The following is a 554362-nucleotide window of genomic DNA, read 5'->3' as shown; positions in this document are numbered from 1 at the left end:
ATATATAAGTTTCATAAATTGAAAATAGTGACTGGCCAGTCAAGTAAACACATAGTGAATGATATATAAATTAGTTTAATCTACTCTAGTCACTTGCTGGAAATGAAACCGCATGTATGGGCCTGTGTTGAGCCATTGACCCGGCGGGGAAAAATATCTTTACAACAACAAAAAAAAAAAAACTTCCTTCTGTAATCTACCCATCTGAATGAAAGACTGCGGGATTCCAGAGCGATGGAGGAAGAACTTTTCTTTTCCACCCTCTGCTTCTGAAAATACTGTTTGTGTGTCAGATTGCAAGATACTCTTTTTACGTTTCTGGATGTAAAGTAGTGGATGCTAACAGCTTTGTACCTATTCTGAAATCATTCGTGGTTTGATGTTGAGTGATATTTTCTATTTTCAGTCTGTAATGTATTAGATCTTGTTTGTAGTAAAGGCATGTGCTATGCTCCCGGTTAACCAGTAGGGGGAAGTCTTGCTTTTATATTTCAGTCTTTTTTTTTTCTTTTTTTCTCATTCAGTCACGTTTGACAAGACAGCAACCAGTCACTGCTGGTCACCATTCATGAAGAGCTTTTCTCTTTGTGAATGGCAGTGTGAAATGAATTGAATCTAAAACAGTCGATGCTTTTCTTTTCTTCTATTCTCTTTACAGTTTCTCTTTCTCTCAGCCTCCCTACATGACATGAAATTAAAGTTACTGTTTTTAAGTTGTCACTTTTGATGTGGTTTAGACTTGTTTTATTGGCTGTGTAGTTGTTTGAAATGGCTTATTAAGACCAAAGTTAAGATCCAGAAGGCATATGAATAGCATCTTGCATCAGCAAATGCAAATAGTTTTTTCACTGAACATTTGGCGTCCACAAAGGGGCTCTTAGAGCACCATGGTTGACTACTTGCAACTTTGCAAAGAAAAAGAAAACAAAAAAAACTGATATTATCTGCGTTGCAATTCAAGCAGTCAAACCTTTTTCCTTTTATACTATGGCATCGCAGATTTTTCCTTTGAATATACATTTAGCCGGATGCCTCTCCCCCTTGTGCAGTGGCCGTGATAGGGGCCGTTTGATCTCTCTCTGTCTAATCATGCATGATTCTGCTTTGGCTTGTCTGCTCTTGTCACCTTGGGTCTCGTCCATGACACAGGAAGTTACTCTTTTGTGCTCTGTTTTCCATACAGCTTTGCGGTCACCCTTCAAATTCCAGTGGATGTGCACATGTATTTGCTTGTAAATAAGATACTGCTATTAAATGTGTCTTGTGGTAATGTTTTTGGTGCGTCTTTGTCATAGGGTTGATGTATATCCAAATATGAGATAACATTTACAGTCAGCTTTTATGCAATTAAATGCATAACTATTAACTTTTACCATATGTATATACATATGCACACACGCACACACACACAAAGGTTGAATTTAATAAACTTTAAAAACTCAGCATTTGTGAATCAGTAATTATAATTAAATAAAAATGTCTACACACAATACTTAAAGTAAACTTAATGACTTTTTTTGCTAGACTGTTTCAAACTATTGTTAAAAGTAGTATAAAAGATATTCAAAACCATATGAAACAAACAAAAAAAGTCTAAACATCTGGCACCTGCATTTTAAACTAGATTTTTCATTTAGTTTTTCTTTGCACAATCTTATTTGTCATTGACCATTTTCTAACAGCCTTTGCAAACTTTGGAAAGAATTATCTGTTACCAAAGGTTTGTTTTCAGCTGTTAGCCTGAGTTGCTGAACCTATAAAACTAGTCTGACTTGATTTCCTTGGTCGGATGTAGAGGAAAAGTATTCATGTCAACAAGGGCAAATTTCTGTTGTGGTTGCAGCTGGAGACTATTGACAGGCAATATATCATGTCAGCGAAATGAAAGTAATGAATCATGTGGAATGTAGAACATAAACAGCTGGTTTTGAATACAATGATATTTTTTGTGGCTTGCGCATCGGTGATATTTGCCGATGCTCGTCTAATAGCTCATGAATGCAGTATAGTTGAGTATGCGAGTGTGGGTTTGAGGAGCAGGCACAGGCTGTCTCCTGTTATTGCCTGTTTGTGCCGTCCATTTGAGGTGTGAAGCCAACAGCTCTCATTCCTCCTTCTGGTGTGACTTCCTGGGGGAAGCGCACAGCATTTAATAACCTAACACTCTCCTACCACTGACAATCATCTCCGCAAACACAAACACGCTCATGCTCTGGGGTCCTAAATATATCCCAGGATAGCTTTCCAAGAAGGTGACCAAAGTCCCATTTGAATTTGGAGGGAGGTGTTTGCAGGGACTAACAGATGACTGTGTTTGCACAAATTTAAGTTGTCATAGCAATAATTTATTATTATTATTATTTTGGCCTGATCATGCACTAAAAGGGGTGTTTCGCAGTGATGCCATATAAGAACAATTTTGGGTTCCCCAAAAGAACCTTTCGGTGAACCCTTAAAGGCAGGGTAGGTGATTTGCTCCAGAAACATTTTTGTTATGCTGGTTGAAAGTCTGTTCACATCCTGATAGCAATCACGAAGTGAAGTGGTCTAAATGTATTTATGTGTACATATCTTGTCTATGGAAGGTGTAGGGCCATAAAATGTTTGTCCAGTCATTGCATTAGTTCCGAATGCAACGATATGATGTCCTACCTGCCTGTCAATGTACAGTTGTAATCGAAATTATGCAACCCACATTGCATCAGGTTTATTGGCAAAATCTACAGACTTTCAGCTGTTTGCAATGAATAAATCAAACTAAAGTAATTGAAATAGCTCAACACAACAAATGTTTTTATGTGGTTTCCCCAAATTCAACTGAAAATGCAACTTTTAATGACTTCTGCAGTCTCAAAATTACTCAACCCCTTCATGGCAAGCATCTTTAGTACTTAGTAGAACACTGTTTTGCTGTTATGACCTGCTGAAAACAAGATGTATAACCAGACACCAGCTTCTGGCAGCATTTCTGAGGAATCTTCCCATTCCGTATGAGCAATAGGAACTGGGCCTCCAGTTCAGTAATATTCTTGGGTTTGCGTGCTGTAACCGCACCAGAGATTTTCTATTCAAGTCAGGTGACTGCGAGGCCACCGTAGAATCTTCCAGGACATTTTAGGTATGCTTGGTATCATTTTCCTGTTGGAAGGTCCAATGACACCCAAGCTTCAGCTTCCTCACTTTGGATTTCCCTGATACTTCAATGAATCCATCTCTCCTTCCACACACTGCAGGTTTCCAGTGTCAGAGGATGCAAAGCAGCCGCAGAGCATCACCGAGCCTCACCATGCTGAACTGTAGGCAGAGTGTTCTTTTCAGCTTATGCTTCATTCTTCTTCCTCCAGACATACCGCTGATCCATAGGGCCGATAAGTTCCAGTTTTGTTTTATCGCTCCACAGAAAAGAATCCCAAAACTTCTGTGGCTTATTTATGATTTTGAGCAAATCATTTTTCTTATGCTTTTGGGTCAGTAGTGGTGTACGTCTTGGAGTTCTGGTACGCGCTTAGCACGTGCCTTACTGTGCAAGCTGAAACCTCAGTGCCTGTTGCCACCAAGTCTTGCTGCAGTTCTCTTTGCAGTCACTTGAGGGTTTTTCTGAACCTGCCTTCTCAGAAATCTGGTTGCAGCCGTTGATAGTTTCCTTTTTCTGCCCCATCCAGGTAGTGTAACCACTGTTCCTTTAACTTTGAACTTGCAAACTATGCTTCCAAAGGTGTCTCTAGGAACATTTAGTGCCTTCGCTATCTTTTTGTATCCTGTACCTTGTTTGTGAAGGGCGATGGTATCTTCTCTTAACCTTTTGGACCATTCCTTTGACTTAGCCATGTTTCTAGCATGCAGTCAAACGTGAACACTCAACAAACCTAGCCAATTCAGATATTTCATGTGTTCTAGCTCAAGCACACCTGGTGCTACTAATGAAGCCCTTGATTAGTTGCATCAGGTGTGCTTGAGACAACACCTTTTTTGCAGATTTGCGCTGTTGTGAAGGATTCAATTCAAGGGGTTGAATAATTTTGAGACTGCAGAAGTCATTATAAGTTGCATTTTCAGTTGAATTTGGGAAAACCACTTGAAACATTTGTTGTGTTGAGCTAATTCAATTACTTTTGTTTGATTTGGTTATTGCAAACAGCTGAAAGTCTGTAAATTTTGCCAATTAACCTGATTTTCTAATGGGGGTTGGATAATTTTGATTACAACTGTATGTATTTTCATATTTTCAGGTGGTACAGGTCAGTGCTCTTTAAGTTGTTTATGTTCTTTATTATTGTAATATTATGTGCTTTGAGACATGAGGTTCTTTAACGCCGTCTCTTGTGATGCTTTTGTTTGCTCCCTGCTGTGTGCGTTCATGTGTTTTGGAGGAGGCGTGGCTTTGGAGATGCTCTGAAGGGAGGGTGAGATCTAAGGCTTTCAAACCTAGCTCGCTATTTTTAGCATCTACGAAAATCACTGTACGTACTAACCATTAAAACCGTCTAACACTTGATGGCTGCTCTGTCAAGTCTTCGTCCTCGGTTAGGAACCTGGGTGTGCTCTTTGATAACAATCTTTCATTTGAATTCAATGTTTCTAGCATCTGTAAAACCGCATTCTTCCATATTAAAAATATATCTAAATTAAGACATATGTTCTCAATGACGAATGCGGAACAGTTAGTTCATGCGTTCATGACCTCAAGGCTAGATTATTGTAATGCTATTATGGGTGGTTTCCCTGCACGCATAATAAACAAACTACAACTGGTCCAAAATGCAGCAGCTCGAGTTTTTACTAGAACCAGAAAGTATGACCGTATTAGCCCAGTTCTGTCACTGTTCATTCGTTGGCCAGAGGAGAACTGGCCCCCCGACTGATCCTGGTTTCCAAGGTTTTTATTTTTTTCTCCATTCTGTCACCTGATGGAGTTTTGGTTCTTTGCCACTGTTGCCTTTGGCTTTTGGCTTGCTTAGTTGGAGACACTTAATATTCAACAATATTATTGATCTGCCTGCATTGACACAATTATATGAGAACTGAACGATGACATCACTGTTTTCTCCTAAGCGGCTGTATAGATAAATGAACTGAATTAATAACTTTTTTACAACAGAAATAAACCTTACTTAAGCTAGAATATGACACTATTTTCTTGTAGATCTGCTGTACAGCAGAAACAAACTCTCTTGGATTATTTTCCTGTTATCACTATAAAGCTGCTTTGATACAATCTAAAAAGCGCTATATAAATAAAGCTGACTTGATTTGACTACCATGGTACCGCCTCAGCACTTAGAAAAAGTGGGGGCGGGGGATTTAGTCACTTATGACTCATACAGCCCCCCATCCTCACTCCCCCCCCCCCCCCCCCCCCCCCCATAAACACACATTTGACATAGATGTTTTGTTGGTGTGTGTGTGTCTCTGTCTCTGCCTCTGTGCTGATAAAGTCAATCGAACGGCGCAAGGACTCTGACTGGTTACCGTGGCGAGGGCGGACCAGTTACCAGGAGTGACGGCCAAGAGATTGGTGACTCATCGGCGGCTGCTGCTGCTGGCGGTGATGAGTCCAATGTATTCTGCTCACACTTGCTTTCTGCACCTCTCTCTATCATCCCTTTGTTTGTGAATGGCGTTCATTCACAATCTCTGTATTTTTGCAAATCCTATATCACCTGATTTTCCCCCCCAGCAATCAATAACCGTCATATAAACTGCTGCCATGACTCTACAGATCAGTGTTTCCTTACCTTTTTGTTTTTTATGAGTCCCCACAGCCACATAAATGAAGCTCAATAACCACTTCATAGCATCAACATTTCTATTATTAAAATGACAATAGTTGTGTCCCAAATACACTATGTACTCTACTGTCTAGTGCAGGGGTTTTCAGACCTGTCCTGGAGTACTCCTTTATCGCCCCCTATTCCCTCATTCACTATTCCCTACATTGGTCCACTAATATAGTTAACTTGAGGGAGTGAACTCGGACACTGTGGACCCTGTTTACAACCCTAACCCTGGTTTTAAGATGCGTTTTAGTCAAATCGGATCACAAGTAGACGAGGCAGTCTCTTTTTTTCCACTTTCAACCATTACGTCCTGATTTCTTTGAGGTGAGGGTCTATGGGCGGGTAAATGTATGGGCTTTTTCAGATATTTCGTTCTAATAGATTAAATAAGCTCACGCAATTTACATTTAAACGCGCCCAGAGAAGATGGAAAAACATACGGAGAGCATCCGCTTTTGTTTAAGACCACGCCGAACACTGTGATTTGTGTGTCAGAAATCAAGAATGGTGAGAGAACATTGTGCTTGGTACATTTTTCATCTTCTAACCAAACTTTGGTCTCCAGGCAACAAAGTTTAAATCCCATCTGGCTAGCGCAGTTCACATAATGTTTGGGCATTAGGACAGTAGGAGAGTAGGCGTCATTTGTGACTGTTCGAAGCCACAAATGCATTATGGGTATTCTCTAGCCATTGAGTATACATGGGTTGTACAGTCGTTGTTGCGGTGCATTGTGGGGGTTGAATTAGTTCACTCGATAACATCCACTATGGTTTCAAACACCACTACAAATGGCTGTCCCTTCAAATAGCGCCCGATTTAAGAGTATAGGGGGCCATTTTGGACACAGCCCAAGTCTTGCAATCTCAACTAATGAGCTGATGAGTTGAATCAGGTGTGTTAGATGAGGGAGACATATTAATGCTGCATTCACACCAAGTCGTAATTACCGTAAATAAAGCTCTGTATGCTTTCGAATCACTCTCGCGGTTCTTTGATGTCATATACCGTTTGGTCTGCACAGCGCCGCTTCAAGTCGAACACATCTTAAATCTGCAGTGGTCAGGTGGTACAGCGGCCACATGATACAAGTCAGAAAATTATGAGTTTACATGTTGTAATTACAACTTCGATAAGCATGTGAAGGCTTTTTGTAAGTTCAGAACTGTGACGGCAATCACGACATGGCGTGAACGCACCTAAAATGTGCAGTGCTGGGGGTGCTCCAGGACAGGTTAGAAAGCCCCTGGTCTAGTGCATACTTTTTATAAGGTTATTTCATTCAGTGTCTGAGTATGATTGCCCTTCCCCCTCCAATACGTAATTAAAACGGCGAGAGATGAGTGCATGAAGTTTTTGGTTAAATAACTGCATCATTTATTTAAAAACATGTTGTAATTTACTCACCCTAATGTTGTTCCAAACGTCTTTTTTTTTCCCCGGTTGAACATGAGAAGATAGTTTGAAGAATGTCTCAACCGTTTTGTCCAAACAATGAAAGTCAGTGGGGTCCAAAACAAAATTGGATCCCACTGATTTTAATTGTATTGACATTTTTAAAAATATTTTATTTTGTGTTCCACAGAAGAATGCATTTAAGTCTATACAGGCTTGCAATCGACATGAGGGTGAGTAAAGGATTACGACATTCTAATATTTTGGTGAGCTATCCCATTAACAAACATTATATATATATATATATAAAAAAAGTATACCCCTTGTTGGGAATCACTTCTATGAGGCATAGAATCATGCAGTGATGCAAGCGTCCTACAGAGTCTTTGAGATGCTGGAATGCAGGCCAGCCTTATTATCCAGCTTTCTACATCCACATTTCATATTTTTATGAATGAGGAGAGATACTGAATGCTGGGATGCTGCGATTGGCTGCAGAGGACTCATTCAATCACACCCCCCCCCCCCCCCCCCTCCCAAACACACACACACACACACACACACACACACAGAAAGAGCGAGGAGACGTCATGCTACGCTTCCGCAGTGCATCAAGGGAATCAGACTGCCTCTGACTCATGCTGGAGACATTGAGAGAAAGAGCGAGTGGGGAGGGCTCGCTCTTCATTCTGATTTTCTCGCTCACTGCTCCTGGAGCCCAGTGATGTAATACAGGTGACCTATTCGTCACAGACCACCCCCGCTTCCTCCTGGCAGCCGATTGGCTGAGTGCTCGTATGAATGAGCCGCTCTGTTCCCTGTGGGGAGGGGGTTTGGGTGGAGTGAGGCAGAAGCACGTCACTTGTTCATTGAGGGAGAAAAAAAAGGAAGTGGAGAAAAAACTGCTGGCTTCCTTGGCAGCAGCTCTGAATAGAGCTTAAATGAGTTTGCATGCTGATCTCACTCTTTGTCACACATGTAGGCAGAATGCATGAAGGTGACAGTGAGTGTTCGCTTTACGTGTGTACTGGTGGATATACATTATTAACTACTGCATGATCGTTCATTACAGACAATGAGAATGTAATAGCTATTGTTTCAGAATCATTGTATTATAATTACAGACACCAGCATTAACACAAATATTAAGTGGACTGCACATGGAAGCGTAACTGAACCGTGTCTCCAGCGTAATGAGGAACAAACCTTGTAAATTTGTGATGTCAGATGCAATTTAAAAAGCTTTCTACCTCAGTTTGCTGCTGAAGTCCTATATTCTGCTTTTACTCTATTCAGTTCGGTTCCTACTGTACTTTCTGCTCAGTTCTATTCTGATTGGCTCCTACTCTGTTCTAATCGGCTCTATTCTGTACTGTTTTCATTCCATTGTACTCTGTTCCTATCTATTTCTATTCTGTTCTATTCTTCTGTTCTATTTCTATTGTATGCAGTCCTGCTCCTGTTGTATTCGATTTTTATTCTACTCTGCTCATACATGTTCTGTTACACTCCTATCTTATTCTGCTTCTATTCTATTCTATTCTATTCTACTCAGCTTTATTATGTACTGCATTGATTAAATTCTACTGTTTCTATTCAATTATATTATTTTTGCTGTTCTATTCTTCTTGTATTCTACTTCTGTTGAATTCTGTTTATATTCTAATCTGCTCATACTGCTCTACTTTTATACTCCTATTCTGTTATGTTCTACACAGATTGATTCTATTCCATTCAAACTATTTTGCTCTGCTCCCATGCTATTCTGATTCAATTCTATTCAGCTACTGTTTTGTTATATTAGTAATCTGTTCTATTTTATTCATTTTCTCTATTATGTTCAACTCAGATTTATTATACTCTGCTCCTATTCTTTTCTGCTCCTACTCTATTCTTTGCTATTCTTATTAAATTCTACTGCTTCTGTTCAATTCTATTCTTTTTATATTCTATTCTTGTATTCTACTGTTGTATTCTGTTTATATTCTAATCTGTTCGGTTCTGCTCATACTCCTCTGCTCTTATGCTCCTATTCTATCAGGTTCTACACAGATTGATTCTATTCCATTCAAACTCTATTTTGCTCTGCTCCCATGCTATTCTGATTCAATTCTATTCTGCTACTGGTCTGTTACATTTTTGTTAATTTTCTCTATTATGTTCAACTGAGATTTATTATATTCTGCTCGTATTCTTTTCTGCTCCTTGTTTCTATTCTGCTGTATTCTGTTTGGCTTGTTTCTATTCTATTCTGATCTGTTCTGTTTTACTCTTCTCTTCTCTTCTCTACTGTGTTCTGTTTCTATTTTATTCTGTTCTGTTCTATTCTGTTCCATTCCATTCTATTCTATTCTATTCTATTCTATTCTATTCTATTCTATTCCATTCTATTTTCAGTCTTTATATCTTATATTACTTGCCTAGAATGATCTAGTTACACAGTTTTGCTAACATAAGGATATGTATCGTCCTTTATGTCAGTATTTTTGTGAATGATTTCACACTGTGTGTATTTGAGTACATACTGGGGAGCTGAAGCTGTGTGTGTGAGTGTGTTGTGTGTGTTGTGTGTGTGCTGGGCTGGAGAAATGCGTTTGCGTGTTCAGACCCTGTCCGTCTCTGCTTGATCCTGAATGAGTCACTGCTGCAGTGCTCTGTGGGAGGAGCTAAGGTTGGATCCCCTGCTGCAAACCCAGTTCAACATACTCGCATGCATGATTTCTCTCTTTCTCTCTCTCTCTCGTTCGCACACAGACACTGCATGCTGTCACATCCGGCCCTCAGGTCTACAGTGTGGCCTATAATTAGCCGCCTGCACAACTTATGGCCTAGAATGATCCAACCAAATGCTTCAGAATACCATTCCACTGAGATGAAGAAATCGAGAGGTGGTTGAAAGAAAAAGAAGAAAGAATAGATGCTGAGCTGGAATCTGTGTGTGTAAAACTAGAATGTCACTGCTGCCTCTCGTGCAGTCCAGAAACACTCTGGTGTGTGTGTGTGTTCTGACTGTCCTCCCAAAGCACTCCCAAACAGAATGTGTTTTTGTCATTAGGGTGAGTTCATGGTGGGAGAGGAGGCCTCTTTCTGCTTAGCTATTAGATCTTCAAAAACAGCAGAGCCCAGCAAACACAGCTCTTGCAAGGAACCTCTGGCGACTACAAATATAGTTATGTGTCACAATTTATTTTCATAATTATTAGTGGAGTATGACATCCTACAACTTGTTTGTTACAATTTAAAAAGCTTGTTTAGCATCTGTTTTTTAGGAAGCAGTTGTGTTTAGTACAGTTTTGGTGCGCAGCAATGGTGTCCTGCTATTGAGTGGGCTTTTAAAGCCACACTTATATCCCTCAACTCATCGTGTCCGCATCACTGTTTGCTGTTGTGTGGAATCTTCCCGGGATGGACAGTGAGTCATACACTCCCCCGCTGCTGTTCCTCTCTGCCAGGAGTGGGATCTCCATGGAATCACTTATTCTTGCCTGACTAACCCATCTCTAGTCGGGTCTTCCTGCCTCCACACTGGCCAGGCAGGAGTCTTCAATGCATCATCCAGAAGATATCACACAGAGAATAAAATTCAGTCCACTTCCTTATAAGACAGGATGCAATATAAATATATATGTACATACATACTACCAGTCAAAAAATTTGGATCAGTAAGATTTTTAATGTTTTTAAAAGAAGTATATCTTCTGCTCACCAAGGCTGCATTTATTTGATTAAAAATACAACAACAAAAAAACAGTAATATTGTTAAATATTATGACAATTTAAAATGACTGTTTTCTATTTTAATATATTTTAAAATGTAATTCATTCCTGTGATCGAAAGTTGGATTTTCTATTTCAAATAAATTTTGAATTCTTTTTAACTTTCTATTCATCAAATAATCCTGAAAACTGTTTTCAACATTGATAATAATAATTTTTGAGCATCAAATCCGCATAGAATGATTTCTGAATAATCATGTGACACTGAAGACTGGAGTAACGATGCTGAAAATTCAGCTTTGATCACAGGAATAAATTACATTTTACTATATATTCACATAGAAAAACTGGTTTAAATTGTAATAATATTTAAGAACTTTTTTTTTTTTTTTTTTTTTTTTTTTTATCAAATAAATGCAGCCTTGGTGAGCAGAAGAGACTTCTTTTAAAAACATAAAAAATCTTACCGATCCAAAACTTTGGACTCGTAGTATGTATGGATGGATGGATGGATGGATGGATGGATGGATGGATGGATGGATGGATGGATGGATGGATGGATGGATGGATGGATGGATGGATGGATGGATGGATGGATGGATGGATGGATGGATGGATGGATGGATGGATGGATGGATGGATGGATGGATGGATGGATGGATGGATGGATGGATGGATGGATGGATGGATGGATGGATAGATAGATAGATAGATAGATAGATAGATAGATAGATAGATAGATAGATAGATAGATAGATAGATAGATATCAAATAAATAGCAGTCCAATATATATTGGACTGCTTGGGTAAACATAGCAATGTTTTTGAAGCATCACAGTCTTATTAGATTCTTATGCAGATAAAACTTGGACAAATATCAGCATAAAAAAATGACATGCATTCTAGATATAGTAATCAAGGCTTGTGTTCATAGCAAATTAATTAATAATAAGTAAGTTTTACTTGAATTGACGGTAATGATGACGTCTGTTTGCACAAAATTAAAATGATTGCTCTGCCCTCAACTTGATCCGTAAACATGTAAGATGCATTGAGCAACTTTATATCAGAACACATCTAAATATCAGTATATCAATTCCAGCACAGGAATTGCTAAACAGCAAGCGGGGAAAACAGAGGGCTGTTTACTTAGCATTAGCATTCTCTCTCTTCTGCGGCAAACTGGCCGCCAGCTGCAATCGCATATGGAACCTATAGATCTTGTTTTTGGTCTTGCAGAATGCATTCCATTGTAATGACATCCTGGCCAGAGACGGTATCATCCTCTCAGCGGCCAAAGGGACCGACCCTGGGAATCTTTTGGGTTTTTGCATTCCACTTTAACAGTGGCAAAGTTTGTAAGACTTTTATAAAAGAGTTGTAGATGGGATTTGGTAGTTAACTTAATCTGGCGGGACAGCTCAAGGCAAAGGGCACAGTATTCTCAGTAGGGGACATAACCCTGTTATATGAACCATTACACAAGGATCCTGAAAACTGCCTAATGGGTTAAGTCTGTAAATGGATGTGGTAACTCTGTTAGGTTAAACTGTCAAAATGCATTGTAGGAAGTAGTCATTCATGCTTGTTATTATGACAGCAGCACATTTAACTAAGGTGATAGCGGAGTGTGCCGCCTCAGTGAAAAAGCTATTACAGTCTGACCTTATAGTCATGTAATCTTATATTCGTAACTTTAATCTGACAAAAAATCACAAAATCACACACAAAAAAAATTTATTATTATATAAAAACACATGGAATCAAAATTTTACTGCATATCTACAGAGAAAGGACTTTGATATCTATCAGTTATGAGGTCATATATGCTGGTGTACTCTTTAACTGCTGACAAAATAAACATTTTAAATAAACTTAATCTAACTACTATGGTATGCATTATGCATTTTTTTCAAATATGTTTTTATTACATGAACTAGCTTCAATCATACAAATCAACAGATTTTTGAGAAAAAGAAAGGGGGTACTTAGGGAAACAGTTTTTCTGTAAAATTATGATTTTATTTGTCATTTAAATGCACATTTCTTTTAGAAATTGACAGATTTATATACTTGGAACTCATGCAAACCAAAAATAAGTAGATACCTATCATTTAACCTTCAAAATGGTTCTTAAAAGTATTATAATATTGCTTACAAACAGACGAAAAATAGGCACTTTTGTACCATATATGCATCATTTGGATTCAAATTCATCCGTTTTTTATTGTTTGGCATCCAGAAACTTTCCAAAAAAAAACAAAAAAAAAACATGTATTTTTAAAAAGTATTTAAAAAAGGTAAGTAAATATATGGTAGCTTGGAACATGCACGAATACCATGTCGAACATGAAAACATACAAACTTTGAATGAACCCTCATTCAACTCCATCTCATCGTCACAGTCACGGAAGGCTAACTCTGCACTCTTCCTATTGCCCTCTCCGTAAAATATTGCTGTATTTATTTTCTGAAAAGAAGAAAGTTAAGTAAGTTATTTACACATAAATACAACTATACTACAATAAACACTTCATATAAATAACTGCAATCATATTACTGATGCTACTATCTATAAAAAAAATACCAATGGGGAAATACATTTCTGTAATTCCACTGTGGTAAAGTGTGGTGGTATGATGTGGTACACTGTGAAACATTGATATTTTCTCAATTTACAGTAAAACTATGCTAGACAAAGTTGATTTGTGAATAAAAACATCTAATTAGCTTTCCAAAGACGCTGCAAAAAAAAAAAAAAAATCCCTATTGAGAAGAGATGTTTAGAAATGAGGTTAATAGAGCAATTTCTGGAGCACTTCAACAGGGTTCTTCTGTGTGAGGGTGACAGTGGGAAAGAGAGTTTTGGAGGATCATTCAAATGTCATTTGACTTGAAAAAACAGCACATCATTGGCTACCTTAAGGCCTGACCTTTTAATTCCAATAGTGCAATATATATATATATTTTTTTCTTCTCTTCTGAATAACAAGGAAATGAGTAGAAATTAATTCTTGCCATATGGCAACTCCGTTCCATAAAGGGTTAACACATGGAAGAAACTGCTTCGCTGCCTATTGACTCCATAGGAAGTTACTTTCTTTGGCGGCATCTTAATTGAAATGGAATTGAATTCTCCACGAAGGATACCTGTGATGCTGCTTTAGAATTCAACCAATAGGGCAGCATCATTATTGTACTGCAATGGTACTGTAAATAAGATTTCCTCAGCTTTAGAGGTACATTCATAATGACAAAAGTGATTGAAATGCGTTACTAATACTCAACACTTGACCTGGTGGCCCAAACACATTCCCTTCTTTGCGAGAAGGGTAAATTGCTGGGCAGACATGGCTCTTTTCCTCACTGTGAGGTGTGGCGGCTGTGGGGGGGGTTCTGAGAAACGGAAGGGGGCGGAGAGAGCAGAGAAGATGGGGTTAGGAGGTGTGGGGGGGTAATGAAGGTGTAATTTGGGAACCATCTGTAAGACGCCTGCAGGGCTTCCTCTCTTAACCTCCCCCTCTGGAGGGACGCAGGTGCTAGAGGCGGAGTAGGAGAACAGGGGAGTGGAGGAGGAGAGGAAGGGGGATGCAAGGAAAAAGAAGTAGTGGTAATTGTAGTTAGCCAGTTTGCTAAAATATCATCAGCTCTGGAAGTCTGCATTTTGGGATAGGGAGTCTATGTGACGTGGATGTCCTTTGTTCCTTTGACTAACTTAAAGGTCTTAAAGTCGAGCGGTCTACCCTTAAGGCTTATGGATGCACCAAATTCAAAGTGACCTCGGCATAAATGAAGGATGATTACACCGTTCACACCCGCAGGCCTTTCTTCTTATGCTTAATTTGGGAAGAGGGTTTGTGAATAGGAGAGGGAATGCTCTTAAGCTTTTAAGCTCAAGTTAAAATGGGCTGTAATGATTGTAAATAAAGGCCAGTGACAAGGTAACGTCCAGAAAACATGAAAGAGGGTGGAGGACTTTGTGTTAGCTATGTGTTGTCCTATTTTTAGCTGGCACGGCTAGTGGGCTCCTGATATTGTAGCATGTAGATTGGCGTGTTTGACACTTTGGAGTGCGTGGGCAACAGTCAGATGCACACTGCTCGTAGTTGCCATTGTAACATCATACTGAGCCTCATTATTCATGGAATTGTTCTGACGCTATGATTTTTAGTAGGGATATACGACAAGAACTATTACTCCAGCGAGTTGGATGTACACGTTGACTCCTGAACTTGACAGTGTTAACAGGGTGTAACAGCTGTAGTAATAGACTGAAAAATGCATGAGTTGGACTCCTTCCAATTCCATTTACAGTTGCAGTGCTCATTCTAGCATTCTCCCTGTGTTTTTTTCTCCTTCCATCTTAGCCACTTGTCTCTCTATTTCCTTTTCTTTCTCCCTTCCACCTTCTCATGGAATGACTCCTATTCTATTAAGACAAGTGCAAGACTCAATGTTTGTAACATCCCAGAAAAGACACCTTTGTTGGGGTGTGAGCATTGGGGGTTCACTGATTGAATTCCCTGATTCCCTATCATTGCAGACGCACTAGCAGGATTCCCAATCCTAGCAGTTGGTGATCTGCCGAGAGATGACCATCACCTAATTTGAGTGGGTTTGGCAAAAAGACTGAGATAACACACAGTAGGCAATCTTGTTTATCATTCGAAGGGAACCACGCTATTAATTTGTAGTTATTTAAAAATACTTTAAACCCAAGATTAAAATTTAAATTACTTTTATTATTTTGAAAAAAGTTGCTGGCCATCACCGGCCTTTTAAAAAAATCATTTTCACAAAAGTTTCATGGCTCCCAGAGTATTTTTTTTGTATGAATATCTTAACGTGCAATATGTCAAGCATGTGCAATTTTAAACAACATAAACAAAAACATTTTATTCTACATTCATGCATTCCTTTTTTTATCAACACTTGAATGTGGGTAAGTTTCATAAAAAAGCAAAAAGCTGAGAAAATCATGTTTTTTGGTCAAAGACTACATCTGGATCGGATTCAGAGCGATGATCAAAACATAGATGGAGTAGATCGAGTCCATCAACACCCTCAAAGCTTGCACAGTCCCGTCGCTCGTCCTGGGTCGACATTTTATTTAGTAACATTAGGCAATTTTGATTTATATGCTGTTTAATATTGATGATCTTGTTATTTTACATATGCATCTGCTTACATATGCTATCGCATCTTTCTGCTTCTTTTTCGCTTGTGTTTTGATCAGGAGATTCACTACTCTTTCAGAAGATGCGTGATAGCGCCCCCTACCGTATAACAGTGAAAACACGGAAAGACGGATATATGGCCATTACCATAGAAGATTGGCTGACATGTTTGGTGGAACTTAGTCTTGGTAGAGTCAGGTGTAAGGAAGTCTGCTGCTGGTGGTTATACTCGTTCTTTAATCAGTTCAGCCCTCTCTAAGAGTCTCTCTCTCTCTCTCTCTCTCTCTTTGGAGTGAGTGGGCATGGCTGAGGCTCCTTCCTGCTTTGAAATCCTCTAGTCAAGCGTGCTGGCTCTCGCCACCGTAATGGGTTTAAGAGGCTCTCCTGAGCCGCCGTGGCTTCCTGCAGAAATGGCTCCTTCCGCTGGCTTGATTCTTGTCGGGGAATGTGGCAGGTGGCTGGGCTGTGCCTGCTTCTTTGTCTTTTCTTTTTTTTTTATCCCCTCCACCCCTCCTTTTCTTCTCTCTCTCTCTTTCCCTTGAGCAAGAATGAATGAGGCATTTAACCCCTTCAGCCTCATCTGTGTTGTTGGCAGTTCCTGTTGACTTTGTGTTGTTTGTGTGGAGTGGCCTTACATGTGCACTGTGCCATGAGTCTGTAAACAGCATGAAGACAGAATAGTGATGATTAACTTTCTGAGGTGGATTTTAACAGCAATACTATACATAAAAGAAGGGCTTTTGAAGAAGTTTGTTGAGTACTAAAGACAACAGGCCATTCAAACAACACAAAGAGTGGTAATCATACTATGGATGGTGGTAACCTGCACACCAGGTTAAGTAGGGCATTTTTGTGTGTTACCCACTTCAAAATACATTTTCAAGCATTTTGAAAGTTGCTCATGCAGTGTTCCTTGTTTCTCTCCAAGCAGAGAGCTAACAGTGCTCATCAGAACGACCAGCAGATTTCCTCTAATCTGGCATACCGCACATTCCCAATTTCCCACACTGATCCGCCACCCTTCCATTCGACTCAGCTGTGCTTCCAGCAGGACCTCAAGGCTCTATCGCGAACACACTGCTGAAGTACAGAAGCACACAAGAAAAGAAAAAAGTCTTTACATATGGCCATACAATAAAAATGCTCAGTAAATATGTTACCAGAGAAAGTTTTTTTTTTTTTTTTTTACAATTAAACACTACAGACGGCTCAATTTTGTGCTACTGGCATTCTTATTTTTTAATGCAAATTTACTTCACATTATCCTCAAAGACATCCAAAATCTTTAAAATCTCCTTTCCAAAGGTAAACAAGTCTTTGAGAACTCCCAGGGGCAGCTCAGGGCTGTGGGACACAAAGGCGTCCTCTCTTGTTTCTTGACTCTTGTTGTTTTGAACTCCATCTTCACGCCTTGACTGTCACACTCCGCTGAGGCTGGATAGGATGAAGAGAAGTGGAGAACCTTGGTGATGGAGGTGCTGGTGGCTCTAAGGGCCAAACTAAACCCTAGCCCCCCTTTACCTGAAAGCAATGCTATTTAAAAGTAACTTGCTAAAAATTACCAAAAAACATATTCGTGCACATTTATTAATCTCTGATGATACTATACAATAATGCATATGATTTCAAACATATATGAGTATTTATGTACTGCCATGCGAACTGCAGTAGATTTGCTTGTTTTGTTAGAATAGAATACTGACCATACCATTGAATGTGATTTCACTAAGTAATATATTTTCTAGGTCAACATCTTTATTGATCCTGGAACAACATTCAAATCAACCAATCAGATTTAAGGGATAGATTTACAGGTCATGTCAAGTTTAGGCTTCAGGTGCTTTTACATCAGTGTTATTCACCTATCATTTCCCTCTGATTTTAGGATAAGTTATGGGTACGGTTTGGTTTAGGGGTATATGGACAGGGTTAGGACTAAATTTTCAGACAGGAATGTTGTTCCAGGATCAACAAAATATGTTGATCCAGGAACATGTCTTGCTTGACCCTAGCCTACCGCCTACTGATCACTGCATGTTGTGTAGTTTATACAGTACAGTGCCTACTATTGTTTGAAAATGCAATGTGTGTACACATTATAAACGTTTTAAATAGTAGTAAACTACATTGATGTCACATTATATGACCTAATTGCATTGTACGTTTTATTTAGCAGTTATCATCCCCAAAATAAATAATGTTATTTTGTATTTTAAATAAAAGCATCTTTACTTTGGGCAGTTTGATTATGTAATAAGTCGATAAAGTAAATAAAAAATGTCACAATTGGAACAGATTGTCAGATTGAGTGCATTACAGTGTGATATACAGTATTCCAGTGCACATTTTGGCATGGTCTTCTGGGTATTGCATGCATACAGAAAATATACTTACTGTCATACTGAAGAAGTTGTATTAGGCCCTGTCCCAACTGGAACCCTGAATCCTTACAATCTTCCTCCGAGTCCACACTTTCGTGACAATGCTGCTTTGACTGTCGGGTAAAAGTCTGCTGCGGGCTCGGCAAAAGAGCACATAGCACCCTTCTAAAACCTAAAATGACAAATAGGACACCCTGCATTATTGTTACGCAAATGCACATTAAGTGTGTCATTTGGGATAGGGCCTTTGTTGCACGCTAAAATGCTGTTCCCAACATTGTTTGCAGTTATCTTCTTCTTTGTCCTGCTTAAGGTTTAAGGAAATGTACTGAACTCAGATTTGAGAGTATGGTCACTCCTCGTCCCTTTGCTACAATAATCTGGCTTTTGAATTTGAATGTGGCCACTATTTGCGGTCATCCCCCTTCCTTGTTCTTTCTCACCATCGTTGTATCTTTCCCCTCATCCATGCCCCAGAGGCCCACATCCGGTTGCTGTCATGTTTATGGCTGCTTATTCAGGTGGAGTGTCAGGATCGTAATCCATAGTTTAACCTGAGGCACATAATTACAGCTTTGATGGTGAAATAGCAGATCTGAGATCAGTTCACACTGTTGCTCTCAGTGTGATTGATGACCCAGCTGGATGTGGAAACGTTACTGTCCAGAACACGCGTTAAGGTGTAGAGGGAAGGGAATGTCCCAGTTTGACTTTTGTTGGTGTGCATCTGACAGGGTTGAGCAAAATTCAGGATTTAGAATTTGTCACTAAATCATATCATCAAATCAGAAGTAGCAATATAATTTGAATTGGCCACATGCCTCAAGATTTTGAATTGGAATTTAAATTGGAATGACAGAAAGAGGAATTTTCTGAATTCATGAACTGGATTGGTATTTTCTCAGTTCGGTTCTCTGTGGCTCATAGCATGAATCTGAAAGTGTTTGTGCTGTGCCTTATCAGGTGAGTAGCCTTGCACAGATGGAAACAAGTCTGCTAGTCTTCTTTCCCCACACTCCCACACACTCACACAACTCATTGCCCACTTGATCAGATGGCAAATATGCAGCACCGGAAGTACAGGAACACTCTATCAGCATGTTATCTTAGCTTCTGTTTACCCTGCCTGCCCTTATCTGTCACATGAGGGCCGTTGGGTTCATGCTCCTGGAGCAGTGTATCCTGGGCTAGATGAGAGCATCACGTGAAACTGCTGTTCCACTTTTGAGAAAGAGCTTGCATCATACAAATGAGCTTCACACGTGCAACTTAGGTTGCTTAAAATGCATAAAAAACAATTCCACAATAATTAGTAATGGTGGCTGTCACAAGAGCTTGTTTTGTGAAAATATCCTCTAAAATGTCCTCTTCGAGTGGAGGTCAAAAATGACAGATTTGTTTTATTAATTCAATGAAAGGAATGTACTATATTTTAGTTTGATAATGTTTTTAATTTAATATTTTGTATTTTTAGGGAATTTAATGGTACTAAATTATATTTACGCAGTAGTTATAATCCATTTATTCACGTTTTGAGCATAGACTTGAAAATAAAATGTCCAACTTAAATTGTCATAAATCTTGAATGCTTTAAAGCACAGACTTTAGTTCAATATACTTAAGTTCAATTATCACTTATCAAATTATTGCTGAAGTGAAAAAAGTTTAAAAAAGAGAACTTAAAAAAGTTACAGAATTTAACGTTTATTGTTATGAAAATGTATTTTATTCAATTTTTATATGAAATCTTCAGAAATGTTCAAAAACACACGTTTTACTCTAAAACTGCAAGAAAATCAAAGCCATAAATCTAAACAGGCTGTGTTCCAAATTTGAGATTGATATCTAAAAAAAAATTGCTTTCAGTAAGATTTTGTTTGGCCGCAGTACCAAAAGATTTCACTAGATGAAATTCGTCTCCCATTCATTTCCAATGCGGTCATTTTTGACCGCGAGGAGCATAAGTGTGACTTTTTTTTTTTAGGACCATAAAACCTTTTCGAATCATGTCCATGATTTTTTTGTGTGTTCACATAGCCAGTGCCAAAGTTGTATACCATTCCGATAAGTAAAAAAAAAAAAAGAGCACCAGAGGGTTAAGTGAAAAATATAAAGAGCTGAGGATTGATGAGTGAGCTGTACGAGCATTTGGAATGACCCAAGAATTTGACCGATGGGGTGAAAAGTAAGTTTGTTCAAAAGAAGTGATTCAAGGAAAAAGGCTGGACGTTAAACACTTGGTATTTTGTAGCCAATTTTTAATTTGATCAATTTCAAATGTTGCCATTAGACCAATTATCTAAATCATTACTCAGCTTCCGGATCCTTCATTAAAAACGTTGGACGTGAAACATCTGGAGTATAGTCTTCATTGTGTCTGTCAGCGGCAGTTAATAAGGACACTTCTCAGACTCTGTTCAGTCGCTTCCTCTGTTCAACGATGGGTTGTGGTTAGCTGATCTCCAGTGAACCTCCAATGAAAAACAGACCTGTTGGCAAATCAAAACATCCTCCTCAGATTTAAACATATTACGACAGGAATAAACAATCTGCTCCGATGACCAGGGATAACTGTCTGGGCTCGGCACGCTGATTGAAAGCAACGATATCGCTGCATTGGCATCGTGAACCCCTCTTTTTTTTTTTTTCAGCGGAAGAGGATTCGAAGGAGTACAGGAAGGACAGTGGGAACGGAGTGGTTGTGGGTGTCAGTTTTAAGCTCGAACTCTGCATGTTTCCTTATGAATGACAAGGGCCCAAGTGTAACTATCAGTAAATAAAAAGTGGCTGTAAAATGAACTACGAGACAGGTCCAACAGGAATCCCTGGCGGCACTTCCTGCCTCTCAGAGGCCATAAACAAGCCTTATACAAGCCAAGCTGGCTCCAGCTCATATCCCGCGGCAACAGGCTGGGGTCACGGTGGCCCCTGTTGCCTGCCTTCTCTGTTGGGGGCCAGGACACTGGGACAACATGGAAGAGACCACCGGAACCAAAGGAAGCTGTTTATGCCCTAATGTTAATGTTGACATTTTAGTGAATAACACAGTGGTGGCTGGCATGGAAGTTAAGGTTACTTTGACTTTTTTAAGTAAGAACTCTGTGCACATGAATATGCATTCAATGGTATAGTAGTTACCAAAACATCCTTTGATATTCATCTATATTTGGCGCCCGATCATCTCAGAAGCTGGGAATCTCATCATGTTAAGTGCTGAGTGTTTTGTTAGTGGTTATTGTAAAACAATTTCTGTTAAGTCATAAAAGCCATTTTGTGTGTCCTAAACCTCGGTGGAGTTTTATGGCATTGGCGTCAGTAGAAAATGGCACTTGACAGAGCAGTAGGGGGGAGTGTTGATTGGGGCTTGACCCCAAGTTTCTCCCACCTATCCAACACTAACTACCCTGTCTGCTGCCTCTACATAATTGACTGGAGTGCCCCAGCAATGTTCGCTTGAGTTATGGTCAACTGACAAGACTGTAGACTGAGCTACATCAAATAACAAACAAACCCGCCGAAAAAAAGAGCTCCTTTCAACAGCCACTCCTGCACTCCTGCTGTCAGAACAAAGCAGGCTGACATTGCATGGCCTCTCAGACAAAGCTGGCCAAAGCCTCCCAAAACATTTAGTTTTTTTTAAACATTTGGTCAGTTGCTTGGTTTAGTCTCACTCATTTTTAAGTTTTATGCACTGAATAAAAAGAGAAAAAGATGTCTCTGCTTTCTAATGACATAATTATTATGTTTTATCATTTTAACTGTTCCCATATGTTCTGTGTATACAATATATACTACGTAAATGGTGGCTTAACTCCAAGAAAATAAACTTACCTCCAAAACTACCTGAAAAACTTTGTGCAAGTTTAAACGCAAATGGGGGTCACACCAAATATTGATTTGATTTTGTGAATAGAAGTGAATTGATAAATCAAATCTATTTATGACATTATTTTTGAAAGCATTCTCACATTACAGCATTTTTACACAAGTGCCTAAATCTCAATGGATTATTACAATTAACGGCAAAAGGAATGTTTGGAAATGTAAACTAATATTTCTTACTGACACACTAGCAAAATATATAAATAACTGGGTTAAAACCATTTGTGTGTGTCTAAAAAATGCTGGGTTGTTTCAACCCAATGTTGGGTCAAATATGGACTAACCCAACGTTGGGTTAAATAATGCAGGACAAATTGCATTTTGGACAAAATCAAAAATGCAATTAAAAAATGGACAAATTGCATTGGTTACATTAAAAATGTAACCCAACGGCTGGGTTTGTCCATTTTTAAATTGCATTTTTAACCCAACGTTGGGTTAGTCCATATTTGACCCAACATTGGGTTAAAACAACCCAGCATTTTTTAGAGTGGTGTACTGTACTGTACATGCATAATATATGCATTTATTAACAAATAATTTCCTTAAAGGGCACCTATTATGCAAAATTCACTTTTACATGGTGTTTGAACATGTGTGCTGGCAGTGTGTGTACATAACCACCCTATAATGGTCACAATCCACCCAGTGCCCTTTTTAAATCCCCATAAATCATAAGCAGTGTCTCAGAACAACCCGTTCTCAGATGAACACTCAACACAACGGGAGCAATGTGATGTACCTTTGCACAAGCCCCGCCCACGACTGTTGACTGACACTGCTGTATTTGCATAGACCCGCCCTGAGGGAACTGTACACAGTCCAAAATTGATTCGACGCTGGAACAGCTGTAGACAAGAATGTTTTCTAAAGCGATTGAGGTGTTTTGTTATAAGATGTAAGAATGAACACAGCAGTCGTCATTTACTGTACCAACTGTTCATGCTCCAGCTTACAGACTCCGGACTGATTGGCCTAACGTTACTGATCACGGCAGTAATGGAAGAGAGAGCGTGCACTTTATTACAGTTCATCTGAGTCGTTTTACGGATATAAAGTTTAACAGTTTATTAAGCACCCCCTGAAAAGCTATATTTGTTTACTGTTAGTTGTAACAAGTGTTTCTGTTTAATTCGCTGCGTATGTTGATGATAATGAAAGGGAGAGAGAGAGTTTATGGATAAGACTTTAATGCACACTTCTTATACTGTGTTTATTCAGCTCTTACCGTGATTTTACCTTATATTCTCTGGCTCTGTGGGCATTATTGTCCAACTCTGGGTCGAAATGAACACCACTACTGAGAGTTTCTGTTTTGATATTATCAATTTATCATTCCGCGAGATGAGATTGTCCTGACACTAAGTGCTAGCTCATGAGGCTCCGCCCTCTGTGCCGGCAGTTGCAGCTCATTTGCATTTAAAGGGATACACACTAAAATGGAGCATTTTTTCTCAGCCCCAAAAAGTGATCTGTTGGGTATTTTGAGCTAAAACTTCACATACACACTCTGGGGACATCAGAGACTTATTTTACATCTTGTGAAAAGGGGCATAATAGGTGCCCTTTAAATTCCTGTGATTGAAACTGAAATTTTTTGTGCTATAACTAGTAGTAATGAGGAGGAGATTATCACTTCACTCTGTGACTTTTATCAATTTGAGTTCAAAATGTTTGGTTACTCTTCATTTTAACGTGTCCTTGTTACAGTGTACAATTACGTAGTGAGTAATATTAATTAACAACATGTACTTTTATAGGACCAGGATGAGGGGTTGGTTTAGGGTAAGTTGCTTGTAAGTATGCATAATGTAATGTTATTATGATGTAACGTGTAATAAGGACACTAAATTAAAGTGTTACTAAAAGTTTATTGTATTTCATGAGAGAATGGCATAATGTGAAAGCTAAGACTGTTTTATCAAAAATAGCATAACATATTACAGTCAAAATTCAAGCATTTCACATACATTAGAACTCTTTGAGCGCCACTTGTCGAAACAGATTAGAAGACCAGAAGTATGTATAATAAACATGAAAAATAGTCTAATTTGATGGAATTTTGTGACATTCTGTAGCAGTTTCATGTTCACTGTGAGCTGACCTATTTCCTGTTGCTGCTTTGGATACTGTGTTCTTGTATGTTGGAAACTATTCCACTGACAGTATTTACATTGTGACCATTTTGGTTTTCCAAAATTGCCTTTTCAATCAGCTGTGACAATGACTACGGGGTTGTGGACGCTCTGTAAGCTGTGCTCAGACACAAGAGTCTTCCTTTAAATCTCCTGCTTCAAAATGTTCCACCTCCATCTTTTTTTCCTTTTTTCCCCCTGCAGTTGTTTTCCTAAACACCGGATTTTCATTTGGAGTTTGGGAGGGAGCGGTGCTGACAGTATTTATAGCCTGGTGTTCTAACCAAAATTATCAGTGTACCACAAAATAACTTCCTCAGTCCTGGCCACAAAATAACAGGATGCCTTCAATTGTGCGTATTTATTAATTTTAGCAAAGCAATGCTAGTTTTATAAATAGATACGCTCCTGCGGCCCTCTGAAGTCGGCTGTATAAACTTCCTCTCGTCCTCCTCCTCTTCATTGGGCCTCTTCAGTGGGTGCTTGAAATCGAAAGACACTCGTCCTTCCCATGGGCCACAACCGTCGCCCTGCGCTGGCGTCTGGCCTCCATTAAGACTCCATTTTATCAGGTCAGAGGTGGGAGGTCAGAGGTCACAGTATGTTAATAGCTTAACTGGGGGGTCCTTTCTGCCTGAATGGACACCACACCACCTTGTACAGAGAACCCCAGTAACATAAACCTCAGCTTCCTCCAAATGAGTTAAGGGGTGTTCACACTGGAAGCGATTTGCCACGACAAAGAGAACAGAAGTCTTTCTGTATTTAATGAATCAGCTAGATTTACCACTTGCAGTCGAGGGAGGAGTTTATGGAAGTCGGACATTTTCTGCTTCTCAGGCGGTGTTCACGTACTGTATATGAGATGAAGTGGATGAGGTGCAATGATTGTCAAATACACAGACATTTCTATGTAAAAACAGAAACACTTAATTTAATACTTCATGCACTGTTAAATACAGCTTCTGTGTGTACAAGAATAAAGTTCAACAATAGCCTATACTAATTAAATACCAAAGTTGGGTCTATATCAGTTTTATTTTGATAAACACGACACAATATAATAAAACTGAAAACTGTTATTACTGTTCTAAAAACAGAGAGTTTTGAGCCTTTGTCTTCAGTGAATCCGGCCAATCGTGAAACAGCCGCTCTGGAGAAACTGCACACAATGAGCTAAGTCGGACAAATTTTCTAACCGGCATGCACTGCTTCAAATCAGATGCTAACCCAGACAGCAACAGAGTGTCAGCCCAGATCCAGCCCACATCTGGTACGCGTTGAATTCACATGTACCAGATGCGGCCCGGATCTGGGCCGACACTATGTTGCTGTCTGGGAATCAGTCTGTGCTGCACAGCATGAAGTCGAACACCTATTTTCATTCAGAGTTGCTCATTTCTGTTAACACGAGCAACGATATAGGCGTGTCCATCAACAGGTGCAAAAAATTATTTCTTGGTAAAAGAAAATAGCATCTTTTTTTATTGGCAACACATTTAATTTGTCAAAATATACCACTTACAAGACTCACTGTTAAACCTGAAGCATCGTGCTGAAATCCCTGCTTATTGGCTTTTGTGAACAGTAAAGCCCGTCTTTTATTTGATTGGCATTTTGATTAAAAATGTTTAAAAAAAATGTGTCATCCTTTTTTTTTTTCTATATAGAACAAAACACAGTTAGATGATACCGTCAATACAAAATACATAAAACAGAAAGTAGGATGTACGAGTAATTATGTGAAGACATTTTTTTGTCATCCTAACAGCACACAGATCAGTCCTTAATGGAGAGCAACAGAGCAGAAGCCAAAATATCATATATAATCTAGCTGAAGGAACACCTGCTATGATAAAATCGCCATTACTGTAAACAAGGCATTCCACCTATACAAGAGTGCCTAAACCGGCCATTTTTGTTGACTTTTTTAAAAAATGTGTCAGTGATTCATTGGATATTGTCCAGATGTTTCCAGGCAGATCTGTGCTTTGTTTACAACTGAACAGTGGCAGATACTTAGCTACTCACTAACATGTATCTTTAACCTTCTAGCTGTGCCTCTCCATTATGAGCTGTTAGTTACCCATACTTTCAGCGTGAAGTGGTGCATGGTAATATTTCATCCTAATGGATGAGCCTGCTTGATAAAAATGAGACATATTAGGAAATTCTTTGCTCATGAGCAGAACCAGCTGTGTTCCTCGTGCTCCTCATCGCACCGTAAGTGTCCACCTCCTCCTTTGGCTTGCCTACCGGGTTTCTCTAGTGCCGAACAGGGCCTCTGGGTCAATAAATCTCTGGGAGGACATTTCAGCACAAGGCTGAGTGTGTCTGCTCAGTGCAAATAATATAGCAGAACTTCCACCTGGTGAAGATGTTAGCATGTGTGCTGCAGGCTATAAGCGATTGCAACATTTGATCAGATGTTCAAGTGCTATCGGATACAAATGCATTCATCTTATTTTACTTGGCAAATGATTTACTGTGGCAAAATAAGCAGCGTGTGTAAATCAGTATCCTCCAATAAATGCTTATTTTTAAAAGAATCAAGTTTTCTTTTTTAAAGAAAAAAAATATTGTTTGTCATTTTAAGAGTGCTGAAAGTTGCTTTAGTGTGTTCTCTCATCTTTTCAGACCTTTTAACTTCCCTGTATAATACATCTATAAGAAAGGGTTAAGATTTAAAAAAATTAAAATTAGCGCTTTCATAAATATTGCACTTTTAAAACTTCTACTCTCAATACATTTAGAATGTATATAAACCATTTATTGTTTTATATTATTTCATTTCACCAAAAATATATATATATTTGGTTATAAATGATATGTGGTTGTAAATGAGAAGTGACAGGCAATCATATCTTCCCTGCATGACAGTGAGAAATAGTTTTTACATTTTATCTTATATTACGTATTAATTTCTTTTCTTTTTTTGTCTGAATTTAGCTTACATTAAATGCATACATTTTAGCATATTGTTACAGCTGGTGTGGTTAGCAGTACGCACTAACAGGAAAATACTAGAATAAGTCTTTCATTTAGATTGCTGGAGATTCAAATCTAGGAACGCAAGAGAATATGCATATAACATCAACATAAATGCAACCAACACCGAACAAAGAACTGTGAGAACTCAAGGCTTAGATACACAAGGGAGGCTAACAGAACAGGGAACAGTTGCATGCAGAGAAAAGCACCACAGTGGAGAACAGAGCGAGGAGCCATATGGTGGAGCTTTCACAGAGCAGCCGAGTGAAACCTGACAACCGTCCGACAGAGGCGGAGACGGGAAAGGTGGAGACCCAGGTGGAGACGATGAGATCGGACGACACCGGAGGTCCTTGAGGCCAAGGCGGAGCCGTGGTAAACAAGGGCCAAGGTGGAGCCAGGGTGCCAGAGGACTGAGGCGCAACCGATGGAGTGAAGGGCTCGAGGTGGAGACAGGGGTTCTACTTGACAAGGCCGTGCTGGTGACCAGACCTGAGGCGGATCCGCACAGCAGAGTGGAGTAAACAGAGGAGATGCAGAGGAACTGAAGGGAGCTAGCGGAGGTAGGGCCAAATAACTGGCTGTCTTGGGTAGAGGAGGCTGGGGAGGGAGGCTGGGTGAAACCATCAGAGATGCTGGAGACTTGAAGCTACTCCACTAAAATACCATCCTCGCAGGACATTGTTGCCGGTTAACCCACCTGGTCTGACTTTCTATGGGGCTCGGGCTTCGGGATGAAGAGGGCCTCAGTTTTCAGCTCCGGAGCTGTCTTCATGGCAGGCTCGGTCTCCCAGTCTGCAGTGGGCTCAGGCTTTTGGTCCATATAGGACAAGGCTGAAGTCTGGCAGCACTCTGGGTCAGGAGTGGGGCTGGTGATGCCCTCTTCAGCTGAGAGACGACACCAGAGGTCCTGGAGGCCAAGGCGAAGCCGCAGTGACGAGCGGCCAAGGTGGAGCCAGGATTCCAGAGGACTGAGGTGCAACCGGTGGAGTGAACGGCTTAGAGTTAGAGACGTGGGATCTACTTGCCTAGGCCATGCTGGTGACCAGACCTGAAGCGGATCCACACAGCAGAGTGGAGTAAATAGAGGAGAAGCAGAGGAACTAAAGGGAGCCAGCGGAGGTAGGGCCAAAGAACTGGCTTTCTTGGGTAGAGGAGGCTGGAGAGGGAGGCTGGGAGGGAATACTAGAATAAGTCTTTAATAAAGATCGCTTGAGACACAAATTCAGGAACACAAGAGAATACACATACAACATAAATGACAACAACTTCGAACAAAGAACTGTGAGAACTCAAGGCTTAATTACACAAGGGAGTCTAATTAACAGAACAGGGAACAGGTGCGTGCTAAATTAATAACAGCGGAGACTAACTAGGAACACAGACGGCAGGCAGACGGGAAAAACAAAAACACAAATTAACTGAAAGCACAAGCACACCTGACAGTACATTTGTATAAGTTCAAAGTTAATTGACTACTAGTTAACTAGTTGTGTTAGTACGTCCAAGACTTATTCAAAATTCATATTATTACTCATGTCATTACCGTCACACGTCATCACCATCCATCACACAACATACCAAAAATCCACATAGAAGTTGAGAAGTCCAGCTTTATTCCAGGACTTGATAAATCTTTTGACGTAGATGAAACAGTTTGAAGAATCACCTGTATATATAATGATTTGAAGCCAAATCTCTCATACACATTTAAGAATCCTATTTTGAACTCAATTTTCTTAAATCCTTCCTTAAATTCTTAAAATAAGTACCACATTTTCGACTCAAAGGTTTTAAGGTAAAACTTAGGGGGGAAATAAAATAACATGATCAGGATGTACAAGCCACATCCCTAGACCCTGCATACTTTGTCCCAAGAAGGAGAGTCCCAAGAGAAACCACAAAAATTAGCAATCATATTGCTGTCATTTATTGAACTCATTAGCTCCTTCAGAGTAAAGGTGCACCAGCCAACCACATCAATAGTACTACATAATAATGACTTTTATGGGTGGCACAATAGAACGGAATAACTGTAATATTGACCCAGTTGCGATGTAGGAATATATTTTGTGTTTAAATGGGACCAAGATAGAAATTTGAATAAAAATCTAAATTGAATGTTATACAAAATCTAACAATGTTCACTCCTCAATGAACAGCATATAGTTACACATCATGCCGAAGGGCTGCATTTTATCGGCAAAGAGGCGGTTCTTCATCATCATTCATCACTGTGTTAAAACTGAAGGAAGAATGGAACTGCTGCATGTTTGGAATAAGGTTTATCTTTTAGCAAAACAACTAGAGTGGCTCAAGAACAAGAAGTTGAGTGTCCTACACTGGTCCAGTCAAAGCTCAGATCTTGATCCAATTGAGAATCTGCAAAACTATTTGAAAACTGTGGTACTCACGCATCATCAAACAACCTAAACAACTGGAGCACATCTGTCGGGAGGAATGTGCCAAAATCACACCTGAGCAGTGTGCAAAATTGGTACAAGCTTACTCCAAAGACTGTTGATTCTGCCCAAAATCTGGTGATTTATGCAAATATCAGATTTGATCTTATCATTGAAAAAAAATACTTCAGAATTAACTATTAATATTTTCTAACTATATATATGTATACATACATACTGAAATAATTTGTAATTCAGCAAAATGACACAATGCTTTTGAAAGCCAATGTGTATTAAGTCCTGTAAAAAGACACACATGCTCACGGTTTGAAATTCCAAACATGTTGTACTTTGTCAGCGAAAATATTCAGGTCATGCAATTGGGCTACAGCTAAATTGGCTATTACACAAACTCTTGTCCATACATCTACAACAGTGTGTTCACATTTCAGGGAGTGTGATGTGTGTGTGTGTGTGTGTGTCGTAGCAGTTGCCTGGTTGTACAACCAAGCCATGCACTTGTTAATCCTAACTCTTTCCTGCTGTCATGTTAACAAAAACATATAGATAATTTATCTATGTGGTTGAGCACACAGAACCAAGCTCTGGGGGATTTGTGCACGTCACGGTGACCTCATCTTTGACGAGAAGCATTCGTTTGTCTCATCAGCTAACGCTTTATTTATTCTCCAGGAAGAATGTTACTCTCCAGGCCTGGCACAGCACATCAGTGAGGAATTCTGTCTACCGGGCGAAGCCAGTGCCTGACGTCATTCTATGTCATGTTCATTCGAGATTCACCACAGTGGAATAAACCAGCAGGTACTCAAGCTGAATCCAGTGGTATTTCAGGAAATATTTCGATTTTACCCTTTACTTAATATGTGTTTTTTTTTTTTAAAAATTTAACACCTCCAGAGGTAGTCAAAAACACATTCAACAGGATTGTAGTTTAGATGCTCATGTGGTCATATGCATTCGAAAAGCCATAAAAGACTGCCTACTACGTGAGCAATATGGGACATATTTTGAGAAAACACACTAAAACAATTGATTAAAGCTTGTGCCTAAACAATTGAAATCGCATTTTCATTCATATATTTTCCATTCACTTCCTTTCCCGTTCACATGTAAGCAGCGTAATGGCTTCATTTATTCAATCGTATTGTGAAAGCGATGTAGAGTGTGACAAGATGAGGGTCTAGACCAGGGGTGTCCAAACTTGGTCCTGAACCAGAACCAGAACCAGCAAGCCAAGTTCTTGCTAGGCATTAGTGATGGCTAACGATTCGTTCATTTTGAACGAATCTTTAATATGACTCTGGACTACCGAGTTGTCTCAGAGAGTGATTCGTTCATTTTGTGTTGACCGCGCATGCGCAACATCCTATGGGTTCTGTACTGGAAACAGAAATGATTAGTTCATCTCTCGAGTCTTCGGGTTCGGGTCTGAGTCTTTCGTTCTTCCCGTCAGTCACATAGAGGCTATGCTGTCAGTACCGGAAAGAGAAATGATTAGTTCATCTCTCGAGTCTTCGAGTTTGGGTCCGAGTCTTTCGTTTTTCCCGTCAATCCCATAGAGACTATGCTGTCTATATTGGAAAGAGCAATTATTAGTTCATCTCTCGAGTCTTTCGTTCTTTTGTCATGTGATGAACGAATGACTCGAACTCGAAGACTCAAAAGATGAACTAATCAATTCTGTATCTGGTACCGACTGCATAGCTCAGCCTATATGGGGCTGTCACGTGATGAATGAATTGCTCGAACCCGAAGTTGTCGAAACGTGAACTAATCAATTCTGTATCCGGTACTACAGACTGCAAAGCTCAGTTTATGAGGATGTCACGGGATGAACGAACCAAACGGCTTAGATCGGGAGGTGAGGTAAACAACTGCAAAGCTCAGTTTATGAGGATGTCACGGGATGAACGAACGGCTTCGGGAGGTAAACTAACAGACTGCAAGACCCAGATAAATTAATTAATCGTTTCTGTTTCTCATAATTTGGCCTTTTCCTTGCATTGCAATTTTTTTCTTATTGTAAATGCGATCAACATTTGATGTGTTTGGGGAATTTGGCTAACATGTAGCATTTGAAATACATTCTGCTGAAATGAACGAAATGACTCGAAAAAAGATTCGTTCATTTTGATGAACGAGATTCAAAAATGATCCGAACTTCCCACTACTTCTAGGCATACTAGAAACTTCCAGGCAGGTGTGTTGGGGCAAGTTGGAGCTAAACTATGCAGGACAGTGGCCCTCAAGGACAGAGTTTGGACACCCTTGGTATAGATAAAATCCGAGCACAAGTGGTCACAAGAGCCATTATAAAACGCGTTAAGACCAGGTGTAAACGGTAATGTATCTCGACTGACTACTTGTGATCAGATCACTGAAAATGCATCTTAATATATATATATATATATATATATATATATATATATACTTGTAACCAATGTTAAAAAGCATTATAATATTTGCAGATTCCTTGATACATCTGAAATCGGCTGTTTGTCATGTGTTTTTAATCTAAAGGTAACACACCTTTAGAAAGTATCAATGAATAGATAAGTATTAAAATGTATTATATCTGTGGTTACAATTATTCATTAGACCATACAATGCATTATAAGGTGCATTACAAGGCATAATTAATGCATTAAAATGATTTTATAATACAAAAGACTTTGAGTAAAGTGTTGCCTCATTCAAACATTGCTGAACTAAATAATTGCACAATGAGGCATTAGGTTTCTTTCTTTAAAAAAGAACAGAATACTTAACAGTGAATTGGTTGAGAGCCCTATTGATATCATGATTTGTTCTAGTGATGATCCTGATTAATTGCTTTTTTTTTTAAGCTTTCTGTGACTTTCTGTGTATAACCCAACTTTGCAATGAATAAAAAAAAAACATGAAAAAACAGATAAGCACAATATCACTCTTTAGAACCAGACATCCCGCTGTCTTTACTGGGTGACCATAAACTAGCCTGCCTGGACCTGGATTAGGTTAATTATTTCCCTGTGTTAATTTTACGTCCTCTTTCCTTGTAGCAGGGGTCACCCATGTCTTTTTTATAATACCTCCTTGTGCTGGAGTCTGATAAAGAGACAGCGAGTCGCAGAGGCCAGACTGGCGCTCACTGGATTCATGCGCTGCTCAGCCGGGGCCAATAAATCTGAGCGTTAGTGTGGAAGTATGATCCATAAAGTGCTAAGTGAAGCTGTCTGCTCCTCCTCCGTCGCCCATGGCCCAGTGTGGAGGCATTATTGGGACTCTGTGAGTGTGAGCTGTCCCGCTGTCTGCTAAATGAGCTCCTTCCAGCCCCGGTAGTGAGGCGGCAGGGAAGGGCAGAGGTGTTTGGGCTGGGATGAAAATAGATGCTTTAAAAGGCAGTAAACTGTGTGACCTAAAGCAGAATTGTGAATGTTTGGGGCTTCTTTTGTGGTACCATTAAATCGCTCCAGACTGTGAGATGAATGCTGCCATCACCATTTAATGATATTAGTGCAGCAAAGTCTTGGCACAATCTTCATTACCATAATTACTAAATAACCAGAAATTGTCTTTAAATATCCTTAAAGGGACTCAAGAATGAACCCTCATGTTTTTCAAAATGCAACAAGTTTTTGTATGTTCAGATATTGCACGTCAACATGCTAGGTTTTGACATCCGTGTGTCTCTTAATCAATCGTGACACAACAAGTGTGGAAGTGTTTATTCGATTCAAAAGCAGAATGGAAGATTTAAGTGATTTTTCAACTTTTTTCAACAAAATGTCGGTCACACAAAGCTATCATATGGTTTTAGAAAACATATAATATACAGTAGTGTGGATTTCTTTTACTGTGCTTTTTTAAAGTTTGACAGCTTTTGTTGTATGGATAAGAGCAGCATGAACATTCTACTAAACATCTTTTGTGTGCCATGGTTTTGAAATGGCATCTGGGTTAGTAAATATTAGTTATTGAAACTTTTGAAGAACTATGCAAAGTACATACCTGCAAACTAGTTGCTTTTCGACGGAATTCATTCAATTAATTTTTTTATTTACCGTCATTTATGTGAATCGTGTAGATCCAAAGAGTTATTTTTTTAACTACGGAAAGATGTCAATAAAACGGAGTGTAAACAATGTCACATTTTCCTCAGAAAAGCCATTCAATGTCCAAAAACTCATTAGTGAGCTAGATTTTGATAAATTCATGCACTTACTGTATATTGCATATTCATTGTATTTTTACTTAACTTGTTCTTCAATAGTTAATGTATGTTTGAATAAATTTGTTATATATGACATCCACAATTTAAATGTTTATGTCAAAATGTATCATTATAACATTATTATAAAAACGTCCTTATGTGTAATTTAAATGTAAGTAGCCTACAAATCAGTTAATTTTAACCTTAAATATTTGAATGATGTACCAACTGGGATTTCTGTATCTTTGTTTACAGCATTTTCAAATGATTCCAAATGTAATTTAATCGAAATCGAATCAAATTGGATTTCTGAAATTTGTTTCAATGGCCAGCCCTAGTGTCAATAGATGTGTTTGTTTGTTTGTTTGTTTTTTACTTGAAGCAAATGTTGTCTTTTTCCTTCTTGTCAGGGTGCACCAGAATGCTTTGTTTACATGTTAAAATCACAAAAAATCCCCCCTTCAGGGATTTGAATCGTAAAACTTCTGCAGGTCTGAAAGTAGTTGTAGAGTAAAACTACTGTAAAGGTTACTCAAACAGCACTGACATTTTTTTACACAAGTAACTGTTTATCTATTGGCTTCTCACATTGCATGCCCCTATAAACATGCAAACATCTTTTCTGAAGGAAGCCTAGGTTTTGCGTAGGTTTCTGTCCAATATTCTTTCAACCAAAAATAGAGCAAATTTTAGCTCATATGCAATATATAGTCTGAGCTAAATCATGCTTTACACCCTTATCTATTTCTGAATCCCAGAGCTGCATTCCACTTCAGGTTTTTTTTTTTTTTTTTTTTTTTTTTGACTGGATCACGATCCCAACCCCGGATCTGCGGACAGCATTTTGCGGCATGAAAAGTAAAACAATCTACAGGGACAGCATTTGACTGCGGAAATTATTCATTAACAAACTTGGGTTTTACGGTCATATTTTTCTCATGTTGGCTCTGAAAGCATAACGATTGCCAGAAGAAAAGTTCTTGGCCTGTGCTTGACTCGCAGTGGAAGGATAGAGTGTCGAGAAGGACGGACGACCTGTTTGGCAAGGTTTCTATCCAGTTTTTTTATCCTTTCCCTCCATTCCACAATCAGAGATCCTGGAAAAGATTTGAAAATAGAGCAAATTGCTCAATGAAAAAGTTCCTCGGGCTCGTGTTTGCTGTTGATGTCCTTGCGAGAGAGGCCTTAGCTGGCCTGACCATGTTTGCCCCGATCCACAAGCTGTTCCATCCCCCTCTGGGACGCAAGCCATGTGCTTTGGAGGAAAACCACACAAGAGAGACCTAGCAGGGGGTAGAAAGTTCCAGAAAAAGCCGTGGCCGCTCTGAGCCAAGACACCAGCGAGAAACCCAAGTGGATGTGGTGAAAATGTCAAATTACCAAAAAGGAAATGGAGGGGAAACCTCAAGGCGAATGAGAGCAGCTATAGGCACATTTGTATTTTGCAACACTGTGAGCTGCATCTAAGAACGGAGGCCTGAGATGATCTGATTCAATAGCTTTGGTTGGTAACACTTTAGAATACTGTTCCATCATTAAAGAATAACTATACATGAACAAGCGAGTAAAGCACTATTAACACTCTAGTAACAACTATTAACTAACAAGAAACTCTGATTAACAAATTAGTAGTTAATAGTGCTTAGTTGAATGTGGTAGTTCACTATTAGCTCATCAATAACTAATATTTTTCATACCTCCCAGAGGACTATAACAACTATCTCATCACCTTCCTAAAATAATTGCCTAAGTCATTTTTTTTGCATAAGTCATCTCCTCATGATGCCTCCATACAATGCCTCCAAATAATGGCCTATGTCAAGAATGTTATTTTGCCTAAGTCAAAAGACAATGAGACTTAGGCAATTTTACAAGCTTTTCAAGATGGCAGCTGCATCAAGAAGAACGAAAATCTACTCGGCCTCTGAAGTTAGGTTCAGTTTTTTGTGTTTTCTGAGAAGCCTGAAAAAATGACTTGGCAAATTATTTAATAATAAAATGGCAATTATTTTAGGAAGGTGAAGATGTAGAGGTTCATAATTCGTGAGCTTAGAATTATAAGGTTCTATCTCCGTTTAGGGTAGTTCTGAGATATTGAGCATCAAAGTTTTTACATCCCAGCTGGCAAAACTGTTATGTAGTATAATCTACTATTATAGCTCAACAAGACCGTCACCCTACAGGTACTTTTGGGCGCCATCGCCGGCTTCAAATGTCCAGGCTAATGTCCAACCCTTAGCTCAGTGTCCAGGCTACAGAGCTAAGAGGTGGGTTTTGATTGGTCCGTCCGTGTTCATTCAGGGTTTTGATTGGATATTGAATCTACTGGACATAGAACCTTATAATCCCAACTCGGTTTATGTTTTGTGAGATGGAACCTTTTTATTTTATTAATAACTACTAACAAATATATTTTTTTCAAATGGATCAGATTATGTCAAAAACTCAATGTCGACCAAAAGTGGAGATAGAACCTTATAATTCTAAGCTCACGAATTATCTTGAATAATGCATAATATATAATTCATTCTAAAGTGAAGGTACTGGTAACCAACTAGTAATGACTCAAGTATTGCCAAATCCTTCAGAAGGAATTACTAATAATTTGGATCAGTATTCTAAAGTGAAAAACATGATAAATCCCTAATATTAACTGAAGTCATTGTAAGCTTTTGAGGTTTTTGTAAGGTTTTGGATAGTAATTGCTTCCAATGGATTTGGTAACACTAGAGCCAATGAGTTACCATTATCTTCACTTTAGAATACTGATCCAAATAATTAGTATTTCCTTTAGAAAGATGTAGTAACACATGAGTAAGTACTAAATGGGTTACTAAGATTTTCACTTTAGAACTAATTATACATTATGCATTATTCAAGTTAATAATGAACCTGTATGTAGTAGTCCTCTGGGAGGTATGAAAAAAATAGTAGTTATTGATTAGCTAATAGTGAACTACCTCATTCTACTGAGCGCTATTATTTACTAATTCGTTAATCAGAGTTTCTTGATAGTTAATAGTAGTTACTAGAGTGTTAATAGTGCTTTACTCATTTGTTCCTGTGTAGTTACCACTTTGGTTTGCTTAAATTGTTGGAAGTATATTGTATATGATTAAAGACCCAAGACTTAAAGGTGAAGTGTCTGAATTTTTCAATGTAAAGAAATGTTATACAAACCCAGATTAATATGCCGTTTTAAGAAATATATTTCAAAGTTTATTCCCCTGAAAATGTGTACCGAACTGAAACTGAAAATAGTCATTATTTTTGCAATTTCATTTGTTGCCAGTCAAGAGCGATTGCAGAAGCACTTCTAACACATGGCAAGTTGTTTGTGTGTTTGGAGAGTTATGAAAGACAGCTCGAATCTTTCCTTGAAAAAAACGGAAAAAAAAAACTAACATGCCACAGAACGGCTCCATCCCAGTTTTAGAGGACAGAGACCGCCAACAGTTTCCTCTTCACTCTATAACAAACAGAGAGAGGCCGGGCCCCCGGGGCTTCCTGCATCCCACACACAGCCCGCAAATAAACACAATCACATTCTTTAAACCTTCAACTACTTCCCCTCCACATTTCTTCCCTCTCTTTCTTAGAAACACAGCTCGTCCAGCTACGTAACGTTTTCTCCGAACTGGAATGCTACATGCCTTTATCCAGCATCGAGATGACAAAAACATGGAGTGGAACATTTTAAGCTGTCCTGTAAATACATCTCATATTCGGCTCATATTCCCCGGCTGTACGGTCAGATGTTGAGAAACAGATCTGACTGTACCGTTGTTACAATGTTTACTGTTATGGTGACACTTTACAATAAGGTTCATTAGTTAGCATTAATTAACTACCTTAGTTAACATGAACAAAGAATGAACAATACTTCTTCAGCATTTATTAATCTTAGATAATATTAATTTCAACATTTACTAATACGTTATTAAAATCAAAGGTTGTATTTGTTAACATTAGTTAATGCACTGTGAACTAACATGAACAAATAATGAACAGCTGTATTTTTATTAACTGACATTAACAAAGATGAATAAATACTGTAACAAATGTATTGCTCATTGTTAGTTCATGTTAGTTAATACATTAACTAATGTTAACTAATGAACCTTATTGTAAAGTGTTACCACTGCTATCGTTATACATATTCTCCCATGCATTCATACATTTTACTCGAAAAGCTTGATGTTTATGGATGGATGGATGGATGGATGGATGGATGGATGGATGGATGGATGGATGGATGGATGGATGGATGGATGGATGGATGGATGGATGGATGGATGGATGGATGGATGGATGGATGGATGGATGGATGGATGGATGGATGGATGGATGGATAGATAGATAGATAGATAGATAGATAGATAGATAGATATTTGCTAATAAAGAAACCAATGTTACATTTCTCTTTAAATATGGTTTACAGGCCATTTGACTTCATTTAAAAGTCAAGGCTTTAAAGTTCAACACAATTTAAACACAAATCCAAACACAAACATGTTATTTTGCAATAAAACGTTATTTTATAAATGACCGTTCATTGGCCTAATTCCTGAATCATTGGCCAGCAGAAAGTAATATAACCTATAAATGTCCTGATCTGGCTTCAGCAACAGCTACACTTCAGCCAAATAATTATCGTCTATCTTCGTACTCCACCGCAAACTGCTTTGTTGAGTTATGACCCTGTTCTCCAGTTGAAAGCGCAATCTTACTCCTCTGTGTAAAACAAAACCATGAAAGACCTCATTCACAGCAATAAATGAAACAACTGGAAGGTAAGGAATTTTGTTTACTTGTGGCAATAAAGAGAAAAAAACAAGAGCATGCAAATAAATCCTTAAGAAATATCATGGAATTTGAATGATTTTAATGTTAACTGTCCCTGTTTTGTGTTGAGGGAGAGAAGAGTGTTTAGCAGTTTGGTGCTGCATTTACACTCTTATTTATTTGTTATAAAGTTTTCAAAAGTAATGAGTCTGGGGTTTAAGAAAGAAGTTTGTTTCCCTGCAGACATGTTGAATTCAAGAAAGCACTTTTAGGACATTTTAAAGATAATTAGGGTATGAACAGATTCAGTAATAATATGATGACCATGTTTTTTTGTTGTTTTTTTGCCTGACACCAAAAAAGAATAAACACTAGTAACACATTCTTGTCCCTGTTACACATCTTACATGTAACAGTAAATTATGTATAATTACAAGCAACCAAACCCTAACCCTAATTATGTGGTAAATGTTGTTTATTAATATTACTCAGTATTTATAATTACAATTTAACACATTAAAATGAAGTGTAACCGAAACAAATTCCCTTGTTACAGTGTAATTATACATTTAAGTACTGAATAATATTAATAAACTGCATGTACAAGATATTGTACATCATTTACGCGTTACCCACGAGGGAAATGGATTAATAATCATACTAAATTATGTTTTTTGAAAATGTAAAAATGCAGAAAGTTTTGTGTGATGGGTAGATTTAGGGGTAGTGTTAGTGTAAGGGGATAGCATATACAGTTTATACAGTATAAAAACCATTACGCCTATGGAGAGTCCCCACAAAGATAGCGAAACCGAGTTTGTGTGTGTGTGTGTGAGTAATCCATGTTTCTTTTTTGAAACACAACATTAATCTGAAGTTGAACCTGCCTCCTGATAGGTTTAATTTAACCCTCCGTTTAGTCCTGGATTAGCTCTAGAGTCTCCAGGAAAACAGTTTATTAAACTATGGACTAGACTTAGTGTAGGACAATTTAAAATCATGACAGAGAAAGCAGATTTCTGTTAGTCTGGTTTAAAAGGCCATTTTAGTCCAGGACTAGTCATAATCCCTGTTCCACATGTGGAATTTTGTAATATGACAAGGTTTTACAGTGAGTCTGTAACTATGAACTTAGGTCAAAATATTAAATAAAACATAAATAAAAATGTTGTTTGATACAACATACTTATTGTGTTCATGTTGTATTGCAACACACTTGAGTAATGTTAGGACAGGTTTAGTGGTATGGTTAGGTTTAAGGGTGGGTTAAGATGTAAGGGAAGGGTCGCCAGAATACTTATAGATGTAATTACAGAAATTGATCACAGATGGAATTATATCCCAGTATTTTTAAAATCCAAGTACAATGTAACATGCACACAATAAGAGCACTGCGTCAAATGATTCATTTAAATGCTATTACATATAGTTAAAGATTTAATGTAAAGTGGGTCCAAATACTCCACTGGTGTCACATATTAAGAGATATTAAAAATGTCATAAAGTCAGCAATATATATACAATATATATACAAAATATATACTTATAGTTGTGGTATTTTGACTTAGTTGTGCTAGTCACATTCATTTTAGCTCTAAAATCTAGTCTATGTCAACAATTGTCCCAGTTGTGTATGATTTACTCTACGAGGAAATTTAGGAGAAACAGATGAGACAAAGTTAATGATTGCATAAAACATAAATAAAAACCCAATCAGAAAAGAAACCTCTGGGAGCGGCAAAGATGGAAATGATTCAATTTGTTTTCAGGAGAACTCTCTGCAACAGCCAAAGTGACAAATGCAAACCTCGCAGGTGCATATTATCTGCAAGCTTTGTCATGTCAAACTTTATTTAAAGAGGTCCTATCATGCTTTTTCACTTTTTCAACTTTATTTAGTCTGTAATGTAAAAAAGATCTACAAAGCTCAAAGTCCACTCCAAAGGGAAATATTAATAACAGAATCCACTTTCCAAGAACTACAATGAACGGCTCTAGTAGACTACAACACATTTTTTTCTGGGATTTATGAAGTCATAATGTTACTCATTTAAATAATCCCGCCCATGGAATACGCAGAAAAGTGGACAAGGCCTGGTTGAGCTGCTGCTATGTCAAAGAGATGCTGTTTTTCCAACAACTCATTTGTTTGACCTTCCTACGGCTGACAAACTTAGAGTGGGTAAAATTTATTTCAAACACTGTTCCTGAACATTTATCCTGTGAAATCCGTGCTTGCAAAGTCCGTGCATGAAATCTGTTCTGGACGATCCTCTTGTTTGTTAACATTGTCAGGGTCTGAATCGATCTCAGATTGGTTTGAAACTGCCGCCATCCTTAAAGGGATACTTCACCTCTGGGAAGATGAATGTGTATTTAAAATAGGTCATTTAAGTAGAAGAAATGTGAAGAAATTTTTGAATTTGGAGCTTTCTAGACTGAGAAAAGCCAGAAAATGTATTTTTGGCTTATGTGGATGAAAGACAACAACTCCCAGAATGCACTTGCTTCGCTGTCTTAGGAGGCCACGCCTACCGGTAAGAGTGCGCAGTTTAAAACAACCACAAAGCTAGCCTACGTGATGAGTTTGCGAGGGATTTAGAGATAGCCCAAAATGTCCGGGATTCGGCTTTTGCGTTCTACAGTCGCCATTCATTCATTATGTTTACTGTGGCGAGCAGGACGAGGCTGACGGCCGCGGGAGAACGGCGCGAGGCCGGTGGCGTGATTACTGAGACGCGCCGGATCTCCCATCTCTCACGGAGGAGCGGGAATTTTTCTTAGCAATGGTAAAACGCACATCAACCGATCACTTGTTTAGCGTTCATGTAAACACTACATTAAAATTCACCAATCGGAATGAATTCAGTTAGATTGAAACAAAAGGTGTGCATGTAAACAAGGAATAGCGACCGCAGAAAGCAAAAGCTGAATCCCGTACATTTTGAACGATCTCGCCCGCCGGACAAGTCCGGGAAAAGGAGGATGGTTACTTACTCAGCTTTCTCCTACTATTCAGCTTTCTCCACAGAACAAGAGCCTGCTAGCTTAGCTTCCAAAGAAAGACGGCTGACACTGTGTAACGTACATTCTGTGAGTGAGATCCCACCCTGTATGGGCGGGCTGAAAACATGCGGAACAACGCCATCTACTGGCTGTAGTCTTTAGCCTCTGGCCAGAAAATCCTCCGATGACGCAAAATGACGATTTTTGCGTCATCGGAGGATTTTTTCCAGACAAAAAATACATAAATCTCTTGTCTCAGGGGGATATGAGGGTGGAAAGCACGGTAATTTGAAAATACTACAGGTTTTCTACTAATACAAAGCTTAATGCTAAATCCTGAAGTAACCCTTTAATATTTACACTAAAGCAAAACTCGCAATTATGGAGGGGCGGGACATTTCCCGAACACACTGGGCCAGCTAACCAATCACAGCACATTTCGTATTTAGGAGGAGGAGGCTTCATTGAAACCGGAACTAAACAACGTGTTCGGGACAGACTGGGAAGTGAGGAGCTGTAATGTAAAATATTTGAAAAATAATGTGAACAATCAAGCATGAAAGCATATTCTAGTACACCCCAAAAACAAAATCAGGACAAAAGAGCATAATAGGCCCAAATGACTGGCATTGAGATCACTCTGTTTTTATACAGCAATGTGCTCAAATGAGCTTCTCAGAATCTGTAAATATTTATTTAACACAAAGGCTTCCTTTGTTTTACTGCTTCTGTCATCTTAATATTTTGACATATTATGTGTGCATGTTTTGTGTCTTCACATGCTGACATTTCTAGTCACATTTCCAGACATTTTTGTAGTATTTTGTACTTAGGCACTGGCAGGGAAAGCCCACCAGGCATGCAGTCGGCCACTGGGATCAAACAGTTCCAACAATCACTGCACAATTAGCAATCACGCTTAATGCACTCCCACTAATTTGGGCCAATCATCTGGTATTTCCACTTGATGCCCACATCCTTGTGCTTTCATCCACCCTTGGTGCATTTAGTCAGGTGAATGATTACAGTGCTTAACACCGCTCTCCTGGAAACAGCTATTTTCGGAAGCACTTCATCTGGCATGTGCTGACAGATGCCGTCACATTTTAATTCAGGTGTATAACACAAAAACAATGCAATGCACAGGATTTGGCGTGGGCGAGAAGAAAATAATATGAATATTGTAATTTAGGGCACTGAATTTGCAGTCCGGGTTTACGCACCTGTCCACATCTGCACTAAGATGAGCGCTCTTCCCAGCGTGTCCCGTGAGCCTCTGCATCCCACTGAATGACTTTTTTCATCTTGATCTAGTTAACCTGCGACATGCCTCTTTTTTCCCTGGTGAAAAAAAACATCCTGGATAAATATTTGAGCAGGCGGTGTGAGCGCTCAGTCCCGGCTCTCTCAGAGGCCCTTCCTGGCCCGTGTCAGCCAAGATTAATGTAGATTCACTAATGCACTGGGGTAGGAGGCTCACAAACACACACACCACACACACACACACACACACACGCTTTTTACCAGATCTCCTGTGCATAAAGTTTGTGGAAGGACTATGCACATGACTTAGGAAAATTAAAGATGGCCGTGGAGAAATCAATTCACCTGATGTTTTGATATGTTAGGAAAGCAGAACGTGTTTCCAGTAAAAGAACCAAATGATAAATTAATGGACAGGAGAGAAAAGGGTGAAAGCGAGTTATTAGGAATGGATGCTCCTAAAATGGCTTCGCTAAGACACTTTAGCCTTCATGGCCTTCAAGAACTGTGAATTCCAACATAATGCCTGAAATATAGGCATTTTTTTAAAACGTTTTTATATATATATAAAAGAAATAATGCAAAAACTTTTCCAGATAAAGTAGTGTTTTCATACAGTTGGTTCAAAAGAACAAAATAGTTTCTTCTAGAGAAATTGTCACAGATTATCAATGAAAATGGAAGTTGTATCCACATGAGAAGCTACTGTGGCTCCTTTTTTCAAGTAATTTGGTGCATATAAAATGTTCTCACGAACCTTGTGTTTGCAAGCAATCAGCAGCATTTTTTTTTTACTTTTGGGAATGCATGTCAGACTAATTATTTTGATGACAATCTTTGTCTGCGAAGATATTGGTCAGCTGATATTTTCTTCACTGAGAGATTTATTCAGTCACATTTAGGCAGTCAACATTTGTTACGTTTTGTTACAGATTATTCTTTTTTTTCATACTTAATAAGTGAGCTTTTTATGGAGTCAATGTTATAGATCTTATTGTGAGGAATTTATCCGTGCATATATTCACTTTTTTAAGAAGTTATGACCTCGTAATTTTTCATAAAAAATGCATAACTAGACCTTCATGTGAAAACTTCTCTCTGGCCATGCAAGCTTGTGTTCATCTGCCTCCATTTTTTGAGTGCAACACCCACATCTGAAAATCCAATCAACAGCTGATGCATAGAATCATGCTTAGGGTATGAATACACGACAACGATGTACTAAAAATGGAAATGTTTTTCCTTAGCATTTTTTGATGACAACATTGTCAAAATTATCCAGGCCAGTAGCTGGCGATGTCACTTTGTAAAGAAACACTATGCGCCTATAGACTGAACACGTAAAACGTCACCATTTTTACAAATTCGTGTGTTTGTAGATTAAATGGAGATTAAACTTACACTTTGAAACTCGTTTTTAAAAGTTTTCGTGTTTCCAGGCCCACAAAACGGCGTATGCCAAAACGCATACAAAGTTTTCCGTTTTTATTTGAAAATGGTGTCATGTAAACTGCCCCTTAGTCCGCACCCTACAGTTTTTCTTTTTCGATAATTCGTTACACTCGGAAATATACGTCACCATACGGAAAAATCTATTGCTAATTCTGTTTCATCACAACTTTACGTTTTTTTTGTTGTTGTTTTTTTGTGACGGCGCAGCTGAAGGAGAGGCAGAAAGGAAAGGAGTGAGATGAATTGGATCAGGAAAGGACCACAAGCAAGGACTCACCCAAAGCAAGCACTGCCAAGAAGGCTATGGCTCTGAACCAGCACTTTTCATGCAATATCTAAAAAGCACATAAATATATGGTAATCACAACCTGGCTACAGTGTTGGTGATGAAGCCAGTTTGTGGCGGTAAGTAACTTGCACTGATAGCTCTCAAAAATATGTATTACATATTTGTAACAAAGTTAAAGGCTTAGGGAAGAAGGAGGCGGGAACCGGCAAACGATCAACGTAAAGTTTAATCACAAAATAAACAACAAAACGAAAGTAAAGCGGCAGTCCCTCAATGAAAACTCCATCCAGCCATCTTCCTAGCGTTATTCCCGCTCATTTTCAGGCTCCGCTTCACACACACATTTGATTTGGCACAGGTTTTACGCTGTTGTCACTCCTCCGTTTATCCTTCCGGAGCTCCTCCGTGGGACTCGAGACCGGTGTGGCACACAGGTGATGCGCATTAACACTCGCGCCACCGGCTTTGCTCCGTTCTCAACGCCCTGCTCGACAGAATAATATCCATCCATCCATTCTCCAAACCTCTTTATCCTCCGCAGGGTCGCAGGGAAGCTGGAGCCTATCCCAGCATTTCAGGGCACAGGAGGGGGACACCCTGAAGAAATGGCCAGTCCAAAATATTTTTTATTTACTAGTTTTCAATTTTATCATGCATTCTTATGGCATCATACCCCTGACTTTCAGCGACTCTAGCACCATGCACTTCTTTTTGAGCTACAATAAAGGTAGGTGGAAGAGTTAAACAAAGGAATAAAGGTAAGACTTTTCTTTTTGTGTGCAGATTATGTAGCAACAAGTCATGTCATTGTTTAGCTGTCAAGTCAATGGAAAAGAGGGACAACTCTGAGAGAGATCTGAAGCCAAGCACCCACAATACTGTAGTAAAATGATTACAGTTAGACATTATATGGCTGGGCAAAGTCTCCTCTGAGAGGGCAAACCGTGGGGCTGGACGAGCTGGAGGAAAGTGCATGGCCACTGTTGTGAGGCTGGACAGAGGTGCCTTTGTCTGGAAGCATCCGTTGCTTAGCAGGTGCTTTCAGCTGCCCCGGGGGGCTCCTGCGTTCAGCCCTTCTGCTGGAGGGACGCAAGTGGGTTAATGCACGTCTCTTTCAGCTTCCAGACAGAGCGAGAAAAGGAGAGAAAGTAAACAGCTCTCTGATAACACCATGAAAATTGTTCGAAATAGTGGTGTCTTTTTTGAAGAACGCTAAAGTACCTGCAAATACTGTACCATACAACCTGACAGGTAATCATTCAGTAATTTGATGTTACCATCTGATCCCACAGTCAGAATGACTGGACAGAACTGTCAACCCATTCTGTTTTGCACAAAAAAAGGTAATCACCTTCTCTCTTAAAAAAGCTTGTGACTTCAACATTAAGAAATTTAGAAAGCAAGAGATGTGCATTTTTACCTGTTGTGATGTTTACTAGATGCAAGACTGTTTTCTAGGAATGGATCTCAAAAGCAAGAGTACCAGAACAAAAAGCCAACACTTCACACACACCTGGCTGATCTGCATTCTTGGGTTACAGACCTCACAGTGTTCCCTGTGATGCATTTTTACGGTTTTCAACAGACTCTTGTGGTGCTTGGGTTGTGTGAGTGTGTGTAGGGTGCAATTTAAACACGACTCTTTTGTTTTACACTTTATAATCGCTACTCCTTTGAGATCTGCCCCAACATTTCTTGGTGTAATGTGTATATAGGCATCAGTTTGACATAAAACAATCTCATTAGCTTCGGGACTCTTGAATCAAACGAACTTCAGTTGAGTAATTGTTACACAAGCATATTCCATACCACAATGACATGCAGTGGAGATATATTTCAAGCTGTGGTCACCACTTAAATTTGGTTCCTGTTGCGGCATTCCTTTGAACGTCACTGTGGAAAAAGCTTACTCCATCATTACGGCTCAGAGCACAGAGGAATTCTCAACATTCAAAGCCGAGTTTAAATGAGAATGTGTAAGTGTTGTGTGACATTGCAAAAAACTGTAATTCCTGGATGTTAAAAACCTCATCTATATCCTATGTTTTCCCACAGCTGTTCCGAAAGCCTTGGAAGAGTCTTCAAGGGGTCATAACATGAGAAATCATATTTTCCTGAATCGACTGAAAGGAACGATTACATATACTATGAAAACGCTGTACATTTCAGAACTTCCTCCTCCGTCCAAAATGAGCATTTATGGAAACTAAGCTGCACAAATCTCATTACAAGCGTCAACAACTTACATATAAGAACATATCAACAAATGATTGTCTGCATTTATAAACTAATAACAACAACTGGGCGATTAGAAACCCATCCTGTCACAAAAGAGTACGATTATAATGAAACAGAGGAAAAAGTACCACTTCAAGAGCAAAATGCTGTTCCACTGGTCAAATGACATATAAGACTGTCCAAGATAATGAAAAGGAAAACTTTTAAAAAAACGTATTAATGTTGTTTTTGTATTAATGCTTCAAAAACCCTTTTCAACTAAAGTTCACATACATCATGACTTATTCATGCATGTACCATATGAATTTTTTTAATATGACCTAACCTTTCCATGGTATAAAAAGGTCAAATATGATATTTTAAGAGACTAACGGATCTTGACAAACAGTCATAAGGGTCTTCAGGGGTCCTCTCTATGACATCAGTTCCTGTTTAAGTTTTTTTTTCCCTGCATGTTTCTGATGTGGTCGTATCACTCAAGAAGTGTATTCATTTCATGTATGAATTGCTTTTTAATGTATTTATGAATAAATAAGTCGATCAGCATATTTGCATATCATTCTGAAGGATTCCAACATTGAAAACGCGCATCTGAAGTTTACAAATATGCTGATGCCTGTTTTTAACAGTTTGTGTGGAGTATTTTAGCGTTAATCGTTTTGTACGTCACAATGTGATCTTTGCGAAGAGAGAATCACGACAACAAACACAATTTCCGATTTAAGCTGTTTCTTATTTTACATGTGAAGAGGGTGTTTAAATTAAAGCCTTAAAGAATAAAAAAAGAATAAAAGAGAAAAAGCAGAATAAAAAAGCTTCTTTTTTTTTTAACCTCATTTTACAAGGTATAATGATTCTAAATGGCTTGGAGGGAAAAATAATGAATGTTCAAACTTGGCAGCTTGTGTATTTTTAGCCTGTCATATATCATGACATTTGTTGTATCATGCATCAGGAAGCCAATGTGTGACTTAAAGGATGTTTGTAAAAGTAAGACCGATCGCACCCGGTGTTTGCTCAAGTGTGGTAATCCATAGCTCAGTTTGCTGAAAGTCAAAGTTCGTCCTTCTTATCATTGCCAGGACTTCAGCTCCTTTAGCACATGAGAGACAGGCATGAAACAGGCCACCAAAACACCCCCCCCCCCCCATTCCCGGGTCTGGGTTCGAGGAGCTTTTTACTTTTAATCAGATTGGCCTAATGCCTACAGGTCGCCCACGCAGCTTGAGCAGAGGAGACAATTGATACATATGCTTGTCCCTTTCCCCCTCCTCCTCTCCGGAGTGTGACAACAAAGCGTCTTTGTAACCTCAAGGAAGGGACACAGTGGACCTTTATCTGTATGTCTAGTGCATCCAAAAAAAGAAAAACCCGCAAAACCTTTGTTCAGTTGCCTTCCTGTGAGGTCATACATATTACATAAGGGCTTGCTTCCTGTTGCACTGACCTGGTGATTTTAGGCCAGACGTTGGATGGTGTTTCTCGGCAGTGGCCCATGTCTGACAACCTTTTGTTGTGACGTCCTGTGGCAACATCCGGTAAAGAGCACATTCAGTCACATCTTTTTCCCTAGAGACAAAAAGAGTTCAAGGACTAGTTCACTCGCAAATGAAAATTCACTCTTATGGGTTGTAAACCTGTGACGTTCTTCTGTTGAACACAAAAGCAGACATTTTCACAGTGCAACTCTTTCAGTGCAATTACAATGAAAGTTGAAAAAGATACAAAGGCAATTCAATGAAATCAAAGCAAGGTGTGTGCCTTTTAAACTGTTGCAAATTAGAGGTCATTGAATTCAGAATGAATGAGAAGGTAAATGCAACAAGTAGCTGATTTGGTACACAAGAGCGTACCATGTGTCCCACTCCCACAAAGTAAATTAACAAGAGAAAGACAGAATGAATACAACAACAATTTGAATACAGTAATTAAAATATGGTTAGAATCATCTAACATATTATCTAGGAGCATAAATGAGGAAAACATCCAAGCCTCACTTGAAGGAAAAACACATGCAACATACTGACCATTTCATATCAAGACAGCCAGTACATTTTACAACATCTTGCACCTAAAACAATTTTCCAGGCAGGCTTGCGGTCACATCCTCCGCATTGCCCTGTTGCCTCATAAGTGTGGCAAGCTAACCAATTACATTAGCTTACATACAAAAGCCCCAACCTTCAAATCTCTGTTCTATAGAGTGCCCAACTCAATTGTCTTTGGTCAGCCAATGTTAGATTGTTAGAATGTTAGTCTTTCACATTGCCTCTTGAATAATCCTTTAATTGAAGAAGACTAGGAAACTGGTCTTTTGCATTAGCTTTAGAGCTCGCTTCTTACTACAAAGTCTCTTGCATCACATTTTCCTAAATGGCAAAATTACTATCGCACTTCCTTGAATACTTTACAAATGGGGTTATGTTGCTCACTTTCATTTTGAATGACACTTTGTACGGCTGTCTCTTTCCACAGTGTCCTTCAAGGCCACAAAAATGCCCTGAATGTGCAATGCTGTGGGTCCCCAGGACCAGGATTGAAAACCACTGTGTTACCACATTCTACAGCAGGGTTTCTTAACTCTGGCCCTTGATGTCCACTGTCCTGCAGAGTTTGAAATAAAAAATACAACTGCGTTAAAACTTCTTTGTCAAAGATAACACAATAAAGTTGCATTCATTTTTGCTCTCTCTCTCTCTCTTCTAGCAATTGAAATCTCTTCTTGAGATTTGACTACAGAATGACTACCTTAATGGCCAGCATAAACTTAATTCATGAACTCAATGTCTCTTGCAACCTAAAATTGCCAGGTGAAGCTCCGTCTCACAAAATCATGCTCTGCTGCATACTGCGTTATAAGTACTGCATACTGCCGTGTAACACCAGTCCACAATTGTACAAAATGACTGGACATGTGACTTAGCGAGAGCAGATGCCAGATAGAGCTGCTAGGAGAAAGTTCAGGTCTTTGATGCATGCATTGTGTTGGTTTAAAAAGGTTACTTAGTGATGTTTGTAGATGTAGTGGGTAACTCTTTATTTCGATAGTCCACTTTAGACACTTATAAGTTCCTTCCACAAACTGATTGTGCCACTCAAGCAGCAATCATAAATCTTTATTACAAAACACTATAGGGAAAAGCCAACTTAAAATGGTAGATTTTAGAATGAGGCTTCTTACACCCAAAGTCTTGCTCGATGTAAGATTAGTACATGCTACAGAGTGCACACCTGTTTTTTTGTTTTTGTTTTGCATAAGCTGTTGAGCTCTCCTAACCACATTGTATCTTACATCCTATAACCATTCTCCAGGTGGGGCTCCTACTCTGCTTTGCATGACTGATTACACTACTGGAGACGCCTTTATTTAAACTAACCAAAACCAGAAATCATTCACAACTCCCAACCTCATAGAAAGAACAACACACAGGCTATATAAGTCTGCACTTTGATTAAAAAATGGCCAGCCAATGTTAGACCTTTTTTTTTGCATCAGCTCTTGAACTCTCTTCTAATTTAAGATTGAACTTCACAAAAAGTATTTTTGTACTACAATGTCTCTTGCATCCTAAGATCATCCACCACTTGCGGAGTAACAACTCACAACCTCAGCATTGCCCTGCTGCTTAGCATCTTTCAAGCATTGCGCACTGACAGTTTGCGTCACCAGAGCTGCTATCGACACCACAGGATAAAGGTGAGGCTTAGGCGAGTCTCAAACTCAAAACCACAATATAGCATCCATATTATTTTATGTGAATGTTTTAAATCTTTATCATAAAATATATGTAACAGATTCAAGCTAGTAAGAGATGTGTGACTCCCCTGGCCTCAAGATGCATGCTAGCGACTTATGTTAGCGGCTGCGGTATTTGGCATCCTTGTTAGCGCGCCCACCTCCAATGCCAGAGACGCCGCTTTGAATCCCGCTCAGAGAAGGTTGAGTAGGACCAGTTATATGTGGTGCCGTGACCCGCATGGGAGTGGGGTTTAGGGGATTGAGCATAACGGAAGCCAGCTAGTAAGAGCTGTGCGGGTAAACCTCACTCCCCTGGCCTCAAGAGGCACGCCAGAGACAGCAGTCTTTGTTAGCGTGCGCGCCTCGCATGCAGGAGATGATGGTTCGAATCCCATTGGAGCGAATCGACTATGACCATCTTCTTAATTTCTGCTAACTCTTTATTGTGATGGTCCCCCAACAGACATTCTACTGACTGTAAGCAACTTTGCAAGTACCTCAACATACTCTAACCCTAAACCTACCAGTCTACCAATACTCGACTAACACTCTAATGAGAGTTAATAGACATGTAGGTGCAACATTACTTACTGTATAGTCAACAGAATGTGTTAAGGGACCATCAAAATAAAGTGAAATTCAAGTTCATCCCATTAATAGTCCCCTTTTTACTTTTTGTGTATGTGTTTTGGCTTTACCTCTACTGTGTTGCAATACAGTGGCCCCAAAAAGTATTTTTACACTTAGATAAAAGCCACATTTAGATGACAAAAGATAGCAAAATATCAGACCTTTCTGAAAGAAAGATAGCACAAAAAGACTTTTAATTGAAGCTTGTTAGGTTTAAATTTTAGTAGTAGAAAACCAGATTTACTACTCAAAAAGAAGATTTGGACACTTTCAGGTAATGAAATGTTAGCATGCCGTATGAACTCTGACTCAGAAAAGTAAAATGATAAAGTTATCTGGTAGAAATGTCTAGCAGCAATTGTTTGCAGATGCCAATATTTTTTGAAAGCACTGTATATTATTGTATCTAACATTATTAACAGTTGTGATAGTCTTATCATCCCTATTGTGACGTATATATCCGAGTGAAATGGCTTCTCAAGCAAGGAAAAAAACTGCAGCCCTCGCACAATTAAGCATGTCATTGGAGAAAAGCTGTTGCTGCAAGAGGGAGGGGAAGTTATTTGATTAAATCATTTATAATAAACATCGCAATATCCATTTTGATTTCATGGTGACTTTAACACTTTTTCCTATCCTTAAAACTCACTTTCTTTATAACTATAATGAAGTAAAAAAAAGCAAGGGTCGAGGACTTGTTGAGCGGGGTGCAGCTGTCTTCGGTCTGAGCGCCATGCATGTATGAAATGTCTCTGCGGTCGTGTCGGTCTGTACACTAGAGGAAGTGTTTGGCTTTTGACAATGAGCTCCCAAGGAATGCACCACTGCCGAGGCCAAGTGGGCGTGTTGTACTTCTGATAGCGAAAGCCAAGTTTGGTTGGCTCTGTCCCCTCCGGCGCCTGTGGGGGGGCTGCTGCGCTCAGTGGAGGGGCTGTTTTTCACACAGCTCGCAGATAAGCAAGCCCTGTGTGTGTGTGTGTGTGTGTGCACGTGTGTATGCTTGCAACAGTACTTGAAGCATGAAAATATGCAAACTGTAAAACAAAGACAGATTACAGATAATGTTAACACATAATACAATGTTTCTAAATACATGCATTCTTATTTTTCTTGTTGCTTCCTGTTCTTGTTGTCCAGCGACAAAAGACAAGGCTTTAGGAGAAAAGATATTTCATAAAGCAAATTTATGGGGGAAATGTAAATGAGTATTTGTAAGACAACCCTGCTATGCATTTTACAACTCTGCATTTGGAGCACTGAAAATCCATTGGGGTTGGGTGTTAGCACAGACCAGGCCACTGATACAGACCGGCAATAAATGGTGATAAGAAGTGCTTTCCGGAGCAGCAGTAGAGAGGGGAAATGATGCAAGACAGTAGCCCTTTGTTTTTAAAAGTTGCTCGCTTGGGTCTGTGCCATGGAGTTTGCAAAATTAGTGTTGCGAGCCGATTGGAGCTGAAAGATTGGGCCAATTCTCAGGGCCATCTCTGTGTCTGGCTTTCCTTATTTCTCACTTTTCCTCACCTCAGATGTTTTTTTTTGTTTCCTACATCACATTTACATTTATGCCTTTCGCAGATGCAAGGAGTATGATCCATGGTAACTGATGTTTGATTTTTTTTGCCAAAAATGTCATTGGTATTACAGTAAAATTCTGGTTGATATTAGGCACCACTGACATTAAAACAAGTAAAAAAAACAGACTAAGATTTAATTTATTTGTTATATATTTATTCCATTTACATTTCTTGGCAAAAAAAAAACAAAAACAAAAATCTATAAGATGTATTTTATTAAACCAATAAAATATGCTTGAGATCCAGCATGATGATTTAATTGTCAATTGTTTTAACCTTTTAAAAACAGCAAATGCTGCTCTTTATCTGTGAGTATAAGAGAAGATATTTGTAATTGATTAATAAATAATGAATACATTTTATAATTTTTAATTTGTTTATTCTAGTTTATTTTATAGGCTATTTCAATAATGTTATAAATAGTTCACTATTTAATAACACCATTTTGTAACAAGACTAGCCTTTAGAGGAGATTTTCGGGATTTTTTCTTATACAACTGAGACTATGAGGCTACTTGTTGACTGAACACATCAGACTGGTCTATTTAGCTGTAGTTGTAGGCTATCTAGTAGAGACTTTCTGACTAAACCTAAACTAAGAAGCTTAAACCACTACTTAAGCATTCAAGTATTTAAATTCCACACTGAGTATTTCTTGTTGGTTATAATAGCCTTAAAGAGCATTTAATCATGATGACATTTTATTTAACATTTCTTATTATAGAAAGTTATTAGTAACTATATAATAGTAACTATATAATGAAATCAAATACATTTTTAGCGGATTTTAAGCATAATGCGTAGGAATGGCTAAAACCACTCAGAAATCCTTAGCAATAGCCCTGTCTAGAATGACTCTAGACTCTTTTTAGGAATTCTTTGCTGTGCATTAATCAGATTGTTTCTATCTGTGCCAGGTAACATAGAAATATCCTGCCCTTGATGTTCCCATCAATCCCCAGCTTCAATTCCAGCAGATTTGCACACACACGTGAACCAGAGGAAGTTCCATGAACAGTCTTACCTCCCAGTTCCCCCCTGCCTTGCAAATCACTGAGCTTCACTCTTGTTTGCCTCTCTGGTGCATTGCATTCATATCCGAGCATGGTGAGGGAGGGGTGTGTGTGTGTGTGTGTGTGGGGTGGGGGGGGGGGGGGGGGGTTGTGGGGGGGGGGGTAATAACTAGGAGGAAGGGGATGAAAATAAGAATGAAAATGAGAGGGGAGGGCATGAGTACAGCACCAGATGTGCTCAGGAGTTTTGCAATATGTCATTCGCAAGAGGACGTTTTCTTGAACCAAGACACCGTGGATGAGTTCACTTCGGAAATGCACATGCAAACCAGGCTCTCAACGCAGACTGAATTGTACAAAATGACTGGACATGTGACTTAGCGAGAGCAGATGCCAGATAGAGCTGCTAGGAGAAAGTTCAGGTCTTTGATGCATGCATTGATTTGGTTTAAAAAGGTTACTTAGTGATGTTTGTAGATGTAGTGGGTAACTCTTTATTTCGATAGTCCACTTTAGACATTCTACTAACTATAAGTAACTTTGCAGCTACATGTCAACTAATGGTCATTAGAGTATTAGTAGATTGTCTGCTTAATATCTGCTAACACTTTATTTTGTTGGTCCTCCAACAGACATTCTACTGACTATTAGTAACTTGGCAACTAAAAGTCAACTAATTCTCCTAATCCGAACCCTAACACCTAACCATAACCTAACAGTCTACTGAAAGTCTACAACAGTCTACTAATACTCTAATGAGAGTTAGTTGACATGTAGTTAAAAAGTTACAGTTAGTGGAATGTCTAAAGTGGACTATTGAAATAAAGTGTAACCCAAATGGGTACAAAAATGGTGTTTCTTTTGCTCTTACTCCTACTACCTACTAACCCTAAGTATTAAACGTTTTGTAACCCACCCTTCACAAATGACATGAATGACACATTAAATGATGTGAGTTGTTGAGGAGTGGTGTACTATTAATCTTCTGAACAGTGAACGGATTTACAAATGGTGGGCAATTAAATGATGTTTAATTAATAAAGTTCGGGTGGAGCACGTTTAGAGAATCTACCCAGTCGGGGGTAAGGAGGCCTATATATAAATGGCCGACTCACCCCTGTCCCATGACAGTGTTCCAGCATCTCTCCTCCACCCAAACTCCTCACTCTCAACTGTTCCTATCCCAGCCAGGGATGTGGGGAGTACTCTGGGCTTGCAGCCCTCGCCCCAGACAGCAGGCCAAATACGCATACTCTTTACTCTATTCGATTATATGTAAGTGTAAACTAGTGAAATGGGATGATTAAAAATCCTGTAGACCCACAATGAATGAGGGACCCAAGCCATATCTAGGCATCAGAATGTCATAAGCTACATTTATGCCATTAAGTAATCCATTAGTAATCAGATTGATGGCTCAATTGGACTGATAAGGCTTCATGTAAACACCTCAATCGATCATATTAAGCTCAGTCTGAATTCAATTTTGATCGGATTGGAAAGGGTTGTGTAGACCTGAAATAATCCGGTCAATAGGGGAAAAAATAAGCATGTAAACGCTTGAATACAACTAGTTTCAGATTAAAAAATACCTTGTGCACATGCAGTGATTTTTACGCCTCACAAACATCCATGTTTATTTACGTCTTATGAACTGGTCAGTGAAGGAGACTAAATTTATTTACTAAATATTTGCTTAAAAGGCTCTTCTGTCACATGTGTCAGCTTTCTTTTTAGATTTCATTGAGACAAAAACAACAATAGTGCTGCAGTGAAGACATATTTTGTGGGCAAACCCAGAAGTTGGCATCCCCCAATTGGATTTTTTCATTGGCTTTTAGATTATTGCAGAAAATAAGCTCTGTGACCAACAAAAATGTTCGATTCTTGCACGTTTTGTTCATCGTGATAATCTTCACAAATTCAATTTGAATTCTAAATACCATAACCAGAAGTACAAATCTAAACTTAGGCTGTAAATTGCATGACTTCAACATCACCACCATTAAGCAGCTCTTTCAATCTTTAATTAAAAACCTTTTTCCCTGAATGTTTGAGTTAGAATAGTTTGCGAGAGCACGACTATAAACACAACGAGTAGGTGAGTTTACCTGTTCGGCGTGATGACGTTTTATGTTGCCGACAACCTCTGTAGTCCCATTTAGCCACATGCTAGAAACCACCTTTTACAAGACAAAGCTTAAAAAAATCACCAGGGGTGTTACTGATGTTGTAGAATGAAACTATTTTGAGCTTGTGTTCACCACAAATCTTATTTCAGGCCATTCAGGACTAAGGAACTTTGTAAGTTTTGGCTTACAAAATGACGTCATCCCTGCAGCACTCTATTTTACTCACGGTAGCTGCGGTGACAGTGCACATATGCTGAAGTTTCATGTGTAATGCAAATGTAAACGAATATGTGAATTGAAGCTCCGGGTTCATTTAAACAGGACTTTCATAGTGCATGTAAACACACCTATAGAGACATGGAGGTGATCTCTGTTGGCCTGGGCCAATATGATGAAACTACCCAAAATAACCTAGAACACCCTAGTTATTACCCAGAAACCTTAGCAACTGTATAGCAACCCATAAACCTAGAGAATGTGATTCCATTATGTTTTAACTCAGAATAACATATCTGCCCTTTAGCATCCCATATTCATGACATTTTCCGTTATGGAAAACTATTCAGCTGCATATTTTTGTGCAAAAAATACTAAACACTGTACAATTATCTGCAGTCCCAGGAAAATGATTTCATACATAGCTGAACCACTCTCATGTCTTCATCGTGTAATAAAATGATTTCCACTCACTATTTCATGTCCATTTATTTGGAAAGCAGCCAGCTGATCACTGGATTTATATTGCAATAATAACGTTTTAATTGTACTTTATTTCGTTAACTAAAAAGTAGTTTTTTATCATTTGAATTTGACCCACTTGACAAATGAAAGTCAAGATTACAACTTGTAAAATAACATTGTTTTAAATGATCATGTTTTCCAACAGCATGTTCTGTATGAATGCAGGGACACTGAAGACACGACACAAAGAGTTTTATATTTAACAATATATATTTTCCGATTTCAATGTACATTCCGTTTTGACATAAGCTTTTATTCACAAACAAAAGTAGGCATCTAAATAAATACTATATAAAATAGAACTTCAAAATAAATATATCTATAAAGGGACATTTTCATATGTGTGAGAGATTTTTTTTCTTTTTGCTTTTTTAAACAAAAAAGCACATTGCTCTTTTCTTTAATCCTCAACATTAACAATGAAGCCAAAAAAAAAATGCAGAGAAGTACAAGCACAGTTTGGAAGGCAGCTTAAAGTGGGTTAAAAAGAATAGGTTTCTAGTGGCCAAGAAACTGTACCACAAAAAGACATAGCGTACTGATGGAAATATCTCAGCAATGGGTTGATAGAAGGAAGATCGTTCAATTGCGCTTAGGCCAGATTATTATGTGAACAACCATAAAGTTTCTCTGTAGTCAAGAGAAATGTGAAAGATGAGTTGGGGCAAAAACCGAATAGGATGGAATGTAATGTTACTTGAGAGTGATCCCCGTTCCTCCCAGTTCATGCACAGCAGCTGTATATGTCAATCAAGCACTGAAGATGTTGCACCATTTTAGGAGGAAGGAGGAAAAACAAAATGCTTGGCCACATTCGGGTAAAAAAAAAAAAAAAACTTACTTTGAGCGTTATGAAATGCCGTTCCTTCGGTGAATACAATTAAATCTACAGTTTCAGGGGCACTGAGGAACCGGGAATTAGCCTTGCCTCTCTCGTGCTAATGAGGCATGGCTAGCATTAACAGAGGTATTTTTATTGCCTGGCACACTTTTCTAAATCAAGTGCTTGTAATTGAAATACCTAAAACACCCTACCTTCTACGCCACAGCCACATAATCTTAACCCCCACCCGCCCCCAGCCCTCCCAAAAATATAATAATTCATTTATATACTTTTGTACTGAATTGTAATTAAATTGTACCATGCAATTTCTCAGGACATTTGAAACATATTTTAAGATAGCTAGTTTCTTGAGACTATTTACAAGAACGTGTAACCTGCATAGGTCAAAATCTAAGATATCTATGGTACATTTGCAACTCTTCTCTATGCAAGCTTCTCCATTCAGAACTACTCTGGCACTTATCCACGGCTTAGATTGCAAACTTAAACTTAAACACTAGCCTTATACATTCAAGACTAAGAACAGTAGTGTATTTCTGCCTTTCTGATTTGTGCAACAAGTACAAACGTTGGAGTATGTGGGACTAAATGAGCGAGGTCTCAGTTCGGTATAAATGCGTGAACCGTGGGTTTGTGTTGAGCAGGCAGAAAACATTCCCTCGTGCTCCAAGACTCTAGGAATCCTGGGAAGTGGAGCATCGTACCTTTAAGAGCTTACTGTCGCACTAATTGGCTAGAGTACAACAATGCATGCTCACTTGAAAACAAACAATTAGAATTATAAAATGGTCAACGCAAACTCCATGGTGCACTCCTTTGGCAAAATCTCTATACTCTACATATAACAAAAATATATGCCGAGAAAGCAGTTCGATACTAGGGCACATTGATAGAGCGTTGTGTTTGGTGGTGGTATGGTGCGTAGTAAACTAGAGGAACTTTTCCAACAACAGTGAAACACTTTGTACATGCTACTGTACATAATACTGTGCTTTTGCCTTATTATAATGGTGATACAATTGGCATGTTTAGTTTATTAGCGGCAGAGCAGTATAAGCTAACTTTATAGCTTCTCCTTTTCCCGTAACTACTGGCCCTATATTTCCCATAGCTTATGAACGCTTGGTGTCTGAATTGCTGTTTTTTTTTTACTTTTTTCCCCCAAACAATTCCACTGCCCGTTTCCTTAACTCTAGTCACCAAACTAGTTCCAAGCTGAATTCACACGCTGTACGTAATTCAGATGAACTGATGATCCCTGAGGTCATTGTCTACAACAAATTGAACCGCTTACATTTGGAAGAATCATTATGGAAGTTCATGTATGCTATGGCATGTCATCAAAGGGACTACTTATGAAAGCTATTTCACCTATTTGCCGTCAAAAACAAACAATATGTCCCCACAGAAGATAGAAACATCCTGCCACGTGGTTATGGGTGGTCACCAATGTCTTTCGCAATAGTACACATTGCATTTAGGGACATCAAGGGAACTTAGAATCCTTCAATGAAACGAAATTACCTCCTATGTTTGCATTTCAAACAACAGAAGAAATAAAGCTCTATAACAAGCTTGTAAATGCACTGTGCACAGAGATGAAGTCTGGTTATTTTGATTGTGACATGTTATCAGCTTGGAATTCGCTGCAACCTTTCCACAGTGCCAGATCCGGAGAGGGATTGCCAAAGTATAGAGTGTTCTTGAATGGGTGATATTTACTTTGACTTTTCAAAGCCACCCAAAGAGAAAATAAACATCAGAGAAGAGATCGGAATCTTTCAAAAAAAGACGTTTTGCTAAAATGCAGCATTCTGTGTTAGCAAGTTCTTTTACTAGGGGCTGAAATGGCAAATACTTTGATCCCGCAGCCATTGTGAGAACCCCAGGAAAAGAAAATGCAGGCCTCCCCTCTGTAGTACTGTATAAACAAGTAAAAGAATGGTTTGTGCCCGTTGGTCAGTCAAACACTGCTACTGATTTACGCCAGAATACCTTGAGCGTGAGGATAATGCGTGAACCTTAAGTACCATGATTTTGGGAAGTACACCACTACTGGAGAAGGTCCTGCAAACTTTGCTCACGAGTCTTTTTGTACTCTCCATTTCCGGCACACCATCACGAGGCCTGTTTTTCCAGCTGACAGGCCTTGACCTCCGCCACCTTGCAGGACTGGTTGCTTTTGCAGCGGCAGCCTGGGCGGCTGATGCCATCGTAGCACTTCTGCGAAAGCTTGGCGCAACCAGTGGCGGGCAAATAACACATCAGGCAGGGCAGCACCAGTGAAACGGCTGCCATGAAGGACCATCGTGCGCAACAGTTCGAGTGCGAGCAGGAGCATGGCTTGTCTGCACAGGAGCCTTCCTCGTCCTCATCAGTGCAGTGGTAGAAGACGCCCTTGACTAGACACATGCAAGTGACAGAGTCCACTAGGTTCTGCGCTGAACACAAGCAGTCTTGGTTGCAAACCCAACAAGATGGCAAGGCCCGAGGCAATGTGCACTCTGTACATCGGCATTTGCCACACTTCTCACACAATAGCACATGCTTCTTCTCTACTGGCAAGGCCGTCACTGCCTTCAGGTTCTGAGTCTTGGAGCTCATCACCTTGGGTTGCTCTGCACCTAGAGTCCTGCCATGGCCATTGCCAGTAGTGTATGGATCCACAACAGGGGGGGGAGCCGCATGGTCCAGCAGCCGTTGGTCGGAGGAGGTGCTGCTGGAGCTGCTGATGGAGCTGGGCCGACCGCTGAATGAAATCCACGGATGTGTGGTGGCATCTGGGACCTCGCAGCGGGACAGATGAGGATGGTGTGGGGCTCCCAGCAGGACTTCCTGCCCCCTCGTGCTTGCCTTGTGGCTTGGTGGCTGTTGTGAGATCACAGCAGGGGTGTCAATGTAGTCATTCTCCAAATGTAAAGATTTCATTTGGTCAATGGGGTAGATAGTTAATGGGTGCTGGAGCCGTCCGTAGGGAACTCGGCTGTCCAGCAAAGGCTGCACCATGATGGAGGAGGAGACTCCAGGAATGTGGTGAGGAACCCTTGACTCCATCTGTAGGTTATGTTCCTCATATACCAGAGATCAGGTCAGCATTTAGCACTCCTGCAAAGATAACAGCACAGCTTAGTACTGAAAAGCACCCTCATAGAATTCTATTCTATTCACACTTTTTCTTTTTTTTTCTTGCCAATAACAAAGATTGGTTTGTGTGTTGGAAACACCCACATCTAAAATAAAGTTGGCATTTGCATAACATTTCAAATTGGAGCTTGAAAATGGCATGTGTAAAACAATTAGGGTTAACTGTAACTCGTAATTATAAGTAAAAAAAAATAAAAAAGAGAGAGTGTATAAACCTTCACATCAACAATCAGATTTATTTGTATCAGTTTAGAGTACAAGCCCGCACTAGTATTATGAAGGGAGGGGTTATTCAGAATAAACCAAAAACAAGTTAAGAAAACCACACAAAGGCTAAATTAGGATTTACAGCTTTTTCTAAAACGATTAAGTTACAAATCACTACAAGTTGATGAAGTCAACCCGGGATTCATTATGATTAATTTGACGTTATTACTCAAGAGTGTAAGGGTTAATATCCTCTCTTCAACGCAGCTGCACGGTTGAAACAGTTAATCCAGGGAAATATTTTCGTTGGACGGTCCTGTAAAATGTTACACAGCCTAGCTGTCTCTATATGTTTGCCACAGCGCTGAAGATAACTGTGTATGATTTGAAAAAAAAAAAATCAACCTGTTGCAGGATTTTTTGCGTGAGCTATCTAATACTGAAGTGACACAGACTGGATACGTTGCGAATTAAGGGCTTCTGTGCTTCTTTTAAGCAAGCTTGTACCCTACTGTCGTGTCGTCTTTTAAAACGACAGTTTACTACATGCTGGCGTGCCTCAATTACAGTTTCAAACAAAGTCTACATTCAAACGGCGTTTTTAATACAGACTTTTACATATTAACTAGAATATAAAAACGTCTGTCTCTGACTAATCTCCATTAAATCTTTTACTCATTAAAACAGTAATATCGAATGCGCGAGCTGCAGTGAAGCGTCACGCGATGATATTCGACAGAACGCGAACGAACGAGCTGCTCGCGCGAGCAAATGGCACAGAATCGTGATACGCAACACGAAATCCTGTTGTTTCTCCGATCAAATGAAACGACGTATAGCCTATACGGTTAACCTCGAATCCTCACATGTTTTACGCGTCCATTTCATTCTTAAATCGCATACGATCCTGTCGTGGTTAGTGTCCGTAGTTAAATATTTACACAAGGCACATATACCTACAATGCGTTGCTAAAGAACGGCTGTATCGGCGCTTTGTGATAAACCAGCAAAATTAGTCGATTCGAAACAAGAATATGAAACTCCGTGTTTTAGCGTTGTCTTTGACATTTGTATTATAGTATTACAAAAATATAAAGTACATGGCATTCATGTGTGTGTGTGTGTGTACACACACACACACACACACACACATATATATATATATATATATATATATATATATATATATATATATATATATATATATTAAACTAAACTAAACGAAAAACTCACTTGTTTTAGGAAACAGATCATTTCTTCTCAGATGAACAGATTATTGCGATATATTCCAACAATAGATAGATCCAAACGAAGCCACGAAGGAAAAAAATCCGGACGACTATCCGTGCGATGTGCACTGCAGTAGGCTAAGGACACAGTCTTCTTCTCCATACGATGTTGCAACTACATGAGGGAAATGGCTTTTTATGAATGGGAGGGTAAGAAATGTACTGCGCAGATGCTTTGACAGATTTTTTTGTGAATGGGAGGGCATTACGACTCGGGGGTTACACTTTTATGAATGGGAGAGCTCCGGATTTTACAGCGCATGCGCCATTTCAAGATTTCATGAATGGAAGAATGGGGGCTTTTCGTCACAAGGGCAATGCCAAAGCGGATTACATGAAGAAGGCGGCCACAACTGCTTTAATTCATGTTTTCTATACATTGCCTTATGTGTGTCTTCTTAAGGTCCTGACCTGCTATGGTATGGAAGTTATTATTCTCTTTCATTGAAATTTAAGGCAACATACTGGACAATTTGAACTGCGGTGTTCATCTGTTATTGTTTGATATGACGCACTGGGAATGTAAAATGTTGGATAGTTAGATAACGTTTTAGTCCAAAACACTTCGAGTTTCGTCACCACGGGTTAATTTGTAAGCCTCGAATGCACTTTATCCCCTTTTTTTTTTTTTTTTTTTTTTTTTTTTTGGTAATCAGAAAACAGGGCAGGAACAATCGGTATTGCTCAAAATGAAGCAGAAAAAAATTGAGAGAGAGCGAGTTTAATCAGTCCCATTTTGATTTCCTATTGGATTGAGCTCGCGCACTGGAGTAGCAAAAACACGTTTATGACGCAGCAGCATGAGGTCATGCAGGATCAACAAAAGAACAGGATGTTGTCGATTTGTAACGATCCCACAAGCAGGAAATGTGTGTGGATTTCCTTTTTAACACCCCCCTGTCTACCCTTCCCCCCACGGATAATTCCCAGCTTGTGGCTTGACTAATGCTGTCAAATGTTAATGGGCAGCCTCCACATTAGCACACATTTCCATGACAACATCTGCTTTCATATTAAAAATACAATCAGATTTTTTGATGTGCTAAATTTAGGAGAGAAAGGTTTTCATTATTATTATTATAGCTTTGTTAGGTAAAAAAAAAAAAAAAAAAAAAACGGCTAAAATGGTATATTCCTCTTAGAAAATAGAAAAAAGAAAGCACTTTCAATATTGATTAGATGGAACCTGAGGGAGAGAGACAGAGCTAAATATAGTGCATACACTCTCTTTGAACACAGTGTTTTCCATTTGGTGCAAACGACCACAAACTGAGAACAGGATTATCAAATGGGGCAATTTAACATCTCCAATACACAATGGGTTACATAGCATAGCATAGCATACCATACCATACCATACCATACCATACCACCATGGAAAATCCTTCTTCCAAATGTCATTTAAATCTAATGACACATCATGATTATTATTATTTTTTATTATTAATGTTCTGCCAAATGTCATAAAAATCTAATGATGAGTCATTGGTTATTTATATAATTATTTAGGTTCTGCCAAATGTCATATTTCTAATGATGAATAATTTATTATTTATTTACGTTCTGCCAATAGTAATATAAATCTAACGATGAATCATTGATTATTTATTTATTTACTTTCTGCTAAATGTTACATAAATGTAATGATGAATCATTGATTATTTATTTATTTACGTTTTGCCATGTCATATAAATCGAATTATACATTTTTGATCATTTATTCCTTTATCTTCTGCCAAATGTCATATAAATCTAATGATTTTTTTTTATTTACTCATTTATTATTATTATTATTTTTATTTATGTTCTGCCAAATGTCATATAAATCTAATGATTAATATTGATTATTTATTTATTTATTTATTTATTTACATTCTGCCAAATATCATGTACATCTAATGATGAATCATTGATTATTTATTTACTTTCTGCCTAATTTCATATAGGCTACATCTAATGATGACTCACTAATGAATGGTTAATTCATTCATTCATTCATTCATTCATTCATTCATTCATTCATTCATTCAAGCACCAGTCTATTTTTATAATCCAGTCTATTTTGCTTTTCTGACTTTAAAGGGTTAGTTCACCCAAAAATGAAAATTCTGTCAGTAATTACCCACCCTCATGTTGTTCCAACCCCGTAAGACTTTCGTTCATCTTTGGAACACAAATTAAGATATTTTTGATGAAATCTGAGCGCTGTCTCACTCCTTCATAGGCTGTTAGGTAGGCTAATTGATATCTGCCATCCCAGAAACGTTAGTAAAGACATCGTTAAAATAGTCCAAGTGACTACAGTGTCTCAACCTTAAGTTTGTGATTAGTTTGTAAGTTTGCAACCTTAAGCGACGAGAATACTTTTTGTGCGCAAAACCCCCCCAAAAATAACGACTTTATTCAACTATTAATTTTCTTCTGTGTGGGCCTCTGAGTGAGTTCACGAGAGCGCCACAACGCATGACCGAGAACTGAGAAGATGACGCAGATGGGTCTCGATGTAGTGTTTAAAATGGTTCTAAAGTGTGCATTTCCTGGATGTCCGAATCGTGAGAAACCTTGCCTTACCAATGCTGCAAAATGAATGGCTTACCTTTCACACTTTCCCATCAAATGATCGTGAGTGTCATCTTCTCAGTTCTCGGTCATGCGTCGTGGCGCTCTCGTGAACTCACTCAGAGGCCCACACAGAAGAAAATGAATAGTTGAATAAAGTCGTTATTTTTGTTTGTTTTTGCGCACAAAAAGTATTCTCGTCACTTGATAAACTTAAGGTTGAGCCACTGTAGTCACTTGGATTATTTTAACGATGTCTTTACTAACTTTTCTGGGCTGGCAGATGCAATTACCTAGCAGCCTATGAAGGAGTGAGACAGCTCTCCGATTTCATCAAAAATATCTTAATTTGTGTTCCGAAGATGAACGAAAGTCTTACGGGGTTGGAACGACATGAGGGTGAGTAATTACTGACAGAATTTTCATTTTTGAGTGAACTAACCCTTTAACCTTGTTTTAGTGTTTAACGTTAGATAGTCAGAGATTTATTTTTGTGCAACCATTTAACATTCATAAATAAAAGATTGTAAATATAATTAGATTGGTATTAACAACCACACTGTATTGCAGTGATTATCTGCTTAAAGTTGTATCACTTAGAGCCTTTCTTTGTAAATAAAAGCAGCACATATTTCGAGTATAATTTTTTATATAAATTATATGAAGTGTTTAATCCCTAACTTAAATCTGTGCTGTTGCTTTTAGGCTAGACTTGAGTAGTGACCTGATTTAAAAACCAGCAGCCTGTGTCCAATTGGGGGGTCCCTCAGCTTCAAGCCAAGCCCACAGGAAGGAGCTTGTGAGAGGGATATATGCAGAGAATGCCGCCTTTGGAGATCTGGGCCTGTGTGGGAAGAAGGGGAAGGCCCCTTCTGGTCCCCTGCTGATAGAGAAGGGAAAGCCGAGCTCTTGGTGAGATGGTGACCTTCGACCCTTCTTCAGAGAACTGACAGGAGCGGCCCTGAACTCTCACCCACGGGACAGACTAGCGATGAAGCGTGACCTGTTGCTGGGGGCGTGGACCTGCCATTCTGACCGCAAGCATTCTGGGCATTCCACGCGTCATTCCCCTTGCATAGCAGACTCCCCCCTCCCATGAGAACCCACTCCAGTATCCCACTATCCCCATCACAACGTTCCCATTCCACACCATCAATGCTAGACACCATTACCTGCATTTCCACACAAGCCTTTTATAGGAAAAAGCCAGAAAAGAGGAATAAATGTGTCAAAACAGAAACCAGACAGGACACTCAAATCCAAAAGTTTGCCAAAGACTTGAAATTTGAGAAAAATAGTGTGTTTTTCAGCCTCTTTATGTGTATGTTTGCATAGATGAAAATCCCCACTTCCTGTGACAGCAGCTGGTTTTCGGCTTGCAGAACTGGATAAAATCAAAAGAAATGTGTGAAGCCTGTAATGACATGCCAGCTGCTCTTTTTGTTAAAAGATCAGGTTATCTTGTCTTTATCAAATGTATAGCAACATATGGAGTTGTTGCTCACAATGCTCACGTTATAGTTTTATTTGCCCATTTCAGTTATATGTTGATTTGTACTCTGTCAGGCTTGACTCAGCAGTTATAGATATATGACCCATAATGCAAGTCAGTGTAGTTGGGTGGCAAAGTAGGAGGTCAAACTTCATGCTGTCCTCAGCGCTCCTTGCTGACATGAGAATGCCTGACCTTCATTAGTAGTGCATCATGGAGTCACTAACAGCGGGGAGCTATATTTGAGACCTGAATCAGCAATGCTGGCCCAAGCAAAGCACAGTGGATCAGCATTATCCATCCCAAGGAGGCCTTTGTTGACAAGCTATCAGCTAAAATAAGCTCCAGCCGGGAGGAGGCACACATTTCCATCAGCAGCCCACTTCCTGTGAGACAGCATTTTTCTGAATGATGAAGGAGAAGCATCCACACATCCACCGGACATTACTCTAGTTATTTATTTGTTTTGTGAATAAAACTAATTCATTATTAATGAGCAGGAGGGCTTTGAGTGTCAGGCCTTGTCCACACGGACCATTCGTTTGAAAACGCATCTTTTTCTCTCCATTTGACCTTCCATCCAGCACTGAGACGGCAATTTTATTAATGAAAACGAAGCTTTTTGAAGATGCTCTCCAAAGTGGATACATTTGAAAACGCCGTTTTCGAGTTGTGGTGACGACTGTCAAAGCGGTGGTATTTAAAAACGATGACATAAGTTTGGTCATGTGATGTACCAATAGATATTCCTGTTTATACATATTGTGCCTGTTATGTGCTATTCACTTTCCCACTGTTGCTAAAATATGTTACTTTGCACACTCTTCATATCACAGTCCTGCAAAGATGACAGAAAATTCACTCACATTTGCTGTCCTGTGGCAAAACAAGAGCAGTTGCATTTTAGGCCAAACATGGTGACTGAGTGCGACCTGGACGCATCAGTGAGTGGTGAGATATGTTGCTAAATAAAATTATCCTGTCAGAAGAACTGCGCGATAACTTTATTAATTCATCATCTCATTGAGCTTTTGTGAGGTTTTACGCATGCGCAGTAAGGTGAATTTAGCGTTTTCAGGCGGTGTCCCATCCACACTGAAACGTCGGAAAAAGCCTGAAAATGCTAGTGTGGACGGAGAGCGTTTTTAAATGAAAACGCCGTTTTCAAATGTGTCCGGATTAATGTAGACGTAGCCTCAGTCAGTGAAACAAGATTAAAGTGCTAACATCCAGTAATATCGACATAATTTGCATCCTTAGGTATTTTGCTTAGCAATCTGACCCGAAATCCCTGATATATTCAGAGTTTTTGCTGCTTTACTGCAGTTTCCATTTTGTTAATTAGCCCTATTGTCTGCTTATCAATCAGATTAGCGCTGGGGGATCTGGGTGGAGGGTGCTGAGTAGAGCAAGTTTACCCAGGAGGAAGTGCAGGGCTTTGATCTCTGCTAATGAGCTGCCAATACTGCCCTCAAGGGCTACTTCCTGGGGCCAGCTGGAAGCCTGCAAGTTAGGCCACCTGAAACAACACGTACTCTTTCCCTTTCCAAGTGCCCTCACCCCACCTGCCCTTCCCCCAGTTTTCTTCAATAGTAACCCTTCCCCCAAATTGAACTCTGTGATAATTGGAGATAGAGGTGGGCTACAGTCACCCAAGGTTCTATTGTCCCTAGTGTATTTATACACTCCTTAGCCAGACTAGTGGCCTGATGTTCTTGGTGACACTTAGCTTTTTTATTTAGATCAACTTTTCCCTTTTGGGAAGCGATTGGAAAATGATGGATGCAACATTGTTCTGTCACACTCCTTGAAGCTTGAAGTGGTCATAATCAGTACTTTGAAATAGGGTTAATTGAACATTTTAAATAGATTACGATTAATTAAGGATTTTTTTTGTTGTTGCATAAAAATCTATGCCATAACTGTTGAGTTTCTAAGCTACTTCAGTGATAAATCACTGGACAGCGTTGGTAATGAGTTTCTGCGCTCCTGAATGTTTCTCTGTGCGTGCAATCTTCATGTGATGTGCGAGCTACTGTCGTATGAGTGTTCCTGTGCCACAATGTATCACCGGATTAGTTCAATATGATGATACACACCCGATAGCCTAAACCAGGGGTGCCCAATCCTGCTCCTGCCGATCGACTGTCCTACACAGTTCATCTCCAACCCTAATCAAACACACCTGCCTTTAATTTTCAAGTGACCCTAAAGACATTAATTGCTTGCTTCAGGTGTGTTTGATTAGGGTTGGAGATGAACTGTGCAGGACAGTCGATCGGCAGGAGCAGGATTGGGCACCCCTGGTCTAAACTCACTTGAATGTTCAAACTGGCAAGCCTTTAAACATATACAATTGACAAAACTTTCGTGAGGACGCAAGCTTTAGTGCTCTTGCTTCGGGGCTTGTGCGCTGTCCGCGTGTGTGTGTTCTTTACTGAAGACAAAATGTGTCCAAACGACTGCGTTTTTCTTTGGTACAAGCTGCTCCTGTCGCTCAGTTGACTTGGCGTTTTAGTTCTTCTCCATGTTGCTTCCATGCCGCTGACTGGACGGGGCGGAATCACGTGACTACACACGCGGTAATATGTTTTTAAGGGGAAAGTATTAACAGGATTAAAAAACTAAATAACTGACATGGGAAACCTGCGTAGTTTAGAAGTTCTAAATTTCGGTTTCGATCACTTTTCGATTAATCGTCCGGCCCTACTTTGAATTGTGAGACCTCAGACAGATTACTTCTCAGTTTCAAAACCAGACATCTCCGTGAATGTCCGAACAGGAGTGCGTGATTCTCTCCAGAACGCCCCTTAATCCTCACTGCTTCCAGTAAACCTCTCACTGTTGGGTATCCTCTCACTCCTTTGTGACCGTGGGAGAGGGTTGAAACAGAAAGCTCAGCCAATCCTCAGAAGCTCTGTTTCACATCCATTCTCTTCCTTGATCCAGCTCAGGTACCTGCAGTCCTGGGAAAGAAGCGACTGGCCATGTCTTTCCCCACTGGACATTGAGCCATGCTGAGGTTGATGGCGAGCACACAGCAGCCCCTTTCATGGGCGTGGGGACAGGGCAACACGGGACACTTCCTGGGCTGAATGGCGCCCCGACACTCGACACCTGGGACAGCGGCGCTTCGACGCTGGCCCGATGCCAACCTCAACGAGGCACCTTTGTGCTCCTGGTCTCAGTAACCTATCCGGAAAGATCTCTCAGTGCTGGTTCCCATGCATCACTCCACTCTACTTCACACTGCCTTTGTGCCCAGCTGGCTCGGGACTCTCCTCACTTCCTTTCGCCTCAATCCAGGCTATAATTGCATGGTCCCAGTGAAAAGCAAGTATGAACTTGAAAGGAGGGGTCTAACTCTTGCTTTGCAGTAGCCTTTGGGCTCGGGCCTCTGAATACAGTTTCTTGTACATGTAAAACCATTCTCCAGGATTAATTTGAAGGCATTGTTCAAACATGGCCTATCTGGTGTCCCACTGTCTTCATTGCTGCTCTTTAAATCTTCCTCACAATAAGGTACAAAGTGCTTCAGAATCACAATAAGCACAAGAATCTCTTGTTGTGACAATCCACTACTGCGGTTGAAGCAGGACATCAAACATAAATAGAAAATATACTAATTTTGCCAGAAATTTGAACCGCTGTGATCCAGGCACATAAAAACGGGGGTGTTGAGCCTGTTGAGATGTGAAATGGCTAACCGCAAAAAGCCATATGATGGCAACATGTGCACAGGAGACTAGGTTTGCTTGTTTTTAGGTGTTGCCTCCAAGCTCTGTGCGGCTCGGTCCAAACCCACCAACCCGTCTAGCTTGTCAGACGCACAAGGCTGTCTCCCCAGGATGGTTTAGTACATTGTACAAAGTGACAAACCCATCAAAGCAGCCGGGCCCAAATAAAAGGTCTTTTTATGACTTTCCTTCAAAGAGCGGCTAGGAGTTCAAAGCACACACAGTGAGAGCGAGTCGATGGAAAGTTCAGAATCATACGGAGAGGCAAAGAGATGTGGGGGTAGGGGGTGGTGAGGGCCTCAAAGGGGATTCAATATTGCTCATGAAAGGCCTCCCCCAACCTGCCATACTCTGTGTTCTCCTAGGCAGTAAATCTTCGACATTAGGTTATCATTCTCCTGTACACGCCACCTTGCCGCTGCACTAAATATATTTCAATTTCATAAACATATGACGTATTCACGGTATCTTCTGCAGCATATGGCCTGTCTTTTGAAGACGAAGCAGTCAGTGGCTGTACAGTTTAGCCTGCACGGCACAGATAAGAATGCAGCTCAGAGTTGGGAAAAATGATTTTGCTTCCTGCCCTCAATTTGTGCCTCCCTTTTCAGAAACAGAGAGAGCTCTTTAATTAAAAATGGATGTCACTTGTGGTAAAAATCCTTATTTATGTGCATACAGTTGTATGCCTAACATCAAATGCATCTTTGATGTGAAGGCATGTTAAGCCCCAATTCGGTCTCAATTTACAGCGTAATGTGAGCTTTCAATAAATGCTCAGCTTTGATGACTTGATGGCTGCACTGCATCTTCTATTGCATTCTGAATGCAGTTTCTGAGTAAACCTTGCCATAGTTTCATTGGAATGAAGTGAATCAGGCCAAATTTTTTTGCTATCATGCAGTGGTGAGGAATGATGTATCATCAAGAGAACCATGTGTCCAGTTTGTCAACGTCCCTTCTACAGTCACTGGATTTATTTTTGATGAGTCATGTTGAATCAATGCAGAGCACATGTTAACGTAACTTGTGCGCAGACAACAATTACATTATATGGACAACTTTACAAGCGGAAACCCTAGAACTAGGGCAAACTTACGATGACCCAAATCTGCGTATATCTGACGCTCAGGGGTGAATCCATTGTTCTGCTATAGTGGAACATGTTAGCATGCTGATGGGACAATAATTGTGACTGAAAAAGCCACCTTGGAAATCTTTTTAATTTGTTGAATAACACAAATAAGAGTTTTGAACAATCTCCCTCAACCAAGTCTGGGTGACTCTACAAACATTAACAGTGAAGCAAAGAATCAACTCCAATCAAATGCAAACTATGAGCATGTGTGTGCGGCCTCACTAATTACAAAGCAGCCTGAGTTTACGTTGGCTGAGCGACAGCGAGCACTGCGGGCTGATCCACTAACCAGCTGACAGATTGGCCATCCTAAAGTTTGGCTTTAGCAAGTGTCATTCCATTCACTCTGTGCCGATACCATATCAAGTCACCCATGCCATTGTATAAATAAAGGTATGATTTCCGCTCGTAGATATATAATGCAGGTATCTCCTTACCAAGCCCTCCCTTCACACTGGCTTTGTGCCTCCGCAGTGCTCCTGAAATCCCCCAGCCCTTTTAATCCCCACAGCAACAAGGGTCTGTTTCTCTGCTTTATACTGAAGTAGGCCTCTGAGGCCTGCTGTATGCCTGTTGGCTAGAAGCCTCCTGTTTACAATTTCCCTATTCCTGTTTTTAATGTTGCTCTGAGAGCAGCCACAAAGGGCCAGTTTTGTCCAGCATGAACAAGGGAGCCATTAGAACAGAGATGGAGGAAGGAAGGAAAGGAGATTTGGGAGGGTTGGGTTTGGGGGGGGAATCAGGTGCCCCAGGGGGGATTAGTTATCCCAGCTGCTCCCTTTGGGGTAAGACATGGAAGGCATTTTTATTTCAGAAGGAATCAAGAGTTAGGGAGAGCTATGGATGCACTGAGGAAATTGAGGAATGATATGTCCTGATGACATGACAACATTATGATGGTTCCTTGCCACTGTCGCCTTTGGCTTGCTTAGTTGGGGACGCTTAATATTCAGCAATATTATTGCATCTGACTGCATTGACACCATTATATTGAGAACTGAACTGAGCTGGACGATGACATCACTGTTTTCTCCAGAGCTTTTTTACAACAAAAATGAACCATCACTGAACTTACTTAAGATGGACTATGACGCTATTTTTTTCTAGATCTGATGTGCAGCAGAAACAAACTTTGTTGCATTATTTTCCTGTAATCACTGTCAAGCTGCTGTGAAACAATCTGAATTGTAAAAAGCGCTATATAAATAAAGGTGACTTGACATGACATGACATGAATAAGAAGCTTATTCACATAAATGTGAGAAGAAAAAATCTAGAGAAGATCTAGAGAAGTACATGTGTTCTCAGAGGTGTCCTAAAGACATGGGATGATAACGCTTGATTTTTTAAAACACTTTGCTCATTAGACGCCAAACTGAGATTTAATTTAATTGCAGCGCTAGTTAAAAAAAAATCTATCTATCTATCTATCTATCTATCTATCTATCTATCTATCTATCTATCTATCTATCTATCTATCTATCTATCTATCTATCTATCTATCTATCTATCTATCTATCTATCTATCTACCTACCTACCTACCTACCTACCTACCTACCTACCCATTCATCCATCCATGTGAGCTGATTAGGGGAAAATATGCAGCCAACAAGTGAGTTTACTTTAACATTTGGCAGTTTCCCAAAGCATTAGCTCTGACTATGGAAATACAGACCCATGGCTTTTCTCTGGTCCTATCTATGGAAGAATTCTCCAGGGTAATCCTTGACTGGCCAGCCCTCATAGTGGAAAAGCAGCATGAGTTTTTCTTTTCTCCATATGGCAGCCATTTGTCTCAAAGAGCTCTGTCAAACATAAATAATATGTTATGAAAAAGGGGCAGAAAGCATTACTTCCTCTGGGATAGGATCTCTGGAGGTCTGGTGTCCTTCACATCCTTGTCCTTCACAGAGACAGAGAGCAAGAAAAGAGAGAAAGAAAGACTAGTACAGACTGGCTGCAAGTGCGTGCACACATACAAGTCTGGAGAACGCATGTAACCCTTAATCAAAACAGGCCCTGAAAACTCAGCCCATCTGTTTGTTTGCAGTGCATACTGGACTCGAGCTATCAGGAAATGACAGCAATGGAAGAAAAATCTGCAGAAATATCACACAACTCAATCATCTACAAGACACCAGATATCTGTAGATTTGACTATTTGACCATTTAAAATGGAACTCTAAAATGAACGTTACAGTATTTGGTCAATTGCTGCTGTTTTCAACAATAATAAATATAGCTCAATGCAATTTGGTATATATTTTTTTTTAAGTTTTGAAAGTGTCATCTCAGCACTGATACAGGTGATTTTCATTTATTTTTTTGGAAAAATACCCTGACAAAATTAATCTTTTAACTCTATATCAATTTCTCCTTTTCCTTCTGTTTCTTCACCAGCCCAGGCTCAAGCTTTCCGTGAGTGCCGAAGGGATCATGATTAACATTCGTTCAATTCGCTGAGGGACACGCATTCTAAGCCCTTCCTTCCTGCTGCAAGTGGAATTCTCATTAAGTCATAACTACTTTTCAAGAGCAGCATTCCTGCTTAGGAGTCCCTCCAAGATTCCAGCACAATGATTTTCTTAGCTGCAAATTAATTGCTGAAGAAGACAAAGAAAGGAGGTCATTTTTCTTAGATCTGACACAAGGTAATTTATTAAAAGAAAGAGCAAGTATAACGGTCATGCATTATTGAATGAGGTCTTGTCAGGAAGTAAAATCTTTTCACATTCAGACATGCACAGTGTTTAAACTTCTGATATGTGATATCCATCATTTCATTTGTTAAAGTTGACATGAAGTCCAAATAGACCTTATTTGCCTTCTTAATGCACGTTCCTATTCTTATTGTGTATGATGTACAGTGTATTTTATTCAAGTTTGTCTTCATAATTTGTCATAAAATATAATTACTTTTTTTCCACCTCTGAAATGACTTTCCCTCTCAGCTGATGTCACAAATCACGCTGAATTGTCAACCCTCTGGCTCCAGTTTCCACTTTTCATGAACCAACCAATTCCCAATGAATAAAATCAAGCCCCGGCCTAAATTTTGTTTCTGTGATTATATGGTTTCTCTTGGTAATACATCAGATTACCAAGTAAAATTGGTTGCAAAGAGGCTGCATTTCATGTTGACTAGAAATTCTAATTCTAACCAGGGACAAGATCAAGTCAAGTCACCTTTATTTATATAGCGCTCTTTACAATACAGATTGTTTCAAAGCAGCTTTACAGTGATTACAGGAAAATAGTACAGCAGAGTTTGTTTCGGCTGTACATCAGATCTAGATGAAAATAGCGTCATAGTCCAGTTTAAGTAAGTTCTGTGATGGTTAATTTTTGTTGTAAAAAAGTTATTAATATAGTTCATATCTATAGCTGCTCTGGAGAAAACAGTGATGTCATCGTCCAGCTCAGTTCAGTTCTCATATAATAGTGTCAATGCAGGCAAATCAATCGCTCTGGCCAGCGAACGAATGATTACCTGCATTAAGTAGTTTGGCCATTGAAAACAGAGAAAATAACTGATGGAGCCGCCTGTCCCTAGATTTCCTTTCTTCGGCACTGCAGGGCTGGGCACAGGCCTTCTCACTCTTACCTGGGCTGAATGGCTTTGACTGGGGTAACTGAAATTGGGTGCCCCCCTACTTGATTCATTTAGTAATTTGTCTGGCTCTTTTCCTTCTTCCCTACAGCTTGTAAAATGATCCAGCAACTTAATTTCCCCCTTCCCAAAAAAGATGGATGCTAATCCTGTAGGAGAATGAGAGGAAAGGGCTGTAGGCACTTAAAATCAACCCTTAAAACCTAAAGACTGAAGGCAACCTCTTCATGTAAGAGGGCCTCTCACAAACACACATGCATGTGAAATCTCATGGCACATATAAAAGATCCCTGTGTTTTTACAGTTTACACAACATTTTCCTTACAAAAAATTACTGTGGCGGTACTATATGGTGTCAAATTATGGTACCATAATATGGAATGCTTATCATTTTTATCTACCATGGCATTTGGTATACTCCAAAATGCTTTAATGTTTTAATGCTTAAAAATTATGTCATTAAAAATATCTTCACACAGGAAAGTTCACCCAAAAATAAAAATCCCGTCATCGTTTACTCACCCTCAAGTTGTTCCAAACCTGTATGATTTTTCTTCTTCTGTTGAACACAAAGAAGATTTTTTTGAAGAATGTTGGTAATCAAACAACCATTTACTTCCATATAGTCAATGGCGATCGTCAACAGTTTGATTACCAACATTCTTCAAAATATCTTCTTTTGTGTTTTACAGAAGATAAAAACTCACACGGGTTTGGAGCAATGTGAGTAATACTAAATATACTTACAATACTAAACCCATCATATTTCCATGAAACCATATCCATAGTAATTATTTCGGTTTTTTATCACCATCATGCAATATGTACAATGTTAAAATGCAAAATGAAATGCAAAGAAATTGTCAACAAAGGAAAAATACCGTTTTAACACTGACCTTTTACAAAAAAAAGTCAGAGTTGGTCTTGGAGACAAATTTCACAGAAACAATGTGATAGTGATAGATGCATTGTCACTGTCATCTTTTTTTGCCTGAAATGTTTGCTGTCAGCAGATCGAGTAGCAGTTTTATTCCGCTCACAGCCATGGTGCATCCATGCTGGCCGCCGCTTTGCTGATGTGAAGTGGTGCCGGGAACCAGAGGCACACTTCTAGACTTGTGGATGAGGCAGAAAATGCATTATGGTCTGTTATGGTTGGCTGATCGCTCCCATTCAAACAGTGAGCTGCTCACAAAAGGGCCAGGGCCGAGTTCAAATAATGGGTCGACTCCCACCCCCCTCTCCACCCTGGCCGCCCCATTTAGATGATCATGAGGCACTTTTGGTGGCAGGGCAGAATCTGTGCCCCGTATCCTGGTCTTGTTGTTGCATACTGGTCATGAACAGCAGGCCTATTGGTTGGACTTCCTGTGTTTCAAAGAGGGTGTTGCTGACCATCAGGAAGGGAAGCCTGAAAGGCGGAACATGGATGCAGGGTTGCTCATTCAGATGGAGAGGAGCCCTTGGGGAGGGGAAGTTGGGGATTTACTTCAAAGCATCCACAGACAACTTTTCAGAGGGTTTAGAAGCAATGGCATGTACCAGTCAAGCAGTTCTCATTAAGTGTGTCCCTTGCAGCCAAAACTAGCCGACAGGACTTGTTCTCTTCTCTAAGTTCATGCTAATGTGACTACAGACACTTGACTTTTTGTGAAAATTATACCAAAGTCCTTTGGGTTGGGGGGTGGGGTGACACAACAAAAGCACAACAAAGTGGTAGTTCTGCCACAGCAAAGAAATAAGTGAAAAAGATTTTGGTCTAAAACTACAGATTTAATTCTGGAAACAAAGAATATACACGTGTTCTGTTGAGTTGCCTTAAAAGCCAAAGCTCAACAAAATTCTTGAATATATTTCAGGTGTGAACATTAAATAACTCTAGTGAAATTCCAATTCCTCTTTTATTTGTTGCTTGTCTTAAGGTGTCTCTTATGCCCTCAAGCCATGTTCTTAAATGTCTTTGACTTTAAGCAGAACATTTATGAGACAGCTTCCAAGGCTTAACTTTAATTTCCACCCACTGGTTTGCTTAAAAGTAATCTTTTGCTTTCCAAATGTAGATGTTTGCTGAGTTGTTCTCCTATGTAATAATGATATGATAATCTTCTTAGTGAGAAAATCATTCATTTGTGCCACCAGTGATTTTCACCTGCTGGTTTTCTACCCTAAAATAAGCTACATCTTGTCTGAAACATACAGGATCCCTAATTAAAAAAAAAATATATATATTTGTTCAATATATTTCAGTTCTTTTGCATTCACTTGTGAAACTTTTGCTCTCCCCTGAGAAACTATGGATTCGCCCGCAAAAGTTATACTACACTGCTCATTTGGCACGTCCTGATTTTGCTAGTTAGATGCGGTCCTTGTTCAACATTTTGTTGATCCTGGAACAACATTCCTGTCTTAAAATGTCCCTACCCCTAAACCTAACTCTACCCATAACTTATCCCTAAAATCAGAGGGAAATGTCAGGTGAATAACACTGATGTAGAAGCACCTAACCCTGGCTGCAAGCCTAAACTTGACATAAATTGTACACTTGTCTCTCAAATCTGATTGGTTGATTGGAATGTTGTTCCAGGATTAACAAAGATGTTGATTCAGGAACATATTGAAGTTGGTGAAATCAGGTTCTGCCATCTTGATATATGACTATAATAACATTCCTCTCCCTCATTTAATGAATTGCTCCTGCCTTGATAAAAAACCTTCATTTCCACTTTATGACTACTTTCAGTGGGTGGTAATAGCACAACGTTAAACGCAGCAGGTAAAAAGCACTGACTTTTGTGAATAAGCTCTAGTATAGCACTGTGCTTCTCTTTTCCTTTCAAGGCAAGGCAATTGACAAGGTAGCCATCTTGCTATCCTCCAGTTAGTGTGGTTCAGTTGAATAAGTGTGAACGCTGCCTAAACCCTGGAGCGCACCAAAAAAACAAACAAACTGGTGCAGTTTGACTGAAATATGAACGCAACACGGACCAAAGACCAAAAACAAGATGAGACCCTAATACGGACAGAATGCTCAAGCATACGTTTTCATACGCTACACTGCCCAGTAAGTTCGGAACAGGTGTCGGAAATGGCTTCTGCTTGCAGTAGATCTTCATTTGTGTGCAACACAGGAATTCCGGACACTGTTTTGACTCCTTCACACATTTCATTAGCTCTTCATGAGTTCTCAGCTGGTAAAACTATCATCACATGCATGCACATTTAGCCAGCGCACAGCATTGTTTTGGATGTCCAGTAAGTTCCGTCCAAGTGAACCAAACTACAAGTGTTAATATATACATATATTTCTTTTTTACTGTGTCACCACTTGATGTACTATATAAAAATCCATATAGCAAAACAAATTGAGAAACACTGAATGTTAGTTTGCTCATAAGTGTTCTTAACTCAGCCCAAACGTCTACATCTCCTGTCTTCTTCTCCCCTTCTCTGATTACAGGGCACAGGCAATGAATGAAGTTGATGTTATCTGGTTTTCCTGCTCTCTCGTCCGTTCTCCTTCTGTTCTTTCCTCTCATTTACTGTACAGCAACAGTGGTGTCTTTCAGCTCTCGGAGGGTGAATGAAGTTGTAGCCCTCTCTGGCCGTGTGTTGTGGGTCCAGCCTGGAGACAGGACTCACGGCCCACCTCAAGCTCTCAATCAGAAAACAGATAATACAGAGCTTCTGCTGGACACACTGTAATAAAGCACACATGTGCGAACCAGATCCTCGTCCTGTCTTTCGCAACTTCCATATTTTCCCCACAGACTTTTCAGGAGGATATCTGGTCAGTTGTTACATACGCTGTCAGATATGCTGACATGAAGGCATCAAGCCAATTTTGTAATGGCGCAATGCTGGATTCCAGTATTGTGTAATAAGCCTGTTTAGGTCATGCTTAGGTGAACTATGCAATAGAGCTGGTTGTTTTCGAAAAACACATATTTTTTAATGATTACTCATAGCTGTACAGGGGGAAGTTGTTATTGCAGCGATGCTATTATCCAAATCTGGTGGTACTTATGGCGTGGTGGTTTGCTTTTATTATGTAATGAGTACATCTGAGTTCAAGTTCAATGATTTAAACTAACAGGTCAACATACAGTAGAGCTGTTTTATCAATGTTCTGTATCATAGCATTGACTTATATACTGATCTACACTTTTAGGGTCAGTCTCATGAAAACATGCAGGTCAAATTTAGAAAAAGAAAATATATATTTCTGCAAAATATCTAGAAAATGAAGTTTCTCCTATTTCTGGACCATAAATATTATGTAAACTACATGCCAAATTGTGGATTAAATCACTTATTTTTTTTATTTTTATTTTTTTATCAATGCTGCATTTATTTGACGAAAAAACACAATTGTTTTCTATTTGAATATATTTTTTCATGTGATGGCAAAGCAGCCACTACTCAAGTCTTCAGTGTCTTGCGATCCTTCAGAAATCTTCAGAAAATGTTCTGCTCAAGAAACATTTTTTATTATTATCAATGTTGATAACAGTTCTGCTGCTTCATATTTTTGTGAAAACTGAGATACCGCACAATTCAAATGTTTAGTAATATTTAAAAAGAAATACAAAAAAATGAAAGAAAGAAAAAATAAATTAATACTTTTATTTAGCAACTACACAATACATTAATCAAGTGACAGTGAAGACATTTAAAATGTTATTGAAAAATATTTATTTGAAAAAAAATTATCGATGTTTCCATAAAAAATGTATGCAGAAATTATTTTCAACATTGATCATAATAATAAAAAACATTATTAATAATTGAGCACAAATAATAAGTAAGCTCCAGCATCTTAGAATGATTTCTAGTGATTATATGAAACAGTATCATTAAATCATAAATTATTGAAAACTGAAATATGTGTGTGTGTGTATATATATATTTTTTTCTTTTCTTTTTTTTTTTTACACATTATAGTTATGAGAATTGGGGGAGAAATTGTCATAGATTTTTTATATATATATATATATATATATATATATATATATATATATATTTGTAAAAAAAACAACAACAACAAAAAAACTATCTTTATGTAAAATATCCACAGGTGCCTTTATCAAAAGAATCTTAAAGTGCATTAAATCTGTACACTTTATCAGAGCATATGTGGCCCAAACAAGTTCTTGACAGATTTCACTCTTCAATATGATTGAACAAATTTCAGCCGTTTGACTGATTGCATTTCTCGTGCTCCGCTCTGTGTCTTCACTAATGTAAAACACCTTTGTAATGTAAAAAATGTAAAACAGTCTCAAGCCTTCCTCTTCCTCCCCTTGTAATCCATCTCACAGCCTCTCCTGTCTTCCTGCGCTCCCCTCCTCCTCTCGGAGAGGCCGAGAGTTAGTGGCTGATAAGGGTGATGTCATACCTCCGCTTCCTGGGGATGTGAGTAACTGTATATGCTGTGCTGAGGGGCACGGTGGGGAAACCTCACACACACACACACACACAACCCCATGAATGCCGTGTCCACCTCCATTTCAAAGCTTTGCAGAACATCTCATGCTCAAACATCCTGTTTGTCTCAAGATGCAAACACAAATGCAGATGCACAGATTATGGGTTTGGTGAAAATCTCTCTCTCTCTCTCTCTCTGTGTCTCTCTCTCTCCCTCTCGTCTTTCATGCCATACAAACTTATGATATCACAACATGATCTCATTATTTTTTGCAGGTTTTTATATACTGTCCATATGTTTATATCGTGCAAATCATCACGATACATCAGATATCAGATAGAGAGATGACTGACAAGACGATGTCAGAGGATTTGGTGCGCAACAGACCCTGAGTGTCATTGACAATATCTTATCTTGTAAAATGTCTTATCTTGTAATTGTGAGAGAAAGCAAAAGCATTGAAATATATTTTTTCATCCCACCTTATATTTTTTCCATCACCATGTCCTTTTAGGGGACTAAATTATAAAAATTTTTTAGCTTATTAGCTTTCAGCTTTTTCAGCTTTTATATTTTATTTATATCTTTAATATATATATATGTATATATATATATATATATATATGTGTGTGTGTGTGTGTGTGTGTTTATATATATTTTTCCAGTTATCTTGTACACATTCCTCTCATTCAACTTACACAATTCTCTGGTTAATGTCCTAAAAGGAGACATCAAATAGAAAACAATTCCTTTTGTCACTGTCAAATGAAAACCTAGGCCCTTTTAAGAGTGTAAACTGATATTTCCCCATTTATGGTACGGAAACGTGAGTCTACATGTGTCTGTCAGCAAGCTGTCCTGTGCCAAGTATCTCTTTCCTGTAAGAGATTACGGTCTTGGAGGTTTGCTATGTAGGTTTAAAAAGATCAGGATGTGGTCCATCTTGTAATTTACACCATGAAGAAGAAGAAGAAGAAAGAAAAAAAACCCAAGGTACGAGCAAAGTTGCTCGCAATGGGAAACCATCAGAGTGCAAGTGGTTTAAAACTCAGTGTTTCTCTCTTGAGAATATCTCGAGTCAATCATGTGTGATTTAAAGAGTGAACGGACAGAAATTCTGCTTCTGCTCCTCACAAACTTTCACCCACATCCTTTTAATTCCACATGCATACAAAGACGCAGGCGAGCAGTGATGTGTGAGCTGGCCTCCGCTGGCGGGGCCCCAAAGGCTCCTGTTCTTCTCTAGTCTACCGTGGAACTGCTCCTTTCACCGGCTCCAAAGGGACCTCTGATTAGAAATCCTTCTCCGCTGCCGAATCTCCTGTCCTCCTTTTGCTGTAGAGTCTGACAGAAAGAAAGAACTTAACAGAAGCTAACACAAGGACAAAGCAAACATTACGTTTCGTGAGCCGTGTCTTCACTGGCCTGGTGTTATTGGGTTCTTTGGGAAGATTCTGACATTATCAGAATATAGGTTACTGCAATGTATATAAAGAGACAGAATACAAAATAACCTATATTAATACTTAAAAATGTAAACTGGCTTGAGAATAGTGTTTTAGGCAAGCTTGGGTTTTATTTGGTTCTGCTTTGCTGTTGTCTTGACACTCAATGAGTCACTTGTTTTCCGTCAGCTGTGCTTAAGGATCAACACCGCCATGGACGCAAGAAAGAAAAGACCAATCACAATTCAGTATGCCAATAAATAGTGATAGAAGCTTTGAATCATTTGCGAATCATTTCGAATTGGCGATTCGAAGCAAACAAAGTCATGTGATTTCAGTAAACGAGGCTTTGTTACATGTCATAGCTGTTTCTGAATGATTTGAAATTTCAATAATCACCACTAGGGGCGATCTCATGAACTAGTGTCTATATATGATTTTTTTTGTAGCCCTAAAAAAAAAAAACAAGCCTACAATTTAATAAAATATCACATGGTATAAAGACACTTCATATTTAATGGTATTAGATGAATTATTAATTGCATTTAATTGATTACACCTTCAACAAAACATTTGCAATTTTACAATAAAAACGTTGCCACTTTGAAAAAGGTGTTTTTATACATGTTTGGACCAGCTGAAACATGTTTCGAAACTGAATCATTTGGCGAAGCAATTACTTCAGCTGATTCGAAGTTTCAATATGTTTTTTTTCCACTGCTAATAAATACAAGAGAGAAGACCAAATGCAATTAAGTATACAAATCTTACAACAAAAACATCATTGACATTAGATTTTAGAGATAGAGACAGAGATAAAAGAGCTGGATCTATTTGCAGTTTTCTTTAAACAAAATAAACTCAAAATTACCCTTCTTCAGGCTATCTGGAAAAAGAACAACACCTGCTGTGAGAAAAGATCTGACAAAGTACAACTGAAACTGAGGGCTATATCTATAAACTCAAGGAAACACTCGGGACTAAACGAGATATTAACAAGACACAGGTGAGACACATGAATGCAAATCAAAAACCATGGCAACAGATGAGTATGAACAAAGAAAACTGAACGAATAACCTTTCCGTTTTAAGTACATCGTTGTCATGTGAACGTACCCTAAATGTCGCAACTGAAGCAAAACACAAACACAGACCAGATGTGACAGCAGAACTCTGAAATGAAAAGCCAACATTTAGTGCACTGAAAATGATCTGACAATCTCTAAAATAGTCAAGCTGTATTAACAGATTCAAGCTGAATACAGAAAATTATGAGAGTAAAAATAAAAATAAATAGATTTGGAAAAGTGCTTAAATATATAGTTTATTGTTATATATTTAATTTATAATTCATTTATTTATGTATATGTGCAATGTATAGTAATAATATAGATGTTAGAAAGAAATGACTAATCCCAATTCAGAATACCAATAAAAACAAAAAACTAAAATCAATTTAGCACATGTTACATTGATGCCAACACTGATGGTTAGATATCTGAAGTATAATGTTACATTTATTTGTCAAAAATTGCACACACATCTATGAAATGCACCTTATATGAAATGATCTACAAACAAAATTTGTATGGAGTTTAAGCTGAATTAACCGCAGTGAATTGTAGCGAAGGAGAATAAAAAGATCTGCCTTCCAAGCACTGTAAAAACAAACAGTCACAGAGGAGTAAAAAGAAAAGGATTGCTGAAAGGAAGAGTATGGCACACAGTTAGACAAATAGGGAGAAAGAGATCTCTCAGGAACCAGGGACAGCTCATCTCTCACACAGATCTGTGTCCGGAGCTCTCACACACTTCCAGACAGGAAGCGACACGTCTCCCCTGACGGCTCCTTAAAGGGCCCTGCCAGAATACGACCAGTAAGCCTGAAAATCCCCTCCAACCACCTCTCACCACACCCACCTTTATTACACCCCTCGCAGCCTGTCCTACCAGAAACTAACTCTCAATGCAATGCCAACAACACCTGCGGGTTTCCTGACCAACCCATTCCTGTCAATACACAGATGTGTGATCCATTTACACACACAGGCTAAGCATTTTCTATGCAGCTTCTACTGTATTCTTAAGCTGGAAATTCTGTACTAGAGTAGGATACAAGTGGAAAATAGTGTGCAAGCACCAGGGGCATTTCTAGCCTTTCACTGATAAGACTTTTGCCAGTTTTGTTTGCTAAAATGGATTATAGGTAAATGTCCACCTCATCCAGCCCTTTTTTTGTTCTCTGTTATATTTTGTTACAGTGTTTGGAATGAGAAATCACTGCAAACAGAATGAATCACCTTCAGACTTTTTCGCGAACCTGTTTGTCAGATTAGATCAAAAGAGCGATTTATTGTCAAATCTGGCACCATTAGTTCTGATACTAAATACTAGATACTAACATGATTGATAGAATATTATCAGCAAATAGCCATGCTTTTTATAGCCTTTTTTTCCCCTATCACATATTTAAGTAGTCATTATAAATGAGTTATCTTTCGAAAGCATAAACGCCAAACTCATCCTTTGAAATCGTTTTGGAATTGGTCATTGCAAATGTAGCCTACTTTAAATTCTTGTGTCGGGCTCCTCCCCCTAGTGGGCATGTTTCAAATTTTTACAAAATTTACTGCACTATTTTATAATCAAATTTTTTTTTTCTAAACTTGACAAAACATGTTGTTGGAAATATCTGAGATTCCAGGATTCAAATTAGTCCATTGTTCTGTTAAAAAGTGATATTGTTTCAGAAATGCTATGTAATGTGTCTCACGGTGGCTAATTTTATTATAGCGCCTGAACAAATTCTCATAGGAACCACAATTTTTGTGATATCAATTTCAAATTTGGAACAAACCTTGGTTAGACATGGATTTGATTTTTATAACAATGTTAAAGTCCAAATTATTTTCTAAAATATATATTTTTCTATAAATTAGGCCTTTTTAAAGTTTAGTACAGTACATTTGCTTTACAGTAACCTTTTTACACTTTAATACTTTTTTAAATGTTTTCACGTCAGTACTTCACTTAATCTGCAGGATGTCTTCTTTAAAAAGTGACCACCCTTAGGTCTGTATTCATGAATTACAACCATTTAAGTTCAGATAGTTCACTTTTAATTCTATGCTAAAAAAGGGGGGTAACAGTAAACAGGTCAACTGAAAAGTTCATTGAAAGTCATGCCATACTTACAATATAAAAGACACAATACATAGTTTACAAAATATCTTTAGTCCATAGTGTGAATGCCAAGACAACAGTGGCAAGGAAGGAAAAACTCCATTTAATGTTGGATAAACCTTCATTGGGTGAAACCAGGCTAAACCAGGTGACCATTTCTCCTGGCTGTGTAATTTTAGTATAGTATAGTGTGTTCATATATTATGTTGTGTTGTGCCTGTCCTGCTTTTAGGATTCCGTGGAAGGATGTTACTCTTTTGTGCAATGTCACTCTAATCTACTTTTATGAGAACTACATGCAGGAAGCATCCGATTATCTGTCCTAAAATTAGGACTTTGGTCAACATGGACGTTCAGGGTCGGGGGAGTTCTTGCGTGGCTTCACTCGAGACATTCTGTCCTCAGGAAGCTACTCCGTTCCTCCTGCGCCAGACCTGATCCACTCCCACATCGAGACAATGGCCCGCTTCAAAAAGGCCTATTTGTTTGGACATTCCTGTGAATAAGGGAATAATTACAGCAGGTCTCCTGCTCTTTCACAAGAGAGGATACAGCTCAAAAAGAGGCAATGAATGAAGGACAAAGAATGGGTGTGTGTATACATGCATAAGTGTGTGTGTATCCTGCAGCATTGACATCGTAAAGGGAAGGAGATGCCTGGGTTATTCTTGGTATGTGAGGCATTCACCATAAATAGGGCCACGACTCAGTGGTTTTTGTTTGTTGTTAGGTTAGACAGTGACTATTTTAATTCCAATGGGATTCTATCTAGAGAATGGCTGGAAAAGGAAAAAGGAAGTGATGATGGATGTTAAACATCCAGATTTTTTATAGCTAACTGTTTTTTTTTTTCCATGAGGACATTACAGTTATAGTTGACACAGGTATGAAAATTCAATCATCGTTGACACGTGCTGTTCCAAATTGAAATCTTCTATGATTTCAAAAATGACAGAAAAACACCATAAAATGTTCATAAAAGGTGTCCTTACTCATGCTCTGTAATTCTTTTCATAATCATACAATAGTTTTGTGTGAGAAACTAAAAGATACTAAAAAGACAGACATCTAGGTGTCAAACCTGGTGTACCAATATACATGAGAGAAGCTGAGGACAAGGTAAATAGAGACAATTCACCCAAAAATAAAACTTCTGTCAACCTCACGTTAACCTGAATGACTTTTTGGTTTCTTCTATGGAGAATGTCTTAGTAGGTTGGTTTTTGTTTCATACTATGAAAGACAATAAGGTCTGATGCTGTTTTGGTTCTTCAAAATAAAGAGTTTTGAGTTGACTTTCTGTTTAAATTTCCTCACACAAAGCTATCCTATTTCCTCAGTAGACTTTGAAAGATATCACACATATATGTACAGAGTATACAGGTATTTACCACTTTTATGAAGTGATTTTGGTCATGTTTGGAGTTTGACATTTTCATTGTGTGGAAAAGAGCAACAATTAGTATTATTTTTTTTTTTCTTACTATGGTTACCGACATTCTTCAAAATATCTTCTTTTGTGTTCATACAGGTTTGAAACAACTTGAGGGTGAGTAAATGATGACAGAATTTTCATTTTGAAAAATGAAATGGAATTCCTTTTCAACAGGATTCTTAGGGGGTTTCTTAACCCATTCTTTAACAAAGTTTAAGACCATTTTCCCAAACCCCAATGACTGGGCTTCTGTGTGGTAAAAAAAAAAAAAAGTGATTATCATAACATGCTCTATGTGACCCAGTTTCATGCCAAAAATAAAAACTCTTTAGCACACATCACACAAGAGTGCAGTTTAGATGAGATCAGTCTCTCTGACGGCCACTTAATTATTGAAACTAATGTCAATATCCTATTTCCTGAGGATGTATTACAGCTCATCAAAGAAATGGGACAGGGATAAAAGATGGTAATATTCCATTCACACTCTCCTGCCAAGAGGGTTTATAATCAGGAAGTAGGAAAGACAGGAGGTGGACTTCCTGTTCTTCTGGATGGAGATGTAATAGCTTGCGCTGTATCACATCATGGGAATATACAGAACGCATCCTGCCGAGAGCCTCGCTTGTGTTAGTGTGACGCACAAAGGGAGAGTACAGCTGCCATGTATTTGTTATCGTAACACCACACTCTTTTTTTTAGATATTTCAGAGGGTGAGAGTCTTTTTTTAGCTCTTTCCGTCAATGAATCGGTCAGTTGTGTGGATAAGAACGGGAGGTGTGACAAATGAGAATGTGGTGGGCTAGCTGGGATTCTGGTTGTTATGGAAATCTGACTGATATCTCACAGGAAGAGGAAAAGGTGATCGACACACTGAGAAGAAAATACACAATGGATTCCTAATGAATATAGTCAGTTCATTTCTGTGGAATTTTCTGTTATTACTGAAATAATTTTATTTAAGGATGTCAGATTGCATAATATTTCAAGTTTATGAAATCATCAATCACTCCACAATATATCTTTTGCATCTTTCTGTAGTTTGGCCCAACATTTCTCAAATCTGGCAGGTCCTGTATCACACAACGTCATTTATTTTCAAAATTGTTTTTTCATCATCATTTGTTCATTTACATTAAGGCGATTTGTTTCCTGATTGTCATCAGGAAACCTTCACAATCCATTTTTCTTCCATATTCATACATATTTTTGAATATTTGATTGGAGAGTGTATGGTGGGTGTTGATTTTTTCCATCAGGAATGGATTGGATCGTGAAATGTGTTTAATATTTGACAGGTGGTTGGGAGGAAGGGATTGAAAAATGCATAAGCTTGATGATGTCAGCTGAAAAGCAAAGTCATTTCAGATGGAGAGCAAGTTATTCAATTTTAATAAAATATTTATATCGTTCACCAAGAAGATTTTTTTTCGCAATGAGATTAAGAACATATTAGGGTCAGTTTAGTGTGTTTCACTGGCCAAAACACACTAGAAAACACTGAAAAAACGATAACCTAAAAATGGTAACATCTATGTTCACTAAATCAACCTAAATACATTCATTTATACCAACAAACTCATTTTTATGGGTTAAATCGGGTAGAAATAGCTCCTTAACTCTTTCCCCACCAGCATTTTTTTACAATTTGTGATCATTTTAACAAAACTTTCATCAAAACTTTTTTTTTTTATCACTTGAATGTGGGTAAGTTTCATAAAAAAGCAACATTTTGAACAAAAAGCTAATACATTTTTTTTTTTTTTGTTCCAATTAACGTACATAAGCAATGCTGTTTCTGATCCTTTTTTGCTTGTGTTTTTTTTTTTTATCCAGAGGTTCTGTACTCTTTCAGAAGATGCATAATTAGCGCCCATGGAAAACTTCATCCATGGCAGGGAAAGAGTTAAGGTAACAGTTGTAGGTAACCACTTTTTACGGTGCACCCTATCAACCACCCAGAAGTCCCAAGCAACCATTCAGAACATCTTAGCAACAACATAGCAACAGGGTCAACGATATATAAGAGCACCATAACATTTTACAGCCTGAACTAGCCTTGACATGTCATAAAAAGGTCACATTTTCAGATTTTTTAAGAGACTTATTGACACACAGTCATGGAGGTTACAGGGGTCCTCTCTGTGACACTATTTCCTGTTTTATGTTTTTGTTCCCCTTCATGTTTCTGCATGTTGGTTTCATCACATGATTTTGTGTATTGTTTGAATTAATTAATATTTGGGACAAACATTAATCAAGTCACTGACCTAATAACCTGGGAACCACCCAGGGGTGCGTTTCCCCGAAAGCATCGTTGGCCAACTATGGTCGCAAGTTCCGTCGTTACCAATAGAGTTCAGTGGACATTGCGATGAACTTGCGACCATAGTTGGCCAACGATGCTTTCGGGAAACGCACCCCAGAAGCATTGTGATGGTGAGTGTTGAACATGCAAGCATCACTCATACTACAAACGAAGCTATTCTGGAAAGTTTACATTGAAAAAGATGCATTATGAGCAAGTCTGCTTGATAATATTAATAATAGCCAATATATCAGATTTTAACATGAATTGACCATCTCACTGTGAACTTTGAGCCTGCTGGGGAAAAACAAACCCTGTGACCTGGGATAAAATATGAATGAGTTTGCAGTATAGTACCAGGATAGAGCTGCAGAGACGGCATATTTTTGTTATAATGAGTTAGCATTTTAGCACTTTCGGTTACATCGTCCTGAGGTCAATGAGTTTTTTGAATGGATGTCTGATATAAGATCTGTGGTGAACACAAGCTCAAGATATTTTTATGTTTTAGCTACAGCATAAAATAGATTAGTAATACCCATTGTGATTTGTCTTGTCCCTTTTACTTGTCTTGAAAAAGGTGGTTGCTAGCATGTGGCTAAATGGGGCACTGAACGTCATCACGCTGAACATGTAAACTCATCTTCTCACTAGTCCACAGCCTCGTTGTGTTTATAGTCAAACTATTCTAACTTTTAGACAAAATTAAAGACTGAAAGAGATGTCGACGCTTAATGGTGGTGATGTTGAAGATTCTTGTGATTGTATTTAGGCTTTAAAATGCATAAATGCAGTTGTGTACATATGGTTATCATGATGAACAACACTTGTAAGAATCATAAAGCTTATTTTCTGCAACAATTCAAAAGCCAATGAAAAAACTCTATTAGGTTTTTGTAGAGGGAACCAGAGTGATGCTAACTTCTGAGGTTGGCCTACAAAAATATGTTATGCAGCACTCTATAGAGAACCTTAGTGGGCCCGGCACAACGTTCTCCGCTTGTCCCCCGGACGACATCCCTGTGATAACAGTATAAACGAACGTTTAAAGAATGATTTATCCGAAGAATGTGTCCACACAGCCCAGAACTGCAGTTTTGAAAACGAGAAGGCCTGGATCCTAATAAGCCGCTCTCCGAGGCCCTACCGCAAGCATGCAAGGCACACCGTAAGGAATTCTCCATTCTACCCCAATGCCCCCCCCACCCCCACCCTTTCTTTCTTCCTCCCTCCATCCTCTTCGTATCCTCCCCCCCCCCCCTTCAGCCTCATAGCTTTTGCAGCCGCTCGGGACGTTGCAAAGTGTTTCAGCAGATGGAAAGCAGTCTTTAATTACAGTGGAATCAGCTGACCTGCATGCATCCCCTCTTTCCGTCCTGGATGGACGGAGGCTGAACAACAGCAAGGTAGAAAAGTAAGGCCGCACACACATGCATTCACGCAGATGTCAACAACACACTCCGGTTTAAGACTCCTCCAGAGGCACGTTGCAGGGGTGTGTGTGTGTGTACTTGAGGTAATGAAGAAGTGTTTGTACAATTTTGAAAGGATTTGTCTTCCGCTTTGACAGAGGTCTGTCAAAGTGCTTTATAATGCTGGTATCTTGGCTGCAGTTGCGCCGGGGGAGTCCCAGAGGAAGCTGTTGCTTGTTCAGTTTACAGTGAATGGCTCCCTTCCTGCTCCAACCATGGCCCCAAAGGCTGGAGGCCAGGGTGCAGGGCTGTGTGTGTGTGTGAGAGAGAGAGAGAGAGAGAGAGAGAGAGCTCCCTTGTGTTTGTGTGGGTGGATATGCAATCGTACATCTGTTTGTTTGATAATGTGTGTGTGTGTTTGTCATTTAACCTCACAGATTTGCATTATTAAAACAGTTCTTGGACTTTTTTTAATTCTTCAACTTTTAACTGTTTACAGAAGGGGTCTCATTTCCAACCAATACTGTTGCAATTGGCCATTTGCTTCAGCTGTCCTTCCGTAAAAGTAAGCGAGGTACCTTTATATGAGCAGGACCATCTGCATTTTTGCCCATACTAAATATCAATCAGCAACCTGGAAATAATTTACACTGAAACTCTTACAAGAAAGTTTCACTTATATATTCTGAGGTTACTCTGAAATGTGTGGAGTGCTGCCATTTTCCACTCAAGTCAACTGAAAAGTGGCTAATTAAATACATTACTGCCATCTGCTGGGGAAAGAACAAACTACGTTATGTTCAAAACAATTTATCCCGATAAATTCTACATTATGTTGTAACTCATTTTTGCCCATACAAAACCCACTACCATGATACTACAGTTGTCACGTGTAGGTTCTGTTTTGTTTTGTTTCTATGGTTGTTAATTAGTTTCCCACACCTGTTCTGTGTCCGATCTCATTTATGGATAGTGGTTGTTTCCCCAGCTTGTTTTGTGCAATTTTAGATTAAAGACTATGTGTATTATTCTTCTGCGTTGTGTGCTCATTACAGCAGCCACTTGTTACAGAAGAATGGACCCCCACAACAAGTCAAGTTTAAAAATGGACTCAAATGCGTCTTCTCCTCCACCCTGAACAGAGGAGCCTGTTGGAGTATTTGGGCTAGGTACTCAAGCACGACGGGTTCACCATCACCAGCTCCTCTCTGCACCCAGAGAACAGCCAGCCACCATCCCGACGCCAGAGCCCACCGCAGTGGAAGCACTTCTTCCCTCCTTATATAGCAATCATATATAGTCTTATATCTTTATATCTATATTCTATAATCTTATATAGTCTGTTCTTATAATCCAATCAGAAGGATACTAACCAATCAACACCACAACAACTTGTGGGGGAACTGGGATGGAAAAGCTTAATTTTGTGCTCAGTAACACATTTTTGTGTTGATTTTGATCTTTTATTTTGATCATTGTCCTGATGGAAGATCGAACCACGGCCCATTATAAGATTTCTAGCAGGAGCAGTCAGGTTTAGATTTTTTATCTGTTGGCATTTGCTAGAATCCCAGACAGCTACATAGTGTCGGCCCAGATCCGGGCCACATCTGGTTCATGTGGATTCAACGTGTTCCAGATGTGGGCCGGATCTGGGCCGACACTATGTTGCTGTCTGAGATCCGTGATACCATGTATCTGAACAAGATGTCCAGCTAAAAAATAGGCCCAGAACATTAAAGATCCAGCAGTATATGTAACCGTGGGCATGGGGTACTTTTATCCTGGTTTGCACCAAACACATCTGGTAAATTTACTGCCCAAAAACTCTTTTTTTAAAGTTTCATCTGACCATATAATCCAGTCCTTTTTAAAGTTCCAGCTGTGTCTGACAACTGAATATGCTGGAGTTTGTTTTTGGATGAGCGACGTGATTTTTTCTCGAAACCCTCCCAAACAACTTGTGGTGATGTAGGTGCTTTTTGTTAAAAGAAATTAAGCTTTCTGACCACAAGACTCAACTAATCTCTGTTATTCTCCATCTGTGACCCCTGGAGAGTATTTGGCCACTCAAACTTTCCTCCTCACCGTGCATTAAGACAATATAGACACACGTCCTCTTCCTGGCAGATTCGTAACATCTTTAGTTGATTGGAACGTCTTCATTTTTGCCCTGATGGTGGAAACGGGTAGTCTGGCTATCACCAGACCAAGCTCAATCCTTTAAGACTGAACATTAGTCTGGGGAGTCTGCTCTGTATTTTCTACTGCACAAGAGGCGTGATCAACGGGCATAGTTCAAATGACTCTGTACGCAATTGGATATTTCTTCAACCAATCAGACCAATGATCCAGGTGACGTACTTTGCAGAGCGACGCGAAAACTCCAGGCAAGAAATGCGTCAACAAACGTGTCGGTTTGGAGAATTGATCAGCGGTTTGCAGAAGCAGCAATGGCATCGAGCGATTTTTGCTGGTTGTGCAAAAAAAACCCCAAAAAACATGAAAGTGAGTGGTATTTACACCCTCTCGAGCGATTTGTTTGCTAAACTAAAGAAGCCATTGATCATTGTCGAGAGGTTAAAAGGAATTGGATTGGATTAAACCCGCCAATAGCGCACCAGGTGTATAAGCCAGTTTGTGATTGGTCCCCGCAGATTTGTAACGGAAGCAGGATAGAAGAATGTACAGGTTTCCAGCCTGAACTGCAGAGCGAAATCAAAGCGCCAAGCAGATCGGGCTGGGTTTACCCAGTCTAGGAAATGGGGATTTTCAATGCTTTATTTATTTTTGTGCAGCCACTTTCTATTTTGTGAAGCTCAACAATCTTTTGATGCACATCAGAACTATATTCTTTGGTTTTACTCATTCTTTGGTTTTACTCACTTTGATGCACATCAGAACTATATTCTTTGGTTTTACTCATTGTGATGGATGATTAAGAGAATTTGGACTTTGTGTTTCCTCATATTTATACTCCTTTTTATACAGGAATTCATGGCTGGACAATTTCATGCTCCTATTTACTCTGGTGTGCTTAAAAAAAAAAAAAAAATGAATGGGAGTATACTTCAGAGATATTTTACTCATACGATTTTCTAGGGGTGCCAGTAATTGTTGCCAACATGCATCGGAGGGAGAAAAAAGTGTGTGTATATTATATATATATATATATATATATATATATACAGTATATATCATGTACAACATTACACTAGGCCAAAGAAAAGTTTTGTGTCCCTTGTGTTCTCAAACTCCTTAAACTACTTAAAATACATCCTAATTGCTGGTGGAAATGATCCCAAACCACTGTAAGGTGGGATGCACAAAGCAGAAATATTTTGTAAAATTCCCAAACGTGTGCTGTTATTGCATACCAAAAACTCTTCAAAAGGAGCCACAGACAGGTCCAGGATGAAATGTATTGTTCAGTTGTCTAAAACAGTCGGATTTGTTCCTTAAAAGTGTAATTTCACCTAACAACTGTAGTCTAAATGACTAATTAAATGACTTCTTGCATTTAAATTCCTAATTATTATTTATTTTTTTAAAGCATGTAAGTGTGGGATTTAACAGCATGGGAATATCATTTTGGCCACACAATTATACAAAAATAATACAACCTTTTGTTTCTAATGTGTTTTTAACCACAAAATAAATTTTATTGCCTTTTATTTGATGTTAAATGGTTAAAATTATTTATTGTTGCACTATTGAAAGTACTTTTCACAGTCACAGTGAAGCTATGCCATTTAAGATATATTTCTTCTGTACAACATAAATATACAGTAAAGTTAGTAGCCTATACAGTATATTTACATAGAAAAGGATCAGACATTCTTAAAATAGTTCTATATCAAAGGCTCAAATGATAACAAAATACTTGTATTGGTTGAAAAAAAAAAAATACAATAGTAATATTTTTTTTCAACTTTCTTTACATTCACCTGTACAGACAAAATTATCTAAAATAGATTTAAAAAATAAACGTTTTATTTTTATTTATAGACATATATTATATAGATATAATGGCTAACTAAGCATTGTCTTCTCATTTACTTATTTAATTTATAATTCTTAATCGTGCTTGGGCTGTTTTGAGAGCCTGTATATTACTGTATGCTGCCATCCACTGGAATTGGCAGGAAGTAGATTGCATTTTGGCCCTTGTGTGTTTTGGAGCCGCTTTTTGTCCGTCCATTCTTTCTGATCCCCACGTACCAGTCTCCGTTCTCCTGATATCTCTGTGAACGATATGTGTTGTAGTGGTTCTCCTCTATCTTCTCAATGAAGTAACACTCATCGTTCAACATGGCCTGACACACAGGACAGAGATTACAGCTGTTACATAGTTCTTTACAATCAACCATCATTTTAATGAATCAGAGTTTAGGAATTTAACAAGTTTAAACATCATGCTCCAGTTTAAAGAACGATTGAGGTGTTAATATGTTCAATGTAATTTGTAGGAGTAGAAATATTCATTTTAAACATCTCAAAGTCGTGAATTTGCTCAAAATGTAATTATGTATAACTAACAAATAGGCTACTTACAGTGCCATAAAGTTTTCCACATTTGTCCATTGCCAGGTATAGTCCAGTCTCATGACCCCTGATGGCCACCAATCCTGCTTTCACAGCTTTTACCTTCAAAAGAGCTGTCATACAATAATCATAAAACATCAATACTGCTGTTACATTATATGATTATTCTTACCTATGGTAAGGTAACAATATGTAACCATATAACAGTTGTTACAATTCACAGGTTGTTATACAGTGGCATTTTCCATTATTTTCCGTGAAATTAATTACATTTTATAGTGCATGCTATTACTATAACATTTTGATTGCATAGGTATTACATATGTGAGCATACATTACACGTGTTCAAGCGCTTTTAACATTATTTCATAGATATTTTAGATAACATTTTTACATTTAGCTCTGTGTTAGGAAATAATCAAGAGAATCTCAGGTAGTCCAGTATGCTTCAAACAAATACTAACTGTAAACGTCGTTATCTTGTCGACTCGCGTCCACAGTCCCGCCGGGTTGGATCCGGAGATGGTATCCTCCATTCCTACAGTAGAGTTTTTGCAGAGAATTATGTTTGGGATCTTTCTGGTCGGTGGTCGACGGTAACAGTGTGAAAGCGGGGATATCCCGCTCGGTCATGGCGCAGAGAGTTGCTCTGAGACGCGCTGAGCGCATGGACACCCCTGTGAGTGAAATGGATCCGTCTTCCGAGCTCAGCTACCACTTATAACGAGTATGTGTCATGCAACCTCCTTCACACTGTCTTATTATAAACAGCCAAATTTGCTCTGCTATTCTGAAACATAATTATAATGATGATTCTTATAATTTTGGTCCATAAGAAGTATATTACAAATGTGTGTGTTTGTGCGTGTGTGTGTGTGTGTGTGTGTGTGTAAATAAATATTACAATGTTATGTTACTTTTACGCAAGAGAATTCTTCGATTACAAAACGCTGAAATCTAAATTGCATATAGCCAGGGTTGACAGTACAAATACAAAAGATTCTCATAATAGAACAAATTTGTAATTGTATTTATGGTCCTTTCAAGATCCTTTCTTAAAGGGATAGTTAACCCAAAAATAAAAATCATGTTGTTCCAAACCCATAAGGGTTTAATCTTCAAAACACAAACCCGAGTTTTTACTGAAACCCGAGTGGGTTCTGTCTCCATTGACAACCCAGGTATCGAAAACTTAGAAGATCCAAAATTGTCATAAAAGGCATAAAAAACAAATTGAATTTAGGCTTTTAGTCACATATAAATGCCTATATATCTAAAACCACTTCACATATGGTAAACATGCAAGCTACCATATGTGATGTGCTGTATTTTGTTCCATTTTCGGGTGAGCTACTATCCCCTTAAGGCCAATAGGTAGTTTGGTTTTCATTCACTTCAAAGGGCCTCAGCCAGACATCACATCTGAAGTGGTTTGAAAAGCTATCAGAAACATGTTCGAAGAGCAAGAGAGAACAAACAGAACAGGAATGCGTTCGGCCTAGACCGAGCACATTTTCCAAGCAGCCACTGCACGGATACATTGTATTTATTGGAAATAGAGCCTTGGTGCCAGACAGGTTGTCGGGAACACTGTGCAAAGCAGCCGGTGTGAATGATGGCCCTCAATGGAGTGCTAATGAACTGGGTTGACCAGCAACATTTGAGACTTACCTGTGACTTTGTTTCAGAGCTGCAAAGAGAAATGCAGTCTCATTGTAACTCTGGAACAGAGTTTGTCCTTTTGGGGTTTTTTGACTCTGGATAGTCTGGATAGAGTCAGTGGGCAGGTTTCTTCTTGTTCTCTTGAAGGATGACTAGTATTATGAGACACATCCCAGGGCAAAAAAGGCTGCTTTTGCATCCAGTGCAGTCTATATGTGTGATGTGGGCCTACGATATGCTCGGAAAACCTGCCTGTGTAACATCATCTGGTTATCAACTGACCTGAACTCTGAACACCATGTCTGTTCACCGAGGCACGACTGCAGTAGATGCAGTCAGATCTGGTAGAAGATATGTGACCTCATCTTTTGCCCAGACAGTGAACTGTGTTCATTTCAGGACATCCTATATTTAGATCTATTCGTCGCTATTTGTTGCACATTTGTTTACACGCCCAGTTTTTCTGAACTTTTGACATGCAGTAATAGTTTAACTGTGTTGTTACTAAATGTACAGATAAGTGACAAAGGTTCCTTTGACAAATAAATCCTTCTGAATTTCCATTACTTTTCCAGTTATATGTTTCCATATGTGATTACTGGATAAGATATAATATAGATAATTTAGTCAAATAATTTAGAAAATTCCTAAATAAATTATGTTTGATTAAAAACACAATAAAACAGTAATATTGTGAAATATTATTACAATTTAAAAACCTATATTTTAATATATTTTAAGATGTAATTTATTCCTGTGATGACAAAGCTGAATTTTCAGCAGCCATTTCTCCAAGTCAAGTCAAGTCACCTTTATTTCTACAGTGCTTTATACAATACAGGTTCTTTCAAAGAAGTTTTACTGTGATGTAAAACAGGATGATCAATATGATGCAAACAGAATTCAATTCTGAAGTTAAGTAGCTCTAAAAAGACAACAGTCAGTTCAACGCTGATTCGGTTCAGTTCAATAACTCTGCAAACTTCATCAAATATCAAAGGAGTTCAATTCGTCTATAAAGCAGCTCTGGAGAAAGCATTGATGTCATCATCCAGCTCATTTCAGTTCTCATCCAATAGTGTCAGTACAGTCAAATCAGTAATATTGCTGACTATTAAGTGTCCCCAACTAACCAAGCCAGTGGCAGAGAACCCGAACTTAATCAGTGACAGAAATGGAGAAAAAAACCCTTGGGAGAAATCAGGCTCATGGAGCCAGTTCGAACGAACACAGAGTTATTATGATTCAAGGCTGCATTACGAGTGAGATTGTGGTTTGATATCATTCAGAATATTTCAACCATTTCCTGCTTGAAAATCGGGATACTTCACGCCGGCATATGGAGGAAGGAGAAGTTGAAGCTGGCCATAGGGTTTCTGTGCAGAAGACTTGGTCCTCAATGTCTTTGCTGAAGACTCCAGTCTTCAGTGTCACATGATCCTTCAGAAATCATTCTACAGCCATGGTCAAAAGCAGGGCCGGCGCCACTAGGCAATTTGTCCCCCCTCCACCCCCGAAACTGGGTTGATTTAACCCTTTGAGTAGTACGATCACACCAGTGTGACTGCTAAAATCAAATGTGCTTTTCATATATGACTTAACTTGACTTGACTTGATATATCACAAACTATTCAGTGTTTTCAACAGTGTTTTTTTTTTTTTTTTTGAGATTTCAGATATTTAAATAGACATTTAAATGAAGTACTATATAAAAACCAGGATTTATAGTTTGTTAAATTCAAATTACATACACTGATATATATGGAAGCTGCAATATTAATCCTTTCATTTATAATTAAGCATTTTATTCACATCAGACACACATTGTGTATGAAACAATAACATTTATTCTTCTCCCAGTTCACCAGCCACTTACTTTTATGTATTTATGGAAAAATGCATGAATTTACGTGATATAAATCCAACAGATCCTCTGAATTACACTCTGAGTCACTGCAGAATCAAATGACGTCCAGCTCTGCCTCTCTGGACAGATAACGGTCGCCTTAAAAAAACTCACGCTGGGGGTTCAGCTAGAATATATAGCCCCTGGAATATAGATACACCCTAGATAGACCGACCGAGAGGGCCCATGTAGCCTCTGACGGGAGCAGCTCACAGCGTCGGGTGTGTGGGTCCTATCGGCCGACGGCAGGGTGAAAGAAATTTGAGAGCTCTCACGGCGTCTGAGGGGTGATCAAGACTCACGGTATCGGATGGGTAAGCCCTGCCGGACGGAGAAGAGAAAAAAGAAGGACACAGACTGGGATGGCTCTCGCAGCATCCGACGGGAGATCAAGACTCACGACATCGGACGGGTAAGCCTCGCAGAATGGAGAAAGAGAATAAATGGAATTATTTTTTGGTTTTTTTTGCCGTTTGATGGGCTTTTTTGATGTTGAACCAGTCGGTTCTGATGTAGCTTTGGAAAGCGTCTGAAGACCATCTTCCGAGAGCTTAGATCTGCTGCTGGGAGAGGCCTTTTTGGGCTGCTGAGGTTGCTGCCCCGATGCAGAAAGAGTGGCTGGAAAAAGGTGTTTTTGGAACCAAAAGCGTGTGACGGGTTTGTTGGAGTCAAGGACCAAGGTACGCAAGGACGGTTTGGTATGGTTGGATTGGAGACGAGAGGTTGAAAAAATAGATAAAATAGTCTTTTTTTTAGCTTGGTATGCCTTGCTTTGTTTGATCAAGAATGAGATAGCGATTTCTGAGCATCTAAGAAAACCAAAAAAGGCTAAAATAAACATGGTGTCGAGTGTACAGGTGGTATTGAGGGGCCGGTAACCTGTGTGAAGGGTATGAATCACTGATCTATATAATAACTGAATAGCTCATGACGTCATAAACAGTGAAGTCACACCGCGCCGCCATATTGGTATTCCCTGGTGAGCTCACGCGTTCTATTGAATCAATAGGAAATTTTATGATTTGACTGAGAAAACATTGCCTAACGAGACACTGTTTTTAAATCTAAAGTCTCCCTTTACATTCTTACAATGCAAACATCCTAAGCATTTAAATGGGTATTTGTTTAAATTCTGAGATTTTTCCTGCTTATTTAAAATTGCTTTGATACTGGGGAGAGGAGCTTGGAGAGTGTCTGTTTAGGCTAACAGCAGATGGCAGTAATAAAGTGTTTTATTTTGTGATTTGCCCTTTGAATGAAGTAGAAGAAGAAGAAGAAGCTTACCTCCTCGTTAAAATACACGTTTAAAATATAATCTTTAATTTTTAAGTGTCCAGTGTTCGTTATTCACTTATGGGACTTTTAAGTTCAGTGGTATAGCTAGTTAAAACCCTAAAACGTTAACTAAAACAGCAATTTCTTTGCAAAAGGAATAAAAAGCTGTACGAGAACACTGCACGGCCTTCACTGAAGAGCTATCTTCACAGGTAAGAAAAACAGTTGATAACAGTTGGAGCATAAAGATGATGATACTATTAATTAAATAGTGAATTGTAAAGACCTATTTTTGTGAATTGGTGAATATTCAGGTGAATATTGTTTCGTGGCCACAAATTAATAATACCTCAGCAAGTTTGACTAATTTGTTCCCTCGTTTTACTATATTGTGACCACGTTGTAATTCGTTAAATCAAAATGAGGGAGGGAATTAGTTCAACGTGTCCACGATTTATTAAAACGAGGGAACAAATAAGTCGTCGTAACAATGAATTATTATATCGTAATAAAAAAAAATGTGATCATTAGAATACCTAAATTACGTTGCTTGTAAAAACGTTTTTGCCTCAGTCAGTTGAAGGGATGGTACAATGTGTGCACATGATCAGGATGGCATGGCACCAGCTCTGTCAGGAAAAACAATGGCAATGCAGATACTTTTCCTAACATTACAGTAGACTGGTTGTAAAACTGCAGTGCTTTATATAGTAGTGACATTTGATGCAAAAATGTACTTAGACTTGTTTGTTTTTGACCTTTTAAAAAAGATTATTTTTAAATGGATATAACTACATTTAAAATAGAGAGAGAGAGAGAGAGAGAGAGACATGGTCAAGGTTTAAAATTAGAGGTTTCATTGTTTTTAATCTTCAGTGAATTCATGCCAGCAAGGATTGCTGGAAATTGAAACTTCTTTATCTTACTGATTTTTGTGCAGAACAAGCTTTCTCAGAGTTTTGCGCAGCCGTTTGCAGTGTGATGCAGCAGATGTTTCCTTTGCAAGGAAGTGGAGCCTGATGTTGGTGTGGCTGTCTGCGATGTACTTATTGAGAAGGAAAATATGATTGTTGTATGGTTCTAGGTTGAACATGTGTGCCTCAAGTTCCTTACATGCAGAGCCACCATGGAGTTCCAGAACCTGTGTGGATAGCCTGGTTTTAAATTTGCTGTCCAATTCTGAGATGTGCCTTGTGAGTAAGTGCTGTTGAATACACCTCTCAGCTGTTTTGACACTGTACCTCGGGACTTCATGTTGATGAGGGTGTGTCCAAACTCATCTTGGAAAGAGCTCTCTACACTGAGTCCTGATAAACAGGTAGGGCAGTGAATCATCTTTGTAGCTGTTCTGACTACGAAGCCAGCTATGTATCCGACCACAGCCTCTTTAAACATGGACAGACTGGAAAGGCTTGCAGTGATATTTGTTTCCGTGTTCTCTTCCGCTTCAGGTTGCATGTCGCTTCGCCGAAATGACAACATATCAGAAGGCGTTGCCTCCAGTACCACTGTGTTGTCCAGTGGAGAGCAGTTGCCACTGGCTTTGATGGCATGTCTCACTACCATTCTTTTGAATGCTGACTTGAACTGCCTCGCTTTGGGATTGTTGTTGCATTCATTAGCTGAGCGAATGGCAGCAAAAAACAGCTCAAGGTGGTCCTGGCTAAATTTGTAGGTCAGCAGATATTGTAACTGCGATGTCGGTTTCAACAAGGGGTCGTCCGTTAATGCCTGGCTCTTTCAATCCACTAATGTATTTGTAAGCTTCCATTAAAGAAGGCAATATTGGTGTTTTCATTAACAGGCCTCAGGGAACTTTTAAATCCCTTGGCAGTGGGATTTCTTGAATTCATCAGATCAAAAAGGCGGTCAAATGTCTCCAGGAATTTACATGTTGGCTCACAGCCAGCAAACTGGGGGAGCTGCAGGTGTCGCTCCCAGAACCGGAGGGCATCTGCCACACTGGTGCGTAGGGTCTGTGCAGTAAGGTTTACCTTCATTTTTTACTTTGCCAATCTAAATAAGCTGATGTTGCCAATCTCAGTTTGTTGCCTAGATGTAGCCCTTCGTCCTTTTGCAGTCGGTGTAAAGACTTGATGTATTCCCATTTTATGCTCTTTCCACAGGGATCTACAATAATGCCACAGGACCCCAAGGTGTTGCGCACCAGCTTTAGCATATGACAGACATCTAAGATGGCATGGATCCTTCTGTGACTGTGCGATGGATCTGGGAAACTGGGGTTCAGGTTTGTGAAATGCAAGTCTGCTCCAAGGTCCTTGAGCATGGAAAAATGTGTTGATGGACCATCACACGTCAGGGATACCACCCTCACTCCCACATCTGACAATCCATGGATGCATTGCCACACCAGAGTAGCCCTCTCTGACCCAGTTATTCCATGTGTTAAAAAATATGCCACTGGATGCAGATCAATACAAGTACCTCTGTTGCCATTGGTATGCCTTAATTTGTTATTTTTGTGCCAATGTCTAGATAACCAGTCATTCTTTTAACATCCCATTCAATGTGCTTCATAATGGACATTTCATCCATCATTAGAGCACAGAGCGTCTCCTGTCCCTTGGCCTGTGCTGCTGATGATTTTAGCTTGGAGAGAGGTTAGTACCTCTTCACTGAATCCAGGATCTCCTCCAGTGCCGCTGTACCACCTTCTTATTGTTGATGGGTGAGGTAAACCCAAGTTGAAGGTCTCCCTGACATGCTTGTAGGCCTTAGCTGAATAGAATTGCAGTGTAAGTACAAATGACTTAAGGGCTGGGTGGTATTTTGTGTTACCACATGTTTCTCTCTTCAGGATTTCTAATGACACATCAGGACAGCTTTCAAGCATGAATGCTCCATTCTCTGACAATAACTGAGATTCCCTGAGAGACTGAATTATATTCTGTAGGTTTTTTTTTTTTTTTTACATTCTGGATTTCTTTTTGTGATCTTTGATTGTTTTAATTGCTTTAATCAGCCTTCTGGTGAGGGTTTTTGGACTGGTAAAGCAGTAGCTGTGCTCATTTTGTTGTGGGAGCCTGAAGAGGATTATCAGTTGTGGTGTCAGAGGTGTCCTCACTGCTGTCCAACACTGCCTGTGTGTCCCTTAATACAGGGGCCTCTCTGTTGGTCTGTTCCTAGAAAACAAGGTTTGTTTTACGTAATACAATTTACTCTTGTATTAGAATTTATATTGACAATAAGCTTTCTAATCTACTTTACTAAGCAATTATCTGTCTACCTTTTACAGATGTGGAGGGAAACTGAATATTGATGGTACAGCATCTGAGAAAAGCCTCACTGTCTGTCCTGTCCTATCAAAACACTCAGTGAAGTGATCGGAGCATAGGCGGGAGTAAGCAGATGGCCTGAAGTTTTGCCTCCTGAGCTTTACAACCCATTCTCTCCTCCTGACAGGATCTTTTGGAAATCTACAAAGTTGTACACACAAGCAGCCAAATAAAGTTTTTATTACACAACATTAAGCACATGGTTTGACAGTTTTTGAACATCACTTGATTAGAGCTGTTAAACTTCAAATGGCAGATAAACAATTTTAACAGTCAAATAAAACAATTAAAGATTTGTCACTGAAGAAAAAATCCTTGTATATGTGTACTTAAAATATAGCTCTTTCTGATTGTGTTTTATAGATCAGTAGTTTGTTCAGATAAAGTGTTTGAGTAGTTAGCAAGTACATGTTCAGGAAATGCATAATACAAATTGTATGGATCAGTGTAAGTAACCGCAAACGGACTCTGCACAAAGCTCTTTTGAAGCTGTCAAATGGTGTCGCTATTGGACACTTAATTGTGATTATTGCTGCTCTGAGGTTTCTTATAGGCTACTGTTGACTGTTGCTTATCGTTTTTTTTTTTGAAGAAGAAGCATTACTCTTGCCTCGGAGAAAACAACACGGGAATAGCGACAATTGTGCATACAAACTACTACTTATAGGGCTTAAATTACAACCTGTGGGCAGTTTTTCTACATCATTTTGTGAACGTCATTTACACTTGTATGCTGCACAGCGGGTCATCTTAAAAGTGCCGTCGGAGCTACCAATCTCTGTATAATGGCCGTTGGAGCCCTCTGCTGGTAGGGAATCGTAAGATGGCCGCTCGAACACTTCCGGTGGCAGTTTAGAACGTCATGAGCTATAGTCATTATATAGATCAGTAGTATGAATACATTTTGTGAGAATGTCTAGCGTTATGGGTTGTCTGGTGTCAGGGCGGATGGGCTGGGATTGTAGAATCCCTTTGATCATGTTTGTGAATTATTTATCTCTGGGGAGGGAGCGCCGTAAATCAATTCGTGGAAAAATTGGACGCCGCTCATGTAACCTTTGATGGACCTGACTTGGAGGCCCTTAACGCTGCTCAGATAGAAGATAAATGAGGTGATTGAAAGGAGAGAAAAATTGGGAAACTGCATGTTATATAAGAAGTGGAATGCTTTGAAACATCTCCATGCTGTCACGTAGGATTGGAGGGTTCTGGGGGAGACTGCTTGGAGGATGGTGTCGAGTGTTGTGTCGAGAAGGGGTTTTAATGGGTGGGTTATGGGAATATCAGCTCTAATTCTGAATAGTGAGGTACTGGAGTTGGGAATTGGTTCACCTCTGGAGCCAGCATCCTGAAATTCTGCCAGGATCTGTGCTTGGACAGGGTCAGATGGGATGGGCATCGGTGTTGCTGTGAAGAGAGAGTATTGTGTATTGCAGGAGAGAGCTGAAAGGGACATAAGCCGGGGCTGCGATTGTTGGCAGTAAACCTGCATAGGCTCGCTAGGAGGTGCAGCTGGAGTGGCTGATGGCATGAATGGAGAGGATTGCAGCGGTGATGCTTTCAGTTGGCATGCAGTAATGCATTGGGCTACACGAATGGATCACTGAATCAGATAATCTAGACCCATAGCGTCATGTTGGGTGTTCATGTTTTCATTGTTTTCAACGATAATACCTGTTGCGCTCACCTCACATATTATGAAGACATTTGAGAGACAGGTCCTCTCTTACATCAAGGCTAGCATGTCAACTCAAATGGATCCTCTGTAGTTTGCATATCAGCCCAACATGGGTGTAGATGATGCCCTCATTTACATGCTACAGAGGATACATGCACACCTGGACACTCCTGATGCATCTGTGAGGTTCACATTCTTTGACTTCTCAAGCACCTTCAATACAATCCAGCCTCGTCTGCTGTGTGAGAAGATGAGGAGAATGCTGGTAGATTCATCATTGGTCCTGTGGTGCATGAACTATATCCTGCATACCACAGTATGTGCGTCTGCAGAATAGTGTCTCCAATTCTATCCTAAGTAATAAGGGGGCGTCACAAGGAACCGTTCTGGCCCCATTTCTGTTACCATCTATACCGGCCTAATTAAGGGAGGAGAGGTGGAGGAATACAGGAGAACAATTAAGGACTTTGTGGTCTGGAGCGACCACAACCATCTCCACTTTAACATCTCAAAAACCATGGAGATGGATGTGGATTTTTGGAGGAAGAGGAAACAATCAATTCCGATCACCACCCGGTGCATCGAGGTGGAGATGGTCTCAGGTACCTTGGTGTGCAGCTCAACAACAACCTGGACTGGAAGGGCCACATGAGGGGCTTTCGCACCGGATATTTCTAATAACTTAGTTCTAGGAACTAGCCACCAGGATGGTTCCCCGAGAACTAATGGTTCCCCTAAGAACGTTTTCCTGGTTGAATTTGCACCGCCAGTAGGAACTCTGAAGTGATGTAAGCCGCGCTTGTTGTTGTGACTTTTATTTTGACGGCGCGGCGAACCTTTATTTCATGGCGCGGAAAATGCCAGAGCCTTAGAACCAGTGTGCGAAATACAGGGGGTTTCAAATTTTGCCCCAAAAAATTACACATTAAATATTTTATTGTCACAAATGGTCACTAAAATGTTTTTAAGCTCACCATGTCCAGTATTCAGAATTCAAAACATTTATTCACAATCACAAATATATTCTATTTTTTGCCAAGCGGAGCCAGCCAGTCCTGTGCGCGTATGCAAATTGGCCATGTGCACCAAACAGAAGAAACATTGAGAAGTCATACTAAAAATGGCTGGCAAGTGAAAGCTAAACCAGAGTGTATCACTCACACACTTTGGGTTCACATCCAAAAAGGTGGCACTCAGAGATGAAGAGGCACCGAAAGACGATGCTGGTGCAGGCCCACTCACTACCAGAACAGAGGATTCTCTCCCACCCAGTGACTACCCGGAAAATCAACGATTAGTTGAGGCCGAGTGCTCCGAAGACGCAGCAGGTGCTGAGGTAAATTTAGCTGACTGCTGCTAGCACAAGTAGGGTTGCCAACTGTCCCGTATTAGCAGGGACGTCCCGTAAATTGGGCCTAATTTATTTGTCCTGTTTATTGACTGTAACGCTGATCTAACCACTGACTGATATAACAGCAACATGACACTTGAGAATGATCACGAGATTCACGACACCAGTCATCATCCAAACACAGCCCATACTCACGCGCATCAGACCCGAATAACAAACTCTAAATTGAGAATTAATCATTATTTTGGGACAAATCATTGTTTGATTTGCGAACAGAATCCTCTGCTATCTGGTTCGATCCGGACTCGCGCTAACGGCAAATCCCTTTCACTTTCTGCGTTAGTCAGCAAATCAGTTTTGGCGAATTTAAACAACGTGATTATTGTTCATGAGTCCAACATGCATCCATCCAGCCATGCAAGAAAACATAAAATCTACCTGAGGGAATAATATGTTGATGTGATTTGCTGCTCAAGAAACATTTCTGATTATTATTAATATACATTTTGTTTTTAAAGTCAGGATTCTTTGATGAATAGAAAGTTCAAAGGAGATTTATCTGAAATAAAAAAGCTTTTGTAACATAAATGTCTTTACTGTCTCTTTTGATTAATTTAATGTGTTCTTGCTGAATAAAAGAAGGCTATTACTTTCTTTAATTTCTTTCAAATGTAGTGTATAATGTTACAATAGCTTTCTATTTCAGATAAATGCTATTATTTTGAACTATGGTTTGTGTGCAATATGACTTTTTTTGTATGACCTTTAATTCTTCGTTTTAGAATTAAATTGTACATTAATAGGTTAAGCGAAACAAATGTGTTTATGTCTGAGAACCTTTTGAACACATACGAACCTGAAATGACAAATACTGTGTGATACAGTACAAATATTTTGAGTGTCCCTTATTTTCCTGTAAAGAACCACAATTGTCCTGCATTTTCCTTTTCTGAAGTTGCCTACCCTAAGCACAAGTGACTTGTCGACTGGTTGGACAACAAAGCAGGTGGGCGAATGGAAAGACCGCAACCCTTGGCTTGACATTAAGTCAGGAAAATTGGGGTGTTTAGTGTGTAGAAAAGCAAAAACGTTGCTACTCTCAGAAAAGGGACCGGGTTTACACCTTGCAGAAGAATGGATCAACGGTGATGTTACTAGCTCTGAAGAAAAGAGGCTACGAAAGAAGATATACAAACACAGGGACAGCCAGGCCCACACAAGGTCAGTGGAACTAGCCCAGATGAAAGAGAAAGACACCCTCTCGAACACTTTCATTGATATACAGTCTGATTTACTCAAGAAAACCACAGTCTCGTTCAGAACAGCTTACACCGTGGCAAAGGAAAGGCTATCGTACAAAAAGCTCAACCCACTCATGACAATGCAGGAGCTTAATGGAGCCGAAGTTGGCAATATCCACAAATCTGACCATACATGCGCAGAAATAAAAAGTCACATTGCCAAGGAAATGCGGCGCAAATTCGTCGGCAATGTGAAAGAAATGGATTCACGGGTGTCAATCACAATTGATGAAAGCAACATTCATGGCCGTCCCTATCTAATAATCTACGTAAGATGTGATGTCAGCGGTAAAGGGGATGTAGACAATGTTTTCCTGGCTCTAGTGGAACTTGCAGATGGGGTCGATGCTGAATCTATTTATAACTCGATGATGGCGAGTCTTCATAAAGCTGGAATGGATGATGACTTTTTGAAGACGCACCTGATAAGCATTGCCACCGATGGAGCTGCGGTGCTTACAGGAAAAGCCAGTGGGCTTGTCTCATCCATCTCATCCGGCCTTTTTAAAGGGATACTCCACTTTTTTCGGAAATATGCTCATTTTACAACTCCCCCAGAGTTAAACAGATGAGTTTTACCGTTTTAGAATCCATTCAGCCGAACTCCGGGTCTGACGGTACCACTTTTAGCATAGCTTAGCATAGATCATTGATTCAGACGAGTCCAGTAGCATTTCTTTCAAAATGACCAAAGAGTTTCAATATTTTTCCTATTTAAAACTTGACTCTTCTGTAGTTAAACCGTGTACTAAGATCGACGGAAAATGAAAAGTTGCGATTTTCTAAGCCTATATGGCTAGGAACTACTCTCATTCCAGCGTAATAATCAAGGAACTGTGCGGCCGTACCATGGGTGCAGCAGGCGTAGTGATATGACGCAGCGCCTGAAAATAGGTCTAATAGGTTAGACAAACTTAGTCCCGGTCACGTTGGAAGAAGTTACCGAGCTGGGGACTATTTTTAGGCGCTGCGTCATATCACTACGCCTGCTGCACCCATGGTACGGCCGCACAGTTCCTTGATTATTACGCTGGAATGAGAGTAGTTCCTAGCCATATAGGCTTAGAAAATCGCAACTTTTCATTTTCCGTCGATCTTAGTACACGGTTTAACTACAGAAGAGTCAAGTTTTAAATAGGAAAAATATTGAAACTCTTTGGTCATTTTGAAAGAAATGCTACTGGACTCGTCTGAATCAATGATCTATGCTAAGCTATGCTAAAAGTGGTACCGTCAGACCCGGAGTTCGGCTGAATGGATTCTAAAACGGTAAAACTCATCTGTTTAACTCTGGGGGAGTTGTAAAATGAGCATATTTCCGAAAAAAGTGGAGTATCCCTTTAAGGGAGTAGAGCTGAGTGAAGGCAGGGCGAAAATGAACAGGTCTCGGTTTTATGAATCAGTGATTGCGTCTCTTACTAAGCGATTACCGGAGTCAAATTTGGTCCTGATGCTCAAAGCTCTTGACAAGCGTTTTTGGCCAGGAGAGCAGGAGGACCTGATTTTGCATGGCGAACCAGAAGTACACAGCCTTGCGAAAGCGCTTGGAGAACCAACCAGGGAGGCCGTGGAGCAGTTTCGAAACTGGAAACTACAGGGCACTGCACCGGGGAAAACATTGGAAAGGCTTTGCATAGCAAGTTGCACGTATCTCCCCACGTCAGCTGAGTGCGAACGAGGCTTTTGTCTGATTCTCATGTTTAAGAATCTGTTATCTGATTAAAAAACTTCATGCTACTGCCCACTGACATGCTTTTAAAGCTACTGTTGTCCATTATTTTGGCCTTCAAAACACCTTAAAATGCACATGTCGAGATAAGGAAAATCAAAAAAAAAAATGAAGTGTTAAGTGTGTGTGTGTTGTCATGTAGGCTACTGATTGTCTTGGCTTGCATCCATGAAATATTGTAATGTTATAGTCCAGTCATTTTAAGCCAAAATGGGGGTCAACCTTGAACAAATTACAACAGAAGCAAACTCAACTGATTTTGTATCCTCAATATGTCCTGAGCAAGGACAAAAAAGTCCAGAAGAATCCCATTAGGGGAAAGTTTCGAAAAAGACCCAAATATGGCCTATTCATACGCCTATTCATTCTTTTTCTTACGTGAATAGGGTAAAATTTTTAACCTTTAGATATCACCATGAAAATTACTGAGTTGATTACTTACATCAAGACAAACAAAAAATGTATTACAAGTTTTTTTTAATTGTTTGTTAACATGGACAAACGGTGCATAATCTAATTACGTATGTGCTAATTTGCATAAATACCACAACAGATCTAAACATTGGGTATAGCCAGGTGAAAATGTCTTGTTGAATCTTGTTGAAATATAACAATTTCTGGAGTAATTATATAGGCTTTTTTAAATGGCGGGTGCTGGTGCGTGCGTTCGGCCAATCAGCGTACACTAACGTCACGGATAGTTCCTATAGTGCTGGTTTAGACCCGACTCTGAAGTAGGAGCTAAATTAGTTCCTCCAAAAGGAGTTCCTAGAACTAAAATCATCCACGAAACCACAAACAGATTCCACAAACTTATTAAGAAGGCTGGCTCTTCTGTAGGGACTGAATTCGACATGGCCCAACTGGTGGCGGAGCGAAGAATTCATCATTTGCACTTTTTTATCTTAGTACGTTAGCACTCATTTCTTATGTCCTGTTAATTTTTATATATATATATATATTTTAAATGTTTATATTGTAGATCATACAGATTCGGAACTTGTTTGTTATGTGTGTTGCTGTGTTTTTGTGTGTTGAAGCTGCAGTGACAATGCAATTTCCTGTAAAGGATCAATAAAGAATTAACAATGTTTTGTGCGTATATTAAACTCAAAGTATAAAGAATGATAACAATGACCAGATGACATATAATTTCTTATAAGTAAAATAATATAATAAATATACAGTAAAAAAGTATTTACAAATAATTTGCAAACTAGTTAATTAATAGTTTATAAGCTAGCTGATACATTAATAGACAATATAGAAAAAAACAAAACAGTGGGCCTTATCATTCAGTGCATAAAGTGTTACCCAATATAATTTATGTCCCTTTTTAGACACATGGTGGCAATATACTCCACATCAGAGATGCAGACAGTGACCAGCAGATATGAGGCAGTTCTTATGACACTGAGATATACTCACGCCCAGGGAATATTTATCAGCCATCGGTAGAGACTCTCGCAACACAAGATTCAAAAAGTTTCCTTTCTTTCTTAACCAATATGTCAATTCCGCTGCCATATAGCAACACCAAAGTGAACTTCCTCAGCAGCGATGGCAATATGGTATCTGTTCTTCTTTCAGTTTATGTTATTATAAATATCTGTGCTTTTCATTAGCATTGCCTTAAATGGCTTCAGGAGATGCTGACAGGTTTGAACAAGATTCTGACTGAAAGATATATAGAGAGAGAACGTGAGACAAATGCTGGAGTAAAGTGGGAGCAAGGAATTCAGGATGGTTCGGGAAAAAAAAGTCTCTGTTCCAGTATTTCTAAGCTGTAAAAAAGTTATATGATCAATAAATTATTACAACATATGTTTTTATGTCGCTTTAACTCATCAAAATAAGTTAAGCAATTTGCAACTTTTTTTTTGTTATAAGATTCAGGTTAATGTCATTTGAGTGTAAATGACTTAAACATCCAAGTTGACTGTAGGCCTACTTACTACTTGTTTTTGTTTTTTGTTTTTTGTTTTTTACAGTGTGGAGCTCATAACTTAATCTGTGCACTACAAAGATAGGATAGCATGGACAGAAGATAGATAGATAGATAGATAGATAGATAGATAGATAGATAGATAGATAGATAGATAGATAGATAGATAGATATGTGAACTGAACTTTGAAATCCTCACATCGTAGTGACATCATCGCTCTTGACCATCCAACCAATCACGTTCTTATCCTGTCGCATACAAAGCGTGCGTACCGCGTTCACAGCCCGCTCCGGAATCCCGCGACACCATTGGCCGAAAGACATGCCAATCACAGGATTATCCGCTTCATGGTAGGTTGGTACTGACGCGTTTAGAAACGCCCAAGCAGGAGTCCGCAATTACCGCGTTTTGTTTTATCATCACCCTACAGACGAACATTATGACGTCGTCATGAGAAGCGCACGGGTATTCCGTGGATTCCCTTGATAGACAGATCGCTTCAAATATTTTACGATATATATTTTTTTTTCTCCAGCAGCGGCTTTGTTGAAGAGATGCACTTGTGATTTTTGTCAGACTGCATCCGTTTCCGACTACAGCTATGTAGTTTCCACTTCTATGCCTTTTATTATAAGTTAAAGTTGCGGTTAAGTTGCATCTGCATTGCATTCCTCTCTTGTCCTGGACTGAGGAACTGGAGTAAGAATGGGATTGCCTGCGTTAGAGTTCAGCGACTGCTATTTGGACAGCCCGCAATTCCGAGAGAGGCTGAAGTCTCATGAAATGGAATTAGAGAAGACCAATAAGTTCATCAAGGAGCTGATCAAGGATGGGAAAGCTTTAATTCAAGCCCTGAAAAGTAAGATATGTTTGCTTTGCTTATGAATGTTGGGGGCATGTACTTTGTTTATTAATCTGTAACAGATTGCTTAATAATACACAAGACAAGGAAACAATTTTCGATTAATATATAGTTCTTAAAGAGTAAGTGATTGTTTTATGTCAAGACATAGTAGAGAGCTTAACATTTGTAAAACTACCTTTAAGTTTTTTTTTTTTTGAATAATCTGTCGATTTGAAGACAATCATAAATTATTATCACATCCAGTTGCCCCAAAAAGTCACACTTAAAAATGTCTGAATGTCATTTAGCCTACTGTACATTAAACAAGGAAAAATTCCCAGGGCTATTTTTTTGTCGTTGCAATTATTTAAATTACAATGAAGTAATTTCCCTTTAGGTTTACACGGGTGTTCTTGCAGAATACTATTAAAATTCATAAACTTTGAACAGGTTCAGCTAACATTTCAGAAGTGCATCACACAGTCGCAGTGACCCACAGATACAGACCCGCCTGAAATTTCCACTCCACTCCCCATTACCTTTCAAAACAAACACACAGAGTCTGGCCTAGCAGAACAAGCACTTACTAGAACTTACATCCAGTCCTAGCAGAATTATTACCAAACCGGCTCTCTGTGTTGACCCAAGAGACATGTCCTAAGAAGTAAGGTGTTGAATACAATACCGAGGCGTGTCACAGCTCCCAAGTTTGACAGCTTCAAATTCCTCAGGGTTTGTCATATAAAGTTGTATAGCTGGAAAAGCCTCCTCTTTGATGTGGTTTCTAATAATTGGGTCATCAGGTTTAATGACATTTGTCAGGGCAAGTCCTGAATAATCCCTGAAAATTAATTAAGTTAAGTTTCTCTTGCTTCTCTATTACACTTTTTGTTGCAATACAAAGTATGAATGACAAAATGTATGAGATTTCCACCGATTTGCCTAACATAAAATAATTACAACTAGTCACTGTGTTGATTTCACACGAGACCAACCCCTCCAGTCCTCTTTATCCATTGCTGATGTTTTGCTCCACTCAATTGCTTATGTGATGTGTGACCTGTCACGAGAGAGACTTGCTTCATAAATACTTAACACACTAACTTGTCATTTTGTGTCAACATAGAGCTTCTTCCCACAGTCTGAGACCTGAAATCATGTTTAATACCCCCCACGAACAGAAATTACAGGTCTTGTACTCCACACAGATGTATTTTTGATATCCTAATTGACATTAAAAGACAGAGAATGAGTTGAGGTATAGGTTCTAAGGTTATAAGCAAATGTTTTCAGCAACTCATGGTTTGGCAACACCCAAATTATGGCACGAGGAAGGACTGGTTTATAGGGGAAGCATGTCATTTTTTTGACATGTATGGTGTAGGGTAACAGTAAGTGCTAAGGTATTGTTATTTGTCAAGCTATTATTCTTTTTTTTTTTTAGTAGGATATTTTGGTCTCTATGGGTCAGATCCTGTCTTCAATGTAAGGATATGGGATTTAAATACAATTGTGAACCAAGTCTCTCTTTTTTAAAGATAAAGTTAATGTGTTCCAATATCACTGCAGTCACATTTCTTCTGGCTTGTAAAGTTGTGAATTGGAGTTTAATCACTATTGTTTGGTTGCTATGTCCAAAGGATAGACAACTCACACTTTTTGTAACTTTGTTACTCATTATTTCACAATGCCTGAATTCCCTATCGGTCTACCCTTCCTCTTTTTTTTTTGTACTTATGTAAACGTTTGTTTGAGATTGCCTTGCTCGACTCATTTGTGATTTGCTTTGACTTTTCTCCTCCTGTCCTGAGGGCTGATCACCTCTGAACCTGTCGAACCGTGCGAATGGCTGCTCTATATCACTGTGTCAGTTGGGCCCAGATCTGCAGTACGGTTTGAGCTGTGACTGATTCACAGACATCAGGACACCGTGACCTTCAATGGGCCTGTGCATTGCTGCAACACACATTTTAGCATGAAAATGCTGCCTTTTTCTGGAATCATTTTTATGTTTTTTGTTGTTTTTTTTGGAGTGACTAACATAATGTTGTGGTTCATGGAAGTCAGGGTTGCAAATTTACTGAGGGGTCTGACCCCCCTAAATAATGTTTGAAGGAGTTATAAAAAAATAATCAAAATTACGTATTTAAAAGTTTTTTTCTTTACTGTACAAATAATTTCTTCATACCTTAAAGGGATAGTTCGCCTAAAAATGAAAACTCTGATTACATTAATTACATTAATGAACATTAATTACTCATTCTCATGTCGTTCCGAATCCAAACCCATAAGAATTAATTCATCTTCGGAACACAAATGAAGATATTTTGAATGACGCTTCAAAAAGTTAAAAAAGAAATCATAAAACTAATCCATATAAATTGAGTGATTTAGTCAAATTTTTCTGAAGAGACTCGATCGATCACTTCATATGATGATCAGATTTAATTTAGGATTTTATTCACATTTAAAATGAATTAACTGGAAGCTCAAGCATGTTCTCTTGACATGTGAGAACCAATGAGGTTCATTCTCGTGTTACGCAGCACGTTTGAGCTTCTGCAAGAACCAATGAGGTTCATTCTCGTGTTACGCAGCACGTTTGAGCTTCTGCAAGAACCAATGAGGTTCATTCTCGTGTTACGCAGCACGTTTGAGCTTCTGCAAGAACCAATGAGGTTCATTCTCGTGTTACGCAGCACGTTTGAGCTTCTGCAAGAACCAATGAGGTTCATTCTCGTGTTACGCAGGACGTTTGAGCTTCTGCAAGAACCAATGAGGTTCATTCTCGTGTTACGCAGGACGTTTGAGCTTCAGCAAGAGGTCTGTTCTCATGGTTCAGGTTCGGTTGAGCTTATGTTTATGTTCGCTGATCAATGTTTATATGTGAATAAAATTAATATGCGGAAATTAGTCCCCGCCTCCACTCAATCACACCAGCTCGGACTCCCTGATTCACTCGATCAACTGTAGTAAATGCCACACAATGGCAAGTGGAAATATTGGTTTAATTTAGCCATTTTATCCATAATTTTGAACCAGAAACTGATTCAGAAGAAGCGAATTGTACAGGCAGGTCCGGCTCTACGGTACTAAGCACCCTCAAACGAAAGCAAGAGCACACTCAGTTGTTCATGTAATAATATCAAATTGACAAAACTCCCGTTATATATACTCCCGTGCGTATTTGTGTTTGTGCTCTGGAGGAATGTTACTAAACACATTCATTCTAAATAGAACGTACTTTTTTACAGTCGCAAAGTTCAAAATCAAATGTTGTACCCACTCAAGACAGTGTGCGATTTCGGACGCTCGAATGCTTTGATAGCATTAGCATAGCAATTGCTGAATGAATACGGCATTATAGAACATTTAACATGTATCATTTAACATATCTGAAATCCCAGCCCAGTTTCAGTTAAATTTAGGTTTGTCTAAATTAAAAGAAACAAGTTTTTAAAACTCAAAACAACAAAACAATTCAGATTACTTAAAATGTGTCAGTTTTGTGAACTCAAAAGAAGAGGAAAGTTCTAAATACTCATAAAAGTTCATTTGATTGAACTAATTTGTTTAATTTAAGTTTACTCGACTCAAACCAATGAATTATTTTGAGCATTTGGGTTTATAGTAATTGATATGATTAGCCTTTGGCTCGACTACGTTATCAAACAGCTAATAATGTGCTACTCAAACCATGTTCCCGTTCGCCATCTCAGAGTCAGAGAGCTGCCTTCTAAAAATCAGCATCTTTAGAAATAATGATAGGAAAAGCTCCGGCCCGCAAGTTGACGGGATTGGTTGCAAATTTGTCACGGTTGGGGAGAGGGGCGTTTTTGAGACTGCCTATGGTATACTGCATAATGAGAAAATACTGCACATGTTTTGTCTTAAAGCATATTAAAAACAACACACATACATATAAACAACATTAAAAACTTGATTTTCACCACAGGGGGCCTTTAGAAAGTTGAGTTCACACACTGCAGAGTGTTTCACAGGTTATGAACGGAAAGAGAACATGCTCCCAATGGATGAGGCTGTTTTCACACTGCACAGCTGTGAATGGGGAAAAGATACAGTCGGTGGTGCTAAGTGAGGGCACATCCACAGATTAATGCATGAGAGGAGAACAAAGAAACAGCGTGTGTGTTTTGCTTGGTTTGTGCTGTGTGAGGAGTGGGCTGGAGGGGAAATTAGGGCAGCCTCCTCTTGATAATTATTGTCGCTCTATAATCTCAGCCCTCTGTGTCTGGAGGCAACCTACGATCGCTGGCGTAGCTTCAGTCTGTCGCGTTGAGCATGAGTAAAGCAGGATTATCGTTTGTAGGATTATCACATATCCTCTTTAATAAAGAATCTCTGATATACTATGAGATTGTAATTGCATGAGGTGTGCTCTTAAACCCAGGATTACTATCAATCAATAAATCAAGAGTCTTTGATGGAGGCTCTCTATTACTATAGTAAGTGATGGTGTTGCCTCCAGATGTATTAATAATGTATGGTTGGTATGTTCCCTCTCTTAAATTAATTTGTCCTCTGGCTGGTAATTGGAATACATAGCCAGTTGCCTTAAAGTAGTGTTACTGGATAAATACTGTATATTATGAAATATGAGTTTGCATGATTATTACTATTGCTCATATGAGGTCATATCCCTAAACATAAGTTTTAAACTTTTTTTTTTTTGTTACTTGTCATCCTGTGCCGTCCATCTATATTTGATATTTTTCACATTTTCATTCACATTTTCTTCAGAAAAGATATATCGGATCCACATAAGTTATAGGCTGATAATAGATGGTTGATATTGGATTTACATGCTCATTTCTATATTTTTACATTTAGATTACAATTGCTGTCATCTAACATTCACATAAAGTTAATCTTTAAAAACACCTGCAATTTAATTGCTCTTTTAAATATAATCTTTTGCTCGTGTCAAAATGAAAATACATTTATATTTTTATGGGATTCCTAATTTCACTTGTAGTAGGCCTATTTTAAATTAATTATTTTAGTTTTTAGTGTTTATTTTAGAAAAACATAGTATTGAATTTTAATATTTTCCATTCATTGGTTATTGGCCACAGCATGAAAAGAATTATTGTCTTGTCCTATATTGGCCAGAATTTTAACATTTGGTGCATCCTCAAAAAAAAAAAAAAAAAAAAAAATATATATATATAGAATTACGAGATCATTTTTCATGAATAAAAAGTTTTTGCTCTGTTTTTCTGAATTAATGACTTAATTATCTCAAAATTATGAGATACATTTTTCTTGAAATAAAATGTATTTGCTCTGTTTTTCTGAATTATTGAGTTAATTATCTCAGAATTATGAGATCATTTTTCATACAAAATATTTGCTGTTTTTCTGAATTAATGACTTAATTATCTCATAATTCTGAGATAATTAACTCAATAATTCAGAAAAACAGAGCAAAAACTTTTATTCATTATAAATTATCTCGTAATTCTGAGATAATTAACTCGTTAATTCAGAAAAACAGAACAAAATATTTTTTTTATGAAAAATGATCTCATAATTCTGAGATAATTAACTCAATAATTCAGAAAAACAGAGCAAAAACTTTTTATTCATGAAAAATTATTTCGTAATTCTGAGATAATTAACTCGTTAATTCAGAAAAACAGAGTAGATTATTTTTCCTCAAGTGCATGCAATACGCTTCCGTAAGAAGGCAACTCGGAAATTATAGAACAAAAAATGAGATCATTATTTACAAAAACTCAAAAGGAATGCAAATACTTGGTTTCTAAACACTTTAATTACCAAGACCTTGTAAAAAAATGTTTAAGCATGTTAAGGAAATCAATACATTTTAAGATAAATCATGGTCGCACCACATGACATTTTTTAAGGCTACGGACAATTCATCTAGATGAAAAAACACTAAAATCACTTAAATTAAATGTTTTAAATGAATTTAGGTGTACACAACATCCTTAATGTTTGAACAATTGCAACAGGTTTTTTTTTTTTTTTTTTGTATTTTAAAATTGGCCTGTTGAAAATCCTTATACGTCATTGACCCATATATTTAAGTGTTATAAGCTTGTGTTGGTCTTTAGGTTTATATTAAAAAGTTTGAGGTTAAAGGGAAAAAAGCGAGGGGAATCATTATGACTTTGTTGGGTTCATTTTAGACCATCATGCAGTGGAAAAGGGTATAGAGCACCACAGTTTTCAACATCCTCTTTCCAGGCAGGAAAAATAAACCATTCAAGACTCTTTAAGAATGTTCCAGGTTTTAAATGTGTGTTTTTTGCTGTTGCTAAAGCTTAACTTGTATTGAAGCAGCAGCATTCCTGAATGTTTAGGCCCGCTTCTTAGATGCAGAATTTAGCCTATAATCATTTTATTTTCTGTAGAGTAAAAAAAAAAAAAAACCTAAAAAACTGCTGCTCACAGCTTCTTTGAAGTGTCAAGAGGCATAACATTTGTGGAGAAGGGGCAATATATTGACTCATGGCTACTTGTTTGTGGTTTTAGGCCGTCTGCTCTGGGATATGCTGTGAAGTACAAGGCCTTTAGGTAATGGGCTGTGATTCAGGAACGCTTCACACTTTTGATGCATTGGTCTTTGCGCACACATTCTCACTGGCTAAGACTTCCTGTTTAGTTCAGTGCTCCACAATTGAGTGGCCACTTTGACCAAAACATCCTTCATGAATTCATAGCATGTGTCACAATCTCTCCATGCTACAAATTGAGCAACCAATCTTGTCATCTCTGTCAGCCTCTGGGTCAAGTTTTAATTTTTACATTTTAACATTTTAATTTGTCTGCCTAACAAAATGAAATAGTTCACACAAGCATAAAACAAAATCTTTTGTTATTTACTCACTCTTGTTGTTCCAGGCAGAAACCCAACCTGACTTTCTTTGTTCTGTCAAACACAAAAGGAGATATTTGGCAGAATGTTTAAGCTGTTAGAGGGATAGTTCACCCTGAAATGAACATTAAGTCATCATTTACTCGCCCTGGTGTTGTTGTAATGCAGTATGCCGCGGCGCTAATAGAGTCTCACAAATGTACAGTCGAGCGCAAAAGACCAAGATCAGGATTTCTGTTAAATAGTACATTAGATTTTGTTTGTTTTTCACTAAACCCTATCGTATACCCACAGAACACTTGAAATATTGGGATAAAAAGGCGCCCTTATATGGGCAGTAATGGAGTCTGGTTGTCACCTAGTGAAAAAGTTTGGTACTGCGCCCAAACAAAATCTTACTGAAAGCTCATTTTTTTAGATATCAACCTAAAATTTGAAACACATCTTGTTCAGATATTTGGCTTTGATTTTTTTGCAGTTTTAGAGTCCAACATGTTTTGAAAATATATATTTTATATAAATATTTTTTTTTACATTGTACATTCATTCATAAGCTCAAACATATAACTTTATGTTTCACTTTCTTAATTTATGTACACTTAAGGGGTTAAACCTTTGACAAAAATCACACCAGAACATTTAAATCTGAGTTGATTACAAATATTCAAATTATAGTTCGCATATAAACACTAATGTCTACGGTAGCGTGTCACACTACTGCAAGGATGAGGACACAGAGAATGACGTTAACAGGGTTTATTTTAGACACTGTATGCAACTCCTGAATACAGGAAAGGCTTCGAGATCCACACAGGGAAGCACAGGGAGAATACTTGAACTTGATGCAGCCTCGTAGATACTTGGAATAGATTCTGACTCAGAGATACTTGGAAGTAGATTCTGACTCGGAGATACTTGGAATAGATGACCACGGGAGACCTGACTAGAGATCCGAGAATTGACTGGAGAACATGGAGAGGCGGTCTGGAGAATCCTGGAGAACCGCCGCACACAGATGCTGCTTGGAATACACACACACAGAGTGGTTAGTGTAGAACTTGAATATACTTGCAGAGAGTATACAGAGTATCCTGGAAGCAGACAGAAGCGTTAGGAACCGGGGAGTCACTGGCGTCGAAAGACGAGACCGGACAGTGAGCTGTGGACTGACTGGGGTTTATATGCAGAGCTGGCTTGGACATTCTTCAAAATTGATTCTTTAAAGAAAGAGCACCATACAGGTTTATAACAATATGAGAGTGGGTGTGAACTAAGGTTTTTGTGTGTTTTTTTGGATGAACTAATCCTTTAATGTCGAAACAGAACCACCTCAAAGGTAAAAACGATGCAGGAGCTCTAGGTTTCTTGTCATGAACCTGTGGACTTGGATGCACTTTTGCTTGAACATGACCTGTGTTGACTCAGGCTTCGGCAGGTTTCATTGGTGAGCTTTGCCAGGGCTTTTTAATTAGAGAGCCACAGCAGTCAGGGGTCGAGGAACCATGTGTGGTTTGGAAGCCAGCTCAGCCTGTGTGAGATTTTGTGTGCGTGTGCCACATCTTAAGTTCTGTTACACATTAAATTGATCTTATTTTAACATTCTCCTGGTGTACCATAAAAGTTAATGAGTGGAGGGCAGAGAGAGGACACAGGAGATGGTTTCTTGGATTGCTTCATGACTCTGTCCTCATTGCTTTCCAGCTGGTTGTGAAATGCATTTAGGTACTGTACCTGCACAGGAAATTATTCCAGCAGTTCAGTGAGTTTAAAGGAATAAAAGAGCCAAAAGAAACTTTTTAAGCCTTTATATTAGATATTCCTTTAAGAAAAAAGAAAAGAAAAAACATTCTCATATTCTACTATAGAATTGTAGTACTGCTAATATAATAGTAATACTAAAAGTAGTCCCGGTCCTTGATTCTGATTGGTTGTGCCTTGTTCAGTAATGTTTGTATGTTATTAAATTTTTTCTTTCTGTTTCTTTTACTTTGCGATATGGACCTAAGGGTCTGGAATAAAGAATTAATAATAATAAATTAATAATAATAAGCACTGTGAAGCCACAGTTTACGGTGAATTTAGTTGTGGGGCTTCTTGGGGCTTATTGCTTTATTAATCACTTCTTTTTTTTTTATCAACACTCAAAAAAAAAATTAAAAAAAAAAAATATATATATATATATATATATATATATATTAATTGGATTAATTGGATAAGGCAGTTTTTAAATCAACTTTCCATATTATGTTTAAGTCCCCCTGTGGTGTAAAATCAAGCTTTTAATGTTGTTTATATGTCTATGTGGTATTTATAATGTGCTTTAAGACAAACCATGTGCAAATTCATAAGTCAACACCATTGCTGAGTGAACCAAACATATAAACATATAACCTTACATTTAAGCTAGTTTAAGGCATGAAGAAATAGGTTTTTTTCAAGGAAATAACGTTTAAATATGTAATGATGATCAAAGTTGAGTTTTAAGGGATAAGATTATTGACTACAGGGGGACTTTAAAATACATTAAACAATGAAGACAAAAGGTTCAAAATACAATGCATATGTATATTGTGCATAAAATGATCAAAATGCTCCCCTCTAGACTTTCTTGAGGTAAATGTAATGTTTCGTTACTGTTTACAAGCTGCTCTATTGACGTCTTTCCACGGTTGAAACAGTGATTGAGCGTTTTAGAGTTGTACTGCTTTTTTCTTTTTTATCTTCTGAAGTTCATTCATGTTTATAGTTTGTGCTATAACTATAGGTTCACTTTGTGTGATCGGAGTCAAAAACAGCGATCTATCACACCAAATTAAGGAGCGCCAAAACCACATTTATTGTTTAAATTTCATTATAAAATTGAAAGATCAAACTTCGTTTCATATCAAAAGTAGCAAAGTGTAGCAAAGTAGCAGTTTTATTTATCAAAAAATAAATGATCAGGAAATTTGAATTCTGACCTAATCCTTTAACAAAAAATGTGATAAAACACATTTGCTGATATTTTAGCTGGCTTCTACATGTCTTTGAGCTCTTTTATTGTGACTCGTGTTTCACAGGACTCATACTTGACGTGCTACAGTAAAGCGTTTTGAGGTCATAACATAGTATTGTTCAAAGAAAGTGTGAAAATAAGTCTTTATTTGATAATCTGCCCCGTATTCATAATTCGTTTTGAAAAGGAATAAAAGTTGTTTCCGTTTTGCTGCCTCTAGTGTTCATCTGAAAACTGCAGTGAATTGTATAGGTACGTCTTTGGAGTTCTCCAAACATGTTGGTAGAGGCTTGCTTTTCCAATGGGCCTGGGTTGAGGAAAAGAGTGTTGAAAATAAGCTCACCTCAATGAACAGTTTACCAACTAAATGGAAATTCAAACCCAAGTTTTGGCCTCAATTTTTTTTTTTTTTTTTTTTTTTTTTTTTGTTATACCTTTATTTAACCAGGGAAGAAAATCACATTGAGATAGATATCTCATTTACAAGTGAGCCCTGGCCAAGGTAGCAGCACACAGTAAACATAATTTAAAAAATTGTATGTACTCGATACTCAAGCGGTACATATAATTCCATTCCATGAACTCTGACTTGTCTGACGATGAGTAACCACAGTAACTAATAGCATGGTATCATCATACCACAGGCTCTGTTTAAAATAACAAGTGTCCAAATGGTTAAATGTTCTCTTATATGTAGAAGTGCAGCAAGGCGTAGAACTAAAATTAAGTTGGCCGAAGCACTTCTGTGTTTTGCTCACAGCTCTAATTGCAACCCGCCGCACTTGGGCTTCATTAGCGTGTTGCTGAGACTTGCTGTAGGTGTCACGTTCAGCATTTTCCAGTATTTGCTGTCTCATTGGTGAGGAAAGCGAAACGCAGGTGTTTTTTTGACATGTAATTCAGACAGATGTTGTTAATAATGCTTTTTCCCCATCATTGTGCCAAATATTGCCTGACTGCTCCACAGTCAGGCCTTTCACTGTCTGTTATACAGTAAAAACCTCTCTTTGGCTTGGTGACGGCACAGGAACAAAGTGGAAGTGGGCGTTCAGGCATGAGACAGTACTGATATTGCTAAGAACACAGGCCATTGTTCCATCTGACAATCCCAGAAAATGCCGTAAGCACTTTGGAATTTCGAAACGGATCTCTCTGAATTCTGCGTGATACTGATGGATTTAGAGATGAACATTACTGTTTGTTCTGTGATTTTTGCCTGCATAGTATGTATATTCTTTCTCTTACTCATCAGTCACTTGATCCACAGTCACTGTCCCAAATTCCTCTTTTCTAAAGCTGTCAAATGTGTGGGCTTTGGGTAAAGTCCCCTTGGGTTATTTAACTCTCTGTGTGTCTTTCTGAATGCTGACTATTGTGGCCCGAGGCTGCTCTCCCATGTCCTAACTCGATGAGTGTAGAACCAGTGAGTCCCCAGGAGGAGCGCAGTTAGACAATGGGCCAGTGTTAGCAGAGCCTGGCTGGGCCGGACAGAACCGTTGAGGTCCAGATTGCTTGGAGATGAGGCAGGAACTTGAAATGTCCTGCCAGTGATCGATTGGTGATTAAGTTCTTCTCAGGTTACACTTTAAACCAAAGACTGCAGGATCAACCGCTAAAGTTAAATCTGAAAAGCTGCTGATGTTAGGAAGAACCGTTTCAGACAGGTTCCAAAATTATTAATTTTCAAGTAGTTTATTGTCCTCAAATTTTGATCGGTGCCTGAAAGTTTTCTGTTCATACTAGAAGAGTTTCAATAATGAACTGCTGGCCACTTTAATTTTGCAGCCTTTGTATTTATATATTGTGGAATAAAAAATTAAAAAAGAATTATAATTTAGCAACATTATGACTTGGTTTCACAGACAGGGCTTAGATTAAGTCAGGATTAGGCCTTATTTCAATTAGGATATTTAAGTAGCTTTTATAAACGTGCCTTAGAAAAAAAAAAAAAGTGTGCATCTTAAGAAAAATCAATGGCATTGACATGAAACAATGAACCAATCAGAAAGTGACACAAGGAACAAAGAACCAATGAAAACAAGACACATGAACAGGGAAATCACATGACAAACCTGGAACATGACACTTGGGAAACTTCAAAATAAAAGACATGAAAAAAACATGGGCATTAAACAAAACCAAAAAACAGACATGACACATACTAAAGCACATGTAAAGTACTTGAGGTAACACTTTATTTTACAGTGTGTTTGTTACATATGTTACATGTACTTACATAGTAATAACAGCAAATTATGCATAATTGCATGCAACTAATCAACCAGATCCTATCCCTTGCCTAACCCTATAGTAAGTACATGTTGTTAATTACTATTTAACTGTTACTACTTAAATATATAGCCTAATTACACTGTAACAATGACACCTTAAAATAAAGTGTAACCGTACTTGATTATAATTTTAACTTCAGCGTGTTGTTTGATATTACATTTAAAGGTAACATTTTAAATATATTAAATTGTGACTTCATCATTACAATTGTGTAATTACAAATATACAAATACATAGACAAGTTTCAATAGAAATTACATTTTTAATATAAAAAAAGTTTATAACAGGTGCATATAAAGATATACTTCAGTCTATAATAAAGTGTCCAAAAACATTACATTTAATTTGTGCTTAAATATATTCTTTCTGTAATAAGTACTCTTTTTTTAATATGCTAACATGTACTTCATCACAAGGGTTCTCCTTGTCCCAGGTAAAAAATGAATCCCATTTTCTAGTGAGGGAATTGATGATTTGCTGGACTGAGGCAGTGTGAGAAGGAATTGACTCTGCAGGTCCTTCTGTGAGGGAAACGGATGAATAATTAACCAGGATCGTTGACTGGGCTGCAGAGAGTCTGTCATCGGCTCTTATCTTCTCTTACAGACTTTTACTGGCCGGGCCGTCAGTTTTAACAAATACGCTGTGTCAGCAAGCAGTCACAAGGGGCGGCGATCAGATACCTGATCCCTTTCAGCCTCAACTCTCATTACTGTACAGACTAAAAGAATTCTTGTATAGAATGTGAATTCATAGGGGAAGGGGAGTCTTTCTTGCTCAGAATCATGAGATTGCTTTTAAAAGCTAGTGAATAGACTAATTGACTACATAATGTAGGCAGCACTTAGCTGAAATGGACATATATATATATATATATATATATATATATATATATATATATATATATATATATATATATATATATATATATATATATTTTAGGGTAAAAGTAGTAATTGTATTGAAATAATGAAATAAAAGGCCATAAAATGTAATGAAAGACAGAACAATTTGAAGACCGAGTTTCTTAACACACTTGAGTAGAATTTTAAAAAGTGCACTTTGTTATAATGTCAAATTAAGTTTTACTTTTTTATAAGTTCATCTTTTTCATTTTTTATTATAAATCATCATGTCATTTTTTAAAGAAGTACAGTTATTTTGATGTGTTGACAGTGACATGTGTTTACACATACTAAAGTAATGTAAAGTACTTAATAAGAAATTCTATGTTACACTTTAACCATATTTCAAAGACATTATAATTATGAAATTGCATTTAATGTACTTACTTGAGTAAAAAAAAAAAATTACTCTTAAAGGGTTAGTTCACCCAAAAATAAAAAGTATCCCATAATTGACTCACCCTCAAGCTATCCTAGATGTATATGAGTTTCTTCTTTCAGCCAAACACAATTGGAGTTATATAAAAAAATATCCTGGCGCTTCCAAGCTGGCGCTACTCCTACGACCTACGTCATGCGTCGGGTCAGAGGTCACGTGGTTCGTGACTACTGTTACCGAAAGCCAGTGATTATAGTTGATAAAGTTAGAAATATGGATATTTTTCTTACAAAAGCCCTTCGCTTCCCTGGAGCCGTATGGATTACTTTTATGATGGATGGATGCACTTTTTTGGACATCAAAATCTACCATTCACTTCCATTATAAAAGAAGAAAGTCTGAAAAGAAGCTGAAAGAAGAAACTCATATACATCTACACTGTTAGAAAAATCTGTAGAAATTACAGTATTACTGGCAGCTACTTGCCAGTAACTTACTGTAGATTTAAATTGATGGTATTTACTGGCAACAATTTGTTCAAAATTAAATGAACATTAAACATTAACAAGTCTTTATCTTTACAGAATAAAACTAAAATAACAGCCTCATGCAAAGCATTCTGGGAACCAAAATCTGAAGGAAAAAAAACAGAAAAAGGTTGATGAAGATTTCTGGTTCCCAGAATGCTTTGCATAAGATTGTTATTTTATAGTTTTATTCTGTAAAGACAAAGACTTGTTAATGTTTAATGTACATTTAACTTTGAACAAACTGTTGCCAGTAAATAGCATAAATTTAAATCTACAGTAAGTTACTGGCAAACAGCTGCATAACTACAGCAAATTTTTTACAGTGTAGGATAGCTTGAGGGTCAGTAAATGATGGGATAATTTTCATTTGTAGGTGAACCAACCCTTTAATTGAATGCTAATCACATTTAATATAAACTTAAACTAGAATACATTTAATTGTAAATAGCGTTCAATGATGTGTCCGAAAACATCTTTTTTATTATATTATTTCCATAATAAGTACTCTTTTTTTTAAAGTATGCTAAAGTGTGCTTCTTTTTCCACAAGGGAAGATTATACCACACTAGTTTTTTAAGAATTTCATTTTTAATTAGGCTTTTTTCCTTCATTATCTTATCAGGACAGCTAGTGTCACCCTGACATTTGGCTAAAAAGAGACTTCAAATAATGATGTGCATTAATGGTCCACCTTGCTTTTTTAACATCACTCTAATGTAAAGATGGGTCCCCCACCACCACATGATCTCGATGGTCTCTGGAGGAGGAAGGGCTAATGGCTGTGGACTGTGAGCAGGGATGGCTCTCCGCATGCCAACTCAAACAAACCACAACACACTGGCAATGAGAGGCATGCTCCGGGACCGTTTCCCTCTCGTACAGCTCCAAAAATAACCCCTGCTGACAGTTTTTAATCTCCACACAACCCCCTCTAGGCTCTAGGGGTTCGAGGAATACTGTTGGCCAGAGAGATTTCCAAAATTCAAGCCTTGTGCTTGTTTTTCAAAGAAACTGTGAAATCTGGGAGCGATTTGTAGACCAGCACCGAGTGATTTGGTGATTAGCACCTGTGCACGGATCCAAAAGCCTCAGCAGCCAAGACCTTGCTTAAGCTCAGTATTGACAGAGCTTTTCTTGATGCATAACCTTATTAAACAGTTTACAAGATGAGATGCATTCAATTCAAGATGAGTCAATTCACAGTATATATATATATATATATATATATATATATATAAAAAGATATCCAAGGCAAATGCTTTGTATAAAAAATGTCAATCTTCCATGTATTATTGTCTCATAAACTTCATGGGATCATATGATTTTTGCCTTATATAATTTCATTGTGAATACAATGAACAAAGGTTCATATTTATATTGACTTAGCCTACATGAGTTTGGGGAAGGACTACCTGATTGTTTGACTAATGTCAAGGATAAGTATTTATGAAACACGTTCAAAACAAGTTTACTGACACCATTTAGTGGCACAGAAGGTACACTGTAAAAAGTGACAACCTGCAACGGAGAGCTTTTCTACATGATCTAACCCATAAAAATGAGTTTTATTGAAACAGGGTTTTCAGTGATGGGATTCAGTGATGTTAAAGGGATAGTTTACACGGAAATGAAAATTAGCCCATGATTTACTCACCCTGAAGCCATCCTAGGTGTATATGACAGTCTTCCATGACAAGTCCATTCAAGTGCATCTATCCATGATAAAAGTGTCCCAAACGGCTCCGGGGGTTAATAAAGGCCCACTGAAGCGAAGCATTCTTGTAAGAGAAATGTCCATATTTAAAACTTTATCGACTAAAACCCTAGTGAAAAAAAAGTATAGTTTATTGTATTTGAAATATATTCCTTTTTTCAATAGCACATTGCAAATATACTAACAAAAATGTTACTATCTTTAAATATATTAAGTGTATTAGCATCATGCTTGTACCTATTTTCACAATACAACTTTTAACACACTTTAGTATATTTTCTAAAAATATATTTGAGAAAAATACACTTTTAAAAAATAAACAGAATTTTCACTTCAAGTATATTTATTTGCACTTTAGTAAAAATATATTTTAGGTTTATTTTAACTGTGTGCTGGAAATGATCCTTGTATACAAGTATACTTTCAAAATACATTAGAGTATACAAAAGTTTTATTTGTCTAATAATGTACATTTTTTATTGAAGACAATGTATGCAATTTGTAGTATTTGGAATAAGCCAAAGGTATTAATGAGTCTATACTTTTTACTCAAAGATATTGTTATGGTTTAGAAGGAGAGAACCCAATCGTAGACCATTTGCAGACATCTCAAGGGTTTATTACAGAAAAACAAAACCCACGAGGGGGCAAAACAAGGGCAAGACAGACGAGGGATGACTTAACTAGACTAACACTAGACAAACTAGACTATAACAGAAACAGGATCAAACATCTACTTAGACAAGACTCTCAACAGATTTACTCACGGACAGATCTCACATTGATTAACAATGAACCAGCACAGGACAGCAAACACAAGGGGATTAAATAGGGAACTAATGAAAACACAACAGGTGACACTGGTGAAGTAATAATGAAGACTCAACAAGGGTAACAAGGGGGGCGGGGCAGAGAACGAGACAACGCAAGCACACAGCCCAAACAAATGGCCATGTGCTTACACACAAAACATGGGTCTGCCATGATCCTGCCTCAAGACCAGGGAAAATTAAAGACTAGATGGCAGGATCATGACAGAACCCCCACCTTAAGGAGCGGCTTCCAGACGCTCCCCAAGGGGACACTAAACACGGGACATGACGGACTGAGACAAGGACACAAACCAACAAAACATGACAAATAACAATAAAGGCAGACATGAAAAAACAATAACAGGGTTGGGGTGACATATCAAATACAATAAACAAGGCAAGGGAGGTGGAGGAAACACAAAGTTCTTAGGGGGCAGTCCAGGGTGAACAGGTGGACTAGGGGTCTTGGGTTGACAGGACGATGGCTGATGGCGAGGGGTCCGGGCAGACTTGGATGGGGACACATGAGGAAAAGTCTTGGGGGAAACAGTCCGGGGTTTAGTGGAGACAGGGGTGACCGGGGAAACAGTCTGGGGACTAGTGGTGACAAGGGAGACCGGGAAAACAGACTGGAATACTGCATTAGTGGCAGCAGCAACAGACTCAGGCACAGAGGAAACAGAGGAAGACGAAACAGGACTCTTGACGGGGGATAAGGCAGGCGAAGGCGCAGGACACAAGGCAGATGGTGAAACAGACAATGGTGGAGCTGGAACAGGGACAGAGATCTCGGAAGACGAGACGGAATCGACGCTTATCACATCAAGATCAGTTGAGGCGTCGAAGGCAGCTGACTGGGGTACGGCGCTCACGGCAGCTGACTGGGGTACGGCGCTCACGGCAGCTGAACTGCGATCATGACTCTCTGCAGTAGACTTGAGATCTGTGCTCTCCGGAGCATTAGGAACAGGGACTGGGGACAAGACAGGACTGACTGGGACATCAAGAATACTGACAAGACGGGATAAATATTCAGACAGGGTTCTGGCAGCGATGATGACTGGCATCTCCTGGCGAGCTGATACAGACTCTATCACGGCCTTTGCAGCGGAATCGGCCGCTGCTTTCTCTTCAGCAGACACGACTGAAGACTCAGAGACGACATTCACAGTACAAGTCTCTGGAATGGATCTCCCCAACGCCGACTGGGAAACAGCGCATGCAGTAGCGGGCTCTGGGACAGCGCTTGAAGTAGCGGGCTCTGGGACAGCGCTTGCAGTAGCGGGCTCCGGGACAGCGCCTGGGACGGCGCTTGCAGTAGCGGGCTCTGGGACGGCGCTTGCAGTAGCGGGCTCTGGGACGGCGCTTGCAGTAGCGGGCTCTGGGACGGCGCTTGCAGGCAGAGATGAAGGACGAGAGGCTCCCTTCCTCCTCTTCTTTCTCCTTGGCCGCGGAGCAGATGCCATGGACGGACTGGTGACAGGAGAGGGAGGTGAAGCAGGAACCATTACAGGAACTGGGGAGCTCAGCGCAGGCGAGGAGGACTCCGGGCAGGAAGACTCCGATGCTGACTCCCACGACGGGTGCCTTCCACGCTTACCATGAAGATTTATGGACGTGGAAGGTGTCTCAGGAGTCACGGCAGGACTGGGTTGGTCCCCAAGTGTAGCGACGGCTAGCAAACGACCCTCAGGGATCACAGGAAGCTTGGCAGAAGGTGGAGAGGACAACCACCATTGTTCCCGGAGCTCCGACTGCCACTTGAGAAGAGACACACTGTCTGCTGGGTTCAATGTTGGCTGGTTCATTCTGTTATGGTTTAGAAGGAGAGAACCCAATCGCAGACCATTTGCAGACATCTCAAGGGTTTATTACAGAAAAACAGGGAAAACAAAACCCACGAGGGGGCAAAACAAGGGCAAGACAGACGAGGGATGACTTAACTAGACTAACACTAGACAAACTAGACTATAACAGAAACAGGATCAAACATCTACTTAGACAAGACTCTCAACAGATTTACTCACGGACAGATCTCACATTGATTAACAATGAACCAGCACAGGACAGCAAACACAAGGGGATTAAATAGGGAACTAATGAAAACACAACAGGTGACACTGGTGAAGTAATAATGAAGACTCAACAAGGGTAACAAGGGGGGCGGGGCAGAGAACGAGACAACGCAAGCACACAGCCCAAACAAATGGCCATGTGCTTACACACAAAACATGGGTCTGCCATGATCCTGCCTCAAGACCAGGGAAAATTAAAGACTAGATGGCAGGATCATGACAGATATCACACCACAATAGCTTCGTGGGCAAGTGCGCCGACATGTGCTTCGGGAGACCCGAGTTTGAGTCCCTCCCTCCTCTCTCTCCCCACCTCACTTCCTGTCCAGCTACTGTCCTATCCTAATAAAAGGCGAACATTTAAAAAAATATATATATATAAATACACTTATGGTATATTGCTCATTATGAATTTGTAATGTACTTGTAACACAAATAAAGTACACTTTAATATCACTAATCAAGCATGCAATTACTCCCTACACAGGCATATACTTAAAGTATACTAAGTATACTTGTAGTTGGTCCAATTTAGTACACAAAAGTATAATAATATGCTTACATTTATGCTTTACTACAAATATACTTAGTACAAAATTAGTTGTTTCAAATTAGCACATTTCACGTTAACTGATCATTAACACTCTTGAAGTATACTGATAATTAGTCTGGGTGCAAGTATACTTAGCATTTATTAAAAAAAAATTACCAGGGAATAACTAGCTTCCGGCAGACGGCCGTACGCAAGTCGACTTACGCCAAAAGAGTAACACTTGACGATGTATGACAGGATATAGGAGTAGCGTAAGCTTCGACGCCTCTCGCGGGTCAAACAAACAGGACTGGGCAACCGCGTTCGTCAGTACGTTGTGCGTAAGGTCAAGGGTTAGTCTTTCGCCGTAAATCAATGCTTACAGCCGTCTGTTGGAAGCTAGTTATTTTAGTTTTGATAAAGTTTTAAATATGGATATTTTTCTTACACGAACGCATCGCTTCACTTCAGAAAGCCTTTATTAACCGCCCACAGCCGTGAGGAGCACTTTTATGATGGATAGATGCACTTTTATCATGGATGGATGCACTTTGATGGACTTCCAAAGACATACAGCCATTCACTGGCATTATAAAGCTTGGAAGAGCCAGGACATTTTTTTATATAACTCTGATTGTATTTGTCTGAAAGAAGAATGTCATAAGGGAAGAATGTCTAGGATGGCTTCAGGGTGAGTAAATCATGGGCTAATTACAATTTTTTGGGTGAACTATCCCTTTAATATTTTTGACTTGAATAAAAACAGTCAATATAGATGTTACCAATTTTAGGTTACCATTTAATTTAATTTTTTAAGTCACTTCAAGCACCTTTAAATGCACAGCAGCCAAAAACAGACTAACGGTCACATATGTCACATATGGAAAATATGTCAATTTTAGGCACAAAAATTGTATTAACAATATATTGTACAGTATTAATATTATATTGTACAGTATAAAATATTATTTTAAACCAATGTAATTTTTTGTTTAAATATTACACTTAATGTTTTTGAATTAGTGTTTTTAATATTAACTTAGTCTTATTTAATATTAATATTATTTAATATTAACCTAAGTCTGCAGTTTCTAAAATTTTCTTTTTCTTAAGTTTGAATATCTCAATATAAAAATTAAGTATATTCATTATTTTGCTCTATAGCAAACATAATGATGGCCAATTATTTTTTTTTAAGTATCATTATTCTAACGTTTAGAGATGCTGCAGTCTACACTTTTATTTTGCTTCATTTTAATAGCTGCACTGTGAATTATTTTACAGTACATTCACTAGTTACATCACTTTCACAGTAAGTTACTGTATCATTTACAGGAAATAATTGTAAAATGACCGCTGTACACAGTAGTAATTCCATTGTATTACTGTGATTTAGCAGTATGTTCCTGTAGAATTTCTGTTTTTAACTGTGAAGTTACAGTTAATGCCATCAGATTACTGTGATTTAGCAGTATGCTGCAGTAGAGTGTGTACACTATAATAGTAATGCAACTCAGTAGCCAGTAATGTGCTGTTAATTTACATTTAAAAACTACTGTAATACTGTAGAATTTTACAATAAACGTTTTTTATCTGTTAACCCATCAATAACCTATAACATTGAAAGGATATGTTAAATTCAAATAAACACAAAAACATGGTCAATTTTGTATCGCGGATTTATAATTATGGCCAAATCTTTTTATTGTTATTCTAAAGCATTGAGAGATGCTTTCCAAAGCAATTTGGGACTCCAGTGAGGCATGAAGACTACAGCTGACCTACTAAAGCCTGTCTTCATTCATTATGTCATAAATTGGCTTGTTTGACCTGGAACAGAGGATGGTAAAAGTAGAAAAGAGCATAGATGCTTTTTGTAAAAGGCCAGATATTTTCTTCATGAGACAGCAGCACTGAAGGAGTCAGTGAAGTTACTGAAGCATGTGAGTTTGCTCTTCCGGCCTATTATTCCTGTGAATCCTGGAGTGCCTACAACAGCCCAACACCAAGAGGATACAGTCCGTTTAGCTTTGAACTTGAGCACTTAGTCAGAAATTACTGTTTGTTCACATGTATATAAATATAAATGGAGAAGTGTGGAGTATTGCAGTGATCTCAGAGGTATTTGTGTCTCAGAAAGGGGAAGAAGCAACTTAAAAGAGTTTCTATAGCTGCTATAAACGTAGCTATTTGTTCAGTAGCCTGACAGAAACTCAGCTGTTTCAAAATAGCATGCCGCAGAAACCAGCTGTTTTTTTCTAGTGAAGTAGTGGTGTAGGAGGATAAAATGTTGCAAATGTATGAAAACGCCATTAAACATTAACTGGTTTAGTTAAACGGTCAGAGTCATCTGTATGACAGATACAAAATAAGCTGCATTCTCGTCTTCTGCAGTGTTTTAGCTTAAGCAGGGCTGCCAACTCTCACACATTGAGCGTGACTTGACTCACGCAATTGACACTTTTCACACGCTCTCACGCCACACATCCATTTTCTCACGCACAGAAAAATTGCGGAGCAAAGAGGTACTTTTAATATTAAACTAATTCTCAGCTCTTAGATTCCGTCAATTTTATTACGAAATTCAGACAAAAATACGTTTGGCGCTTGTAAATGTGACGTGACAGATCGCTGAGCGCCTCAGTTCAAGTGCACGTGAACCGATCATCTGTTACTTTTTTATTTAAAGATGCAGTACAACTTACCGAAAGTATACATAATATCGACCAATTACTGTTTTTCAACCACTGAAAGAGGTCAATATATAACAGCAGGAGAACAATTATGTCACATAACGTTACATTTACCTCAGGAAAGCCATTTAATGACCATGTTAATTGAATAGAAAAAATAGCTTGAGAGGAGATTTTGCTGAGCACTATATTACATATTTATTATATTTTTACTTATGCCATTAAATAATTGTTATTATAAAAAAAACTGCATTATATTTAATTTGTTATTTTTAACCTTTAATAATACCAGCAGATTAGGCCCTCTATGTTTACAGCATTAGGTGAGATTATTTTTTTAAATCAAATTTAAAATAAACACGTATCCAAATTAGTCAATATTGAATCAAAATCGGAATCAAATCACAAGAATGGAATTGAAATCTTGAAATTTTTGTCAAGCAATAATAAAAACTGTATACTACCAGTCATTGTACAATGTAAACATTGTAACATGTTGTCACTAAACTTCATAAAATTCTATTTAGTTACCAAATGTTTTGACAATCACAATTACACTTATTGTGATGCAATATTTGTTTTTACAAACCCGTTCCATCAGCAGCTGTTGCTTATCATGTCCTGCGGTCCGGATGGAACCGTAGACTGTAAAACAAATATGGACGTAGTGTCCGTGATGTCACCCGTAGGTTCTGAAGAGCATTTTTGAAGCCCAAAGTGGGCGGAGCCATCTTGGTTGGCAGCGCGTCACTCCCGGATAAACGAAAATGGGCAAAAAGGCGGGATTAGCAGAGGTGACGTGACGCTAACAGACAAACGGCTAGTAGTGACAGCAGCGGCAATCCGGCAAAATTCACCCCCCTCACAGGTTACATGAAGGGCAAAATTAGCTATATAGACCAAAACCACTTTTAGTACCAGGCTGTAAACACATTTTTTTCTGCTGTAAAGTTGGGCATTTTAACATTGGGGGGTATATGAGATTGACTCTCTTTTGCAGCCTGTCTCTAGCGGCCAATCGATGAATTGCAGTTTAAGTCACTTCAGTGTTGGTTTCAAGAGAGAGACGGCTAAGGTTGCCGCTTGGATGGAATCCAAGCCACCATTTGACTAACACTGATATAGGCTGTTGTAGGTGGTTGCTAGGGCATTGCCTTGCAGTTGCTAAGGTGGATGCTTACTGGGTCAAATCAAAATAGCCCACCATGAAGCCTTTATGAAAATCTAAGATTAATTAATTAATAAAAGAACGCTTGGAAAAGTAAAAGCATGCCTCTCCTTGAGTTACAAGTTACTTGCAATTTACTATAGTTGAACTACAAGTAGCTTGGCAATAGTTTCAAAGCAGCTTCCCCAGGTCTCATATAGCCTCTCATTGCATTCTCCTCAAATGGACAGACATTTGGGTTTCATGAAACCCTCCTAGTCCTTCACGGTTGGGGTGTCTGCTGTCTGTGTGGTACAGGCACCTTCCTCAAGCCCTTCTGCCTCGTCCAGATAACAGCGATCACCCGCCACCTGCTAACTAACTAGCAATCCATGCCAGCACGTCCATTGGACAGCACCAAGAGTGGCAGGTGTTTATTTTACATTCTGACCGATGAAAAAGCAGCTTATCCGAGCATACATTCGGTCCCCGATAAACACAATTAAACACACTCTGCAAGAGGTGCTTGAACAGCACAAAAGCACACAAACACGAGTGAGCGCTAAAGCTCATGCATGTAGGCTTAAAGTTATCCATCATGGCTTGCCATAATAATGGGATTTCCCTGCTGACCTAGAATCCTCTTCCTGGCGAGCAGAAGCGGAGATCCCAACCAACCCGCCAGCACACACTCATCTCGGGACGTGTGCTGCCCTCCCTTTCTCCTGCAAGCATAACACACGCACATGTTCAGCATGTTGGCATGCTGATCTCATGAATAATTTGAATGATTAATTTCTACTTGGGGAAAGCAAGCGATGCTGGAAGAAGTTCTAAGAGGATCAAAGTGAATATTGATTATCCACTCCAGATTTTTTGTATCAGACTTCTCCTTAGAGTCTAATTTGCAGTTGTATCAATTGAAAGACCACAGAAAGGGCCTGAGTGATCATTAACATAAACACTGTTTTCAAATTAATTAAAAATAACAAGCCAAACAATTACTGTAAACATGTAAAAGTCAACATAAAATCAAAAGTTCCCTATTTTCTTGGGTTCTTTGGTCATTTTGAAAAACATTTTGGTTTCTTAGAATTTGTTACTTCATTGGAATAGTGCGGAACTTGGTAAAGGTTTGGGCACTTGCTATGTGAAAACACACACACACACACACACACACACACACACACACACACACACACACACACACACACACACACACACACACACACAAATCATGATTTGAAAGGGTTAAATGGTTCTGAACAAAAGAAAATGTTCAAAAATGACCGCATCTAGTAGAACCGTTTAGTACTGCATCCCTTTTGAGATATCAACCTCAAATTTGGAGCACAACATGTTTAGATTCGTGCATTTGATTTTCTGACAGTTTTAGAGTAAAATATGTTTTGGAAAATATATATTTCATATAAAAATATAAAATTTTCATAACAAACTTTAAAATATTCTACAGCTTTTTTAAAACCGTTTTCACTTCAGCGATAATCCGCCAAGTGACTTTTGTCTGTCCTCCAAAGCATTCAAAATTTACGACAGTTTAAGTTGAAAATTTCATTTTCAGGTCTACGCTTAAAAAGTGAATAAATGTATTATAACTACAAACTATCAGAAATTTTTCAGCATATAAATAATTAAATTGGCAGCAGATTGCATATTTTTGCACAGTTTGAGCCTAAAACTGAGGGGTTTTTTTCTCCTCTGGAATTTTCTCCATATTCTCCTATATCATACTATATGAGCCATCAAAACCTGATGTATCAAATAGGATACAAACACATGCAAACTTTTTCTTTTTTAACAATTTTATCTAAAGGTTCACTAAACTGTTACATTTAAAAATATATATTTATATTTATTCCTATTATTTCATATGTCAGACTTAACTTATGTTGACAGAGTAATTGTTAAATGGATAAACTAAAGAATGACATAACAGTGAATGATTTTAACACGTTATTCCAATATTACCTAAAAGTATATCATCATATTCAAAAAGGTGTAAAAGGTTACTTATCCACAGTGCATTCATTGTTGACATGTAACACCAACTACTAACCGACAGTTCTCCATGCACAATTATGTGGAGCTCCTTTTCCCGAAGATTCGTCACAGTTTCCCCATTCATAATGGGAGCTGACGGAAAGAGGTCATGGAGTCACCCCGGTAACCTGTCAGCCGGAATAACGGATGCAGTTCTTTCAGGTCAAGTGTCATATAGATACAGCTAAAGCTGTGAGCCAGGTGCAGGAATGCTGTTTACACCCAATAATTTTATTGGATTAAATGACTCGTTTTAAATAGTTCATAATGACTCTTTTGTATTCCAGCTGGGCCAGAATACTGTCCTTCCCTATACTGCCAGACTATAATGAGGATAAAGCACCGTTAGTTAGCAACATATGATGAGATTACACGCCTGCAGAAGCATAACTGATCTATATCACGTGTCATAGAAATTATACGATGGTTCATTTAGCACTTCATTCAACATTTCTCGACTGCAGATTCAATTACGGGTTTGAAACGACATGAGGGTGAGTAATTAATGATAGAATTTTCATTTTTGGGTGAACTATCCTCCCTTCATGCCCCCATTCTTAAGTTTTATTATTCTGTGATGTTACATTCCCACAAGGCACTTTTAAATTCCCCATGAACAGAATAGTCTAGTGGTTCAATTATCATTCATCTGACAAAAACTTTTGCTATGTGTGATCAATCTTCGAGTGTGTGCTATATATGTGAGAATGGTGCTTAACAACACTGTTGCCAACTATAGCTTTTAGAAACTGTAACTGTACCCTATGAATTAAACGTTGTACAATGGACGTTAATGATACCTAAAATCATGCAGCTTGTGGAGGAAAAGGTGTGAAATATCTACAAAACAATACAAATCTTGTAAACTTAAGCCCCTTTCACACAGAGATTCCGGAAAATACACGGATAATATGTCCCGGGATTTGTCCCGTGATCGTTTGATTTTGGTTCATTCACACTGCCAGTGATTTTCCGGAATCTGTGAGTGCGTTCACACCAAGCGTGCCGCACAAGCCCTGAAAAGTGAAGCCAAAACGTCTCGATCGCCCCCCGGTGACTGGTCCTAGTATAGGTCATAAGCCCCGCCTCCCCGTGTTATTCAACGGGACGTGAGACCAACTAAACAATTAAATTACACTTCAAATATCTTTTTTCCAAAGGTGGTTTCTTTCATTTGCTGTCGGTTTTGTCACGCTGATGTAAGTTCAAGTGTCTGTTTCAAAAATAAGTTGGTTTTTAGTTAGTCACGTGATGCTATAAAAACGGTGGTGTAACGTCATGATTGACAGCTGTGATTGACAGGTTCTCTGAGCGAAGTAGTCACTAAAGCACCAACGGACATTTTTTTCGGGATCATCGGAGGACTGAGGAGATTGTATTTGCTTTATTTTAACAAGCCTCTTGTCGTACTGCAATACATTTTTTAAAAAGTGCACTCAGGGAGAGAGCATTCTGCGAGAGTGAGGGCAGGGCGCTGATTTCGCGGCTTTACTTCCTGCTCACTACCGCGCAGGTCTGGTCCCGAGATCGCTACTGCGCAGACTCAAGTTCCAAGATGTCAGCGCCATATCGGGACACTGGCGGCTTCAGTTCTCACCAATGGAAGAGAGCGAATGGGCGTCGTCCATCTTTTTTTACAGTCTATGGTTCACACACATCCCGTAAAGATCCCGTAAAGACATGTGACGTCAGGATGTGATAACTCCTCTTCGTCATTTCTACTTGAAGACGAGTCCATACTCCCCAGTAACGGCACTGGGTTTGCCGAGTGGCTCGTTCCCCATATGCTGTAGCCTAGGTTGTAGAAAGGCCGCACGTGCGTCATCACTACGACACACCCCTTACGGCATTGGTCCTGGCTTTTGTGCACACAGTTCCAGGACTGATCCCGGCAATGTTACTAGGTCCCCATCCCTGCATCGATCCCGACATCAATCCCGGGACGTGTTTGCGTTCACACAGAAGGCACTCTAGCAATTTTGCGGCAATTTCCCAGGATCAACGCGCTGTGTGAAGGGGGCTTTACATTGAAGGAGCCATATAGAGACCAGAATATCAAAGTGTTTTGACTTTTGACCACAAAACATTCAGCCAGAACACCCTAGAAACCACCCTAAATACCTTAGCATCGTGGCAACTTTTGCACAGGCATGTACCTAATGTACTGACAAATATTTATGGTAAACTAAAATATAATGTGATTTCTATTTAAACGTGTATGCAATGTATTCAAATATATTTGTAATTACACATTTGTAATGATGAAGTAACAATTTAATATCTTTAAACATAAAAGCGAATAACACACTACAGTACAAATTAGTATGCAGTGCACTTAAATAAGTGTACTTATTTAAAGCACATTATAAAAAACATAATGATTTAAAATGTACTTCTAAAGTAGAACTTTTAATTTGACAATATTACAAAGTGCACTTTTTAAGTGTACTTAAGTGTGTTAAGAAACATTGTAATGAAACTTACTGTCTTGAAGTACATTTAAGATAACTTGTATTTCATTAATATTATATTATCTGCAAGTGCAGTTTTTAAAAAAATGTCTTTAAAGATTTGAAGTACACTACAAGTGCACATTCGATACAATTAAGTGAACTTTTTTCACAAGGGTTAAGATCATTTTATATAAACAATTTTACTTTGGGTAAACCATAAGCAACAGTTGCTCATGCTGTTTTGAGCACTTTATGGTTTTCCTGTTGCAGACCAGCATTCAGTTTCATTGTTGCAGAGTGTTAAAAATGGCAGAAATCAACACAGCCCGAAGTGAGGGGGAGCGTGCTGAGGGGGGAGCATGCCATACAGAACTTAGAAGTGATTTCATTTTATTTTTTCAGTGTGACCTCCAAACCACTTTTATCTCTCTGGGTGCTGCGTCAGCATCAGCCATGGCAAAAGCCTGAATCCCTAAAGTAGGATTCCGTCAGAGGGGGGAAACAAGGGAGAAAGAAATCTTCCTGACTTTGTTGGGAACCTCTTTGTCGGGGTTGCTAGGAGACTGGAGCTATGTGGCCGAACACTGCAGCGAGAACAGGATGGGGAGGGTGGAGAATAGATATGGGACAGGCCGAAGGACAGAAGAGTAAAAAGAATGAAAAGATGGGGGAAGGCTTAAAAGAAGAGACTCCATTGAGTCAAACTCCTTATTTATTTGTTTTTGCTTCTTCACACTAAGGAAAGTCCTTTTAATGGCTCTTAAATGTCTTTGCTTCTAGAGACTAGACATGAATGCTTGAAGCATTAGGCTTCTGAGCCTTAGAAATGGCTCCAATCAGACAAGCAGGCGTAATGATATGACGCAGCGCCTGAAAATAGGTCTAGTAGGTCTAATAGGTTATACAAACTTTTTGGGGACTATTTTCAGGCTCTGCGTCATATCATTACGCCTGCTGCACTCATGGTACGGCAGCAAAGTTTCTTGATTATTACGCAGGAATGAGAGTATAGTTCCTAGCCATATCAGCCTAGAAAATCGCAACTTTTCATTTTCCGTCGGTCTTAGTACACGATGTAACTACAGAAGAGTCAAGTTTTAAATAGGAAAAATATCGAAACTCTTTGGTCATTTTTTTGAGAGAGATGCTAATGGTCTTGTCCGATTCAATGATCTATGCTAAGCTATGCTAAAAGTGGTACCGCCAGACCCGGAGATCGGCTGAATGGATTCGAAACCGGTAAAACTCAACTGTTTAACTCTGGGGGAGTTGTAAAATGAGCCTATTTCCAAAAAAAGTGGAGTATCCCTTTAAAGCAGTACGCTTATTTTCATGTGCTGACTAACATACTAAAACACATGAAAAGTACTTGATTATAATTTCAACTGTAGTGTTTTTCGATATTACATTTAAAGTTTATTTACACTCATTGGCCACTTTATTAGGTACACCTTGCTAGTACAGGGTTGGACCCAGTTTTCAACAAGGTGCTGGAATAATTCCTCAGAGATTTTGAACATTGAATATTGACATGATCGCATCACGCAGTTCCTATTGATTTATCAGCTGCACTCATGAAGCGAATATCCCGTTACAGCACATCCCAAATGTGCTCTTTTGGATTGAGATCGGATGACTGTGGAGGCCATTTGAGTAAAATGATGTCCAAGAAAGCAGTTTGAGATGATTTGAGCTTTGTGACATGGTGCGTTACCCTGCTGGAAGTAGCCATCAGAAGATGGGTACACTGTGGTCACAAAGCGATGGACATGATCAGCAACAATACTCAGGTCGGCTGTTGAGTTTAAATGATGCATCAAATGCTACTAAGTGGCCCAAAGGGTACCAAGAAAATATCCCACCATTACACCATTGTTTATGGCAAATTTCGACACTACCATATGAACGTTGCAGCAGAAATCAGACCAGGCAGTGTTTTTCCAGTCTTCTACTTTCCAATGTTGGTGAGCCTCTGCCAATTGTAGTCTCAGTTTCCTCTTCTTAGCTGACAGGAGTGGCATCATTGTCTTCTGCTGCTGTATCCCATCTGCTTCATGGTTGGATGTGTTGTGCGTTCAGGGATGCTCTTCTGCAGACCTCGGTTGTAACGAGTGCTTATTTGAGTTACTGTTGCCTTTCAATCAGCTCAAACCAGTCTGGCCATTTTCCTCAGACCTCTGGCATCAAGAAGGCATTTTCATCCACAGAATTGCCGCTCACTGGATATTTTCACCTTTTCAGACCATTCTTGGAATAACTTCTGAACTAATACTTAATTGAAGCTCCCTTTGATTTTATTACAGCTCTCAATCTGTTTGGATAGGAGTCCATCAGTTTGGTACATCTTGACTTATTGACTTGACTTGACTTCGTGGGAATATTTTCCCACTCTTTTTTTTTGCAAAAACATTCCAGACTGTGAGGGCATCTCCTGTCCTCTTCATGTCCCCTCACATATTGTCTATAGATTCAGGTCTGGGCTCTGCCTGGGCTATTCTAAAACGTTAATCTTTCTTTGTTGAAGCGATTCTTCTGTTGATTTAGAAGTGTGTTTTGGATCATTGTCAACCTGAAAGGTGAAAATTCTATTCATCATGAGCTATTCATGATTCCCCCCCACCTTGACTGAAGCCCCAGTTCCAGTTGAAGAAAAGCATCCCCAAAACATGATGCTTCACCACCATGCTTCACCTTGGGTATGTTGTTCTTTTGCTGATGTGCTGTGTTGTTTTTGCACCAAACATAACACAATTTTGGACAAAATTTTCAATCTTGGTCTTATCAGACCGTAACACATTTTCAACATGGTTTAGGGAGACTGGATATTTGTTTTTGCAAAGATTAGCCAGGCTTAGATGTTCCTTTTAGTCAGAAAAGGCTTGTGTCTTGCCACCCTGCCCCATGGCCCAGACAGATGGAGAATATGGGAAACAGTAGGGAGCAACTGGACACCCTTCTTTTCTGTTATAGATAGTTCCACTATCTATGGGGGAGCAATCGATAAATAAATAAACACTTCAGCTTTAAAGCTGTTTTTTGTGTAAAAGTCCATGGCAGTCATGGTAACAGTTAATGTGTTAGGTGATATTTTAAACTGTTCAATGTTGTTCACCAATACAATTTGCTTTCATTTTTTCATGCACACACAAAACACACCTGCTCACTGCTTTTCATGCTGACACTTGCTGGTTGAATGAAAAGCAGCTTTAGCCGAGACAAAGGGTGTGTATCCAGCACATGTTCGACTGCTCTCTTTTGTACACCACCAACGGATCCATGTCACGAGATCCCTCCTGGTAACCTATCCAGCACAACATGTAATGTTGTCTGTGTCCTCACTTATCACACTTTGAATACACAAAGCAGCTACATGATTTATATACTGTTTTGTTTTGATTCTTTATACTAATACGAAGAGCACAATTGCTGAATGTGGCCTTTGAGCTTGACACATTCTCTTTATCCCTTTTCCCATAAGTTCACTATGTTGAGACTGTTTTGTTTACTAGCCAACACCATTAAGACTACGGGCCCTATCTTGCACCCAGCGCAATTGACTTTGTTCAACGACGCATGTATCATTCCTATTTTGCACCCGCGCAAAGCGCGCTTTTCCCTCCACAGAAGCACGTCGCTAAACTAGGGAATGAACTTGCGCTCCCTGGGCGGTTCAGCGCAAAAAAGGAGGCGTGTTCCGGCGCAAACGTTCCTTCATGCTATTTTGCAGGTTTAGAAAACAATTGCGCCACTAACCAGGAAAAAAATAGTTTAAAGTCAGTGGCGCGTTGCGCGTGTTATTCAGATGCTATTTTAAGGGCGCATGCTTGGCCATAATCAATGTAGCGTGTGCATAACGCGCATACACTTTGATTCTCTCATCTACACAGAAGCAGCAGTTTTCATTTTTGCAAATCATACATTATTACGATAGATAGATAGATAGATAGATAGATAGATAGATAGATAGATAGACAATTTATTATAAAAGCATACATCTAGCTTACACATTTACCCAAATTATTATACGCCTTTTTAACCGAAGTTAATTTGGGTGTGTTTCTCCATCCCCAACGTCCCTGACGGGAACGTCGGTCTCCTCGGCCTTGAACCGCTCCTGGCGCGCACCTGGCAAATCCGCCGTTATAATAGGAATCCGCTTTAGAACAAGCGCGCCTGCTCTTAAAGGGAATGTGAGATGATGCTCTGATTGGTTTATTTCACGTTACGCCCAAACCACACCTATGAATAATGAAGCTACTTCAGACCAACCCCTTTTAGATTTGCGCCTGGCGCAAGAGTCATTTATCCCGCCGGGAAAATAGCAACAGCGCCGAGACCCGCCCACAAAGTTACTTGCGCTTTGCGCTTTGACACTTTTTTTTATATATGATTTATTTATTGAATTTTTTACAACACCAAAGACAAACAATCAATATAAAAACAAAAATTAAATTAAATAAAAAAAAAAGCACAAAAAAACAACAACAACATTAATACAAAAACACCAACACAAAATCCCTCACAGTACTAACAGGTTTAGTATAGTATATAATATATAACAGAGTTTTATGTCATAATACAGAAATAGGTCAGCCTTAACTAGGTCCAGCAAGTAAAGTTGAGTAACCTCAAAACTTAGAAAATAATGTGTGCTGCTAACGATAATACCAGTTGAAAACTGAAAAACCACTGAAAGTGCAGGGTTTGGGCGGTCAGTCAGACAGTTGAGACTGCATCCAGCTGCAGAGATTTAACATGCTCAAAAAAGGGTAACCAAATTCTTGAAAATTTAATCATGGAACCACGAAGGCAGTGTTTTTAATTTTTTCCAATTTAACAAAAAATAAGGCATCTTTTATCCACCGAGTATGAGAAGGGACTCGAGGACCCTTCCAGTTCATCAAAATGCAACGTCTCGCTAGTAGTGTAAGAAAAGCTACCAACTCAGCGAAATGAGATGGCAATGAGTAATTAGGAGGTAAAACTCCAAACAAGCCAGTTAGCGGAGAGGGATGGATATTGACAGAAGTAATAGCGGAAAGTGAGTCAAAAACCGACTCCCAGAAAAGAGATAAAGCAGGACAAGTCCAGAACATATGAGTTAGATTAGCCGGTTCTAGATGACACTTGTCGCAGCTTGGATCAATGTCAGGGAACATACGGGCTAATTTACTTTTGGACCAATGTACCTTGTGGACCACTTTACACTGTAAAACCCCGTGGCGAGCACAAACAGATGACGTGTGAACACGTTTCAAAATCGAATGCCATGTTTCTGTCTCTATCTCTATATTAAGATCCCTAGCCCAGGTAATCCGCAGACTATCAGAATCCAAAGGGCAACATGTGAAAAAGGTATTATAAATCGTAGAGATGGCCCCTCTTTGATAAGGATTGATATTTGATATGGTATCGACAATGGTGGAGGGTGGGATCGAGGGGAATCCCGGAAAATGCTTACGGACAAAGTCACGGACTTGCAAGTATCTGAAAAAGTGGAACCTTGGTAAGTTAAAAACTTGAGTCAATTGTTCAAAAGAAGCGAATGTTCCGTCAATGTAAAGATGTTTAATGGAAATGATCCCGTGGTCCACCCAGGCCGCAAAAGCCTTATCAATGAGAGAGGGAGGAAAGAGGGGGTTAGAATGTACAGGGCATAGAAGAGGTGTTGACTGTAAAGTGAAATGCCGCCTGAGTTGACGCCAGATCTTAAGACAATTTTTAACTATAACATTACTGGAGAAGGTTAAAGGTGATAACGAGAGAGGAAGACACAAAAGAGACGTAAGCGAAGTGCTGCCACAAGCAGCCTCCTCGATCCTTAACCAGGGTGGAGGTTGATCGTTGGAACAGCACCAGATTAACATTGCGCTTTGACACTTGCGTTTCAGATCGTTAAAATAGGGCCCTACATGTAAATGGTCGCTGTTATGATTGGCTAACTTATTTGAATGTGCAATGTGGTGCAGTTCATCAGTGGCTGAATTCTGAATAGCAATTGATTTATTAATGTGAACAGATGTTTGTTAATGTTCATGGTTCTAATGTCATAAAATTAAGATTTTTGCAACTTAGTTCTAATAAACAGTCATTTTTGGCTTCATGATTATCATTTTGGAATAACGAACGTTACATAGACAATCAAGTTTTTCGTGATATGCCGACTTTAATCTTGATCTTTGTTCCTTGTTTTGTCCATGATTTTCACACCTCTCATCTCACAATTCTTTAAGTGACCAATTGACTATGTTTATACAGGTAAAAGTAATTAACAGGATATTGAGAGGTATTGAGAGTGTTGGGGTGACAGACTTTTTCATTGTGTGGTCTGATGTTTATTTATTTATTTTTTTGTTTCTGTGTTGATTTACTTTTTGGCCTTCAGGAAGCAGCTGCTGTACATAAACTGACATACTGCCCGCGTGCAATCCGGTGGGCCAATGTTTGGGTCTAAAAATCTCCAGGCATATTGATCCAACGCATATGACAAAACTTTACTTTGAAATGAGTAAGGGTTACTTATCAAATAGTAATGAGGTGGCAATGAATGTAATTTTTTTGGATTTTGGATTTTTCCCCCTCTGGTAGCTTAACATGCAGAGAAAATTACAAGTAAGGCATTCATTGGCTGATTCCCTAGAAGTGTAAACTCGCTGGTGCTCTGTTTGAACATCCCAACCAGCCTGACGCAGCAAAATTGTCTTGAGCAGTGGCATGAGTTTGGAGCAGGGTTATCTGCCTGGAGGCAGGGGAGTGTTCAAGACATCATTGAAAGTGGTTCAGAAATGATTACATTTTAAAATTAGGAAGAGAAAAACTGGCAAATCAAATATGAATATTATGTGCTAGATATACATACTCATGTCTACAGAAAAAGTATAATGGTATTTTTGGTATTATATAATTTTTTGGTATTTGACCATAAGCAAAAAATACATACTACAGTAATTTTTGACATAGATGAAGGTGGAGCCAGATTAATGGAGGGTCAGAGTGACACCGTAGGCTTGGAGGACCAGTGTGGAGCTGGAGGATTAGAGGGCCGAGGTGAAGCCGGTGGGAATGAGGACATGGAGGAGCTGGAGGGGATAAGGGCCCAAGTGCAGCCGAAGGCCCAGAAGTCCATGGTGGAGCCAGGGGGGGGGGGGGGGGGGTGACAGACCAAGGAGAGACAGTGGGACAAGTGAGACCAGTGGAACCAGAGGAAAGACAGACTACGGTGGAACCAAGGGATCAACAAGCAACGGTTGAGCTGCAGGATCGGAGGGCCAAGGAAAAATCATGGGCTCAGAGCGTCAAGGTGGAGCAGAAGCGTCAGATCTGTTCCCAATTCTACAACTCCCAAGGCCATGGTGGCTGAGAAGAGCCGGTAGAGTAGGAGGATGAGGAGGAGCCAGGGAACTGGATGGAACCAGGGAGTTCACATGGCTGGCAGAACCAGTGGAGGAGGAAGGGCCAAATTAGGACCAGCAATCCCATTATAGAGTCTACCAAGCCGGATGGGACCAGCAGAGGAGGAACACTTTAGGGGTGGTATTCAGGGTAGGAACTAACTCCTGGTAGGATAGGTCAATGAGCGCTGGCTCCAGGACAGACATGGCGGCTGGCTGAAGGTCGATGATGCGTGTGGGCACTCAGGGTCTCAAATTCTCCTCCTCACCTACTGTGAAAGGGGATCCACATTTAAGGAATACCCACTCACGAAAGATCCCTTGAGGACTATCCTTGGGCAGTCGTGCTTTTGTGGGTGGTTTGAGTCTAGCACAAAAAAAACACACAGAGGCAATCACCGGGGTAGTCAACGATGTCATGCATGTGGTCCTCATGGGAACAATCCCCCTGGGTGAGGAGGAGGATTTGTACCACTGCTAGATCCATTTTGGTTGGTTATTCTGTCACAAGTTGGCAAGAACAGTTGGGGCGAGGAATGCGGTCTTTAAAGGGGTCATGAATTGAAAAAGGAAAGTTTCCTTGATCTTTTGACATGTAAGAGGTACTATAGAAATGTCCTGCAAGTTTCAGAATTAAAAACTTCCTCGTTAGTAACAGCTTTTATAAAAACCAAGCTCCTAAAATGACTGGTTTTGGATTTTGTAACAGTATGATGTAATACTGTAAAAAAAAGACACGATACGAGAGACGCAAACACAGGATTAATGGAATTTTTTCTTATTTCCGCTAATCCGCACCCTTTTTCCACGCTCACTCCCCAGCATCACTCAGTGTGTGCTCTCTGGAGAGTGGATATGACGGTTACAGGTAGATTACAAATTGCAATCCACATTACAGACAGTGGTTGATCCGCGGAATTAGTAATCTGGTAGTTGTTTTTGTATTTCTGTCAGTAGTGTTTATCACCTGGTCTTCTAATATTGCTAACAACTTGTGTAAAATATCCACATGGAAGATAATTAGAATTCTTGTCTAATAAAATTATTTTACCCAATCTGATCTATAAATTTATAACACCAAATTTGTTGTTGTCGGCACACTTTGTAGACAAAAAAACCCAATGCCTTCACAAAAAAGAAGACAGAGAGAGAAAGAGCGAAGGAAGGCTGCTAAGGCCCATTCAACATTGCATACATGGATTCAAAGCTCCAGCATGTCAGCGGGTAAATCATCACATAAAATATTTAGCATAAAGTTGTAAGGTATATTTCCCATTATAATCAATTGTCTTAGTTGATACTAGTAATCTATTACATACACCATATTTATAATATTTTATTAAGACCATATCAATAGTATACACGATTAAAAAAGGTAATATACTATACATTTTCAAAAATGAGAAGTATCTTACCAGAGTACAGTATATAATATAGATTTATGCTGTATAATGTTAAATTAATTGTCTCATACTTCCATTCAAGATGAGTGAGGGAGAGCCCACTGACTGAGCCAAATCAGCCAAATCAGACACTTACTGAAAGTAAAGGAATATGCTATAGTGTGATAAGAAGAAAGAAAAACATTGAATTATTTGAATGGAAGAGTAATTACAACAACATAAATTGAATTAGCACTAAGCCTAATTGTATTTACAATATAATTTTTAAAAGGATTGTTATTCATTCTCTATATTAAGATCATTCTGCCTCAGTCAAGAGTAATAATTTAATATGTATTTTTTAGAAAATGCAATACTGTATGTAACACCTTGTAAATGTCATGCCAACCACTATTTCATGTGTAGACAGTATATTTGCAGAACATCTGTCCACAGAGAGTAAAGAAAGAGGGCAAAAGAATGACACAGAACCAATATGACCAAAGACAAACCAGAGACAGCGTTTGCTACAGGGCAACTTGCTATTGCTTTGCTAATTGTGATAATAATATCCTTGTGTATAATTTTGACTTGTTTGATGTTTTGATCATATGCATATGCTAATGACTCTGCCTCATTACTGCCTTCTGAATATTATCTCATTACTGCCTTCTGAACAGTCATAATCTCTCCACTAAGTGCTCCGTGCTGATTACAGTTCCTCTTCAGTCGTTCAGTCGACGCCATGTCGAGACCGACGAATAGGAATCTCTCTAGAGAGGCCAATCTACCTCGAGTGTACGTACGCGCAGTTAATGAGCAGCAAGTGCATCGCATCTTCAACTTTTCGCTTCGGAGCCGAGCGGTTCGTTTGTTCTGTCTCTAATGCAGCAGTGTTATCTAAAAGAACCAGTTCTCAAGGAAGTTTCTCCTCATTTGTGTTGGTGTGATGATGCTATACAGCGGTGATCGAGTCCTCTCGCGTGTGTGTATGTGCGTTTAGTGAGCGCTAAAAAGCTGTTATTACAGCTGGTAAGAGCTGTGCCTTCAATGAGAGTGAGTGCACGCTGTCTACAGGCTGCACATTCCCTGTCAGTGTTGCCGCGATCTTTTCCCCTGTGTGCTTCAGCACCAAGACAGAGCGAGTCTCCTAAAAGAGCTTACATGGGTGTGAGTTGCGTCTTTCTAAAGATGACATTCCACCCGTGTGTTTCTGGATGCGGTCGTTTCCTGTCCTCACTGGCGGCCACGATCACTGACTCGCATGCCTGGGAAACATGTGAGACTGTGTTCATGGGTGGTTCATGTTTTCGCATGGGAACATGACCACGTCGGCATGAGGGTCGACTCTTCTTTCTCTGGAAAGCTTGAGTCCCCTCTGTTGTTGGGTTCCGCAGCGTTCTCCTTCCTAACAGAAAGGGCACGCTTTCCCAGTGTTATCCAATAATCTCACTGTATGGGTTATCACGGAACAACAGTGACAGATATACTCTGTGTAAGCCCTCTCCTATCGTCCTTACAGGCAAGAAGGGGCAAGAGGCTTGCACAGGGCGCTGGATGGGGTCAGCAGCTGTGGCCCTTTGGTAGGGATTCCTATTCGTCGGTCTCGATGTGGTGTCGACTGACCGACTGAAGAGGAACGTCTCGGTTACATATGGTAACCCTCGTTCCCTGAATGAGGGAACGGAGACGCCACATCCTGTCGCCACATCTGCTCCGTCCCGCTGGTGCAGCCAGGTCACCGGCTCGGCTCCTCAGTGAAAACCTGAAGATACGATGCACCTGCTGCTGATGCAATTATCGCATGCCAATGTGCATTAGCTTGGTTTAGTTACACTCGAAGTAGATTGGCCTCTTTAGCGAGATTCCTATTCCTCAGTTCTTGACGTGGCGTCTCCGTTCCCTCCTTCAGGGAACGAGGGTTACCATATGTGACAGAGACGTTTCATCTTAATACCACAAATTATTAATGTTGCACCAGCCATTCAGTGTATGGTGGAAAAAGGGATTATGCAAATGTAGGTTCATAATGTCTGGCATGAAAACTAAGAAATTTTAAATGTTGTTACAGGCTAATTTTTCCATTGAGCAATTTTCCATTTTAGCACTGACCTCAAAGTCCCTTTAAGACAAGTCATTTCACTCAGCGGCCATCTTTGAAACGCCTCTCGGGCATGCAAGTGCAGCTCCTATCTCTTTGAATGGGGAACCATCAAATTCTCCAAAACTGTTCGCCAAGCTTACAATTATTTCATATTTAAAATCACCAATGAAATCTGACAACAACTGTCTCATAAATTTAGTTTCTAAACACTCGAATCATGACAGAAAACAATTTTTTTCAGGTTGGATCAAGCTCATGCGCAGTGGAAGCACATGTCTGACTGTTTCTATAGGAACCGGAGCTTCTAACGGCAGCTGCAGTGATGCGATGACTTAACCAATCGCGATTGGCTCTTATTTAGAAGGCGGGACTTATTCCGCCCTATTGAGCATTGCACTTTTCCCCATTCAAAACAATACGAGAGACGAGTCTTGTGTTATTCTATAGTCTTTGCCTCACTTTCTGCACGGACTGATACTACTTTTGAGATTTCTACAATTCTACTTCTCTGTAACATAATATTACTTATGGATGATTATGAGTTATGAAAAAATATTACTCATTCTTTTGTCACTTGATCAGTGAGTAAATCAGAAAAGGGGTACAAAGGTATTTTCTTAAAGTTTTGTTATTCCTCGTTTAGGAATAACTGCACTACCAGGTGAGCTACAAAATAGCCATATTTTGCACTTCACATGCTAAAAAACAAACATATATATATATTATAGCAAACCCTGAAGAAACAACTATGGAATGTAGGGTAATGTTGGAGGCAGACAGACCAACAAAATAAGTTGTTTAGCAGTTGTTGACATCTCTTACCAAAATAGTGTTGGTTTGAGTCTACTTGTGGGACAGGCCCTTTAGTGAGTTTGTTGCAGTGATTCATGTGTATTTGCTGACATTGCAGGGATTAAGTATCCGGTTGTAACTCACTTCCTACCCTATTATTCATTTCCTTTTCCTGTGGCATACCACTGTCCTCCTCTCTGAAGGACGTGTGCATCAAGTGTCGGAAATCCACTTTCATGGTCCATCGGTACTCCATCAAAATCCACTTCCTGTATGAATGTTACTACAGCAGAGAAAACACAAGATTTAATTCATTGGTAATTACATTTTTCTGAGAATTTCACTGACAAATTTGTATTTATTTTTTGCCTTGAGGGCTGCAAATGGAGGAAATGAATTCCAGCGTCCGTTTCTGGAAGGTTAACAAGTAATTTCATGCTCGTTGAGTTGCTAACACTGCTGTAACTGTACTTCAGCTGCAAGCGTCAGTCAGCACAGCGGCCACACAAATCCCACATGGCTGCAGCTTTCATCTTATCTTGCTGACTAAACTAAATGAGCAGAAATTGCAGTGCTCTGAAATTGACCCAAAAACAACAAGCGTCAATTCCACAGAGGTCAATTCGAGGATGTAGAGTGAAACTGCAGGCCTTCATTCGTTGAGCAACTGCTCATCTGTCTCCTTCATGTTTGTTTACTGTGTTGTCGACAAAGGTGTTGATTTTAAAAATGCATAATTGGCCTTGTTTCAAAAAGACATCTCCTTTTGTGTGCTAAAACCATACAACATACAAAATATAAAACTGTATAAACTTTGTTATGTGCACACTGAGTGGTGAAAGCTGTCGAGAAACATCAATATTTCATCCCAAAATCAAAAGAAAAATCCCCTTAATTCTCAATAGCCTTATGTAAAATAATGACATCACATGTAAAGATGGCCCAGATGTTTCTAGTTGACGTTCACCTTATAGTATCAGATAAATTGCAAAGTTACTAAACAATTGCTGTTGCAACAATTGTTGTTCATCTTGTGCAGTCGTTTTTTGTTTGTTTGTAGATTTGACATTTATCCCTAACAGTGTGATCTATCGCAATGGCATCATTTTAAGTATGACTTAATGTTTATTTCTCTTTTGTTTATGCAAATTCCCATTCAACATGTTTGGTCTTTAACAACCTTCTTATGGTCCATTTGTCAGAAAGTGTTTGTTTTGTTATGAATGAATGAACTTGAATACATATCTGCATCTTCTTCAAATTACATCTTAATTGATTTGCTCCTATAAGTATTCCAAGTAAAATAGCTCACTGACTGGACATTATAGTGTGTGTGTGTGTGTGTGTGTGTGTCCAACAGTGATGTGGCTGTGTTTTGCTGAGTAGACTTTGGCTTCTGACTAGCTCTCACTGTGTGGCCCAGTACAGCTCCCTGCTGGTAAAGTGCTGTGTGTAATGGAAGCTCTGCCGTTTGGACCATCTGGAGAGATGTGTCTTCCAGGTCTTCACTGGCCTCCATTACAAAGGCTTTTATCAGATATACTGCTCTAGGTCTGACTTTTCTTTCCTCTATGAGTATCAGAAAGAATGCAAATAGGTGGAAACAAAATTACCCACAGAATTGGTTATTGTTTATTTATGAAAAGATGTATTTAACTTGGCTGCCAAGTTAAGTCTTCTGTATTCATACAATTTTTTTTAGATTAGATTAGATTCAACTTTATTGTCATTACACAAGTACAGGTACAAGGCAACGAAATGCAGTTTAGGTCTAACCAGAAGTGCAATAGCAGCAAGTGCAGGATATACAGTGGTTCATAAGTGCAGAACATGGATATGTACTGAATAAATATAGAGTTGAATACTATTATAAACAAAAATTTACAGATAGATTGTCCTATGAATATAATATACAGATAACTATTACTGTGAACAGAATTTACAGCTAGATATGTACTGAATATAATAATATACAGATGGCTATTACTATAAACAGAATGTTTACAGATAGATATGTACTGAATATAATATACAGATGGCTGTTACTATAAACATAATTTTACAGATAGATATGTACTATGAATATATATACAGATGGCTGTTACTATAAACAGAATGTGAGCATAATATACAGATGGATATTACTATAAACAGAATTTTACAAATAGATATATGTATAAGTTAGGCTAATGAGCAGTATAACAATGGATTTAAAGTAGTGCAAATAAAGTTTGGACAGAAGCTATCCGAGTGAGTGCAGTGGAAAGTAATTGCATATTACAGTTAAGGTACGATATTGCAATGTATATATAACAGTCGGTACTGTAAATAAACAGTCGGCAGTGCAAATGAGCATATTCCAGTCAAGGTAGTAGTGCAAGATGCATATGTAAACAGTTGTTACTGTAATAACAGTCAGCAGTGCAAATGAACATTATAGTATTGCAAATAACAAAATGGAGGCAGGTGTGAGGAGGGAGAGGAGAGTCAATCAGTATATAAGGGGAGTGGGATCAATGAGGGTTAGAGTTTAATAAAGAGACAGCTCTGGGGAAAAAACTGTTCTTTAGTCTGCTGGTCCTGGTCCGGAGGCACCTGAAACGCCTGCCGGAAGGCAGGAGAGAAAACAGTCTGTGGGCTGGGTGAGAGGAGTCCTTAAGGATGCTGCGAGCTCGATGCAGACAGCGTTTCCTCTGGATGTGCTCGATGGCAGGTAGTGGAGTCCCAGTGATGCGCTGGGCGGTTTTCACCACCCGCTGCAGTGCCTTGCGCTCTGCAACAGAACAGCTCCCATACCACACTGTAGCACAGTTGGTCAGGATGCTTTCTATTGCACAGCGATAGAAGTTCACCAGGATAGTGGAGGAAAGCTGATTCTTCCTCAGTGTCCTCAGGAAGAAGAGGCGCTGGTGAGCCTTCTTGACCAGGCTGGAGGTGTTGGTTGTCCAGGTCATGTCCGCCGAGATGTGGGTCCCCAGGAACTTGAAACTGGAGACACGCTCAACAGCCATTCCATTGATGTGGATGGTGTCGTGTGTGCCTCTTGACACTTTCCTGAAGTCCACGATGAGCTCCTTCGTTTTGGTGGTGTTGAGGAGCTGGTTATTTTCGGTGCACCATGTGGCCAGGTGCTTGATCTCCTCCCTATAGGCAGTCTCATCGTTGTTGCTGATGAGACCAATCACCGTGGTGTCGTCCGCAAACTTGACGATGGAATTAGATCCGTACACAGGCTTGCAGTCGGAGGTGAAGAGGGAGTAGAGGAACGGGCTTAGCACACAGCCCTGTGGTACACCAGTGTTGAGTGTGATGGATGTGGAGCAGTTGGAGCCTGATCGAACATTCTGGGGTCTGTTGGTCAAGAAGTCCAAAATCCAGTTGCACATGGAGGTGTTGAAGCCCAGGTCTCCAAGTTTGGCTATTAACTTAGTTGGGATGACAGTGTTGAATGCTGAGCTGAAGTCAACAAACAGCATGCGTGCATAAGTGTTCTTATTGTCCAGATGTGTGAGCACAGAGTGCAGTGCCATGGAGACTGCATCCTCTGTGCTCCTATTGCTACGGTAGGCAAACTGGTGTGAGTCCAATGTGGATGGTAGAGAGTCTTTTAGGTGTGCCAGGACCAGCCGCTCAAAGCACTTCATTACGATGGGTGTGAGTGCTACAGGGCGGTAGTCATTAAGGCACTTCGGGCTGGAGTGTTTTGGCACTGGCACAATGGAAGTGCATTTAAAGCATGTTGGTACAGTTGCTTGGGCAAGAGACAGGTTGAAAATGTCTGTAAAAACCCCAGCGAGCTGCTCCGCACATGCCCTGAGTACGCGTCCAGGGATGTTGTCTGGTCCAGCAGCCTTGTGCGCGCTGATCCTGCTCAGTGCATTGCAGACATCTGTGGAGGAGAGTGTGATCGGTGGGTGGTCAGCTGAGGATTTGAGCTTGGTGGCAGTTTCTCTGTTGTCTCTTTCAAAGCGAGCATAAAAGTCATTTAGCTCGTTCAGGAAGTTGACATCAGTGGCTGCGGGGGTGGAGTGAGAGGGTTTGTAGTCACTGATGGCTTGAATGCCCTGCCACATGCGCCGAGGGTCAGCGTTGGAAAAGTGTCCCTCTATCTTAAGCTTGTAGCAGTGCTTGGCCTCTTTGATGCCCCTTTTCAGATTTGCTCTGGATGTGCTATAGGCTTGTGCATCTCCTGATCTGAAGGCAGTATTGCGTGTCTTCAATAGGAGTCGCACTTCCCTGTTCATCCATGGCTTCTGATTTGGGTATGTGGTGATCTGCTTCTGGGTTGTACACTGTCAATGGTGGTATTAATATAATCCAGTACAGAGGAGGTGTAGCAGTCAATGTCCGTGTGAGAGCCACTGGTGGCTTGAGAAGCAAACATACTCCAGTCTGTGTGTAGAAACCTTTCCTGGAGTGAGAAATCTGCCCCCGCAGGCCACACCTTGATGGTCTTCACTGATGGCTTCACGCGATTGATCAGAGGTGCATATTTGGGGGTGAGGAACAAAGAAAGGTGATCTGACTGTCCCAAGTGGGGGAGGGGTGTCGCGACGTAAGCTTCAGCCATGTTTGTGTAAACATGGTCTAAGGTTTTGTTTCCTCTGGTGTGACAGGAAACATGCTGGTGAAATTTCGGTAGCACTGACTTTAAGTTTGAATGATTAAAATCACCCGCAACAATAAACGCAGCTTCCGGGTGAACGGTCTGTTGTTTACTGATGGCTGCGTGAAGTTCTTTCATAGCAAACTTGGCATCAGCATCCGGGGGAATATAGGCTGCAGTTATAATAGTGGAAGTGAACTCCCGCGGTAGATAAAACGGTCTACATTTAACCATGAGAAACTCAAGGTTAGCTGAACAATGTCTCCCAACAATAGCAGAGTTTGTGCACCAAGCTTTGTTAATGTAAATGCACAATCCACCACCTCTGGTCTTACCGGAGCCATGTAATGTTCTATCCGCCCGGAATGTATGGCGTCCCGCTAGCTCAATAGCGTTGTCCGGTATTCCGCTGTTTAACCATGTTTCCGTGAAAATTAGAACATTACAGTTCAAAAGTCTCTTGCTGTATGTGATGTTGAGTCGAATCTCCTCCATTTTGTTCAACAGCGACCGTACATTGGCAAGGAAAATGCTGGGTAAAGAGAGCCGGTGTGGTGTTAGCTTTAGCTTAGCTCTTATGAGCTCATACAATAGCTTAGTATGAGGAATAGACCAACATTTGCATTATTCATTGATAATTTCCACTGTAGCTCTTAGTTCAAATGAGGACTCTTGGACTCTTAATGTGCTTAATTGTTTTGATGTGCACGTGTAATGTACTTCAAATCTTAAAAAGCATATTTAATAAATCTGTACTTGCAGTCAGATAATATAGTATTATTGAAATAAAACTGATTTGCAAGTTCATCATTACAAGTACAAATATATTTAAAAATACATGACATACTTTATTTGCACTACTTTAAATCCATTGTTATACTGCTCATTAGCCTAACTTATACATATATCTATTTGTAAAATTCTGTTTATAGTAATATCCATCTGTATATTATGCTCACATTCTGTTTATAGTAACAGCCATCTGTATATATATTCATAGTACATATCTATCTGTAAAATTATGTTTATAGTAACAGCCATCTGTATATTATATTCAGTACATATCTATCTGTAAACATTCTGTTTATAGTAATAGCCATCTGTATATTATTATATTCAGTACATATCTAGCTGTAAATTCTGTTCACAGTAATAGTTTTCTGTATATTATATTCATAGGACAATCTATCTGTAAATTTTTGTTTATAATAGTATTCAACTCTATATTTATTCAGTACATATCCATGTTCTGCACTTATGAACCACTGTATATCCTGCACTTGCTGCTATTGCACTTCTGGTTAGACCTAAACTGCATTTCGTTGCCTTGTACCTGTACTTGTGTAATGACAATAAAGTTGAATCTAATCTAATCTAATCTAATACAAATTTCAGTAGAAATGATGTAATCAAATTATGTTTTAGTTTATCATAAATGTTTGACAGTACAGTCTGCATTGTGTACAGTTTGTCGGCTGTACACTTTAACCATATTTCAAAGACAAAATAAGTATTTATGAAATAACTGTACATATAAAGGTATACTTAAGACCTACTAACTTATAAAACTTAATAAAAAACACTCTTAAGTTAAACTAATTGCATTGATATATTTGCATATCATTTTATACAATAATACATTTTAATTTAATTGTAAATAACATGTAGTTCGTTTTCCGTAATAAGTAGGCCTAGTCTTTTTAAAACAATAACAAATTGTGTAGTGTTACAACATGTAGACAGATCTCCCTCAGAAAGTTTGTGATTTTTTAGGTTTCTGTATACATAACACACATAAACATGTTTAACCGAGCAAGTGGGTTGTACAAAGTGACTGCTAAGTGTCTTCTGTAATGGTCTTGAGAAACAAATGACACTCCTTCACTTGGCTGAGGCTGAGATATGTGCTCCTGGACCTCAACCAATGGCTCTGTTCATGACATCTTTCTGTTAGCATTCCAAAACACTTCCAGATTACGATGCAGAGTAGCATGAGAAATATTGTATGTTGGGAAGAAACTGCCGTTCACTAAGCTTCAAGATAGTCATAATTTCATGTATTTAAACCACAAGCTATCCATTTGATAAAGGAGCACCAGTAGCTGCACTACTAGCAGAGAGATAACTACACTGAAGCTAGTCTAGCGTAACCAGACCTTCTGCCGTTAGTCTGACAGTTTGTTTTGTTCTGCATCATGTTTAGGGGCGTGAAAATGTAAAGTTGATGTCCCTACGATAACAGACCGGGTTGCATCCACTGAGATTACTGCAACAATGGTGCCTCAAACTTCCCATACTTGTGAAAATCCAGCATTTAGTTGATCCTGATAAGCGCTCATTGTCATAGTTGACACACACAACTTCCCAAATATCCTGTAGAATTCAACCAATCAGATGACGACTTCAAAAATCCCAAAGTGTTTCCCATTTTGCATTCCTTATGCATCAGACGTTCAGCCAACAGTCAATGGGCGTCACATCTGAGGGGCTGTTTGCACGACACCGTCTTCAACTAATGTGTTTTGGCCGTTCATTTACACGGCAAAGCCGTTTTGGGTGCCTGAAAAACGCAAACTTTTGAAAACGGGTTTCAAAGTGCAAGTTTTTGAAAACGGTCTCCGTGTAAACAACAAAAACGTGAGTCTCTGAAGACGATGACGTCATGAACATGTGTATTAAGTGTTCAGTCTGTAGTGTTACATCGCCATCTAATGGTCTGGCAGCAGAATGCAGCGTTTTTAGTCGTTTTCGCGGATCCATGTGAATGGGGATCGTTTTGTATGTATGCGGAAAACTCAAAGGAAAAACAGTTTTAACCATATCGTTGTCGTGTAAACGTACCCTGAGACTACACTGAAGCTAATTAATCGTGGGCAAAACAAACATTTGCACCTCCAGACACTACGGGAGAGAGATTCTAGGAAAGCGAGTAGATTCAGTTTTCTCAGATAAATGCATTACATCTGTGGCATGTAGCAATGTAGGATTTTTCCATAAAAAACACTTTATTTATTTATTTATTTTTTGAAAAATACAGTTTCATGCTGCTTAAAAATGTAGGTACTTTTGTACTGTTTAAGTTTTTAGTTTTGCACTGTTGTTGGTTTTAGTTAGAAACCTTGAGCTCATCTGCAAGTCTTTGTATGATTCATTCATCTCATTTGAGAGAATAAAAAATGCACATGTTCAGGAACATCCGAAATAGTTGATGAAGGATTTGGGAGGGTCGATCCTCCCTCACATAAATGGGAGCTCCCTGCAGACAGCAGCTGGTATCCGTTCCACACCACCAGCGATCTGTCTCATCCCAGTGCAGGAAACTTTCGAAACAAGGCCAGATTACATAGTGAAGTGAGAAAATGGAAACACTTAAAACTATCACTGTGGACATGTTCACACTTCAGGTTTTTAGGGGTGACAACCACATTCAAATGCATGTTATTGCTTTTGTTTTAATTTTTTTTTTTTTTTTTTTTTATGCAATTAAAAAACATTTTAATGTATTTTGAATACATTATAAGATAAAATGCTATTCATATGTACAATGAACTTGAATACAGCTCTGCTGTGATGAACATTTCTGAATTATATTTTATTTTAATAGTTTAAGGGAGTGTAAAGTCAGAAATGGCTGGGTTGCACAAGTGTGCTGATATATTTCTATAAAAAAGCCTCATTAAAAGAAAATAATTCAGGAAAAAAGAAAATCCTTGTTTGGAGTAAACTATTATTATTATTTCTTAGGGGGGGAAAAACTGTTTTGTTAAAATACATTTTTTAATTCTGTCATTTACTCACCATCAAGTTGTTCCAAACCTGTATACATTTATTTTCTCCTGCTAAACACAAAAGAAGATATTTTGAAGAATGTCGGTAACCAAACAGTTGAACATTGACTTCCATAGTACCCTTTTCCCCCCTCCAAACTATGGAAGTCAATGGGGTCCATCAATTTTTGGTTTTTCTTCAAAATATCGTCTTTTGTGTTCAGCAGAAGAAAATAAATGTATACAGGTTTGGAACGACTGGAGGGTGAGTAAATGATGACCAAATTAAAATTTTTGGGTGAACTATCCCTTTAAAATATTTGAAAAACTTTTATGTGGTGTGACCAAAAGAAGCCATGTGGTGAACATGAAAACATGTAGGAAAAAAAAAACTGAAAAAGGTTTCATTAAGAGGACTAAGGAGTCTCTTGTGAAAATGCAATGGACCTTTTTATGACATGGCATGGTTAGTTTAGATTAAAAATGCCTCTAAAACGTAGAGGAAATTTGCAGTGCAAGCAAGCAGCATGTTGTGCACTGAGACTTCAGCGTCAGCAGCATTCCACTGGAGCCTTTGGAAACAAAAAATGCTGCATCTTTTTATTTGATTTCCTGTCTTGTTGGCTTGTGTTGGCGAGTGTTTGTGCATACATACACAACTGTACGGGCGCTTGGACGGCACCAGTGTGTCGCTGGGCAGAGGGCAGGAAGCAGGGCACACTGGAGGAGACAAATTGTGGGGAATTCTGTGTTCTTGGAGGACATGTGGATGTCAATAGAAGCTGATTATTTTTAGCGCCGGTTGCTACTTAACAATTCATTCTTGGATTCCCGAGCGCTAAAATAACTGTTCGTTGATACCAAATGGAAGATCGTTGGAAAGTAGCGTTGTCACTTTACCTAAATATCAGCAGTCGATCCCAATACTTGTAAAATTGAATTATTATTGATGCCAGAGCAAAAACGACTATGCTTTTGAATATACCCATGAGATGTCATAACTTCACTGGTAATTGGTGTGAATTTTGTTATTAGAGATTCATGCAGATTTAACAATTTTACAGTTTTGTTCATGCATTTTAAAACGTCTTGTAAACTTGCAGCAAACAGAGTCGTATTTCTTTCCGTGAAAAACTGGGTCAGTTCGTTTCACAAGATGTAAATGTATGTCCTAAAGAATTTGTAAGCTGGCAAACTTACAGCTGAGTTGATTATTATTACTTATGTCATTTGTATTTGAGAGAGTTTACACACAGGGAATTAAGTTTGCCTAAAATGTGCTTTTGATTTTGACACTTTGAGTCATATACAGAATGTTTGGCTCATATCGCTGTGAGTGATCCATTCTTTTGAAAAGAGCTGCCAAGCCAAATCCTTTAGTGGAGTCGAGGAATTTTACAAGTTTATTTCTTTATTTATTATATTTATTGGCTTGGTACCACAAGCAAGTTGTACATTTTCAATACTTTTAGTAATAATCTGATAATAGTAATTAAAATGTACTTGTATTTTTTCAAACATTTCAGCACATTTTCAATTGTCAGTATGATACACAAAATTACAAAGTATCCTTTCCACTACATATCATATTTTTAATCTATATAAACTTTTCATTAACCGCAACTGTCTTCCATTATGTTAACGCTATCAAGCCATTATGTTAAGACAGTGTCTTATCTGGTATGACTCACTAACAGTTAGTCAAGGGGAAACCAGTCTTACTTTTCGGTATAAGATAAGGCCAATCTACGTTTTTATGTAACTGATTTTAAAAAGTTATGAAAAAAAATATATATATTTCGTAAGACTAGTCTTAATGGTTTATGCAACCGGCAGCAGTTTAATACATTTGTCTATCAGTTAATTAATGATTAATCATTCATTTGGAACATCTATAGATTTCTATAGATTATTGATTCTATAGAACTGATTTGCAATTTCCAAAAGATAACCAAATATAATCAATTATTGTTTAAGTTTTGGAAATTGCAAACCAGTTCTATAGAATCAATTATCTATAGAAATTGTTGTAAATTCAAATAATATTTTTATACATTTAATAAATATGTTCTTAATATTTGTTTGTTTTTGTTTTTATGTTTGAGCTTATATATCTCAATATTAATAACAGTCTGTTTAATTTTGAGTCTTGAACTATAAACTCTCAAGGGTTGGCTTTCTAAATATATGTGTGTTATGTGTCTATTCAGAATGACTTATGAGCAGCAACCTTTTTATGGGTATGTCATGTATGCAGCACTTGTATGCAGTGGGGGTGATGAGGAAGGGGTTAAGTATATGTGATTTACCTCAAATGATAACCAAAAAGTGTTACAGACGTTGAAATCTAGCTTCTAGCTTCTAGCTTTTTCTTTTGTTTGCTATTCTGAAGAAGAATTTTTCCATAGTTGTGACAATCTTAAACCAAGGGGCCTGTCTTCGATTTATAAGCTGATCTCAGCAGCCAAATTCTCATTCCATGACAAACAGTATTTATTTTTAGGGTCTTTTGGGCTCATTCGGTCTCTTCTTAGCTTTCTTTCTTGGACATTTTCCCCTTGTAGTCTCTTTTTCTTATTCCCTCACAGAACTCTCACTCACTTTGTCAGCCTTATGTCTTGAAAGACCCAGACAGCACAAAGTTTCCAAAGTCAAGTACATGTTTCTCGGTTTCAGACTGACAATTTGTGGTTTTGTCACCTTGTGTCATTCTCGTCTCGTATTCTAACACTTCTCTTTATCGCATCTTTTGCAGATTTGTCCACTGCAAAGAGAAAGTTTGCAGAGTCGCTGAACGAGTTTAAATTCCAGTGCATTGGTGATGCAGAAACAGATGATGAGATATGCATTGGTAAGATCGCAACATTGCTTCTTCTGAATGTCTGTTGTTAAGGTCAGTGTAATGAAGGAAAAAAGACAATTCAGCATGAAACCAAAGTATCATTAGCATTATACTTCAGTTTTAAACCTTGTTTCAATGTACTATATGCTATCATTCATAGAACATTTGTAGAAAGCATATGTGATCTATGAACTCATCATTGTTTCTCTAAAGAGAATCGGCTGAGCACAAACTGATCCATGGCCATCTGATTCCACTCCAGTTCTTACACAATATATTCATTACAAGCTTTTAACTCAAATAGACAGATTTCACTGAGTGCCATCCACATGACCATTTCATTCAGCCACGATTAAACTAAGCTCAACTTTTATGTATTTGCCATAATTTCACTTGACGGTGTGGCATCAAAGACTTAAGTGTTGGAACCTGTGGGAATTTTTGTGGCTTTCTGTAAGTCCTGGCACCTTACATGGAAACTTGCTGAAATCCTGCTTGGCTGAATCTGAAGAAGGAACAAGTATGGACTTGCCGTTCTTCTGATCTCATCTTCAATTGCAGCCTTGCAGTCCTGCAGTCTCTTACTTTCTGTTGACATTGTTCTTTATGAATTTGAACATTAAAACCATAGGCCACAGCAGAGCCCGCTTTATTATATCTGGACTCTGGAGTTTTCTTAGTAAATGCATCCAGTGCATGACTGAGGTTGAGTATCCTGAGAGATTTGATGAGTTAGCGGCTTTAGTTTCGATATACTAGAGCCAAGCAATGAAAGGCAAGCATCAGTATTACTTCTGCTCATAGTTAGACATACATGTTTGCTGCAGACATGAATGTCATATAATGCATCAGTTCTATAGGGAGGTGTTTTACTAGTTTTATAACAATTTGATGTTTTTGCCTGGTGGACAATAAAACAGGCAACAAAAAAAAGAAAAGAAAAATCAACCAGACTTGCACTGAAGTAAGGACCTAATCAGTATCTAGGGACAAAAATATAATTTAGTTTTTTTTTTTTTTTTTGGCTTAGCATAGCAGCATGCAAATACCACCCTAAAACCTTAGCAACGCCCTAGCAACAGACCACGACTTGTGAAAAAGAAGTGCACTTAATGTGCACATGTAGTGTACTTCAAATCTTTTTCATACTAAAAGTTTGACTTTAAAGTTCATTTTAAATCGTTATGTTTGTACACTTATTTTGATGTCTTGACTAACATACCAAAGCACATGCAAAGTAGCTGAGTAGCGTGCTATTTGATATTACATTTATAGTTAATAGATTTTACATGTGCTAAATTGCTATGTCATTATTTTAAATGTATAATTACAATATATTTAGATGCATGACATTAAGTATATTTTATTTGACCATAAATGTCTGTACATTCGGCTGTACACTTTAAAAGATGTACTTAAATCTTTCTTAAGTGGGTAAAAAAGCACTCTTAAGCTACTGATTGCATTTAATATAAATGTAAATGATACATTTTCATTTAAATGCATATGACAAGCATTTTGCAAGTTTCTGAAAACATTACATTCAGTTCACAATTAAACTGATTTTAAAGTATATATATTTCTGTAATAAGTACTTTAGCATTATGTTTTGCATGGGCAAGTACCTTACATTTTCTTCAGAAAAATAACAGAATTAGTTGTATTTATTATTATTTTTAATTTTTTAATTTTTGACCATCGACACAGATGTACAAATATTTGGTTAATTTCAGGGAAAAAATATTCTTTTTCTCTTTTTCTCTTTTTATAATTTTTCTTTTTTTCTCCCCTTTGTTTTTCTAGTGTTAAACACAGTCTTTTCAGAAATGTTGGTATTTGGCCACTGGTATTTTGTAAGAGCACTAAACACATGGTAGATCTCTGTTGTCACCTTCTCATGGTTGTCACACAGACACAAGACACGCTTGTTGTACACAAACCTGATGTCCTGGTTTCTGTGGTGAATTATAAAATGACAAATGTCTGACTTCAGTGCTTGCAGATGCAAATTAGCATAATATGTCTAAGATGCTGTGTGTGTGTGGTCACCAGTTTCATATTTTTTCTTTCAAAGCTAAATCACTACAGGAGTTTGCTGGAGTCTTACAGAACCTGGAAGATGAGAGGACACGGATGGTGAGCTGGTTTCTTCATCATCATCAGCTTCATTATCATTATGCTTATCACTAATATTTTAAAGGAATAGTTCATTCAAAAATGAAACTTACCCCCATGTTGTTCCAAACCAGTTCCGTTCCATTAAGAACGTTGGACAGTATGATGATATGTATATATATATATATATAGAGAGAGAGAGAGAGAGAGAGAGAGATTCTACTATAGAGTTTATACCATGGTATACCAAATAAAAGAAGCAATTGATTAAAATTAATTACTAAAACAAACTATATGGCCATATAATAACTGTGCTTTCACTGAAGAAAATGATTGAGAGTGGCATTTTCAGGCATGTCACATGTCATGATGGTGTCATGATGGTGTGTACAGTAAATGTTAAATGTCAGTTTTGGATGTAAGTAATGAAAGGAACTCTGTGACTTGTGTCTCTTCAGATTGAAAATGCCAATGATGTGTTGATCTTGCCGCTGGAGCGCTTCAGGAAGGAGCAGATTGCAGCTGCAAAGGTGAGAGTAGAAGTTCCTGTTCAAACCACTTTATGCTGTGATGGTGTTCATAGGCTTATTGCGTTTCTGAACTCCCGCCATCACGTTACAGTTTAGATATCAAGTACCCTCTTCAAAGGGTGATGTTTGATCATTGATGTTACAGAGTCGACACGTGGAGATTCCATGTGGGCCGAGCAAATACAGCTCAAAGCGTTTCTAAGAAACTGCCTTAACGTTTTAAACAGCACTGCCATCTGTTGGTTATGTTGTGTAAGCACTTATTATAGTGTTCATGATGAAAATAAACAGATTCAATTAATCTGCTTAATTTGATACATATAACAGATTGTGCATTTCTCTTAAAAAAAAAAAAAAAAAAAAAACATTAACATTTTCTTCCAAACTGTGTTGAAAGTACATTTATCAGAATGCAAATGGAATACATTTAGGGCATAGAATAATAAGGCAAATTGGGACGCAGCTATGGTTATTTTTGTCACTGTTTTGCCTGTGTTTCTAATCTAGTTCATTAGTTGTCATGGTTTCTGATTAGTTGCACACCTGCTTCTGTGTATTTAAGTTGAAGTTCCCTTCAGTTCTCTCCGTTTTGTGTTCCGCTTTAATGGTTTATGTATAGTGTTTTACGCTCTTTGTGTTTATTAAAGACTATTTCATTGTTCATGTGTCACTCTCTTGTGGATTTACTACACGCTCATCAGTGACAAAAGCATGAGTATTAAAATATAATGATTTAAAATGTACTTTAAGTAAACCTTTTAATTTTATACTATTAGAGAGTGCACTTTTTTCAAAAGATTTAGTCATGAAATTACTCTCTTTAAGCACTCTTTAGTGGTCTTTTATTTCATCAATTTTGTATAAAACTTTACTTTAAATATTTGAAGCACTCTACAAGTTCACTTTCGGAATGCATGCACTTCAAACAGAAACAACTTAACTGCTTTCAAAATGTAAAATAATGTACAATGTACATGTACACATACAGTACATGCAAGTCTCCTTATATAGTCTAACTTTATAGCTGTTGTCTGTTTGAGTTGACTCAAGAGTTTGCATTTTTATCCCACAGGAGGCCAAAAAGAAATATGATAAAGAGACAGAGAAGTATTGTACAGTGTTGGAGAAACATCTCAGCCTGTCTGCCAAGAAGAAGGAAGCACACCTTCATGAAGTATGTACTGCTCTCAATGCCAATCTATGTATACTGAAATGACCTTTTTGCATGCTGTTAAAGGAGAACTCCGGTCAATTTTAACATTGAGCTCATTTTTTTGTACATTTGGAGTGCTGTCAATACAGAGAACAACGACAAAAATCGTTGTTATTTAAGCCAGCGCAAATACCTGTATTTACATCCTGTTTTCGGTCGAAGTCCAAAGTAGTCGATTGCCGAGTTCACGCCCATAGGTTTAGTTACCTATGATCACGCGCGTGAACTCGACAATCGACTACTTTGGACTTCGACCGAAAACAGGATGTAAATACAGGTATTTGCGCTGGCTTAAATAACATCATTTTTATTCCTATCTTTCACATCTACTGCAGTCAGATTCACTCGTGTTCACTCTGAAGGAATCACTCACATTGGCTGTGCACTTGTAATGACACATCAAGGATGTTAAGAGGCTAAAAGCAGGTTTAAACATTGCCCCATTGAAGTCAACAGGGTGCAAATTTTAAAAAGAGGATAACACGGTGTAGGCAACACCGATTTTTGTCGTTGTTCTCTGTATTGACAGCACTCCAAATGTACAAAAAAATGGATTTGTTCAGTTGTGCATTCTGTCTGATTTTCTGAACACATTTCCCCACAGGCGGATAACCAGGTGGACCACGTGAGGCAGCACTTCTATGAGGTCTCGCTGGAATATGTCTTCAAAGTGCAGGAAGTTCAGGAAAGAAAAATGTTTGATTTTGTGGAGCCGGTAAAACTTCATCTCATTTTATTGCAGTGGTTCTTCAAAAATGCAATATCACTGCCAAAAACATGGCATGCCATCCCAGCAAACATTTGGACGTTTAATGAAAAGACGTCCCTCCGACACGTCCCGTTATGGTTGAAAAATAGCTCCAAAATGAAAGTTGAACGGACGTCTTTGACATTAGCTGTTCTGCGTTACATATTTTTACCGATTTATGCCGTCCTACCACGACTATATTTGGCCAGGGACACGATGTTGCCGTCGGACCAATGTTTGCTGGAATGGTACTGTCTGGTACTTTTTTCTTAGTAAAGCTCTTATAATTTTGACTGAAATTAAATTTGCTAAATATAATTGCTGTTATACGTCTTTAAATATTGTATTTCCTCTTCACGACAGCGGCTTTCCTCTTTGTTGTTGTGTGTAGTTGCTGGCTTTTCTACAGGGTCTATTTACATATTATCATCATGGGTACGAACTGGCCAAAGACTTCAACCATTTCAAGACAGACCTCACTATCAGCATTCAAAATGTGAGTCCATTTCTTACAACAGACCCTCACAGATGTTGATATTACACATTTAAACAAAAAGCAGAATTAGTTCAGTTTATAGCCTTAGTGCATTAAAGGGATAGTTCACCCAGAAAAAAAAATTCTGTCATTAATTACTCACCCTCATGTCGTTCCAAACCTGTAAGACTTTCATTCATCTACGGAACTCAAATGAAGATATTTTTAATGATGTTTTATAAACAAAGTTCGGGAGGAGCACGTTCAAATAATCAATCCAATCTACTCGTCATCAAACAATTATGTCTACCCTAATCAACATGACAAGAAGTATATATATATCCACTCTGTCAACTCACCTAACATTCCTTGACAGTTTTCCAGCATCCCTCCACCACCCCGACTCCTCACTCTTGGCTCAATCTTTTACAGCCAGGAATACGGGGGGAGTACTCTGGGTTCGGGCCGAATACCGAGCCCGGAGCCCTCTCCTCGGACAGCACGCCAAATACACATTTATTCTATCTGACTTATTTGTAAGTGTGAACTAGTGAAATGAAATCTGAGAGATTTCCGTCCCTCCATTGACAGCTACGCAAATACCACTTTGACGCTTCAAAAAGTTAATCACGAGATCGTAAAACTAATCCATATGAATTGAGCGCTTTAGTCCAAATTTTTCAACAGATTGAATTTAGATTGGAAGCTCAAGCATGTTTGCTTGACGTGAGGACCAATGAGGTTCATTCTCGTGTTACGCAGCACTTTTGAGCTTCAGCAAGAATCAATGAGGTTCATTCTCGTGTTACGCAGCACTTTTGAGCTTCGGCAAGAACCAATGAGGTTCATTCTCGTGTTACGCAGCACGTTTGAGCTTCAGCAAGAACCAATGAGGTTCATTCTCATGTTACGCAGCACTTTTGAGCTTCTGCAAGAACCAATGAGGTTCATTCTCGTGTTACGCAGCACTTTTGAGCTTCGGCAAGAACCAATGAGGTTCATTCTCGTGTTACGCAGCACGTTTGAGCTTCAACAAGAACCAATGAGGTTCATTCTCATGTTACGCAGCACTTTTGAGCTTCTGCAAGAACCAATGAGGTTCATTCTCGTGTTACGCAGCACTTTTGAGCTTCTGCAAGAACCAATGAGGTTCATTCTTGTGTTACGCAGCACGTTTGAGTTTCTGTAAGAACCAATGAGGTTCATTCTTATGTTACGCATCATGTTTGAGCTTCTGCAAGAACCAATGAGGTTCATTCTCGTGTTACGCAGCACGTTTGAGCTTCAACAAGAACCAATGAGGTTCATTCTCATGTTACGCAGCACTTTTGAGCTTCAGCAAGAACCAATGAGGTTCATTCTCGTGTTACGCAGCACGTTTGAGCTTCTGCAAGAACCAATGAGGTTCATTCTTGTGTTACGCAGCACGTTTGAGTTTCTGTAAGAACCAATGAGGTTCATTCTTATGTTACGCATCATGTTTGAGCTTCTGCAAGAACCAATGAGGTTCATTCTCGTGTTACGCAGCACGTTTGAGCTTCAACAAGAACCAATGAGGTTCATTCTCATGTTACGCAGCACTTTTGAGCTTCTGCAAGAACCAATGAGGTTCATTCTCGTGTTACGCAGCTCTTTTGAGCTTCAGCAAGAACCAATGAGGTCCATTCTCGTGTTACGCAGCACTTTTGAGCTTCTGTAAGAACCAATGAGGTTCATTCTCGTGTTACGCAGCACTTTTGAGCTTCAACAAGAACCAATGAGGTTCATTCTCGTGTTACGCAGCACTTTTGAGCTTCTGCAAGAACCAATGAGGTTCATTCTCGTGTTACGCAGCACGTTTGAGTTTCTGCAAGAACCAATGAGGTTCATTCTAGTGTTACGCAGCACTTTTGAGCTTCTGCAAGAACCAATGAGGTTCATTCTCGTGTTACGCAGCACGTTTGAGTTTCTGTAAGAACCAATGAGGAATTAATGATGGAATTTTCATTTTTGGGTGAACCATCCCTTTAATAATTTGCAAATGAGAATCATCGCCATGTCTGATGATTCTGTAAAGTCCATTGGGATGAGTGTATGTTCACTGGACAGGATGTCAACATGACTCCTGACCCCTGATGAGAGCAGTCAATGTCCTTTTGCCAAAATATAAATTACAACTATGATAAAACTGGCCACTTAACAATAAGCATGGTCAGATATGTGTTATATTTAAGCAGTAGAGTAGTTTAATGTATTTTTTTTTTATTTTTAATGTAAGAACAAGCATTCTCGAATCTTCATACAGTATCTGTTGAAGCATTCACCTTCTTAAATTGTCTTTGTGGTCTTTCAGACTCGGAACCGGTTTGATAGTACACGCTCAGAGGTGGAATGTTTGATGAAGAAGATGAAGGAAAACCCACACGAACACAAGAGCATGAGTACGCACACAATGCAGGGATATCTGTTTGTGCAGGAGAAACGTAAGTTGAAAAGTGTGGAGCTTCTCTCTTATTTCTAAGACACAACTGATCACACTGACTTGTGGCCTCTTATAGGCAACTGTTGTTATTTTATGAGGATTCCCTATTCACAGAGTTTTGTTGCAACCAAAATGGTGTCAAAATGTGGTGTCATTTTTGCAAAGATATTACATTGTTTTCTGGTTCGTGAAATCTTTCGAAACATATAAATGTAACTGTGCCTACATTTTATTCTATTAGATTGAAATGAAATGTGCAGTGAGTGGTAATGCTTTGTCATGTAATAAAATGCTTTGGGAAGTTTTCTTGTGTCTGTCTAAAAGCGAAGTGGAACAAACTAGGATCATTTTAGCATAATTTATATTCTATTATAGCAGTGGTTATCCAGAGCAGAGTGGGACCCTCTGCTCTGGATATTTTAGCAGCGTCCGAAAGCTTAAAGATGCTTCCTTCTGAGGACTCATTCCAAACCTAGCGAAAAAAACCTTTACCCAAATGTATTTAAAATAAATGTATTTCATTCTAAGTATACTACACATCCATTCACATATTTACTGACATATCGCTTAAGACTTACTGATATAAATATCATTAAACATTATTTGGAGTATTTATTTATTGCACAATGCACATTTCTTGATATTAAGCATTAAAATGTGTTTAATATCACTATTAGTAAGGACAGTATGATCTCTGTATAATGTCGGTCTTTAAATGCAAGATATATAAAGTGTACCTAAAGTATATTTGTAAAAGTGCCATTTCCTTTCTCCTTATATCCCTTCATCTGATCGATTTTTTTGAAAGCAGCATAGATGTATCCTTCACTGCCTTAGATATCCCACAATCCTGTGCTTTCCATTCTGTGACAGTTGAGCTAGAAAAAGAAAGATGGCATCTGAAAGTTGCAGTTGGTGGTCAGTTTGTGTGTAAATGTATGTTTTTGACCAATGTTTTCCACTTTTGATGTCATTTCTAGTGAGAAATGTCTATTGTAGTGAATTAATATTCGAGTTTATTTGCTCTATTTAGAATCTCCATAGAGTTCATATAGAGTGGCAATTATCACAAAATGCAGATTAATGTATTTAGTTTTCCACAAGAGGCCAGCAGAGACACAATGACTGAATGCGAGATCTATTATGATGTTTTCATTAGAATTAGACTGGAATGATGTCTTTTCTTTTTTTGTGAAATAATGTAAAAAGCAAATTTTCAATTAAAATAAAATGTTATAATTTAGAGGTAAATAAAATAAAAATCACACACATAAGTATAAAAGATACTATTTTATCATTATAGACTGTTAATAATATTTTTGGACAAGAAAAAAAAAAAGTAGTGTAATAAGTCTCCGGGTCATTTTGACCCCCGAGGAGATGTTTTGTTACACTCCGTATCTTGTGGTCTAACTGTCTTTTTCTCATTTGTACCAAATCAGGTTCCTTCGTGTCCACATGGGTGAAGTACTACTGCTCCTATCACCGAGAGCCCAAACGCATGACCTTGATGCCGTTCGATCAGAAGTCTGGGGGCAAAATTGTAAGTTGTTCTCTCTCTCTCTCACACACACTCTCTCACATACAAACTCTCTCGCACCCTTTCACTCAGCAGCATGTGTAACCTTTGGAATAGAAAGTGGATTCTGGCACAGGCCACGTGCTTGTACCCCTGCTGGCACTGACACGACTCTTATCCTGCACAGAAAGCTGTGTATCGCATGGTTGAGCTGGCACTAGTGTCTGCACCTGGCTCTGTGCCCGTCCCACTCTCCACAGCCACACACACACACAGGGTCAATAGCACGAATCTCACACCAGGGACTGCATGCGGCCTGATTACATTCTGACCACTTACAACCAAACTAAACACACAAGCGTGCCAACCGCAAGAGAAAAGCAAACAGAAAACGTGTTTTATTATGATTATAAATGCAGTTCAGAATCAAACTGTTTCTTTGTTTGTATGGTTTATGTTTTTGCTGACATATTTACTTACAAATGCACGAAATTCTCCTACATTAATTTGAAAGGTTTTCGCCGATTGCAACGAAAAACCCCTTCAATTGAATAGAAGCAAATTGCAGAATTAAAAAATTGGAATGGCAGGAAGAGCAATTTTTAACAGTTCAACAACAGAGGAATTGCATGAGTCCGTATAGTTGCACGATTAATCGTTAAAACACGACCTCGTTTCTGTCACCCACGTGATCTCATTCCTAAACGACAGCTGTGTTAAAAATAATAAAAATTATCACAGAAGTACTGGAATAAAAGTTTATAGATTGGATATAAACACTGATATCTACAGTAGAGTTCAAAATAGAGTGACTCTGAATATATCTTGACGCCACTAGGTGGATTCAAATGGATTTGTCACTGAATGATTCATTCAAAAGATTCATTAAAAAAATGATGAATCATCCAGTAATGAAAGTGAGTGAGTCATTGAATATTTTTTTCATAATTTTTTCAAATGAATTATTTAATGCTAACCGTGTTGAGCTATATAACAATGATTCGTTTTCTGTTCGATAAACGTATCCAAACAGTTGCTCACTTAATAAAACGCATAATATATTAAAGCGTCTTTGGTGTTTCCGAAGAGGGTAATACGGATATGACATCACTGACAGGCCGTTACACTGGTTAAAATAGCTGATTTCTCTGGATGTAAACACTGTTAGAAACATTTGGGTTAATGGAAGTACACAAGTCAACAAAATATATAAAATTGTTCTAGTGCTGTAACATGCAGTTACTTTTTTTTTTTTTTTTTTTATTCTATTTTAATTCTACTTTTCTCTAGAATCATGTTTGCGGTCTTCATATACAGCTCAAATTCAGTACACATTACAGAGGCTTGTGTTGCCTCCTCACACAAACACCAATTCTAAATAGAATTGAAAGATAGATTTTTTTTTTTTTTGTAATTAATGTACATTAAATATTCTTATATATATTCCAGTATTTTTTTTTCTAGTTTTTTAAACCTAATGTTTCACATCTGCGAAACCAGTTGCCTGCCTGTCCGCTCATCTTCAACATATTTGGCATGATATTTTAGTGAGCTATATATGGATAATATTAATGAAAAATGTGTCAAATCTGGCAAAAAAAACAAAAACAAAAAAACATATACTGAATTAAACATGCAATGTGATGAGTTAAAAATATTACTTTACACAGACAAAGGTTGATAAGCAGAGGTTTTGCTAAGGTGGTTACTAGGGAGTTGCTAGGGTGTTCTGTGGCTGCTTACTGGTCCAAGTCAAGTATTTTCGTAATAAAAATTGTAAGTGTTATCAATTCCAGTAGTGATAGCACACTGCAGCTCAACAAGGCACACAATATGATAATTCATGTTTGCAGCACAAACGGTGTGGTTGAATTATGGACCAAAATTAAATACTTCAGGTTAAGGGTTCAAATACTAATGCTTCCCATAGGAAACATTATTAAATAACCTAACATATTCTTTAACACATGACTTTATCCCTAATTGTGCACTTAAAGTCTTGCACACTTATTGTAGACTAGACTGCAGAGTGTCCCATTTGTCATTTTTAGTTTCAGATGAGTGCTAACATGAGCTCAGTTTGTTTAGTCTGCAATCTTTACGCTAGCTTTACCTTAACACCTTTTCTGGTATGAGAAGAGAGAAAGAAAACTAGAGAGAAGTCACTCAGTAGAGTGTATTGATAGAGACAATTAGACTGTAAGTGGAGAGGTCACTGAAAAAAGAGAATGCCAGCGCTCTGGTAATGAAGTCCAGAGGCATGTGTGTAATGTGTTGTTAGTCGGTAAAGGAGTTGTGAAGTGTTGAAATAAAAATAGCCCACTGCATTTGAACACCCATTCCTTGGCCAGACTTTGCAAGAAGATATGGAGTAACCTGACACTTTATCACACATTTATATAATCATTTATGTGATGACAGTGTAGTCTGTAAATATAGAACATCTGGTCACATTTTCCCTTCAGCTGTCCAGGCTCACGTAAAAAATCAGTCAAATAGTGAGAATTTGGTGCCTATATTCATCTTTACGTTTCTCTTTCAGGGAGATGAGGAAAGCTTTACGCTCAAATCTTGCACCAGAAGGAAAACAGACTCCATTGAGAAGAGGTTCTGCTTTGACATTGAAGCCGTGGACCGGTGAGTTGACGGCCCGCATACCCGCCACCAGATGGCGCTTTAGTCCACATAACAATCCAGCAGGAGTCACACTTCCTGGCTGCTACTCAGGAAAGGGGGTGGAGATTTTAACTAGGTCTGCCAGGCATGAAAAGAGTACACTGCAGATAGCTTCAACCTGTCGTAACTGTTGCAGTAACTAGGAATGGAGAGGTGAAGTGGCCATCTCATGGGTTGAGGGAAGGAGAAAGCAGGCGATTACTTTATACTTCAGGCCAAAATGTCCTCAGCCCTCCTCAGAATGATGCAATGTTGGACTGTTACGTAGTAGCCCACCACGCTTTGCACACTGCAAACATATATATTTTTTGATACGTTAGTCTTGTTTCCCAGCAAACTTGTGTCAGATAATAAGATTTATTTCCACAGAATATATATCTTGAATTAAATTGAGTTTTTCTTTCCCCACTAAGATTCAAGTATACCTTATTATATTTGCGTTTAAAGCGGGGCTCAGTAGTTTCGGGATTTCTTCGCTGTATTCTCGCTTTTTGCTCGCAGGTTTCTCTCTAGAGCTCCCCCCACAGCTTCGGAATAGATATTTGACAACACTGTTGTAAAAACTCGTTGGCGATTCTCAGACACCAGAGGCTAGTAGATCAACGACATCAAAGCAGATGGGTCATTCTTTAAAACGTCTTCTTCATTCGGGTTCGAACAGCGTGAGGGAGCGCAATAATGACAGCATTTTAGCAGATTACTTTTGGCCGTAAAGCAATTGTTTACATCGCGAGACCTGATATCACGCGATACTTCCTGACGCGGCGGCCAGCGGCCCGCCGGCTCAAAGTTGCAAGTGCGAATTTTCCGCTCACGGGCACCAGGGGGGTGCGAAACGACCACCATTCAACCCGAAATAAGTAATATAACCATTCCAATGACTCCGAAGCTGTTCAGTTTAGGTAAAAAAGTTACTTAGTTCACCTTTAAAGGTAGGGTAGGTAATCCTGTTCAGAAACACTTTTTTTTATACTGGGTGAAATGGTCCTTCCATCCTGATAGTAGTCAATACATTATGTGTTTAGAAAAAGGAATGAAAACAATCAGACCTCTGTAGCAGCTGCAGGACAGTAAAAACTCTGACCAATCACTGCCATTCGGTGCGAATGTAAAGAACCAATCAGATGCCTTCATGTCTCGTGCCCGCCCTGAGCCCCACTGCGCGCGCTGCCCTGCGTGCACTCATCACATGTCACCGTTCCCGGAAATATTCAGCTCAAAGCACCTGCATATGCAGTCAGCGAAGGCAAACAAGGCAAAAACTACTTCCTCGGACCCTGCCCGCACTCTTGAACGACCTCCTCTGCTTCGCCCTCAACCCCGGACCTGTCCTCGAACCGACGATGCGGTACTTGTCTCCGGACTCGGAGTGTACGTTAGTCTTCATTAGAGTCAACAATGTTTTCATCATGGAAACTCTTACATGCAAAACACCGTATATGTTATGAATCTTACACGAAATTCACCTTCATCACAGTGTAACTGATGGTAATGGAAAAACGTGTATCAATGCAACCTGTTTTTAGTTTTGCCTTATAAATATAGCTCGTTACCGAATGAAACTTTACCATTATCGATATGCTAGCTTGATAGTGAGTACTAAAAGAAATCTTATTTGTTTATATTCATAGTGATAAAGTTAGGTATTTTATTACATGTGATTCTGACATGATGTCACTGTATGTACTGCGCTCCGTCCTCTCCACTCGTCTCAGGTAATAAATGCGTCTTCCAGCTGAGCCTGAGCGTTTGGCGTCGCGCGTTCATGTGTTTTGGGGGCGTGGCTTTGGAAGGAGCTCAGAAGGGAGGGGGTGGGAGTGAATGGAAATAATGAGCTGTGTTTATTGCAGATTAAAAGGTCTACAGTCACTCGATTTTTATATTTTCTTTTTCAGAGTACTTACATTTTAATTATGTATTGGTATATAAAGACAGTTTAAACAAATTTGGAATGGTTTTTTTTTAGAAAAATGATTACCTACCCTACCTTTAAAGGCACTGTATGTAATATTGACAGCTAGGTTGAAATGGGTAATGCAGTTCAAATTAAAAATATTTGAGAGAGTTGTTGTTTTCCCCGCCTCCTCCTCAGACTCGACGCTAACGCAACAGGAACGAGCGCAGTTGACAACGGAAAGCGACGAGCCTGTATATTTATCTGGATTTTAATGTGTTTTAATATGCCTCTGGTCATAGAGCGGTAACACTTTACAATAAGGTTTCATTAGTTAACATTAGTTAACTACTTTAGTTAACATTAACTAAGAGTGGACTGCACTTCTACAGCTTTTAATAATCTTGGTTAATGCTAATTTCAACATTTACTAATATGAACAAACAATGATTATTAACTAACATTAAACATAAAACTGGGTCCAACCCTAGCAAGGTGTACCTAATAAAGTGGCCAGTGAGTGTATGTCTGAATTCACTAGTTTTTCTTACTGTGGCCATTTAGTAAGCAAAGAATTTCACACACAGTCTGCACATGAATGTTACAGTAATGCCTTTTCCGTTTGTGTTACCTAATGATTTAGAACAGTGTCAATGTGTCATGATGAACATGATTTCCAGTTTTCCATCTTCTCTTTACACACTGACTGCTATTCTCAGATGGTGTAAAAAGAAAATCTTATTACTATAGCAACCGATGTAGCTATCACGGATATTGACAACATTATTTGGACAAACGGATCAGATTTCAGGATTTGCAAAATAAGAATATGAACAGTCCTTTGACAGTCCAATCAGTGCTTTGATAAATAGCTATAGATAGATATAACTACGGAAGCGTGTGCGCTCGCATCTCAGGTGTTTGCTGAGGAGCCGAGCACCGGCCGCTCAGCGGTGGTACAGCAACTGTGGCGACGGGACGTAACCTCTCCGTTCCCTCTTACAGGGAACGAGGGTTACATACATAATCGAGACGTTCAATTTCGGTCACATCTTGGGACTCAGCCGTGAAGCCAGTGCTGAGGCGGCCTCATATGAAGCAATCCGAGCGGCTGCAGATGCCATATGCCCCAGGAGCCTCTGAAAAAGTTTCAGTGGGGCCACTGTCATGCTCTTAAGTGAATTCAAGCAGTCCAACACTGACCAAGCACGTTCCTCTGTGAGGTGCGCTGTCTGGTTGACCAAGTCCAACTCCACAACGAGAAAAGAGATCCTCTGCACGGGGGAGAGTTTGCTCTTCTCCCAGTTGACCTGAAGTCCCAACTGGCTGAGGTGACTGAGCACCAGGTCAGGCTCTTGTGACTGGGCCAGTATGAGCCAGTCGTCGAGGTAGTTGAGGACGCGAACGCCGTGTTCCCTCATGGGAACAAGGGCCGCCTCCACGACCTTCGTGAAGACGTGAGGTGACAGCGACATCCCGAAGGGGAGAACTTTGTACTGATATGCCCGACCCTTGAACGCCCTTGTGAAGGGCCCAACTCAAACCCGACTGAGGGGCAGCTCACGATGGCATGGCAGCACTTTGCAGCAGGCTTTTGATTGCCCGAAAAGGCCACCTTGTGAGATGGGAGCATCGAGAAAGCGCACTTTGTCGACATCTTTCACCCCTACAAGGTTTAGCCAGGGAACACTTCTGGACCACCAAAGGCGGACATCGTCCAGCCGAGGGCCTCTGCTGCGACTTTATCCCGGTCAGTCATCATGCGCAGTTCCTGCATCAACCGGCGGCTCGCCGGCACACGACACGGTAGGAGTGGGAGGTCCACAGGGATTTTGCCCGGCGGATAAACTCTCGCTGGAATCCTCGATCCTTGACAAGCAGCGGCTTGTCAACAGCAGAGGGGACTCAAGCTTTCCGGAGAAAGAAGAGTCGCGGTCATGCGAAAACATGAACCACCCATAGACGCCGTCTCAGCATGCTTGTGGCAAGGCATGTGAGACAGCGACCGTGGCCGTCAGATAAGGACAGGAACGAATGCATCCAGAAATGCACGGATGAAATAACATCTTTAAAAAGACGCGGTGCAACACCCGTGTTTGCTCTTTTAGGGAAAAAAGCTCTTTTAGTGCTGAAGCGCACAGGGGAAACGGCCGCAGAACTGCTCGCAGGAATTAGTGCAGTGTGCAAGGAAAGCTCTTTTAGGGTGTCATTGAAACAGCAGGAAATGCTCTTGAAGATCGCGACCACCTCTGTAGCGCCGTCACACCAACACTGGTCAGCAGAGCTTCTTCCTGACTCGTAGTAAATCACTCGAACAAATGATTGCATCGCAACAACACAAGTGCTCGGCTCCGAAGTGAAAAGCTGAAATGCGAGCACACCCGCTTCCGTATTTATGGGCGCTGCGGGCGCAGCTTGCGAATCAAATATCGTATGGCAGTGTGCATTGGCTCGTTTAGTTTACACTCGAAGGTGAGATCCCAATTCGTCAGTCGGTCTGACGTAATGTTGAACAACGTTGACTGAAAGGGAACCACAGACTTGTGCTGGTCACTCTCTGACTTTTATTTCTGAAGAAATATGGCTGTACCTAGCATGCAAGTAAAAGCCAGTGTACTGTGCCGTGTGTTGGAAAACCTCTTAATATTTCAGTATGGCAGCTCCATCAGTAAATCAGTAGCACACACTCACACACCATTAACCCATGTGACAACTGAAGGTTAGGCAATGTCGGGTCAGGCAGACTGATGGTAATAGAACGGGGCTTTTTAAATGAGTTTGTGGATAGAAGCCACTGGTAGATTTACAATGTGTTTTGTGTATGTGATGTTCATTTTTTTATTGGCTAAGCCAACATTTGGGAAGGAGTTTGGATAGTGTTTTTGTGGGTTTGCAATCAGAAAAACAGGAGTATTTTGTAAAATTGCAATGTGATTTGTATAAAATATACTTGTGAATAGTTAATGGGTGTTTCTTCAACTATGAATGCTTTTGTCCTTGTCAAAAAAAAAAACTTTAGCATACGTTTAAAAAGTTTATTACAGAAATAATATACTTTAAAAGAATATACTTGTGCCTTTTTGACCCTTTTACTGTAAGTAGGACTTAAGTACATATTTATATGCAATTTAATACTTATGGATAGTGTTTGAAATATGGATAGTGTACTGTCAAATGTACTGACAAGCATTCAAAACTTGTATGTCATGTATTTAAATATATTTGTAATTTCAAAAAAATTTATGATGCATTTATAATTTAGTACATTAAAGTATATTTACTAAAAGGTGCATCGAGTGATTTCTGAGAAACACTGTTGAAAATTGTAATCAATATTTAAACAAGTAATTTTGCCAGTGTTTGCTAGATGTCTGTTCTGTGTGGGTGCTCAAAAAATATTGTGTTTGTACTTTGTACATTGTCCTGGCTGTGTAAACAGGAGAAAAAACTCTTGCAAGCAACACAGAGGTTGCTTTGTTTCTGCTCAATACGAGATTAACATTGGTTTTTGCTATGTTTCACAGAACCAAGATATGCTGTTGTATGCTGTCGTAGTTGTTGAATCGCAGCTGATTCATCCACACTTGCGCCAGCTGTCTGAAGTGGTTAGTCATTGGGCCCTATTTTAACGATCTGAAACGCAATTATCAAGCGCGAAACACAAGTAACTTTGTGGGCGGGTCTTGGGTGCTGTTGCTATTATACCGGCGGGATAAAATGACTCTTGCACCCGACGCAAATCTAAAATGGGTTGGTCTGAAGTAGCTACATTATTCATAGGTATGGTTTGGGCGTAACGTGAAATAAACCAATCAGAGCATCATCTCACATTCCCTTTAAAAGCAGGCACACTTGTTCCATGGCGGTTTGTTATTATAGTGACGGATTTGCCAGGCGCACGCCAGGAGCGGTTCACAGCCGAGGAGACCGACGTTCTCATCAGGGCCGTAAAAGACAGAGAAGTGACATTGTATGGGGATTGGAGAAACCCACCCAAATTAGCTTCGGTTTAACAGGCGTATTATAATTTTGGTAAATGTGTAAGCTATATTTTTTCACATCTTCATGGACACCACAATGATTTCCCTTGTGTGGAATATTTTTCCTTGTAATTATGTATGGTTTGCAAAAATGGCAACTGCTGAGTTTTTGTGTAGATGAGAGAAGCAAAGTGTATGCGCTACATTATGGCCAAAAATGCGCCCTTAAAATAGCATCTGAATAACGCGCCACTAACTTTAGACTAGGTTTTTCCTGGTCTGTGGTGGAATTGTTTTCTGGAACTGCAAAATAGCACCAGGGAACGTTTGTGTCGGAAAACGCCTCCTCTTTTCGCTGAACTGCCCCGGGAGCGCAAGTTCATTCCCTAATTTACCGACGTGCGTCTGTGGAGGGAAAAGTCTGCTGTGTGTCGGGTGCAAAATAGGAATGATACATGCGTCGGTGTACAAAGTCAATTGCGCTGGGTGCAAGATAGGGCCCAGTGTTGCATATGGTACAATGAAGGGAGGGGTGTATTTATTTTAAGTAGGGGTGTTTTTGTTTGGGTGTCGATTTCAAATAACAACAGTGTTTCTCAGAAATCGCTTACTGCACCTTTACCGCTGGCCGCATTGAGTTCTCTTTCGCACTTGAACGGACAAAAACACACAAAAGAATGCCAAAATGCCCGCTTTGTCGAGTGTCCTCGTAAGCACAGTCTTAAATTAGTTAAATAAAGTCTTAAATGATCGTAAAGAGTTGTCAGGTCCGCGTCATGTGCGGCAGGTCTTAAAGTGACAGCAGCCTAATAAACCTGCTGCTGTGATGTCTGTCATTTATGTAAATCAAAAAACAAAAGACAACGAGAAAATCACTCACTGCTCTTGACTGAGTAACTTTTGTAGCTTTAATAAGGATTCATCTATTTTTAAATGATAATGTATGCAGTGAAGACTGTGTTTGATAACTTTATATTATTATTCTACATTTGGAGATTAGCTGTGGAATTATTACAATATTGAAATATATTAAAAACTTTATTGTTAGGTGTGATTAATCGCTATTACAGAACAATGTGCAAATAATTAGTACACTTTTTTTTATCGCATGCTTTAGAGGTGTGTGTGTGTGTTTGTGTGCATGCATGTGGACTGTACCCCTGTGACAAAATGTCCCCACAAAGATGACAATATCCGGAATATTTGTCCTTGTGGGGAAATTCTTTGGTCCCCATGAGGAAATCGGCTTGTAAATCATACTAAATTCAGAAAGTTTTCTGTGATTGCATAGGGATAAGGGATAGAATATACAGTTTGTACAGTATAAAAATCATTATGTCGATGGAAAGTCCCCATAAAACATGAAAACCCAACGTGTGTGTGTGTGTGTGTGTGTGTGTGTGCCCCTGTGCATGCCTACGTGTGGACGTGTGCATGTTTCAGGCCTGGCGTGATCACCATGCAGGCGCTGTCAGAAGAAGACCGCAGACTCTGGATGGAAGCCATGGACGGAAGAGAACCGGTACTTTATCTGAAAGATCATAAATTTGTTTCGCTTTCAAATCTGAAAGGCTTCATCTTAAGAGTCTTTCACATGCTTGGCACTGCTGTGCATCAGATAAAGTGAATTCTCGTTTTGAATGCGTATTCATGAGACTCATTGCGCCTCATAAATATGCATGTTAAGGCCTTTAGCCTGTGTTCTTTTTTTGATCTGAATTCCCATACATTGGTTTAGTTAAACTTTTGCTTCATAATTGAATCTGCAATGTATTGTAGGATGTTTTAGGCTCTGTCTTATAATCTAGTGAGCTGCCTTGCTTGTCTGCTGCCTACATAGACAGCTATGTTTAAGGACAGCATGCTAACTTGATTAGAACCAGAATCAGTGACTGATGAAACACTCTTTAGGCAACATCTCAAATAGTGCTTATCACATAAAAAATAAATAACGCACAGGACCAAACCCTTCGACAGTTGATTTTGATAGTTAGCTGTTAGCATGCTGCTTAGCTAATCAGCATAAAAATTCATAGACCGCACAAATATTTGGTAAAATAGTTAACCATTTGAATTATTATCAAATATTATTTGGTTATTATACATTTATAATCCGTTTTTCAGTTGTCCGCCATGCCTATGAAGGCAGCTCACTAGGTTTTGAAACAGATAACGTGCTAGCATGCTGAATGACTCTTTCAGTATGGTGAAGCCTGATTTCAAAAGCTCTAAGCAAAGAGATTATACATGTAAAATAGTGCAAATGAGGCGTCTGCATTGTGTGCTATGACCGCTCGACTGGTAAAACAAAATTGTACTTGTTAAGTAGGAGATGATTTTTTGTGTTAACAGCCACAATCTTAACCACAATGTCTTCTCACAGGTGTACACCCTCAATCGGGATAGCCAGAATGAAGCCAGTAAGTATGGCGCCAGTTCAGTCATCTCAATTTGAAAAGAATCACAGAACTGCACACTCTTATCATGTCATTTTCATGAACATTTGTATGTTTTATATTACTGTTTGTTTTACCATGAACTTGTTCTGATGTTTTCTTTGTCCCAATGTACTTTCTATTCAAGTGGCCCAATTAGATGTCATCGGCTTCAACATTGTCACAAAATTCATCTATGCCGTAGAAACCAGAGGTACACCTCATATTGTTTTGTTTTTTTTGTTCAGAAATAAAGGTCAGATGGTGACCAGCACGTCCGAAATCACATACTCTCTTGAGTAGGTACTTATTTTGAATAAGTAATTACTTCACGACCGCTTAAAAAGTATGTTCTATATGTATAGTACGATTGAGTGTAGTATGTACCGTGATGTCATTATCATGTGACCTACCAGCGTCAGTTACGTCACGTCACTGCCATTCATAAATCCTCTCCCGTGGCCTCATGGGATAGTATAGTGTCCTTCGTATACACACTTCAGGATCTCACTGGAAGTAGTAGGTCATCCGGGGACTTTTCGACTACTCTTTTAGGAGTACTGTGAATTCGGACTTACTTAAGTATGCGATTTCAGATGCAGCCTATGTCTGACAACCTTTGGTTTCCTATAACAGGTATCGATGAACAGGGACTTTACAGGATCGTTGGCGTCAACTCCAGAGTGCAGAAACTACTCGGCCTGGCCATGGGTGAGAATCAGCGTCCTGCGGCTGGTCATTTTGCTTTAGTGAATTTAGGAGATTAAAATTAAATGAATTTCAGCCATAAATGTCACCTATACAATTTCTCAGCTTTAAAATTGTTTCAAGTAACATATTAGAGCCTTTTCACACGTACAGTCTTTACCGTTAAATCAACATGAAGAGATGATGTGGGAACAGGATCTTTTCATAAGAAACGGTTAATAAGTTCTGGCAATTTTCTGGTATGAGAAGTTGTATCATAAACCAAAATGCTCTGTTGGAGCTGTTTACAGTAAGATGTAAACATGCGCTAGACAGACGCCTGACCATCTCGAGACCCTTGCCTTCTTGTCCATTCATGAGCTCTGCGAGCAAACATGACGCTCTCTAAAGACACGTTCTCAGCAAGATCTTCCAGCAATGCCAAGAGTGCCATCCTCAAAACAAGCTCAAAACCAGTACAATGTTTATGTAGACATTACAGACGTCTGATTGGCCTGCTGTACATATGTGTATCTGCGTCTATATCCAGATACCTATATATATATATACTATATATGTTTTTGAAAAAAGTCTCTTCTGCTAATCTTTCATCAGCCATTACTCCAGTCTTCAGTGTCACATGATCCTTCAGAAATCATTCTAATATTCTGGTTTTATATTTAGTTATTATCAATGTTGGAAACATTGCTGCTTAATATTTTTTTTATAACCTGTGATACTTTTTTTCAGGATTCTTTGATGAATAAATAAATGAAAAAGAACAGCATTTATTTAAAATTGAAATCTTTTGTAACAAAATACACTACCGTTTCAAAAGTTTAGGGTCAGTAATTTCTTCTCTTTCTTTTTTGAAAGACATTAATAATTTTATTCAGCAAGGATGTGTTCAATTGATAAAAAGTGATAGTAAAGATTTATATTGTTAGAAACAAATTCGTTCATACACATGCTTATTGAATGAGACCGAATGTTGTCAAATTAGACAGTTAGTGAAACTAAATAGATACCATTGACCATGGTGTCTATTGGTACCATGGTATCTAGTTTTATTGCAACGCTCACTTGTAGTTTTTAGACAGCTGTGTTTAATTGTAATGTGAGGGGTCTAGTTGTCACGTTGCGTCATTGATTTACACTGTAAACTGCTCGTTGATTATAATGGAATGTATCTAGGTTTGCCACATTCCTCTCTTGCAGTGCAGACAGATTTATTGATTACAGTGTGTCATGCATTGCTCTTGTACAGACAGATATGTTGACTACAACAACGATGATCTTTTTTTGTGGAAGTTGGATCGTTTGCATGGTAGACATTTTCTTTTCTCAGCTCATCTTGTCAAATCAAATGAAATCCAAACCTAACCAAGGTCAATACCTTGACCTTGTTCTTTGCTACCATGGCGAAATCCATGTTCAAGTCCCTCTCATATTACAGTATTCTTACTGTACTTTCAAAGCACATCTGCCTCATTTGTGTAGGTAACCATAAGATACTGTAATCCCTCCTCTAGACCCCAAAACCTGTGCAGATGTGGAGCTGGACAGCACAGAATGGGAGATCAAGACCATCACCAGTGCAATAAAGCACTACCTCAGGTACCAACCGTCCCACTCACACATGACCATGACCATCAATCCAGTTATAACAGTCAATGCAACACCTCGCTTTGACTAGCCCCTGCAGTATTTCAAAAGTTAGCTTGACCGCTAAAGCAAGCATCATTTCTACAAATCCTTCATTTATATACACCTTTATTTATATAGCGCTTTATCCAATACAGATTGTTTCAAAGCGGCTTTACAGTGATAATAGGAAATTAATGCAACAGAGATTGTTTAGGCTGTACAGCAGCTCTAGAAGAAAGTCAATGTCCAGTTTAAGTACGTTTTTGATTGATTCATTTCTGTTGTAAATATCATTAGTTATTAACTTAGCTTACACGACAGCGTTTTCAACGGAAAACAGAAAACTTTTAATGCGTTCTGGCCGTTCATTTACACGACAACGCCGTTTTGGTGGCCTGAGAAGGCATTCTTTGAAATATGTTTTTTGAAAGCGTTACCGTTATCATCTCCGTGTAAACTTCAAAAACGTGAATCTGTGAAAACGGTGCCGGCATGCACATGCATGTTACGTGTTTAGTCTATACCAAGACAGCAACATAGTGTCGGCCCAGATCCGGCCCACATCTGGTACGCGTTGAATCCACATGTACCAGACGTGGCCCGGATCTGGGCCGACACTATGTTGCTGTCTGGGTAGGCATGCGCGTTTGAATGCGTATGTGCGCGGGCATATTGTCTTTCTTTACAAAGTGACATCGCCAATTACTTGTCTGGCATTCATAATACAGGGTTTTTAGTCGTTTTCCGCAGATCCGTGAGATCCGTCATTTTGATGACGTTTTCATCTGTTTAGAGGAATACAACTTTTGTCGTGAAAAAAAAAAAACTTGCAAAACCATGCAAAACACCCTGGAAAATACAAAATAATCTAGAAAATACACTCAGAACAAGTACATCTAACATAAATTAATACATTATTAGCTTACTGTGTGATTTGTATGTACATTTCTGAAATACTTAACTTGGACACAGTAGCATCTGATAACAGATCACTCGCAATTGTAATGTAGAAACATGCATTTTCTGTAAAGCTGCTTTGAATTAATATGTATTATGAAAAGCGCTATACAAATACATGTGAATTGAATTAAATTGAATCTGCAAGTAGTAAAAAAAAAAAAAAAAACACTTAAGATTTGAAGTAAGTTCACCACACACTTTTTCACAGGGAACCCACATGCTAGCACTGTGGCAATTACCACTCACATTTGTGTTAGAAAATGTACAAAAAAAATATAGTCATTAATGTTGTAAGCATAAGATGTTTTCTAACAAACCGTCTGATCATTCATATTATTCAACAGCATTGCTAATACACTACAAATTAGCCTCCAGTCTAAAAGTAAAACCTCTCGGAAGTTAGTGAATAAGTAGTATACAACTTTAAAACCGGTCAAGGAAGACCTTCATGACTTCAAACGCTCTCCGTTTCTTCTTTCTGGACGCCATGATTCCTTTTGTCTTTGAGTCTTTGAGTCTATTTGTCTGTTTGGTCTGTTATCTAATCGCTAATCTTCTCTCTATCAGGATGCTGCCGGGCCCTCTCATGACATACCAGTACCAGAGGAACTTCATCAAAGCAGCCAGTGAGTCTCTCTCCATCTGTCTGGTTATTTCCACTGATCTAATTTGATTGTCTGATACTATTTGACTACAGTTCGACCGTTTAAAGAGTAGGAGTGCTCAAGCTAGTAAGACTCGGTCCAAAGCAGGAAACCAGGGTGCAAAAAAATGAAAATGGATTCACAGCGTGGCGGCTGTTGTCTGAGACCTCAAGGGACGTTGTCCCTCCTCCAGATCTTCTTTTTGTAGACCGTAAACTTTCATTTTCACACTGCAAAAAAGAACTTTAAGCACAAACTTTTACATTTTGTTGGATTTTTGCTAATCAGTATTTTGTGTCTGAGATAATAAGACTTGTTTTCAGACATTATATTCTTTTCTTAAGCATAAATATACAACATTTAGTGAAGTTTATTTTTAAAAAATACATACTTTTTTTTATTTTTATAATATAACACATTTCTAATTAAATATTGTAATACTGTTTTATAAATAAATAAAGCTGTGGCTAATTTCCTATAAAGCAATGAAGGTTGAGCTACAGAAATATATTAATGCACAATATATTTCAGCCTCTCTCTCACTTTATATTTTTACTGGGGATTATTAGTATACCATGGCAGCCAAACTTATTAATATTTGAGTGATCTTCAGTCAGAAATTTCACACTTCAGCTTTAAGCACCGACTTCATTCAGTTTGATATTTGCTTAAAACAACAGTTTGCTAAAATGATCCCAATTACTTTGTTAAAGATTAAAATGGTTAATTAATTTCAAGCATTTTTTGTAAGTACTGCGGGAAAACGATTATAAGTATATTAAATATTACAGTATATATTCTAAGAAAATTCTTTTTAATGTAATTTTGCAAGTAAATGTATCTAGCTTTAAGGATGTTTGAGTATTTTGTTCAGGAAAACAAGAAAAAAACAAGGGAAAAAAAACGAGATGACCCCATTGTATCTCATGCTATCTTCATTTGATCTCGTTTTGCTCTCTATCATGGTTTCCTTTTTTGTTTCTGTTTGTCTGTCTTTCTCTCTGCTTTCTTTCCCACCCTTTCAGGGTGACGTTAGGCCCTTGTCCTCATATGAACTCGGCTTTTTCAGAGTGCTCCACTCCTCCCTTTCTGCCTTTCAAATTCTCTCTTTTCTCCACCCCTCCCCTCGTTCATTCCTGTCTATGCAAGCCGTTTATGTGATAAAGAGCAAGGTACCATCTGGAGTTTGCCCCTCATCAGAGAGAGAGATGGGAATATGGGAGTGAGAGACGTTGTGAACGTGTGTGTAACTGGAGAAGACTAAATCAAGAGAGACGAGAAAGTGTGAAAATGTTTGTGTACAGTCTAGTGGTTCAGTTTCTGTTCAACACAATGAAATACATGTCTGGTCTGGTTATGTGCTATCTTTATATAACTGGGACTTGCAGTTTAATATATGCAGGAGATCATTTGCTTTACCTGTATTTTGTGTGTAAACAATATTGTTCTTGTAATATTAACTAATTAAAATCATTTTTAACTAATGGGGAAGGAAGAAATAATTATAGATTTTTTTTAATGCTTTATTTCCAGCAAATAGCAGTACATGGGTAACTTTTATATTACATCACATGCTTAACAATACAATATAAATTACAAAAAAAGAAAGAAAAGGGGGAAAAAAGAACAAAATTATTATAGATATACGGTATTAAATATTAAAATGTACAAGTTCTGAAAACACTATTTAATCTATAAATAAAGCTGGCATTGTTTGTTCGAATCCAATGAATGTGAGGCTATAGAAATATAATAATCCACAATATATTTTTCTCCCTTGTTATGTCACCTATATACTCTTGTTACCGGGGATTATTAGGATATCAAGGCAGCCGGTGAGATTACTCTAATATTTCAGTGACCTTTAAGAGCCGCTTCTGGTGGCTTATCCTTGCCCTTAAACACTGCTGCAGCCGTCACGTGCACTAGGTGGCACAGTTTCTGTGCTTTTACATCTAGACAGACACAGACACACACACACACACACAGGAGCATTAATATCATTTTAATTGGAATAATGTGTCTGTGTTGGTGCAGACTGTGTCAGTGGGGAACGGGATCTTTTGTTCCGTCTTACAACAGCAGCGACAGATGCAGATTTCCAGCCCTGAAGTCTGTCAGTGAATGTTGAAATATACATCAAGACTTACACGGCCGAAGCCAAAGAGACTGGACTCTAGTTAAATACAACACTGTACAATGCCTACAGTTCATGCGGAACAAAAGGAAATGTGCTTGTTTTCCTTTGCAACCCCTCACTCTCTCGCTTCCTCTTTTATCCGTCTTCCTAGAACTGGACAATCCCGAGGCGAGGGTGGCAGAGATCCACTCCATAGTGCACCGTCTCCCAGAGAAGAACCGCCAGATGCTGGAACTTCTCATGAAACACTTGGCCAAGTGAGTTTTGGGGTTGACGCCCCTTTTTATACGGTGTTACAAATCCAACAGGAGCCAAAGACCTTAGAGGATTGCCATTGTAAAAACCTCAAGCATGCTGACGGCAATAAAGGCCTCAACTTCCCCTTTGTGTTTGTCCAGCTAAAAGAGCGGCTTGTTTTCCTCCACCTGTCCTTTCCTCAGTCTCCTTCCCTCCTGTACCCGGCTCCGTTTTCTTTTGTGCGAGTCTAATTTGACACCCTTGCCTGCCGAGCTCTGCAGAGCCGTTTCTCACTAAAGCTGGCAGATTTTGACAGAAAACTTCTAAGCGAAAATCCTTTTTAAAAGATCGGACAGATTCATGATAATCCGTAACAATTTTGGGATTGAGAATATATTTGAATATACCCAATTTATTTATTTGCATAGCCTTTAATCGCTGGCATTGAATGCTGTCCTCGTCGGTTGGAAATTATCTTGTCATGTGGAATTTTAATAAATCTCTTCACCTGAGAATACCAGTTGTTCACTGCAAAAGCCAGTGTGCACACACTGTTAGAAAAATCTGTAGAAATTACAGTATTACTGGCAGCTACTTGCCAGTAACTTACTGTAGATTTAAATTGATGTTATTTACTGGCAACAATTTGTTCAAAATTAAATGAACATTATTAACAAGTCTTTATCGTTACAGAATAAAACTAAAATAACAGCCTCATGCAAAGCATTCTGGGAACCAAAATCTGAAGGAAAAAAACAGAAAAAGGTTGATGAAGATTTCTGGTTCCCAGAATGCTTTGCATTAGATTGTTATTTTATCATTTTATTCTGTAAAGACAAAGACTTGTTAATGTTTAATGTTCATTTAACTTTGAACAAACTGTTGCCAGTAAATAACATACATTTAAATCTACAGTAAGTTACTGGCAAACAGCTGCATAACTACAGCAAATTTTTTACAGTGTAGGATTCATTTGGTATTTTTCTGTTTCGGTTTCTGTTTACACTAAATCAGAATTTACAGACTTTTGAGTTTGCTCATCAAATACACACACACACACACCCACACACTCAGTTTCGCTATCTTTGTGGGGACTCTCCATAGGCGTAATGGTTTTTATACTGTACAAACTATCTTCTATCCCCTTACACTAACACTACCCCTAAACCTACCCATCACACACAACTTTCTACATTTTTACATTTTCAAAAAAACACAATTTAGTATGTTTATTAATACATTTTCCTTGTCGGGACCTCTGGCTGATCCCCACAATGTGGGTGATCTTAGGTTTTACTATCCTTGTGGGGACATTTGGTACAATGTAATATAAACCTGTACACACACACACACACACTACAGCTGTTTGATTGATTTCTCACAATCAGTAGAAAAACCAAGCAAAACACCCATATTACTTTACCAAACTATTTCAAATTTAGTAATAATTGTGTAACTACAAGGGTGGTAAAAGGGTCAAAATTATACTATTTTAAAAGGTTATTTTGTATTCGGTTTAGAAGAACGTTAACATGCTTTAATGTTCAAAAAACAAAATTTTCACACTCCGTACATTATTGCAGGTCCTCTATTCCCAGTCTGTCTGAAATGCGCTAGTGTGTGTGTGTGTGTGTGTGTGTGTGTGTGTGTGTGTGTGTGTGTGTGTTTGTTTTAGGATTCCAGTTATAATAAATTTATTACATGAATTTGATGTTAAGGAATGCATAATATATTACAGCAAGTTTTAAAAAGACAGCAACATTTACTCATGTGCTGTTTTTTTAGAATGAAAATGATCCCATTATAAGAATAAAAGAGCACATTTTGAGTAAATATTTTTTTCTTATTCTTTAAATGACATCATGAAATAATTTTTTTAATCAAATTTTATTCAAATTCATTTTTGTTGATTTTGTTTAGTTAATGCAGCCCTATTTTTGTTACACTGTAAATAAAGCTGAATATAGAGAAAAGCACTAAACTATACTAAGGAATAAATGACTGAATGAGATATGTTACTCTCTCACCAGAGTGGCCAGTCACCACCAGCAGAATCTGATGACGGTCGCTAACCTCGGCGTAGTGTTCGGCCCTACACTTCTGAGGCCTCAGGAAGAGACCGTCGCAGCGATCATGGACATCAAGTTCCAGAACATTGTGGTAGAAATCCTGATCGAGAACCATGAACGGGTATGTTTTTTATTCCCAGCTGACAATTTTGAGTTCCCAGAACGTTCTGGAAGCGTTAGATAGAACTAACGTTCTCTGTTGGTTAGCCAGGAAAGTTTTCTTCACGTAAATATAACGTTCCCCTAACCTTCCCAGTAAGTTCTCAGAACGTTCCCAGTAGGTTTTCCTAACCTCTTCACTCTGATATCATTCACCCTGCTGTACGTCAGTAATCATCCAGCACTGCTGTGTCCCATGATGTAGTATAAGCGGCATAGGATGGATGGATGGATGGATGGATGGATGGATGGACATCAATAATCAGTATAGCCTACTACTGTCTTGTTTTGATCTATTGTTTAACCAATAGGAAAAATCCAAGCACATAAATCATTATATGGAGGATTAAATAAGATTTACATTTGACCATTAAAATGTAAGATTTCATAGAACTTGTATGTACCACAATAACCCAGATTTGAAGTTTCTTCAGCACCAAATATCAACTTCAACACAATAGGGTTTTTAAAATATGAAATTTCTTCACAGACATTCAAAATGAATAAACTATTATTTATGGAAGCTTGTTTCCACCTCAGAATAAAACATTTAAAAAGATAATTGCGACTTTTTATCTCACAATTGCGAGTTGTTGACAAATCTTGCAATTTTGATTTTATTTCTCGGAGTTGCATGATATAAACTCGCAATTGAGTGTTATAAAGTCAGAACTGTGAGATATAAAGTCAGAATTGCGTGATATAATGTTGCAATTGTGTGTTATAAACTCGCAATTGCGAGATGTAAAGTCACAATTGCGTGAAATAAAATTTAAATTTTTTTTAAATAAATACAATTTTGACTTTATAACACGCAATTGCGAGTTTATATTTTCCAATCCTGACATCTTTTCTCAGAGTTGTGAGTTATAAAGTCCAATTCTAAAGGGAAAAAAAACTGTACTGAAGGACTTTTTCCCTCAGAATTGCAAATAATCTTCCAATTGCGTGTTATAAAGTCAAAATTGCGAGATATAAACATGAATTTCTGAGAAAAAAAAGTCAGAATTGCGAGTTTATATCTCACAATTCTGTCTTTATAACACGCAATTGCAACATTTTATCACGCAATTCTAAGAGAATTAAAGAAGATCGAGAATAAAAAGTTGCAATTACCTTTTTTATTTTTTTATTCTGAGGCGGAAACAAGCTTCCATAATTATTTTACTTCAAATAGGATAACATTACATCATTTCTTACCACTGGATTGAGCAGTTTAGCTGGACATACCAGTAAACATAATTTTCTCTTCAATTAGACGTGTCAAATCTCTCTGAAATCTCTATTTACTCTCGTATGTATGTATATATGTTAATTATCAGTAATTATTCAATAAAGAGACCGATAAACATGTTAGTCACTCAGTCAGTAAAACGAAAGGACCGTTCATTTTTTAATTACTCAAGTTGGCGCGGCTTTCTGTGAAAGACAAACGGCTTAATATCTTTAGCTATGAAATTGGATTTATCAGATCATTATAATGCGTTTGACTGATATAATTTCTACTCTTTATTAAAAGCTGTATTCAACTAATTTCATTTCATGTAATTCTGCAAAATATAGTTTATGGTTATGAAAAAGGACACATTTCAGCATTAGAATAATCTCTGTATTGGTCATCTCACAAGTTTACATAGTTATGAAAATAAAACATATAAAGAACCTGCAAGGAACCTTCTGGGAAGGTTCTCTTTAGAACCTCCCTGCTACGTTCTGGGAGCTACAAAAAAACATAACCTACAGAGAACGTTACTAGAACGTTATTTGGTTCCAAAAAACCCAAATGGGAACGTTGGGGGAACGTTCTGTGTTTACTGGGTCGCTTGTAAGATATGGTTGCTAGCTGACCAGAATAGCCAGTCATATACTATGAAACTTGGGCTAAGCATGTTTCTTTCTTCTGAACCTTTGGTGATGATCTCCACAGCTAATGATTTAAATGGCTCATTAGATTGTTTTTATCAATTTGTCACCGTATTCACCCTAAAGGTGCTCACACCAAAGTGTGAAAGAAGGATGTAATTCTTCTGTTAAAGGAGGCGACACTGATTTAGCAGCGAGACCCTTTTTAAGGGACACACTCTGTAACAGGTAACTTCAAAGCCAACAGGAGCTTAAGGGTAAATCAGCTTAGAGTAGTTGCCATGGCAACATGCAAATCGGCTCATGGCTGATTCCTCAAGCTGACCCCACAGTCACATGACATAGAGCCACTCCCCCCTGCCTGAAGGGGTGAAGTGGCCAGGGTAAGTTTTAAGATCAAGGCTGTCACCACGTCCTGTGCATTTAACCTTCCCATGTCTCGTCCCCGTAAAGACACGGCACGTGCTTTTTGTTACTCTGTGAATGCAAGCATTGTAGGCTACCTATCCTATATCTGTCAGCATATATACACAGTTATGTACAGCAGCAAACAAACAGTAAACTGACTGTAACATAAACCTGATCCTCAAAAAGCTTTTCATTTACAAACACGTAATAGACTCTTTGCATAAAAACTTGTGACCTTCATTCATTTTGTGTCTCAAGAGAAAGGGATTTTTTCTCAGCATTCTTAATAGCATAGTTCACCAAACAAATAATATTTTGTATATCTTATGTTGTTCCACACTCATTTGACCCCCTCATATGAAATTTTACAGAATGCCCACTGTTCTTTTTCCTTGTATGCATTCACTGAGGCCAGAATAAAATGTAAAATCCTTCTGTCTATTTTCTTAATGCATTTTTTTGGTTCATTTGTTCGATAAAAAAACATATTTAGTTATTTAGTGTGCTTAAAGGGATAGTTCACGCTAACACCATGTCCTTACCAGACGCAACGCGCGACAATCAGAGTTTTTGTCCCAACTAGCCGCGACGTCGACACGAGATGATTCTATTTTAGAAACGGATTCTATTTTTCTGTGACGTCACGGCTAAAACAACAACACAAAGTATGATAATCGCAGATACTGTTTATGTGCTTTATTTAATGTTACAGTTTTTCTCAATCGATTTGACACATTTCTCCAAACTCAGGTCACTGTTCTCAAAACAGTTAACACAGTGATCTAAACACGTTGTACATTTTCCTTCATTTCATGCACATTACAAATCACATGCATCACACTGTGCACAAAATTCTCAAATGTTTTCACAGTAGTTCATACAGCCAACCAAACTTTAATATATCAGGAAAAAACAATTGCAGCTTTTTAAACTGGTTTTACAAAAATCACAATCATTTGTGCACCATTTTTCCAAACAAAACAAAAAAACTCTGTTATTTGAGGGTTGGAACAAAACTCTGTAGGGCTGTGGCCCTCCAGGAACTGAGTTTGACACCTGTGGTTTACATAGCTATCTCAATTACAAAAAAAAGAAGAATGGGAAAAGGAGGAGGTGTAAAGCCGCGTTTCCACCGAAATTACCCGGAACAATTTGTCCGGGGAACTTTTTGTCCCCCAGACCTGTTGCTGTCTGCGTTTCCATCGCGGTCTAAAGTACTGTGAAGATTAGGCAAATTAGTCCGGTGACGTTGGACTGCTCGCTACTTTACAGTTCCCGCTGGATTTCATCCTCTGAATTTAAGCTTCATGAAGCCTGAACCTCGTCGTCGGCCCATCGGTCATATTTTTTAAACTTAATTGTTGATTCGACTGACTTCTAAAACCACCCCGGAAAGTTCCTGAACTTTGAAAAAGTACTACCTCGTTAGCAGGGACTTTCTGAGGGGGAAATTTTAACCAGAACTTAATTTAGACCCTTGTTCCTGTGGTCGAAACACACCGAAGTACCACCCCAAAGTCCCTAGTGTCTGGGGAAAGTTCCTGCGATGGAAATGTGTCTTAAGGTGAGAGGTTTTGGAGAGGATAGAGAAAGGGTAATATTGAGAGGGAGAGGAACAGTGGAAGAGGTAGAAAGAGATGAGGGGAAAGGAATAGATGGCAATGGTATTAGTAGAAGGAGCAAGAGAAGAAAATATAAGAAGACCTGGACAGAGGAGAAGGGGAGAGCAAGGTGTAAGAGGAGGGAGTAGAGGTAGAAGGATAAAGTACAGACAGGTTCCAAATGAAATCAGAGCCAACCTAATATACCATCATATAAATTATGGTCTTTCCTTGAGGGAAGCTGGACAGAGAGTTCAGCCCAATATAAACATTGTGCCACAGTCAATGTCCCTGGTCAGCAAGTGCTGCAGTCCACTGACGTTGTGGCACGCAACACTGTCTTTGGGCCGCACAACACAGAAAGGCTTCTAAGGTTTCTAACTGTGAGTTCACACCGCCGCCGGCAAGAGCGTCAAAGTGGCCAGAAGTCATTCATTTTCAATGTGAGCCGGCAGCGAGCACCAAGCGAGGGCGGTGCGTCTTAGACGGTGAGAGCGGCGAGGAGAGTTGAAGTCAGGCCAACTTTATGGTAATGAGCTATGACGTGGTTCGGCGGCAACCAATCGGAAAGTAGAAGTCCTCTGCTTGAGAGGATTCCAGAGAGAGCAGTCAAGTAAACTTTGGTTCCGACGACATTAGTTCCCAAGCAAAAATGGTGGAGAGGTTGATCATGTCAATTCAATCAATTCCTTTTATTGTCATTGCATGTAAAATACAATGAAATTAATTAGCAAACCCTACGGTGCATCCACACATAACAACACAAAAACAATAATTAAGACACCATAAATGTAACACACTACAATACAGAAACTTGATAGATTCATGTAATTACACATTGTTGTCACAAACAAAGTGACCTTAACTGTAATTATAATCTGTATACTTGAATCATGATTTACCAAAGTATAGTCAAAAGTTCAGTTCTTTGCAGTGTTGTTAAGTTCTCTTACAGCTCTGGGGTAGAAGCTATTCTTAAATCTATTAGTCCGTGATGCAATAGATCTAAAGCACCTACCAGAGGGCAACTGGACAAACAGATGATGTCCAGGGTGGGATGGATCCTTAAGAATGTTAGCTGCTCTACTCAGACAACGCAAGTTGAATATGTGAATGTGAATTTGATAAGAAGATGTGCAACACTATTTATAGGCAACATTTTCGTGCTAGAACGCTTGTTTTTCAGCGGGAATGCAATTAATTTGCTCAAATCAACACCGACCAATTGCATTAAGGTTACACTTCAACCTGGACAGTTATTGTAACGTAGGCTGCACACAAATTAATGTTAATTAAAGAATCAAGTAAACGTCTCCTATAAACTCCATGTTGAAATTAGACTAGCACTTAACCATGAACACAAAAGCCACATTACACACATGGCTTTAAATTGTTGAGTTCTTTCCATCGATAATTTTTTTTCCTTTCACATTTAAAAGATTACATGAGGTTAACTTATAACCTACTTGTGGTCAGTCTGCACAATTTTGCTTCAACATGCTTGTTTGCTTTGCGGCCCCTTTAAATAAAGTTTGCAAAACCAAGCATTCGATCTACGTCAGAGCATCCAGGAATCTTTCTTTGGCGTGGTTGTCAGGGCAGCGAACACGAATTTTGACGCGCTCGCCGGCGGCGGTTGGAACACAGAGTAAGGCTTTTTTGAAATACAATGAAATACACTTTCTGCAGGGTGATCAGGAACAAGTTGAGCGAAATTGTGTAGTTGTTTGGGACAATTTCCAATTTCACCATTTAGCACTGGTGCAAGAGTGGTTTGAGCATCACACACATGTCAGGATGGTGTTCTTTCCAGCATATTCTCCTCTTGGAGATGGAAAGTATGTGTTTGCAACCCTTAAGCCAAGTAAGTCTTCAAGCGATGGAAGAGCCCTTTGGAGAAGTTGAGGCACAAGATGGATCCAGCATTCACAGCTTTTTTTTCCCACGATGCATGACTCGTGAAAATATATGCTGTGATGTTGATGCAATTCTTTGACCAGATGTAAATGAAAGGCAAGATCTATAAAGTTCATTGATTCAATTATTGCAGTGCATTTATTTATTTACTTATTTATTTTATTTTATTTTTTGGGGCGAAAGCTCATTTTGAACATTTTGAACATTTTGTATATATATATATATATATTTGTGTATCTACAGCATTAACTGCAAGCCAAAGAGGGCAAGGTTTCAACTGAACTATGCATATTCATTTTATGCAATTATGTTATGTTCTTGCTTCATCAATGCAACAAGTCAAGTCAAGTCACATTTATTTATATAGCACTTTTTACAATACAAATTGTTTCAAAGCAGCTTTACAGAGATAACAGGAAAATAATGCAAAATTTTGTTTCCAGGAGAAAATAGCGTTACAGTCTAGCTTAAGTAAGTTCAGTGATGTTTCATTTTTGTTTTAAAAAAGTTATTAATTTAGTTAGTTTATATATATATAGCCGCTCTGGAGTAAACCGTGATGTCATCGTCCAGCTCAGTTCAGTTCCTGTATAATAGTGTCAAGACAGGCAGATCATTATCATTGTTGAATATTACATTTAATGTTAAATTTAATGTCAATAATTTAATTCACGTTCTTAAATGAGCGAGGTTTTCTAGCATATTTCAACTGCTCATGGTATGATGCATTTTAGTGATGGCCAAATGGCACTTTAAACTCAGTCAGATCTATAAAAATTAATATTCATATTTACAAGTTATTATATACATAATTATATACATTATATACATAATCATGATGATACATTAAACTCCCTGTAATTCTCTCCTTGATCGCACAAAATTTCATTTATATAAACTTTTCATCCACAGTTATTGCCTTTCTTTCTTAATGTCATTACTATCAAACTTTTTAATTGCATAGAGGTATAAGGTATATTGTTCCAGGATCATCAGGATGTTCTATTTTTGTGCACACACTCATCCCATCATTGTGGCTCTCTGACATCTTTATGCTGATTTGAATTTCCTCTCTGCTCTGCAGATTTTCAAAGACATGCCAGTGTCTGGAGGAGGGCAGGGCAACACCCAGCTCAACCTGCCCAGGCGGAGAAGTGCAGACAGCAAGGCCCCGTCCTGCAGTGAGAGACCCCTCACGCTTTTCCCCACACCCACATTCTCAGAGAAAGAGAAAGGTACGTGCTTTCTTTAAAATATAAAAAATTATAGTTCTTTAGAACTAAAAATAATGTTAGAATGCATGACTCTGTACATGACCTTCATGACTCTGTAGCCAGTTCTATTCCATCCAAGCTGTCAGGAGATCGTATTTCGAATTGAACACGCTCCACCTGCGCAAAATTAGGGATGTCAAATAAAAATTTTAATTTCGAATATTATTTCAAAAACATTAAAACCCAACAACGACACTTACATCATCATCATCATTGCATATCGTGCACCACTGATAAGGCTGCCTGTCTAACTGAACTTGTGCCTTTTAAATGTTAATATATATTTAAATATTAGTCATATTTAAGTATGAAATTCAGAGGATCTTTCAGATTCTGAGCTGGATAAAGATACTTCCCAGGCCTCAGATCCAGCACTTCTTGATCCATCAGATAAAGCTGTGATTTCTAGGGCAGCAGAGCGAGCTCAAGTGCCGGTTTTGGCAGTACCAACGACATCTGTTTTTGTTAGAGGCTCCCATCGTCAGAAATCCGAAGGGCCGAAGAGCTACAGTCTTCCTGGAAGGCACCACTAGCGCTAACGCCTTACCCAAAACACAGTTAGTTAATGTGTGGGGGCCGGATAGCTGTGGCCTTGCCGCAGTGCCTCTGGTGGGACATACATTTGGTATGTTGGCTGGAGCAACCGCAGGAGCAGATAGAGACTAAATCATCCAGACAAGCGCAGCAGGGCTGTGGATGTTCAGCTGTGTAAAGCTTATCAGGCATCAGCTTTAGCGGCAAGGCTTTCTGGCGCAAGTTTCCAGTCCATAGCTTCAGTGGTCCAAGCACGCCGCCAGGTTTGGTTATCAGAAGCAAATGTTTCTGACCAGGATTGTGCAACAGTGGTAGTAGCTGCCCCAGTTGTACCAGGGGAGGTGTTTGGCCCATCATCAGGAGCAGCTCTGGAACAGGCACGGAAAGCAAGGGAGTTAACTTATGCAGTGCAACAGATGGGGCACATGGGACTGTTTTTGGCAACAAGAGGATGGGGTCGTTCAACCTCATCTGTCCAAGACTGGGGAGGTTCACAGCGTACTTTGACCCAGAGTTCCTTGGCAAACCCGAGGAGGGGCAATCACCACTCTTTTTGCCAGCAGCAGCCAACAAAGCAGCTAAAAATGCAACTGTTAGGATCCCTGAGTACTCAATACCCTAAGATGGAACCAAGCCACCAGATTACCAGGGTATTGTTCCAACAGTCTAAAATAGAAATGTGGAGTGCAAATCCCTCTCGACAGAGATCTCAACACAATTGCGGTAAAGAGCAATAACACTCCTGCCCTCAGAGTCAGTAGGGCAGGGGTTTTATTCTGCCTACTTTCTAATTTCAAAGGAGGATGAAGACTGGCGTTCCATCTTTAATCTGAAACGGTTCAATTGGTCTTTAAAACGTCTACCTTTTCGAATGTTGAACCTGTCAACCCTCTTCACGAGCATAAGACAAGGGGGACTGGTTCACTACAGTGGAATTCTGTGATACATTTTTTCACATTCCCATCCACAGAGATCACAGAAAGTACCTGTGTTTTTTCTTTCAAGACAGCTCGTAAGAACTTCGCTTTTGAACTGTCTCTGGCTCCTTGAATTTTTACCAAGTACATGGATGCAGCACTCATTCCTCTCCGTTTGCAGGGAATTTACATCATAAATTACTTGGACGATTGGCTGATATGTGCCTAAACCAAACAAGCGAGGAGTGACACAAAAGACTAGGCTTGATGTTGAACGAATAGAAGAGCTGGCTCACTCCATGCAGAATAGTATCACATCTGGGCTTAGCTCTGGACTCAATGATCATGAGAGCCTGTCTTTTTGCAAATGGATCCAGAGTATGTCCCAGCCATGAGATAGTGGTTTTCAATGCCAGGCCCTCCAGCAAGGGGTCTGGGTCAGGTTTGTTCAAGAGAAACAATAACTACTGATGCATCCAAAATTGGCTGGGGAGCCATGTGGAAAAACTGCCCAGTTAGAGGCAGCATGCAGGCCTCTTGGGCAGGAGTTCATATAAACCTGCTGGAAATTGAGGCTGTGCATCAAGCCGGACCTGGGGAGAAAACATATCATTGTGCGAACAGACAGTTCCACAGTGGTGTACTACGTAAACCTGTACCACATAACCACTAATTCTCAATCTCTTCATGGCAAGGCCTGAGAGCTCCTCTTATGGGTGCATACAAATGGTATTTTCCGTTACATGTTCCAGTGGTGGGCAATGTGGCAGCTGACCTCCTACCCAGGAGAATGGCAGCTACACCCAGAGATTGTGCAAGTAATTTGGGCTCAATTCGTAAGGGCTCAGGTGGATCTCTTTGCCTCTCAGGAGACTACTAACTGTCCCCTATGGTAGTCAATGGTGAGACAGAAGGGGACACTGGGGGCAAATGCCCTAGCACACGAGTGGCATCGGGGCCTTCTATATATTTTCCCCCCTTTTCCTCTTCTATCAGTAGTATTGGCCAAGATTCAAGGCTCACAAGCCAGAGTCCTGCTCACATGCCAGAGTCCTGTATCCTGTGGTTATGGCCTCACCACATTTCTCTTCTGACTTTATTCGGTATGCCCATATGGTGACGTGTTGACCAGGATGAAACAGAACGGGGGTTACATAGGTAACAGAGAGACGAAATAAGAGAATGTGCTGGTGCTGTTTAAGTCTATTTAGTTTCATTGTGTTTTGGTTTTGTTTTCATTCTGTTCCCAGTTCTGTTTGTTAGTTAGTTTCCATAGTTTCCATAGTGACTGATTACTTTCACCAGAGTTGTGTTTAGTTTTCTTGTTAACTGTGTATTTAAGCCCTTAGTTTCCTCAATTCTTGGTCCGTTATCATTTAAGTTTGTGTGGTACTGTTATATGAGTTTGATTTCTGTATTCTCCTGCATGTTTCCAAACAAAGACTTAGTTATTGGATTTTCTGCATCGTGCATTAATTGCAGCCACCAATACGTGACACCGGCGGTTATTGCACCTGCATTTGTTGATTGCATTATTTATGATTGCGCGCAGGTGGAGCGCGTTTAATTTGATGTACAATCTCCTGACAGCTCGCCCTCTAATGTGGCTTACCAATATGGTGACGTTGACCTTATTTGTTGAAATTTGGTTACCTACGTAACCCTCCTTTTTTAAGCCACGTTTGTTCTACAAATAGGACTTTTGTTTTTTGAGGGAATTTTTCTGAGACCATACATGACCAAATGTGATGTATCTCAAAAAGGATATTTAGAGATTTTGGATGTTTTGGGGGGTTAGGTAGAGTCAACTTCCTCTTGATATATATATTCCTATATATATATATATCTATTACAAAAGGTGAAAACATTCCATGAGGCTCCAGAAGGAAACACAATGCATTTAGAACTGGGGAGTGTGAAATTTCTGAATTCAAGGTAAATTGAATCAAGGTAAATTGTACTTATTTTGTCTACTGGGAAACATGTAAGTATCTTCTGTAGCTTCTGAAGGGCAGCACTAAATAAAAAAAATAAAAAAATAAAAAAATTGTATCTTTAAACAAAACAAGGAAAATGTACACATCTTTATCCTGTTCCTGTTTAAAAAACATTTTCACCCCCTGGCTTTTAATGCATTGTTTCTCCTTCTGGAGCATCAGTGAATGTTTGCAGCTTTTGTATTAGTTGAGTATGAGTCCCTCAGTTGACCTCAGTGTGAAAAGATGGATCTCAAATTCATACAGTCATTACTGGAAAGGGTCTAAATAGGGCTGCACAATATATCGAAATTATCGAAATATTGCAAATGTATATATCGTGATAGGAATATTGCAATGGCTTGCAATAACTGGGGTCATGAACAAAAGACAAAGAGAAAATCACTCACTGCTCTTGGCTGTATAACTTTTGTAGCTTTAATAAGAATCAGTGTATATTTAATTCATACAGTGAAAACTAAGCAGTGTTTTATTTGTACACTTGATTATTCAGTTTCTTCTGTTAAATAAACCTAATGTAGGATAACCTGAAACCCTGAACCCCGTGGTTTACACTGATGTTAAAATAACACTTCTTTTATTAACTATTAACTTCTTATGCTACAGTAAAACACTGCTGTTCACTTTCAGAAGTTGTAGGGATGTTTTCTTGTTACAAAAATAATGTGAAACACGTATGTAGGTTATATAATTTTAAATATTTTAATGATCATTTAAGTTTATTTTACACACTTTAGGCATTATCATATCGCTTATCGCTTATGAGTTATCGCATATCGCATTTTTCTTCAATATCGTGCAGCCCTAGGTTCAAATATGCAAAAGATTTTGGAAAACCAAAGAATTTGGCGGACCTGGAGGATTTTTCTGATGAACAAACAAGGGACTCAACCATCACAAAACAAATACATTACAGCATTTAACAATTGTTAATATTAGTTAATAAAAGGTTAATGTTAGTTCACAGTGCATTAACTAATGTTAACAGATAAAATGCTTTAGTAAATGTTGAGATTAACATTAACTAAGATGAACAAATGCTGTAGAATTATTGTTCATGTTAAAGGTATAGTGGAGGATTTTCCCGAATTTTAGAAAAGAACCGCCCTCTCCACTTTTTGAAAAAATGCACATGCGCAACACTCTACCTGCTCCCGAGAGGGAACGCCTATTAAACGTGTGCACGAGAGAGCATGCACAAGCCTAGTTCTCCTCGTGCACGCTCTGTTTACAAGTTGCTGTCGGTGTGTGACTTGTGCCAGGGCTAGCATCGCTAATCATAGCTTACATTAACTTTTACTAGCAGTGATTTTAAATGGATTTCTCCAAATAGCATGCCAAACTTTACCTGTCAAGTAGAAACTTCGCGACTGAGGCATCAGTGGGAAGCCCAACCTGTGCTTTTAGCGCACGCCAGCGTGTGAAATATTCTCCCAAAAACACTCTGGTCTTGTTTCTTTCTCCAGAGGCCTTTCTCTTCTTGTCATACAATTCGTAGACACTTTTTCTCTTGCGACCCTCAGACATTTTGAAAAAACCCGGTGAGAACGGCGAGCTTCAATGAATGGCTGAAAACGTAGCTCACCACACATATACACCTGAAAGTGCGCATGCGCAGAAAGCGAAAACTACCTAGGGACGAGCACGTACGACGGCCTTACGTAAACATATCACCAGAATGATTGACAACTAGGAGGACCAATAGTCTTGATGATCCACCCGGAAAAAGAAAATCCTCCACTATACCTTTAACTAGTGTAGTTAGCTAATGTTAACAAATGAAACCTTAATTGTAAAAAGGAAATCCCAAAGATTGTTTTGCATTCTCCCAGTAGGTTGTTTACATGCAAACGGTTTTACATTGCTAAGCTCTGTGCATCAGGTCAGCTGGAGAAGGAAATTCAGTTTGAGGTCTATAAATTGTTGTGCTATAAATGACAATGGCAATTATTGAAATAGTTTCGGGTTTCAAGTTGGCACACCTAGATCAGACCCGTGACCAGACACCAACCTGTTCGCAATTACTAAAAAATGCTGCCAACCCCTTCTGGGCATGTGACGAATTAACGAATTAACACCAATATTAGATTCCATTTAGTTTAGTCACTAGAAGTGTACCTTGAATTGCTTATTGAAATACAAACCACATAAAAAATGCAAACCACTAGATCACGCCTGGCCATGTTTTAGCCACAGGCTGGAGTAATTGTATTAGCATACCATTAACTCTTCATTAGGATAACAACATTTTTGCTTTTCCATCAGCAGTGGAGAAGAGGAACAGTGTGGTTGTAAACTCCAGTGCAGACTCAGTAAATTGCAACAGCACACACAACTGGACTCGACTCAACAGCCTCTCCACCGGAGACGGAGATCACGATGGGCTTCAACTGGCCAAACCGAGTCAGCCTAATTCACTGTAAGTGTACAGTACATGCTTTAAAGCAAAAGTGTGTTAAATACTGTCTCCCATTCTCCTGGTTGCCTCTGTTTATTTGAGCATCCCAGCCAGCCCAACTCAACAATATTGGCCGAACCAATGCCATGAGTTTGTTCAACCAACAGCAGGTAGGGGGAGTGTTCAAGAAACTTATTTAAAAACCATTGTTTTCAATCATCAAACCAAGCAGCTTTTTGTTGGTCAGTGCTTGTGACCAACTTGAAAATCTGTGTGTGGAACTTTTTCACCCTCATGCAAAACTCCAGATCACGCAGATTCATATTGGAATGACTGGATTTTGATAACTGGTTTTCAGATGGTTTTGCCAGTGTAGACTAAAAGAATATGCAATTTCTCCACACACAAACACTATGGGCCCTATTTGAACCATCTGAAACGCAAGTGTCAAAGCGCAAAGCGCAAGTAACTTTGTGGGCGGGTCTTGGCGCTGTTGCTATTTTCCCGGCGGGATAAATGACTCTTGCACCTGGCGCAAATCTAAAAGGGGTTGGTCTGAAGTAGCTTCATTATTCATGGGTGTGGTTTGGGCGTAACGTGAAATAAACCAATCAGAGCGACATCTCACATTCCCTTTAAGAGCAGGCGCTCTTGTTCTAAAGCGGATTCCTATTATAATGGCGGATTTGCCAGGCGCACGCGAGGAGCGGTTCACAGCCGAGGAGACCGACGTTCCCGTCAGGGACGTTGGGGATGGAGAAACACACCCAAATTAATTTCGGTTAAACAGGCGTATGATAATTTGGGTAAATGTGTAAGCTAGATGTATGCTTTTATAATAAACTATCTATCTATCTATCTATCTATCTTATCTATCTATCTATCTATCTATCTATCTATCTATCTATCTATCTATCTATCTATCTATCTATCTATCTATCTATCTATCTATCTATCTATCTATCTATCTATCTATCGTAATAATGTATGATTTGCAAAAATGATAACTGCTGCTTCTGTGTAGATGAGAGAATCAAAGTGTATGCGCGTTATGCACACGCTACATTGATTAAGGCCAAGCATGTGCCCTTAAAATAGCATCTGAATAACATGCGCAACGCGCCAATGACTTTAAACTGTTTTTTTTCGGCCAGTGGCGCAATTGTTTTCTAAACCTGTAAAATAGCATGAGGGAACGTTTGCGCCGGAACACGCCTCCTCTTTGCGCTGAACCGCCCCGGGGAGCGCAAGTGTATTTCTTAGTTAACCGACGTGCTTCTGTGGAGGGAAAAGTCCGCTTTGCGCGGGTGCAAAATAGGAATGATACATGCGTCCGTGTACAAAGTCAATTGCGCTGGGTGCAAGATAGGGCCCATTCTGTTTATCAGCATCATTATTCCAATATCAAGGGCAATAATTGACAATAATGATTTTTGTCATAATATTGTAGTCCTACCATGTAATGAGTTTTTTATTTTATTATTATAATTATTTATATACTTTATGTAGGATATTTAAAATGTAAAATCTCATAACATTATGCAATTGCTGTGAAAATACATTTACGCCACCTTTGAGCAGCATTGAACAGTCTATGTAAAGAAATATATGCCATGACAGATGAGGCTTCTGTGCCATTTTGGCAATGCAAAGGCAAAATAGCTTTTGTTGAAGGCATTTGTTGAATTTTGTTGTTAACAGACTATAGTATTCTGATGGATTGAATTAATTTACTAAATTGTAATATTTTACATTAAAAAAAACAACACAGAGGCATAAGGTAATTATAAGGTAATTTATATATATATATATATATATATATATATATATAATAACTTTACAAAGTTAAAAAAGTCCCAGAAAATTACTTTTATAGGACAAATATTGACCCTTAGGCCCTGTGTCCACGCGGCTGGCTTATTTTTCCAATTGTTTTTAATGGGAGCGCCGCGTTTTTAAAATGCCAGGAGGGTAACGAGTGTCTATTTCACGCTGAAACACTGCATTTTTTTACCGGTCACCAAGAGTAAAACGCAGCACTCATCACTGTCACGTATTACACAGCCGTCCAATCACAGTGGAGGAGGGGCGGGACAAATACCACACCGACCAACCATCACATTCTGCTTGTACAACGTCAACAAATGACAACAACAAGCATAATAACGGAACAAAATAATTTAAAACAAGAGCCCGTTACATTGTATCATCATTTTTATATAGAAACAACACAGAATCAAACTATCTGTGAAATGAGATACTAGTAACACTACGGATATTCCGTATCATAGCAAGCAAAGCATCTCAACTGGAAAAAACCCCGCTGTGCTACCAAGACGCTCTCACACCTTTAGTCAGGGTTTCTTGCACCAAAAAGTTGTCAGAATCTAGTTTTACTTGACCATTTTCTCTCTGACCCGTACTGCACCTTTAAGACTTCTTTATGTAAAGGACACAACTTCTTTCCATATGCAATGAGGTGCAGCAAAAATGTCAATGTTCAAAGCATAATTGAGGTGTATTTTCTAAGTAGATTTGCCGCAAGTTGCGGGCCGGACTGTCGCACACATTAGCACTGTAGCTCATGTCTAAAGCGTATGTGTTAACTGCGTTGCTGTTGGTTCAGTGTTAGAGCATATCTACAAAATAGATAAAACATCTTTTACTTCCAAAGTAAAAAAAAAAAAAAAATCCTGAATCCTGTTTTCCATGATACATCCCCTTCAAAGCAAACATATACCCTCTCACATGGGCTGTAGTAATGATTTTCCCTGTAACCTTTCCAATCTCCTACAGCCCTTTTCCACTGTGTGCACTTTGTAAGGCACACTGTTTGAAGTATGCAGCTCACTGTCTCTGGTTGGCCATGGGTCAGTAATGGATTTTTGAACCACTATCTTGGGCCCATTTTGATAGCTCTTTGCTGTGCACAGCTATGGCATGAGATGAGAGTCGTTTTTTTTAATGCTGCTGCTCTGCAGCATAAGCACATACGGAGCAGAAATACAAAAAGTCCCCGTGTTCTCAAGATCTTGATCTCAGTGAAACACACTTATTGCTTTGCTTATTTTGGAAACCGATTAGAAATATGAATGCAAGCAATTTTTGCAAAAATTGTACTCTGCTGACTTTTGAAAAAGTTTGTATGTTGTTAGTGGTGTTTGATAAGGCAAGCATTTCTACATGTGTTGTACATCCGTTGGATTACAGTTTGGTGTGTATCTTATAATGCACTGTTTGTGCTACAGATATGAATGAAGTCAAGTCACCTTTATTCATATAGCACTTTATACAAAACAGATTGTTTCAAAGCAACAGTGATAACAGGAAAATGATGATGATATCGGCTGTTGTTCAGCTGAAGTCAGTTCAGTGTAAAGATCATCAATTATTAAAGCAGTTCAAATCTAATGTTGTTTTCCAGCTCAGTTCAGTTCTCACACAACAGCGTCAGTACAGTCAGATCAATAATATTATTGAATATTAAGTGTCCCCAACTAAGCAAGCCAGAGGCGACAGTGGCAAGGAACCCAAACTCCATCGGGTGACAATGGAGGAAAAAAAGCCTCGGGAGAAACCAGGCTCAGTCAGGGGATCAGTTAGGATGTGACTATGATTCAGGCTGCATCACAAGTCAGAATTCAGATCAGGATCGGTAGCATTCAAATATTCATCCAAGTTCTTTAGCTTCAAAATCGATTTCTCAAATCCATGTGCCTTGTTGGGGATAGGTTTGTCATTGCTTACTTGTGATTATTATTATTATTATTATTTATTTTTTATTTTTATTTTTTTTGCCTGGTGGATATAAGACAGGAAAAGAAATCCCCCAGAATAACATTGAAGGAGGGTTTCAAGCCATAACTTAGAGACCAGAATATCATATTTCTTGAGAACAGTGTTCAAATAGATGGTATAAGGTTCTCTTATCAAAGTACTGAAATGGGTGTTCCACAAGGGTCAATATTGGGACTGCTTCTTTTTACATTATATATTATGCATTAGATCATATATTATGTATTATAGATTAGATGTGGCATTAAAGGTATAGTGGAGGATTTTCCCGAATTTTAGAAAAGAACCGCCCTCGCCACTTATTGAAAAAATGCACCTGCGCAACACTCTACCTGCTCCCGAGAGGGAACGCCTGTTAAACGTGTGCACGAGAGAGCATGCCCGAGCCTAGTGCGTGACTTGTGCCGGGGCTAGCATCGCTAATCATAGCTTACATGAACTTTTACTAGCAGTGATTTTAAATGGATTTCTCCAAATAGCATGCCAGACTTTACCTGTCGAGTAGACACTTCGCGACTGAGGCATCAGTGGGAAGCCCAACCTGTGCTTTTAGCGCACGCCAGCGTGTGAAATATTCTCCCAAAAACACTCTGGTCTTGTTTCTTTCTTCAGAGGCCTTTCTCTTCTTGTCATACAATTCGTAGACACTTTTTCTCTTGCGACCCTCAGACATTTTGAAAAAACCCGGTGAGAACGGGCGAGCTTCAATGAATGGCTGAAACCGTAGCTCACCACACATATACACCTGAAAGTGCGCATGCGCAGAAAGCGAAAACTACCTAGGGACGAGCACGTACGACGGCCTTACGTAAACATATCACCAGAATGATTGACAACTAGGAGGACCAATAGTCTTGATGATCCACCCAGAAAAAGAAAATCCTCCGCAATACCTTTAATATATTATTATAACACCAATAACAAAAAACTAGTTATACCCTTAGGGTCAAAAATATATACAATGTTCAATGTCAATTAATTAATCAGACTGAATTCAATGATTGGACAAACATATGTACATGTTTTAATATTTAGACCACTTTTATTATTGATTGCTATCAAGATGTGAAGAGAGTTTCCAGAATAACAGTAAGTGTTAATAAAAAAATGCCTACCCTAACATTAAATTATTATTTGTTGTTGTTGTTGTTGTTGTTGTTGTTTTCACATATATTGTATTAATGTGTTTTGAATTTGGTTGTTGGCTGTTATATTTCTTAATTTCTGCAAATCATCTATTATATAGAAGCATATAGAGGGTATTGTCCCTGTCATATAAACAATAAAATAGAGACATCATAGAGCAATCACCCAGAACATCCCAACAACCACTACAGTAGCAATGCCCTAGAAACCCCTCAAACACCCTAGCAACATTAACAATACATTAGCAAATACAAGAACATACTAACAGCGCCCTTGCTACCATCATCTGTTTTAACTGTTTGAATTAGTATGTGGAATAGAACAATGATTTATCTTCATGTTTGCTATGAAGTAGACAGCATCTTACATTTAGGAGATCTTTACTGTTTGCACATAGTTTTTAGTTTTAGCTTTTGTTTCAGGGTCAGAAGGGTAGATCGTTTGATCAGACTGAACAACGTTTTGATACAATCTGTGATTCATTTCATGACCTTACATTGGCTACAATCTTTGCTTGCTTTGAGGTTTTTATTATGTGAACGGAAATTATGGAACCCAGCACAGCCCTCAGATTCTCTCAATTTCCTGCCAACATACTGTATTTACTGTTGAGAGAGGCATGACTGCCAAGGTCTTGCTTTTAACCGGTGTTCCCCAAGATTCTGTCCTCGACCCTTTCCCAATCTCCCACTCCCATTAGGAGATCACACTCTTAAGTTTCACGTCATAAACAATTGTTTTATTCCTGTGAAATATACTCACACAGAACAATACATTTCAAGGTTTACAATTTATTCAGTGAGATTTTTTTTTCTTCTAGACCTATTAAACTGTCTACCGCAGTCAAATAAGAAAAGCAACACAAAACAGTAAAATACCCAGACAGCAACATAGTGTCGGCCCAGATCTGGCCCAAATCTGGAACGCGTTGAATCCACATGTACTGTACCAGACGGATCTGGGCCGACACTATATTTCTGTCTGGGTATGCACATATCGAATCAAAATTTGATTCAAAATCGAGAAGCCATGTCTGCTTATTTTAAGCAACTTCCAAATCTGCCACGTTTAACAAAGCAAGCTCGAAACTCTAGTGTTTCCCAGTACCAAAGCGCTGCACAAGAACATGCATAATTAGAAGTAAACAGAGAACTGAGTGTCAAATGTGAATGCATAATTAATAAACATGTATAATTTAGATTTTATTGATCTAATGTGTGAATTCTGGGTATTCGGTATTAGCAAGTGCTAATGTTTTTTTTTTTTTTTTTTTTGGTATTTCACTATGACTCAGTTTGACAGGAAAATAATAAAGCCAGTTGCAACAAGTGAATGATAGCATTGTATCTCCCTCACTGATAAGAAGTTTCATTATGAGATCAGTTATGTGGATAGCAGGAACATTTTGTCCGTAGAGGCATCTGAGGTGGTGCTTTTTCAAAGAAGTGTGTAAGACAGAAAAAAGACACCAAAGACATAATTTAATGATTTAACAAAAACAATTTTTATTCAGCAACACTAACAATAACGCTTCAGGGGGAGGCAGCAACTCTCCTGAATCCCTTAAGTTTACTGTGTTCTCACTGAGCTCCTGAAGCATGGTGTGAAGAATGTGGTTGAATGCTGATTACCCTGTCAATGATGTAATGCCTGTCTATCATCGTTGCATCCGGTACACAAATTGGCCTAAATGAGTCAAACTGGTTGAAATGTGCAGACTAATGTACTGCCATCACAATGTCATGACGTTGGAAACATGATTTTGGAAAATGGGTGGCTTATTCATATGATTTCGTAGAATCTCATTCATACGTTTCCGCCCCAGTGACATAGAACTGTTTCCAGTAAGATCGAGTTGTTACTGCAGATTTGTTGACAAATGACCTGAAAACAAGGTGACTAATAAAAATAATGGCCAAACAACAGTAGTTACAAAATCTACACAAAATATGCTTTTTACAAACTGATTGTTGTTGTTATAAAAAAAAAATGCTGATGACTTTGAAGTGACCTGTTTGTAATAAATAGTATATTAATATGAACACTATAGCAAATAGTACACTGTATGAAACAAACACAAATTTATATTATACAAAAAACAGATTTAAACACTTTGAATTCTCATTTTCAGAAGTATTAATAGGATAGATAGTTTATATAGTTGTTCCCATTGTTTTTATAACTCAACTGTTTTAGAGGAACAGATTGAAGGTTAACTAACTTAACCAACTTTAGATTATTAGATTAAAAATATGACTCACTGCTGTGCAATGCAGAGACACTGAGCAAAATAGAATGATGACTGTATGACATCTAAATATTTTAATGGATTTAGGAGGAAACGTCCTGCTTTTGTAACATGGAAATCTGTTTGTTTTGTAGTCATTGAAGGTTAATCCAGATAAGCGTCCATGATATCATGAGATTAATAGTCACAGCACTGCTGTGTGGTTCAGGTATTTCCTACGTTGTGTGGAGAAACCAACCCCACAAGGATAGTAATACCAGAAATAGTTTATCTTGTGTGGATTATTATTATTATAATAATTATGAAAATGCAGAAGGTTTACTGTAGTGGGTTTAGGGCAGTGGTTCCCAAACTTTTTAGAGTGGAGTACCCCCTGAGGCATTTACCATCCTTCTGCGTACCCCTTCTCTTTCACTTAGACTGCAGATTTCCATTAAGAGACAATATTTGCCCCCTTAAATTGATTTTCAGGTGCATTTTTTACCTATATAAAGGTGACGTTTTTGTAACCCTATTAAAGGTATGTGTCATGGTTTATGTCAAATTCTTAAAATTCCATTCATTTAATTTATGCAATTAAATTTTTTTAACAAAATCAATAATTTCAAAATCAGCCATCTTTGCACTGCAGTGGCATAAGCTGCATCTAGATGTTTTTCCACACTGTTTAATGCTGCTCAGAGGTGGCATCAATGCAGTTACAATGGTATAAATAATGTTATGAGATATTTAAAAAAAAAAAAAAATGTTAAATAGAGAAATATGAAACAAAGTGATAAATACTTTTAAATATTAAACTAAAACCGCCAGTAGGTGGCAGTAAGTCACTGTCTTAATGAGTCCTTCATTGAATAATTGAATCATTCATTCAGTAATGAAGCAAGTGGCTGTATTTGAATGGGTCATTGAATCATTGTCTCTGCTAATTTGTTCAAAGTTGCCGATTTTTTCACTAATGTAACACCGCTGTGTGTTGCTTGGGACAGGTCTGTTGTGGCTTTTATTGGAACTGTTAATACATACACAGACATTCTGCTGTGAGCGAGTAAAACTGCTGCTGTACAATATAGCGTACATGAATTACACGTAGCAGATCTATACAGGTGGAGCGGGGGAAGGTGGGGGGTTTCTGAAAGTACACTGCATTGTTAAGGCAAATGCTACCCATGTATTTGAAGGTTAGGCACGCAAGCTCATTGGCAGTTCTATATTTGTTCTTTATGCTAGTAAGAACTGAAACCCCACTTTTACAGATACATAGTCAAGAATGGTAGTAATGTAGGGTGATTTGCTAAGGCAGCAGACTCAGACACAGACTAGTCGACTTTAATGCTCTGCCATGACGCTTTAAGCTTGACGTCGACTAGTCGCTAATCATGGCCCATAGGGGGCGCAACAGGATAAGAAATAATTTAAGTTTTTGAAGTTCCAACAGTTGGAATGACAAATAACTGCATACTCTGCGCTCCACAATATATGTTTGATTATATCTGGATGCTCAAAGGTTCAGCTCAAGGTTCAGGCCTATTTGTTCGTTAATGACGTCATCAGTGACTAGTTGACGTTGAGTCGACTTTAAAAGTCATACTTTTTTTCATTTTTTTATCTGAAGTTGTTCAACCCCTACTCTGCATGCAACCTATCATATGCACTCTGCTTTTGTTGATGCAGTCTGTTTTGACCACAAAAGATGAGGTAATTTTATTGGATGTCATGTATTTAAACTTTTACTGCACTACCATTTTCCTGTTTTTACACTAGAGGCGGAATTTTGCCAGTTAGAAATACATGCTCTGTTTTAATGTTATTTTAAGGTGGGGTAGAATTAAATATACGGGAAAACTCAGCATTTTGTTTGCGCACCCCCTCTATCACCTCACGAACACCCAAGGGGTACGCATAGCGTAGTTTGTGAACCACTGGGTTAGGGGATATTAGATTATACTGTTTGTACAGTATAAAAATCATTATGTTTTTGGTAAGTCCCCATAACACAAGAGATGTTTGAGCGCTCGTGATCGGTGGTAAAGGCCTAGAAATCAGCTGTGAGGATCAGCGGTCCAAAGCCACAAGACTGAGATGAATGCTGTCATCTATATATAGACATATATATTAATTGTGGCTGTGTGCTGATATACCCATCTCAAAGGCCCCAGAGCACCCGGCAGGCTGTAAATAAATGGTGGCCTGAGATTGATGAACTACTTGAGAAAAGGTGTTATCAGTTGAATTACGTTGGCCGAGGAAGCCAATGTCACATTCTAGAAAATGAAAGTGGCGCCTTGAATGCAAAGGCCAAGTGTATGCAATTATCTTCAACAGTGGTGTCAAACTCAGCTCCTGGAGGGCCACAGTCCTACAGAGTTTAGATCTAACTCTGCTCCAACACACATACCTGTGTTTTTTAAATAAGCCTGAAGGACTTGTAAGACTTTAGAAAATTCCGGGCCGTCTGGTTGAGGAACGACCACTCCGCGAGAAGATACAGCAAAAGCGTTTCTGGAAATTAACATTTGAACTTTCTCTTGCGAAATGACCATCCCCTTCCGAGACGCACCACACCAAGCAGTTCACACCTCACCCTTACAGGCTACTCATTACCCATCCCAGTTTTTAAGAGTTTAGAGATATCTTGCTTACAGAGGAGGGTGCAAATGGCATCCTGCTCTCAAAAGGTGTAAACTCTGGAAACTGTGATTAATGCAAATTCCCATTGTTAGCACATGTTTTGGTTTCTGTCGTGGTCTGAATATATGAAGAAATGTCTCAAGAGGCTCAGGGTGGTTTGTAATGAGATCAGCCCGTGAGTCAGGTATGCATCTTTTACTCTTTACCTCAGAGCATTTGATGTTATGTATTGATCATCTTTGAATTGATTCTGTAATTGGCATGATACATTTACCTGACTAATAATAAATAGTTTCATTTGATTTTATTCTGACTTATTCCGAAATGTGTAACTTTAGTAGATTACGTTGTACCCATTGTTACTGCAAAGCTGTAGATGGAGCATGGGGCACATCAGGTGGGATTCTAGATTTCTGAACTGCTTGACTTTAATTAAGTTTTTATGCAATCGCATTATAGGGGCTAGATAAAAATACTATTGAGGTAATAATAGCAAGCATTGGAGCGGCATTATCTTAATGCAGTGGTTCTCAACTCCAGTCCTCGGGACCCACTGCTCTGCACGTTTTGTATGTCTCCCTTATTTAACACACCTGAACCAGATCATCAGCTCATTAGGAGAGACTTCATGAACTGAACTGAGTGTGTCAGATAAGAGAGACATACAAAATGTGCAGAGCAGCGGGTCCTGAGGACTGGAGTTGAGAACCACTGTCTTAATGTACTAGCCATAACCTCTGATTATTGTTTGGGCTTTAACTAAGTTGTTATATAGGCGACTGTACCTTGGGGTACCTTTTAACGATAGCAAGCGTGTTAGCATGGTAGTTACGATAGTTAGCATTGTTAAATTGCTTCAGCCATAACCTCTGGTTATAGTTTGTGATCGTGGGCCCACATAAAAATGAACGGCCGGTGCGAGAACCCTGTGCGACTTTGGCACCTGAATGAACAAGTACAATAAGAGTAAAGAGTTAAATAGAATATTCAAATGTGTAGATAAACTATTATATAAATGTCATGATTCTGCCTTGTCCTTGATTTTTCTCTAGTCTTGAGGCAGGATCATGACAGACCCATGGTTTGTGTGCAAGCACATGGCCTTTTGTTTGGGCCATGTGCTTGTGTTGTCTCCTTACTTGTTCTCCTCGTTAGTCATTATTGTTTCTTCTGTGTCACCTGCTCTCATTATCAGTTTCTCCCTATTTAATCCCCTTGTGTTTGCTGTCCTGTGCCGGTTCATTATCATACTTAGTGAAACCTTGTGAGTATCCTGTCAAGAGTATTGTCTAGAGAAAGTTCTGATTCTGTATTTGCTGTTTGTTTATCGTCTAGTTATCTGTCAAGTCATAGTTTAGTTTTGTCACTCTTTGTCCTGTCTATGTTTTGCCCCCTTGTGGGTTTTGTTTTCCCTTTTTGTCTACAATAAACGTTGTTCTATTGCATACGGTCTGCATTTGGGTTCATCTCCTCCACACTTCATAACAATAAATGACCAATAACCAATTGGCATTCCAACCTAAATTTGAGTTTGTGATAAAATGGAGTCAGATAAAAGTTTAACTGGAATTAAATTACTTTGTCACGCTGAAAAGACAGTAACCCGCAGAAACCTTCGCCCGCTTATCGGAAACTGTCGTTGGACTGATTGGGCAGGCCTTACAGACTTTATTAGCTGGATCAGGTGTGTTTAAGGTTAAAGCCTTGTGGGCCCTCCAGGAACTCGATTGCAAAACATCTGACTAGGGTTGGGTACCGTTCACATTTTAACGGTACCGGTACCTGAAATTCGGTGCCGGTACCCAATGGTACCCAAAACCCAATTTTTTTGGTAATTTAGGCATGTTTACCTCAGTAACTGTAAAGAAACTAAATCATTTGCTGAAGTGTTATTGACATTATGCCAGAGCTGCCTTGGTCGCTGTCTGCCATTGTCTGTGATGCTTGAATATTAATAAAAACAACTATTATAAAAAAATATATAAAAAAATATGTTCAATTTCTATAAAATGTTTTGTTTTCCACACATTCTGTGTTGTGAATGTTCTAGTAATCAAATTAAGACATACAACATACATTTAATTGATCTTTTATATGAAATTTAACTTTTTTTGTCAAACAACATGCGGCACAACTGAGCTTTATACCGTTAAAATTACAACATAGAAGAAAAAGTGTGGTTATTTCATAAAACATTCTTTTTAGATAATTTATTAGTGTTAGTATTATTATTAAATTGAGATATCTAAATTCTACTGTACAACAGTAATATATTATCAAGTTTAACCAAACTATTATTTTGATGGGTTGTGGTGAAGACCTTTGAGTTTCCGTGTGTTAATGATATAACGATAGTTTTTCTTAAATGAAACTGTAAAACACTGATGAACTTCAGTGACTCTCAGAGCGACTCTGGAAAGGCATTCATGTTCTCATGTAGTGAGACTGCAGAGGCTGAAAAACACAGCGAGCGTCACGCGTGCTTCAGTGTGTGTGTGTGTGTGGTAAATGAAACCACACATCTGCGCCACTCATTCACACAGAGACACGCATGATATAACGCGTGACATGCAGGATTCGTATTTATTTATGCGTATTTATTATTTATTTATGTATTTATGCGTTCTCGGGTACCGAAATTTGGCACTGATTGATTTAATGTGAATCGGTACTCGGTAGTACCGACGTAATTCGGTCGGTGCCATTAAAAGTACCGAGTTCGGTACCCAACCCTACATCTGACCTGTATCGGGTTTAGGACCAAATATGGAAGTGGCCCAAATCAGAATAAAAAAGTTTAGATTCCATGTGGTTTAAAAAATTAAAATTCAGATTTTAGTCACATATGAGCAAAACATTTGGACCACTTTTCAGTGTGAACATAGTCGAATTACATCTGGGGCCATATTCACAAAACATCTTAAGGCTAAAAGTAGCTCCTAAATATGTGAAAACGTAGGGGTAGTCAAGAGAACTCCTAAGTCACTAAGACCAAATCACAAACAATCCTAAAATGGCTGTTGCTGTCCGCCCAAAGACACTGTACATTATTGAGCCTTCTCTTAAATGCAATAAATATTTTGATTTATAGATTTTAATCTGCGATGACATAACATAAAGGTTAATTCATGTACAGGCAAAATGCATTTAATGATGGAGAATAAAACATTGCGGTCAAGTTGAAAATAATTGTGGGCAGCTCGGGTGACCTGAGTTCGAGTTCTGGCTCGTGGACCTTTCCCGATCCCGTCCTCCCCCTTTCTCTCTCCCACTTCACTTCCTGTCTACTCACTGTCCTGTCATAATAAAAAGGCAAAAACGGCAAGAATAAATCTTTGAAAATAAATAAGTACATCAATTAAAAATAAAATAACGTCCAATTACCTGTGGCAGTCGTTTCAGGAGTTCACACTTATAGTTACATCGAATAGAGTAAAAGAGTAAAATAGGCATATTTGGCGTGCTGTCCGACGGGATTAGGCTCCGAGCTCGGAATTTAGCCCAAACCATGAGTACTCCCCCATTTCCTCGGCTGGGAATAGGAACCAGCCGAGGATGCAGAACACTGTCGAGATAACTAGGTGAATCAGCTGTGAGTGTATATGTGCCTCTTATAATATAGCTTCTGGCAGTGGGCCAAACACACTTGGTCATGTTGAGCAGATTTGTTGGATCATTCTCAGTAGAGAGGATGATTAGATTTACCATGATTTACATTTTTATTACTTTATAACACATAGGTGGCGATGTCACCAGATTCACATGGCATTTACAGATCAATGTTCCAATGATAGGTATGTGTCATTAACAATACATTTAATGTCAATATGTAGAAGTAGTTTCTGAGATAATGACCAATTTCCTCTTTGGCAACTTCATTAGCAAGGATGCATTAAATTGATCAAAAGTGACAGTAAAGACATTTACAGTGTTACAAAATATGTATTTCTATTTCAAATAAATGCTGTTGTTTTGAACTGTCATGTGACTCTGAAGACTGGAGTGATGGTCTTTGATCACTATATATATATTTTTTTTTTTTTAAATAAATAAATAAATAAAACCTAAAACTCTTTCACAATATTACTTGTAAAACCCTCCATTGACCAATGAGCACCGGAACTTTCCATCGTTTAAACAGGGAATACAGAATGGTAGGGACTAAATGTGACAGCATAATGTATTTTCACTGAGTGAGAGTCCATTAACACTGCTAATGTATGGACATTTAGATTATTAAAGTTAACTCGCCACTTGAGGTCACACTGTTCCCATGACAACCCCACTATCTACTGTGTGTAGACGCTCATCAGTTTAGTGATGAGTGCGATGGATGCTAGGCTACAAATTCCACATTGTCCAATAAGCAGCTTTATTTGCTCCCCTGCAAATAAAAAACTGATTATGATGATATCCACTAACTTATGTATCACTTGAGATTGTATTTTACTGTGGATTGTTTTGGACACGTGAACATAGACGTGCTTGAATTAGCAACAGAGGATTCATTCTGCAGCAACAATGTATCAACTACTTACTAGCAACCACCCATGATAGCTTAACATCATGTGTTCGATTATAAGTCTAATTTTATATTAGGTGTCTTTAGCTACTATGTAATGTAATGCTAGGTACAATGTGCTTCTTGTGTTCATGATGCTGCTATTGAGATGGGCTACGGGCAGGGACGGATTGACAATCTGTGCGTTCTGGAAAAGTCCAGAACGGCCGTCCAACCAAGGGCCGTCGGCAGAAAAAAAAAAAAAAAGTCTAATAAAGCAGTATTAACAGCCAACAGCAGGGGCACTAATATGATCACTTATGCTACGTGTAAAAAACAACAACTGAGGAAGAAGAGTCGGCCTATTTCCACTGACAGAACGTTAGTTTTATAAGGCTGCACTTTTAAATTTGCTTACATTATTTGAATAGCAGTGGTCTCCAGCGTGGTGCCTGTGAGTTGCCCGCTAAACACATTTTATAAATAGCCCCAACTTGTCGTCGGGGTTCCAGACTTCGAATAAATGGTATAATTTTGCGACCTTTTCAACTAAACGTTTCAATTTGAATTTTTGCCAAAATTACCCAACTCTCTTTGATTATACGCTGTCATTCGCGTTTCGTATGAGAAACATCAAATGACACACGCTTAAAAAGCGGAACAAAACTTGTTTGATCTGAGCAGCGCATTATTAGCTCGGCCTAAAAAACAGCGATCGCGGACAAAACAGCTGTGCGGGCTGATCTCGATCACGCGAACATTATTACACAGAGCTGCGCGATCCACTGAGAAGCATTTAAATTCAGCGCAGAATTCTCTCTCTATTATAAACCCACAGATGACTATGTGATTTAAGCTTGTAAAAAGCCAGATGAAACAGCGCTGATATTCTCAACATATTGACAAAAAAAAACAAAAAAAAAACAGGGGAAACATTGTTCCAAGAACAAACCATTTCACACCACAACTTATGAATTAACTTCAGTAAAACAAACTTTTTTGGCAGAAATGTGCCTGTGTTCATATTAAAAATGCTGTTATATTAATATAGTCATGTATAAATGTATTAAATGTAATGCAGTAATGTTTTTGTTTAGAAGTTATGGCAGTTTATTTATTTATTTATTTTTTCATTTATATTTATACTAAATGTTTGGGCTAATGTTTTTGATAACACATACAATAGGTTTATAGAAAATCAACAAAAAAATCTATAAATTTTCATAATTTTTCATAATTTTTTTTTAAACGCTTTTAAGTCTGAACCAGAATATCAAGATATTTTATTATTTCCCATATGATGGTGAAAAGTAAAAAAGCTTCACCATGTTATGTATAATAAATATTGGAGTATAACAAATAAAAATTCCTTCTAGATTATTTTATCCCTTGAGGTAGCCCTCGCACACAAAAAGGTTGGAGACCCCTGGTATATAGTAACTATATGTTTTATAATTACAAGTTTGTGTAATTTGGGGTTACTGTAGCCAGTAACATTTCATTATTTGTATTTTATGGCATTGTACATTTTTTGTTTTTATTTGAAGGCTGAGGCTTCATTAATAAACACAACCCCAATTATCATCATTGGTTTTGAGATGTTACTTGCTGTGAATACCTTGTCTGATAGGCTACAGTATTGTGGCATAGTATCAGGACATCCTGGCTAGTGTCTGTCGCACACAGCTAGAGGCGAATGGCCGGATGATGGGCCTATTTGGGAGAAAGTCCAGGGCTGTTTTTTAGCCCCAGTCCGTCCCTGGCTACGGGTAAGGTCAGGGACAGGTTTGGTGCTATGGTTAGGTTTAAGGGTGGGTTAAAGGAAGGGTCAACAGTGGAATTATGGATAATTAAGTAAATTACAGCTGTAATTACATTTTTTAAAGATAAGTACAACGCATAGAACATGTATGCACACAATATGTGCATTGTATCAAATGTTTAATTTAAATGTTATTACATGTTAGTTAAAGTGGGACTGTATGTCCATAAATGTTTACAATGGAGGATAAGAAGGTTGCTTCTGTCGTGCCGAATGTGTCCGACGTGTAAGAACAGTCCATACAGCCTGTTTCCCTCTGCTCAAAGGTGAATTGTGTGGTTTCTGTGCCACTAATGTCACCAAACAGAACTGGAAAAATAATGAATGTTTTAGGTCATGCAGGTTTCTCATCTTACATTGGTTGGACAAACAGATAGTTCCGTCCCAAACTCATGCTATTGGTTGAGCCACTGTTGGAGGTCAGAATGTCTCCTCAATATTTAGGAAGGCCCGAGGCCAGTGGGAGAGAGTTTCAGGCTAGTTGATGGAACTGCTATATCTTATAGTTTTTGATCATGAACATCACACTTAAACTACTTTTGATTGTTATTAAACTTGTCAGCTATGCAACATGATTTAACTGAATAACAAACTGTACATGAGATTTTGTCAAAGCTTGAAGAATGATTTGAGATCATGTAGCAACAGTAAGAATGGGTTAAAATTACAAACCAATCACTATTGTTTTGACATGTATGCCATTATCATGTTTTTTTTTTTTTCTGCAATTGTTGGACATTTTTTATTTAAAATACAGAGTGAAAACTGTATAAAATAAATATTTTTAAATAATGTAAAAAAAAAATATTTTACATAATAAATATACAGATTATACTTTTAAAGTAAAAAAAAATAAAATAAATGTAGCAATAATAATAATAATATGTGAAAATGTCAGCAGAGCAAGTAGAACTCAGAAGTACTTGCCTGACCTTGCAAGGAGCAAAACCTTTTTTTAGTCCTTTTGCTATAGCACCACTTAAAAATAATAATAATAAAAAAATATATATATATCCTTTTTGCATATTTATATTCATGTATATTAAGCTAAGATAGCAAAAAAAAATTTAACATTTTTTTTTCTGTAATTTACAGTCAAAATCCAAAGGTTCGCAGCAGTATGTCACCAAGGTAAGTTGATCACATTTTGGCAGCCAGCATTGAAGTATTTTTTGACCATTTTGAGAGAGAGAGAGAGAGAGAGAGAGAGAGAGAGAGACCCCACTCATTATGCTACATTAACAAATTATCACTAATGTTTTTCCTCTGCATGTTTTACTCAGGAACAGTTCCACTAAATATGAAAATTCAGTCATCATTTACTCACCAAACGAGCATCTGTATGACTTTCTTTGTTCAATAGTAAACAAATTAAGATATTTTGGCAAATATTTACACTTCTACGGTATTTTTATGGAATAAAAAACATACAGTAACAAAGGGCTGTTCTTTCTAGTGCTTCACTGTGTGCATTTGTTGCACAAAGATAAAACATCTTTTGTGTTCACACATCGGAAAGACACGTTGTGTAAATGATGACACAATTGTCATTTTTTGCTGAATTGTTACAGTAAGCATCAAACTCTCAAGCATGTTTTACTGTGTTTATGTCTATTTCTGTTCTATGCCGACTTCCTCTTAAAGTCTCTTGTGAAAGTTCTAAGCATCTGCTATACAGCTGTAACATAAACATTGGTGCTGGGATGCGTGTGTGTGTTTGTCACAGCCCAGCTTCACCCAGTCCCACTTCACCGCGCTCCCCCTCGTGGCCGATGTTCTCTGCCCCCTCCAGCCCCCAGCTGGCCTCCAGCCCCTCCAGCGAATCCTCCCCCCTCAGGTGTGTGTCCTGCTCTGGCCTGCTTAGACCACAATCTATAGCGGTTTTCTAATTGTCAGTGTTAAGCTTCAGCTTTGCAAATTCACACCTTTCCCCTCAAGTCTGAGCGTATACACAAACTCCACTAATATTAGTTTTTAGTGCTATATTTAATTTTTTATTTACAGAATCAAATTTTAAAAACCATTTATCGGTTATTAGCTATAACATGAAAATAATTATTAGCATCAGCCTATATTTTCATATAGGGGCATCCCTATTATATATTAACAGAATGATTCCCTATTTATCCCTCCCTATTTAATGTTGCACAGAATGATTACTGCATTTTTGTCCTATAGTATTTACTGTACATAAATGACTACACCTCCTCTAAAAGTTAATAAAGTCAGTAATTATTCTTTATGTAGAAGACATACAGGTATTAGGGTTCCTTGCAGAAAAAATGTTCTAGCAAATCTGCTTGGTCAGATTTTATTATCAAAGGGATAAAATGTTGTGTTGCAAAAATGAGTACACCATCCTAAGAGGTAAAAAAAAAATATATATATATATATATATACAGTGAGGAAAATAAGTCTTTGAACACCCTGCTAATTTGCAAGTTCTCCCACTTAGAAATCATGGAGGGGTCTGAAATTGTCATCGTAGGTGCATGTCCACTGTGAGAGACATAATCTAAAAAAAAAAATCCAGAAATCACAATGTATGATTTTTAAACTATTTATTTGTATGATACAGCTGCAAATAAGTATTTGAACACCTGAGAAAATCAATGTTAATATTTGGTACAGTAGCCTTTGTTTGCAATTACAGAGGTCAAACGTTTCCTGTAGTTTTTCACCAGGTTTGCACACACTGCAGGAGGGATTTTGGCCCACTCCTCCACACAGATCTTCTCTAGATCAGTCAGGTTTCTGGGCTGTCGCTGAGAAACACGGAGTTTGAGCTCCCTCCAAAGATTCTCTATTGGGTTTAGGTCTGGAGACTGGCTAGGCCACGCCAGAACCTTGATATGCTTCTTACAGAGCCACTCCTTGGTTATCCTGGCTGTGTGCTTCGGGTCATTGTCATGTTGGAAGACCCAGCCTCGACCCATCTTCAATGCTCTAACTGAGGGAAGGAGGTTGTTCCCCAAAATCTCGCAATACATGGCCCCGGTCATCCTCTCCTTAATACAGTGCAGTCGCCCTGTCCCATGTGCAGAAAAACACCCCCAAAGCATGATGCTACCACCCCCATGCTTCACAGTAGGGATAGTGTTCTTAGGATGGTACTCATCATTCTTCTTCCTCCAAACACGTTTAGTGGAATTATGACCAAAAAGTTCTATTTTTTTCACATGACTTTTCTGGATCATCCAAATGGTCATTGGCAAACTTAAGACGGGCCTTGACATGTGCTGGTTTAAGCAGGGGAACCTTCCGTGCCATGCATGATTTCAAACCATGACGTCTTAGTGTATTACCAACAGTAACCTTGGAAACGGTGGTCCCAGCTCTTTTCAGGTCATTGACCAGCTCCTCCCGTGTAGTTCTGGGCTGATTTCTCACCTTTCTTAGGATCATTGAGACCCCACGAGGTGAGATCTTGCATGGAGCCCCAGTCCGAGGGAGATTGACAGTCATGTTTAGCTTCTTCCATTTTCTAATGATTGCTCCAACAGTGGACCTTTTTTCACCAAGCTGCTTGGCAATTTCCCCGTAGCCCTTTCCAGCCTTGTGGAGGTGTACAATTTTGTCTCTAGTGTCTTTGGACAGCTCTTTGGTCTTGGCCATGTTAGTAGTTGGATTCTTACTGATTGTATGGGGTGGACAGTAGGGGTGTGAACCTACACTGGTCTCACGGTTCGGTTCGATTACGATTATCATGTCATCGATTCAGTTCAATTCGATATCACAATGCATCGCGATGCACCGCATCCTCAATTTTAAATTTCTCTTCAAAAGTGATGTGTGCGCGCGTGTGTGTGTGCTTGGGAAGTCGCAGTGACAGAAACAGTGACATTCCAGTTAAAGTTTCAAGGGAGTAAAGCTTGTTTATGCCATTAAGAAAAGGAAAATCTGTCAAATAAATTTTGTTTTACAAAAATGTTCATTTAAAAGCAGCGCTCATTAATCAGTGTAGGCTATTATGTTACCATTAAAGATGCGCGCATCAACCGTCGCCGAGTCCGCTGTTGAAGGTGACGATCATCCATTTATAATCACGCGTAACAACACAGAATAATTGTAATTTGACCATCGGGTGCGGATACTTAAATCAGAGAATATTATTGGGGCGGGTGGACTGTTTTTTTTTGGCTGCGGATTCGGCGTTGGAGCTCATCCGCGCATCTCTCTGACTCTGCCAGGCGTTAACAGCTCGGGGTGAAAACGGCTAACGTGGTTTATGAAGTTAGTGGTATTAGCCTACCTCCTGCATATTCTATTTGTGTGTGACATGAGCGCACAGTACAGCGCGTGTCTTCTGCAGGTCGTGCTTACCAGGTTGTTCCTAAAAGCCGAAACGTGCCCAGATGTCGGCTTTTAAAGTAGTTGGAGCATTTTTAATATTCTCGCACTCGCATCTCGCCTCCCTCTGCCATTGTATGCTTCCGCCACAATGCACGTACGCGACAAATGACGTCAGAAAAGTCCGTACATTATAATCGGTTATGGTCTATTACTGAACCGATACCGAATTGTCCTCGTCTGCATCGCGATGCATCGTAGAAACGATTAATTTTGACACCCCTAGTGGACAGGTGTCTTTATGCAGCTAACGACCTCAAACTGGTGCATCTAATTTAGGATAATAAATGGAGTGGAGGTGGACATTTTAAAGGCAGACTAACAGGTCTTTGAGGGTCAGAATTCTAGCTGATAGACAGGTGTTCAAATACTTATTTGCAGCTGTATCATACAAATAAATAGTTAAAAAATCATATATGGTGATTTCTGGATTTTTTTTTTAGATTATGTCTCTCACAGATTATGTCTCTCTCACAGATTATGTCTCTCACAGATTATGTCTCTCTCATGCACCTACGATGACAATTTCAGACCCCTCCATGATTTCCAAGTGGGAGAACTTGAAAAATAGCAGGGTGTTCAAATACTTATTTTCCTCACTGTATATATATATATATATATATATATTGCACGTTCAAAGCAATTTTTTATCAACGTGAGTATGTTGAACCAAAATATTTGCATACAAGCAATTTCTCAACAATTAAAAGTGTTATATAGACTGTTGAATCCACTTGGGATATAATTGTCAAAACTGTATTTCTTTTCACAAAAGAGGACAATGGTACAAGAGGATTCCCAAAGCATGTGTTAAAATACAGTTAAAGAAACAGAAACTCAAAAAGAATGGACTTGTGACAAAGTCCCTGAAGCAATCATGCCATCCCCTCAAGCTTTAATTTTTTTGATGAGTGATTTTTTTCTAAGAAAATAGCTGGAGAAATGCCAGCAAGTGTCTCAGAGCCGACAAGAGCTGTGAGAGGAGTGATGCAATGTGCAGAAGTGAAATTGCATTGTTTCCCTTTCGAGGGAACTCAATGCTGCGTAAGAATGTTGATGCTATGGGAACGCTTCTGCTACTTCAGCCAGAAGTACGTTCTGTGGTTTCTTTCAGACTGAATGAGGCCCCGGTGTTGGCTGTATCAGAGAAGAAGTCCTGACATCAGAGGGCTCAGGGTGTCAAGGACAGGCTCCTCCGAAGTGGCCCACTCCAGGGTTAAGTGTGCCCATTTTTTCTCAGTGCCCTCGGGAAGACCGGTCTGCCAACCACCCCACTTCGGGTGTCCTGGGGCGCAGCAGTCTCCAGTGAGCTTCTTGCCCAGTCTTTGCCCGGGTATGTTGTGAAACTGGGGTGATCGCACCCTCTGGGGAGGGTATTGGGAAAGGTTTCAGGGTACCTGGCATATTACCAGAGGTCAGTCTCGAGAGGCTAATACCCTTAGTAGACTATCCGGCAGCATGGAGACTTCTGCCAAATGTCTTATTGGGTTATGCAAATTGTAGAAAAGGGTACAAAATTCAGTTTGGTTTTCATCCACCACGCTTAAATGGAGTACTGTCCACTGTGGCCAGCTCTGAGCAGACTCAAGTGTTAGAACACTCTTTTTTTTGGCGAAAGAAGCCATAGAGCGTGTTCCCTTTTCCCGAAAGAGACAGGTCCTGAAGGATGGGGATCTGCTTCATCTGAACCGTACTCTGCGGAAACTTATTGTCTCTTAAATCAAGCCCAATGACTGGTTTGTGACAATAGATTTTTAGGACGCTTCCTCATTTCCATCCTTCCTTAACACAGGAAGCTCCTCAGGTTCACTTTCAGGGGCAAAACTTAACAATAACGGGTACTTCTGTTTGCCTAGCCTTGTCACCTCACACCTTCACAAAGAGCATGGATGTAGCTCTTGCTGCTTTGCGACTCCAGGGCATTTGTGTACTCAGTTACATCGACGACTGGCTGATCCAAGCTCAATTCAAGGAAATGGAGATTCGGCATTGAGATATTGTCCTCACTCACATGAGGTGTTTGGAGTTAAGACTGAACTCCAAGAAGAGTGTGCTTTCTCCACTACAGAGAACCACTTTTCTAGGGGTGATTTGGGATGTGGGATGCCTACTATGCAGGCACATCTGTCTCCTGCTCTTATCGAGTCAATACTTACAGCCGTAGACAAAATCAGGCTAGGCCAAGTTGTTAACGACAGACACTTCCCTCATGGGCTGGGTTGCGGTCCCTAGATGGCTGCTCAATTCAGGGTCTGTGGAGAGGTCTTCATCTTTCATCAAACATAAATAGCTTGGAGATGATGACCATATTTCTATACTTCCTCCCAGATCTCAAATGCTACCATGTCCTTGTCCATTCAAACAACATCAGTAGTCCCATACACAAATCACCAGGAAGGTCTGCATTTGCACACTCTCTATGCAGATTGCCGCAACAGATCCTCATCTGGGCCCAGGGCAAGCTGATCTCGGTGATGGCAGTTTACATCCCATGGCACCTAAATCAAGGACTCCACCCAGAAAAAGGTTCAGCCAGGCAGAAATGGACTTGTTCTCATCAGAAGAAATGGCACACTGTCTCCCCTGGTTCTTCCTCACACGAATCCAGCTCTGTTGGGGTTGGATGCCATGTTTCAGACTTGGCTGAGGCTATATCTGTACTCATTTCCCCCAATCGATATGCTTCCGGGAGTTCTAGAGTGGTTTTGCAGGATGGGGTTCGTCTGTTAATAGTAGCCCCATTCTGGTCGTCCCAAGTTTGGTTCTTGGACCCGATGTCTCTCCTGGACGGCTCTCCATGGGAGATTCCCTTCAGGAGGGATCTTCTGTCTCAAGTAGGAGGCAATATTTATCACCACAGTCTGGAAATATGGAATCTGTGGGTTTGGCCCCTGAGGGGGATCAACTCTTGGAACTCTGGTCGTTTTTAGGTAAAATTAAGGTCTAAATATGTGAGCAGCGATAGACAGTTAGCGAACATCTGACACTGCCCACACTGCTGAGAGCGATGGTTAGATGAATATGTAAATATGTGTTGTGCTCTTTCCTCTTTGTAACAAAATTGAGAAAACATCAAGCATTTTTTTTTTAATAACGCATTAGAAAATAATCTGATCATAGAAATGTGGATATGTTTGCACAAGCTCTGCAATTCAGCACTCTAGTAAAGTCACGTCACGTTTATATATAGTACTTTATAAAATAGATTGCTTAAAATCCAGCAGCTTATCCCAAAGATTATCCCAAATTTACTAAAAAGTTTTGAACACCTCAAACTGATGATTGTGGTGTCAGTCTTCACAGTGAAGTTCGGTGATAGTAAAGTTCTTATATAGGGATGAATGTGGTGGAGTTGTGCCTAATCAATAGTGTCATGAATTCACACACCATTGTGTGATGTAATTCAAAATCTAGAACCTAACCCTAACCCTAACCTAACCTGTACTTCAAAATCTAGAAACAGAAGATGCAACTCTCTCCTTATATTCCTTGTATTGGTGGGCACTTTTTCAACATGACAATGACTCAATGCATACTCCCAAGGTGAAAATCCTAGTAGTGAAGTGAAGGCCAAGTATGGTAATCCATACTCAGAATTTGTCCTCTGCATCAAACATCAGGGTACTCCTTTACGAGTTCAACAGAATAGATGTGACAATTTGTCATAAACTTGTATACTCAATGCCAAGAAGGGTCAGAGAAGTACACTTAGTTATATAGAATAGAATACTAGAGGCTAATACTACAGTCTAATCCAGTGGTTCTCAAACCTGTCCTGGCGTACCCCCAACACTGCACGTTTTCTTTCTCTCCCTAATCAAACACACCTGATTCAACTCATCAGCTCATTAACCCATGTAATAATGAGCTGATGAGTTGAATCAGGTGTGTTTGATTAGGGAGAGAAAGCAAACGTGCAGTGTTGGGGGTACGCCAGGACAGGTTTGAGAACCACTGGTCTAATCTGACCCCTGAGTAATGCACGGAAGCGGTGTAGGGCGAGACGTACAGCCAGCAACTCGAGGCAATTGACATGCCAAAAGCACTGGGGTCCTGTCCAGGAGCCCGTGGCAGCATGTCCATTGCACATGGCACCCCAGCCCGTGGTGGAGGCATCTGTTGATACAACAACATGCCGGGAAACTCGTTCTAAGGGCATCTAACCCTAACCCGTAGAAAACTGAGGTTCGTGTACGGGGTGAAGGTCTGACGGCAGGCCGGAGTCACTGGGACTTGGAGCGTGCCGTGTTGCCATGCCCACCTCGGGACTCGATCGCGAAGCCAAAGCTGAAGCGATCTCATATGAACGTACCGTCGGTGGTGCAGCGAGGCGGAATGACCGGCCCAGGCGAGGGTGGCATAGCGGCCCTGTGCGGGGGCACAGTCATTAGCCGCGTCCTGCCAGAGGAGGCCAGGGGAGCACCAGCGTCCCACGGGGGCATGCTCTGGCAGGGGTCTGGCGACAGAGGGGGATGAGAGGAGCGTGGCCCGTGGGCGGCGCATGCTGTCATCCGAGAACTCTGTGACAGAGGACGATAGTGGCGGGACCCGTGGGCGGCGCGCACTATGGTCCGAGAACTCTGTGTGCTCAGGGTAGGGGGAACCAGTTCTTTCTTTAACCACTTTAGGGTACTGCTTGTCGTTGGACGAGCAGCGGGGAGTGGAGAACAAAAAATTCTCCCCCAGCCCTCCACTGGGGGAAGGAGTGACCCTGCTACCATCTCCTGAGAAAAACTGGTTGCCAACCCTGAGCAGCCTATCTCAGGGGCGCCGCTTAGGCTGGCGTTTAGCGGGGCGCGGAGCCAGAGAGGGCTGTGGCGCCTTCCTGCGACTTCCTCCACGATGCAGAGGCTGCTGCTGGGGCCGTGCGGGAGGGGCGGGAGAAGCAGGAGGGCGCCCTCGGCGGCGAGCAGGCTGAGGATTCTGTGCTGATGGCTGGGTGGAGGCAGCAGCGGGCCGTCAGGGCAGAATGTGCTTGATAGCCTCAGTCTGCTTCTGAGCGGTCGAGAACTGTTGGGCAAAGTCCTCGACTGCACCGCCGAAGAGGCCAGCCTGGGATATGGGGGTGTCGAGCAGACTAGTCCGCTCGGCCTCCCGCATATCAGCCAGGTTCAGCCAGAGATGTCTCTCCTGGACCACAGCTGTGGACATCACCTGGCCCAGGGAGCGTGCGGTCACCTTCGTTGCCCGGAGAGCAAGGTCGGTGGCGGCACGCAGCTCATTAAAGAGCCCTGGGTCAGTCCTGCCCTCGTGCATGTCCCTGAGCATCTGGGCCTGGTAGACCTGCAAGATGGCCATGGCATGCAAAGAAGCGGCTGCCTGTCCTGCCGCCCTGTAAGAAAGCATGGCCGTCATCTCGGGATCTGACTTGGGCAATGCTGGCACACTCGAAGGTGGCAGCACAGCCGAATCATCACTTCCCGATGACTCCTGCCCGCCTTGTGATGCAGTGATCGATATTGCATCCTCTTCTGGAGCGCCGAAAGAGATACGTGGGGCCTCCGTAGAGGGACCAGCGGTCTCAATCTGAACACTCGTGGGTACCGGCACTGGAGAGGGGGGTGTGGACCGTGGACGAGTCGGCGGTTTGTTCCACACCGTCACCCTCAGGTCACCCTGGCCACCAGCCGAAGTACAGCCTCTCGCGGAGACCGTAGATCGGGGTGTGGATGAGGGGACTCTCGCTCGAGTGAGCTCATTGAGTCTCGACCGTAGAGCTGAGATGGTCATGTTCCCACAGTGAGAACATGAGTCATCCACAAACGCTGCTTTAGCGTGATCAATGCCCAAACACACAAAGCAGAGATTGTGCCCATCAGAATTAGACACATTGCGACCACAACCAGAAGTGGCATCTTTAAAAAGACGTGCCGCGTGCAAGCTCTTTTTGTGAGAGGATAGACTCTGCGGATGTTGAAGCGACCAGGGAGAAACACACTAACTGGCAGATCACTGCACAGATCAGCAGGGTAATGTGCACTCGCTGGAGATTGCCGTCACACCAACACCGGAGAGTTCGCTCGTCTCGAAAGGTGATGCAGAGAAAGAGTAAACTCAGGATTTTGGCTTACAGGAGTGAAGAAAGCTCTCGGCTCCGAAGCGAAAACATATCTGCATGTTGCCGGCGTACTTCCTTATATACCCACGAGGTGGGGCGGAGTTACGTTATGCAAATTCTGCTGACCCATGGCATTTCATTGCCATTGGCTCGTTTTCTATACTCGAAGGTGATAGGCTTTCTAAGCGAAACCCCATTCGTCGTCATCCGACGTAACTCGGAGTGACCACGAAAGGGAACAGCTTCAACATTAGCTGAATTTAAATCCTCTTTTCTCTTGTGCTTTTAATTACTGTAACTTTTATTTTGTTTCTTGCTTCTTTTTTCTTTGTTTTCTTTATTCTTGCTTTTTGTTTTTTTTCTCCTACTTCCTGTACAGAACTTTGGCCAACCAAGGTTAAAAATAATTCAAATAATTAAAGATTTTAATTTTTTTTTTTTTTTTTTTTTTATCCCTGTGATCAAAAGCTAAATTTTCAGCATCATTACTCCAGTCTTCAGTGTCGCATGATCCTTCAGAAATCATTCTAATATGATTATTATACTCAAGAAACATTTATTAATATTTTTATAATTATGATCAATTTTGAAAACTGTTTTTGCTGCTTAACATATTTGTGAAAACAAGGACATTCAAACATTTGTAGTAAGATTAAAAAAAGAGAAGTTAATAATTCTATTCATCAAGGATGCATTAAATTGATCAAAGGTGACAGTAACGAACATTTATAATGATACAAAATATTTATATTTAATAAATGCTTTCATACATTTAATAAATCAGTTTAATAAATACAAATAAATGCTGTTTATTAAACTTTGTATTCATCAAAGAATCCTGAAAAAAGTATCAGCATATCCACAAAAATGTTAAGCAACACAACTCTTTTCAACATTGATAATAATAACAATAATAATACATGTTTCTTGAGCAGCAAAGCAGTATATTACAATGATTTCTGAAGGATCATGTGACACTGAAGACTGGAGTAATGATGCTGACAATTTTGTTTTGCCATCAGAATAATAAATTATATTTAAAAAATGTATTAAAATAGAAAACAGTTATTTTAATTTCTAACAATGTTTCACAATATTTGTAATAAATATTACTGTTTTTACTGTATTTTTAATTAAATAAATGCAGCCGTGATGAGCATAAGAGACTTCTTTCAAAAATATATATATTAAAAAAAAATCTAAACTTTTTACAATTGCTGTATATGTTTAATAAATTTAAATGTTGTCATCTCTCCATGAGTTGTAATAGTGATCAAGAAAAATGTAAATATCTTTACGTTCCGAGGGGTGTATTCTTTTATGAGTCCTGTACATGGTATCCCAAGGTACTTCAAAGATTAAAATGTTCCTTTAAAACATGTACAATAATAATAATAATAATAATAATAATAATATAACATTGCCATGGCAACATTATGAACAACCCATAATAATACCATGGTACTAATGTGATTACACTAATGTACCCTCAAGCGTACATTTAAACATACATTTATGCACTTAAGGCCCCTTAAACGTGCATACATTTGGAGCTATTTCAGCTTGAAGTCTGCAAACTTAATAATGCCTTTGAATTGTCTTCATGTATTTTTCTGAGCAGATACTGATATCATGCATTTAATTCAATTGAAATGTTGAATTCATTAACAGCCCTAACAAATGTTCTTTTCTTTTCCAGCACTCCGCTCCGAAAAGCACGTGCACTATACGCCTGCAAGGCTGAACATGACTCTGAGCTGTCCTTTATCGCAGGGACCATATTCGACAATGGTACGTCTTCATTTTTAAACCTCAGTATCTGTACTATATTTGGTTAGTTAGGAAGGTTTGAGCCTTGAGCGTTGGCGTTGGAGCAGCAAATCGATATATCTGCTTTGTTCCACCTCCTGCCCCTCAACAGGTATCAGAGATCGGTTTGACATTTGACACCGTGGAGCAGTAGATTCGATTAGTGTTTAATGAATCCTCAGGCGTGCTCTACTGCAAGATTCAATAGAGGCTTCAAATTCTCCAGATTATTTTTTGGGGGGATAGAGTCAACTTTTATTAGAACTCAGGGATGAGTCGACGGTATTTTTGGTGGTAATCAACATTAAGCAACAGATGCCGCACATAGAGCTTAACTTGAATCTGGAACACTTATTCCTTCGGCACTGTGGAAATAAGAGGATAACTAGAGGATTAAGTTGTCAATGCGACCCAAAAACAGTCTTTTTGCATTTTTGTCTCATAGTTCATCGGTCAAGAGAACCAGGCTGGCTGGAGGGCACCTTGGATGGGAAGACGGGGTTAATTCCGGAGAACTACGTGGAGTTCGTTTAGACGCTTTTGGTTGGAGTCTTTGGCGAGGCAAAAGAACTGGACTTCGACAGAAAAGCCACATTAGCATGCCTGAGCGTGTCTGTCCAATGTTATGGGTTTTTGGCAAATGTGGCATTTCACTAGCGCATCATTGTCCCACATATCCCACAGTGCATTGCAGCTGTTTAAAAAAGGGAACGGGGAAGAAAAAAAACAAAAAAACCCTGGGACCAAATTGTTGCTACCGCTTCGGCCACAATCAAGAAACTCTTCCTTAGATTTTCAAACAGGGCTTATCATGAATTATTATAATTTTTTTATATATATATATATATATATATATAAATATGTGAGCACTTCCTGGTTCTCCATGATGTAATACGTGTGCTGTTTCTATGCAGTCTGGGGCTTTTTGAATGTGTTTTGTGTCTTTCAGGTCCTCGTAACTGTTTTGTTTAGAACTACTAAGAGATAACTGTTAATTCCGGGGGGGGAAACTATTGCACTCTTTTGTATATCAGGAAGCAAAAAAAAAAAAAAAAAAAAATTTGAATTTAATTTTTTCTCCTTTCTTAGCATGTAAGTGGAAAAGCGTAAATTATTTCTTAATGTGAATTAACGTCATGTAAACCACTCTTATTTAAGCATTATCTCTGATGAGATTTGTGTTCTTTTGGAGTGTATTAACATTGTAAATAAGTGACAATTGATAAGGTATAATTTTTTTTTTTTTGTAAAATGTGAATGATATATATTTTTATTGTAGCACACTAACTTAATTTTTCTGATAGCCCAATTGATCTTTTTACATAAAAAAAAAAAAAAAAAAAATCGTGTACAATTTTATGAGCCTTAATATTCTTTAGAATATTGAATAAATAAAAATATGGTTCAGTTGTTTTGATTTTTTTTTCTGTTCAATAAAAATGTTCAATAAATCTTCATTTAAATACAAATTGATGTCGATTTTTGTTTTATTTTGAATTTTATTTTAGTTAGAAATTGCTCGGTTTAATCGGAATACAATTGGAATATTAAAAGAAAAGAAATATTGTATATTAAAAGAAATATTGTACAGGTCTTTGTTGTTGTTGTTTTTTAAACGACAATCGGTTTCTGAACTTTGCGGACCAGACAGGATTGAGAAGAAAATAAACCAGCAAGTCCAAGTGTAGATTTGTGTCAAAACACAATGGGGAAAAATAGCAAATTAGCACATTGATTTCACTGTATAAAACACACACAGACCTCCTCTGAACACATTTTATCCAACATTTAATCAAATATGTGTAATGATCGACATTGACTACAGGAGAGGTGTAATACACAAATCATACAAAACAATTTTTTCAAACAAACAGACATTGGATTACTTTTACATATAACTGAAATGCAAAAAAAAAAAAAAGAAGACTTTAATGAAAGCCATATACCAGTGAAATATGATTTGCCCTTAATCTTTAAAGATAGTATTTGCATGAATTTTTTTTTACAAAATATACTATGTCAAGCCAGTATTAGGGTAGTGCAAATTCTCAGGCTCTGATACATTACTTTTACACACAGCTTTATTTATATATATATATATATATATATATATATATATATATATGTATTTTTTATTTATTTTTTACTAGTTCATTTTACAGCATTATGTATGAGACCAAAGCCTAAATCTTTATAAAAGAAATAGAAAAGGATGAAATAAAGTACTAGAGTTGGGTAGTAAGTGCTACTGTAAAATGTAACTGCTTTAAATATTTCTTTTTCTCTCTCTCTCTCTCTCTCTCTCTCTCTTTTTAATCTTTTTTTTTTTTTTTTTAAATCTGCGTTGCTTTGGTCACTCTGTTGCACTATACAAGCTATACTCGCAACCCCCGACTCCTAACTTAAAACAGTGATTACTCATATATTCCCTATAGATTTATAGAATTTACATTTACATATAACATCTGCAATACAGTTCTTGACACAAAAAAGATAGCAATACAACTTTATGTATTAAAATTTTGTTGTAAAATGATGTGTATATCAAAGTGTATCTGTGTAATTATATTTTCTTTTTAGTTACTTTTAAAAAATGATCAATGATTACCAAACAAAAAAATATTTTTTAGACACTTCAGCTTTTTTTCTGAATTCATACAACCTCTGGTTTATGGCTCACAAACTCCCTTTGCAAGGCCTAGTGTGAAACAATTAGAAAACGCGTCATCTCACAAACCTAGCGAGGAATTTGTAAAAAAATAGTCTCGTAAAACACGTGATTGGGATTTTTTACCGCGTACATTTCGATTTCATGTCATATTAATGAAGCTGTTGGAAATGAGCGTTAAACAAACAGTGGCTCGGTAACACACACCGGATTCTGTGACATACGCCAGGTGACGACAATCGGCTGCATTACTGGAAATGAACCTTTAACCCTCTGCTCACCATGAGAGTTTTAATACTGTACATGGCCATAGTGGCTAAATAAATGGCTGAATATGGTCACATTACCAAATCTAGTTGTGTTATTTTAAGATAACATTGTTAGTTCAATCTTTGAATGCTCAGTTGTCTTATACACTCAAACAATGGGAATTCCAGAAATGTGCAACATGTAGGCCTATCTTAAAAAAAGGACATATTTCACCCAAAAAATGTAATTCTGTCACTATTTACTCACCTTCGTGCCGTTTCCGACCCCGTATGTTTCGAAGAATCGTCACACGGCACTTTTCAATACAACAGGTCATAGAGACAGAAAGATAACAGCATGACTTTGGAACAACATGATGATGAGTAAATAATGACAGACTAATAACCATTTTTCATTTTTGAGTGAATTATTCCTCTCGGCTAGTAATGAAGCTTAGCTGGTGCAGACACCCTAAAGCGGAGTAACACACGCAACAACGAGCGAACACACACACACACTCGAGCACGAGAACAACAAATGTTCCTTTTGTTCTGATGTTACCAAAAACAAAAAGTGGGTCAAAACTTGTGGGCCTTATGTGGGTTACCAGATTCAGAATATGCAGAGAATATTCAATTAAAATGGTTCCCAAGGATGACAGAAAATTAAATGCATGAACAAATAATCCGAGGTGTCCGAGACACACTTAAAAAAACGCACAAACATTCACACAAAGACATGAACACACCACAGTGGAGAGGAGGGGAATGCTGGGATATGCTAATCTGAATATGGCCAGAATGGACAGGAATTTGACTAAATAACCCTGAATTATCCACTGATTCCAGGATTTACCAAGTGCTGATGGTCATTTATTTTACGTGAACCTGAGCTAATAATTAACATAAAAACAAAATTAATTTAATAATCAATTGTCAATATAATATGCTAAAATTTCAGTTAGATAAAAAGTTCACCCAAAGAAAAAAAATTGTCAGTGCTGTTTTAGTATAATTGAGATACTATTATGTATTTCCATTTTATTTTATTTTAATTGTAGTAAAATAAGTTGTTTAAAATATCCACAACAACAAAACATTTTTCTCACCCTCATGTTATTCCCGTATGAATTGCTTATTTCTGTGGAACACCGATTATTATTATTATTATTTGTTTTAAATAATGGAACCGACAAAGATTCAAATTCACGAATGAATGATTTGTTTATGAATCGGACTAATCTGGTCCTCATCGAAGAGGTACATCTTCAGTGAATAAAGACTTGTCTATATAAAGACACACAACATGAGTGGTATATGAGCCGCTCTAACAATACATTTATGGCGCTTTAGTGTATTTTTTGAAGCTTGAAAACTCAGGAAATTATTTAGAATTTCTCCTTTTGTGTTCCATGGAGTAAAGAAAGGCATACAAGTTTGGAACAAGACGAGGGCGAGTAAACGATGGAAGAATTTTCATTTTTGGGTGAACTATTTAAAAAACAAACAAAGAAATAACTTAGTATTTGCTGACAGTCATGGAACAGATCTTGATTTGAGTTGAATTATCATATGGCATTTCCACGGCGCTGCATACATACTTGTTTTGGAACTTCGATGAGATTGAAAAAAAAATGCTTTATACTTTTGAGCACCTCAGAGGACCGTTAAAGGAACACGCCGACTTTTTGGGACTTTAGCTTATTCACCGTATCCCCCAGAGTTAGATAAGTCCATACATACCCTTCTCATCTCCGTGCGTGCCGTAACTCTGTCTGACGCACCCACCGCTAGCCTAGCTTAGCACAAAGACTGGAGGTAAACGGCTCCAGCTAGCATACTGCCTAGAGCCCTGCACGGGGCAAAACATCCAGCCCTAACCGAGACCTGGCCCGTGGTGTTCAAGCCCTAATCCGGCCCCAGCCCGAAAACGTCTGCAATTTTTCAGCCCGAACCCGACCCGAGACCAACATCAATATCACTTTGAGCTCTCTCTGACGCGCGCTGTCTCTGCTAGACGCACACACAAGATGCACACACACGCTACTAGGTAAAATTTTATTATAGGCCTCAAACATAACTACCACCACCGACAATTATGCCCACAAATATTAATACAGACTGTCCATTACAGAGAAGCATAAGCATGCAGTAGAGAATATTATACAGCCAAATGTGATCCAGCGGTAAATAAAGATTTACGGCCTACCTTTCTTTGATGTCAAGTAACTTTACTGAAGAACAACGTTTCAAAGAACTCTTCGCCAACTGGCTAACGTTCAATAATAATACAAGTATAATAAAGAAAAAAATAATAATCTGTTGAACTGAGTAGGCTCATTCACTGTTTATTCGCGATCGTTGTGAAGAAAAAGAATAGCATCCACTGTTGAAGGCTTCAGGCTCGGTAATCAAATCAAAACTCTTTCAAAATGCAGCTTTTCCTGAAGTATTGGGAACTTTTAGTAACTCCTTACGTGCTAACTTCTCCCTGATGCTCTGCATGGTCAACTGTCATCTAATGCATTGCACGCGCGTGATCGCATATTGCGTTGCATATTTATAATATTATCAATATAACAATATTTCATACAGTAGCCTGCGCTCTGCACGTATATTATGGGCACGATGAAAGGAGAGAAGCTAAATGAGCCCGAGTCCGACCAAAGCCCAATCTGTAAAAAATAAAAAATAAAATAAAACATCTACCCGACTGCTTCCAATAAGTGACAAAATAACGCCAACATTTTCCTATTTACATGTTGTGATTTGTATAGTCACAGCGTGTACAAATAACATGGTCACATATTCTCAGAAGGCGAAGCACTGCTACTTGGGCAGAGTGATTTGCTCGCAGCGCCTGAGAAGCCCTGTGGTGAGGAGCAGAGTTCGCTCAGAGTTGGAGTAAATCACTCCGCAGAAGCAGTGCTTCGTCTTCTGAGAATATAGTTCCCAGTATGAATACGGTTAGAAGATGGCTGTGTCTCATGTGACCATGTTATTCGTACACGCTGTGACTATACAAATCACGACATGTAAATGTTGGCGTCATTTTGTCACTTATTGGGAGCAGTATGCTAGCTGGAGCCGTTTACCTCCAGTGTTTGTGCTAAGCTAGGCTAGCGGTGTGTGCGTCAGACAGAGTTACAGCACGCACGGAGATGAGAAGGGTATGTATGGACTTATCTAACTCTGGGGGATACGGTGAATAAGCTAAAGTCCCAAAAAGTCGGCGTGTTCCTTTAAGCTGTCACCCAACAGAGAACCATCGAGGCAGGCTTAGACAAGAAAACAGACGTGACGTGACGAATGGGAGTCGTCGACATAAAGTGTGTATGCCAAGTCATTGCGTTAGCCTGAGAAATGTCTGAAATTGATTCGCAAAGCGCAAAAAAGGCACATTTCCCTTTTTTTTGACATACCTTTGTAAACATTTCAGCAGTGTACATGCAAAAAAAGAGAAAATATCACAAAAATACGTCTTTCTGAAAGTCATATTCCGTCTGCTCTGAGTACATGACTCTGCTTTGTCCTTTGTCCTGCTCCACAAACATTTGTGAAGAGCGAACTTCACCTCTCTCCTCTGAGAATCAAGCAGAATTCATGCTCAATTCATTCAGGATGTTTGGGGGCAATCGGGCAGGTTGGACTGGCGCTGGTAAGGGAAGGGTGGCGTTAAGGCATTGTTATGATCTAAGGCAGTCATTTCTGATGGAACAGAAGAGGCTTGACACTCCCGTCTTTAAATTTTGGTAGCTGATGGCTGATGATCTCTGCCAACATCTCAGGAAACTCCACGCTCAGAGATTTATTCACAAACGTGTAGAAACAGAAGTCGAGAAGCCCCTCCACCATCTGTGGACAGAAGTAGCATTTCAGTAGAGCTTTTACAAACAATGCAACTGCAGGACAGCATGTGTGTCCTCAAAAATATGTTGTTTTGCATGTTTTATTATTGCTTCTTTGATTTTTTTTTTGTGATTTTTTTTTGCTGTTGCACCAAATCAAGTCATGTGGTGCAACCGACATTACATTAAACATTAAATAGTAGCATAGGGAGGACAACTGCAGAGCCTCATGACTGTCTGTCAAGGTCAATAAGTCTTAAAATTTCAGATACTTTAAAGTACATTTTATATGATATTTTTATTAATGTTTTGGTTTGTTTAGGTAGTAAAATGTCATGTGGTACAACCTCCAAGTTAATTAATCTAATTCATATTATGTGTAAAAATACTAAAGAATAAAAATAATGACTAAAGTGTATACATTCACAAGTAGTGGTTGAACGATATAAGTTTTTCTGTTGGGCCGTTACGCGTCGTAAGCGGGACTTTTATTTTGATAGCACTGAGAACCATCTTCTGTGGTTTACTGTCTTTGTTGAACAGTTCTGTCTAATAATAAAAAGGCAAACACTATAATACTTTTTAAAGTATTCTCGGCATTCAGTTTCCCCGGAGGCGCATTGCTTGTCGGTTGAGTCATGTAAGGTGGTGTTCAAATTTCAGATAATCACAGCACTGTTGTTTTGTTCCTGAATGAATCAGCGATCTTCAGGAACATCTGAAAGTTGTAGACTCTGTAGGAAGGAAGCTCTCTAAGGACACGGTTGGGCTTTTTAAAGATTATTCACCTCAGAATTAAAATGTCCTGATAATTTACTCAACCTTCACGTCATCCAAAATGTTCATGTCTTTCTTTCTTCAGTCGAAAAGAAATTAAGGTTTTTGTGGAAAACATTCCAGGATTTTTCTCCATATAGTGGACTACGGGACAATGGGAACCAACGGTTTGAAGGTCCAAATTGCAGTTTCAATGCAGCTTCAAAGAGCTCTACACGGCCCCAGCCGAGGAATAAGAGTCTTATCTAGCCAAACCATCGGTCATTTAAAAAAATAAATAAACATTTATATACTTTTTAACCACAAATGCTCATCTTGCACTAGGACGGTGTTTTTTTAGTTTTTTTTTAAAATGGCAGATCGTTTAGCTAGATAAGACTCTTATTCCTCAGCTGGGATTGTGTAGAGCTCTTTGAAGCTGCACTGAAACTGCAATTTGGACCTCCAAACCGTTGGACCCCACTGAAGTCCACTATATGGAGAAAAATCCTGGAATGTTTTCCTCAAAAACCTTGAAAGAAAGACATGAGCATCTTGGATGATGTGGGGGTGATTAAATTATCAGGACATTTTAATTCTGAAGTGAACTAATCCTTTAATGCAGTATGTGCAATAAGCAGAGGTGGGAGCAAGTCACACGTGTTCAAGTCTCAAGTAATTCTCAAGTCACAGTGCAGACAAACCAAGCGAGTCAAGTCGAGTCCTGCTAAGAGTCAAGTCGAGTCATGTCACAGTACCAAACAAGAAACAAGCAGCCTAGAGTTTATATTGGCCACGACGTGCTTCCTTAATTGTACATTTATACCCTAATATTAATACTAATTTATTATAATACATATTTATAATTATAGTCCTTAAATTTGCGACTCGTGTCAAGTCACGTGACTCGAGTCCCCCACCTCTAGCAATAAGTATGTAGGCCAAACATTTGCAATGTGCTGACCACATGGTTCCATACGTGCATGAAGCGTTTCTGGCCTAGCATGTTTTTCTCTCTTGTACGCGCAATAATACCGTCAGTGCCAATAATGTCTCTTGTTTGTGTTTGCTGATTGTAAGAGATGCCCGCTTACCTCCTGCATGGTGTCCAAGAGCTTGGTGAGCTGGTAGAACCTCTGCCAGTTCTGGCTGGAGTTCTCCTCTCGTTTAACAATGGCTTTTCCCAGCTCCTTGATGTACGACATGCGGATTTCATCAAACACAGCTTGGCTTTTAAGGCCATCCTTTGGTACTGTGAAAACAGATGGGGTCAGGATTAGACGTTTACATTACATTATTGCCTTTTAATCAGGAAAATATTCCAAGGAGTAGCAAAGTCTGTAAGTCATTATGTCATTAAAGAATCAGAATTTAACGAATGCCAATACTAAGAGTGCATTCACACTCATGTCAGAATTGCCCTACTGACTTAAAATCTGCACATCAATCTTCACGTTATATGTATATACAGTACAGTACACCTCTGTGCTGAGACACACCATAAAGCTTATTAAAAGAGACTACACCATGTGTGAGGGTTCCTCTTGCAACGGTCCTACCGGCTCACATACAACTCAAAGGAAAGTATGCAAAGCTGAGTCCCTGAGGCGTTCAGATCAATGGCGTATCAGCCAGGGATTTGAGGCCTAGGGATGCTGGATTCCAGCCCAGGCAAACACAAACGAACCTATGCAAAACGCAGAAGACATTGATTGTCTTGGTGGAATTACATCCTGATCTCTAATAAGATAAGACAGCAGGACTTCATCATAGAGAGATCTGAGGCTCATCGGAAAGTACGGCATCAGGATATTTACTGAATTTTAAGTAGTATAAACTACTGCCAACTATGTTTAAAACGGTACTGAAAACAGAACTGAAACAGAAACTATGTGCATGTTCAATTCAGCAATTGGTGTCCAGTTATCATCTGGGTTATTTTGCTAAATCTACCTGATTTTTCATATCAACGGAAAAATATAGCGGGATAACCTGGCTTCTCTCGAGACTCCCCTACTAGTTCACTGTTAATGATGCGATAAAGCCCGCCGGCACATTGACGTGACTGGTTACAAGGTAGTTTGTGACGTAAGAAACACGTGCGATTTCAAACCTCGTTTTTGAGACTGTCTTTGGTTCTCTGCAGTTTTAAAGAGGAAATACTCAGCAATGTTGTTTGACTTTATGAATTTGCACATGGTTTGTCTTAAAGCATATTAAAAACACCACACAGACATATAAACAGCATTGAAAACTTGATTTTCACCACAATACTCACCGTTTCAAAGCTATATCCACAAGACATAAACAATATGTCTGTTAATAGGACCACACAAACCTCTCCTGTGTAAAGTTATATACAATTGTACAAATTTGTTTGCAGAATGAACTGCCATAAACCCTAAAACGACTGTAAACATGACGGTTTAAGGGGGTCATGAAGTGTATTTTTTATTTTGTTTCCTGAGGACACGTTGTTAGTAGGATTTTTACATCAAAAACTGTCAATTTAGAAACAAAAATAAAATGTTGTACCCTGATTTTAGCCCTTTGATTTGAGCACTCTGTTTAACCCTGTGATTGGGTAACATTGTTCCATATGAAATAAGTATTACATGTGAAGCTCTTTTGAAAACTTGACTAGTTTTTACTATTACAGCTGCCGAGATTAACTAATCATGGAAAGTCTTGATTACAGAATTATATTTAAAATATAGCTGCAAGCAGCAATTACCGGGGCCAAGCAGAATAAGACGACAAGACATGCCGACATGTCTGAAAGTGTCAGACCAACTGCAACAATGAGCAATTAAAGACATTTAAAGAGGATTTTAGACGAAATGGCTGAAAAATCATAGAAACAGTAATTAAAAATATGATTTAATGGATTATCACTTTCGACAAATAGGTGGCGCAGTTACAAAACTGATGTGATGTGGTCAGAGTGAGGAGACAATGACACATACAAAGTTTGGTGTCAATATGTCAAGGCATTGCAGAGATAAAGCCTGAATAGTGCTATTAGCATCATGCCTCAAATTTGCTGCTGCGCTATACGAAAACGGTTTCGTCAATTGACACGAAATCCATAACTTTTAGTCGGCACAGTCTGGGGATGATACGATTCGATTTTGGTGAAAATCGGACAAACGGTGTGGGAGGAGTTCGAAAAAGTAGGTTTTGAATGAAAATAGCATTTTATCTCACAAAACTGTATTGAAGTCAATGGGAATTTCATGTTTTGTTCTATTATAGCGCCACCAAGAGGCTCAGTCACATCATTTTTTTTATGTGCCCTCAGAGTGAGCCCATACATATGTGTGTCAATTTTGGTGAAGATATCTCAATTCGCTTCGGAGTTATAGACATTTATATGAAAAAACACGTAAAAAATGACTGACACATGACTTTGATTGGAATTTACTACCCCTAAACATCAATATTTTTGCATTTGGGCATTGGCGTATAGCTATCGACCTATGTTTCCAAACTTCTGACGGTGGTTTCGTCTCGATCGGACTAGCGGTTTCGAAGATATAGCCAAATGTTTTTTAAGCGCTAAATCACAACGCTACACAAACCGTAAGACGAAACCTAGCATGTTTGGTATCGTGGGACTCGGCAACGATTCAGGACTCTAATGAGATGAGTCTCGTGAAAATAAGTCGACCACACCCAAAGTTATAAGCATTTGGGAAAAAAAATTCACCACTAGGTGGCGCTGTTTCGAAACTTCTCAGGTTCCTTCAGGACATCGTGATGATGACCAATACCAAGTTTCGTAACAATTCGTTCATGCGTTCATAAAATACAGCATTTTAGCACAAAATTCAAAATGGCTGACAGTCAAAATGGCCGATATGGTCAAATTGGATATCAGTCGAATCGGCATGTTGCCCTGAATCTAACGAGACCAATTTTATGATTTTTGGACAAACTGTTCAAAAGCTATAAGCAAAAATAGCCATTTTCCATATCTCCGGACCAGTAGGTGGCGCTACGCCGAAACACAGCATGTAGCCTCAGGTCATGCCTGTGATGACATGTACCAAGTTTGGTCTGAATACGATAAACTGTTGCGGAGATAGAGCCCTACGACTGTTTTTGCAGGCGCTACGTAAAATTAGTTTGAGTGTTTTTCGAAAACGGTTTAACGAATCAATTTGAATTCCATAACTTTTGGTCAGCACTGCCTGAAGATGATCTGGTTCAATTTTCGTGCAAATCGGACAAACCATCTAGGACGAGTTCGAAAAAGTAGCTTTTAAGGACAATTCAAAATGGCGGCCATATTGTAATGACGAAAATGACGTCATAGGGTGCAATCGAATTGGCATGAGCTCAGGAATAAGAGAAAAAAAGAATTTTGTTGATTGGACTTACGGTTCAAAAGTTATTAGCAAAATAAAAGTGAAACTTTGGACAGGTGGTGGCGCTAGAGGGAATGACTTAGACACACCAAAATTGGTGTATTTAATGTTGGGACTGTCCTCTATCAGAATGTCAAACCATTACAACTTTCCCGCAATCGGTTCTATGGGCTGCCATAGACTCCCAGTCGGAAGAAACGGAAGAATAATAATAATAATAGGAACGGGAACAGATACAATAGGTGCCTACGCACCTTCGGTGCTTGGCCCCTAATAAACATACTCTAAATAAAAGCTTGCAGCACTAGGCATTTTAGCCAATCACAGTCATGTCTGTTAAGCACACAAATGAGCTCACTAGTACTACTTGACTTTACTTAACTTTCACAAATACTTTAATCATAAAACTAACACAATGCAAGCATGATGTAAATATCAGATATTCATTGATCAGTGTAGACAGTGCCATTGATCATAACCAGAGTTTTGGCGAGTGAGGGTTTTGGAAAGGGAGTCTTACTTTTCTCACGTTACTCAACCTCACGCTGAAAGCCCTGCACAATTAATTTACATATTGCAACTCATTATTTATTGTTTGTTGCATATTTGGTTGTTTTTGGTTGTCTATAGACCTAATAAAGTTACTGATTTTTTTAAATGTTATTGAAACATTATATTTTATATTATAAAAAAAAAATATATATATATATATAAAGTTATATATATATATTATATATTTTACTGTGGCTCTTGTGGAAAAATGCATGAACCAAAAAAAAAAAAAATCTCTTTGGTCAGAAAAGGTTCCCAACCCCTGGTGTAGGCAGTCTTGTGCTGATGCATTCATTTCTATTACATAATTTAAAAAAAAGTAGAAACCGAGTCATTGTGGCAGCTTGGTTTCAATAAAAACTGTTTTTGGACTAACAAGGAAGTTTTAAATTCTGAACCTTGAAGAGTACAATGACCTCTTAAATGTGAAAAGTTCAGGGAAAATTTGATTTCTCAACTCATGATAAATGAAAATGAGGAACCAGTCGAAAATGTATTCTTGTAGTAATCAACATTATGTTACAAATGCTGTTACTTATGCTTGTCTTGAACTCAGAATATTCATTTATAATTTCGTAACGAAAATGTTTCAACATTTGGCTGTCCAGTAAAATAATAAGTCAACAAAGGCTGTTAAAAGTGCACTTTTTATTCACAACGATCTGTAATGTAATAAAGTGTTCTTTTTATAACTAAAATGTATGGACATAACACTTAATTTAACAATGTAATGATGTTCAATTATTTGTTTAATATTATTATTAATTAACAGTTTATCAAGTCAAAGAAATTTGTGTTATTATGCACTATATAGTAAGCAATTATATACATATTTTAAACTAATATCATCTGTGTGTACTTGGTTTAACTAGTTGATAGAGACCTGATTTCAAGGGAGGAGATTGGGTCATTTGTCACATAAAACAAAATGGAAAGTCGAGAGCATTGCATTGTGGGACACTGTATTCCATGCAAATAACTTTACTCAATTTTTCCATTATTTATTTCTAAAGAAACACGAAAATGTATAAAAGGCTCCATTACCTTGTATCTTACGTTATGGCCCCGTAGAAGCCGTTTTTGTATATATATAACCAACATACTATGGAAAATCTGCATAGGACAGCAATACAGTGGCCTCAAAATCTATTTGGACACTGAAGTCGCATGAAAGCATTAATTCACCTCACACAGGCAATCCTAGGAAAGTATCCACAGGTGTATTCCTTCACATTAATTATGAACATGTTCCACTGTTGTCTGATAAAGCGTCCAAATACATAAATTATGCATTGTTTTATCATTTGAAACCACAAAATTGTGAAATATGTGCTTTCTTTAAAATAAATACTTGACATTAATGCATTTTTCAGTATGACTTTTTGAGGTCACTGTAAGTGCGACATACATGTGAATTGTGATGACTGCTGTACCTGTGCTGAGGAGGAGAAGCACCTTCATGCAGAGATACTCGTCGTAGGACACCTGCAGCCGGACCAGCTCACTGGCAATCTTCAGCATCTGGTTACACTGGTCACCCATGTAGGGCAGTTTCATCCTCTCCCTTTAACACACACACACACATATTTATATTCTACATGCATTTCACAGCACCAAAGAGAGAGAGAGAGAGAGAAAGAGAAGGCCAAACATCATGGCAGACAAAAGAAACGGTTCAATCATGACAACTTGAAATGGTTTTAGCATGATAATGAATAATACAATGTTAATGTATCTGGTCTTGGCAAACTAGATCTTCTCTGCTGCACAAGTATGAACGTGCTTTTGCTAATAGATACACAGACACGCTGCTGTGAACATGTAAGATATGCTGCTGCTGCATAAATAGACATAAATAAATCCCGTAGCAGATCAAGGCAGGTAGAGCTGGGGAAGGTGAAGGGTTTTACCCTACAGCAAACACTGAACCAGACTATTTAAATGTTGGGCAAGCAATCTCATTGGCTGCAGGATCAGCTGAGACAGCCATGCGGTAATTGATGTGATTGCTTGCAGATTTCATGTAAAGGACAAACAGTTTTATGTCTGAACTAGATATTTATTCTAACATCCGGTCATTTTATCTTTGACGGACATAAAGCAGCATGCCTGTGAAATTATTACAGGTTTAATTGGATTTATTGACGATAGGATTGTATATTGACAGAAAAGAATATGCGATATAATGTGCAATTCCCAAACTGACAAATGCAACATATAGGATTTGCATTTCCAAGCTGTGCATCAAATGTTTCAATACCCAGAAGCTGTCATTTCTCATTCCATGCAATACATATGACTGAATAATATAAATAAAACATCTTGTGTAATTCATGAAATGCATTCTTTACTTTTTTTTTTTTTTTTTACATTATAAAGTTGAACAATTAAAAAAATATATATTATTCACCTTTAAAAGTTTTTGTATATGTTATTTTAGTAATGCAAATTGTATTATATATATGCAATAAAGCTCCTGGGCTGCTACAATAAGCATGTCTGAGAAAGAAGTAGTTGACGATTTGCTAACTTTTGCGAAGTTCAATGGATTGAATCTTCACACACCATGTTCCATGTCCTATTAAATTTACATTTCCGTCCTTCTAGGACCAGAGGTAACATCTCGAACGTCAGCGCACAGCCCTGCTTTGCTCATTATTCAGATATCAAAAGACCTAGATTTTCATTAAGAATAACCCAAAGGAAACACTTACATTGAAATATAGCACATATAAAACGTACAAGACAGGTCTAGGGTTTTTCATCCTTAAACGCAAGTTTTAAAGTCTGATAACCGATAGAGAAAGATAATTGACTTATGGTGCCAGTGTAAGTCTGGAAGTTTGAAAATGGTGTTGAAAACCACATAACCTGTCATTTAAAGCCAAAACATTCCAATTGTGGGTAGTAAAGGTGGGCTCACTCATTGATGACGAGGTCTGGAGCGAAACACAGCATGCCTCCATCACACTGCTGGTAGGATCTCCAGCCCAAGCCGAAGGACATGAGGAAGAGCCAGGAGCACTGCAACAGCGTCATCTGGTCATCCAAGTGCAGGTTTCTGAAGCCTGAATATGACAGGGACATTAACTCTACAGGAAGTATACACTCTTAAAAACACCATAGCCAACTCAAGAGTCCTACACAAGCAAACTAGTTCATGACATAAAGGACATTCTTTGCTGATTGTGTCACGGTTCATGAATTCACTGTTTTCTCCTTGTCTCGTGTAGTTGTTGTTTTGTGTGTGTGGGTGTGTGCGAGTGGGCGTTTCGCTCATTCCAGATTGATCAGCGATCAGCTGATCTCAATCTCATCACCAGCTGCAGCCTATTCCCCCACCTTTAAATACTCATTGCACTGTTCTCTCTTTGTCAGATCGTTGTTTGATGTCCTCCGTGTGTGTTTGGTCCTGTTCCAGTCAGCGTTTCAGTTTCGTGCTCTTGTTCCTGTTCCGTGTTCACCTGGCTTACGTTCGTTGTCTGGATACTTCACCATTCACCTACTTCATCATCACGTCACTTCATCTACCGGATTGCTGACCGTCTAGTCCCTGCGTCACCAGTCTTCCAGAGATCCTCGATCTGCTCAACTTTCTAAATAAAAGAGTTTACTTGCATTCTTGCTTCCGCCTCATTGATCATGACAGATTGATCCTGGTTTCTCCCAAGGTTTTTTTTTTCTCCATTCGGTCTCCTGATGGAGTTTTGGTTCCTTGCCACTGTTGTTGCCTTGGCTTTTGGCTTGCTTAGTTGGGGACATTTAATATTCAACAATATTATTGATCTGCCTTACTTAAGGTGGACGATGACGCAATTTTCTTCTAGAAACAAACTTTGTTGTATTATTTTCCTGTTATCACTGTAAAGCTGCTTTGATACAATCTGTATTGTAAAAAGTGCTATATAAATAAAGGTGACTTGACTTGATTTGAACCAAAGAGCTGCAAAGAATCATCAAAGGGCCTTGTTTCAAAATGTAAAATGGTTTGAATTACACTTTGTTTTTGAGACTCAGCCTGTGCAATATTATACGATTGCTCTTGCTTCAGATCTCTCTGACGCAACTTCATAATGACATCTCTTTGTTCTGATTTTGACATGATTTTGATGTCACTAAAATCAAAACCAAATCTTCTTTCCTGACATCAAGACACTGTGCTTTATTCATGAAACTGGAGCAGAACAAATTTGTGTCAATTGTTCATGAAACCATTGTTACATAAAATGTCAGATTCAATTGAATGAAATAATCATTAGGGCCAGATATACACATCACATAAGGAAACAGAGAGAAATCTATTTCTTTGAACTTCCACATGTGTGTCATGTTTTCAAGTTGTGGGCTAATGGATAGAGACTGGAAACTCGAAGGTTGCGGGTTTGATTCTCGATACTGGCAGGAAATGATGAGGTGTTCTTGAGCAAGGCATCAAACACCCCAATCGCTCCCCGGGCGCCACAGTGAATGGCTGCCCACTGCTCTGGGTGTGTGTGTCCACGGTTTGCAGTATATATGTGTGTGTGTGTGTGTGTTCACTACTCACTACTCCTAATGTGTGTGAACTAACTTTGATGAGTTAAATGCAGATGACAAATTCTGAGTATGGGTTACCATACTTGACCTTCACATCATGTCACTTAAAAACTTCTATATGTCTCTTTAAGGGGAATGTACAGTTCGAAATGAGTTTGCTCAATCATGTGGTTCTTTTGTAATCCTCTTCCACAAGCATTTTTGCCCAGTAAGCCCATGACACACTGCCAGAGCAGAGAACATCATGTGCTTCTTTTCTCACGCTTTTAGTCGGTGATGAGTTTCTAGTAGCTCATTAATTTGAAAATAAAGGTAAAGTAAAATAGTGCTGTCAAATCTATTAATCGCATCTAACATAATAGTTTGTATAATAAATTATATGTGACATAAATATAATAATATATATACACATACATTATATAAACACTTATTTATATATATATATATATATATATATATATATACATACATACACACTCACCTAAAGGATTATTAGGAACCCCATACTAATACTGTGTTTGACCCCCTTTCGCCTTCAGAACTGCCTTAATTCTATGTGGCATTGATTCAACAAGGTGCTGAAAGCATTCTTTAGAAATGTTGGCCCATATTGATAGGATAGCATCTTGCAGTTGATGGAGATTTGTGGGATGCACATCCAGGGCACGAAGCTCCCGTTCCACCACATCCCAAAGATGCTCTATTGGGTTGAGATCTGGTGACTGTGGGGGCCATTTTAGTACAGTGAACTCATTGTCATGTTCAAGAAACCAATTTGAAATGATTCGAGCTTTGTGACATGGTGCATTATCCTGCTGGAAGTAGCCATCAGAGGATGGGTACATGGTGGTCATAAAGGGATGGACATGGTCAGAAACAATGCTCAGGTAGGCTGTGGCATTTAAACGATGCCCAATTGGCACTAAGGGGCCTAAAGTGTGCCAAGAAAACATCCCCCACACCATTACACCACCACCACCAGCCTGCACAGTGGTAACAAGGCATGATGGATCCATGTTCTCATTCTGTTTACGCCAAATTCTGACTCTACCATCTGAATGTCTCAACAGAAATCGAGACTCATCAGACCAGGCAACATTTTTCCAGTCTTCAACTGTCCAATTTTGGTGAGCTCGTGCAAATTGTAGCCTCTTTTTCCTATTTGTAGTGGAGATGAGTGGTACCCGGTGGGGTCTTCTGCTGTTGTAGCCCATCCGCCTCAAGGTTGTGCGTGTTGTGGCTTCACAAATGCTTTGATGCATACGTCGGTTGTAACGAGTGGTTATTTCAGTCAAAGTTGCTCTTCTATCAGCTTGAATCAGTCGGCCCATTCTCCTCTGACCTCTAGCATCAACAAGGCATTTTCGCCCACAGGACTGCCGCATACTGGATGTTTTTCCCTTTTCACACCATTCTTTGTAAACCCTAGAAATGGTTGTGCGTGAAAATCCCAGTAACTGAGCAGATTGTGAAATACTCAGACCGGTCCGTCTGGCACCAGCAACCATGCCACGATCAAAATTGCTTAAATCACCTTTCTTTCCCATTCTGACATTCGGTTTGGAGTTCAGGAGATTGTCTTGAGCAGGACCACACCCCTAAATGCATTGAAGCAACTGCCATGTGATTGGTTGATTAGATAATTGCATTAATGAGAAATTGAACAGGTGTTCCTAATAATCCTTTAGGTGAGTGTATATAAACACTTACATTTCTGTTAGATGTGATTAATCGATTTGACAGCACTAGTTCTGACATGATATAAGGTATGGATAATTCTGAGGGCTCACCAGGAAGGGCTTTGGCCCACTTGACTGCAGAGACGACTTGGCGGCCGCCCAAGCGGTTAAGTGTCGTCATGAGGCGGGTGGAGGTGTCCGGGATGGTGCTGTCGTAGCCCGAGTAAATGATCTCCGGCTCAATGGCTTTGAGCAGGGACAGCATGGTGGGCACCAGCTGGGGCATGGCCTTGGGCACCAGCGAGCACATTTGCTCATCGGGCAGAGTGGGCGCCTGCTCACTTGAGGACGAATGTCCCCGCAACCGCATTAGTTTCTTGTTTTTTCGAGCTGAAATAAAAGAGAGAAATGTGAATATTAACGACTCAATGAAGACATTGATCTAACAAACAATTCCATCTGAATGTTTAATATGGCTAGGCATTGACACAAATTTCATGATTCGATTTCAAATTTCCTCAAAGGAAAAAAAACTCCTCAACTAATGATGTAAAGTATACAGGGAACCCCAGTTGGTACATCACTATATTATTAAAGGTTAAAATTAATTGATTTAGACATAGGGAAGTTTTTTATAACAACGTTTTAATAATACATTTTTAATGACATTATGTTTCTACTCATATACTTTTTTTAAATATAAACATTTAAATGGTGGCTGCCATAAAAACATGAAGGATTTATTCAAACACACATTAAATATTGAAGAACAGGTTAAAATACAATGAATATGCAATATGATGCATATATTTAAATTATGTTAATTTTTCTACCTGATTAATGAGTTTTTGGGACACTGAATGGCTTTCCTGAGGTAAATGTGATGTACGTGACATTAGGTGCATTCACTCCATGTCATGATTACCGTAGTGATTCTGAACTGTATAAAGTGCTTGTAGAACTTGTAATTACAACGTGTAAACTCGTAATTTTCTGAGAGCTATGAATTGTGCCACGTGGCCGCTGTACCACCTGACCACTGCAGATTTAAGATGTGTTTGACTTGAGGCGGTGCTGTGCAGACCGAACGGTGTATGACATCAAAGTACCGCGAGAGCGATTCGAAAGCATACAGAGCTTTAAATACGGTAATTACAACATGGCGTGAACGCATCAATTGCTTACAAGCTGTTTTATTGACGACTTTACGTGATTGAAACACTGATTGCACGATTGCATGAGACATGGATTTCTGTAAGCTGTACTGTATCTTGTTATTCATTCATGTTCTTTTTTTGCTGTTGCTGTAACTAGTAGTAAAGCGGAAGAGATGATCTGTTCACGTGAGCTCCGTTCTGCCGCTTTGCTTAAACTGCTATATGCGATCTATCGCGCCACATTAAAGAGCGCCAAAATTGTTTGAATTTCACAATAAAAATGACAGAATTTGAAAGCTGAGACTGTTTTATACCAAAAGTAACATAGCACAAAGCGTAATTGCGATTTATTTGATTGGAAGCGATACGAAGCTTTGTTCATTCATCAACTGAAAACAACGCAGACTGAAAGATCGATTCTTGGGATTTAAGTGCAGACACTTACATGACTAAATAGACTTTTATCTTTCATCTTGATACAGCCTTTGGGAAATTCACTCTCATATCTTTTTTTTTAAAATGATTTTCAAGGTTTTGTAAATGATTCAGTGACAAGGATCTCAAAGATGAATAAATCTAGTTTAAACCTTAGTGTTCATTTCAGGTTTCAAAAGTTGTATCCAATAACATTATTTATACTACGGAGCTGTTGAATGCTTGAATCTGATTGGTTGACGAACGTTATAAGGTGTGCAATTATTTTCAGGGAAAGGCACGGCTAAAATTTCAAAGGTCTTTACAGCTGACAACAGCAACAAAAAAAACACACAACACTGACCAAATAAATAGATATAGTAAACAATAGGATAAAAACGTCAAAATATGTCCATGTTTTTTTTTTGCCACAAAATCACGTTTTCCTATGTAAGGAAAGGATACTCTCTTTCTCCCACTCTCTCTCCCACTCAAACACACACACATACAGTAGCCTACGCACACACTCGCACAGAAAGGTGCTGACAGCGCTGCTCTGACGATTTTAGCAGTGAAATACTTCAACAACTTAAAAGCTACATGATATTTCTCATTGGCAAGGTAATACCGGTGCTGTTCTTGGAGCAGATGAACGTACAGTTTCGCTTTTAATATGACACCGTTGAAAGACACACAGACTCTGGTAATTCACATACACAGAGATTAAGTATCTCTTTCTCTCTCCCTATAACAGCAATGTCGAAATCTCTGAAAAGCCAGTAAACTCTTCTCTGTTGCTTTGTTCAAAAAGGCAACTATCTGAGGAATCATTTGTTGTTAAAAAAAGGTGGTAATGAGGTAATGTCAAACGTTATGTCGAATATCAGCGTTGTCTACTTTCGCAGCATAATTTTTCTCAATTAGTCAAAACAAAAGAGGAAGACAGTTACCTGCACAAAAGATGTCACTTTCAGATATTCTTTTCATGTTAAGTCTTTTCTTTAAGGAGGGAATGGATTTTGACGTTGTTAATGAAATTCGTTCTGATAAAATGACTGACTGCAAAAATGAGAATAACAATGATAAAAACCTGTCCTTTGGACATATTGGACCACACAAATATTATAATAATTTGATTTGAACTTAGAACATATTCATTACAGAAAATGTGTATTCAAGGTAATTGTATGGATGTGTTTTTTTTTTTAGTTTGTATAAACAGACCTGAACGACCAAAAGCAGAAGCCCTCTTCAAAGATAATTAAAATGAACAAATCCAGATTCTAATGTTCTATATTAAAGACAATGTTCTCAAGTGACAATGACAACAGAGTAAGAATTAGCATGTGCTTTTTAGTCATTTATTGTGAATACTGAATCTTTCAAATTTTAGCACAGACTGTATGAATGGAGCTTAATGCGGAGACACGAACACCTTTGTGTTTTGATGTGCGAACGCCTCTTAAAGGTTTTCTCTCATAAAATCGCTGTTGTTGATTGTGAGCTTACCATCAAGCACAATGTCATTTTGTCCCACTTTCTAAATGTTCTGCCATAAATGTTTCTATGGCAACTAAAAGCCTCTCTGGTACAACCCCAGATTTAGTTAGCAGCTACTGCATCAAGGTCTTTTTTTCTCCTGTTTGGTGCTTCACGCAAATAAATCATCCATAATTTTAAAGGCTTGCACAGAGATGGATGAATCCTGTCCAATATCTGTGAAGTACATCAGCACGCTGTCAATGAGGCACCGCTGCCTTCTTAAAGCTTTCTGGCCATTTTAGAACTTCCTTCATCTTTTGCACATGAAAGAAAAATCTACACAGTCTTTGGTCTCACCGTGTTTTCACCACCCACTTAAGGACGTGCACTGGAAAAAATGCGCATACGTCTAAAAGAAATACTGGAACTGGATTATTTGATGACATTTTATCCAGTTGACATTTCTCGATCACTGATGCGAAAAGTGTACCATATTAAAATTGAGTTTTTCCCTTCAAAATCTATCATTTTTGGGAAACTCTTCACAAATGTCACTCCTAGTTACTTGCTGCTTTGCGCTCCTGTGCTGTGGCATATAAAAGGTCATATAAATCACTCGAGTGAGCCACATGACAACCGCTCATCAATCCATCAGAGCATCCTCACCTTCCAGATTCATGCCGGCCTGAAGACACTTGCGGAAGCGGCATGCCGGGCAGTTTTTCCTCCTTATCTTGTCGATAATGCAATCATTTCTTCCCGCGCAGAGATAGTTGTGCTGCCCTGGAAAAAAAGATTTACAATTACAATGAGCGCCTCTGATGTTTGGGGTTATAGCATCACCCCCCAACCCCCCCCCCCCCCCCCCAAAAAAAAACAGATAGACTTTGCAGCAAAGTGACAACTGTTTCATAGTTCTGTAGATTGAATTTCATCTATTTCATCGATTGAAAAGTGACAAACTGATTAAGTGTCTTAAAAGTAAAACTAACTAAAGGAGCTTTCGCACCGGTTTTCGGGTGTGTTCGCACCGCAGGAACTGTGAACGATTTTAGTTCTAGGAACTCCTTTTGGAGGAACTAATTTAGCTCCTACTTCCGAGTCGGGTCTAAACCAGCACTATACGACAATTCACCATGACGTCACAACAATAACAGACGTTCTTCCGGGTGGCAAAAGCCGAAGCGTTCCTATGGCAACGCTAGTAAATTGCTTGGAAGGGAGACCCACCGTCGGCAATAGCCTAATCTACATGTCAACAGGTAAGTTTATTCAAGAACAGACGTGGTGGAAATTCAGACATAGTTAACATGATCATTGAGGGACTGATTAACTAATTCAGGAGATAGCAATAATTGAAATGCCTAACCTTGGTCATTGTAGATGTAGCGCTAGTCTACTACCATACTTTTTAAATGAGCCTCAGCCTACCATTGAGTATTTCTTTTAGTGACTGTTGCTGTTTGACTAACAATATGTTAGGCTATGGTAGATGGTCTATTTCCCTGTGATCTAACTAAAAAAGGCTCTGATTGTCTGACGTGAGCTTTTGACGGTGTAATGGATAGCGCGCTGTAGCCTAGCGCTACTCAGCTAGGCATTCACTCAAACTAAACTCGCGGTGATGATGAAACCAATGTGGTACACACATCAATCAACCATCAGCAGTAGCCTACAACTATGTTTTGCTTTTCCTATTTCTTCCATTGACATTTGATCAGTAGCCTACACGACACTAGAAGTTCTGTCTCTTCCTTGTATAATACTTATACTTCAGGCAGTGACTGGCAATGAGTCTGATCTTGAAAAGAGACCTTAAGTTTACTAATATTAGTCTCGAATTTCCCCAGCTGAAGATAATTATGCTCTGCTATGATTTTGTAGATGGACCGTTTTGAGACTGCACAGAGCAGAGGTGAAGAGCAAGCAGGGTTGGCAGCAGAAAGGTAATCGTTGGATGAATCATATAATTTAGGGGATCATTAAGATTTCCTCTTAGCGGTTTGGTTGTTTGCACAGGCTTGCTATCTTCTCTGTAGCACTACTTTTGACGACGTCCATGCGCTTTAACCTCCTTCCTTTTTCTGAAGGAAATCGATAAAACCCTACAACCTTTTGCTGTATATCTGGCGGCGCAACCCCAAACACAACACGTTTTCGTTATCGTTTCAACTTTGATCAACAACAATGTTTTTAACTATGTAACTGTTTACAGTAGCCGGCTTGATCTCTTCAGTTGGTCAGTAGAAGCCGCTCGCCTTCTGCCACCGTAAGTATCTTGGTGCCTATTGTTTACAAACATTCTGAAATGCGGTATGACCTTATGCGGCAGAGAAACGAGGGCGCCGCCATCTTTAGAATATTGTCTTTGAACTTCCGTTTTTGCGGTCATTCTGTATATTTCTGTGACATTGCTGTCCAGGAGTAATTAGCTTTTGAAGTGTATTTACTTAATGTAAAGTTAATGAAAATTATCATTAGGATTGTAATGTTTAAAGCAGATGTCTTAACAAATGTCAGTAGACCCGGGAATATTTTAAAACGAGCCGTTCATTCATAAATACGCAAGATCGCTGTGAAAATACAGACCAGAAGTCAAAAGACAACGAGCGTAGCGCTGAAAAGGAGCGGGGCTACATAAGGACTATAGGAACTATCCGTGGCGTTAGTGTACGCTGATTGGCCGAACGCACGCGAAACACCGGCACCAGGTCATTTTTTAAAAAGGCTGTGTAAACACACAGATTATAGCCTACTGTATATATTTACTCCAGAAACTAACTCTACGAACATGGAAAACAGTGATAGATGGTCCTCTTAATCTTTTCCTATGAAGAAAACCCAACGCAACTTTGAGGGGACCAAGCAAAACATGATTATATTTCTGCTTAGTTAGCAACACTGGACATCAACCACACGGCATATGTTAATACCTTTTCATATACTGTCTTTCTATGTATAACCGTTCTATCTAATAAGGTAATAGACAGGACTGTTAGACAGATCGTAAACTAATGAACACGGAGAATGTGAGCTCAGGCTGGCGTTCTCAGCGCCATCAAAATAAAGGTCCGCCGTGCTATAAAAATAAAAGTCACAACAACAAGCGCGGCTTACGTCACTTCAGAGTTCCTACTGGCGGTGCGAATTCAACCAGGAAAACGTTCTTAGGGGAACCATTAGTTCTGGGGGAACATTCCTAGAACTATCCGGTGCGAAAGACCCTCATAGATACGGTTAAATGCAGTGCTGACATTGACAATCAAATATGAGAATGTAACACTGTGAATAAAAATGAAATGATAAAGATATTCTGCATAACATTTCCATTTGTGTTTCATGGAAATAATAAAAAATAATACAATTCTTCTTAAAGGGATACTCCACTTTTTTCGGAAATATGCTCATTTTACATCTCCCCCAGAGTTAAACAGTTGAGTTTTACCGTTTTAGAATCCATTCAGCCGAACTCCGGGTCTGACGGTACCACTTTTAGCATAGCTTAGCATAGATCATTGATTCAGACGAGTCCAGTAGCATTTCTTTCAAAATGACCAAAGAGTTTCAATATTTTTCCTATTTAAAACTTGACTCTTCTGTAGTTAAACCGTGTACTAAGATCGACGGAAAATGAAAAGTTGCGATTTTCTAAACCTATATGGCTAGGAACTACTCTCATTCCGGCGTAATAATCAAGGAACTGTGCGGCTTAGCCATATAGGCTTAGAAAATCGCAACTTTTCATTTTCCGTCGATCTTAGTACACGGTTTAACTACAGAAGAGTCAAGTTTTAAATAGGAAAAATATTGAAACTCTTTGGTCATTTTGAAAGAAATGCTACTGGACTCGTCTGAATCAATGATCTATGCTAAGCTATGCTAAAAGTGGTACCGTCAGACCCGGAGTTCGGCTGAATGGATTCTAAAACGGTAAAACTCAACTGTTTAACTCTGGGGGAGTTGTAAAATGAGCTTATTTCCGAAAAAAGTGGAGTATCCCTTTAAAGAAATAATACAGGTTTGGATGACCTGAAGGTGTCGATGACATAATAAAAGTGTTATTACACAATGTTTAGTTTTGGTTGAAGCATCTCTGTAAAAAGCCATTCCAGCACATGCTGTACACTTTATGAGAACATAACGGTCACATCTTTATTCATTTCTACAAACTTCTGAAAGCTTTAAGTCAGACACGCTTGGAATTATTACAGACTTGTAAGCCAAAACAGATGAATAATCAAACGCCACCTCTACCAATCTACTGCCAAGCACTCAGCCAAAGACCTTTGAGGATCCCTCCATTTGGTGTGGAGAACACGCCATCCAACAGTCTGTAGAGACCCAACTTACAGAACTGTTCATTTTGAAGCATTTCAAAGCATCCAATTGCCAAGTATATGCTGCAGTTTAAAAACAGTTTATTTGTCTCTTTGTTCTATTTCTCTGTAACTATAACATTGCAGAGAGGTTGTTGTGTGACAATCTAATAAGAAGCTATACAGAATGTTCTCTAATTGTTATCGTTTACATTATATTTAATATAATGTATAGTGTTCTGCTGTTTATTTACTGTCTATTTGTATGTGTATATGCATGTACAATATGAAAAAAAATATATATTATTATTATTATTATTATAAAAACGAACATTCCCAAAACATTTTGAGAACCACGCATGGAACTGCATTCAAGTAGTGACAATTGTATTTCCATTACATCTGCATTGAAAAGATTGAGAAAACATATCTATTTATTATAAAACATATCTATATTGAGATAATATATCTTCCCCCCCCCCCTGGATTCACTTCATGTCCAGTGTGCTCACAAACTCTGCATTAGAATAGTCTCAACTCCTTCCTGTCTGATGCTGCTTTGACAGTGGCCAGTAACTAGATTACACCTTAATTAACCTGACTATATTATACTTTACATCCATCGCCAACATAGCTTTTCCCCTGATAAATAAAGATTGGAAATACATTACTGTCTGCCTTCCAGCTAAATAGATTTTCTTGGGGTTGAAGCAAAGTCAAGGAAAAGTGATCAAAAGACAATTTAGCTTTATCCTCATTTCCCAGAACACTGCTTGACACTCCACGTCCTCTTTTCATTAACTGTTCAAATAAAACAATAATGTCTCAAACATGTTTAGCAGGCTTGAAACACTCTGACTCAAATGTCTTCCCATTAGTCATAGGAAAGGCACATCAACAAAACCGATCAATGCAAATGCACTCATACAGCAACTCAGAGGCACTAACTGTGATGCAGGCAAAATCAAGTCAAGTGCAAACTAGTGACTAATAACTAGTGCGGTTAACATGTCTGTGAGCAGGGTCAGAAATCAACTTGGGTCGAATAACAAAATGTCCTAAATAAATATTTACTGTATCAGAGGCAAGTGCTGTTCTAGCTAATATAAAGTTTTTTATTCCAAACAAAGAAAACACTCATAAAACTTAACACAGAGGTTAGTAGATTGATGTAATCGAACACATGTGCCCGCCAATTATTTCAAATATATATTTTAACAGAGTGTTCATTGCGTTAGGATATCTTGTGCATTATTTCCAGCTACCTGAATGTAATGCTGAATTGATTTGACACATAATGGCCATAACTGAGCCATAATAATGGCCAATACTGAGAATTCATTTAAATTGATGTAATTGTTTGACATAACATGAGAACACATTTTTTGTGTTTTTATTTGGTTAGAATGAAAAATATAAGATAAAAGGTAAAAAAAATGCCCCACTCCAGTTTTAATAAATAAGTCCAGTTAACAATTAATTTCTGACAGTGCTTGTGGGTGATTTCTTTTCCCGCTCCAAGGATTGAGCTTGATTGTACCAGTGTTACTACTATGAATTATTAGACAAGAGCATTTTAGCACAGGTGCATTGTGGGGCGACTGTTAGCAAAAGCATTATTTAAAGTGAATTTATTTACCATCTGTGTTTTGTCGCGCTCTCCATCCTTCACCATTGCCAGAGCAACCGAAGAAATCAGGGAAGAAAAACAAAAATAACAGATATAAATGTTTCAAGTGCTGAAAACACAGCTCAGTTCATGCTGACACTTTGACAACAAATGACGTTGGTTAGCGGAAGCTATTCATTTCAGTTTAGCAATAACTATGAATTTTACAATATGAAGAATCTTCTATGCAGGACACATCAGTGTTAATTTTGGCAGCCATTTTTGATTTAGTCTTAAGCGCGGGACGCGATATTTTTTTTCTCCCCAGGATGGTAGGGGAAGACTCATGAATATTCATTAGGGAAGTCATCCCTGATTGGTCTGATGACCTACCCCTAACCCCACCCCTAAACCTACCCGCCACTGGGGGTCTGATGACCTACTCCTAACCCCGCCCTAAACCTACCTGTCACTGGGGTTAAGACCAATCAGGGATGACTACCCTAATGAATATTCATGAGTCTTCCCCTACCATCCTGGGAAAAAAAATATCGCGCCCGGGACACACCAAGCCGACGGTCGGCCATCGGGCAGTTTTTGTGCGTAAGCCGACTAAGTTTTCTCAGTGTGTTCCGCACGGTTCCGCACAGTCGGCTGAAATTGGTCCTCGGCGGCTTTTTCCCGGCCGATTCGACATGTTGAATCGGCGTTGGGCCGTCGGTGAGAGAGAGAACTCTGATTGGCTGTTCAGCTTAGTGAACGAGTCAGTATACGAGATAGCAAAACAGCGAGCAAAGAAGTCAAAACGGTAAAGATGGAAGGCTGTTCTAATGTTACGTCATCTTACCTGAGTGTTCCTTGGCGAATATTTCAATATTAACATGAGAGGAGTGGAATAAAGAAAGTGTTTAGCAGGATTGATATTCAAAACGGTAAGCACGTACTGCTTTGTTTGTGGTTTGTGTATCTGCAGCCTGCAGCGTCGGTTTCCCTTTTTGAATGACGAATATAGATTAATATATCTGCAGAAATAGACAGTTGTCTCATTTACACGCAGGCACAGAACGCGCATTCTAGTTGACAGTCGGCTGTAGTTCTCTCGGTGTGTTCAAGCGCAGCTCTTCCCCCGACAAAGGCGACGCGAGGCGACAACACAGTCGGCTTTCATCTGCGCTAGTTCTTTGGCGTCGGTTTGGTGTGTCCCAGGCTTTAGTCTTCATCTTCTGACGAAAATGGTCAAGAAATTTCGTCTTTCATAGTTTTAGTCTAGTTTTTTTTTTTTTTTTTTTGAAAAGTCATTGCATTTTTTGTGAACTTTTAGTTAGGCTATTACTTTTTGTCAAACTGCAGTTACTGACATTAATTTTGGTAGCTATTTTATATGTAGTCTTCATTAAAAATGTCATTATAATTTTTCTCTCCAGGGCAATTCAATTAAGCTTATGAGAAATTAGAATCAAGGTAACAGACTGTATTGACATTGCACTCTTTAGCATTTACATTTATACATTTGGCAGATGCTTTTATCCAAAGCAACTTAACATTGCATTTCAAGGTACACATTTACATTATTATTATCAGTTATTGCTTTCCCTGGAAAATGAACCCATGACCTTGGCATTGCAAGCGCCAACGCTCTACTGTTTGAGCTAAACAATACTCTTTACCAATAGCACTTGTGCAATTCTACATATCCCTTTTCCTTAGTCCAGTGGCCCTACCTTTTGTTCTGTGGATACGTGAATTATTATTAAAACTTTGTGTTAAAACTTCACAATCATCTTTGGGCATTTGTCTGCAACACATCGTGACAGAAGACCGAACCCAGAATTGATTATGCAGCTAAATTTACTGCATTGGCCCGGAGAGGCCTGGAAATGATGGACTTTACAGTGGAGTTTTGCTGCCTCGCCAGTAGCGCTCCTTTTGACGACGAGGCCATCAAGTCATTGGATTGGATTGGGGCAAACAACCATCATCCTGTAGATCTCCCAGACACCCAAGGACTTGACTGGAGGGAGGCCATCATCAGGTGTCTGGAGAGCGTCTACCCCCAATCAGACTACAGCTAGACCTAGACCCCAGCCCACCACCACCCAGCACCATGGAGCTTTCATGATGAATGAGACAGATGAATGAGCCAGAGCCAAATGAAGTGAGGACACCTCTATCCATCGCCCTGGAGCCAGACTCCCCAGAGAGAGTCTGACCAGGGGTGTGAGCCAGCGACATCTGTGGGAGGGGGGAAACCTGGTGGAATTGGACAAAGAGGCCTGGCTGATAGACTGGGACACTGAGGTACTGCCTCCCACTCTGAATCATTTGTTTCTTCATCATCACCACTGGTTCAAGCCCGCATTGAAATTGCATCGTCGACCTTTATGGACTTTGAAATATTATCATTGATCCCGTCCAGCTTCCCTCTCTCACCCTCATCGCAGAACTCAGTCAGTCCTCCAGCTCTGCCTGAGCTGGATGCCAGCAGCCCTTCATCGTCCCCTGTGATGCCTTGTGCTGTTGTGAAGCCTCAGGTCGTGTAATCACCAGTTTCGCCGAAGCGAGAGGATCCCTCGGGTCCACCTCGGGCCTCTGATCCCCTCGCGCCGTCGACCTGTCGGCTCCTCCCACCCTGGGCTCCACCAGAGACCCTCGGTCTTACGGCTTCAACCAGGTTCCCTCGTCCCTCTGTCTCCACCTTGGTCATTTGTCACTTTGCCTGCGCCATGGACTAACAAGCCTTCCGCTGCGCTCTGTCTCTCCACCCCTACGGCTTCAAGCGGGTTCCTCCTTCCCCCTGCCTTGATCACACCGGCTCCGCCTCAGTCCTCGGGCACTCTGGTTTAATCTCAGATGCTCGTCACTGCAACTGCACTTTGGTCTCCAGTGCCAGCGGAGTCACTCAAGTCCATCAGCTCTCCGTCTGCACCATGGGATCCCCTGACATCGGCTCCATCTCCGTCGGGCGTTCCCCGGATGTCATCAGCCACGATGTAAACTTGCATCTCCTCCTGCCGTGGGCTGTCAATCCCTGCAGTGCTCTGGGTCTCTACCACCTGCCACCTCCGTCCATCATCACCATCATGGATACTTCCACCATCACCCCCTTCAGGGTCTTTTCTGCCTGCTCTTACCATCCCTTCACCATCTCCTCTAACCATCCCTTTGCCATCTCCTCGCCCTCCACCTAAGCCGCCGCCTTCTCCAAGACACGGCGCGATATATACCCAATGGTACCTTTTTTCTGTACTTTAGGCATGTTTACCTCAATTAATGTAAAGATACGGTAAGTCATTTATAGATGTGTTTTTGACATTATGCCAGATCTGCCTTAGTCACTGTCTGCCATTGTCTGTGATGTTAGCATACTGTAATATTTACCTGTATAAGTTTATTCCAAAGACAGTTTCTGTTATTTTAGTTCGCTTTTTAATCACACTGATGTAATTAAAAAAAAAAACATATATATATATAATTTTTTTTATAAGTTTGGTTTTAGTTAATTATAAAAATGGGAGTGTGATGTCATCACTGGTTCGCGTTTTTGAAGTTTTTGAGTTTTCTGTTAAAATGGTGTCGTGTTAGCGGCCCCTAAGTTAATAACTAATGATCGTTGCGACGGAAGTGAATCAATCAAACTAACTTTAGCTGGACAATAACTTTATACTAGAGCTGCTATAAAGCCAAAACACTTTAATTTCCTATTATCAATGTAAAGCTGCTTTGGAACAATCTACATTGTTAAAAGCGAAGATGACTATGACTTGCCTTGACTTAACTCATGATTGACAGCTGAGATTTGACTAGCTAAATGAAGATGACTTGATTTGACTCATGATTGACAGCTGAGATTGACATGTTCTCTGAGCGAAGTAGTCACTGAGGCACCAACAGACTTTTTTCGGGGAGAATGGAGCTTTACCTTTATTTTCTACATTTCCATATTTCACATCAACAGATGGGTTGTTCTGCAGTAAACTGTACCTAACTGATTCTGCGGGAGTGTGGGCGGTGCCTTGATGCCGAGGCTCCACTTCACGCTCACTACTGCGGGTTCCAATCAGCACAATATGTCAGTGCAATATTGGGACATTGGTGGCCAATCTTCCATCTTTTTTTACAGTCTATGATTCAGATGCAAATACTTTTCTAATTGATGTTTTTTTTCTTCAGGATTATGGGTGATGTAGTTTTTTAATGCAACTGAAATTACTTTGACTTGTGTACAAAGCTTCTACAGAAACACCATCTCTTCAATCTCTGTGTACATAGAAGGTTTGTTCTGAAAGGTTTATAAGTAATCTAATTTGTGGAGAAAATTCATTGTATTTTATTTTTGGAACTCTATTTTGTGCTCTTCAGAGAATGGATGGTGGATAAAGCCAAAGGAGTAGATATTGTAGTGAATATTATGCAGGTGCCCTGTAGTTCAGTATTCGGATGGAGCATGTGTTTAAACAGGAGGGTATTTTGTCAGGTAGCCAAGCACACATACTTTATTGCTGCATGCTCTTTTTCTAGACACATTCTAAATACACAACTATCTCAAGGTAACACCTCCACATGAAACCACACTTTGACAATATTAGACAGTTTTTTTTTTCTTCCTGTGATTAATTGAGGCAAACCTGATCATCTGTCTACTGAGGTTTACAGAAACTCTGATTGATGGAGTAGATCACACATAAATTACAGATATAGATTAAGGTCGTGCTCAGTACACAGTGTAGGTGTCTCTATTAGAAAAAAAGCAGTGGTTCAGAAGTCTAAGCAAATGAGAAATATTTCAGAATCTCCACTGTTTCTAGGTCACTAATTCTGACACTGACCATGTGAACTACATTGTACTTAAGGTCAGATGTCCCTGCTTTCATTAAAGCACTGGAAAAAATGCCCTTGTGAACCTTCTCAAACCATGCAAAATGACATTAGATTCCAATTGTGGAATTATTTATTTCTCCCAACTTTTGTTCCCTAATGTTTTTAGACTTTTGAGCTACTTTCAAACACAAGCTGGAAATGGCTACTTATGACCACATATTGAGTGATTTACAAAAGGATCACAATAATAAACCCACACCTTGTAATATCAGAATTAATGCACAAATATTAAATGCACACTCACCGGACAGTATAAAATAATATCATTAATGATTGTATTATTTACCTTTCATTAAATAATACATAAAATAAATGCTCATTTAATTTCAGAAAACTGTCTGTGCAACTCATTTGCTACATACTATTTTTGATGTATTTCCTATGTGAACTAGAGGTTAGGGCATTAAATATCAAAGGGCCTTGTGCTATTACAATTTTGTGTACATTCCACAAATAAATCACACTTTTAACATATAGATGGCCTAACAGATATGGACTAAAATCACCAAAACTAAATTTTGAGTGTCCATATGCCGCCATTTTATCAGCTATTGTACGCTTTTCAAAATGTATTCAACAGGACAACCTGATAACATGCAATTCATTTGTTGTTCACTGTATAATAAAATGAGAATCAACGCATTTATCAGCCCAGTGCCGTAAAAAAGGAAGATGAAGTAGTAAGTGTAAGTCCTGCAGGCTCACCCTCTACGGCTCTTTTGAAGAAAACCTTGCAGCTGCCACAGGTGAGCACACCATAATGACATCCAGAGGCCTCATCTGAGCACACCAAGCAGATCTTGTGGCCGTTTCCATTGGGCTTGACTGATCTGGACGGATTGGAACTGCTCACTTCAGGCCTGGCCAAAGAGAAAAAAAGAATACAAAAAAAAAAGAAGTTTAAGGCATTTCAAATGAAATTCAATAGCTCTTCTAATACAATCAACAAAATACCCATATTTCACATTGGACATTAAATGGCCACCTAACAAAGTATTTAATATTGAGTTTAATGTAGCCTGCTATTACCAAGTCACAAATGCATTTGCAACAAAAGAAACAAGAAATTCTCTGTTATAAACCATAGATAGATACCAAAATAAACAGCGCTGACGTGAAAATCGGGAGAAACGTGTCATGAGCGAAACAAACAAGTTGTGGAATGCTTTTAAGTCCACAAATAACCGACATGCACAATGGATTTAATGTAGTAACATTAACTGTAACCATGGTATTGTGACAGAAATATTATTTTCAAGGTTTGTACAACCTTTAGAGACTTCAAATTCAAATATTATCCAATTTCTGATGAATGATACTATAGAAAAACAATGGTTAGGCTAATTAGGTTTTTGCACATTTCTGTTGTTAATTTGATCTGCATCTCAACTCAAGCTCAGTGCTTTGTGTTAAATGTGCATTTCCAAGACATAAACATGTAATATTATTAGTAACTGCACTTATTAAATTCAATTACTTTTATGATTAAAAATGTTTTTAAAAAAGGTGTTGGTGCCACCATCTGTAGAAACCTAGTTGCACCTTTGCTACTGCTCTCAAATGTTAGTCTGAAGCCCTGGGCAAGTTGTATCCAAGCTAAGAAGGGCATACTTGACCCTGATAACCCTGATAACATGTAAAACCCTTAAGTGACAAAAGTCAAATAATCAAATAATGGTGTAGCAGTCTTAGTCAAACGTGGTACAAAACATTTTTTAGTAACTCCATCAAACAAAACATATCTTGATAAGATTATATGGCTTTGACAAATCCAGCAACTATTTGTGGATATGTTTCCCCTGACAGCAAAGGGGCTGTTCACCCAGCCCTGTGTACCCTGACTTGACCCGCTCATGCCATTTTAAGTCTGGAACACAACTTTTAGCCAAATTTGTACCCCCGATTTACAGTCTGGATAAGTCGACGCTAGTTGCCGAAAGTCAGAGCATGTCTGTAGACTTGAGCTGAGAGATTTCACAGGAGAAAAAGAAAAAAAAATAGCTTCAAACTTTGATTCCAGGACATCAGGTATTTTTTAAATTTTGAGCCAATTTTAGAAAATATTTGTTGTTTTCATTTGTCATGCAACGATGCGCGTTTGTTCCATGATATATATGTATGTATGTATATGTATGTATTTATTTTTTTATACCTGTATATATATGATCAAACCGTTAAAATAGGGTTTTTAGATTTCATCGGGGCCCTAAAATAATAATTGTGTTAAATTTTTATAAATTGTTGCTAAATTATAGAAATGTCATGATTTCATGATTATTGATTACTGAAATTTAATTTAAACATTAAAACACAAACCAGTAAAATTCAAATAAAACTGATTTCACTGTTAAGTGTATGATGCCCAGTGTTTTCCTCTGTAACCATTTACAAAGTCAGCAAGTGTATGATGCCTTGTGTTTTCAGATCTGTTCTATTCCAGCGTTCAACAAGACGCCATCTGAGGGTTAACACCATTAATTATCTGGCAGGAGATTCTCAGGACAGCTAATAATCATTGGTGGAATAGTGCCACTGATCATCAACAACTGTTAGAGCAATTTCACTCTCCCGACAGAGCTTCATTTGTGCTGGTTTACCGCTTTGATGATCTGCTTTTTGGTATTACAAATCCCTGACACCTTCTCAAGTGACCAGAACTGTCTGGCAGGTTGGCCAACCTAATATGGCAAGCGGCCATATTTAGCTCCCATCTGCATGAACACATTAAGCTGTATGTCAGCTGATTGACAGGCTATTCAGAGCAGAGAAATACATTGTCGTATAGTAATAACTTCACACCCATTTAAAAACGACACCAATTGCTATAAGGGTTTCAGGTTTCAGAATAATGTAATACCAGGCGCCATGTTTAGCTCACAAGAACGCTTGTATTCTCAAGCCCAACAAGTCTGACCTTAAGTTAGGTCTGCGGTTAGACTAGAGGGGTCACTAGAAAGATGATACCGCTCATAAACCAGTGAGGCAACTCTTTCATGGCAGCTAAAATCACTCCCGCTATACTGCAACTCAGTTCAACTGACAAGTAGAATGAGTAATCATTTCCTTTAAACGTTTTTCTCCCTTCGAGTTACAAATGCTTATCAATCAGGCGACTTGATGAGATTGAAAGATTTTGGATCTTTTGGAAGCATCCATTTCCATAAACCAGCAGTCTTCAATTAAGAGTTACAAGAGGTCCAGGCACAGCACTTATTTCCCAGCAAACTTGTGTATGGCTATGATGTGCATTTCACAAGAATTTGTTATATGTTTCCAAATTGGCAGCAATAGTAAGAAAAATATTACACCCTAAAAAGTCATACAATAAATCTTAAAGGCACAATATGTAAGGTTTTTAAATTAAAATATCACTAGATCAATGTTACATATTTTGTTGACTTGTGTAATTATCCCAAATGTTTCCAACAGATCCAGAGAAATCAGCTATTTTAACCAGTGCATCGCCCGTGTCATTGCATCGCCTTCTGCAGAAACCATGGAAAGTCGCTTTAATATATTATGTTTTATTAGACAGGTGAGCAACTTTTATTGACAGAAAACTAATCATATTATATAGCTCAACACGGTTAGTCTGTGAATGTCTTGTTTTCTTGATTTACCGCGAGTAACGTGCTTGTAACATGCCTCAGAGACAGCACTATTTTGTCAAGTGGCTAAAACAGCATAATCAGAGAGATCTAGTTTCGAGTGTCAAGTTTATTTGTCGTATGCACAAGATGTCAGTGACGGTTTGAACATTGAAACGCTTGTTGTGAGGCTCAGGCATTCTACAGCAATAAATACAAATACAGATACAAACAAAAAGAGTAAATGTGCAGTATGCGATTTTTCAAAATCATTGTTGAACACTGAACACCCAAACAAACACCCCTCTCCCTTCATGGCACATATATATTTCACTTGAATAAGACATGATTAAATTTGTGCGCATACGCGTTTCTGGTTCATGTTTAAAGCACTGGAGTATATTAAATATACCTATAAAGAGTTCATTCTCATGAATAAATAAAGAGATTAGCTCAGAACCGGCAGCCAATCACACACTCCGAAAGCATGCTTCTACCTCACGTTGCTTCGACTTTGCTTTTCAACCAAGAAGAACGAAATTGGCTCAGAAAAATGCAAAAATAACCAAATGTGCAGCCTGTGCATATCAGTTCACATCTCAAAAAAAGTGACCCATGTGTTTTTCTTGAATAATGCATGAATAATTGTATATGTATTTTTATGTATCTATTAATATTATTCCATTCCATAAACCTTTAATAGTATTAAAATTTCATTTAAACTGCAAAACAATTAATGGCAATATTAATGTCAGTTTTGCTACATAAAGACAGGAACAAAATAAGATTTAAATTAACCAGTAAAACAGGTACTAAGAACAAAAGCTTCTATTATGAAAACGCCACCACCATAACTACCACTTTATGCACACTACTAATATATTTGCTCATATTTTAAACAAAGCTATGTCAGCAGTAACATAAAATAATAAACAAGGACTAATTGTAATAAACAAGGACCAACGAATGAGTTATTATCAAGGACTGCAGCGCTTACGGTGGACGTTTCGGCACTGATGCAAGACTTTGATCTGATTGCTTTTCAATCAAGTTCCAAATAACAAGAGAAAAGAACCAAATTAGATTAGATTAATTACTTTTCATTCGCAAATTATTTAATTCACTGGATTATAGTAACCAAAACATGGTGTAAGATTACTTAATCAAGATCGAATTTCTTCAGATTTGGGTTAATTCACCCATTATTTTATTTTTCAACAGCATAATACATTCTGTATAAGGAACAGCTCATCCAATGTGATTAGGGTATCCTGACGACCATAGTTTAGTACTTCATTTGTACACGGCATGCGTTTGTCTGTCATTTTCTACATTGTGTAGTGTATTTTTGCTGGATTGCAGGCGGTAATATTGCGCCGAGGCATAATCGAGCCTCTAATACTGAGAGTTATAGTCAAACGCTGCCAAATCCAGCGTGTGCCTGCAGGGTTTGTTGGTTTTTCTGGGATGTCGATTTGAGCTCCATCCAGCAGGTGGTGTGTGACTGTCTCTCTTCTTCTTGATATGTTTCCTTCTACTCACTGCTTGCACAACAGCCCTTTGAGAATCTGAGACCTTCTCGGCACAAACACACACACAGCTCCACATCATGAGAATGTAGTTCACTGACCTCAGCAATTAGTCGCCGCCTACTTGTTTGCAGGCCGGGCAGAAAAAAGGATTTGATCATAACCTAGTGCTTAGCTACCTAAACACTTTTAATGTGAGCTACTGAAGTGTTTTGGCACCACTGATGGTGAAATAAATGCAAAGTCACTTGTGCCTCCGTAAAAGCTCTGAATCATTTTCCAGACTGAAATGCTTCATTGCGTTCTAATAGTAAGGCTCTGAGGGCTGAACGTAGGCCACTATGTGTCGAATTTTAGAAAATAAACTCCCTTAAAACACTTTCACACTCTCACTAGTTCAGTGCATTTGTAGCAGTGTAAATTATGCATTTATTTTGTAGGTTTCTGAGGTGGAAATGACGAAGATTGAAACGTTTTCAGAGAAAATGCTCATTTTATAGCTAACATTTTATGTGTCTGTAAAAAAACTGTAAATGAAATAATGTTTTCACACTTTTTGAAAAAAATTACAGCTTGATTAGGAATGATATAGAATAAAATGTTCTGCTATTAATTCATATTTACCTTGATTTTTGTTTTCTTTCATTCATAATCAAGAATGCTAATAACTTGGTAAATATTGCAACTTAGCATTTTAATATAGAATTCAATAGACATGATCATGGGATTGTATATGAATATCTTGTGCTCTAATCACTTTATCAGGACTTGGTATTGACACAGATTTCACAAATCGGTTCGATTCTGATTCACAAGCTCTTGATTACAATTTTAAATGTATTTGTTTCGATACAGATTTGTTTGGATAGTTTTTCTTAAGGAAAACATTCTTTCAACCAATCTCTTAACTAACTACATTACTATAATAATAAAGGTTAAAATGAACAACGGTCCAAATCCAATTTCTATTTATTTTTAGATATTAAAATAAAAACAGTTGCATACAAACATTTAAATTGCACATTTGGGATCTATTACATCAACTTTTTCATGTTTCTATTCCAATTTGTTGTCGATCAAATGAGACTAAGTATTTAATAATCTATGGTATACCTTAAAGTTGAAAGATATGATGGTACTTATACAATGAAGACTGTACTATATAGTTTATAGCATGGTCATTAAATAAATAAAATGTCACCAAGCAAAAAGTTAGCTGATTTAGTCATAATTATGAACTATTACTATTCGAGTCTATTTGAGTCTTTATAATTCAAGTGTTAGAGTATAATGCGCAACTCTATACTATATGATTATGTACTGATTCAAGGATCGTCATTCATGTCTATAACTATTTGAGAATAATCTTATCTTTTGTTTGTGTCCATTAAGAGGAGGTTAAAGACAAATGCAAACTATTCACCCAAATGCTAGAGTAACGGGGTTGTATTACGTGTGATCCCCAGTTCGTAAACAAGGCGCTCCCTTCTCCTTCACTATTTATTTTTGGGAGATGTTTCTTGCAGCAAGAGATCCAAAAGATACTCTTCTCCCAGAACCAAGTACACACTAGCAGCGATACAGCCGCGCGCACACAGGCTAAACGTGTACCAAAACTACCAAATGATTATTTGGGAAATTGGATCCGACATGTGGCATACAGTTGCTGCATTCACAGATTCGCTTCTCCTCTCAAACACAATGCTCTGAAGTATTAGACACAAGTAGGAGGCATGTGTTTAATAAATTATAGTCACATTAGCCTTTTGCCTGAGGCAAAGTGTCTGATCCAAGCAATCTCTTAACCAACCAATTTTGCTAAATCAATAGAACATTTAAACAACTATTACACCCAGAACTTCAATTCCAAAACATCAATTACAATTTGAGAGTCCTTCTGCAGGACCCCTTTATCTTCATTCTCGAAAGCAAGTCCTTGAATATTGCGGGTAAGTGATAAATAAAATATGCTAACAATACAAATGAGAAACGGAGGGGCTGTTATCGCCAAGAATGCTCGTCCAACAGGAAAGGCAAGTTTCATAACAGTCATGTTGCTACACAAAATTCCTGATACGTCCCATTAATCACAGCTCCATTGGCTGTAAAGTGCAAAGATGCAGTGCGAGCATTTCGCATTTGCAAGTGGAAATGTGTGCGAAAGTGGAATATTATTAGGCAGACCTATGACACCCCGATCAAAACACATGACTTTATCAAGTACGATTAGAATTAAAAGCTCCCTAATTCTGCAGGTTTTCACTGTCTTACACCATGAAAGTTGCGTTTTTAAGGCAGTGTGTCAACATTTTCATGGTTTGACTCTACAGCCCTGATATCTGCAAGGTTTGAAAAGTCTTTTTTTCCTAAAACTCGCACTGTAAAGATGTGACCCTTGTGGCCCACACTGTAAGAAACAGCCAAATTCCGAGTTTGGTCCGGACCAAAAAACATTTAGTCCTAGTCCGCTTAGCGTTCAGATTAGCATTTTTAACACCGAATCTACAGATGCCGAACCTAAAGGAAAAGGGATACGTTCACAACCTGATTGGTCGGCTTTTATGACGTTTTTTGAGACGGAACTTACCGAACATCCAAAACAATGCTGTGTTCTAGGATAAATGCGCTCGCTGTATGTGCGTAGCTACATATGATGGCATTTTGACCAGCTGAGAACTCGTGAACGGAGTCAAAACAGCGGCAGGAATCGCTCCGTCACAAACAAACGAAGATCTGCTGCGAGGAGACGGGGTTCTGGCGCCTGTACCGAACTGTGATGGGCAACATCGCAACTATGACGTCCTTTTTAGGGTTTCATCTTCCTGTTTTTGGTTTGTTTACATGTCTTTGGTCCATGTTTTTGTTTCTATTTCATTCGAACTTCACCTGAGTCGGTTGGAAACAGACCGAGACCCATCTTTTCAGGGGTCTCGGCCCGCTTCTTTGGTGCGCACCAGGATTCGGATGGCAGTGTTCACACTTATTCAAATGAACTACTCCAATAGAGCAATCGACCAGGGTCCGTTTTAAAGGGGGGGGTGAAATGCTATTTCATGCATACTGAGTTTTTTACACTGGTAAAGAGTTGGATTCCCATGCTAAACATGGACAAAGTTTCAAAAATTAAGTTGTACGTTTGATGGAGGTTTTCTGTGCCAAAAATACTCCTTCCGGTTTGTCACAAGTTTCGGAAAGTCTTTTTCGAGTATGGGCGTGTGTGACGTCAGATGCGGCGGAATTTCCTTATACGGGTCCTAAGGGCACCCGTAGACCAGAGCGAGAGAGCGAAAGCAGTACGCCCATCAAAGCGCTGTGCTCGGCTTTAGGGAAGTCATCGGCTGCGCTGCAGTCAAAGAAAAGAAATAAACAATGTCACCAAAGAAGTGTGTTTTTGGTTGCCAGGGCAAGACAACCCTGCACAGATTCCCAAAAGAACCCAGCGTTAAGGGACCAGTGGATGGAGTTTGTTTTTCCAGAGCATCAACGGAGTTGTGCAAGTGTTCTTGTTTGTTCCCTGCATTTCGACGATGATTGTTTTATAAACAAGGCGCAGTTCGACGCCGGATTTGCAGATCGTCTAATGCTTAACGATGGACCAGTCCCAACGATAAAGGTTCACGGTCGTGCGTTGGAACCGCAGGCGGTGAGTAAAACTGTGATTCTTTAGCTCCGCCCACACGGCACGCCTCCAGCCGCTCGGTTTTTTTCCGGAAAGACTCGGTACAGCCTATCTTTCTTTTATAAATATAATAAAACTAAAGACTTTTTGGAGATATGAAGGATGCAATACTACTCTATAGGTACTCAAGATTAACATGAGATTGACTGAAACTGAGTGTTTCACCCCCCCTTGCCCCTAACCACACATGCCAAGTGTGAACACACCCTAAAAGAGTAAAGTACTGTATAAAACAATGCATTCTGGGCAATATTCTGCACGGTAAGGAACTGCTTTTAATTTAAAGCCCATTTTCAACACTAATCGGTATTTATGCATTACGGTTTTGTACTGTAGTACGCAATGCATTGTGGGCTAGTGCATTTGAAGCAATAGCACAATGAGTGTTTCACAATCAATATAAGAATTTGAAACAGAGTAAGTCTTCACCTCTCCTTGTTCGCGACAGGAATGTGTGTTAAAAATAGACGAAAACCAATCCAAGCGGAGAGGAGAGAGAACTTTACAGCGAAGAGCACATTCTTTTAAAACTGGATTGGTGACTGTTCTGAGCTGAAAAGTGGAACAACTGAAACTGAAAAAGTGACGGCTGAAACGAACTTGGCACTTATGGAACTTGAAATCCCATAAGAGAGAACTTGAAAACTGACTTAAGCTGGGACTGCGTGTTCTTTTAAAACCGCAGGGTTTTGTCTGAGTGTTTTCTTTCACATCCAAATCACCCGAACGGTGACTAATGAGCTGGAACTGAACATGCCGGAATAGCGCTTGAGAGTGCTTATAATTGAGTTATTATAAACCTACTGAACTGAGAGGGTAAAATCCTGAAACCTGAATTCAGTGTCGATTCACTAAAATACATAATTTAATCCCAACTTTCAGGGATTATAACAGTTTTACAGATTGTGTATTTCTTGGTGGCCCACGGAATATTTCAAATTGACCCTCGGAAATTAAAATCGTCAAAAATGTTGTACTTGCATTCCACAACGAACCTCACATGTCCGTGACACTAACTAAGAAATTATCACAAAATTGCAACAAAAAAAATGGATATTGCTAATACAACACAAATCTATTTTTAAAAAGGTAATTATTGGGATTATTTTGAATGTGTTATGCAATGTTCTTAGTTTTCCTTTACTGTGATGGGGCAGCCCAGAGAGAAGCTACAAGAGTTTAGGGAACACTTTATTTTAAGGTGATAGACTACATACTAGAATAATAACAATAAATTATGCATAATTACAAGTAATTAACCCTGAACCAAAACCTATCCCTAACCGTAACTCTACAGTAAGTACATGCAGTTAATTAATTTTACTCAGTATCTGAGTAAGAATAATTATGTCACCTTAAAATAAAGTGTAATTGAGTTTATATAGAATTAAATGCCAAATATCATTTATTGTGTAACTAAAACACCAATAATAACCAAAAAAAAAATATTCACCAGGACTCTTATTTTGAAATTTGTATGCTTTACTTCCAGCTGCTCATCAAAAAGATGGACTTGATTCGAAAGACAACCATCTACAACATATTAAAATGTGAACACCATACAACATTATCATAATTTATCAACAGTAAATCATTAGTAAATCAATTGGTTAGTAAATCATAACCAATCATAAAAGTGTGGTATCCACTGATTGCAAACTGTTCTGAAGCTGCAAGTGTGTAAAGTGTGGCGTTTTTACTTGGTAACATTTATTTTATTAAATCATAGTCTTTTAAAGTTTAATGATTACATTCAAGTCCTGGCTGAATCACTATCGATCCATCCATTTTTCACATGGCTTGCGTATACCCTGTATATCCTACAGTTCTTCAATGTTTTTGTTTGTTTTCAATGTGCCTGCATTTGTATATTGTGACACATTAATATTGCAGTCTTAAAAAACAAATGAACTCTGCCTCTGCCTTTAAAAATGGTCATGAATGCTCCTAAACAAAAATGTAAAGCCCTGGGTACAATGTTCACTGTAGTGTAGCCTATGTCACATCCATATCACGTGTGTCCTGGTAGAGGGAAGGGCCTAACATTTGACTTACCCTGAGGAGAAGACATCAGCTCTTTGGCCCTTTGAGTGAAAAGAGTTCTCACGGGTCTCACTGAAAGAGTGTATCGGAGAGACTACAGAGCCCTGCCCTCTCTTCCTCCCTTTACTTTCGCTCCAGCTCTGAGGTGCTTATATAATATCTAAACTAACACTATGGCTGGACTTGCAAAGCTTGAGCTGAGCCAATCCTGCTACACATGAAAAATAAAAAGGAGGTCACATGGATCATGGGATTATCCAATTTATCCGCCCACAGAAAGTCAGACACACACATGCAGAATTTTCTTTCATCTCTCTTTGCACTCTTATGGTAATTGTTTTGTTTTTTCTTGGGCAAGGGACCATAGTGCCATAAATGGTGCCTCAGTCAACTTCCAGTAATGAAATGTACTGATTCAACAAATAATACTGGACTGGAAATGAAACCACTGTTATAAATATTTGAGGAAATAGTTCCTTCCAATCCTTTATGCTGTTACTTTTTCAGTGGAACTTTTTCAGGATTGTAAAAGCTATTTTCCATAAAACAACTTTGTGCATCACATTTTAAAAAATAAAATAAAAAATTAGCTTGATTTTTAAACGTCAATGAATGTAACTTTTTTGACAAGCCAAACATGTCAGTCTCTGAGGCCATCCTTAAAAATATTCTTGTTTGCCGTAACCCGACCGACCCTGTCAATTTAGTACCGACCCAATTATTTATTTTTTTTCCCTTTCAGTCCGACCGACTTGCCGGTTGTAAACTTGCGTTAAGACCGACCGATTTTTTTTTAACTCTTCAAACAACTAATACAAATGCAATAAAATAATATTAAAGTATTGTGAATATAAATTGCCTAGACCTACATACAAACATAAGCTACGTTCTTTCTTTTAAATAAAAACCCGTGGCGCGTCATCTATGATTATGTTTACACCATTGGTTAACCGTTAACGCATGTCAGACTACTGCCTGCAAGCTAAGTTTGCTTCGTTTCATTCACTGTCAATGGTTCGCGCTTGGTAATGATGGCTGCGGCTTTACTCTAAAGATTATTTCATTTTTATATGTTGTTGAATATGGTTTATTAAAAAATAAACATGCGAGAGCGTGTTATAGGCTATATGTCATGTTTTAGTCAGATATGACGACGCTACTGCAACACGCATTGCCGCAGATGAGAAGCTGAGCATCAACGTGCAAACTATCGCAAATCAAAGTGAAAGTAAGTCGCTGACGCTTAACACACAATCATCATCATTAAATGTAAAGAAACGAAATGATCTTACCAGGGCTGTTTCCGCTTTCTCTTATTGCGGGCTTTGATTCAGAAATTTTAGCTGATGATCAATAAAATAATGTAGTCATAACTGTTGCTTTCGGTGACGTGCACTCCATTAAATCTACATATAGCGGTAATTGAAGATCGGATTTATATCCGCAAATAAACAACACACATTTAGCCTATGTAACCAGGTGTAAATGGAATCGTTTTGATAAATCAGATTGCAATCCGATCTGAGAAAACGCATGAAGTGGCCTGGTGTAAACAGCCCCTAGACATAGGTGAAAAATGTCATCCCACCCCCCCACCGACCCTGATTTTTTTTTTTTTTAAATGAAAAAATATATACTTTTTTATATTATTTTTTTTATATATAAAAAAATATAGACCGACCTACCGACCCTTTTTTTCTTTTTTTTTTGCTGTTACTGCAAACCAAAATATTTTTAAGGATGGCCTGAGTAACATGTAATTTCTTTAAGCCAAAGAAATAAACTTCATTCTGTAAAATAAGCATAATGAACTAAGCAAAAAACATTCAGAACGTCTCCAGCGCATTTTATAATTAGCCAAAAATCCAACATAGTTCACCTCTCTTTCCGAGAAGAAGGGGAAAATGGCGGCCTGAGCAGCTTCAGAGACGATAACGTACGTAATACATAACCTGAGCATAATTTGTTCTTCACTCGCTGAAACTGAATGGGAATGATCAGGGAACTGAGTGAAACACTTCGCACTGCACGCTAAAGGGAATAAACGCCAATCCAATTGAAAAACTTTGCTGTGTTAGTGAACATCATTCAACGTGTTTGTTTTGACGGACATTTTTTATGCACAAACTACACATTTATATATTTTCAATAATTTTTTATTCTTGACTGATTTTATTTTCATAATTTTGGCAATGATGAACTGTTAAATGAGTGATTTTGAGACGAGTCCCTGTAGTCGTCCAATTTGACTCTCATATGCTGATGTAGGCTAATATATATATATATATATATTACAGGTTGTTTTGATTTGTAGTTTGATCACTATTTTCTCAGTTGTTTCAAAGGTTCAGGCAGTTATCAAAGTTAGATAAAATGTTGTTTAATTTTCCAATAAAATATGATAAATCTTTTACATTATTTGTTACATTTAATTACCCCTAAGCAGATTTTGACTTTAATCTTTGTTATTTAATAAAAATACAGCTGTTCATTGATTTAAAAAATGTATTAGTACATGTTCAAGCATAGTTCATTATTAGTTTATGTTAACCAATATAGTTAACAAATGTTAACAACGAGAACCATATTGTGAAATGTTACCAATTAAATGTAATTGATCGAATGAGCAGCATTAGATGATGGAGAAGATAATCAATGTAAAAATGCACAAATACACATACAATACTGTTCAGTAGTACATGATGAATGACTCTAATTCCGGACGATAATCAAAATGTACATTTCTGCATTGGCAGATGCTTTTATCCAAAGTGACTTACTTTGCATTCAAGCAAGGTATATCAGGACATGAATTCCCTGTGAATCGAACCCATGACCTTGCCGTTGCAAGCCACATGCTCTACTGTTTGAGGTACAGGAATGCTAGATATAATACCAATATATCATGCTTCAGTAGTGTAGCTAGCTGAACAAATTCCCAATAATAGCAGCCCATACAGACCTCTGAAGAGAAAAGAACTTCTACTTCCGCTCATGTTGATGTTTGCATGTTTTATGTTCATTCTCTTTGGCAAATAAAGCGTGATTAGCCAAACTCGCCATGCTTCTCATTACCACTAATTTCCACATAGGCTGCCAACAGAACAAAGAGCTCGCATGCTGGAAAAAGAATGGCTGCTATTGCAGCTAAACATGACACCATTTGTCATTCATTACAGCACAGTGTAACCTAATAACAGTTGTGCATTACCTTCACTGTTTCATACACTGTAAAAAAAAAATCCAATTTGCAAATTGTTAGTTTACAACTCAGTTTATAATTCGAAGTCAAGTGGACACATTTTTGAACACAGTGTTGAGTCTTATAAAAACTATTTTTTATGTCCAATGAATGTAAACAATTAAGTTGCGAAACCTCAATATTTTAATTTCTTGGTTCGACTGTAAACTGTTCCTGTCATTGGGCATACTGTACGCAGTCTGTTGTCGGTTCTTCAACCACGCTGGCGAAGGGACTGGATTTCATCTGGTTGAGGTACGTTTTCTTTTAGTATTATTATTGAAAATAAGTCAAATCAATTGCACACCTAGATTGTAATGTTATGTTCCAAAAAGAACTCGTTCTAAAGCACGTGGTTATATTTTCAAATTGCTAGTTAGCAATCTTCATAGTTCAATCACCTGCTAAAATTTTAAGGGTATGTATAAAAACATACGGTTAGAGTGTCAATCAATGCAATAAAATGTATGCGTGTTAATTTCGTTCATTAATGTTCGTCCTTTTTGATTTTGTCATGCTGTACGGTGCAGAAATCGAGTTCATGATCAGTTTTTGATCTTTGCGTTGCTGTTTTAATAAACGTATCCAGCAACTATATCACCGATAATAAAAACAATTATTAATAATAATATATTCAATGCATTTAACTAGCGGTCTAAGTTAACGGATCATAGTTGACCAGGCCCCACAGTTCGGCACTCATTTGATTTGCAGATTAATCGAAAAGTTTAGCATGTATTTCTAAGTCCAATTTAAACATTGAAGCGATTTTAATCCATTCAAGCCCAAGAAGAGGTGAAACAACTCAATTCAATTCTCACGCGCTGTTATCAACGAATCGACTTCTCTTCTGCATCTCCTTGAACGGACACATACGCACAAAAGTATCTCAAAACACCTGTCTCGACAAGTATTCTAGTAAACAAAGTTATGCCTTAAGTCAATGTAAACAGTTGAGAAAGAAAACGGATACATATTATACTGGAATCATGCATTTGATTTTAAAGTGACAGCAGCCTATAAATACCTGTTGCTTTCTTTATCATTAATGTTAATCAAACAACAAAACACAGCTTTAACAAATATGAATCTATACTTAATACACTGAACACAATAGTGCTATTTTACATGTCATTATTACATTTCTGTACCTGAAAACTGTTAGACCTTACATTATTTGTAACTTTATCATATTGTATTCATCTATGCTTGTAATTTGTGTAGTTGCTCTTATTTTATTACAGACTGTTCACTTGACTTTAATGTTGCCATGATATTTGGAATGAACGCATTTGCAATTGGAACGCATAACATCGGTTAATGGAAACAAATAGTTTTTTTTTATCAACATCTAGAAAATATCGCAAAAGTTTTGTGCAAATCTGTAATGGAAACCTGGCTAGTCAAATGTTACAGATCGCACTGTTCCTGTAATTCTCTCTGGACCGGTGACAAACTCGTATTCAGAGCCTGTGGACTATACAGGGCTTGAGTGTAAATTTGCTTCATCATGATCCTTTATATGGAGATAATTTAGCATGTTTCAAAAAGTGCAACTCATGAGATATTAAGAGTGGATGAGTGATACCTTTTCTGTCTAGGTATACAGCAAAACAATAAATCAGGGATATTTTAAGAAAATACAAAAGCCACACTGGTGAGTCAATGGCAGAGGAGCTTGCTGAACGGATATCAGCTGAAGTGATTAAAACAAATCCTGTTTTTACAGCCACTACAAAGGGAACACTCAACAGATTATAGAAGGAATGCTTATTTTAAAGAGCATTTTTAATTGATCCCGTGGAGTAGCATTTTGATAGGCTACACCAAAATACCTCTCCGTGTATGTCTCAGTGTTGAGAGTAGTTAAAGTGTTACTCAACAGAGCATATGTCTTGGAAAGAGCTGTTTTTGTTAAGGAGGATTTACCAGAAATGAACACATAGTAGGCAGTATTAAAAGGAAAACCAACTTTTAGGTGTGAACTAAGTGATTGCATTGCAGTGGGTGTCTACATTGATGATTTTGAGGTTTGCAATCCCCTGTGCACTTAGAAAAATATCCACAAGATCACAGCTGTTTATTGGGTGTTTCTAAATTTGCCAGCCAAATTCCAATCTACACCCCAAAAAATGTATTTTACTAAGAATAAGTCATGCAAATATATACATACATATATATCACTTTTCTTATTCGATTCACTGTTAAAAGACATGAAAGACATGGAGCAGCAAGTTGTGCTTGTTGAAGTCTTGAATGCACATCTTAGAGGAATTGAGTATTGTGTATGTACTGGTAACCTTGGGGCTCACAGTCTTGCTGGTTTTCAATAAACCTTTTAAGTTGAGAACCTGTGTAGAATTTGCAAAGTCAGCACAGATGAAATACAGACACATGTTTTCAGCTTTGAACTGTTGAACAGCACAACTCCATTACAGATTAACTGAGAAACCACCATGAGCTTCAGAGCAGACTTGATGTAAAAAAAAGTGTTGAAAAACAAGTCCTTTCCTTACAATGACTCTGAGCAAACAGACCACAAGTAATTTCCCAGTCCAGCTTTTCAAAGAGGTGGAAATGGGCATGAGAATTGGGCATTGCTACCTTTAATGATTGGTAACCTTGTACCCAATTCTGAGCCTGCTTGGGAAATTTTTATGGACTTGAGAGACATAGTGGAGTTGTGAGTCCGGTTCTCAGAAGCCCGACAGCTCCTCAAAGACAGACACATTCCAAAACATGAAATCGTGACCAAAACACCACTATGTGAAGCACTATCCGCACTTGATTCGCTGCTTTGGGCCATTAAAGGCACACTATGCAGTTTTCGTTTTTCTCAAACAGCGACCTCTAGAGTCGCTGTGGAGTACTTGTATTTAACGTTACTGTCGTAAATAGCACTCTCTCTGCACTCTTTCGCGCTTTCTTCGTCGACTCTGCCATGATTCACGTCTGAAATGCGTGCTAGTGTCTTCCATAGAGGCTGCTTCACGTGTTGTTGATGTATGTGACGTTCGTGCTGTAAAGCAAGTCGTGATTCTCGTGAGATTTGTCGGGGCGCCACCTCTAAAACTTGCATTGCTGGTTTTACCGTTCACTTGTGAGGTTTTTTAAACATTAATCAACTTGTGTACACGTAATTCTTACAAGGGTTAGTTCACCCAAAAATAAAAATTCTGTCATTAATTACTCAACCTCATGTCGTTCCAAACCCGCAAGACATTCATTTATCTTCAGGACGCAAAAGATATTTTTGATCAAATCCGAGAGCTTTCTGACTTTTTGGACTTTACCTTTCTTTTAGTGTGTAATGGAGGTATTTGCAAATGCAATCGATCAAGCACAAAGTCCATGTCAAAGTTATATGATCTCTGCCTGAAACACCTAATTTGTAGTTCCTAACATTGTTTCCATCACTTGTCTGCCAATATGTAACACTTTTGCGTAATAAACAACTAAACTGGCTAGTATATTTCTGTGTATTTAGAGAGAGATACAAAATAAAAATATACCACTGTGAAATGTCCTGCACAAGTTGTTCTTGTGAAGGTGGTTCGGATCAGCTTGTTCTTTTTGACTGTCATTAGGCTATAGGACAAAGGCTCAAACTGATACAGCAAAACTGAGACCATAGTTAGGGGTTAAAGGTAAAATAGTGGCATCTTTGTCAAACTAAGTCTCATGCTTCTGGTTGGATATAACATGCATGTAATTTGTTCTTTGTTTTTCTGTGTCTTTCAGACCTCCAATGTGCTTGCTCACAGAAAGGCTACAGCTCGTAAAGGTCTACCTTTGTTTATGAGGGAAAAGTCAGGAAACTTCCTGAAGACTTGCCTGGTAAGAAGTTGTGTGTTATCAGCATATTAGACTCTTATCTGCGATCCTTCACTAGATCCTGTCAGGAGATAACAGTTTTTTCTGTTATCTAAAACTAATCAACTAACTCATCAGCCAAAAGACAGGGGAAAGAGTAGAAACCAGAAGACAAAAAGTGATGGCAAAAATGTATTGAATAGGCCTAATCTTTGTCTGATTTCAGCTGACAGCACAAATTCAACAAGTGTTATACCAAGGCAAAGACAACGGAAAAGTACTGCTTCACAAAACTGTCCGGAAACTCTTGCATGTTGTTTGCTTTAGCATGTTTGTTGCATGAATGTACCAAATGTAATACACCAAATTCCATGCAACGAGTGTAACCTCCGAGTGTTTTAGAACTTTGAAGACTTGTTTATTGCTGCAGCATTTTGTGATTGTTACTCTAGCACTTTAAGAACTATTTTGTTACTCCAGCACTTTAAAATTATATATGTTGTATTACGACAGCACTTTAAAAGCATTACAAGATGAGAGGATACGGGTTTTTTTGTATTTCATCTTGATGATAGGAGCATCACAGAACATCACATTCAAATTTCTGTACCTCATGCTGACAGAAAATGTGCCATTTCGCAGAATCTTCAATAAACATTTTCTGGAATGATGGTGTTGTATTTAAAGTATGGTTTGTAATCCCTGCATTTAGATTCTTACTGTCAGGGCCATACAAGAATCTGGGTGAGAAAATTGGATATAAGACTTAAAGCTATAAATTAAAGGTTATATATATATGTATAAGCAACCAGCTGCAAAGCTTTCTTGAATTTACTGAACTTCAGGCCTATATTTGTGCCTACTCATTTCTTAAAGTTCACTCAACCTATTCAATTTTCATAAAACTCATGACTAGTTAAATGTACTTACTGAGGAAGGTATACTTAAAGGGATAGTTTACACAAACATGCAAATTCTGTCATCATTTATTCACCCTCGTGTTGTTCCAAACCTGTATGAATTGCTTTCTTCTGCTGAACTTCTACTGAACACAAAAGAAGATATTTCGAAAAATATGGTTAACCAAACATATGATGGGCCCCACTGACTTCCATTGAATAGAGACAAATATATATATATACTATGGAAGTCAATGCTTGGTTACCAACCTTCAAAATATGTTCTTTTATGTTCAGCAGAGGAAAGGAATTCATACGAAGCAATTCATACGAAGCCAGAATATATATATATATATATATATATATATATATATTTTTTTTTTTTTTTTTTTTTTTGGTGAACTATCCCTTAAACTGAAACCAATAGTTTCAGTGAACTTTTAATAATGATTTGGTCAACTTTAACCACTGAAGTTGAGTAAACTCAAAAACGCTTTGCAGCTTGTTACTTTATTTAAGTTAACACTTAAGTTTCCTAAGTTTCATATATGTTTCCATTAGATCTCCACAACCCTTGATCGAGAATATAAAAGAATTTAAATGCAGTGGGCATGACAACAATCCCACAGTGTCCCTTTTGTGCATGCAGTTTGGGTCTGGAACACTGAAGAATGAGCTTTCTGTTTCCTTCACAGCATTTATGTTCAAGAATATCATTTGGACTCATTACGGAGTACCATCTGACCTTGCATTTGCTAAACTATTTTAGACCTACCATGGATACATCAATCTCTTCAAGCAATGGCTGCATGGTGTCCTTTGTATATGTAATGCGATGTGAAAAATCTTTGGTCTACATTAAGTGAACAGACATGATCTCATTAAAGTGAATCATGCAAACTGTATCCATCCCCTGTGTTAACCACACATGGTGCACAGAAAGAAAAAGAAGCAGTTTCTGCACTGAGAAAAAAAAAAAAAAAAAAACACATTTTCACTCCAAACCTGCTAGTAAATTTCATAAATACAAAGACACGCAATTGTTGCATTGAATTAAAAATGGAATTTTGAAGTAGAAAGAGTAAAAAGGGCCTTGTAAAATGTATTAGGATAATCTTTCCTGAGTTCGCACTTAAATATAATCAGGCCGTGCTGTCTGGAGAGAGGGCTCAGCGCTCTGAATTCAGCCGAACCCATTTGTTTTACACACAACTTTGAAAAATCTTTTTTTGTGTGTGTGCAAATAAAACCGCAGACAAGATTTCATGTTTCTGACTTGCTAGCTGACTCGCTAAAGGCTCTACCACGCTTTTTTTTCTTTTTTTTTTCTCATTTGTGATAATGAGTGATATTAACTTTAGACAAAAAAGAAAGAAAAAACTGGCATACAAGTAGACAACCGTAGGAAAAAGCTTTTGACAATTTGACAGTTAATATGGTTTATTTACTCCATGGTGCCATTCTGAGTGCCATATTTAAATCTTTATCTGAAAAATACACTTAAAATTGCATTCTTATAAAATATTGTGCCAAAAATAAGCAGTACATTTCTTTGAAAAATATATATATTGTTTTTTTCAATATAGTAGTGAAAAAAACCTATAACAAAATATATTTAAAAAACATTTACTGTATTTCATACTAAGTATACTACAAATCCATTAAAATATCACTTGAGACTTATTGAAATATTATAATTCAACTTTATTTGGAGTATTTCTTTATTGCACAATGCAAATTAAGCTTACAATGTGTTTTAATATCACTATTAGTAAGGATAGTATGATCACTGTATAATATCAGTCTTTAAAATCAAGACATTTAAAGTGTACCTAAAGTATATTTGCAATGGTTCCATTTTAGCACAATCAAATATTCATAAGTATATTTTTAATTGAACCTCAGCACTAATTTTGAATAACTAAAGTAAATTAAGTACAAAATTAGTTGTTCCAATTTAGCAGACTTTAAGCATATCAATTTAGTATAGCAAAAGTACAATTGCAGGATATTTATTTTATATAGGCTACATAAACATGTAAATGTATTAGTAGTATACTTAGCATAAAATAAATGTATTTCAAATACATTTTGGTTTTTTTTTGGTTTTTTTCACAAGGGCAATGGGTTAAAAAACTATGCTTTACACATTTTAAACAGAATATTTACTGCATTTTTATAGCCAAGCAACATGTTGAATACAGCAGTGGGCTCGTGCTTACGTCATCATTAGCCTGTCACTGCATTACACTGCTATCACTATAGAAAGTCCACAGTTCCATGTGAGTCATCACTCTTTAAGCACATGTGTAGAATCATGTTAGAAAGATAAAATGAATGAACAGTTAGAGATAAACAAGAGGCAAAGACAGCTAAGACTTCTTTGCAAAATGGCTTCGGCTTCCATTTTAGAGTCTTGACAGACACAAACATCTGCAGTACGACACGAGGCAGGCCAAGGGCAGCGCGACGGGCCAGTCGACAGCTAGTCGTGACGGAATTTTACCTCACAAACACCTTTCTGAAACCTCAAGGTTATGCAAGTAAAACAGAGCTCCTAAACACGACCGTTTTCTCACATTCCCCAAAAAATGCAAGCTCTGGCATTTTCAAGGACGTTTCTGTGGGTTGTGGTGACACTTCTATCAATCCAGTTTGCGGGGTTAATGCTCAAATGATGCTGCTTTTCAGTCCCACAGGGCAGCAATAAAAGAATTCATGGATTGGGTGCAAAGAAGCCAATTCGATTAACACCTGACACGTCCTCACAGTTAAAGCAGACGGATGGCTAGGGAGTCAGTGGACGCTACCATTTCCTTGTCCGTTTTATGCGATTAGCCTTCATTTAGAACATTACAGCTATAGCGAAGCTAATGGGAACACATTGTTTGTACACATTTGACATTAAAGCAGCCAGGCTCAGACTTCTGTTCGCTTTTATTCCTCCACATTTCGGAGATTTCCGTAGCTGTTGGTTTCTGGCTTGGAAAAAATAAAGAAAGTAAATGCCTTGGTGCTCTTCAGATCCTAGCTTAAGAACAAATCAATGTTCAAAGCTTTCAATCTAGGTTAGGTCATATGGGGGGGGGGGCATATACACCTTTTCAGAGAATAGTCATGTTAGTAAACAATTCAAGGTAAATACTAATCTGAACAGCAAATTGTGAAGAAAAACGAGTGAAGGAAAAAAAAAAGAGTAAATTATTATTTCGAAAAAGCATGCAAATATTTAGATAATATTCTTGTTTATTGAATATTTCACTATAATGCTAAAACTGAACCTACAATTGAAAGTGTGCTATTCCAAACATAAATCAAACATTCCATCTGCTATTGGTTTAGCAAACAGCCGATGCTAGAGTGTTTCCTGCACAACAACATAACTCACCGATTAACCACCGCAGTCACGGAATTGCGGAGAAAGGAACTAGTTAGTCATGACTGTTTCCTAAAACCCTAGTAACACACTCTCACCGCTGCCGTGTGAACCACATTGATTCAACATTACAGGATTGGTGTTAATGACATCATGTGAAAGGTGGTGGAGAAAGAACTTCTGCTAATGAATCATATCACATCAGCCGCAATTAATGCCCAATCATTAAAGTTCATTCCACGAACAACAGAAAGCAGTTCATAAAAAAAAAAAAAAAAAAAAAGAATCAGTCAGTGAAAGCTAATAAGATATTTGAAAACAACGAGCATGACGGGAATACGTGAGTTTTCTTGTCTGTAATATAATTATAATTTTATTAAAAAATATTATCATTTTATTAGTGAAGCTTGAATTTTTTTTGTCATACTTTATTTTATAGCATAAAATTGATATTTTTCTATAGTCAAGTTTGATTACTTTTATCAGATTGGGTGTAGTAATGCCAAAAAAAAACATAATATCAGTCTGGTAACAAAGCCTTCAAAGCACAGAGCAGAATATATGCCAACACATTTGTGGAAATAAAATTAAAAGTGCTGTATATCATTTTTTTTTGACTGTACTAACGCATAAAAATACTGTATGTGTTCAGATATTTGGGAAACAAGGCAGGCTCACATACTTGTTTCTCCTACAAACAATCCTACAGCCAGTTATTCTACTTTGAAATGTGTGTTCCGTGTCGGAATGTCTATTTTTGTTTTAGTCAAATTTATCCCAAAGTATTTCGACCCCCCCAGGGGGTTTGAAGTTGGCAGCGAAAAGCGTATTGCAGCCATGAAAGCCAGCAAACAAACTGGGTCAAAGATTGCAGATTCTACAAGACATAAAAAGCAATGGCATCCATCTAAAAAGCTCTATTTATTGGAGCATACGCGGATAAATCAACTCATCAACTTACATTGTAAGTCTCCTCACCTTCTACTGTCAATTGTGCTCGTTCCTGTTGCGTGAGCGTCGAGTCTGAGGAGGAGAGGGCTGGAGAAACAACAGTTCCCATTTCAACCGCTAGCTGTCAACATTACAGACTACAACATTAAACATGGCTTAGTTATGCAATGTCATGTACTTTATTCTGCTTTCATGTTCAAGGCCTTTTTGTTTAACTTTGTAAAGCACTTCTGAATCACAATAAAAGCATAACTTGAGCAAATGGCACAACGCACACGATCTACAGAAATTGAAAACAAAAACAAAAATCAACCCTAATAACCCTTCATATTGGAGCTGGACAAGCATCTGCTCTTTCTTGAAAGACACAAATGGAAAAGGTTTTTTACCACCATTTGTCTTTTACTTGTTAGCATTTGCCTGCTGTAAACAAGCCGAGCACCATCAGTCCCGAGCGGTCCACCTGGCAGGCCCTCAGGAAGGGCAGTAAAACTCAGGAAGTCTATGTCCTCAGATGGAAGCATTTACACACCTGTGATCAACATGTGTTTGTAAAGGCACAACAACATGCTGATAAACCTCAGAAAGCTATTAATGGGATGTTGCAACATTCCACCTCCGTGAAACATTTAAAATGTAAAGACTTTGATCTAACAATCATGAAAAGGATTTCTAAGTGACAGGTCAGTACAAGAGGAAATAGAAAAGAGGTCACCCCTGTGGAGGATGCATCACTCTTCATGTGTGCATGGCATGCTTTACTTCCACCCACCAGCTCTACCCACCCGAGAGGCGGCACGCTCAAACGAAACAACCGAAAGGAAGGAAAAACTGAGTCAAAGCTTCTGCTGGAACAAGCATGCAGAACAGTTACTATAAATTTACTTCAATTTACTTACTAGTCCAACAAAGCAATTTCAGTTTCAGTTTATTTCTCATATTTCTTCCTCCTTGTTATGGCAGTTAGCCCAACTCACCAGTGGACAACGTTGTGGTTTTAAACAGTTCGCTCAAAAATCCAAATTGTCATCTTTAACTCATGTCGTTTCAAACCTATAAGACTTGACGTTTATCTTTCAAACACACATCAACCCTCTACACACTCTGGCTAGTATTTTTATTTTTTTTCTACTCTACTCGCCAGACCAGTGGTTCTCAACTCCAGTCCTCGTGACCCACTGCTCTGCACATTTTGTATGTCTCTCTTATCTGACACACTCAGTTCAGTTCATGGAGTCTCTCCTAATGAGCTGATGATCTGATTCAGGTGTGTTTAAATAAGGGAGACATACAAAATGTGCAGAGCAGTGGGTCACGAGGACTGGAGTTGAGAACCACTGCGCCAGACTTTTGACAAACACATGCAAATGTATTACGCTTATTGCACATTCTAAATTAAATCAGCTTCTCTTCACAAAATGACAGATTTGTAAATGTGATAACATTTAACATAATAACTAGGGCTGCCCCCGACTAAAGATTTTCCTAGTCGACTGTCAGTCGTTCATTTTAATGGAACCTATTATGACCCTTTTCACAAGATGTAATACAAGTCTCTGATGTCCCCAGAATGCGTCTGTGAAGTTTCATCTCAAAATACCCCACAGATAATTTGATATAGCTTGTCAAATTTGGCCCATTTTGGGTGTGAGCAAAATCAAGCTGTTTTTGTGTGTCCCTTTAAATGGAAATGAGCTGCTGCTTCCAGCTCCCTTTCCAGAAGAGGGCGGAGCCTTTACAGCTCGTGCTTCGGATACTCCGGCAACAACAAAACTAGAGAATCTCACGTAGCCAACATGTCAGAAACTGTAAGTAGCTGAGTTCAGACTTGCGTGTTCGAACCGGAGTCGGACACTGATGGAGACACTCAGGAAGAAGTTACAACTTTTAGAATGCAACTGGACGTTTCTGAATGGTTAGTGGGTACATTTATGTAGTTGTGGAGTTGAGTTGATTCAACTCATCAACTAGAAAATACTTTCATGTAAATTAAAAAATATTTCAGTAATAACTTCTGTGCAAATCCAGCATTGAACTGACCCTCGTTTGTGAAGCAGACCTAATTTATAACACTTTAACGACTTTCTTAAGCACATTTATTTCATAAATGAAATTCAACCAGAGGCTCAGATACCGGGAGTCTAGACTCTTATGTTCGTTGGTACATCCAATAACAGAAAATAATAGTAATGTTTTTTGGCGCAGACATTGTATTTCTCCAGCTGCTACAGCAAGGAAACAAAAATGGCATATTACGAGAAAAGAACACGAGTTCGTCCACATTGTCGGGGAGAGGTGAGATCCGTGTCTTGCTCACAATGAAGCCGGCCTTTAAGAAGATGCACTTTGATGGCTTAGATGTCAGCGTAAATGTCATTTAGCCTCCACACTTTGCACAAACTTTGCGCCTATTATTAGTGCGAGCAGCAATGAAAAAGTGGCTAACATTAACATGTTTTAAATAAATCAAGTTTGATGTTCCCACAGTTTGGATTTTCTGCCTGACATATTACTGTATGGACCGGCCATGTTAGCGATCTGTCACTGTGTGACTTCACCAATTTCAGGTTGTTGTTGTTTTTTTGCGACAAACTGACGTAAAATGATCTTCTGTACCTTCTGACGCTCTCTTCACTTTAGCTTTTATTCTCATGCTAAGCTGAACAGCCAATCAGAGTTCTTTCTCTCACAGATGTCCTGAGTCTGACGACAATTCAACATGCTGAATCGGCCCCCAAAAAAACAGATGGCGTCCAACCAGAGCCAAAGGTGCAGAACACACTTAAAAAACGATGCCGACAGACTCTCAAAAACTGCCCTTCATTGCCTGACGGTGTGTTTTTTAAAAAACTTTTAAGAAAACATCAATCGATTAACCATTTTTATGACAGAACTTTAGTAATTAGAACTAGGCATTAAACGTGCCATGTAGCCTATGAAAATGCATATTTATCACATATTAAACAGAACTTAGAGAATTATGAGCTGATGGTGGAGCTTGAGAATTATTGGTAATTTAATGATTCTCAAAAAAAAAAAAAAAAAAACTATTAGATCTAATATTATATAATAATAATAATTATATAAAATGCGCTAAGGTCTGACGACTACTGCATTAATCAGGTTGCCAGCGTTCACTGCATTGCTTAAAACAAACTGGACGGTGATAATTCCAAACTCCATTTTGAAAAGAAAAAAAGACAATCATTTACATGTAGTGCATCAATTCTACCTAGTAAGATCCTTGCTTTCACAATCTTCACATGTGTGAGTCTATGGTGTGTCAGAGAACGCTGAGAATCACCGCAGTCTGTGGTCCAATTCAGTGTATTTCCATTTTATTTATATTTAGAATTGTTCTAAATTAGCTTATGCATTCGTTCTCGTCAAACGCTCAGTGTTTCAGTGTGTAGGCGAACTAAAGAGGTCAGAGCACACAACACAGTGAAAATATATCAATGCTAAACTTATTATTCTCTAACTCAATCACTTACGAGAGAAATCTAACGGTTTATTAGCCTATAACTAATGACATTCATTATTTAGTCACCTGGAGTGTAATCCTAGTCACATATGTGATCGATTTAATCGCAATGCAGAGATTTGCATCTCTCCATTGAAAGTGAACTTTAAAACATGTATAAAGAATCCCTTTGAATCACGCGGATAAAAATAGAGACTCGTTCAAAAGCACTGATTCTTCCAGGAAAATGAAACAAGAGAAGTATTTGAGTGAGTCATTGAATCATTCATACAAATAGTTTTTTCAGATTAACTAAACATTTTAAATGGACTGCAGCAATTAACATTTTGTCAGAATCTTTAGTAAATTACATTATATTTTGTTTAGTTGTCTGTTCAAAATCTTGGGAGAATTGTGATATGTTTGAAACAAAACAAAACAAAACAAAATATGCACGATATTGGATGTTTGATACCATTTGCTGTAATCCTGAATAAAAGCGTCAGTGAGCGTCGTCTTCTGTTTCGTCATCAGCAAGAGATTACAACACGTTTCATTTTATTTCAAACATGACACTGCACTTTATTTGCCACAGCTATATGTAACTCGCATATACTTGCGTATAATATATATAAGTATATATATATATATATATATATTTACTTCCAGATCTTGAATGCAGAACACCCATCAAAACAGTGTTTGAAAGAAAACAGGATAGAAAATAGACTAGCTTATTACTTCTAAATTAGGATGTTTTTGAAGTAAAGATCCTGATAACATTATAAATGGACCTCAGAGAACATTATATATATATATAAAAAAAAAAAAAATTCAAGACCCCTTTATTGAAGATCAATGAAACCCTCAACAGGAAGAGGAATCAACAAGAAATAATCTCAACCATGAAATACTTAAAAAATAATGCAAGACTTTCCAGCTTGCACACAACGGCGTTTCAGAAGATGTGATGTAATTTTTTTGCCATTACATAACATTTGACATGTAGTCATGTCATGAAGTTGATTTGCCTCCTATACACAAAAAAAAAAAAAAAAAAAAAAAAAAAAAAAAAAAAAAACAGTTTTCACATTTGCATATAGAAATGCCCCATTTCATAACTAACCAACACAGATGTAGAAGGTGATGCACGTCAAAACTGGGTGCAAGTCTGCACGTTTGTAAACGGTCTGCTCTCCGGTTTGCGGTCTTGTTGTGTTACATTCAAAGCAGCCTTTTGATTATGATTTCTGATAAATGGGGTGATTGCATTTTGCAGACTGCTGGGTAGAGTGCCTCGCTTAGGGAAACTCAATTAACTGATCTCACTTCAATTTGTGTCTAAGAAACAGTAAAGAGGTGAAAAGGGCCTAAGATAACAGGATACCAACAGTGATAAAGTGGAAATGTACGTGGGGGTTTCCCCCACTGAGGGCTCAGTAGAGGTGAAAGGTGAAAAAACATGCGTGGTGCAAAGCATTACATACCAGACACCTGAACTCAACAGATCCAGGAGACAGCAAACGGTTGCCAAATGGAATTAAAACTTCACACATATTCATTCCATTTATTTCATCAATACAAAATGAAACATCTTTTTTTTATCATTTCTCAATTTAACCCTCTGGTATTGGTCATCTGGGAGTCACACTTTAGTTTTTTACAGTCAAAAGTGACCTAACACCTGAAACTTTTTTCTTTTCTGTAAAATCAATGTAATATATTGTTTATATGACATACATGACACGTATTGTCAATGTAATATATAACTTTGTATTTTGAATTTTGGCACTATTTAATATGCGTGCAATAATTATTATCAGTATCAATATCTTCCCATTGAAAAAAAAATAAAGCTGCATTTCATGTTAAAATATAGACAAGAATATATACCCACTTAATTAAAATATAACCACTATATTCCTATATAGCTCTATATAAAGAGGCTTGTAAATTCTATAGCTGGTTTTAGACATAAAAAATTACTATTATTAGGTTGTGGATTTGGATATATATTTAGACATTCTCAAAGACTACTTTTTGTCACAGAGACAGGAATGCTTTATCAGAGCTTAATCGACCTGATTTCAACCTCTTATTTGAGTCTTCTGGCTCAATTTGGCCATTGTTACAGCCACACCAGTTCATTTGTGTATGTATAATAATGTTGTGTGTGTGTGTCTGTGAGTATGTGTAAGCGAGCGTGTGTTTGAGTGACTGTGTCTGTTTTGTACTCTTGATGGTTTCCTTTCTTCCTGTGTTTTTTTTTTTTTTTTATGTGTCTTGGCTGAACCATTTCACGCATTTGTAAAAACTTGCTTTGTGTTACAGTCACACCAGTTCATTTATGTTTGGGGATGGGTGGAGTGTGTCCATTTTGCAGTCTTGATATTTTAGTGTGTCACCCCTTCACTGAAGTGGGTTTTTTTCTGCATTGTGGCTGATTTGTAGATTGTACCACAACAAAAAAAAGCTATCTTTTTTCATATTTTCAATCATTTCCTATGACGGTCATTTTTGATCATGAACAACACAAGTGTGACTATTTTTTTTTACAACCATTTAGCTTTTCGAATCAAGTCCACACCATTCATTCAGAAGTGGCAATTAAAAATATATATATATATATATATTTTTTTTTTTTTTTTTTGGGGGGGGGGAGGTCTAAAATGACCAAAAAACAGTAGGGTTAAGCTGATTTTAATCCTTTTTATCCTTCCTTTGTTTGTCAAACCAGATGGGGAGAATGTTTGAGGAAACCTGTATCTTTGCAGTTCTGTTTGGTGACACTAGTTGCACAGAAATTACAAACTTAACCTCTAAGAAAAGTTGGGAATGCAAGCAAATTACCCTGAAACAGAAAAAGCCAGAACTGAAAACGAAAGTCTAAATTAAGCAAGCGCAAGAATAGCAAACCTTGAACTAGTGATAAAAAATTAAAATAAAAAAACTAAAATAATGTGCATTTCAGTTCACAGTCTCACCATTTCAATGCAGTATATCTGCGTGTTTAAAAAAAAAAAAAAAAAACCAATCTGAAATATGAGTAGAAAAATCAAAGACAAGACAAACTCCATTATCAAACTGAAGAGTGTCACGCATACGCTAGATGCTTATCATGGTGTGAAACACACTGAGGTGGCAGTGTGGCATTCATGGGAGATTCACACCAGCTAGAGTGATGACCACATAAAAGTCGAGAACAGACAGGAAGTCAGAGGTAAACATGAACGTTCACAAGATCCTGAGCTTCACCATGGCAACCAATGCATCAGTGGAGAGACCTGCATTAAAATCAATAACACTGGCGCTCTTACACGTATAGTTCTACGGCTCATAGATCTGTTTTCAGCTATTCAAATGTGACTTTTTTCTTATTTTCTTAATTTGCAATTTGTCTCGTTTTTCCTTTCAGTATTATTATTATTTATTTTTATAACCTTTAAAGAAGACAGATTTACTTGAGAGGCACAGTTCTGTAAAATAATACTTTATATCGTGAATATATCTTAGGATTTTTATGTTAATTTTTTTTATTTCCTTGTTGAAAAATAGTTTCTAAGCAAAAACTTTATTAATTGTATGCTTTAAACAAGAACAAATCAAGCAAAGTGGTATAATAATAATAATAAATTCTAAAAAAGCCCTACTTGTATAACATTACACATTTTTGTTTCTCAATTGCTTCCTGTTTTAATGATGTTTAGATATTTTAAATTAAAAACAAGACAGAAAAAAGCTGATTACAAAAAGATTTTTCTTTGCAGTGCAAAAGCAGAATTGTATAATTGTGTCATTTGTGCTATTATAATTAAAACAATAATAATATTATTTTAATCACACTAGACCAAGGGAAATCAGCTTTGTGGCTGGTTATTTTTTTAATTATTTTTTTTTAACAAGGCAACTGTTAAGAACATTTTCTTTTCTCTTTTCAGTCAGAGATGTACTTTCTATGATGCAGGTAATCTAGTGTCTACTTTTGATCCAAAAGAGGAAAACTAATTTTGCAGAGAAAAACTCATTTAGTGGTGAAAAACAGCAAAGCTAAGTGGCGTGTAAATAGGGGCTAAATGTTGCTCTTCGCAGTCAGAGGTCAAGGACGCGACCGAGATGTTCATGAAAATCACTGCAGCGGTGCAAAATTGACCAGGACAGGACAGAACATTGACAGTAATTACATGTGAAAGAGGCCACACAACAAGCAGAGGCCTGAAAGACAAATGGAAAGAGAGCAAGAGAAATAACACTCCGTATGAAAGAGATAGATTTCATTAGTTGCTTATGAAGAGATGCTTCTGCAATTGAATAATTTATTACTTCAAATATACATTAAATCGCTGTTCTGCTTCACATGGACCCTGTGTGTTATGTGTTCCTAACCAAGTAGATAGTAAAGATTTTTCAACCAGTATAAATCTGTGTGTAAGGTTGTGAAAAAAACTAAATATTCCAATCACTTGAAAAATCCCTGTGAAAGGAAGGCATGCGTTTATAATAATGTGTCATCCACTGCTAAGCCCCGCCTCCTTAGTTACTGATGCCATCTCTGTGACGCTTTCCTTCTAGCTGTTGCTCTGCTTCTAGCAAACATGGAGAGGAAGAGTCAGATTCAGTGAATTACCTTTGCCTTTATTAAATACCATATGGATAAACCCTGCAGTTTTATCTAATAAATACACACAGATGCCAACAGAGCTTAAAGTGCCTTGGAAGGTCATACTGTATTCAAACCGTGAAATTCGGGGAAAGAAATGCCTAACGGAGAAGGCAAATGCTTATGTTTAAGGCTCATTTTTTGTGTTTATTAATAAAAAACAATGCCTATTATTAGTATTATTAGTATTAGTTGTTGTTTCATACTGGACCACTTTTCATGAAAGAAAGTGTTTAATTTTTATTTGAATTAACACCTCTTTAGTGTTTGATCTATGCGAGGCAATCCAATCCAAAGGATAGTAAACTTTCACAACCATATCCTGCTGTACATTTCCTGACGTAGAGCAGAGGACATATGCTGGGGGGGGGGGGGGGGGGCAGCTTGTGTGTATACAACAAACAACCACAATTCAATGAATTTTCAGTGAAAAGTGCTGAAGTGCGGATGAGATTTCCACAGGATTCAAGCACTTCATACCGCCGAGCGCAGTAACTCGGCACCCGAGAGCAAATCCATCTCGAGCCTCTGGAAAACTCAAAACAAACAGAGAGAGGGGAGGAATTCACTGAGCTTGAGGGCGAAGTTGCAACTTTAGTCCAGCTGGCTCTAAGCCCACGTACAGTACAGCTCGACTCCTCCTCCAATCACATCGAGGAAACCAGGCCAAGGACTCCCACTTGAAGAGCAGAGCGAGAACGCAGGTCTTAAAGGAATAGTTCACACAGAAATGAAACTTAATCCAAACCCACGTGACTTTATCTTCCTCTTTTGTGGAATACCAGTGGTGATTTTTTTCTAAAGAATATTCTGGCTACTCTTTTTGCCACCAGAAACACCATGATCGTATAAGCTTACCCGATCAGCAATGTTCCCTCTAATGTTTTTCTTGCTGAGTAAAACTTTTCTATATTGGGCAAACATTTCAGCCACCGGAGCAAAAACATGTTTTATACCTGAGCTGTACAGCGCACGCTCACACCACGAGTGTGGTGGTAACATCATGCAGTTGTAACGTTTAACTTTAACGTGCTATTTCTATTTGATTTGACCCTTGATGTAGCTTAGTGATATTAAATCATATTTTTTGACAAGCAGTTAATTACTAAATGAAGCATATTTACCAAGAAATTCTATAATAATAATAAAAACATTTAAAAAAAAGAACATTTCAATTATTTTAATATGACATAATACAATATAATATATATAAAAAAAGCAATTACAGTGAGTTGTTTGGGACAATCATAAAGTGTTTTTGTATGGTCAATTGTTGGCAACAGACCACATTTAAGACCACAGTTTCTTTATTGCTTGTGAATTTAGACAAGATTGTCTATATCAGGGGGTTTCAAACGTCTTAATGGAAATGAGCCATAAACAATCCTCTAGTGAGATCAATTCTTTATTAGCCTTATATAATATAATTTAATAATAAACAATGTAATACAAAAACTAATTCAAGCATTTAAACTGATATAATGTAATTATATTTATATATATATATATATATATATATATATATATATATATACATATATATACATATATATATACATACATATATATATATACATACATATATATATATACACATACATATATATATATATATAGTTTATTAACAGTTTCAATGCTTCAGTGCTATTCAATATTATATTAATTATAATATGAAAGCAACCTTAAGCATTTAAACAGAACTAATAGCTAAATATGTTCAAAAAACGTGAACATGTGAATTCTTCTATAGTCATCTAAAACTAAAACTAATCCCTGAAACCCACACACAACTCTATAACTGAGGTATTTTGAGTGGTAGGTCTGTAATTGTAAATGTCGCAGAGTTTTGTTGTTGTGCTGTGGTCATTTCCACCACTTAATAAAGCCACTCTTCTTTAAAAACATGATTTTACATGTCTTTGTGTTTCGCATTGCCTCTAGTATTTGGTCAGCATTAAAGTAAATCAACCGATTTGGCTGACTGCCGCTTACATTCAGTAATTCTCTTTCTATGAATCCTGTGATATTCATCGGTTTAACTCTATAGTGACACTAAAGGTGATGACACACAGGGCAACTTTTTGAGCAATTGTTGCTTGGGCACTTTCCCACTTTCCAATTGGGCAATACATTTCTATCAGGATAATTTAGATCGGTCGTGGGCCATGTCTCACATCTGGTTGCCCGTTGACGGCAACATTGCCCAGCAACATTGCTCAAAAAGTTGCCCTGTGTATCATCACTTTAAATACGGCACTAACTAGAATTTAATGCTGTTGTTGGTTATTTAAAATATCGAATGGATGAACGATCTGACTCACTTATAACTCAGCTCAGCACATAACCTTTTTTTTTTTTTTTGCAATAGTATCATATCCTGCCTTAAGTATCGTGATACTATCATATTGTGGGGCATCTGGCAATTCATTCCCAGCCCTAATACAGATGATACCCTCGATTAAACAAACAAAGTGACACTTGCAGTAACCGATTCATTGTGCAGAAATTACGATGAACTGAGACGAATGACAGCTTTTTAGTGATTATCAAGGGAGTGCTCTTTGCACGCTAGGGTATAAATAATCCATTCAGAATTTAAATAAAAATGTGTTTTTCATAATGCTAAGAGGAACAACGGAGAGGTACAAGCTGCAAAGTTTCAGAAGTGACATCTACATATAAATGCGGGATTCATTCTCTCTTGCTATTCTCGTCATAGTGCTGCTCAGAAGCCATTGCATGATATCACAGATTGCACAATGCATTTGCAAAAAATTAAGTGCATGTTGTGCACATGGCCTACTGATGTATCTATTCTTGCTGAATAAGTACTGCATTGAACAAATGGGGTGAGAAAGACAAAAAAAGGATGCGTGTTTGTTGGTGGCGCCAAAGTCTCCCACATTCCACTGCTCAGAAAACTGTACGATTTCCCTTCGTCATGTTCTACTGTACAATAAGCTTTTTAGAACGCTTTGCATCAAATAATCTGTTCCTAGAAATAAGCTTTGCAGAAAAGTATTGTCCCACTAAGCCCTAATAAAAGCTTTTCAGATTCACACAGGGTATGTTTATTAAATAAAAACAGAAGTTAATGTTTCTGGAGAAAACCAAATAATAATAAATCTGTTTTAACCATATGCACGACAGTGTTTTGAAATATCAAGCAGTCAACTCCTTTTAAATTAAGATACACTGTTAAGTATGTATCATTATATGTTAGAGCTTGTTGGGAATTTCTTTTCCTTCTTCAAAGCAAGACCAGGAGATGTTGGGATATCGTTCAAGCAGAAGTTATTCTTTATTGAGGACTTCGCTGAGCGTTGCTGCAGTCATCCAACAATCTAATCTAACATAACTTTACATGGTATCTTATAGGCATTTTAGGAGGAGGGACTTATGGAGGTGGAGACAAATCAAAACAAAGCATACAAAGGTAGTGATGATTTGATTCCATCAAGTGAAAAAACAGTTTGGCAGGTTATCTGGCTTGCTCAAGAGAAACAGACCCAATCAGCATAACACTATTGCATTGCTAATCCAATCAGCCTAACGATTCAACGTCTGGGCCAGGGGCTCCGAAAGCCATTTGGGCTCCGAAAGCCATTTGGGCTCTGAAAGCCATTTGCAGAACAAAAGGTGACAAATGGAGAAAACAGGAATTGCAACTTTGCTGAGCAGAATCATTCGTGTGATATCATCATCTTAACCTTAAAAGCTAAATACAATATTATTCACCATGATGTTATGTAAGGAAGCATATCTGAAATAGATTCTTAAATTTGTAATCCTTCACATATAACTTATTCTGTGTTGTGTCCTTGATTTACATGAGTGTCATAGTTCTTCTCAAAACCATAACTGTTGACACATACGACGCATGTCGTATAAACTACGTGATTACACAGAAAACCATGTAGCATAAAAGTGAAAGTCTGGAAAGTCCATGGCGCCTGAATAGCTGTGAAGTCTATTTCCTGTAGAGTCCATTTCCCACGTAGAGTCGCTCTGATGACTCGTCCCTCATGAGGCTTGTTCATGGAAATCTGAGGTGATGCTTTACACCAGGTTGCCGCTTGTGAAGACATCATGGCATACACACATACCTGTAACACAATAAAACAAAGAAATGGCAGACCAGCAGTATTCATGCATAGACTTCATTCTTACATAAGTCTGTTTATCGTATAGTGGTTTTACGTCTAACTCTTATCAAGTAAACTTCTGGTGACCATATAGTTCTTACATATAACTATATTACAGTAAACATTGTGATCATATAGTGTTTTTTCTTAACCTAGTCTTAATTGATTCGACACCTATGGACCAGTGAGGTGGGGATAAACTACTTGGAGGGGGAAACCTATGAGGAGATCTTCACCACATGGTTAGCCCCCGAGGCCTGTTGCACTTCGGTTCTTCCATGGGCTCCGCACTGGTCTGTGTGTCCTATTCTGTCCCTGTGTTGTGTGCACACTGTACAGTGTGAGAAAATTGGCACATTTCCATTCTCCAGCGAAACATCAGTCATAGTAGACATCATAATAGAGGATGGGTGTCTGACTGGAATATTCTGTGGTATAACATTTAAGGCTGCGAGTCTACTTAACCAGGGTTCCCCAAAGGAAGGCTGAGATAGTCACCTTCATTTTGTTCTATTAAACAAAAATCAGTCTTTCATCTTTGTTGTGGTTTCTGGGGAAATTAAGCACTCACAGCCCAAATGGTTAACACCTTATCAAGTTGCCCCACGAGTTTAATTACGAGGGGATGGGCTGCTTCAGAGTAGCAAGCAGGCTGAGCAGAAGCTGAGTAACCTTGCTAACTTCTTTAAAGGTCTTTTTGTTTTTCCTACACTCTTTCATCCAATGCCCAGGTTTACCACAGTAATAACAGCTGCCCTCTCTCTTAGGACATTTGCATTTCTGTTGATTCTCTGTGTTGACCTTAAAGGATGCTGCTACAATTTTTACTCTTGCCTTGACATCAGAGTCTCTTTCCCAAGTAGCTAACCTGTCCAAGTTGTTTTGCAGGGTTCTATTTGACCATGTTAATTCTAAGTAAGGCAATGTATTTTTATATTCTGACAAAAGACCATCAAACCATGCGCGAACTAGGGGACCATTATCATCTAGCACCTTCTCTGAAGTGTCAGCAATCCCGCTGTAAGCTGCAGCGGTCTGGCAAAATCTTTCTGTGTACTCACAAACAGTTTCACCCTTCTTCTGTACAAAACTAGTGATCTTTGACCTGTCCACTTTTGGTCCAACAATGTTCTTTAACACTCTCAGAACTCCCTCTCTCAATTCATCTTTTCTGGCATTTTGAAACTCAGAATTGTTTACAGCACTTTCAAAATCATTGAATTCTGACTCAGTCAAGATCTGTGATATTAGCTGGGTGACTTCAGCTAGAGACATATCATAAAGCTGCATCTTTTTAGACAACTCTCTCCTAAACTCAGAAAAATGTCTTTGCATTGATGGCAAACTCTCAGCCAGTCTCTCTATATCTTTAGGACCTAAAGATGTTTTGACTGCTTGTATGGGGTTTGCAGATGGAACTGGATCAACCCCCTTTTCCCTATTCTGAGCCTTTTGTCTTGCTCCACACACTTCAACTGCATTTACATTGACATTGTCCTCTATTCTATAAAAAGACTGTAAATCAGGATCGCTTTCATCTGACTGTTGGTCTTCTGAGTCACATTTGGTTGAGGCTTTGTTATGGCCCGTGAGACAGGACACTTGAGTGTGCAATTGTTTGTTCTGTTCTTTTAACTTATCAATACAACGAGCTTGTTCTTGTGCAATGGATAAGCTAAATTCTCTGTGACAACACATAATGGCTTTCACATTGTTCTTGCGAATACTTGCTCCTAGTATCTTTTTACAATCTTCAAATGACCATACTTTGTCTGCATCAATACCAATTTTCTTGGTCAAATCCAATTTGACCGACTCGGTCACTATGGAGTCCATGCGTTCTCCTAACAAAAATTTTAATTCACTGTCTGTCCATAAAGGTGTAGCTAGTCCACCTTTCTCAGTTGTTGGAATTAGTCTAGCATTCCTTCTAACCATTTTGTGAGTTTCTATGTTCCCACACAAACAAACCCTAAAAACGTATCTGTTCTGTAACAGATGGTACGCTTGTAAACTTTCCAATTTACCAACACTTCAAAATATTAGCACATGCTGCTAACCATCCCAGATAAAGCAGAGGATAAATCTTCACTAACTTTACAGAGGATAAAACAATATTAACATGTAATGCTAATCTTCCCTGCCTGGCAGAGGATATCTTTCATCTCTAAAAGCAAACTTTTAGAGGATAACTTAGTTAACAAAACTCTACAGCTGTTTGTTAACTTCTTCTCTGAACGGCGCAGAGGAAAAACAAATTTGTACTGGTTAGCAACGGTTCTTTGAATGGAGTGAAACTCACCAAATCTTTTGTTTGTAGAGAAAGATTCCGTCTGGAGAGGTTCAGTCTTTGAGATTCTTTGTGCTTGAATTTCAAGATTCAGATCTTTGAGCTTGAAGTTTCAAGATTTAGTCTGGAAAAATTCATTCTTTGTTGAGTTTCCTTTTTCTCCATCCAGCTCACGGCACCAAATTGTTGGGAATTTCTTTTCCTTCTTCAAAGCAAGACCAGGAGATGTTGGGATATCGTTCAAGCAGAAGTTATTCTTTATTGAGGACTTCGCTGAGCGTTGCTGCAGTCATCCAACAATCTAATCTAACATAACTTTACATGGTATCTTATAGGCATTTTAGGAGGAGGGACTTATGGAGGTGGAGACAAATCAAAACAAAGCATACAAAGGTAGTGATGATTTGATTCTATCAAGTGAAAAAACAGTTTGGCAGGTTATCTGGCTTGCTCAAGAGAAACAGACCCAATCAGCATAACACTCTATTGCATTGCTAATCCAATCAGCCTAACGATTCAACGTCTGGGCCAGGGGCTCCGAAAGCCATTTGGGCTCCGAAATCCATTTGCAGAACAAAAGTTGACAAATGGAGAAAACAGGAATTGCAACTTTGCTGAGCAGAATCATTCGTGTGATATCATCATCTTAACCTTAAAAGCTAAATACAGTATTATTCACCATGATGTTATGTAAGGAAGCATATCTGAAATAGATTCTTAAATTTGTAATCCTTCAAGCTGTAAAATTCTGGATAAATTGAGAATCACGATTTAAAAAAATAAAAATAAGGATCGTGATTCTCCCCTGATTCTGGAAAGACAACTAAACAAAATAATTCAATTTTTTTTTATCGTTTGAATGAATGATTCAATGACTCACTCATAAAGACTTCACTTGTTTCCCTACTGGATGAATCAGCATTTTTGAACGAATCTCTTGGACGAACAAGAGAAAGTGAAAGACAATATATTGATTTATTGATTTATATATTTAAATTTTTACGACGTGTTTTGTGTGAAAAAGCTTTATGCGGGAGCTCATTAATATGTAAGCTTTTCACACCTGAGAAAGACAAAGACCCTCCCCTAACGGCCCTATTAGGAGCTAATAGGGCCGTTAGGGGAGGTAACGATGTAATGATACAATCTTTATTTGAAGCGTAAAGTTACTAATTCTCTATTTAAAAAAAAAAAAGGTACAAAGCTGTCACTGGGGCAGTACCCTATAAGGTACAAAAGCTAAAAGGTACTATTGTGTACCATTTGGGGTAAATAAGGTACAGAGATGTACCTTTTTTGCTTTTGTACCTTAGGGTACTGCCCCAGTGACAACTTTGAACCTTTTCTTCTGAGAGTGTTCCGTAGACCCGTAGATCACTGTTTATATCCAAACTATTAACTTTTATCCCAGTACACAGAAATAATGATTCTGTGTGGTTGAAAATACTGTTTGTGGCACTGTTTCATACCTATAAAACTTCTCTCTCTAGCTCAGAGGCAGCGTGAACACATATTTGAATGCGCTATGTTTGTACTTGTCAAAGGTTTAATAGACACTGGCGAATCATTAGGCGCGTTTCCATTAACCCTCTGGGGTCTGAGCTGTTTTCTGTTTTGTTTGAACACAAGTTTGTTGTTTTGAGATAATGACATTTATGCGTGGTTTGTGAAAATACAAAAAAAAATTCTCACTGAAATAAGGTCATGAAACCCCTACTGATTATTTCTTCACAAGACTTTTGAAAATTGTATGACGTAGCCTAGAATATTTGCTCTAAAACTATGTGAAAATCACCCTGACTGCTCATTCAGATAAGACAATATATTGATTTATTGATTTATATATTTAAATTTTTACGACGTGTTTTGTGTGAAAAAGCTTTATGCGGGAGCTCATTAATATGTAAGCTTTTCACACCTGAGAAAGACAAAGACCCTCCCCTAACGGCCCTATTAGGAGCTATCAGGCCCGATCATTCTGAGCAACCTTGCACAAAGAATGAGGAGATTTAAAAAAGAATGGCTTTTAGATTTTTGGGATTTATTTACAACACAACATAATCCAAAGATACACAACAAATGACAAAAAAGCACTCATTGAAAACAATGATCCAAAGACAGAGACCTTTGTGCCATTCCTAAAAACATTGTGCATACCTTTCATTTCCAAGGTGTTTGATTTTCACTTTACCATGTTCATGTACAGAGACTCATGTGAATGTTGAAGTCAGCAGGACTCAGCATCTGGGCCCTGAAAAAAAAAAAAGTGAACATACTGATATCAAGAGAAAGGCCTGCACGATTTTGGGAATACATTTTAGATTTTTCTGGTTAAAATTGCTTTTTAAAATTCACAGAATACACACACACAAATGTTTCCAACAATATATAATATAATGAACACCAGGTTTGTTGTGCCTTGTAGGCATAGGCTATGCGCAGTGCTGCATAAAATAATAATAACAATAACCTATAGCAGCCTACAAATCTTCCAAAAGATTTCAGTAACAACTAAGCTAGAGAAAAATATATTGATTATCATGTTACTTCAAATGTTTCCATTCGTTATGATGATATGAAATGAGATAATAGTAAAAACATGAAGCCGTTTGGTGCTTTTCAAACGCGATCGCGATCCAAAATATGATACATTCAAACGCGATCGCACTCAAATATAAAACATTATGGTTACCATATACATATCTACATTTGAACAGATATCCACAAACACAGTAACAGTAAACACGGGTCTAAATATTATAATATTCACCATATATCTAGCAACAGTTCAACTGCAATGTGAAATTTATGCAACAATAACAAACTAATATGTAAGAATTTCTTACCTTACATCTTTCTTGTCTTCAAATCGTGTTCTTCTTCTTCTGAGGTAAATCCAATGTAAGCTCACGGCGCGTCTTTCAAACTCGACGAAAAGCAGAGACTTGTGAAGTGTTTTGGTGTTTTGTTTTTGAGGTAATGAGCGCGTTCGCGTTCCATGTGGAGATTTGCATGTCAATCTCTTTTGCGCGAGTGGGAGTGTTCAAATTAAAAATAATTACAGCCACGTACCACACTAGACATTATTATTATTAATGGAAGGGAACGTAGGCATTAGAGATGCGCGGATGGGCTATTATTTCATCCGCAACCGCATCACAAAACTCAACATCCGTCCGCCATCCATCCGCACCAATGTTTTTGACCAATTTTCAAAACTGCACCCGCCCGCCATCCGCTGATTGGTGTATACATAATATTTTTCATTTGTTTGGTTCAACCGCCCGCCACCCGCCCGAATTTAATTCAAATATTATTTTTCGTCACGTCATCCGCCCGATCCGCGGTTTATCCGCAGAGTCCGCGGCTGTAACCGCCAACCGCGCATCTCTAGTAGGCATGTTATCCAAGCATTAATGGCAAGGAAAGACCCTTAGGCTATACTGTGAGCGGCACATATGAAGTGTTTCTGGGTTTTTCTCACTCATTTCTGCTCCGAGGTCTTGATTGTGGCATTTCTTTGAGGTTTAGAATCCAGTATTTCTGTCATTCTTGTGTCTTTTATGAATTTAATAAAGAACTCTGTCTCGTATTCTGTCCAAACACACCGCGCCTTCTAAGTCAGGTGACCTGTAAATGCGCAAAAACTGTTTCCATTGCAGTTTTGCGAAATATTCCTTTTTCGAATTGCCTGAAAAACCACCTCATGCGAGGGTAAAAACTTGTTTGCGATAAATGGGAGTTTTTGCGAAATTGACGTGTTTCCATTGGCCGTATTTTCAATTCGCAATTTCAATTTGCGCAATTTGAAGGGTAATGGAAATGCGGCTACTGTCATTTAGGAATAAGATTGCATAGGTGTTTGAATCAATAATTGTTTAAATGCACCCATCTAAAGACAGACTGAAATGTCCTAAATAAATAAATAAATAAATAACCAGAATTTAATATAAAATAAAAATGATGTGACTAGTACAAAAAAATAATTAGGTCGTAAAATATGGTGGGTATTTCACAAAGTACATACATTAACGAGTACTGAATAAAGAATTATATGTCTGAAAGGACTTGTTTTTCCCCGATCAGTTACACAGACACTTTTACAAACTTGATCATATATTCAAGAGCCGTGGCTTAGTTATGGTGCTCATGCAACCCTGCAAGTTTGAATCTGGCTCAATTTCTGATCCCATCCCCCCATAATTAATGTCACCTCTCCACATAGTTTCTATCCAACAGAAATAAAAAATGGCCAAAAAATATATAATAATAATAATAATAAAATAACTGAACAGCACTACTGTCGACAGAGAACATTGCTTGAAAAATATATGTTTCTGAACTTTCACTTGCAAAGAAAAATAATACCAAAAGCAGAAAAAAGTTAGAGTGGGCTGCTTGAAGGTGTAAAGTCGCAACTTCAGAAGAAACACCAATTATTCACCGTTTGCCTGACTCATGCATTCTGCATGTGGTCAGTGTTCAGAGGAATGAGTCTCATTTTCAAGCGTTATATTCTTCAGTTCGTAGAAACACAAGCAAACACTCTTCTGTCATTCTATGACATGCAGAATTATAGGAGTAGATTACATCACTATGCTCATTACTGAGAATTAGTCAATAATAAAACGAGAAACTATTAAAATGTATTTTACTGTATATTACATGCATATCAAATAAAATTAAACAAGGGAAACACAAAAATGAGAATTTAAAAAATGTGATAAAATAAATTCTAGGTGTAAGACATGAGACACTAGAAGCTATTTATAAATGATAAACTTTCAAAATTAATCAAATACTGGCACAAGGAATGCAGATAACTGAATTAGAAATCCCATGGGTTGTCCTGGAGGGCTCTGATCTACGAATGCACCCTCTAGAAGTGAAATGAAGAGTGTCAGTGGGGGTTTGTTGCGACATGTGACTACGCTCAACACAGAGCCCTTACATCTGTTCATTCATTTTTCTGTCAATAAATTGATTTAAAAATATTTTGTCTTAGTTTCCACTATTGGTAAATGAAAACATTGCTATTGGTAGACCTGGAATGTAAACTCTATGATACTCTATAGGGTTTATAACCCTGTCAAGTTTGATGAATTATTATCAGATGCAGAGATATCATTTACACTGATCCATTCCTAGATATTAATTTACTAGGAATTTCAACAGCTACAAACTAGGCTACTGTTTGACTCCTTCCCAGAAGACCTAGACTGTCTTTGACCTTTCCAGAGAACTTCCATCTGGGGAAAATTCATATCCAAATGAAAACGCTTTGTTTCTGTATCACCCACTGTCAACGTGAAGGGAAGCTACAAACTTGCCGGTGTGTTGCCCACAGGAAAGAGAGCAGAATAGACCGGTATGGACAAGATATTTCTGCTGAAGTATGAGAGAGAGCTACTAGAATCAAGGCCTGCTGTTGGAAATTCCACTGATTCTCAGATTAGAAAACAAGTTGAAACAAACCTAAGAAAAGAGATGTTTGTATTAAAGATTATCACAGGTGTGATTTAGGAAACGGCTAAAGTTAACAAAACTAAGTCTAAGTCAAACATTACTCACTGGCACGGTTTAAAGAGATTACCGTTTTAAACATTAGACCAAGTTTTCTAGCTACACTGCAAATGTACGATTATTATTATGACTGTTTCTGAAGACTTTTGTAACCTTTAAAGCCACTTATGCACTCAAATTTTTTTTTGGTAAAATGACTTTTGTCAGATATACACATTTAAAACGTACTAGGGCAGCATCAAAAGGGATGAAAATCTTGTTTAATTTGTTTTACTTAAATATTTCTAATGTTCAAATCTTTTTCTTTTTTTTAATTCAAAGCAATGAAAGCCGTAAAGAGTCTGTAAAGAAAAGTGTGTAACACTTAAACGTTAAAAACAAATGAACGTAACAATTATAAACCAAACAGCATTGTGTTTTTAGGCACAATATAAAGCAAAAGAACCTGACTGGTCACAAAAGTGCATAGAAGCCTGTTCATATTATATAAAATCTCCAAAAGACAGTGCTATGTACAGTATTATGTAGACATGAAAACTGTCAGCAGTTTTGACATCGACACTCCAGAAATCAAAGTGCCACACAGCACTTTTTAAGCGGCGGTTCACACAGAATGCATTTTTGCTTTTAAAAATGTTAAAGGCATGGCAGCGGTTGTGGTTTAAACTTTAGACCAAACATATGATGTTTTTTCGCTAAATAAAATGGTTCTGCCAGAAGAATAGGCAAGGCAAGGCAAGTTTATTTATAGCACATTTCATACACAATGGTAATTCAAAGCGCTATACATAGAAATAGCATTAAAACATTAACTTAGCATTAACATGACTTTATTATGTCTGTTCCATCTGTATCATCTCAGTGAGCTAAGGTGAATTTAGCATTTTCCGACGTTTCAGTGTGGATGAGAACGTTTTGGAAAACGCTAACGTGGACGGAGAGTGTTTTGAAACAAATGTATATTGAGTTAAAAGGTACAACTTCCCACTGTGTGAAAAACTTGATCAGCAGTTCAGTATGGCCCACCTCTTCACTGCCCTGTCACATTGAATGAGAATTTATGAAATGTTTGATTTATCATCACTTTTCAGTAGCAAAACACATTCCTGACCTCCAGCAAAACAAACCTGCACGACTGGTAAAATTATTCGAAGCAAACTCCTCAAAAATACATCAAAAATGTCTACAAGATCAACAAATTAAGACTTAATGACTACAAATAACTAACTAATAACTAAAAAAGTTAAAATGTTGTCTTGGTGGGTTTTCTTATGTGAAATGAAAATGAAAATTACGTGAAAATTAAAAAAAATTCAGAGGAACATGTCCTGAACAAAATACTAGTGTTCGCAAGGCACTGAAAGAATAGTTTTAGTTTTTTGGCTCTGTGTAAATTAGGGATGGGCAATTTAAAAAAAACATTGCATTCGAATATTCGGGCTCATAAAAATCTAATTTTCGTTTATTCGTTTATTTAAATGACGTTTAACGAAAAAGCCATTATTTTTTAAGTTTACGTTTTTTAAAAGTTTTTGTCACCATTTCTGAACAAGCTTACGATTAGGCAACAAGCTTACAATATGTTAAAGTTTTCGTTTAGTTAAAAACATTAAATAGTATGTGTGAACAAAAAAAATATAAAGAACAAAAGCATTTAAGCTCAAGCTTCGAACGAAAAAAAGAAACGCCTAATAAAGCAGACTGCGCAGTTATCGTACAGAACGTACATGTGCACTAGAGTCAGCATATGATTATTGTTTATATTGTTTCACATTATGTTGAGAAAAACAATAACATCCACATGCGCGAGTTAGAAAACGCGCCGCTCTGACAAGATGTTTCAGAGACACAAAGGCCTCGTTTACACTGCAGGTCTTGATGCCCAATTCTGATTTGTTGCCTATATCCGATTTTTTTGACTGTCTGTTTACACGTTATTTAAATTGTGACCCATATCCGATTCATGTGTTTACACTTGCCATAGGCTACTATCTGAAACATATCGCGCATGCTTAAAGGGTTAAATTCTCTTGCACAAATGGACGAACACAAAATATGTTTCATGCTCTGCGATACGCAAAGTTGCCAAACACCACTTTTGAATAAGAAACAATGTCTATAAAACTCGTTAAAACTCCATGAATCACAAGCGTATCGGTGAAAACACTCGTTAAAACAACATACACACCCGAACTTGACTGCACATCACATTTGACATTATTGATACTGCTTTCATTCGTAATGCAACGGACCGATCTACGGCACATAAATTAAGGGCTGTTCACTGTTATACAATAAAGAGCCTGCACAGCAACAAGAAATAGAAATGAACACAAAAAAACTGCCTGTAGCCTGTACTTACACAACACTGACAGTGGAGTTGAGCAGCTATGGACAATTTTCTTTTTCTTTTTTGAGCGGCTGCGGACAAATTCTTTCTATGCACACACAATATTAGGCTACATTACAATCTGCGCGTATGTTTTAAATATATAATTGAACATGTAAATAGTCCTAGCACTTTTTACATTTAAATAGCCCACTTAAAGTGTTTATTACAAATAAATTTCTAATTGCTTAAAATTAATAAATGTAAATTAACAAAAAATTTCGTTAAATTTACAATCATGTGAAAACACTTCATGTGCCCCTCTCCACATTCCTCTCCTACGATGATACGTTTAGTCGGGCCATCCGCCCCTTTGCAGATGTGCGTCAGGGTTTCTCTCGTCATTAATCCGCGGAGACGTCGCCTAATGCCTCAGAAAATCCGATCTGCCTGTTTACATGACAGTCGCATTGGCACATATCCGATTTATTTCCACATATGAATGAGGCCTGAAACCGATCTGGAAATATCCGAATGCATGCGTCTTTTTCCTGTTTACACTGTCATAGAACACATCCGATCTGTGTCACATGTGAGCAAAAAATCGGAATTGGGTCACATTTCACTGGCAGTGTAAACGGGGCCAAAGATAACGAAGTTTCTAACAGCACTTTGCGTTTTCTGTTTTTAAACCGGTCTCCCTCAACGAAACTTAAAGGAAGTATAGGCCTATGTCTCAAAATAATTTTGCTATCAGATAAGTTATCGTCTCGGATCACTCGGGGTACAGCTGTGTTTACCTGCAGCTGTCTTTCCTCAGTCGACTGCTGTTTGGATTTCATGTGATTTCTCATTGTGGTGATGATATTATAACTCAGATTCATTAATTAATTTGATCAAAAGTAATTCCATTTTGTAAGATCATTTAGTAAGATAATTTTCATCATTTTCAAGTAATTCCAAACTTCGCGAGGCAGACGACAACATTATGTGATCAAATACAAACAACTTGTTAAACACGCTCCACAGCGCCACCCAGTGCGCTTAATTATAACTGCGAGTTAGTGCTTGGGATTTATCATGGATTCGCAGCATTTACGGCCAGCAAAGCGACGTAGTGAAATTCAAATAGTATTTTATTTTTCGAATAATAATTACAGATCGAATATTCGAAAATTCTAATTCGAATAATAACAATTCAGCACACAAACTGGTGTAAGAAAGAAGACCAATCGTAATTCAGTTTGCAAATATTATAATGCAGGCATCACTGCTGGTTACGTTTTAAATGCATTTAATCAGTGAACGTCAGGGAGATTTTCAGACTTTAATCTTGTGAAACGTCTTCATAAGAACAAAGTCTATGAAAAGCAACAGCAAAATAGCACACCTAAGGAGTCTGTCTGCTTAAACTGAAATTGCAGTGTTACAGATTTACTATAACTATGAAGCAAAAATATCTAAGATGTGTCCATAAAAAAATGGACACATGAAAATAGGGGATACGTTTCCACTAACAGAACTACACAGTTCAAGCTGGTTTAGTGGCAGAATCTTGTTGACCCAGATATCTCTAATTTGGCTTTCCTAAGTAGACTGCCAGATTAACATTCAGGACGGCCAATGGGAAAAGTGTTAAGGTTTTTCTTGCACAGTGGATCAAGTTGGATGGGGAAAAAGCAAGTCCCCTTTTCACGCTTTACCTTGACAGATCAATAAACCGATCGTTATTAAACGTACAGATCAGAAACGTGAACAAAAGCATAACCAGGAGGTCATGAAAAGTCCCTATCTTTTAGGATCTGCCAGCGCGTATGCAGTTACATCTAAGTAGAAGGGTTAGCCATACTATTCATTTTGTCAATTTCATATTTACTCAGGGAATTTTAAGACAAAATGACTTATTGTTTTTCGGTGAGCGTGAAGAGGACCAGAAGCTATATCACAAACTCCAGCAACAGCAATAGAGCGGAAGTGTTCCACTCGATGGTTTTATTGAAGCTTAAAGTCTCCTGAAACGAGAAGAGGTGTGCGTGTGTGCCGTCCTGGGCCGAAGAGAGCTCCACGAGGCCCATGTGTTTGCTTTGGAGAGGCACCACACCAATACAGATACACACTCATGGGCTCCTGGGAGAAGAAGCCGACCAGCACTTGCTCTGTTCAAACTAATTAAAGCTGCAAACAACAGCTTTATCAAACATCATGCAGTTATGAGACGTTTTGTAGACATTTTTTCAAAGAATACTACCAGGCAAATGAGTCTGGCAGACGGAGAATCACTCCACACTGCCATCACTCTTGTCTGGTCATGATTTATTTAATCATTTTATTGAAATGACACCCACAAAATGCTATTTTTAGCCAGTGTATATTCACCATAAAAACTTCAAAAACTTTTGGACTTATGAAAATTGTATTCATTTTCATACTTTTTCCATATCTGGAAATCACAATTTTAAAATCCCCCCATAAGTTTTCCATGACGTAGAAATCTACATCAGTGGGCATGTCTGCAAAACGCAAACTGGATTTTGTCAATATGACCCATAGGGCAGGATTTCCCATAAAAGCCATAACTTTCCAGCTGATTAAATCTCTTACAGCTCAGCATTACTACAAAATGTATAGCCCACTCACTACAGAAAATATCTGATTATTTTCCATATCTTTCTCAGGCCTGGAAATCACAATTTGAAACATTTCCATAAGTTCCATGAGCGTAGGAAAACCTCGTGTTAAAACAGGCAGATATGCAAAATGATGTGCACAACCTCAGCCTCATTTCATTTTAGATCTAATTATTCACTATTTATCCATATCATCATTCATAATCATAAAGCTGCCTTTTAAAGTCAATCCTACCTGCTGAATGGATAGGTGGACGCAAGTACGGTCTCATTGGCTCCCTGCATCCCAGATGAATCTCCATATCCATTTCCTCTAGCCCAGCCGTCACTTAAGCCGGGTGAGTGAGTAAACAGGCCGAACAGAGGTTTCTGATCGGGTAAACTCGCAGCTGAGGCGGTGTTGCCTCCATAGTGGTATCCCGGGCTGCCCATATCTCCCAATGCGGTGGGCCCACCGTGAGACCCACCCATCCCTGACATCTGACAGTAGCTCCGCCTCTCACTTTCCTGTTTGATGACACCCGGTGTGCAAAGCTGGATAAAGTCTGTCTCTTTCTCCGTCTTTATGACCAGCATGTTGACACTGGCTTCCACCATCTGCTGCCGTTTCCCTGTGCCGTTCACATTTGTACACGCTGCACTGTTGCCAGTGACAACAGGGCTGGTATCCTTCAGCAAGTTGCTTTCTGCCAGCAGGGCATCATCCACTGCCAGCGAGGAGAGAAAGGCAGTCTCGTCCGTAACGTAGAACTCATTCAGGTCAGTGAGCGAGTCAGGCAAGTCCAGATCCTTTAGGATGTCCATGGTGTTGTCTCCAATAACCCTCTCGTGACCGGCCATTTCTTTCTCCATTTGGCCATAGGGTGGAAAGTCCAGCCTATCTTTCTCCGTGGGGGAAAGTTCCTCCACTTTCACTTTAAAAGTGTCCAGAGCCCGGATGTCAGAGTCACGATTTAAGTCTGCAATGCTCTCGTCCAAGAGTGAAAGGTTCTCCCCAATGTTGAGACTAAGGTGCTCTTTTGCCTTTTGCTGGTCCTGCATTCTGAAGGGTTTAAATACTTTGGCATCTGGTTCTTGTATGTTACGCTCCATTAAGGATGGATCTACCATAGACAGGCTTCTTTGAACGACACTACCGCTCAGTCCGTTTGAGAAATCTTTTGATGCATTTAAAGCGGGCGCATTGACGCCAATTTCCGGAACAAGGCCTCTCTCAATACATTCCCCAAAAGTTAAATTATCAGCATTGTCACTGCTGCGTTTCAGTCCACGATCCATATCTCAATCCTGTTGTATAGACAGAAAGAAGAAAAGGGCAAACCTCAGTTAATTTTGTAAAAAGTTACAATATGTTTACATATAAAATAGAGCAGGAATTGTTAATAAATTATAGGCTAGTACTTATGTTTACATAAAGCTGGTGTAAGCCAAACTAAGTTTTGCACCAAGGCCTCCGACATTATTTGATGATGCATTTATTCAGAAAATATTACAGATTCAGACTTTGAATCGTACGTTCCTCTCAGCTCCAAACAGAATGAAAATATATTATATGTAACTACATTTCTATGCATTTTCTGCCACAAAAGCTCTCTTGAGGTGATATAACGAATTGGTTAAAAGCAGATTTTAAAGACTTTTCAGCTAAACAACCATTCAAGTTGTTTTGACCTTTGTACGAGCAATTTCTCCTGACAACTTTTTTTGAATCAACAGTCTGCATAACAGCAGTAATACATTTTGCAGTTTCATAAAACTACCGCAAAGCATTTAAACTCATCCCACAAAATGGAGCTTGATGAGGCGATTGTTTGCTCAGATAATGAAGGCTTCAGGCACGTAGAGACATTAAAACTTATACAAATCCTCCAAATGCATTAGTCGATGCACCGCAGTGCTGCCACCTGTCAGTCGAACTTAGCTATTGCATCCAAAATGAACTTCAGTCTGACAAACCGCTTTAGTGTACATTAAAGCTTGCTAAACATACATAAATGTCAAACAGAATGGCAATACTAAATTACTTAAACGAGAATTAAAAACACTTCTAAGGATATGGTTTAAACGTAAAAAAGGCCTGGAGTGCCCAAATGACGCAAATTGTCAAGGTAGCAAGAGAAGCTTTGAAACATATAGGCTATAGGAGCTATAAGAGCAGCTATATGGGTTGTTATTCGAAAATTTCAACCATTAAACCAAGAAAAATATGCAGATGGTATGTACATATTAATAAAAATGCACTCTGCATTCACTACGCATGGAAAGCAAATGACCCCAAATACATAAGACAGACTTACCTTTAACAGAATTATGACGAAAAATGCATTTCTATAGAAGTCCAAAGCTGTTCCTGCGTTTAGGTGGCGTTCACAATAGTTTCTCGTTTAACTTCCCGCATGGTCAATAGATTTAACAGGACGCGCTGCAGCTTCGACACTATTTCAACAGCAGCGAGTCGCAAAAACAACTAAATGCGCCGTTATGACGACGCACACAAGTCGTGTCACAAATTAAACTTACAGTAGCCGCGCTTTGAATACTCGTTGTTGTTCTTCGTCTTTTGAGGTCGAGCGGGGGAATCGCCAGCATTACATAAGCAGCTTGTCAAACTCCCGACAGCCCGTGATCTACCCGTCAAAAAGCTTCTGCTAGCTTCAACACGGTAAACGCCCCTCCAACACACACACACACACTCATACACACATACACAAAACTCCAGTACAAGTTACCCTTCAGCCATTCGAATACAAATGACAATAAAAGCTTAATAAAATCCGCGCCGAATCGACAAACGAGCTGATGCTAATGTCAAAAGTGTCACCGAACATACAAATGCCGCCGCTTCAGACAGTTGGATATGCGGTCAAAAAAGAAACGCTGTGTGAACACTGGCGTATGTCATTCCCTCGATGTCATTTTAAACCGACGACACCGTATACAGACTATCAACCGCGGATAAAAAGCATATTTGAACTAAATAATTTGATTAGACGGAGTCGACTGCGCTAGCTAATGCACATTAGCAGTCGCGAGAGCTGAGCGAGCGCTGCAACTTTCGTATATCATAACGCAACTTTTGCATGCGCGTCACAACGAACTGAACAAACTCTGTATACGAAAATTTTCAAGACAGATATATGCGTGGAACAAACGACAGAGAGCAGAAGACTGTGTGAGAGAGAAGCATTCAGGGTGGCGCAGTTCAGTCCGTAAATAAAGGAGCAAAGGGCACATATCCACGGGATAAAACTGAAATACAAGCGCATTGAGGAAAAAAAATATGGTTATACCGTCTCTGTCTTGGGATTAAACGAGTAACAGCTGTCCAGTACTGCACTGTGTCCGCCTACTAGTCCACATCTGCTCAATAAAGATAATTGAAAAATGTGAGACTTTAGACTGTTGAGTAAAGAGAAAGCGACATGCGCACAAGGGCTCAGTTTAATGTCAATATTCTTATTTACACTCGCGTGTAAAATATTGCATGTTGAAAACGATGCAGGCTATTATAATAAATGAGTCAGTTCGGTAAATGCGCGACTGCAAAGGTTTTGAAATAGCCTATATGGTGACAGAAACAGTATTACAGCTTATGTAAAGTTCCCAGATTGCTGAAGTAGGATATGGTATGGGGGGAAGAAGAATAACATCCGTAGTTCACAACTTTTTGCTTCAGGATTCAGATTTTAGATTGGACAACTGATAAATGTACCAAAGTGTCCTAAAATTAAATTACAATGATCAATTTGGAAAATGCACAAAACACCAGCAGTGTGGTTTTCTAGCCTAATAGGTTACTGAATAAACACTTTGCTAAGTACTGTATACATATTAGCTAAATTAGCCGGCCAAGTGAGAGATGGTTTTATTAGTCTTACTGGATGCAAAACAACAACAATTACACAAAAGGCATTTTCTTCAATTTATTGTCATTGAGCCCATTTATTTAGCTTAAATATGCCTGAGTATATAGTTAATTGTATTTTATTTGAGCAGTGTTTGAAAAGACAAACTTGGAGATAAAATGGGCTAACATGGTGTGCGACATAGCTCAATATAATGCTTGAAATAAATCAACAACCAATTTGTTCTGCGCTTCTCGTCTGCTGTGTGACCCTCTTAAAGAGGACAAAAAAGTAGTGTCTGTACTGTTCCTGCAGTAGATGCTGTGTATTTTGTGCATAGTAAGCACATTTTCTGTAGTGGATGATCTTCTACAGAATATCTGTCAAAATGAGCAGTTTACAACAGAGCATAATGCATGGAATAATGTAACCCACAATGCAGTGTTCTCCCTTGACCATTCATTTCTTGAACTTCCGGTTCATCCATCACACAGGGAATGGAGGATCATGTCAAGAGCATTGCATTGTGGTTTTACAGTATTCTATGCTGTGCACTCTTATTGTAAACTGCAATGTAGTATTGTAGGTCATTTGAATATTTGTGTATATGTTATTCCAAACATAGCTAGAGTAGAGAATTCAGTTATTAGCCAGTATTACTAGCCTGGGAAAACCCAGACAAACTTCCGGCAAATTTAGATTTGCTCTGCAAGTAGTCTGGCAAAGAGCCCATTCAAGCCGATTTCTAATCCATCCAAATCGAGGCACCAATCAGAAACGCTGGGGCGGGCTTTACACGATGACGATCGCTCTGATTGGTTTTAGGTCTATCCAATTGCGCCCAGAGGCATTTGAGCGACGTACGTTGGTGAAGCGCACCAACTTTTAAATGCATTATTATATTCAAATTGCAAACACATGAGGACAGTCTCCATGAAAGACCCACTGGCAGATGAACGTGCTACTACATTTCTCTCCGAAACGGTAGGAAATAAAATTAGATTTAATAGAGGATTTTAACTGTGACAAGATGATTGACGGCAGTTTACGTGACAGGATGCATGCGACAGATCCGTCCGATAAAGATGACGAAGTAGTATGTCCCAAAGCTTGCCTACTTTTTTGCTACACATTAAAAAGTAAATACCTTTTCTTCACAAAAAGAGTACATACTTTTATGGCGTAGTGTAACTTAGGCGAATTGGGACTCATATAGCATATAGCTTTACACGATGACGATCGCTCTGATTGGTTTTAGGTCTATCCAATTGCGCCCAGAGGCATTTGAGCGACGTCCGTTGGTGACGCCCCTTTGGAAATGAGTTATTAATGAAGCATTGCCAGACCATAACTCAGTTACTACTGAGAATGGTCTGATTTTAACCAGGCTACAGTATTACTTCTCCAGCACTCGTCAATTTATCCATTACAAAATTTCACATTTACTTACCCTTCAAAGTTTTTCTTAAACTCACAGCCATACTGTTGCTTGGCTAACAATGAGTCTCCTGTTATTTCATACTTTGACTGCATCTGAAAACTAGCCTGGCAAGCCAGACCTACATCAAGATGTTAGGTCTGGCAACTCACCATTGGCACGGCTCAATCCGAGGGGCGGGATAAACGGTTGTCTTTCAAATTCCCTCTGCACGCAATAGGACAGCGCTACAACCAACCAGAGCGTTTTCCCACCAGCGGAGCTAGTTGATAGATTTAACTTTTGCCATATCTGGCAGCAAAACTACGAACACATCTTCCTTTTTTAAGAATGACTTAAGTGCCGTTCTTTGTTCTTTTCTCAAAGAACAGCTTAACTCCAAGTCCTCCAGAGTCACGGCCAAAGCCGATTCGAAAGACCGCTGTTCGCCAACAGCAGCCATTCTTTGTTTTCAAGTAGCAGGGAACCGTCGCAACTCTGTCGTCATTATGTTAAGCCCGCCCCGCCTACTCTATCCACCTTATTCTTCTCTAAACAATGGACGCTGCCATAACGACGACTCCGGTTCCCTACTTCCGGTTCGTAGCGCTTGACCTGTACTAGTAGCGAGAGAAGTTCAATTTTAACGCTAACCACTCTAAACGTTTACTTTATTGAATGTATCTGATACGGAACCGGACATGGGCATTATCTTATGCTCGAAACACTCAGTTTCTAAAAAGTTTGAAATCTTCTTTGAATTGTTAAAACAAATAACAACAGCACACGAGGAGCTTGAACTCATTCTCTCGCTGCTAGTACAGGTCAAGCGCTACGAACGGAAGTAGGAAACCGGAGTCGTCGTCATGGCAGCGCGCATTGTTTAGACTGAGCAGAAAAAGGTGGATACACGATGTGATTGGCCTGACTAGAGTTTGGTTTTTCCAGCTCGAAAGTCAACGGAGAGTTGCTAGACTACACTGGCTGCAAAATAAAATTTGCTGCCGCTAGGTTGTGTCTAGATTTCTAGGCTATCTGAAAACCTCTTGAGCTCCAGATTATCATTGAATGTCATGTTGAATTTTAGGTAAGCAGTCCACATGTAGCAAGGAATTTTACACGTTCATCTCTTTCCTGACAGAGACCCCACATCAGACCCCACATACTCCCGTATAAAAGGTATACAATGCTGGGGTAAAGAAGACAGAGTCTAATGTAGAGAAAATGGGAAGGTGTTCTAAGCTGAAGAGACGGGGTAGATTCACTCCCCCATGCAAACAAGTTCATTATGGGGTGTGGAGTGGGCATGTGGATGTTTAATTATGCCGGTGGAAAGAAAAAGCATACAAACCATCTCCAGGGGCCAACTAGAAGAAATCACACTGTTCTTTGACTCTATGAAGTAGCACCAGGGAGCACAGAGCCTCCAGATTATTGTGCGAGACATGGTCATTAGTGATCCAACGACACCCTTCTCTAACTGCAATCATGGGTCATTAATAAACACAGCCACTTCAGAAATTCTGCAGATTTTGTTAGGTTTGGGCAGGCAGCTATTCAATAATTGCAAAATGGTCTTCAGTTGACGATGATGGTGTGCTGGATGAAAGATGTCTAAGGAATAGTTCACCCAAAAGTGAACAATGTGACAGAAATACAACCGTCCTTATATCGTAATGAATAAAAAGCTTAATTAAAAAGAAGAAATTCTCAAAAAGAAAACCTTAAACCTTGGCACAATCTTTATCTACAATCTTCTGGCCAACAGAAAACAAACTGATAGAGAACCTAATGACTTTATCATTGAGTCTCTTAAAATATCAGATTGTTTTACCTTTATGACAAGGCTAGTGTAACGTAGTTAGCTTGACAATGAGGCAGACAAAGACGATGTTAAAGTGAACCCAAGTGCAGTTTATTTATCCAAGGACGTGAAACAAACCATGAATAGAATCCAAAACACAAAAACAAAGCATAATCATGAACAACTTTAAACTTGATTTGAAGCAATAACCTGATTTGTGGAAAATGGAACATCAAGCGTTCTTCTGTGCAAGACAAGGACACATGGTAAACACGAGGGCTTAAATACAAGACAATGGGTATTCACATGACATAAACAACCAGTGGCAAAACAGAACTGGTAACAAGATAAGACAATAAACCAATGAAAACATGACACATGAGCAAGAAGGGAATCACATGACATGAACAGGAAACACATGGCTATGACTAATTTCAAAAGGCTTGTTCGACTTAAAGTGGACTGCTCCGAATGCTGTTGAATCGCTCTCGCAGTAGTTTGTCATAAAACGATCGGTCTGTGCAGCGCCGTTTCAAGTCGTACAAGCCTAAAATAAGATGTGTCTGCTAGGTAAAAATGTCAAGTGACTCCCTGGTAATTGTGAATGAATCATTTATGATAAAAATAATAATAATAACCACCGGTGCAGTTGATGGAAACTAAGTGAACTTAACTGGCAGAGCCACACCAGTGAGTAAATACAGTAGATCACAGGTGATTAGTGAATGATAACTAGGAGAATGGTTGTCAATAGTTAGTAATCCACAATGGAAGGAGGACAATAAAGGCAGAGAGAGTAATCAACCACAGGTGTAATCTATGGTTGATCACTTACTTACACACTAATCAACCATAGGAGGCGAGTAACACTTCAGTGAAGGTCAGTAGAGTTCAAGATTCCTTTGAGAGACTTGACAATGTTAAAGTGCAGAGTGCAGGGCTCTAGACTCATTCTTACCACTGGTCGCGCTGGTGCGACTAACTTTCTCAGTTGTTCGCACCCTTTTTTTATATCAATCATAAAGACCTTGCATGTTGATGAATCATTCTCTTAATTTGTATGCTGGTTTTGCATTGATGTTAATATTGACAGTGACTAAAAAGCTTGATATTTGCAAAATATAATATTTTAATCTGAACAATGTTTCCAACAAGCATACATTTAAAAGAAAACATTACTAAAATATGACAGCAGCTCCATGATTTATTTTTATTTTTTTCCTGCACATTTTAGACCAAGGCCAGCAATGGCGTTCATGGTTGCAGCATAAAGCCAATGCATATCATGAAATATGTTTTATCATTAGAATTATATTTTATGATTTGGACATTTTATATTACATTTTAAACCCACCATACACACTTTACATTTAACTTATCTGCATTTATAGTTTAACACTGTAATCTCCTTTTGGGGATAAATAAATGACTCCACTATATGTAGCCTATGTATCTGTCTATCTATCTGGTTTTAAATCATTAGTGTTTAAAACATTAAAAAGCTAACATCATCGTTATCATTATATGGAAACCCCTTACCTTCTTCACGTGCGTGTTTAACCTCAATATGACCAACTCGAATATTTGAAGGTCTTCCATTGGAAAAGACACAAGCGTAGACAATCTCGCATTCTCTGGTGGAGACGTCTGTTTCACCATATATCATAAATGATTGGATGAGGAGGCAATTATTTCAGCGGTTGTCCGAGATTACACCGATTATCTGGGCGCAGGCCACGTCATTGGCATAGGTCGGGTTTAGATGTTAAATTTTAAATTTTGTAAATGGTAGTTGTTCTTTTGCTAAGTTGTAGGCCGTGTTGAATTTTCAAATCATTTCACTTTCCTCTGCCGACCGATTACTGTCATCCACCCGTTGGAAGGAAGTGGAGGGAGGCTCAGAACTTTTTTTTGTGAGAACAGGTTTTGTGTTTTCTACTGTCATTATGCAACTTTATAGATTCCAGCTTAAACTGCATTGACCCGGTTACAAGTTTTGAGTTGCCTGCAATGGCTGGGCCACATTGATTGCAGTAATTACACAGCATGGCATTCCCATTGCACCACAACCACTGGTACTGTGTTAGCCATCGCTGTCTCAGTCTCCCTGCTGGCACCTGTACCTTCGTGATCTCTTGATGGTCCTTCCTCCGTCTCCTCTCTCCTCACTCTGACTACTAAAATAATCGGCTATAGACCGCTTCAAATTTGTGCTTTAACACTGGTGTACATTTAACACTGGTGTACATAGCTGATGAACGCACAGCCATGGAAAGTGGAGGTAGGGAGGGTCGAATCAAACCTGATTGGTTAATGGAGTACATGTGCCAGCCAGGTACCAAAACAACCTGAACGTTATATGCACATGCACCAATGCGGCCATGTAAAATTTTAACTCGCACATTATCAAAAAATGATCGCGTTTTAACGTTTAAACCATCTAAAGCCACCTGACACCATGGACGATCCGTCCACACTGAACTTGGTTTGTTTGAATCTTTTTAAATGTTCTAAACTCTTGAGCAACATGTCCTGGCTTATTTTTGCTGTGAGCCATGATTTCCTTTACCTCACAGTCATTCTGGCCACCATGCAAACATGCTCAGAAGCTTCCTAGCGCAATTGTTTTCTTAGAGATGTGGTTGCCATTTTTTTCCAATGAGTTAAACTCTTGCAACTATCGGGAAGAAATATAAAGAAGCCCTGAAGAACATGTAAGTAGCTCCCACAGTTGCTTGCTTTCCATCACTGTCTTATAAAAACACCAGCTAGAGGGTGTTAAAACTGCATCACTATTTGGAACCATGTGGGGCTTTTTGCTTTGGCTCATCTAGCAAGCTTTCTACAGCGCCAGCTGTTAAGCATGAATATGATCTGTCTGACAGGGAGGCATTCCCCCAAAATGCCAAGAACTCCACTGACCCAAATAATCAACCTACCCGCCTGGGTAGTTAATAACCTGTATTGAGAACCTGTCATAACAGTGTAACATGCATCATGTCCTGTCATCCACTGCCAGTCTATTTTGTCAAGAATAACAAAAGTTAGAGTAACTGTATTTTAACAGAGCTCGAAATTTACTTTTTTACTTGGTAGCACTGGTGCTCCCAACTTAAAAAAATTAGGAGCACCCACCAAATTTGCCATTTTGCTCTGCCAGTAGAGCAGAACGACCGGCAGCATCCTGGTGATTAAAAGCCTTAATAATTTAACCTGATGAACCTGATTTGTTTGCCACACACTTGTCCCTGCATTTTTTGTGCTTGGCACTCAGTGTTTAACCAAGCTCTCGCGCTAAAAATGTATTGATTCAGTTGCGAACGCTGTGTTACCTGCAAACTCTGTCCCACAGGCTTTACAGTGAACGCAATGCATTGAACCATCAGCATAGCGGAGCCACTCGGTGGATCCACACTAACCACAACACCAACTGACTTTAGGTGACGGCTTACAAAAGAAATCTGTCAGCGTTACAGGGTTTTTCCTGAGTAAAAATTGGTCTTCGGCGGTGGCCGACGGACAGTGTCATCCTTTATTGGCCTCTTTTTTTTTTTTTAAGCTGTGATTTTACCACTGGATTTCATAGCTTTGTACAATAAAATCCTTCTTTGCTAGACCTAATAATTATTTTGGATCATATCAATATCAAAAAGTAGAATAAAAAGTTTATTTGAACTAATAGTCTAATTTTCTACCATATATAATTGAATACAATTAGCAGCTAGCTAACTACAACTTCGTTTGCATTTTTTTTTTTTTTTTTTTTTTTTTTTTGGTTTCACCTCACTCCAGTCTAAACTAAAAATATATATATATATTTTTTTTTTGGTAAGTTTTCTACACATTGTCATATTAACCTGAAAAGACTGTTTATTAAGGTTAAATCTTGCTAACCACTTGCTACACTGGTAAGCACACTTACATTCTCATTTTAAGAGGTGTTCTGAGTAAATGTGGTTTGATTTATTAAGGGACCGTTCGGTATTTATGGAATGGACCACCGGAGTAAAAAAGGGGAGGGTCATGTCTTTTTATTCTTTGTTGAGGGGAGGGTCATCCAACTTTTTTTAGTCTAGGGGAGGGTCAATGAAATGCCAATGAAATGTTTACCCGGCAAAGCTTTAAAGCACCAGCAAATAATGAACTTTTGTGATTGCGAATAAGTGCAGTGTCCTGTGAGTGTAACTCTACCGCTGTGAATGTACGTCGAGTTTTACAGTATTGGGACTGAGGCGCCAGAACTGCAGCTGATAGAATGTGCGCTGTAGCACGATACTACCATATTTTAGTTTTCATGCTTTTGTGTTTCCACAACAATGTTAGTGAGTAAATCTACTGAAGTGGCCACCATAACAGTGGAGTGTGATGTGTAAGATGAGAAAGCAGAGGTTAAGTCGTTTGTCATGGTTGTAAAAAAACAATGGCTAGGCTATCTGAACATCTTTGCCAAGCGCAAACCAGTACAGAAGTAATCAATAAATTATCGGGGAGGGTCATGCCTTTTTTCACACTTTTTTCTTAGAAAAATGTATTGCTGGCGAAGGGAGGGACTATAGATCTCAAAACTCTTCCGGTTTCCCCTTAAATAAAAAACTAACATTAGGCTAACACAGTCCCTAACATGTATTAGGCTAACTAACATGAACCATGAGCAATACATGTGTTACTGTATTTATTCATCTTTGTTAATGTTAGTTAATAAAAACAGCTGTCCATTGTTTGTTCATGTTACTTCACTGTGCATTCGGCTAACTAATGTTAACAAATACATCTTTTGATTTCAATAAGGCTACTAGTAAATGGTGAGATTAACATTAACAAAGATTAGTTAGCATTAATTATTAATAAACTGCACTTCTACAGCATTTATTAATGTAGTTAACTAGAGTTTAATAAATTGAACTTGATTGTAAAGTGATTCAGACGTCTCAGTGTTGGACAGATCAGTTGTTTTAACCATTCATTAAATGGAATCGGTTCAAAGGAGTCATTAGTTCGAATCGTACGTGTCATTTATGGATGTGTACGCGTTGTGTGATTATCCCGGCAGTTTAGGACAAGATTCGTGTCAACACAGAAAACATTTCATCACTGGATAGGTTTTTTTGTTTATTGAAAGTGTGGTTTATGTCAGCTGAATGTGCGGAGCGCTTTTCAGAGAAGATAAGGCAATGTTTTTTTTTAGCACAATTCACACACCGCGGTAATTCAGGAAAAAAAATCTCAGAATGCTCCACCACATGAAACTTCGGTCTTCCAACATTTTACCATCGTGTCAATTCTCAATTGATTTTGATTAAAGGGGTGGTTGATTATGATTTCACTTTTCTAACTTTAGTTAGTGTGTAGTGTTGCTGTTAGAGCATAAACAACATCCGCAAAGTTACAATGCTCAAAGTTCAAAGCAAAGGGAGATATTTGCTTTTAAAGAAATTGCTTTTTAAGGACTACAACAAACGGCTGGTTGGGACTACACAACATTCCTCCCGGGTTAGTGACATCACCAACCCTAGAATTTACATAAACCCCACCCCCGTAACACGATTTATAGATTATCAAGACAGAATATGCTAATCAATGACTAGAAGATAACACATAAGCTACATAAATTCATCAACTAACCATTCAGAAATGTCCAGTTGCATTCTACATGTTGTCTGACTCCGGTTTGAACATAAAAGGCTAAAAGTTTTAGAAATTTTCAGGGCATGTCAGTGTGAGTGCAAGCTGTTGAAGCTCCGCCCCCTGTGCTGGGAGCAGCGGCTCATTTGCATTTAAAGGAACACACACAAAACGGTGCGTTTTTGCTCACCCTCAAAAAGTGACCATTTTAATATGCTGTATAAAAATATCTGGGGGGTATTTTGAGCTAAAACTTCACATACACACTCAGGGTACATCAAAGACTTATTTTACATCTTGTGAAAAGGGCATTATACCACCCCTTTAATATGCGCTAGGGAGGGAGAGCAAGACAGTTTGAGGGTGTGAGTGCGCGCGCGCGACCGGCTCTCTCTCTCTCTCTCTCCTCGTTCTTTCACACGCAGCTGTCAGTCATCTATCACTCACTGATCAAATAAAATATATTTTGGCCGCCAAAAAAAATTCAATGCAGGAAAAACCTCGTTTCATCTTATCTCTTATTCAGCCTTTTAAATTTCGCGCGGTAGTCAGCTCACTGTCACATGACAACGAAAGGGAGTGGGAGTGATTGACAGCTAAGATTAACCAATCTAAAATCTGCTTTAAAGTTAAGAACGTAAGGATGAAGTTTGATTGGTTATGTAACGTTGGATAGAATGATGGTCCGGGCCACCGCGTATCAGCGCACATAAGGTACACAAAGTATGGCAAGCCGCTTTAACATTTAATCCTTAAAACCTACTAGTCTCTATTTTCATGCTACTAGTACTTATTTTTTAGATACTAGTATCTATTCCATTAAGTACTAGTACTTATTCATTAGCCACTAGTGCTTATTCTTTAGGTACTAGTGCCTATTCTTTAGATACTAGTGCTTATTCTTTAGGTACTAGTGCCTATTCGTTAGATACTAGTACCTTTTTAAAATATACTAGTAGCTATTCATTAGATTCTAGTGCCTATTATATTGGTACACTGTAAAAAATGATCGTAATTTTAACGGTAAAAGACTGTAAAAATGCTACAGTGAAAAACTGTTAATTGGTTAACAGAAAGTTTCCGTACTATATACAGTAAATAACTGTGATAGATCTAACGGTACATTTAATGTAATTTTACTGTAACATACCGTTAAATTTAGAGTTTTTGAAAGTGAAAAAACAACTCATTGTATCATTTACAGTGAAAAAACGTAAATTGACATTCCCACAATTCCCTGTGACACTTCACATTTGATGTATTTTTGTTGAAATAACTATGTTTGTTTCTTCATAGTTTTCTTCGTTTTTTTCTAATCAGTTATGTACATTAGGGGTTTATGTTACATTTAATGTTGTTAAATTAATGTTTATTGCATTTTTAAAATTTCATGTGTTACCATGATGGTGTTTAATGTTTGTGTGAATGACACTGTGCAGCTTCTATATATATTAGTATTAACTCTCTTGTGGAAGAACTGCTTATGTTGAGCTTTGATTGATCATGTGACTCTCATCACTGCTGTGATTGGTGGTTATCAGTTAGGGGTGGCACGGTACATGAAAAAACATCCGAACCGTTCGGTTCGCTTGTCTCGGTTCGGTGCGCGTGTGCGTCGCGCGGTTTGCACGGTTCGACGCATGCGCAATGTAGCCTCGTGCCCGTGCTAATACAATGCTAAATCATAAATCAGACATATGTAGAATTACATTACAATGTCCAGCAATCGATTTATATAGTACACTGAGTTTACCTAGACATTTAATGAGATCTACTCCACTATATGTTGTTTTTTTCATGTGAATAAATAGGCTACATAGATCGACTGTTCCACGTAGCCTAATGGTCCAGTGGCAGAACTTGCCAAGCGTATCAAAGGTTCTGAGTTCTAATCTGCGCTCGTATATATTTTTTTCTTTATCAAAACCGATTATGTTTATCAGCGGTTGTATATCAAGCAGGGACCGATTTGTATGAATTTTGTTTTATTATTTAATCGGAACGAGTAGCCTTGAGTCTCCTCAATGGATTGAAGCGCGCGGCCGAGTGATGAATGTGCGGCCGCTGCGGTGTGTGCGCGAGCCACGAGAACACTGTATCAGCACCACTGATCGCAACTGCAACGAGCACTTTGATCACTTGATTAAAAAAACACATTTCAGCGCTAAATTGCTTCTTATTTAACAAACGAATGAAACAAATACTTTGCTAGTTAACTGGAAATGTTTTATTTATTTGTATTGGTACACCCGTGCTGCAAGATAATATCAACCCTGGCAAAAAATGGTGGGGACATGTCCCGCCTATGATGACGAGACACGAGGATAAATTGACAAATAACGGTCCAACACAGCCCACGTAGCTCTACAGATGATGGACCTCCAGGGCCACTGAAAGTTTCCTCAGGGTGACTGCTCACTCATATTACTTCAGAATGGGAAATGAGAAGCTGCGTTTTGCAAACACACCCCATTTATGAAATAAATAAATAAATAATTAGATAATTCAGCTATATATCATATGCTGAAGTAAATTTTTGGAGTGTTAAAGATTAAAAGAAAAAACAACAACATGAACCGTACAGAACCGAAAACCGTGACCCTAAAACCGTGATACGAACCGAACCGTGGGTTTTGTGAACCGTGCCACCCCTATTATCAGTGTAAAAAACAGATATTAATACTTCAATAGGACGGTAAATTAACATTATATCATATTACCGAAATCCAATGTTAAATATACAGTTTTTTTCCGTAAAAACAACGGGAAGAAAGACCTTTTTTTACAGTATTTTTCCATTTTTAACAGGAATTTTCTGGCGCCCCAGCTGCCAGAAAATTACCGTTTTTTTACGGGTTTTTTTTTTTACAGTGTACCAGTACTTATTTATTAGATACTAGTGCTTATTCATTAGTTACTAGTACTTATTCATTAGATTCTAGTGCCTATTAAATTGGTACTAGTACGTATTTATTATATACTAGTACTTATTCATTAGATACTAGTACTTATTCATTAGTTACTAGTACTTATTCATTAGATACTAGTACTTATTTCAATAGTGACTTGTAACTATTCTTTTGTTACCAGTAACAAATTATTATTTTTGTCATTGACTTCTATGGGCATCTGTCATTCAGATATCAATTATTCAGTTCTGACTATAGAGTGTATTCCAATTGTGACTAGTATGTATATATTAGATACTAGTAGTTATTCATTAGGTACTAGTACTTATTTTTTAGATACTAGTATCTATTACTAGATACTAGTATTTATTCAATAAATACTAGTACTAAGTCATTAGATACTAGTACCTAGTAAATAGATAGTAGTACCTATTAAATAAATACTAGTACTTATTCAATAGACACTAGCACTTATTCATTAGATGCTAGTACTTATTCAATAGACACTAGTACTTATTCATTAGATGCTAGTACTTATTCAATAGACACTAGCACTTATTCATTAGATGCTAGTACTTATTCATTAGATGCTAGTACTTATTCATTAGCTATTAGTACTTATTCAATAGACACTAGTACTTATTCATTAGATGCTAGTACTTATTCAATAGACACTAGTACTTATTCATTAGATGCTAGTACTTATTCAATAGACACTAGTACTTATTCATTAGATGCTGGTACTTATTCATTAGCTAGTACTTATTCAATAGACACTAGTATTTATTCATTAGATACTAGTACTTATTCGATATATACTAGTACTTATTTATTATATCTTTTGTAATTGTTACTAGTAACTATTCTTATTTTACTAGTCACAACTGCTTTTTTACTCGTCTTATGTTATGACTAGTCAGAACGGCCACTGGAGAGTTCAATTAAAAATCTTACTAGTAAAATAAAAAATCTTACTAGTAACATTTGGAATAAATACTAGTATCTAATAAATAGGTACTAGTAGCTAATTCAGCCTTTCTCAAACTTTTTTCCATCAGGGCACCTTTCAAAAGTGCATAAAATCTCAAGGCACCCCATTGTAAAATATAATTTAAAAACACTGCATAACCCAAATGTAATGCAAATTTTATATATATATAAAATGAATTTACAATTTTATTAATCCGTTCATATGTTTAACCCTTTCACACGTAAATTTAAAATATTCTGGCTGACCCCCCAGCATGAGTTTTTCAAGGTGACCGTTATTCAGAATGTGTCACTTAATGGTTTCCATGGTGACGCGTCATTGCCTGTCACGTGACACACCGCAGCAACAACAGAGCTGAATGAATGATGATCTGCTTTTATGTCATTTTTCCTTTTTTATTCAAAATATTCACAAATTTGTTAGATATGGCATGAAATATCTGATATTCCGATTGTCAAATATATGCAAGTGGAAGTGTTTTGTTTTTTGAACACCTTTATAACGATCGCGTTAGTTGAGCTGCATGCGCGATGGGCGCCGCCATGTTTGTGCCGCAGATGCAGTTCAGAGAATCGGATCTGTTGGATTTACAACAAGTGAATTCATCCACTTCTACCGAAATACATAAAAGTAAGTGGTAAGTGAACTGGGAGAAGAACAGAGTAAACTTTAAAGTTACTTACACAATGTGTATCTGATATGAATAAAACTAATTATAATGGAAAGGATTATTATTGCCTCTTCCTTTGACATCAGTGTGTATTTTACAAACTCTAAATGTATTGTTTTTTAATACTTATGTCTGAAACCTAAAACAAACATTATGTGGATGAAAACACTGAAAAGTTGTGATATATGACAGCTGAGCGCGCCTGTCTCTGGCTCAGCGCCAGCCAACGCGCGAAAGCACATTTGAATTTAGCAGTTGATCACGTCATGCACTGACCGTTCTAATCACACCGGTGCTCCAGGGACCAGCCTAGACTGATCACACCGGTGTGGTCGTACGTGTGAAAGGGTTAAAAAGAAGAAGAATGTATTTATGTAAATTCAAATATATTTATATATGAAATGTCCGATTTTTTTTTTTTTTTTTTTTTTTAACCTACGAATTTTTTTGGCGGCACCCCTGACACAGTCAGGGGGCACCCCAGTGTGCCGCGGCACCCACTTTGAGAAAGGCTGAGCTAATTAATAAGTACTAGTAGCTAATTAATAAGTACTAGTATCTAATGAATAAGTACTAGTACCAATTTAATAGGCACTAGAATCTAATGAATAAGTACTAGTGTCTTTTTAATAGGTACTAGTATCTAATAAATAAGAACTAGTATCTATGAATAAGTACTAGTATCTTTAAAAGGTACTAGTACCTAAAGAATAAGCACTAGTATCTAACGAATAGGCACTAGTACCTAAAGAATAGGCACTAGTTGCTAATGAATAAGTACTAGTACTTATGGAATAGATACTAGTACCTAAAAAATAAGTACTAGTAGCATGAAAATAGAGACTAGTAGGTTTTAAGGATTAAATGTTAAAACGGCTTGCCATACTACACACTGTGCAGTAATTTGCGAACGTTTTGTACAGAAATGAAAACCGGTCACACCACGACCATTATTTGCACTCGCACAAATGCTCCCAAACATATTTTTAGGTTGCACAGATTAAATTTCAGAAGTATATGCGACCAAAATGGTCGCAATTTCGAGCCTTGTTTAAGTACCTGTGCGAGTGTAGGCCAGATGAAAAGAGCTCAGCAAATTGCTTAGCAATTGTTAAGCAAGATTAACACATGTAGACATGTTTGGTTATGCTTTGTAACTATGTAATTAAAATGGATGTGTTCCTACATGTAGCATGATGATGTGAAGTCTCTGGTGGTGTCTATGCTTTCAGATAAATGAATCAGGTTGACTCACAAACCCACTTTGCACAGAAGCACAGAAGCAGTGCAACACAACACATTTTGATGAGCAGATCAATACAAGAACGAAGGAGCTATAAAAAAAAAGTGAATGTGGTTTCCTCCTTCCTTGTGCAGAATTTTGCTGCACTGCAAGATCTCTTTCTAATATATACAATATGCCCATATACTCCCAACATAAAAATTATGGGTAAAAAGTTACGTGTATATGGGAATTTTATTTTATTTTTTGGCTTGTGGATGCAGATTTTACATTAGACATCAAGAGGCAACCCAAAACAATGCTTGTGTTATCTTGTGCATATCTTGTGCAGTTTTGTTCATGGCATGTCACCTAACCTGTCCATGTTGGCATCTACCTAAAGGCATGTTCACAGCATGGACGATAACTGTAACGATAAAGATATAAAAAAAAAGAATAGCAGTCTACACCACAACTAACGACAGCAGCACAGAGAAAATATATTTGTTGGAATCACTTTTGGAACAATTTATTTCTTGTTGATGAACGATAAAAACATTGATAGCATTTAAAGTGACAGTCGACAAAACTGCAGTGCCTGCTTAGAATAAACAGAACGATAATATTGTTATTGAGTTAGCATCCTGGTGTGAACGGGCCATAATTCAGATAGCTTCTAGCAAGTGATGGATGTATTTACTAGTTTAATTGGATGCCCAGCCTATGTGGTATGTGGTACTAATGTTGTCAGCATTATGTTTTTTTTATATATTTTTGCAGCATAATTGGACACCAGACATCAGTGGATGGGTTTATCTGTGATAAAAGAAATAAAGCAGTCTTTTAAACTGTGTAAGTTTGCCCTTTTCATTTCTCTCCCATATACACAAAATGCCAAAAGGGGCAAAGTGGAGGAAAAATTCAAGCAAATAAAATTACTTTACAAAGATTTACCAACGTGACAATAACATATACCAGATAAAAGAAATAAAGCAGTCTTTTGTGTGAGTTTGCCCTTTTCATTTCTGTAAAATAAATATCATGTGCAATGTAATAATCAGCATGTGCTTCAAGTTTGCTGACAAGAAAATGAATAATACTCTAAAACATGTGAAAACATGAAGAAAATCAATCATAAGTGAAAATAACATCATCAACATAAACAAACTGAAGGAAAAATGTATATAAAAATTATTTTTAAAGCTAAGATTAGAATAGATCGATTAGAGCTTAATATACGCCTACCTCTCCCATACAGACATGGTGCCAAAAGGGAAGGGAGGAGCCAAGGCAGGAAATTATTAAGATTACCATATTGCAGTCAGAAAATTAAAGGGGAAGACACGTGCATATACTGACAGGAACAACAGGCATATATTGAACATTTTGTGTAATTCTACATATATGAAATATGTTTAAAACTACATACTTTCCATACATGTTTCCTTTCACACGCGTGGAAATGTTTTACTGATGATTCTGTGGACAACATAAACAGAAAATGCTTTTGCCTCAGAGAATATAATGCCATGTCTTGTGGAGAGCAAACTATTTTTCAACAGTCTTCATGGATTGTACTTCACTGTCAAGGTGGAACTCCTTGGCAAACTTGTCCTGCGTCCCATTGTGCATATCCATCCTAAATAGTATGTGAGATTATACAATAAGTGTGTCCCAAAGCATAGTATATTGATAAGAGTATGCCAAAAGTCCCCGGATGGTCTACTATTCCCGGTAAATTTTCTAAGTTTGGATCCGGGCACACTATAACGGCTAATATTGCCCATAACCTAATGCGCTTTGGAGGAGGATTTCGGCTCAGAGCTACAATCACGAATAACAAGTGTTAAAAAACTACAAACATGGCATGACCGACAGTTAAGTAGAGAGGTTTAGATGAAGGAGTGACTAATAATCAATAAAATAATTTTGAGTGACTAATAATCAACATTTAAAAAAAAAATGTATATATATATAACGTTATTTTTCTGTTATATTCAATCTGCAACTACAATATGGACTTTTATAAAGATCTGTTTGGCCATTAACTTTTAAATGCATCATAATGCAAACATGCTCACGACTGGCAGATCAATGTGCAACTTCTTTTCTCTCCAATATGGTCAGAAATTAAATGAAATGTGGAGGATTTTAATTGTCAAAGCGTCTGTTAAAAGACTCGATTTAATGACGTGATAGTATGTCTTAAAGCTTGTCTACCCTTTTGCTACACTCAAAAGTATGTACTTTTTCTTCACAAAAAGAGTACATGCTTTTTAGAGCATGGAATAAGTAGGAGAATTGTGACGCAGCAAAGTATCATCTGAAGCTTTCACACTCTCCTCTCTATCGCCATCTCTGTTTGAAACATTTTTTTTTTATTATGTGGGTTGTGCTTCTTCATGGATGATTCTGTGATAACCACATCAGAGCAGATCTGTCATTGTACACTCACCTAAAGGTTTATTAGGAACACCTGTTCAATTTCTCATGGTGCGTTCAAGTCATCTCGTATAGATCGTATTTACGAGTTGAACGCACTTGAACGCCACCACAATGTCGTAAATACCAGTGGGGAGCTCGGGATTTTCTCTAAGCTCCGATCTTTACGAGTTGGGGGCGTGTCAGTGATTAACATGGCGGAATACACAATACGTAATGGTATTTAGCTGTGATATTGTCAGGCTTTTCTATTAACAGTTCAGTTAGCTAATCGCCAACACAGAATATGATAGTATTATAATATAACAATGCAACATGTAACGATGTGTTGGCAGTGGCTTTATAAATTAATTAAAAACGTAAAAATACAAAGTACACCTGATGCACATTTCTTTGTTCTTCATTTTCTAGAACAAGAGTTTAAGAACCTTACTGCATTTTTGTGTAATTAATTAAGAGAAAGTACTCCGCCATTTTGCTCCGACGAAAGTGACTTGAACGCACATGCCGTTATAAGCACGACTTCCCACCTCGTACGTACGAACTTCCCAGGAGGACTTGAACGCACCATCATTAATGCAATTATCTAATCAACCAATCACATGGCAGTTGCTTCAATGCATTTAGGGGTGTGGTCCTGGTCAAGACAATCTCCTGAACTCCAAACTGAATGTCAGAATGGGAAAGAAATGTGATTTAAGCAATTTTGAGCATGGCATGGTTGCTGGTGCCAGACGGACCGGTCTGAGTATTTCACAATCTGCTCAGTTACTGGGATTTTCACGCACAACCATTTCTAGGGTTTACAAAGAATGGTGTGAAAAGGGAAAAACATCCAGTATGCGGCAGTCCTGTGGGCGAAAATGCCTTGTTGATGCTAGAGGTCAGAGGAGAATGGGTCGACTGATTCAAGCTGATAGAAGAGCAACTTTGACTGAAATAACCACTCGTTACAACCGAGGTACGCAGTAAAGCATTTGTGAAGCCACAACACGCACAACCTTGAGGCGGATGGGCTACAACAGCAGAAGACCCCACCGGGTACCACTCATCTCCACTACAAATAGGAAAAAGAGGCTACAATTTGCACGAGCTCACCAAAATTGGACAGTTGAAGACTGGAAAAATGTTGCCTGGTCTGATGAGTCTCGATTTCTGTTGAGACATTCAGATGGTAGAGTCAGAATTTGGCGTAAACAGAATGAGAACATGGATCCATCATGCCTAGTTACCACTGTGCAGGCTGGTGGTGGTGGTGTAATGGTGTGGGGGATGTTTTCTTGGCACACTTTAGGCCCCTTAGTGCCAATTGGGCATCGTTTAAATGCCACGGCCTACCTGAGCATTGTTTCTGACCATGTCCATCCCTTTATGACCACCATGTACCCATCCTCTGATGGCTACTTCCAGCAGGATAATGCACCATGTCACAAAGCTCGAATCGTTTCAAATTGGTTTCTTGAACATGACAATGAGTTCACTGTACTAAAATGGCCCCCACAGTCACCAGATCTCAACCCAATAGAGCATCTTTGGGATGTGGTGGAACAGGAGCTTCGTGCCCTGGATGTGCATCCCACAAATCTCCATCAACTGCAAGATGCTATCCTATCAATATGGGCCAACATTTCTAAAGAATGCTTTCAGCACCTTGTTGAATCAATGCCACGTAGAATTAAGGCAGTTCTGAAGGCGAAAGGGGGTCAAACACAGTATTAGTATGGTGTTCCTAATAATCCTTTAGGTGAGTGTATATCAACATGTAACATAACTGATTTTGTTCTGAACAAAACAAGGTCATAGGTTAGTTGCAGTTTTGTAGGTTTATTGGTGGCACTTTATTTTACAGTACATGCATGTATGTGTACTTACAGTGCATGAGAAAGGACTGAGGAATATAAGGTAACTACATGGGTTAAGTTTAGGTGTAGGTTCAGGGTTAGAACCTAGTTATTGTCACAAATGCAGGTTGAAGCAGGGAAGGATGCAGGATCTACTTGCAGCAGCTTTTATATAAACAAACTCAAAACTACACAAATACAGACTCAGGCTAGGGAACAGAACAACCAAACATAACTCAACAACAACAGACTAAAACACAAGGCTTAAATACACAGAGAACAGATCAGGGAAACGAGACACAGCTGGGACAAATGAACTCAATGACTGATTAACAAGACAACAGGTGACAGGGATAACATCAATGAAACACATGGACAAACTGGGTGTGCCACAGGGAAACACAAAATGAACACAGACACTAAACGTGACAGTTAATACCCAATTATTGTAATTACTATAACAGTATGTACATGGGGAACAGACTGTAAAATAAAGTGCTACCGGTTTATTAATCGTTTTAAATCAAAACTATTTAAAATTAATCTTTTCTTTGAAGTTCACAAAGTCCATGTGAACTGGAAGTTGCAAACGACTTTTCTCCAGTGTTGTGACGTATTTCCAAGTGAAACGGAATATTGAACAGAGGGCAGGGTTTTACTTTAGCGGTCCTCCTCTCCATCTCTGCTCATAGCCGACCAACGGTTTGAGGGGAGTGGTTAAGTGTTTTCAACCCAAGCCGTCAAACTGACGTCATCAGAGAAGGAACGCCATTCCAGACCGGAAGTAACTTTTCAGATTTTGATTAAAGATTACCACGGCAAACTTTTTTTTTTTGTGTGTGTATTAACTTGCACGGATTAATTGTTCACCACAAGACTAGTAATATGTGCTAACAAAGTAAATAGGGTCAATTCTGATTTCATGTCGACTTTAAAAGTCCTGTGGTGTAACAAACTATTTTAAATTTCAAAATTGAACTTCTGTCTGAAGAATATCTGGAGTTATACAAGAATGTGTCTAAGTATATGGTAAGCTGCCATTCAAAATCATCCCAGTGTGAACAAAAATGGCAAATTTTGCAATACTGAAAAATGTCCTGAATTATAAGAAGGGGGAAAAAGTACATTAATAAAAATGTTAAAATTAACATTGGTTATCTATACTTTATTTCATAAGTCAAACTCAACCAAACACAAAGACGAGACATAACCCTGACAATATTTAGACCACAATGCTTCTGAACAAAGTGCTGTAACCACAAACACACTGTTCGAAGATGAGAAACTTATCGATGTTTCTTGGAGGACAGTAGCAATCTAAGGTACGCAAAGTTCTTTTTGTGCTAATTTATTATGTTCTTTTTTGCTTACTCAGCCCTAAATTCCATTAGCATTTCTCTCTGTATCTGAGATGAGAGAATCTTGTAGCTACACAGAATGATGCATCTTAGCTTATTAAAAGCAACCCAGCCAGGCCAAAATGAGGCAGCACTCCAACCAAGCATTAAGATGCTGTAGAAAACTGTAGATTTGCATATATACATAAAATGATATAGTATATTAGGTTGTATCCCTTAAAACTCATCTTTGATCATCAAAATGACATATATAAACGTTTTTAAAAATTCTTCATGCCTTAAAATAGTTAGAATGTGCCTCATTTAGTATACACGGTTCTATGAAAATGCAGATGAGCCCCGCCTCCACTCACTCACAGCAGCTCAGAGATCCACTCGTTGACGATCACACGTTGACCTGATTGGTTACTTACAAGGTAGTTTGTGACATCAGAAACACCAGCGATTTTAAACCGCGTTGTTGAAGGAGACTGTCTTTGGTTCACTGCAGTTTTAAGAAGAAAATACTCAGCAATAGTGTATTTGAGTGTAAAGAGTTTGAGTGTAAAGAGTATTTGAGTGTTAAGAGTTATTGAGTGCTAAGAGTATTGAGACTGAGTAGCCTACCGTTTGTTTGTTTGATTTGAAAGCTGTTTGTACCTAAATATCTCATTGGCCCAGTTGGCACATTTGACCCCTTTGCCTGTTTACTGACACTGATTTGCCCTTTTCAGTTTGTTTGCCTGGTTGTACATATTGTAAATACTGATTATTTTTGGGAAAGTAGGGAGTTTGACGCCAATCTTTTCTTTATTGTAAACTGTTTAATCTCTGTTTTTGGTTAGGGAGATAGGTTTGCCGATTGCATTTTCATTTTCTTTTCTTTTGGGTTAAGGTTTAGGAAAGAGGTTTAAATTTAAGGTTGTTTTGTTTTTATATTGGCTTTGTCAGCTCCTGAATCATATGTCCCAAATTACAAAAATAAATAACTTTTGTTCTAATTCCTTGCACATCGTTGACTCTTTCATGTTGCCCCCTTTTTTCCCTAGAAGGGGCGTAACAGGTGTTGACTTATGTATTTGTACATGGTTTGTCTTAAAGCATATTAAAAACACCACATAGACATATAAACAACATTAAAAGCTGGATTTAATTAATAAAGGCCTTCTGAAGCGAAGCGATGCGTTTGTGTAAGAAAAATATCCATATTTAAAACTTTATCAACTAAAATAACTAGCTTCTGGCAGACGGCCGTACGCAAGTCGACTGACGCCAAAAGAGTAACACTTGAAATTGACGCACAACGTAATGACGAACGCGGTTGCCCAGCCGTGTTTGAACCGCGAGAGGCGTCAAAGCTTACGCTACTCCTACATCCTACGTCATACCTCGTCAAGTGTTACTCTTTTGGCGTAGGTCGACTTGCGAATGGCCGTCTGCCGGAAGCTAGTTATTTTAGTCGATAGAGTTTTAAATATGGATATTTTTCTTACACAAACACATTGCTTCGCTTCAGAAGGTGTCACGAAACAGAAACTCAAGATCCAATTGCGAGTCAAATTAAGTCTTTATTAGACAACTCCAAACACAGTCTCAGTAGAAGTGCAGAATAATCCGGCCGTGCAAAGTCTTCAGCAAAGACAAGGAATAACTTCATCCAGTCCTTACCATCCAGAGAATGAGAGAACAGCAAGCAGTAGAATACAGACTCGAGTCACTAGAAGAGCTGACAGAGAGCAAGACAAGACATGAGCAACAACGATCCGATAACACACACACAGAATGCCAGCCAGATAAAGACAGTGCAGATGAGTTACACCTGTGCCCACTCTGATTAACTCACCAGGTGCGCAGTGATTAATTAACCCTAACAAGCCCAACGAGTGGACCTACACACAGACATACACACACACAGAAATGAGCATACGGATCCATGAACCGTGACAGAAGGTCTTTATTAACCCCCGGAGCCGTTTCGAGTCCTTTTATCATGGATGGATAGGGTTTGATAGACTTCCAAAAAAATATACCCATTGACTCCCATTATAAGGCTTGGAAGAGCCAGGATATTTTTTAATATAACTCCGATTATATTCGTCTGAAAGATGAATGTCATATACACCTATGGCTTCAGGGTGAGTAAATCATGGGCTAATTTAAATTTTTGGGTGAACTATCCCTTCAAGTGTTTTCTGTAGTTATGTAATAGATCTTCCATAAAGGCATTTTAAATAATTATATAAAACAATTATAAATGTACTTTTCAATGTACTTTATTCAAAAATTATTAATTATTAATTCAGAAATATAATTATTTAGCTTTCTGGTGAGTCGTACCACATTGTACAACCAAAACTAATCTTTCATAAAAAGGTAAAATGATCTGATATTTTAGAAACCTTCATACACAGTGATGAGAATCTGCGGAGATCCTCTCTATGACATAATTTTCTATTTTATGTTTTTTTTTTTTTTAACTACATGATTTGATTTGGTGAACAAAAGCTTTTCAAATATTAAAGGTGCAATAGGTGATTCTCTACAGAAGCATTTTTGATAAAACATCATTTGATAAAACATTTTTGAAATAACATAAATATATGTTTTATATCGTCAATGTGTTTGCATACCTCTGTGCAGCCTGTTCACACAGACTCTCATACGTTCACGTACGCTGTGCAGACAAAGCTAGAATTGGCAGGCAAACAGTTGTTTATGTTCGTTACTGTGCTGTTACTCACTGTACTGTAAAGTTTTCTCACTGTTGAATGACACATGATGTAATCCAATAATGTTGTCTCTAGTCGTCTCGCTTCTGGTGTTTGCGCTTTCATGTGTTTTGGAGGAGGCGTGGCTTTGGACGGCGATTTGCAGGGATGGTGAGATCATTTGCTTTCAATGCTAGCAGGCTAACGTTAGCATTTCCCAGATCACCTATTGCACCTTTAATAAGCAGTTTTGTTAAATAGTATTTTAATAAGATTAAAAGAAAGTGCCAAACTATTTATTTAGATTTCCTGAAGATTTTATTTCATCATAATGATATCAGGACAGTTGTATCACCTTGGCATTTTTTACTTTATGTCCTTAATACCAAAAAATGAGTGCCATATTCTTAGGCCAAATTAACAAGTATAGATTTCATGTCTAAATCAATATAATACATGACCTCACATGTAAATCCACAGTCCTAATCATTTCACGTCTCATATGAAAGAACACTATGCAGTAAAGGTTAGAACATGCTGCTCTCCTATTTAGTGACCCTAGTAGTTCATTTGAGAGTCAGTGTGACATTTTCATTATGTATTCAGGGAGCTTGTGAGGTTTTGCCAGTTGATATACGTCTGTATGATTGTAGGAGGGAGACTATTCTCTATGAGTGTATGAAGATATGACTCAGCCGGGGAGGGTGGGAGTAGAAAGAGGTAGGCACACTATAATAGGCACATAAGCGTTTAGTGAACAGCAGGCAAACAGGATGGCAACCTTCCACATTTGTGGAATAGTTTTACTTCAGTGTGATTGAGATTCTATTGAAAACATAAGCAGAAGATGCTTTTGCCTCTTGTGGAGAACAAACCATTCTTTTTCAACAATCTTCCTGGATTGTACATCACTGTCAAGGTGGAACTCCTTGGCTGGTGCCCCACAAACAAAGCATCATCTGACACATTCACATTAAAGCTGCATATAACAGCCATATCTGTTTGAAACATAAAACGTTATTTTTATTTTATGTGGGTAGTGCTTCGGCACTGCTACTCTTCGTGGATGAATGAGTGATCACCTAATCAGAGAAGATCTGCCATTGTATGTCAACATGACAATAAGAAGGCATATTAGGCATATATCTAAAAAAAAAAAAAAAAAAAAAAAAAATTCATCTGAACAAGTAACATAACTCCCACGTTTGTTCTGTTATATGAAAATGTTTTAAAATAAATCATGTTACTGACGTTTAGATCTAATGATTGCTAAGTCAGATCAGTTCACACATTGCAAATTAGCTAGCAACCTATGAACAACTAAAATGTCTTACCTGTTCTGCAGAAAAAAGCCACCTCTATGCCCAATTTTGGAGATGCGTCATCTCTAATTCTGAAACTTATTGTGCTCCAAATCAAGTCCAAGGAATGGTTTGTTACAATAGAAGATGCTTACTTTTTTAGCCAGCAGCCATATCACCCTGTAGCCCAAGACTGGTTGCCCTCTGAAGCTAAGCTGGGCTGGGCCTGGTTAATACCTGGATTGGAGACCTCCTGAGAAAACTAGGTTGCTGCTGGAAGAGGTGTTAGTGAGGCCAGCAGGGGGCGCTCACCCTGTGGTCTGTGTGGGTCCTAACGCCCCAGTATAGTGATGAGGACATCACTTTGAAGAGCACTTTGACAGTACAGTCATCCTTCGGATGAGATGTTAAACCGAGGTCCTGACTCTCTGTGGTCATTAAAAACCCTTCTAAAAAGAGTAGGGGTATAACCACGGCATCCTGGCCAAATTTGCCCCTTGGCCTCTGTCCATCATGGCCCCCTAATCATCCCCATATACTAATTGGCTTCATCACTCTGTTTCCTCTCCAACAGTAAGCTGGTGTGTGGTGGGCGTTCTGGCGCAATATGGCTGCCGTCGCATCATCCAAGTGGATGCTGCACATTGGTGGTGGTTGAGGAGATTCCCCCCTATCATATGTAAAGCGCTTTGAGTACCCAGAAAAGCGGTATATAAATGTAACGAATTACTATTTTTATTATTATTATTACTTTCTCAATCCATCCTTCCTCAACACAGGAAGTTCCTTGGGTTCGCTTTTGGGACAAAGTTTACCAATATTAGGTTCTTCCATTCGGTCTAGCCTTATCACCTCACACATTCACAAAGTGTATGTATGCAGCTCTGGCTCTTTTACGATTCCAAAGCATTTGTGTGCTCAGTTACTAGCTCATTCTGGACACATGAGGTGCTTAGAGTTAAGACTAAACTCTAAGAAGATTGCACTTTCTCCATTACATATCTAGGAGTGTTTTTTTTTATTGTTTTTTTTACTTAAACCTCTTAAGACCACCTGGGTACATCTATTTCTCTCAGCCTCGTCTCCATTGTAGAGGTGGAGGATTGGCTGTAGTTTGTCGTTAAAGTATAAAAAATATCTAAGATTGAGTTTCATGATGTTGCATCTTTTGAATACCTTGCGTTGAAAATGACTGGCCAAACATCACTGGCTGTAATCTTAATTTACCGACCTCCAAAATGTTATTCTGATTTCTTCTCTGAGATTAGTGAGTTACTTACTCTTGTCTGTGCTAGTTATTAATCTGCTATTGTGCTTGGTGATTTTAATATACATAAAAACACTGTACAACGCAACAAATTGAGGTCAGTTCTGGACTGTTTCAATCTTACTCAACGTAACTTTTGCTACTCACTCCAGGGGTGATATATTGGATCTCATATGTGCATCTGGTTTATATGTTAGTGGCTCTGATTTTGCTTCTTTTTTTTTATCACAAACTTGTAAACTTTAGTTTTAGTTTTCCAATATCAAAATCACCTATGAAGAAAATGCTCACCAAAGGCCATGGAGACTGTCACAGAACTCGCCTTTTCCACCTGGTCTTTTACTTTTCCGGTTCCACTGTGGTTTTCAGCTCCACCGTGATCTTCTCCTTTGTCGGTTTTACTGTGATCTTCAGATCCACCATGGTCTCCAACTCCACCATGGTCTTTTGCTTCTCCAGTCCCACTGTGATCTACAGATCCACCATGGTCTTTTGTTTCTCCAGTCCCACTGTGATCTTCAGATCCACCATGGTCTTTTGCTCCAACAGTCCCACTGTGGTCTACAGATCCACCATGGTCTTTTGCTTCTCCAGTTCCACTGTGGTCTACAGATCCACCATGGTCTTTTGATTCTCCAGTCCCACTGTGATCTTCAGATCCACCATGGTCTTTTGCTCCAACAGTCCCACTGTGATCTTCAGATCCACCATGGTCTTTTGCTTCTCCAGTCCCACTGTGATCTTCAGATCCACCATGGTCTTTTGCTTCTCCAGTCCCACTGTGATCTTCAGATCCACCATGGTCTTTTGCTCCAACAGTCCCACTGTGGTCTACAGATCCACCATGGTCTTTTGCTCCAACAGTCCCACTGTGGTCTACAGATCCACCATGGTCTTTTGCTTCTCCAGTCCCACTGTGATCTTCAGATCCACCATGGTCTTTTGCTCCACCAGTCCCACTGTGATTTTCAGATCCACAGTGGTCTTTTGCTTCTCCAGTCCCACTGTGGTCTCCAGCTCCAATGTGGTCTTAATAATAACTATAATACAGTTGAATTTAATTTATTCATTTAATTCATATTGCTGTTAAAATTCTGCATTCTGTTAGCATCCTGTTCTAATTCAACAATAAATTTTTAAGGCATTATCAATTCACTTTAACAGTTTAGTCATGCATTAGAAATGCATGTTATTGTTTTGTTTTTGTTTTATTTCACAAAAAAAACTAGCATGAATAATGTACTGGCTTCGTTCCCAGCAAGCTAAACACATCCACTCAATAAACAGTCTTGACACCGGAGTCGTCGTTCAAATTTACTGAATAAATGTGTAAAACTGTAAAACAATATGAAAACAAAAGAATACATAAATAGACTGTCACATCACATGATAAATGTCAAGTCATGTACCACAGGAGAAACCAACAGAAAATACTTACACAAAGTAATGCAGAACTAACAAAACAATTACTTTTATATACATACAAAAGGTCATAATCAAGAATAATCAAACTCCACTTACAAGCAGTGCCTCGTTTAAGAGCTGTTGTTTCTATGGATCGATGGAGAATTCAACATGCGTTACCATGTGCCGTGTTATTCTTTTGAGCCTAACCCCGGAAACTGAATAAAACCAATTCAAAGTGCAAAATACAACAAAACCAGCAGGGGGAGCAAAAACGCTAAGATAGGCAAAGCCAGAACACTCCCCGTCTGGTATCTCAAAGATACCATTTACACTAACTGTTACTGAACTAAACGGCCTGATCTGAAGACAGGAGGTATACCAATTCAGATATTGGTCTGTAATAGGTTTTGGTTGTCCCATGTTGAACAGTTTTCACCTCCACTTTCCTCACCATACCGTCCGTACTGAGAATGGCCTTCACAATTATCCCCATTGGCCACTCATTTCTTTTGACTTGTTTGTCTTTGATCAGTACAATGTCGCCTTCTTTGATGTTCGGGTGCTTGTGAACCCACTTGCAACGGCTCTGAAGTGTTCCGAGATATTCCTTTCTCCACCTATTCCAGAACGTTTCCGCCAAGGCTTGAACCCGTTTCCACTGAGATTGGAGCATGTCTTTCTTGCTGAAATCTTCTTGTGGAGTTGACAGATTACCAGCTTTTTGTGTCAGAAGCATAGATGGAGTTAGGATGAAGGGGAATTCAGGATCTGTGGAGACTGGGACTAGTGGCCGTGCATTAATGATGGCTGTGACCTCAGACAGAAATGTCACTAAGACTTCGTGAGTAAGCTGTGAATACCTGTTTTCAAGGAGCATTGAATCTAGGATACGCCTTGTTACCCCAATCATACGTTCCCAGGCACCACCCATGTGAGAAGAGTGTGGCGGATTAAAGACCCAGGAACATCTTTGCTCAAGCAGGTATTCTCTCACCTCTGATTGTTCATTCTCACTCATTTTAAGCTCTCTAGAGGCACCAACGAAGTTCGTCCCACAGTCGGAGCGCAACTGCTTGGCAGGACCTCTAATAGAAAAGAATCTTCTGAGAGCATTAATGAGACTTGAGGAAGTCATTGACTCAATCACCTCTGTGTGAACTCCTCTGGTACACATGCAAGTAAACAACACTGCCCACCTCTTGCTATTTGCTAGACCACCCCTTGTGCGCCGTGAGCTCACCTCCCAAGGCCCAAACACATCTAAGCCGACAAAGGAAAAGGGTGGATCCATTTGCAACCTTTCTGCTGGCAGATCAGCCATCTGTTGTTCCTCCATCCTGCCTCTTAGCTTACGACAAGTAACACACTTTTGAATAATACTGCTAATGCATCGTTTGGCCCCAGTTATCCAAAAGCCATTGGATCTTATGGTGCCTTCCGTGAGGTGTCTACCCTGATGCTGCACACGTTCATGAAAATGTCTGACCAGTAAGGCTGTGATATAATGGTGAGCCGGGATGATGAGGGGATTCTTTTCTTTATCTTCTAGCTTTGCTTGTCTGATGCGTCCACCAACTCTTAGCAAACCATTGCTGTCAATGATTGGATTCAACTTTAAAAGTGGACTACGTGAGGGAATTTCACCTGTGGAAGTGATGCCTTTCAACTCCTCTGAATACACTTCATGTTGTACACTGCTGATGATGATTTCCTCTGCTTTCAAGAGATCGCTTACAGATAAGCCATTTGAGCAGAAATGCCAACCAGTGCACTGACTATTATCACTTGGTTCTGTGAAACAGTGAGCAATGTGGTGCAGCCGCGCCACAGCTCTGACGACTGTTCTCCAGTCTGAGAATTGCTCAAATCTTTTGGTACCTAACTGATCCACTTTGATGTGAGTAGACAAGACTTTGACCTCTGATCGAATTTCAACATCTTTCTCTGCATCAACAAGGTCGTATGAGCTTGGATTGTCAGGGAGTTGCTCTGATGGATGGTACAAAAATGAAGGTCCTGTGAGCCAAGTTGTGGCCTCAAGTTTCGCAGATGAAACAGAACGAGATCCGTGATCGGCAGGATTTTGCTCAGAGGCAACGTACCTCCATTGTTCAGGCTGAGTAGACTGTCTGATGCGCTGCACTCTGTTGCTCACATAAACATGGAACCGTCTTGACTCATTATAGATGTAGCCTAACACTACTCTGCTATCTGTGTAGAACCTTATTCCATCCGGTTTCAAATTAATCTCTTCTGTAATGAGTTCAGTCAATTCAACAGCTAGGACAGCAGCACATAGTTCCAACCTAGGTACAGAAAGATCCGGTTTTGGAGCCAACCTTGCCTTGCCAAGAATAAAGCCAACCTCTGTATTGCCATTCTGATTCGAGACTCTCAAATACGCAACAGCTGAGATAGCCTTGATGGAAGCATCTGAGAAGACACATATTTCAGTGTGCTTGGCTTCAGATAAGGGGATGGACACATACATGCGTGGAATATTCAGACTTCTCAAGTCCTGCAGCGAATGACACCACCGCGTCCATTCTTCATGTTTGTTTTCAGGTAGTGGTGCATCCCACTCATGTGTCTGTGACGAGAGTTCTCTTAAAAGTAAACGGCCCTGAATTGTGACTGGTGCCAGGAATCCGAGAGGATCGAATAAGCTGTTCACTGTTGAAAGGACTCCTCTACGCGTGTATGGCTTTTCAGTGTCTGGCACTTGGAAGGAGAAGGTATCCGACTGTAGATTCCACTGTACCCCCAAGCTTCGTTGATCGGGTAAGTCATCCGTTGAGAGGTCAAGGCATTTGATGTCCTTGGCTAAATCATCGTTTGGAAAGGCATCCATTACTCTGGCTCTGTTTGCGGCAATTTTATGAAGCCTGAGATTTGAGGCAGCTAGTGCCTCTTGTGCTCTTTTAAGCAAATCGATGGCCTCTTCCTCAGTAGGAAATGACTTCAAGGCATCATCTACATAGAAATCTTGTTCAATGAATTTACTCACATCACTGCCATACTCTTTTTCCTCTTCCTTGGCAGCTCGGCGAATTCCATAAATAGCCACTGCCGGTGAAGGGCTATTCCCAAATACATGAACTCGCATTCTATAGTCTACAACCTCCTTAGTCAGATCATTGTCACGATGCCATAGAAAGCGTAAAACATCACGACAGTCCTCTCGAACCAAGAAGCAATGAAACATCTGCTGTATGTCGGCTGTGATGGCGACAGGATCTTTTCGAAATCTTATGAGGACCCCTAACAGGCTATTGTTAAGGTCAGGGCCAGACAGCAGTACATCATTGAGAGATACTCCATCAAACTGTGCACTAGAGTCGAATACAACTCGTATTTGACCTGGTTTTTTTGGATGGTACACGCCGAATGATGGAAGATACCAGCTTTCTTGGCCATCTTGCAAAGGAGGGGCTAGCTCTGCATGGTCGTTGTTGAGTATTCTTTGCATGAACTCTGTGAAGTCACTTCTCATCTCTGGTCGTTTGTCAAGATTGCGACGGAGAGACATGAAACGTCTTTTAGCATACTCTCTGTTGTTAGGCAAGCGTCTCCTAGGCTCACGAAACGGCAATGGTGCTACCCAGCTGTTACTTGAGTCCTTGAAGAATTCTTTTTCCATGATGTTCAGAAACAACTGATCCTCAACTGAAGGTGCAAATTTATTGTCATCTTTGGTCTGCTGAAAGACTGACTGGCCAAGTCTGCAGCTCGATAGACTTTCTTGACAGTATGACAAGTGAGGTGGTTTTTGGATCTGTTTTTTCTCATTGAATATCTCTTTCAGTACAATGTGATTATTGCATGGGTTGAAGTAGCTTGGTCGGCCATTCTCCAAGATGTGTGTCCTCATACAATTCACCGGAGAGGGCTTGTGACATTTTCCCAGACACACATCTCCCACAATGACCCAACCAAGGTCCAATTCTTGGGCATAGGGAGCATCAAGAGGACCGTTGATTTGCTTGCGGACTTTATGTGCTCTTATTATGTCTCTTCCCAGCAAGAGCAGTATTTTAGCATTTGGATCGATAGGTGGTATTTTTCCTGCTATTCCTTTTAGGTGACTATGATGCAGGGCAGCAACAGCGCTTGGTATTTCATCTCTGTTATCTGGCATACTATTACATTCGATTAGAGTAGGAAGTGGAAAATGAACCTCACCATCTGCAGATTCAATGATGAACCCGTGAGCTCTTCTTCCAGATGCTTGCACTACTCCTGCACACGTCTTTAATGTGTATGGTCCAGAGGTTCCTTGCACACTGAACATGTCAAAAAACTCAGATCTGGCCAGAGATCTATTGCTCTGCTCATCTATTATGGCATAGATCCGCTTGCTTTGGTTGGGGTCACCGACAGGATAAACATTAACAAGGCAAATTTTGGAACATGACTTATCGCTAACTCCTTTGCCACAGACCATGGTGCATTTTGATGACACATCTCCACCATTAGACTCCTCTTCCTCCCCGCCATGCGGTGAAAGAGGTGTAAAACCAGAACGCCACGGTGCTGGGCCCGGGTGAAGAGCAGCCAGGTGCTTGTCACTCTCACATTCTGAGCATTTGACTGACACATCACAATTCTTAGCCAGATGTTTGCTTGATGAGCAGCATTTAAAACAGATAGACAACTCTTTTAAAATCGTTTTTCTCTCTGCCAGTGGCTTCTCTCTGAAGGCTCTGCATTTCTTGAGAGGATGAGGTTTATGGTGTATTGGACATTGCTTATCTATCTCACTGGTCGCTCTCTGAAGACTCCTTTCATAGGAAAGATTAAAGGAGGGCATCACATCTGTTTTATGGACTGCAACAGGTTTATGAACATGGCTGTGGCTTTCACTATACCGGTTCAATCCACCAGGGTTTATGGAGAGGGAAGAAAAATTGAAGCTTGGATCATTGCGTGCTCTTGCTTCTGTACACACGAACTCAACAAAGAAGGAGAATGGTGGGAAAGAAACTCCATATGTATACTTGTAGTGTGAACCCTGCATCATCCACTTTTCTTGTAGTCCAAAGGGCAACTTTTGCACAATTGGATTAACCCCTCTGGCTGTATCAAGATAAGTTAGCCCAGATAAATCACCCCCGCTCTTTGCAGCTTGTATCTCCAAAAGCAAGTCTCCTAATTCGCGAAGCTTATGATGGTCTTTATTTGTTATCTTTGGAAAAGTTTCTATTTTTGTGAAGAGAGCCTTTTCGATAGCTTCTGGAGATCCATAAGTCATATCTAGTCTTTCCCAAATTAGTTCAAGACCAGCAGGTAAATTCCTTACATTTACAGACTTAATGCGACGGGCATGATCTGCTGAATCTCTCCCCAGCCACCTAATCAGTAAATCAAATTCCTCACCTGCAGTAAGATCAAGGTCATTGATAGCATTGAGAAATGATGATTTCCAGGCCAGATAATTTTCAGGACGATCATCGAATTTGTTGAGCCCGGATGTCACTAGCTGATTTCGTGCTAGAAACTTAGCTAAGTCAAACGTGGCTGCATCATAACCAGAGTGTTGCATAGGATTTGTGTTTCTTCTGGGATTGTGCGTTGGAGCAGCTGGGTTCTTTGCATGGAGTGGAGCATTACACTGCTCTTCATTTTCACTGCCACTGTATTGACTGGCATGCCACGAGGACAGTACTCGATACACAGGTGAAGAAGGCTTTTTCTCATCCTCACGATTTTGATGTAATTCAGTTTTTGAATTGCCTTTGATTGATTCAGTATCATTAAGTTCACTATTTTGTTTTACATACTCTTCAGTACGCTCCTTTGGACTTTGCTGCGGAAGGTGAATAGTTAAACTATGATGTGAACTTTTCACCTCTAGATCTGCGACTGCAGCTTCCATGACTGCTGCTTCTGCCATTGCAGCTTCCGCCTCTCTCTCTTTTTCCAATGCGTCTAATGTTGCTTCGAGGCGAGCCTTCTCTATTTTAATTTCCATTTCCCTTTTTGCAAATGAGGCCCTTGCCTGTGCAGCTTCTGCCTTTGCTCTTGCTTTAGCAGCTGCCATGCTAGCTGTGGACTTGCTGGAAGTCACAGAACGTCGAGATGAAGCTGACTGACTTTTGTTATCTTCCATGACTGATCGAAAATTCAAGGTTGCTTTAATTCACACCGTGGATATTCTGCAGTTGTCGTGTTAGCCTCTATGCTGTAGATGACAATAGCAGGTGAAATCCGTTTCCATGATAAACGGCTCTTGTATGAAGCTTGCTTTTTTACTGTACTGGCTTCGTTCCCAGCAAGCTAAACACATCCACTCAATAAACAGTCTTGACACCGGAGTCGTCGTTCAAATTTACTGAATAAATGTGTAAAACTGTAAAACAATATGAAAACAAAAGAATACATAAATAGACTGTCACATCACATGATAAATGTCAAGTCATGTACCACAGGAGAAACCAACAGAAAATACTTACACAAAGTAATGCAGAACTAACAAAACAATTACTTTTATATACATACAAAAGGTCATAATCAAGAATAATCAAACTCCACTTACAAGCAGTGCCTCGTTTAAGAGCTGTTGTTTCTATGGATCGATGGAGAATTCAACATGCGTTACCATGTGCCGTGTTATTCTTTTGAGCCTAACCCCGGAAACTGAATAAAACCAATTCAAAGTGCAAAATACAACAAAACCAGCAGGGGGAGCAAAAACGCTAAGATAGGCAAAGCCAGAACAAATAATATAATCTCAGGGTCACTCTTTGCCTTTCTGATTCTAGTGCTTTTGCTTGCTTTCTGATCCCCCTACAGACCGCAACGTCATAAACACTTTCAAGGCCCAGAAAGGTGGTAAAGGCATCTTTAAATTAGTCCATGTAACTACAGTGTTCAAACCTTAATGTTATGAAGCGACAAGAATACTTTTTGTGCGAAAAAAAAAAAAAAAACACAGTAGCTCCTCACTGCAGTACACGTGTTCCACGGGGCGGAGCTGGATCTCCTCCCACTGCATTTTGATTGGAGTTTTGCCACAAGACATACTTACTCCTGTTGTTGCTCTACCGTTTCCATTGAGTCGTAACTAAAGTAAGTTATTATTTTGACGGAAAAACAAACTTGCTGAAAATAAACTTTATTTAATGACGGTTTAAATGGTTAGTTACTAACAAATAGTTAGTTACTAACATTGTAGTTTGTGTGAATGTGCTCCTATAATTACGCACAGTTTACTCGCGTTTTCGCAGTTTCCCCTATTTAATCCAGTGGCTCTTTTGCCACTTAGTCCCGCTGAGGGAGGTGCGTTCCGGCGGGAAAGTGACGTCAATGCATACCCTCTATACATGAATGACCGTGAAACTATGGGTTAGCCCAGGGGTGCCCAAACCTGCTCCTGCCGATCGACTGTCCTGCACAGTTCATCTCCAACCCTAATCAAACACACCTGCCTTTAATTTTCAAGCGATCCTGATGATGTTAATTGGTATGCTTCAGGTGTGTTTGATTAGGGTTGGAGATAAACTGTGCAGGACAGTCGATCGGCAGGAGCAGGGTTGGGCACCCCTGGGTTGGCCAAAGGCTGTGATATCATGTGATCAAAATCACATGACCTCTCAAATGTCCAGTCATGTATGAGAGTGGAGCAATCATCAAACAGGAAGCACCTTGTGTGAACCACCCAAAGGTCAGTGACAGAGTTTTGACAAACTTGATTTTAAGTAGTATAAATAAATTCTAAAGAAAACAATCCTGCTACTTTTTGGCCTAATGTGCTTATGAAATGTTTGTCCATCAAAAAAAAAATTATAACTTTGTATGTATAAACGATATAGTTTATATTTCTATCAATATGTGTGTGTGTGTGTGTGTGTGTGTGTGTGTGTGTGTGTGTGTGTCTTAAAATGCAAAAAAGAAAATGAATTAAAAAACTTTATTTTAATGCACGTAATGATTAATTAAAATAAATGTATTTCAGATCACATTGGCAAAGAGAGAAATTGTCAGATGCAGAGAGAGAGAGAGGCAGAATCGGGATAAGAGAAACTAAAAGAAACTAAATCAGTGGGGGCAAGACAGGATGAAAGGAGCCATAGAGGACGAGTATAGGCAGATTGTTGAGGATGGTGGGGTTCCTCAGCTGAGACTGTTGTCCAGGGCATGGCATGTCCCTAAATCTACTCTCCAGCGCAGGATAAAAGACACTGACCACTTTCACCATACAATAGGAAGAAAACCACTGATTAACAGGGAGGATGAAGCTGAACTGGTGCATGTTATGCCTATGATAATATTTGCTTAATGTCTTTATAATAAATGCATCAAAACTATCATGTTGTATTATATTGTCTGATGAGGTTCAATTATCCATGTTTCATCCATCAATAACCAAGATAATTACTAACTTAAGAAGATTCTACATTAATCAAGGTGATTTGGGCCTTTTATCATAGATTTTTCAGTGTCCCACAGTAAGTTGTCTCAGACAACTTGCACTAATATATCTATAATTTCTTTCATGAATGTGTTATCTGCATTTTCTCTTTTGATTTGATTAGGACACATCCTGTTGTTTTTTTTTTTTTATGGTATTGGGTGTAGATTTAACGTTTTTGCTACACATTGTAATATGTCACAGAAAAATGTCCTATATTAGGGCAATTCATCCTACTTGACAACTAAAACAACAATGGTGGACTACAGGACCGTGTTTTTGCCCTCAAGATACTGAGTTTATTAATGATTCTCCAGCAAAGTATTTATTTACTACACCACTACTACTATGACCAGCGGAGACGCATTATATACATACGTCAAATTCTAACATCGCCAACTAATTCTAATTCTGACCTCGTCAACTACTGGCCTGGCCTGCATAATATAGCATTTTCTGTCGTTTTCTCAGAACGTGAAACCTTTCAAAAATGCAAATATGTTTTTTTTTCTGTTTTTAAAGGGATTGTTCACCTCAAAATGATGGACATCATTTCATCACCCTCAAGTTGTTCCAAACCTGTATGAATTTATTTCTCCTGCTGAACACACATAGGAAATGTTGAAGAATGTCGGTAATCAAACAGTTGATAGACATTGAATTCTATAGTATTTATTTCCCCATACTAGAAGGTAATGGGGCCCATCAACTGTTTGGTTATGACATGTAATCGCACTCTTATAACCTTCTTCAGTCTACAGATTTAAAGGGGAATCTACTATTTTATTTCACCCTTGACACTGGTCAGTAATTCACTACCAGTGTCAAAACACTGATGCTTTGCTGTGTGCATTTCTAGTGTTACTCTAACCTCTATGTTTGTTGGTACTGTCTCTTCCATTTACACATGGACTGGATGACAACCAGTGCCTGGGGATTTTGGAAAGGAAATTGGAGGGAACCACTAGCTGACACACAAAGACAGGATACTACAACCAGTTACACATTCAGAACAGATCACACACACAAATGTTATCTTAACTATAAATATGACTGTTGGTGAATATATTTTTGGTCTTTCATAACAGATCGATGTGGATCTGAAGCACTGTGAATGGCAAATGTTGCTTCTGAATAGCACGCGAATACACAAAAGGCTTCATGAAGTATCTTGAGGACAATATCAGTTTCTTTAGAGAAAATCTACAGTATACATAGCCATAAGGACTGTCCTCTTCCTCAGATGCTGCCATGGCAACCCTATGCATTTCTCTGAAAACCCGGAAAAAAATTAATGTGTTCAACTCGTTCAATGTCTTTCACGCATACAGCCTCATTTAGTTTAATGTGCTTGTCTGCCAAGTCTTAGTTATTCATTCATTCATTCATTCATTCATTCATTCATTCTGGCACGTCTATCACATTTCATATCAAATTAGACAAGTTAAAATTTTGGAAGTCATAAGACTATCATATCTACTGTCTGCTTTCAGTGATTTACATGAACATAAAAAGTAAATTCATGACAATGGGTTTGTTCCCTTTTGTTCAGTCACTACAAGTTACGTCAGTGAATGACGAAATGTGGGTTCGCTTAGAAGCCTATCACCTTGGCATGCCATGGGTCTGCGGGCTTTTCTCTCCTCTCTAAAAGAGCTGGACGTGGCACGTCTTTCTAAAGATGTCTCACCCGTGTATTTCTGAGTGCGGTAGACAGGTTTTGCCTTTTGATGGGCACGATCACTGCCTGACGTGTTTGGGCATTAATCACGCTCAGGTGTTCGTGGATGAGTCATGTTCTTATTGCGGGAACATGACCATCACAATGTTGTGATCGAGACTCAATGACCTCCATAGAGTTAGAGTCCCCTCTGCCACACCCCAATCTATTCCCTCCACGAGAGGGGATACTTTGGCTGGTGGCCAGGGTGATCTGAGGGTCACGGTGTGGAACAAAGCCCCGACGATTCTTCCTCGGACCACACCCCCCTCTTGCACATTGCAACCCACAAGGTTGCTGGATGAGGTTGCGGGCCCGTCTTCGGATGCACCCCACGTTTCATTTGGCGCTCCAGAAGACGACACCATGTCTATCGCCAAATCACAAGGTGGGCTGGAGTCTTCTGGAGATGAAGACTCGGCTGTGCTGCCTCCTTCGGGTGTGCCTGCACTGCCCGAGTCTGATCCACAGCTGACTGCCATGCTTTCCCGGGCAGCTGCGAGCATCGGGCTAGAGTGGAAACCTCCGCCCTGTCCCGAGCGCTCAAGGCTGGACGATTGTTTTTTGGGGGCAGTGAGTGCTGACACTCGGGCTGACACCCACCCCCAATACCTTTCTTCCCGGAGGTGCATGAAGCTGATTCTAGCTCACTCTCGAGAGCAGGTTTGCGAACACAGGGACCTGATGCTCCGGCACCTCTGGGCCTTCGGGTCAACTGGGAAAATAAACTCTCCCCCGTGCAGAGGATCTCTTTTTTCTGTATGGAAATCAACTCGGTCGCCATGTACGCATAGCTTATGAGCGAGTGTGCGCAGTCACTGCTGAATTGTCAATTCAATTCAAGGGCAAGAGTGTGGTTCCACTGAAGTTATTTCAGAGGCTCCTGGGGCATATGGCATCCGCAGCGGCAGCTACACCATTCAGACTGCTTCATATGAGACGCTTCAGCACTGGCTTCACGTTTGAGTCCCGAGATGGGCATGGCAACAGGGCATGCTCCGAGTACCAGTTACTCGGGCCTGCCGTCAGACCTTCACCCCGTGGTCGAACCTCTCCTTTCTACGGGCCGGAGTGCCCTTAGAACGAGTGTCCAGGCATGTTGTTGTCTCAACAAATGCCTCTGCCACCGGCTGGGGTGCCATGTGCAATAGACATGCTGCGGCGGGCTCCTGGACAGGACCCCAGTGCCTTTGGCATGTCAATTGCCTTAAGTCACTGGCAGTACGTTTGGGTCTGCACCGTTTTCGAACGTTGCTCAAGGACCAACACGTACTAGTCCGTTCAGACAGCACAGTGACAGTACCGTACATCAGCCGACAAGGTGGTCTGCACTCCTCTTATGGAGTCAGAAGCATCTGAGGTTGCTTCGAGCCGTTTACATTCTGGGATAGCTGAATCGTGCAGCCAATGAGCTCTCACGATTTTGGCCACATCCCGGGGAATGGAGACTCCATCCCCAGACGGTTCAGCTGATTTGGGAACAGTTCGGCGACGCACAGGTAGATCTGTTTGCCCCAGACACTTCCCACTGCCGCTGGTTTTATTCCCTGTCCCTCGGCTCAGATGCACTAGCGCACAGTTGGCCACGGGGCCTCCGCAAGTATGTGTTTCCCCCAGTGAGCCTTCTTGCACAGGTCCTATGCAAGATCAGTGAGGACGAGGAGCAGGTCCTTCTGGTTGCGCCTCATTGGCCCACCCCGACTTGGTTCTCCGAACTGGTGCTCCTCGCGACAGCCCCTCTCCGGCCAATCCCTCTGAGGAAGGACCTACTTTCTCAGAGATGGGGCACCCTCTGACACTCACGTCCCGATCTGTGGAACCTGAATGTGTGGGTTCTGGATGGGATGCGACAGGTTTGAGTACCCTACCACCTCAGGTGGTGGCTACCATCACTTCAGCTAGGGCCTTGTCCACGAGACACGCCTATGCTCTGAAGTGGAACCTTCTTCTTGCCAAGAAGATCCCAGGAAATGCCCGATCGGGTCGGTGCTCTCCTTCCTCCAAGAAGGGTTGGAACGAAGGCTCCTTCCACCCTGAAGGTTTATGTGGCTGCGATCTCTGCGCACCACGACCTTGTGGAGTCAAAAACGGTGGGACAGCATGACCTGGTCATCAGGTTCCTTAGGGGGGCGAGGAGACTAAATCCTCCTCGCTCTCCTTTTATACCCTCTTGGGACCTCGCAGTGGTTTTATCTGCCCTGCAGAGAGCTCCCTTTGAGCCATTGCGATCAGTTGAGCTTAAGTTCCTGTCTATGAAGACAGCGCTCCTGGTCGCTTTTGGCCTACATCAAGAGGGTAGGGGACCTGCAGGCATTTTCGGTTGACGAAGCGTGCCTGGAATTCGGCCGGCTAACTCTCACGTGATCTTGAGACCCCGGCCTGTATATTTTCCCAAGGTTCCCACCACACCTTTCAGGGATCAGGCGGTGAACCTGCAAGCGCTGCCCTCGGAGGAGGCAGACCCATCCTTGGCACTGCTCTGTCCAGTATGCGCCCTCCGTGCTTACATAGACAGAACGCAGTGTTTCATGACCCCAGACCAGCTCTTTGTCTGTTTTGGTGGGAAGCTGAAGGGAAAGGCTCTCTCCAAGCAAAGGTCATCTCACTGGATAGTGGACGCCATTGTCTTGGCTTACCAGATGCAGGGTCGACCATGCCCCCTAGGGGTGAAAGCACACTCCACCCGGAGTGTGGCTTCCTCCTGGGCTTTAGCGCATGGCACCTCGCTAACAGACATCTATGGAGCTGCAGGCTGGGTGACACCCAACACTTTCGCGAGATTCTATAATCTCCGGGTAGAGCCAGTGTCCTCTCATGTACTCGCTTCCACTAGCCAGTAAGTAGGACCTGCTCGGTGTCATCACTTGCTGCTCCATTCCACTCCACGGACTGGTTACGTGCGCTATTTTGCTCAGATGAATTCTCCTTAGACCCTGAGTTCCTCCTGCACTGTCGATGCCATCACCAGAGTGCATGCCCGGTTGGTCAGCCCTCGTGATTGTCTAGGTGCTTCCATGTGGATGGTTCCCCGCTTGGGCAACCCCCACATGTGTGTTTCCACGGTAAGTCTCCACCGAGCACGTGTCTTTCCCTCGGCAAGACCTCTTGCCATCTCGAGGTTGAAACATTCCACCCTGCGGGCTGGATGCCTTTGAGTTTTTCCATATGCATCCCATACTCAGGTCATATGCATATTCTAAGTCCTCCCTACGGGTAGGCGCTGTGTTACATATTCCACCTGGGATATGCCACCCAGTGTACCTTGGTATTCTTGCATTAAACCTAGTCCATCGTCCGTGCTAGTCTCACGACAGGGAGCTCAGACTTACGCAGGGCACTGGAAGACAGCCGCTGTGGCATGATTGAATTGGGACCCCCATTTCGTCATTCACTGACGTAACTCGTAGTGACTGAACTAAAGGGAACGTCTCGGTTACGTATTCAACACTCATTCCCTGAGGAGGGAACGGAGACGTTACGTCTCCCTGCCACAACCGCTGTACCGCTGGAACAGCCGGGAGCTCGGTCTCCGCTCCTCAGCATAACATAATGCGAGATTGCCGTGCTGCTCCTTTTATACCCACGCGGTGGGGCGGAGTTGCTCTGTGCAAATTCCGCAAACCCATGGCATGCCATTGGCTTGTTTTCTAGAACTCGAAGGTGATAGGCTTCTAAACGAAACCCCCATTTCGTCATTCACTGACGTAAGTTTCCAATTGTATGTTGATGTATTTCCTATTCAGTTATAAGTTCAAGTGCTAGGAGATACTGTACGAAATTCTGGGAGCTTACAGACATAAAGGAAGACAGAAAATTATACATACTGTATATGCTACCTTTATGGGGGCTTTTGTATATCTTTGATTATTTGGTCATTTCTTTTTTTTTATATATTGAGCAATGACGACTGTTTATATTTAAGCCACAATGCATATCGTGACCATGCTGTCTTGAGAAACATAATTACTTCCATGAGGTTTTTCTGAAAGCTTCAGTGTAAAAGATCTCAGATTTTTACTCAATAAAATACAAGATGTGAAGGCTGTTTCTCTAAAACCAGAATATAACCCAAATATGCCACGCAAGTTTTGGTTCACTCAACACTGCCTGAACTAAAGTGAAATGTACAGAAGCATAAAGTTTAACTCATCCAAAGCAAAAGGTTTATGTGAATAGCATGATTTGATTTTAAAATCACTACATAATTGCAGCTGAATTTATATTATGAACAAATGGAATTTAAAATATGGTGGATTTTCATAACCTTTAAATGGTTTTGTATCCTGGAAGGAATCGTGGTAAGTAAATAGCACAGAACTTTTTGTTTAGTGATGTTTGTCTTAGCAAATACCACTACTGATTCAGAATTAGTATTAAAAATGTACTAGCCTATATGAATACTAATGAATATAACAGCAGGAGTGTTAGTAAGAAATAAATAAAAAAAAGATATGATTTTGATAAAGCATTAATCATTTAGTATGAGAAGCATGTAGTGTGACAAAACCGGAAAAAAAAGGGAAAAAAAGCTGCAGTCTGACCATCAGTAACACATGAGTCACACCTATGGTTTTAATGATATCATTTTTACCCCAGAGATGTGTATAACCATAATGACTGACAGATGTAGTCATTTCTAGTAAACAAAGTCAGAACCTGGCAAGACACGATCTGGAAAGATGCAGTCATGCTCAGAGGGACGATACGATAGATAGCCAAGACAGATATAAATTATAAACATAAGTTAAAAGATAAAACAGAAACATTGATTGATTGATTGATTGAATATGATTGTACAAATTACATCTAAATTTGCTTCCTTTGCCGTCATTGTAATCATGACTATTGAAGTATAATTGATGGATTATTATTTAAAATGTTTAAAATATATATAATTTTAAACATTTTAAGTATAATAAAGTACTAGCTCTATAATCATATAAATTAAAAATAGAATCTCAAGATGTCATATAATATTACATATTAAATATTTAATGCATTCACAAAAGTAGACCTATGCATTTTTTACACTGGCTTTTAGGTTAAAACATATCCAGTATAACAGGAACAGGCTTCATCTTAAATTACTGCACAAAATAATTTTGTGCTTACACAAAATAAACACTATTGAATTTGGTCATCATGAACCTTCTTAACCGTCTTATCTTTGTGTCTAAAACACAGGCATTTCATTACCTTTGTTCTTGGTCTCCTAATAGAATTCTTGTTTATTTGTCGAGGCAATTTGATGCTGTTATTACAGACTATTAGGAAGAGGCCATTTTAATTAGCTATTAGAATGCTCTGTGAGTGATGTTCCCTTACCCACTCTCCGATGGACGCAGCTGTTCACCATGCCTTGTTCATATCAACAATTTTCTCTTATTTAAACAGCGCTGCTTACATGTGGCTGGACACTGAGAGACCATGGAAGTGGACACAACCAAATATTAACAGATGTGAAGACAAGGGGGGTAAGGAGCTGCATTAAACCTTCATTAAGGAAAGCAACCTGTACATGGGGGTGAACTTTCCTCAAAAATTAGGCTGGAAATAAAAATATGGAGAATTATCACTTGGTTTTAATTTCTGATAGATGTGTGTTTCACCATATATTAACAGGGAGCAGTAAGGTAAACAAATTCAGCACACTTTTTGGAAAGATATGAAACCATAAGGTAAAGAAGGTGGAAAAACCTGTATCCAAAAAGAGATAAAGAGGAACAAGATGAAAATGTATGCTATAAAAAGAAACAAAAACACAAACACGCATTCAAATAATTTACTGGGAAGGCTGTCAATTGTACACAAAAAAAAAAAAACATTTTCATACAGGTTTGGAATAACATGAACATTCTGTCATGTACTCACCTTTATTTTTGGGTAAACTATCCTTAAGCATCCCTAATCTCATTACTTTTTAAAATAAATAAATGAGATAAATCTTATTTGAGTTGTTTTTTTCCTCTTGGCTCTAATGCCACAAACGGCAGATGAACGGAGACACTGTGGTGTGTTTTACATGCTGTATCTTATGATCTATCTGTCACAGACACAAGCAGGTTTTTCTTCTCTGACACTGAGCAGATTTATGACATCATGTGATGTACGTCATTTAACTCCCCACAACGTCAAAATGGTCAGTCCTCAGAAAACAGCGTAAGCAGATGAGTAGACTGTTTGTTATTTATGACTATTATGTCTACTGTTAGGCACATATTACTGATTTGATTTGTCACGTCAGGAAAACATGTGGTCACACTTTAGTTTAGGGTCCAATTCTCACTATTAACTAACTATTGACTATGACTTTTGCCTCAATAAACTCCTAATTATTGCTTGTTAATAGTAAGGTAATTAAGTTTAAGTATGGGGTACGATTAGGGATGTAGAATAAGGTCATGCAGAATAAGGCATTAAAGGTACAATATGTAAGATTTTTGTAATAAAATATCCAAAAATCACTTGCAGTGTGATATATTTCAACGCTCTCACGACCAATTCGTACGAATGATAAAAAGTTGGCTAATTCGTACTAATTCGTACGACCTCACTCGTACGAATTTGTACGATTTGTCTAAACCCACGTGATGGGTAGGTTTAGGGGTGGGGTCAGGGGTAGGTCATTCGTATGAATTCATACGAATTGGCCAATTCGTAAAATATGTACGATTTTGCAAAAATCGTACGAGTCAGGTCGTATGAATTCGTACGAATAAGCCACCTCGTAGAATTTGTACGTTTTCCCGTGAGATCGGGCTGTATATTTCCATTGTGTACTTACAATATCCCAAAAGTTCCCAAAGATTTTTACATTTTGAATAATGGCTCGTCCCTGGTCATTGTTGCCTGTCAATGACGTAATATCCGCATTGTCCCTGGTTTCCGCTCGTACTGCCATAGTAACCATGGCGACAGACGTGGACAACTGCATTACGTCTAGCGGCACGCTCACGCTGTTGTTGTTTCATTCAAACATTATGGACCATGGCAAGCAGACTATGGGAAAAAAGGAGAACTAAAACGAGGATCAGTATTAGCGTGGCGTTTTCGAGATGCCGAGAGCTCGACGTCCGCGACTAACTTCGTAACTTCGACTTGACAGAGACGCCACTCTTGCATGTACTTTATTAGATAGGTCAGCAAATGTACATAAAATGAATCAGTGTTATATAGCTCAACATGGTGAAATGTTAGAATATGATCAGTATGTTATTCTAATGTTGTTCTAGTTTACTGCTAGTCTCATATAGCCAACAAACTAACACATAGAATAACATTATAACTTTCAACACACTCAAACGCAGTTTAATTAGTGTGATAGTGTAGACCAAGTGAAACAGCGCTGCGTTACCTCACAAATTTCATCCGTCTAATAAACTGACCAGTGTGAGTAGTAATTCAGCACTTGCAAGTTCGGTAGAATGAAATGTCCTCATTCCTTTAATATCCGAGGGACTCGCGTTTGGCGCTGATATCTGTTTCTCATTAGCACTCGCGACCTGCTTCATACCACAGTCATGCTAAAAAACATGAATGTTTTCACTCATCCATAAACATTATTAGATCCTTCAGCATGACGACAAGTTCCATAATTCTGCTTATGCGTCATCAACCTACGCCTGTTATTGTAAGAGGTTAGCGATCCCTAGCGGTGAAAAAATGACATTTTAATATGTGCCTTCTTTAATATGTGCTCAATAAGTACTAACAGCCTAGTAATATGCATGCTAATAAGCAACTAGTTAATAGTGAGAATTGGACCCTAAACTAAAGTGTTACCAAACATTTAATCATCAACATGTTTAAATGTTTTAGGGAAGATAAAAAAGTTAGGCTTATCTGTCTATTTACACATAATAAGCAACATTTTAAGCATAAAAGTTTTCCCTTTATAGATGGAGTTCCTCTACCTGTCACATTGTGGTTGAAAGGAAGAAGAGTACAGAGATTCTTTATTTCCAGACACACGGAGGAGAAGAGCACGGTGGAGCCTGAGGGATGGAGACACAGGGCCTGTTCAAATACACACACTTGCAGTACTGGCCACTTGAGAGCGTGTGCACTCAACAGGAAGTAAGTGCGCGAGACTGTCCCAGGTCTTAAAAATGCCAAAGGTCAGTGCCCTTATCGCACACTAAACCCACACAATCTCAAACTTTTCTTTCGAATCACAAGCAACTCAGGAGCACAGGGAAACTCTGAGAACATAAACCAGCACTAGCTACTCATACGAGATCAGACATGCGGGAACTCAAACGCAGATCTATAACAAGACACAGGTGGGACTTAATCAGTAACTAAAATCAAACAAGGTGTCCAACCTCAAGGTGTAGTAATGGATTTTTTCTAAACCTGACTATCTAGCGCCTGCAAATCGACACTTATGGACACTTTGGTATGTTGGATCGATTGCTCCTGTCTGCCTCGCTGCCTGCTGTGAGTGTGTTTGCCTCGGTGCTGTAAGCTCCGTCTTAGCCTCGTATTTCTTTGTTTTGAACCATCATTTACTACAATTTGTAGTTGTTTATACTAAATACAGCTTACCCAACATCTCAGATTGACATCGCTAGCTTCCGTTACTACTAGCACAACACGCTAATTCGCTACTGCTAGCCTGTTAACGCGACACCATTGACCACAACATTCTTTTAAATAGACTAGAAAACTATGTTGGCATTAGTGGAATTGCACTAGCATGGTTTAAATCATACTTATCTGACCGTTATCAGTTTGTAGCAGTAAATGAAGAGATGTCTTATCAATCACAAGTTCAGTATGGCGTACCACAGGGCTCAGTACTAGGACCGCTGCTGTTCACTCTGTACATGCTACCCTTAGGAGATATCATTAGGAAACATGGCATTAGCTTTCACTGTTATGCCGACGATACTCAGCTCTATATTTCTTCAAAACCTAACGAAACTTACCAATTCACTAAATTAACAGAATGCATAGCTGATATAAAAAACTGGATGACTCGTAATTTCCTACTTCTAAATTCTGAAAAAACAGAGATTCTAATTATTGGACAAAAAACTTCCTCACGTAATAACCTAGAATACTGTCTAACACTTGATGGCTGCTCTGTTAAGTCTTCGTCGTCGGTTAGGAACCTGGGTGTGCTCTTTGATACCAATCTTTCATTTGAAAGTCACGTGTCTAGTATCTGTAAAACCGCATTTTTCCATCTTAAAAATATATCTAAATTACGTCATATGCTCTCATTGACAAATGCGGAACAATTAGTCCATGCGTTCATGACATCAAGGCTAGATTATTGTAATGCTCTACTGGGTGGTTGCCCTGCACGCTTAATAAACAAACTACAGCTGGTTCAAAACGCAGCAGCTCGAGTTCTTACCAGAACCAGGAAGTATGACCATATTAGCCCGGTTCTGTCAAAACTGCACTGGCTCCCTATTAAACATCGCATCAATTTTAAAATATTGCTGATTACTTACAAAGCACTAAATGGTTTAGCTCCGCAGTACTTGAGCAAGCTCTTAACGCATTATACTCCTTCACGTCTATTGCGATCTCAAAATTCCGGCCAGTTGATAATACCTAGAATATCTAAATCGACTGCTGGCGGTAGATCCTTTTCCTATTTAGCACCAAAACTTTGGAACAGTCTTCCTACCATTGTCCGGGAAGCAGACACACTCTGTCAGTTCAAATCTAGATTAAAGACACATCTCTTTGACATAGCGTTCACATAATACATTATAGACTTCTATAATTCAATATTAGGCTGCATAGATTAGGTCAGCTGGAACCGGGAACACTTCCCATAAATCCTGATGTACTTGTTACATCATGAGAAGAATGGCATCTACGCTAATTTTAGTGTCTTTGTTTATCCCAAGGTTTTCCCGCAGCCTGCCGGATCCAGGCCGTTTCCAGATCTGATGAAGGACCTTCGCCTGGACCCGGTGTCTACGCAGTGCTGAAGGGCCAACTAGTCTCTCCCTATGGAGGATCCCTTTCCCACTCTACAGATAACGCGTCGTCGGGAAAACTCAATTTGCGTATCTACCCCGAATTGATAAAATAAAATAAAATTCTGAATCAAAACTATAAGGAAACACCAGTAATTTGTTTAGGTTTGGTTTGTAGGGAATTCCAAACCTGCACACATATATTCAAACGCACATAACTATAGAACCCGTTCTTAATGCGCATCTGAACGCCATCAGCGTTTCTCACAGGTTCGCTAAAGTCTGTGTAGAGAGAATGGTGTCGTCTTGGCGGCCCTAATTTAAAAACAAATGATCGTTGCGACGGAAGCGAATCAATCAAAACTAACTTTAGCTGGAAAATAACTTTATTAAAGAACCGCTATAAAGCCAAAACAATCTTACGTTATATTATACATTTATCTCTGTGAAGCTGCTTTGAGACAATCTACATTGTTAAAAGCGCTATATAAATGAAAATGACTTGACTTGACTTGACTTAATAAATAAATCTGCCGCGTCTACTGATCGACACACTTAATAACCTTTATACTCTAGCTCTCTGCGTCTTCCGTCGACAACTGGCCGAGTCTCTTACCCTAACTTCTTTGCTGCGCAGCATAAATAACAAAAGAGACAGACTTCAGTAAATGTCCCTCAGATGGTTTATTCAAACGGCCGGGAGTTCTCGAGCAATACTCAGAGAAACTCGACCCAACAGAAGAATACAACAGGCTTTATAGGATAAAGCCAGACACATCAAAATAGAATGATCATGACTAACATGTCAAGCTCTATCAATATGATTGGTTAAATTGTTTAAAGCAAGCCATATTAATATTAATATTCCAGTCAATCATTTCACAATACAGTCAAAGAACAGAACATTGAGTCCATTTTCAAAGTTCCATTTGACCAAGGTTACACTGAGTCAAAAGTTTGTTAGAAGGTTAGATCATATCGAAAGTTCGTCTGATGGCTACATCCTAAATAAAAGGAAGTAAGAATTATTTTGTTTTATTGTTAGATCTGGAATGGAAAGTTAGTCACCATCAGACATGAAAATGGGAAGTTTATCATAAGTTTAAAATCTAAAGTCAGATTTCCATGGTTAGTAACATCATTAATCTTATCTATAAAAAAATCCACAGCAGTGTCGTACCGAAATGATCTTAAATACGAGTTTCCTAGTTAAAAACTGGACATGAAATCTCATGTCGTATTTACTACTGGGAAGCTCGGGCCATGAACTTTAAACAGGGAGGAGGGGAGAACGATTGTTTTCCACAACAGCTACATCGCCTTGTCTTGTCGATAAAGAAGGGCATATTTACATACTGTATGAATAATCATTTGAAGCGTATTGTATGTTTTATACTCTGAGAAAATAGCCTGTATTTGACCGAAATTCCAGAATTGTCAGTAAGCGAGATGATTTTTTTTTTTTATATGGTTGTCAAATAAGCCTGGTGTCCTCCATGATTCCTGTTCTTTCCGACAGCAAAGCACTTGAATGCGACGAATACCGTAATCATGACTTTAGAAGTGGGAAGTAGGAAATTTCCCACAGAACGTGAAGGCAGCATCAGTCTCAGTTTTATTTATTTTTTTGTCTATACAATGGAAGACAGTGGTCACCAAAACCATCTGATTACCAACCATCTTCAAAATATCTAATTTTGAGTTCTGCAAAAGATAGAAAGTCATACAGGTTTGAAACAACATGAGGATGAGTAAATGATGACAGAATTGGTCTGACAGAGCTATCTCTTTAAGGCAACATAATGATATTTTCAGATCTGATGAAGAATAATTTAATTGTGAAATGCACAAAATACATATATGATAGAAAATGTAAATAATTTAGGAGGTAAATTGAACCGGTTAATCTTCATTACGAAAATTGTCATGATTTTTAAATGCAGGCAAATCGCACGCACACACATAAACAAAATGTAGGAGGATAATCTTTGACCTGTATGAATTAAGAATGCTTTACAAAATCCAAACTTATTTCTGAATTTGAATATCTAGAATTGTCATCTCACTTTCTAGTCCAGAAAAACTTTCTTAGAATTCTTAGATTACGCGATTTTTTTTTTTTGTATGCGTGTTTATTATTAGCGCACCTTTTGTGGTTATATCTCAATCACATATAATCAATATATTCAAATTTGAATGTCAAAATTAATTTTATGGAGTGGTCTGAAAACAATTTAATGAGCTTCTGTCATGCTTTATGGCAACATCTGTTTTAATGGCCTCGCATCCACTTATAGCCTCAGGTGTTCGCCATCAGATTCATATATGTTGGGATTTCCAGACCTCTCCCCCTCTTCTCATAATGTTCTTCAAACTATCGCCTTCTTTATCTTCTCAAAAGTGGACATTCAGCTTCTCTTCTCTTCTCTTCTCTTCTCTTCTCTTCTCTTCTCTTCTCTTCTGATTTAATCTTTACCGACTTTAAAAATCGCTTTAAAATTCAATTTCTGGGTAAAAAACACAGTTGGTGTCTGAAGCGCACTAAATTAGCATAATATCCACCCATGACTTTCAACTACGTGAATTAACAGAATGAAATAATAAATGGATGAGTCTGATTAAGGCCATGTTTGCAATGTGATGCCGGTTAATTCTACTTTGTCGAGCAGGTGTGGTCCCAATGTAGCGTATGTGTATCAAGCATTGCTGAACCAACCGTGTTGAATTTTTAACAATGTGCGAGGGGTCCCTCTGCATTCCTACACTTTTCCTCTTTTCTTTCTTTCTCAGCAGGGAGCGCGTTGGCTCTGTATCGTGCAGGTTAGCATCCTTGCCTGGGCAGGCAGGGCAACCATGTGTGACAGAGGGCCACTCATTAAATAATGTAGAATGGAGAGTTCATCTAAGGCGCTGTCATAGCGCGTTACATAGATGAGTGCTTTGTGTACTATACTGCTTCCATACCACATTCCCCCATGCCAACAGAGCTCCAATTGCTTCCAGTTTTGTTCAGAAAAAAAGAGGACAGGCAATATTTGCTACATTTAACAGAATATTCTTGTCAACTCTCCCCACTCTTATTCTCATTACTGTAATGTGAAAAACTAATATATCTTTTTTTTTTTTTTTTTTTTGGAAAGTAAATATGAATCAGGGTGTAAATGTCTTGTTAGCTTTTGTTCATAAAAATTGTATTACAGTCATTTTATCTGCAATTCAGTAAAACATCACTATCACAATAATGAGAATCTAATTAAAATCTTCATGAAGAATAAAAAGAAATGAAAAAACTCTAAATAAGACCTAGTTTCCTTTATATAATGTAATTTTTTCCTATTTATTAAACAAAATAAAATTCTATATAATATAACTTATTTTAAAAATATGTGGTTATATTTAAATACTTTTTAATATTTAAATTCTTTACTAATTTGCATCCACATTGAAGAGTTCTGTGTTTGTGCTTTGACTCCATTTAGTATTTCATTTCACTGGAATGAGAGAGATTCCTGAATAGATGGTTAGATCAAATGGATATCCCAGATAAAATGCTAACCATAAAGCAACGCTTCAAACATTCATAAGACAAGTCTCATATCATCAAGGCTGTCAAGAGGTCTACAGCAACATTTAAAGAGTTCCAGCTCTTTCTGGCAAGTCTCATGTACTTTAACACATTTATGCCTTTTAAATCTGTAAAATCATAATTTATTCATGTTTTCAGAGAAACTGAGTATAAAGCATTTAATCTGCATTGCTAATGTTAACTGAACTTTAAATGTGTAGATTATGAGTATACTAAAATGTTAGTGAAATGCCTTTCGATGCTTCTGAAATGTCAAACACTATGTGGCACATTTGCATCAGCTGGAAATAGTCTTAAAGGAGTTCACCTTTCTGTGGCCCAAAACATACTACTACGCAAGCAAGTGAATACAAACCCCTGTGGCTACATTTTGTGCATATAGTTCACATTTAATTATTTGGCAGATGCTTTCATCAGGTGTATATATATATATATATATATCTTTTTTTTTTAATGCATTCTGTGGAAATCAAATCATGGGGATAATGGTATTGCTAAAAGCTCTATGCACTATGATTTCTCAGCATTGCCACAAGGGGTGCTATAACATAAATCAGTATAAACTTGAGCTATGTTTACACTGGCACAAAAAAAAATTGATTTGTTACATCTGACACAGAGATTGAAATTTGTTGCACATGTGTAAACACAAAAATCTGCTCGGGATCCTATTTTTTCGCATCCGTTCTGAACACTTCTAAAAGAGGTTTTAAATCATATACATATTCGATATCTAGAAATCCGACCTCCGTCTAAACGCGTATATCCGATTCCCCTTGGAACTCCAACCCACTACAAGTTTTTTAATGTCCTATTATGAAGCAGACTTGCCTGTATTTGTCACGATTATGTTCTGTTTAGTTAGTTCCTGTCGTTTCTGTATGAGTTCTCGTTAGTTTCTATGGTCACTGATTAGTTCATCTTTGTCCAGCTGTTCCTGTTTAGTTCCCTCATGTACTGTATACTCCCTGTTCTGTTCAGTCCTTTGTCGGTTATTGTCTCGTATAATGTGTAGTACTAGCCTACTCATGGGTTTCCAGTAAAGTCTATTTTGAAGTTTAGTCCGTTATTTGTATTAAACCTCGACAAAACGTTACAGTATTTGCGCACACTAAAACTCGCCATTTTTCTTTTTACAGAGTTGGAAAATTTATAGTTAAGAAATTGAGCACACACAGAAACAATTATGAGCATAGAAACTGTTTTTCAACCTTTTTACAATAAAACCGCTCTGCTACTGAAAGCTACAGGCTATTTCTCAGCAATGAGGTAATAACTTTGCTTTTTTTGTATATAAACTTAACTAACAAGCTTCACTATTACCTGTAGAAGTAAACAGGTAATTCACACTCACAATCTCTCTATCAACTCTAAGGGAAGTTGTAACATTACCAGTAAATTACTGGTATGCGCTGTGAACGCGGAATGAAGATTACCAGTATTTTGCACGTACGAACGCGCTGACGTAAGAAGTAATTTGGGTCAATCAGAAGCCGTTGAAAGAGCAACGGTTCTGGGCCATTCATAAAATTATGTCGCAGATTACGCGTTTACTCAGCACTTTACAAATGTCTTCATATTGGAAACTAAAGCACTTCTCCTCGTCCTAGCGGATTAATTTAAGAGATTTGTCAACAACTTAGAGGAACAGTTATCGATACTGTCATGTATTATAAAATAACTAGCCTTTTTCAGGAACAAAAGTCATAAACTTCCAGTTAATGACATCATCTCAGAGTTTACCGGTATTTTGAAACTGATGTGTGAATGGTCGGTTACTGGTAAAAAGCCATAATGCTGTTGCTTGTGTGAACAGCACATTTTTGAATTTACAGGTAAATTCGTTCTGGCAATTTTACGGTAATTTACCGGGATTGCTGTGTGAAAGGGGCTAATGTAAACAGCCAGGGCAAAACAAAATCAGATATGGTCAAAAGATCAGATCTGTGCATTAAGACTTGCAGTGTAAATGCAGCCTATGTGAGGCTAGTCTTCTTTTTTCACTGTCAGGGTGGGGTAAGAGTTTGAAGAGAGTCTTGCTGAGCAGGTTATTTAAAGTTAATAGCTATGCGGAAAAAATATCTTATTATTTGTCTGTAAAAGTTGAGCATGAGTTGTGTATCATAGACAGTACAAAAATGAAACGAGATGAGGTATGAGACGATGAACAAAGCAGGGTTTTTTTTTCTTCTGAAATGCCTCTTTGGTATTGTCTGAACAAGCATTTAACGACAATGATGCTATAATTAATGTAGTGACGGTTGATCTGCAACTCGTGCAAAGATCTAGTGTCTGTAGATAATTATCTATCTGATGTGTTTTGTTATTGAAAGTACCCTCTCACAAGCCAGCACATGTCCCTGCGATTACCCTCACCTCTGAAACGGTATCGTTACCATCTATCATATCCCATTTCAAAGGAAATATTTAAAGGAAGAGTTCACCCAAAGAGAGATAGAAACTCGCAATTGCAAGAAAAAAGTCAGAATTGTGAAATAAAAATGTTATAGGTTTAAATGTTACCCTATGCAAAATGTTATATAATTTCATGCTGTAACTGTAGGGCTAACACATTACGCCCCATATGAACTGCAAATGTGAATACTGTATTATGTAGACCTATTGTTTACATCAAATTCACGATTTAATAGTAGGGTAATCATCGCAGGTTTCATTAGTCCAGTCTGTCCGTTTAATGGCTTGCAACCATAAACGTCTGTTTAGCTTCAAATGGTGTCTTCAACCACAGTGTTCTGTAAAAATGAAGACCATCTTTTTTTTGCATTCAGATTCTGATATCCAAAGGCACAACAAGACATTGTTTCTCTTATTCTGTGGATTTTTCACGTTGTCCTCCACTTGTTTCCACTGTTTTTCTGCCACCACAATGATGCAACTGTGATGTCTGCTCCCAAATGGTTTATTTTTGTTTGGCATTTTTGCATTTAATAAAGTCAGAATTCAGAATTGGAGAGCATATTTCATAATACCATTGCACTTTTTAACAGACCCGTGAAAATGCACAATAAACAAAACAAATTATATATATATATATATATATATATATATATATATATGGTCTTATATAAGCAACCAAATAAACACACAGCAAATACTCACAACGCAACCAAATAAAGAAATACTCACAACGCAACCAAATACAGAAACACTCTGCAAGTTCTCACAACGCAACTAAATACAGAAACACACAGCAAATACTCACAACGCAAGTAAATACAGAAACACACAGCAAATACTCACAACGCAACTAAATACAGAAACACTCTGCAAGTTCTCACAACGCAAGTAAATACAGAAACACACAGCAAATACTCACAATTCAACCAAATAAAGAAATACTCACAACGCAACCAAATACAGAAACACTCTGCAAATACTCACAACGCAACTAAATACAGAAACACTCTGCAGATACTCACAACGCAACTAAATACAGAAACACACAGCAAATACTCACAACGCAACTAAATACAGAAACACTCTGCAAGTTCTCACAACGCAACTAAATACAGAAACACACAGCAAATACTCACAACGCAAGTAAATACAGAAACACACAGCAAATACTCACAACGCAACTAAATACAGAAACACTCTGCAAGTTCTCACAACGCAACTAAATACAGAAACACACAGCAAATACTCACAACGCAAGTAAATACAGAAACACACAGCAAATACTCACAATTCAACCAAATAAAGAAATACTCACAACGCAACCAAATACAGAAACACTCTCCAAATACTCACAACGCAACTAAATACAGAAACACTCTGCAAATACTCACAACGCAACCAAATACAGAAACACTCTGCAGATACTCACAACGCAAGTAAATACAGAAACACACAGCAAATACTCACAATTCAACCAAATAAAGAAATACTCACAACGCAACCAAATACAGAAACACTCTGCAGATACTCACAACGCAACTAAATACAGAAACACACAGCAAATACTCACAACGCAACTAAATACAGAAACACACTGCAAATAATCACAACGCAACCAAATACAGAAACACACTGCAAATACTCATAATGCAACCAAATACAGAAACACACTGCAAATACTCACAACGCAACTAATACAGAAACACTCTGCAAATACTCACAACGCAACCAAATACAGAAACACTCTGCAGATACTCACAACGCAACTAAATACAGAAACACACAGCAAATACTCACAATGCAACCAAATACAGAAACACACTGCAAATACTCATAATACAACCAAATACAGAAACACACTGCAAATACTCACAACGCAACCAAATACAGAAACACTCTGCAAATACTCACAACGCAACCAAATAAAGAAACATGCTGCAAATACACAACTCAACCAAATACAGAAACACGCTGCAAATACTCAACTCACATACACTCAGGATGTACCATTCAAATCATCGACAAAATCACTTATGAGTAGACACTGAGCAATAAGCATGTCCCAGCCAGGTTAGTCACTTGTTGGCGTCTCTTTGAAGCTGTGCTATTTTTAGCGTGTTTTTGTATTTAATTGTGTTGTGAGTATTTGCAGCACATGGTGATGTTTTTCTTAATTTTTTCTATTTGCATGTGTTTTCTTCAGTTGCAGCGCATTGAGCTCTCTCGGCCACCGTACAAATGTGCCGCTGGTTGTCAGTAGTATTGCATAGGTTATTTTTACATTAAACATGCAACAGTTCTGATATGATTTATCTTTGTTTTTAAAAATTTTACATCACAAAAATCAGCTGTTTTAACAAGGGTATGTATTTATATCCACTGTATAAAACTGACAGTATAAGTATATAATTTTTTTATTTAATTTAATTATAATTAATGCTGAAATATGTTTAGGTGTAACACAGCAGGACTGAATAAACAAATATGTAAACACAGCCATTACAAACTGAATGAACTGTAGGAGGTAAAAACCTTTACAAACCTAAAATTATCTTATTTCCTTCTTGTTGGGTTGATTCTTGATTTGCAACATTTTCAAGGATTTCCAAGAAATTTCCCAATTAGACATAGAAACAGTGAATCATCGCAATTATGTAAAAGTTTTGCTGGTTAGCATGACCCCATTAGACCATCCAGATGATTTCAAAATTATTCGGATGGAGAAATTGTCTCCATTGATGGCCAAAAGTAGATGCAACATTTTTGCAAGTAAAATATTTCTCTCTAATATTTTATAAAATTAGAGAGTAATTGTTTTACCAGTCACAAATTAGTTTATTGAGGGCTCTTAAAATCATGGACTTTTTATATTTCCACATCCACGTTTTAATGTTTCACAACATATAAAATATTAAGGTTAGTGGTAGATTAAAATGTTTTTCATTGGCCGTAATACTTTAACTTATTACAATTGGTCCACCTTCAATTTTAATTGGACTATTTGGTTACATCCTTAATGAAAGCACATTTATTAAACCAAAAAATATATAAAAAAAAAAATACATGGAAGTATTGGTTGAAAACAAGCAAGACAAATCAACCAAAAAATACACTCAATTAAAACATTTAAAGCTTACCGTATTGTTCAATCAAATTGGCTATAATTATGCTAAACAAATATGATCCTTTAATGTGTTCACACAAAACAAACAAACAGGTTATAGGTTAGGGACTTGTGGGGCATAGCCCTTGTGATTGATCATTTCCAATTATTCGTTATTTGCTAATTAGCAAATGGCTGTTACGCAAGGCTACTTACAGCAGACTCACTGCAAAAACAGTCCCTCTGGAGCAATCTTGGTTGGTTAAGTGCCTTGCTTATAGCACAATAATTAACAGGAGTGGCAAGGGGCGCAGTGCCTCCTCAAAAACTTAAATGAGAACATATTCCACAGAACAAAAATAAAACAAAGCAAATTTTATGATATATGACATTAAAAAGTGTATTAAAAAGAGACTTTGTTGTAGCAGGAGGCAGCGTCTCTCTTGCCTTCCCTGAGTTTTTATCATTTATCTCCCACGAAACTCACGGTACACTGGGCGGGAACTCACAAACCGTGAGTTTTGTGGGAGATAAAGGAGAATGAATGGAGAAATGTCACGTGAGAAGAGGCAGCACTATGATTGGCTGTTCAAACAATAAATGATTTCTTATGATTTTAAATGTGTATTTAATGATCTCCAAGTAAAATAGGTGCTAAAGTCTGATTTTGTGGCGGCTGTGCTTTCAAATTTAATTATTGATGAAGGATTTTGAAAGTCTGACAGTAATCAGTGTTGAGTCTGGTTAAATGTTTGAAAAATATTAAGTTGAAAACATTCGTTAGAAATATAGAAAAGTGATCAAAAAGTAATCCGTTACATTACTTTAATAAAGTAAGTTGCACTACTTATTACATTTTAAATAGGATAACTTATCTGTAACCTATTGCATTTCCAAAGTAACCTTCGCAACACTAGATATCACCGCTTTATGTCATGTCAAAATCAGCTAATACTGAGCTAACATGGACTTACAATAAACAGTTTTTATTTGTATGAACCAGTATTCATTTTAATATTTAAGAAAGCGAAGCAGCACAAAATAAACGTTTACGGTGCAAATCAGCACAATCAAAGCACAAACAAACGAGACTATTTTGGGTGAAATTGGAGCAGGTCGGGGGGCTGGTGACGTCATCGTATATAATTCAGTCTAATATTTAAAAAACTGACTGTTCATAAAAAAAGAGACCCGTTCATAAATACAGCCACTTGCTTTGTTACTGAATGAATGAATGACTCGATGACTCACTCATAAAGACAATGACTTACCGCCACCTACTGGCGATTTTAATTTAATATTTAAAAAGTCAATCTGTCGGAATCAAGTTTAAGATCAGGGAGAGAGGTTGCAGAGGACGACGGAGGTATGAACCCGTGTTACACTCAGTGATCATGGGGAACGTCCACTCTTTGGTTAAAAAAAAAGTGAATGAACTGACTTGTTCAATACGATCGCCTTTATCGACAGAGCAGCTTACTGTGTTTCAAGGAGACTTGGCTGTCGGATGGGATACCAGAGTCCCATGTAAAAATAGAAGGATTCTCACTGCGTAGAGGACTCGAGAGGACTGAAAAAAACTTTAAAAAAAAACTGGGAGGAGGTGTATGCCTCTACGTGAATGATCAATGGTGTCATCCTGGTCATGTCACAGTGAAAAGCACAATTTGTGACCAGAACATTGAGCTGCTTGCGGTAAGTTGCCGACCTTATTTGCCCAGAGAGTTTTCTCATGTTTTTGTACAAGTGGTCTACATTCCTCCATTGGGAAATGGAAGGTTGGCCAAAGAAGCAATTTTGAGAGTGTAACAGGGACTATGGTCATCCAACATAGAACATCGAGGTATAGAACCAAATTACAAAACAAAAGAAAGAAACAATTAAGATAACACTTAAAGGCCCCATGAAATCAAAATGCACGTTTTTTTTAGCTTTTAGTATGAATATGTTTGCCTTAAGGTTATGAATAAGTTGGTGTGTTCCAAAACAATAACAAAATTCGCATTTAGGAGATACAAGCATTCAAAACGTACAGTCTCTCACTTCCGCTAAAATGGATCAGGGATTTTGATGAGATCACCGCGGACTTCAGCTTCTCATCACATCTTCTGTCCAATCAAATGCTCTCTAGAATCTAAAGCTCCGCCCCCTATGCTATAAACACCACCAGGCCAAAGCGACCGTTGACACGTCACGGAGCAATATGGGTTTGGAGATGTGTGTAAAACGCTCAAGTTTTATTCCGTTTTCCAACTGTACGTTGGTTAAGAATGAAATGGCTAGAATTTATTCACACCTCTACTATTGAATCCAACGTATCATCAGTCAAGTACGACTTGCAGTCTGTGAGGTAAACTAAACGCTATTGGCTATTTGAAAAGGGGAAGGAGCCATTCAATATGACCCGCCTTAGCTTCCTGTTTCAGTGGAAATTATGTCAACACATTATACAAAGATGCGCATTCCAAGGCACTTCAAACCTTTTTCCCATAGCCACCAAACCTTTGGGCCTCTCTTTATAGATGACATTCAAACAGTCCAATCACAACCCTCTGTCATTATAATAGTCTAAGTTTAACAGAGCAATTAGATAATTGCCTCATCATTCTGCAAACATTAATAAAAGCATCTTATTTAACATGCTCTATATCATCCATAAAAACCCACATGCATTTGAAAAAACACGCATTCACTGCAGTGACATTCTTAATAACTCAACTCCTCCCCCTCAGGACAATATATACCTGGCTTTCTGTTCGCGGGCCGCTCCTATTAGAAAGCTCAGAGGAAAAGGTAAGACAAAGAAAGTCAAAGCATTGATTGTCTAACTCCATTTTATGCTTTCTTATTTGCAGAAACCAAGACAAAGAATAACAAACACCAGTCACACTGGAATGTGCACCTTACATGTGACTTTGATTTGTGGAATAATAACAATGAATAAACAACGTATCTATTTCTATCTCAAAAGGTGCGTCCCAATTCGAGTACTTATGCAGTATTCTATGCCGATTTGTAGTATACATAGTATAAAGAGTAGTGCTTTCTATACCCGGATGATGCACTTAACAAATGTTGTTGTGATGTTTCTTAAAAAACTAATTGTGGAATGTTGGACACTTCATGCTCTTAATTACGTAGCGGAGGGGGAGGGGCTTACATACTCAAATGTTCAATGAGAAAATAACCTTATAAAATTCATGCATTACACGGTTAAGCACATAGTGTACTAAACTCTTCTATATCACATTGACCCAAAAGTGTGCATCTACCTCATTTGTTTTCACATAAGCAATCAGATTTATTATTCACATACCACCTTAGCTGGCCGACATGAACACAATGGATGGTGATCTCACTAAAGCAGCAGCTCGTTGAGTTCTGAATCGACTTGGAGTCTGTGCAACGAGTGCAAAAATTAACTTAATGAAGAGCGGACGCATTAGGAAGTCACACTTAGTGCTCAAGTAACACTGATGCCTTGAATATTCATGTGTTGGCAGCTCACAGATTCATAATGCCTCGCGCCACTGAATACCAATAGCTGCATTTCCCGCCAAACGCAATATCTGCCTGTGCACGATCACACTCTAATCGTGCTCATTGAGTTCATTATTTTTGGTTCGTTCTCCTCACAGACATAACATCTGCCATTTTGAAAGGCACTAAGCAAGCCATATTTTCTAAAACAAGTCACATAAGAGTTTAATATCTACCCAGAGGAAATTGGTATTGCTTAGATCAGGGTTTTTTTTTTTACTTTTTGATGTCAACCCTGTTGAAAACTGAATAATAATATCAAAAACAGCTATTTTAGCACAGTTTGAGACATATCAGTTTTGAGAGATCTCTAAAGGAGTTTGTTTAAGAGAAGCAGTCCAGCTGGAATAAAACACAAACAAAAACAGCTAAAACCAGCCTAAAATGGTGGTCTTAGTTGGTTTAAGATGGCCAGGCTGGGTTTCAGCCGGTTGGTAAGCTACTCTCCCAGCCTGACTATCTAAAGAAGTGCCCAAACCCTGCTAAACCAGCTATGACCAGGCTGGAACACCAGCCAACCAGTTTAGGCTGTTTTCTCCAAGCGGGGATGATACTTACAATTAGAAGAAGTCTCCATTTGGCTCTCATATTCATTATTATAGGAGAAACAATTGAGATCTTACAAAGATCTCATTTTCTTGTGTAGCTAATTAAACCATGGTAAAAGCATTATTAAAAATAATAATGCAAAAGTCACAGCTGGATTAGACCTATATGTAAATCCAAATTTTGCACGCCAACAACAGCACAGGAACAAGGTGTATTTTAAAAAGTAGCTCGATGGTAGAGTTAGCTTACATGCTCTCAGGGCTAATGCAATGAGAAAAAAAAAAAAAGGCTAACCCTTAATTTACTATTATATGTAGTCAAACTTATTCTTCTTTAAATTATTGAGCTAGTATTAGTATCTTCAAAGAGCATTAAGCTTTAAACGATAGCATGCTAATCAGTCATAAAAAGTAGCCTTTAGTGTAATCGAAGACTAAAGTATTCCAGAAATCTAGTCTCTTTCAGCTATTGAAGTTCAGGGTACCAAATCTGGAAAACCCAAATTAGTGACGCCACCAACTGGAGAACCTGAGAAATTCTTTCTTTCCTACATTTGTACAAACACAACTGAGAAATTTGAATATAATGCAAAATTAGCCACAAAACATGTTAAAACTCTACAGATATCATTGTCATTCACAAAGTTCTACAAATTCCCAAATCTGGTTAATATTTCAGATGCTAAGATTATAATACCCTAGTTCAGCATATTTCCCCCTAAAACTGAAGAAAGCGCTATGCTGTGTGAACTTAGTCTAACAAGATGTGACGCCTGTTGAATGAAGGCAAATTATAATAACATTTATACTCAGGACATGTATACTTTGTTACAAATGAATCTACCAATCTTAGCTCAGTTTAGGAAACCCTGCTAAAATAGAAAACATCGAAATAACACGCATGTCTGTCCTTCAAATGAGTCCTTGTATGAATATAGCAATTACGATAAATAAGTACAAACGAATGCTGCAAATATGATGATCATTTTGCACATATCTTGAGAATGGATCATGTCTGCTGGCGTCAATGCTGAATGACTAAGGACTTGGTATGTGAGGTTTGTCTGAGTCACTTAATGTGGTTATTCACAGAAGTGAATGTATGCGGGCGGTTTAAAGATTTGGGCTGCTGACTGAAAGTTTGTAGCTTGATCACTGTTTCCTTGAACAAAACTTTAAAAATCAACTGGGCTTACCTTATGTAATCTTTGCTGGTGAATAACTCAGCACTGCCATCTGCTGTGTTACAAATGAACTGGGTTGGCTTTACAAGAGGAAATGGCTCAGGCCATTGGCAGGAATTCGGCTGTGACATCAGCTGGAATTTCCTTCAGTGAGAGCAGATGTGAACTCTCTCTCTCTCTCTCTCTCTCTCTCTCTCTCTAGAGAGAGAGAGAGAGAGAGAGAGAGAGAGAGAGAGAGAGAGAGAGAGAGAGAACCTATGTCATAAGACAGTAGATGATTGTTGCTCTCTTCAAAGAACAAAGTATGATGGTAATGGTTCATCTGACAAGATAATTTAAGGCGGTCTTGTTTGTGGGGTGCAGACCAGTGTGGGACGTAATGTCAAAGATGATTAATGTTAGTATTGGACTTAAACCTGAAACGGAAATGGACTTAAACCTAAAGGAATAGTTCTATCATCCTTACTCGCCCTTATGTCATTACAAATTTTATGTTTTTTTTTTGTCCATATACCTAACACACACACACGTGCACCCACGCACACAGTACACAGACACACACAGAATTTTTGATTTTTAAAAATGCACTGAAAGTAAATACTTTTATTTATTTTTAAAGCTATTACAATTATGGCAATATGGCAATGTTTTTGGTGAGTTTATAATGTAATACATTTCTCAATGTAAAAAATTATTATTGATGATTATTAAAATGATTATGAGCTCAAAATTGTATTACATTTTGTGGAAATTATTACATTATGAACATTTTATTTTAATAATAATAATGTAATACTTCTTACATTATGTGCAGTAATTACATTATGAATTGCTACAAGGTTCATTATTGTGTTACGCAGCACGTTTGAGCTTTTGTAAGAACCAGTGAGGTTCATTCTCGTGTTACGCATCACGTTTGAGCTTCAGCAAGAACCAATGAGGTTCATTAGTGTTACGCAGCACGTTTGAGCTTTTGTAAGAACCAGTGAGGTTCATTCTCGTGTTACGCATCACGTTTGAACTTCAGCAAGAACCAATGAGGATCATTATTGTGTTACGCAGCACGTTTGAGCTTCAACAAGAACCAATGAGGTTCATTATTGTGTTACGCATCACGTTTGAGCTTCAACAAGAACCAATGAGGTTCATTCTCGTGTTACGCAGCACGTTTGAGCTTCAACAAGAACCAATGAGGTTCATTATTGTGTTACGCATCACGTTTGAGCTTCAACAAGAACCAATGAGGTTCATTAGTGTTACGCAGCACGTTTGAGCTTCAACAAGAACCAATGAGGTTCATTATTGTGTTACGCATCACGTTTGAGCTTCAGCAAGAACCAATGAGGTTCATTAGTGTTACGCAGCACGTTTGAGCTTCAACAAGAACCAATGAGGTTCATTATTGTGTTACGCAGCACGTTTGAGCTTCCGCAAGAACCAATGAGGTTCATTATTGTGTTACGCATCACGTTTGAGCTTCAGCAAGAACCAATGAGGTTCATTAGTGTTACGCAGCACGTTTGAGCTTTTGTAAGAACCAGTGAGGTTCATTCTCGTGTTACGTATCACGTTTGAACTTCAGCAAGAACCAATGAGGTTCATTAGTGTTACGCAGCACGTTTGAGCTTCAACAAGAACCAATGAGGTTCATTATTGTGTTACGCAGCACGTTTGAGCTTCCGCAAGAAACAATGAGGTTCATTAGTGTTACGCAGCACGTTTGAGCTTTTGTAAGAACCAGTGAGGTTCATTCTCGTGTTACGCATCACGTTTGAACTTCAGCAAGAACCAATGAGGATCATTATTGTGTTACGCAGCACGTTTGAGCTTCAACAAGAACCAATGAGGTTCATTATTGTGTTACGCAGCACGTTTGAGCTTCCGCAAGAACCAATGAGGTTCATTATTGTGTTACGCATCACGTTTGAGCTTCAGCAAGAACCAATGAGGTTCATTAGTGTTACGCAGCACGTTTGAGCTTTTGTAAGAACCAGTGAGGTTCATTCTCGTGTTACGTATCACGTTTGAACTTCAGCAAGAACCAATGAGGTTCATTAGTGTTACGCAGCACGTTTGAGCTTTTGTAAGAACCAGTGAGGTTCATTCTCGTGTTACGTATCACGTTTGAGCTTCAGCAAGAACCAATGAGGTTCATTAGTGTTACGCAGCACGTTTGAGCTTTTGTAAGAACCAATGAGGTTCATTCTCGTGTTACGTATCACGTTTGAGCTTCAACAAGAACCAATGAGGTTCATTATTGTGTTACGCAGCACGTTTGAGCTTCCGCAAGAACCAATGAGGTTCATTAGTGTTACGCAGCACGTTTGAGCTTTTGTAAGAACCAGTGAGGTTCATTCTCGTGTTACGCATCACGTTTGAACTTCAGCAAGAACCAATGAGGATCATTATTGTGTTACGCAGCACGTTTGAGCTTCAACAAGAACCAATGAGGTTCATTATTGTGTTACGCATCACGTTTGAGCTTCAACAAGAACCAATGAGGTTAATTCTCGTGTTACGCAGCACGTTTGAGCTTCAACAAGAACCAATGAGGTTCATTATTGTGTTACGCATCACGTTTGAGCTTCAGCAAGAACCAATGAGGTTCATTAGTGTTACGCAGCACGTTTGAGCTTTTGTAAGAACCAGTGAGGTTCATTCTCGTGTTACGCATCACGTTTGAACTTCAGCAAGAACCAATGAGGTTCATTATTGTGTTACGCAGCACGTTTGAGCTTCAACAAGAACCAATGAGGTTCATTAGTGTTACGCAGCACGTTTGAGCTTTTGTAAGAACCAGTGAGGTTCATTCTCGTGTTACGCATCACGTTTGAACTTCAGCAAGAACCAATGAGGTTCATTAGTGTTACGCAGCACGTTTGAGCTTCAACAAGAACCAATGAGGTTCATTATTGTGTTACGCAGCACGTTTGAGCTTCCGCAAGAACCAATGAGGTTCATTATTGTGTTACGCATCACATTTGAGCTTCAGCAAGAACCAATGAGGTTCATTAGTGTTACGCAGCACGTTTGAGCTTTTGTAAGAACCAGTGAGGTTCATTCTCGTGTTACGCATCACGTTTGAACTTCAGCAAGAACCAATGAGGATCATTATTGTGTTACGCAGCACATTTGAGCTTCAACAAGAACCAATGAGGTTCATTATTGTGTTACGCAGCACGTTTGAGCTTCAACAAGGACCAATGAGGTTCATTATTGTGTTACGCATCATGTTTGAGCTTCAACAAGAACCAATGAGGTTCATTATTGTGTTACGCAGCACGTTTGAGCTTCAACAAGAACCAATGAGGTTCATTATTGTGTTACGCAGCACGTTTGAGCTTCCGCAAGAACCAATGAGGTTCATTATTGTGTTACGCATCACGTTTGAGCTTCAGCAAGAACCAATGAGGTTCATTAGTGTTACGCATCACGTTTGAGCTTTTGTAAGAACCAGTGAGGTTCATTCTCGTGTTACGCATCACGTTTGAACTTCAGCAAGAACCAATGAGGTTCATTAGTGTTACGCAGCATGTTTGAGCTTTTGTAAGAACCAGTGAGGTTAATTCTCGTGTTACGCATCACGTTTGAACTTCAGCAAGAACCAATGAGGTTCATTAGTGTTACGCAGCACGTTTGAACTTCAGCAAGAACCAATGAGGTTCATTAGTGTTACGCATCACGTTTGAACTTCTGCAAGAACCAATGAGGTTCATTCTCGCGTTACGCAGCTCTTTTGAGCTTCAGCAAGAACCAATGAGGTTCATTAGTGTTACGCAGCACATTTGAGCTTCTGCAAGAACCAATGAGGTTCATTAGTGTTACGCAGCACATTTGAGCTTCTGCAAGAACCAATGAGGTTTTCTTGCGTTACGCAGCACGTTTGAGTTTCAGCAAGAACCAATGAGGTTCATTCTCGTGTTACGCAGCACGTTTGAGCTTCTGTAAGAACCAATGAGGTTCATTATTGTTACGTAGCACGTTTGAGTTTCAGCAAGAACCAATGAGGTACATTCTCGTGTTACGCAGCACATTTGAGCTTTTGCAAGAACCAATGAGGTTGATTATTGTGTTATGCATCACGTTTGAGCTTCAACAAGAACCAATGAGGTTCATTAGTGTGTTACGCAGCACGTTTGAGCTTCCGCAAGAACCAATGAGGTTCATTATTGTGTTACGCATCACGTTTGAGTTTCAGCAAGAACCAATGAGGTTCATTCTCGTGTTACGCAGCACGTTTGAGCTTCTGTAAGAACCAATGAGGTTCATTCTCGTGTTACGCAACACATTTGAGCTTTTGCAAGAACCAATGAGGTTGATTATTGTGTTATGCATCACGTTTGAGCTTCCCCAAGAACCAATGAGGTTCATTCTCGTGTTACGCATCACGTTTGAGCTTCCCCAAGAACCAATGAGGTTCATTCTCGTGTTACGCAGCACGTTTGAGCTTCCGCAAGAACCAATGAGGTTCATTCTCGTGTTACGCAGCACGTTTGAGCTTCCGCAAGAACCAATGAGGTTCATTCTCGTGTTACGCAGCACGTTTGAGCTTCCGCAAGAACCAATGAGGTTCATTCTCGTGTTACGCATCACGTTTGAGCTTCCCCAAGAACCAATGAGGTTCATTCTCGTGTTACGCATCACGTTTGAGCTTCCCCAAGAACCAATGAGGTTCATTCTCGTGTTACGCAGCACGTTTGAGCTTCCGCAAGAACCAATGAGGTTCATTCTCGTGTTACGCAGCACGTTTGAGCTTCCGCAAGAACCAATGAGGTTCATTCTCGTGTTACGCAGCACGTTTGAGCTTCCGCAAGAACCAATGAGGTTCATTCTCGTGTTACGCATCACGTTTGGGCTTCCCCAAGAACCAATGAGGTTCATTCTCGTGTTACGCAGCACGTTTGAGTTTCAGCAAGAACCAATGAGGTTCATTCTCATGTTACGCAGCACGTTTGAGCTTCCGCAAGAACCAGTGAGGTTCATTCTCGCATTACGCAGCACATTTGAGCTTCTGCAAGAACCAATGAGGTTTTCTTGCGTTACACAGCACGTTTGAGTTTCAGCAAGAGGTTTGTTCTCAAGTGTCAAGCAGGTTCATAAAAAAAAAAAAACTTTTTGAAGTGTCAAAGTGGTAGTTGCGTAGCTGTCAATAGAGGGACTGAAATTTCTCCGATTTCATTTAAAAAATCTTCATTTGTGTCTTATGGGTTTGGAACGACTTGAGTCTTAATCCTTATACAGTGTCACAAACAACTGAAAAGGTCATGGGGCTTTCAAATATCAAGGACAATGAGGAGTTAAAAGATTGAGAAGCACTGCTTTAAAGAATTACAGATAAAGACAATTCAAAGAAAAGCATTCAAACCAAAGACGTACTTTTAATTAAAACAGCCTGTGAAACAGCACAAGTGTAACACCCTACCAGTTGGTCACGGATTTTCCACAAGACAGGATTGATATAAACATTTGTACTCTTCTGCATATACAAAACAAAGTTACACTGTATATAAATATACCCATCCACTTGAGAGGACGGTACTGGCTCCTTACAATCAACAAAGAGCCCATACGTATTCAGAAAGATTTGTTATGTAAATTTGATTTAAAGCTTTAAGAACTATTTCAAATGGTGCTAAACCTTGGCTCTCCCTCATGTATTTCAAAAGATAAATGTGTGAAAGAAAATAAATCAGTAATGGAAACAAAATTCAGCCAGAGTTTACCAAGACTAATTTGCAGACATGAGATTGTTAGTAGGTGAAATGCAAATCAGACTATAAACAACCTGCAGCCGTCTGAAATAAACTCTTGGAGGGAAAGTTCACAAAAATAGAAATTTCATCATCAATTACTCATTTCAAACAAGTATGACTTTCTCCAATGGAACACACATATAATTTTACATGCTTTTCCCCCCTCCAAATCCAATGAACTGGGTAATTATTCTCCTTATATGACTCATGAAAGAAAGTCAAACAAGTTTGGAACCATATTGTGGGTGAGTAAATGAAAGCATTTTTATTTTTTGCCTAAACTATTCCTTCAAATCGGCTTGAAAAAGATGCACAAAAGAGTGATTATTTTTATCGTTCCGTTTAATTTACCTAGTACATTATGGAAAATGTGTAAAATGGCACTCACTGACTCAAGCGTGTGAATGAACACAGGCCGAACAAATCGACAGCATTTCAGGAATGTAGAGGAAAACTACTCCAAGAAAGAACAATTACTAGTGCACTTTGCACAAAAAAAAAAAAACCCTTCTGGAGTGAAAAGCAGTGTTGTGTAGGAGGAGACGTGTGCCCTTTGCATTGATTCTTCTCGTCGATAAACACACTTCATTTTCTGGCTTTGTTAAAGTATTTTGCTAAACACAATAGAATGCGGTGCATGTTTAAAAGAAAAAGAACCAAGTTTTAACCTGCATTACGCAAGCAAGAATGTTTCTCAGTATAGGTGGGCAGAAGAACAGAATAAAGCAGAAGAAATGAATGCCACATTCTCTTAGAGCATGATAAACACCGGACACACTCAGTGAGCGGGTGTGTGTTATCAAAAGCAGTCCTCAAATAAAAGGTGTTGCGTATTGGTGGTCCTTTTGTCCATTAAAAGAGGTCGAGAGATCAAAAAACGGAGATGAGGGCGAAGACTCCGTACAGCAGTGCGCAGGGATACGCCACCAGCAGCTGCTGCCCGTCCATGGCCAAAGCAGAGATGAAGATTTTAGAGGCCGAAAAACTGCACCAACCAATGATGGAGGCTGTTATAATGATACCCATCATGCCCCTGAAAGACACAGGAAAACACCAGGTTAGCAAGGTCTAGGGCTGTCACTAACAATTACTTTAGTAATCGGTTGATTATTTTGACGATTAATCCGATTTTTTTTTTTTTGTGTGTAAATAAAAGGAGACCGAAGCCTTTAAAATACATATATATATTAACAATGAGGCAATAATAGTTGGTTCAAATTAAGTATCAAAAGCAAGTAATCATATGGTTTTATAGAACAACACTTAAAATACATAAGATGCAAAACTCTGCGTTCACACCACCGCCAGCGAGAGCGTAAAAATTCGCTGTAGAAATATTTGTGGACGCTCTGACGAAGATCAAATGCTTAGAAGAAATTGATCGATGGAAAGAACTTATAGTTAACATGTTTGCTAACGAAATAAACCAATGTAAAGCCATGTGTGTAATGTGGCTTGTGTGTTCATGGTTAAGCGCTAGTCTAATTTCAACATGGAGTTTATAGGAGACGTTTACTTGATTCTTTAATTAACATTAATTTGTGTGCAGCCTACATTACAATAACTGTCCAGGTTGAAGTGTAACATTAATGCAATTGGTCAAATCGGTGTTGTTTTGAGCAAATGAATTGTATTCCCGCTGTGTTGCACAGCTTATCAAATTCACATGATCAACCTCTCCTCCATTTTGCTTGGGAACTAATGTCGTCGGAACCAAAGTTTACTTGACTGCTCTCTCTGGAATCCACTCAGGCGGAGGACTTCTACATTCCGATTGGTTGCCGCTGAATCGCGTCATAGCTCATTACCATAAAGTTGACCTGACTTCAACTCTCCTCGCTGGAGCTCGCCGCCGGCTCACATTGAAAATGAATGACTTTCAGCCACTTTGACGCCGACGCCGGTGTGAATGCCAGTTATATAAACAATCTTATGTACATTATGTATTATAACAAACATCTATTATAACCAACGACATTTAATTCAAATGCTCACTTAATCCTTGGCCACTTTTTTACGATAGGGATGCTACAGTCACAGTCATTTCTTGAACAAGATCATGTGGACATCAAAACATGCAAACCTTTAAAACTTTTGTTTTTAAATCGCAATGAACAGTTGACATATTTAGAAACAGTGATGTATAATTCTCCTCTTTTGTCCTGAAATGGCGCACATTGCGTTCCCAGATTACCATTATAAGCAACCCAAACTCACAGCATATGCAGAGATGGAGTTTGACGGTCTGAGAAGCAGATATGTTATGTTATATGTTTGTATGTATGTATGTTTGTATGTAAGTAAGTATGTATGTATATAAAAATATATAAATAACATGCAGGCCACATGTTTAATTGAATCGCAGATTTTGTGAATTCACAATAGCACTATGCTATGGTTTTTACATGGTTTTAATAGATTGTGCAGCCTTAGAAAACGGTCGAACGGTATTTTCCCGGTTACTTGACACGTGTAAATTGTAATTGAGGATTTTTTTTTAAATAGAGAACTCATGACAGCTCTAGCAAGGTCTATTATAAACTAGCTAGCTATATATAACGAACTGGTGTGGCATCATTTCAAACTAAATCCTGCCAAATCAAAGCTTGTTTTGTGTTTGTTCCAGGAGTTCAAAACAGCTTGCTAAAGCAAACTTTCTGGAAAGCTGCTTGCTTTAAAGCAATATTGTATAGCGTGGTATAGAGATGTGACGGTGATAATATTCTCCCACCGGTTAATCGAATTGTGACAACACCGGTATAACCGGTTTCATCGTGGGGGTGGGGGGTGTTAGAGTGATGTAATTTTTTTTTTTACATGGCGTCAATTCATCGTTCTTATTGAGTTTGATTGACATGCGATCTGACCAATCAAATTCCACCATTTTTGTGCGACAAAGCAGTCAGAAGAGTTATTGATTAACTTCGGTGGATTTGAACTTGGCTTTAACTGAGGCAATCTGTCACGACACATTAAAGAGCCAAAAAAACGGTAGGCCTATTTTATTTTTGTTTGACTGACCAAATTTGAAAGTTGAGAGTTTGTTTCATATTAAATATTAGCTGCTCGGTCCTGTCTTTCAGCGCGTTGTCAGTGCCCTCTATTTTTCACTGCTTGAGATCATGTTGAGAACAATAACGCCCGATTTGAGGGTATAGGGCGCGATTTCGGATTCAACCACAGTGTTTTAAATGGTGGGTTCGTTATTATTCATGAAAAACGCACATTTTGGCATAATTTGTGTGTGTATTATGTTTTGTTCAAGGCCGAAAAGAGAACTCGATACTGACGCGCGTCTTTTCCATGTGTGCGCACGTGTGTGTAATAGGCAGGACTTACAGCGCGGTCTCTTGTTTTGTCGCGCTTGAATGGTTGAGCGTGATCATACAACGCTAGTCAACTGGTGACAGAAAATACGGATACTGCGTAATTGTTTTTTTTATTTTTTTTATTGCGGTGCTGCGGTGGGCAAGTGATGAAACCGGTGTTGCGACTGAACACCGTGTAACACCGGTAACACCGACTATCGTGCCAAGCCTAGCGTGGTATAAATAAACGTGACATCACTGTACTGATGTATGTGACGTCGTGCATTAAAGCAAGTCGTGATTCTCGCAAGATTTGTCGGGGTGCCACCTCTTAAAATGTTCCCACACTTTGGATGTCCTGCCCAATATAATGACCACATGGACCAGCCGTGTTAACCATCTGTCAGCCACGTAATGCGGGACTTTTGTTTTCTGTGTTTATTTTCTGCGACCAAATGACTAATTCAAATTTGATTAGACCAAGCCTATTCTAAATGACTAATATTTGGCTGATTATTAGGTGGCAGGGCTAAAAAATTTCAAATATATTTTTTTAATCGATTATGGTATTAATATTAATATATATAATTGTAATAGTTTATTACATATTAAAACATACACTACTGTTCAAATGTTTGGAACATTAAGATTTTCTAATGTTTTTGAAAAGAGGCGTTTATGCTCACCAAGGCTGATCAAAAATACAGTAATAACTGTAATATTATTAGAATTTAAAATAACTGTTTTCTATTTGAATATCTTTTCAAATGTAATTTATTCCTGTGATCAAAGCTGAATTTTCAGCATCATTACTCCAGTCTTCAGTGTCACATGATTATTCAGAAACATTCTAATATGATTTGATGCTCAAGAAACATTTCTGATTATACACATTGAAAACAGTTTTTGCTGCTTAATATTTTTGTAGAAACCTTGATACACTACCCTAGCCTACACTATTAAGTTTGGAGTGAGTTTTAAATTTAATAGTAATAATAATTTAATTCAGAAATTGATCAAAAGATAGGGTAAAGAAATTTTTTATTTTAAAAATATATATACTTTTATCTTTATACTTTCAGTTTATCTTCTAAACTAACTTGAAATCTCAAAGTGTAAAAAGTTAGAGAACAACCTAACTGGAAAGGTTGTAAAGCGTGACTTACTGTAAGGAGAAGAGGACCCCGAAACTGGACAGGATGATCATGGGGAGCAGGCAGTACCCCAGAACACTAGCGACACACCCAAACGAAACCCCCGTCATGCTCATGAGGTTGAGCAGGCAGTACATGCCCAGGCACCCGATGGCACTGATACCGTACACGTAACCAAACTGGATCTTACCCGTCTAAAATGAGCAAGAAGAAAAACATTCTTTCATTTAACAAAATATCTTCTTGTCAGATTTAAGATCAAACATTTGTCTCTTACCAAGAGTAGCGTCGCCCCGAAAGCCAAACAGAACACCATGGGACCAGCCAGATCTGTTTCGTTCATTATACTGCCATCTGCTGCCTTCAGCGGGTGCAGCACAGTCAGAGTTTTCTGCCAGATGTGGTCAAAGTTGATCCCCAGCTCTGCAAATGGAAAACACATTTTCACTTTTTTTTTGAAAGAATAACTGTTTGCCCTGCACAACTCGCCACATGCTACTAGGCCAGGGTTTCCCAAATGGGGGGAATGCGTTGTTAAATTATTGAAATATTAACTTACAATCTCAGGGGGTGCTTCAAGAAAACATTTCATGCCAAAGGATCCGGCTGAGAAAAGTGTGGGAACCCCTGTACTACAGGCATCTTGACACAAATCTCCACAAACTGCATCCGGTAATTGACAAATGATAGACAGAGCTGTGTTTATGACACATTTCTTTGAAACTTCTCATTCTATTCAGTTGTTTAATTTGAGAATTGTGGATCGTACCCAAACGCTATTTATTTGGAAATATACAACAAATCTAATCTCATATCTCTATGATATCATTTATTGCTTGATGCTCCCCTCATGCATCACATGACTTAAATTCACTGCTTATTTTCTAATGAGAACGAGTAATGCTAATAGTGATGCTTGCCTCAGTGAGCAGCACTTATAAGGCAGAAGATTAGAATTGGCATTATTGCACAGCATGATAAATGCACTTCCGATACCGGATGACAACAGCGAGCAGCAGACATCAGTGAAGTGGCTTTCTCCACATCTCTCTGAAGAACTGGGGCAAGTGGCTTTCACAAGGTCTACTTAGCGTCAGTATGCAGGGACACGGCCCCAGGTGACACCTGTTTGTTTTGTAAAGCTCAGAGTTCTGGCTTTGGTTACGCAGAGACGATGCATTATTGATTTCTCTGTGAACAAGAATAAACTCACCCCTGGGAATCACGCAGTGTGACTAAGAGAAGGGAATCGCTGAATCAGAAAACGATTCTACATGTATACCAAAGCACTACAGAAAAATATGAATGTCAAAGAGTTAAAAAATAAAAATAAAAAATAAAAATCAAAGACAAACAAGGACCCAAACTTTTCGGATCCATTTTGACCCAGAAGAGGTAAATAACTTTTTTTTTTATCCATAGCTTTTAGTATGAAGATTAAAATTTGTGTAAAGACTGTCAATATACAAATAAAAAAGAAAAGAAAAAAAGAATTAAGAGATAAAATCATTTAAACCAAATTGTTACACCTTCTGCGTTCGGCCCAAAAGTGAAATAACTTCTATAAAATACATTTAACCTCTTTCCTACACACACACACACATTTGGAGCTCCATAAACATGCTTGCGCTTGCTCACACACAATCATTCAGAAATTAAAATAAAATGACAAATTAATGTCTTAATGTATTTGCAGAGCAAAAGTTCATAGACCTAAAGTCTAAATTTGAAAAAGGAAAGAGGGTTAGGAAAAGAAAAGGTCCACATTTCACTTTGCTGCCACGTATTGATGAGCCATTGCAGAATTAAAAGGATATTCAAGCTGTTTATCATCTTCATTTTTTTCATATGAAAGTAAAGTTAATGCACGTAAAATGAACATATGACACCTCTGATTGGCCATTGTGTTCACGCACTGATCGGATATGTCTGTGATTGGCTACAATGATCAGCGCACAGGAGCGTTTGAGAGCACAAGCAGGCGTCTATCAGCGGTCATATCAGATGAGTGCGTGAACACAGTGGCCAATCAGAGGTGTTTACGATTCCGCTCAACAGCGCTCAAAACATTTTTAAAATGCCAGTACCAACTTGGTACCGAAGTGGGTACTTTTGACAACACTAACTACGTCACCTTAAAATAAAGAGTTAGCAAATTTACATTGTGGCTTCAACAACCAGATGCAATGTGTCCAGTCTGGAATACTCTTTCGGAAAGCATTTACCACTGGTCTTTTCACGATTGGACAGCTATCCGATCAGAGAAAACACATGAAGTGACCAGGTATGTTTCCACACGCATCACTGTCATTTTGACGTGTGTGGGGAATGTTGAATAGGACTCAATATACTTAGTTGAACATTGTGCACGAAACTTCACACCAATAAATCATCAGGAATATTGTTGACTTGTGCGCGTCTCAAGTGCCCTCTTAACGTTCGTCCTAATGCCTGTTAGTTATCCGTGGATTTTACCATATTTGGCGTTTAAAGCTACACTGTGTAACTTTTTTTGTTGATTCTTAGCAAAAAACACTTAGTTCTTTCAAAAATATATGTGCTCATTAATGTATATTTACTTCTTTCAAGTAATAAAGTATTCTCGTAAGTTTATAATCTGCCATTGAAAGTACATACGGGTGAGGGGTTCGAATGCCGGTCGCCATGTTGCCCCTCCATCTTGAAACTACATTAGCCAAAGAGGGACATACCTGTAAATTCAAGCTTCGCCTTTCGCGCTTTACACTCAGTGAAACCGTGACGAATGCGAGGGGGAGATTACATCGCGACTGCCGGCAGATTTGAAAGATTGCTGATGGAGGATCACGCCTATTCTCGAGGACATGTAGCAGAGTCGCCAAGGAAGCGAAAGAGAGAATTAAAACGTCAACGCGACAGGCAAATCAGCAAGACCAAAGTCAATACTGGAGTAACTTTTCCCAGATGGAAAGAGCTCATGAGGAGCAAAGATTTTAAAACGGACGCCGAAGGTGCCTGCTTTCTTCTCGACAGGTAATTCAGCCTATTGTAAAGTTTAAAGTCTGTAAAGTTTTATAGTTGCTTGTCTAACCATAGCATGGTTGTGCATAACGCCAGAACGACCTCTAGTGTAACTTGCGTTACTTTTCCTCGCGTCAATGGGGAAAAAGTATTGTTTTCCTTGTAACATAAATCTGTGCTGCGACGGATCACAGGTGATAGTTTTAAAGGCGCAATTGGACGAAGTCGAACTGGAAGCCATGTTAATCTTGGAATAATACGGCCACCGTAGGAGTTAAAACGCCCTCAAAATTGAAAGGAACAGAAACTAATATTCACTGGGTAGTCATATACAATTTCACCGCTAGATGGGGGAAAATATCACACAGTGTAGCTTTAAAATGGAAACGTCTTTAGACATGGAAAATCGATTCAATGAACACTTATGTCTCAAAAATCGAACAGGATTTTTTCACAAAAGTGACAGCCCTAATTACCAAACTCTCATTTTCAGGTGAACAACGACAAGGCAAAGTCTCACTCACCCTCCAGCAACGGGGGCTCGTCCTCAAAGCTGCTGCCGTACATGGACTGTGGGGAGGCGGGTGTAAACGCTGGCGTGGGCTGGAAGATCTGCCCCGTGTACGGCTGCTGGGGCGGCATCATCCCCGGAGCACCCGTGTAGCCCATCGGCTGAGAGTAATCATACTGGCCATACGCTCTGTCGGACGCAAACAGAGATTTAAAAGTCAGAATCAGGTGACAGACACATTCTCACACTCAGCATGTGCATAAACAGGCTAAGACAAGAATAGTGCTTGTTATTTCACTACAATTATGAAATAAAAACACCTTGTACTTTTTTGAAAAATACAAATTTGCATTATGATGTGCTGATTACCATCTAAAGCTTTGTATATTATCACCTCGTGATATATTTAATGTCGAATATAGAGTATATCCAACTTTACCAACAGACAGATACTTTACATTGTAAACAATACATAATATATGACAAATCTCAGCTGCTTGATTGTCTATATTGTTGCAAAATTTGATCACACCTCTCTCTATATAAAGTTGGATATAGAAGTATATCCAACTTTGTCCGCATTAATAGTGTGCTCACTTATAGCAATATAACAACAGCAAATCTCAACTGCTTGATTGTTACTACGGTTGCAAAATGCAAATTACAGCGTCTCACAAAAGTGAGTACTCCCCTCACATTTCAGCACACATTTTAGTATACCTTCTCAAGGGACAATACTATAGAAATGAAACTTGGATATATTTTAGAGTAGTCAATGTGCTGCTTGTATAGAAGTATAGATTTACTGTCCTCTGAAAATAACTCAACATACAGCCATTATTGTCAAAATAACTGGCAAAGTGTCAATATTTTGTGTGAGCACCATTGTTATCTAGCACTGCCTTAATCCTCCTGGGCATGGAGTTCACCAGAGCTGCACAGGTTGTTGCTGGGATCCTCTTCCATGACATCACAGAGCTGCTGGATGTTAGACACATGGCGCTTCTCCACCTTCCGCTTGAGGACGCACCAAAGATGCTCAATAGGGTTCAGGTCGGGAGACATACTTGGCCACTCCATCATCCTCACCTTCAGCTCCCTCAGCAAGGCAGTTGTCATCTTTGCGGTGTGTTTGGGGTCGTTATCATCTCATCAGACCACAGGACATGGTTCCAGTAATTCATGCTCTTGGACAGGTTGCTTTCAGCAAACTGTTTGCGGGCTTTCTTGAGAGCCAGCTTCAGAAGAGGCTTCCTTCTGGGACGAAGGCCAAGCAAACCGACATGTTGCAGTGTGTGGCGTATGGTCTGAGCACTGACAAGCTGACCTTCCTCTTCTGCAACCTCTAAAGCAATGCTGGCACGATCATGCGTCTGTTGTTTTGAAGGAACTCTGAAGTGACGTAAGCTGCGCTCTGTTGTGACTTATTTTGGTGGCGCGGCAGACCTTTATTTTGACGGCGCTGAGAACGACAAACAGTGCTCGCATTCTCCGTGCTCCTCAGTGGTAAAGGTTAAGAGGCCCACCTATAACTGTTTTCCATGATCGTAGAGTTAGTTTCTGGAGTAAATATATAGGCTATAATCTGTGTGTTTACAAAGCTTTTTAAAAAAGGGCGGGTGCTGGTGTTTCGCGTGCGTTCGGCCAATCCGCGTACACTAATGCCACGGGTAGTTCCTATAGTGCTGGTTTAGACCCGACTCTGAAGTAGGAGCTAAATTAGAACTAAAATCGTTCCTAGTTCCTGCGGTGCGAACACGCCGACATCTGGGTACTTCTGCCAATAGTACCAGGAACTACGGCTGCATTTACACTTGGCATTAACATGCGATCACCGTGATCCGATCCTAAGCCAATCAGGACACAGTGCTTTTACACCTGTCCACATCAAGTAGCTTCTGTATCTGAATAACAGATCGGATCTCGTATTCCCGCGAAAAAAAGAAAAAAAGAAAAGAAAAAAGGATGGCTTCGTTGCCAAGTCGACCTGAAGTGGTGGGTTCTCTTTTAAAAACAGTTTTCAGTCGGGAGTCATTTTACAAATCTCGCAAAATGAGGAGGATGAAGAGGCTGCAAGTACTAATAATGTGGATGGATGCCGTACAGAGCTGGGTCCGAGAACGTTGCCAGCTGTGGTGGGGAAAATGTGCGTTCTTTACAGAAAATTAATGGTTCTGCGCGAAGCCAAACATTTCAGTGTATTTGCAATGTACTTCGCAATCGACTATCGCAAAACCACACAGCTCTCAGTTCTGGAGAGAGGAGGGGGAATAACGACAGTGGGGGGGTGGGGGTTGTGTGACGTCCACCTGTGAATGCAGACACGATGGCTGGATTGCATTTACATTACACTGAGATCCAATCACAATGCGTCCTAGACTACCTCCGAACCTGGACACGCTGATCGGATAACATTCCGATCAGAAGCGCGTTTACACTTGTCTTTTCAATGTGTATGTGGACAACATCTGGATACAGGTCGCTTGTTAATGTCAAGTGTAAATGTAGCCTATGAAAAGGTTCCTCCGGTGCGAAAGCCCCTATATAAAGGATGTGCTGATGAAGGAGTGCAGGTGCAGCGAGTCAGTACTCAGGTGATAGGTGATGATCTGCAGCAGGAGTGGTGATGGCTGACTGAGTGCAGGTAGTGCTGACAGGTTACTGAGTTGGTGACTGTGACAACATGTAAGTAGTAGCTTCTTTACATGGCCCTGAAACCATTTTCCGATGCCACTCCCTAACCTCAAGTATATATTTAAGTAATTAATACTATCATACATGTCCATCTAGTCGCTTAAAGGGATACTTCACCTCTGGAAAGATGAATGTGTATTTAAAATTGGTCATTTATGTAGAAGAAATGTGTAATTATTTTTGAATTTGGAGCTTTCTAGACTGAGAAAAAGCCAGAAAATGTATTTTTGGCTTATGTGGATAAAGACAACAACTCCCAGAATGCACTTGCTTCGCTGCCCTAGGAGGCCACTCCCAAGCCACGCCTACCGGTAAGAGAGCGCAGTTGAAAACAACAAAGCTAGGCTACTAGCGAGTCTCCGTGATCAGTTTGCCCTGGATTTCAAGATCGCCCAAAATGTCCGGGATTCGGCTTTTGCGTTCTACAGTCGCCATCCCGGACATTCTGGACGATCTCGACGGCCGGACATGTCCGGGGAAAAGAGGATGGTAACCCCTACTACTCAGCTTTCTCCACAGAACAAGAGCCTGCTAGCTTAGCTTCCAAAGAAAGATGGCTGACACTATAGGCTTGTTCGACTTAACCGGCGCTGCACAGACCGATCGGTGAATGACATCAAAATACCGCGAGAGCGAATAGAGAGTAGACGGCTCCTTATGCTTTTGAATTGCTCTCGCGGTACTTTAATGTCATAAACTGATCGGTCTGTGCAGCGCCGATTCAAGTCGAACAAGCCTAATGTGTACATTCTGTGAGTGAGATCCCACCCTCTATGGGCGGGTTGAAAACATGCGGGACAGCCCCTCCTACTGGCTGTAGTCTTTAGCATCTGGCCAAAAAATCCTCAGATGATGCAAAATGACGATTTTTGCGTCATCGGAGGATTTTTTCCAGACAAAAAATACATAAATCTCTCGTCTCAGGGGGATATGAGGCTGGAAAGCACGGTAATTCGAAAATACTACAGGTTTTCTACTAATACAAAGCTTAATGCTAAATCCTGAAGTATCCCTTTAAATGAGGGACTACTAGTCGACTAGAAAAGTCTTTAGTCAGGGGCAGCCCTAATATATAGTGCATGCAACTTTACCCACATACATACATTTGACCCAAAACAATGCAAACTACATAGCAAATTTCAGCTGTGTGATTCTTTATATCGTTGTAAAATGTCAAATATAATATCACACAGCTCTTTGCAGTATATAAAGTTCAATATATAAGTATATCCAACTTTAACCACATACACAAGTATACTCACTTCAAGAGATATCTACTAAATAGCAAATCTCAACTGCTGGATTGTCTACCTTCGCAAACTGTAAACTATATCATGGAACAGCTCAAATCTGTTAAATGTGACATAAGGCATGAGGATAGTAAGAAATTAAAAACTTTAAGATCATGATTTTCTGTAAAGCAGCTCTGAAACAATGTGTATTGTGGAAAAGAGCTATACAAATAAAACTGACTTGACAAACAGGGCTATATTATAATAATAATAACATCATCAGGACTTGCATACTTGTTGTACGGGTCCTCTGTGTTGCTGTAGCCGTATCCTGCTTGGTTCTGGTCATCTACACTGTAACTAGACTGGTAAAAGTCAGTGTTGAAGTTGTCAAACCCTGCCATTGCAAGCAGCCTGGAAGACATGAAGCAGAAAAATCAGTCAGCAATGGACAATATTATTACATCAGATTTTTAGCTAATAGTATCAAAGACAAGAAGATTATTTGGGTGGAGATCTCGGTTAAGCTGAAGAACTACATTTAGGATGTTATTTAAATCACACACATACATGATGTTGTAACAAATAAGGTTTAAAGCATGCAAATTATATTAACTGACAAGAACAGATGGATGATATTAATGAATCAAACACAAATGATCTGGATAAAGAATCAACATACACAAAAAGGTACTATGGTAAAGAGCCAGAATCAGATTTTAATACCATGATACTGAAAAAACTGTGGTATGACAATCACAGTACAATGATATTGCCAAAGTAAAACAACGGCATTACCACAGTACACGTCCAAAGAAGCATGGTATTACCATGGTATATGTAAAATAACTTGCTATTACAATGACACATATAAAAAAAAAACACGGCCTTTTATTTATTTTTTTTGTCAGATGAGAACCATTTATTATAGATCAGATTGTATGTTTATCAAAAGCATTCCGCGCTAATTCTGTATGTTTACTAAAAGCATGCCGCGCTAATTCTGTTTTTCACATATTTGTAGAACAGCCACACATATTTAATGTTATTTTACCATAAATCATGTTTGTTTTGTTTGGGTTCATTTAGCACAGCTCAACTAAAGCACTGCAACGGCACATACAATCACTGTCAGCCCTATTCAAACACTGTCCTACACACACCTTCAAACATGTAACACAGCTCAAATATACAGATGCAATGAAGTAAACTCTGCAGTTTTACTCACACCGTTAATCGCCCAAGACTCCGCCAACACCGCTAACTACGTGTCAAGAAATAGCAGCAGAACTTCCGGGTCATGGGGACGATGACGTCACTGTGTACGTATAGGCTGCAGAAACCGGAAGTGCGTCCTCTATGGGAAGAAAGCGCTCACTACACACGCGGGCAAATATGAGTTTACTACACATGGTGGTAATACGATTCTCAACTTTTTTTTTAGTCGAGGGCCCCCGTTGTCCTCCAAATATCAGATTTCCCGTATTTCTACTGTAATTATGACAACGCTGCTTGTTGTCAACCTTTTTTTTTCCCATAAAATAAAATAAAATATTTAATCCTAATATTATTATGATAATATCATCAGAATGAACCATTCCTAAACCTAATCTAAATGCAGGCAGCCAAGAAAATTAGTTGAGAGTAAATTGTCTCCCGAGGGGAAGATGCAGGGTTAGCTAAAAGAAAACAACAGGTAGAGTAGGCTATGAGGATCCTGACAGGAAAGATAAGAAGCTGAACTGTTTGAATGAAAAAGTAAATGGGGGAGATGCACTTCACATTGCTGAATGAACTGCTTCTGTTGTGGAAACAGCTTGTCACAAAAGTGACTGCTAATATTCAACATTTTTCTATTAGATATTCATTTTGGACTAATTTGGAGTGATCTATATTTGGGATCTCCTACAAAAATGACCTGTTTTATAAGAGAAGTCGGCCCTATCCATTCATTTCTATGCTATCCACAAATGGTTGCTGACTGTAATTCTGAAAAGCAACTGGAGGATGTTAGGCCATTATATGACTAGCTTATAAAGCTAGTTACACTGTCACTAGTGTGAAAACACTAAGTAAGGGAAATATTTAATAGAATTTATTTATTTTTTTACAAAGTAGGCCTACCCATAAAAAATATTTAGCACAATGACACCAACATGCTTTCAGTAATGTAGGCCAAACATAAGAATAAGGCTGCGCCCGAAATCACGCTCTCTTGATTAGGTACTTTTATTGAATAGTAATTTGAAGTAATTCATTTGCAACTGCTAAAATATATATGATTGTGTGTATATGTTGCCCTTTTCACATGAACTACCAGTGTTAGTTGCGGCACTTCATAAATCCTCTCCCGTGGCCTCATGGGATAGTAAAGTGTCCATCATATGCACACTTCAGAATCTCACCGGAAAAAGTATGTCATCTGGTATATTTTTTGCCTATACTCTTTTATGAGTACTGTAAATTCGGACATACTTCTTTTTTGTGACATACCGTTTTTCACCTACTGTAGGGAAGTGTGCGACTTCTGATGCAGCCTAATTCTTGATTATCCTCTGGAAATTCAAATGTTTTTTTAGAATGATAGTTTTGGATTTGCATAAAATAGAGTCTGTGGTTAAAATTATGTTTAATATTTAGTTCTAAAACATAAATAACACTCTGTCATGCGTCTAATGGGAACTTTTTAATTTATTTTTATTGACTGGAGCCAATCCATACAGTAGCAAAATAGCCCTCAGGGTTGCTGTCCAAAACTGACATGGCTGAACAGTTTTGTATGTTTTCACAGCATAAAACAATATATTATTACTACTAGTAGTAAAACAATTACAGAACATAATAATAATGAATTAATAACATTAGCAAACATTACCTAATACTAATACCAAACAGATCAAGTCATGCAGGTTCATATACTGTATATACAACGAGCAATAATACAAGCAATAATTTAATTAAGTAAATTCATTATGATCATTTTCATTATGATCATTCTTGTTGGAAATTTTCTTTGTGTCATTATTATCAATGTTTCTTTGTACCATCAAGAAATTTAAAACAACTAATATTTGTGGATTAAATACTAATAAAACGTAACTGTTACATCACATATACTTAAAAAAAAAAAAAAAAATCAATTAACTCTCTATTCTGCCCTGAATTCCTTATTAGTCTGGTAAAATATAAACATGTCCCTGGTCTAAAGCGTGTTGCATGTATGAATCATTAATCACCTGCTCCAGCACACAATGTGATGGCAGTTAGAAAAAGCAGACACGAATATGTTGGTGTCAAGAGGAACTAAAAATACATTTCTGCTGGGAAATCCTCATTATTATTATTTTGCAGGAAAAATAGAGGTTATATGTGAGGGGTGAAAGGTTTTATTATACAGGGATAGATTATGAAAGGCTCGATCCATTGAAATGTTCATGCAACAGACATAAAGCAGCATAATGGTGCAGGTGGAATGGAGTGATAATGTGGTGGTTGAGGCTCAGGGCGGCTGGAACACAAAAGTCCCATCATAGTTATGTTTGAGTCATTACTGAAATCCACAGTCGCATAGTGCGCCCTTAAGCACTCCTCAAGTTACTCCAGGGAGACAAAGCATCTACTAAAAAGAAAAGTAAGCATAAAACAGATAACCAGCAGCAAAATCAGCACTTCCACATTTAGACCTGCATTTATAAACACATGCTTTCTGAGCAAAATAATATACAGCTAATGGAAGTTTGTCACAAACACTTTTAAAATGTACGATTTTTAGATAGATTGAACGATCGATAGATATAGACCGATACACAACAATCTTGGGTTATTTTTTCTTCCCAAATCCTGAGTTGGGCCTTTTTTTGGGGTTATTTTTTCAGTATTGGGGTAGTTTTTCTGTTACCCGGCTCCCTAGGTCAGATGTAACAACCCAGTGTTTGGGTAGTTTTCTTGTGTTACCCAGATCTTGGGTCAGACGTAACAACCCAGAGATTGAATTATTTATCTTCAGGAGAGAGCAGTGCAGCTCCGTCAAAATGGTGCATGTCTAATTAGTTATTGGGCTATATATAATTTAATTTTATGCAAAGCAACATACAGGGTCGCAACAATATTTTCTATTGATGGAAATGCCTGATGCCTTATATAAAATTTTATGATTTTATTCAAAAAGATACAGAATATAAATACGTATGATGTAAAAATATGTTCTCAGAACTGTACACTGATTGTTTATGGACAGGTTATGGAGTCAGTCACAGCATATTTGGGCTACGAGCAAAACGCTGGGCGGTGGTCTGAAGATCCCCCGCTAAACATGAAACAAGCTCCGGCTCAAGATCCAGCGCCGTTATGGTGGAAACGGTTTTTTACTTCTAATATTTGTTAAACGAGCTTAAATGTTGGCAATATGTAGTAAAAATGATAAAAATATACTATACGATAAAATATGATTAAAAATAAAGGAATTATCATGCAAGCCAGTGGTTGTATCGAGTATTTTTTAAAAAGTTTAGAGGATTTAAATGAATCCGTAGACAATAATTAATGTATGAAGTAAAATAAAGAATAAGAAGATGCTAGTATTCTAGTAAAAATGAATCAACTATGCTGGGTTAAAACAACCCATTATGATGGGTTAAATATACAACCCAATTTGCTGGATAAAATTAACCCAACATGTGTTCTGTCCTACATTTATCCAGCCCTTGGGTTGAAAAAACCCAAATTGTGTTATTTTTAACCTAGTTTTTTAGAGTGTAGATGGTGAAAATGTGGCCAGTGTCTAAAAATGGCTTAACGGTTAGGGGACGAGCACAGAGAGGTTCTTGGATCAAGATTTTCCACGCTCATTGCAGGTCATTCAGATGGAGCTGAGAGCACTAGGCATACCTTAAATGCATCATGGCCAGTGGGTAAGAGACAGCAGTCCATTAGCTGTGCTGTTAGGAGAGCAGAGAAGCTCAGCCAGCGATTCACTGTGTCGATTGTGTCAGACAAACATAAAGGAAACAGAACAGAGGAGAGAGAGGAGACTCTATGTGAAATGATGCCCTCTCCACCAGGCGAACAGTCTTCAGACGGTGTTTGGTGTTTTAAGCCCCCAACGGCGCCTTCCAGGCAGCGAGGGGATGGGTAGGTTTAAGGTTGAGGGTAGGGTTAGCTGCCTCTAAGGAGCCATTGGGGGCTTAAAACACCATCGAGCTCTTCAGACAGACTCATTGAACCTTTAGAGTTACTGGTCTAGAACCTCTTGGAGGAATTCAGTCAGTACATTTTGATATCTGAGGGGTTTTCGCATAGTATGCTGAGACTTGATACTATTAGTACTATTAGTACTTGATATGGACATACTATCAGTTCCCTTTCGAGGGAACTCACGCTGTGTCCAATGACGACACTATGAGGAACTAGAGTTGTCAAAAAGTACCAACTTCGGTACCAAGTTGGTACTGAAATTAAAAAATTGAGCGCTGTTGAGCGGAATTGTAAACACCTCTGATTGCTCATTGTACTCACGCGCTCATCGGATATGACTGTGATTGGCTAAAATGATCAACACTTCAAAAACATGTTGTAAATATACATCAACGACACTCTTCACAGAGCGCTTACACAGATACAGACGGGAGCGTTTGGAAACCGGCGTCTATCAGCGGACCGGTCCACTGACCAGTCAAACACTCCCGCTCCGTTTTTTAAAAACAATTTCATACACTTCTGTGTCCTCTCAAACGCTCCCGTGCGTTGATCATTGTAGCCAATCACAGACACATCCGATGAGCGCGTGAAACACAATCGCCAATCAGAGGAATCAAATTTACGATTCCGCTCAACAGCGCTCAAACTCGCCATCCGGAAGCCCGCTCTGCAGCTTCTTCCACCCCGAGTGAGAGCTTGATGCTGGGACTGTCGAGATTTGAGGAGGTGGGCGTTCTCAGCATCGAAGTTGGTGATATGGTTGACTTGCCAACCCTATCCCCGCAATATGAGGAGCTTGTTGAGGTTGTGATTCGAGCCGTGGCCAAACTTAATATCAAATGGCCAGCTGAGAAGCAGGGAGCTTTCTGCTGTCAAAATCACAGCCTCCATGACCGGGCCTGCCCTTCTTTCCAGATCTTCACACTGAGGTATGGAAAAAGCCATTGTCCTCATGCCTATCTAGCCCCACAGTCCATAATTATCCATCTATTGTGAGGCATAAAGAGAATGGCTATGGGATGATGCCCAGTGTTGAAGAGACATTGGCAGCTTATCTCTCCCCGCAGCATCAGGGTGTGGGGCTATTAAAGAGCTGCGTCGGGCCACCCCCTCGCCTTTGTCCAGGTCCTCTAGCAGGTCAAAATAGCCATGGTATGCAAGCAAGCTCCAGCCTGACCTGCCGCCATACTCCTTGCCCTTCAAAGAAGAAGTAGTACGGCAGGGTTTGGTGGGCAGTGTCGGGCCCTTTAGGGATGATGCAGCGTCAGGGGAGAGATAAGCTGCCAATGTTTCTTCAACCTGAGGACCGTTATTCTCTCTAAAGCCCTATTCGGACGAGATTATCATATCATATATATGTGATTTAATTACGCCATATATGCCCTGTCGATCTCTCCGCTCCGCCGACTCTTTTCTCCTTAAACAGCCTTCTTGCAGACAAAAAACTATGGGTGAAACAGCCTTCTCTGTGGCGGCCCCTAGGTTGTGGAATGCACTTCCTTTAACTGTTAGGAATGCCCCAATATTAGGTAGTTTTAAGAAACAGTTAAAATACACATATTTTTAAGATAGTGTGTATGTCTTAATTGGAGACACTGAACACTGGATGTATATTGTACTGTACCTGTTGTTGCATTTTGGGTTTTCTTACATTTCTTTTACGGATGTACTTTTGTACTGTACTTAGGTATAAGAAAATCGTGTTATAAATAAAATTAGTAAAAAGTATTATTATTATTATTAGTAGTAGTTTTACAAGGGTAGATGGAGTAATGCCATTTTAACACAGGGCATCTGTAATATTAATTCTCACTGGATAAGAAATCTCAGTAAAACTAGCAGAAGTGGGAGGGGAGACTCGATTTACGCACTGCCGTCACTTTCCTATCACATGCGCTAACACATATATTCTATATATATATATAACCTATTTATAACAAAATAAAAATGTATGACAGCAGATAGCGCAGTGTGCCGTTTTTTAAATTATTATTCATTATTAAAAACCCTGTCATTTTCATGATTCTTTCATCACACTCTGCACGTGGAATGCCAGAAGATCTGAGTGTAGGATGTAGAGTAAATATTCAGAAAGCGGAGGCAGAGAAGTCAAAGGCACTGACGGCACTGCAGAAATTTTCATTCTGAGATAAAAAAATTCCACAAGAACTGTGATAAACAATGTGGCACTGACACATCTTAAAGTGCTGTAACAGTTTCTGACATTATTCTTGCAGTGTCTGTCTTGGTTACAATGAGTCACCAAGTCAAAGTAGACAACATTATCTGTTATGTATTTGTCACATGGGTTTTCATCTGAATTGAAATGGGCCTGATTTCTCTAGGGTCTTGAATTCCTGAAATCAAAATTTAAGTTTTTTAGCTTTTAGTATGAATATGTTTGCCTTACGGTTATGAATAAGCTGGTGTCTTCCAAAACAATGACAAAATTCGCATTTAAGAGATATAAACATTCAAAACGTACAGTCTCTCTCTTCCACTAAAATGGATCAGGGATTTTTATGACGTCACTGTGGACTTCAGCTTCTCATCACATCTTCTGTCCAATCAAATGCTCTCGAGAATCTAAAGCTCTGCCTCCTATGCAATAAATACCTCTTGACCAAAGCGACTGTTGACACGTCACAGAGCAATATGGGTTTGGAGATGTGTGTAAAACGCTGCAGTTTTATTCCGTTTTCCAACTGTACGTTGGTTAAGAATGAAATGGCTAGAATTTATTCACACCTCTACTATTGAACCCAACGTATCATCAGTCAAGTACGACTTGCAGTCTGTGAGGTAAAATAAACGCCACTGGCTATTTGAAAAGGGAGAGGAGCCATTCAATATGACCCGCCTTAGCTTCCTGTTTCTGTGGAAATTCATCATACAAAGCTGCACATTCCAAGGCACTTGAAAAAGCTTCTAGCCATATAAGGTGAACTTCACAAGTTTTGAATTGTGTTAGAAACATCTCAGGTTACCATATGTAACCCAGTTCCTTGAGAGGGAACAAGACGCTGTGTCATGGTGCTGATGCTATGGAAACACTTCCGCACATGAGCCGGTGTCTGAAGCATGTGTGGAAACGAGGCAGTTTATTGGCCAAAACGTGTTCATGTGACATAGCGTAAGTGTGTCACTGAGACTATAAATAGACGCCTGAAATGCACTCCACCAGATTTGAATCGTCTGAATACCTTTTCAGGCATTGTATGATGTATTGCAAATCAATACCCAGTAACCCAGAAGGCTTGTGTTGATAATATGGGAACATTAATACCCACGCCGCCATACTGAAAGAAATGCCTGACCAATCAGGGGTGTGTTTCCTGTACAACGACGTAACTCGTTGCTTAACTACCATAGTACGATGCATCTTTGAAGAAATCAACTTGCTAGTCATGACTGTTTCCCGAAACCGTACTGTCGCAAACTGGTCGTTCAACCACTTTGGTTTTATTATGTCATGGACGTGGTGGAGTAATAACTACTTTTAATGAATCTTTGAGATCTAATTAATGCTAGATGTTTTGCAATAAATTACGGACATGACATCTGAGGACTATTTCTCAGTTATTTTGCTTTATTTCCAGATTCTATCATAGAATCATTCTTTCGTACTACAGGACGTACACACATGCGCACTTTTCAAAAATGGTGCTTTAATTCTCTTGACAATCTAAAAGACTTAAATGACATTTGGGCCCTATCCCAAATGGCACCCAAAGCACTCGCGGTCTTCCTACGAGTCCGCACTTTTATGATGTGACACTTTGACTGTCGGGAAGAAGTCTGCTGTGCAGCTTGCACCAGTGCGGGCTCTGCAAAAGTGTGCATTGAGGGCACATATCGACTGCAAAGGGGGCACTCACGAGCACCTATCTGAAACCTAAAATGACAAATGGGACACGGTCCCATGGACTTAACGGACACGCGCACATGGCAGCCAGTGTAAGTCCACAAGACCGAAAGTGCATATGAAGTGTGCCATTTGGTACAAGGCCTTGTATGTATTCTAAATAAAAGATATAGATTGAACTGAATGTCAGCTTGCTTATTTTTCTCAAGATAAGGATTTATTGAGTCTGCATGTCATGCAAACAAGAAACTATGCTTCTAACCAAAGGTCGAAAGCTGTCGAAAACTTTGTGATGCTGTTTGCGAATGTTCGTTAGAACTATGGTTTCGGGAAACACCGACTCGTTGAACTATTCTGATAACGACGGAACTTGCGACCATAGTTGGCTAACAATGCTTTCAGGAAATGCACTGATAAGAAATATAAGATAAAATATCTATGTATAAAATTTCATCATAACATGGTTAAAAGGCCACCAAACGTATGTGATTTTTTTTTGTGTGCAAGTGTGATTTCAGTTGTTCCTATTTTTATGTGAATTTAGAATACATTTTAGTTTGAAAGTTTGTGATGAATCATGATTTGTTCATAAAAACATTTGTATGATGTCACACACAAATTTCAGGTCCAATCTTCTGTCACGGTGTGGTGCAGGCAGAAGAAGACGAGGGAGAATAAAAAATTCCAATGCAAACTTTTACTAACAATATAGTTCAAACAGGTACAGACAGGCAGAAGATTCACACACACTTAGTAGGACGGAGATCAAACAAGGACTGACTGAACAGAATGGAACTAAATACAAACACAGATGAACACTGATTAACAGAACACAGGTGATACAAATGACAATGACATCGCCACTCAACCACCATTGTTACGTCCCTTTTTGATTTTAGATAGGGGTAAGGGAGTATAACATTTACATAAAGATGTGCGCACAACTTAATATGAAGGACCGGGCAATAAAAGGAAAAAGATCAACTCAAAAACTCCGCTCAAAAGTATTTATTTTACCGAACCCAAAAGTGAAAGAATGAAGAGAAAATAATATTTACAATATTTACAAACAATGAGAAGAACGACAATTAACAATACTAAACAAACACAAACAAAGGTGGGAAGGCGAGCTCGAGAGATGCCAAATGAAATAAATAAATAAAACAGAACAAACTAGCTAGAAGATTAATGCAACTAAACTAACTACCAAACGAAAAATGTAGAAAAGAAAAGTCTTCGGCGTCAAGACGCCCTAACAAAACTACACTAACTACAATATAACACAAACTTACAGGGTGTGGCACTCTCCTAAACTAGTGTGTCTAATACAATTCAAAATTGTCCTACGTGGTGCGCAATGTATGTCGCGCGACTTACTAACCTGCTCCCTCCTTCCCAGCCTCACATGCACCGTGATGACTGAACAAGGATGAACAGTAAAACAAACAAAAACACTTCACAACCACTATACGACAATTGATTAATGCAAACGATAGACACACAGAAAACAACAACGAGCCAAACAAATGCAAATGTCAAAGTGAGCAAAAAGCTGGGGACGTGGAGGAGATACGGGTATTTGAGGAAGGTGGTGTAATGTGATTGGATGGGTGAACTGAGACGTCATCATCCTTCAGGAAAACTGACAGGCTGTAGATTGATCCAATGAGCATCTGAAACACACACACACCCACACAACAACAACAACAAACTACCCACATATCCCTATTACAACACTCTAAATACGTACTCGTACGTAACAACCATCATCAGCCATCTTCATCACCACTGCTCCTGTCTTCGTCCAGAGCCCAGAGACTGTTCACATCATGCCGGCCCAGCCAGAGACTGTTCACGTCATGCCTGTCGGGCCTGGGCTTCTTCATGTCGTGCCTGTCGAGCCTGAGCTTCATGCCACGCCTGAGCCCTGGTCTCCAGCCAAGATGGCCGCCGCCACGCCTGAGCCTACGTCTCCGGCCAAGATGGCCGCCGCCACGCCTGAGCCCTCGTCTCACGCCGATACCTGTTCCCCGTTCTGTTCCTAGACCTGTTCCTGCCCCAAGGACTGTCCATGTTCCCAGACATGTTCCTGCCCCAAGGACTGTCTATATTCACAGACCTGTTTCTGTCCGTTCCAGAGTTTCGTCCCGCCGAGACCACCCGTCCAGAGTCTCATCCCGCCGAGACCGCCCTGCCTGAGTCTTCTGTCCGCGGGCCTGAGTCGGCTCCTGAATTCCCACCCAGCCTCCCTCTCCCACCTCCTCCCATCTGCCACCTCTCAACCCTTCTTCCGCCACTGCCTGTCAGCAGTGTCAGAGAGGTGGGGTCGCCGTGGGTCTGCCAGTCTGCAGCTCCAGCCTGGTCGGTTGATCCCCGGTCTCCACCTCCAACCTCCGTGACCAGGACTTTACCTCGGCCCGTCGATCCATCAGCTCAACCTCGGATCCTACCTCCCTTATCTCCACCGTGGCCCATCAGTCCACCAGCTCCGCTGGGCTTCCTCATGCCCTCGCCTCGGGACTACACTCCTCTGGCTTCGCTTCATCCCTTCGTCCCTCTGGCTCCGTTGGGCTCCTCACTCCCTCCAGCTCTACCTTGGTCCTCTGTCGCTCTGGCTCCACCGTGGCCTTCTGGATCCCCGCCTGTGCCTCGGCCGCCAGAGCCGTCGGCATCGCCATGTCCCTCGGGATCCTCAGCATCACCCTGGTTCGTCGGCTCTCCGGCCCCATCCGGGTCTCCTCTCCCACCTGCTCTGCCCCCGTCAGTCGGCCCCCTGGAGTCGTCTGCCCTTTTTCCACCATGGCTCCTCCCTCCGTCGTCTCTGCCATGGTCGCCTGCATGGTCGTCTCCACCCTGGCCGCCTGCACCGTCTGCTCCGCCCTGGTCCCTCCTGCCTTCTGTCTGCCCTTCACCTACTCTTCGTCCTCCCTCCCTCCCTCTGCAGTTGGTCCATCAACGACGCAAGGACGCGCTTTACGGAGAGGGGAGTACTGTCACAGTTGTGTTCTGTCTGAGCCTTGTTTTCATTAGTCACAAGTCTTCCTTTGTTTTGTTTTCCCGCCACTCATTTGTATCTATGGTTACTCTCGTTATCAGTTTAGTTGTATCACCTGTTTAGTCATTGTTATTTGTATCACCTGTATTCTGTTAGTGTTCATCTGTGTTTGTATTTAGTTCCATTCTGTTCAGTCAGTCCTTGTCTGATCTCCGTCCTACTAAGTGTGTGTGAACCTTCTGCCTGTCTGTATACCTGTTTGTACTATATTGTTAGTAAAAGTTTGCATTGGAACTTTTGATTCTCCCTCGTCTTCTTCTGCCTGCACCACACCGTGACTATAATATGCTAAGTTAGGACACTGAATTAGCTTGCAAAACATGTTTCGGCCTTAATCATACCCAGCAAGCAATAGCCGTCATTTGACTGTCTAGGTTAACTATAGACCCGATTTAGTCTGGCTATAAGTAACCCACTTCTAGCCTGGAATTTGGCTACATAAATGTTGGTTTTGCCTAAATAACTTGCGAGATGTTCAGTATGATATTCCATTATGTAAGCAAAGTCAACAGTGATTACAAGATGTTTGGTTTCATTTCTTTGACATGTTCTGTGTAGCCTGTACGTCTATTCCTGGGCTATGATTAGACGTCTATTAAATTTTCACTGACAGACCAAATTTTGCCTTGTTTTAGCCTAGACGTCAGGGCTGTGTTTGTAATGACACAGGAGGGAGGAAATTATGCAAAATGTTTATTTTTGGGTGAACTATTCCTTTAATGAAAGAAAATTGAAAAGCGTCAGAGGGTGCAACACAAATCTAGGTCAGTGAATCGCCATTCCGGAATAATTACCTTCTGCTAATGTTTTGTGCTTTAATCCTGCGAGATTGCCTGGCTGTACATGCAGATTACAACAACTTGTTTTTTCAGCGCATAACACACACACACACACACACACACACACACACACACACACACATCCTTCCTTCACTCTGATTCCATGCTCTGACTGAATGCATCAGAGACCTGTGGAAATAGGGCATGTTTGTTTGCAAACACACCGTTTCCTTTAAGGTCTGTTACTGGGAGAACAATTTTGGAAATGCTTAAGCACTGAACAGAGCATGAACACTAACAGACTGGAATATTTAGCTTCCTCTTCATTCATTTATATTTCAAACCTTTTTGATGTGTGGGTTAAAGGCAATAAATAACTATGCAGGAGCGATTCGACCGTGTGCGTATGTGTGTTTGTTAGCATATACATCCGAGCATGCTCCCTCGCTACCCTAAACAATTATCTCCCACATAAAGCCAGATGCCAAAATCTAGTAGCCGAGGGCATAATATATCAACACCCCTTCAAGTTCGTCAAATCCGTGCTGCACGATCTGCTGTTATGCTGAAAATTGCGAGTCTGCTGTGCTTTTCAGGGCTGAGAAGTGTGACGGGAAAAACAGGGTACCACAGGAGCATGGCGACGTCTAATGGAATCACAGCTGGCAGTGGCAGAGTCCCTCTGTGGCTAAGGCTCTGTCTCAATTATAGTCTAACCCCATGTGGCAAGCAGGCCTCCTTAAAACAAATAATTCATCATCAGCTCCTTGCTGGAGACCTGCAGCCTGACAAAAGTTAGTTTAGGATCCAGAGAGTGAATCATGCAATACCCTCCAAGGCTCCAAAAATAGCAGAAGCCTGGAATGGCAAACTATGCCTGGGCTTTAATGAGATACTGAGGATATGAAACTACAATCAGCAAAATGTACAATGTTTCTGCGTTTAAAAAACGCTACACATAGTAAAAAAAAAAAATCAGCTGCTCTGCATCATTTTATGTATAGGAATTAATTTATCACTGAGTCTTTATTGCCTTTCCAGCCTACAGAGATATTTACATATTTTATATGAAAGCTCATTCATCATTTATTTTGTGTGTATCTCTTTGATATCTCAGTTCTTTCTCCTAGATGGTAATGAGATAAAGCAACGGAATCTCATGACGAAACCTAACAATTTATGAGGTGGTGATTTCGTAGATGTGATTCGTATGAAAATGTATGGATGCATTAGATTGTGTTGGATTAAACAGAGAGCAAAGAAGATCTTCTTGAGAAAAAGACCCCAATAATCTCAAATGTATCATCAGAAGAGATCTCAACAATCTCAATGGTTTGCGATCACGATTTTAATATGAACAACAATTCTGATCAAATTCTCAAGCAAATTACCTGATCTATGCTACTCACATTTATTACACGGCTCTCTTGATTGTAATTGGTTAATCACACCATTTTGCGGCCTGATATTTCCTAACATTCATTGACATCAGTAGAAATACTGTATATTAGAGAGCTCATCTGGGTACCTGAAAAAGGTCTCATAAACATAAACACAACCTAGCGATTCCATTGGCTTAAAGTCCTTTTGATGTGCAAGTCTCAGTACTTGCTCTGCAGCAGCACCAGCTTAGCAGATATATTCCACCAAGATCAAATACATTAACATTGTCATATCCATTTCCATGGCAATCTCGATTACCATACCAATCTCCCGAGAGTTGTCGTTTAGATTTTACAACAGGTTCATGTTGGCCTCATGAATGTGCTGCATTGATGAACAGAAACCGGCTTGGTTTGAAAGTAACTTCTGTGCAAACTGTGCTTAATACATTGCAGCATTGACAATTGACAATGGACTTTTTATGCCTGCAAAATTTCACACAAAATCTAAGGTTTGGAAAAACATTGGACTCAATTGACTTTCATTGTATGGACAAAAACAAACAAACACTGAGACACTTCAAAAGATCTTCTTTTGTGTTCTACAGAAGAAAGAAAGTCATACAGGTTTGGAACGACATCAGGGTAGGTAACTGGTGACAGTACCTTTGAGCAAAAAAACTTTCCTGTAAGTTGAAGAAAACAGAAAAACAAACTTCAGAAGGTTACTTTAACCTTGACTGGTAGAGAAAACGCAAAATGGAGGAAAAATAAGAAGATGCTGAACTCATGTTGATTACTGAAAACCCCTCTAGTGCTTCGAAGAAACCCCTCTCCTAGGCCAAGGGAACCACCCATAAAGTAAGTGTAGCGTCATTCGTGCAAAACAAAAACTAATACATCCAAAGGTCAATCAAACAAGATCAACTCTGTTCCCAGGCTGAAAGTCATATACCGTATGTAATGCTTGAATATACTTTGTGTTGTCCCTCATATGGTTAGGCTACTGAGATTGCATTAAGCATTCAGTTTGAGCAGCCCTTTAAAAATTTATAAAAGATAATAAATAAAAGATCAAACAAATAAAGGTCTTGTGTGTTCTTTTAAGCCCTTGCCATTGTGCTTCTATGCTACAGGAATCTTTAGTCTCATGCTGTATTCATATTTTAATTTATTCAGGCTTTTTTCCTTTTTTTTTAAAATGGAGTTGGTGTTAAATGGAGCAGAAAGCATAATTGTATTTGTCAAAATAACAAACACACAAGAATCTGGTTATCTATAGAAATCTGGTTATCTATTGCCGCTTTAATTCTGGTGATGGTGATAACCTATGGATGTTTCAGCTGATTTCTGCAGGTCAGTGATGCTAAAATAGCATTGTGCTTCCAGACAGTGTGCTTAATTCCTTTCCACACCTGCACTGTCCTGCTGGTTCACAACAGCTGATAATGGACCTGCAGCATAAAGGGACAGTTCACCCAAAAATGAAGTTTCTGTCATTATTTACTAACCCTCCTATCATTCCAAAATGTGCATGCTGTTATTTTTCTGTAGAACATAAAAAGAGCATTTTTGAAGAATCTTTATAGCTCTTTTTCATATGAATACAACACTTGACGCGATGTATGACGTAGGATTTTTTACTTTTGAAAACTTTATACATTTTAGTACTCTGAAATTGGTTTTTAAATGTTTGAACAGTCATGTGTCGCCGCTGTTTTCTGCTCTCATTATTAGCCGTCAGGGCTCACTTAGACCCTCCACCAGAGCCTCAGTCAGTGGGGACTGTGTTCTTCCAAGATTTACAAAATCTTTTGGTCAGTCCAGTTTCTCTTTTAATGGATCGAGACTATGGAACTCTCTGCCCACTAACTTAAAATTGCAGACAGACATGATCAGCTTTAACAGAAGTCTGAAACAATGGCTGAAGTCAAGTCAAAGCTGCACACATAATGCTTATTGAAATATATATTGATGATGTGTATTGTTTACCCTCTTAAATATTGTACTGTTTTGCATTGTGTTTTATATACTGTATTTTGTTGTGTTTTGTGAAATGTGTAGCCTCCTATGGACAAGTGTTGCAAATTAGCAGTTTTGCTATAACACTAAAAAACAATGTATCTGGTTTGTCCAATGCAGTTGTTATGTCCATATCAAATAAATAAATAAATAAAAGGATGTAGGAGTAGCGTAAGCTTTTTAGACTTCTAATTCGTGACTGGTGTTTTATTTTGTTCTATCCTCTGAGCTTCCGCGTTCGTCAATAGCCTATATCATGCGTCGGGTCAGGGGTTACTCTTTCACCGTGAATCGATGCGTACGGCCGTCTGTCAGAAGCTACACTCTAAAAAACACTGGGTTAAAAACAACCCAATTTGGAGGAACTTCTAACTTCAGACCGCCACCCTGCGTTTCACTCATAGCCGAAATATGCGGCGACAGGCTCCATAACCTGGCCATAAACAAACAGTATACAGTTCTGAGAACATATTTTAACATCATACGTAGTATTTTATATTCGGTATATTTTTGAATAAAATCATAACATTTTATGCAAGGCATCGGCCGTTTCCATCACACGAAAAGACTGACGCGAGTCACGTGACACTAGTGTAGGTGACTCGCATCGCGCCCCTGTATGTTGCTTTGCATAAAATTAAACGATATACAGAACAAAAACGAATTTATAAATGTACACAAACCTGTCTTTTACCGAAGACATGCACCATTTTGACGGAGCTGCACTGCTCTCTCCTGAAGAGGTCGCAAAAAGCCTGCGATAAATAACTCAGTCTCTGGGTTGTTACGTCTGACCCAAGATCTGGGTAACACAAGAAAACTACCCAAACACTGGGTTGTTACGTCTGACCCAGCAGCTGGGTAACACAAAAACTACCCAAATACTGAAAGAAATAACCTCCCAAAAAATGATCAAAGGCTCAACCCAGGATTTGGGTAGAAAAAATAACCCAAGATTTTTTAGAGTGTAGTTATTTTACTTGATAAAGTTTTAAGTTTTAGTTTTATTTTTCTGACACAAATGCATTGTTTCACTTCAGAAGGCTTTTTTATTAACTCCCCCAGAGCCATGTGGATTTACTTTTATCATGGATGGATGTACTTATGGGCTTCAAAATCTCATCCTCCATTCACTGCCATTATAAATGCTTGGAAGAGCCAGGACATTTTTTAATTTAACTCAGATTCTATTCATCTGAAAGAAGAAAGTTGTATACACCTAAGGCTTGAAGGTGAGTAAATAATGGGGTAATTTTCATTTTTGGGTGAACTATTCCTTTAGAGAGGGAGAGGGAGAGAGAGAGAGAGAGAGAGAGAGAGAGAGGGAGGGAGGGAGGGAGGGAGGGAGGGAGGGAGGGAGGGGTGGAGGGGCGGGTTCAAGACCCAAGGCAAATGTTTTACCCTCACCTACTGGTTTATGAGCTCGGGCAAACTAGCTAGTGCCCTTAATGTTCAGTGAGGCAGTCTGTCCCTTGAGAATCTGGCAGACCTAGTTTAGCGGTGTGTGTGTGTCTGTTCGCAACAGTTGCTGGGTGGGGCCAAGAAAACCTGAAAGCAAGGCAAATCGTTTGGTTTAAATAAGACTCAAACTGTTTCGTATCAGCACATATCTGAAGATTTCCTATGCTTATATTTAATTTTCTCTGTGCTGTCTTCTTTTAGTGTATCATTAGTATCATAAAACATTCATAGTACTGCATTACATAACTACATTTTAAGTCGCACACTCCCACTTCTGGCACAAACCTCTTGATACTTGATACATATAGCATGACAAGAGGCATTATTTTCACTTAAAATTTTTTCCTAAAATGCAGAATAGAAGAATCCCCATTTGCTTTTTGACTGCCCCCTCCAGCACTGTGCTGGGGAGAGAGTGCACATAAAATTCTCATTCTCATTTAATGTGCCTGTTCATTTTTATTAATTTAATATAATGGGGAGATGTGTCTAATTGTCAGGAAAATTATGTCACAATGCAAGAAATATGGTACTTAATGGCCCTAAAACAATCAATCAATCAATCTGTTTCAAACACTTTGATTAGTTTTTTGTAGAATTAATCATTTACATGTTATCCAAACCTTCAAGAATACATTTTAAGTGAAATATCTGCAAAATAAAACATTTATCATAAACCTTCAGGACTAAAGAAAAAAGAAATCAAGTACACAAACCACCAGACATAAAATAACACTACTGAATTATGCACATATGCACAAAGATACAGCAAACATACATCCATTACATAATGGCCAAAATGAGTTTAGAAACTGTGTATATAATTCTGATTAAACATATTACCATATAGCTTTATTTGTGATGAGTGTATGAACATTCAAAATGCACATTCAAGGATAGCAACTGGCTTTTAAAGGGGATGAAAGATGAAACTCTGATTGGTTTATTTCACGATACGCCCCAAAACCATTACGTTACGCCCAAAACCACGTTTTAGACCATGTGCCGGGCGCGCAGACCATTTTTCCCGTTCTTAAACTAGCAAAAGTGGATTCGGACATGACCTAAGTGCACTTGCGCCGTGTGCTTTGATCGTTAAAATAGGGCCCCTAAAGTATACAGATGGAAATTTGTTGTTGAAAAAGTGCCCCAGCAACATCACTCGGCAACAATTGCTCAAAAAAGTTGCCCCATGTATCATCACCTTTAGACTTGTGCATATTCATATTAACATCCTTTGACTAGGCATTTTTGCAGTAAGGCGGCGTGGGTTTCTATATTCCTATTGTGTTATTCTGATGCAGCATTGAGTTCCCTCAAAAGGGAACGTCTTTGGGGTTACGTATTTAATCCCGGTTCCTTGAGAAGGTAAACGAGATGCCTTATCTTTGCTATACTGCACACACACCTGGACGTCGTCCTTCAGGCAATTACAATCTGATGACGTATGTTTGTGCGTCTATTATATATAGTCTCTCTGAGTAGCTTACGGGTCATCATCTGACTACTTCAAAGACCAATTTCATTGGTGTATTGGCACACATGCTTCAGACACCGGTTTACGCAGAAGCGTTCTCAAACTGTAGCATCAATCTGACGCAGCGTCTCGTTCCCTTCTCAGGGAACCGGGGATACATGCATAACTCCCAAGACGTTTCCAAGCAAATAGTAGCTAATACTTGGAAGGTATTAAGGGATGACGTCTTCACTTATTCATTGTTATGCATTATTTATCACATCATGTGCATTGCCCAGGATATTTATCTCTGATCCCCATTACATGGAGATAAAGAACAGAAAAGCCAAATCCCTCCACAGGCAACAATAAACTTAAATATTTTCAGTTATATTATTACTGTATTTCTAAAAACTGCATTTAAATGCCGTTCCATTTTTGTCAACAACAAAAGTCTTCACACAAATACCCTGAAAAAAAAAAAAAAACCTGTCCATGTCTGAAAACATGGTAATACTCAAGGATCTGTCATGGTAATTTATAGTAGGTGCTACTATTGTTTGTTTAGTTCAGCCTGAGTCTTGAACCAATTTGGATTACTTAAGGTGATAATACACAGGGCAACTTTTTGAGCAATGTTGTTGGGCAATCTTGCCGAGCGATTGTTGCTTGGGCACTTTCCCATTGAAAATGGGCAATACATTTCTATCTGGATAATTTAGATCGGTCGTGGGCCCTGTGTCTCATCTGGTTGCCCGTTGACGGCAACATTGCCCAGCAACATTGCTCAAAAAGTTGCTCTGTGTATCATCACCTTTACTGTTGGATGCATCCATTGCTAGTTCATATTCTAAACAAGCATGTTATACGGTGGCATTTTGTGTTGCTACACTGCTACTTGGTTGAAGTAGTGTCAAGCTACTGAAAAATGTAGTTACATTATGTTAATTGTGGCTAGCTGCTCCCCAGTGTTGTGTAAAATTACATAAAACATCAATTAGACCTGGTTTATTCGGAAACAGTGCCCTTGAAGACCTTTAACTGACCTTCGCAAATACGTTAGTCAAAAAAGAACATGCAGGGAACATTGAAATCTTCCAGGATAATTGCCTCTCCAGGGAAGACCCCTGGTCTCTAAACTCTAGCACGAAAGAAGTTCTCTATCCTAAAATAGGAAAGCTTGGTGGTTTGTTCTTTCCTACGGAAGCATTTAATTAGTTAAATGAAAAGGTAGCTTTGTGATAGCATGACATTCTTTTGTAACTGTTATCTGTGCCTTTTAAAACTAGAACAGCTTGAGTCTGGACTGGGTCTAATGATCATAAAAAGCACTGATAAAAAAATGAATAAAAAGCATTAAATTAGGGAGACACTGTGGAGAAAGATGATCACAGGTCAAAGTCTCCATCCTTAAATCTAGCTACCTGCTTTTTCTAAGTCAGACTAATTTCTTGCCTGGTTTAACTGGTTTACCTAAAACATGAATCTTTGTGTTTTCAAAGACAATTCTGCTGAGGAAACATATCAGAGAGACACGAGAGGAACCGGCCTCTCTGATAAATACAGATACCTGCTGAGAGCCATTAGGGACTCTTCAAATGAAAAAGAAAAGAAAAGCTTTTCAAAAATTAAGAATGCCAATGCTTTCAGAGATGTAGAGTCATGAAAGAACAACAGGAAATCTGCCAGACGTGAGTCGAGTTTGAGCTATTTAAAGTAAGCCATGTCAACTGCTTCACTCAAATATCTTTGAAAAAAAGAGTAGCATACAAGAGGTGAAGGCATGCATGCATTTATGAATACAGCTCATGGCCTACTTACAAATGAATGCACTGTCGCTATATCTATGAACTTACTTTCCACAGTAAAGTACACAGTATTTGTTTCTGGTTGTAAAGTGTGAGAAGATGTAAAGTGTAGCACTGTTTATTTGTAAAGGTTGCAACATACAAACTTGTATATTTCTGGGGATTTTCTCCTCATCGCTGCCTTTACTCTAATAATACGCAGAAAAAGATACTCTTGTCATCTTAATACAAAGTGAATATATTTCAGTATTTTAATTATTTATTTATTTTTTAGAACAATGGCAATTCAAAATACTTTCCATTTGGGTAAATTATTTGATTGAACATGCTGTCTTTATAATATCATGCTTAATTAATTTCTTAAACATTATAAATCTGTATAAATGGCTTTTGTATTTTAGGAAGGGTGTCATCACACGTGAGGGTCTTACTCAGTCATGCTGTAAAGAACCCCTGATGGGAATCAAGCTTGGAAGAGGAGATTTTGTTTTCGCTGTCCAAGGTTCTGAAATTGACAGCGTCACACAACCTGAGAATACTTCTAAAAAATACAGTGTCATTGGCAAATGTTTGAATTAAAGCACGAGAGCACAAAATGTTCCAGGCAATCGGTTTCCCCCCTGTAACCAAATCAAGTATAGAACACAGCTGGCTGACAATGATATATAGCCTACAATGACGCGAAAACCAGCAACGCCACAGCATCGCGTGCATACTCCTTTAAGATGATGTAATTTTGTATAACCCATTATGATTTTTTTTTTTTTTTCGCCCGCTGAGGCAACAACATCTGAAGCGTTCTTTTCTGGCGCCACAGCCCTGATCGCGCGCACAGAGAGTGATGCTGCATCATCTTCATTCCTAAACCCTTCCAACATGCAAAACCCTGGATTATTGCAGAGGATCACACACTGGATTTTCTTCTTAACAGCTGGGATTACCGATCAACCCCATTGTAGAAACATTTGCTTTGAAATGGTTTCGATTGTTTTCTTTTAAAACTATAGATTCTGGTTCGATTTGGTCGTCAAAAGTTGGATTCAAACCGCCACAGAACTTGTATGGAACTTTGGAACGGCCAAACAGAAAAAAAAATACTTTTATTCTATAATGTTTTTGCAGAATTTAAACAGCAGCTTCCGTTTGCATACGCTTTTTCAGGCGAAGAAACAAGCGCCCCAGTCCATTCGCTGCTGAGCAACCCATACTCTCTGGTGTGCGCGTGCTATAGTTCCTCCTAGGATATTTCAACGTACTTTCGCTCTTTTTTTTTTTATTGTTCCCCCCATCTGTGCAGAAGACGTGGATTTTTAAAATGTAAGGTACCTGCTCCAATTACTTGAAATGCTATTGTTTTGCCATTTAATGTGCATGGTCCATCGTCTTAACCGTTTCCTAAGCTGTAGAGCGAACTTTTCCGCCTTTTCCATCCTCGGATATTTTGTCACCCATGACTGAAACAATGGCGTTAAGTGGAAACTCTAAAGCTAAAGACAACAGTTTTCCAGATGTTATCGAACTAAACGTCGGGGGCCAAGTGTATTATACCCGACACGTCACGTTAATAAGCAATCCTGGCTCCCTTTTGGGGAAAATATTCTCTCCTAAAAATAACGCATCGAATGATCTCGCCAGGGACCCCAAAGGTCGTTATTTCATCGACCGGGATGGGTTTTTGTTCAGATATGTGTTAGACTACCTCAGAGACAAGCAAGTTGTCCTCCCTGACCACTTCCCTGAGAAGGGGAGGCTGAGGAAAGAAGCGGAGTACTTTCAATTGCCTGATTTGGTGAAACTCTTAACCCCGGACGACTTGAAGCCCAGTCCCGACGAATACATCCACAGTGATTACGAGGATGGGTCTCAAGGAAGCGACCAGAGAATGTGCCCTCCACCCTCACTCGTTCCCGCCGACAGAAAAAGCGGGTTCATAACCGTCGGATATCGCGGATCTTGTACGATGGGTAGGGAGAGTCAAACCGATGCCAAATTTCGGAGGGTGCCACGGATTATGATATGTGGGAGGATTGCGCTGGCCAAAGAAGTTTTTGGCGAGACCTTGAACGAGAGCAGGGACCCGGATAGGACCCCTGACAGGTACACGTCCCGCTTTTACCTCAAGTTCAAGCACCTGGAGCGCTCTTTCGACATGCTCTCGGAGTGTGGTTTCCAGATGGTCGCGTGCAACTCGTCAGTGACGGCCTCGGTCGTCAACCAGCACACTGACGACAAGATATGGTCAAGTTACACTGAGTACGTCTTTTACCGTAAGTTTCCTTTCTAAAGTTTTGTCAACATTTGCATTTCGCATGCTCTGCCACTTCTGCTGAACATTATCTTGTGAGGTGACCGTCTGAGGTTTTCCTTGAATTACCACTAGACGGCGCACTCGGTTTATACTTTCTTTCCGCCTTCTTCACATGAGGTCTCATAGGGAGCATGTATATATTAATACTAGTTCACTAGTACTTGTTCATGAGATACTAGTACTTATTTCAATACTTGACATCCATCTCCTTTAGTTAGTAGCACAGTTTTGCTATTCACATGTAGCCTACCTACTTCAGTTTTACTAGTAACTATTCATTAGATAATAGGGTAACACTTTACAATAAGGTCTCATTTGTTAATATTGGTTAATGTATTAACTAACATGAACTAACATTGAGCAATACATTTGTTGCAGTATTTATTTATCTTTATTAATGTTAGTTAATAAAAATACAGCTGTTCATTGTTTGTTCATGTTAGTTGACAGTGCATTAACTAATGTTAACAAATACAACATTTGATTTTAATAATGTATTAATAAATGTCGAAATGAACATTAGCTAAGATTAATAAACGCTGTAGAAGTATTGTTAATTCTTAATTCATGTTAACTAAAGTAGTTAACTAATGAAACCTTATTGTAAAGTGTTACCTATAATAGTACTTTTTTATTCCAACAGTTTTGTTTTTAAATTCTTTTAGATTCATACTATTAAGTTGAATAAACTTTTCATAGTAATAATTAATACATAATACATAGTGTCTAATTAACAGTTGCTAGATTTTATTCAGTTAGTACTAGGAAAACTGGAATAGATACTAGTAACTGTTTGTTACAGGTAGTTGAACTGGAATTATATATATATATATACTATACTAGTCGTAAGTGAATAGTTACCCGAATCACAGAATCAGATTCCCATAGAATTGATAGCATAGTGACTAGTTGAATAGATTGATTTAGGAATAAGTATCTAATGAATAGGAAAAAAAAAAGGAAAAAAAAAGCTTGGCAGTTAGATAAAAATAATATAGTATTTTTTTTTTAAAGTCTTATTGTTGCTCACTTGATACAGCCCGTTTTTATCAAGACACAACAAACAATTGTGTTTATATTTCCCCACTCTGTACCTGTTCTGATGTATCCAGACACTGAAAGCCTTTATGTAAGGCCCTTACCTGCTAAGTAATGTCTCTAAAGAGAGCCCTTCCCCCACCCCAAATGTGTATCTCTGAAGCATCTCAATGGAGTGGCAGAGGATGATGGCTCTCTGTAATAGCTCTCATAACATTTTATGATGTAACAAAACACCACCCACTTCAGGCTGGTAGTGGCTAATGTGCTGTCGAGCCAGCAGTGGCCCTGCCACAAGGCAAAATGGAGGAAGCACATAATGGACTTTATACCGAGCCCATTAAAGAGATTGTTGCTGCCTTTATTATAGAGCTTTACTGATTCTCGCAAGAAAGTCTTTTAAATGGACATTTTTAACATTTTACAGCCTTACTATCTTACACAGAAATGCAACATGAAATTTTGTCTTGGTGGACATAGTCATTAATACAACCAGATTACTACTATATTTGTTTCTTTTAACAAATGCATGATATACCATGTAATGCAAGCTACTGAATAGGATGCTTACACTCTAAAAAGGTTCAAATCAACCCATTTTGGGTCAGTTGGCAACCCAGCACTGGGTCATAAAGAGACGAACCCAATGCTGAGTTGAGTTAAATGTTTGAGCCAACATATGCTGTGCTGCTTTTTAAATCAACTATTGTTTAAAAAATACTATATTGCTGGGTTAAAACTTATTTAAAAAGGGTTTTAAATTAAGCTCACTTTAAAATCTCCCTTTAGTCAATAATTGTATCAATTAAAACTAATCTTTGATTACCAAAATGACATATTTAAAAAAAATGTCCTTGAAAAAAAATTCTTCATGCCTTAAAATAGCTTGAATGTAACTCTACACCCTTGTCTCATTTAGTATATGTGGTTCTATGAATATGCAAATTAGCCCCGCCTCCACTCACTCACAGCAGCTCAGAGATCCACTCGTTGACGATCACACGTTGACCTGATTGGGTTCAAGGTAGTATGTGACGTAAGAAACACCAGTAGTTTTAAACTGTGTTTTTGTCTTTGGTTCACTGCAGTTTTAAAGGGATAGTTCACCCAAAAATGAAAATTCTGTCATCATTTACTCACCCTCAAGTTGTTTCAAACCTGTAAATTTCTTTTTTCTGCTGAACACAAAATAAGATATTTTGAAAAATGTCTGTAACCAAACAGTTGATGGACCCCATTGACTTCCATAGTAGGAAAAAAAATACTATGGAAGTCAATGGGGTCCATCAACTGTTTGGTTACAGACATTTTTCAAAATATCTTATTTTGTGTTCAGCAGAAAAAAGAAATTCTTACAGGTTTGAAACAACTTGAGGGTGAGTAAATGATGACAGAATTTTCATTTTTGGGTGAACTATCCCTTTAAGAAGAAAATACTCAGCAATGGTGTTGACTTTGAATTTGCAGTGCACATGGTTTGTCTTAAAGCACATTAAAACAAACCACATAGACATATAAGCTTGATTTTCACCTCAAGGGGACTTTAACACACGCAGAATGACTACAGTAACATCACGGGCAATCGCAATAATCAAAAGGTGAATTTACTGATAAGAAAGAACATCTAAAAATGGAAAAGTAAAAACAGTCTGTACATGTCCAGAAAATTATGGCAGCAGTTATACAGATTCTACAGTTAAACAAAGTTTCTTTATGATTATTGAATAAATATGAAGTAACTTGTTTAAAACCAACTTTGACCAGTTATTTATGGTTTGTTTTTCTTCCTCTCAACAAAAATAGTCCCACTACGGCCAAAGCCTCAGGCTTTGAGTGCCGGCAAGACTGAAAGCCCGTAATAAAAAAAGAGTATTATAGCAAATCAACAGGATTTTAATTCCTCCTCTTAAGCAGCATTACAACTTTTTCAGTTCTTGCTGACCAGATTTTGGTGTGTGAGAAAACACTCCAACAAAACACTCTAGTTTGAAAAGAACACACTCTAAAAATGTTGAATTATTTTGCCAACCCAGCGCCCATCAAAAAGTGCTGAAACTAGCGCCGAGTGGTTTTGACCCAGCTGCGTTGGATTAAATGTTTAATGTTTACATGCTGGGCTGTTTTAACTCAACTATTGTTTAAAAATGACTACTGCTGGTTAAAATGAACACACATTTGCAGGGATCCAGACCTCGACCAAATGGTTGCGCTGCAAAAAATGCTTGTCTTACTTAGTATTTTTGTCTTGTTTCCAGTCAAAATATTAAAACAATTCTTACATCAAGATGCATTTACTAAAGTAGTAAAATGCCATAAGATATTATGTCTTGTTTTCTGGGGAAATAAATAAAAATGAAGTGAGTTTTTGCTTAAAACAAGCTAAATGATCTGTCCATGGGGTAAGAAAAATAATCTTGTTTCTGTTTGAATTAAGATTATTTTTCTTACCCCATGGACAGATCATTTTGCTTGTTTTAAGCAAAAACTCGCTTAATTTTGATTAATTCCCCCGGAAACCAAGACATGATATCTTATCTAATTTTATTTAATCGTATCTTATCTTGATTTAAGAATTTTTAGATATTTGGACTGGAAACCAGACAAAAATACTAAGTAAGAAAAGTATTTTTTGCAGTGTGCATTTACGACCTCTTTTCATGCTTCATAAAATCCATGTTTGCAAGTTTCATAAAATATTTCTGTTGCATGAGAAACATCAAAAGGCAAACGAAACGAAAATGGAACGCGGACAGTTTATCATCTCGAACCCATAGTAGACAGCTAACCTTTTTTTAGAATGCAGTTTTTCACTTAACTAATCTACTGTGGAGTATATTCAAGTCTGAACCTTCCTTCCCTAATTTTCTCACAGAACATGTGAAACGGATCTTTTCAGACAGAGACAGAACATTTCAAAAAAGATTTGCACCTTTCTAAGCATAACTTTTGAGCAGAGATTGCACCTATTCCTTTGTTTGGGCCTTCAGCTGTCGTTTGTAGCCTTTCTCTACTCATCTATTTCATCTGAAATTGCATATACTGTCTGAGTTCTACATTTGATTAAGAACTTTCTTTTTCTTTGCTCAAGCAAATGTATTTGTTGTTAATTTGCTCTATAACAGTACAAACAGGGCTTAAAAAAACGGTAGCCATTTGAAATTAGAGTCAACCACTTAATTTTAATCACAAACAAAGATGCTACACATGTAGCATGAACAGTTGTTTTTTTATTTAAATTAGATTACATAATTTCAAGACTTAGAGCAAATACAGAATGGTCTGACTTTAGCTTTGTGAAATTGTTACATAAGACAAACCCCAATAAAACAAAAACAAGACGGACTGAATGAAAATGCAGATTCGCTCTCTGACAGTAGGTGATGCTTATGGAAAAGAAGCGTTTCTTTGGGTACATTCATATAAATCCCCATCCCAATTGAATATTTATAATTTTCTTTCTATATTTCGAGCATCACGGACAGTGATCTTGCTGTGTCTGGTGTTTTCTCTGCACTCTCCTCGCGTCCGTCTTCAGCGTGTCCCGTCTCTGGCCTGTGTTAACATCCTGTAAACAGAGACTTCATGATAGTTTCACACAAATGACATTTCGGGAAACGATTGCAGTGCAGTTTGTGTGCAAGTCTGGAATAGAGATCAGCCAAAATTCAACTAAAAACTGGCCAGTTGCCGATCGTGTGTTTGGAGCACAAACCGTCTATTTATGGCCGGTCGACCGGTGCATCACTAGAAAAAAAGGTCGCACCACAACAATTATTTGTACTCTCACAAATGCTCCCAAATACATTTTGAGGTCACATAATGCGACCATATCGAGCTGTTATTTTTGGGAGTTATCGGGACAGTGATAAAGATATACCAGTCAATCGCGATCTGCCGGTTGGTGATCACTGGTATGTATAGTAAAGTGTCCATTGGATGTTAACTTCAGAATCATGGCAGAAGTAGTAGTGTCATGTGTTTGTGTTTTGATTGGTTTCCTGTTTTCCTTTGTTCTTTCTTTGTTCACTCCTTCGTTTCTATGGTTACTCTCATTAGGAGTTAATTTGTCCCAGACTAGTTGTGTATGATTAATTATCTCGTGTCTGTTTGCTACTTAAGATGCCCCCTTTCTTTTAGTCTTTGTCCGATCTCCGTTGTGTTTATGTGTGTCTCCTCTGCCTGTCAGCTTGTTCCAGAGTACTATTATTAAAGTTTGAGTTTGTATTGATAATCTGAGTCTTCAGTCTGTAGGTTATCAGGATGCTTTTTTGTTTTTGTTTTGTCTAGAGTTTTATGAATACTGTGAATTCAGACATACTACTCATTTCACATACTGCTTCTCACCTACTATATAGTAGGATGATATGCATATTCAAACACAGGGTTGGTGTCTGAGGCAAATTCTTGACTCAGAGAAAAAAAAGTCACAACAGATTTTTAAGTAATTCATACATTTTTTAAGAAAATACACAATATTATTATTATTGACAAAAATGTATCCAAAATACTGTGAGTCAAAATTCCCTAGTAAATGAATATGGGTCAATTTGACCCCCTTATGCATTTTTGGGGTAGTGATTCAATTATGTTTTTTCCCCCACCCTATAACCAAGAAATAGTCCTATTTTTTGCAATTTTGTTATTGCATTTACATGTTATCTTTTCAAATCCAGCATCAATTGTATATGCTAAAATATTATAAAAGAAACAATCCTCAAACTAATGCAATATTTCTAATAATGGTTCTAGAGTCACATTATTAATATCATTCCCTTACATTAATCAATCACCAACCAAAGTTTGTGAAAATGGCATGCAACAGAAAGGAGTTGAGAAAGTTTCAGCGAGTGTTTTCAGAGTTGATATCCAGCCTCCTACACAACCCAGCAAGCCTGTTGAATTGGCTTTGCCTCTGGCAGAGCGCACCAGTTGCTTTTTATAGGCTTCGCTGCTCTGACTCAAAGTCTACCCAGAGTGCAATCCCTTGAAGGCAAATTTATTTACCAATTTGTTGCATGGTTAGAGTGATTGATGATCAATCATTGGATGTGACAGGTAGAGGACTTTCTGCAGTCTGCCCACAGTGCTGAAAACCACGTCATTGGCATTCACAGTGACCAGCCGCGGCTCGTCTGTAATGTTCGTCAAAATATGCATCCAAACATAGACCTCTATATTCACTGAATTAATCATATGTTGTGAATGTGTTCAGCATTCTGCAGCAAAAATGTGTCCGATTTTCTAGACTATTTTAAGTCGTAAAATGAGCAGGATATTTTAAAACGAAGCGCATACTAAAGCGGGGCAGCCGGTCATTGTGCCCTCCCTAACTCTACAGCGCCCCACAAATTTACAATGTAAATGTCTGTTGAAATATCAGGGTTGCCAACTTTGGGACTTTGGCTGGAGTGAGACTCTGTAAAACATCAGTGCGCGCGCGTAACCCTAACCCTAATTTTAAAAATGTCAGTCCTTGTTTACTTAGTATAAACCCTGATTTATGAAAAAGAAAAAAAAAGAGGAAAAAAAAGCTAATAGAATGGAAAAGTTTTTTCAAAATGTACTATTAATTTATTGATTGCACTATAAAAAAATAAAGATAGAGGTGATTAAATAACAAACATGTAAAACAACAACATCAAAACAATAAAAAATCTCAAAACAAAAGGGACACATAATAGTTACTCCACCTCCCCAGAAAACCACAACACAAGTTTCACACATTAGGCCTGTTGTAGCCTATGCCACACTACCTCTGCAGGAGGCTCGTATCTGAAGCAGGGTTCAATCCGTTCATGAACGTTCATTGCGTCTGTCACGTGACAAATGAACGAAAGACTCGGAAGGTAAAGTAATTATTTATGTTCCCTGTAAATTATTTTTGACTGCATTATAATGATTTCTTAATTCAGAATATGATAAAGACTGCGTAGGTGGATGTGTTCGGGGAATTTGGCTGTTAAAAGTATAACATTTAAAGCCCCTTAAATGAACGAAATTACTCGAAAAAAGATTTGTTCATTTTAATGAACGAGATCGAACAAGCGAGTCAGTAAAATTATCCGAACTTCCCATCACTCACAGGGTGCCATCAAGTGACAGTCTGTTCCGTCTTGTTTAGGCCAATAACTGAAAAGGTTCGCTCAGCATCTGCATTTGACTGTGGCAGGCTCAACACAATCTGGGCAACCTTTGAGCATTTGGGGAATTTTAAAATGCCACTTGCCCGATTTGTCAAAACGTAATTTGTACCATGAGCCTATTTTTATTGAGCAATTAGCTAGCCCACATAACGCACGTCAGACAACGTTCGCAACTATAGCTGAAGTCTGTACTCTCGGCACACAGACTGATTAAACAAGGCTAGAGGCTCTGTAGTGAAAGGCACACCATTTTATTATCTGCTTACCTTGATTGTCATCCAAACTTTCAAACGCGCATCAGTGGCTCTGACTCCGAACCTATGCTCCGAACTCTCTCTGAACTTTTCACACGCAACTGACGTATCAGGTGCAAGGTTTTCAGCAAATCAACCATCAGAGAATACTGCACTGAGAACGTTGTAGGGAGATGTTACAGCTGTGTGCCTTAAACTCCTCTCCTGTCATTAATACGCTGTGGTCTAGTCATCAACAGAAAATTAACGGATTGAGAGGGGAGAAAAATGGATTTTGCCGTGACATTTCTTGCGTGTGCGTGAGAGCGTGAGATTGATGCTGAAAGCGTGAGTGTCACGCCAGATGCGTGAGAGTTGGCAACCCTGGAAATATGGAACTGCAGCGCACTCTTATTGAGAGCCATTGGGCTCTATCATACACCCGGCGCAATGAAGCACCAAGCGCGACGCAAGTGTGTTTTGCTAGTTTCAGCCCGACGCAGTTATCATTTTCACATTCTGCGCCACGTTGTTGAAACTAAATGCATTTGCGCCCATTTGTGCGCCCATGGGCTGCTGCTCTGAAAACGACGTGTGTTCAGGAGTATTGTTGACGCATTGCTATTTTGAGGCAGCTGAAATAGATGCCGCATTGACCAACTGAAACCTAAAGTCAACAGCGCAATATTTTTTTGTCATTTTAAAGAGTGTGTTAGTAATGTGCGGCTATAGGCGGGTGCACAACCATGCGCTTAGATTGTTAAAATAGGGCCCATTGGGGCAGATTTCAGGCTGTCACGCTTATTTTCACGTAAACCTCGCTCCAGATCAAGACGATATCAGTCTGCTTCAACCATGTGTCTGCATCAGGTCAGTTACTAGTTGGCATGTCTGTTCTTCCTATGTGGAGTAGCGTATCAAATAATGAAGGTATAAAACCTTTAGTTTAAAGGTGCTCATGTGAATAACCTTTATATACAGCAGTTCTATTGTGTTTGTTTTATGTTTGTTCTGAGAATAGACATGACTTTGTTTTCCTCACTGCAATTCCAACACAACTTGCAAAATTCTAAAACAATATTCGGAGGCAATAAATACTACATTAGGCAATTATAAGATGGTATTCTATGCGTTTGTCGTGTGTACTAAAGCCTGTCAATCATCATTAGAGCGCCACCCTCAGGCTGAATAACGCAAGGACAGTAGAATTCTGCCAAAAGTGTGTCTGATGTGTTCAGCGATTAGAATACAAAGCTTACAAAATGTTCTTCATAAACTAGCGCTAAGACCCAGAATCTGCCCTACCTAAATTTATAGCCGCTACTGGCAGTGACAATTTCACCTTTTACCACCCACTAAAGACAAGCCTCATCACCCTAGCATCATTAGCATCAACACAACATTGGGAAACATTTACTGACAAATCATTGCAGTAAAGGTGTGTTACATTACTGACATGATTGCCACAAAAAATAATTTTGATGACAGCCTACCCTGGTGAAAAAAAAAAAAAAAATTCCAAAAGTATACCTGCAGCCAGACTAATTTAGTATACTTCAAGTGTGTTAATTATTAGTGTACTAGACACACAGATACATCGTGGCTGCGCCAGGGATCAGACAATGATGGAATGTTTTAAGACAATTTATTCAAAAACACAGTTGAATAAATTACAGGGTTGGTCTCTTTAATATACAAACAGTTAAATAAATATGTCAATCATATAACATTTGACACACACACAGACAATAGCACTTCAGAACTGGGGGATTTGTCTAGCCTATCTAGTAAACACGGCAACCAAACGTGCAACCTCACACCACCCGTTGTGACACTGCAGACCGACAGCCGGACCACCACCATACACAGAGGACTCTGGCTAATACTGGCACCCCAATTCTGAAGGGTAAAGAAAATAATGTAAGACACAAACAAACACATACACTTTACAAATAATAATAATCAATCAATGAATGTTTATCACGTGCTGCCAGAATTAGGTCATCACCGATGGTGATAGCTCACTAGCGGGCGCCCACTACCAGTCACCAGCACATAAACGCCCTTTAAAGCGTAGTCGCAGACTTCCGTTATACAAGAAACATTCAACAAAACACATAAGAAAACAAACATTCAAAAACAAAAGATAACAAAAAAAGGCATTCACAGAAGAATCCACAATAATGGTGACAAACACGTAGCTATTCGCCACTGTACCCCTCGCAAGTCCCATGGTCAATACATACCTGAAAATACCACATTTAAATGTGTCACTTCGGGCTGCAAACGCACGACCGTCCCTAAGAACCTCTTTGTTAAAATGAAATGGTCATATAGCTGGACATACGAATCCACAATAAATGCGTCGTTTTAGTAGGAAGCAAAATATTGATTGAAGTGAACAGCACACAAAGGGAAACGATCCATTCTGTCTGGACATGTTTCCAATGCAGTCAGCATATGACTCATACAGGTACAGTAGTTAGCGATCCATCTATCCTAAAAGCCCTATATAAAGCCTAGCAGTGCCCCACAAAGCCTGCTGCAACACCTCCTGGCCCCCGTATCACTATTAAAAAAATAAAACAAGACGTTTAAGTTATATAGTATATATAGTTTATTGACCCAAATGTTAAACCAACATAACATACCTGCAGATGATGATTCACTCTGCCCAATGCACTCGAGTTACTCTTGTGCAGCTAAGAATTCACTCAACGTGTCTGTAGTTCTCCTCATCCACATTGTAAATAAAATAAGTCTCAAATACCCTGCCCAAAATAAACAGTTTACAATGCCACCAGTAGCTCCTACCTCCTGAGCGTACACACGGCGCACCAGAATTGACGTCACTTCTAGCTTAGCTAGATCTCAGTCCCATTTCCTTTTATACCCGCAGACTATAGTATATCCGCCCCAATACAGCTATAATGGTAGATCACATCACCACAATCTAAACCCCCCCACCCCCCATACGGTTTTAAGGACGTACGGTTAACATGACGGACCTTACTTAAGTCGTGTACAGGAGCCACCGTGTATAGGGACCCGCCATCACTCTTCCGGCCACTGGCTCCTGCCCCCGGCTAAGCAAGAAATCCACAGGCAGTCTGGGCTCCTGCCCAAATATTAAAAAGTAAGGGGTTTCTCCAGTGGCTTGGTGGGGAGTGGTGTTATAACAAAACAGCACCTGGGCCAAACAAGATGTCCAGTCCCTCTTTCTCTTGGTGGGCAAGGTCCGCAGCAAATTGTGCAAAGTCCGGTTAAACCGTTCGGACTGGCCGTTACCGGCTAGATGGTACGGAGTGATGCGAGACTTGCCCACCTGGTAGAGGCTGCACAGCTGCTGAATGAGACTGTATTCAAAGTTGCGACCCTGATCTGAATGGATCCCCCCCGGAACCCCAAGCTTAAAAGAACCACTCTTCAACCAAGACACAAGCCACCGTTCTCCACCTGTTGATCCCAAGTAGGGACTGCCACCATAAATTTACTAAAAACGTCTGTCAATATCGCCACGTTTTCCTGCCCCGAGTGGGAGGGCTCCAAGACTGTAAAATCAAGGGCCACTATCTCGTTTGGGCGGGAGGCCAATAGGTGCCCCATATAGCTCCGAGCAACCGGTGCGGAATCCTTGGCCTGCTGACACCGCTCGCATTCCTGTACCCAATGGGCCACATTGGCCAACATCCCTGGCCAGTAGCTTCGTTGTCGCACCAGCTCAAGGGTGCGTTCAGTGCCTTGGTGCCCATGGCACTGATGCAATCACCCCCATACGAGCGACGGATCCTACGATATAACAGGTCTTGTTCCTCTAATTGGTCCCACTGCCGAAGTAATACCTTGGGTAATGATCGTCGCTCCTGGGGCCCTGGGCCTCGTCCTCGGTGCCAGAACTTAAGAGCTGCACCAATAATGGGATCTTACTCCTGCAGCACCACCAGTTCTGGCCATGATCGACTTGGCATGGCCTGCATGGCCCTCACGGTGTGTCCCGATGGACCTACAACCGCAGCACGCCTCAGCAGTTCAGGAACTAACGTTCTCGACTGACTATTCCCCTCAACGGGCTGTCACCCAGAAGGCAACCGCGATAACGCATCCGCACTCTGGTAAGACCTACCTGACCAGTACTGCACCTCAGAGTCAAAGGCTGCTAGCTCGGCCGCCCACCGCTGTTCAATGGCTCCCAATTTTGCAGTAGCCAGGTGACTTAGTGGGTTATTATCTGTGCGTACAATACAATGATGTTCTAGCAAGTATTCACAAACCTTTTCTGCCATTGCCCATTTTAAGGCCCAAAACTCCAGCCGCATGGAGCTGTATGTGGCGGTACTATGCTCTGCTGGCTGAAGACTCACCTTGCCATCAATCTCCTGTGAAAGCACTGCACCTAGGCCTGCATAGCTGGCATCAATCTCCAAAATAAACGGTAGCTTAAAGTCTGCATATGCCAGAACCGGCGCAGTAGTTAGTTTCTGCCTAAAGGTCTGAAACGCTTTTTCGCACTGTTTGTACCACAACGCCGTCCAAACTTTCCTGAATTAATACTAGTATTAATTACTCATTCGTATGGTTCCTTAAATGTATTTATAAAAATGTGAAACGGTTCCATTGGGGCCAATTTTTGAAGGACTTAAAAGCAGAAATGTTATACATTACATTTATTCTTCTTTATGTATTGTTTAAGCTATGTGGTTTAAGTGGTTTAAGCTAAGTGGTTTAAATAATTGTTACATGAGGGTTGTTGCATTGCCATGGCAACAAAGTTGTAAAACTGATACAAAATTTACAAGGTTACTAAGCATTTTGTTCCACACTAAAACCATGTTATTATGCATGTTGTTTGTCTTGCTATATTTTTGAAACAGTAGGCTAAGTATTTTAACATGTAGCTACAGATAGACCCTATTCACCTCCATTGAAAGTGCCTCTCTGTAACCCAGAATTTTTACTTTTTAAAACAACTAATATTTAAATGTAAATTGTATGTATACTTTTACATTTATGCATTTATCAGATGCTTTTATCCAAAGCGACTTACCAAAGAACAAAGCATTCATCAAAGAGGTGTGAATGATTCGCAAATCTAAACCTTGAGAAGCACAAGCACACAGAGCAATGCATAACGGCTCTCCACTTGTGGTCTAAATTGAAGACGCTATTCATGTTATCAAGATAAACATGTTTTAGTAAACATTTTGAAATTGTGATTACCTGCGATATGATTGTGAAGTTATGTGTGATAAAATATGTGACTGAACTCTCCCGCTGGTGGCAGAGATGAAAAAGATGAAAAGCTTGTTCTTCTTTTTAAACATGCGTATAGACAGACATCTTTGATCATTGCTGATGCTTATTTCCACTGTCCTGCATCTCGTGTTTTTAAAAGACCGTGATGTCTTAACGAATTCATTAATCTTACTGTAGTTTTATCTGTAAATATTTTTGAAATCCCATTCACTCCCATTATAAAGCTTGGAAGGGCCAGGACATTTTTTAATATAACTGCGATTGTATTCGTCTGAAAGAAGAATGTAATGTACACCTAGGATGACTCAAGGGTGAGTAAATCATGGGCTAATTTTAATTTTTTGGTGAACTATCCATTTAAAGGGACAGTTTACTCAAAAATTCTGTTATTTCCTTACCCTCATGTTGTTCCCAACATGTATGCATTTATTTTATGAAAAAAAAAAAAAAAAAAAATTTTTTGGGTCAATACAATGAAAGTCACTGGGGTTCAGTGTTGTTTTGGACCCATATCACTTTCATTGTATGCAAAGAAGTTTTTTTTTTTTTTTTTTTTTAATATCTTCTTTAGTGTTCTGCAATAAAAGAAATTCATATTGGTTTGGAAAAACATGAGGGTCAGTAAATGATGCATGCATACAGTACTAGTAGAGATACATACATTTACTCCTAAAATACCAGTTGGTGTGAACATGTACATGTACAGGTAGTGAATAAAGCAATAAATGGGATTGGGTAAAAAAAAGAGGAAAGGGTTGGTGAAGTGGTGGTGTCCTGCTTAAACTGATTTGTCTTGCTAGAGAATGAGCCATGACAGTTTTGATGCTCCACTTGTTAGGCGCAGCTGCTTCCCTGCTTAGTCCAGAGGGACTGAACTCTGAATGTAGCATCTGTGTTATTCACTACCAGAGACCGAGATTGGATTTAAATGGATTTTTTTAGATAAAGGGATAGTTCGCTGCAAAATGTTGATAAATTTGTGCTTTCTTTTGGCCATTCATTCAAAGTCGTTGGTCACCAAAACAGTTTTGTTACTAACATTTATTGCTGGCAAATCAATGGTCTAATTTTAGTTGTCCACAGTGAAATATCTGTCTCTAAATGGAAAGTGTTTTCTTACTGATCTACTACCACCTTTCTTTAAAGTCAAATGTTGGCAACACACTCTCATGGCAATTCGTAACTATTTTACATTTTGGCAAATTGATGGCTAATTTGTATGTATTTGTACAATCTCATTTGTACGTTTTTGAACAATCTGCTTATACCCCACTGGCGGTTAGGTTTAGGGATGGAACTTCATGCTTACATCTTTTCTAATCATTGTTTCCGTACGAATCACATTGTACGAATTCATATGAAATTGCCACATCAGAAGATCTGACTTGATTTTTCAGAATTCTGACTATGTGGCATTCCATTTTTGCATTGCTTTGATGTTTTTAGGGGCATAAAGACAAAAATGTCTTATTAAAAGATTGAAATTCTTGAAAAGAAAAGCTAAATAGCTGGCATAATCTTTTATGATCTTTTCTTTCTTTTTTTTTTTACTGTATTTTCTTTACTGTAAAATTCTAACACAATGTGCTATCTTCAAGTGAGAAGTGTAATTTTTTTCCAGAAAACAAATAGCTTTCAAATAGCACTGTGTGATTAATCGTAATTGATTTTCGATTTAAAGCTGCAGTCGGCAACCCTGGAAGATTGAGTGGACTTAGCCAAAATGTTTAATGTTTACAACTCTCATGCCCTTCCCCCACCATCAACTAATACCCTCCCATCGAGTTCGTACTGGTCATTGCGTGTGAACCAGATTTTCTGTGAACGCGCCCGTCTCATCAGCATAGTCAACACCATGGAGTACTCATAAAGTAAATGATTGATAAAGCACAATTACCTGTCGAGAAGAAATGTTGCAAGCTCTGACCTCCTAGCTGTTGAGGTTAACTGAGGAATTGGAATCTTTTCCGCCATCACTCTTTGTTACTGCGCGAACTTCAGGCGTGTGCATGTGATTGTAACGTGCGCGAGGGGGGAGTGGGATCTGTGGCGTGTGCACGACCTGTGATTGACAGTCAGATCTCACACCCCCCTGCGCTGATTGGACCCGATGATCCGGGAGCGGTGGAATTTTGCAAAAGAAATAACACGCTCCAGGTGGAGTTAGAAGCTCAGTTTTTTTTCTAAAACCACCTTATTTATGTTGTTCTGTCGGATTATAGTGTCAATTTCACTGAATATGATAAAAAAAAATTTGCCGACGGCAGCTTTAAATTTAGGCTTCCAACGATTATGAAAACAAGATAATTGAGGTAAAATAATTATTGTGCCGCAGCGGTGTTCTTTCGTTCCAAAAGCCCAAACTTAACATCCAAATCAGCCAAATAAGTGAGTGTTTTAAAATGCAGTACACTGTTGCTAAACTGCAGGACGTGTTTTATATTATGTTTGTTACTAAAAGTGCATTAAGCCGCAAAAGAGACACTGTTGCCCCTGGCTTTCTGTGCGCACGCATGACTTTGAAGATTGTATTTAGTTTTGCTTGGAAAAAGCTGGCCTAAACCGAAGAAGTGTTTTAATTCTTCAATTATTGAAATAATGAAATATTTAGTTAATAAACTTTCATGACAGAAATATTACTACATGTAGCCTAAATTATTGAATTCCTTCATTATCAACACTTTAATAATGCTAGAATAGCGATTTAAGTGTGAATTGTGACTTCTCTTTGTTTTAAGTCAGTCTCAGACTCAGATAGCCTGTGGGGGGTTTGGAGGGGCAGTTCAGTGGCTTTATCGTGGGGGTGCAGGACAAAGTGTTAATCACCCATCTTTCAAATGGAGAGTGTCACATAGCCAGCCTGATGATACAGAGCAGGCAAAGACAAAATTCCTTTCAGGATAAATCTCTCTATGTCCAAATGTAGGCCCTATATCTTATTAAATTATACATTTTGTAGCTAATGTATTTGAAGATTTTTCACAAAAAAAAATCAATTGAAATGTTCAATCCAGTTGTTTCAACTGGTTTTATAGAGTTTTAGACTGTTTGAGCAGTGTGTATGATTGTCAACAATCTGGCCTTATCTAAACATGGTCTGTTGACGAAACGCGTTCATGCCAACTAAACGAATGCGAGTGAGCAGCAGATACAGAGCGCTTTAATTCGCAATCAACCTCGTTTTATTGTAAGGTGAATTCAACAAGGCATTCTGTTTCTTTGAAGCAACAGAGGCTAATTTGTTACAGTTGTTTATTGTAATTGGTGTGGATGACACGCAGCGACATATACAGTATTATCAGCTGTATGATGTGTTTCTACCCTGAAACATTTAATATCGACAGAGACCCGGCGCGTGCAGTGAGGGAGACAAAAGAAACTTGCTAAAAAGAGATCCAGCGCGAGAGAGAGAGGCAAAGAAAAACGCCCGATCTTAATTTATGTTGCTTTGTACTATTTTCATTTTGTACTGGTTTAATTGTTTAATTTAGCTGCAATTTCTAAATTTCTTAAAAGGAATAAGATTCTGTATTTCTCATTTTGCATCGCAAAGGGAATAAATTCTAAACTCGATGCAACCCTGTTTTAAATAAATAAACTGTCCCCCGACACTTTATTTAGTTAGTCTGTTATTTTGTGTAGCCAAGTAAATCAACAAAATCAGTCTTTTTCTGATTTGTTCAATGGATCTGGTTTGAAAAATTTCTTTCGTTGCTATGGCTGGGTATCACTGTTAGACAGTCATCTCAATTTCGTGAATGATTCACGAAACAATAATTTAGCAGATTAAAGACGAGCTTCATCATCTTCATTTTCTGGTGCGATCGGCTGATAATCTCCAACAGCACTTTGGGTTTTGTCGTCGCGCAGCGCAACAGGCTCTACTGGAATGTAGCACATTTATAATGTGCCATTATTAATTAAACAAAATGCTTGACTTTAATAATCTGTTACCTATTTAAAGGAACACTATGCAGTTTCCGTTTTTCTTAAACGGCGACCCCTAGAGTCGCTGTGGAGTACTTGTATTTAACGTTACTGTCGTAAATACCACTCACGCAGAGCCGTCCCTGCACTCTTCCGACCGCGCTTTCTTGGTTTTCTTTGTCGACTCTGCCATGATTCACGTCTGAAATGCGTGCTAGTGTCTTCCATAGAGGCTGCTTCATATGTTGTTGATGTAAGATTCTCGTGAGATTTGTCGGGGCGCCACCTCTCAAACTTGCATTGCTGGTTTTGCCAGCGGCGTCCCCCTGCTTTGCTATCGGGATGATTTGCCCTACTATGAGTTTGTTTTCCATCGAAATGATTTCGAAGCTGTTAAATTAAGGTACAAATCTTGCATAGTGTGCCTTTAAGCATCAAGAACGGTAAAACATAAACGCTGTCGGCCAACATCGGTTAACAGCATGTAGGCAACAACGTTATATTGTCTAAACACCTGTTAATAAAAATGACAGAAAACATAACAAATCAAATCAAACATTACAAAGCTCTGAAAAGTGTTTCAAATCAATAAATTAACATTTCAAAAGTTTTTATTTTTGACAAATATTAAACTAGAGACAAAATTATGAAGATGGTAGAGCTGAGATTCAAACTCAGAACGCTTGAAGCTCCGAGAGGAGCTTAAATTCAGCTCTGCTTAAATTTGCTTAAATTTGATGCAATAATACAGGCCTACATTTGTTTCAGTTCTAAATTTGTACTGTAATGTCAGTATTGTGATTATGAATTCGTTTAACTACAATGTTTCACTTGAAGTTATCTGCTACCAGTTCTCAATCGCTCTCAATGAGCCGCGGCGTGGCGGCAGATTACGCAATAAAGAGAATAAACTGACACTTTTCAAAGTCTGTGATTGTAGCGCATCTTGGCGGTAAAAGGCACCAAATACACACCCGTAGCGGTAAAAGTATTATTCTGGTTGAGTACCAACTGTAAATAAGTGTGTTTTCAATATTGACCCCTTTTTTTTTTGCCATAATCGAGCAGCCCCATTACAGTTATTTACCATTACTGTGTGTGGTGACTTTGTAAATAGAATTTAAATAGACAAAAATAAATGGTATAAATTTACTGATTTTTATTTAGAAAAAAATCTGAAAAATCATGAACGAAAGAATCTAACACTTCAAAGTTGAAAAATGACCTATAAGTCTTATTATTTGAAAACAAAATGTTGCTGACACTTGTAGTAATGCTAACCTCTCAAGCTGCCTTCTGATTTTCATAATACTGCCTCATTCTTGCTAACATGAAGGTCACACTCCAAAAGTTCTTGACAGGAGTTACTGCAGGTCCCCCAGCTGGTGTAAGGCCTTTGAGTCTTCAAATCCCTACCCATCAAAGTCCGGTCTGTCGTGTCTCTTATTAGGCCTCTGGAAAGGGTTCTTAATTTGATAAATAGCACTGATTAACCTGCCTTGGAGTTAGTGAGATAATTGTGAAGTCTGTCTCCATCACCCATTTAGTAGAGAGGCCTGTGGCTTAATATGCATGACAGCATGCTAGGGCCCGTGTGATGTGGCTAACAAGCGCCAACAAGTATCAAAATCCATCACCCCTGAATCTCATTCCATCCCATTAGGTGAAGTTCTGGCCTGATATGTCTGGGCAGAAGCTGCTGCTTAATCATATGGCTCTTCTTTTTTGTGGACATGGTCACTTAATGTGTCTTTACTGATCGTATAGGTACCTGATTTGTTAAAATGGTTCCATGTACGCTTGGTCACATAAATGTGTCTCCGATCACTTAGTCTCACTACTTTGAATGAAGATGATTATGTGTTGAGCGTCGCAGTTGACGCATCAGTTTGCTCCTCGGCTTGCTGACTACTCGTCTGCGGCGATGTGTTGCTGCTGTCATATCTGGCCATATAGCCTATAACACGTTTATTTTTGTGTGCTGTAAATCGTTTAAAAAAAAGTAACTAGATTAATCACACATTTTTTTCTGTGATTACAGTTTTTCTCGATTGCTTAAACACTATAACCAGGCTTTTGAACAAAAATTTCAAAACCATAATGCCATTTATCAAAAAGCACACCCATTTCACTAAACTATAAACACTATTCCCTGTTTTGACACATGAGTCAGATTTGTTGAACTGTCACTGCAAAACTCTACACATAAATCCCTTCATTTCTCATTGCCTAGACCATGTTGTCATTTAGAAAGCACTAGCATTCAATATTGTTCACTCAAGTCAGCACAGCTTCAGTTCAGTTAGCACACAATTACCCAGGTGGAAACACTAAGAGTCAAAATTTAACACACATCAATCAGATCCTTCAATAGATAGATAAAAGGGCCAAAATCAGTTTATTGAGTTTTGGAACAATGGATCCAGAAAGACATGAAGGAAGAGATGGAGGAGGGATAAGAAGGAGGAGGAGCAAGGGCAAGAAGACAAGCAGTCTCAGATGAAATTCTAGTTGCCCATGTCTTAGTCAATGGTATGACTATGAGGGAGGCTGGGCTACGAGTAAGGCCAAATTTGAGTCGCTTTACCGTCACCTCGAGAACCTTCAGGGAGGTGTGGTGGCAAACAAAATTCTATCACTGAATAAGAGACAAACATTTCCAATAGTCTTTGATGAAGTGTATTTTCTTGCAAGAAAAGGTCAGCAGTCGTACAGTCACACAGAGTGGCTACAGAGTGTGACAGTGAAGGGAGGGCATCCTTTCTCCTTTATAGTCTTGACTCCCAGAATGTTATCTTTCTAGGCCAATGATGATATTTTCAACTATATGTGGAACATTCTTAGACGTGTTCATCATATTGTCTCCTTGAGTGGAGGTCCTCCTGTCACGTAACAACACTCTTTACCATTCCAATACAATTCCATAGAATATGGTTTGTGTGTGCTCTTTTACTGTCATATGATGGTCACACACATCTTACTGTAAGTAAATATAAAAACAAATTTAGAGGAGAGAGTAAAAAAAAAAAAAGAAAAAAAAAAAAAGAGTAAAACAGAAAAAAAAATGAAAAAAATTTTTGTGTGTGTGTTGTACTGTGTAGTACATGAATGAATAAAAATGTGCCAATGTATCCATTGGTTGTGTCTTTTGTGTTCATCATGTGAAAAGGTTTGTGAGGGGGGGAACCACAAGCAACATAACTTACCAGTTTTGGAAATGTTGTTTTGAATTTATTGCACCAGTGTCTTAGACAATGTTGTAGTGTGTGTGATTTTGAGGGCTTGTGTGTGATGTCTGAGGGAAAAGTTAGGTTTTTCAGCAAGAGTGAATGGTTTTGAATGTAGAGCTTCATTTTGACCTGAAAATAGGATGTTTGGGGAATTGGGTGAGACGTTATGGATTTGTGTTTATAGATTTGAGAATACGAGGCATAGTTTCAAGAAATGTGTTTAAGCAATCGAGAAAAACTGTAATTGCGATTAATCGCAATTAAAAACACATTTTTAATATATTTTATAATGTAATCATTTCACAGTTAATCTCCAAATTAATGTAGAGACAACATAAAGACAGTATATTTTAAATACTTGTTTAATGCCATATTTTTATGAATGAAGGCCAGTATCACTGATACTAAAATACTGCCACTGATGTCTTGATTCCACATTACAGTTTAATTGAAAGCTATCTTTTTTTTTTTTTTACATTTAGTAGGCTTCAAAATATATGACAACTATTTACCTGTGCCCTGTGAAATATACAGAAATTGAATTATGTCATCAAACAATCTGCAATGCATAAACTATAAGTTAAATATAGATTAATCCTTATTAAAGCAACAAAAGTTCTTTAGTCAAGAGCAGTGAGTAATTTTCTGTTACCTTTGTTCTTTGATGAACTTTTCTGACAGACAGAATTAGTGGCTCCTGTCACTTCAAGACCTGCCACTGCTGACAGAGACGTGGATCTCACACGCGTCCTATTCTATCACAACTCTTTACTTTCATTTAAGAGTTTTTTTTAAATATTTTTTTTACTCATTTAAGGCTGCTCTTGTGAGGATACTCGACAAAACGGACAGTTTGGCATAACTGTGTTATTGTTCATTCAAGCGCGAAAGAGAACTCAATACTAGTGCGTGTCTTTCTGTGTGTCTGTGTGGGTCACATAAAGAGGACATTCACAGACAGCACGTCCTCTTTTGATTTGTCGCGCTTGAATGGTTTAAAAGCATTTGCATGAATAAGAGCGTGATCATAAAATGTAACGCTAGCCAAAGGATAACAGAAAAAAACGGATGCTGCGTTAATTGTGTTAAATATTTTTAACGCGTTAAAGCAGCACTCAGTAGCTTCGGGATTTCTTCGCTGTATTCTCGCTTTTTGCTCGCAGGTTTCTCTCTAGAGCTCCCCCCACAGCTTCGGAATAGATATTTGACAACACTGTTGTAAAAACTCTTTGGTGATTCTCAGACACCAGAGGCTAGTAGATCAACGACATCAAAGCAGATGGGACATTCTTTAAAACGTCTTCTTCATTCGGGTTCGAACAGTGTGAGGGAGCGCAATAATGACAGCATTTTAGCAGATTTCTTTTGGCCGTAAAGCAATTGTTTACATCGCGAGACCTGATATCACGCGATACTTCCTGACGCGGCGGCCGGCGGCCCGCCGTCTCAAAGTTGCAAGTGCGAATTTTCCGCTCACGGGCACCAGGGGGGTGCGAAACGACCACCATTCAACCCGAAATAAGTAATATAACCATTCCAATGACCCCGAAGCTGTTCAGTTAAGGTAAAAAAGTTACTTAGTTCACCTTTAAAGGGGTGGTATAATGCCCTTTTCAAAAGATGTAAAATACGGTTTTGTCTCCAGAGTGTGTATGTGAAGTTTTAGCTCAAAATACCCCACAGATATTTTTATACAGCATGTTAAAATTTTACATTTTTGAGGGTGAGCAAAAACGCACCGTTTTGTGTCTGTTCCTTTAAATGCAAATGAGCTACTGCTCCAAGCACAGAGGGCGGAGCTTCAACAGCTCCACACAGACATGCACTGAATTATTTTATTTTTTTAGCCTTTTATGTTCAAACCGGATTCAGACAATGATGGAGAGACTCAAGAAGAAGTGACAACATGTAGAATGCAACAGGACGTTTCTGAATGGTTAGTTGATGAATTTATGTAGCTTATATGTAGTTATCTTCTAGTCATTGATTAGCATATTCTGTATTGATAATCTATAAATCATGTTCAGGGGCGGGGTTTATGTAAATTTTAGAATGTTGTGTAGTCAGCCTACCAGCCGTTTGTTGTAGTCCTTAAAAAGCAATTTCTTTAAAAGCAAATATCTTCCTTTGCTTTGAACTTTGAGTATTGAAACTTTGCAGATGTTGTTAATGCTCAAAAAGCAACTTTATACACTAACTAAAGTTAAAAAACTGAAATCTGAAGTCTAAAAAACTGGAAAAATCATTTGCATACGTTAACGCGAGTAAAATTTACATATGTGGTTTCAACAACCAGATGCATTTACACTTGTCCAGTATCATTTGAAATGCGTCTCAAACCACCTCCTGAAGTGGTTTGAGCGATTGGATAAAAATCAGTCTCGAATGTGTTTGAGGGCATTTACATCTGGTCTTTTCATGATCAGATAGCTATCCGATCAGAGAAAACACATGAAGTGACCAGGTGTAAACAGGCCCTATGTGTCTAGAATGAGAGCACAACCGATCCAAAAGTATTAATATGGGGTATGATGGAAAACGCGAGTTTCACTACATTGACTAAACAGCTTGTTTGGGTTTTTTTTTTTTTTTTTTTTGCTCACACAATTTAAAAAATGTGTTTTTTAACTATTATATAGACAAATACTGTGTAGAGAGGACAGGAAATGATGGGTAGAAGATGGGGGAATAAGATCAGGAAATGATGTGAGTGCAGAACATGCATGGCCCACAAAAGCACCACAACTCAATATGTCTGACATATACACATTTTTACACTGCTATACCTTTATACCTGCTACATAGTATGCAAAAAGCAGTCTGTCAAATCAAATTAATATGATGTCTGAATATTCAGCATATATGATAGAGTAGACGAATTATACCCATATGCTATCCCATGAGACCACAGGAGTTAAAGAGCCTTCAGTTTCAAAAAGTTGAGGTAATTACAGAGAACTCTCAGGGCTTAAAACACGGCTGAATTTTGGCGTGGGATTGTGGGTATTACACACAAATGTACTCTTTCCTGCAGGATCCGCTCTTATAATATGGGAAATTCCCGTAAACTTTCTTTCAATATAGTAATGTGGGTTGAATGAGTAAATTAATCCACACAGATCAACTGATCAAGTCAATCATTTTGAAATCTTTCGGCCTGTAATTTCACAAAAAGCCTTGAGTGAATCAGCACTTTACCACATCTCTCTCTCTCTCTCTCTCTCTCTCTCTTTTATTGTGACACGCAAAAAAAGGCTTCAGATCACTGCAAGCGAGCTGCATGCTGTGATACGAGATTTCCACTCACTTTTAGAATTGATGCTGTTTACAGGAAAGACAGCAGCAGTTTAATCTACTTGCTATGAGGATGGATATTCAAAACAACGTTCATAATTTATCAGTTATGGTCGGTACAAGGGATGATCTGGCAGTGCAAAACTTTATATCAGATAAAAAAAGAGGAACTTAATAAGAACAGTTACCAAAAGTCTAGCAAGTAGAACACCATTGAATAATGTACAGTTGCCTATAAGACCTGAAAGAGTTCTTTAGAAGATGTTATCTTTTATTTGTAACCACCTGGTATTAATACAGTAAAGCTATGAATCCCGTAACATTTAGAAGTCAATATTATAATGAATAAGCTCTTAATTACTTAAAAAGAGTGAACGTTTGTTTGGCCTGTTGGTTGAGTGTAATGAGCAACACTTAAAATTTAACCTGCCAAACCTCACATTATTTTTCATTTTAGTTAAAATACATTAATTTTAGGTTTGAAATCAAACTTCCCTGTGCCATTGTGTGTAGGGTAAGCTATTGTACAATGGGAAATTACACCATAACATCAACTAGCATCCAAGTGACTAAATCAACCTGACTATAGCGACAAAAGTAATCTTCATTGGTTAGATCAAGTAGAAATTGGTATGCCTATAATCTTTATAGGTTAAATCAAGCAGAAATTGGTATGCCTATAATCTTTATAGGTTAAATCAAGCAAAAATTGGTATCAATTGCATGTTACTACTTTTTAAGTCTAGCATTGTAAGTCTGACGGATAAACTTTGTGGGTTTATGCTGCTCTTGTTTTCCTGAGCCTAGTTTTCTCCGAGCTCTGCTGTCTTTTGATTTTCACCCCCATTTCCTTGCAGGCATTCTGTCTGTGTCTTATTGAACTGCTTCAGAGAGCCAACTGTTTTCTTAAGCGTGTGAATTCAAAGTGCTCCTGGCACTGCAGAAACTGTTTGCTCAGACGAAGTTTTTTTTTGCTCAATTAAGTTGCATAGTGTAAATAAAAATAGTGACCAAAAATAGACGTCATCAAAAGCTGAATTCAATACTTCAGTTAGTTTTTGTTTTTTGTTTTTTTTGAATGAAATACAGCATCTAATAGCAAAGGTTGAGGAGCATGAAAGAAATTCCTTACATTCCTGCCAGGAGCATTACGCTCAAATTAGCTGTGAAGAGTTAGTGTTTTAATTCTTTTTCCTGTTGGCACTCAGTGTACCTCTCTGTACTATTCAGAGTGTGGATCTGGTGTATGCCAACTTGAACAGTCAGAAGTCACAATAACAATATCAATAAATGCCATTTTACATTTTCTGAAGAAAATGTGAGTGGCACTTACATGAGTCTAGAGCAGTGGTTCCCAAACTGGGGTAAGTGAGGTGACACAGGGGTACGCAAACAAAATGCTGAGGTTTGTCATTCATTTAATTCTACCGCACCTTAAAATAATGTAGGGTTTGAGGGCGAACCAAACACAAATTAATCTTCCAGGTGATTTGTTCAAACATAATTCCACACAGAACTCAACACTCCAGACCCCAAATCACCAATCCAGAACCATAAAATCCAGGCTCCAGCCAGTCTACGCTAAGAACTTTATGGCCATGCAAGCAACTAAAGGAAGAATGTTGTCAATGTTAGATGGTTTGGAAAAGACTGATTGGTTCAGAGATGGCAAAGCTCAGGGCCCGACCAAGATAACGGCAGAGGTTGCTTGATCCCACGACAGATATACAAAACAGACCTCCTTCTTCTTAAGGACATCTGAATGACCCCAGGGTTTGAAATCTCTTAAAACCACAGAGACTGAGACTTTACCTATACAAATACATAAAATCATCCCAAAACAATTCTCGATGGACTTATAATCAAACATTGTGCAACTACATAATTCTATATTGTGTCTACAACCTATATGTGTGTCTAATATGCTTAGATCCCATATAAGTCATGTGATTGTTATAACTATTAGATGTTTGAATGAAAGTGTGTCTCGTTTCCTATCAGTACGATCGTATGTTCTTAATTCAAAAGATGGCTTGATTGAAATCTGTGTCAAATGTTTTGTATTCTTATAATAGGAATGATGTCTAAACTGTGGCCTCTGCACTCTCTGCTAGAGCTGGAGAGTAAGGAGATCGCAGATAACGCATGATTTACGATGAGAAGTGAAGAAAATGCCACCTCTCAAATAAAGACAGTGTCTAATTGGTCAGAACTCATCCAGGAGGCTGGACAAACATTTGAGTTTAAAATCTTAGGACCCGAACAAAGCTTTGGGGGGAGAAAGAGAAAAGTAGTTTAAAAAACGATCATGGAGAAGCCATGACGGAGTAACCAGACAGGGGTGCGTTTCCCGAAAGCATCGTTGGCCAACTATGGTCGCAAGTTCCGTCGTTACCAATAGAGTTCAATGGACATTGCGATGAACTTGCGACCATAGTTGGCCAACGATGCTTTCGGGAAACGCACCCCAGACTGGTAACCATGTAGACGAGCAGACGAAAGAACCCAAATCAAGATCAGAAGAACATGGGTTAAACAGCTTCATTCAAGCCATCTCACTACTCTCGTCTCAATTTTCTTTCTTTTCTTAGTTTTCTTTTCTTTTCCGTTGTGAGTCTCGGTTCTAAGTTAAGTTTTGCGGCAAAGTTTCGGTCCACGATTCGACTGCAAAGCTGCTTCCACCTTCAAAGACTTTCCATCCATCCGCCAGCACACCATGTGATTGGCCACCCCAGACATCTGACATCCAGTGGCGGTTCTAGGATTTTTCTGTAACAGGGGCCATTAAGGGGCCACATGTTACATTCAGGGGCCAAATACAGGATACATTCAAGCACACAAAATAATTTATTCAGTGTGGTGCAAATACATTTCGGCAGTCATTCCTTTTTCAAACGCTCTAATAAAAAATGATGAGCCAGTAAAGTTCTTAATGATTTTTTTCATTTATTTATACTGTGCGTAAAGGACACAATGCACTTCTTTCTGAATTCCACCTTTTAAGTTTCATAATCATGTCGTCGCTTATAAACAGTAAATTATTGTTAATTGTTTGGGGGTGGAATTGCATCTGTGATCGTTGTGAAGAATTCTCCGGTTGCTCTTCTCGTCGACGATTGATGGGTGGGAATCTCTAGTCTAGGCACCTCACGATTCGATTCGATTACGATTCAGAGGGTAACGATTATCGCTTATTAACGATTTCTTTTTTTTTTTACTACTTGGTACTTTTAAAGCAAAGTATTTATGATGACCCATAACGAACTTACTTCCAATACTTCCTATATAAATTGTATTAATAAAACAAATGGAAGTGATTTGGCAAGTCAACTGTAAGGATACATTTGCCAGCATTTGTCCCAACATTGCAAAGAACCAACAGGAAAATAAATGTGTGCCTGTACTAGCAGCGTACTTGTAATAAATTAATACAAACTTCAGCATATTCTGAATCTCTAGCATTTAATAATAGACTTCTAACCAACATCCTCTTGTTATTTCCAATGAGCAATATAATCCTTCAGACAAAAAAAAAAACATTTTGCTGTAGCAAAATCACAAACAGTTTTCGTTCAAAAATATAGAATGATGTGCCAGCAGCTCTCATATAATGCTTGTGGACAACGCATATTCTGAATAATTAGTAACATACAAAGCCGCTTTTATACACAACTAAATAATAAAGAGTTATGACTTGAAATGTTTGCTGTATACCACAATCAAAAACAGCTTATACAAAAAGAGTGAATGAACATCTGCAGATAGCACAGTCAAAATGTAACTTTTTGTGACTGGCATTGCACTGATACACACTGTGACTGTGGAGGGCAGTTTAACGTACGTATAACAGATCGGTTTACAGCATATTGATGTGAAAACTAAACAATACAGAAAGCAGCTGTCATACAAAAAAGACTAAATAGGTAACAATGAAATTGCCTATTTTCCATACGTTAGCTTTTAACGAAGAGGGTGCCGTTCGAATTTGGCGCTCAACCATCATGCGTCTGTTATGTCACTGCACGTCCGCTTTAGAGTTCCGCCTTTTGCGTTCCGTCAATATTACGTTATTAGGAAAAAAATAATATATTTTTTGTAGAAAATCGATTTTTGACATTTGTGAATCGATTCAGAATCGTCCAGACGTCCACGTCCAAATCGCGATGCATCTAAGAATCGATTTTTCCCCCACCGCTAGGAACGGGGGCCAATCAGGGGCCAATCAGATTTCAGCAGGGGCGGTTCTAGAGGCGGGGCCACAGGGGCCCTGGCCCCTGCTGAAATCCAGGCACGAGGAGACGCCTGCCAACGAACCCGGGAAACCCCTTTTAAGCCGACGAAGGGAATCCAACGCAAAGACAAGCAAGTAGCCTCCAGACTCTTAAGCTGAACTGGTGCATTGATATAGATTTAATAACCCGCCTAAGAAACGATAGAAGGGTTACATTAATGATTTATGGTTCGTTCAGGTCATGTCTTATAAGTGCATATAGAAACTTGAGATTTCATCATCTCACTCTTAAAACTCATTCTTTCCTCACTCTCTTTCTTTCTGCAACTCGTATGAATGTGTGTGCGTGTGTTTGTGTTAGATATTGGTTTTATGTGTTAGAATAATCAATAAAGTCTTGTTTGTATTTTAAAGAGAAGTGTTACTTGTGTTATGTGCTTACGAATTTAATGTCTTAAACTGCTGATCTAAGTTACCTTGCTAATAAATAGTGTTTCACTACAGTTTGGATATTTATATCCGATGCAGAGCTGATAGTTACGGCCGGTTCAAATGAACGCTGGATCGTAATAAGTGATTCTTTCGAATTCCCTATAAATGAATTAATAATTCCTTTTGAGCTAAATTGACCTGTCAGAATCACTACATTACGTTACAATAACATTAAAACCGAGCATGTATTTCTAACTGGCAAAATGCTGTAAATACATGACATCAAATCAAATTTCCTCATCTTTTGCAGTCAAAACTGACTGCATCCACACAAAGCGTGCATGTGCAGAGTGCTGCCTCAGCAAATCGTGCTACATTACTGCTGCTTTGGACAAAGTGGGAATTAGTGTTGTCACGATACCAAAATTATTGTTTCGATACCGATACCAAGTAAAGAATTGCGATTTCGATACTTTTTCGATAGTTTTCCTGAAAAGGGAGAAACACTCTCAAATATCATTGCTGTGCTTTATTTTAAAACCGGGACAACATTCTAATCATATAACACACTAATAAATGAACATATGAACAGCAGATATATTAAACATTTGAACAAAATATGAAATATCAGAATATAAAAAATAAATTAGAGCAATGACATTCAAGGTAAATTTTTTTTATAAATTTAGCAGCATTATCTCAGTTATCATAAGAAACATAAGAGTTACCAGTAATAACTTTATCTTGATTCTGAACTTTGAAGTATGAAAAATATGAACAGCGATTATATTAAACAATGTTTCTGAACTCAGAAGATTAAATATCAAAAATATAAATAATATCTTTCTAATATTTTTCTACCAGTCGTGGACCGGCGGCCACAGTATCACTTATGCTCGCACATGCAGCCATCTCGCTGTAGTGTTTATCACATGACAGCTGCAGCTTCTTTGCTGCGTGCGTGAGGAGAAAAAACACAGATGTCCATAGGGAGGCAATGGAAGCGTGCGTTGCACACACCAACATGAAATACGTCTCTTAGGCCGGCGACACACTGGCTGCGTGGCGTGAGCGCGGCGTTTTCTATGTCTTTGCACACCAGAAACGTGTCTGACGCGGCGCTGCTGCTGCTAGGTAACATATGATAAGCCTCATTGGTGATATATTTGACATGTGGGGAGAGAGTTGTGGAAGGCCTACTTCATGTTAAACATAAATATATAGCAGCAAAGACAACGTCAGCAGTGTTGGCGGCAAAATAGGTAGAATATTTCGTTCTGTATTGACAGGTGCAATATTTGAAAATCGATTATATTTTTTTTAATTACATTTATATCTGCATTTGTCAAAACCTAGAGACTTTCAAACATCAAAATGTCATTTATTAATATGTATTCGTGTCAAAATGACATAGAAACATATTTTCCTATTCTATTTGGCCTGGAAACGCTTATTATTTTTATTATAATATATTGTTAAATATAATAACGTTTGCGTGTCACGTGAAAAATAGGCGTCGGTTCTATTTCTAGCATGCACGCTCGAGCCGCGCGTGTCACGCAGGCAGTGTGCAAGCTCTAACCTGTTAACATGGGAGCCGAAATAAAAACGGACACGCCACGCAGCTGAGACGCTCACGCCACGCATCCAGTGTGTCGCCGGCCTTACAAATCTGGAACGCGGTCATTCTTATAAGTATCGATACTAATAAATTTAGGAATCGTGACGTTTTTAATTTCCGAGAATCGCGATACTTTTGAAGTATCGGTGCACCGTGCAACAGAGCCGGACAGTAATGGAGTACATTTACTTGAGTACAGTACTTAAGTACAATTTTGAGGGATCTGTACTTTACTCGAGTATAATTTTTGGGGAGTACTCATGACTTTACTCAAGTACATTTGAGAGGCAAATATTGTACTCTTTACTCCACTACATTTCTATCCATAACTGTGAGTACCCGTTACTTCTTCTAAATAAAAAAGAAATAAAAAAGGAAAAAAGAAACATCTCGGAAACCCTCAATTTGTTGTTTCCCTCTCAAATGTGATTGTATTGTGCAGGCGCCACTGATTGGGACAGCCTATCAGCAATCACCTTCAGCTTTCCGCCAAAGTCAACTCCATGATCAGATCTAGATAAGAGACAAAACCATGGACGAAACAATGGATGAAGACGCAGCAGGTCCATCCCGGGAGTATTTTTTTTCCCAGGATGGTAGGGGAAGACTCATGAATATTCATTAGGGAAGTCATCCCTGATTGGTCTTAACCCCAGTGACGGGTAGGTTTAGGGGTAGGCCATCAGACCAATCAGGGATGACTTCCCTAATGAATATTCATGAGTCTACCCCTACCATCCCCCACCTCACCAGACTATTTCAATTTTCTGAACAAGTTAATGATAGTTTTCGCTTCAAGTGTTTGCTGTGTTTACCAATGTAAGCACTGTGGCAGTAGTAATGCAATATTTAGAAAATGTACTCTTGTACTCTTGATACTCAAGTACTTTTAAAAACAAGTACTTTAGTACTTTTACTTAAGTAGACATCTGTCTGTAGTACTTTTACTTGTACTTGAGTAAAATTTAGCAAGGGGTATCTGTACTTTTACTCAAGTAATGAAGCTGTGTACTCTGTCCGCCTCTGCCGTGCAACACTAGTGGGAATATACCACTTACTAACATGAAGAACAAATTTAAACACAGAGAGTGGATTGAGATCGATTTAAGGCTTAAACTGTCTTTGATACAAAAATATACCCTGTGTGAGTTATTGTATTTAAAGTTGATAATATAATTACGAGCACAAATGCAATTGTTCCCAAATATCCACACGATTACAAACGTGACATTGATTATTATACAACAGGTCAACAAACAAAATGTACATTGTAAACACAGTATTGTCAGCTCTATTTTGCAACAAAATAATAGTTCCATCAAAGACCACAGCAGTACTGCAACACACATCGGTGTTTCGTGAACGATTCCGCAGCTTTGAACAAATCTTGAGAGTCAGTGATTCAATGATTCATTCATAAATACAGCTACTTGCTCCATTATTGAATGACTCGATGACTCACTCATTAAGACAGTAGCATACCGCCACCTACTAGCGGTTTTAGTTTAACATATAAAAGTATCACTGCATTTTTACCATCATTGCATATTTCTCTATTGATTTTCTTTTATTTATTTAAAGCATTATTCATTTTATAAAATTATTTATAAAGGTATGCACTGGAAAATCAATTTAGGGGGCAAATATGGTCCCTTAATGGAAAAGGTGTGACAGCAGTCTAAGTGGAAGAGAGGGGTATACGCAGAAGGATGGTAAATGCCTCAGGGCGTACTCCACTCTAAAAAGTTTGGGAACCACTGGTCTAGGGTGTTGTCTGTGGTTACCAGGCTGTAGTTGTGCAGTATCTAAGGTGTTCTGAGAGGTTTTACTGTGTTGTTAGCATGTTCTGGGTGGTTGCTTACTGGCTTACAGTGTAACTTTGCCTATTTTTAACCTGCTTTGTACAGTTACAATGTCGGTAGTATATGTTAATGAACAATGCTAATCTCTGTGTTACCTGGACCGATAAATTCACATTTATTTGTCAGCAAACGTCCGCTGGATGATGCAAAATGTGTCATCTGGCAGACTTTTGACAGGGCTTCCGTGAAAACGACAGATTATTCTTCCGCATTTTTGTATCTTCTTCCATGGACAGATAAAATCAACAGAAGGTTCTTAACCCCCACCCTGAAAGTAACTCACACCCATTAAACGTTTACTCTTTGAATTCTTACGCAAGGGAACAATACAAGTCGACACTACAAGTTTGCTAAAGTATTTCCTACATTCAAAGGCCGATTGCATCACGTGGTGCGATGAAGGCTGTCCTAATTCGAAGGCTCCTTCGAATGAGGCCTCCAAATGTGTCCTTTGTTTCCTGATAAATGAAAGATACAACAGATTGCGTCGCGGCCTTGCCTACCTTAAAATGTATTGCACCGACAAGATTTTTCTGTTTTGAAAAAATGCCGAATTACACTTTTAAACCGATTTAAACCATATCGACTTTCAACTTACTCAAATAGCCTATCTAATGCTACAAATATAAAAATGAACAAAAACCTTTAAAGTGGTTCTAAATTGTAGTTTTTAAAAAATTTATAATAATAATAATAATAACATTTCTTGAACACCAAATCAGCTTATTAGGTGGATTTCTGAAGGATCATGTAACACTGGAGTAATGATGCTGCAAATCCAGCTTTGTCACTCCAGGAATAACTTCCATTTTAAAATGTATTAAACTGTATTAACTGTAATTAGAAATTTTAACATGTCATAACACTGCTGTTTTTATTGTATTTCTTATTAAATACTGTAAATGCTGCCTGGTTGAGTATAAGAGACTTCGTTCAAAAACATAAAAAAAAAAAACTTACTACACCAAACTTTTGAATGGTCTACATAGTCCTGTTGAACAGATTTTTACCAACACCAAATAGAATTATGATTACCAATAATCATATTTACGGGCTTTCACTATAGCAGCTGCAGTTTTATATTCTTGTTTTTTCTGTCTTTTATAAAACACATTATAGACAAGTTTTGAGTCTTCGTTTAAAGTGTGGGGTATGTGGTGAAGAACCCAATGAATCCATTGGGGTTTCACCAGTTAGAATTTGTTAGTCAGAAGATTTGAAGTCAGAGAGTACTCTGCAACTCCAAAATCAATAAATGAAGGTTACTGAAGGATCAGGTGTGCTAGTAAACATAACTGTGCCAAAAAAGAAAGCTCACTGTGTGTTTAAGGTCACCTTGTGTGGTTTGATTCTTCCGCTGTGCTATTTCCTGACTAAAAGGGCATTGAATAGGTCACAAAAAAAAATGAAAATTGACATAATTCACTCTCCCTTTTGATGATCCAAACATAGTTTTCTTTATTGCAGTGAAAGTTTTTTAAAAAAACTTCTTAGAGCACTTCAGGGTTGAAGAAAATGCCCAGAAGGGTCTGTTTCAATCAAGGCCAGAACTTGACAGCCAAATATTCATGCTGATAGTGGTGTTGATTGCTTCTCTTTCATTTCCTTGTCCCATACACCATAACTCTCGGCTTGAGCATCACTTCCCAAGAGCCCTTTGTAGAGTGCTGGCCTCCAGGATACAGTCCACCCTGATTGACAGGTCGGAAAAGGTTGCAGACACACCATTGTGGTGGATGGCCTCAATCTCACCCTGCAGTTGAATTGCTGAGTGGCTGGAAGATACAAGAAACTCCCGAGGGAAACTTTCTTGGTTGCCCCCTGCATTATCTCTCTTTATCTTCACACTGGCAATGTGGAAAAAGGAGAAGTGGTGGGTGGCAAAAGCTATTCATCACATAATACAAGTTAAAAGACTCATCTCTTTGTGACAGTCAATTTCTGCACCTGCCATAGCATTTCCAGTTGGTGCTGCTGATGTGAAGAAAGAGGAGAAGACAGGGACAGTCAATGACAGATGGAGAATGACCTCCTACAACTCTATTCCTTCCTTCCAGCATACATCGTTTGGCAGTACTGCTGTTTTAGCACAGTTAACACCCAAATTAATGAGCTTTTGTCTGTGGTTAGAGGCTAATCCAAATTACTATGTCTCTTATGGCCAGAGCCATACAGAATCTGCCACAGACAGCTCAGCAGATTCCCGAAGAATTGGAACATCCGTCATTTTCAAAAAGCATTCTCAATGTTATTGCAGGCGCTGCTCTACTCTTATGGTCAGTTTTCTCTTTAAAGTAGGGACTCTGCAGTATTGCAGAATTTCCTAGCTCTCAAATCTCACTCACATTCAAATCCCGCGATGATGCATGTAATGTCGGTACGCCCTTATGGTACTTTTATGTGCCTTTTAGAGTTTGATGGTTACAATCACCATCCTCTTATCCTTTATCTTTGTTTTTCACAAACGAAAGTGCTTTGAGATGAGAAAATGACTGGATCATTTTATTTTGGTCACATTATTTAATTTTTAATTTATTTAATCATGTATTTCAGGATGTATAAGTGATTTTTATGATTAAAATGTTTTATGTATATTTCTACAACAGAAAATAACAGAACAGCATATAGGCTGGACTGACAATATAATTAATTGTAATATTCATTCAGTTGTTTATTAATTTACAGAACAAAACAAAACAAAAATCAGCATGATTACAAATGTTGCTAAATCGATTAATGTAAATGACATGTTTCATTATTCAGATTTTTTTAGTAGTCAGATTTTAGGGGTGTCACGTTTTGAGTTCATCTTTGCTCTGTTTTTCCTGTTCTATTCATGTCTGCGTTTCTAGGTTAGCTTTCCAGGGGTGCATTTTCCAAAAGCATCGTTAGCCAACTTTGTTTGCAAGTTCCGTCATTATCAGCATAGTTCAACGAGTCCGTGTTTCCCGAAACCATCGTTCTAACGAACATTCGCAAACAGTATCGCAAAGTTGTGTAGTTGGAACGACAGCTCTCGACCTGTGGCTAGAAGCAGAGTTTCTTGTTTGCACGACATGTGGACTTAATAAATCCTTATCTTGAGCAAAATAAGCAAGCTGACATTCAGTACATTCAGTCTTTTATTTAGAATATATGCAAATGTCATTTACGTCTTTTAGTTTGTCAAGAGATTTAAAGCACTGTTTTTGAAGAGTGCGCATGTGCGAACGTTGAATCTGGAAATAAAGCAAAATAACTGAGAAAAATGAGAAATAGTCTTCAGATGCCATGTCTGTAATTTATAGCAAAACATCTAGCGTTAATTCGATCTCAGACAGATTCATTAAAAGAAGTTATTACTCCACCGCGTGCATGACGTCATAAACCAACGTGGTTGAACGACCACTTTGCTACAATACGGTTTCGGGAAACAGTCGTGACTATCTAGTTGATTTTTTCAACGATGCATCGTACTATGGTAGTTAAAGCAGCAAGTTACGTCGTTGTTCGGGATACACACCCCAGTTTGTTTATTAGTTCAGTTCTCCTCCGTTTCCTGCCTGTTTGTCACTATGGATTCTGATTGATTTGAGTATTCTGTTCAGGTGTGTCACGGAGTCTGTCACCTCAGCACCACACCTTCTAGCTCCACCCCCTCGTTCCCAGTCACCTGAATTCTAATAATCTGCACCTGCAACGCTCATCACTGCACCCTATATCAGCACACTCTCCAGCACATACCATTGTCTGGTCTTGTTGAGCATTAGCCTGTGTGAACTTACCTGACTACCTCTCTGAGATACTTACCTGTGGATTATCCTTCTTAATAAGAAGTCATCTTCTTCAGTTGTACCAGCCAGCACCCGTAATAGAAAAAGGACATTTATTATTCAAGTTAAGTTTCATGTAACTCTCTCTGAATTGCGTCACTTACCTGCTGATATTGCTTGTGCACCACTATACCTGCAATTGAACCTCTTTGTTTGAAGTTACCTCTGTTGTGTCGTCTTCTGTCGCTGACAGAAGACCAGACCAAAGATGCAGAGAAGCATGGATCTAAGCAATTTCCGTGATTTCCCCCACCGATCCGTTTGCTGAGCCGGAGGAATGCAGTGGGTTTCTACTACAGTGTTTACTGTTCTTTGAAATGCAACCACATCTCTTCCATTCTGATCCAGCCAGAATAGCCTACATCTCACTGCTATCCAGATGAGCACTTCAATGGGTGAGATTGAACTGGGATGCAAATGGCCCTGTCACAAGCTCCATGATGACGTTTACAACGCATTTTAAGGAGGTATCGGTCAAACTTCAAGTTCCCTCTCCGTACATGATCAACTTTATAATCTACGCCAAGGACAATCATCAGTGATGGATTTTGCTCTCCAATTCCGAATCCTTGCTGCCGTCAGTGGATGGAACGAGACCGCTTTTGATCACTGCCTTCCATCAGGATCTCAATCAAGCAGATGGCCATATACGATGATGTGATGAAGTCTTGAGAACTTCATCCAGCATTTCATAAGAATACCTCAACGACTCACTCCTTGTAAGCTCGATCAACCCACTGTGAGTCCTCTGCCCATGTCACCACCTGTTGCCCCTCCAGAACCTACTTAATTAGACACCTGCCATCTGTCTCATGCAGAGCATCAACAAAGAATCAAGAATAGACTTTGTCTATACTGTGGTGCAGAGGAACATCTCCTTCCCGACTGTCCAGTGCTACCTTCAGAGTGAGTACCATTCGATTACCACCCAGGGTTGCACATTTGACACAAACTACTGTAACAGTAATAACTTCCCACCGCTCTGTTTCAGCCCAAGCCCTTTTCGACTCAGGATCGGTTGGCAACTTCATCTCCCAGGAACTTCTCCGCAAGCTCCACCTCCGGAAAAAAACCCTGCATGTAGGTTTTGAGCATCCACTCTGTTCTGGGAAAACCGCTGGGCTGTGGGTGCATTACACATTGCAACCCCACTGTGACGCTGCGCATTGGCTGTTTACATCAAGAAAGAATTTCTTTAATGGTGCTAGAGGGTTCCACTGCTGACGTCATCCTGAGACGCCCGTGGATGTCACAACATACTGTGTAATGGATCCACGGAGAGATCCAACAATGGGGTGATTATTGTTTTAAACTGTCTCCAATCCGTCATGAAGATCTCCACTACTAAATCATCTTCATCAGCCAGCATCCATTTTAATTCGACCTCCATTGAGAGTCCAGAGACCAACACACAACATGTTTTCAGTAAGCAGCTGGCCACAAAAATTGGGTTTCCAAGAAGAAGAAAAAAAAAAAAAGTCTCTGCATCTCTCAACAGTGTTCGGCAGCAGCATCTCTAACTGCTTGAAGAACCGCAACTTCACAACCTTGCTACTGAGAAATTTAATGTAGCTTTTCATTTGCAAAACAATTTTATTTTGAATTTGCAGCAATGATAAGATTCTGTGCACATGTATGTTTCTCTGTGTGTGTGTGAATGTGTCTGTACTATATGTGCGTTTGAATGAGAGAGAAAGTGGGAGAAAGTACACTTTGCATAGGCTAAATCATAAAATGTAATTTTGTGGGGAAAAAACATGGGAATAGTTTGTAATTTTTATCCTTCTATTTATCATTATATTTATTTACTTTGTCAATGTCTGGGTTTTGGTAAGGACCTTTGAATAATAGATATTGAGTGATAATGAAATGTATGCAGTCAAGACATGCCTGGAACTACTTTAGCTGTGTTTTCTGGAAAATTATTGCCATAGAACGTCAACCAAAAAGAATCAAGCATTCAACAGCACAATAGTATAAATAGATATCTTTTATTATACATGATCCACCAGAAACTCCAGCAATTTTGTCAGATTTTGAAACACTTGTATGACAGACATCACTACCCTCACTTCACAGTAGTTAGATGCTGCCAATCACTTCTTTCCTCTCTGCAATAAAGCTGAACACCCTCTCAGACCTTCCTATGCTATCTGTCAGTTCTGCAAAAATGTGAGTCTGCTGCTCAGCTCACATAGTGAATGAATTGAAAATATCCGCTTCAGTAGACACATACAGTGAGCTTTAAGACATTTTTCCATTTTTAAGTTCTGCAATCTGTGGATTTTGGCAGAATGTATTAAGTATGCAGATTCCATCTGTGCTCTTACAGTTTTATGAATGCCTTACAAAATGTTTATTGAAACATTAATGTTTATTTTTTTTTATTTTTTTATTTTCTGAACATTAAGCTTTAATATTTTTTTCTTGTGCACTCATTTAAAGTTAGGGAAACCAATAAATGAATACTTCAATGTTTCAATGTTCGAAAGAGGACAAATACATAAAACATTGCTTTTTTTCAAATGCATTGCCTTTTATTCAGGAAAAATACTTGTCCCTCAGAATGATTCCCTGATGAAGATTTCAGTTGTGTTTCAGTTTAGAGCATAACTGTAACACTTAGATCCACAGAAGACAAAGATGATTATAAAAGAACATAAGATATATTATGAACTCAGAATAACGAGCCAACATACAAAACAGTGTATTAGAGCACAGACAACAACCGACAATGAACTGAGGGACCAAAGGAACTTAAGTAGTGGTACAAACAAGGTTAATAAGGAGACTAAGAGGACTAATCATATCAGTAACCATGACAACTCATAAGTGGCAGGAAACTAGACAAAGGAAACACATGTGACTGAATGAAAACAAAACCAACTGAACGTGACTGTGACAATAACTGCTCACTGGTCACCTTAAAGTAATTGAACCCGGAATCAAACCTACGTGGTAAAGGTAATCAAGTATCCTAAATGGTACTGACAAAAGATTCATATAAAAATATATGAATTCAGTTCAGAGTGTGTAAAATAGAATGTATATTATTGTATATTATTTATTACTGTAAGAATTTGTAGACTCTATTCCACAGTTGGAGTTATATTCCATAAAATGACATAAGTCTAGCTCCTGAAAGGACAAATACTATAACCACTAGAAAGGCACCATAAAAACAGTCCACATTCTGCACTACATTCTAAGTCTTCTACAGTCACCATACCACTCCATTGTGTTATATGGACTGATATATTGAACTTTACACCGTGTCCTAACTACACGCGATGTGCGATAAAAGGTATCTTTTCCATATTAATCAGAATTTTTATCCTAACCAGCCGCGACGGCGACACGCGACGATTCTATTTTAGAAATTGTTTCTATTTTTCTGCGACGCCGCGGCTGGAACAACAAACACAAAGTGTGTCAATGATAATCTCAGGTACTGTTTATGTGCTTTATTTAATGTTAAAAGCGTGTAATATGACTTTGAATATCATTTAGTGCTCCCAGCTTTGTAGCTGTAAAAGCAACAATGGATAATTCACCTCAGATCTTGAAATTAAACAAATGGAAATAAGAACGTTCAACCTGTGAACAAACAAGTGTATTCTTTGACAAAGATTGTTTTAGGAACTCAGTAGCCTATGTATTTTTAATAATGTTTAAATGGTGTAATATTTGTGATTTTGATTATGCACAAATATCCATTTATCCATTTTCTCGCGAGTGCCGTCAAGATTACTCTCTGGTGCTGTGCACTTGCCGTGAGACTCCGCCCACACACTGTTCTGATTGGCTGTGGGTTTTGATTGATTTTGACGCATCTCGCAGTTGCGTCGCGTCTAGTGTGGGGACACGGTGTTAGTGATATTAAACTGTCCCTTTAAATTAAAGAGCTGTGTAAAAATTCTTCAAAATTACACCTGTACATGTCATGTACACCAGGAAAGACAGATTGTAATGTAAAGAAGTATGCCAGTCATTCATTAATGTTAATAAGCATTTTAATTAAAACAAATTAAATAGCATTTATATTTCTGTATTGTGTTATATTTTTAGGTTAAAAAATTGCTCTGTGCATTATGGGCTGATGGGGTTATGTTGTGGAGTGCTGTGGACCGCTCTGTGCAAGAAAGATCAGAGCCACTTTTTTTGCTCCTGATGGAATCTTTCCATTCTGATAAAGTTTCTTTATAGTGGAAAAGGTTCTTTAGAGTAGTAAAATGTTCTTTACACCAATAAAACATAGTTCTTTTAGGGCAGTGGTTCTCAACTCCAGTCCTCTGGGGACCCGTTGCGCTGCACATTTCGTATGTCTCTCTTATCTGACACAGTCAGGCCCCGTTTACACGTACATGGTTATTTTGAAAAACGGAAACATTTCCCTTCGGTTGTGCCCCTCGTTTACACGCAAACGGAGAATTCGACTCTGAAAATGATTCTTTCTAAAAACTCTGTTTGCACGTTTGCATGTAAACTGAGAAAAACTGAGTTTTAGGCAGTCGACGTCACAGTATGCGACAGAACTTGCACTGCGTCAAAGGTGCGACCTATATTTTCGGGATTCTGATTGGCTAACATGGGCTTGAGCTTCTCGTTACACTGCCACCTACAGGTTTGGCATGCTCTTGACGGCATATACACGGGTTTGTGTAAACGAACACTTTTCTGAAAACGGAGAGGGTGAAATGTCCGTTTGTGAAAATAACCGGCCACGTGTAAACGTAGCCTCAGTTCAGTTCATGGAGTCTCTCCTGATGAGCTGATGATCTAGTTCAGGTGTGTTAAATAAGGGAGACATACAAAATGTGCAGAGCAGCGGGTCCCGAGGACTGGAGTTGAGAACCACTGTTTTAGGGTGTGTTCACACTTGTCATGTGTGGTTGGATTAAAACGAACTCTGGTGTGATTGCTCTGTTAGTGCGGTTCATTTGATTAAGTGTGAACGCTGCCATCCTAACCCTGGTGCGCACCAAACAAGCGGACCGAGACCCCTGAAAAGATTGCTCATCACAGTTTGGTGTACATGCTTCAAAACGGCGTCTCCTTGCAGCAGATCTTCATTTGTGTGTGTGACGGAGCGATTCTTGCCGCTGTTTTGACTCCTTTACACATTTAATAAGCTCTCAGCTGGTCAAAATACCATCATATGCAGTCTAAGCACATACAACGAGCGCATTAAGCCCAGCACACATCATTGTTTTGGATGTTTGTTAATTTCCTTCAACAAATATAAAAGCTGACCAATCAGGTTGTGAACGTATCCCTATGCCTTTAGGTTCGGTGTTAAAATGCCAATGTTAACTCTAAGCGGACCAGGACTAAATGTTTTTATGTTTTGGTCCAGACCAAACCAAAAGTGTGAACACACCATTAAACACTGGCATCGCTGCAAAAAACTCTTTTGGAAACTTTATCCCTTAAGATATTCTTTTTTCATAATCTTTTTTTCAACAAATTCAGACATTCTGCTGTAGCCAAGAGCTTAAGAAACATCATTATACTTGAACTTGAATAGTGGCATGATTCCTAAACAAACAATCATGCACGTTTCTTCTTGGCTGACTGACTTGCTTGCAGTCTTTTCAGTTAAATTGATCTTCTTGAAGCTGGTGCCTTGCCTGTGCAGGAGGCTGTCTAGCCGATTGCCTCAGCGAGTCCAGCGGGATCTCTGATACACAAAAACCAATATGAGGGATATTCAGTAAACACAGAGCACCGCAAGGGACAGATAAAAGCCTTCCCTTAAGTTGTTGTCACAAGATTTTCTTGAGCATTTCTAGTTCATCTCTTCATTCCACTAAAGGGACATGTTTGATCGGACTGCTAAGGGCTATATATATCTCAGCGGGTCCATCAGACATCTGGCCATTGTTGTGCATGACACCACTGGGTCTAAGGAGGTGGGGACCTTTGCCTTCACAAGCAAATTCATGTCAGGATAAAAAATAAAAAATAAAAAAACCTGGCATATCATATTCAGAAATTACCTCTCTTGGAACATACCTGGTTTCTTGTAAAATTATAAACAATATAAATAAAATGATGAAAGAGTGTCTCAATTCACCCAAAACTTGTTTTTAGGGTATTTTAAAGATTAACTGTCAATTAACAATTAACTGTTTCTACAGATTTCACTCAGGAGCACATGAAATAATTATGAAAATGTAATAATTATCAATATCGAATGATATGAAATATTTTATCGTGATAATTTTTTGGCCATATCACCCAGCCATAAGTTCTTGGGGGAACAAAAAAAATGATACACAAAACAATCACTATAACAGTCAAGATCTGACAAAGAACAACTGAAAATGACGGCTATATAGAGAGAGGCAGAGAAACACTAGACTAAACAATGAAAGTAACATGACACAGGTGTGACACATGAGGGCAAATCAAAAACCAGATGAAGCATGAACTAACACATAAAACTGAACATGAAACAGTTCAAATCAAACAAGAACAAAAACAAAACTCAAACCCAGAACAGATGTAACATGTTTGTATCTAGAGTAGATACTGTAGATATTATCATTGTATCATGATACAGTATCATAGAAAGTCTATTACATATTTTTATGGGTCCTTGAAATAAAACCATGTTTCTAATTTTTAATGAAAGACATAAATATGTTTTTCATGTTGTAGTAGTTCTGGTAACACTATTTTACCGTGTCCTTGGCACAAATGTTGCATGTACTTACTGTAATAATACAGTAAATTATGCATAAATACATCCAACTAACCCTAAACCAAACTCTAACCCTTTTTTTCCTGTTAATGTTACTGTTGTTTACATGCACATCACATTCTGTTTACATGCACAACAAATTCCAGTTTGAGATTTAAGATGAGTAATTGAAGAGTTAATGTATTAAACAAAATATGCTGTTTATTAACAAGCTGTAGTTGTATCACATCACACGCTGACAGAGATGCGGTATAATGCCATGGGTCATCAATAAGGTGCATACTGAATTTGGTGCTCCACTTTCAGTGTGTTAATCCACAGTAAGCTGTTTTTCCACATTAAGTGTTTTAAAATGTCCCCAAGAAGAGTCAGCGAGCTGCAGGACGCGCGTGGGAGACACGGCAGTGCAGATCGTGCGTCTCTCTACATACTGAAGTAAATTAATGGGAGTGGAAATTCCCCGCATTATGAAGACACTTGCGAGAGTTATTAAAGAAGTCTTGAAACACTTGAGGAGCCCCCCTGCCTGAACTCACTGGACCTTTGCTTCTCGTAGATACTACTGTCTATTGTGGGTAATAATTATTTAATACTTTAAGTATTCAGTGAAGTGATTTATTTCAACCGACAGCCAGCCTAGTTTTTGACGGACGTGATAACGTGCGTGAGAGGTGAACTATGTTTGATTTTTGGGTGATTATAAAATGTGCTGGAGTCGTTCGAAATTTTTGCATAGGTCATTATACTTATTTTACAGAATGAAGTTTATTTCTTGGCTACTCAGAGACTGACATGTTTGGCTTGTCAAACATTTTACATTCAGCTGTCGCAAATTCGTGGACTTTTGAAAATCAAATGAATTTTTTATTTACCAGGAAATGATAATAGTGGAAAATTACTTTTAAAACTGTTGTTCTATTATTGCCTCTAGTTGGCTTTGCTTAGGCACTGTGATGGCTGGCGTTCAATTGTCTTGTTTTGTACGGCCTGCCACTTTAGCTTTATTCTCCTGCTGACAAACCTAATGTCATCATACACACACTAGGGCCTGCCACACATGAATCTTTTTCCCAAATATCCCATCAATAAGCATGCTGGATTCTAATCTCTCCCATCAGTAACAGCTGCTTAGTGTTAAGACGACTGGCATTAAACAGGATTTAGTCCTAACAGTGAGTGATACTGCAGTTACAACGTTTATTTGAGAAACTGTAAGTGGTTATCACACGAAATGTGGTAAAACCTTGTTTATGTGTCACCGCCTGTTAGATTAAAGGTGTAGAAAACTCTCTGCCACTGTGTGACAAATTAATAGCTCAAATGTGTTTTACGGCATCATTACTGTTAATTTTGCTGTCTCTTCTCCATGGTTTAACATCTACTTTGGATAACGGTAAAATGTAAAATGTTTTGTATGCATGTTGATTCCTCTTTAACAATTTGCACAATAAGCCCTTCGAGACATTATGCAGATGTGAAGACAGAATTCATTCCTCAATCATCACATCATTATGAAACATGAGACTTCAAGAGCCACTTATGTTGATATTAAAGATCACCTTATTTCGGGAGTTCGTTTTGCATTTAACAGTCATTTTCTCTGCCTAACAAGTCTCCATTTTTTTCTTAAATGTATATCTTAAGCTGTTAAGACTAATCATAGCTCTTTAAGACAGATTGAATATAATTGCAACTCCCTGACTGGAGTAATCCTCTAAATTATTATCTTCATTTAATATTCTTTACACAGTTTGCTCACTCTATAGGATTAAACTGAGCTGAGGAGCACAGGGTGTCACAGTTGACCCTCTGAGAATATTACCAGAACTGCTTCTGAGCATTTGCTGCAACCACTCTGAACTTCCAGTTAAGCAGACGAAAAGGAGAGGGAAATGAAGAACTACATAATTTTTTTTTTTTTTTTTTTATCAGTCAGTGATATCTAATTTCATGAGTTGCACTTAAAGCAGTTGCAATATAGCAAATATACAGACACCTGTGACCTCACATTATTTCAGTCTGATTTCTATATTAAAGCAGCGCTATGCAGTTGTTTCCTCGCTTTTTGCTCGCGGGTTTCTCTATAGAGCTCCCCCTACAGCTTCGGAATAGATATTTGACAACACTGTCATCAAAACTCGTTGGCGACTCTTGCATCTCCCATCTTCTAACTCCGGTCATGTGCATTTGTTTTCAAAGAAGCCGGCGAACTATGTCCACTGAGGTGTGTATGATACACAGAAGGCCAGCATATAAATGTTTAGATAAGTGTATGTGTGCTGTGCCGTAAAGCAATTAGTTACATCGCAATAACTTATATCACACGATACTTCCTGACGGCGGCCCGCCGGCCCAAAGTTGCAAGGGTGGTTTTTCCACTCACAGGCGGTAGGGGGTGCAAGAAGACCACCATTCAACCCGAAAAAAGTCATATAACCATTCCAATGACTCCGAAGCTGTTCAGTTAAGGTAAATTAAGCTAAAAAACCCTGCATAGTTCACCTTTAATTAATTTGGTGAGATGCTGATAAATAATAGTATGGGCCTATACCATGAAGTCGGTTTAGGTGATAGTCACTCCCCCTGTTTCTACTCCAAATTAAAGGTCACTAACAAATGATTTTTAAAGACAAAATCGTTTGGCTTTTAGCAATGCTTATTTATAATAATAATGTTGTATGATTTAGATATTATTTATGTAATTATTATACCCTTAATCCATTACACATGTACAATTATAGTTTATTAATTGTTATTAAGCGCTTCGTTAAAATTAATAAACATATTAGTTAATATTAATAAGCCTTTGAATCAGTAGATAAAGCTATACAAACGACTACATGTGAGCTTAAATGTTCAATTCTCTCTAGAACTATATCAACTATATAAACTAATTTGACAACATTTACTTGCACTGATATAGCAAGATTTTTCTGTTAGTTGTCCTCTTTCATAGACTGCTGTTTAAATTCTTAATATTTTTCAATCACGTAATATTCTAGCCTGGGAAAACCCAGACAACTTCAAATTTAGATTTGCTCTGCAAGTAGTCTGGCAAAGAGCCCATTCAAGCCCATTTCTAATCCGTCGAAATCGCGCCACCAATCAGAAACGTTGAGGCGGGCTTTACACAATGACGATCGCTCTGATTGGTTTTAGGTCTATCCGATTGCGCCCAGAGGCATTTGAGCGACGTCCGTTGGTGAAGCGCACCAACTTTTAAATGCATTATTATATTCAAATTGCAAACACATGAGGACAGTCTCCATGAAAGACCCGCTGGCAGATGAACGTGCTACTACATTTCTCTCCGAAACGGTAGGAAATTAAATTAGATTTAATAGAGGATTTTAACTGTGACAAGATGATTGACAGGGCAGTTTAAGTGACAGGATGCACGCGACAGATCCGTCCAATAAAGATGACGAAGTACATGTAGTATGTCCCAAAGCTTGCCTACTTTTTTGCTACACATTCAAAAGTAAATACCTTTTCTTCACAAAAAGAGTACATACTTTTATGGCGTAGTGTAACTTATGCGAATTGGGACGCAGCATATGGCTTTACACGATGACGATCGCTCTGATTGGTTTTAGGTCTATCCAATTGCGCCCAGAGGCATTTGAGCGACGTCTGTTGGTGACGCCCCTTTGGAAATGAGTTATTAATGAAGCTTTGCCAGACCATAACTCAGTTACTACTGAGAATGGTCTGGTTTTAACCAGGCTAGTAATATTCTGCAGAAGAGAGAAGTCAATCGCGGTTTCAATGTTCCACAGCATGTGATTGGCTGTTCGTTACTGATGTCACTCCTAAACTCAGGATCAAAGCCTGAGTAGACAGAAAGCTGATGACCAGTGTCATGGTATCAAGCCTGATTGGATTGGTTTGGATTTGTCAACTCAAAACTAATCCTGTAACCATGAGTTTGTTTACATTTATGCATTTGGCAGACGCTTTTATCCAAATCGACTTACAACATTGCATTCAAGGTACACATTTTACATTTTGTCAGTTTTTGCTTTCCCTGGGAATCGAACCCATGACCTTGGCGTTGCTAGCGCCAACGCTCTACTGTTTGAGCTACAGGAAAGTATGTTCAACTTCCATCATGGTACTGGCCCCCAATGAATGTTCAGTGTGTTTGAGTTTTGGTTTCCGCTGTCCGCCTGCCCACCTGTTTGTTAGTTTCCATGGTTACTGATTATGTTACACACCTGTTTCAGTTTCTGTTGATCAGCTACCCTCGGTATTTATAGTCCTCACGGTTCTTTGTTCGGTGTTGACGTTATTTTATGTGGTTGTACATTTCTGTAGTCCTTGTTTCTCCTGCATATTTCTTGCCAGATTTACTATTAAAGACTGTTTATTTGGTATTTTTCTGCATTGTGTAATTTATGCAACCACCCGTTCATGACACAGGTGCTTTTATCCAAATCAAATTTTTTGAGCTACAACAACAACAATGGTTTTGTAATGTTTTTTTTTGTAATTTAAGGATGCATTGCGCCGAGCTTTGTAAAAATAAAACCAAGATGGTGGATGTGGAGAATATTTTTGTGTGCTCTGTATTTATCACAGTGCATTGTTAACTCAGTTTGTCCGGTGCATGGAGTTGCTGCCCATGTAGAGCGTTCAAATATTAAAACTTTTCAGCAAAAAAGCACATTCGGTTTTGGAACAGAGCTGGTGATTTTATCTGCTACAAGATCAATTCATGATTCAAACTTTATCTGATGTGTTAAAGTAAATAACATTTCAAGCTGTCTGCTTAAACGTAAGCAATTAGCCTTGCATTTTAAGCCAGGTTATGCATCTCAAAACAGTCTGCTCAACACTCTCCCATGGCAATTCATAACTATTTTACGTGACGAATTGGTAGCTAATTTGTATGAATCTGTACCATCTCACTTGTACATTTCCGTACAATCCACTTTTTCAATTTTTTTTATACGAATCACGTTGTACAAATTCCTATGAAATTTGCACCTTGTAAAACGAGATCTGGTTGATCTGCTTGCTAGTGTTCCTGGTGGGAAATTATGAGATCCCATCCCAATGCCATCATTTTTCTTCTTCTGCGACTTCACCCACATGCCATTAGGGAGGTTTTGCATCCCAGCATCAAACAGCTTTCTTTGCCTAATCTTGTTTGAAGTCTTGAGAGACAGTTTTCAACTGAAGTTTTCAATGGTACTTTGCTACATCAAAGCTCAGCGAGGTTTCAGTGCTTCAGAGGTAGAGAGGAACACATGGCAGTAACGCTGATGATCTGCCATGAACAGGATTGGTACCGCTGACCAAATTAGCTTTGTGGTCTGTCACTGCTCCAGTAGAGAGGATATACGTCTATGGTCTGGTGATTTTGCTCTCTGGACTTTCAAAATGAAACAACCTCAGTTGGGAGAAATGTCTAAAGTTTTAAAGAAACACACTGAGTTTGCTTAAAGATAATGGATTGCATTTATTGGAATAAATTACCCAAAAATGAATCCAGATTTGACCAAACCAGCGCTCATCTTGTGAATTAAATTATTGGCAATTCTTTTTGGTCAACATTAACAAAGACGAGACAAAAATGCTGATTATGACTATAATTAAACAATTTTAATTGAAACAATATTTACCAGAAAAACTGCACCATAAGATATGTGTTTTGAAAACTCTATAAAGAAAATGATTTTTAAATACTATATTATTAACAATAATGTTAGAGATTGACCCATGCAAATTGTGAACGAACAGAGGTAAACTGAAGTACTTTGCTAGCGGGTTCATTGTCTCAACCAAGCGCTTCCTATGTGAGATTTATTAGGTACACAACATTCACATACAACATTAATGTAATATTACAACTAGGGCTGTCCAATATGAAAAAAATAAAAATACTATCACTTTCTGGAGTCCGGGACAGGAGGGTGACCAAGGTGAAGACGGACCACGGACTCCAGGATGACACAGGTGATCAGCTGAGGCGGCCATGGCGGAGACGAAGACCACCCTTCGGGCGGCCATGGAGGAGACGGAGACCACCCTTCGGGCTGCCATGGAGGAGACGGAGACCACCCTTCGGGTGGCCATGGAGGTCCTAGGAACCGTGTCGGGAGAGCCTCCACGGTCCCTTCTGGAGATAGTTTCCAGGCCCAGTGGTGAGGGCGCAGTGCTAGGCAGCGACGAGAGTTCGAAATCGGGCTGGGCAGGCGATGAGGGCTTTGAGCTGGCCGGGACCAGCGGCGAAGAGGGCTCTGAGCTGGACGGGACCAGCGGTGAAGAGGGCTCTGAGCTGGACGGGACCAGCGGTGAAGAGGGCTCTGAGCTGGACGGGACTAGCGATGAAGAGGGCATTGAGCTGGACGGGACCAGCGGCGATGTGGGCTCTGAGCTGGACGGGACCAGCGGCGATGTGGGCTCTGAGCTGGACGGGACCAGCGATGAAGAGGGCGTTGAGCTGGACGGGACCAGCGGCGAAGAGGGCTCTGTGCTGGACGGGACCAGCGGTGAAGGAAGCTCCAAAGCGGGATCAACGAAAACAGTAGCTCGGCGGGCATGACGCTCAGTCTCAGGGGTGGCGGGCACGACGCATACTGCCTTAGGCTCGGCAGATCTGGCGTGAAGTGCGGGCTCGGCTGGACTGGCGTGAAGTTCTGGGTTGGGCCTGAGAGGAGGACTCGGACACTGGATCGGGCTTGGGCATTCCCATAGTGAGGGAGAAGTCACAAACCCAAAGAGCTCTGGTACCGGATGGCTCTGGATCGGATGGCTCTGGGGTGAGAATGGGTGGCGTGGTGAAGATGGGTGATGGCTGTGGCGAAGTGATGAGAACTGGTGTGTGTGGTTGAATGGAGATGTCATCAACCTCAGCCTCACCAACGGTGAAGGCTGAGCCACTCAACCACAACACATGATCGAGATAATGAGCTAAAGTGCCTGGGATCGCTGCTGCTGCTGGGGCTTGCTGGAGCAGATGATCGTCCAACCCCAAACGGAACACAGACTTAAGGACATCATCTTCCCAGCTTACCCCAGCAGAGAGCTCCAGGAACTCAGAAACAAAATCCTCCAGTGGATGTCCGTCCTGAAAGGTGGTGAGGAGAGAGTGAGCTGGGGTGAACGGGGTTAGCAGGCTCCACATGCTGACTCGTTGAGTGGTCGGTCAATCTGTAACGTTTCAGGGTAGAAGGAAGAGGAGTTCCAAGCGAAGATACAAAATACTCAATATTTATTTCCATAGGCAAAATCCAAACAAACACGAAACAGTGTGCAAGTGCACAAACATTGACCGACCATGACTGGGTGAATACAAGGAACTTAAATACACAGTGAAGACAGGTGATGAACGTAATGATAATGAGTAAATTAACTCAACACAGGTGACAGAACTGAACTAATAATGACAATAATGAAGATAATAAACCAAACAGGTGAAGACAGTGATGATGATGAAAAACAAACTGAAAGTCCATGATGATGATGAAAAACAAACTGAAAGTTAATGACACCGTGACAAGAGAAGAGCGTTTTGGTAAATATATGCACTGTATTAGATATTCATTCCTTATATTTGAATAAATCTGGCATGAAAACAAGTTATTATAGCCACCATTAAAAATGTTTGTTTCAGCAATGCATTGGAGTAGAAACAAAGTTTAATCATTAAAAAGTCACTATAAAAACTACAAAAACACCTTACAGTATGTGCAATTTAAACGTTTATATTAGTGCTGTCAAATTGATTAATCACGATTAATCACATTTAACATAAAAGTTTGTAAATATGTGCGTGTATACTTATACACATAAATATATACACATACATATAAATAGATAAACACACTTTTATATATTAGATGTGGTCAATCGAGACTAATTGATGTAACAGCTCTAGTTTATATACAAGCTTTTATTCGAGTGGTGATTTATTAAATACATTTTTGATTTAGATATTTGGATTAATGAAAACTTTAATTTTGGTTTCAGTGTTTTGAAAAAAAAAATATTTAAGTGTGTCACTAATTAATATATAAAATATTTGAATATTTGGTTACATTTAACTATTTTTCTCAACTAAAGACATTTGTCTTTATCAACTGAAATTAGATATAATTTAATGTATGAATATGGCATCAGAAGGATATTTTTGTCACTGGGTCAAACATATAACAATAACATTGGCTCATCCAGTGGACTAAAAAGACAATTACTGATGGATGTTCACCAGGGACTGTCAAGCTTCATATAAACATTTATTGTGTAAATCAAGACATAATTATCAACTGATGACTCCATTAAAAAGCTGAATATGACTGTATGGACCATAACGGGATGCCCAAGACATCCAGAGAGAAACTGCAAAGAATGCATTACAGCAATCAGCGACATTTATCAGAAAGCCCTAGGCTGTGCTGCTTGAACAATGAGCTAAAAATGTGTTGATGGCAAAAAGATGTGTACCCAGATTACTCCATTAGCACTGATCACTGTCTTGTGCTATGATGATATGTCCAATGGGTTCTGACAGCCCACTTTCTCCAAACTCAGGCCATGAATAATGAAACAATCAAGTTGGCTGCAGTTAAATCGATGCAGGTAACGTTCTAACCAACAAAGTTGAAATAAATAAATAAACTGCCTGCTCTGATTGTCTCACAGCATGCATTTAGTCCCCTTCTTCAGCCACATTCAATGGCAATGTGATTAGAGGGCCTTGAATAGCCTCTCAGTCAGAGGTTCCCTTCATTATGTGTGTGTTAAGGTGGCTGAATGGAGGTTAGAGAGGTGACTGCTGGACTTTCAAACCAGAGTTTGTGCATTAGCCACACAAAAAAATCTTTTAGTCTTGCATTAAGTCTACAGATTTTTCGTTAGCTATGGATGGAAATCATATGGAATTCAAGACCCTGGTTCAGATTCCACTTAATGATTCCAGTTCCCTCCAGGTCAAGAACCGCTCTGACCAATTCAGTGACTGATTCAATTCATACGTCATACGTTCATAAGTCTTTTTAAAAAGAACTGGCTAATAGGTCGCACTTTATGTTTGTTGTTGTGAACAACTCATGTGAACACACAATATGTTTGTCTATATTATAGTCTTTGTACGTTGTATTATATTCTTTTTGTGCAATCACTGCACTGAACTCCGACTGCAAGTGTACAACTTTACCATCATATATTTTGTTGTGAAACTGGATTCAATAACAGGAATACATTTTAGTATTTAGTATTTTAGTATAGTGTTCTCTGTTCACATTGGCAGCAGTGTTGCCAGATCTCGCGAGACAAATAAGCAACCAGACCTATGAAAACAAGCCCAAAACAAGCGACTGTTTCTATTTTCTATGGACGGATTTTAAACTGTGGGTACAGATTGCCAATTTACATCCATGTGGACAGATTGGTAAACTGTGCGCATTTATTTTTCTGTTTATTTATTATGTTCTGTGAACATACACGGAGCAATGGCACGGTTAATTAATGCCGTGCATTTTGTCCGGTGCGTTTTGATGTCTTTGTCACAAATTGAGCAAATTAACTCCCCAAGGTGATCGGATGATTTAATGGATGTGTGACAAGCTACATAGGTGGCTACCTTCAGCTCAGCTCTCTCTCTTGACTCGTTGTGTTTGGAGACCGTGAACCCAATGTCCGTAAGCCTCATTGAGGAGAACGGTGCTGCTTTTTTTAATGTTTTTCGAGGTCCACATGGTGTGCACTACATACTCTGCACAGTGCTTTTGAGTTGTCCCCCACGACAGGTTGAATCCATTCTTTTACTCCTTTCTCTTTCTCCCAGTCTTTGTTATATTTCTTCCCGTATTTCGCTCACTTTGTCCCAGGCATTTGTTCCTCCAAAAACTCTCCTACAGTCCAGTCACCATCAGTCACGACTCGCGCGTATTTTCATTTAAACGTCACTCACTGACATTTTCCTAACCAAAAAAAAAAAACAGATTGCCCTGCTCTGCCTCTGATTGGCTAGTACTCGTTGCCATCTGGGTCAGAGCCAATTAGAAGCAGGATGTGGGTGGGAAAAAACTCTGCTGTCTCCTGTGTGTATGGGGAAAGGGGAGGGACAGAGACAAACTCCTACGTTTAAATAACATATAGAAAATATCTGCTTGACAACTTATTATGGAGCTGGGAACAAGCCCAAATAAGCAACTACACTTTAGAAACAAGCCCAAAAAAATAATATGTGTATATATACCTATAAAACCAATATTTGTAAGCGACTTTACAGAAAAACAAGCCCAAAGTAGCTTATAATAAGCGGACTTGGCAGTAGAATGCATGTTCAAGAAATATTTCATTAACATTCGCAACAACACTGACGCGGAAAACAGGATAAACAGAAGGATACAGTTAGATGGCTTTTCAATCCACAAGTCGTCAACATTTACCATGATTTACTGTAGTAACACTAACTGAAGCCATGTTATTCTGGCAGAAATGTTGTATATTCATATTGAATTTTATTATATTATTAATGTAGACATTAAATGCAAATAATGAGTAATGGAATTCAATTACCGTATTTATTGTTATTAAGTTACAGCAGTTTTTGTGCATTTGCGTTACAATACTAAATGTTTTAAGCTATTGTTTTTCATAATAAATATCACAAAAACAATATAGTTACTTTTTACCATGGTAGTGAGGTGCAATGCTTGGTTTTGCCGGTGGTTAACATGATCCAAATACTATAGAAGACCAAATTTGATCCTACAAAAATGAGGTTGTTACAATTTTTACAGACTTTGCTGTTTTTGTTAAAGGATTAGTTCACTTCATAATTAAAATTTCCTGAGGAAATCCAGCCGAGGAATAAGGGTCTTATCTAGACAAACCATCGACCATTTAAAAAAAAAAAAAAAAAAAAAAAATTTCTTAAATTTAACCACAAATGCTGGTCTTACACTAGCTTTGCGATTCACCTTGCATTACGTTGAAAGGTCACACGTGACGTTTACAAAACTAATGTGCAAAGACTAAATCAAATGGCATTTACAAAAAAAAAAGTTTTTCGCCCTACCCTACATTTTTTAACCGGAACACGCATGACCTTTTAACGTGATTATGTAATGCATGGTGAATCGCTGTGCTAGTGCAAGACAAGCATTTGTGGTTAAAAAGTGTGTATATATATTTTTTTTTTTATGATCGATGGTTTGTCTAGATAAGACTCTTATACCTCGGCTGGGATCGTGTAGAGCTCTTTGAAGCTGCATTGAAACTGCAGTTTGGACTTTCAACCTGTTGTACCCCATTGAAGTCCAATATATGGAGAAAAATCCTGGAATGTTTTCCTCAAAAACCTTCATTTCTTTTCGACTGAAGAAAGAAAGACATTAACATCTTTGATGACGTGGGGGTGAGTAAATTATTAGGAAATTTTAATTCTGAAGTAAACTAATCCTTTAATGAACAAAAATTGACATCTGCATCCCAACTCAAGCTATGCTACTCTCACTCAACTCAAGCTACTGTCAAATTTGGCAAAACCAGCAATACAAGTTTTAGAGGTGGCGCCCCGCCAAATCTCGCGAGAATCACGACTTGCTTTACAGCACGACGTCACATACATCAACAACATATGAAGCAGCCTCTATGGAAGACACTAGCATGCATTTCAGACGTGAATCATGGCAGAGTCGACGAAGAAAGCGCGGTCGGAAAAGTGCAGGGACGGTAAATAAATTTACGACAGTAACGTTAAATACAAGTACTCCACAGTGACTCTAGGGGTCGCTGTGTGAGAAAAAAGGATACTGCATAGTGTGCCTTAAAGATTAACTGTCAATTAACAATTAACTGTTTCTACAGATTTCACTCAGGAGCAAATGAAAGATTTTACATTAATTATAATTTTTCGTAATAATTATCAATATCGAATGATATGAAACATTTTATTGTGATAATTTTTTGGCCAAATCACCCAGCCATAAGTTCTTGGGGAAACAAAAAAATGATACACAAAACAATCACTATAACAGTCAAGATCTGACAAAGAACAACTGAAAATGACGGCTATATAGAGAGAGGCAGAGAAACACTAGACTAAACAATGAAAGTAACATGACACAGGTGTGACACATGAGGGCAAATCAAAAACCAGATGAAGCATGAACTAACACATAAAACTGAACATGAAACAGTTCAAATCAAACAAGAACACAAACACAAAACTCAAACCCAGAACAGATGTAACATGTTTGTATCTAGAGTATATACCGTAGATATTATCATGTGAGAAGACAGACATGGAAAATCTATTACATATTTTTAAGGGTCCTTGAAATAAAATATGTATTTTATTACTCTGTTAACTACTCTGTTGTAGTAGTTCTGGTAACATTATTTTACCGTGTCCTTGGTACAAATGTTGCATGTACTTACTGTAATAATACAGTAAATTATGCATAATTACATCTAGGGGTGTCCCAGACTATGGATTTTCATAGTCGAATCAAAATTGTCAAGTCTTGCCTATAGTCGACTAATAGTCGAATCATGTGTATGGGGGTGAGGCTGGGGGCGGGGCTTTAACATTTCAAAGCCACGATGTACAGAAAATCACACAAAGATATAGAAGAAAATGTATAAAAACATTTTGGATCAATAAAACTAAGAAATAACATAAATAACTCCAGAAAGGCCACACTGCAGACAGGATTTGAATTTCACATGCAAATCAAATTAAATCGGCTAAATTACCTGTGCGAGCAGGCTCAAACCAACTTGTTAACGTTGGCCGGCAGAAGTGCGATCATGGTTTTCCTGATGCTAAATCCAGCCTTGGAGAATATCCTTTCTGATGGTGTACATCTTTTCTTATCCCAGACATTGTTAAAGATTTAAATCCTTGCCGCCAAGACGCTCCTCTGTCAGTCACGGATTGAAAGTGAAACTTAAATCTGTCACGGGGTGTTTGGATTTATTCACGCACGTTAAAAAAATATTTATTAAAAGCTTCTTTCTTTGCACATTTTTATATACAGCATTATCATAATAGGCTGAATATTAACGTATTGACAGAAAACTACAGCTTGTTAATAAACAGCATATTTTGTTTAATACATTAACTCTTCAATTACTCATCTTAAATCTCAAACTGGAATTTGTTGTGCATGTAAACAGAATGTGATGTGCATGTAAACAACAGTAACATTAACAGGAAAAAAAGGGTTAGAGTTTGGTTTAGGGTTAGTATGTAATTAGGGGTGACCCCGAATAGTCGAAGATTCGATGCTTCGATTGGAGGAGCCTGATTCGACTACCGATCTCACGGTCGAATCTTCGCAGAGGTGTTATGAAACGAGGATCATGCCACTTTGGCTATATGAGGGCGCTTAATGTCTGATTTCACATAGAACTACTGGTTTTATCACATCACACGCTGACAGAGATGCAGTATAATGCCATGGGTCATCAATAAGGTGCATACTGAATTTGGTGCTCCACTTTCAGTGTGTTAATCCACAGTAAGCTGTTTTTCTGTGTTTTAAAATGTCCCCAAGAAGAGTCAGCGAGCTGCAGGACGCGCGTGGGAGACACGGCAGTGCAGATCGTGCGTCTCTCTACATACTGAAGTAAATTAATGGGAGTGGAAATTCCCCGCATTATGAAGACACTTGCGGGAGTTATTAACATTGGACGCAGTACCAGAAACCTTGCTCAAAATGTCAGGCCTGTAGATATAGGCTAGCTTATATACAGATCATTTAGTAAGTAGAAATCCACAATTTACCTTAGCTTGTTTCTTCAAATTAGAGGAAGATGCTGACTCGATCTCGATTGAATTGCTGCTTGAAGGATGTGCTTCCAGGATGTGCTTTTCTTAAAGTTTTCTATTCGGGATAGATTTGACGGGAGTCACGAAACCGATTACTCTCTTTCTATCCTATCATGTTGATGGATAAAAATAAAAATAAAACAAGCATGGAATGACCACAAACGGAGGGAAAATAGCAGAGAAAATGACCTCAAATAAAAGTACACAATTTTAACACAATTAAAAACACTTCTTAAAGGCAGGGTAGGCAGGATTTTTCTAAAACACTTTTTCTCAAATTTGTTTAAACTGTCTTTATATACCAATACATAATTAAAATGTAAGTACTCTGAAAAAGAGAGTATAAAAATCGAGTGTCTGTAGTCCTCTCAGGGCGCAATAAATACAGCAACTTATTTCCATTCACTCCCACCCCCTCCCTTCTGGGCTCCTTCCAAAGCCACGCCCCCAAAACACATGAACGCGCGATGCCGACCGCTCAGCTGGAGGGAGCGCAGTGCATGTAGTGACATGATGTCAGAATCACATGTAATAAAATATCTAACTTTATCATTATGAATATAAACAACTAACATGGCGGTTAGTACTCACTATCAAGCTAGCATATCGATACTGGTAAAGTTTAAAATATATTGAGTTTGATTCGGTAATGAGCTAGTAACATAAGGCAAAGCTAAAAACAGGTTGCATTGATACACGTTTTCCCATTACCATCAGTTACACTGTGATGAAGGTGAATTTTGTGTTAGATTCATAACATATACGGTGTTTTGCATGTAAGAGCTTCCACGATGAAAGCACTGTTGGCTCTGATGAGGACTAACGTTACACTCAGGTGACAAGTAGCCTACCTTTCTACCTTACTAGTTCCTTTTTTTGCCTTGTTTGCCTTCGCTGACTGTATATGCAGGTACTGGGGATTTTGACTGCTCTTTCTCTGCCTTTATTGTGATTCTTCCTAGCTTCCGTGCCTCTCTCCGTGCCTCTTCCTCTCCTCGAGTCAAACGGGTGCGCGCATGTGGGCAGCTCCTGTAGCAGCAGGGGTGGTAGCAATGGTAGCGAGGGAGAGTGACAGAGAGTCGCCCAGCCAATCATTTAATTCGTTCCGAATGGAAATAAGTAGAATAGAATAGAATAGAATAGGGCATTTATATAGCTGAAATAAGTAGCTGTGTTTATTGCGCCCTGAGAGGACTACAGACACTCGATTTTTATACTCTCCTTTTCAGAGTACTTACATTTTAATTATGTATTGGTATATAAAGAAAGTTTAAACAAATGTGGAAAAAATATTTGTAGAAAAATTTGAATTTGAATTTCAAGCCACCACAAGGCGAGGACGACACGTTTATTCACAAAGATAGCTTTTTGATGTTGTATTATGAGGCAGACGTGCCTTTTTGCGCTCGCTCACAGCTTTTTATTGAGGAAAACATACAGAAACATTCAGGAGCTGGTTTCAACCTCTGCCTGTGACTTTTATAAATAAAACCGCTTCACTACTGAAAGCTAAATAAAATTTCTCAGCAATGAGGTGATAACTTCACTGCAATTAATTAAACCAACAAGCTTCAGTATTAGGTTACTCATTCGCGTACGTGCGCTTGCTGTCTCTCTCTGGTTAATTTATTTGAATTCATTAAATATATATATATAGGGCTACTTTATTTCATTTCAGAATTCTAGATCTGAGCTGTAGATAAACGGAAAAAAATTCCGGACTCTCTGTTCCGTCAGATTTTGCACTGCAAAACATTCATGAGTCATGACAGCTGATCTTGTCCATGCTGGCAAATAATCATGACCACCGACATGAATTATGTAAATAATTTTAATAGCACGGCCATTCAAAACCATGGTCTACCATGTGCGTAATAAAAAGATCACTGAAAATCATTTTGGGCGGCAATTAATGTAAACACAGATATCGGATACCAGTCCTGTCTAAAGTTAATGTAAACAGGCGGGCCAAAAAATCGGATATGGTCAAAAGATCGGATCTGTGCTTTAAGATTTGTAGCCTCGGACAATTTTCTCACTCTGCCAAGCAGAAAAGTTGACAACTTTCCCCACCTCCTTTCACTTTTCCCCTCATTCCTCGAAGATTCTCAGCTTGCAGGTGTCAGTCAGAAAGATTCCTTCAGGGTCCTTGCACAATTTCAGTGTTTGTGGATCACATTCTTTGAGTTGGCGTCTTTGGCAGTCTCGAGGGCACTGAGGAAGTGGTACGTGGTTGACAGGATTATGGTGTCAGGTTCACTCAGACTTAAACTTAGTCGATAACTTCATTCAGACAACCTCCGCTCCTGTCCCTCCACACTTCCTCTGAGGCAAGTCATCTGCTGGCCAGACAAGTCATTTCACTCAAAGCAGTTTTAATATGTGCGAGGTTATGTCTTTTTCATTACAGTCCTAAATGCTGCCTGCATTGATCACAACTCTCACTGTTTGCCCCCCTCCCCCCTCATAGAGCAAGATTGAACAACCTCTACAAAAAAAATCTGATATGGTTTGCATTCTTATTCAAATTAGGCCAGAACTTACGTGTGACATATTGCTTCCTGGGAAATTGCTTTAGAAAAAAAGACAAATATAGCTTTTGCCAGTTTCACAAACTTCATAAAAAAATACAGGATTTCATCAGAACCAGATTGAATAAAAATTTTTTGCATGCCTATGCAAAACTCACCATCACGATTGTTGTGCCAATGTGTTGCTATGCAATTTCTAAAAGGTGTTAGGTAGTTGCTTACCCAAGTCAAAAGAGCACACGGCTAATCTTGTCTTAATGATAATCTTATCTATATAGCTGGCTCGGATCACTAATTCTTGTTCAAGTCTGGAACTGTGTGTCCTCCTTTTATCATCAAAGTTGAAAACATTTAGTTTAATTTGTAAGCAATGCTGCATGATTTTGAGGCACATACATAGAGCTCATCAAACGTGGTAAACATGGAAGCTCAACCGTGCATGCTTGACCTACGAGAATCAATGAGGTTTGTACTCGTGCGTCATGATGACAGAATTTTCATTTTGGGGTGAACTATCCCTTTAAGTACAGTATGAACATAAATTATGCTCTCTTTGGGAACACATTAATAACATCATAGATCAGTCAACTGATCTTTGTCTTGTGAACTTTAGAGAAGCTTTATTCAGCAGAATAATGACTCCACTAAACGAAAGTCCTCAAAGTGCAGAGAAAATTAAGACAGTCTTATTGTTTGCCCTCTTGCCATTTTCCTTTGACATGCTAAAGAGCTTTGTGCAGATTAGCAGTTGATTACCACTGGTGTTTGTGAACACTGGCAATGAGTATCCAGTGCCTCTGAGGTTCAAAGGTTGGTTCTGATGAGGAAGTCTGTGGTGGGCGTACTTTGGCTGTTAGTGATCTAACACTCTTTCAGTGTCTTTTGACAGGGATGATAAATCTTACCAAAGCAGTAAATATGCTAGAATTAGGCAAATGGCTGCATCTCACCAAGTTCCGAGTTCATATAAACAGAACTTTGAGAATCTGAAAACTGACTGTATTCATTGGGATTGATGGAAATTAGTGCATGTAAACATTTCTACTGTATTTATGCACTGTCTTCTTTGCAGAATTTTGCAGAATTTGAGGATATATCCAAATCTATTCAAGAAGGCAGACAAAGCAAATAAGAGATGGGTGTACTAAAAAATGGTTTCTGTAATGATTATTTTAGTACTTGCAAGGAATAATATTTAAAAAGAATGAATGCAATTGTAATGCCAAATGTTTAGATAATTAAAAAAATCAAGAAATTCAAAACAGTTCTCTCAAATAATGTTTACACATACTTCTTTATCACTTTTCATAGTCTTTTTAGAGGTGACATCCAATAATTGGCATAGTAAATACTTACTTACTAAATGTTATTAATATTTAATTCAATCAAATGGCAAAGAGATCCCAAAGCATTGTTCATTTGTGTGCATTTCACTGCTGAATCTTAATGAATTATGCTACAAAATACTACTGTAAATACACAGACAGCATACGTTTGTTATTCCAAATAACATTACTAATCAGAATACATGTTCTCTTTAGTTATTTGTTAAGTGGTTTGCCGTACATGATACTTAACACGCACCTGTTTCCATAACCAGAGGGAGATGACAACATAAACAGATTTCTGATCTCAGAGGCCCAGATGTTTTCATCACCTTTCCTATCCTCTGCGGTAATGAGATTTCTCTTTGCGTAAATGAGCAATTTCCAACACACCTTTATGGTCTGTTTGCGAAGGCCTCGGGATCAGGGTCTTTCGACCTTACACATAAAAGTTGGAATCGAGGAATAAAGCAAAGCTCTCACTTACGGCAAGGGCCTTCCTGTCTCCAACATGCGAAACAAAACAAAAGACAGTTTGCATCGGTAATGAAAGAGCGCTTGGAGAGGCACTTGGCTGTAATTGCAAAGGCGGGAGACAGAGATCAGTAAACAAAAACAGAAGCGGCACGTTCTCATTCATTCATTCATGTTCTGTCAAGACGTCCTCTATCCTATTAGCATCATATTGGAAGAAGATGGAGAAACGTTCACAGTCAGGATGAAATATGAGACCAAAAACAATGATTCTTGCACCCCATTTCCATTTTCTTCATCAAACATGTCATTTCAAATTCAAAGCTATTTCAAGACTGCTCATAAAACACCACGACAAGTAAGTGCCTATGAATACAAGAGTAATGATGCTAATAGAGGCAATTAGAGTTGTTCACTTCATTTTCTTCTGGTTCATTTCTCTTTAACTCAAAGTCTGTTGCCAGTGATATGCACAAACTAACTTCCTCCAGGTACGTCCATTTCATTTCCATTTCACCCTGCCTGTCATTACCACAACTCTAGTATCAGTCTCAGACGACACACCCATGGCCAGCCCACAGTCTGTTTGCTGATCGTCTGATGTATTTTAGGGGTGTGTTTCCCGTACAACGACGTAACTCGCTGCTTAACTACTATAGTACGATGCATCATTGAAGAAATCAACTAGCTAGTCACGACTGTTTCCCGAAACCGTATTTCGCAAATTGGTCGTTCAGCCATTTTGGTTAATGATGTCACGCAGGTGGTTGAGTAATAACTTATTTTAATGAATCTGTTTGAGATCGAATTAACGCTAGATGTTTTGCTATAAATTACAGACTTGGCATCTGAGGACTATTTCTAATTTTTCTCAGTTATTTTGCTTTATTTCCAGATTTAATCATAAGCTCGTTCTTATGCACTAGACTAGAGCACGTACACACACACACACACACACACACTCATTCTTCAAAAACGATGCTTTAAATCTCTTGACAAACTAAAAGATGTAAATTACATTTGTATGTATTCTAAATAAAAGATACAGATTGTACTGAATGTCAGCTTGTTTATTTGGCTCAAGATAAGGATTTATTGGGCCCTATTTTAACGATCTGAAACGCAAGTGGCAAAGCGCAAAGCGCAAGTAACTTTGTGGGCGGGTCTTGGCGCTGTTGCTATTTTCCCGGCGGGATAAATGACTCTTGCGCCTGGCGCAAATCTAAAAGGGGTTGGTCTGAAGTAGCTTCATTATTCATAGGTGTGGTTTGGGCGTAACGTGGTTACTACCCCGTGGTAATGGTTTGTCCCATCAGAGTTTGGGCGGGAAAACTGTATATTTAAACAATGGATTGAGCAGGTTGAAGGGAGGTTGTGGCATCCTGTGAAAGCTATGCAAACGTTTGAACATGTTTGAGGTGAGACATGTTGTCAATTTTGGTGGATGCACCATTAGGCATTGTTTAGTGCCAGTTTTGCTGCTCACAGCATTTTGCTTTTGTTTGTAGCACCAGTGTATGTATGATACTATAAGGTTTTTTTTTTTTTTGTGTGTGTTCTTTTTGCACTTTGAGGACTGCTCCTTGTACAATGCAGCTTCAGAAATAAATCACAACTGGCATTTTGAAAATCACTCCCTTGTACTGAGCCTTCCTAACTTCTCCCAGGCCTCTTGGCAATTCATTCCATCCATCCATCCATCCATCCATCCATCCATCCATCCATCCATCCATCCATCCATCCATCCATCCATCCATCCATCCATCCATCCATCCATCCATCCATCCATCCATCCATCCATCCATCCATCCATCCATCCATCCATCCATCCATCCATCCATCCATCCATCCATCCATCCATCCATCCATCCATCCATCCATCCATCCATCCATCCATCCATCCATCCATCCATCCATCCATCCATCCATCCATCCATCCATCCATCCATCCATCCATCCATCCATCCATCCATCCATCCATCCATCCATCCATCCATCCATCCATCCATCCATCCATCCATCCATCCATCCATCCATCCATCCATCCATCCATCCATCCATCCATCCATCCATCCATCCATCCATCCATCCATCCATCCATCCATCCATCCATCCATCCATCCATCCATCCATCCATCCATCCATCCATCCATCCATCCATCCATCCATCCATCCATCCATCCATCCATCCATCCATCCATCCATCCATCCATCCATCCATCCATCCATCCATCCATCCATCCATCCATCCATCCATCCATCCATCCATCCATCCATCCATCCATCCATCCATCCATCCATCCATCCATCCATCCATCCATCCATCCATCCATCCATCCATCCATACATACATACATACATACATACATACATACATACATACATACATCCATACATACATACATACATAATAACTGCTGCGTCTGTGTGTAGATGAGAGAATCAAAGTGTATGTGCGTTGTGCACACGCTACATTGATTAAGGCCAAGCATGCGCCCTTAAAATAGCATATGAATAACATGCGCAACGCGCCACTGATTTTAAACAGGTTTTTTTTTCAGTCAGTGGCGCAATTGTTTTCTAAACCTGTAAAATAGCATGAGGGAACGTTTGCGCCGGAACACGCCTCCTCTTTGCACTGAACCGCCCCGGGGAGCGCAAGTGTATTTCTTAGTTAACCGACGTGCATCTGTGGAGGGAAAAGTCCGCTTTGCGCGGGTGCAAAATAGGAATGATACATGCGTCGGTGTACAAAGTCAATTGCGCTGGGTGCAAGATAGGGCCCATTGAGTCCACATGTCATACAAACAAGAAACTCTGCTTCTAACCACACGTCGAGAGCTGTCGTTCCATCCACACAACTCTGAGATGATGTTTGCGAATGGTTTCAGGAAACACAAACTCATTGAACTATGCTGATATGGAACTTGCAACCATAGTTGCAACCTAACGATGCTTTTGGGAAACACAACCCTGATCGCTTGTAGTAAAATCTAATTCAGATTGCCCTGCCTCTAAATGGCACTTTAAAAACAGTAGTTGCATCCCAAGTTCATAAAGTGTCCAACATTTCATAATATCTTGAAAAATTATTTCCATCCAAAGTTGTTAATTTAACTTGTGCGCAAACTTGGAATTTAACTTGTGCGCAAAATTGGAATATCACATAAAACATTTGCGAATAAAGCACTGTATCCATCCAGTGAGTCGAAGAGAAATCGTTGCTAATTGGCACTAAATATCACTAAGTTGATGCAGTAGGAGAAGCCACTGTATTTTATCATCATCATTTTTGTATATAATATATTTCTCCTCAGAGTGGATAGACCAAACGCAATAAACACGTCATGTCAACTTGCTTTCTGAGGTGGATGCTTGCTATTTGGGAACACAGTCTTGTATTTCAGATGCTGTGCAACGAGATCGGTCCGCTGGTTGGTCCAGTTATGCGTCCCATCGCAATGTCACATGTCTTTTTTGATGCGCATAAAGGAATTTATTCTGTAAATGTGTTTCCATCGTAGTTCATGTGCATGTTTTCCAACAAGTTTTTCATGCACAATTTTAGATTTTATGCGCATTGTGGCGTTTCCATCCGGCGGTTTTTTGTTTTGTTTTATATCCCAAAATGTGCTTAAAAATAGGTGGAAGGAAACACAGTTTGTGTCACATGCTTATAAAGCACTACACAAAATGAAAAAAGACTGGGATTGCTGGGTAGTTTATTGCTGAGTTTTGCCTTGGTACCAGCCTAAATATCTAAGTAAATCCATTGAGAGAGCTTCGACGTGGAGAGGTTTGATGGTTGGGTGTTAAAGCTGCAATGTCTTATGCAAATGTTGAACGTGCAGCTAATGTTAGGAGGCCTTTAGACTCTACAGTCTTGTTAGTGCATGTGTTTTGCATTCATTAAGCATGATTGCCTCAGATACTTAATTAAGCCCTCAAGTTGAGTGTGGAAGTTGCTGTGTAGTTCTTAACATCAGCATCTCTGGGAGTGGAGACTGTGAGTCATCTGCAACTGCTGCAAGCATGTTAGATACAACCTGTCATCTCAGCCAGAAAGGCCTTTTATCTGCTTAATTGTTCTACCTGCTTCCTTGTTATCTTAGGGTTCAATTGCAATGGTAACAACATATTTTGCTAGTAATGCACAATCCAGCTTCCTTTTTAAGCATATATATGGGGTCATAACATGTGTGTGGGACTTAATTGTTTGGATTGTATAAGGTGGGTATTACATTGATCAATGACAAAGAGTAAAAAGAGATACAGAGAGACTGAACATGATAAAGAAAATGTATTAAAAAACAAACAAAAAAAACAGCTAGTTTCCCTAGTGAAAAACCCAGTATTAAAGCAGAACTTGGTAACTTTTTTAACTTAATAAAACTGTCTAGAAATCATTTGGATGGTTAAACAACCTGTTCTGGTGATATTGGTGACTTTCCCCGCTCCCCCCAGCATTCCCAGGCGGAAAACCAACCTTGCAACTTGGGGACTACCGTCCCGGCAAGATAGAAATTGGAAGTCTCGTGAGAAGCGAGAACGAGAATGAGCGCGAAACACGAATTGCTTTACGGCAATTCGACATAAACACACATGCATGTATGATGTATTACCAGATTACCCACCTCGGTAGACATAGCTCCACACGATACAGTTGGCTTGCTCCGATCAAAACAAACGTACATGAGCAGCGGTAGAGAGGGGGAGGAGGCCGCCGCAAGTGAGTTTTTTACGACCGTGTTGTGAAATATACGCCCACCACAGCTGTAGGGGGAGCTCATGGGGAAAACATGCGACAACAAAAGGGAAAATCAGCGAAGAACTGACTAGAGTTCGCTAGAGTTGCCGAGTTCTGCTTTAAAGTATACCAAAATGTATTTAAAGTGTGTTTATTTCATACTAAGCATACTACAAATCCATTAACATGTTTACTGACAGATCGCTTGAGACTTTCTGATATAAATATAATAATAAATATGTGTTTGGAGTACTTAATTGCACAATGCACATTTATTCATATTACTGTGTTTTATTTTATCATTATTAGTAAGGGTAGTATGATCACTGTATAAGATCAGTCTTTAAATGCAAGTGTAATGCTGGGTTGAACCAGCAGTATGAGGCGGATACACATGCAAAATAGGTTTATTAACAAAATGATGAACAAATACGGGTAAACTAGGAAATACAGAGCTTGAGCACACCAGGAAAACAAAAACATGAGCATCTACAGTAAAACATAGACTGACACCGAACAAGGGAAATTCAGGGGTAAAAATACACAAGATAACAAAGCAACAAGGGGTCATGGAAAATTGTCATAGGAAAACACAAGGGTAACCAAGGGAACTAACCAGACACACCTGGGAAACAATCAAGTCTAATGGATGGGGAATCAATCAACAAACGGACTACAAAAACTGGCACAGAACAGAAAATTACAAGTCCACTCAAGACAGGGGATCAGGCTGGGATCATGATAACAAGATATTTAAAGTGTACTTGCAATAGTTCCACTTTAACACAATCAAATACACTTAAGTATATCTTTAGTTGGACCTCAGCACTATTTCCGGATAAATTAAAGTGCATTAAGAACAAAATTAGTCGTTCCAATTTAGCAGACTTTTAAGTACACCAATTAAGGATACCAAAAGTACAATTGCAGGGTATTTTTATACATTTATATTTACATATAATACATATATATAAATATGTAAATGTATTTGTAGTATACTTAGCATAAAATAAATGTATGTCAAATACATTTTGGTATATTTATTTTTCACTAGGTTTAAAATACACATTTTTTGCATTCATGTTGGCTTCATAGGGTTTTGAAAAAATTCAAAGTGCGCACATCTTATTCATTGTTTTCCATAAGGTTTTTCCATATATTTTTCCAGGGATATTTTTTCAAATTTCATGAATTGTTTATTAATTCATAAATATCACACATTTTGGCATATGAATTGTTATCAAAATGACATTTTTACAACCTGAACTAACCTTATCATAACAATGAGATGATTTATTGACAGTCATGTATTCAGGGGTCTTCTCTACAATTTACTTTTCTGTTTTTATTTTTTGCGTATTAATGTGTGTCACGTGTTGGCTGTAATAATGAATCGCACGATGAAGGAGAATACACTGGAACAGTCTTTAAAGATAAATACTTGGAGAACACAGAGAAACAACCAAACTCATTCATAAACGAAGACGGACAGAGACGTAGGATAAGTTTACACGGCAACGATATGCTTAAAACAGATACGTTTTAAGCATATTCAATCCCATTCACACGGATCCGCGAAAAACGGCTAAAAACGCTGTATTCTGCTGCCAGGCCATTAGGTGGCGATGAAACACTATAGATCAAACAGGTAATACGCCTGTGCATGACATCATCGTCTTCAGAGATTAGTGTTTTTGTTGTTTACACAGAGACAGGTTTCAAAAACTTGCATTATTCACATTAACTCTTTTTCGCACAAGTCAAAAACCACCTCAAGTGAGCGTACCGGTTTTTTTTTGTTTTTTTTTGCCATTTCCATCACTCGCTTGTGATGCAATACTTCAAAATGCTCATAAAAACAGGGTGATGTTTACATAGTTAATGTGGTCGGACCACATCATTTCGTTGGTTGCACCACATGACTTTGATTTTGTAGACACATTTTTTTCAGATAATACATAAATAAGAAATGTGTCAAACTTCTTAATTAGGTTTCATTTTCAATAATTTACTTTGTTAAATTCTTAAAATAATTTTCTTTAATTTACTCTTTTCTTGTGTATCACACTGCCATTTTTAATTTATGCCCAAATAAAAATATCAAATACAAGTTTATTTAAAAAATTTTTTATAAAACAAATAAATAACACTACATCACTTGCTGGAAGGGTGTTTGGTCAGTATTTAAAAAAAAAAAAAAAATTTGAGGTGAATCAAGTTAACATTTTGATGAGATTTGGAATAATGTGCACCAATTATTCTAGTAGAGCTTCTTCAATTTCACATTAGTTTATATTTGGAATGTTTCTGCTGCTGCTGCTGCTGTTCTGTTTTACCCATTCAAACATTCAGATCCATGATTTATGGTACTCCATGTGAATAAGTAATCTTCCTCTGAGGTCCATGAATATGTTAGCTAGAGAAGGGAAAGACTGGAGAGGTGGTCTACGCCTCATTACCTTCTCCAGGAATCTGCAGGTTTCTCCAGGTCAGAATAGTGCAGTAGAATGGCCACTGGAGTGACTAAACAAAGCAACAAAGCAACTTTGACGGTGCTGTCATAAAATATAAAAAAAGCACTGACTGGTAGTCTCATGTTGTTGAAAAAGGTGACAGACCACAGCATACTCTTTCAAGAATGGCGCAGATTTCCTTGTAGTGGGTGGAGATATGCCCGCTTTAGATTAGCTGTCGAGGGTTAGGAATAGTGTCTTCGCTTTTACTTGCAATTTCAGACAAAAATTACATCTTCACACATTTCACGTCATGATGTTTGGTCAGGAGATATCTGAAGACTGTTGGCATTTGATGTCACTGATGTACAACAATATCACTGTTTTAGAAGGTATTAGTACTCACTCGAATTAATGATTGGCTGATCCAACGCATTCTCATCCTAGGGCGTCATATACTGACGCTTTTGATATTTCGTCTACATCCAACGCACATGGCACCCTTTAGCGTCAATATGAGACGCAGATAGCTTTGTTCGGTTATGGGTAGGTTTAGGTCTGGGGTAGGGTTAGGGTTAGACCGCTAGGAGGCGCCTTCTGGCCCATATCTATCTGCATCTCATATTGACGCTAAAGGGTGCCATGTGCGTTCGATGTAGACGAAATGTCAAAAGCGTCAGTATATGACGCCTTGGGATGAGAACGGGCTGCATACATGTAGACTATTCTCAGTCGGCAACACTCTTGCTTCGCAGAGCTGTCAGGCTCAGTCAGGCTTATATGTTGTTCATTCTGTTCTCAGATATTTCTGTTTGCCCTTCAGATCAGATTCAAGTTGCTGATAGTGTTTCGGGTACAATTAGCAGGCATTATCTACCTGTCCATCAATAACCCCAGCATTGTGTCCTCATCTGTCTGCCTGAGAGAACAGTCAAGGTGGACCATACCTCTACTTGGCTATGTTGTAATCTGCTTCATGAGCTCTTAAATGATCCCATATCAGGTTCCTAGAATAAGTAATTTTATTGATCAGATGATGCTACAGTGAACATGGATAGTTTCTAAGTAAGGGATAATGTACATCCAGCCGGTGGTTCTCTCAAAATAACCCCCGACAGGATGATGAGGACCCTGACGCGAAGCGGAGTCCACGATACTGGATGGCATAATTAAATGACTGTGCATAAATTATTGATTCGACTGAGTTTTAATATTTTATTAGCTGACCAAACGCAAAACTTCCACAAAGAAAAAAACTTTCCTAGCAGGCGTAGAGCGCTGCTGACTTCAGTATCCCGGATGAAACTGCGTTATCTGTTTTAAGCGATTGTTATCTGAGAATAATTTACCGCTGGATGGTGCTATTGACCAATCAGAATCAAGTATTCCACAGAGCCGTGTAATAAAAGAAAATGCTGTAACAGTTTATTTAGAAAAGCCAAGCCATTGATAAGGTCCTACAGATAATTCATTTTGCAAGCATTTTAGCACAAATAATTGTGTTCTTTATGTTAATTAATTTAAAGCCAGAGGAAGAGAAAAGGATTTTGTTCTAAATGCTTCTGGGGTGTATTTTTATTTAGTTTATTATTATTATATATATATATTTTAAATAAACCGTCGTTATATCACAGATTAGAAATCGCCTTGGTTACTAGCGTAACCCTCGTTCCCTGATGGAGGGAACGGAGACGTTGTGTCGAAATTCTAGGAGACACTTGGAGTCGCCCATGTGAGCCCCAAACACCTATTATCACCATATAAACACCACGTATCCAGTAAAGGCTAATGTAATTGGCATGTGGGATTTGCATGCCAGGCCATGCCCCTGTACATACAGGTATATAAGGCGTGTACACACTTCAGGTTTGTTCTGAGTAGCTGAAACGGTGTCTCAACCCCTCAGTGACACTTCAAGTTGTGGCAGTAGGGACACTTTAAGTTGGTCACTTTTGATGTTCTGTCGAAATACCGACACTCGGGGTCCCTATACTGAACGTTAACGTTAACGTTGGGAAGTGTTCTCCTTCTCACTGAGAAAGGATCACTACGGAGACCACATCCTACCCGAAGAGGGAGGTTAGTTTGTGCAACTGATCTGGATGATCAGTTTCTGTGAGGACATGTGTGTTCCCATCAGGATTTATTTAACATATAACAACGACAAACCTTGGTTCACTTCAAAACTCAAACAGCTTCGCCAGGCCAAAGAGGATACAGGAGTATTCTTTATTATTTGTATTATTATTATTTTCTTTGTCCTACAGGAGTGGGGACAAAGCCGTGTATAAAACGCGTGTATAAAAGGAGATAAGAGTAGCTAAGAGAAGCTAATCTGAAAAGCTAACTACATCAGTGTGGAAGGGCCTGAAACCATCAACACCACCTTTCTCATCTTGCACTTAAGATCTGTGAGGAGGATGTATGCCGGGTCTTCAGGAAACAGAAGATCAGATAAGCCAAAGGCCCAGACAGTGTCTCACCAGCATGTCTCAAAGCCTGTGCTGTCCAGCTGTCATCCATCTTCACACTGATCTTCAACAGATCACTGGAGCTGTGTGAAGTCCCCTCCTGCTTCAAACACTCCACCATCATCCCTGTACCCAAGAATCCAAAAATCACATTACTAAATGACAACAGACCTGTTGCTTTGACGTCTGTGGTCATGAAGTCATTTGAGAGATTGGTGTTGGCCTAACTGAAGGACATCACTGAACCTTTGCTGGACCCCCTACATATTGACCAAACAGGTCTGTGGATGATGCGGTCAACATGGGACTGCACTACATCCTGCAAAACCAGGGACTTTTACAAGGAACCTGTTTGTGGACTTCAGCTCTGCTTTCAACACCATCATCCCAGATACCCTCCTGAATCAATTGACACAGCTCTGTGTACCCACCTCCATCTATCAGTTGATCACCATCTTCACGACAGACAGGCAGCAGCCAATGAGGCTGGGAAAACTCACATCTTGGACACTCATCATCAGCTCTGGTGCCCCTCAGGGGTGTGTGCTCTCCCCACTGTTCTTCTCCTTCTACACAAATGACTACACCTATAAAGAGCTCCTGGAGTTTGCAGATGACACCACAGTCTTTGGCCTCATCCAGGAGTTGCTTACAGACAAGAGGTTGAGCAGATGACTGTCTGGTGCAGTCACAACAATTGAGTCGGTTCTGTGCACTTCTATAACTGTCTGGTTTGGGTCAGCCAGCAAATTGGATATAAGAAGACTGCAATGGACTGTTAGAACAGTTGAAAGTATAAATTGGTGTGCACCTGCCCAACCTTCAGGGCTTGTCCAACTCCAGTCTGAAGAAACAGTTTGCAGTTTCATCAGCAGAAGTCAGCTTCAAGTCTCACAAGGAGGTCGACCTTTCACCAAGGTCTAAGCTACGTCATTACTTCAGGTTAAATTATTCTGATTGGCTAAGAAATAGATAAACATAGTAAATTTCCTCTCGTGGACTGATAGGCAGTAGCACATCCCCATAGTCTGTACAGTTGACACCAGGACCCTGAGTGCGAGTGGCCCTCCGAGGTCACGAGATTGTGTGCCTAGGCGCCAGCATGTCGAAGGTGCCAAAAATAGGGTGCCAGTTGTTCACCAATCTGTAACAAAGAATACTAGCGCACACACAGATACACAGCTTCTTCAAGGTTGGATTTGGTCGAGCTCTAACTATAAACAGGAAAGTTTCCCAAAACATTCAGATAGCATGTTCTTTATCTCAGTGAGAGGTTCAGACAATATTCCATTATTATTATTTGAATACCGAAAAGTTTAATTGCATGCTTTAAGGCGAGACACGGCAGGCAAAAACATCGTTTTTTTTTAACTGGTCAATTTTGAGATTTGGGGATATTTGTCTTCAATAACATGTCTTCTTTCAGACTTGTTTTGAAAAAAAGTCCGAAATACACATTTAGGTCTTTATTTTATTACACTTTGTCTGTTTGCGTCTGTAGATTTCTCATAAATTCAACAAAAGTTCCCGTTCTTAATCAACGTGCTGCTCCGCGATCTCTGCCGTCAGCCTGTCATCAGAAGCACCGTTAGGAAGCTCCCTCTCTTGTGTACAATCCTGTCGGATCCAAATATGGTCATTTCCTTTCTACTCTCTAAAAAATAAAACATTGGGTCAACAAAAAAAAATATGTTAACGTTTTCCACTAGAATTTTTATGTTAAGACTACAGGCAGAATTACATTAATTCAAAGCGATGTTTTGAGTATGGTGAATTACTTTTTTTGGGCCACAATAAAACGCATTTCTAAGTAACATGAACTTAATAATTTTCAACATGAATGCAAGTAATTAAGTTGATCCAACATAATGTTTTAAGTTAGGTGAAGCAGTTTTTTGGCCACAATAAAACACATTTCTAAGTAACATGAACTTAATAATTAAGTTGATCTCTGCAAGAGTTAAGTTGAGCCCTTTTAATTTGATTTGAAGTTGATTACTCTTTTAAACATACATGTAACATTCATCTTTTAATATATTTCCCTTTCAAAACATTTAAATGAACTGTATTACCATGTCCTTTCTAATACAACGTAAAGCATACATTTTCTTAGAAATCAACCTGTGTACTTATCACTTCAAATCAAACATTCAATTGAAATGTATGGTCACTACACTGTCATTGGACAGGCGCGCACACACTGTTAACGATATCATTGGCTGTAGAGTGTGACAATCTGTCAATAAAAATCAGCCAACACTTTTTTGTTCTCCTCCGATCTACATTCATCTCATAAATTGCCTCTGTGAAGTTTGAACACAGAAAACATTTCATCACTGGATAGGTTTCGTTCGTCAGCTGAATGTGCGGAACGCTTTTCAGAGAAGATAAGGCAACGTTATTTTAGTACAATTCACACACAGCGGTAACTCAGGGAGAAAAAAAAATATCTGAATGCTTAACGTGAAACTTCGGACTTCCGACCTATTACCATCGTGTCAATTCTCTATTGATTTTGATCGTAATATCAATTTTGATTAACGTTAACATGCGCGAGGGAGGGAGGGAGAGCAAGACAGTTTGAAGACTGTGAGAATGCGCGCGCGCGGCCGGAGGAGGGTCTCTCTCTCTCTCTCTCAGTAACATGCGCGGGCGCCTGTCACAATTGTAAACAATAAAAACGAAATTTGGAAAACTAAAACGGAATTCATAGGGCCCTATAACTCCGACTTGTTTTGAGCAAAGTATCTGAACAAATAGTATAACGTTAGCTATACTCAATCAGTGACAGGCTACAGCTACTAGCTAACTTTACCTCGGCACACAGACTAACGTATACTATCAACACTGCTCAAATTTCAGAGTAAGGACTTCCAGATTTCGGTATTCGGTTACAGTAGGCTATCACCAACAGAATCCTGAGCAAATGCGAATATGTGTAAGCATAAAATTACTTACGCTTCAGCGAGTTTCAGCTGTGGCCACACTCCTCTGGCCTTAAACATGCACAAGGAAACTGTGGACCGTTTACACGTCATCAAATTGTTTTTTACATTAACATAACTTAAAATTAAATTAATTTTTGATTAACTGAAAATGTTAAACTCTGACAAGTCATGATAGTATATTGAATCAATAGGCATAATTTGTGTGTCATCCCAGCTCAATAAAATAACAATTACAAGTAAAAAGTCTAACAGCATCTCAGAACTTGATTTTTTATTTCACAACAATATATTTATTTAAGTAATGACTAAAGGTCCTCTGAATTAGTTTTTAGAGTGTATCAGCAACCAATCGTGAAAGTAAAAGGGCTGAATGCGCAATCTCATTGGCTGATGAAAAATCTTTAAAGCCCGTTTTCTCAAAATGACTTTTCTCTCATACTCCAAGGACGAAATCTCCACTTCAGTAGCACCTATATACACCAAACTTTCCAGACTTGTACCTAGTTATATTATGAAGACATTTACAGAGGGATTTGTAAATAAATTATTCCTAGCCTGATTTATATAACATTTTATTCCAAAAAACATGGCGAAAATCATTTTTTTAAGGCTATTGACAGTATTTTCTGATTTACAGGATAACAAAAGTAGATATCCATAAATCCCTCTGTAATTTTTTTCCCATCTAATATGTGAACACAATGAAAAAATAATTTTTAACCTGGCTTTATCCAATACTCAGATATCGTTTTTTAAAATATATGCAAATTAGTGCATATTGGCCACGTATACGACAGGTGAAGTAACCCCAGTGACCTCAGATCTCTTGGTAAGCTAGAAGAGTAGATATATGTTGACACATGGTGGGTGCCTACCTGTGCTTGCCAACTGGCCAACCAACTGGGGATGCAGTCTACACTCTCCACGGAGCATAAACTTTCGCGAGATTGCATTGGCTGCGCAATTGAGGTTGCCCGGAATGCGAGTGGCTCTCTGACTCCAGAGGAGGAGATGGCGGGCGAGTGGTGACATGCGACATGCAACAGCAAAATTGGCTTTTAGAGAGAGCATGAATCTGCTCTTTAGATTCTAACCAGAAAAAGTAGACCATCAGGTATTTTTGGAATTCACATTACAACATACTACTATTTGGGACACACTAATTCTAATTAAGAATGCTAATTAGGACAGATAATATGCGCATTGGGATGCAGTAACTGTTTCTGATTTATGGGGAAAATAACAAACGGAGTGGCTGGATTTTTACCATAATAGGGTGGTTGTGAACACACTGCAGACACATAATTATGTTCAAAAACAAAATAAAAGTGAATATTACATAGTAGGTCCCATTTAATAAGTTTAATTATCTATGAATGTCTTGAATGTTTGATTAATATTATTTCATTTTCATATTTAGAGCTACAGCCCTGTTAAACATAATATAAAATGTTTGTTTTTGACTGAAGCACCAAATGAAAGCACTGAATGAAGTGGATTAAATGCATTTGATATCAATCGCTTTGATTTTGGATGTTTGGATGATTTAAGATTTTTTCTGATAAATTGAATCGGTCTCTAATAGGTCCATGAGGAATGCAATGTTTTGATTCAAAGTTGTAGAAAATATTTGCATTTGGTGTTAATAGGCTTTTAAACAGAGATTCCAGGTAGTATTATATGTTAAAACCAAGGGGTCATGATTTACCAGAGTCTAATTTCATCATTACCATAAATGTGAATGTGACAAACGGATAGTTTTCTCTGGGTATTATAGACTTCTTTGGTCAGAACCGCAGCCGTAATTAGCTTGGGCATATATTTCAGTGAACGCACAGATTTAATATTATGTGTCTTATGTTCTACTGTTTATATTCTATATTTTATGTGACTTGAACACACGATTGTATCTATAACTCTATACCCAGCATCCCAAGATCAATCAGTTATGTAACACTGACATTGTCTCAATAACTCGTGGTTTCGGTCTGAGCACATCAACCAAACAGAAATTTCAGTGACACAGGCACTCTGTCAAACAACTCTCCCAAAATAAGAAACTAGAACCATGTCGTTCGTCTTCTTTTCTTTCTACAGGCAAACTCATTCCACTGTTGAGAAGATAACCAATATAACAATGTCTGCAGTCATTAAATTATTTAACAGCTCTGACATACTTTTTTTCTATTTTAAGATTTCTTACCAAATGGATTCTATCTGGCCCTTGATTCAATTTGATTCTCCATTCATTTAAAGTCTACTGTGAAGGTCCATTTAAATGAGTAATTCATTTAAGAAGGATATAATTTACTCCCCATCATGTTGTTCCAAACCAGTATGCAATTATCATTATTAGAAAAAAAAAAAAGTTACTCTAAGAACATTTACAACAATTCATTGTACACCACTTCTGACTAACTAACAACAAAAAAAAAAATTATAATAAAGTACTTACAAATTATTAACAAACTATTAGTTTATAGTTTATTCACAGTTAATATATTGTAGTCTCTACATTATTAATATATTAATAGGCTATATACAAATTATGAGCTCTCCGTTAATTGTCAGTGTAATTAACACAATTATTATTGTTTAATGTAGTAAAGGAATTGTTGGCGGCACAGTGGCTCAGCACACTGTCGCCTCACAGCAAGAAGGTGACCAGATCATGTCCCAGCTGAGCCAGGAGTCCTTTCTGTTTGGAGTTTGCTTGGCTTCTCCCTGTGGCTGCGTGGGTTTCCCCCACAATCCTAAAACATGCAGTATAGGTGAATTGGAGACTGTGAAGAAGTGACCTTCTTCACCGCTGCAAGCGGAAGCACTGGTGCACATAATCACACACACACACACACACACACACATAAGCGCAGCCACCACACACACTTTTCTTACCTGTATTGGAGAAGCGGGTGCACACGCGATCCTAATAGCACTTAGTCATTCATCCACATTCCATACTTCCCTTCATCCACATTCCATACTTCCCTTCATCCACATTCCATACTTACCTTCAGTTATTCCCGCTGGACATATCACACATACTCATTATTTGTTTGTTTTATGTGTTAATATTAAATTGTGTGTTATATGTTGGCGTAAACGGGTTGCTGGGAGCTGTGCCGGCAAACTCGAGCTCTGGTAGGACGAGCGGTTATGACATCATTGAACTGTGCCGCGTCGGCGCAGTGGACCAGAACCCGGTGAAACTATGTTGTGTCTCAATGTGGGGTACCCAAGTCTTAGGCTGCGTCTCATTTCTCTGTCTTACCCCTTACTCTTACCCCTTCCCCTCGGTTTTGCGCGTTCATGTGAGGGGAAGTGGTGTCCCAATTCTCATTTTGATTAAGGGCTAGGGCCAAGGCGTAGGGCTACATAGCCCTTGAAACGAAGTCTGCGGAGGACCACACTTGAAAGAGAGGGGTAGGAATTTCTCAGAAGTGAGTTGCACAAATGTATGTATTTTCAGCAGTTTAATGACACTCGTTTTTTATGATACCTTTAATAAAACGTTCAAGCGGTTTTAATTGTAATGTTTTTGTTTTGAATCACTAGTTAACCGCTAGCTAGCAGCTATACGCTATTTGCCGTTTGCTAATGTTTTGCTTATGGTGTCGCCGGCGCCGCCGTTAAATACAATGAAACAATGTCTTTGACTGATGGCACACAAGCGTGCAAAGATAAAGAGAGACCAGGCAATCGATATCACAAGCCACTAAATACCACTATACTCTGAAGAGTTCTACGGGTTGAGCCATCATTTTTATTTTATTTTATTTTGGACTTTAACAGGTCCGCAGTAGACTCGAGGTGACCCAGTTGGGCCTGCCAAAGGTCTACTGCACCACAGAGACGCTAAATTGTCCGTAGGTGTGTGTGTGCGAATCCCGAGCCATGTAATGGGGAGGGTTGGAGAGAGAGAGAGAGAGAGAGAGAGGAATTTTTTATTGGTTATTAGGAGTAAATAGTTCTCACTTTAGATTAGGCCACTTAAAATGTGTGTGTGGCAAGCAGGACGGTGGCGTGTTTGATGATGAGCGACACCTGCACGCTGCACCGGTCTCGTATCTCTCACGGAGGAGCGGAAGCATAAAAGGAGGAGCGACGACAGTGAAGGACGAGAGAGGACCAGGCCTGGACTTTACGTTGTGTTTTGTTTATGTTTTATTATGTGTTTGCGGCAGTTGTCCATGAGGGGCCGCCGCCTTTACTTTCGTTTTGTGTTCGTTTATTTTATTTTTATTAAATAGGTTGAACGTTTGCTCTTTCCCGCCTCCTTCTTCCCATAACAACATACTTGTTGGTGCCGAAGCCCGGGAGGAAGTAGGGACACGCTGTCGAGTGGTGACTGCCAGTGGCTGCCCAAGGTGGTGGTGCTGGAGCGATTGAACCACAGGTTGGACGGAGAGCTCGCTGCCATGCTCCTGGGCCAGCGAGTTCGTCCGTCCCGGCAGCTGACTCCAGCCCACCACCTCGAGCGTGCAATGGCGACAGACTCTACACAGCCATGTTCGATGGCACCGCGGATTCCCCACAGCAGCGAGTGCTCTTTGACAGTGTGTTCCCCCTTCCTCCCGGGTTTTGGCACCAGTGAAACGAAGATTAGTTGTTGTGGGAAGAAGGAGGCGGAAACCGGCGAACGTTCAAACAAACTTTAATTCCCAAAGGAAACAAACACAAAATGAAAGTAAAGGCAGCAGCCCCTCGCGGACGACTGCCGCACACACATAAACAAAACACACCGTAAAAGTCCAGGCCTGGTCCTCTCTCCTCCTTCACTGTCGTCGCTCCTCCTTTTTGCTTCCGAAGCCCCTCCTCTCATCATCAATCACGCCACCGGCCTCGCACCATTCTCTCACGTCTCTTGGCCTCGTCCTGTTTGCCACAAACGTGTACTAGTTTATGTAACAATAACATGTTAACTAATGCAATTGAGAATAAATTATTTACTCAGAAATGAATCAAGCCGCGCATCGTGTTCTTCTTCTTCTGAGATAAATTCAAGGCTTTTTCCTCAGCGCATCTTCTTCCAAACAGCGATTACAGGTTCACGAGGTTCACGTGGACGATTACAGTGTGAATAGTCTGCGCTGCGCGTGGCTGTGGCCACATTAAAAATTAGCTCAGACGCTAAAGATTGTACCTCTCCTTGGATTCGTACGTATTAGAGAATATTTTTTTCCGATATGAATTATTTAATTTAAAAGTAGACACTTTAAGCAGTAACACTTTACAATAAGGTTTCATTAGACATTAGCTAACTTTAGTTAACATGAATTTAGTTAACATTTATTAATCTTGATTTCAACAGTTACTCATACATTAAAATCAAAAGTTGTATTTATATTTGTTACATTAGTTAATGCACTGTGAACTAACATGACAATAAAAAAAAGTTATTTTTATTAATATATACAAAGATTAATAAATACTGTAAAAAATGTATTGCTCATTGTTAGTTCATGTTAGTTAATACATTAACAAACGATACCTTACTGCAGGGTTTCTCAAACTCGGTCCTGGAGGGCCACTGTCCTGCACAGTTTAGCTCCAACCCTGATCAAACACACCTGAGCAAGCTAATCAATGTCTTCAGGATCACTAGAAACTCACAGCTAGGTGTGTTTGATCAGGGTTGGAGCTAAACTGTGCAGGACAGTGGCCCTCCAGGACCGAGTTTGAGAAACCCTGCCTTACTGTGAAGTGTTACCCAGAAAGCGGACCCTGTTTATTTTCTTTATTTTGCAAAAGCACAACGTTTTGTCGTTATTGTGTGTGTACACAAATAAAATACCCTTAACAGTTTTGAATGATGTGTTACTCGTTTCTGAATGACAAAAAACTACTGAGTATCTTAAGTCAATGTCGCTGCAATGGGGACAAAATCCACCAAAGCACGCCAGCTCATTCATCGACCCCAGACGGTTAACCTTTGATGATGTTAATAAAATGCTCATGTTCATGTTAGTTCACAGTTCATTAAATAATGTAAACAAATATAGCTTTGGATTTTAATAACGCATTTGTCAATGTTGAAATTAACATTAACTAAGATTAATAAATGCTGTAGAAGTATTTTTCATTATTAGTTCATGTTAACTAATGTAGTTAACTAATGTTAACAAATGAAACTTTATTTTAAAGTGTTACCATAATATTGGTCTTAGAACAACGGCATAGAAACCAAACTTGAATTAAGCTGAATAACAACATCAGACTCTCAAATTCATTAAATTCATAAAATGTATTCATGCGCACCATGACTGTGTTCCATTTGCAGTGCCCTACGGCAACATATACACTCTGTACGATGTCGAATTTCAGTTCAAATGGACAAATAGAGTACTTCACAGGGCATTATTGAATTGAAATGACAGGATGACAGCCTGGTGGTGAGGCAAGTGGACTGAGGGTTTCTGATAAATCCTTTCAGACTAAAACCTCAATTAAACAGGTAGCTTCAACCTTGTGCCATTTATTTCTCTGGAATATGGATGTACTGCACCTTTATTCTGTGCAAACATCTGTCAGCCATTTGCGTTTGCACAATGGAAGGACATAAAACAAGGAGAGGCAGTTATATAACCATAAATCTAACACCTTTTCTCATCTGTGTTCTTTTACACAGTCAAAGTTTGCTTGCTTTGCACAATATAATTTTTTGACATGCTAAAGTCTGAACCAAGTGCTTTCCTCCCGAGAGCTTTGACTTAACTGGGTTACACATCATTTAGCTAATACCACTGTGCTTCTGCAGACTTTTAAATGCATTGCATGATGGATGAGTGGGCAACATATATTGGCATCTATGTGCTGCCAAGGATACAGCTGCCATCGAAAGATTTAAACACATTTAAGCACTTCCTCTGAGCGGAGCACATCGGGTTATGCCCTTGTCATATAATAGACAGTGAAAGCTGTATAATGAGAAGAAACCTGGAATTGCAGATTTACAATATGCCAAACACCAACGCTCGCTTTTTGACTGTGCATTTCTTAACTCATAGACTCCATGTTCTGGGTCTGGATTCACAAATAAAGTCAAGTATATTTTATATTCCCCAAAAAAATTCTTAAGAATGTTCAATTTTTAATTTTTTTTTAAAGACAAAACTTGAGAAGAATTTGAACTCTCCCCCACTCCCATACACAAACATAACTATTATGGCTTGATTTATTTGACTCTAACCAAATATAGAGAAATAATAATAATAAAACAGCAGCAATAAATTAATATAAACTAATATTTGTACATATATAATATTGAATCTTTCTGCGATATTCAAAATGTTCTGTTGGCAGTTATCTAACAAGATGTCTATTCACTTCTGCTTAACTATCTCTTGCACTCTTAAGTGAAGTGTGAAGGTGGTGTTGTATGTAGGTCAGACAGCTCCCTCATATTTCCCTCAGAATAAGCGACAATATGCACCAAATGTAATGTCGATAGTGGTTTGCGAGAACTAACAGTCTTTGTCTAGCGAGAGCGACAGGGCAGACTGCCATGTTGATCAGAGAAAGAGAGAGTCCTGTGAGAGCTGCTTGTATGCATGAATAATTACCAGTACAGAATAGCACAGAATTGTCTTTATTCTGGACCAGTGAACGCTGGGGTTAAGAGATTGTTCAAATACCCTTACCGTGAGCTATAGTCACAGAAATGCCGAGCTGTATCTTCAAAGGATAGCAAGTAAGACATGACAGATTAGGCTATATTGATTAGAATAGGAGATATTGTATGTTTTACTGATTCTTCACCTCCATATACAAAGAAAAAAACTATTCTTCTTCTCCAAATACAAAGTTTATCCAAGCAGAACAGAGCATGTTGTGACTACATGAAGATTTCAGCTGCCAAGCCATGGTGAGAGCAATCTAGTGTGGCAGAACTCAGCAGCCCTGAAGCCTGACAAAAGAGCAGATGTGTGAAAAGCTGTCACGTTGTGAGAAAGTCTGCAAGAGCCTGCTCATCTCCAAGTGAAGAAGTCAAGGAGAGCCAGAATATGTCGTACCTAATGACCTACCACATACTGGGACTGGTGCTGAAGACATGGAAGAGCAGATGATGTTTATCAAAGTGGAAATGGCAGTTTTTTTCTCTCAGCTGCTGACGCAGAGTCTCCAGATTCTGTTCATTATCTGCCAGTGATTTGGATTGATTGTGCAACCCACTAACTGACTGATCACGAGAGGTGCCTTTTGAGATAACAAACTACAGTTCTATCTTGACAACTCTTTGAGTGTTGATATTGTATTAGATATGACAATGTTGATGTGTTTGGTCTTGGCGGAATAGATCTGCTACGCTGCTGCTGCTGCAGAGCAAGTACAGGACTTGCCACTGCCAATACATCCACAGACATTCTGCTGTGAGCGAGTAAAACATGCTGCTGCTGTACAATATAGAGCGTACATGAATTACCAATAGCAGATCTATACAGGTGGAGCTGGGGAAGTAAGGCAAATGCTAAGTATTTGAAGGTTGAGCTCGCGAGCTCATTGGCTACTGATACAGCAGGAACCAATCAGCTGTGCCCTAAAGAGAATGATGTGATTGCAAGCAGGTTGAGTTAAGGACCTATTTCATGACCTATTTGTCCTTGAAGGGCTAGTTCACTCAAAAATGATTTACTCACCATCATGTCATTCCAAACCTGTGTGACTTTCTTTACTCCAGTCTTCAGTGTCACATGATCCTTCAGAAATCATTTGAATATGCTGATTTGGTGCTTAGGAAACATTTCTTATTATCACAGTTGAAAATTGTTGTGATGTTTAATGAAGTGTGGAAACCTCGACAGGGTGTTTTATTTTCATGGTTCTTTGACGAACAGAATGTTTGAAGAACAGCATTTATTCAAAGTAGAAATGATGTAATATATTGTTTAATGCCTTTTTTAAAATCAATCTAAAGCATCCTTGCTAATAAAAGTATTAATTTCTTTCGAGACAAAAAAAAAAATAACATAGTGACCCTAAGCTTTTGAATGGTAGTGTACAAAATATTTCAAATCCAAGTATTTGAAAATCATAGATAATGACAAAGTACCTTTGTACTGTGTACTTTGTGCTTAAAAATCAATTTCTCTAAAATGAATGACAAAATGAATGGGACTCTTTCTTTTGCTCTGTTGCCCTGCTCTTGTAATCTATTAATGGACAGCATTCAACATGTGGACCCCGAATTGCTTTTATCCAGATTGTCATGACAACAGAGTCAAAATATCGGTTATGCTCAAGTCTAAAGCTGCATTTATTTCACAGTTTATTACTTGTTTTCTGTACTGTACAGATCCTATACAAAACTCTTCTAGAGCCCATTTTTAGGAGGGACAGTCATATATTATTTCATTACCTCTAAAAAATAACATTGGCTACTGAAATCTCAGCAAGGAAGAAAATTAAGAGACTGGACCTCTTTAGTTGAATACTCATGAAATGGAGCCAATTATAAAACTCTTTTGAGACAAGAAATAGCACAAAAAATGTGATATTCTGTTGGAATTAACCTCCTATAATGGCCCAAAAGGCCATTTGGTTGGAAAGGGGACTGAGAAATGTCTTTAGTCTACAAAAACAAAGTCATAAAGCCTTGCGGCCATGAGAAAATATGTTCAAAAAGGCGCACCTCATTTGCTTTCGTGGACAAAAACGTAATTGAATTTTTGTAAATAGTGCCAGTTATCTTTCCCAAACCAGTATTAGCTTAAATTATCTTCCTTTTACAGGTTTAAAAGACTGGACATGATGAAAACGTATGGACACATTCCATGAAATATTTCCAAGCTTGGGACACACTTTTGCTTCAATAGGGACGTTTATTTGCAGAGCTGCAGACAAGCATATTGCTCAGTTAAAGATGAAATTAATATCCAACTTGCATATTTTAAGAGCTTCACTAGTACTTGCATCAGCCTCTTTAAACCCTTGCCTGAATTTTTTGTGTTGTACATGCCACAACTAATGAGTCCCAGGAGAATCACGCCATTGATTTCCCCATGGCTCCTACTTCCTTTTGAAATTCAAGGCCAGTTTTTTGGTAAGTATGGCAAGAAAAGCAAGTGAGACACATGGTGTCATTTTCATTGGAGCTACGTGACTGACAGCATAAAAATCTGTCCTTGTCCATTATTACAGTTCTCTCTTTAAGTATTCAGAGAGTTGTTTAGGAACTCTACTTCCACCAAACAAAGAACCTAAGAACAAGAATAAAGGTGTTTAAAGTACTTGTTCAAAAAACATTTAAATGTTATTACATTAAGCATTGTGCTTCCTTACAGTCAGTGGCAGACCCTGTTCAATATACATTGATATATATATTATATTTTTGTTCATTGATTTTCTTTTTGCAGCTGTCTAATATAGCTTTTCTCCTTTCTGGAGCTTGTTCACTATTCAGGCTTTCTAGCTTACATACAAATAAGGCGAACTAGCGTCTCCTTTAAAATGGATGGTTCACCCAAAAAATGTCAAATTGTCATCATTTACTCAACCTCACAAGTCATCAATTTACTCAAATGTTGTTCCAAACTTATGGAACTCAAAATGCAAATTTATGAAACTGTCAGAGTATATCAATGAACACATTCTGGCTCATCTAGCTTCCAAAGTAATTTTTATATAAGTAAAATATATCTCCAAAGAGACATTTTATTTTATTTAAAAAAAAAAGAGAGAGAAAAAATCAAATAAAAAAATAGGTGGATTTACTACAGAGTGTTGTCCAATGGCTCCATTTCCCAGTCTTCATCAAGAGCCAGAGCCATGTTTTTCTTCTTTAAATGTAACCGCTCACTGCACATAGACCTGAAAGATAAGCATCTGGGTTTGGTTGTGGGGTGAGGCTGGAACCATGTCAAGAAGATTTATTCTTGATGCAGTATTGATCCAGTACCTATCACCCCTTTATCAGCCTCCATCACCTTTCCAGACTTTCACTTTGCTTCAGTTATTAAGCAAGTAAGCGTGTCTTTTTCCTGATTTTGTGACTCCACGAGCGAGGGGGAGGGAGATCTCAGTGCTGCTCTGGTTTCCCGTGCTGTCACATAGTTATCGGCGGTCTCGATCTGCAGGTGCGGCAGTAAATGCAGCATCAACACTTTCTTCCACTGCTCAGTTTGATAAATAAGCCCTGTCGATATGTTTGTTCATTATAAGCGCCACGGCAGGTGGCATGGAGACCTTGGCAGAAGAAATTGCCTCAAAACGAACCACAGTATTTGTATTAACTAACATTAACAAAGATTAATAAATACTGTAACAAATGTATTGCTCATTGTCAGTTCATGTTAGATAATACATTAAATAATGTTAACACATACTCTTATTTGGTGAGAACATTGTTTTTGCCCTTACGTATATTTTTCCTGAGGGATCCGGTTCATATAGAAAGAAGAGAAAAATGGTATCAGTTCTCTGGAAAATGACATTTTAAAGCAGCACTAGGTAACTTTTCAACCTTCATAATATATTTCCAAGACTCTTGTGATGGTACATCGACTTAAAATAGGTTGAATGACATGTCTGCCATAGCCTGACGGGGTCTGTATCGTTTTTAATCGTACTTTTAAACTTCGGGGTTCGGGTAGTAACCCCCGCGCACACAAAAGAACTACAAAATTCGACTGCTTTACGGCATAGGCTACCTCACTTCCCCCAACACGTCCTCACATGCTGTTGGACTTGTAAGTATATTGCTTATATTGTATATCACTCGGACAAGCTTTCACTCGTTGGTGTGAGCTAAAAAGCACCTGGCGTTCTTGTTGATGGATTAGTAACTTAGACATCTTCGGAGGCTAGCTGTGCTTGTTCGATGTCCGACGATTTGTAACGCGTTGTGTTTATTCCCCAATCGAACTCGTGTAACTGTCTGTCACACGTTCTACCGTCCACAGCATTACTTGATAGACAAAAATAGGACAAGAATGAGCATCAAATAGAAACAACCAGCTTACGGGGTGTTCGAGGCACACATACAATACAGACTGCCAACAGTTAAACAGGGCGGGCGCAGCTCTTAAAGGGGCCACACCTTATTTCCACTCGTTACAGCTTCCATCCGACTGAACAGGGACCGGTATACAGGGGGGAGGGGATCAGGCCGTGAGTGAAGAGACTGCTCTGCGTGAGTGGTATTTACGACAGTAACGTTAAATACAAGTAGTCCACAGCGACTCTAGGGGTCGTTGTTTGACCAAAACGGAAATCTTACCTAGTGGGGCTTTAAGCGTGCTAGATCAAGTAGGAGAAGATGTACAATTAATTATTACAGGAGATTTTAATGCTAGAACTAGCAATGAACGTGACAACATTGAGTGTGATGATTCCGAATATATAGCATGTGGTAGATATTACACTAATGATTATTCTGAATGGAATAGAAAATCAAAAGATAAGGTTGTCAATACTTTTGGCCGCTGTCTTTTGGATATTTGTCGTACTTTAAATATGCACTTTGTAAATGGAAGAGTTGGAAAAGATACGGATGGTGACGTTACATTTGTGTCTGCAGCTGGATGCAGTGTGATGGACTACTTCATCATATCCAGTGAACTCTTTGCACATGTTAGGGATTTAAAAATTTTACAGGTGGATATTTCTGATCACTTTCCATTATTGTATGAGAACAAATGGGGTTGATTCAAGGATTAAAATGAAGAATGACAGTCTTGCTAGACCCTGGATAAGATTTGAACTGATGGCGAGAGGCAATTTCTGCAAAGATTATCTTATTTATTAACTTTTTTACTGCAGTGGAAGAAAATACTGATGTAACAGCTATGATTTTGACAGACTGTTTACATGAAGCAGGTAGATTTTTGATTAATAAATTTACATCTAAAAGTAAACAACCATCTCAGAACCTTTAAATCAAGGTTGTTGGTAATATGAAAGAAAAGGTACTGTGAGCAATTTGAACAGCTATGTCTTTGAGAGGCAACATTTTAAAAACTTATGTAATAGCAAGAAAAAGCAGTATAACTCTAATGTTTTAGGTAATGTGTTACAGAATAACATGAAAACACAACAGCTGTGGAAGAAAATGAAAGGTTATGGAAAATCTAGCACAGAGGCAAATGATATCAAGGACGACAAGTGGCTAAAATATAAGTTATTGTCTGATTCAAAATTGAATATGGATGAAAACTTTGAGAATCTTGTGGTAAATTGTGTGAACACTCATGAAGCTGCTTTTTATCAAGTTGAACTTTTTAATCAAGTTTAATCAAAACTTTTAATCAAGTTTTTGATAGCAACATTACCTATGATGAAATGTTTAAAACTATTATGTCAATGAGCAATGGAAAAGCCCCTGGTCCAGATGACAATGTTATTGAGATGATGAAAGCAGCATCGCATATGTTATGTCCTATCATGCTTTCTCTATATAACAAAATATTAGACACAGGTGACTTCCCTGAGGCTTGGTGTGAGGCCGTGATTTGCCCATTATATAAGAGTGGTGATAGAAACAATGTTGAAAATTATAGAGGAATAATAAAAAATGGTAAATAATATGTTTTATGAAGAACAAGCAGGTTACAGGTCAGGTTATTCCACAATGGATAATATTTGTATTCTACAGTCAGTCGTTCAGAAATATATTACGAAGCGAAAAGGAAGGATGTACTGTATATTTATTGATTTCTCCAAAGCTTTTGATAGCGTCCAGCATAGTCTCCTGTACTTTACTCTCATTAGGAATGGTATTGGTGAAAAGTTTTTAGTGTACTGAAATCTATCTTCTAAACTTAAATCATGTGTGAAAGGAACTGATGGTTTAACTGAGTATTTTGGCTGTGCCATTGGTGTACGACAGGGCTGTATGGTGAGTCCTCTTGTTTATTCTTTTCCTAAATGGATATATAACTATGCTAAAGGAAAACTGTAAAGGTAAAGATATTCAGATTGAAAGTATCACAGAAGTGCAGACCTTATTGTATGCTGATGATATGGCTAATGTGTCAGATACAATTGGTGGATTGCAGAGGGAAATTGAACAGCTCGATATATTCTGTAACCGTTACGGTATGAGAGTGAATTTGAGTAAAACAAAAGTTATGGGTTTTAGAAGAGGGGGCTTTTTAAATAAGAATGAAAAATTGTATTTTGCTGGTGAGCAGATTGAAGTGGTTGATGCTTATAAATATCTGGGTATGTGGTTTACACCAAAACTGTCATGGTGGAAAACTTGACAACACTTAACAAACCAAGGTAAGAAGGCAATGCTTTCTTTACTAAGGTTTGTTCGTAAGCATAAAAGTAGCAGTAACCAAGCGTTGTATGTGTTTGACCACATGGTTGCACCCATATTGTATTATGGATCTGAGATATGGGGCTTTGAGCCAGTGGAGTGTACTGAGAATGTTCAGTTATCCTTCTGTAAAAAACATGGGTTTCCGGCATTCGAGTTCTATTGTATTTCTATGGTTTCTCTAGTGCCTGGGAGGCTCAAAGTGTAGGTGATAAAAGAACATTCACATCTATTCTGAATCGACGATTGAGAGAAAAATCACAAAATGCATGGTACACATCAGTTTTAGAAAATAAGACGTTGAATATATATTCACAATGGTACCTTCTTGGTACAGGAGAGCTACATTGCATCTAGGGCTGCAACAACTAATCGATAAAATCGATAATAATCGATTATGAAAATCGTTGTCAACGAATGTCATTGTCGATTAGTTGGTCTGCTGACGTCACGGGGAGCGTTACTGATGACGTCACTTTCATGACATCGCTGTGTAGTCCCACACGCGAAATGGCAGAGTAATCGGAGAGAAATGACAGATCAATCGGCGGCAGAAATAAAGTGTGCGCCCCAAATTATCTAAGGCATGGGAGTATTTTACATTAAATGCAGCAAATAAGACTGTAATCTGCAAGTTATGCAAAGCTGAGCTTGTGTGGCATGGAAGTACCACAGTGATGCACGAAGAGGAAACACGTTGGTGTCACGGATGAAGTTGAAACATCAGCACGGCAAGAAAAAACTGTATATCCTCATCATATGAAGATGTGAAAATTGTATAGTCTAGTTTAATTCAATGCTACTGTGCAAACAGCTTTGTTTATAACTTCGGGACAGTCACACTAGATCTATTTTGTATCGAGCATCAGGTTGCGCAATCAGTTCGCTCGCAACATAAATGATGGCTTAAAATAGCGCTAACGTTACAGCAGAAATAAGTTAAATTAAATGGTGTTTACTGTTTACAAAGTGAAGCACTACATATAATGGCAGTTAATAACAGCAATAAACGATTGTTTTTTAGTCACTGTAGTCAGTCAGTGGTTTTCAACGAATGCTTGTGCACTAATGCATCATTTTTCCTGTACTTTTAATCAAGCCTTTTAGCTGCGTACCTCCATTCCGCTTTCTTTTTATAGCATTTGTCTACTATGTAAGGGATAATCCCGCTTTTTATATGGCTACCCACTAAATAAATCAATAATTTGACAAAATATTGATTTAAAAAGGAGTTTATTGATTTAAAAAATGATTGTATTGCTTCCGCTAAAGAAAATAGTCCGTTCCGTCTCTACGGTTAGAATCCTGCGTCCATAGCAACGCTCTGTTTTTCATGGCAACGGTGTGTTATACCAGAGACTATTTATTAGCCTAAAAGGACGGGCTCTGGTTATACTCATAGACAGTTATACTTAGCAGCGGTCTGTTATCAAGAAATAACACACTCTACATTAGAATTCAAAATCTGCTGCTTAATGTCTTATTACAAACATGTTTGTGTCCTAATTTCATAATGGGAAGTTTATTTGAGCAGCACAACTCAATATTTTGTTTTGTTTATTTATATTTTGGATATTTAAAGAAGTTTTACTGTTTAAAAACTGGACAAACTTTTGTGTTTTAAGGTTTAAAATGTAAAAATTAAAGATTATATTAGTAAAACTCAATGTGTGGCTTTTGCATTTTTTAGTACACTTTTACACATAAATACCCTGATTTAGGGTTTTTAGTTATAATAAACCAAAAAATCAAATTGATTTTTTTTAAAAAACCTTTTATCCGATTAATCGATTAATCGAAAAAATAATCGTCCGATTAATCGATTATCAAAATAATCGTTAGTTGCAGCCCTAATTGCATCTATACATAACATACAGCTGGAACGATATCTGTTCTTGTTCAGATGCTCAGGACACTGTTTAGCTATAGAAACAGGTAGATGGAGTAATATACCAATGACAGAGGGAATCTGTAATTATTGTAATCTAACTAATACCTCTAGACTAGAAGCATTTATTGTATGATTGCTCTTTGTACATGGATCTGCATAATAAATATTTGGGTGATCTCACACTTGTTGGTGATGTTTGTATTGATATGTCACAGATTTGTGAGTCGAAGCGTGCATGGAGATTGGCATTGTATATATATGTATATCATGGAATGAAGAAAAGAGCATCTGTCATGCTATTGTGACCTTGTGGAACTATGGGCCGAGAGGCCATGTATTCCTGAAATAAATTTGATTGATTGATTTGATTTATCAAGGAAAATGACAAGGAAAATATATTAAAGGTATAGTTCACCCCCCAAAAAGATGAAAGTGCTGTCATCCTTTACTCACAGTCATTATGTTGCAAACCTGCATGACTTTCTTTCATCTGCAGAACACACAGCATTTAACAATATTGTTTTGTGAGACGAGCAATTATTCAAAAACATAGAACTATTCAGCAAAGTTTAAATGAAAATATGTCATCGGTTTCAAGGCCAGAAATAGATGGGCCTAATTAAGACAACTCCATCACTACAGAGAACCCAGCATGCCTGGCTGACAGCTGGCATATTGCTCAGAAGTTGGGGCAGTCTTGCTTAAACTGCATGGAGATTGTCTTGGTGCTTGCTAGGAATAAAAGACACATGGATGAGCATGCTGGCACACACACACATACACACACACACACACACACACACACACACACGCAGTTGTCGCTGAGTTGGACTTTAAAGAGATGGCTGATGAAAGAATCATCTCAAAATGTTTTTCTTTCAGATAGCAAAACACAATAGAGACTTTGTCATGCTCTGATTCAGACAGAACATCTGAAATACTCATTAAATAAAGAATTTAATTATAACTAATATGCATAAAATGCAAGTTAATAATATAATATGATTATTCAGTCTTGATATTAAGAAATATTAAATATTAAATCTGTTGGTAACAAAATAAATATTGTAATGTGCCACATAAGCGCTTGGCAAAGACAACATGTTTTTGAAGCGTTGATCATTGTAGCCAATAACAGACATATATGTTGAGCGCGCGACCACAATGGCCAATCAGAGACATATATGTTGAGCGCGTGAACGCAATGGCCAACCAGGTGTTTAAGAATCCGTTCAACAGCGCTCAAAATGCTAGAGGGAAATGCTGGTATTGTCACATTTAAAAAATTTCAGTACCGACTTGGTTACGAAGTCGATACTTTTGACAACACAATATGTAATCCCAGACATTACCCTCTGAATTGGAACTTTGATGCTGTGTCATGGCATTGATGCTATGGGAACTTACAACCGCCACGCCATGGGAACAGAGCCTGCCCCACAAGGCTGTGTGATCTGCACAGACAATTGTTGAGCACAGACTGATTCCTGGATCAATCCTGAAGGACTCGCGACCCTGGGGTTGAATCCACATCCAAATTGTAAAACCTGATGAATGTGTGCAGAGAGCAGCACATACATCATAATACATCACTGCGAAAGAGACACTGTTGCCCCAGGCTTTCTGTGCGCATGCTCTGAGACGGAGCCGAATGCGGATAAGAGAAGTATACTCTTGGCTTTGGATAAGCGCCTAAACGGTCAAATAGACTACACACGAAAATGTCAAAATGCTGTTTTGGCGAGTATTTATGTAAACACAGTCGGTTTTGTCTTAACTGAATGACTTTCGTTCATCTTCGGAACACAAATTAAGATATTTTTGATGAAATCTGAGAGTTGTCGCACTCCTCCATAGGCTTCTATGTTATTGAAACTTGCCGGCCCAGAAAGTTAGTAAAGACAATGTTTTGTGACTACAGTGACTCAACCATAAGTTTATCAAGTGACGAGAATACTTTTGTGCGCAAAAAAACACACAAAAATAACGACTTTATTCAACTATTCATTTTCTTCTGTGTGGTTGTCTGACGTGAGTTCACGTAGTGTAATAGCGCAGCGCAACGTCAGAACGTAGGCTTCTGAACAGGTGCTGGCACTCGCAAGTCTCTCATGACAGATGCCTCTCTTATGGGGTGGGGTGCGGTTATTGATGGCCGACCAGCTCATGGCCTGTAGGTGGACAGTATGAGGGTAGTGTTTCTAGCAGTAAAAAAAAGCACTTCCTCCTACAGCTGAGGGGCTAACAAATCCGTTCAACATGAGCAACATGAGCGTTCATATAAGACATCCCTAAATCTTCAGACTGGACCAATATTTATTGTCACAAACCAAGCATCTTGAACCTGCTTGTCCCCATCCTTTTTAAGTACTATGAAATAACGACTGTAAAACCCTGCATCTCTGTTTTGCGAGAAGAGAGTGCAGATCCTGATCAAAAAACTTTTTCTCAGTTTTCTGACACACTATTGTTGTTACTACACCATTTAATTTACCATTTTCGATTGGTCACACTCTCTTTCTGTTCCTACCTCCTGGAGCTCGGCCCTGGTTGAGCCCGGCTAGTCAGTGCTGTTGCAAAGCTGCAAAGGATTCAGCTCCTTGAATGCTGCCGCATTCAAAGTTTTAAAGTTTTTTGCCTCCTGGTACCTGTCAACGGTGGTGTTGATGTCGCTGAACAGGCAAGAGGGTGAAATTGTGGCATCAAGGAGAAAAGCTTTATTTTCTTTTATCCCTGTTAGTTTAAACCACATGTATCATTTCGTGGTGACCAAAGCAGCCATTGAATGGCCAATGGCTTGGCCCGTCTACTTGATTATACGGAGGGCAAGAACTGTGGCCCAGCCGAGCTCTTGAACCACCTCAGGACCCAACCCCTCACTGTGATCCAGCTCTTTTAGCAGGTCTCCCTGGTATGCCTGCAGAACCATGATGTGCAGGAATGCACCAACCTGAGCCGCATTCCCATATGCCTTACCCACTAGATTGAATGTAACTCTGCATTGCTTTGTAGGTATTCCACGATGATGCACTTGAAGGGGAGAGATAGCCCGCAAGCGTCTCCTCCACCTTTGGCATTGATGCATACCCATGCTCACGCATCCTGACCACCATAGAATATGTCTAGGTGGCCTGGTTTTGTAACTTTGTAACTGACACCTCAGTGTGGAGGTCAGGTAAGAACAGGAGATGGCAGTGGGGAGGCTGCACTCTAGCTGAGGTGAGGAAGCAGTCATCAAACTTAGAACGACTGACAGCTTTCTTCTCAGAGGGTCAGTTGATCTTTAATTTGTCCACTTCCACAATTTGCCAGAGTTACAACCTCGAGCAGCTCCTCAAATGCGGCAGATTGAGGAAGTTGCTCTGCTGAAGCACCTGCCTGCTTTTCTATATCCAGCCCCTCAGAGTCAGATGCAGACAGCATGAGTTCCTCATTGTGGTCTGAAAAATTTGCAGAGCAAGCTTCAAGATCCAAAACCGGGTCCACTGATTCCGCGGAGAGAGCGAAAGATAAGGTGTTTTTGCGCATCTCTAACTCTGCCTCCACCAACTCGACCTGCGATCCCCATGACCTGAGTTGTCGCGCTGCCAGGGCAGAAAGGAGACCCAAGCCACGAGATGCAGGCACTTGACTCATTCCTCAGGAAGAAAGCCAAGCACGATCAAAGCTTACACATACTGAAACATTCACAATATACATAGTCAGCCCCCTCAAGGACTAACCTAGCATGCTCCTCACCCATGCACATAACGCACATATTGTGTGAGACTTTAAATGTAATGTATTCCTGTGATGGCAAAGCTGAATTTTCAGCATCATTACACCAGTCTTTGTTGTCACATGAACCTTCAGAAATCATTCTATTATGCTGACTTGCTCCTCAATAAACATTTCTTGTTATTGTCAATATTGAAAACAATTGTGCTGCTTAATATTTTTGTTGAAACCGTAATGCACTACCATTCAAAAGTCTGGGGTAAGTTAGATTTATAATAATAATAATCCAGCAAGGACACATTAAATTGATCAAAAGTGACAGTAAAGACATTTGTTATTTTCATATAAATGCTGTTCTTTTGAACTTTCTATTAATCAAAGAATCCTGAAAAAATTTAAATAAAAATCAGTTTCCACAAATATATTTAGCAGTAAAAACTGTTACAATGAAGAACCATAATAAATGAGCACCAATAACATGAAACAATATTACTGTCTTTACTGTATTGTTGATCAAATAAATACAGCCTTTGTGAAAATGAGATTTGAGAAAAATGAGAAATTTTTCACTTAATATATTTGTATCTTCCTGTCTAATTTTGCAGTTCTCTGCCAAAATAAGCTGCAGTGTGGTCCAGACGTTATGCCACAAGTCATAAGTCTGGTTTTGTGAGACTACTGGCACCCAACACATTTATTGGTAATAGCTTCTTAAATTGAATCTCCTAAATCATTAAAAAATTGTGCATCAGTGATGTGACAGTAGAAAACAAAATAAATGACAAAGAGAGGGATTATTTGCTCGCATGGCAGTGTCAACGTTTATCTTACCTTGCCATTTTCAGCATGTTGCCAAAGTATATGACAATAATCAATCGGGGTCCGATGGCTCAGACACCTCCACCAGCTGTCTGATGTATTGATACGGCCAGAGTGCAAGTGAAGATGGATGGCTGGGCGGCCGGGTGGGCAGATCGGGCCGGTGTGTGTTGGAACAGCAGATTGATCAGGGCTTGATGGTCGACACACAGAGGGTGTGAAGCTGTGACGGGGTGGTGCCCCTGTCAGCTGTTGTAAAAATGTTGAGGCTCAGCTGTCAATGGCGTGTGGACACTGTGTTTTAGATTGAAGCATGAATTACCTGATTTATTTGGAGCTTTTCTTGTGTCACTCATGATTGCAGCCTCAAATGAACTTGTGCTAATAGCATGTGCTTTATTTGTAATAGAACAACCAAAAGCAAAAAAAGACTATACAATATAAAAAGGACTATAGTTTAGAATTGTGATGTTGTGTTAAGCCAAATAATGTTTTTGTAAAATATTTAAGCTTATTATTATTTCAGCAGTAACTAGTTTTAAGGCTGTCAAGAAAACTCGGCACAGTCCTTCAGCTTGTTCTGACAGTTTTCTTGTAGCAGAAATAAAATAAAAATAAAAATAAAAACAGAGAAAAGTTTACTTTAGTTGTTATTTCTATTTCTTTTTCAATTTTAGTTTGTAAGTTGTTAGTTTCCACACATTAGTTTTAGTTTAGTTTTCGGTTTCAGTTTGAGTTAGTTCCGTTTCGAGGGAACTCAACGCCACGTTAGCTATTGCAATTGGGATGTGTCCCGCAGGACCCGGTGTCTGAGGCAAGTGTAACAACTAGCAAATCATGACATTGCAGGGTGCTTCCCCAGCGTATAAAAAGGGCACCTGAAAACAAGTCATCAGTTTCAATGTCTTCAGGAAGCCGCTTGTCTGTGTGCTGTGTGAAGATTGCAGTGTATGAAAGGAGAAAGGGAGAAGGAATATGGCGAGCGAACAGTTTAAAGTCTTTATCCCTCCATGCCCACGTTTCATAACGCCTGGCGATGATCACGATATGTGTGTTATCTGTCTTGCCGAAGCAGTGCACAGCTTACAGCCGTGGGGATCTCAGATGGAGCTTCTTGAGGAACATGAGCAAGTTCCCCTCGCTTAACCCCCAGCTCTGCTGTCCTCATGCCTGAAACGGAAACCCGCTCGGCGGCTTCTTCAGTGGAGCATGAGGACTCATTGCTCGCTCATGATTCTGTCGACCTAGAGAGCATGGAATCATACGTGTAAAAAATCGGTTTTCTGCTCCGTGCAGCAGAATGCCGAATACATTGAGCTAGCTTATGACTCACGCCACAGTCAGAGTGAGCTTGGAATGGTCCGGCTCGAAGCACAAGATCGCAAGCAGCCGCTTAGATGAGCAATGTCTTCACAGTCATAAGTGCACTGCTCCGGTGAGCCTTCCATTTCTTCCGGACCTGCACACTGAGGTGTCAGGTTCTTGGGAGCATCCATACTCTGCTCGCGTGGCCCATTCTGCTTTAAATAATTCTAATGTAGAGGGGCTGAGTGAGTGGGATTATGGGAGGATGCCAAGGGTGGAGAGGAATTTAGCAAGTTATCTTTCACCGGGGGACATCCTCATCGATTAAGGCTGCCGTTGTGCATACTATGTCAGCATTAAAAGCCTACCAGGCAGATCTACTCAAGGACCTGGATCAGAAGGAAGGAGGGATTATCCCCTGAGGCGGTCTCCGAACTGCGCATGGCCACGGATTTAGCTCTCCGCGCTACCAGGCAGGCGCCCCATTCTCTTGGGCGATCTATGGCCTCTCTGGTGACAGCGGAGAGGCATCTGTGGCTTAATTTGTCGGGCATCATGGATTTTGACAAAGCGATCCTCCTGGATGCCACTGTTTCACCCTCTGGGCTGTTCGGCGCTGCAGTTGAGATGGTAGTGAACAGGTTTAGAGACGTGGGCGCAATCGTCCGCCTTTGGGAAGGTCATTCCTCGCCGAGTGCAGGCTCCTCCTAGACCGTCTGAGCCCTCCTCAGGGACGAGTTCCTGGAGAGAAGAGCGGAAGGCGAGTATGGCTGCCCGCACTGTCATAGGAGTAAGATCAGAAGGGTTTTTAATACGTCAGAAAAAGAGGAGAATGCTTAAGTGCCCCGTTCTGCGTTCTTTTCTTCTTCTCATTCTGCCATCCCTTTTTATTCCTCCTATTTCCCTTAAAACTGATGTAAACTACAAGACATTAATTTCATACTTATTCAGGAATTTAAGTATTCTCAGTGACAGCTATTTGTAGTGCAACATTTTACATTCAGCTGTTAATGTACAAATGAATGCATGCATGACAGTTCAATTTTTTTCCATCTTGTTTGGACTTGGTATTATGGTGATGGTTTGGAAAGTGAAAAAAATGCATTGGTAACTTTAAAACTTTAAAAGACACTGATCAAACTGTGTGCTTTAGATCATACAAATGAGTTCCACATGGGAAAGAAGGGTGGGCCACTCTGCATGTGTTCGCTCTGATGCCAGCAGCCAATCACAACACTGGAATGGAGAAGCGCCAGATTGCAATCTCCTTCTCATTGGAAATAGATAAATGTATCATTTCAACAGAAACTCCTGGGTCTGAGTCACTTGCCTGTTAAGGTTAGACGATAACAAATACAACGTTGTTCTGAGTCTCTGGTTCGTCCAGTGAGACATTAGCAGATACAAGTTCTGAGTCTCAATCCTGTAAGGGGAGAGACAGAAACAGATAAACCAAGTTCTGAGTCTCCAGCCCGTAAAGGTGAGACAGGAGCATATACAACGTTCTGAGTCTCTGGCCTGTGAAGAAAGAGACATCAACAGATTCCATGCTCTGAGTCTACAGCTTGTGAGGCAGAAACATATTTCTACCACGTTCTGAGTCTCCAGTCTGTAAGGAAAGAGACATTAACAGACACACAGCGTTCAGAGTCTTCATCTAGCGAGACAATAACAGATGCAGCGTGTTTCAAGTCTTCATGCCAGAGGACAAAAGCGGATTGACCAAGTTCTGAGTCTTTAAAGGTTGTATCAGCGATTTCAGGCCCAAACATAAATGATCACATTCATCTAATCTTTCCTAACGATCCGCTAGCTGCCCGCCCCATAAGCATGCCGTCAAAAAAACGCGTCTCTGTAGGCAGCCTAGGCTCTGAGATCTGCACACAAAAACAGTTGGTTTCACCACCACTCAAAACCAAAATAAATAGTGTTCCAACCAATCACCGACAGGGGGAGGGTGTTGTGAGGTTTTGCGCTCGTGCACGGCTGCCTATGACGGCCGCACGCGAAAACCTCACAACACACTCAGAGCCTAGGCTGCCTACAGAGACGCGTTTTTTTGACGACCTGCTTATGGGGCGGGCAGCTAGCGGATCGTTAGGAAAGATTAGATGAATGTGATCATTTATGTTTGGGCCTGAAATCGCTGATACAACCTTTAACCTAGAGAGGCAGAAGACATACAGACATATTTGCAACAAGGTTGAGAGCAAACCCTCACTTCAAGGAACCTTCGTCTGCATGTTCCAGATTTTTAAAGGGTTAGTTCACCCAAAAATGAAAATTCTGTCAGTAATTACTCACCCTTGAAGACGTACTGCTCACACGACCACGTAGAGCGTAAATATCACTTTACCAAAACTCTTTCCTGAGACCTTGGAATTGTTGTATATTATCAGCATATACTTTTCTAATTTACTTTATATGTAATATAACTAATGCTAGTTAATAGCAATTTATTTTATTTGTTTGATGCATAATAAGGTTCTTCACCTTATTAGTTTCAACAATTTATATTTCCATAAGATAGCCTAACTCTGCCATAACCACACCCAATTTAATTACTTACTAATTTTATTCATCTTATGCACTTTATTCCTTTAAAGCTACCATATGTCCTTTTTTTAGCCTCTAGGGGTCGCTAACCTCTTACAATAACAAAGGCGTAGGTTGATGACGCATAAGCGGAATTTTGGAACTTGTTGTCATGCCGAAGGATCTAATAATATTTATGAATGAGTGAAAACATTGATGTTTTTAACATGACTGTGTATGAAGCCGGTCGCGATTGCTAATGAGAGACAGATTTCAGTGCCCCACGCAAGTCCTGCGGATATAAAGGAATAAGGATATTTCATTCTACCGAACTACCCACAAGTGCTGAATTACTACTCACACTGGTCAGTTTAGTAGACGAATGAAACTTGTGAGGTAACGCAGCGCTGTTTCACTAAACAGCATTTGAGTGTGTTGAAAGTTATAATCTTATTCTGTGTGTTGTGCTGCATGTGACTAGTAGTAAGCTAGAACAACATTAGAATAACATACTGATCATATTCTAACATTTCATCATGTTGAGCTATATAACTTTGATTAGTTTTATTTACATTTGCCCACCTCTACATTTGCACATCTCTGTCAAGTCGAAGTTAGTCACTGACGTCGAGCTCTCGGCATCTCGAAAACGCCACGCTGATATTGATCCTCGTTTTAATTCTCCTTTTGTCCCAAAGTCTGCTTGCCATAGTCCATAATGTTTGAACGAAACAAAAACAGCGTGAGCGTGCCTCTAGACATAACGCAGTTGTCCACGTCTGTCGCCATGGTTACTATGGCAGTACGAGCGGAAACCAGGGATAACGCGGATATTACGTCATTGACAGGCGACAAGTGAACAGGGACGAGTCATTATTTAAAATTGGAATTTCTCTGAAATTAAAAATCTTTGGGAACTTTTGGGATATTGTAAGTACACAATGGAAATATATCACACGGTGCAAGTGATTTTTGGATATTTTATTACAAAAATCTTTCATATTGTAGCTTTAACATTTACAGTGTTCATTATTTTTTTGTTAAAATGCATTTTATTACACTTGCATCTTCCTTGTCTTGAAAATGCAGAAGAGGTTTTACAAGTTGACAGTATCCCACAAATCCTTCAGATTGGTCAGATGACAAACTCCCTCCCATTTGCATCCTTTTATTCATTCTACAATCGTCTTTGATTGTTGTTTTACTGATAATGTGAAATTCCTTAGCTGGTGCCCCTACTGTAGGTAATCATGTGAGAGAAAGTAAAATCATTACATGATGATGTATTCTAATAGAATGCTCAATAGGTTTAAGCATTTTATATGTAACGACTTTGATGGCAGACACATTAATCATTAGCAATCATTATAATTGCAATCATTTTAATTCACTTTTCAGTGAGCCGTTAGGTTTTCTAAAAACTGTTTTATCTATATCTATCTGGCTATCTATCTATCTATCTATCTATCTATCTATCTATCTATCTATCTATCTATCTATCTATCTATCTATCTATCTATCTATCTATCTATCTATCTATCTATCTATCTATCTATCTATCTATCATCTATCTATCTATAGTACCAGTCAAAAGGGATAACTTCCTTTTGTTAGCTCATGTGAATTCTTATCATAGCACAAGGCAGACAATATATTATTTTATAGTATTCTATACAGTGATTATAATCACTATACAATTCTATAACGTGTTTATAGTGCTCAGTAATGCTTCCTCCATCGTATTTTGGGTAAAAATATGAAATATAATACTTCTCTCTAAAGACATTTGAAGTAAACATGATAATCCATATGTCTTTCTCCAGTTTACAGAGGTGTACAGGTTTTTCTTTCCTCACAGTGTGGCTGCATTAGAGGCTCATATTTCATAATAAAGACTCTGACAGGGACAAGCCCCCCACACCCCACCTCTCCTTCATGAGCACTAGAGCATAAGTGCACAGCTTTTAGGGAGAAGAGCTCTCTAAAAGAATGTAATTATCACGTAAGAGCTTTTTTTAAACAAGTCCGGCTATCAAGGATTCTCGTTACTAACATTCCTTAGTATGCACTTCTGAGATGGAAACAGGACAAAATCACTAATGGGAAAGCCTACAGTAAGGGTTTACTGTCATTAGTGATTTTGTCCTGTTTCCATCTCAGAAGTGCATACTAAAGAATGGAACTCAAAAGGAGAATTTTAGAAGAATCTTCAAACACTTTCTTTTTATATAGAACAAAAGTTCAAAGTGACTGTTAGGCTCCAAAAACACACACACACACACACTCAACGCATGCAACGACTTTAAAGAAGGGACACAAATGTATCCAGTACATCAATGCACTTATCCAACATTTACCCATGGCCGACTATATTATTCACTGAGGCTTTTAAATGCTTGGCATTTGTCAACACTGCTTTGCAACATCCTGTTAATTCCGTTTAGACAAGAAAATTGGCCACCGGCTGATTTAGCTGTTTTGCTGGACCATTTTTCAAAACACCAATTATCAAGGCCTCGACTCATCGATCAAAGGTCCCTTTTTATACAGAGTGACACAAATGAATTCCAGAGCAGACTCTGCCACATAATGAGAAACACAACTTCCTGTAATTTTTTGTTGTCCCATAAAGATTGTTTTGAGGACTATTATTGGCATATTGTCTCCCTCTGATGTTATTGCAAAAGGGAGTCGGTGTTTTAATCTTAAAATCATATTTATACCTAATTATATTTGCTTGAGGTGGATCCTAGAGGCTTGACGTCTGTTTTTGCAACTCAGCACAATAGTTTTATTGCAGTGTTTGGCAATACAAGGTCTCTATTGCTGGTGTGGGATCAATAGCGATACCAAATAGTTTCACAGCAGCAACATCTTTCTGGGATTTGCGGCTTTGCATGATTATGCACCTTGTGAACTGTTAATCCTTAATGGCCTATAAATAAAAATTCTGAATATATTTAGAGCTGACATTTTGTGATGCTTTGATAAATATACAGTTGAAGGTGCAAAACTGATGTGTTGGACTGTTAAGAACATCTTATGATTACATAAACAGGTTGAATCTTAGTCTAAAGACATTTTATTTATTTAACAAACAGCCTCAGTGAACTTTGTAGGTTTATCTGCACTACTGGCCAAACGTTTGGAATTATTAAGATTTTTTTTAATGTTTTTAAAAGAATTTTCATACCTGTATGCTCACCAAGGCTGTATTTATTTGATCAAAAGTACAGTCAAAACAGTAATATTGTGAACTATTATTACAATTTATAAAAACTGTTTTCTATTTTAATATATTTTAACATGTGATCATTACTCAATTATTAATAATGGTTCTTATTATTATAAATGTTGAAAACAGGGGTTTTTTTTGTGAGTGGAAACTCTTTCGTAACATTTTGTTAATACTTTTGTAACAAACAAATGGATATCACAGGAAAAAATTACATTTTAAAATATATTCAAATAGAAAGCGGTTATTTTAAATAGTAATATTTCACAATATTACTGTTTCTGCTGGTTATCAAATAGATGCAGGCAGCCTTAGTGAGCATAAGATACTTATTTCAAAAACATAAAAAATATATATAGGCGACCTTGAGTGTCCAGAAAGGCGCCAAATAAATACAATTTATTATTATTATTATTACTATATAAAAAATATATAAATTATTCAAAACTTTTAAGTGTATACCTAGTGTAGGATATTTTATGTGCCATACTGTTGTGTTTCACAGTGGAAAATGATCATTTATGCTTGCCAAATCTAGATTGCTAAATGTGGGCACAACTGCACAATTACCTTTTATATTATAGTTAATTATAACTATGTGGCCCTGACTTTGAGCATAAACACTCATATAGGCAGCTAATGGGCTTGATCAAGTGCCGCCACTCTCGCTGTGAATCATTTTTGACACCCCAACTTTCATTTGCATAATTAAATGCAAATGGATTGAGGTTGCATAATTAAAAATCTGACATGGATCAGTGTTGTGAAATAGCACAGATCAGTGTGGTGGAGAATAACAGACATAGTTCATCAGTGACAGGCCTTAGAAAACACAGCCTGTATAATTGGCTTCACTCTGTTAGGTGAATACTGAATGTTGTCTGTCTCGTACTCCTGGTTGTCGTGCTTTGTAGTTGACATATTATGCTTTTGTGGATTAAGCCTTATTGTACTAATGCTAAGATGATCAATGCTTTCACCGCATGGGTTTTCAGACATACTGTAACACTATTTCCAGAATAACTTAATTGTTCTCGCACCCAATACTATGAGTTAATGTGACAACAGCATACTACTGTTAGAAACAGGAGCAGTGGCTTGGAGAGAAAGGATGGTGGATTTAGCCAAGTTCGAATTGGCCTTTTTCCAAACCCATTCTTCGCCCTATTCCCATCTCATATAAGCTCGAAGAGACATTTATTTAAAAAAAAAAAAAAAAAAAAAAATGGAAATGAATTTGGTAACAGGTATTTAATTGTATGCTGTGTCCTTGCATTGATCAGACCGCAGGCACATCGACTGCAACATGATCATATTGTTGCTGCGCTCAAAACTGTGGCTCACTTCCTGCTTCTGCCAACATTTATTATTGCTTACAGAATGCTACCCTACACTATTTCTCAAAAACAGTGGGCAGTAGTACAACATATACGGCACAGCATGCAGTAAGCAGTACTAAACATTGAGCATTGATAACTCCCAAAAATCTGCTTATTTTAATTAACACGTCCCAGCTAACATGCAAACCAACAACCTGGCAACACAAGTAAAACAAGTTTACAAGACTTATTCCCCGTGGTGACAGCAAACCTTCATTATTCATAGGTGTGGTTTGGGCGTAACGTGAAATAAACCAATCAGAGCGACATCTCACATTCCCTTTAAGAGCAGGCGCGCTTGTTCTAAAGCGGATTCCTATTATAACGGCGGATTTGCCAGGAGCACGCGAGGAGCGGTTCAAGGCCGAGGAGACCGACGTTCCCGTCAGGGACGTTGGGGATGGAGAAACACACCCAAATTAACTTCGGTTAAACAGGCGTATGATAATTTGGGTAAATGTGTAAGCTAGATGTATGCTTTTATAATAAAATGTCTATCTATCTATCTATCTATCTATCTATCTATCTATCTATCTATCTATCTATCTATCTATCTATCTATCGTAATAATGTATGATTTGCAAAAATGATAACTGCTGCGTCTGTGTGTAGATGAGAGAATCAAAGTGTATGCGCGTTGTGCACACGCTACATTGATTAAGGCCAAGCATGCGCCCTTAAAATAGCATATGAATATCATGCGCAACGCGCCACTGACTTTAAACTGTTTTTTTTTTTTCGGTCAGTGGCGCAATTGTTTTCTAAACCTGTAAAATAGCATGAGGGAACATTTGCGCCGGAACACGCCTCCTCTTTGCGCTGAACCGCCCCGGGAGCGCAAGTGTATTTCTTAGTTAACCGACGTGCTTCTGTGGAGGGAAAAGTCCGCTTTGCGCGGGTGCAAAATAGGAATGATACATGCGTCAGTGTACAAAGTCAATTGCGCTGGGTGCAAGATAGGGCCCAAATTCTGCAACATCGACACTGTTATTGAATTGAAATGAATCAACATTGCACTGACTAGAGCTGAATAACGACACTATTGTCTTATGTAGAGCTGCTTATAACTGAATTGAACTCATCCATTGATGAACTTTATACAGTTATTGTTCTGAACTGAACAAACTCTTGTGGTAGATTTTTCCCTAAACCTAACTATGTACCTGGAACATAATTACCTGGGGCGTCTCCAATCGACACCCAAGCATCTACAGTCGACACTTAATGAATAAATTTACCTAGGGCGTCTCCAGACGACACCCAAGCGTCTACAGTCGACACTTAATAAATATATCTGTGGCGTTTGCAATCGAAACCCAATAATCTTTATACTCTAGCTCTTGCGTCTACAGTCGACAACTGGCTTCGAGTTCCTTACCCTAACTTGTTCCCCTAACTAACTTGCTGTGCAGCAATAATAACAGACAGACTTCAGCAAATGTCCTTTAAATGCTTTAATCACAGCCGGGAGAGATTCCAAGCAGTTCTCAGAGAATCTCCCTGTAACGCGGTATGTTGTTATGGGAAGAAGGAGGCGGGAACCGGCGAACATTCAGACATATTTAATGATAAAAATAACACAAATACAAAAACGAAAGTAAAAGACAGCAGCCCCTTACGGACGACTGCGGTCACATAACAAAATATAAAAAACCACAACATAAGTCCAGGCCTGTCCTCTCTCGCTCTTCACTGTCGTCGCTCCTCCTTTATGCTTCCGGTCCTCCGTGAGAGATACGAGACAGGTGCGTCGCGCAGGTGTCGCTCATCAGAGTAATCATTCGTGCCGCTCTCTCACGGCCCTCGGCCTCGTCCTGCTCGCCACACTCCCCCAAGAAGAAGCACGACCGGAGGATCTCGGACAAATTTCAGAGAGAATCCCACCAGTAAACACGAATACAACAGTTTTTATAGAAAAGGAGAATGGGCAAAAATGACATGATACATTACATAATTTCCCTACAATTTGATTGGTTCAATTGGTAAAGCAAGCCCCCACCTTTTTACCCTATGTTACTGGCATAAGCAAACATATAATTGTAAAGGGTTAAAAGTTGATTACTCAATATATCATGACATAATAACGACTTTTTATTTTTATTTTGTCATGGTCAGCACTTGAGAATTTTCCATAATACAAATAGACAAAGAACAGAACGTTTTGGTACATTTTGTCCAAAGTTGTTAGACTGTTAGACCTAGAAGGGGAAGTAAGGTTTATATGTTAGAATTGTTAGAATCATGGTTAGTTTAAAATATAGTTTACTATCTTATCTATTAAAAATCCATCACACTCTCAACTGACTTGAGCTGAATAATGTCACTTTTTTAGAGCTGCTTTACAGCAGAATTTAAATGTGACTCACATTTGATTAAGTTTGCATCATTTTCCTGTTTAATACAGCCGGTGACAAAAGTATTGGCAGTGACATACATTTTGTTTTTCAAGGTTTGCTGCTTTTAAGTTTAAAGTTTTAAAGGCTTTTATTGTCCAACACAAGTCAATATTTGCAGTGTTGAACCTTTTCTTAACCTCTGCAATTCGCTCTGGCATGCTGGATATCAGCTTCTAGGCCAAATCCTGACTGATGGTGATCCATTCTTTCCTTGTTAGTGCTCGGAGTTGATCACAGTTTGTGGACTTTTGCTTGTCCACATACTTTTTGAGGATTGACCACATATTCTCTATGGGATTAAGATCCAGGGAGTTGTCTGGCCACAGATTCAAAATTTAAATGTAATGATCTCCGAGCCTCTTGATTATCACTCTGGCCTTGTGAAATACTGCTTCATCATGATGGAAAATGCATGGATCATCACAAAATTGATCCTGGATCATTGGAAGAAGTTGCTCTTGCAGGATGTTTTAATACCCTTCTTTATTCATGGCAGTGTTTTGAGCAGAATTGTTAGAGAGCCCATTCCCTTGGATGAAAAGCAACCACACACAAGGATGGTCTCAGGATGATTCACTGTTGGCCTGACACAGGACTCATGGTAGCGTTCACCTTTTCTTCTCCGGACAATACATTTTACAGATGTCCCAAAAAGACAGAAGGAGGTTTCATCAGCTGTACAATCCTTGTAGTTCCTGCTGAATTTCAGTCTGTCCTTGTTGTTTGTCTTGGAGAGAAGGGGCTTCTTTGCGGCCCTTCTTGGCACCAGGCTGTTGTCCATAGGTCTTGGCCTCACTGTGCGTGCAGATGCATCACACACACCTGCTGCCAATATTGAGCAGCTCTGCACTGGTGGTGAGACAATTTCATAGATGAATCCTCAGGAGCATCGTGTGGGAAAATGTATTTACATACAAATACAGTACAGTTACAGTTTAAAATACACTAGCCTATTACTTGTGGCGAACACTACTAAATAAATCACATCTAAAACTCTGGGAACTTTTTTTTTTTATAATAAATAAAAAAAAAATAATATATATATATATATATATATATATATATATATATATATATATATATATATATATATATATATATATATATATATATATTATGATACCAAACATTTAGATACCAGTGACATTTTACTATTCTCAATACCAGAAAAACTAATACTAGGCTAACTATATATATGTAAAAAAGTTCTAAAGCAATTATTAAAGGCAAGTGTCATGTCTGGTCTATGTTTATGTTTGCTTCAGTTGGACTTTGAGTTGGTTTTGGACTGTTTTCTGTTCTGTTTCCTATGCTTGCATTTGTTTCTATGGTGATTCATTGGTTGATTAAGTTGCTACACCTGTTTCTCATTTCCATTCATTATTCTGCTTTTGTATAAATAGCCCTGTGTTTGTTCTGTTCGTTGTCTGCTCTTGTCTTTAATAAGAAGTTGTTCTGTTCGCCGAATTTTTGTGTCCCGAGTATCCGAGAAGTGTTTAGTTTAGTTGCGTTTGTTTTCATTAAAGAAACTGCTTGTGATTAGATCCAGCATTTATTTTCATTTTTGGCTCAACCCCCCTGCTGACAATTAAATGAATTACTCTTTTAATGACTCTTTAATTTTTACATAAGGCACATCCAGCTCTTTATTACTCATTCATCCATGTTCCTTTTAACGCTTCTAACAGGTCAATAACTCCTGCCCACTAAAAGCTGCAAGGACATACTTCCATACGGCGATATATAAATGATATAGACAAAGTTAAATCAATTCACATTTTATAGTCCTTGGAAGCAATAATGCTTCTCTAGCTAGATGATAAAACCAATAACCGATTAACTATCAAGACCGACTCTTGATTGCTCTTTTATTCCTTCATGTTAACTGAAGGCAAATCTGAATTATGTTCCATTTAAACCTTAATCAACAAGTAGACATCCTCACCTTGTCTTATTCCTTATTAAAGCAGAAAATTCGCTCACCCAATGCTATATGGAGCCGTACAGCAGCTGCAGCTCGCTTGCATGAAAGTTGGCATTGGAAGGCCTGAACTAGTTGATACAGGAAATCAGAAGCCTAATAAAGAGGGTGACTGGCACAACGTATTTTATGTATTTTGAAAATTCTAAAATACTAAACCTGTATGTATTCAAATACAAAATTCATTAGATTTTTTAAAATACAAAATATAAATTAGCATTTAGTTTTTTAAATTAATCTATCTGAAATAATGCCCATCCCTGACTGTACTGTGAAGCTGCTTTGAAACAATCTTGTATAAAGCACTATATACGGTAAATAAAGGTGACTTGACTTGATTTGACTTGACATAGCCAGACATACACAGTTCAGTAAGTAGATTACAATGCATGTTACGCTAGGTTCACACCGGACGCCCAAGCGTCGTGGAAGCGGCACGGAACGGAGGCCGCTTCCTTTCGGCGCTCATGTTAACCTATGGTGTCGTTCACACCAGACGCGGAGCGCCGCGGCCCGCCGCGGCCGGCCCGCGCCGTGAAGCGCCAGTTTCGGCGTCTGGTCTATTTTTTGCGCGAGCCGCGAGTGATCCGCGTCCATTTCGGCAGTAAGTCACAACAAGAAACACGAGACAATCCGGTCAATTGTCAAAATATAAGCAATTTTCAAATTAAAATACCGCGAGTGACAAATGCGATCATATTTGTGTATCTAAACAGACTAGAAAGATGAAAACAAACAAAGAAAAAACACAACACACACACGCACGCACATGCACACACAGAGCAACGGGAGTGTACAAACTTCTTGGTTACATAAACATGGTGTATTCATTTTATGAGGTTATTTACTTACCCATGATGTAAAAAACAGCTCTGAATAAACAACAACTGAGCAGAAGCGCTTGTCGACCGCCGCGGAGAATACGTGTCTGGTGTGAACAGGCAGGCGCCGGACCGCGCGTGATTTTCCGTTCCGCGTCGCTTCGGGGTCCGGTGTGAACCTAGCGTTAAGGTGTTTACATGCTGAGCAAAATCAGAGTAAAGGGCAAAAATCTAGCTGTCGATCGGTTTATGCTCAAGTCGTTTATGACCTTACTCTGATAAAGGAAAACAGGTTAATGCATTGACTCCATGCATTGTCAGCATATTCCCTTGGTTTCACAGACAAGGTATAAGCCTAGTCTTAGACTAAAATGCATGTTGGAGCTGTTTTAACTGAAAGCAACTTGCACTGATATATCTTAAAATATGTCAGTGCCATTGTTTTGTCTCAAGATGCACACACCAGTAATGTTTTTTTTTTTTTTTTTTTTTTTAAGGCATTTTTTAAAAAGCTACTTAAATGTCTTAAATGTACTAAGGCCTGCACCTGGCTTAATCTAAGCCCTGTCTGTGAAACCGGGCCATTAAGCGTAATCGGCTTAAGCGTAAGAATGTGCATGTAAACACACCCATAGTCTATGTCACCCTGAAAACAAATACCTTCAGGCCTTGTTTGAACTCTTCTCTTCTCTTTTCCAGGTGGCCCATCTCGCTGGTCATCTCCACCTTGCGACTGCTGCTGCAAGGGTCACAAAGGTGAAGGCGAAGGTGAGAGCGGAACCTCATTCAACGAGCTCTCCACCTCCAGCTCGGAGAGCCACTCCGAGGCCAGCTCCCCGCAAGGCACCGTCATCCGTGGCCCGGTCAGCCGGCAGACACACGTGCAAACATTGGACAGGCCTCCAAAGAAAGGCCCCGTTCAGCATCTCCTGCAGCAGCAGCAGTCCGAGCAGCACCGCAAGAGCGACCTCCTCCGGACGCTCACCGCAAGTTCCCGGGACACCAGCACCTGCAAGAAACGGCCAGCGAAAGAAAAGTTGACTGTGGAAGAGGAACTGGACAAATGCATCAAGGACTTCCGCAAGATCAAGATTCCTGAGCATTTTCCCGAGCGCAAGTACATGTGGCAGGCCGACCTCCTGCGCAAATACCGTCTTTGAGGGACGGCGGGTTTCAACCGTTTTCAAACCTTAAGCGCAAGCTACAATAATGTACGTGTTCACTACTACAACTACTATTGCTAGTACACTCCACACTACTACTGCCTCTGACTTTCTTGTCAATGTCGGTCGATAACCCGAGCGACCACTTTATCTGCTTGAATGCTAATTGTTTACTTGTAAACACCTGCATTTTTGTAGAGTTCCAGAGAGACGCAAGCGTTTTCGAAAGACACACAGCTACTTGTCTCTTTGGTTTCGTTTTCCCCTGCTGAGCTACACAAATGTGTGTGTAATTGTGTGTTTGTTACAACTGAATTTTTGACCTCGGTATGTTAGTGGCACAGCGATTGAGTTGAGGTGGCCCAGAGGTTGAAAGATGAATGTGTATCCACCTCATAAATAATGCATGTGGTCCCAACTGTGCCCTTTCTAAGAATAGCCACTGCCTTGGCGGACGTGTGAGTGGGTTTCCATTTCAACACTCTGAGAAGCACAGGAGACCATGGAGCCAAACGTGTTTTCCCTTTTTCGGATTCTCCACGTTCCATTTCCGTACCTCAGCTAAGCCACAATCAGTGGCTGTAAAGACCTCTCCACATATGGTCACGACATAACAGGGATGAGGGTGGAAACTCAATAGCATGACATAAAGGCTTTGAAACTGCTGCCTGAAACCAAATGGGAGTGGATGATGGCTTACTCTTGAGGTCAAAAGGTTAAACACTAAATGTTTGGAAAAACCATTTGACAGGAAAAGAAATACGATATTAGGGATACATTCTGAAAGCAATCGCACACCGAACAACACGGACATAGTTTAGGGTTGTGCGATCGGTTTTGCAGAAGACATTTTTGCTGCTGTATTCATTCCATCAATAACAATACTGAGCGAATTTGAGAAATGGATGGCTTTGATAATATGTTCCGGAAGGACTGTTAGACATAATGAGACCTATATACAGCTGACGATAATTCAGTGGAAACGTATTGGTGTATGTAATGGTTAATAATGAAAACAATCCCTAATAAACATCATGTTTTTAGACACATCAATACCAAGCAGCTTAGATAGCCTTTATATTTTTTAATGTATCTTTAATTCTATTTAAATTTTAGTTTCGTTTAACTTAATCATTTTGCAACCAATATAAGCATCATAACTTGCTGCTATTGAGCTTTATTTATTTTCAAACGATACTAGACAGACTTCAGTGTAAGGGGTATGGATTAATAACTACAGATTTATATTAATGCCATACATTTATATTCAAATAACTGATACCAATGTTAATTACAACTGATAATTATGGAAAAGGGAATAAATGATCTGTCACTTGCATAATTTATTTTCCATTCTTTTCCCCTGCTAATTTCCTATATATTATACCTTAACTGCCTGTGATGAACAGCCTTAACCTAAGTTTACCTAAAAAAATTTTTTTTAATGTTATATATTCAAAAATGTGACTGGATGTTAAAAGAGAGGTAAATCTTCACAGATATAATGCATAAGATGTGGACCTTTTGATTAGCATTCCATTTTCTGTGCTGAGCATTTATTGTTAACTAGAAAAAAAATATCTATTTATTTCATTAAAAAAAATAATTAAAACATCACATTTATTTTCTCTGGTTTTAGATAATAACCTAAATGTATTACCATATATAGTAATATTGTTGTAACCTCACTGTGTGAAGTGTGATGGACTCCAGATGCACGCTTGTGATGAAATTGATTTTGAACGTTTGGGGGGTAAATGACAGACACGGCTTGTGAACTTTCTTTTCTCAAAGTAGCCTTTTGAATTAAAATATAAATTAAGATACATTGGGTGCTAATCAAAATGTAGCCTCAAGCCTCTCATTCCCATTTCAAGAAGTCTATTTATATGAAATTAAAGGGCAGAGAGAATAGCATGTTAAATAGAATATATATTATTTATTATCTGGGTACTTAAAGGAAACAGTAAAGTCATTATTTTATTGCATTGCACAGGTTTCCTGCTCTATTCCAAACACTATCCGTACTGTCAAATAATAGCATTGCAAATCACTTGTAAATAACATGATAATAAAATGTATGTTATATGAATTGCACTTGTAAACTGTAAGAGATTATTCTTTAACCACTCAAGACAGCTACAATTAAAAGTGTTTGGAATCCATTGGATTAATGGCAATTATATATGTTAATATTTATATAATAAATAAGCACCATATGAAACTAGAGTAAGATAATGGGAAAAGAGCTCATTGTGGAAGTTAAAGTTGAGCTGTTACATGTAACACATGAGCACAACTCATCTAAAGCACAAACTCACTGCCATTTTTACCAGGAAGTACTTGTCAAAGGCTTTGCTAAAAGCTATTTTTATGGTAGCCAGACAGAGAGCCCTTGTGAAAAAGTGTGCTTAATCAATGTGTACTTGTGTGTGTATATATATATATATATATATATATATATATATATATATATATATATATATATATGTATACACATATACACACACAGTACTTGCTGACAATATAAAAGGCCACTTAATTGTACCTTCTTGACTATGTTTCTTATAACATGCACTTAAGTATACTTTTAAGTGCACTTTTTAATAATGGCGAATTTTAACTGTTTGACTTTAAATCATTATGTTTTAATACACTTTTGTCATGCTTTAAAACAAGCACTTTTAATGTGCTTAATTAGTTTTAATGTTAACTAATAACACACGTAAAGTACTTGTTTAAACTGCAGTGTGTTATTTGATCATATATTTAAAGTTGATATATATATATGTACTAAAATGACACTTGATCATTAAAATTGTGTAATGCCAAATATATTTAAATACATGACACAGGTTTCAATGGAAATGTCATTAAAGTACACTTGTATTTAAATATACGTATTTTAAAGACAATGGAAGTAATTATGAAATTACATTTAAAGATGTACTTAAGTGGGTCATAAAGGCACTCTTATGTTTAACTAACTATCAGTCAAACACTTATGTATACTAAATATCACTGTAATAATTGTTTTATTTAATTGTAAATTAGCTTCAATTAATTAAACAAATTAAACCGCATACATTACCTTCAGTTATTTGAAAGTATATACTTCCGTAATAAGTATGCAAAAGTGTACTTCTTCACAAGGGAAATCAATATAGTTTCATTTGATTAAATTGTAAATTCAGCGATGACATTAATGGCATTCCGATTATAATGCCGGCTACTTAGTGAAAATCCAGTGAAATTTTGTGCTTATGGTTAAAGAGTTACGCCATATCTTAGCTAGCCACAACATGATAAAATAGACTGCGTTAAAAGTTGTCTCTTCCATTTAAAGGGGCATTTACACTAGCAGTGGTTTACAGTAAATATCAAATATTGACTGTTATTGTGCTGCGTATTGTAGCATTTACACATTCATTTTGAACTGATTACTAGAAACAAGGCCTCTTTCATTCTGCATGCAAAAGCAGTGCAAAATCCACACAAATCTAATAGGTTACAGTATTCACACCTGCCCAAAAATACAGTAAAAATTCCATTTAAACCTTTTTATCAACACAATCTTATGTAATATAGATTTTTTTTTTAAATCAACATAATGTGGAATAAACTTCTCACTTTTTTATTTAAAGTGACACACAAGAGCCCCTTTCACACAGCGCTTTGAACCCGGGAAATTGCCGGCAAATTGCCAGAGCGCCTTCTGTGTGAACGCAAACTCGACCCGGGATTTATGCCGGGATCTATGCCGTGTTGGGGACCAAGTAACATTGCCGTGTTCAGTTCCGGAACGCGCGCTGTGTGAACAAAAGCCGTAATAATGCCGTGTACGTAGTGATGACGCTGAAGCCGGGATCGTTCGCCAGCTGTGAAACGGTACGTTAAGCGCAAGTTTATGTTAAAGGTTAAAAAATGCACAAGCGTGGCACAAGCGAGAGAGAGAGAGAGAGATCGCAGCTCATAAGCAAACTTAAGACGCTGCTGAGACATTTCAAGACACATCGATGTCACGTCTTTACGGGATTTTTACGGGTTGTGTGTGAACGCGCTCTCTGATTCCGGAAAATCACTGGCAGTGTGAATGAGCCAAAATCAAACGAACCCGGGTCAAATCCCGGGTCACTTTATCCGTGTATTTTCCGGAATCTCTGTGTGAAAGGGGCTAAGGTGACACAAACAGTAGTATCCATTCAGTAAACCTGACTGAATCCATACTGTTATTAGTTACAGTTTGGTGTTTGTTTTCCGTATTAGAGGATTTTTTAATCTCGCAAGATTATGTACCGCTCCCAGCAAAAATATGTTAGATTTTATCCCACTCCTGGCCAAAACTTTCACGTTTTGTCCCGTTCCCACCCGCAAAAGCCCATAGGAAGAGGTCTACGCTGATTTCTATAGGCTATTTTTTTTATTCGATTTTCACACACACAACGCTTCAGATTTCCAGTGACAGACTTCTGCGTGCTGTTATTATTAGATAATTATAGCCCACGAGTTCCCACGCACATATCAGTGTCTATCCTCCCGCATCCACTCTCAGCAATTCAAAACTTGTCCCGCGCCACGCTCTGTCGAGTCGACTCTGTCCGCCAATCATCCGATCCCATCTGTCGACCCTCTATTCCGAATAACTACATGGATAAATATGGTCCCCCTCCTCATGTAAAAGAGATTTCAAGACAGCAGGCTCGATAACCATTTTATAATTTATTATTAGAGACGTTCAATGCAGTAACAAGATATTACCCAAATTTTTTTTTTTTTTTTGTAGAGCCGCAGCTCTCCGCAGCAGAAATGCAGCTGGTGTGAAGCAGCATGATCCTGCTGTCGTTTTGCTCACATGCTGCTTGTGCGTGCAGTGTGAAACAGGCCTCAGAGTTCTACTGTTAAATGAGTTCTACTGTTCAGTTGAACTTCCGTGTCCATAACACAGGTTTCTTGATTCATAGATTCATCTCACATCTCTCAAAGATATAGCTCTCAGCAGTTTCACATCGGCACCTTTTTCAATAGCCTGCAATGTTCTTTGTTACTGTCAAAAAATAAAGAGAATGGCCAGTATATATATATATATATATATATATATATATATATATAATGTTTGTATTCCTAAATGATCTTGTCTTTGTCAGATTGGATGTGATAGTCTGATTCCCCTTTCTATTTCAAATGAAAATCTCACATATTGCTATTATGATAATCCGCAGCCAGCTGTATCTTGAGATCAGTGTTATTCTAGTGTTTGACATGTTCATTGATTATTCATTAACTCATAGCATATTCTGTTTCACAACTACCAATAATTTCACTATAAACTGGCTAGAATTGAGCCAGGTCCGGGTTAGGGTACAAATGCCAGCGAAAGTGACAAGAATGCCACAGATATTCAAAATGTGGTGAATCCTTTTGTTTTCTGTCATTTAATATATGTTTAATACATGTTATTTAAGATATATTTCAGAATATTCTAACATAAGCCTTAGACATAAATGAAGACCACAATGTGTGATGTATATCTGAAAAAATAAAAAGGTTAAAAAAAAAACAACAACATTCCTTTAAAATCCATCCCAGGGGTGATAATGCAATAAAAGAAGACACCGTAGTAAGCAGAAACAAATTGATAAAGCAGTTTAAATAAAGATGCTACATTCAAAAATATCATACACAAAATCCCAGAAGTGTGTAGTTGCTATTGAGAATTGAGATTTTAGTTTTTATATTGTAAAAGTTAACTATATTATAAAGAAAATATGTGTTTAAACTACACTGTAAATATTCTTCAAATTCAAACACGCTAAAAAATCATTTAGCACTGTAACCAACACAGTCTTCGTAACTATTTTACGTTTTGGCAAATTGGTGGCTAATTTGTATGATCTCATTTGTGCATTTCCGTACTATCTGCGTACGCCTTTGTGACGGTTATGTTTAGGGGTGGAGCTTCATGCTCACTTTTTTTTTTTTTTTTTTTTTAAATCTAACATCTACGAATTCGTAAGAAATTGCCACCTCGTAAAATAGTAAAAAAAAAATAATAATTCTATGAGATCAGGTTGTTGTACCCATTGAAGAATGTATGGTGATTGTAAAAGGTCTTTTTTAATGCATCGTAATGGTGTGTTTTTAAGTTTACGGTAACACTTTACAATAAGGTCCCATTAATTAACATTAGTTAATGTATAAAGTAACATTTACTAACAGTGAGTAATACATTTGTTACAGTATTTATTAATCTTTGTTAACATTAGTAAATAAAACAGAAGTTCATTGTTTGTTCATGTTAGTTCACAGTGCATTAATGTTAAAAGATGCAACTTTTGATTTTAATAATGTATTAATAAAGACTTAAGTATTTGAATTGTTAATTCATGTTAACTAATGTAGTTAACTAATGTTAACTTCTGGAACCTTGTAAACTGTTTCTAAAATGTGTCACTATGAAATCAAAAAATTGTGCCGGCTCTTTTGACTTTTAGCTCATTGGCTTTATTTGTTCATGAAAATTCAGCGATAATACATGTAATACTAGCTCATTGTTATTTCAAGTCAAAGTGAAGCCTGAAAGCAGGTTGCTGAGTCTGTAAACAAAGAAAATCTGATGATAAAATCAAAATCAACGTTTTGAAATAGGCTAGCCAGAAAAAGCATTTGGCACGTATTTTGTGAGACACTGGGTCTGTTTCCACTCCTTTCAGATGTTCACACACTCATGGTCCGCTCTCCTGCCAGGCAGGCCTGTTTAAAATGTTGCCTGGCGTATCAACCCCCTATTGTTTGGCCCTTTGTATATTTTCTTTTTAACCCACATAAAAATCAATCGCATAAGAATGATGAAACTGTATGTCTGAGAATAATACCAATAAATGAATGCATTAAAAATGCTTATTTGAAAACTTGCAGAGCACTCCACAAAAAGGATGTTTGGTGTCGTTTTGACTTCAAAAAGGTGCGCATGCCAGTGTATGAAATATTGCAAATGTTTGTCCGTTTGTGATGATGTTAAAACATACCAAAAACAAAGGGAAAAAAGGTAAAGCACAAAGTGTGGGTTGTGTCTGCTAATGTTTGCCACAAATGTACTGTATATTGTTATGTATAAAAGAGAGCATCATCTGAGATGTCTTTAGATACAAGCATAGAGGATTTAAAAATGTACGAGTACATAAAAATAAAATTCTATAGAAACACTTTTTTTTCTTTTTGCCTGTGGTGCTGAGATATTGAATTAATGATTTATGAATACTTTCTGAAGTCATAGCAAAAGAAAAACATGACATACAAAAGTATAAAGTTATTTTTGTTACATATTTGGACACATTCCATTTGTCCAGTATGCTGGACACATTTGTTGTTCATTTTATTGGCGTATGACAGAAATTGTTGTTATCCAGCCAGCTTATGGGATTCTGGACAACTCATAGAACATATTGAGGGAAAATTCGTACGTATTTTACGAGGTGGCTAATTCGTACAAATTCATACGACCTCACTCGTACGAATTTGTAAGATTTTTGCTAAATCGTACATATTTTACGAATTGTACAATTCGTACGAATGACCTAGCCCTGACCCCGCCCCTAAACCTACCCATCACTGGGGTTTAGACAAATTAGTCACCTCATACTCACTCGTACGAATTCGTACGAATTGGTCATGAGATAGCGTTGGAAATTTTACCTATAATATCTTTGTACATATGAAGATTATTGAATGATAGTGTTATAAAAAAAAAAAATATTGTTATAAAAACACGGACAGTATGAAAAATTAAATATAATACTCTTTAACCTTCACGTTAATAACTGCATAATTATTAAAGGAGATAATTATACATTATGAAGGATACCTGGAGCAAACAGCATCAGCTTCTGATTGGCTGAAGTCACTCTCAAGCATTCCGGAAATACGGCAAAGTGAAGCAGCATCTTGCTCGTTTCTCAGGCGACAAACAACCGAGATGTTCCTTTTCGAGGGAACTCAACGCTGAGTCAGAATGTTGACAAGGAAGGTTCATACCCACTACACCATACTGAACAAATGCCTGACCAAGTGTGAATCACACAGAGGACAAATTTAGGTAACAAACATTTGAGATTCTGGTGTGGACATTATATCCAGGCTATAAAATCTTATGAAGGCGTGCGTAGAGGCCCAGCCGGCCACATCACAAACCTCCTGATGGGAAACCCCTGACAACAATGCCTTAGAGGCATCCATACTCCTCGTAGTCACAGAGACAGCCTCTACAATCCACTCGCTTATTCTTTGCTTAGATCCCGAGGAACCCCGTCTGGGTGAGCAAAGGCAGACCAACAACTGATCAGACTGAGCGGTGGACAAAACAGTTACTGGGCAAAGAACATATATATATGCACGCACACACACACACACACACACACACACACATTTTAGTAGAGTTATTGCTGCTTGCAAAAGTATAAATAATTTAGCTATTTCAGTATGCATTTATTTTCGCACTAGTCTTTGTTTCTCAATGAGAGACAGACTAACAACATGTTCATAAGAAAGGCAAGAGACCCCACACATCTTATGATGTTGCCGTTGCCTGTTTTTCCAGGCAGGATTTCTGAGAACAGCATTAAGCCGGTGACAGCAACGAAATCTGCCACAGATCTCCCTTTAGAGTGGGCTGTCGTTCTCTTTATCTCATAGGGAGGGGCTGTGCTACTGTCAGGATTACACAGATAAGGAAGCAGCATTCATCTATTTTTCAGCGTAATGGATGAGCGTGCTTCAGCTGGAGATGGGATCAGATGATTGGTAGAACACAGCTCATAAACCAAAACGGATATGCAGCCAGAGACGTGTTATATCAAATCTTCCGTTTAACAGACTGCAATAACTCATTAGCCAATTCTGCTTTGCGATTATTAGCGAGTTAATTTTAGCACGCAACATTTTTTAAAGAAACTTATATGTTTTCAGGATTCTTTGATGAATTGAATGTTTAAAAGAACAGCACTGATTTGAATAAATATCTAGTTCAGTCATGAAACTCTAGATGACGAAGGCTGATCTGCAAGTGATTGCCACATGTGATGTCACAAACTGATTGTCTTCTGCTGATTCTGCAGCCAATGAGATTGCTTGCTCAACATTTAAATAGTCTGGTTTAGTGTTTGCTGTAGAATAGTCCTGCAGCGTATTATCAGAGTTCCTCTGAACCCCTCCACCTCCCACAGCTCCACCTGCATAGATCTGATATGGGATTTATGTATGTCTATTTATGCAACAGCAGCAGGGATGGAAATTAGCACCCGCCACCAGCCAAATGCGGGTGATTTTGTGTTGTGGCGGGTAAACTCGCTTCACCTACCGGCCACCGTGGCGGGTAAATAAAAATATACTGTTTCACACAGACGGCGGACACTTTTAGAGGACATAAGTGTACGCTGAAATAAAGTCTTTCACCTCAGAAAATGGACTTTCTTGTACTGTCCCGTCAGCCGTTATCCTGTTCTCGTAGCGAACACTCTTCAATTGCACGCGCAAATGTGGCGGCGCGCGCGCTGTGTATCGCCTCACTGTATATAAAGTGCAAAATAAACTACGAGCATGCAACGCCGTTACGTTGTAAATTACACAAAATAAAAGTATTGCAGGGATGATTTTCATACTATTCACCAGGAGCAGTTTCCATGGTTCATTAACAGTTATTGTTAATATTGTGTATTCACCATGGTAACTGTCGTTTCTATATTAACCCCAAAATGCCATTTTATTTTTCTTTGTGTTATTTTTTATATTTTTAAATGACTCTAGTGGCTCATACCAACATTGTATTAACAAAAACTAGTTTGGGACTGCTATTTAATAGCTTTCGCATAGGCCTAATGTTTATTTATTAGTACTAGTCTTTACTATTAGTCATATTCTTACAATTTATGTTAAGTAAAGGGGGACAGTACTTGTGTGTGTGGAAATAGCCGGTTTCAATAAAACTACTTGTGACGTGTCATATTTGGCTTTGACTTTGACTGAACATTTGCTCTCACTTTGCGGAAAAAATATTGGGATATATATCGTATATCGATATTCAGCCTAAATAATCGGGATATGACTTTTGGTCCATATCGCCCAGCCCTAGTTTCATTGTTGGGACTAAAAACCTAAATCTGGAAGCCATAAAAGACCACGAATCATTCAAATGCCACATCCAGATAAAAAAGAGAAATATATATAAGAGAGAAAGAGAAAATGTCAGTATTTCATTGAGACTTGAGATTAAATAAACTGCTTAATTATTGTAGATCTTGTAGTATTAATTTTCACATGCAGTTACACATTGTCGGTTAAAAACAAGAAAGTGGCTGGTAAAAACATTGAGTGGCTGGTAGATTTTCCACAGTGGCCGGTGGACAAAAAAGTTAATTTCCATCCCTGAACAGCAGCATATCTTACACGCTCACAGCAGTGTGTCTGTGTATCTATAAGCAGTGGCAAGTTATACTTGATCTACAGCAGCAGCAGCATAACAGATCTAGTCCATATTTATCATTTTGCCAAAACTATCCTGAAATATGTCATAATTGAAATGTCTATGTCACTTTTTGCCATCTTACCCCAAAGTTTTGAATGGTAGTGTATCACAGTTTCCACACAAAATATTTACAACATTGATAATATTAAGAAAAGTTACGTAAGCACCAAATCAGCATATTAGAATGAACATTTTAATTTTTAAATTACACTGTAAAAATATATATTCAAATAGAAAACAGTTCTTTAAAATTTTTATAATATTTCACACTATTACTGTAAAAAAATAATGCAGACTGGGTGAACTGGGGTGGAAGAAACTTTTAAAAATACAAAAATAATAAAAATGTTTAACTGGTAATGTTTACTTTAAAAAATAAAAGTCTTTAATCCAGAGTATCCAATTAAGAGATAGCAAAAACCTTACAGTGATAATGACTGATAAGGCTTGGTTTTGTTCCATTTCTGCCATCTTTGATCATGTGTATTCATGAAGCTCCTCAGCCCCATTACTGGCAGACAGCCTGGCCGGTTTACGCCCCTCAGAGACAGTTAGCCTCTCGCATCCCAGCTCTGATTAAAGAATCAGATGGTGCCATTACATGTTCCATTCTCTCTCTCTCTCCCATCAGCACCTCAGAAAGGGACAAGCACGGAACAAGAAAAGTAAAGTGTTATGGTGCAGTCAGAAATATAAATTCGGCCATTAAAATCTTCAACGTGGGCCATTTTGTTTCTGTTCCATTTTCCAGTCGTCGTATAACGGCAGCACATCTGTGATGAGATATTTTGTCAAGCCCACTGAACTATTTGGAAATTTTGAGATTTAACATTATGGTGGGTGATCTGCGTAAATCACATCGGTACACTGACTGCACCAATGGTGCGCTGAACAGATTTAATGTAACATTTAGGTTTGCGCCATGAACATTGCACAGTACTCTTGTGGGTTGAAAATGAGCTGTCATTTGCAAGCATCCCATTTTACACCGTATCTAAACAAGTAGCAACAAGCAATAAAATCTCTTCTACATTAATCCGAGTTTGTGCTCTAACCGAGGACGTGTTTCAAGTACAATGACGTATAACACACTGCTTGACCACAGAATTACAATGCGTACTTGGACAAATTAACTTACTAGTCACAACTGTTTTCCAGAATCATAGTAATATCATGAACCTCCCTTGTTTGAACCACGTTTGTTCAACGATATAGTGCAACAGTCGGGTTCTGGATGTAAAATCTACAAGTAAATAACACATAAGTAACGTAAGAACAAACATGTGAACAACAGTAAACTTACATTAATAGTAACCCAGCAAGCAATTTTGCGTTTAAAAGACGTCTAATAGCCATCCAAACACAGCCCTGACGTGTAGGCTAAAACCAGTGAAAATTTGGGCTGTCAGTGAAAATTTAATAGACGTCTAACAATAGCTCAAGAATAGCACAGGCTACGCATATAACATGTCAAATAAATGAAACCAAACACCTTGTAATCCCTGTTGACTTTGCTTACATGATCAAATATCATACTGGACATCTCGCAAGTTTTTTAGGCATAAACATTTATGTAACCAAATTCAAGATTATTTAGGCTAGAAGTGGGTTACTCATAGTCAGACTATATTGGGTCTATAGTTAACAGAGACTGTGAAATGACGGCTAGCCTATTGCTTGCTAGGAAGTGACTGTTTAAAACATACCCAGACAGCAACATAGTGTCAGACCATCTGGACCGACACTATGTTGCTGTCTGGGTAAGATATTTTGGGTCTGTTCTAGTACCAGACACTTGACCAAAGTAATCAACCATGGGTCTTGATATGCGCCTTGCACTGCATGCCAATTAAAAACCAATTGATTCATGCCCAAAACATCATATTACTCAAGGGAAACCTTTACCAAAATGTATTTACAATACATTTATTTCAAACTACAAATCCATTAACATATTTACTAACATATTGCTTGAGACTTACTGATATAAATATTATAATTAAACAATATTTGGAGTACTTCTTTATTGCACAATGCACATTTCTTAAAATTAAGCCTAAAATGTGTTTAATATCACTATTAGTAAGGATAGCAAGTTCTCTGTATAATATTAGTCTTGAAATGGAAGATATTTAAAGTGTACATAAAGAATATTCGCAATGGTTCCATTTTAGCACAATCAAATATACTCAAGTTTATCAAATATACTTAAGTTGGGGACATTAAGTTTAACATTTAATTTAATATTCAACAATAATATTGACCTGTCTGACGCTGACATCACGGTTTACTCCAGAGTGGCTATATATATATAAATATAACAAAAATGAAATATCACTGAACTTACCTAAGCTGGACTGTGACACTATTTTCTTCTGGAAACAAATTGTTTGCATTATTTTCCTGTTATCTCTGTAAAGCTGCTTTTAAACAATCTGTACTGTAAAAAGCGCTCTATAAATAAATGAGACTAGACTTGGCATGTGACTTTAGTTGGACCTCAGCACTTTTTCTGGATAACTAAAGTACATTAAGTACAAAATTAGTTGTTCCAATTTAGCAGACTTTAAGTATACCAATTTAGTATACCAAAAGTACAATTACAGGATATTTATATTAAATACATTTAATATGTAAATACATTTTTTGTATACTTAGCATAAAATATATTTTTTCACAAGGGAAAGCCATGTAAACTCTTAAAAGTGTTGTAGTGGGGAAATCGTGTATAGAGCTATGTTGCATTACTGTGTGTCATGTAGGAGTATTTATAGTTTTAATTAAAACCCTCCAGGCCAGTGGCTCAGTGCAAAAGCTCTTTGTAATTCCAAATGATGTTCCAGTTCTAACTAAGAGTTGGTATGATGGTTGTAATTGAAATCAAATATGTTATGCTAGCTGCTTTGAAAATAGTTATATATTTACTGGATGTTTTAATAGTGTCTGACATTGATATATAAGCCATAGAAATGGAAACTGGGAGAGAAGATGTGAACCCACATGCCTGCTGATACTTTTGTTGATCACATTCAATAAAAGATCATTTTACAAACTGACATATGGACAAGTGCGACTTTATTCAAGATCACTTGCACCTGTATGTCTTGTGTACTTCATGAAACATTAAATAAATAAATAAATAAATATATGCATAATGCAACTGGCCTTTCACTAAGCTTTGTCCTCCTTGGTTACTGTTGCCAGGTCTGAAAAGGCCCCCATTTTAGCAGGCTAAGTTCTGGAAGCATTTTTCCAGGTCATTTTTTATTTTTATTTATGAGAGAAATATGAGATTCAGCAACATGTAAACTAAAGCTATAAAATTCACCATAGTAAGTATTAAATATACCTTTTTGAAGTTTACTGATAAATATTCAAAAACATAAAGGTGGTTAAAGAGAGACAGTTATATCTTTGGCTACGTTTACACTGTCAGTTTTTGGGATTGACATCCACATTTATTTAAAGGTGTGAGTCTCGAGTTGTCCTGTTCAAACAGCAACTTACAACTGGAAACGGGACGAGAGTCAAGCCCACATTCTCTTGCCAGTAACCATTACGACAGTGACCAAAGTAATAACAAAGATGGCGACGTCCATAAAACTGAAAAGTTTTATCACTTTTGACACGACAAGAGTCTAACCGAGCCACGAGTTCGGTGAAAAATCTTTATTAAGCGACAGCAGCTTCAATGTAAACACGGGCTATAGGCTAGACGGGTGTCTTTAACCGTTGTGTCTCGCCTATCGCGTTTTTTGCAGCGTCTCGCGCATTTGAATCGCGTGTAGAAAACAAAACTAACGGGAGCAGCTCCGGTGAAGAACGGTGACTGAATCTAAAACCTTCAGATGACTGTACAGATCATATCTCCGACGCTGTAAGTTACCGAAACCAAACATGAAAACCAGCACCACAGTAGATCCACGTTTGTGTAGCGCAGAGCGGCTATCGCATTGTATGACATGACAAAAAGCTAGTTGTAGGCTACAATCCAGTTCCGTTCACACTGCGTGGGTTTTCTGAGAATGCTGTCGTGAGTCCTGAAAATGTATGAGTGCGAGTTTAGTTATTGAATGCGGTTGTCACTTCTGAAGAACTAAACTGTGTGTGAACTTAACCGCATTAAGGACTCAAATACAGGACTGACAACAATATTCTGTGTGTGAACCTGACCTTTGTTATTATCTGCCAGTGGGGTAAGACAAATAATTGAATTCAAACGGAAACCAGATTATTTTTCTTACCCCAATTGCAAATAACTAAAGTTAAATCATTCTGACTTGTGGCTTAAGCCTGTGGCTCTATTTGTGTAGAATTCTACACTGAATAAGGTGGGGACATGTCATTAATTTAAAGGGGTCATGACATAAGAAATCCGATTTCCCTTGATCTTTTGACATTATAAGAGATCTTTGTACCATAAAAACATTCTTTAGGTTTCATAGCTTAAAATGTCCTCGTTATAAACAACCATTTACTTATGTATTTTTAATTTATTTTTTAATTTACCTTTAAATGACTAGATTTGATCAATAAATAATAAATAAATGTATTCCTCACATTCTTTCAACTTAAATTCAAAATAACTCACAATTTCAGGCATAACCCAGCTCAAAATATCTTACATTGGGTGTCTTTGCCGACCTCTTGTGAAAAAAAAAAAAAGATAACATGATATTCCTTGACTCTAGCCACTAGATGGCCTTATAGCTCTATTTGGAGCAAATGAGCTGTTCTGCTGGGTCCTAAAGTCAGGTTTGCTTCAGTGTGCATTCGGATACACATGTAGACATTATAAAATATTTTTTTAAATAGTTTTAGCATTTTTAGTTTGAATTTTGAGCATTTTTTAGGATTTACTATGTGTACTGAAGCATTCCTCGTGTAACCCGGGGAAAAATTGGGTAATATAATAAATCAGACCTGAGTCAGTGGTTTGTTAAATTTCTTTATTTTCATATTGTAAATTTTTCCAGTTCTGTAAAAAGAAATTTACATAGTTATTGTTGACATGTTTACTTTTTTAAAACATATTTTATAAAAGCCCCTTTCACACAGAGATTCTGGAAAATACACGGATAATGTGTCCCGGGATTTGTCCAGGGATCATTTGATTTTGGTTCATTCACACTGCCAGTGATTTTCCGGCATCTGTGAGTGTGTTCACACACATCCCGTAAATATCCCGTAAAGACACGTGGCGTCAGGATGTCATTGCGATGGCACGTGCGTTAGGGCTGTCAAAATGGCTGAAAAGCTAAATTCGATTTTTTGCTTGATCGCAAGGCAATTTTTCCATTTAGATGCAGGCTGAGCCTCAAAAATTATATAGAAATAGTAGCATTGTCCATATTATAAGTAGGGGGTTTCTAACTCAGATAAAATTTAAACTTTTGTAAAAAAAATAATAATAATAACAAAAAAAAATCATCATCTTGGGAGCCACAGGAGTTGTCACCTGGCTCCTTATTTAGCTATAAAGTTATTATAATTCTTTGTCCTGTAAAAAAGTACTAACTGAGAGTGAGCCTCTGTAAGCACCCAAGTAGCTTCTAGAGCAGATGTGAGACATCACATTTGTTATACAGACCAAAAAAACGATTAAATGAATCAGGCTTTGAAGATCTGGATTGCAGATCCACTTTGCAAGAACCTCTCTCACTTTGGCCTGTACCCCTGCACATACTCCACTCATGACAGCGGCACCATCGTAACCCTGACCAACCAGATTTTTTTTGTACTCCAACCCATGTTTTTCAAAAAAAAACAAATGATCTTTTCAGAGAGAGCACCTGCATCTAGTTGATCTGCCTCAGAAAATTCAATAAGGCTTTCGTGAACAGCACCCTCATAAAAGTATCTCAGAACAAATAAAATCTGTTCCTTTTTCTGAATATCTTTTGTCTTATCAACAATTATGGAGAATTGTTGACTTTCTTTAACCTCTTTGATAATATTGTCTTTTACCATTCCTGCTAAGCATTGAAGCATTTCATTTTGTATCGTTTTACTTGTGTACATTGCATTTTTTGGCTGGTTTTGTAATCTCTTTCTGATCATTGGGTCATGTTTGGCAAGTAATTCCAACATTGACAAGAACATACCTTTTCTCTCAGAGTCTGTAGTTTCTCTGTGGCCACGCTGAACAGTGTTTGTTTCTTTCTTTTTTCATCCATTATTGCAACAAGTGAAGTGTTACTGTCTTGTCTTTTTTTGTTCTCTGCCCATGCACACATTGCATTTTGGTGGTTCTCAGATTTGGCATGTGAGCTAAAGCCACTGTCTTTAAAGCTCGCCTTTTTCCAGTTTCTGTAACCCTCCGTGGATGTGAACACACTGTTAGCGGCATCTGGTAAAGAAAAATGTCTACAAGCAAAGCAGTAAGCTGCATCTTTTCTTGCGGAGTACTCAAGCCATGTGAAAGTCTTGTACCACTCAGTGTGAAAGCTTCTTTTTGCTCCTCCGTGTGTAGTCTTGGGGAAATGATTTGCTTTGGTCCTTCTTGCCAGGATTTTGATATATCTAAAAGGACAGAAAATATAAATTCCTTATTAATACAGTAGGCATCAGTTACAACTAATATTTCAGCATTGATACTGCAGCTATCCCTTATTTGACACGGAAATGTATAAATCATACCAAGTTGTTCTTGAGACGATAGCCTAACATCACCCAGCTCCCTTTCAGTTTCTTTATTGTTGCTGTCACTCATCTCTTCTTCCACTGCAACTTCACAGTCCTCATCTGTCCCTTTGTCAACTTCTACGTCTTCCTCACTCAGTCTGTCTGTGTGTTCCTTCACATGTTCACTCTCCTGTTCTTTAAGCGTCTTCTTTGGTTGAAAAAACTGGTCTATGCTTTTCCGCTTCATTTTTAGGCTACAAGTGATTCATGTAATAAAATACTCAATTAAAATAAATATTTCATATTATCCAATGTCTCAAAAATACTTTACTTACTGCCACAATGGGAGATCAGGACCAACCCTCTCCTCTCCAGTTCATTAGGTCATCATCATCTATAGAAAAAGAAAAGAGAAAGAGAAACACTTTAATACATAATACATTAAACAGTATTGTGGGGTCAAGTAAACAATGTTTGACATACTGGACATATTTATGCATGCATTTGATTTAAGATCTGTTTCGTGATACATGAACATCTTAAGTGTCAATAATTACGTTTTTTTTTTTCTAAATGATTGAACGATATACCTTTTATTTATATGACAGTAAAGTACCACACTGAGATTGAAATAATGCCTTACTAAACGTACTGCAATTAAAAGGAAAATAAAATGATGACGCCGTCATGATATTCTCATTATTTTCCTATCATGATGCAACTGATCGAATTAGGACAAAGTTGGGTATGGGAGAAACTTAATACTTTAATAGAACGAGGGAGAGGGAAGAGACTGACACTGATGGGCAGCCACGGTAAACAGGAGAGATGGCACACAAGTGTCACACTGCTCCGAAAACTTAGCTGTTAACCAACTAAAACTCATGTTGGTCCCTGCTTAAACCCGGTACGTTGCGGTCTGTACTTTGCAGGCAAGCAGGGTCAAATGACTGACACAGTTTAGTAAAACAGTTTAGTCTTCCCGTGCCTTTCCTTCTTCGAAACTACCGAAAGCACTGCCACCGCTGTCCGCCATTTGAATTCACCGCGTTCGCATTAAAAACAAGAATACATTTTTGGTTCAACATTAGCGAGGCGGGCTTTCCCTTTGTAACATTATCGACCCTTCTGATAGAGTTGCATGTAAGCCATTTTTGAAAATATGATGTATAAAAGCGTGTTCTTCTTACCGTGTTTCGTCGTGTGTGTACACGTGAGCCTCACTTGAAACTTGTCGAGAAAAGTTGAAAGACTGCTTGGCTGGACTGCGCATGTCATAGGGAGGAAGGGAGGCGCCGGCGGGACAGGCTCTACTCAAGTCATGATGCGTTTAGGGGCGCCCAGGAAACAAAGGTTTTTACCGTAAATGTCGTCTTATTTTCAGCCGGCCTGGCTGACATCAATGGGGTGGCAGCTGGGGTGGCAAGACCTTTACTAGGGGTGGCAGCTGCCACCCCGTGCCACCCCAGTAGATCCGCCCCTGCGCCCACAAGAGGTGGCAAGCGAGCGCAATAAAACCAAATCAAGCATCGCATCTTTTATTGAAATGAAATGACATTCACTTTTTAAAGTGCATTAACTTTTCAAACAATTGTTCTTAAATAAAATATAATTTCCTTAATGACAATGTGCATACAATTAGGCTACAATAGTGCATAAAACTGTGTTCGAGCATCAGTAACTGAGAAAACACGCTTCCCCTGCGTAATGAACTACATGAACACAAAATAGCAAACTGCCATCCAGAAACAATCCACTTGTACTCACTACATCTACATATTGTTCGTCAAAAACACCAGAAGCTCAACTTGATCTGCAGTAGAGCGCTTTTTGTTGACAATGTTTCCAGCTGATGAAAACACACGCTCAGCTCTGACCGGTGCCAGGTGTGGTCAAGTATGTCTTTGCCAGCCACGCAATATGTGCATACATACCGCACGATCCACCACCAACCGAGAGGGGTTTCGTCAGCAGGAAGCCTTTTCCCACCATTTACCAAATAAACAACGCAACTGCACCGCGCTGATTACTACTAGCCTTGTTTATACTTTCGCCTGGCTCCGCAGCGCGAGTCTCCGCAGACTGCGCGCGCACCTCCGCAAATGGACGAGGCGTTTATACTTGACGCGCTCGCCGTTGTACTATTCTTTGAAACGACAGGGGGCGACACGAGTAATTGTCCTTGAACCATCAGGAATCAGCAGTGAGAAGAAGAAAGCTATACACACCTGATACACACGTGACAATGTTTATTTTAGTACACCACCACCAATACCACACTACAAAAAGAATCGTGTAAAACCCAGTAAACCCTGAGATTATTACTCGTGACAATAAAACAAAATATATGGATATGAGAATGTGTATAAAACAACTAAATAAACAATCTCTTACATATTTTCTAATTTCACTAAACATTTCATTAAGTTTCGTGAACATTTTTATTAAACATGGACCTTTATGTTCATTAAAAATACTTTTTATGCTATTGTATGGTCATTTTTTAAATGTAAGCACCTCATTTAGACATGCAAACTGGGTGCCGGTGTGGTGAGAAGTTCGAGCTCGGCCAGATTCGGCTCGAAGTCGTTCATCTTCGGATGCGGCGCCGCGCGCGTTGTTACAAAAAATGTCGCGCACACCGCCAGGCGAAATTGGGTCTTGCGAACCCAACGCGCATGACCGCCCACACCGCATTGACGTCATTTTTGCCGCGCGCACCTTCGCGCTCGTGCGGACGCGTCGAGTATAAACCAGGCTTAAGCTAACAGAAAAAAAACCTTGTCAGTTATGTCATCATCATGTCATCATCAAAAATTTGAATGCACGATTTTGCATTCAAATTAGTTATTATTTTTTTGACAGCTCTAACGTGCGTCATCACTACGACACACCCCTTACGGCATTGGTCCTGGCTTTTGTTCACAGAGGGGGAGATCCGGGACTGATCCCTGTTGTGCCGAATTTCGACCCCCTGCCAAATTATTACCCTCCCCCCCTCGTTTAAGTCAGTACCTGATTGCCTAATCCTAACCCCAGCCCTAATCCTAACACCTCAGTGCCACAGAAGACACTCTCTAGCAATTTTACGGACCATGTGAATGACATATTTCTCTGGTAACATCTGGTAGATTAGGGTGACTAATCCTAACGAACTATCGGGTGATATCTCAACGCTAAACAGTGCTTTGACGAAGAGCTCAATAGCGTACCGCACGATATACGTCACCTTTTCTCATTAATATTCATTAAGCTAGCGACGGTTGCTAGGGGGGTCAAACTCGCGCGTGTCACTCATGCTAGACGCATGTAAACAGTTTACGGACGAGATGTCTACTGAGCTAAACCTGCTAACTCTGTCCGAGAATGATGTCCCCGGTGCCAAATTCACTGATATAGAAGTAGAAGAACATACAAATATTCAATTGAAGAGATGGCTTGAGTGTAGAGGGCTGAAAAAGACGGGAAAAAGAGCCGACCTGATCCAGAGGTAGATTGTTATCGACAGAATTTCTCCCCCAAAAAACATCGCCTTACGCCACTGACAGTGACATTTTGCAGTTTCAACAAGCTATCTTTTACCACCCTATGTCCTGTCTGTCATATATACTATGTCCTCTGGTTGTCTTACGTCTGACAGTTGTTGGGGGTCATTTATATTATTATTATTAATGTATTTATTTTTTGTTTAGCGATCGCTAATGCTACTTGGGCAACCAACAACACTTAATTTTTAATTAATATCAAATCTAAATTCTCTCAATTATTTTACCCTCCCCCCTAAGGCTGTTTCCTTACTACAGAAAAAGTAAATCTGTCAGATCTAGGACCTACCTGTATCATGACCAGGCTTGCTAGAAAAAGGCAGAGGCTGAACATGTCTTACATATTTAAATAAGAGTATTTTAAGAAAGTAGGCCTACATATGACTTTTATGATAAATACATGTCATTCAAGGCAGTAGTAGCACCTACAAGTAACTATATATATAGAGAGAGAGAGAGAGAGAGTTATTCATTCATTCAAAATAATGTTTTAATGCATTGAACTGGTCTTTTGGACGTCCGCACAAGTTGACCCATCGTTCACATTTATCCCTCTGGGTTTTTGGCTTCGGGAAACGAATAAAGAATACATCCTTCATATGTGGACGGTCATAGTGTCTGGAGTCGTTTCTGCAAGTTCCATAGCAGCAGTGTTTACTCGGCATGTTCTTATTTGAGGGATAACCGGCAGAAAACAAGCAGTACTAGCATGAATCATAAGCGAGCGCGCTTCTATGTTGACCCCCTTCCGGTTTACGTTGCTGACGTCACGCGGCCTTGCGGTCTAAAAATAGCACTCGTGCGGCACGCTATTCAGTTTGTTTTACGGACAGTTTGAAGTTTGACGTGAGCTGCTGACGGCTAGTGCGTGCGCGGCGCGGCGCGGGACGAGAGACGAGATTGTTAACTAAACTGACTGGAACTACAATCTGAGACATTCGATTGCATCGAGAGAGCTGCATCGGGACCGAGACAACGCGCGTGATCGGCAGGGACGGTGCTGTTACGCAACACACATGGTGAGCCCATTCATTTTATTTTATTTTGCTCTATGGAGTGAAGCAGCCACGAGTTTCAGACTACAACGAACCCGAGCGTCGATTCAGGCCTGCAACGAGAACTGTGGTATTTTTGGTATTGGATTGTTCGATTTTTGCCTGTTATTAGTTTTAGGAATTACACTGTCAATCATCTTTCGGTTGTTTGCCAATTCATATTCTTGTGTGATTATTTTATTTTATATTCAGTGAAAGGCTTGGCCATTTGTTTGAATTGTTGTTGCTATTGTTATTTCGTTTCCATTTTCATTTTGTACGTTTATTTGAGAACAACAGCGACCCGTTTAATCATTTGTCCTTATTAAAATAATAGTAGAATTTGAGTGGATATTAGATCTAAAAGAACTCAGGTTAGCCTTCCCCCATAAACAACTGTTGGGGGCGCTACACTCGCATTCCATTAATTCATAAGGGGTTAATATTAATTCATACTGGCAAATTAATTCAAATTGAACCGCGAGAGAAGGATGTGTTACATTTTTAAATTTCAACCACAAAAAAAAATAAAAAATATGTGTGTGTATTCATGGTTCAAGTGTGACAAAAGTCCTAGGGTCTTGGACCTCTCTGATGAACACTCAATTAAAAAAAAAAATAGTTTCGGGTCAAAATGACCCGAGGGAAGGATGAGGTTAATTCCCAAAGCTGCTTGTTTGGATTGGGGGACTTGTGACGTCACATGGGCAAATACATTTACATATGACTGCCTCGAGAGCAAGACATTGACAAAGAGTTTTACATCATCGCACCATAGCCCACTGTGTACAGCTGATACTTGCCGACACTGGATGTGAGCGTCGTGTTGCATCAAAAGCAAATAGAACCCATTATAATTACTGATGCTGGATACAGTATACAATGTGCGTTTAGTTTCTGACATACTGCATGCACTTGAGTCTGTCGACATTAGAACAAACGGAAGCGTAAGGAACATTAACACATCCTGTTTAAACAGCTCATTTGCTCATTTCTGTAGAGACTTCAGAAGGATACCAGCATCAGGAACAAGTGGATGGTTTATTTTTAATGGTGAAATGGATCGTGTCGGATGTTTATATGTTTGCTTAGAGAATAGAGTGGTGCAGGGATGACGTCAACATCCGGATAACTAATTCGCCACTGGTTCCCTCCAGATTTTAAAAGTTGCACCGAAGTATATATTTCTTCAGTGTACAGAAGGACATATAATCACTTAACAACCTTAGACCCTGTGGTAGGTCTACAGCAAGAACATGGATCACTGGACTACTGGGCATAGTTTGAAATTGGAAAATGATTGCCTCTTCTCAGATGGTAAGGTCAGAATTTGGTGTACAAAGCCAAAATCCATTGATCCATTCTCCCTTCTGTCAACACCACAGGCTGGTACTGGTGTGTAATGGCGTGGAGAATGTTTTCTTGGCACATATTAGCCCTCTTAATACCATTCAAGCATCATTTGAATGCTGTGCACCATGTGCATCCCTTTATGGCCACATTTATCCCATCCTCAAATGGATACTTGCAATAGGATCCAGTCACATTATGTACCAACTAGACACATCATTTGAAACTGATTTCATAAATGATTTTTGTTACAATGTAACTACAATATTACATTAGGGCTTTTCACATATATTGAGTTTGCTTACATGTACATTCTTAAACCGATTATGCTTAAGGCCCACTGAAGTGTCTTGAAACGTGCAGCATTATTCAATGTGTTGATGTGATTTCCGCTGAAACAGTTAGACAGGGCAGGACATATCGAACAACTCCTCCCCTTTTTTTAAATAGCCAAAAGCGTTTAGTTTATATCACAGGGACAGCTCGGCCAGAACCATTGAACTTGCTAAAGCCGCAGATTCCTCCTAATCTCTAACCACTTCTCCTCCTAATCTCCATATTGTTATAAAATATAGCATTTTGTGTAGAATTCAAATGGGTCCAATATGTTTTCTGGTTTGCACCGACTCGATAATTTGATACCGCTTTGTGCTATCGTGTCTCTGGACCGGAGCTGCGGTGGTTCGTGTGACAATAACGTGAAACCAGACTTTATTCGCCCCAATGGAAAGCATATTTACACCATCTGAATTGTTCCCTGTCCCCTACATAGCGCACTATGAGCCATTAACCATGTAGAAAATAGTAAATGTGTGAACAAGTGACAAATTTTAGCTGCAGCTTCAGCATCTATTTATAATGTAGGGAGCAGGAAGCTTCAGATTCTAGAGAGCATTTGATTGGACAAAAAATCTGATGAAAATCTGAAGTGCAGAGTGATGTCATCAAAATCATTGATTCATAATGGTGGAAGTGAGAGACTGTAAGTTTTGAGTGCTTAAATCTTCCAAATTTAGTCATTTTTGAGCACACTAGCTTATAGATAACTATAAGGCTAACATATTCAAACTAAAAGCCAGAAAATGTCCATTTTGATTTCATGGGGACTTTAATAAGCCAATAATGTGTGTGGTCATGGAAATGTTTTAGCGTAAGGTCATAAATGGCTTAAGAATAAACTGATCGGTACAGCTATATTTTTTCCAGTTATACCCCAATTTTACTTGACATTTAAACACTTTAAAGTTTTTTTTTTATAAATGTTAAAATACATTCTCCTCACCCAGTATATTTTTCATTGACTGCTATTAGTATGCCATTTATGGGTTTATCTCCCCCAAAAGTGTAAACATTGAGCCCCTCGGCCACCATCCAAACACTAAGAGCAGTCTGCTCAGATCTGTCAATCTCTTTCTAGCTCAACCTATAGCAGAGGTTTGGGGCGTGGCTACTGTAACAGACTGAGCCAGAGCGTGTTTAGTCGGTGTAGGACCATGGCTGACACGTTACATGGGAGAAGTCAAAATTTGCTGCATTTAGACCTTCAAAGTTTAAACAGGTCATGAACACAAAGCAAATGGGGCATACCAATGCTGTGTGCTAAAATTGATGCTTTAATACCATACACTATACATACAAAGTATGTTTTAATTTTACCTGTTGAGACATGCCTTCACACGCTTCTGAAATAGCTGTGCTTGTGATGTTGGGGGAGTCACAATGCGCGAGGTAATTACAAAATATGTTTTATTTTTGTAATTCCGCTAGGTGCCACTAGCATCGCAGAAACTACAATCTTCACCTTTAAAGCCCTGATTGTTACGGAATCAGACTCACGAGAAGTAGATTGAAGTAAACAGGAAGTTTATTAAGACAACAACTGAAAGCAGGTAAGTGGTAAGTGCAATGATAGATTGGAGAGCGGAATGCTGGCAGTGAATAGTATGTTTCTTCTGACAGGTGAGATGACTGGTAGATGATGCAGTGGTTAGCTGGAACTCTGAACAACAGTACAATTGGAGACACGGAGGAAGGACGAGACACTGGAGGAACCAGACAGAGGAGAATGGAGACGAGACGCTGGAGTGGAGACTGAAGAAGGATCGCTGGAGATATCAGGTAGATCGTCGCTAAGGCAAGGCAAGGTAAGTAGTCCTCTTCATATGAACGAGACCGTACAATGAACTGCGATGAAGTGAGTCTAAATAGTGGCAGTAATGAGGGTGATGATGAGGTGCAGGTGTGTGTGATTAGAACTCAGGTGAGGGAGTGCGCTGTGATTGGCTGGTGTGAGAGCCTGGCAGATCTATAACAGTACTCCATGGCACATCTCCATTGCCATGGCACAGTCTGCGCATCCTTGGACGAACCTTCTCACATCCCTAGCCATGTTAGGCCACCAGAAGCAATCCTTTAGCAGCGAGAGGGTGTTATTGGCCCCTGGGTTGCCAGTGCCCAAAGATGTGCGCAGAGTGGATAAGAGGTGTGCGTAGCGCTCTGGTGACATACTGACGTCCGGGGGGACAGCCCAGCGGAGCGGCGTTAGAGGAAGTGATTGAGTCTGAAGACCACTGGATGGGACTCACAAATTAACTCTGGTGGCAGGATGGACTCAGGTTCTTCACTGACCTCTTCTGGAGTGTACAGACGGGAAAGAGCGTCAGCCTTCACATTCTTTGAACCTGGATGATAGGAAATGGAGAAATTAAATCGAGTAAAGAATAAGGCCCAACGTGCCTGGCGAGGGTTAAGTCTCTTGGCTTCCTTTAAGTACTGAAGGTTTTTATGGTCGGTTATGACTGTGAAGGGGTGTTGTGCACCCTCCAACCAATGCCTCCACTCCTCTAGGGCTAGCTTGATGGCGAGAAGTTCTCGGTTGCCGACATCGTAGTTACTCTACGCCAGGCTGAGTTTTTTGGAGTAGAATGCACATGGATGGAGTTTGGCTGGGGTCCCCTGCTGCTGGGACAACACTGCTCCTTCCCCTGTAGTGGAGGCATCCACCTCCACGATAAACGGTTTCTCGGGTGCTGGGTGGATGAGGAGCGGTGCGCTGGTGAATGTCTTCTTCAGCAGTTGGAATGCTTTGTTGGCAGACGGTGACCAGGACAGAGACTTGGGCTTGTGTCTCAAGAGACTAATGAGGGGGTTGGTGATGGAGCTGTAACCACAGATGAACCATCTGTAAAAGTTGGCGAAGCCAAGGAAACGCTGGAGTTATTGATAGTTTATGGTGTGGTCCAGTTCTGGATGGTTTCCACCTTCCCTTCATCCATCTGAATACCTGTGTCGCTGATGTTCCAGGACTTCATTTTCCACTGATGAATCTTCATGCATGAAGTCCTGGAATACGGAGGGGGCATTGACTTGACCATATGGCATGACCAGATACTCATATACCCCTTTTCCACCAGCATGAACCGGGTGCTAGAGCCAGAGCTATTGCCAGTTCGGATCTGGTTCGACTGACAAGCCTTCTAAGAACCGGTTTGCCTTTCCACAGGCTAGAGAGCCACCACAGAGCCAGATCTTCCGTCACTGTATACATCTCATGTTGCCCAGCCACGCTAGCGCGGCAGCGCCAGACAAACACATCAGACTTGTTCGAGGTGCATCAGCTTCTCGCAGACCGTTCAGCGCATGACATCAAAGCACTGCGAGAGCAATCTAAAAGCTCAAGGAGTTGTATGCTCTCCAAACACTCCCACAGCTCCGATCGGTTCGCGCAGCTCCAATGCATCTCGAACAAGCCTTCCATCAACAATGGCAGTCGTTGCATTACTATTGATGCTTATGGCTTTACGAACCTACATCAGTATCCAAACACGGCGAATCCAACGCGTTCGTGCAGCTCACCATGATTTGCATAGACAGAGATTACAATCGAGTTGCTATTAGCTCGATTAGCTACCATTTAAAAAATGGTGGTCACAAGTTTCTGTTCATCTTGTTGGTCACAGTAAACCCGCCCCCAGCAGGGATGATGAACGTGATCTTAGCCCGGTCATTGGTAAAGAGATGCAGCTTGATCCTGGAGTGGTTCCAGTGACATCATGATGTTGTCTGTCGGTATTGGTCTGGTCTTCTGTTACAGAATCAGACAGGAGATTGAAGTTAACAGATAGTTTATTAAGACAACAACTGAGCAGATGAACAAAGCAGGTAAGTGGTAAGTGCAATGATAGATTGGAGAACGGAATGCTGGCAGTGAAGAGTATGTTTCTTCTTACAGGTGAGATGACTGGCAGATGATGCAGTGGATAGCTGGAATTCTAAACAACAGTACAATTGGAGACATGGAGGAAGGACGATACACTGGAGGAACCACACAGAGGAGAATGGAGACGAGACGCTGGAGATGACGCTGGAGTGGAGACTAGAGAAGGATCGCTGGAGATATCAGGTAGATCGTCGCTAAGGCAAAGTAAGTAGTCCTCTTTATATGAACAAGACCGGACAATGAACTGTGGTGAAGTGTGAGTCTCAATAGTGGCAGTGAT

General features: G+C 38.9%; 6 protein-coding genes across 11 annotated transcripts; 2 read left to right on the top strand and 4 right to left on the bottom strand.

Moving 5' to 3' along the window:
* Positions 1-58880: 58880 nt before the first annotated feature.
* Positions 58881-62536, bottom strand: spry4 (sprouty homolog 4). Its single transcript, XM_084387044.1, has 2 exons — positions 62364-62536; positions 58881-60884 (listed from the first exon to the last, which is right to left on the bottom strand). Exon 2 carries the CDS (start codon positions 60831-60833, stop codon positions 59898-59900), a length of 936 nt encoding a protein of 311 aa, XP_084243170.1. The 5' UTR covers positions 60834-60884; positions 62364-62536; the 3' UTR covers positions 58881-59897.
* A 31300-nt stretch (positions 62537-93836) lies between these two features.
* Positions 93837-95389, bottom strand: fgf1b (fibroblast growth factor 1b). Its single transcript, XM_084386773.1, has 3 exons — positions 95175-95389; positions 94720-94823; positions 93837-94481 (listed from the first exon to the last, which is right to left on the bottom strand). The coding sequence occupies exons 1-3, from the start codon at positions 95377-95379 to the stop codon at positions 94278-94280; spliced, it is 513 nt and encodes a 170-aa protein (XP_084242899.1). The 5' UTR covers positions 95380-95389; the 3' UTR covers positions 93837-94277.
* Positions 95390-111169: 15780 nt separating this feature from the next.
* On the top strand, positions 111170-233788 carry LOC311276901 (rho GTPase-activating protein 26-like). Of its 5 annotated transcripts, none has more exons than XM_084386906.1 (24): positions 111171-111713; positions 161949-162044; positions 164110-164171; positions 164609-164680; positions 165753-165854; positions 166498-166608; positions 167033-167137; positions 169449-169578; positions 171020-171120; positions 173639-173733; positions 181090-181168; positions 182030-182066; positions 182230-182295; positions 182718-182792; positions 184301-184385; positions 185943-186001; positions 188311-188416; positions 190427-190586; positions 197498-197648; positions 203401-203554; positions 220769-220804; positions 221400-221510; positions 231781-231872; positions 232336-233788. In XM_084386906.1, exons 1-24 carry the CDS (start codon positions 111560-111562, stop codon positions 232422-232424), a joined length of 2328 nt encoding a protein of 775 aa, XP_084243032.1. In that variant the 5' UTR covers positions 111171-111559; the 3' UTR covers positions 232425-233788. The 5 variants fall into 5 exon arrangements, with proteins under 5 accessions (XP_084243035.1, XP_084243032.1, XP_084243034.1 ...); XM_084386907.1 differs by having other exon boundaries at positions 111173-111713; positions 203404-203554; XM_084386910.1 differs by lacking the exon at positions 111171-111713 and adding an exon at positions 137715-137721.
* On the bottom strand, positions 232728-315859 carry LOC311276903 (glucocorticoid receptor-like). Of its 2 annotated transcripts, XM_084386913.1 has the most exons (10): positions 314853-315858; positions 312791-313842; positions 265109-265263; positions 259556-259582; positions 254267-254383; positions 250659-250937; positions 247256-247400; positions 245766-245896; positions 240505-240662; positions 232728-238661 (listed from the first exon to the last, which is right to left on the bottom strand). In XM_084386913.1, exons 2-10 carry the CDS (start codon positions 313831-313833, stop codon positions 238509-238511), a joined length of 2208 nt encoding a protein of 735 aa, XP_084243039.1. In that variant the 5' UTR covers positions 313834-313842; positions 314853-315858; the 3' UTR covers positions 232728-238508. The 2 variants fall into 2 exon arrangements, with proteins under 2 accessions (XP_084243039.1, XP_084243040.1); XM_084386914.1 differs by lacking the exon at positions 259556-259582 and having other exon boundaries at positions 314853-315859.
* Positions 315860-383146: 67287 nt separating this feature from the next.
* yipf5 (Yip1 domain family, member 5) lies at positions 383147-396742 on the bottom strand. The gene is made up of 6 exons (XM_084386904.1): positions 396671-396742; positions 395735-395854; positions 391528-391703; positions 388281-388426; positions 388016-388197; positions 383147-384574 (listed from the first exon to the last, which is right to left on the bottom strand). Exons 2-6 carry the CDS (start codon positions 395842-395844, stop codon positions 384412-384414), a joined length of 777 nt encoding a protein of 258 aa, XP_084243030.1. The 5' UTR covers positions 395845-395854; positions 396671-396742; the 3' UTR covers positions 383147-384411.
* A 21172-nt stretch (positions 396743-417914) lies between these two features.
* On the top strand, positions 417915-526791 carry kctd16b (potassium channel tetramerization domain containing 16b; the record flags this gene model as incomplete). Its single annotated transcript, XM_084387328.1, has 2 exons — positions 417915-418731; positions 526331-526791. 2 exons carry the CDS (start codon positions 417915-417917, stop codon positions 526789-526791), a joined length of 1278 nt encoding a protein of 425 aa, XP_084243454.1.
* Positions 526792-554362: the final 27571 nt, after the last annotated feature.

The sequence above is a fragment of the Rutilus rutilus genome (genome assembly GCF_951802725.1).
Source record: "Rutilus rutilus genome assembly, chromosome: 18".
NCBI classification, from domain to species: domain Eukaryota; kingdom Metazoa; phylum Chordata; class Actinopteri; order Cypriniformes; family Leuciscidae; genus Rutilus; species Rutilus rutilus.
Note: the sequence above shows the minus strand (reverse complement) of the source record. Positions and strands in the feature narration are given on the sequence as shown.

What these genes read in the sequence shown, in the direction of transcription:
- spry4 (XM_084387044.1), bottom strand. Translation starts at nt 60,833, where the DNA reads ATGGAGTCAAGGGTTCCTCACCACATTCCTGGAGTCTCCTCCTCCATC.
- fgf1b (XM_084386773.1), bottom strand. Translation starts at nt 95,379, where the DNA reads ATGCGCTCAGCGCGTCTCAGAGCAACTCTCTGCGCCATGACCGAGCGG. An exon ending in ACAAGATAACGACGTTTACA is followed by an intron (nt 94,824 to 95,174) that starts GTTAGTATTTGT and finishes ATTGTATGACAG; the next exon opens with CTCTTTTGAAGGTAAAAGCT. An exon ending in GTGGAAAACTTTATGGCACT is followed by an intron (nt 94,482 to 94,719) that starts GTAAGTAGCCTA and finishes CCTGTGTGTCAG; the next exon opens with GCCATGTTGAACGATGAGTG.
- LOC311276901 (XM_084386906.1), top strand. Translation starts at nt 111,560, where the DNA reads ATGGGATTGCCTGCGTTAGAGTTCAGCGACTGCTATTTGGACAGCCCG. An exon ending in CTATGCCGTAGAAACCAGAG is followed by an intron (nt 182,296 to 182,717) that starts GTACACCTCATA and finishes TTCCTATAACAG; the next exon opens with GTATCGATGAACAGGGACTT. An exon ending in CCGAGTCAGCCTAATTCACT is followed by an intron (nt 203,555 to 220,768) that starts GTAAGTGTACAG and finishes TGTAATTTACAG; the next exon opens with TCAAAATCCAAAGGTTCGCA.
- LOC311276903 (XM_084386913.1), bottom strand. Translation starts at nt 313,833, where the DNA reads ATGGATCGTGGACTGAAACGCAGCAGTGACAATGCTGATAATTTAACT. An exon ending in TCCACCTATCCATTCAGCAG is followed by an intron (nt 265,264 to 312,790) that starts GTAGGATTGACT and finishes CTCTTTGGCCAG; the next exon opens with GCCTGAAGTGAGCAGTTCCA. An exon ending in GTGGGCCAAAGCCCTTCCTG is followed by an intron (nt 247,401 to 250,658) that starts GTGAGCCCTCAG and finishes TGTCATATTCAG; the next exon opens with GCTTCAGAAACCTGCACTTG.
- yipf5 (XM_084386904.1), bottom strand. Translation starts at nt 395,844, where the DNA reads ATGGCAGGGTTTGACAACTTCAACACTGACTTTTACCAGTCTAGTTAC. An exon ending in CGAGCCCCCGTTGCTGGAGG is followed by an intron (nt 388,427 to 391,527) that starts GTGAGTGAGACT and finishes TTCCATTTGCAG; the next exon opens with AGCTGGGGATCAACTTTGAC. An exon ending in GGGGTCCTCTTCTCCTTACA is followed by an intron (nt 384,575 to 388,015) that starts GTAAGTCACGCT and finishes TGTGTCTTTCAG; the next exon opens with GGGCATGATGGGTATCATTA.